Source organism: Ambystoma mexicanum, chromosome 1q (genome assembly GCF_040938575.1).
Source record: "Ambystoma mexicanum isolate Mex_15411 chromosome 1q, UKY_AmexF1_1, whole genome shotgun sequence".
Taxonomy (NCBI): Eukaryota; Metazoa; Chordata; class Amphibia; order Caudata; family Ambystomatidae; genus Ambystoma; species Ambystoma mexicanum.
In genome coordinates, this window is record NC_090922.1 from 192,812,973 (window position 1) to 193,389,688 (window position 576,716).

The 576,716-nt window shown below is 45.7% G+C and overlaps 1 protein-coding gene across 3 annotated transcripts; it reads left to right on the forward strand.

The window, feature by feature from the left end:
* The first annotated feature begins 32,117 nt into the window (after positions 1-32,117).
* LOC138526452 (BAR/IMD domain-containing adapter protein 2-like) lies at positions 32,118-483,382 on the forward strand. 3 transcript variants are annotated; one of them, XM_069637240.1, is made up of 14 exons: positions 32,118-32,394; positions 116,685-116,760; positions 128,607-128,693; positions 294,013-294,074; positions 317,821-317,892; positions 318,591-318,728; positions 378,422-378,574; positions 393,670-393,882; positions 395,232-395,469; positions 398,087-398,288; positions 435,961-436,032; positions 437,612-437,836; positions 462,505-462,545; positions 474,526-483,382. In XM_069637240.1, exons 1-13 carry the CDS (start codon positions 32,347-32,349, stop codon positions 462,506-462,508), a joined length of 1,590 nt encoding a protein of 529 aa, XP_069493341.1. In that variant the 5' UTR covers positions 32,118-32,346; the 3' UTR covers positions 462,509-462,545; positions 474,526-483,382. The 3 variants fall into 3 exon arrangements, with proteins under 3 accessions (XP_069493341.1, XP_069493332.1, XP_069493322.1); XM_069637231.1 differs by having other exon boundaries at positions 437,612-437,786; positions 462,509-462,545; XM_069637221.1 differs by having other exon boundaries at positions 32,119-32,394; positions 437,612-437,786.
* The last annotated feature ends 93,334 nt before the right edge of the window (positions 483,383-576,716 follow it).

Sequence of the window (576,716 nt, forward strand, 5' to 3'; positions counted from 1 at the left end):
AGCGGGTAATACCTGAGAGAGTGGAGACAATCATGAAAATAGCAAAACCGCACATGGTAAAGCAAATGCAGTCGTTTTTGGGACTATGCAATTATGTTAGAGCATGGGTGTTTCATTATAGTTCATACACAAGACCTCTTTTGCAAGATATAAAGGAGGCACAGGTAAACAATGAGAAAATCAAATGGTCTGACAAAAGCGGAGGGAGGGTTTGAAGAATTGAAGAAAGAAATTTGTATAGCTCATTTTAGGAATTCCCAATTTTAATGAGGAGTTCTTTTTATTTTCGCACTCAAATGCAACATTTATGACAGCAGTACTTCCACAGAGGACTACACTAGGTTACAAACCTTTGGCATATTACAGTGGGATTCTGGATCCAGTTATGAAGGCGCACCTTCCTTGTGAACAGTCGCTTTGCAGCAACTGCATTCACAATTGAGAAGTCTACCAGTATTTTGATGGGGTGTTCTATGACACTCTTTGTAGAGCATTCTTTGTTTGCCATTTTGGAGAAGCCTAAGGGTACATTGACATCTCAGAGAGCTTCTGCATATGATGTGATCATATCAAATCCAGCGATTAAAATAGTCATGAACACTGCCACATTTTTAGCTGAGCCTGTGGCAGAGGACGAGCATGTGCATGATTGCGCAAACTACGAGGAGTTCTAAAACGACATCGCGCGCGTAAAGGAAAATGCGTTAGCAGAGGGGAGATTCTTTTTATTGATGATATATCGAAAATTGATCAAATGAGTGGGAAAAGGCATTCTGGTGCAGCTGTGGTGAGACATAGAGCAAATGGCGAATTTGAGGTTGTAGCAAGTGCAAGACTCCCGTCTCACTTTTCAGCGCAAGCAGCTGAAATTTGTGGCGTTTATTGTCATGCTCGAAAATCATGCAGGGCAGGAAGTGACGGTATACAGTGACTCTGCCTATGGGACTTCAACTGTGCACTCAGGATTAGCACATTGGAAAAGGAGGGGCTACCTCCGAGCGGATGGAACTCCAGTGCAACACGCAGTGTTATTGGACAGGTTTATTAAGGCACTAAAATCCCAGTAGCCATAGCGTTAGTTAAAAGCGCAGAATATACTAAGCAGACTGACTTTATTTCTCGCAAGAATTAAGCCACGAGTGTAGAGGACAAAATGGTTGCATATTCACCAAATATTTAAAGTTCTGATACTCTCGATGTAAAGGAGAAAGTAGTAATGATTATGGTAGTAAATGAAGGGTTTCATAATTTACAGAGAACACAGTTGATGGAAATTCAGGGCAGTGCACCACCAGAAGAGCAAGAATTATGGAAATTAAGTAAGTGTTCTTTATCGCCCTCAGAAGCATAATGGGGGCATAACAGCACTGGAAAGCCGGCGACGCCAGTAGCATTATTAAAGGTAGTGCTTGAACAGCTGCACTACCCTGAGCATTTAACAAGGGGGACCCTTGCAGCAACAATTGCGGAGGAATTGTTTGTACCGAACCTGTTAGAACACGTTGCATTTTATGTAGTAAATTGCATCGTATGTCAAAAGTTTAATACTTGGTATACACTGCAAATGAGTAGAGGTGTGATTCCTCGACTAAATGGTCCTTTTCAGCATTTACATATTGACTATGTTGATATGCTTCAAAGTATGTAGTGGATACAGGTATATGATAGTGATGGTGTGTCTTTTCTTCAGGGGGATTAAAACAGTTCCTTGAACACACCATGAGCTCACTTGCGCAGTGATTTTTGTAGTACGAGAAGTCTTTCCAAGATGGGGAGTGTGTGAGGTGCTGCGATCCGATAACGGGACCCAATTTGTTAGTGAATTATTTGAACAGATTAGTCTATTATTGAATATTAGGCACAAGTTTTCTTCTGATTAACACCCGCAAACGGAGAGGGTATGTAAGAGACTCAGCGGTCTCCTTAAAGAGGGGATCACAAAGCTTAAATTGACACTGAAGAAGGGATGGCTATATTGTCTGCCTCTAGCCTTATATGCATTAAGGAATCAGCCTGTGTCAGACCACCACGTCACACCCCACGAGTTAGTGACAGGGAGGCAAATGAGAACGCCTTTGTATCCTCCATCGACAAGCAGAAGTGATGCCTAGAAGACTGCAGAAATGTTTGGAAATGAGTTATGTGCATATTTGACATGTATGACCGCTAGTATCTCTGTCATTTCAGATCAACTCAAGCGCCAGGGGGGTCAGTCTCAGAACACAAATAAAGACCATTCAGCAACCGGATTTTCTGAATTACTACCTGTAGCTAGACTTTTTATTGGAGACACAATACTAATTCAGAACTTTACCAGAAAATGAGTCACGATTTAATGGACCTTACCTAGTGAAGTATGTTACTCCCTCAGCAGTGAAAGTCCGAGGAAGATGGACTTGTAGCCATTTGAATGACGTAAAGCTATATGCTGGTTAGGCCGACACACCCCTACGATCTATTCGGAAGCAAGAGAAGGAGAAGCAGTTTAGCACATGCAGACCCGATCAATGATGAGGAAGAAGGATGCTAAGGTTGCTCAGTGAATAAATGCAAGTGTGCATTTCGACTGCAGCTTGCACCGGACACTCATTATAGATATTATAGCAGGAGTGCAAACTCAGTTCTTGAGCCGCAGAAATCTTTTGAAAAATGAACTTTAAAATAATGTTGACATATTGTGGATATGTTTGAGCGACAAATCTGATACGAGATTGGAAGCATGAACAATACGCTGATTCTTTTCATACAACGCAATTGTTTGGTTGAATCTATGGTTTTGACAAATGACGATGCCCATAGGATTCTTTTAGCTGTTTTCATATTTATCATTAGAGCGTATCCTGCTCTGGTTGGGTGTAGTGTCAACATACCAACTTTTCTGCATGATCCTAAAAATGGCCCTGCGATAAGGAGGTTACTTGTGGCAATAGTTGTACAGGTCCTGCAGCTAACTGATTTACCAGAATTGCATGATTTTAAAAGGTTTTTTTTCTTCCTTAAAGCAGTACACAGGCACAATGAGGAATTTTTAAAATGGTACAGTTTTGGAAAGTGAGCAAACCCAATGACGTGTAGAGAATCGTAAAAGGTGGGGGTTAAGGTCTTAGTGTATAATATATGCATGCTCATCATTTATCTTGGGTTACCTGGTTCTTTTGATTCATACTGTTTACTTCATTGGTGCTAGCAAAGTAGAAGTCCCCTTGAATCTTCCCACTCCAGTGACTCACATAGAATTGCCTGGTTCTGAAAGGCCAAGACCTTTTGTGATTTTTCCCACTTCAGTAGCTCGTATAGAGTTGCCTATTGCTAAGACAAATGTTCCTAGGGTTCACCCCATAGGGAGAACCTTTACTGATATGCTTCTTGAATATTATGCAAACACTTACTTTGCGAAAGGGAGACACAAGAGAAGCACAAGGGAAGATGATAATGAATTCAATAATTTTCTTGACAGTATAGCGTACTTGGGTAATAACATGTGGTATAAACACATGAAAAAGGTAGGAGAGAGTTCATCCAAAGAGAGTTGCTATGTTTGCGCTCTCATACCTTATGCTATGGGGACTTCTAAGATGTTCGTAGCTATAGAGGTAGCAGTCCAGACAGCTCATTGCCTGATGCACCTTGCACTCTGCCAGATGAAAGATCAGTTCCAGGGTTGAACAGCATCCTTGGCATGGGTGACTGAGAAGATGTCTCCAAAAGAAGATGACTATGTGCAAGATTTAAGGACAGAGAAAAATCAGAGAAAAGGAATTAAGTGATAAGATATGAACAGTCTGGAATAAACAAAGCAGGAATCAGACGAGAAGAAAACAAAATGCTCAATTGTCAAGGAAAGAACCACGAAGAAATATGAAGATGCAAGGAGAGAGGTCAACTGCAAATCAGGGGAACAGTGCTGACTCCAGATGGATGGGCAGAAGGCCTGATTGTGTGCAAGGCACTAGCACTAACAGGATATTATGAGCCAGTCATAGACACTGCAGAGAATTAATGCAAGCACCATTGGCCGAATATTGTGAAATTGCTGACATGGGTGAATGATAAAGGAGGACCTTTGCAGATAGTACCTCTAGCAAATGCATCCCTGCGTTTCAGAAATAAAGACACGGGAAAGGTTGGAATGAATCAGCAGTGCGGTTGAATTTTCATTGTACCAGGAATGAAGGACGGAACAGTAGTGTTAATGGACCACTACTGGGCCTGTAGATCTAGAGCTTACATGAAGTTGCCCAAGTATTGGGGGGGGGTTGTGTTCCATAGTACTTATTCATGTTCCAGCATTGGTTATTCCAAAGACTGACCTAACAATTGGAGAGTTTCCAAAAGCAGATGCTCATATGAGGAAGAGGAGATCATTTGGATTTCTCAATCAGACAAGAAGGCAGAATTACTTTTCAGCTAAATGAATAGAAGCCTTTGATTCTATTCTGTATGAACATAGGTTGTTCAGTTGGACTGCTGCAGTTTTCACGACTATCTTTATGCCAGGGATCCAGATGATGGCAAATGCGAAGTGGTTGCAGATCACTCGCTGGGAGCTCCTGCAGACGATCAACACTACCATAAATGAACTCAACGTGATCAAGGAAGAACTGAGAGCCATAAGACTAATGAATCGCCAGAATAAATATGTTCTGGACATGATTACGGCAATGGATTGAGGTGTTTGTGCCAAAATCAGGGAATCATGTTGCACATTCATACCTTCTCATGATGACGAGAATGGGACCTTGACAGAGGCCATAACGTTGCTAATGAACTTGCACATCAAGATGGAAGATGACACAGAAGATATTGCAGATGACAGCTGGTTTACATCGAGCTTCTCAAGGGTTCCAGAATGGATGGCACATATTGTTAAGTTTCTTGGAGCACTATTGGTGATGATCATGTTCGAATTCTGTGTGATCAGGATAATAATCACAAAGTATAAGAAGACAGCAAAGAAAGCAGTAGGAATGAAGGTCATCATCGATGTTGAGTCTGGGTTTAGACCCAAGGAGTTGACAGATGAAGAGATCAGAACATATATTGAAGCAAACATTCTAGCACCTGAGGGAACAAAATTCCTGTATCCAAGAAACCACAAGAAGTATGTGGGACAAGGAATTTACTGCAGTCTGAATGGACAGTGTAGCCACATGATCTGGAGTGTTGATGACTATTTAAAGTCAGCAGCATCTCTGAAAGGAGTAATGAAGATATGGACTCCAAAAAATAACTTTTTCAAAAGAGAATGTCTAGATGTGAAGATTGATGGGAGAGTGGTCGATGAATCAACCAGAGGGGGGAGTGTAGAGGAGGAGCCAAATGCTTCTACCAGGAATCCCACCCCTATTCTACCTACATATTGGAAGCTGGAAATTTTGACATGCACAAGGCTATTAATGATCCCAATACCATGAAAGATCTTCAAAACAATATGTACAGAGTCTGGTTGTTCAATGTTGCAACTTTAGTAAGCCAGGACCCGTGAAAGAGAAGGGCTGAAAGTGTAGCACAGTAGAGAGAAACAGCTGAAAAGCAAGAAAGGATCAAGAAGGCTGTCTGGCCCAGTGTCAATGGTTGGGGCAGCCAAGAACTGGTTATCTAGTCAAGGAGATACAAAGAACATGAGAAACGAGGCAAGCTCCTGTTAAGGTGTGACAGAAACACTATGAGTGCCAAGTTTTGTTCATTTAATATTATTAAATGCAAAGAAAGGAGCTCGAACGTGGTCTCCTGTCACTTGGGATGGATGGAAATAGAAAATGGGCAAGCTGCATCGAGACTTGAAGATAAGAATGTGCTCGCACTCACTTCTATTCTCAGGAGCAGTGATACTTTGGAAGGCCAAGTTCAAACACAATTCAAATGGCAAACAGCATGAGTGATGATGGATGGTGAGCTAATTGGGCGGGGAGGCATGGTCAAGTCCACCCACAAGCACCTGGAATACCAGCTTGTGTGCTGCTAGTGAGTCGAATTTTCCAGAAGGCTACAAGCTTGCCAACCAATTATAGAGGGACATGTATTGAAGAGCCCTATAGTTTGAGAACCAATGGTGTGTCGTGTATCTAACAAATATTGAGGATGACTTGCACAGTGGGTGGGCATACGTTGTCCACCTGGCTATAGAATCCAATCACAATCCAATCCCCTACAAAAAGTATAGCTAGATGTTCCCCGTAGACCAATCACAATCCCAAGTAGGTTTTCTTAGTTTTCCACATAGTATGACATCACGAATGATGAATTTTTGCTAAAAAAGCATTCTTTTTTATGTGTTACATTGAGATGATGCTGTGAGACGTCCGTTGATGTCCGGTGTACTCCCTGTTTTAGAAAATTGACAACAAAACGGTTTGCTTGCCAACTTCCTGGGTCGGTCTGATTATTGGTGTCAGAATTATTCTGCACCCCCATCCATGTAATGACGTGCCTCCTCATTTAAAAAGAATATAACATTTCTATGTGCAACTGCGATAATAAATGCGATAATAAATGTGAGTCTCAGTGCCTTAATAAGCTTATCCAGTAGGGCTGCATGTTGCACTGGAGTGCCGTCTGCGCAGAGGAAGACCCTACTTTTCCAGCTGACAATCCTGCGTGCACAGTTGACGTCAGATTGGCGTAGTCAGAGTACACCGTCTCTTCCCCATCCTCATTTCTTTGGAGTGCAGCGATGAGCAACACTAATGCAGAATTCTCCATCCTCTGCTGAGCAATGTGTAGGCAATATACTACTTCAAATTCACCCTCTCAGTTAAGCTTCACTACTGCTGACCCACTATGCCTTTCATTAGTTTGATCGATTTTTGAAGAAACATCAAGGAAAAGAACTTCCACCCCTCCAAGAGCATTTTCTCCAACACAGGGAATTGCATATAATATTCAGTATACATTGTGCAGTCATGTAACCTCTCCGATTGTTTCTGCTATGAATGTTGCTGAATTCAATATTCTGCATCCAACAATTTTAATCGCAGGATATGAGATAATTACCTTGTACCCTGATGCTCTTTGTGTGGTCAATGTCCTTTTGGATTTCTCTAGAATGGCAAACAATGCATGCTCAACAAATAATGTTCCTGAACACTCCATTGTAATACTTGAAGCTTTATCAATTGCAAATGCAGCAGCAGGTAAATCTTGTTTGCATGGGTAATGCCCTTTCATAACTGGATCTAAACTCCTACTGTAAATAGCCAATTGTTTAGTTGCATGTCCTAATGTCGTTTTCTGTGTGAGAACTGCTGTCACAACTTCTCGATTTCAATGAGAAAATAAGTAGAACTCTTCATTGTATTCTGGAATTCCTAGCACAGGGTCTGTACTAATTGCCTTTTTTAATTCCTCAAATCCTTCAGTCATTTCATCTGTCCATGTGATATTACTTTTGTCTACCTGTGCTTCTTTAAATCCTTTTAGAAGTGGTTGAATATATGTGCTGTAATCAAACACCTTGGTCCTGCAATATTTATATAGGCCTAAACACTGTTGCATTTCTCTCATTGTTTTTGGTTCTGAAGTCAAATCTTGTGAGTCTGTTGTGATGGAATCCTGGTGCATGTTCTTATGTCCAGAGTTCAACATTCCGTGTCAGTTACTATTTAGAGAGTGGCTAGGTGGCTGAGGGTCGTTCAGCAATAAACTGGCTATTTTTCTACCGTATAACTTGTGTGTGCAGCATTTCCTCACTGGTAACGAGTATTCCAAACTGTGTAGAGGACGAACCTCAGCTGGACCTTTTAAAGCGTGCAGCCTCCGACCCACCTGGAAGAGTTATTCCCACAGCACCCGCGCCCAGCCGCCATATCAATTTCCCCCACAGGCTCAGGGGTGGAGAGTGTGTGCCTGCGTCCTAGATACCGGTCCTCTCAGAGAGAAGGGACCGGTAGTACCTCCCAAAAAGGGACTGTGAGCGTGGTGAAATCTAAGGAAAGGACCTTGCAACATCTGATATGTGGCGGCCATCTTGGGGTTGCCCAGTGATGCGTAAACAAGGCCCCATCAAGCACCTGCATCGACGGCTGCGCAATGTCAGCGTGGCCGTCTTGGGTTGCCTAGCGACCCATATCATTGAAGTTCCCTCACTAGGAACCGCCGATCACGGTGCTGCTACAAAGTGCAGCGAAGTTGTGCAATTGAACGCTTCACGCCTCACAAATTTTGCCCTATTGCTTTCACCTCTAGGGTGTTGAGGGATGCAGAGAAGTGTTATGAAATCATTGAGAGAGAGGTGTTGGCAGTTGTTTGGGCGTCTAAGCATTGTAGAATGTTTTTGTGGGGGATTCCTTATGTGGTCCGGACATATCACAAACCCCTCATTTTTGTGTTGACGACTAATGGAATGGGGTCTATCTCACCAAGGATAGCACGATCGATGGCTGATCTACAAGAATTTAATTTCAGGGTGGACCACATCTACGGGTCAAAGAATATGGTGGCGGATTGATTATCCTGATTGCCGGGTGGCTGCAATGATTTGCAGGAGGAGGTTGAGGAAAACACTCAGGTTGCTTGTGTGTTTACGGCTGTTGGCAAGGATTTGTGGGATAAGGAGTGTGCAGAGGATCCAGAGCTAGTATGGATTAAGGAAGGTTTGAGGATTGACTGGACAGATCTGAACTGCAAGGGAGAAGGAAAGGGATATGTGCATATTTAGCACTAATTGTCTAATGGCTCGCGGGGTGTTACGAGAGGGGACTGGTTGGTTCCTTAGATCAGTTTGAGGTTCAAACTTGTGAATTTGGTGCATGAAGGACATCTGGGCAGATCCCTGATGGAAAGGAGGTTGCAGGAATCATAATGGTGGCCAGGGATTGATGAGGATGTTATCAATTGGTGAAGGATTGTGTTGCATGTTCTGCAAGTGATAAGAGCAAGGTGGTACACCGGCAGCAGGTATACCCCATGGAGGATCCCAAGGAGGTGTGGTTGAAAGTGGCTTTGGACATTGTAGGGCCCATGGATGTGCTTGGTGGTGAGTTGAGGTTTGGCATGGTTCTAGTAGACTATACTTCACGTTTGGTGGAAGCCACCACCCTGGAGATGGTCAAGGCAGAGAGGATTGTGAGTTTTCTAGGTAAGGTGTTTGACAGGGAAGGGATTCTGGCTGGTATTGTCACAGATAACGGGGTTCAGTTTGTGTCCAGTTGCGTGCACACTTTTCTGAGGAGTTTGGGCATAAGAGACCACAGGACTGCTTTATGCAATCCTTCAGCAGATGGTTTGGTGAAAAGGATGAACAGATTTGTGAAGGGTGCCGTCCAGTTGGCTGTCACCAACAGGTTGGCTTGGACCAAAGCTTTGTCTGCATATAGGCGCATGTCATCAGTGTTCACCGGACATTCCCATTTTGAACTCATGAGAGGTAGGAAGGCAGGTTTGAAGTTCAGGACTGTTGTCCTTGGTGGGGGCGTCTGCATGGAGGTGAAAACGGCTAATGTTTTGGAGAGGGTGTGCCTATGTTAGGAGAAGATGAGGGTATGGCAATTAGACATGAAGCCTCTTGAGGTTTCGGTTAGTGATTGTGTTTGGGTGAAAAATCCACGGTTTGTGACCAAGGGTTGGAGTGTGTACATGTCTATGGCACCGTGGTGAAGGTGGGTGAAGGTTATGTCGTACTTGATGACGGTTCGAGGTGGAGCAAGATGAGGTTTATGGTGATAAAGGGAACGTCTTCCGGGCATGTCCCCAGTAAGGGAGCTGGTGGTGAGTGGGGGCCCAGTGAGGGTTCCTGATCTGTGACCTTGGGTATGAGTGGGGAGGCGCCTGTCCCAGGTGTGGAAGAGTGTTTGGGCCAAGAGTGTGTGGGGCCAAGGGCCTGTTTCTGTGAGTGGAGAAGCACCTTTCCCATGTGTGGAAGAAAGTGTGGGCCAAGGGTGTGTTTCTGTTCCTTCTGCACTTGGGGAGGAGGAAAGGGGCCAAGAATGGGTTTGTTCCACTGATGAGGAAGAGGACAGCTCTTTGCATGCCTCAAGGATTAGTTTGCTTCCCATCAAATTTAAAGACTTTAAGGCTCATTACAAGTATGCCGTTCCAGAAACAACAGTGCTGGTAAGCTTGCCGGCACCACTGTTTATGGACCTGCACACTACAGGTCGGCCTGCTGGAGCTGCTGTGCCCGACAGGTCTGACCCTGCCAGGCACTGCGACCACGGTAGGCAGACCATGACAGAAGCTCTGGCACCATTAGCAACGGTTCCGGTGCTTCCGAGGTCCCCACTTCAAGAGGACTCTATGGGAATGGGGACTTACAATTTCCCGGCACCTGACTTTCTGGGCCGCCGGGGTTGTAATCTCCAAGTGGCACCGGGAGGTCAGGCACCAGTAAATATTTACGGGTCTGGCGGCAACCCACCAGTATCGGCGGCACTGTTACCGCCAGACCCGTAATGAGCCCCAATGTGTTTTGCGGTGCCAGGAAGTGAGCTGCATTGTCTTTGTTCTTAGGGCATGTGCCTTCTGCAAGCATGTTTTTTTTCCTGTGGTTGTTTCTTTATTTCTTTGTTTCGCCGCTGTTTTTCCTTTCTTTTTCTCTGTTCTTTGGTTTGGTTCCATCCATGGGGGGAAGAAGTGTTGTAGTCGAACCCTGGGCATGTTGTTACGTCCAGGGTTCCACATTCCTTGTCAGTTACTGTTTAGAGATCGACTGGGGGGCTGGGGTTCGTTCACCAATGAACTGGCTGTTTTCCTACCATATAACTCGTGTATGCGGCATTTCTTCAGCGTCTCAGTTGAGGGGAATTAAGAAGAACTAATTTTTTTAAATCCATAACTGTGAAATATTTAGCCTTACATGGAAAATTACATAATATCTTAGTGGGATTAGAAACTAAAGAGACTCTGCTTCAACAATATTGTTTAGGGGTGAAGATCCTGAATATATCTCCATGACCCCCAGCTGATTTCTTCACTGGGTACACAGCTGTGTTACATGGGGACTCAGATGGGACCAATATTCCTTGCTTCCTTAAAGCAGAAATGGTCTTGTGTATACATTTGTCCGATCTCGGGACATGGGATATTGATTTTGCTTATGGTGAAATTAGTCCTGCTTTAAGCTTGATTTTAACTGCTTCTGCTCCTTTCAATAGGCCCACGTCCTATGGACTGGTGGTATATAAAATATTAGCACCTTCTACAAATCTTCCTGGAAAAATGACAGTTTCTTTTTTACCATCGCCATTTTCTGCAGCATTTCCATACTCTCCACTTTAATCCAATAAGTGAGAATTATAAAAGATACTAACTCATCATCAGAATAATCATCCCTGAAAAGCTCTTTGTCTGTCAAATCTGTCAATTTAAATCCTACAATGGAGGTTATCACTGCTCTCCATCCTCTACCCTCATCATCTGTTCCATGGACAACCACTTTTTCCTCTATTGCCACTGCAGTTTCTAACTCTAAAGGGATAACCCCTAACTCAAGGTTACCCTAAGGCTCCTGTGTCTTGCCAACTCTTTACAATATATTCATTAAGGCCCTTTTCGAACTCCTAGACTCCCTTGGCATAGCCTACACAAACTATGCCGACGACAAGCAAATTCTCCTTTCCCGCTCCTTTTCCTACACTGACGATGCTGCTAGGCTAAATTCCACTTACGCCACCATCCAAGCTTGGATTGCGACCCATGGCCTCTGCCTTAATGATGAGATAACTGAAATTCTCATCATTGGCCCTGCCACATTGCTGAAATATATTGAACCTCAATACACAGCCTCTCATATTGATGGTTCTCTTTTCCCAATTTCTCATATGTCAAAACACTTGGGAGTATACCTCGATTCCACTCTCTCCCTAACCCATCAAGTCAACACCATAGCCTCATCAGCAGCCTACTTATTTAAACTACTAAATGCCGCCAGACCATTCCTCTCCAGTGACAGTTGCCTGACGATTGTCTGGGATGTAGTGGGTGCCAGACTTGTCTACTGTAATGTCCTCATCACTGGGACATCGATCCAAAATATAAAGAAACTCCAAACTTTTCAAAATAATGCCCTGGATGCCGACTTGAACATCCCTACATCAGAGCACATCTCAGCCACCTGTAGAGAAGTTCATTGGCTACCTGTCTATGAGAGAATAGAATTCAAGACGCTCGCTCTCTATTACCCATAAGTGAATCTCCAAATCTGCCCCGCCATACCTTTTGCAAAAAATCACTAAGTCTCACTTGACTAGGTCCACCAGAACCCCTTACATTTACAGATTGGTGCAGCCTAAGGTCAAACGTGCCAAAGCTGGTAGTGCCAGTTTCACAGTCATTGCTGCCAAGCGATGGAACATTCTCCCCCCTGAACTGAGAGCGGAGGAATCTTACTGGGCCTTCTGCATAGTATTAAAGACATGGCTATTTGTCTAACCAGCTGCACCTGCCACCTGCTGTGACTGAGTGTACCCCAATGTGACCACCATTCCACTCTCTTGTAATTGTTATGTATGCTGTTTTTGTTCTTTGGCCCACGGGCTTCATGTAACCGGTTCTCTGCAGCACCCAGATGCCTCAGGGCTCGTGTGCACTATACAAATAGAAAAATAAATAATAAATAGATAAATAACCTATCATTCTTCATGATCCATGGGTATTTATGGTCTAAACAAAAACTTTTCAGGTATTCTCAATATTTTACCTATCAACTTGGGTAACCATGATCATAAAACAGTCACCCCATACAAAAATACTTCTGGGTCTAAGGGGGCTCCTCATAAAGGTTTCTGTCCTGTGAAGGCTAATATAAATTTGTTCACATTCATATATAATCCCTGGAGTGGAACATGCTATTCTTTCGTCAGTAAAAGATATTGGGCCTCATTTCGAGTTACCTCCAATTTTACCACTACGCCAAATTATGAGTTTTGGCTTTAAGTAGAAGATTTACCTCCAGCAAAACCCTGGAGGTAAATGTTACCAGTCAATGCCAAAAAATATGCAGAATTGGCGGAATTACCGCAGCAGTAATTCTGTGGCGGTAATTTCGCAAAAGAAAAGACCCATTGGGTCCAATGGACCCAAAATAAATGGTGATTTACACCGCTGCCACCACTTGTAATCAGGCAGAACTTCAGCCTGACCAAGTGGCAGTAACAGTAAATCTGTTTGGTGGTATTTCAGAGGATTTTCCTCTGAAATACCTCCAAATCATAATGAGGCCCATTTTCATGTTTAGATTTGTCATAAAGTCACGTTCTAGTATGTTAACAGATGTCTGCTGAGAATATAATAAGGGCATGGATTGGTAATTCGTCTGTAAAAGGAACTAAACTCATCGCCCCAGAGAATCCCTGAGCATTCATGCATGTGCCTGACATGGGGTATTTTCCTTCCAGGACACAGGAACGAGTTGCTCTGGTCTCTACAAGGAAGGAAAATGTATTGCCTCTCATTGTAACCTTGACTCTTGGTTCCTCTTGGGGGTCTGTTGTCACTGACAGTACTGAACATATCAGGTCACTCTCTGGGCTGTCCTATTGTGTATATAAATTCATCCCTGCACCAATGAAAGGATTTCCTCCTACCACGGTCACACTCCCTAGTTTAGGTGCAGGTGTTTGCGATATTCCTACATTGGTGTTCCACTGTGGTTGCATGGCCTGTTGTGTCTGTGCTTGCTGGGCCTGTATCTGTTGGGCTTGCATAGGCACTTGCTGTGGTTGCCCTTGTGGCAATTGCATCTGCAGTGGAGCTTGCTGTGTTTGCTGTGGTTGTGGCGCACGTGCCTGATTCTGCCTCTGATCTTGGGTATAATATTCCAGTGGTTGTGTATTATATTGTGGAACATAGCCCATTTCCCCTCTTGGAGCTTGAAAATTCTGCTGCATGCTCCCTCTACTTGCCCCCTCTACTTCAACATGTTCTGGCTGTATGTTGCATTTTCTGGCAATTGCAACATTGTTGTGGTTATCCACCATTAAATCCTCCTCCTCCCTAAGGGTTCTGAAATCCACCTCATCCTCCTCCCCTGGGTCCATTCCCTCTTCCTCTTGGCCAAAAATGTTACCCACTCTGATCCATAGGATATACTACATTACTTTGCTGCACTGGCCACATCTCTTGTGTCATTATTTCCTCATTACTTGTCAATACCACTCCCTCTATGACTAATTTTGAAATGAAATTCCGAACTAACTTCTCTTCCTCCTGCTTTCTACTCAAAATGTTCTTCTTATTCTTCACTTGCAACAATCAGCAATGGTGCACAATAGTCAATTCTACTTCTGGCAATGGCTTTGCTTCCATCCCTACCTGTTTCTTCATCTACCTTTGCACAGGCTTGGGCTGTCCCTGGCATAAAATGTGATAAAATAATGGCACTGTTGCCACTGTTTTGTCAAACGGGCCCTCGTCTCGAGACGCCATCTCTCTTGAATTTCTTGAATAAAGGCAACAGGATCTGCAATTAGTAAATGGCGCTGCATCATGTGTCGTATTTTTATGCAGTCACACTTGCATATCCTGCTGGCTTCTAAATGTCATCAGCCCTCTCCCCTAGCATGGCTGCTAGCATGCCTTTCATGTCACTTATGGTTAATGTCATTCCTGATGTCATTTTTTTTTAATTCATAAATCCATTTTCTCCCACCTGAAGTCAAACTAGGCAATTTACATTTCAAATTATCCTTGTCCATTTGTGGCCATGGAGTATATTCTGGTCATCCTCCCACTTTCTCTAATGATGGAATTTTGTGAAAACTCTGATCCATAATCATACCCACTGTTAAGATGGATTTCTGAACTCTGTCCTTGAGGGGCAGAGGTTCAGAAGGCCAGCCTAGTTTCTTGGAACAGGGTAACCTCTGGACAAGCCAGACCAATCAGGGTAGCAATGGTGGCGGTCAAGACTAGGTCTCAAGAGGGGTGAGGGTGACTGAAAGCCCGCAATGAGCACACAAAGCAAGGACACTTCCAAATCACTCCAAGCAGGTGTTATATTAAAAATATAGACACATTTATTACAAGGCTTCTGTAACATTGACCATAGTAAAGAATCACTGTAAAACTCAAGTAAACCAACACATCACAATCAAATACAATATATATACAATTACCGGTCTAAAGAGTTAGAAGCACAAAATATGCAGACCACCAAGATGGTGAGGAAAACAAGCAGTGCAAGTAATCGTTAGACCCAGTTCGCCTTCAGAGGCCACCTAACTAGAAGGAAGTCTGAGCCCTACGAAGAGTGGAGCCTTGTGCTCAAAAGTACCTGCACACGCTGGTGCCAACGGGCCAAGGGGAGTCTCTTCAAGGAAATCAGGCAGTTCAGAGCGGTGAACAAATGAGGATGAACAGATCTCCGCTAATCAAGCGCAACCTCCATTTGTGGGCAGAAGCAGAGCGCGAGTGCGAAAAAGGCATGCTGTTTAACATTGTGTTGAAAAGCTACAGGGTACTGCAGGAGGGCGACCGGTTCCTAGCGTTGCTACTCACCGGTCCCCGATGCAGGCAGACCCAGGCTTCTCTGCGTCAGTTGCAGGGCTGGCAGGTTCAGATACGAGCAGGGGACGTCTCGGCGTTGTGTACATTCCACGGCAGCAGAAGTTAGAGTTGAGGATGTCCCAAATGCAGCGAACCCGCACAGTTTGTTACCACAGCAGGGCAACGCAGCGGCCGTGTGTATTTCAGCCCAATGCACACTTCTCACTTCAGACCTGGGAATGCCAAGTGTATGAATCGTGTGAGAGTGCTAAGGACTCGGAATACAGCAGCAACCTGACGGCGGTGACAGACCAAGGCTCCTGGGTAGGCTGGTCAGTTCATTGGATGGCCCAGGGACGCTTCCGAAGGCTTACGTGCAGGAGATGATGAAGATGCCGAGAATAGTTGTTCCCACTATTCCAAAGGGTCGAAGTACCAGTACAAGCCTACTCGTTCGATCAGCGGCAGAATGGTCTCACAGGGCGACAGCAGTGCAGAGGAGCAGTCCTTCAACGGGTCACCAGCGATTCCTCGGTTCAGCCTCTTAGTTGCAGGATACTTGGCTCCTGTATCCGTCATTCGTGAGAACTCAGGAGATCGACATGGTAGTGGTGTTTCCAGCCTCCTCTTATCCAGAGTTCCCTTCGCGCCAAAACAGAGAGGACCCAATGGGAGATCTGCTCCCAAAACACTCACACCATACGTGGACCTATCACGGACCACGGTGGTCCCAGGCATTCAAGACACACTAGACTCTCTGGCACCCAGGATGTGTATTGGGACCAGACATCCCAGCCCACATCCTGGAGGCACACACAAGGCCTGCAGAAGCCCGCGAAAGCATCTGTTTTTCGCGGGAAAGTACATGCCCAAATAAGGAAGGCCCTGGGTCGGCTCGACCTGGGGAAGGTGAAGGGGGCAAGACAGTCAGCGGGCAGGACAAAGAGCCTCGTGGTCTGACCATTTTGAAGCCAGGCCACCATTTTGGGCTAAGCGCGATAAATGCGCTTAAACAGCCAAAAAGAGCTCAAAACACAAAGAAATGATCGCTGCCACCAGTCCCGTCCGTGATTCACTTGCACAATTCGTTAACAATCCAAAGAGAGTGTCTAGGGCCTGTAGAGTGACTAGAGACCCAAGAGAGCAGTAACTTAGCTTACAGTGCCCTCTTGTGTCATGTTGCGCGAAAGCTGCAACTTGATAAAAGAACTACGGAAAACAATGTTTCCCGGTACTGACTGTCTTAAGGGCATGTCAGTTTCCCCGTAAGAATGGAGCGAAAGCCCAGAGGAGTGCGGCAGAAGGCTGCACTTCTCTGGCAAAGTCTAGATCAGGGTGAAAACAACAGCAAAAAGTTTAGGGGTTGCCACATGGAAGGAAAATTACCTACAATTAGAAAATCTTTCCAAACACTCACCCCTCCCAGACTATGGACAGGGGGAACTAATCCACCCATGGATCAGTCTCTTGTTCAGGTCGGTTAAACATTCTGGACAACCCATCAGCATTGCTATGTTGGACACCTGGCCTATGCTCAATAGTGAAGTCAAAGCCTTGTAGACTTATGGACCACCTAAGCAACTTTCGATTCTCTCCCTTCATGTTCATCAGACACTTTAAGGGCTTATGGTCAGTTTGCACAGTGAAGTGGGTCCCATAGAGGTAGGGCCTCAGCTTCCGTAGGGCCCACTCAACAGAGAAACATTCTTTCTCCACTGTGGACCATCTGAGCTCTCTGTCCTTAAGTTGGCGACTAATGAAACCAATAGGGTGTTCCTTACCCTACTCATCTACTTGCGATAGTACAGCTCCTCTCCCAGTGTCAGAGGCGTCTGTCTGCACAATAAAAGGTCTTTGATAATCAGGGGCCCTGCGGACAGGGGCCTGGCACAAGGAGTCTTTTAAGCCGTTGAAGGCCTTCTCACACTCGTCGGTCCAAGTTACCTTCTTGGGTTTCTTCAGAGTGGTGAGGGCAGTCAAAGGGGCAGCTATGGTGCCATAGTCTGCCATGAAGTTGCGGTAATACCCCGTGAGTCCTAAGAAGGCTCTCACTTGGGTCTGTGTAGTGGGGGTAGGCCAGTCTTGTACTGCTTGTACTTTACTGGGTAGAGGCTGTAACCCTCCCTCCACCTACTTCATGTCCAAGGTAAACCACTGAGCCTTGTCCAATCTGGCATTTACTAGCCTTTATGGTCAAGTGTGCTTTCTGAAGAGCCTGTAGTACAATCCCGAGGTGTTTCACATAGTCTTCCCAGGTGGCGCTGAAAAGTGCTATATCGTCCAGATATGCAAGACAGAATTCATCCAACCCATTCAACACATGATTCACAAGCCTCTGAAAAGTGGCAGTTGCATTCTTCAACCCGAACGGCATTACCCTGAATTGGTAAAGGCCGTCTGGAGTGGAAAACGCTGTCTTCTCCTTGGCATGTTCTGCTAAGGCTATTTGCCAATAGCCCGCAGTGAGGTCAAACGTGCTGAGGTACTTGGAGGCACCCAAGGTATCCACCAGCTCATCTGTTCGAGGCAAGGGGTGTGCATCTGTCTTGGTGACAGCATTCAGAGCCCTGTAATCCACACAGAACCTCAATTCAGAAGTGCCTGCTTTTGGAACCAAAACCACAGGGCTGGACCAAGGACTACTAGAGGGTTCAATCACCCCAAGATCTAACATTTTGTTGACCTCTGTCTTAATGTAAGACCGTACTTTGTCTGACATCCTGTATCCTCTATTTTAGGTAGGAACGCTGTCTCCTGTGTCTATGTTATGTTTGCACCAAGGTGTCAAACCAGGGGACTGTGAAAACAGGGGGGGAAATTGCCTAAGCAAACTTTTCACCTCAGCCTGCTGATCAGAAGTCAGGTGAGGGGCCACTCGGATACCCTCAAAGGAGGTATCTGAAGGACCGCTTTGGAACAGGTTGGGGAGAGGTTCAGACTCCTCTTCCTCAACATCTGAAGCCAGTAGCAGTGCTGCGATTTCGACTCTTGGGACGAAAGCCTTCAGCCTATTTACGTGGAACACTTTTGGAGCCTGTCCAGGTCTTCCAAGGTCCACTAAATAGTTGACCTCTCCCAGGGGCTCCACCACTGTGTAAGGGCCTGACCATTTGTCCTGTAAAGCTCTAGGCCTTATGAGATCCGTGATCAGGACTTGTTGACCATGTTTAAAGTTGATGAGGGAAGCTTTCTGGTCGTACCAATGTTTCACCAGCGCTTGACCTGCCTTGAACTTGTCACTAGCCAGACCCATGAGTAGTACCATCTGTTTTCTGAGCCCTAACACATAGTCGACTACGTTGGTACTAACCGGGAGAGTGGGCATCTCCCATCCCTCCTTGACTATGGCTAAGGGTCCCCGCACAGGGAGACCAAACAGAAGTTCAAAGGGGCTGAAGCCAACACCCTCCTGTGGTACCTCTCGTTAGGGAAACAGTAAGCATGGTAAAAGAAGAACCCATTTTCATATTTGAGGTTCTTCCAGAGCCCCAATCATACTCTTTAACGTTCTGTTGAACCGTTCCACCAGACCATTGGTCTGGGGGTGGTATGCAGAAGAGAACTTGTAGGTGACCCCACATTCCTTCCACATAGCCTGCATATACTTTGACATAAAGTTGCTGCCTCTGTTAGACACAACTTTTTTAGGGAAGCCAACCCTAGTAAAGATGCCAAGTAACGCTTTTGCAACTGACTTGGCAGTTACAGTTTTCAATCTGATGGCCTCAGGATATCTGGTAGCATAGTCGACCAGCACCAGGATAAACCTATTGCCTGAGGATGTTGGCGGGTCGAGGGGACTAACGATGTCGATCCGTACCCTTTCGAATGGTATTCCCACAACTGGGAGTGGCACCAATGGAGCTTGGATTGTTGAGCCACTCTTACCATATAACTGGCAGGAGGCACAACTCCTACAGTGACTTTCTACTTGCACCCCCATCTTGGGCCAGTAGAAGTGCATGGATAACCTTTGCTTGTTCCTCTTAATACCAAGGTGACCAGCAAGGGGCACTTCATGTGCCAGCTGCAGGAGGAAGGGTCTTACAGCAAGGGGAACCACCAACCCCCTATTGTCTCCTTCTGTAGACTCTGTGGGCTCACTATACAGGAGTCCACCTTCCCAATAAATCTGATGCTTCCCAGGAGGTTCGCCCTCAAGCTGGGAGCAGGCCTGTCTCCTTAGGCCTTCCAGATGTGGGCACTCACGTTGGCCTTTACTGAATTCTTCCCTGACAGGACCACCTTCTACTAACAAGTCTTTTAGTTCAGGATGGTCATTGGGGTCAAATACTTCAGGTATCGCCGCCTCCTCGTCAGGTCCGGGCGATTGACCAACTTCCTCCACCGCAGTGGTAGGTGAGTTCGGTCGAATATTTTCTTTCCCTCGTTTTGGTTTCTTTACTCCTTTAACCTTGGGTTTCCCCTTTGCTTGGGGCAGCACATTGGTCTTGGCCAAGGCTGCCCGTGTTTGAGACCGTGTGCAGGGTCTGTCAGCAGTGTCTCCTACGAGCCCTAAAGCTCTGAGATCGTTGCCCAACAAGACCTTTCCTGGGACGTTTCTCTGAATGCTCACTGGAATCCTGACTGCTGTACCATTTAAAGTAAGATTTACAGGTCTAACTGGAAACATGTGAGGTGGGCTGTCAGCCAACTTAGTGGGCATCAGAGTAGCTCTGGCAACTTCCTCTGAGTCTACCAAGGTAGAATCCACTACAGTTCGACTGCACCCACTATCCCTAAGAGCTGGAGTATCTACTCCATTGATCAGCACACTGTCTTTAAAGTAGTGCTTGGTGTTACCTGGAATCCTAGCATAAGCCTCTGTGACTTTAGACTCCCAGGAACCCAGGGAAACTAAAACTACCTCAGCTTCTATCCCACTGGGGAAGGAGTCTGAGGAGAAGGATGCTCCTGTAATCTCTTCTTCCTCGTAGGAGGAGAAGGCCAGATTAGCTGAGTGGACCCCCAAAGGTTTAACCTTACACCGGGGATCCCCCTTCATGTGGTCAGTTGCTCCACAAGCAAAACAAGATCCATTGGGTCTGTTTACGTAGGGAGGCTTATTATAACCAGAGTTCTGTTTTGGAGGCTGACCTCCACTACTCTGTGAGTTATCTTGTGTCTTACCCTTATTTTTCTTTTTGTGGCCCTTTTGAGAAGAAGATTTATCAGATTCACCACCCTCCTTATCTTTGGACTTTTTCCCCTCCTCCTGCATACCAGGATGAGTCTTGTCCTTATGGGACAATCGATGTGACACCCATAAATCTGCTGCAATGGCAAGCTTCTTAGGATCTATCTCCTTTGAATCTGCCAAATGCTGCTTAAGCTCAGGGGAAGAAGATGCAAAAATATGTTCCAGCATGACAAGACTTATCATACCTTCAAAGGTAGAAACCTTATAACCTTCGACCCAGCCAGTCAAGTTTTTTAAGGATTCGGTTACATAAGATACCCAAGTACCACCTTCTTTTTTCTTATACTCTCTGAATCATTTTAAATATTGGGCAGGAGTCTTTCCAAACTTTAAAATGAGAGTTTGCTTCAACATTGCAAAATCTGCTCGCTCAGCCTTCGAAATTTCCATAATGGCACTACAGCCAGAATGGGGCAGTCTGCTGAGTAACCAGGCAATCTTATCAGTATTGTCAACTTGTTGAACTTCACATGCATACTCAAACGCATTCAGCCAGTCCATAATGGCATTCTTTTCCTCATACACACTGAGCAGATCTTTTGGAAACCTTGGATGAGAGGAGGCCCCAGACCCATGTCCAGGACCCTTGGATCCATTTGCAACCTGAGGTTTAGCCAGTTCCAACTGGTGATCCCTGTCTTTCTGTTTTTCTGCCTGTTCAATTTGTAGTTTGGCCATGTTGAAATCAAGCTCCTTCTGCCTAAACAGCAGTTCTTGCTTCTTGTATTCAAGCATGGCCTCCCCATCGACACTGGCAGAGGAAACATTAGACATCTCATCCTCCCTGTCATCATGGTCGCGGTGGACCAGTGCAGCGGCAGAACTGTCAGTTCTAGCAGTGAGAGCAGCCCCACCTCCTTCTGCACTGTCCTCGGAAGTTATAGCGTCAAGCTGAGCTTCTTGCCACACCACGATTCTTTGGATCATATCCGATTTGGTGCCTTGAGAGGAGACACCTCTCTCCGCACACATCTTTTTCAATGTTTCGGATTTAGAAGCATTTAAAGTTAACAAGGTATTTGTTTCCATACTGTTAGATAGGACTATGGCCTTTTACGACAATTCACTACGTGTCCTGGTAGGAATAACTTGAAATGCCTTCGCTCGTGCGCAACACTGGATACCTTCAGTCGTATCCCACCGCTGTACACCAATTTGTTAAGATGGATTTCTGAACTCTGTCCTGGAGGGGCAGATGTTCAGAAGGCCAGGCTAGTTTCTTGGAACAGGGTAACCTCTGGACAAGCCAGATCAATCAGGGTAGCGATGGCGGCGGTCAAGACTAGGTCTCAAGAGGGGTGAAGGTGACTGAAAGCCCGCAATGAGCACACAAAGCAAGGACACTTACAAATCACTCCAAGCAGGTGTTATATTAAAAATATAGACACATTTATTACAAGGCCTCTGTAACATTGACCATAGTAAAGAATCACGGTAAAACTCAAGTAAACCAACACATCACAATCAAATACAATATATATACAATTACCGAAGGGTATAAAGAGTTAGAAGCACGAAATATGCAGACCACCTAGATGGGGAGGAAAACAGGCAGTGCAAGTAATCGTTAGACCCAGTTTGCCTTCAGAGGCCACCTAAATTGAAGGAAGTCCGAGCCCTACGAAGAGTGGAGCCTTGTGCTCAAAAGTACCTGCACACGCTGGTGCCAACTGGCCAAGGGGAGTCTCTTCAAGGAAATCAGGGAGTTCCGAGCGGTGAACAAATGAGGACGAACAGATCTCCGCTACTCAAGCGCAACCTCCACTTGTGGGCAGAAGCAGAGTGCGAGGCGAAAAAGGCGTGCTGTTTAACACAGCGAGGAAAAGCTACAGGCTACTGCAGGAGGGCGACCGGTTCCTAGCGTTGCTACTCACCGGTCCCCGGTGCAGGCAGAGCCAGGCTTCTCCGCGTCAGTTGCAGGGCTGGCAGGTTCAGATACGAGCAGGGAACGTCTCGGCGTCGTGTAGATTCCGCGGCAGCAGAAGTTAGAGTTGAGGATGTCCCAAACGCAGCGAACCCGCACAGTTTGTTACCACAGCAGGGCAACGCAGCGGCCGTGTGTATTTCAGCCCGATGCACACTTCTCACTTCAGACCTGGGAATGCCAAGTGTACGAATTGTGTGAGAGTGCTAAGGACTCGGAATACAGCAGCAACCTGATGGCGGTGACAGAGAAAGGCTCCTGGGTAGGTTGGTCAGTCCACTAGATGGCCCAGGGACGCCTCCGAAGGCTTATGTGCAGGAGATGATGAAGATGTCGAGAATAGTTGTTCCCACTATTCCAAAGGGTCGAAGTACCAGTACAGGCCTTCTCGTTCGATCAGAGGCAGAATGGTCTCACAGGGCGACAGCAGTGCAGAGGAGCAGTCTTTCAGCGGGTCACCAGCGATTCCTCGGTTCAGCCTCTTAGTTGCAGGATACTTGGCTCCTGTATCCGTCGTTCGTGAGAACTCAGGAGATCGACATGGTAGTGGTGTTTCCAGCCTCCTCTTATCCAGAGTTCCTTTCGCGCAAAAACGGAGAGGACCCAATGGGAGATCTGCTCACAAAACACTTGCACCATACATGGACCTATCACGGACCACAGTGGTCCCAGGCATTCAAGACACACTGGACTCTCTGGCACCCAGAATGTTTATTGGGACCAGACATCCCAGCACACATCCTGGAGACACACACAAGGCCTGTAGAAGCCCGCGAAAGCATCTGTGTTTCGTGGGAAAGTACATGCCCAAATAAGGAAGGCCATGGGTCGGCTCGACCTGGGGAAGGTGAAGGGGGCAAGACGGTCAGCGGGCAGGACAAAGAGCCTCGTATTCTGGCCATTTTGGAAGCCAGGACACCATTTTGGGCTAAGCGCGATAAACGCGCTTAAACAGCCAAAAGGATCTCAAAACACAAAGACACGATCGCTGCCACCAGTCCCGTCCGTGATTCACTTGCACCGTTCGTTAACAATCCAAAGAGAGTGTCTAGGGCCTGTAGACTACAAACTAGAGACCCAAGAGAGCAGTTACTTATCTTAAAGTGCCCTCTTGTGTCATGTTGCGCGAAAGTTGCAACATGATAAAAGAACTACGGAAAACAACGTTTCCCGGTACTGACTGTCTTAAGGGCATGTCAGTTTCCCCGTAAGAATGGAGCGAAAACCCAGAGGAGTGCGGCAGAAGGCTGCGCTTCTCTGGCAAAGTCTAGATCAGGGTGAAAACAACAGCAAAAAGTTTAGGGGTTGTCACATGGAAGGAAAATTACCTACAATTAGGAAATCTTTGCTAACACCCAACTATGCTTTGTGTCTTCCAGGTGGGGCTAGTCTCACCCATGTGTCTCTGTCCTGGTAGTGACCTTAATCTGCTTTCATAAGGCAGGGAAACATCTCTTGCAATCTGTGACCATGATTGTGGTTGTTCAGTGTATCGTGTCAGCTGTGGTGTTTTTTTATTTAGTGTCTGACCCTTTTATCCCGTTCTCTACACTCAAATCTTTCGAAAAACTGTCTGTCTGCTCTTTACGCTCTCTCGTTTTCTTCCCTTTCTTCGCCTGACATCATTAAGCCCCAGCTTGTGTGACTGGCATCCCTCTCCACATCATCAAGATCTAATCTACTTAAAGACAGCATTCTATGCTCGTCAGTCAATGCGTCACCTGACCCTCCTCCTACTTGCCTCAATAAAGATTCTTCGACATCCTCTTGAGTTTTATTCCCATCTTTATCCCTCATTTGCCTGTATAAATCCCCAATCCTCTTCCCTATATTTTCTGCTTTGTGCTTGTCAGCCCATATCTGTATTCTCAGTATCCCTTGCAGCTCTCTGCTGGGCTGCAATTACCCTCTCTCTTCTTCAAATCGTTCTCTTTCTTCAATCAGCACTATCCTTCTATGAAATAGATAATCAATCTAATCATCCTTTAGCCCACTATTTCTGTTCATCTCAACTTCCCTTCTTCTCATCTGTCTTCTCTCTTCTTCCTCTTGCCTTTTTTCAATCTATGTACTTGCATTCTGTGTATTTCTATCTCCTCTCGTTTCTTCTCTTCTAGTCTCTCTTTTTCTTTCCTTGCCTTGTACCTTCTTCATTCTTCTTTTTGCTTCCTCTCTTATTCCTTCTCTTCTTCGTATGCTCTCTTGTTTTCTCTTTCATTCTTTTCCCGTTCTGTTCTTTCTTCCCTTTCTCAAACCCCATCAATGCCCTTATCATCTAGCTTAAGTAATATCTGTCCTCCCATCCATTCATTCTGTACTGTCGTCACTCCCTTAACCTTTTATTTCACTTCCCTTTGTCTCCTTGCTCTATCCTCTATCTCCATCTGCCTGTCATGTCTGTCCTTTCTCTCATCACAATGTTTACATTAATTGCATGTTGGCAGATATTTGCATTCTCTACTTTTACTCTCTTCCATGTTGTCCTCACTATTATAAGCGGGGGGCTTGTCTGTCTGATTAACATGCCCCACCACTGCTTTCAATTCCTTTCAGGATAAAATCAGTGTTCCTCAGTATCTGTGCTCTTGTTTTCATAAGGGGCAAGAGGAGTTTTTTCGAGAGTGGAAAGAAGAGCCAAAAGCGTCATATCCTGCTCCTTATGCTGATTAAGCATCCACTCCTTCTCAGGTGGATCTTTTTTCTTGCTCTGATACATTTTCCACAACTCTAAAACTGACAATATTTTCTGTAGCTTGTAGCATGTAAATATGTTGTCATATGTCGCAATATTGTTTTTGACAGCAACCCCTGTTGAGGCCACGACATGAGTGTTTTATTAGTTGTGCCTCTGATACACTCTGTGTGACATTGTCTTACCTTGGGTGTGTACCTTGGCAGTGTCCTACATATGTGTAGAAGAGGAGTTATTTTATCAAAAATAGTATACTGATTTATTTGAGCAGGCACCATCAATTGCTGCTTATTACACAAACACCAATGTTTTAACCACTTTCAAAATCTATGCATTGATGTTCTTTTTGTTGCTTCGTTTACACTTTCTATCAAGTTTACCTGTTTCTTTTTTATTATTGATGTTTTAAGATTCACTTTGTTATTTATTTATTATTTGATTTATTCCCTCCTGATTGACATCAATCTCTTGATTTAAAAATTGATGACTTCCTTAATGTTTTCCTATTGTTTTTTATCTCCTTATCTAGACACAATAAAAGTTTTATACAGACATATTTATAACCCCATACACATGTGCACTTTTACATTTCCTGCGTAAACCTTCCTTTACTATCTCTAGTAAAAATGTATCACATTTCACTTTTTACCCAATTTTGGAGTACGATATGCACTCTTCTTCTTGGCTTTGCCTCAGAAATCCTTAAATAATACCCCTATATTTGGAGTTTTAGTGCATACCCTTCCGCCCCTCTTGGAACTGGGAATCGAGGCATCTATTTCTCTTCTTATCCCGAAAAATCATGTTACTCGTATACATATATTTGCAATACAGTCCCTCACTCTGTTTTTGACACCATCAATGTTCTTCTTACATCCATGGCTCAGTTCGAGTCCCTCACAATTGACTCTTCCCCAATCGACCAGGTTGCCTTCAGTACGTGGGGCACCTGCAGGGACCGGACAGGAATTTCGTCAAAGGGCGCCACCTATTGACTGATTCTCCTCACATGTGTATTTGCGTGCTGATCTCCGCAGGAAGCTCCTCAGTCTTCTGGCTAATGGTGGAATCAATCAAGAGTCTGAGAGTCTAGATCTGGGCTTAGGTTGATTAGACCAGAACCATTTGCACTGCTACCAAAAAGTGCTCGAGCACCTTGAAGCATCTCATGTGCTAGGTGGAATTAACAATAAAGATCTCAGACCCAAATAACCAGACTCAGAACCAAAGAATATGGCAAAGTACTACTTTATTATCAGCATACAATAAAGTAGGGCAATCCGGCAAATAACAGGCTGTAATTCACACACTTACAACCAAAAGTGATTATACAATGGCTTTATACCTCGATGTGCATCCTAGTGGCAAACTAAAACCTATTGAAGGGAGGGATTGGTTTGGGGAACATATGTACCTATAGTATACATTCACTTTAACATTAACATTAACATTAACATAAGTGTTAATAATGTCATGGGCTGCCCCTTTCCTGATGGGCACGCCTCTAACTAACTCTAAATATGTATAATACTAATTATAGCAGAAATAATGGCAGTGGGTTGGTCTCTGCAACATTGTATAGCATGTTGCTACATAGACCGTCTGATTGGTTTTCATGCTTTCCCAACCTTGGACTTTTGGCTCTCTAGCAGCACATGAGAAAAACGAAACTCAGGTGCCGCAAGCAATATCAGACTACTCCACACTTTCCCAATTAGTCCATTGTCTCTCATCAGTTAGTCCGCAAGCCAAGGCGTCTCCTTTGAGTTGAGCTCAGAGCCTGCTCTCTGCTCTAGGACATTCAAGGGAGGGTAGGCACACTAATATATTCACGTCAGATTAATGAATAGCCCTTGTTTTCGACTTCTGAAGCATGTCTGAGGAGACCACAAATGTGTCCATCTCGACCTTCTATTTACTGCTATTTGATTAAATTGTGCTGGGGGTCATTACTCCTCTCGGCTTCTAGAGATGTGCTCACTCCATCTTGAATGGGCTTTCTGCATCTTTAACTGTCTAAAACTTGGCTCTCGCAAATGTTTTCTCCTTCGCTTAATCTGAGAGAAATATGTTTTACGTACATGTTTATCCTTTTGACTCCCCTGTGCCTTCTAATAATTTGTTGAAATAGCATCCTAGATCCCAAGCCAATACACTCTTCTTTATTCCTCACACAAAACTGTTTTTCCAGCGTCTCCTGTCTCTGCAGCCCTGGTCTGTCTCCAAGGTAGCCTGAATGGTTTTAATACGAGTCTGAAGTCCATCTTTCCATCATGGTCACTTTCGCCATGTTATGCTTTCCTCTACAGCAAGCTTTAATATGTCTCATCTACCTTGTGTTTCTGCATATGTACATTTATTAATCACCAGGTCCCTTTACCTTTTTGCATATACAGTTTCTTCATATTCGATTACATGTTTCTCTTGGTACTTCTTTTACATCTTTATTCTTTGAGTATTTGAATATCATTTCAGTGAGTCTCAGTATCTCGCCTCTATGACATCATTCTGCTCTTGTCAGCTTTCATCTATAGCTCTATGATGTCCAATGGTGTATGCAGACATCGTTCCACCCTCTCATTGCGGGTTTACATTCAATATGGTTGACTGAGTGAATATCATCTCTCATACACTCATTTCGGTATTAGGATGATACCTGATGTCCCACTTAGGGCTCTTCTCCTACTGTTCCCGTATGATGGAGGTGAGGGGGAGGGAGCTAGAGAAAACATGCCCACCTCCTCCTCTACAATTATCACTGACACATATCACCATGAATGGGGCTGCTCAGTATGTGGGCGTATGTTTGAGACAAAGATTTACTCAGTTTGGGCTTTGGTTCTGTAATGAAATCTTATAATAACAAGGATTGACAATGACAACAGTTTGGGCTTTGGTGTAAGCATGGGAAAGGCCCTTGTCAGGCACTGCTGTAGTCATATTTACTTGCTATTGATGGTAGCATGCGCACACTGCTGCAAGTACATGGCCATCTAAAAGCAGTGATTGGCAAATGCCTAATACTTATGCACAAGCCAAAACTGTTGGCTTTGCCAATGCTTGTTTTTAACAGGACTTCAGTGAAGGACACACATATTGCTTATAAATCTAGGAGCTGATGGCAGAACTGATAAAGGCATTTTTATTACACCAGTAGCACGGTTACAAACTCTAACTCAGTCATTCATTCTCAGAAGACTGCTTTGAAAAAACAATGGCAGGCCCTTTGGGTGCAAAGTTTGTTGATAAGGCTTGATCAAAGTGAGCTCAAAGAGTTTCCAGGAGGAGGTGTTTTGGGTGGGAAGGGGCAGAAACTGGGGAGTAATGGCCATATAGGTTGGCATGGCCATGGGCAGTGAATGGGTGGGCAAATAACTAAACAACACCTGCATTCTTTGTGCCCCTATTCAAATGCCATTTCTCACTATCTGCACTCTAATGCAATAGTTTCGGTTTATAGGGGGCTTTAAAGCTCAAAGTAAAAATTGCAGTGAGGGTAAGTGGCGTTGAGACATAAAGGCAAGGCTGTTTATTTTCCACTTCTGTAACTCGCCATGTGATTGCGGTGGTTTGCCATCATGTCAGTGGGAAGACGTTGGTAGCGGCACTTCATGTGCGTGCCGTTGCTAGTGTTAGACCTGTCTGTGCACTTTCATGTAATTCATTCCTCTTGCTGTGGAACTTGTAGTCGTGATATCTAATCCCGGCTGCCCAGTTTTACTAAATTGTGTGACCCTAGGGGAAAAAAAAAATAGGCTCCTGATTCGTATTGGAACAAACAAGGCAGTGAGTGTTAACACCTGGGATTTGTTGCTGCCTCTGACCTTATACTTGATTCCCAAATGGGCTGATTCATGGAACTTTTACCACAGTGCAAAGTGACTTTGTGCTGCCAACTAACACCCTAATTGACAGAGCGGCGCAAGGTGTGTTTTTGCCGAGCAAAGTCACTTTGTACAGCAAAAATACAGTTCACACCGCTCTGTGAATTAGGGTGTTTAGTTGGCAGCGCAAAGACACTTTGCATCAGTGGAAAGTCACTTTGCACCGAGCTCAAAGTTCCTTGAATCAGGCCCAAAAGCCTAAAAACGCAGCATATCTGGCGACACCCGTGCCATCTCTGAGGTGCACTAGAGCAAACCTCTGTGGGTCATCTTTGCGCGTGAGCCTCTCAAATATGCAGCCGGCGCCTTCCAGCTTTGTGAGTCAGATAATATAGTAACAGCTGAGATGCTCAAAGCCACGCCTCCATTTGTTAGAGAACAAACCGTGAGTGTGAATCTGGTTCTTATCGCCTTGGGCCTCAGTTCCCTCGCCTCTCAATAGTTAGAAAAGCGCCGAAAGGGGCTTAACTCCAGCATTTAAGCGCTATCAAAAATGGACACATTGTGTCTACAAAATAATGAGAGATGCGATAGCAGGAAACGATCACGCTGAAATATTCAAGTTCAGGGCATTCAGATAGCGCAGTGGGTTAATGAGCCCACTGTTCAGATCCGTGCGCAACCTGCAGACAGTTCCGGATTTAGGAAGGCCGGCTCAGACTTTTGACCTTTGACATCCCAAAAATGGGTGCCATTGAGGTGGGATTACCATCCTGTCACTGTTTGATGCCGAATGCATTAAACGCACATCAACATCTCAAAACCGCATATGCCACAGCCAAAGCCAAAAGAAGGCTACTCAATGTTTACCTGCATTTAAAATGTGAATAAAAATACTGCACATAATACGAGAGTGCTCACAGCTGTCTGCCTGTGTCCACCATGGCTGCCTGTTTAGTGCACATCAAGCTTCTTTGCTCTTCTGCGATGCTAATTTCATGATGCTCAACGGCAAGCTGCTTCCCTGTGCAACAGAGTGTCTAAAAGAAAGACTTATCACTCAGTTCCTTTTGAATATGACTTAAAATACTTTGAGTAGTCGGAGGGTTTACATAGAGCTCAAGTTGCCCCTTGCTAGGTGTTAGCTGCTCGGCCAGTTCTGGCTTTTAAGTTACAATCACTTTGCATTCTCGTACTTGTAGTCCATCACTCAGGAAGGGGAACTTCCCTTACAAGTGCAGTGCAGACTTCCAGAGGACATGAGCTAAGATCGAAGACATGCAGAACATCACGTGTGAGCTCTACATATATACATGTGAATGGTCAACCATTGACTCTGGGTGGGAGAGTGGGCAGTCGCTTGTCTACATTACTAGATGCATTGGCTTCAGGGACGGCATCTGGGCCTTTCGGACATTTCTGTTGAAATGGACCCCTAGTCTGTGGGCCCCACTGAGCAGCTGCGCCATGTTGGCAGTCGTATTCTAAAGTAACATACACTTTTAATTTGGGACATTAAAAGTATGCTGTACAGCATGCATGCTACAGGCTGCCTTTGCATGCCATCACCTCCCTGAGCTGTTGAGTAACCAGCAGGGTTCTTCTCACGCCTTTGCCTTTTTACTCCGGCGCCCCCTACATTAGTAATGTGTGCTTTACAGCGCACCCGTGATGGGTTCCCTTTGCTGCCACCGTCAGGCCCCTACCTCTCGCTGGCTTTGCAGTAGCCACCGCGTCCTTTTCACCTCCTTGCCCTTTTACTCTGGTTTCGTCTGCATTAGCCCCTTGCTGGCAAAGAGCGATTCAGCGGACATTTCGTGTTCCAGCTCCCCAACGGCTGCCCGTCCTCTGACAATCTGCAGCCCCCCAACCCCCTCCCCCCCCCCGCCCGCTGCATTCTTTATACTCCATTGTAATTTAAGCACCCCATTGGCGCCCGTGCCTCTGACTGTTTATCCCGACCGTAGCCAAATGGGCCCCCACCTGCCCTGACATATCTTCAGCGGTCCTGATTGGATTAATCATATTTCCCGCTCAGCAATTACGTCACAGATTCCTACAGTGTGGCAGAGGAGAAATCATGCTCTGCTGCTAGGCAAGTCCATTTATTGTGGGGGGGCTAGACACACCCCTGTTTATTATAATATATATATATATATATATATATATATATATATATATATATATATATATATATATATATATATATATGGTTTTGCCTTGCAGTGACTTCACTGCATCTGATGACATTCAATGCAGTTTTTCTGGTAGTCATTTAAAGCTTCTAAGCGCTGGAATAACGATTATTATTATTATTATTATTATTATTATTATTATCATCATTATTAATGGACCCGGAAATCCGCCCGGCACCAGGAATCTTAACCGCGAAACAGGCTCGAGGTGTGCAATATCTTGGCTAGTTACCACATGCCCATATTTTGTAGGACGTGTGCCCGGAAGCAGTGACATCTATTGCAAACAGTGAGGGAAAGCCGTGACACTTAATAAGTGCATACGTGTTTCTGATGCTGGGCCAGCTGACTAGGAATAAGGCACAGAAGTGGTCTAATATTCTCCAAATAATCCGCTGTGGAACGAGGCGGGTTTCAATCGTGGCTTACCCACTTTGCCACATTGTGTGATCCTGAGCAAATCACTTTATCACCCAGTAACCTAGTCCTCTTGGCTCACACATTTGGAAGCACTTATTTAGCAGCACAACATGTAAAAGAGACGTTGTGTAATAAAACAGGATAACGGTGTTCACGAAACAGCCCACAATTGGAGCACATTGCCTAAAAAAAGTAGTAAGCCTGGTGTGGTGGGGGTTGTTCATTCAACGGAAAAAAGGCAATCAATTATGGCCAAGGCGGGAGCTTGATAAGGACATCCTCGAGGATGACAGGCTGCCTCCCACCCGCCCATATGTCCCTTTAAATATGGAAATGACACACGCCTCTCTCCGGCTGTCAGTTAAAAGCAGGCCCCGCCCCCTTTTATGCAAATAAGTGCCACTGGGTGGGAGGCCAGCAGAGCCCCCATTGGCCATAAGTTTCGCTTTCTGAGCTGCAAAACTTTTGTGTCTGCCAGGGGGCAGCCCCTCCCGCGCCCCCACCCCTTGTGTGCCTCATCCCTCCCTGACCACAGTGGCCGGTGGTGGTCACCATCCTCCCTGCAGGTTCCAGAGGATCCCCCCACCCCACGTCCAGCCCCCCCAAACCTGGAGCAGCTCTGCCTCCGCTCCCCCGGGGTCCATGCGAGGAGCGCCCACGACCCCGGCACCATGTCCAGGTCCGAGGAGGTGAACAGACTGACGGAGAATGTGTACAGGGTAAGCCTAACGCCACCCCCCACATCCTCCCAGCTAGGCTCAGTCACCATCGGACCCCTCCTTCCCCCGCTCTCTTATGCTTCCTCGTCTGTCACCCATCCAGCGTCGGTGCCCCCATACACCGTGCCTGCCTGTGGCTGTGCCCTGCCTGTCCACCTGCCTGCTTTGCGTCGCTTGCCTGCTGTGCTGTGCCATCTCCGCTACGTCCCCTCCCTCCTCCTTCCCGTCAGTGTCTCGGTTCCCCCCTTCCCCTGCAGTCTGGCCGCAGTCCTGGTGCCTTTGTTAGACTGGCTTCCAAAAGCAGGCATGGCAGAACAGCGGAGCTGTGAGGAGGGGGAGGGGGAGGCGTGGGAGAAAGACCCCCGTGCTAAGAGTTCCCTTGGCGTGGGGAAAAAGCCAAGGGGGCTGTGGAGAATCGGGAGGGGGCGGTGTGTGTGTGTAAAGGATGCTGACAGTGCGCCAAGCATGGATACCGGTCTGTGGGCAATGGGAGGATGCGGGCAACGGCATGGGCAGTGAGAGGATGAGGATTGAGGAACTGCTGACGAGAGTGAGGAGGGAGAGCAGTGGGTACTGAGGGGATGGGTGGCAATGAGAGGATGCAGGGAAAACACAGGGTGACTTGAGCCGGCAAGAAGAGCAGTGGGTAATGAGAAGGATGCAGGGGGAACAGAAGACGGCGTGAGTCTGAAGGGAGGCTAGTGTATTAGGGGAGGCTGCAGGGAGGACAGTGGATAATGTCAGTATGCAGGAGGAGCAGTGGGTAATCAGAGTTTCTTTGGGGGGCAGTGGTTAATGAGAACGTGCAGGTTTTATGAGAGAGTGCAGGGAGTGCCTTGGTTTACGAGAGGATGCAGGTACTGGCGTGACTCGTGAGCAATGAGAGGGTGGTTGGACGAGCAGTGGGCAATGAGAGGATGCTGGGTGAGTAGTGGGCAATACGAGGATGCTGTCTAAGCAGTGGGCAATCAGAGGATGGAAGGCAGAGGGCAACACGAGGATGCAGGCCGAAGAGGGGGCAATGAGAGGATGATTCAAGTAAAGCAGTGGGAAATGAGAGGATGGGTGGAGACCATAGAGAAACAAGAGGATGCAAGTATTGGCGTGTGAAATAAGGGGATGCTGGGTCAGCAGTGGGCAAAGGATGGATGCAGAGCAGAGAGCAATGAGAGGATGCAGGGATTTGCGTGAGCAAAGTGGCAATGCTGGGTGAACAGTGGGCAATGAGAGGATGCTGGGTGAGTAGTGGGCAATGCGAGGATGCTGGGTGAGCAGTGGGCAAAGGATGGATGCAGAGCAGAGGGCAATGAGAGGATGCAGGGATTTGCGTGAGCAAAGTGGCGATGCTGGGTGAGCAGTGGGCAATGAGAGGATGCTGGGTGAGTAGTGGGCAATTCGAGGATGCTGGGTGAGCAGTGGGCAAAGGATGGATGCAGAGCAGAGAGCAACGAGAGGATGCAGGGATTTGCGTGAGGAAAGTGGCGATGCTGGGCGAGCAGTGGGCAATGAAAGGATGCTGGATGAGTAGTGGGCAATGAGAGGATGCTTGGTGAGTAGTGGGCAATGAGATGATGCAGGGCGAGAAGTCGGCAATGAGAGGATGATTCAAGTAAAGCAGTGGGTAATGAGGGGATGGAGGGATTTGCTTGAGCAAAGAGGAGATGGGTGAGCAGTGGGCAATGAGACGGTGGATGGAGAGCAGAAAGCAACTAGAGTATTCAGGCCTCAAAGGGGGCAATGAGAACATTACTCAGTTAAAGCAGCGGTTAATGAGAGGGTGTTTGGGAGCAATGGGGAAAGGGAGAATTGAGCGAGGGAAGATAGTAACAAGAGGATACAATTTTATAGGAGGATGTGGGGAGATAAAAGCACAAATGAGAGGCTGCAGGGGGAGCAGTGTGTGATAGGAGGATTCGGGTAGGGTAGTGAGTAATGAGTACGGACAACGTTCATGAGATGATTCGGGGAATACCTTAGCTTATGCTAGGATGCAGGAGTGGCGTGAGCAGTAAGAGGGTGCTTGGCATGCAGTGGGCAATGAGAGAATAGATGGGCAACTGAGCTGATGCAGGAATTATAAGGGTGTGGGTAGAGAAAAGGGCGATGAGAGGATTCTGGTAGAGCAGTGGATAATGAGGTGATATTTGCGGAGCTCTGGGAAATAGGAGGGTGCAGTGGGAGAGCAGTGGGTAATGAGAAGATGTAGGGAAGGTAGTGGACAATAAGAGTGTGCAATAATAGCATTGGTTAATGAGCAGGTGCATGGGGGAGTGGGCATTAGACATTGAGAGGAAGCAGGGAAAGAGTGGGAAAAGAGAGGATACAGAGGTCACTGGGAAATGAGAGGATGCATGGAAGGACGTTTGCAACGAGAGGGTGAAGTTGGACCATTGGTTAATTGGCAGATGCATGCATAGTGGGCAATGCGAGGAAGCAGGGAAAGAGTGGGAAAGGAGAGGATCAAAGGGCACTGGGAAATAAGAGGGTTCAGGGAAGGAAGTTGGGAATGAGGGGGTGCAGCAGGAGCATTGGTTACTGGGCAGATGCATGGGGGAGTGGCAATGAGAGGAAGCAGGGAAAAAGTGGGAAATGAGAGGATCAGTGGGTACTGGGCAAAGGGGAGATGCAGGAAAGGAAGTGGGCAATGAGAGCGTACAGTAGGAGCATTGGTTAATGGGCAGATGCATGGGGGAGTGGGCAATGAGAGGAAGCATGGAAACAGTGCGACAGGAGAGGATCAAAGGGCACTGGGTGAAGAGAGAATGCGGGGTATGGAGTGGGCAATGAGAGGTTACAGGGGCAGCGCATAATGAGCAGATGTGTGGAGAAGGAGAGCATGCCGTTTCTGCTTAATATGCACGAATCCCACGCCTCAATGCACCGCCCAGTTCGCCGTCCGCTGTGGAGATCCTGCACTGCACGCACACCCTGCCCTTTCCCAGCACGCACTTGTCCCATGCCCTGCAGTTCTTGCATATCCCCATTTCGGCATTGCCCCACAATGTGCTGCCGATTTGACTTTCTACACACACTTGTTGGGAATTCATGCACATCCCTAATTAACAACTTTTCCTGCATCTTGTGATGATTCTAATTTCGACATTAATCCAAATGTAATGAACGTAATAATTCAAAAGTAGGAACGTGGTATGCGGACATTGGTGCTTATGACCGCAGTGCCCAGTGTTCCCAATCCACAAACATCTCAATACAAAGCGCACGCAAAAGACAAGTGTTCGCAAATCAGTAATAATCTGCATTTTGCATTTCCCCCAGACTGCCCAAGCTAGAGGGTGTCATCATTTTCTCTCCAATAGAACCGACATGCTGGTTTGGTGTAAATCAGTGCACTAGTTCTTTTTAAATTTGATCTAGAGTGGGGTGCCTGTGCCACCCAAACATGTATATGTTTCTCCCATAAGGCATTGCTCCAGCAACAGATTTTCATTTTTGAAAACCCACCATATTGAAAATCGCGATTAGCGAGCGAAAAAGATTGAGATGGTTTTTTGGAAAACCATAGAGTGGGGGAGTTCTGATGCTAAGGAGAAGGTTGGCAGGGTTAATGAGGAGTATTTGTGAAGGTTTGGGATCCAGAGATGGTGTAGGTATGTGTTTCTTTTTCTAGACGGCCACAGCAAAGTCCCTTGAGTGCACTATTTTTTTTAAACATTTTAATTATTTTTTATTATATGGTTCAAACACAAAAAATGCAACATTTAATAAATTACATTCCAAATAATATGGTCTAAAATGTACTTTGCAAAAACGGGGGGGGGGGTGAGGTGAGGGGCAGACGTGGAACCCTTGCCCACTGCCCTTAGAGAGGCACAGCTTCACCTCCCTGATGAGGCCCAACCAGGCTGAAACACATGTCTGGGGTTGCTGTTGCTACTCTTGTTCAGAAGAGAATTGCCAGGCATTTCGGTGCTGGACTGCCCTTGGGCAGGACAAAGACTGATAGGTAGTGGATATTTCTCTTCTGTGAAAGGATGGAGAGCTAAAGACTCTGGTTGAGACGCAAACCTGGGATATAGGCCAGTAGTAGAGCACCTCCCAGAAACCCACTTGTTTTTGTCTAAAATGTACTTTAAAATCATTACTGCAATATATTCCGTGACCAACAGTATATTTCATGTAACCATCAGTAAATTTCATACAAGCAACACGTCAATTACAGAGAGATACATATCAATAAAAAAGACAAACAAGATATATCATTAGGTTTCTCAAGCGGACTACTCAAATATAAAACAGTAAGTTAAAACAGTATAATAAACACAGGTGCAAAATCAAGCAACCACACTCTACTCCAGTATGTAATCTTCCAATTTCAGGGATTTAACAAAGCCTGTTACAGCAATTACTGTTGATGTTGTTCACCCAGCAAAGAAACAAGACCATATTTGGTTGTCTTCGTCCCCTGTGTTAAAAATTGAGAACTTTCGAAAATAAACAGACCTCACATTTACTAGTTCTTTACAGTGCAGCAGCCAGTGTTTAACTGATTCCGGAACTAGATTACAGAACCAACAAAGGTCATGTGCCACGTCAATCATACCATAACGGGCCAATATTTGCTTCGAGGCAAGCAGATTCCAACGGAATCGAAGAAAAGTAGATTGTACCGATCTGTCAGCATAAATACTATGAAAAGGGCTGAGACACCTAGTTTTTTATGTTCACTCTTCAAGTGCACCAATGAAGGATACGAATGGAAAGATTCCTGTGTGTTGATCCAGCCATGTCTTTATAAAATTATGATATATGATATAGACCTAATTATTATATAGTCCCTAATTATTAAACGGTGCACAACTTGCTCTTTTTTGACTCCATGGTTAAGCAGGCGCAATGGTCAAATAATCCCCCTTTGTATGTCATCTTTGTTGATTTCAAAGCAGCCTTTGACACAGTCAGGAGAGACCTGCTGTGGAGCAAATTAGAACTATTAGGCTGCCAGCAGGGTTACTCTACTACTTAAACTATTACATAAAAACAATACTGTGTGTCTTAGGTTGGACAACGGTGGGACAATGACAGCTCCTGTTATACAAAACTGTGGAGTCAAGCAAGCTGTGTTACGGCACCACTCTCATACAATTTGTTTGTCTCTGATCGACCTGAGTACTTGTCTAAGATAAAAGGATGTCCCCCGAAAATTGATGACTTGCACTGTAGGGTCCTGGCATACGCAGATGATCTGGTGCTACTGTATCACACATTTATTGATATCCAACGTATAGTCTGAGCACCCTGGGACTACGAGGAAAAGAACGGGCTTGTCATCAATAGAGAGAAAACTCAAATCATATGCGAAGCGAATCTCTAGACCCAGATTGTTGATTCAGAATATCGAGATCTCATATACTTCACAGTATAAATATCTTGGAGTTGAGTGTAAGTCGGGAAAGGGCTTTAAAATGTGTATTGAAGCCTGTACTAGAAAAGCAGCGCAGTTGACAGCATTAATCGGACAGTTTGCAAACAAAAAGGGCAGGTTATTTGCTTGGTATAAGGCAATTATATTTGCAGTGTTTACTTCTTGCTGTTATCTACGGTCTTGAGAATCTGACTGATATTTACCTAGAGTGGCTTCAGCTAATAGAGGGTAGATTTTGGAAAAAGTTATTAGGCCTGCCAAAATGTGTATCCATCTCCATTTTGAGACTTGAATTGGTTATTCACTCTCTCAAATCATTGGTCCTGAAGAAGAGAACCATGGTGTATATAAAAATGTTGAATGGACCATCAAATCCTCTATTAAATAGCCTGGGTTGCACTGAGTGGAGACTAGAAATGAAATCTAGTTTTAGTAAAAGAATGATTTCACTATTTAAAGACATTGGGCCTCATTATAAATCAGGCGGTCCGGAAATAACGGTGGCGGTAAACCCGCCGCCACCGTTATTTCCGGACTGCCTGATCCCGACTCCTGCAGGCGGGAGGTGATGTTCCCGCCAGGTCTGACCTGGCGGATTTAACACCACCCGCCTGCAGGCGGCCAAGGAAACACCAGCAACATTACGAGATGCTGCCGGTGTTTCCATGATCCCCATTCCCATCGAGTCCAATAGGACTCGATGGGAATGGGGATTAACACCATTCCGCCTCCGTGATTCCCGGAAAACCGGGGTTGTAATGCCCCAGTAATTCCGGGAATCACGAAGGCGGAATGGTAATACGAGTCCGGCGGTAACCAGGCGGTTTTACCGCTGCGGTTACCGCTGGACTCGTAATGAGGCCCATTGACTGGAGCCCTAATTAGGGTGAGGACAGTTCCAATCTCCGGCAGCGTCTTGAAAAACGTCGAGATCTGTGGGATTGGAACGAAAACTTTAAACATTTGAACTCCTTAAAAAGTTGCACCTTTGTGCCTGATATTCTTATTAGCTATCAAAAGATGCAATCCTATCTAGCAATGTGTCCCTCTACAGCATTGAGGAGATTTATTCTCTTACTTCGTATTAACAGGTTACAGATACTAAACGTGTTGGGTCCTTCAATGGCCCTGCCAGTGCAAGAACGCTTCTGTCGTATGTGTTTGGTTAAAATACTTACTGAGTCTGCTAGACATGTACTTACAGAGTGTACAAGCCTTGTTCCCGTATATGTGAAAAAATCGCAGTAAATGTGTACATTACTACGATTCGATAAAGGGATCGACACTTTGGAAGAAATGCTTAAATACTCAAAATAGAAGTAAACATATTGCTCTTTTCGGGATATGGAGGTCGTGGAAACAAATTTAACCAGGGCACAGGGAGAAAAGAATGCATTGCAAACACCACATGCCTAAGTACTGAAGCCCTGTCTCTATTATACATCAAGGGTTTATTTATTTATTTTATTTTTTGAATTTGTAAAGCGCACTGCAGTCCTTAGGCATCGAGGCGCTGTTGCAAGCAAATTACTTAGTTACAGTTTCATGGGGTTGATGTCTAATAGTGCAATAGGGTCACTGATCTAATTTAAATAACATAATATTATGATACAATTCATTACATGCTATTACTGGCTAGTTGTCATATCTGTTTCTGCCAATCAGGCCTTCTGGTGTACAGTTGGACTAATCTTATTAATTTTACTGAGACACTATCATATTCTTGTCTTGTATCGCACTATTGCTCTGGCGCAATGATAATGATAATGACTGATCTGTGCTCTGAAGATCACTGGTGTTTTAATGTAACTGATAATGCTAATGATACTTGCTACATTCTTACTTGCTCTGATATGTTCTTACCTTGCCATGCAGATTGATGATTAATAACTTGAAATTATTGTGGACATTTGACACCTGACATGGATTATCATGATGATGAGCATCAATTACTGATTGATTGCAGAATCTTTTAGCTGGATAAGTTTATGCAATGTGGTATTACATCATAATGAATTGTCATTTTATGAAATACTACTATGATTGTAATATGATAACATGGTGCTATATTGCAATGAATTATCACGTGTTATTTAATGTAGTATATTTAATGTATATGTATAAAGTTTTTATTTAAAACTATAACACATTAAATAAATACATAAATATGTAAAATCAATGTTACTCTCCCGTGAACGTGAATCAGTTCATTTATAGAGCTCCCAATGCTCAAAAATATTGACATATATACATCCTGGATATCTTAAATTTTTGGGCAAGCCCGAGCCAAATAAATAGCGTTAAGATATACATATAAGGAATTCTTAGCAGGCCATACAAATGTTCTCAATAATGATAAAATCCTCCAGTGTGCTCTTACCTTGAGTGAAACAATTCCCATATCATATCTTATTCCATGCATTGGGAAAGAAGTCCGAATTTTCAAAGTCCTTTTCCCTATTTTTCCTTCCAAAACGGGAAGAGAATCTAGCATCTTTAAAGGGTAGGTCTCTATAACACTTAGCAATTTCTGGACAATTTTTGTATTATAATATCAAATTGTTGGCTTCAGAGAAAATTTACCAAATTTGGCATCCACTCTCGCTAGTTGGATTGCCAGGTCGGCTGATCAGGTTTTAAACCACTGATAAAGATTCCCCTACTTGAGCATGCATTGATCAGAAAATCCAAATAAATCATTGAACCCTTATAATTTTAGCCTTCACTACAAACCAGCTATGTTTCGTTTTTTTGTCTCGCTTTGGTTAGATGCATAACTTTTGTTTTTCTGTTTTTCTGGGTTGACACTAAGCGACAGACCTTCAATGAATTCTACAAATGCGTTAATCAATTTCTGAAGGCGAACCGCGGTAGCATCAAACAAAAGATGATCGTCTGCGTAGGCCAGCCATCTAAAGCGCATGTTTGCTCTTTTAGGTGATACCAAGGCTGCTGCTAACAGATGTTGATCTTTGTCAGCCAGGTAAAGGTTGAACAGGCAGGGGGCCAAAACACACCCCTGCCTGACACCCCTCCCAACCTTGATTTTTCTTGATAAATCACCAGCATGATTCAAAAGCACTTGCATATGGGTATCTGTATGTAAAGCAATTAGCAGGCAGGATGGGATACGCTAAGCCTGCAAATTGCACCAGAGCTTCCCCCTATCGACTGCATAAAATGCAGCGAACAGCAGGTCCAATGAGGTGACATACATTCCTTCATATGACCTGCTCCATGCCAGTTGTTGCAAGCAATCCATTGCTAACCCATTCAATAATGTACCCATATTCCAACGAAAGCCCGTTTGCCATTTCTCAATTCTGCCCATAGACTCTACCCACGATTCTAGTTGCAAAAGCAAGACAGATGTAAACACCTTGCTGTATGTGTCCAAAATCGAGATGGGTTGATAATTCAGAAGACTTGAGTGGTCTCCTTTTTATATCGGGATTACCTATACCAATGACCAAGTGGCAGGATATAATCCAGTTTGAAGAATGGTCCCAAAAAGGGATGATAAAACCTCTGCCCAACTCACCAAATCTCCTTTAAACAGGTAGTTTGATAGGCTGTTAGGTCCCCGTGCTCTAGAGACACTCATTCCATGTAGTACCTCGTGAACAATCTTGGAACCAAAATCCTCTTTAGAGAGCTCCTGACTATTTACCTGATCAAACCTTTCCACTTCAAACTCTGCAACAGCATACCCGAAATGTGTTACCCAGTTTACTTCTGTAACTCCATTTATCAATAAAGTGGGTTTAGATGAATCCACTGCATTAATCAATCACCAAAATGCTCCTGAGTCCGCATGGTGGGAGTGCGCTGGCCTGGGCTTTTAGATTTTCAATATTGAGAAAGAATGATGGGAGATCAAACTCCGAGGACTGTGTGAGGCCATTCCGCACAGAGTCCACCTGCTTCCTGCACAAAACACAAAGTCAAATTTACTCTGGGAAGACACAGCCTACAGGTGCCGTCTTCCCCTGTCATATTCAGCTGGAATGTGACATCCCCGGGTACATCAAAGCATCTACAGAAGTGGAAAGGCACACCTTCTTCCAGCCATGAGCAGACTAATTTAAATATCAAAGGCTCCATGGAACTGCATTCTTTTTGGCTACTCCAGCTGGTGGCAGTGCAGACTAATGAGATAATTGAAGCAAGTCTAGAGGAGAGGCTTGGTTGCCGCAAGAGACAACAGGAAGGTGGGAATAACACCCCTTTGGTATGCAATGTATCAACTTGAAGCTGGTTTCCACCTCTCTGTATGAAAAGCAGTGAATGGCCTTTCTGGGTCCAGCAGTTATTGCAGTTGTCCCTGCAGAGCAGACCCCTTTCAGGGGGACAAAGGATGGAATTGGGAGCGGCAGGAAGTCTGCTCCCAGCACATACTACAATGGAAGCCTGTACATTAATCAAGAGTCACAGAGGGCTCAGTTAATCAGATTAACACTTTGATCTACAGCAGACAGGAAGATGGGTGGGACTTAGGTATATGTTGTCACCTCTTGTCTGTCCTGTTGCAGAGCACCCTAGTCCTGACCTCATGCATAACAGAAGATTGTAGGTGGGGACCCAGGATTGGTTCATTAAGGTAGGCTAAGCCTGCACCAATCACTGGGGCCCATTTGACTTTAAAAGAGGGCTGAACCCCTCACTTAACAGATCATCTAAAGACTTTGAAATGAGTAAGAAGAAGGACTCTTTTGGACCCGAGCTGAAGGTACAGTCTACCGTACATCTTCCGCCAGTGAAGGAAGGCCTCGAGTTCCAAGAGGGAAGCAAGATCCTTCCCCTAAACATCTCACAGGGAACAAAGGGAGATACCAGACTCAGAGGACCCATCCAGCAGCTCCAGAACCTGTACCCAGCCAGCACACAGCGTGCCCTGCTAGGTTATGTCAGCAGGCTTCCTAGGTGGGAAGTGCTAGACAGTCTTTGGAGAAAGGACAAGGCCATTGTCTGCAATCACTCTCCTGAGTTTTGGGCCGTATGCCTTGAAAGGACACAAGCCTTGCAAAGATGCTCGGAGGAGTGCCACACAAGCACCATCCAGCGTCCAACTTTTAAGGACATTTTTGAGACAGTCGAGTCCTCGAACCGCATCCAACTGCATCGCTGACTGTTGTCACGCCGCAGTCACCAGAGCCGGTCGCGACGCCTCAACCAGCATTCCAGATCTGTCAACCAGCACATAGACAATGATTCTTGGCCCCCAAGCCGTCCAGCCTCGTTTGCCAAACTGCCTGCCGCCTGGTACCTGCAGTTGTCTCTGGCCTCTAACGCTGTCTCGAGGGCTGTCGAGCACCAAGAACTTCTTCAGCAGCAGGCACATTGTGGTTTTGGCCCCCTGGTCCTTCTCCGAAGGCCCCTAGAGACAATTACAAACCTTTGCCCCTTTGGTGCTGGAACTGAATAACCTTGAACTGTAAGACTGATTACTTTACCAACCACCCTCCTATAAGTATCCAGAGTGCATCCCTTTCCTTTGTGAAACTGTCTGTCCTCTGCATTCCTTTACAGGGTGGGTTGTATTCGTGCTAGAACGGTCTGTTGAAGTAATAATAAAGTAGATATTTGTATACAACCTTGACTGTACAGTCCTTTTTATCATTGGGTAATAATTGTATTTTCGCTGTGTTACAGCTAACCAACGATCCACGACCTTGCAGACATAAGCCCGCCGTTCCGTCCACGTTACCAAAATTGGACAAGGAGGTCTTATAAATCACATGTATTCCAATCTGTTTGGACCCCTTCTAGTGTACTAGAGGTGTGGAGTTGATTGATGGTTTAGAAACTGATATTCATCCGTGGACTGCTGGTGCCCGGGAACTTGATTTGTCACAATATCCCACCAGGGGCACTGCAATGAGGGCATTATCTAAGACCATGCTTTGGCCACAGCGTTAGCAGCTCACCATCACATGAAAAGAAAACAAAACTTATAACCATTTTGAACCTTTCCAGCAAGATATTGCACTGGGCCTCTTCGAGAACACTATAATTCTTCAGAAAAGTACCATCAAATGCAGTTCAATATTAAAAAATGGTGTCTCTTAAAACACGCCTCCTAACACACATGAAATACCCGCTCTGCACTTTGTACCCCTATCTTCGAAATAGGATTATACAGCATTCAACTTCCTGCTTTCAAGAAATATGTTCATTTTTCTTTTACCGTTAGCTAAAAACCAGTACAGTATATGTTAAGATTTTGTGAATTACAGTACAATATTGCCACCTTGAATATTCATGTATATGATCCAAAATAATGTGAATACAAATACAGTAATGTGAACCCTATTTATTTATTTTTTTGTGTCTATAGTATAACAAAGCATACAGGGCAATGTGTTTTAAGGTGCAATAGTTCCGTCTCACGGTTCTGGTGAATTTGACAAAACCCTGTGCCGTTGTATATTTTGTCATCAGACCAACTGGATAGCGTAATAGGTCACCTGTTCTGCAAGTTTGGGATTTATAACGCAGGAACCTAGTAGCTGGGACCTAACTGAGCGCTCTGCATACGGTATGCATCTAGGGTTTTACAGGTGGGGTGCAGGAGTAGAAAAGGAGCTTGCATTGATAAATGGAAAGGGGTACCGAGGGGGCTGGGGGTTTGGAGGTGGTTGGGAGTACGGTTGAATGGAGTGATCTGCAATTGGTAAATGTTTTTTTAAGGAGTAGGATCATGGATGCTGAGGTCCTGACTGAAGCGTGGTATGGTGGGAGCCAGTCGTGTCCGTGTTGGCCACTTGTATATCTTCTATGTGCGTGTGTATATGAAAACATATATCACAAACGCAAAATGGCACTCATTTCGATCATATAAATTGCCCTTAACACACTGACATGTCTCAGCCATCGTATTTGTGTGGGCCTATTTCATTATAATAATGTTGTCATCAGTGTTGTGCCACATGACGCAGCGGCGGCTGGTGGCGTGACAGTGTCAGAGGGCTGATAGTCGGTGCATCCAATCAAAGCGGATGCGAGCTCGTCAGCATAGGCCGGCGCCTGGAGTGAAAAACGGGGAAGCGATGAGGGCCTGCGAGGGCCGATAAGACACGCCTGAATAGGAGGCGGCCCAGCTGTTGCCCCGGAACAGAGAGGTGGGGCCGCAGCTGACAGGGGCACCGACGACAAAGGGGACGGGGCCCTCCAGATGCACCCGTGGGGGCGGAGGGATAGATGTGAATGGAGAGTGTGTGAGAGGTCAGATGAGGGGAGGCAGATAGGAGCGTCTCCAGGGCAGCGGAGGCCGGAACGGAAATCGAGTCCTGATTTCTGGAGGGGGCGGGGCGAGTCGTCACTTCACCAGGCTCCCTAAGGTACTTGAAGATGGCGTAATGTGTCTAATCGCCCCCACCAGGAGATCACGCCCCTCTACTGAGAATCTGTAAACTGCACACACAGACCAACCTGTGGGAGTGCTTCCTGGGGGCACAATTTGTGGTCAAATGGATGGCAAGCAGACAGTGAACTTTGAGTGAGTGATGAGTGACGTTTATCAAAATCTTCATTTGCAGAGTGCACTAACTAATCAAACTGCTGCTCATTGCCCCACCAGACTGGCCTGCACTAGACAGCTGGGCTGGCCCTTCTGGGATTTATTCCGCCCCACCCCATTTCTGATTCATATGGGGAGAGCCTCAACTTGGGTTGTAGCACCTGAGCTTCTATCCGGGGCTACAACCAAAAGACCCAAGGCTATAACCCCCTTAGCCCCCCACACCCTCAGCAATGCCTCTGGCCTCAGCCCTCTACAGAGAGACGGCTAGAGCCAGGGGCGCAACGAAAACTACATTTCGGGGTGGAGGGGGCTAAGTGGTAATGGGAGGGGCCACTTCAGAAAATAGGTTTGGCAAACCTGGAGGCTCGGCCCCCACTGTTCAACCCCCCCATGGTCTGGTGTGGGGACCAACTATCAAATAGTATATTTTAAAGCACAATATGGAGAAAGGTGGTAGAAGTCTATATTGATAGTAGCAGCTTAAAAGGTTTGTTCAAGTACATTTTACTGAACAAACACGGTTAACTTTAACACTGCCAGTTTCGGGGAAGGCTTCCCTTACCTCTCTGCCTAACAAAAGGCAAGTGCGCACATCCAGGGGTGCACCTAGGTTAACATTTAGGCGGGGGCTAACCGTTCAAATGTTGGGGTTGGCGCTAATTTCAGAGACGGTGGAGGAGTGGCAAACTTACTTGTGAAGGGGCCTACTTGTGAAGGGGCATCTTACTTCATTACTCATTGCAATGAGACTATTCTAGTGCAGCTTCAATGTTACAATCAGTTAACTCTCGCCTTTAAGTCTGAAACGGCCACTTCTTGCAGATGCCGAAGGTCCTAGAAAGTGTGAAAATGGCAGATGCTGTGCAATGAAAAGCTCAATATCATAGAATAACAGGACATTGCAGAGTGTGGGGAATTACTCTGGACGACCCAAGCAACTTCAGTGGTTGGGAGCAACCACAGTAGGTCCGCTATACTAGAATCTCTGGTGCATTGACTGGCTGGTGAGACTATGGGCCTCATTACACGGAAGGAGGTAAGGGTTTACCGGTACCGGTAAGGGCACCGGTACCGGTAAACCCTTACTGCCTTACTACGAGGTCCCCTTGCGGGTCCTCCCTTAACGCCTGGTTTTTACAGGCGTTAAGTACGGGACCCGCAAAGGGACCTTGGTATTAATTACGGTACCGCAATTTGCGGTACCGTAATTAGCACCTTCACCATTAACATGGAGCCCTATGGGGCTGACTGGCAATGGTGAAGGGGCAATGGTGGATGGCGGAATTAGCGCCCCCACACACCTTGGAATATGGCGCTAATTCCGCCATCCACCAAGGCGGACCCGGTAAGGTTCCTCTCTGACTTGCCACGGACTCTGCCAAAGGCATACCGGCCTTTCAGAGATACCCATGGGACGCGCTGTCCCCGGAGATATCAGTCGCCCACTTTTACATTCACCCAGGGATATCTCATAATCAACCCCCAGAAACTTACCCTGCTCCACACTTAACCAGAGTTTGTGGATGTGGGTCACTCAGTGTGAACACTGCAACAATGGGCAAGCTCCTTGAAGAACCCATTCTCGGCATCTCGAACTCAAGAACCATCTGTTAGCCCGACATTTAAACAGATGTTATTAGTCTCTCCTGAAGGCCATGTATTTGATCTGTTTGTTGGATCGCTGTTCCTCGTCTCGTTTCTGTCTGACTAGGAGCGGGGGTCGTGCCTTCTCGGTTGCAGCAGCTGAGTTCTGGAACTCTCTCCTGCTTCAGCTCAGGATGGTCATAGAGCATCTTCAGTTCCGACATCTTTTCTAGTTTTTTCCATCCGTTTTCTTTTTCCTTCGGTCCTCTGTTCAATTCTTAGCGCCAAGATGCCTTTGGTGTACGCGAGCTTAACACATTCCATAACATAACATGTGTGCCATGTTTCAGAATGTATTCTACAGGAAACCCCAATCGGTGCAGCAAAGAACTATGATATCGTCACTCATCATAATCATCATAGCGTTTTGTTGGGAGGAACTCCCATTAAAGAATAAAACTATATGGGCGGTATGGCAGACACTTTGCACAGGTGGAAGCGCAATTAGCCCCAGGGAAAGAAATGCTCTAGTGCAAAAAGAAATACCTGCAATGATTTTTGCACTCAGGCAACATTTGCCCTTTTGATTTATTTTGATTTATTTTATTGTTTAAAACACAGACCACGCCTGAGAGCAGCGTACCGATGTGAAGGGAGTCGGAATAAGTAACACGTGCAGTTTAAAATGAAATAAAATGTTCAACAAAAAAAAAAAAGAAACACAGCCACCTGGATCGGTTCCTCCCAGTACCGGGATTCCAAACAAGAAATAAAGTGATTCTATCAGGAGTGCCCTTAATACCGCTCGCTCTGCCTACACACCACTCTTTCCACCGAACGAGTCTCTGAAAAAACTTTTGCTTTATTCAACCCACATAGAAATATAGAATTGTTTGTGAAAAAAAAGTCATGAACTCATAAACTTTAAAAAAAAAAACAATACTTAAAACACTGTTACATTTGTGATAGGGGTTAGCATCATGGTGACTTGAAAAATGTATGCAGTCTGCAATCACTGCCCAGTACTTTGTTACATTTCTCAGATCAGATACATCCCCCACTTTTACAATCCAATTGTCAATTACAATATATTGCACATTTCCCTGATTTTCTGACAGATTGGTGTCAGCAAACACACAAGTGCCTCCAGTATTTCGAACAAGCACGGCTGTGATGACCATGCCCTGCTAGTCCCTCAGTAAACTATACTCTTCCTCAAGACAATAGGTATGTCGGCACAACTGTGTTTCGGCCACTATGCAATGGGATCAGAACATGTATTTACGTCCCTTCGTCCTATCTTTGGCCTTCATCAGAACAAATATTATTCAGATTGGACACCAATCCACACCTTATACAGTATTGCTCACCTTGAAATTGAAATCTTCATTGTTTTTGATCTAAAAAAATATACATCAGACACATTTTTCAACACCATAATGCCACAACGTCAACCTCACTTTAGACAGAGCAGAATTGCAGACCCTTAAAGCCCACTCCTAGTGGACAGAATCCAAGCCGAGTGACAGATACATGCTGTACTGCACAACGTCTCTCTTATTGGTCCCTTGTTCCTTAATGTGTCTGTATAGCAATCTGCAAAACAATTGTAAACAATTTTGGGCAAACTTCACACAATTGCTGACCATAACTATCATACCACCTCTAATGACACAGGATGCGCTCACTTGTTATTATCAAGATGCACACACAATTTGTCTGCTGGACTGCAACCGATTTATTTTGCCAGTCCATATGTTTCCCCTTGATAGTTTGGACGAATCTATAACAAATCAATGTATACCGATGTCGTATTACTTATCACGCCCCCACACCTCTAAGGTCTTTAAATATAGCTCGATTTATCTACTTTCTTTGATTTTTTGGGCTTATTCAGACGGAAACTCTTAAATTGAGTCGCCCAAGGGAGTGCTCGTCCAGTGCCTGGGAGCCAGCGTCTGGGTTGGTTTGGTGATCAGTGTTTCTACTGACGAGGTTTTTGAGCAATCGATATCACCAAAATATAATAAGTGACACCGCGGCATTACGGTAAAGCGTTTCACAAATCTATTGGATTGAGACACTTCACGTGTGTTTTTTTGGAGAGTCGGGCTGTGTTGCTTCGGTCCCATCCATTTAGTCATGTTTGTTGGAGCCCCATGTGGACTTCTGGATCTACGGCTCAGTGCACTCGCGGAGTTGAGAATGGTGACTGCAGGCCAGGGAGCCTTTGAGCCGCCCAACTTTACGAGGATATACAGGGGCGACCAAACCGGGACTGTGGGGGGCACCGGAGTGAAACTTCCACCAAGTAAACAGTGTTACAGTGCATACTAACAGTATGACAGGTTAGCACTCAAAGGCAGTGCTGCACTGTGATAGGCTCCTTCAAACGCCCTTTTCAATATAGCAATATAATCTACCTAACAGCGATTAAATAGCGCTGACAGCAGAGTCCAAAATATAACACATTTTCCAATCTTAACACTGTTTGACATCACTTACATATTGTCTACCGTAGAGTGTGCATTCATAAGCTTACTCGTTGATCTCCATATATGTATGATCTGAGGAGTAGTCATACAAAAGCAAGAAAAATGCCAGTATCATTGGAAGTGTATTCGGGGAGGGAGGAGATCATGGAAATAGAAGATCCACAGGGCCCTCATTCCAGTAGACCTGAAAGAGAAAAAGATGGGGTGGAGATTCCAAGTGTGAGTAATCAGTTTCAGACTCTGCTGACACCTTAATCTCTGCCGCTACCTGAAATTTAACAGTAACTTATGCAATGGCTGTGAGCAACATGGAGGGGCTTAATTCCTCTGGCAAAGTATCCACCCCCGAACCTCGGCTAATAAAGAAACTGCAAAACAGGAAATTGTCAAAAATACAAGGTTGGTCTGCAATAACAGACCAACTGAAAGAGAGATTAGCAATGGTGAGTGAAGGGGTCATGAGTGAATCAATCAACAAAAAAGCTTGAAAGAGTTTTTTTCAGAAGGCAGGCTCAAGTACGGACATAAGAGCTATCAGACTGTTGCGAGGCTGTCCAGCAGTCCATTTTTTGAGTGATGGAAGCACCTTTGAAACAGTTACTCAACTTGTAGACAAGAGGAACTCAGTAACAATCCCCCCCTTGGAGCCAAATGTTGTACAAGTGAGTGGAGAAGTGATTATGGATGAAGCACTGATACATTTAGAGGAAATGGCATCCATATTGACAGAACATTTGACCCTGAGCTCTATGTCATCCCCTGGACCAGAAATGAGCCACGGCCTCCTCGAGACATTACGAGAAACGGACGAGAGAGTCAAATTAACAGCCCCATTAATGTCTAAAAATAAATTTGGTGTTAAGCTAATTTGTAAGCCTTTATGGGAATATAAAGGTAAAATTAATGGCAATTACCCTACAACTGAGCGAGATAAAAATCACCCTGTTCCTGTGAAGGCAAGCCCCTGAACGATCATACCAGAAAAAATACAACCAGCTAGGGAAAAAGGCCCAAGACACTCTTGCAAGGATAACAAGTATTTATTTCTACCAAAATAGGAATGCATCAGCAAAGAACTCTACTGCACGTAATGTTCTGAGGTTCGTTGGCATGTGCGGTACATTATAAGCACAAACAGTGACACTAATGACGGCATCATATCTAGTACAGTTCTACAACACAGATTGGTAAAGGCCTATAGATGTAGGGCCTGCTCCATATGGGATGCCAGGCCATTGGTCCATCTTCATCTGTTCATCTTTGTTGATCTTTGTTCACATGGGTGCTGCTGGACTCGTCATCCACAGTGAGCTGACCTATCAAATAATTTGTTACTCTGACACACAATGTTATTATTATGATTGGAACAATGCACCTGGTAGATACAGGGATGGGCTCAGGGGAGAGTCGAGGTCACACTAACTCACACACACTTCACTAACTCCCAGACAGATCAGCAACCACAAAGGTCCTACACCTTAGTTTGCAGCTATAATTCTGAGGCCTCCCTGCACCTCTCTGCACACATCACTTGACCCATTCCTGAAGGTGTGATAGCCTTGCCTTCTGATCTTAGTGATTGATCAAGGGGTGTAAAGATTTTATGGTCGGTGGTCTGGGTTTGGATGATGCTGTGGCATGCAGGGGTCATGGGTTGAAAGCATGGCAAAGCTGTATTTCTCCTGGTGGGATTGTTGGGGGCAAGAATGCCTTGCTCTCTGTTCTGTGGGATGGTACTGCCAAGAGTTGCTATGCTCCCTTCTCATGACCTTGCAAGGCGCATTCTTCCCAGGCGTGAGGGCCTGTAACTTTCTGAAAAACGGAAAGGGTTGTGGATCTCTCAGACCGGGCCAGGGTGGAGGTGGTGGTCATGCTCATGCAAGGGGCCTAATATTAACACAGAAAATACCGTTCACAATTCTTGGGCCTAATATTAACACAGAAAATACCGTTCACAATTCTTGGGCTTAACTTCTAAGATGGTTGCAGCTTGCCAAATGTCGTTCACACCCACAAATACTATATAGCTTATAATGCATGCACTAAGGTAATCGCGCACCCCCTTTTTGTGCACCCCTAAGCCCATGTTCCCTGGATGTGCTCTATTCGTGTCTAGTTCTTGTTCAGTATTACCTAGGGGGGTGGGAAGAACTTCTCTGCTTCCCAACATTCCCCCTTTCATTAATACTAAATTAACATACTCACACACAGTGTCACTTGCATCTAAATTCCAATATATGTTTTCCTCCCCGGTCTGCACCCTATCCAATCTTTCAGCTTCCAGGTGTGATGACCACCCGTCTTTTGGAACCCATGGTTTTCAAACATCTCGTAAAGTTGTGCCATACTGGGAATATTCTTCAGGACTACATGTTATATAAATACAACCTCCATACCCTGCTGAATTTACCCAGTGCTCTGTGTAATTCTCTGGGTCTGTTGTGGGTGTGGTTATGGTGCCACGGGGGTGCATGGGTTGTTAAATCTCTATCATGCAGGGTTTGTTTGGGTTGCCTGTTTGGGTACTGTTCTGTGTGGTACCGCAAAGTACTTTGGGTGCCCCCAATTGAGACCATCATCATTGTGCTACTGGGCACTGCTTTGGCACAACATTGGAGTCCCATTTGGCACATTCACAAAATGACCAAAATAAAGACGATGACGGGTACCAGCATCTTCACAATCGCTCCCAGCCAGGATAGAGCCCAAGAAAAAGTCACATCAAACCATTCTTCATCTTGTATTCCAGCTTCGTTCTGCATGCATATTCCCAGGTTGTGCACAGCTTCTATTATGTGTGACAAGGAGTCATTCTCAGCATTCTCCGGAAGCACGAATGTGCAGCATGAGTCCCACGTTTTTTGCACACGTCTCCCTCCATGGCATTTAGCATACCAAGGACATATCTGTTCTGCATTGTCATCAGCCTCAAGGTGCGAAGTTCCACCTGTATGGCGATGAACCCTTATTATGTGTCATTAGCCAGCTGGATGAGCTCCCAGCGGTCAATCTGCAGTCATTTAGCATTGGCTGGAGCTTGCACACCAGCTAGCAGCAATGAGGCAAAGAAAGTCTCTGCTTTGGTTGAAGAGTCAGTATTCGTCCAGTATGGATCTATGTGATTTTAAATAACAAAAAAAGAGAATACATTTTTTTAATGAACACAAAATATGTAAAAAAAGACTGATTTCTTTTTGGGGGGTCCCCTCAAGCCGTTTTTCCCCCCATGTTTAATACCCCACCCAAATCCTCCCCATCAGATGTAACCCCTTACCCCACCACAACATACCTTTAAAAAAAAAAACAAATCAGTATTTTTTTCGGCATTGTCTATTCGTTAAAAATTCATTCTCTATTTTCTGTTAGATAAAATCACTGGATACCATGTGGTATTTCATCGAGCAAGCTTGATGAGTCCTTGCAAAGATAGTTCAATCTTTTTCTTCTTCGCAGAGTCATATCTTTTTCTTTCCCAGGGAGGGTGTGGAAATATGGTGCTGGCAATGGGTTTCTTGTTTCATTTTCAAAAGTCGGAAAGGAGGTAGGGGCAAAATTGTCTGTTGACCCCTCCTTGCAAATGTACTTCTGGGATTACGAGTAGGGCTGAGTGCACGGTGGCCAGCGAACAATAGCCCCTACATGATGGTTGGAGGTGCACCCTCAGTAGTAATCCATCACTGCTGCGTGCCTTTCTTGAGATCAGGAATGAGCAAAGTCTTCTTACAATGTTCATTGGCCCCTACAGATACTGTTCTGGCACTGTAAAAACAAAGTTCATAGGATTCTTCTCTATGAACCGTCACTGGTTTCTCCATTGCCTCAATCCATGTTAGTTTTGTGATATGCTCCATCCAGAACGGTGTACATGCTGCTTCCAGCCATGCTAGGACCCCTTGTTCGTATCCAATTAGTCCTTCTGCTATGTAGCTAACTGTCGCTTCCTGCCATTTGCTACTTGTATATTTCAGTCCTTGTATCACCAGGTAAGGTCTTTTCACGCACTTGCTTCCCTTTGGGTTTTTATTGCATTGCAGGCAATCTGGATCAACAAGTTCAAGCCTCATGTTATGTGCCTGGAAAGTGCCCTTTAACCTACATAGTGCAAGATGTACTAGTCATTGCGCCTCTAGAAATGGTACTTCTTGTGGTACTAGGACCTTGGGTGCCCCTGACATATGCAGTATTAAAGGACACACACAACAGCTGGCATTTACTATATCTCTCCCCACCAAGCTCATGTCCGTATACCAACTGTTAGACATTTCTGGGTGACGCACATCTTCTATGGTGTCAAGGCCAAGCCCGTGGTAGGGATTGTACTTAGCCCTTCGTGCTTGTCTCTTTGTGCATTTGGGGGCACCTATATATCCATTGATAACATCAGTATTATTATTTACATCAGTAGGAGTTGGGTTATTAGAAGAAGTGTGAACTTTGGGAAACAGTAGGGACCTACCAATATATTCCAACAATCCAGTGGGGGGGGGGGTTCTTATTGTGTTCAGAATTGTTGACCTGTTGATGCATAAGGTTGAGCCTTGTGGGCAAAACATATTTAGTACCATTTAAGTGGTGTTCAGTTTTGTTTAAGTGGACATATGACCTATTGTTTACATTCAAATTAAAATGTCCTTCTCTACCCCCATTACCCCTCTTTTATATGTCCTTGTAATATAAAAGATGCCCCCAAATAGATACCTAAACCAAACATTGACATAACAAATATACCCACTATAAAATGCATTGCACACATATATGAGTACGAAAATCTAGACCTGACACAATAATTACAATTTTTTCGAACATTTTTGAGAGCGATGGTTCGGTCTTCTTGACAAACTGAAAAGCAAAATGAATGCACACAAAAAAAAGGGAGAGAGAGAAAGAAAGAGAGATTGGGCAAGGAAAAAGAGGGAGAAAGAGTGCAAGGGAGTGATCCCTGTATAAAAGTAATTTATTTAGCAGCTGTGCATCTGCACAGTTTTTTGTTTGTGGAGGGGTCGTTCAAAATGGAATGCTATTAGTGAGAAGGGAAATTAGGTAGAAGTACACGACCAGTTGTCTAAAGTGCTGGTGCAGTGCCTGGAGGTGCTTTTTGAATGTCGGATAAGTGAATCCAATAATGGAGACCCTTGACTTTGACGGCAAGTGGAGTGGAGAAAATAATTTTGAAAGGTCAGTTGAATTTGGGGCTATTCCACCTGCTGACAAAGGACTGTGCATAGCCAAATTCTCCTGGCAGCAGCGGTTGGGTGGGTGTGCAGGGAATCAGTCCTGGAATCAGTTGTGGCGCCTTGCATGTCTTCTGATCGGGCTGGTGCAATCTGTCAGGAAATAGATTTGAGTGCAAGTGTTAGTGTTGTAAAATAGTCTCTGAATTTGTCTCCTAAAACAGCTGCTGACGCATCTGACGCTCTCCTAATGGGTAATATTGGTGTTTGAATATGGCAACCAGTTACCACCTCATGGGTGACAAGTGGTGGTCCTTGCTGCACTGTGTTTGTAAACTAAACAGTGCCAATGGCAAGCAATTCACCCAGTTTTTCTTTAACGCTGTACAAAGCTTGGACAGTTTACTATTGAGGAGTCTGTTGATCCTCTCAGCCCAGTTGTCCTGGGGGTGATAAATCGTACATATCATAGCATAGCTGGTGTTTAATGTTTAATGCCAAGCAGTGAAGTAATCTCCTTAAACAACTCATTGAAAATGTGTGTTCCATTATCTGACCTTAACTTCACACATGCCCCATCGGGGGAACGCTTCACGGACCAGAAATGTGGCTGCGTATTTGGCATCCAGATGTGCACAAGGACCAGCCTCCACCCATAGTGAGAAGGGGCAGAAAACAATGATCAGATACCAGGACCCACTGCACCTCTTGCCTATCTCCACAAAGTCAATATGAAACTTCCGGAATGGTCCAGTAGGGCGGGGCAAAGTGCCCCCCAGTGTTCTCAATGTCATGCCTGTGCTGAAGCTCTGACACCTGGTTCATCCAATAACCATGCTTGTTAAATGTTCCTGGATGTTTGGAATGAACCAGTCCTCTTGTAAGTCAGCAGCAATCTGTTGTTTGGCGATGTGGGAGGGTTGATGAAGCTGATCGAACGCTATTATCAACGATGTGCGTGACATCACTGCTTTTCCTGTACATTCTCTGCCTCAACAACAAGTCAGTAGGGGACTGTGTGCATCCTCATTTTACCCACAGCTCTTTTTCTTCTTCTGGGCCCGAAATATAAACTTTCTTGTAGACAGTATTGCAGTGTTAGTTTGTCAACCTTGTACCCTTTGCGAGCGTACCCTTTGCGAGCCAGAAGCTGTAAGAGTGTGATCAAATCTTGTCTGTATTGTTGCTCAGTGTCACTGCATAACAGCAGTTCATCCACATACTGGATGATCATGCTAGACACTTTAACGCTGCCTAAATCTGCATGGAGTATTCAGTTAAACATATTGGGGCTCTCACAGTACCCCTGAGGTAATCTTGTATGTTCAAATCTCATGTATTTATTTATTTATTTATTTATTTTGATATTTGTATAGCACACTGAGCCCGGAGGCATCTGGGCACTGTTCTTGACAGTAGTGAAACAAAAACTGTATGATTCCATATATACATAGAATAGTGCAATACATCATACATCTTAGGTTACAGTTTTCATTTGGTTTGTTCATAAAGTTGGGATCGCTGAGAGAGGATTACTTTAGCAGATCTTGTGTGATTAGCCAGGTTTTCAAATTTTTGTGGAAGGTCCAGAAGGAAGATTTCAACTTTAAAGCACTGACAAGGCGTTCCAATGCTTGGCGGCTACCACTGGCAAGCTGCTATCACTGGCTTTCTGTAACTTAAATCTCAGGATGTAGAGTAGGTGAGAGTATGATGAGCGCGTGGGTCTGTTGGATTGGTTAAATACTTGGGAGCTGGGTTAGATAAACAGTTGTGCATCAAAGAGAGGGTTTTGAATAGAATTCGATCTTGGACAGGTAACTAGTGGGTATTCCAGGTCGTCATGGTAATGTGAGTATTTTTGGGGATGTTCAAGGCTACTCTTAAGGTGTTATTTTGAATCACCTGCAGTTTTTTGATATTGTGGTTCTTAGTGACAGAATAGATGGCACCGCAGTAGTCTAGTCTGGATAAGATAAGGTGTCTAGCGAGCGTGATGCAGCTGTCAAAAGACAGTAAGCATCAACAGGCATAGATAAGCTTAGACGTGTAAACTGCTGCAGATGCCGTGGCGTTGACGTGTCTAGTTAAGGTGAGAGTTGAGTCAAGGTAAAAACCCAGGGTTTTTACTTCCTTGGACACCTTGATAGTGTTGCTGTCGATAGTGAAGGACTTGGAGGAGTCGCAGAGTTTGTTGAGGCGGTTTTGTGATCCTATGAGGAGTAATTCTGTTTTTTCATCATTTAGGCACATACAATGTTGTGTCATCCAGGCCTGGAAGGTTTGGTAGATTGTGTTTAGAGATAAGGAATCCAGAGGTGGGTATGAGGATGTGGGTGTCATCTGCATAATTAGTGTAGGTGACACCCAAGACGTCAAGATGGTGAAATAGCCGTTTAGTGAAGATGTTGTAAAGTGTAGGGGAGATACAGGAGCCTTGAGGTACACCGTAAGTGACCTGAGCTGGCAATGCTGCTGAGGTAGGTGAGAAAACAATCATTGTTCTATTGGTTAAGAAGAAATGTATCCAATGTATAGCTTTTGGTGAGAAGTGGGCCGCCAAAGATAAGTATTTACAGAGTATGTTATGATTGACTAAATCAAACGCAGCAGAAATGTCGAGCAGAAGGAGGGGTGCTAGCTTGCTGTTATCTTTTAACTCATCCATTTGTATTTTTAAGTCAAGTAGGGATGATTCCATCCCATGTCTTGGGTGGAAACCAGATTGGTGTAGGCCAAAGAGGTTGTTCGTTTCCAGATAATTTTGGATCTGGAGAAATGCTGCTCTGTCCAGTATTTTAAGGAGGAAGGGCACAGTCGTTATGGGTCGATACTTAGTCTCTATGTTAGGGTCTAAAGTAGGTTTTTTCAGCAGTGGTAAGACCCACGCATCTTTGAGATTAGTTGGGACTGTGCTGCTATCAAAAGAGGCATTGATTATACTTGTGATGAACAGTGTAAGTTCAGACGCACAGTCTTTGATGAGTGAAGCTGGGCATATATCGCCTTAGCATCTTGAAGGTTTGAGGCTGGTGATGATTTTCAGGACTTCAGTTTTGGAGACTGTGGTGAAATCAAATTGCGTGAAAATTTTTTCACTAGTGTAGCTAGGGGTCTGTTGAGATTTGGACGGTTTTAGGTAGATTTTTTTTATTTCAATTTTGGACTGTAAAAGGGCTATTTTTTCAAGGAGGGCTTTTTGAATATCAGTGCACCAGCTGACGTCTTTGAGGAAAATGTCTTGCTGTGGCACTGGTGATTTGAGTTCTCGTAGCATGGAAAATAGTTCCTTGGTCATTGACTTAGCATTAGTGATTCTCTCATTGTACGTGGCGCTTTTAGTTTGGAGGATAGCTTTTTTGTAGTTTTTGGAAGCAATGGAAAAGATTGCTTTGGTCGGTTCAGTCAGGTATTTTTTCCAATTGGTCTCAGCAGTTCTCTTAGTACTACACATAGTTTTGAGGTTAGGAGTGTACCATCGATTTAGGTGGGCTAGGGGTTTAGCTTTGCACATGGATAGGGGTGCTACTTTGTCGATAGCTGCTAGTAGAGTTTGATTCTATATCTCTACCATGGTGGTAGGGTCATTGGTAAGGAGGTCTTGGTATGCAGTAATAGGGTGTAGCATGGGAAGGATTTTTTCTGCTGTGATGTTGTGGGAATTTCTGGATAGAGCAGCTGGTGGAATAGGAAGGGGAATGTCTGTTGCAGAGTTCTTAGTGATTCTGAATGTGAAGCCCTGATGGTCAGACCACGGGCATTGGATCTTAGAAAGTATGTCCGTGTTGCAATTGAGGTCTGCCAACCAGTCAAGGGTTCGACCTTCGATATGTGTGGGGTTGTTGATACAGTGTGTGAAGCCTAATGCGGGGATGGTGTTGGCAAGTGCTAGGGTATTATCGTCTGTAGGGTCATTGAGACCCAGGTTTAAATCTCCCAATAGTATGGTTTGTGAGCCAGGCTTGGTATTTGTTTTGGGGATATCGGCCTAGGAGGTCTGTAAATAAGTTGAGCTTTCAGAGTGGCCGTGGAAATAAGGCAATTTTGATGGAGAATAATTTACCTGATTGGAATGAGTGGTTAGGTATTTCCATGATGTTGAGTTGGTTCTTAGCAATAAATGCTACTCCACCTCCCTTGTCTGTTAGTCTATCGGTCTAATAGATAGTATAGTTTTCTGAGATGGCAGCTGCATGGAGCCAGGTTTCGTGTAATGGCTTGGAAGTCAAGTTTATTGGAGGAGCTCAGGGCTGCGATGTCTAAGGCATGTGCTGGGAGTGACCTTGCATTGATGAGGCCACCGTGAGCATAGTTGCTTTCAGGTTGGTGTTGTTTAGTTGGGTTTGAGTGGTCTCTGTGTTTGGCTGGTTCATCAATGCTGGTGCATATTTTGCTTGGTTTCAGGGTTGTGGATTTCCTGCAAGAGGGTGATGGCCAAAGGCTGGGTGTGTACCGATCATTTAAGATGCCAGTGTGGTCTTTAGGAGTGTGTGCAGTAAAATGAGTGTCAGTCTTGGGAATGTGATAAGGGGCAGGCACGGGTGGGGGGTAAGATGTCGCAGTGGAGTAGATGGAGGTCCTGGAGTTAAGATGTATATTCCTCCAGGTGGTCGAAGGTGTGGTTGTTAAGGCCGGGAGTTGTTGGTCCAAGCCTGTTCGAGTTGCAAGTCTGCTGTTTCTTATGGCTAATGGGCATGGTAGGCCAGGGCTGTATTTAGTCAACAAGGTCATAAGCTGATTGATTCCTTATGCCCCTTTGAATGGCGCAGTTTGTTGTTGCAACCACCAAGGTAGGCTATGGTGGTGTATGCTAGCAGGTGTTAGTGCTAATTCCCTTCACCTTAGAGACCCCCAGCAAACTTGCTGGATTTTCGAGGACTTGATTTTTTACCTGGAGAGAGTGTGAGCCTTTTTTCCCACTCTCTCATGTATTTTGAATGTGTTTTACTCTTGTGTTCTTTGATTATGGAGTTTTAGACAACTCCATAGGCATCATCTTCTCATGTGTGTCACACAGCACCCTCAGTGCAGTGACACAGGGAAAGCTTTTTAGGCTGCCCCAATGTTTAATTACCGTCTCTGGGATAAACTACTGTTTCCCAGAGAAAGTAAAGTGAAACTGACTTTACTGGTCTTTTCAAATTCCTAGACCCAGCACACCCTATCTTACAATAGAGTGCTGGAGCGGTTACTTCGTATCCTCTATGTCTAGAAACTCATGTAGCAGTCAAATGCTACCCTTTCCTCTTGAAATGGCTGGTGGCAGTGGTTTTACAATGAACTACCATGATTTTTCCTGACTGTGCACACCAGTATCGTTAAATCGCGGGAGCCATGTTTTTCAAGATGGTGTCTGAGCCCCCTTTGTTTAAACAGGTCCCGGTCTTCTTTTTTCGCCATTTCTTTTTGGAAAGGTCCTTCTAGAGTTTGTCTCTGCGTGCCAAACCAGGTTTGGGCCCTTTGTTCTGACGCCTTTGGCAGGCTTCAGGACTGAAGATCGCCTCTGGCGCCCAAGAGTCTGGGGTGGGCAGGAAGTGAGGGAGGGGCCCGAAACTCCCTTTGCTTAGTCTCCTAGGAGACCCAAATGCATTCTGGCGTGATTGGCTGGCTTACTGTCCAGCAAGGACAGCCACCTTGCTGGGTGAGTGACAGCTAGGCTGGAATGAATGGGAGGAAACTGGATAAAAGGGGAGTCTCTTGGCTTGGAAGGCAGAGTCGACCACTGGAACGAAAGAACTGAAGATGAGCTGCAAGGGGCGGCTGCTGCCACTCCTGGACCGTTGGTTTGCCCGGTGAAGCCCTGCTGCAGGTCCAAATCGCCAAGTTCATCTCGACAGAGAAACCCTTCAAGGACAACTTCTCCCTTTGAGTTGGTGTGACCAATCAACTCGACCCGTAAGCCACCTGGATACCATTCTCAGAGCTGGTTGTAATTCCTCAGAGTTTTGCAGGAAACCGAATAACCAGGGAGAGGGACACCAGTTTGTGTGCTTGTTTACAGCTCCCGGAATTGAAAATTTGTCTTTGCCAGCTTTTTTGACCAGTCACATTGCAGTGCATAAGTCCTCCAACGTCCTCCCTCTTGTCCCCATGACTGAGGCTCAGGAACAGCGAGATCTGCAGGAACTGCCAGGAACAGAAGTCTTCCGCTGCATCCTTTTCTTCATTGTAAACTACTGTGAAAACCTGACCGAGAGAACTTACCTCTCACTGCGACAGTGCTTGAAACTTTGGCAACTTACAGGCCTAGTCAGCTTTTGACCCAACATACAAATATTTCTTTTACTAACTACTTCTGAGAACTATTGCAAAGACTTTTCCATTTAACTACCAGAACTGCCTATCCTATACAAGACATTAGCCCATTGACTTTGGCCTAACCTATTGCATTGAATTGACACCTATGGTGAACTCAAACTATTTGCACTGTATAAAAGAAACTGTAATCTTCTTTTTAATAACCTATGCCTTTTTGCTCCTACTTCAAATGCTCTGAATGCCATTTTGCTCCTCCTTCAAAGTAGTTTAAATGCCTCAGAATCTGTTAGTGTGAAGTACTGAAGTATACTTTTGTGTAATATAGATTTCCTCCTTCTAGTGAATATTTTATAACTGACTGTGAAATAAATGAGTAAGTGTTTTACCAAGAAACCTTGAGTGTAAGAGATTATTTGGATACTTGTAATTGTAGGCCTCTGTGTAACATCCTTACAGCTCACATTCCCCTCTTGAGATAAGCCTAGTTGCTCAGAAACGCTACCACAATACTGTGTAGTACAGGCATATACCAAAGGTTGGTTTTGCTTACACCTGTAGTCCTAGTTGTGTTTAGTGGTCCCAAAGGGTACTGCATACAAACTTTACCCAACACTGGTGGCAGGCGGTGAGGACAAATTGTATAGTTGTTACATTGAGAGTTCTGCTTTACTTTTGTTAAAATAGTAACTTCAAAGCGCTAAGCTCCACTAGAAAAGTAATTGTAACATGCCAGATATGGAAAACCTCAGACAGGAAGCCCTGATCTTTCTAACAGTAGAGCAACTGAAAGATATGTGTAAAGTCAGGAATATTCCTGTTAAAGGAAAGAAAAATGAATTGATTGAAAGATTGTTGGATTTTCAAAGTCTGAGAAGTAGGTCTGTTATACCTACTCCATCAGCAAATGTGGAAAATGTTGGAGAGGATGATAATGATTCAGAGTCTAGCTCTAATGTTATTGAGGAGCAAGAAGAGTTAGAGGAGTCTCAGGATGTGAGCCCCTCTGCACCTCAAGAAGCTCTTACGTCTCAACCTTTAGCCACAGGTAAACATAGCAGGTCCAGTACTGACTACAGAATGCGTCTCTCTTGAAAAAATGAGACTTGAGTTAGAGTTCAAAAGACTCCAAATGCAAACTGAAAGTAAACATCAAGAAATTAAACTCAGAGAAATCGAAATGCTTCATGCTCTTGAAATGAAGAAATTGTCTCTTGAAAATGGTTCTCTCCCAGAGTCTTCTAGGTCTTCCAGTCCTAAGAGACCTTGCATGCCTAAGGAAGCTTTGAGTATGCATGAGGTGAAGCTTGATTATTTGGATTGGTTGGCTGATTTTGAGTATAACTATGGGATTCAGGGTTTCACAAGGAATCTGTTGATTCCTTGGCTTTTGTCTAGGCTTACCCAGGTTGCAACTGATGATGTAATGGAGGTGGGGGTACTTGAAAGATTGGAGTATGAAAATGTGAAGCTAGCTTTGATAGATAGATTTGGGAAAACTCCTTCTCAGTACCTTAAGAGGTTTAGGACCCTCAAAATGCATGATGGTACACATTGGTATACCTGGGTGTGTGAATGTTTGAAGAACTTAGATGGTTGGGTAAAGGGTTACTTTTGAAGGAATGAGAAATCTATTTTTGTTAGAATCTATTTTTGATGCGTGTTATCCTGAGCTGAGACAGCACTTGGCTGACTCTAAGGAACTTGATCCCAAGAAGCTAGCAAAGGCTGCTGACTTGTGGGTTGCCAACAGGGCTACTCCCAAGGATTCTGGGGCAACTCAGAAAAGGGATGATGGGAAGCAGCAGAAGAAAGATAGCAAAGAGAATTCTAATACCTTCAATCCAAAAGAGGGCCCCAAACAGAAAAAAGGGTAAGCCACAAGGGAAATTGAATCAGGCTAGTAAAACCTCTGGCACCAAACCAGAGGGAGGTCAGCAAAAACCCTCATTTGTCAAAACATTTGGAAAATGTTATGTCTGTGGTTCAACTGACCATGTGAAAGGGGATCCCAGATGCAAGGGCAAACCTTTAGGGGTCCACACTGCCTCCTTAGCCTTTTCCCCAGAGGGAGGAGTACATATGGCAAGTGGAAACATTCAACTACGGGCTGCAGACCCCATTGGAGTCTCTGTCAGTGTTTCTTTAGTGTCCCTGGGTCTGTGGGAACAGCAGAATTTAGATGTCTATAATTCAATTCCAGATAACACAAAAGAATATTTCAAGGACAGTGTGCTTGTAAATGGTCAGGAGACCCCTGCCATTAGAGACACTGGGGCCAGCATTACAGTAGTGGATGAAACTTTTTTCAAACCTGAGGATGTTGCTAAGGCACCCAAAAGCCTCACTAAACTTGCAAGAGGCCCTGTCCAAATGCTTCCAAGACTACGAGCTCTCATCCAGTGCAACAACATGACTCTAAGGATACCTGTTATTGTACAAAGTGAGTTGACTGGGAGAGTCCTGCTGGGAATGATTTAAACACTTTTGGAGTTATATCAAGCACCCCCAGGCCTCCTAGTAAAAGGAAACAGGAACAGACAAAGAAGGCCAGAAATAGTAGTAAACATACCCGCAAGAGGTTGTTGCAGAAGAAACTATAACACCCAGTCCACAGGAACTACTAACTGCTATTTCCAAGAAGAAGAAGACAATAGGGAAACCCACTATCTCAAGGGAAAAGCCAGATAACACTCCTGCGCAACCCACAAGGACATCCCTGAGAGGACTGTCCAAAGTCACAGCTCTGACTGCTCCACCAGCTGAGGCTGAGTGTGAGGAACAACCAGGAAAGGTTGAATCGGCTGCTGAAGATTCAGAGCTGGAAGAAGACCTTCCCCCTGTTGGAGATCTGGATCCTAAAGACCATCCTGAGTTGCAGTCTTTACTGACAGAAGGTGGCCCCTGTAGGGCAGACTTCAACAGAGGTCAAAGAGAGTGTCCTACTCTTGAAGGACTTTTCCCAGCTGGACGGGCAAGCACCAGGGAAGCACAGGTTGTACTGGGAAGATGGACTCTTCTAAAGTGAACCTACTGAGTTTATCCCAGGGGACTACAGAAGACTTGTAGTGCCTCTAGAGATAAGACAACAGTTCTTACAGTTAGCCCATGAGATTCCTTTAGCTGGTCACTTAAGATTTAAGAAGACCAAGGAAAGGCTTTCTCTGTATTTCTACTGGCCTAAGTTGGGGTCTGATGTAGATACATTCTGTAGGAGTTGTCACACTTGTCAGACATCTGGCAAGAGTGGAGCCAAGAATGTGGCACCTTTGGTGCCTCTGCCAGTGGAAGGAGTTCCTTTTGAGTGGGTAGGAATAGACATTGTTGGTCCCTTAGACCCTCCAACCTCTTCAGGCAATCAATTTATATTGGTTGTGGTAGACCATGCTACCAGGTATCCTGAAGCTATACCTATGAGAACTCTTACTGCTCAGGCAGTTGCTAAGGCCCTACATGGTATTTTTACCAGGGTAGGTTTTCCTAAGGAAGCCATCTCTGAGAGGGGATAAAACTTCATGTCCCACTACATGTAGGCCATGTTGACAAGCTTTGGAGTGACTTACAAGTTCTCAACTGCCTACCATCCCCAGACAAATGTGTTGGTAGAGAGGTTTAATAAAACTATGAAGAGCATGATAGGTGCTTTAGAAGAACCCCTTGAAGGTGGGACCTTCTACTGCCATGCCTTATCTTTTCTTATAGAGAAGTCCCTCAGAAGGGAGTTGGAATTAGTCCCTTTGAGCTTCTCTATGGTCATCCAGTTAGAGGTCCGTTGGCCCTAATTAAGGAGGGGTTAGAGAGTGCTTGTTCCCCCAAGCCAGTGAGAGTCACTGACTATGTGCTAGGTCTCCGGAGGAGAATGACACACATGATGACAGAAGCATTGGATAATGTGAAAGCAGGTCAGGCTCTGGTGAAGCATTGGCATGACCAGAAGGCCAACATGGTTGAGTTTACTCAAGACCAGCAAGTTCTTGTTATGGTACCTAGAAGGCAGAGGGCCTTACAGGACAAATGGATTGGACCCTTCAAGCTTGTTGGAAAACTTGGAGAGGTCAATTATTTGGTGGACTTAGGCAATCCTAAGGAAGCCCCCAGGGTCTTTCACACCAACCGCCTAAAAGCCTATGTCTCAAGACCAGAAGTGGGAACTTTACGTCTAGCGTCTGCTCAGGAAGAGGAGGAGAGCGAACCTCTACCTGATCTCCTCAGGGGACAATTTTTAGATGGGAAGATAGTAGGAGTTAATCTCTCTTCTAATCTGACACTGGAACAATAGGAGGAGTGCAAATCTCTGTTAAATCAGTTTGCCCCTCTGTTTTCACTATCGCCAGGCTTGACCCCTTGGGCCCAGCACAATATTCTCACTGGTGACTATTTACCTGTTAAAAGAAGAGGTTACAGGATGTCAGACCATGTAAGAACCCACATAAAGGAAGAGGTCAACAAGATGCTTGATCTCGGGGTAATAGTACCGTCTACCAGTCCATGGTCTAGTCCAGTTGTAATAGTGCCAAAGGCAGGATCCAAGGAGTTGAGATTATGTGTGGACTATAGAGCTCTAAATGCAGTCACCAAGATTGATGCCCATCCTTTACCTAGGACAGATGAGCTTGTGGCCAAACCTGGTTCAGCCAAGTACCTCAGTACATTTGACCTAACGTCAGGCTATTGGCAAATAGCCCTGGCAGACCATGCCAAGGAGAAAACTGAATTTTCGACCCCAGCAGGCCTCTACCAATTTAAGGTTATGCCTTTTAGATTAGTAAATGCACCTGCTACCTTCCAAAGGATAGTTAATCAAGTTCTGAATGGGATGGAGGACTTCTGCATGGAATACTTGGATGACATTGCAGTGTTCAGCCCTACTTGGAAAGAACATATTGGCCACTGAGGACATGTATTGCAGGCTCTTGAGCAGGCCTATCTGACCATAGAGGCAAGTAAATGTCAAAGTGGTCAGAGCAAAGTGGTCTGCCTTGGACATGAGGTAGGAGGAGGTGAAATAAGGTCATTGCCTAGCAAAGTACAAGCTGTGTGAAAATGGGCAACCCCTACTACTCAAACCCAAGTGAGAGCCGTTTTAGGTCTCACTGGTTATTATAGGAACTTCATAGAGAACTGTTGGTCCATAGCTTCACCCTTGAATGTGGTCTCCTCACTCAAATTCCCCAAAACGGTCAAGTGGAATGAGGGGTGCACTAAGCCATTTGAAGAACCTAAGAAAGCCCTTTGTCAAGCTCCAGTCTTAAGAGCTCCTGACTATAGCCAAACCTTCATTGTGCAAACAGATGCTTCCAATACAGGTATAGGTGCAGTTCTGAGTCAGCTGGATGGGAAAGGTAGGGAACACCCCATCTGCTTCATCAGTAGGAGGCTGAGGGTACCTGAGACAAGGTGGGCAACCATTGAACGTGAGTGTTTTGCCATTGTGTGGTCTCTGAAGAAGTTTAGACCATACTTGTGTGGATCTACTTTTGTGATTCAGACCACCAACCCTTGAGATAGTTAATGATGATGAAGGGGGAGAATCCTAAATTGATCAGATGGTCAATCAGCCTACAGGGGTTTGATTTGACCATTGAACACAGGTCAGTGTGTAATCACCAAAATGCTGATGGTCTCTCCAGAATGTATGACTGACTGGAGTAAGGAGATTCATCCAGGGGTGGATTAAATCATCCTCCTGTCCCTTATTCTGGGGGGATGAGTGTTAGGGAGAATTCTCATAAATGTTTTAATTCCCTTCACCTTAGAGACCCCCAGCAACTTTGCTGGATTTTTGAGGACTTGACGTTTTACCTGGAGAGAGTGTGAGCCTTTTTTCCCACTCTCTCATGTATTTTGAATGTGTTTTAATCTTGCGTTCTTTGATTATGGAGTTTTAGACAACCCCATAGGCATCATCTTTTTCACACAGCACCCTCAGTGCAGTGACACAGGGGAAGCCTTTTAGGCTGCCCCAAGGTTTAATTACCGTCTCTGGGATAAACTACTGTTGACCAGAGAAGGTAAAGTGAAATTGACTTTACTAGTCTTTTCAAATTCCTAGACCCAGCACACCCTATCTTACAATAGAGTGCTGGAGCGGTTACTTAGTACCCCCTATGTCTAGAAACTCATGTGCAGTCAAATGCTACACTTTCCTCTCCAAATGGCTGGTGCCAGTGGTTTTACCACAAACTACCATGATTTTTTCCGACCGCGAACACTGTTAGCGTTAAATCGCGGAAGCCATGTTTTTCAAGATGGCATCTGAGCCCCCTTTGTTTATCCAGGTCCCTGTCTTCTTTTTTCACCATTTCATTTTGGAATGGTCCTTCTGGAGTTTGTCCCTGCGCACCAAACCAGGTTTGGTCCCTTTGTTCCTACGTCTTTGGCGGGCTTCAGGACTGAAGACCGCCTCTGGCGCCCGAGTGTCTGGGTTGGGCAGGAAGTGAGAGAGGTGCCCAAAACTCCCTGTGCTTAGTCTCCAAGGAGACTCAAATGCACTCTGACGTGATTGGCTGGCTGACTGTCAGGCAAGGACAGCCACCCTGCTGGGTGAGTGGCAGCTAGGCTGGAATGAAAGGGAGGAAACTGGATAAAAGGCGAGTCTCTTGGCTTGGAAGGCAGAGTCAACCACTGGAACGAAAGAACCGAAGATAAGCTGGAAGAAGACGGCTGCTGCAACTCCTGGACCATTGGTTTGCCCGGTGAAACCCTGCTGCAGTTCCGAATCGCCAAGTTCATCTCGACAGAGAAGCCCTTCAAGGACGACTTCTCCCTTTGAGTTGGTGTGACCAATCAACTCGACCCGTAAGTCACCTGGTACCATTCTCGGAGCTGGTTGTATTTCCTCAGATTGCTGCAGGAAACCAAATAACAAGGTAGAGGGACACCAGTTTGTGTGCTTGTCTACAGCTACCAGAATTGAAGATTTGTCTTTGCCAGCTTATTTGACCAGTCCCAGTGCAGCGCAGGAGTCCCCCGATGTTCTCCCTCTTGTCCCCACGACTGAGGCTCAGGAACAGCGAGATCTGCAGGAACTGCCAGGAACAGAAGTCTTCAACTGCATCTTTTTCTTCAATGTAAGGTACTGTGAAAACCCGACCGAGAGAATTTACCTCTCACTGCAAAAGTGCTTGAAACTTTGGCAACTTGCAGGCGTAGTCAGCTTGTGACCCAACAAACAAATCTTTCTTTTGCAAACTACTTCTGAGCACTCTTGCAAAGACTTTTCCATTTAACTACCAGAACTGCCTATCCTATACAAGACATTAGCCCATTGACTTTGGCCTAACCTATTGCATTGAATTGACTCCTCTGGCGAACTCAAACTATTTGCACTGTCTAAATGTAACTGTAATCTTCTTTTTATTAACCTGTGCCTTTTTGCTCCTACTTCAAATGCTCGGAATACCATTTTGCTCCCCCTTCAAAGTAGTTTAAATGCCTCAGAATCTGATAGTGTGAAGTACTGAAGTATATTTTTGTGTGATATAGATTGCCTCCTTCTAGTGAATGTTTCATAATTGACTGTGAAATAAATTAATAAGTGTTTTACCAAGAAACCTTGAGTGTAAGAGTTTATTTGGATACTTGTAATTGTAGGCCTCTGTTTAACATCCTTACAGCTCGCATTCCCCTCTTGAGATAAGCATTGCTGCTCAGCAACGCTACCACAAAACTGTGTAGTACAGACTTATACCAAAGGTTGGTTTTGCTTACACCTGTATTCCTAGTTGTGTGTAGTCGTCCCAAAGGGTGCTGCATACAAACTTTGCCTAACAGCGGGGGGTGGGGAGCCTGTGGGCAGGATGGTATGGGAGTCGGGGAGGTTGGGCATAATTCTTAATGTGATTGTGCGTGTGTTGTTGGTTGGGGTGTATTGCAGGAGGTGGGTAGGGTTGCTCGTGCCTGTAAGAAAGTTCATGATTGGCTGCACAGTTCTGAGGAAGGTACTAGCCTGTTGGGGTGGTAGTGTCAATGATGAGCTGGGTAGAACCTGTGTCGTTAGGTGTAAGAAGATCCCATAAAATTGAGATAAGTCTCTTGACAAGTAGAGTACTGAAGGTCAGTCTCGTGGGTGAGCCAAGTACCATAGAACCTAGGGACAGGGTACAAGCTGAGGGCCTGATGTAGTTCAGTTAATAGTTGGGCTGGTGCAGGCCGTTGGAAGGGCAAGCATGTGGAGGGGGTGAGGCCAGTGAAGCCCAGGAGGCTTGTTGAGCTAGTCTAGGCATACAAAGAAAATCATGCCACTAGAGGGGCGGAACCATGGGAAGATCCGGTGAAGAGAATCAGGTCAGTTGTGAGAGTAAATCGAGCAACCTTAAGCACCAGACGTGTTCATACGGTCGAGTGGGGAAGCACGGTATATCTCTGGGGCAGATGGATACATGAGGCTGCAACTGAGAATAGGGCCAATGCATAAAAGGGCGCGTGGAGCAGGTTAGGCTACATTTGATCTATGAACTAAAATATAAGGGCACATGAGACAGGTTAAGCTACAATTGATCTTACGGTCAATACATACAAGTTAAACTACAGTTGATTTTGTGGTTAATACATAAAAGTCACGTTACCTTTGATCTAGAGGTCTGTACATACAGACAAAGGAAAGTACATGGGTGACTCTAGATTGTTTGGTCGTATCATTTGAATTGACTAAATCACTAGGTAAGTGGGGTGTGGTTGACTGCATGGTAGAAAGCCCTTGCAGTAGAATATGGCGCAGGTCAGATGAAGCTGAACATCACAGGGATGTGGGATACTATTTGAATTGAACAAGTGTGCTTGAGTGGCAAATGTGCCATAGTACAGTTTTGAATGTAGTAAGTGATTCATTTCTGTCGCAAGTATGAGTTAGGAGCGGGGCCGTGGCCCTAGCCAGAATGTAATAGCGTCAGTGAGAGTCATGTCTCACTTGAGTAGTTGCCCTGCAGGTTTAAAATCTCTTTGCAGGCCAAGTAATATTCATATGGAAACGTCTTAACCTGGCTTGGCACTGACAGGGGCCTTCGACAACGGGGCCTTTGAGTATCGGGGCCAGCTTCTGCCAGCCAGCGTACTTGATTGGCTCTTTGAGGCAGGAGATGGCCAATCACTGTGGGCAAACACAGAAATGGTCAGCTGCTCAGAAGCATGAACAGCCGTCGACCATTTTGGAGTAGGCGTTAGGTAGCGGAATTGGATATCAATTCAATTTAAAATTCAACTTTGAGGCTGAAACCAACGTGGTTGCATGTCGGATTTCCAGGGTATTGCTCATCTGCAAAGTGTGAAACACTTGTTCGCTTTGGGCTCTTAACAAGGTTCAGCACGTTCTTTCATCGTCGCTCCTGTAATGCCCCTGGGGCTTACCTTGTGTGCTGTGATGCAGGGATGCAGGCTGGCTGCTCATTCACTCATGAGTGAAGGCAGTGAGGTACTGTGAGTCTGGGTGCAATGGTATGGAAAAGAGTGCATTCTTGAGGTCAACCACTGAAAAATGTGTTGCCTCCTTGGGGATGCTACACAAGATCGTGACAGGGTTGGGAACTACAGGAAATTCTTGCTGTACAATATCATTTAGGGGGCGCAAATCCTGAAACATTCTTCAATTGCTCCCTGTTGCTTGTTTTACAGGGGAGGTAGAGGGTACAATTATCCCTTGTTTGAGTAGTGAACTGATGGTGTCCTTAATTTCCTCCTCTGCCTCCCTAGAAAGTGGGTATTGTTTCACTTGGGTTAGTATTGCTCCTGGTTTCAATGTGACGTGCACTGGTGTCACTCTCTGGTAGAGCCCTACGTCATGGGGGTTTGTTGTCCATAACTTCTCAGGCATTTGCTCCAAGTCTGCCTTAACAAAGTAGGGTGGGGCCATCATGGGACACAGAACTTTTCTGAACTGTAACATTATTTCACAGGGTATACATATTGCTAGTACAATCTCTCCATCATCTGGCCTGTCTTCAAACAATTCTGCGTTAGTCACCTCTTTAAGAGGTACAATGGGGTCAATGCAAAGTACTGTGTGCCACTCGCACCCGCCCTGGTCATTCCTTATCACAACAATCCTCTTTGCTGAAACCACCAATCCTTGTAAATCTAGGGACCGTATTGTACCTACTGCCAGTTCTTGGGACACAAGAGGATGGAAAATAACATCTGGGAGCACTCACCAACACCTTTTGCCAATCGGATGCACTGCCTCCACAAGCACAGTGATTCCATACATAAACATGTCTGGATCTATGGGGATACTACGAAGCACCACCTCTCCTCCCATTGCATGAATAATCAACATTGCTCTGATGGTTCACATGCCTGTCGTTGTGCAAACTATGTCACTGTCTGTGAGTTATATCATCATGTTGAGCTTGCTGAGCAGATCCCTGCCCAGCAAGTTCACTGGTTAGCTTTCCAAATATAGAAGGGGGCCCGCACCACCTCTCCCCCTATTTTGATGTCAACCTGTTTAGTCTATGAAACCATAGAGACAGCCCCAGAGAAGCCCTGCATGTCAAGAGTGTGGCCTCTCACATTGATGTATGGTTTTGTGGCACCCGTGCCGATCATAAAAAGGAAGTGTTTGTTTCCTATCTCTGCACCCACCAAGGGTTCCTCATCTGGGTGAACTGTCATAGATAAGATTGGGCACACAAGCACTTTATGTGGTCTCTCCTAATCTGGGTACGTGTTTGACCCTGGAAACATGAAAAGGTTGTTTCCTATCACGCTCACCCCTCGGTATGATACTATGGTGCCATTGGGCACTTCTTTGCATGTGTGCATGTTTCCATTTCTGTGCTGGGGCATTGCTTGTTCTGGGTACTGTTGCTATGGCTGCTGCTGCTGTGTGTACTGTTGTTGTGGTTGCTGTTATTGAGGGTATGCTCCCCAAGGCTGGGGTGGGAGCTCAGTGTATGCTTGGTGTATTTCATACGGGATAGAGGTCATTCTTGCTGTCAGCATCTGCTGTGGGTTCTGGGGTGGCGGGTGATAAGTGTTGTATGTGTTGTATCCTGCCCCCGGCTTGCTTCTGCATTTTCTCGAAAAATGGCCCAAATTCCCACAGTTCCAACAGTTTGAGGACCCCATGATCTGCGCTCTCTGTGCCATACCTCCAAAGCCACCTCTCCCCCCTGAATCCACCCGGTCCGCGCTGCTGACCTGCTTGCTCTCATTCCTGGCTGTGCTACTGCTGTCCACCTCCCCAATGCCCTTGTCCTCCTTCTGGTCAAAATGCTGCTATTCGGACCTCCGCTGACCCCTTTGTGCTCCCTGTTCCTACTGTCTTTGCTAGCTTCCTCTGTGCCAACTTAACCTCATTTGCCTGCCGCTACTGGGTTGTTTCCCTTTCTCATTCCTTTATTTTCTTGCAGTGGTGCATTATTATACTCTGAATTTCTGCCCATCCCTTTGCTTCAATAACCACAATGTTTTCTAGTGCCTTCTGCACCTTTTTTAGTAAACCCCTTTTCATAATGAAATAAAAAAGAGGAACTGGTCGGCCCCACTGGTCCCCCTTCTCCGCTCTCCAAATCTCCCAAACCTTAATAATGTACTGCGCATGGTCTTCGTCATCACCTATAGTGTTTTACATAATCGATTGTAAGTCTGGGGTGTCTGGGTATGTGCGCCAAAGCGTACCCCGCACCTGCACTCTGATGTTGAAAGGTGCGCCATCAAGCGCATCATTGTCCAACCGTACTTCGGGGTACCCTGCTTTAATCCACAAGTCCCTGGCTCTCTCCCCCACTAGCGCCACTACAAACTTTTCATATCACCCACAGAAGGGGTACACTCGCAGTCTGTTTCTCAAACGCGTATATCTATTTCCTGCCACTGCCGTTAATGGCGGGAGCGCTTTGATCAAATTGTTCTTTTCCATCTGTGGCTAGGGTACATACTATGCTCTACCTATGCCCTTGTGGGTAAAAGGCATCTGAAAGTCCACCGTTTTCCCTTCTTTCCTCCCAGCACTTCCCTTTTTCTTTGTTACTGCCATTTGGCCAAACCTCCTTACCCTCTTTTCCCACAAACTTTCCACTTGAGGTGTTATTTGTGGTGCCTGTTGCACTTCCTCCTCACCATCGTCCTCAAACGCATCCACTGTGCTTCACCCATCCTCTCTCTGATCTCAACCTAAGCCTCTATCCGACCTTACAGTTCTGTACCCTGTGCTGTGTGCTTGTTCATTGTCTTTCTTCTCTGTATGTACATCCTTTATTGCTGTGCTGTCTAATCTGAACACTGCAAAATCACGACCAAAAAAAACAGTTGTTGTTCCCTTCTCCCCATCTGCCCGCGTTGCTTTCCCTCCCCTATGCACATCCCCTCTCTCACACTACACACACTACAAACACACTATTATTTACACAACACCCCTTCTCAGGCCTCCACCCAACAGAATAAAAACATGAAAACAATAAGCTAAAATAACAAGCTAAAATAACAACCACTACTTTTCCTGAGCCCACTAATTATGCAGGGCTCCTATTAGTTTCCTTTTTTTCCGTTACACAATAAAAGTGGTACCATCATCTTCCCACACTCGGGAGGCTCCCGCAAGTCCTCTTTTCTTTTCCATAATATACTTCCTAAAAATTCAATAATAATAAAAAGCACAAAAAACACACCCGCACTACACAAACAACCTCGTTCTCCACTTGATATGATATGATATTTTATTTCTATCGCGCTCATACACATGTGTTTCAGAGCTTGCTCACAAACCACACTCTTACCCATGTGCCCTTGCCCTATTTTTTCTCCCTTGGAATGATATACTCACATAAGCATGTTCACCTGAACTCCTCAGTCACTGGGTTCCGATACCAGCCTGCACTCTCTTTGGACCCATGCCCCACTTCAAAGAGCAGACAGGAATTCTGCAAAGACGGCTCCTGCAAACCTCTGGGATTTTACATGTTTGGGACTGGTCTCTGCAGGTGGTTGCGACACCTAAAATTAACCTTAATACTAAGATGCTTGATCAGACAACCTCACTCAATTCCTCAGTTAATAAGTCTCCTTACATCAAACGAGCCTTAATTAATGTGAGATACATGGTTGACCATGCATTATATATACCAGACCTGATAATAGCTAATCAATTGGACATTCTAGCAATTACTGAGACCTGGCTACATGCAGCTGCCGGCCCACCCTTTCTCTTGCCATTCCAGACAATTTTACCATCCTGAGGCTGGACAGAGATACTACTAGAGGTGTCGGCATTACCTTCACTGCCAGATCTAATCTAGAATTAAGAATTTTAACTCATCCACCTTTCCCATCAGGTGAACTCTTGACAATTAAACTGCCACTCTCACCTTCACGGACCATAACCATGCATTTGTTATACAGACCTCCTGGCCCTATTACTTTGTTTGAAGAAGATAGTTTAACATTACTTTCAACTAATACTAAAACCTAGTTCTCAAATTTTAATACTTGGAGATTTTAATCTTGGTCTCGGTGACCCAAATGACCAGCATTCCTTGTCATTGGCCAATACTATTGCAGAATTAGGCTTTACCCAGAGGATTAACACAGCAACACATTCTAAAGGCAGAACTCTAGACTGATTGGCTGACCTTAACTGTGAAACTGCTATATTGTCTAATGAACCTTGTGCATGGACACACCATCACCTATTAATATTTATTTAATCTCAAGGATAGCCCTCAACCTACACAGACCAACCTTCTGGCACTTCCCGCATTCACACGAAATAAACGGAATATAACAGTGAACAATTTACTACCACTTCTCCAGCCCATTACTAATCTAACAGCTGCTAGCACTGACCCTGGTATGCTCGGCCCTTTGCGAGCCTATTGATGCTGTGCTATTACTTCCCACGCGCATGCGTGGAGAGATAGCAGCCAGTGACATCTGGGCATGCGCGTGACAGCATGTCCAACACAGCGCCTCTCGATGGCCCTTCGAGCCCACTATCTTAGGCGGTTGTCGCAGTTCGGAACATATCTACGTTACTGTCCTTGCACTAACTGGATCGACCGCCTTCACGCTAACAGAGTATTGTAAGGGCACCTCTCCCCACGCGCATGCTCAGAGATCCAGTAGTTTGTTACATCTGAGCATGCGCGAGTCTACACGGCGTACACAGCTTCACTCTGTGCTACACCGAACTCCAAATCGAACGCGTCTGTTGCAGCCCGTACACTACAGACTTGAACGGTCCCAGTCCACCGTGGTCCTTCGGTCTCAGTATCCGGCCACTCGGGCCCCTCGATATCTTGACTGCCCAGGCGCCGGGGGCATTTCTTGCCTCTCCAGTTCCACCTTCTAAGAAGCAATCATTATCCTCCACTATTCATCCACTGGAATTTCATTTCAGCCAGTTGGCTAGCACCCAAGACTTAGTCCTATGCAAGGGGTTCTTCAAACCTTGGATCCATGAAGAAGGCTGTGATCCACTGTCTAGCCGAAACGTCTAGGGACCCTGCCCCACCTTGGGTCCGATAGGTCCCAGTTTTACAATTGGCTTTGATTTATGTCTATGACGTCGATCTATTTAGGTCACCCTCTAGCCTGGCTTATGTTAGACCTATCCAAGGTCCTATGTTACAGCAACAAAATGTACTGTTGGTCCTATTAGATAGAGGTACACGTGTCACGTACCCTTTATCACCATCTATTGGTGCTTAATGAGAAGAACATGAAATGTACTAAACATGATAAGTTATTTGTGTGTATATAGGCTCTTTCTCTTAGAATGTCACCTGATGGTACACTTATGCATCAATCTGTTTCTGTTTTTTGTAATTGTATTATGTAATTCCTGCACTACTTATGGATCTATGCAATTTTTGTTTGTTGAAAAGTAAATATTCGACTGAGGAGAGAAAATAAAAAATAAAAAATACTCCTATTTTCATATTAACAAAGTACTTGTGGCATACTCCTTCTCCTTGGTGATCTCCCATCCTGCCCCTGTATATGTATAAATAAGAGATATAACAGAGGTTCAGATACATTTCACATTTGATTTGCATCCTAATAATTTGCAATTAGCTTTGACTGTTCCAGTCAGGACAACCCCCTCTTGTGTTCTTTTGCTAGCACTGACCCGGCAGTTCTAGTTGATTTATATAATTCTACAATTAATCAAGCCATAGATACTATTGCATCTTTACAAATGTGCAAAGGTAAACCTAGAGCCCACCGCAATTCTTGGTTTTACCCTAATCTTAAAGCCTTACAAGCTGAAAAAAGAAAAGCCGAATCCCTTTTAAAAAATAACCGTACCGTTTTAAACAATGAGAACCTCACTAAAGTTTCAGCACAATACAAATTATAGATTCTCCAAACTAAATGTGATATTTACAATGACAGGATCAACAAAGCGTGCTCCAGCACAAGAGAGCTCTTTGTTATTTTAAGAGAACATGAGTCTTGAACCCCACCCGCTGATTCGTGCATCAAGGATAAGACCTGGTGCACTAACATTCAAACTGCTCTGGCCAATAAAATATCCCTTCTTCAAGATAAAATCAAAGCCAAAAAACTCAACATCCTTAACTCCCATCCTCTGCAAGAAACTTTGCCAGACCTCTCCCAACCTTCCAACCAATTCAAATGTTCCCCAGTCTCTATCCTGGAGGTTGAGAATATTATAACCTCCCTTAAGCCCTCCAGATGCCAGGGAGACACTTGCCCGGCCCCCATTATCATCACAGCTTTAATTAATGCCTTATTTGACTTAAGGATGTGTGGGTCCTCCCATTATTAAAGAAACCTATTCTGGACCCAAACAGACCAACCAATTACAGACCAATAACTACAGTCCCATTTCTTTTATAGATTATTGATAAAGCTGCATACATCCAAATTCAGACCTACTTAGAGACTCACATTCTTCTGGGGTCTCCACCAATCTGGTTTTAGGCCTAAACATGGCACGAAAACGGCCCAGGTGGATTTAAAAAAACAAATAGATGACCTAAAGGATAAAGGAAAATTGTCTCTCCTCCTTTTACTAGACCTTTTGGCTGCTTTTGATTTACTTGACCATAAAGTGCTATGCAAGCATCTTTCTACAGCTGCCCATTTCTCTCCGCAGGCGACAGCCTGGATTTAATCTTTTCTAGACAATTGATCCATAAGAGTCTTCTCTCCTTCTGCAGCAGTGGAGCCTACACCAATAACTTGTGGAGTTCCGCAAGGGTCATGTGTATCTCCTACGATGTAACAAAGCCTCTGTTTGATGACCTAGACAATTTGGGTGTCACCTACACAAATTATACAGATGACACTCAAATCCTCATTCCTAAGTCTGTCAACTTGTTGAATAAAATCTATCTCTTCATCCAGGAATGGATGGCCTTGCACGGGCTGTGTCTGAACGATGAAAAGACCGAGCTCCTACTAATCGGAGCTTCAGCCAATCTCAACAAATTAAGTAAACAGTTCCAATCATTTAACATCGATGGTACAGATGTTAAATTTGCCAAAGATGTAAAAACGTTGGGTTTCTACTTAGACTCAACTCTTAACCTACAAAGGCAAGTCAATGCCATTGCCTCGGCAACAGTATACACTTGTAAGCTTATCCACGCCTGCAAACCGTTCCTTTCCATGGCCAGCTGTATTACACTGGTTAGAGCCTTAGCTCTGTCAAAACTAGACTACTGTAATGCCCTTTATCATTAACAAATTACAAATTCTTCAGAACAACGCTCTTAGAACTGCTATAAGCATCTCAAGAACGCAACATATGTCTACGATCAGACACAATACAAAATGGCTGGCAGTTAACAACAGAATACAACTTAAAGTATTAACCCTCACCCACAAATGCCTAGCTTACACAGCACCAAAATATCTGGTGGATACATTTACTAAAAATATATCTGCACGACCGATCAGGTCAGTGTATTCAAACTGCCTTAGGTCCCCAGATATAACCTTAAAGTAGGGGGAAGTAGCTTTCCGGTCAGGGCAGCACAGTTATGGAACTCTATGCCTACAGCATTAAGATCTGAACTCTCATTCTGGAGCTTTAGAAAAAAAAACTATAAGCTGGCTTTTAGCCATGAATCCTTAACTTATCTTCATGGCCACATTTCTTCTCTAGACCATATCGGGCTGATCATGTATAGTCTTGTAAATATTATGTAAATCCTTTGACTTTGAACTGTGTAATACTCTATGCATTCTTGTCCTGTAATTGTGTATATTCTGTGAACGATACAATTCTTTATGTATTCTTGTCCCGTAATTTAAACATTCGTGTATCTTGAAACATTGTAATGGAATACATATTTTTATGCAATGTGTAATGCGCCTAGATACCTCTGGGTTCGGAGCACTTTATATAAATAAATAAACAAACCTTGGGAGAAGTAGCCTGGAAGCCTCCGACAGTGCGGGGGTTGCTGGGATCACGTCGGGGTCAACAAATGAACGCACACCCCTGCATGCTCAGACCAGAAAAATAATGACGCGCTATGGAAAAAGGACCACGACACTCTTGCAAGGATAACAAGTATTTATTTCTACAAAAATAGGAATGCATCAGCAAAGAACTCTGCTGCCACAGAGTGTTCTGAGGTCTGTTGGCATGTGCAGTACATTATAAGCACGAACAGCTTCACTAATTATGTCATCATATCTAGTACAATTCTACAACACAGATTGGTGGAGGCCTATAGATGTAGGGCCTTTCCACATGGGATGCCAGACCATTGGTCCATCTTTATCTGTTCATCTTTGCTCAAGTGGGTGCTGCTGGGCTCGTCATACGCAATGAGCTGACCTAACAATTAATTAGCTACTTTGATACACAATGTTATTTTTATGATTGTAAAAATGCAGTTGGTAGATACAGGGATGGGCTGGGGAGAGAGTCCAGGTCACACTAACTCAAACACACTTCACTCACTTCCAGATAGATCAGCAACCCCCAAGGTCCTCCACCTTAGTTTTGAGCTGTACAAATCAGGTGATCCATTCCAGAAGGCGCAATAGCCTTGCCTTTTGATCTTAGTGATTGATTGTGGGGTGTAAAGGTTTTATGTTTGGTTATCTGGGTTTGGATGGTGATGTGGCATGTGGGGGTAATGGGAGGAAAGCATGGCAAAGCTTTATTTCTCATGTGGGGATCATTGGGGCAGGAGGGCCTTGCTATCTGTTCTGTGGGATGCTACTGCCAAGAGGCGCTCGGCTACTTTATCATGACCTTGCAGGGCGCATTCTTCCCAGGCACGTGGGCCTGTACCTTTCTGAACAATGGAAGTGGTGTGTATCTCTCAGACCTGGCCAGGGTGGGGGTGGTGTTCACGCTCATGCAAGGGGCCTAATACTAACGCACAAAATAATGTTCACTGCACTTGGGCCTACCTTCTAAGATGGCTGCCACTTGCCAAGGTGGCGTTCACACCCTCATCTACTATATAGCTTATAATGCTTGCACTAAGGTGATTGGGCACCACCCTTTATGTGCAGATCCCTGGATGTGCTCTATTAGCATCTAGTTCGTGTTCAGTATCGCCTAGAAGGGTGGGAAGAGCCTCGCTCCTTCCCAACACCTGTTAATGGAAACAATGGGAAAAAAAGAAAAGGACTCTGATGAAAGGGAGTATGTGATAGAATCAGAATGGGCAAAAGAAAGAGCTTAAGGGAAAACAGACTGAAAAGTAGCACAAATTGTCAATTAAAATACTGGTGGAAACGTGCTTAACAAGCCCATAACAATGATCCAGGTGGATGAAAAAGTGTCTGATGTTGTACATGGAGTCGGACCAGGAACCTCTACAGCAGTCTTGGTATCGGAGCAAGTAGAAAAACAAAGAATAGTACAAACTTCACGATTGCAAACAGCTGAAGCAAGAACGGCGTCTGTCTCAGCTCAAGATAAAAATGAAAATGCAAAAGATGGACCTAACTGCGACCCCCAAAAGAGTCTTTGGAAAAAGGCAGAGAGAAAAACCAAGAATGGTATACAGAGCTTGAAGAGAAATGCAAGAACGTTTTTGAGAAATTTAAATCCCTGGGAGGATACATCAGAGATGTCAAGACAGACACAAGGTCATCGGTCACAGAGATAAGTCTGGCTAGTAGCCTGAAGGAGATAAGAGTCAGTCTGTGCATACAACAAGAAAAAAAAGATGGAAGCACCCAAACCCAGAAAATCAGTAACAGTGCAAACTTGGTGGAGTTGTGCTTACAGGTCTGCAATCAGACACCAGAACGATTGGATACAACTCAATGATATGTCTTCAGGGCTCCGAATGATGATCCAAAAAGAACCAAATTAATCATGAAAGATGCTGAATAACAAACCGAGAATCAAGGGTGGCAGAGTCAAATCAATGTGAATTCGGGTGAGACCTTAATTAGTCAGTTAAAGGATTGCATGCCGACTGGAAGCGGGGTAGGAACACAGAATGAGAAAATGTTAGTGCTGGTAAGATGGGAAGCAATATTCTATCGCGGAAAAGGGGCACAAGAGAGATTCCAGCAAAAAAATATATTAACAGTTACTGACCCCTGCAGTGATGTTGGAGGGCATTACCAAATCAGGAAATAATGCAGAGTGGGGCCGTGTCTACAGCGACCTTTTTGGTGAAAAAGACTGATGAATGCAGAGAAGATCCAAGACTGACAGAGAATGATACTCAGTTGTTTGCATTCCCAAGAATATGGTTAGAACAACTGTTACCAGTGGGGGGCCCCAAGGCTCTGAATAGAAGTGCAGTACTGCAAATAACAAAAGAAACCTCTGAACTCTACCCCTTCTCAACACATGATATTGACTATATCCATTTCCCTTATGAAGGTCGAACGAACATTGCAGAAGTGGGACTCAAATCACGTATGTGGGTCACTGCGTTGTTGGCAGTGGAGGGAGAGTTTTATACATTGGGGTATGGGACTACAAATCATATCCTGGAAAAAAGAGGACTTGCATTGGAAAATAATAATAATGTTAGGTGATTATATGACTCCTCAGAACCGACGAATACCATTTAAAATAAAGATGTGAGAACAAGAGGAAATGGAAATCAGTGAATTTCAAATGTTCACTGTTGGACAGTAATAGTAAAATGTGGTCTTTGCTTACTGACATATCTCAAGTATTTCAGAAATTGGGGGAGAGTAAAGTGACACTTTAGTTGACTATTACATCACCTTATTAAGTTGGGACACAAGGGGTCTCAGGTGTTTTACGAATGTGTTTAAATGGGATCACACGAGATAATATAATTGGCAAATGAACTGGAGGATAGCACAGGGACAACGCACTGGTCTTGCAAGCAAGACCATGCAGAGCAACAGAGGTTTTAATCCGGAATCCGTGCTTAGAAACTGATATGCCTTTTTCTGAATCCAATTTGTGACTTTTTCAGGATTTCCCTAGTGCCTGCCCACAGTTCTAATTCTCTAAGGACTGTGGCCCTCATTCCAACCCAGGCGTTAAGGGTTAACGCCTGCTTTTAGCAGGCGTTAAGTACCAAGGCGCTAAGCGTCCTTGGGGCTAATTACGAGAAAGAAACAGAGTTTACACCATGGTGGTAAAGTAGGGAACTTACCACCTGGGTTGGAATGAGGGCCTGTGCCTGCAAAGACCTTACGTTCTGCATCAAGAATAGCTATCTGGCAATAGTTGACTGGTCCTGCCTGATCACCCTTCTTGTAGATAGGAATTATGATAGCGATCTTTGAAGTTGGGAGGGCACTGTCTATTCCTAACTACACAGTTAAACAGGGACAACAATATTTTAGAACAAAAGTCAATATTGGATTTTAAAATGCCATTGATTAAACCATTTGATCCTGCAGCTCTTGAATTTAATGATTTGGATATCAGTAAGGCTATATCCTCCCTGGTCAACTGTAGCTTCCAGGACACATTATCAAGCCCCCCCTTGGCCTCGCTTGATGGTTTCTTATATGCATCTATAAAGTGTTTTCTCCAAACACTTTCAGTATTTTTATTTGATTGTAGATGAGTCCCTCCATCTTGAATCACTAATGACCAGAAATTCTGTGAGTTTTTTTGTGGCTAGAATTCCTAGCATTATTTCTCCTTCTCTTTGGCTCGATGGAAATGATGAGCTCTTGAACAGTTTTTATATTCTATTGTTAATAGATTTTTCTCCCCATAAAATTCAGTCTTTGACCAATGTCTATAGTCAAAGCCTGGATGTTCCTTTTCTATGCCCTTTTACACTCACAGGTTTCTTGATCGAAGTTGTATTTTGTTCCCATATAAAGTCTACACATTTGGACAGAAGATATGCTTTTCCGAGTTGGTCATCTGAGAAAAATTCCAGGTTATCACTTAGATTTTTATTAAGCTTTGCACCACCCGCCTTGAATTTGGAAATTCTGTTCCCATCTAAATTAAATTGTAACCTTTCCTGGCACCCAACCTGAGCTCTTATCTCCCCTAAAGAAAACCTGGCAGTTAACATGTTATGATCACTGTATACAGTTTCCTTTATTTCCATGGCGATTCAGCGATCAAACATGTCTCTTGAAAAAAACAAATAATCGATAGTGGAGCTAGTAGATCCATTCTTCCAGGTCAGCGCCATGTCAAGATCACCCTTGACACTACCATTTACCATGGACTGGTCCCACTCTTCACACTAGCTCAGCCATTTTTTCCACTATCACAGGCTGCAACATTTTTAACCCTTGATGGATGGAGCAGCATGCAGTAAGAGTTCAAATCGGCCACTATCACTAAACCCACGGGACAACTCAAGGACATAGCATTTAATATTAAATCAAAGAGACTCACACAAAAAAATGTAAGTTGGAGCAGGTGGGGTTCCAGTAGAGGTTCTCTACTATTACACATTGCAAAGTATTACCCCCTTGAGTGACTGATCTCAAAGAGGAACAGCTCCACCTCATTGATGAGGCCCAACGAGGCTGAAACACGTGTCTGTGGTTGCTGTTGGTACTCTTGTTCAAGGGAGGTTTGCTGGGCATGTTGGTGCTGAACTGCCCTTGTGGGCGGGAAACAGACTGATATGCAAATGGACATTCCTCCTTTGTGAAAAGTACAGTGAACAAAAAGCAGTGGCTGCGGTCTGTATTTTTGGAAGGAACTTGGGTTTGGTTACCGTAAGTTACCGGGGGGAACCCAGAGGTGGACCCTTTGCTCACTGTACTTAGGGAGGCAGAGCTCCACCTCACTGATGAGGCCCAACAAGGCTGAAACATGTGTCTGGGGTTGCTGTTGGTACTCTTCTTTAAAGGAGGTTGGGTTAAGCATAATAGATCAAATGCTCAGCTACACCCTATTTAATTCTTTCTTGACAAACCGAGAGGTTTCTTACCATCATACTTAAACCGCTTCCCTAACTCCTGCTGGCGATCAGAATTCTTGGGATTCCACCTGAATTTAGTACCTACTGGTGAGACTCTCTCTTTTGCTGCAAAACAAAGATTAAAAAAGAGGATACATGCATGCTCTGTTTAGAAGCACAAAAACAAACCATAAGGCACATTCTGATTGCATGTCCTGCAGTTCAGGATCAGAGAGTTTTGCATTTGAAGTGCTTTGTGGATAACCTAGGGTGGCTAAATACCGAAGACTTTTGGGAGAGACTATCCTCAGGCCATGAAACGTTCCTCATGACATAAGTATTGAATATGTTGTATAGTTTTGGTTTTATCAATTTGTAAATGTTTGTAATATGGAAAAGAATGTTACCAATTTTTAGTAATGATATGTTGGTTTCCTGAGGATTGGTTATGTAAATGTATTATGTTTTATGATTCTTTCTTCTTCTCTGTGTATACATGTGAAAAGTCGTATGTATTGACTATGACACATTATTAATTTTCTTTAAAAGTCCACATGATGAATGTTTGGTATACAGTCTTTATAACGAAAAATAAATAACAAATGGAATTTATAATAAAAAATAAATAATGAAAAACATAAGGAAAATGTATATGGTGGTGGGGTAAAGTGTTAAATCTTGTGGTGAAGCAGTTGGGGTGGGTTTTTAGCTGGTACAAACGCAGACTTGGTGGGCCCAAAAAAATGTGTGATTTTTTGTCGTTATTTTTGTTTCGTTATTTTTTCATTCATTATTCATTCATTCGTTATTAAGACATGTAATCAAGTGTTTTTATGTGGCCAAACTGGCCTTCACTGGTGCAGCCATTATTGACCTGTTTTAAGCATTTCCTGAATAGCTGTGCCAATGAAGGCCAGCATGGCCATGTATGAACAATTTCTTACGGTGCCATGGGATTTTATTTACTAGCATCAAGGTCCAAGCCAATATGATGAGTGTTCTTCCATGGCCATACTGGCCTAATTGGTGGAGTCTGTCTGGACCTATTTTCTTACTGTGGCATGGCATTTTTTACTTGCATCTTGGGTAAATCCAACATAAGGAGTACTCATATGTGTCTGTACTGGCATGCATTGGTGCAGTAATTCTAGATATATTTTCTTAGTGTAGCATGCAATTTTTTACTAGCATCAATGGTAAAGCCAACATAATGAGTGCACTTATGTTGCCCTACTGGCCTAGATTGGTGCAGCCAGCCTGGCCATGTTTTGACATATTGGCTTTGCCAGGAAAACAAATTTGAGTATATTCTTACCTGGGGTTACGGACATCTATTGCCAGCGCTAGCATGGGCATGTTTTCTTATAGTATCATTGCTGGCATTATGGTCCAAGCAAACACGAGTATTTTTTTCTATGTGAATACTGGCATATATTGTTGCAGTCAGAATGGACATTATTTGTGGGAAACCAATTAAAAAATAATCACACCCCACTGCACTTACCAAAACCCTAAGTATTTGATTCTACTGAGAGACAAAAGCCAGCCATGAAAATGTTTGCCAAAGAAATTGAAACAATCAACACGCAACACATACAGACAACTGGATTAATGAGTATCTATATGATGTTTTGTAGAGTAACGACAACCAGGCATCTGCATCTGAATACTGTGGGAACTCAGTTTTACCTAATGGTATCATTTGAACGATTATGTTTCAATTAGTTTCTGGGGAATGCTAGGAATCTCCACTTTTAAGATGGTATTCTGAGGACTGTTTCAATTTGATGAACCACACCATGCAGACCATTTGTAAAGTGAGCGAGCAAACGCGTATATGCTCTGAGTATCACTCACAAAGATAATTTACATATGCTCTTTCCCATCAGAATTTATTTACTTAGCTCATCCAATCATAATCTTAAGCAGACCAAATGTGTATTCAAAGTGATATTGCCTCTACAAGGCGCCTACCATTTTCATAATTAAATATGTTAATTGCTATTTTTCTTTGCTCATGGTTTGCTCTGCCAATTTAATGTCTGGCATGTTGCCTGTTTCATGCAACCCACTCTGTGCCGTGCATGGAATGGGATGTGCTGTGCAAGAGTGTGACTGTTGAATGGATTGATTTATGAGTGTGTGAGCGAGATAGCGAGTGTTGGTTGGATTTGTGAGTGAAAGAGTGAGTGGGCACGTGTTGGATGCATGCAGTGTTGGACTGTCCTACAGGGAACTCTGGACATGTCCTGGTTGGCCATTGCAGTGTGGGCATCTTCTATGTGGATAGTGTAGTTTTGTGCTTCTCTTCCCCTCCCTCCCACGCACCCCACCCCATTGCCTCTACCTCTCTTCACCCCCATAACCCTTTGAAGTAAAGAATTTGTTATAAAGTTTCCAGTATGTTGCTCACACTGCTAACAAATGTGATATTGTGTTTTTTGTTATGTTTAATTATTTTGTTATCTTCTATAGGGACACATTTTTGTAATTCCTATATAGGGACAAGCATGCTCTAAAATTCACTATTTGGACCCATTTTTCAAATTTTGTGAAAAGCTGCACAAGCCCTACTTAGAAGGGTTGGGGTTGCTCACACAGTGTAATAAGGGCCACATGTTCTGGGCCACTGTTGGTTCGTAGCCCACTCCTAGCATAGTTTGGTTGTCTCTCAAAAACAACTACGCCACAATTTGATTAAGAAGTGGGTTTTTGACACGAGAGCGAAGCGCAGGGACGCAGCTTCAGTATTGGAATTACCGGAATAGCAGGTGGGATTATCCAGATGAATTGCAGCCTAATGAACTGAACAAGAAAACACCCAGGCGTGATGTATTTTCTAAAAACCGATGCACAGCTTCATAAAACTAACGCCCAGATTTAAAAAAAGGCACAATATGCCGAAACACGTGTAATCAAGAAGGGCGCATTCACAGATTTGTAATCATACTATTAAAGTTGGTTACTTCTTTAATCAATTTGTGGCGCAGTTGTTTTTGAGAAACAACCGAATTGTTACTAGCGGAGGTTGGGTTTTTTCCTCCGATTTTTCTCAAAAGCGTGACACACAACAAAAATGAAAGCTAAGAAACAGTCGCTGGGCATAAGAGGTTGATATACAAGAAGGAAGAACCCACTAAACTGAGCACTCCTAGAAGGATGCATGCATCACTAGATGGATGGATTGGTGATTGGGGAGTAAGAGGTTGCGTGTCGCGTAACATTTCAAGGTAAAAGCTAGTAGCCAGACATAAAAAGAGTCTCTCGACGCTTATGTGTAAATAAGGGGTAGTCAATAGCACAGCTCTCTGCATGCACATACATTTCTACCGCCCCAAAACCTTTGCTATTAGCTCGGGGTGAGTGTAGATTTTGAGGCCTGGCGCTGTGTGTTGGATGGTTTCATGGGTGGATTGGTGAGTGAGAGAGTGCATGAGAGGGTAAAGGCTGGTTTGGTGCATGGATTGGTGACCAGGCCAGAGGGTGAGTATTGCATGCATATAGGGATTGGTAAATGAGAGAGTGAGAGGGTGAGGAATGGATGGGTTGGTGAATGAGAGAGTGAGTGTCGGGGGGATGGATTGATGAGGGTGAGAGATGGATACATTGTTGACTGAGAGTATTTGTGGTAGCTTCCGGATTCTTTTCAGAAGATCCCCTCCAGAGATTACAAGTGGTGGTAGGGTGGGGTTAGTCCCTATTTATGGAGTCCATCGGTCTACAAGGGGATTTTGGCAGAATTACCGCCTGCAGTAGTTCCGCCGAATTTACCGGTTTTTGGCAATCCTCCACCTTCCCATCAAAGTTGTCGTACGGCGGTGTGGTAATGTGGCGGTAATGCAGTGTTAATGGAGTTACCACTGCATTACCACAGTTTTTCCCCCATGAGACTGTCTTCAACAAAAGAAGCTTGTACAAATAAAGGACACTTTTTCATATAAACTTTGCTCATTCCGAGAATTTAATTGGAAAACGATTGTGCAGTTTAAAAGGAAACACTGGCTAAATTACATTAAACACATTGGGCCTCATTACTAGTTTGGAGGTAGCTATGCCGTTTTTAGCGGCCTGGCTACCCCCAAACTCGGGTCCGGGTCCGGAAAAATGGGATTTACGGGCCATTCCCAAGGCATAAATTACTTTTCAAAAATTGATTAGCAGAGTTTGCTAATTAAAATTGTATTGATTAGCAAACAGGCTCATTTGATTAGCAATTGTGTAATATTATTGTTAATGTCACCAGAAGTTATTTGTACTGTATACATGAAATGACCAACAATACAGCATTTTTGCAAACAGCTGAAACAAGACATTGGTCAGAACAGTTAGGACTTGAAAATTCATTAATATTCAGCTAGACCTGCAGGTCGGGTAACTTAGTTTGCCTATTCAACCTAAGAGAAATGCACTCAACCCATAGCAACGGATGACCACAAATGTGATATCTGTAAAATGGTGCATGTCCCTACAAAACCGCTTTATGGTTGGCACACTGCTGCCACCGAGAGGCCAGCTATGCACAGTGAAACATTTATTTGAAGTTTACTGCAAACAAAGTACATGTTAAATAAAAGTTTCAAACATCCCTTGCAAATGGTACTCACCCTTCATGAAATCTACTCGACTATGCGAGTGGCCGAAAAGACTTTGTGAGCCGTGACTGAGTGTCTGTAAAATGTAAAGGGCTGCATGAAGGGACAAAAATAGATATTATAATAAAAAATCTCTGAAAACAGTCTGGCCAGCTATCTCCTGAACATGCTAATATATAATGCAATTATAATTATAAAGCACATTGAGCCCTGGATGCTTACTATGGTGTATGGTAGTGGAGTAGATCTGCAGATGTAGCAACTGGATGGAACAACTGATCACTACTTTGCGTAAACATCTAGTTAGCTTTGTGTATTCATTATGTAAGAGGAAAGAAAGTAGGAGAATATGCAGAATGGATGGCGTAGTAAGCAAAGAACTGGGCAAACTAGGTGTAATATTGTAGTTTGTGGTCATCTCGCTTTCAGGGTAGCTTGTATAAAGCAAAAGGCTGATACAATAGAAAGTCAGTGGGGGTCATTATGACCCTGGTGGTAGCAGTGCCGGTAAATACTGGCACTGCTGCCACTGGCGTCATGAATTTTCCGGCGCCCGGGAATTGGCAATTACCGGGGCAATATAGCGCTGGCGGACCCGGTTTTTGCCCATTCCCGGGTGCCGGAAAATATGACTCCCCATTCCCATTTGAGTCCTGTTGGACTCAATGGGGATGGGGAGGCCGGATGCACCGGCACCATTCATGAATGGTGCCGGTGCATCCATCGAGTGTTGCGCACGGGTGCTGTTCCGCCCACCAGTACAGACCTGGCGGGCTGAAAGGCACCCTCTCGCAGAACTCGTAGTTTGCCGTTCCAGAAACAACGGTACCGGCAAGCTTACCAGTACCATTGATTCCAGACCGGCAAACTTATAATGAGGGCCAATGAGTATGGTATCAGCTCATGGGCGAGCAGCAATTGCACAGATGCATACACCTAGCAATTTACAGAACTAGGTTTGCCATTAAAAGCATTTGATCGTGTGATCATGTACATTTTCAAAAGTGTTCACTTGTCAATATGATGCATCTTCATCAACAAAATTCAATATGAGATTTAGATACACCAACCTAATCTTTACTGTAATGCATGGAGACAATGCAGTCTTTTACAGTGTCAATACTATAAATATGCTTTATGTAACAACTTATATTTTTAGGAATGGAATTGCATGACTGTCTTTTAAAAATATATAAAGTTAACACATACTGGTCTTTGCCAGACAGGATATAGTTGGCTTAATAAAAGTATCACTAAAACTATCATCCCAATGAATTCTGGTTTGCAATTATTTGAAAAAGAAAAATGTAATTTTTGCCTAGCACTCCGACACAGACCATTGGCACTTAAGAGTGAAGGAGATTAGTGCTGCACTTTCTCTCCATTAGCACTTGAAGTGAACAGAGAAAAGAGAGGGAAGAGAGCACCAAGGTCAAGAGAGGAATACAGGGCTAGCTGTGCTTTGATTGAACATGGCAACTTAAATAGCAAGATTTCCTACACAAGTGTCAATTTGATTAGCAAACCTACAGAATTGCATAGCAAATTGCTATGTGACACTGCTTATTTTATGCCTTGCATTCCAACATTTGCGGGCCCAGTAAATGCCATTTTCGGGACCCGGACCCGGTACGTCCCCATTCCCATAGGGCTCAATGGGAATGGGGAGGATGCTAACAATGGACCTATTAATGACTGGTCCGTTGTTAGCATCCTGGTCTGCTCGCGGATGCCGGTATGCACGTCTGGCCAGACCAGACGTGCATACCGCCACCCGCCACCCGCAAGCAAATTCGTAATGTAGCGGCCCGGTATGAACGGTGCCGGTACCTTACCGGCACCGTTCATACCGCGGCCGTCAGAGTCGTAATGAGTCCCATTGATGTATGATTGGTGCAACCATTATCGTGTTCAAAGGACTTTTTTGCAAAAAAATGCTGCAGGACTTTTCAGAACCACATGCTTTCGGATTCAAGCGTATTTCAATGACTGGTGTGGGGAAAGTCTGCTTCACGCAGCCTTTTCCAATGACCAGCCGGAAGGTCTTTGTGATATTAAATCACACCGTGATGTAACAAGCGTAGGTTTCTGCACGTAGCTATGAATACATACGCATAGATGGACACTGTTACAGTGTACGCGTGCTGTCAACATATGAGGTGATGGCCGTGCAGTGGTGGAAATGGAAAGAATTTGGTGGGGGATTCAACAAGGTCCGGGGTGGGGGTGGAGTTTGGGGAGGCGGTGCCAGAGGAGGCAGGGTTTGGGGGGGCGGAGCTGGCAGTTGGCCTCCGATCAAAGGAAATGTCCAAAATAATAGTTTAAAACAGCGCAATTTCTTTCATGCTGCTTCTTTTCCAAACAATGTATAAATTCCACTTTAAACTACTTCCATGGCAATGGTGATGAGTTACTTCACTATGTGGATAATAGTTTTGACCAGTGTTGCTGAGTAAATATTATTTAAAATACACAATTTGCATCCAATTTTATAAAATAAACTTCCCCTTGGGTACTATTGAAACGAGGCGATTTCTGTTTGCCATAAGCAACGTTTTCTTTTACTTGAAGCACACCCTGCAGAGCGCCTGCAGATCCCCTCTGAAAGCAGTTGGGTGGCTGCATCGTGTAGGATAGTTTCAATGTTTATAGGGGTATTTCTTTATTCATGCAATGTTTGTCGGATACCTATACATTTATTTATGCAATGTTTGTCGGATACAAGTATCCCACTAACGTTGCATAAATAAATAAATAATCCCGGGCCATGTATCCGACAAACATTGCATAAATAAATAAACCAGGTCGTGGCTGAGGACTGTAACTTCCTCTGTTGACCCCTTGCACGGGGTAACCAGAGCAAGTTACAGTTTGCGTGCCCTGCAGCTGTGACCTGTATGAAAGTCATGCTGTGGTCACATAGGGGGACGGAGCCAGCAGAGTGCTCATGGCAGCAATGAGCTGCTCCGGCCCCCTACTCCATGCCGTCACGGGTGTTTTCTTTTTTCAATGTTTTTCCTCTTAGTAACCCAGCACAGAGCATGGGTTTGAGGTTTGCTGCGGCTGACTCTGGCCAGATCCCGAGATCCGGCTACGCATGTAGTGCCGGATCTCGGATCCAGCGAGAGCCAGCCCAATGACCAGCACTGTGGCCGTGTCAGCAAAGGAATAAATAGGGTGGTCCGCCCTCACCCGAGGGCAGACACTCCCAGAAACAGCTGAGATTACACTTTTGTTCATTGCAGGGCTCCACGCCCTGCAGGCCTTGTAACAACTGGCTAGGCGGGTGCCAGGACCCGGCATGCCGCAACGCGCCACTGTCAGCATCCACCTTGTGGTGCGTCTTTGCTGGTTGGATCCATTCCGACATTGGTCAGTCTCCCGACGATGTCCAGCTGAGAGCAGTGAGTCGCCCGGGAGTTTATGGTGGGCACTGCAGGAGGGAAAGAAAGGAGGACAGTGTCGGTGTAGGATCTTCTCCGACAACCGTCGGTCTTATGACAAGTTCCTGCCGGTGTGAGTGTGCGTGCCCATAGTCCCGGAGTGCGCCCAACCAAAATTAAACAGATTTTTGTTTTTGGGTCAAAATTAAAAATAAGGGAAGAAGGAAGTTATCCATTTCCTCCCTCTTCAAGAGAGAAGCCCTCAGCATTCCACAACTCTGACAAGCGGACACAGGAAGGGGTGCTTGTGCTGTCAGAAGAACCTGTTGCCAGCACAGCCACAGGCCGAGAGAGTGGCCTGTCTAATCCAAGGTGAGAGACCTGATAAACCCATTCACTGACCAGGCTAGCGTCCCCCACACCAAGGGAGGGGGTGCTGATGCGGCCAACAAAGGGAGCTTACACCAAAAGTTTTGCTTGCCACGTCACTGTCTAGGGCGGTCCCATAGGGCTGTGCACATGCCACAAGAATGGGGGGGACAGACCGTGAAGACGATTTGGATATGTCAGGGTCTGCAAGAACCCCACTGCCCGCATCCATAGTGGATGAGGAAGAGGCAGTAGGATGCCGCAGGGTGCCACCAGAGGATACTCGGGAAGACAAGTGCTTGAATTTGACATCACAGGAGCGCCCACAACTCTAGGTCCCCAATTGAAATTTGACATCACAGGAGCGGCAGCAATGCTAGGACCCCGATGGGACATGTGGGTTGAAAGACTTGAGATATTTTTCAACACCGCCAAAGAGACGGATGAAAAAGCCATGTTGCTCTTTTATGCTAGCAGCGAGGTGCATCAGATATTCAAAATGCTGAGACTCCATGATAATTCATATGAGTACGCAAAAGAGGTCCTCCAGAAATACTTTAGACTGCTGGTGAACTGTGATTATGAGAGGTTTCACCTGCAGCAGGCCCACCAAGAGCCAGCTGAATCATTAGATGTATACCACACATCCCTGCAACGGTTGGCCATGCTGTGCCGTCTAAATTATGAGACGGACAAAATAAGGGCGCAAATAATCCAGAATTGTTCATCAGTATCACTACAATGGCAGATCCTGAGGGAACCAGACATTCCCTTGCAGAGGATACTTGAGTTGGGCTGGATGTAGGAACTTTCAGCATCCAGGGTGGCACAAATGGAGGAGGCATCCAAGGGTGGTACGCCAGAGGTAGTGCAGGCCAGTACGACGAGGGGTTCATCAAGAGCCAGAGGACGGTTCAACAGACAAGCGAGGCCAGGTCCGCCAAAGTTACCGGATGAGTGCCAAAAGCCCTGTGCAGCCTGTGGGCTCACGTTACCTCATGACTAAGCCTGCCCGGCGGCAAGAGCCATGTTTGGCCGGTGTGGCAAACTCAAGCACTATGCCATGATGTGTAGAACTGTGAGGCAGGCGGCGCATTCGTCTCACCCTCCCTCGACGCTGTCAAGACTAAGATATCGGCAGGTTGCGGCAGTCGGCAAAGACCAAAGGTCAAATCACTTAGCCCTGTCAAATCTGGAGGGCAGAGGTGACATTGAGGATGTATTCTTTGTGTCAGCCATTTGCCTATGTGGCCCAGGGCCCCAGAGAAAGCCAAGATGCTCTGTCTCTGTCATGGACACAGACGTATCCATTCTTTTGGACACGGGGGCGTCAGTAAATGTCATGTTGGCCACACAGTTCTGGAAGCTCTGCCCAGCCCCAAGAGTTCAGGACCCCAAGATTTGCATCTTCACATGTGGAGGTGATTCACCCCTGCCCCTGGAGGGCGCGTTCAAAACCACTGTGTGCCACAAGGAGGGCACAGAGGATGCAACATTTTATGTCATCCCCGTGGCCAAGGACACTCTGTTGAGTTGCTCGAAAGCAGAAGAACTGGGGCTGGTACATTTTGCCTTACAGTTGCATCAAAATGATATATATGGCCTGCTAACCATGTTCCAGGGCCTATTCGGAGGAGTGTGCTGCTTCAAGGTTCAGGAAGTCCAGTTGCACGTGGGCATGTTGTTCCAGCAAATTTGCCTTCCGACACAGGCGGATACTGCTCCACCTTTGGAAAAAGGTGGTAGAGGAGATCTGCAAGCTGGAAAGCGCAGGAATCATCGAGAGAGTAGAGGGGCCAACACCTTGGGTGTCGCCCATAGTAGTGGATATCAAACCAAAGTGCCCAGAGGAGGTGAGTATTTGCAAAGATATGAGGCTGCCCAACAGGGCCATCTGCAGTGAAAGGCACCCAATACCCACACTGAACGACATTCTGGTGGATCTGCGTGGGGCCAAGCTCTTCTCCCCATTGGATCTTGAGTCAGGGTACCATGAAATTCCCCTGCAGGTAAACTCCAGAGCTATAACAACATTCATATCTCATGTGACCTCTTTTGGTACAAAGGCATGAGTTTCAGCATGTCATCTGCGGCAGCAATGTTCCAGAACACCATCAGGGGCGTGCTGGCAGAGCTGCTGTCGGTCCTCAATGTGAGGAAGGGTGTGTTGATCTATTCACAGTCATCCCGAGTACACATGGCCAGGCTCACTGCATGCTAGAGAGGCTCTCTCAACAGTGACTGACCCTAAATAAAAGGAAGTGCCGGTTCATGGAGTCCAAAGTGAATTTCTTTGGTTTTGTGTTCCACGATGGGGGGCTGTCGCCAGACCCCAAGAAAGTGGAGGCCGTTGAATTGGCACCAGCATCCCAATTGGATGTCAGCCGCTTCCTCGAAATGGGGAACTTTTGTAGGGGGTTCATCCCCAATCTGGCCACCGTCATGGAGCCCCTGTGCCTGATAACAAAGAAGGACCAAGGCTGGTGGTGGGGGCAGGCTGATGAAGAGTCATTTGCAGCCACCAAGGAAGCGCTGGTCGTGGACACTACCATGGCCTACTTTGACCTGGTTAGTGAATCTGTAATTAAGGTCGACGCAAGCCCGGTCCTGCTGCAGCTCACGGAGAATGGAGAGCGCAAGCCTATTGCGTATGCCAGCAAGACACTCACCCTGACTCAATGCAGATACTCTCTAATAGAAAGAGTGGCCCTCGCAGTACTGTGGGAGAGTAAGCACTTCCATGTTTACATCTATGGCCATCCGGTCACTGTGGTCATGGACCACAAGCCCCTGGTGCTGATTTTGGGAGGATCGGTGCTCTGGCCGCCGATCAGACTTGAAAGGTACTACAGGAGTATGGAGTGATGCTGGTGTTCAAGGCAGTTGTCGACAATCCGGCAGATTACCTGTCTCGCCATCCAAAGTTGCAGGATTTGTCCGAGTGTTCGGATACTGATGAAACTAAAGAATTGGTGTCAATGATGACCCAGGCAGCTGTACCCCACTACATGTTGGTGGCTGACATTGCGACGGCAACACGTCAAGACACAAGATACAGGAGCTGATATAACAGCTGCACGCAGGCCAGTGGAAGGGTTTTCTTGCCACGAACCAGCATAAAACACATTTTTCTAAGGACTCTGGAAGATGAGGTATGAACTATCCATTGAACCAGAGCAAGTCCTCCTGCGAGGCACTCAATTTGGGATTTCAGTCATGCCACAGGAGTTAGTGCTGAACCTGGCCCATGTGGGACATCAAGAAGCCAGCAAAATGACAGTGCAAATCTGTGAAAAAGTATGGTTCCCTGATCTGGAACGAAAGGTGGAGGACGTTATCAGCAGGTGCACGTGGTGTCAGGCGGTGAAACCACTGGCGAGCAGCCTCCCCTTGCATTACCTGAAAGGGCGTCTACCCTGTGGAAGGTGCTCAGCCTGGACCTTGGCAACATCCTCCAGTCACAGCACTTTTTGGTGGTGCTGGATGAGTTTTCCGTTTCACAGTGGTGCAATTTGTGGACTTCACAGTGGCCCGGGCCATCATCTCAGTTCTAAAAGACATGTTCACAGCCTTTGGTTACCGTGAATTGGTAAGGTCCGATAATGGGTCGCCCTTCGAAAGCAAAGAGCTGGCCAGATTTTTGGGCTCCTATGAAGTCGTGCATTGGCGCATCGTGCCCTGTTGGCTGAGGGCCAATGGGGATGTCAAGCCCTTCATGCGGACCCTCAACAAGACGTCCACATTTCTTTCAATACGGGGCATACATCGGAGCATGCTCTCATGAATTTTCTATTGGCATACCGCGCTATACCCCCTCTACCACTGGAGTGTCACCGGCAGAGGCCCTTTTTGGCAGGAAAGTAAGATCCATCATCCCGGAGAATGAATCCCTGCAGCCAGCGATGGTGGATCATGTGATGGTCCACGACAGGCATGTGTGCTTCAGTGTCAAAGAATTTGCTCGAAGGGGGCTGGTGGAGCACCCGCTGGATGTTGGCAATCGAGTACTGGCCAGGACAAGCAACCCCGCTCACAAGCTATGTTTGCCCCATGATCCATTCCTGTGGACTGTAGCTGCCTGTCAGGGGACGATGGTCACTGTGACCCAAGGGCAGGAGTCGCTCACCAGGAACAGCAGCTGGTCCCAATGCCTTTGAGATGCCCCGGCTGAGGCAGACCTGATAAGCAACGGCAATGTCACCCCACATGTCAGCAAGGACCTGCATTGCAGTGGTGAGGAGATTACAGCAGCAGACAAGGTCACCCGGTAGCAAGGGGATAGTCCAGAGTCACCAAAGGGCCCTGCCCAATAGCCTCACTGAGCAGACAGGCGGCCGCTGAGAGGCTGAGGGACTATGTCCTGGAGTGAGGACTGGTGCTCTGCAAGTATTGACTCTGAAGTTATGTTCCCAGTATGTTGTGTTATTGGGTAAACTGTTCTGATGGTTGGATGGGATGTTAACGTGCTCACGTCAGGTGATGATGCGCATCACTAAAGGAATAAATAGGAAGTTCCACCCTCCCCCCAGGCAGGCGCTCCCAGAATCAGCTGAGACGACTCCTGTCTTCATGTCTTCATTGCAGGGCTCCGCAGGGCTTAGCAGAGTGTGTATTTGTGAACTGGTCTTTTATCTTTTTAAGCATGTAGAGCAATTTTTAGTCCTTGGTATGAGCTTTAAAAAGGCTTGCAAGCTATAAGCTGAAAGATTATGATCTCAACTTTAATTACAGAGATGCCGAGATGCACGTGCCCAGACCTATAGTGGCAAAGGTCGGAGAACCAAGCATGCTGAGGGCCTCTCAGCCTGTCCAATGGAGCAATCAACCGGGCTCAGCCAGTGATCAACCAATCCGAGCAGTAGAATGTCACGAGGTATGGGCTTGTCAGATCATACTGGCTGGGGCCCAGTAAACAGACACATACATACAGCCCCAAACAATATACATATGCCAGCAAAAAGTACCCCTTCTCTGAAAGGGTTCAGTGGACAGACGTGACAACACTACCACCAATTGCTGAAAATCAATGATCCCGTAGGTCGCTGTTACGAGTCGCTTATCGCTTGATGTGCTTTGCACTAAGAAGTCAACAGCACTGAGAATGGGCGTGTGTGGCTGACATATCCCGGAGAAGAGGTTGGATGGAGGCTAGGGTTGGGGTGCTGCTACATACTGGGACCTACTGTGCTCTCTCCACACCTGTTGCCTCACCATGGCATGGTGTATTGCAGTGCAAATGTCCCAGAAACCGTGCATTCTAGGGTTGAGGACCGGCCCTTCTACGACCACCTTGATGTTCCACCGATTTCAGGCAATGGTCTCATGTGTGAAGGTGCTGACATCAGGCGAAAAGGGTGGGGTGTCCACATGTCATGTAGCCAGTAATGTCCGGAGGGTCCTAACAGGTAACTATGCAAAGGTTGGTGCTGATTGGTGAAACAGTGTGGTATTGTATAAGGAACCACGCTTCGCCAAGCCACAAACCCATCTACAAACCCACACATATTCACTTTTACAACTATAGATGGGGTTACCCCCTGCGGCAACTCCCCTGGCTGACTACAATGTCATATAGTGTAACTTTAAGAAGGCGCCAATCCATATACTGTCCAGGGTCTGTACAGCCAGGCATAGACGGAGGGACACAAACACTGTTAAACAATATATTCATATATTTATAACTGGAAAAAGGTCTGCCTTTTCAGCTCTTTTTTTATACAAGAAAGGACATATAATGCCTACCTCATAGTTGATCACAGTGCTAGTATGTGATGCGAATACTATTTGGATAACAATATTGTGCAAAGAAAGATGGACAGCATGTGTGCCACACTGGCCCATCTAAACCCCTCCACCCCCTCTTGCTTCGCACTGGCTCTTATCACTCGCAACACAGTTGTGTAGCAAAAGACATGCACTGCTCCTCCCATGCGCCCGACTTGCCTCACTGTGGATCACCTAGACACACAGCAGTTCCAATGGCACGCACTCTGCGCGTGCAACTGCCTCCTCACAAATGGGAAATCTCTGCCCATAGGATTCAATGACATCTGGAATTTTACCATTGAATCCAATGGCTGGCAGCTTTTCCACATCCTTGTGATGTAAAGCGTTTGCATCATGGCATTAGGCTCAGCGGCTTTGCTGCAGGCACCTTAAACAACAGCTTTGCTGTTGGCACCTAAAAAATGTGCATTCAAAATGGGATATACATGAAGGACATGAACATAAAAGAACGTGCAAGACAACATTCAGGTTTTCTGTGGGAGACATCCACTATTATCTCTTGGTTCACTTTAAAGCAGAGTTGTCCAACTCCAGTCCACGAGGGCAGGAACCATGTCGGATTTTCAGGACACCCCTCATTAATGTTCATGAGATACATTTTCATACAATGATTCTAAATGTATGCACATTTTTCTCATGAATATTAATGACTGGATGTCCTGAAGGTCTGTCAGGATTTCGGCCATCAAGGCCCTGAAGTTGGATATCCCTGCTTTAAAGGTTAACGGTTTCGGAGCAGTAAACGATAAATAGGATGAGACACGGAGAGATGTTTTTCTCATTAGGGCCGTTCTTATACCGATATCACACTGGGGGCCTCTATTGTGTTTTCAAACAGACGTTCACTCTAGAATATGGATGTGGGAGCAGCAAAAGATTTTCTGCTGGCTCAGCCACTTTTGCTTTTTGGGACACTCACAGCATCCTGGTACGAGCTCTGAGGTTAAGAAGTCCAATATTTCCTGTTTGCGCAGTCTTTAATTTGGTTGCGAGTTTTGCAGTTTCCTGCTTGATCTATAAATGTAAACATTTTCAGTAAATCTGTTCTATGATTGACAGCCAGCCAATGAAGACAGTGCAGGTGAGGTAATTAACTGTAGTCTAGCTTTAATTATAAGATCTCAGAACGCTGAACTGTGAATGAATTGTTGTGTTGAAGCAACCTCTGTGTGGAAACTCTTTGGAGAGAGTTGCTAGTCAATTTTGCAGCCAGTAATGATCCTAACGATGATGGCAAGCGTTTGTTCCATTTGGAAAGGACTTGTTTGTTACAGAAGCCGTCATTTGGAGTCGAGGTATCTGGTTGACCCTTGCTTGCATTGTCCCATTGAGTCTGGTGAGGGCTGGTATCGTCCCGTCTTGGACAGGACTGAATGGAGGTGTAGCCATAGTCTTTTTGAATTTGTTGCAGGATACAGAAAATGAAATCTTATTTTAGAGTCCTTCAACTCTTCCACTTTTGCAACATCCAAGACTGACTTCAAGTTTGGGGCTAGACCTTACAGGTAAATGATGTGTTGTCCCAAGTGTGAATTTTCACACCCATTCAACACAGACGTTCATGCAAAGGGTGCACATGCACAGTACTCGGGAATCATGCCTTCCGCGCAGTACGCTTCATGCTCACAGGCTGAAGCAGCATCTCATGCCTCACTCTTGGAGAAAGACTTTAACAAGGAGGCAAACCAACCCCTCTACCCTACTCGGATGCCTCAACACCACTGTTACTCTTGAAAAAAAAGTAAACTCTGCTATGTGATGGGAAGGGCTGCTGGCCGGTCCAGGAATATTATCAATGTACAGTGCTCTTCATCTGAAACCTGCAACAAATGTATGTATATTCAGCAGCCCTACCAACTGCTGCTAGCCAGTCACTCAGCAATGGGCACCCACACAGGCTTGAACTTGCATTGAAGTTGATTTCCTTGAGATCTTGAAAAGGTGACATATATTTATACATGGATGAAAGCTGAAATATTGCGGCTCAAATGACACACCATTTTTTCGATGGATTCTCCGATAATAGTTACAGTGATCACAGGATAGCACTCCTCCCATGGTCGCATTGATGAAATAAGTGTTGAGAATATTTGAGAGGATAACACAGTCTTCAGGCAGAAGGATGACATGGCTGACCAGGGCAATCTTTTTGGTTTCATTTCGATTTGTATATTTGTATTTATATATTTGTTGAGAATCCTGAACAGAATCACTGTACAGATGTTTCTTTAAAGGTAACAGGACTGTCCTAGTGCTTTGGTACGAGCAGCACGATGTGGGAGGAGTTAGGCTATTTCAACTGTCTGAGACGACGCATCGCTCCTTAGTCCTGAGCCCATGTAACATTGCCATGAGAGGAAGAGAGGATGGAGAAAATCCTCAGGACTGATGAGTGCTTTCTCTGAGACCCTTTTTTGAAGGTATTCTGATTGGAGGTAGTTGTATGATTTAAGGGGTGTGAGTGTCCCGATGGGGGATACCCTGCAGGGGATGTCTCAAAAAAGGTAGCAGGCGCTCCTCTCTAGAAAGAACATGGCATGATAACCTGTTCTGATATGAGAGTTTGCAGCACACGCTTTTTGCTCACTGTACCTTTCACAGATGGGAAATATCAATTTGCATATCAGTCTTTGTCCCGCCCACATGGGCAGTCCAGCACCACAATGTTATGCCAATTCCTCTCTGAACAAGAGTACCAACAGCAACCCCATACACGTGTTTAAGCCTTGTTGGGCCGCATCAGTGAGGTGAAGCTGTGCCTCTCTGAGCACAGTAAGCAGGGAGTCCACGTCTGGTTGCCCCCAAGTAACGCAGGGTGACCAACCCCGCGTTCCTTGCAAATATTTCAAAAAAGGTAGCAGGCACTCCTCTCCAGAAAGAACATGGCATGATGACCTGTTCTGAGATGAGAGTTTGCAGCACACGCTTTTTGCTCACTATACCTTTCACAGATGTGAAATATAACTATTTGCATATCAGTCTTTGCCCTGCCCACATGGGCAGTCCAGCAGCAAAATGCTATGGCAATACCTCTGGTAGGGATGTCATCTGATCCGGCAGCACTTGGACTGACGATAATTTGGATGGAAAGGCATGTTGGGGTGGCAGGCAGGCATTGGTAACAGGGATGACTGTGAGCAGCAGCTGGGAGAGTGGAAGCAATATCATGGAATGATTTGAAATATAAAATGAGGAGCTTGTGCCGGGAGCCAGTTTGCCTGAGCTCCCTGTGATGAGGCAGACCTTCATAGTGGTGGTAACATTTCGGAATTCTTTAACGATATAGAAGTAATCAGCGGACAGAGATTAATCAGAACCTTTGCAGAGGGTAAGGTGATGGGGTGGATTATGTAGATGTTGGGCTGGTGGTTATTGATGGAGATGGCATTGATGGTAACGAAGAAATTAGCTTTAACGTTTCATGATGGTTGGTAAGGGAGGGTGGAGGCGGTTTGGCAAGGAGTGAGAAATGGACTGGTCACGAGAGCAAGGGAGAGGTATTTTGCAATGAATGAAGATTGCCTTCTTTGATGACCTGATTGAAATAAAAAGGCCACTCTCTGGAGCACCTTGGGGATTTGCTTGAGAGTCTGTTGCTGTACACGATTTTTTCAGCAGGCAAGTGGATGCGCCCTTAAGAGTCTTCTAAAATATTGGATATAGAAGACATTGGTAGAGATATTAAGACATTGTACATGGTTCTCTGTGATTTTAGTGCGGAAATAATAGTGACGTACAATTACAAAGTGTAACAAATATTGCATGAAAAAATTATTTCTTGCAATATTTTTTCTTTTTTGTAAATTCATTCTTTATTATGTCCTGCAATATTATCACTGGATACCATTGTACATCTGTAACTGACCATGCATTGAATGCCATTACATTGTCCTAACAGAGTTGTAATACATTACTCAAGAGTAAAATCATCTGGAGAATTCTTTGGAGATGCAAGTTGTTCTGGACAGTATTCAAGACCCATTGCATCCAGTGGTAATACAGGTGGAACAATCCCTGTTTTTAAACAGTATGTATTCCTACTTGCCCCCTGACTGCCATCCAGCATTTGCCTCAAATATTCTGCAGCTGGATTAGTAAAGGAACCCTGTACTACAAAATGTGGGAAGCGCACTTTGGTGACAGGAAATCAATATTGTTTCAACAACTGTATTTGCTCCACTGCTGTTATCACATAGAACCACGTTCTCTCGGCGTCGCTTGAGATAAGGGCAGGGCTGGCAATGTGCTAGCATGCTTTCAGGAAATGCACAATGAGTGTGCGTGTTACAAATGTACACACAAACCATTTCAATGCAGTTTACATAACATTTGGCCAAACTGTCTGAATGTTACTATCTTGAGGGTAGCTGAGCCTAATCTTGTTTGAGGTTGAAGCTTATACTGCCCTTTTAGGCATATGGATAGTGTCTTTACGTGTGGGCTAAACGAATCAAGGGTCTTCCTTCTATCTATTGGCGCACATCTGGTTTATAGAGCTTTTTGTTTGGTAATCAGTTGAAAGTTTGTATAGCATAGGTTTCAACCAGACCTGTGGCTCAGAAGATATGTGTATTTCTGGGGTAGCCCTGCAGTGAGTGGGTGATAAGTCCTTTTGGAGAGGCAGTTTATGCTCTTGGGCAGGTGTTTGCTAGGATTACCGAAATACTATCGACAAGGTGATATGTAAGAGGGCCTATATGACAATGCCAACATCTGTCTGCATCCAGATCACCTTTTTGAACAGCTGCGGGATACAGTGTGATAAACACTCCCTCTCTCTCCCTCTCTCTCTCTCTCTCTCTCTCGCAGAATGAGGCGAACGAATTTGTGACAGAAAGTATAGCTAAGTACTTTCTGAAAGTCTCAATGACAATTATCCATGGATTTAAAACTAAAGTGGTGCTTGAATACCTGAATGTTTACAGAGTTTTTGCTGAGTCTTTCAATGACAGTAGCACACAATTAAGCTTTCAGTAGAATGTACAGCTAGATTACACTCACTTCTCTGTTGTGAGAGTTGGCTGAATGGGAGAGATGCTACCAGCACAGCGACCAATCAATAGACCTTCATTTAAGGCAAAATGGCTGATTCACTGTTCCCTGATACAACCAGCGCCATCTTGTTTTGGTCAGTGTAGTACGCTTATCTGGCCGAAAAACCACTAAGATGCATACAATTATGTGCTTATAAAGCAGACAACTCCACGAGCTCAGTACCGATGCATTCCTTTTGAAATGTACACATAAACACATTGTCCAACTGTGTGACGGTACAACTATTAAAAATAAAAATAAAAAGAATCTTTATTGTGCCCAGAATAGAGACCCCTAAAACATATTTGCCAAGTTGAAGAGTTGATTGGCTGTCTGCCCTGCGGTGGTTTTTTAGCATGATGCTTATTCGAATTTCATGGCACAGCTTTCACAGTGTTGCGCTATGTCACGAACAGGAAACACATTGAGAACCTGGCGTCAATAGCACGAGTCAATAGCATTCAGATGTGAAAGGCACCATAGAGTGGCATCATTCTGCTCAGCACTTGTGTTTTGCCCAACTTTGACATAATGGGCCTGATTCACAGAGCATTTTCCTATGGGATTGCGCCATTCTAAAACACTTGTCTGAATCAGGCCCAATGTGTCCTCCATGTGATGTGATTGGCTCAGTTGGATAAATCTCTGTGAATTTGCATATCCACACTGTGCCATGATAAAAATGTACACCTAAGACCTCCCTATCTGACTGAATTCATGAATGGCGGGAGGCTAGTGTGCACACATACACACACGCACACACACACGGGTCTTATGGTGGCAATGGTAAAACCAAGTGGTTTTTACAATGCCTCATGTTTTTAAAAAACACCTAATTATGAGTTAGACCCACATGTGAGATTTAGTGCATTGGGTGTATATATAAAGTACTACTACATTGCTAAATGTGAGCTATATACTGCATGAAGTACTTTATATGTACATCAATACGTAAACATCCTATGTGATCAAGGCTCATAATTGGTGGTATTTTACAAATAGTAGGTCTTAAAAGCACCACATGTTTTCAATGTTACCACCATATTCTTACCAAGGCCTCAAATGTATGTCCTTGGCGTAAATCACATTTACAGATACATGGATATAGTCATATATAAAGGTTGTGGTGGGAGGGTGGGAGCTGGACCCTAGCCAGACTTTGCCCATCTGTTCACTCCTAGAAACCACACAATTTACTCACACACTAGCTAATTGAAAATACGAATCAACATGAAAGCAGACACAAGGAGGCAACACCTTATTGTGAATTTAAAATAAGTCAGAAAAGACCTTATGTTCACAAATTAAACGGGATATCAGAAATGGCGTGGAAAAGACCTGATGTTTGGCTCACATGTTGACAACCTCAGATGTGTTGATGCATCGGTGGCTTCTAAATTGCTCCACCAGCCTCTGTTTCCCTTCAGGTTTTATGTGCCACCAGCCCAATGCCTCCAATTTTTCAAAGACAGCAGAGTCAACCCCAACCGAATACTGGCTACGTTTGTGCCAAGGACTACCCCAATTGCTATGAACCAAACTCCATCCTGATTGCGACAGAAATAGCCACTGCCTAGCAAACAAAACTTGTACCATAGTAGATGGTGGGTAAAATCATGTTTTTTTCAACACTTATACCTAAGTCAAAGGGACAGAGGAAGAGGCTCCTCTTAATAGGCGAGTGACGCCAAGTGATGATGCCATCATTAACACCATGGTGACATCACTCTGCCCACATGTCATGTGGTTGAGGGTTGGATGACCTGTTTCTCTGCTTGCCACCCTCACAAAAATTCCCCTGGTTCTATGTCTGAGCCCAGAAGGTGCCATTCTATCAGAAAATGCAGAGGTGATGCTGGGTACTTCAAAACTGTAGTGCAAGGTGCCAACGGATGCTGGCCAACCCTGAAGAAGTCCTGGCATTCAAGACGATGGGCCTCATTATGAGGAATGCCGGTAAGGGAAAAATGATGCCGGTATGTAAATACCGGCATCATTTAACGTTCCTTAGCATTCTGACCCACAAACCCGGTATTAACGGCACTGTTATTTACTGTGCCGTAAATAGCGGCATAGGCGCGTACAGGCGCCTCTTCGGGCAGGAAATACCGGCATGCCGGTAATAGGTGCCAATTACAACCCACGCAAACATGCAAATACCGGCATCGCGAACCTGGTAATAACGGGCTGCATGATGCCGGCAAAACAGGCATCGCGGACCACCCGCAAACAGCAACCAAGATACAAGGCAGCTGCCACAGGTGCACACAATCCCCACAGGTGGAGTCAAAGGAGGCTGTGCCAGTATGAACTGAGCACCCCCACACACCACAATCCCCCCCACAGGTGTAGGCAAAGTAGAGTGGCCCAGTACAAAAGGAGCACACCTACACACCACACCCCTTCCTACACCAAAATGCTACCACTAGCATTTGCAATCATGGCGCAGGAGGACATGCCTATACTGCTACAACTACAGCAACAACAGCACCAACAACAACTACAGCAGCAAGAACAGGTAGCACAGAAGAGACGCAGGGGGAGAAGGAGGGTGAGACAGGGCCAGCAATTACTACCAGCACAGCCACCAGCGCCTCATAGGCAGCCACCAATCCCTCACACCAGACCCAGCCCATTCAACCTAACCCCTGAGCAGATCCACAGCCTGTACCGTTTGGACCGTGACACCATCACCACCATAGTGGACATGATACAGAACGACATTTCCAGCCACATACAAATACGCACTGCCATCCCCCCACTACTAAAGGTGGTGTCTGTGCTACACTTCCTGGCCACAGGCACCTACCAACACACAGTGGGCCAGCTGCATGGCATTTCACAACCACTAGTCTCACGCATGCTGAACCAAGTGCTGGCTGCCCTCCTGAAGCACGCAAGCACCCACATATCCCTACCACGGACTGCCCAGGAGAAAGCCGAAACCAAAGTAGGCTTCCATGCACTGGCAGGCATGTCCAAATGTGTTGGTGCCATCGACTGCACCCATGTGGAATTGGTAGTCCCCCATGCCATAGAGGCGGTGTACCGCAATCGCAAGCAATACCACTCCATCAATGTGCAAATGGTATGTGACTCCCGAAAGATCATCACCCATTGCTGCGCCGATTTCCTGGATCCACACATGATGCCATGGTACTGCGCAACTCCACGCTACCCCGTCACATGGAGCGACATGCCGGACCACGTGCCTGGCTGCTCGGTGAGTTGCACAACAGGCCCATGGCCATGCTGTGGGGTACTCATGTGTGCGGATGCAGAAGGGGGGGCTACTGCACCCGGGTGGGAAAGGGGGGGTACTTCACCAGGGTGGGAAAGGGGGGGTTAATAGTACACCTGGGTGGCAATAGCCAGTGAGTGGAGAATGAATGCAGAGCTAAACACTCCTCACCTGACCCAGCCAAACTGTACATGACACTTCACTGGGCCACATCTCACAAATAATGCATATCGATGAGAACAAGTAAGAGGCACAACCAGGCCACCCTGGTGATGGCAAGCAATGCATGAATGAACAGGATGGCAAGTGTGACAATGTGGGCAGTGTGACCATGCATAGTAAATAATGAACAGCATGAATTGGAGTCAAAACATTGTTGCACTACCACAGCATATCTGCCTCAGCATGCATGATTACACCCTGCATCATCTATTGAACTCCATCCAGACTACCACACCTCATGACAGTATAGATTGCACCTAGATAACATTTCTTCATGCTTACAGGGACATGTGCATGGCCACACCAAATAGCTGCCGCCATGACTGTGCTCCCTTCATGTGGCAGTTTAGAGTGACACACACCTATTTGAATCTGCTTGCAGGTGATGGAGGATATCCCTTGAGGCTGTGGCTACTCACCCCTGTGCGTAACCCGCAGAACATCCATGAGGAGGAGTACCACCATGTGCACACCCGTACCCGTGTTGTGATTGAGCAGACCTTTGGCCTGTTGAAGGGGCGGTTCCGCTGCCTCAGCAGGTCTGGTGGGGCACACCTATATAGGCCTGAGAAGGTGGCAAAGATCACCATGCCCTGTGTCATGCTGCACAACATGTGCGTCTGGAGAAATGTACCACTGCCACCTGACATTGACATGCATGGGCCGAGTGAGGATGATGAGGATGGAGACGGAGGTGAAGTAGCCCCCCCTGCCAGTACGTTATGCACGGGATAATGCTGTACGCCAAGCACTAATTCACAAATACTTCTGAAATACAGGGACTATGAAAGACTCGTGTCAGTCAGACGCTGGGCCAATGTGGAAATGCACACAGGGAATGTTGGGAGTTGGGCACTGAACAGCGTACCACATTAAGTGGATGCACACAAAAATAACAATGTCCAGCCCTTGATTTTTCTTATCACAACGTGTGTATTATTTACAACAGTAAAAATGTGCCCACTCCCCCCTCCCAGACTCCCCCAACAAACTCCCTGACCCCCCAACAAAATCCCTGACCCCCCCAACAAACTCCCAGTCCCCCCCAACAAACTCCCTGACCCCCCCAACAAACACCAACACCCCCAATAGACTCCACAAGATGCACCCCTTCACCCCCAACCTTGTGTCCCACTACCATTGTCCCCCCGACACTACTTCCGGGACTTCTTCCTGTCCAGAGGCGGCATTTCAGTGTGCCTTGCACTCCTACGTGTGTGGCGCACTGGGCTGGTGGGGACAGATGAAGCTGGTGTGGAGGTAGTAGGTGATTCGCTGGCAGGTTCCACACCTCCTGCAAGCCGTGGCCGCTGCATATGAAGCAGCATTGAGGTCAGCACCTGTGTCACCGCCCCCAGGCAGTCCCTTATTACCCGAGCCGATGCATTGACAGCGGCTGTGTTTGCTTCGATAGCCGCTGTGGTCCCTGCAATTGCTGTGGCAATACCCTGCCTGGTTTCCACCCCGTATGCTATGTACCTGCAGAGTAGGTCTAACATGGCCTCCTGTTGGGCCTCCACCATCGATAATCATGTCTCCAGGGTTCTGGAGGGGGCTGGAGTGGTTGGTTGTGCGGTCACGTGGATGACATTTTCGGGACTGGACTCCTCAGAGGTGGGTAGGTCACAGTCACTGAGGCAGGGATCAACTTCACTGCAGGTGGGTGACTGCAGGTGTTGGGGCAAAGGGGTGGGCACGGGGCGCGGGGTGGCCGGGCATGTCACCTCAGTGTCTCCCTCAGGCTCCACACTGGCATCAAGTTCTTCCCCAGTGGAGGTGGGTGCTTCCAGGGACTCCCCTTGGAGAGGTGTGGGTGTGTCCTGCTTGTCTCCAGCAGAGGTGGTGGTTTCACTCTTCTTATGGTGTGAGGTGGATGCCCTCGCAGTTGTCTCCTGGGTTGTTTCTTCCTCATCAGTGCCTGGGGGGGTAGAAGAGATGCAGGGCATCAGTGATGGTGTGACATGGCAGTGGCGGTGCTGTTCATTATTCATTTGATCATGCTTTCATGTCTTACAGGTGTGTCACACAGGGTATTCAGAGGGGGCATGTAAGAATTCACTGCATGGCAGGTGGCATTCCATTGATTTTGGATTTGTGTGAAGTATCACATGGGCAAGCTCCAGGTGTGTTGGCTGTGTGTTGGTTAAGGGATGGGTACTCAGCATGCATTTCAGTGTGGCAGCGTTTGGCCCACCATCTGTATTTGGGTATGGTCATGTGGGTGTTGGGAAATGCATTGCCTAGACTCTCTAGCACTTCACTTGTGCTACTTCATGGTCTCCCCTACAGGGATCTGCAGGGTCACTCACCTCCTTCCGCGGTTGATGCCGCACCCGTCTCCATCTCGCATAATCCCTCGATGGACTCAGGACTGATGAATCTGCTGGCCGTCTCCTCCCAGGGCATCAATTTGGCAGGCGGGTGGGCATCCCCGCCTGTGGCCATGACCTCCCTCCGATTGGTGGCCATGATATTGCGTACCCTCAACCGGAGGTCATCCCACCACTTCCTGCAGTCCCTCACACTGCGCGGGGTGGGGCCTACGGCTGATACCTTGCGGGCTACCTCCTGCCAGATTTGCCACTTTTGTTGCTGCACCTCCCGCTTCTTGTCGTGGGATTGTATTGTCTCTGCATGTGCAGCTAGAGTGTCCACTAATATGGTGAGCTCTGCGTCTGAGTAACGCTGTTTATGCAGCCGGGGGGTGGTCTTCCTGGTAGCCTTTGACATCCTCTATGGATTTCCACTGTGCTCTCCGAGTATCGGCTGGTGGTTATGGAGGATGGCAATGGATTGTGTTTTTAAAGATGGCCGCCAACCCATTTCCCGTTCCTGCGCGATGAAGTAATTTCCGGGTCCGTTTTTTTGCAAACACGGTATTACCATGCCGGTATTACCATGCCGGTATTTAGGGGTTGGTATGAGGCGGTACCGCTATGGGCGGGTCCCGTGATGCCGGTATAGGGGAGTTGGAGGCCCTTTAGCGGCATGGCGGTATTGCCACTACCGGCATGGGGGGACGCGCGTGCCCGCGCACTCGTAATCACCCGCTATTAGCAGGTTCATACGAGCACGGACCCGCTCATTCCGGCATGCCGGTAAAGAACCCGGTTTTACCGGGCAACTCGTAATGAGGCCCGATGAATAAAAACACTTTGATGACCAATTTCTGTATGTGAGCACCCACGTCACACAGTGACATGTTTCAGAATTGTGTGTAACATCCATGCACAGGGAAGAGTCGGTCAGATGTCAGGTTCAACTTAAGTGGTTCAGAAGGCCTACAACCTTGCAAACACTTTGTAAAAGAAAAGAGGCATAGGTTACTTCAGAACGTGTTTTTTTATTTTTAGTAGATCCCAGGAAAAATCCTCCTAGCCGCACAGCAGGTCTCATCTGACTCTCCAAGAACCATTTAAAATTCGAAGGCTTACCGTCACCTCATGAGGAGTTGAGGAAAGTATCTATCAAACCTCGGGAGCACATCAGGTGAGTAACACGAAAACCACACACTCACTCCTTTTACAGTTAGTAGTATTGGCTGCGTGAATGCTTCTCTGTATAACCTACTGTTGGGGACAAACGTTTTGCAATTATTCTTGCCAGGTAGGGGAAGTGGATCATAGGGAGACAGAGTTGTTTGTCCAGGATCAAACCCTTTGGTAAAGTGAGGACATAATATTGGTATCAATCCTCACTGGAGCTCATTTTGTATGAGCTGTAATGTAAATGCATGGCGTAAAAGCCTTTTGTAAGCAATGTCGGACTGGGGAATACAATTGTTTCCGGCACCAATGAAAAAGTGGCAAACAGTTGCAAATGTCCATTAATTCCTTTTGGGACAGACTGTTGGAATAGTATCTGAAGTACCAGTGGATACGGAGGAACTTGGAAACAGAATTTATTTAACAGAAGTAAGTTACATATAACAAAAGTGGATATGAACGAAGCCACCTGCTCATCTCCTTCTTCTTCTCTCTCCAACCGCCGCTCTCCACCTTCTCTCATAGAATCCCCATTCCCAAGTTCCATAGTGCTATGTTCCATAGTTCTATACAACACTACACATCCTCCTTCCTTCTCACGAAAGTCCCGTCCGGTGGCTCTGCTACTAAGCAAAGTCCATCAGGTGCTTCGGACTTCGATACCTCCTCCTGAAGCTTGATGTAGCTGCCAAAGTCATCTTCAAAGTACCTAATTCTTCTGCCAAGGAAAGATCATCTCCTTCTCTATGCATCTCCTCAACCCTTCTCACATCACCATTACTAGTCCTAACCATGCCTCTTTCTTTCTTCCTTACCCTTCTATCCTTTATTCTTACAACATGCTTAAACCCTTCCATCACCTCAATTTGCTTGGACCATTTACACCAATCGTCCCTCAGGACCACTGGCAATTTGATCCTAACCCAACCTCCAACCTGTGGAATAGTTGCTGCCTTGAACCTCCTGTTATCCTGCAGTGACAAATTGATCAATGTTTTCCTCCTGACACTCTCTTTCACCACATCCAGATCCACACTCATGCGAGTCACCTCAATCATCCATCCGTAAAAAGTTTGGTATTTGCCTGCCTCCCCCTGCTGAGTTTGAAAGGCGATACCCCAGTTGGGCTGTGCGCCGTGAACCTATGCGCCACAACCGTACTCTTCACCATTTCCTTCCAATCTTTCCCATTGGACCATGCCCACCGTATCACCTCCTTTATCACTTTATTGTACCTTTCCACAATGCCATTGGTCTGGGGATGATATATAGCACTGGTTTTGTGTGTGATGGACCTTCCCTTAAGGTACTCCTCCATTTCCTTGGATTTAAATTGTGGCCCATTATCCTCAGGATAACCCTCACAACCACATATCTCTTCCAGGAAATCAACCACTCGTTTAGTGGTCACATTCGGTGCCATCTTAAGCTCCAACCATCTCATCAAAACATCAATAGCGACAATACAAAAGGTCTGACAGCCTTCACTCCACACAGGACCCCAGTACATCCATATCTTTTTTTTCCAGGGCCTCGCCAGTATGTCTGTCAGAACCATTGGATACTTCTCACTCATGCACCCTTTATCAGAGTTATTACAAAGGATTCAGCTTCTGACCTTTCCCCCAATCTGCACATCAAATCCCGGCCACCAGTAGGTATTTCTTATCCTGCATTTGGTTTTCATGATTCCTTGATGACCTTCATGTCCTAGATGTATCACCTTCTCCCTGATCCCCTCCGGGGTATGAGTTTATCTCCTCTCATCAGGTAGCCATCTTGAATAGATAGTTCATCTCTCACATTCCAGAATCCTTCTATTCCTGCTTCTCGCATTTTCTTTATGCAAAGATCACCTTCTTCCAGACTTTTGATTACTAACATCATTTTAACATCTTTGATCATCTCATCAGACCACTCTTGTTTAGATATTGAGGACTCACAAATCTCACAAATCATCTCTACTCACACCCCTCAGATTCTTCATAGTTCGCCATCCTCGACAGGCAATCTGCAGCATAGTTCCTCACACCTGGGATGTACGTTATCACAAAATCAAATTTTGGTAGCCTGGAGACCCATCTTCTCATTCTGCCTGACACCTTGTCCAGACAAATACTTCAACTAGAAGTTTGTGATCGGTATGCAGCTCAAACTTAATTCCCCACACAAAGCTTCTAAACTTGTCTGAAGCCAAATTTATTGCAAGAGGTTATTTTTCTATCGTTGCATATGCTTTTTCTGCTCCTTTCAGCAAATGGGAAGCAAATGCTATTACATGCTCTTTTCCGTCATGAATCTGCATCAAACCGGCACCTAAACCTACATTACTTGCATCAATAGTGATTACTGTGCGTCTTCCTCGCACATAGTTTCTTAACGCTGGTCCTGTTTTCAAAGCATTCTTTATGTATTGGAATTCATCCTCACATCCTTCGCCTCAGATGAATCTTTTATTCATCTTCATCATATTACGAAGGTCAACTGTGTGGTCTTCAAATCCCCGTACAAATTTAGAGTAATATTCCATCATACCTAAAAATGTCCTAACTTGTTCCTTGCATGTCGGAGTGACCATGCCTTCAATTGTATCTGCTAAATCTTTCTTCGGTGTGATGGCGTCCTTTCATATGACACGAGCCAAGTAGTCCATTTCTCCCCTATTGATCTTCGACTTTTACTTTCAGATTATCTTACCTACATCGTGTAATTTCTTAAACACCTTCTCTAATCTCCTGTTATGTTCTTCTTCACTTCAGCATATATTAGGATATCTTCCTGGATGAAAATGACACCTTCATCACCATCAAATAATAGATACATTATTTTTGGAACACTGATGCTACAGATATTAGATCAAACAGCATCCTGGCGTATTGGAACATGCCCTCCAGTGTGATGAAAGCAATTAGATGTCTCGACTCTTTATGTAGTTTTACTTAATGGTATGCAGCAGTAAAGTCCATTGTATCGAATACATTTGCAGAACCCATCACTGAAATCAATTCCTGAATGCTGGGTAAAGGGTGCCTTTCAGGGATCACGCATTTATTAAGTTATCTTAAGTCGATGCACATCCTTACTTTTCTTGAACACTTTCTCACCACTATCATTGGGGAGACCCACTCTGATGCATTGATTCTTTCTATTATTCCTTGTTCTTCCAGTTTACTGAGGTGCAGTTTCACTTCATCCCCCATGGATATCGGCACACCTCACAACTTTTGTGCTACAGGGTTGCCCCCTTGTTTCAGTACAATGTTGTGTGTGAAACCTATTACACACCCTATGTCATCTCTGAATATTTCCATTTTGACTTTTCCTTTGTCAACTACAGGTGACTTAATCAAGAAAATGAATTCTGCTGCATTCGGATCCAGTCACACTTTAAGTATTCTCTGGTGTGTCCAACTAAGCAACAGCGATGATCCTTTCTTTGAGACATATACACATCCTTCAGCCCATCTAGCTTTGAATCCTAGTGTAGCCTAATATCAATTTGTGTGTCACCATAATCTCTTTGCTAGATCTCAACTTCATCTAAATACTCTGGTCCAATTTTCTACCACACTACTATGTCTGGAGTGAGTGTGTATTTGGCTCCTGAGTCCACCATCATCGTAACCGGCTTGCCATTTACTATTATGGTTGTTTTTGGACTGTTAAACTCTTCATCCTCACTGCCGAGCGCTGACACACATTCATCTCCTTCATCGCTATCTCCATTCCCAATCCAATTCATGCTATTCCCTTTATTTTTGCAGCATCTAGATAGAGGTCCTTTCCCATTACAATTTCTGCAAATTATTCTTAGAGCAGGGCAGTCTGGGCTGGTTAGCCCAATGGGATGGACTGTCACATCTGTAGCATGTTCTCACAGTAGTGTGTCCCCTTCCTCGTAGGCTACTTTGACCTTGTCGAAATTCAGTACTATGACCTCGATCCCTCATTGTTTCTCTTGGGTCTCAATTCTCCCAGCTGTATCTAGTAGACCTGGGTTCCCTCGCATCACTTCTTCCCCTCGTGTTAGAGTCACTGGCAATTAGTTCTTCATTTGTGGGCTGCAGAGTATTGATTGCCAACATGGACTGGATTGTAACTTCCTTTACTCTGTTCTCTAGGGTTTTGACACATTTCTCAGTGTGTTCAACTTCCTTGGCCATCCGTAGAAACATTTCTAAACAAGGGTCGTCCTCAGTCCACAGTCTCTCACAACCTTTGCTACTATTACATTCTAACATAAATTGATCTCTCAATATTTCTTCTAGTTGTTGATTAAACTTTTATGTCCTGGCCTACTTCCTAAGAGATGTAATGTATTGCTCAGCACTTTCTCCCTCCTCTTGTATTCTCTTTCCAAATGTGTAACATTCTAAAATAGTGCTCAGCTTCTTCTCATAGTGTTTGTTAATTTTTAATATCGATTTCTCATATTCATTCATATCCCCACACTCAAAAGTCATGAGGTCAGGTAGATCCTCAAATTTCTCCTAGCCAGCTTGGCCTAACCAAAGTAATAATAGTGATTTTTTTTCTTTCAAAACTGTAATTTGTGCCGCAGACTACATAGGCACAATGTTCAAACGTTTTCAGCCATATTTTCCATGGCAACGTAGGTTCACCCACTTTAGATAGAAACATTGCAGGTGGTGGAACACTATGCATAGACATGTCTCCTGCTCCACTGAGATTGGCGGCCGTAGTGGCCTGATTACTAAGTAGTATATTACGTGTTATTCTCTCTTTTTTCAGTCTATTCTATGCACTATATCTGTATATATATATCACTGTATAGGCTTAGTATTCTTTGCCAGGCATCCTTGAGTAATTTGCAAGAAAAATAAATAAAAAGGCAGGATGCAAGTTAAATCCTTGGTTATTCGAAGTGAGAAAGAACAAGAAGAGCAAAAAAAAACAAAATGTGTTTTTATTAACTGAGATGAGGAAGAGCAGACATAAGCTCTCTATTTGCCTGGCCTTTTAAAATGGCCACCTGTTGCGTGATGATGCAACCTATTGTAGGGTCCTTTTCTCTAATAGAAGTCCTAATGGCCGGGAAAGCATAATGGTTAAGCCAGAGCAAAAAACGCTTATTTAGCAGTCATCGGGTGCCGAGGGCCGCGGATTAATTACAGTGCTGCTGTATCGCTGCTTGAGACCTCTCACCTGTGGGTTCCAGAAGTCACGGCTGCTCTCTCTCTCTCCTTCTCTGTAGTACTGGGACAGTGTCGTGCCATCAGGAAGGCTTTCTCGTCCTTGTCGCCACCTGAAGTACCGCTGACACGGAGGAACTTGGAAACTGAATTTGTTTAACAGAATTAAGTAATATACAACAAAAGGGGATATGAACGAAGCCACCTGCTCAGCTCTTTCTTCATCTCTCTCAAACCGCTGCTCTCCCTCTCCGCCTTCTCTCATGGAATCCCCATTCCCACATGCCATACAACATTACAGTACACAAGGGGGAGTTTTTTGATAAAATGTGATACAAATTGTGCATTTTAAAGAATATTTATTCAGCAACACCACCCAAAACTACTAGCCGCATGGTGAAGTAACTCATCAAACTGGCCCATGTAGGCCAAAAAAGGGGACCACTTTGACCGAACAAAGTATGGCCAAAACTAGCATTTTGCATTTTTGGTTGGGCCATGGGCCTATCAGCCCTTCCGAGCTTGTGAATAAGGCTTTCATGCCATGCATTCACATCACTGCTCATTTTCATTCATTTTGATTTCGGAGAGCAGGGGTGGAACACAACTTGTGTTCTGGCCTCTCCCTTCCTCCCCACCATGCAAATACTCCAGCATTTGCACTAGCATGCATTTACATGCCGGCAGAAATGCTGGGGATCCCAATGGAGTCCAATGGCTTTTTGCACTTTTTGTTTTAATGAGTACACTTTTTTTGAGGCAATTGTATAAATAAAACGGAGGTTTAGTAATGTATAGGGGTGTACTGAACTTCGGCTTCGAGTAAGTATTCGGCCAAATTCTGGCTGAAAAAAAGCTATTCGGTTACAGTTGAATAGTTTCTTGCTATTCGGCTCTTGCTGAATACTTTGACATTCTCATTTGAATACAATACAACATGAAACTCAGTTTGCAAAACTGAACAGAATTAGACCAGACAAATTGCTATCACACAGCTGAAAAATATCTTCCATTGTAATCTGCTCTTTAGGACATGTTTTGTTACAGATTATTAGACATAAAAGGTGCTCATCTTTTATACTTAGCCTGCAACAATACAGGAAAATGTTTTCTTTTGGCGAATGTTTATATGCAATGTGCAATTTTTTCAGTTGCAAAAGACAAACTGAAAGAAATGTGCATAGATTCTTTCAGTTCCTATCATGTCACTTCCCACTGCGTGTGTCATAGCCCCCCTTTTCTTTTTTTAAGGACTTGAGTTCTGAGTTTAAAATTATCTGATTATTTTATCAGGAATGATAAATTGTATATGTGTGTGTATTGGCGAGAAGGAGTGGCTAGGATAAGTGAAATGTGAGCAGCATTTGTTTGGGTGTGGTGAATAGTTGTGAGATGGAGCTCACACATTTCAGATTTCCTCTTGACTTGTGTCCTGCATGAGCCGACATGAACCATTTTATACATTTCTATGCGAACTGCAAAGAAGTTTCGAAACTAAACGACAAAGATGACAGCGACTTTGCAACTGGATAGAGAATGCAATGCATCTGATTCACAAAGGCAGTTCTTTTGCATTTGTGAAGCCTCCTACTTATATCTGCTTTTTTCTGGCTTTTATACTTTAAACAAAGATGCTACATTAATTACAATGAAGAGAAATAAAAGTATAGAATGCATTTAAATTGGTGCTTTATTTGTTTTTTTAATAAGTGTGTTTTTTGAAGTTTGAAACATGATTTATTAAATAAAGCAACAATTTGGCTTCATATTCGTCTTCGGATGAATAGTTGACAAACTATTCGGTATTCGGCCGAATACTAAATATGCTATTCGTGCAGCCCGAGTAATTTATATAAATATTTTTGGATATTGAATTGACACTTAACAAAGATGCTGGCAGGCATATGTGTTCTCTTAAAACAGATTAATCAGTTCAACACACAGTATTTGACTTACTTACAATGTGGATTTTTGCATTTAGTAAAACATCAAGTTTCATGGCGAAATTCCTGCCAACTGGGTTTCCCAGAATAACCACTTGACCACACCTCAACTTGACAAGAAAATGCTGCTTAGTTTTGTGCAGTAGGGTGACCGTAGAGGGTACACTGGCCTGCGATTGGATGGATGGGACTGACGCATGCATGGTGTTTTGTGTCGCTAGATACAGCTTATTTACAAGTTGCAGGAGAGAGTGCAATGTGTTATTGGACGTTACTGTTTTCATGCATCTGTCATAGGATGTTCATATCCAGTAATCTCCTTCGAATTTTTCCTGTGTCACGAGTGTTAAAGATGGCAATAATTCGCAAATCTTCTAATCTGTACTATTTGTACCCCCCTCTCCCTCTGTAGGTTATTTTAGACCAGTTCAATCCAAGTCTGCGGAATTTTGTGAACATGGGGAAGCACTACCAGAAAGCCCTCTCAGGTAATTCTCCTCCTGTTTTCTTTTTTGTCAACCATTGTGGGTCTTCACTTCTGTACCCATTAAGTCAGCAACAAGCAATCAGTGCAGGGAGGAACAGTTCACAAGAGGCCTCCACCTTTCTGACCTTCTGCTAATGTAAATATTGCAGCGTAGACGGTCGACAAAGTGTCTAAAACATATATAGAATCATAGATGGGTAGCTATCAACTTTGGTGATATGGTCCACAAGAGGATCTAAACAATTCGTGAGAACCTTGTGTTGTCTATGACGTCACTCGGAACCCTGGGCTGGAATTCACATGTTGCTTAAAGCTACCCATCTAGAGGGCTATGCTGCAAATGGCCTTACTTTGCAAATCCTTACCAGCCTCTGTCCTGTCTCCATCAACCAGCTTAGCAAGCGATGTAGAGAGGTGTCCTGAGGGAACTATATGCAACCTCTCCCTTGACATAACAACAAAGATACCTGTCAAAGAGAATGATGTCTCCTCCCTCCCCTGTTGTTATTGCACAGCAGTTGGTTATGAATTCCATAATCCTCTGCTATGATGTCACAGCAGGGGACTACAACAATAAAAAGGAGCGTTGTTACTAATGGCTTTGCAAAAAACCAGAGCATTGTTTGCAGATCCATTTCCTTTCATTGAAAGCTATACCTAGCAAGAATCTTAACAGAAACACTAGCCCAAATAAGAATTCTCACCCCAACAAGAACTCTCACCTTAACAAGAACACTAACCCTAAAATGAACATTAACTCGAAAAAGAACTTTAACTCTGACCACAAAAATAATTCCCACCATAATAAGACCACTAATCCTAGCCTAAATGCCCACCTTACCCCTGGCACTTGATCTAACCATACCACTAACAAGAACTCTAAACCTGACAAAATCAATACCCTATCAATCACACTAACCCAAACCGCACACCCATCCCTTGCAACTGCACACTTTCCTAATTAACACCCTTGCCCAAATAAGAACACTAAGCCTATCCCTGCCAAATCCCAACCCCTGGTTCTTGTGTTTAACCACACCCCCTAACTAGAACTCGTATCCTATCAGTAACACCAGCCCTAACGGGAACCCAGATCCAAAGACCACATTCTGTAGGGTCGTCCTTTTGTAAACACCCCTCTCCTAGTCCCTTTCAGGGGGTCCCCCCTGAACCTCTGCCACAGTGCGTCACCCTCACCTGCTCCGCCCTCCACTCACCTGCTGGGGCTGCAGCCTCCGGCCACCTCCTTACTGCTGTCTGAATGCCGCAACCTCGGAGGTCCGACGCACATCACGCCATGCTTTTGTGTGTGACCATTTGTGCTTCGGGCTTCCGGGCCGCGTCATCTAGACTGCGAATGGAGAAAAACTGTGACCTTAACAAGTACTCCCACCCTAACAGGAAACCTGACATTAACAACAAAAAACACGCTAATAAGAACAGTAACCCGACCATTTGCACTTTATCAGATCCTTAACAGGAACCCTAACCCTTAAAAGAACAATAACCCTAACAGGAACCCTAAATCTTAAAGGAACAATAAATGAGGGAATGTGAGAGAAAAAAAAAGAGGCCATTGCTCTTCCCCTATAATGATGAAGTGAATGCTAGAAGAAGTGGAAGAAAGAATTAAAGTTAACAGGAGTTCAAAGTGATAAAGTGAATGTTTGAAAAAGTGAATGCAGAAGAAATATAGATGCACATCCGAAAAGCAGGGGTGCAACATGTCACCTCATCTAGAGTGATAATAATCTGTGCACCCTCAGATGTCAAGAACACCAGCCCTAAGCCTTACACCTTCTAGAACAACAGATGTCCAGTGAAGATCTTGACCAAAAATCAGAGAATCCTCACGACATAATCAAGAGATGTAACTGCCTTTTGAAATATGTAGATGCTTCGTTACAAAGTGTTAGGAACTTTTGCTGCTTTTATCCCATAGGCTTCCATGGGGCACCCTTTCTTTTTGCTGTGTATGGCGTCTGACAATACATTTTGGAGGGGTTACGCCAACTGCTTTACTGCCCTTATCTATTTGCTCATTCTTATGGGGAAACTGATTACTCCATAAGACTATCAGTACTGGGAGACTATGTCTCTCTTAGTGGATTTCTTGTATTTTTAAGGCTGTGCACATCACTTTAAAGTGAAGTGTGGTTGGCATACTTTCTATCCTTTCAGCTGTTTCTTTTGCAACTTTGTTTTTACAAATGCAATGTGTACAGGATGGGTTGGTGGCAGCGGATAGTGTTTTGAACGTTCTACTATTGGCTAGAAATCTAAAATGCTGTGCCACTATATTACTGCCTGTCCTTTGGCCATGTGGTCCTCTGGCCTTCTTCCTGCCTGCCTGGGTATGGAATTGCCATATATGGAATGCCCTTTCCTGGGGAAAGCTTCTGCTTTTGCAGGCAAAGTGGCGGTCTGTCTGTGCCTGTGGGGTCGGATGGAGGGGCTGCAACGCTCTGGTCCCAGTCCATATCCAGGCCACATGGTGTCTGTTACGAGACAGAATGTGTGCCTAGTGACTATCTATAATTGGATAGGCACTGCCAATTTGAATGGTGCAGATCTGTACCATTGGTGGACTTGGGTGCTTCTAGTCTGAATCTTGGCTAAAAGGAGGACCCATGCCACCATTCGACAGATCCTCGTTGGAGACAAGAGCGCTACAAGTAGGTTCAGCCCACTTAAGACCTGAGGAGGACCTTTGCAGCTGATCAGCATTCCTCTAGCCAATTCCTGCTCCTCTCTCCTGAGAAGACCCTCATCTGTGCTTTTGATCCCTGGACTGGTAGGGGCAACCACACTGGACCCATGCTTGAGGATCCGTGCCTGCTGAACCTTCAGAAGTGTCCCTGGACCACCCAGTGAACTAACCCAGCTCTCTCATGGGCTACCTGTCTGCTCTACAGTTGTTGCTGTTCTGACTGCATACTTGTAACTTGGGGGATCTTAAACTTGTGCCTCAAGACTCTTACTTCTGCATTTTCAGCATTTTAGTCCAAATAAAAGTCATGCAGGACCTGCTCCTTTTTCTGCCAACCCAAATTTGCCTTTTGTCACCTGACCGTGGTGACTCCTATTGCAATCCATCTTTATCATTCTCTTGAGGTCTCCTAAGGTCGCCTGCTCTGCATACGTCTTCTTCCTTTCATCACAAGGGTCATCAGCTGGACAGTCCCTGCAACCTAACCGATATTTAGGTACCACGTCTGACAGAAACTAAATATTGCGTCCAAAAGTGACCTCTCCACCTGTGACCCCTGGGCCTCCCTCGACTAATCTAAGTACAGAAGGACATTTCCTTGACGGAATCCAAAACCTCTGAAGTAGTCTTTGGAGAAATTGGAGTTGGGGGGCAAGTTATCCCCTTACACTCCATACAGTTACATGGACATAATATCCTGGCCCTATCTCTCTCTTGTCTGACCCAGATTAGTGGTTGTCTAGCTTACAATGTCCCCGTAAGTCTTCCTTAGTGTAGTGCAGTGGTCTTTAAACTTTTTCGACAAGGGCCCCCCTGGTCAAAGTTTGGGCAGGTCGGGACCCCCCAGAAATGCCAAATGGACAATATATATTGGGCGCCGTCACCTGCTCCCATCACAGTCGCTGGGCTCCCTCATCCCACTCCTACCCAGTCGCTGGTCTCTCCCCACCCCATCACACACCCTGGGCTCTCCCCACTCTGCTCCCACCACTATCCCATGGTTCCCACCCATTGTGCTCCCACCGTAGTCCACGGGTTCCCCCCATCCCATTGCCAACACAGTCTGAGGACCAGTGGCGGCTGGTGATTTTTTTTAAGTGGAGGGACATAACTATTTCCCCCAAAAATGCCAAAGCGACCGAGCATAGTGAGGGAGCCCGAACCAATAAAGGGGTTTTCGGGGGTGGGGAGTTTCCCCCTGTGAATTTTTTTAAAAATAATGGGTTAAAATGTTGCATTGTAGAGCATACTTTTAACAAAAAAATGGGTAAATAGCCAAACGGTGTGCAATTGGTGCTGAGGGGCCCAGGCAGCAGGCGTTGATATTAATATTTTATTTCTATCGCGTTCGTACACAAGTGTTTCAGAGTGCGACAAGGCAAGGGAGGGGAACAGAGGAGAATAAAACAGCGATCTTACTAGGCCCAGTGACATTGAGAACGTGCAAGTGCATGGGAGAGGGGGAGGGGAAAAGTGCATGGAAGGGGGGAGAAGTGGAAAGTGCGAAGCAGAGGAGAAACAGATAAATAACAATAAATAAATAATAAAGGCAACAAACAGTGGTAGTGCCGCCAGCAATTTGCAAGTGCTAGGTTTAAGGCAGCATACACGGTAGGTCTGATAAGTGCAGGAAGAAAAAGGGGGCGCTGTATGGGTACAGATACAGACTCCAGTGCAAGTTGTGGCCCGGAGGCAGTGCGGGAGGGTGGCAGGGTGAGCAGGTACCTGGGCCCAGAGGGTACGCCAGGATATTCTATCCTCACCCACCTATAACTATTCTCCTTTACTTTTTCCTACTCCTTCTAACTTTATCTCTAATTTTGTTCCTGTCTCTGACTCTGATATAGCACTCGTGTTGGCCAAAGCCCACCCTACTGCCACCCCTACTGATTCTGTTCCTTCTTTCTTCATTCCTAAAATATACCCATTCTTTGTACCATTCCTTGTTTCTTTCTTCAATATCTGTCTTTCTACCTCCACTTTTCCTTCTGCTTTTAAACATGCAATTATTATTCCTATTCTAAAAAAACCTACAGCCAATCCTCTTCTTGTCTCAAATTGTCATTTTCTATCTCTCTTCCCTTTTCTATCTAAGTTCCTGAAGCACCTTGTTTATTCACAAATCTCAACATTTGTTTCTGGTCTATCTCTTCTTCCGCCCACTCAGTCTGCCTTTCGCCCCCGTGACTGCACTGAGACGGCCTTAATCTGTGTGCTTAACTCCCTCCTCACAGCCCACTATTTTAGACACTCTTCTGTACTTGTTCTTCTTGCCTTATCTGCAGCTTTTGACATTGTGGATCACTCTTTTCTTCTGGACTCCTTCTCTTCTCTTGGTCTTCGGGGCTTCTGTTCTATCATGGTTTTCTTCTTACTTATCTAATCAAACTATCTCTGTCTCCTGGGGTGGCAACACTTCTGCACCTTCTCCTCTTTATCACGGTGTTCCTCAAGGGGCAGTCTTGGTTCCTTTTCTATTTTCCTCATATACATCATTACTTGTTCCTATAATTTCTTCTTTTGGACTATTGCATCACTTTTATGCTGATGATACTCCACTCTTTCTATCTTTCTCGTCCTTCACTCCTGATATTTATCTCACTCTTTCAACATGTCTTTCTGCCATCAAATCATGGATGACCTCTCCTTTCCTCACTTTAAATTCAGGAAAGACTGAGGTCTTATTCTTTCCTGCTAACACTCTTCCCCCACACACCCTCCTATGTCTATTTCTTTTCCTCGCTCCATTCTAACTATCTCTCCCACTGCGCGTAACCTTGGTCTTCACTTCGATTCTAATCTTTCCTTTACCTATCATATTTCTCTCACATCTCGCTCCTGTTGCTTTCATCTCTATAATATTTGCAGAGTTCGTCCCTTTCTCACCTTTCATGCTACAAAACTTTTCATCTCTTCACTAATTTTTTCTCTCTAAGTCTATTGTTCTGTCACGCTTTTTGGCCTTCCTTGTTCACGTCTTGCTCCTCTCAAATCAATCTATCACTCTTCTATTTGTTTACTTTGTCTTCTTTCCTATCAGGACTCGATCTCTCGATCTCTCAATCTCTTGTTTCTCTTGGTTGGCTACCCTTCCATTCCCAACTTAAATTTCACTTTCTTTATTTAGTTTTCAAATCTCTCTGTGGGCTCGCCCCTGACTATCTTGCTTCTCTTTTCTCTTTCTACACTGCTTCTCGGTCTCTTCGCTCCTCCTGTCTTTTCAGGCTGCATGTCCCCCGCCGCCCCTGTTCTCAATCCCGCTTTCGTTCTTTTCAGCTCCTTGCTCCTCTTCATTAAAACATGATTTCCCTGTCTCTCCGCTCCATTACTACTTACTCTCTGTTCCGTTGTTGCCTGAAAACTCACCTGCTTCATTATCGACATGCACTACTGATCATTACTGTGTACCGTTTTTCCTTTCTATGTAAAGCGCTTTGGACAAAGGCGATATATAAAGTACAATACAAATACAAATACATATACAAATACAAGTATCTTGGTTTTATTTGGCTAGACTTCAGTGTCATTCCTGTTCACCATGATAGGTTGGCCTTCCAGAATCCAGCCCCAGGGTTGATTTTGGAAACCCATCTTAACACTAATGTTGAACATAACACGAGCTAGGGCTAACTCTAGGATCCATTGCATAGAAATAGGTGTCTCCTCTTGGAAATGTACGACACAAATAATTGCCCTTCATTTTGTTATAAAGACCTTAAATACTGAAAGTTAAAATTTGTTTAGTCTGATTCAAAAAGAATATGTCTCTATGTTACCTCCAATATTTGCACATTCAAAAGATTTGAGGACATCTCATGTGCATTGGCCCAAAATATAAACGTGGGGATAAGTGAGCTGTACCCCAATAATCAGGATCTTAAAGAATCTAAGAGAATCAGGGATTGACACAAAAATTAAATTGAGACTAAATTGAGACTAAAGTCTAAATCAGTGTTGCAAAATACATAAAATACCTGGTACCTACTTGAACGCATTCCCATGCTGTTAAAAAAATCCAACGTTTTACCCTACTGTCTGCGCTTATTCCATACGGTCTTAGGGTCTACAAGCTTTATAGAATGCTCAAAATTAGACAGCGTAAGGCACTGCATATTTAACAGGTTGGTAAATACAGCTTTGGAACTTCAAAATAACTTCTGGAGGCGTTAGATGGAGAGGAAGAATAACGTGCTGGTTTTGGCCTTTTTGCAAAATTGGGACATCATTAGAGGGACTCACTATAAATTATATTAGTTATTAAAGTTTCTATTTCCTATGTTTCTTTCAAACAGAATGAATGTGTTGAGTTTTACGAAAATGGAATATTCGATAGCGTAAAAATGTGTACAAACATTAAAACACTTTCATTAAAAAAATAAAATAGCAACATTGCTGTGAATAAGGCCACGGACACTCTATCGTATCTAGGACCCTATTAAACAGTGTCCCCGCCAGCCAGTAGCACATAATGGGACATGTTAACCTGACCCCAGTAAGAACCCTAACCATGCACTTCCTCCAATGAGAACACTGCTTCTAATTCTAGCCCTTACTAGAATGGTCAGTTTTGTCCTAAGAATATTAACTCTAGTCCTGTCCCCAAGAACAAAACTAGTCTCAATCAGGCCCACTAGTCTCAATCAGGCCCACTAATAAAAGCACTAATTGAACCTTGCGCCCTACAAGAACAGTAAACAAAACTTGTTGTTAACAGGAACACTTCATTTAATCGTGGCACTAGCAGGGCCAGAATCTTGTCTTTAACAAGAACCTTAACCCTGCCCCCAACAAGAACTCCAAGCCAATGATGTCTATAATCTGAACACTCTGCCTAACCCTACCGCTCAAAAGATTGCTAACCCCATCTTTCAGAATCATACACCTGTTGCCATGTGGGCAGGTGAACAAGAGAACACCTGGCAAGGACCTCAAAGGGCCAACATCTGACCATATTCAGACTTCATGGCATGATACAGTTGTGTTATTTATATTATATGGTGCATACACCTAAGCACGTTACATAGAACATTTATACGTACAATATCGCCCAACCAGAGTTGGCACTCGTTTATCGACCTCGTAAGGATGAAAAGCTGAGTTGGCCTGGCCGGCATTCGAACCTGGGGTTGCAGACCCCTGCCATATGCCTATGGAAGACCTCTTCGTCAGAGCCCAGTACATCAGTAGTCACTCGAGGGAGCCATGAGCAGCATGTGAATATGAAAATGGCAGAGTTGTGCATTATAAATTCCATGAAACATAAAAGCATACCTAACTTTAACCGATCCCTGCCCCTAACAAGAATTTGAACTTTGCTGCTTAACAGTGCTCTACCATAAATGCTTTTTGTTTCTATGAATTACGTACACCTGGCCACATATCTGTGGCTCTGTGATTTGTTGTCACCAGGGGCCCCACTTCCTCTTGGCAAGCCATTCTATTCTGTAATGTTATGCATCCTTTGTAGAGCACTTGTCTGCCTCTGGTATGACCTCTTAGCACCTCTGGCAATCTTCCTGTAGTAGCTTGCATAGTTCTGAGTTTTTGGAGGATAGTATTTCAGAAAAACAGAATAAATGGCATTGAGTAAGACACTGCAGAAGGATACGACTTTAGCCACTTTTCCATTTGTGTTTTATAAAGTGCCACCTCTGAACGAAGTCACTTCGTAGCCCCTCCAAAGTAAATGGAAGGAGTACATACATATACTCACCAAGGTCTTCGCTACACTCGGGCCTACATAGGCTCGGTCTGGTGTGCCATTACCGTCCCTGTATGTCCCCCTAAGCTGGTGTTCATCCAGGGTGCAAATAACTTTTTTTAAGGGAGTGTGGGCTCAGTGCATATTGCACAAGCCCAAACTCCCATGAAAAAAACAAGATGGCCGCTTCCAGAGAAATAGGAAAGGCACTGAGTCACTTGTCTAGTTCTATGGTGGCAGACAAGGGGAGGGAAGGGGCACTAGGACCGGAGGATAAAGCTGTGGCCCAGCAGGTAAGTGGGGAGGGAGGGTGCAGGAGAAGGGTGCCGCAATGTCTTTGAGAGTTGAGGGGACGATGGTGGTGTGGGGAGGTACACTGTGTGTTCTCGTCCACGTATCCAAGCACCTGATTGACTGAGCGCCCTTCCCCGGATGGAGATGATGTAAATATGTTTGAATATATAGTAGAGTCATTGACAGTACAGTGTTTGAAATATTTCATTGTTTGAAATAGCCTTCTTAGGTTTCCCCATTCAATGCATGAGTAGGAAATGGAGTCCTGTTTTTATTTTCTTTTAATTCTGGAACTTGTAGTTCCAGACACTGGGCCGGTTTTGCTCGTTTTTGAAGGATTGCACCTAACATGTTACAATTCATGGCTGTACCTCTGATTTGTTTCCTGAGGAGTACCCAATGGGTCATCCTTGTCCCCCTGCTTTTTAATATTTATATACAGACTCTGATGTCTCCTTTTTCCAATTATGGCCTTCAATATCACTCATATGCTGATGACACCCAGATTTACCTACATGTCAACAAGTGAACAGATTCCTTACAGAATATTCTGGATTGTGTGTTTGAGGTCAAACAGTGGATGATCCTTAAAAGATTACAGCTTAATCCATCGAAAACAGAGGATATCTTATTTGCTTCTAAGCATATGTTGAATGATCTATCAAGGTCACCACCCCCACCTCCCCTGTTCAATCTTTTAACCTGCTTAGCACATATAGTTAAGCATTTTAGCTGTTATTGACAATTTAATCTGTCGTGAATAGCAAGTAGGGGAGATATTTAAGTCAATTTTCTTTAGACTTCGCCTACTACAAGCCGTATTGCCTTATACCCCTGACAACGACCATTCAACTGTAGTCAATGTATTAGTTCATTCCAAGCTAGACTTTGAAAATGCCATTCTGGCTGGTGTTCCGCAGCAACAGTTGTTCCGTGTTCAGGCTGCACAGAATGCCACAGTTAGACTTGTTTTTCATTTACCAAAGTCTTTCTCAATCTCTTGTGTAAATATCTGCACCCTGAGCGAACGGGATCACTGCATGCCTTCTCCCTCCAACTGGCTGCTGATTTGGTCTTATTTGTGAGAGGGATTTGTTTACTCTGAGTGCAAAACTTCGAACTGCACGGTCATCCTTTCTCCCTGTGGCATCCTTCAAAACTAGAGAGGATGGCCCCTGTAAAAACGATCTGAAAAAGAAAATAGACCACCTGCTGAGAACGCTACCTATTGCAGATTGTTTCCTTGGATTTGTACCAGATTTGGGAGTCCTGTGCTGAAGAACTCTGCGTCGATCCTGGACTACTCGTAAATATTTATTTTGCGACTTTTAATCACTTTTGTGTCTTCCACCTTCGGAATTATGTATACACAATGTCGTCTGAGGTATATTATGTCCCAGCAATTCCTTCTGGAATATTGTCTGTGTGTAAACCTGTGTTGAACGCTTTTCCAAAAATGATGTGAAAATATGCACTATGATGATTGAGACTTATGCTCAAAATGAAATACTCTTAATTAAATCAAGACACCAATAATACACCAAACAATCTCAATTTTGTGAATGAGATGGCATTATGAATTGAATTAGTTTCGTATGAAGAAATTGCTAAATAGATGTTGAATGACCACTGTTTGGAAGACCCCTTCTGTGTACTCTTTATTCTCCCCATAGGGGATATCCCTTCTGTAATTCAGTTCTGGCTCCCAATCAAGCAGAGGATCTAATTGCACATTTTGTACCTGGTTTTTAAATGTGTGCATGTTCTTGCACCACCTTATCTTTTCTTTCTTTTTTTTCCGTTTGAGGCCCTCACCCTCGGAACCCTCTTCCTATTGGCTTGCACGTTATTCATTCTGTATCTTTGTTCCATAAAGCCCTCAACTGTTTAACTAATTGTTGTGCTCTTTTTTTCACCCTTTCTGGTTCATAAAATCGCTGACCAGATGCAGTTTATTCTGCTCAGTTTTGCACATTACAAATAAATAAATAAATAGATCAAATAAACAGATTTAGAATTTGAAAAGCAACACTACAAGTTCTAGAATGCAAAGGTTGAGAACCGATCTGGGTGATGTGCTCACACATGGAATGGGGAAACTTGAGAGATTGGTTGAGATGTGCTTTTCTGGATCCTGTAGCTCCCGTGCTGTCTCCAAAGGGAATTCTCCTGTCCTCTGTTGTACAAAAAAAGTGTAGTACATATGTGAGCCACATGTACATTTTAACAAAATATGACAACGAAGCATTAAAATAAATCATGTGCTCTCCTTATAGTAAAAAACAAGTATTACTGCAAAGAAGGGTTGTCCTTTGACCAGCACAGCAGAGGCGTAGCCAGGATTGTCTAGCAAATGGGGCCTGATGCTAATGTAGTTGGGCCCACTGCACTGACAAAAATATCTGTAAATGCCCACACGGCGCAGCTGAGTGGGCCTTTACAGATTTTGGGTGGGCCTTGCCCCTCAGACCCTACCAGCACAGAGATCTTCAAGTCTCTTTTGATGTCGAAGCTACGCATGAAAATATGTCTCAAGAAGCTTGACTAAGAGTCACGGACGGTGTCTATGGACGCCTGCCAGGTGTAGTGAGGCCGATCTCTCTTTGTATTCTGGGACTTCTAGCAGCACATTTAGAATGTGGAAAACCTAAACTACAATTACCAGAATTCAGAGGGTACCAACAGGACTGGATATACTAAACCCACTTGGACGGGTTCCAGCTGAGAGCTACTGAATCAATGAGAGTCATCAGGGAGGCTCTGGAATCGCAGGGGCCCCATTACACCCCAAACTCGTTACATACCAAAGGTTTAGAAACAGCACTTACTGAGATTTGTTTCATTGTAAGAGAGGATCACAGTCACTCTATTGTTGTGGGCGACTATGTCGAGCATTAGCCCGAGGGTTGAAAGCTAGTCTTGGTCATCTGCGCAGTTCTCTTTGAAGACAACATGAAGGGAGAGCAAAAGTACATTCAGTATCTGCCCCGTGTTGCAGAGGACAATTGCTCCCCTGATTAGCCAGGGTCCCTCAGCCCCAGTCACCAAAATGCTTCTGTGAATGAAAGCCGGGGGCTAGCTGTACACGATGAAAGGTCCGCAGGAAGCCGGTCCACCTGACTAACTAAGCCTTCTCTTGCAGGCGTCACCGTGGCAGCAAAAGGTTACTTTGATGCCCTTGTCAAGCTTGGAGAGTTGGCCAGCGACAGCCAGGGGTCGAAGGAGCTGGGTAAGTTCCAAGCACCCAGAGCATGCTGGGAATTAGACTGTGTGCATGAAATGTAAACGTACTGGGGTTATTTCCCCAGGGAGGAGTTGGTGGGAGGAGGAGGTAGGGCATCTCGTTGGGGAATGGCAGTGAATGAAGACTTGTTCTGGGATTGTTGCCATCCAAGGTGAAGATATATTTTGCCACCCCTGTTATTTCATAATTGCCTCACATGTGCTTCTTGTAGGACCATTCTTGGGACACTATGGCTACCCTCTGATAGTGACGGTATAGGCAGATGCCCTGTTTGGCTTCCTCAGCCCCCAGCTTTCCACCATGCAGGCAATCCAGCCGCTTGAGCAGTGCCTAACACACACTCTCACCATGAATCACTTTGCCTGCTCTCCTATCACTGCGCATCTCTCGTACCAACCCATGTTTATAGGACGAAACTACAACAGCGCATCAGGAGACCCGGGTCTCCCCTATAGAAGCACAAACCTCATATACCCCCAATCCAACTCGCATAGAATCTCACTAGCACACACAAATCGCACAAACATCCGATCTGCACAGAGGAGGTGGCATCATGCTTCCTCCTTGTTCCCACTGACTCCAGCCTCCAGCCCTCTTACAGATCCAAGTGCCAAGAAGCTGCCAAAACGGTAGCAGCCACTCAATACAAGACATAGGGCCTCATTATAACTCGCCAGGTATGGAAACAACGGTGGCCGTTGTTTCCATGCCGCGCGATCACAACTCCTGCAGGCGGAGGCGTCAAACCCGCCAGGTCTGACCTGGCGGGTTTAACACCGCCTGCCTGCAGGCGGACGAGGAAACACCGGCACCATCACGAGATGGTGCCGGTGTTTCCACTTCCCCATTCCCATTGAGTCCTATGAGACTCAATAGGAATGGGGATTTACACCATTCTGCCTCCGGAATTCCCGGGTCACCGGGGTTGTAATGCCACGGTAATTCCGGGAGTCACGGAGGCAGAATGGTAATACGAGTCCGGCGGTAACCAGGCGGTTTTACCGCCTCGGTTACCGCCGGACTCGTACTGAGGCCCATAGTTACATTACATTGCCTTACCCTAGAGCCGGCCTTCATTATCTGAGAAAAGAGTGATGCTTATTAGGAAGTGACGTGTCCATTCATCACTGGACATCTGGCTGTGTTAGTAGCCTCACTGCAGAACTGAAGACACCGTTGTTTCGCAGGGCACATACTCCCCAGAGATCAGAGACAATTCTTCTCCAGACGAAATGAATCCTTTTACAGTATTTTATTTATTTATTAAGCACTAACTAAACCATCCATGGTGTCAGAAAGCTGCACAGCTATTTTTGTTTAAACTGAACATAAAAACAGCACACAAAAAGGTAAAACATGGTTGATACATTACCCATATTCAAGCATTTCAAGTGATTTACGGTGTTGAGGGAGAATTTGCTTTGCACCCCAGAGTTTCTGGCGCCATTATTCTGATGTAAAATCCTTTCAACATCCCAGTGGAATGGGCGAGAGGGTGAGGGGTTGTTGTGTGCCCTTTTCCTGAAAATCCATCTTCCATCCCACCACTGCACAACTTTCAGACCCACCCATGCTTGCAGGCCGAACCCCAGTGACGTCATTACACCAAAATGCCAGGGGTAGTGGAAGTGACATCACATGTCCTTTGACCTATGATGACATCACAGTAAGTGATGTAATTTGACCCCACCCTGAAGTGACATCATGGGAAGCGATAGAGCATGACCTTGCACCCCTTTAATGAGTCTGGCAATTATTGTATACAATCCCAGAAAGACACATTATTTGTTATTCCTATTATTTCTTATTTATGGTCACTACTCAAACAAAGTGTTACACTTGTGGAACCCCCTGTTTTTTTTAAGAGTCCTTAACATACATTCCAGCCACTCCAAAAACAAAGAGCCACCTGGCACTTTCCACAGCCCAGGAGCTTCAATGTGAAAAAAGATCATGTTTTTAGGAGTAGCAAGTGACACTCCAGTGGTCACAGTTGCGACCCCCTGGCGTTCCGCAAATGACCTCCCTGCCGAGCCCCATTGGTAAGCAACAGAGCATAACACCAACTCCGGCTCCCCTATGGCAACAACACCCTAAGTGTCCAACCGAACTCACCCAGAAGCCCACTAGGGGACTTCCGATCTGCATCCTCGAACGAACAGCTCAGGGTTCCCTGATTTTGTTTTGCTGTTTCTATCACTGAGCTGAGTGGCCATAAGCAAAAATAAGGTATTTCTCTGTTCGTGGTTAGAATGCTTTAGAGATGGGAAGGGCTCCATCAGGGGAGTTGCTAGGTCTGGAAAAGACCCGGGGCTAAGTTGATGTCGGAACTGTTGGGACTGGGGGCTAGCTAGTCTTTTGGCTGTAGCTCCTGAGATTCTATCCGGGGCTACAACCAAAAGATCAGGGGCTACAGCCCCCTTAGCCCCCCCTAGCAACGCCCCTGGGCTCCATGTTTTTTTTTATTTTTAAAAGGATACTTACTTTGTTATTTAATTGTATTTTGTTGGTACAATCGTTGTGCAATATTGGTCTCAAAGTCATGCAACCCTCAGGATTCATATTAGTATGTGCTTGGCTGGCAATGTCGAAGATACAGCTTTCCAGTGTTTAGTTGCAACCACATTACTTAGCGTTTAGTCGCTCATAGTTCATGGAGACCACATTGAAAGCTACACCACTCCTAAAACACTTAAGGAAACATATTCCTGTGGGTGTGGGGTCCTCAATCTGAACTTAGAAACACAGAAAACAATATGCCACCATTTTCTGCCTGAATGTCACACCCTGATAATGGCCAGTCCCCTTTATGATATCAGTAAGCAACTAATCCCCGTGCAAGCTGTGTATGATATTTAAAAGTAAATTGCTGGAGCCAAGGCTGGGACTCCTTGCACACTTTAAAAAGCATGTGTTCAGAAACACAAAATACATTTTCTTCAAACTTTTTTTAACCTATGGATGGAATCTCAGCCTTGGCTGAACCCTGCTACCTTTACATGAACTGATTTGAAGTGTAGCTTTCTTCTCTTACTGGCAAATTGAATGTTCCTAGGAGAAATGGGGCAGTCATTGTTTTTTTTTTTAACCAACTTTATTTTCATTTTTAAACTTAAGACAATGGTTGAGCTTTCGTCACAACATATGTTAAGAACATTGTTATTAACATGAACCTTTTATTCAACTCCCTTGAACTTTCTTGTAGAGTCTAGTATTGTCTTCATACTCCCCCCCTCTGCTCCCCACCCACCACCCCCCTTCCTTTTATTAATTGAGCCAATCAAAACCATGGTTGTAACCAGAACAGTTCCAAGAGGCAACCCCTCGCCATATCTTCTGCTGCCTTTATCTGATATGGATGTTTCTAAGAGCCCGGGGTTTAAAGTATTGATTCCCCCGCTCCCCCACATAGTCCTGAAGTGGGTCCCATATGGCTAAGAATTTCAGATATGACCCTGATTTTGTGGCGCAAATGTTTTCCATTGCCATTACTCCCCACACTTTCACCCACCACCATTGAGTTGTAGGGCCCTCCACTGTCTTCCATCGTTGGGCCACTGTCATCCTTGCTGCAGCCAGAAGGTGGGTTATGAGGGCTGCTCTGTTCCCTGAGGCTGCATAGTTCCCTTCTGCCACTGCCCCCAGCAGAATGACTTTCGGGGACCATGGTAGGCTGTATTTTTACCAGCAAAATATGCGCTGGTTGAAAAAAAATCCTAGAATAGCGTTAAGATTCTTTTTAAGTGCAGGTGGCGACCGGGGTAACTAACTCTCACTATCTTGCTAACACATTTCGTGCAGTGTTGTATACTCTTGGAAGAAACTTTCTACAAGTTGGCGCACAATATTGAGCAAGAGAGAAGGGGTGTGTATGAACCTAGACAGCCATAACAGCGGGGAAGTCATGTCTTGGAAGAAAGGGGCCCACAGTATAAACCGGATTTTGCTCATTTTCTAAGGTCCAAGGATTTAAAATCAATAAATCTAAAACAAAATGTATGGCAATAGGTAGGAAGGGAATCGCAAAGAACTTTGAAAATTGAGGGAGACGTCACAGAAAAAGTTAGAGCATACACATACTTAGGTCCTCCTCTCTTCCCAGCTAATCATATAGCAGCTTGACTGATGTGCAGGGCACTTATGTGTCCTCGGGTCCTTGACCCCCCACATCACTCATCCCAGCCTCTGTTCTGCTGCTGGACTTACTTGGCTCACCCTACCCATGGGTGGTTGCAATTACGCTCTTCTCCTATTAGCACTTACCCTGAGCACTTCTAGATGAGCATCAAAGCACTTATCCCCCAACCCTCCCCCCTCTGCACTTGCACGTTCTGAACACTCACAAGGCATAGTAGGTTTGTCTCCCCTTCCCTTTATTCTCATTATTTGTTTGTACTAATAATTCAATTATTTATCCTTTGCTGTAATTCATTGTCTTCCTCTCCTGTCCCCACACTGTTTGACATGTGGGCGCTTTGAAACAGTTTTGCTAATTGTATAAGCACCTAACAAGTGACCAATAAATAAAATAAATAATATCCCCCCTCCCCTAATGCTCCACGGAAGAAAATAGAGAATATGTCTCCTCAAGGGCACTTAGAAAATGTGCTATGATAAAGAAAATGAACCTTGCATGAAGCTGGTTGCTTGGTTAGGGTTTGATCCAGATATATCAAATGTGTATGATACCCAGTATTCTCTTTGGCCTGGAGATGCTTAATGATAAGGAGCTCAAATGGCTCAAAATAATTGGCTTGCCACATTGCACTCCAGTCGAAGTCATCAGAATGGAATTGGGTTTGGTATCTCTAACAACTCTGCTTAACATAGGAAAGAGTATGCTCATGTTTAAGATCACAAACGATGAAGGCAAAACTCAGTTTGGGTGGTATTCCTATCTTGAAAGAAAGAAGGGGGCCTCCATGCTAAAATATGGAATAATGATCTGGAAGACTTTTATTCAATGATGGGCTTCAGCAAGGATTACTCTGGCAAACAAACTCTTACAAAGAGAAGCCTTATCAAGAAAGCATATGAATGGGACCGCATAGACTCCATTGATCATCTACAGGGGAACAATTCCTATGCAAAATATGCTGAAGAAAAATGTGCGTGGTTGAAACCCCTCTTTTATCTGACAGAGTGGGACGATCCTAAACTTAGATGTTTTGCAATGAAAATGAGATTGAACCTTTTGCCCATATTCCCTAGACTGGGAGCTCTTTGCATAAACCCATGGAGAAAAGCCTATGCAGGCTGTGTGGCTTGGAAATAGAGACTATTGATCATCTCATCACAATATGTGTTAAATTAGAAGAATTTGATTTGAAAAAAATGTGGAATTATGGGACGATTAAGGTCTATACAGAATGAATTGTCACTTTGGCAAGCTATTTTTAATATGTCATCGAAAGCATTAACACGAGAATCGCTCAAGGTTTGGCAATACGCAATAAATCAGATTGATATGGAAAACAATAACGAAAAGGGTAAATCAGAATGCGGACAATTCCTGATTAGAAAGGAATGCTGAATAATGAAGGAATTGTTGTTTTAGTTCTGGGTTTGAGGGATTATTGTTTTGACCAATTTTGAATAGTCGGTGAAGTTCTTGGTTTTCTTTTGCTATAGTGATTAACTGAATTTTAACTATGATCCTGTTTTAATAATGTAAAGTTTATTATGAGCTGCAGTGCAATTATACTAATACTGTCGTGTCTGTAATGTGTGCAAAAGTTTGAATAACCTAAACCGCACAATAAAAAAAAGAACATTTAAAAAAGTATGTGCCAATGGCACAGGGTCGGGCGACGGATTCAGAGACCCTCCACACGCACCTTTTGCAGAATATCTTTCATGCAGCCAGACTCTGCTCCAGCCCACAAGTTAGTCAATAATCAATGAAACAACTTAATCAGAAATGCGATTTTAGTAGTCAAATTGCGAGGCGAGTAGTAGTTTTACTTCTGCACCCTCTGCTGAATGGCAAGTAAACTCCTGACCCGTAGACTAGGGGCCTCATTACGACCCCGGCGCTAAACCATGCCGGAGTCCGCCATTCCAAGGTTGGCGGGGCGGTATTTCCCCATTCACCATGGGCCCTTCCCCATTCCCATTTTTGCCCTATAGGGCTCAATGGGAATGGGGAAGGCGCTAATTACGGTGCCGTAATTAGCTCCTAGGTCCCTTTGCGGGTTGGTTTTTTAACGCCTGCTAAAAGCAGGTGTTAAAGTGCAACCCGCAAAGGGACCTCGTAATCAGGCGTTAAGGGTTTAACGGCGCCGACACCTTTTATGGCGCCGTTAACCCCTTAACGCCTGGGTTGTAATGAGGCCCTAGGAAAGGAACTTGCAGCTAGGGCTCCAGTTGGGCATCTTCGAGGGCTTAATGTTGCACGACATTTTCTGAACCATCTGACCTTATTTTACCACTTTCTCGGAGGGGCTCTTGCGTGCAGACTCCTGACCTTTGGGGCCTGACAGAGTAATGTGAACTTAGGTCAAAGTGAAGAGCTCAACATAGATATTACATTGATCAGCTGCACCGTTGCATAAGCCCTGCTTCCTATGCAGATCGCTGTTTGGTATTTGATCAATATTATTAGCACCCGGGCAGGGGAAGCCAGCCAATCAGGTGGCTAGGAATGTGGAATGTGGAATTCCACGTGCCTATGCAAGCCCACATGCCAGCCTGACAGCCTGCTCCCCTGCTGCTATCTTCCCCTCACTCACCTCCCTCTTTTAAAAAAAAAACCTTCACACTCCCCACTCACCTTATTTCGGCTGCAGTGGCCACTGCAGCCACTCCTTCTTCCTGGCTCAAGCTGGCTGCCATGGAAAGGGAAGAGGGGCTCCATACAGAGCCCCGCCTTCCCTTTTCTATGGTGGCCATCTTTGTAAAGGGTTTTTTTAAAGGGATGTGCGCGGCGTCCCATTGAATGAAGGAACATCCTTTTTTTAGCACACCGGGCTACCACTTTGGCAACCTGGGGTGGTAATAGCCTTAAGCCCCTGTTCCAAGGGCTGAAACGAGGTTTAGCGGCCCAAAGCCCTCATTGTCCGCCCTCGCTTTGCTCAGGCCGATAACTTGAGCTTCCGGCCTGTTAACCCCTGTTCCAGCCTTTGGAACGGGGGCTTAACACGATCATTTAATATAGTAATGCTTTGCTTTCATGCTACTGTTACCTCTTCGCCTGAAACAACATTTAAAATAGGACACTGTCTATGTTTTCATCATCCGCACTAGAACATACTTTCATTAATTGCCACTTTGCCTTCAGTGGAGAAGAATGCTACTCCTGACCGCACCACCCACCCAACTGGAAATCACCACTGAAGAAGGCAAATCTCATGCATTCCTGGTATCGTGTTCACTCCTATGCATGTTTGGGAATTGTACCCAAGTAGGTGTAGGCTATAATATCTCCAGGTTATTAAATGTAGGCATCTGGTCCTCTTTTTTTGTCAGGACAATATTGCTTCATGTCTTCTTTTCTGGTCTGGGTGAAGAATTAATTTCTTGGAGGGTCTGAGACTGCATGGAATACTTAAGGGATCCTCAGTGGTGGTTGAGAGGTGACAATGAGACAGGTTCTAGAATCTGAGAGGTGTGAAAAGGTATAAATGCACGTCGCCCCTCCTTATCCCCGAGTAGTGAGGCCTTGTTATTCTCAGCAATGCGGAACTGGCCGACAGCGAACTCTGGATATTGCTTTGTGTGTCTAGCTTAGTTTTCTGCTCCTCTTACTCCCATCCACCCCAGCCACATCTTTCCATCTCTCCGCATCCCCCAAATCCCTTCAAAGTAAACAATTTGTTATAAAGCTTCTTATATGTGGATTATCACTCTTAATACATTTTATAAGTCCGTTTTTTATGTCAAACTATTTAATGTTTGTATTCCCTGTACAGGGAAAAATGTATATTTAAATTCACTATTTGGACCCATTTTTTCAAATTGTCTTCTGGGAGAAACCGCTGCTCGGCACCCAAACCCTACTTAAAAGGGTTGGGTGTAGGATGGGAATACTGTGAAGAGCATTTCTAATGCCACATTTGAGTCCCAGTTCTCCCCTGACTGTCAGTCGACAAAGAGCTCCAAGCCACTATCGATTAATAAGGTAGGACTATTGGAAGGGACATCAGTTCTGAATTTTTGGGCCTTGCCTCAAATAAGAAGCCCACTTGTCTCAGAACTCCTGAAAGGGAATATTTTATAAAGTGGTGGCCTTGTGGACCTGGGCGTATGATGCTGACCCTTTCATGAGTTATCAGTGCACAAGCCTTTGATGGTGTACCTGGTCATATAGTAGCTGTACCTGGGCATATGGTCGCTCTACATGCCATCTGATGAAGTATCTCTAAAAAGGAGGCTGAGCATGGGATATAATGGTGTGATCTCAGCACAAATAGCTGTAAGTGTATATGTGTGTGTGTACTTGGGCTTGAATATGTATCTCGTCACGTGAGGCTGTACTGGGAATATTTAGTTGTACCTGGACATATCATGAGGGTACTCGTCTATGTAAGTCTTTGACTTGTTATATAATGTTGGGCCTGGGTATAAGAGGATATACTTGGCATTTGAGGCCATACAAGGTGTCCGGTTATAGCTTCAGCTGTGTAACAAATGTCAACATCTTTGTACCGAAGCATCATCCTTTGCAAATTAGGCTGTTCCTATGGATACGGTGGACATAGCTGACCAAATGAGATTAGTACCCGACGGGGTTGGGGGGCAGCCTCTTAGCCAATGAGAAGGCTCAGAAAAGGGACATTACCACATGGTAATCCTGCTACTCTGAGCCTCCTCAGGGCTGTAGAGGAGGCCGCCTTCTTCTCCTGCCGGGGATTGAACTAAGTGCTCCCCTCCCACCTCCCCCCTCTCTCCCCTCCACAGATACTCCCACCACACTTACCTTCTTTTTGGTTCCCTTTCTGGAGAAGACGCACTGGGGACACTTATGTCTCCAGTGCGTCCGCTCCTGGTCTACGACACCCCACCTTGGAAAGGAAGAAGGAACTACCATGTAGTCCCGTCTCTCCTTTCCATGGCGGGCATTTTTTAGTTGACGTTTTTTGTATTTCTTTAATGGCCGCCATGGAAAGGGATAAGGGACTACGTGTAGTCCCTTCTCCCGTTTTCACTGTGGCCATTTTGTATGTTTAATTTGTTTTTTATTATCTAAAATTGTCGCCTTGGACAGGGAGAACAGACTATGCCCGCCCCTTCCGTGGCGGCCATTTTTTTTCTCAATTGCGAAAGGCTGGAGAGTTTTGCAACTGACAAACAATGCTATTAGTATCCCAGTCTTATGGGTCGGGTACTAATAGCAATAAAGTGCATGTGGACAAACTGGGCTGAACTTAGAATAAGATGACTGTACCTGGAGAATATGACCATTGTACCTTGGCATGGATGGTAAAACCTAGGATATGATTTTAATTAATATAGCACCGCTCTATCTCGGTATAGGAGGCTGAGCCTGGCTGAAAATGACTGACCTGTGTATGTGATGACTGTACCAGGGTCTGAAACTATAGCTGACATTTTATCTGGTACAGAATGGCTATATCAGGCATGAGATGAATATATCTGGTAATATGCAGGCGAACTGACAATTGATTGAGGTGCCTGGGTATATGGATCCACTCCTGGCATACAATGTCTGAAAATGGTTAGGCTTTGACTGTAGCTGCTTATGCGAGGCTGTACCAGAGAGGCGATTAAAGTGACTCACAAATGGGGTTGTATGATGAAATCTCAGTGCTTGTTAAATTCTTTTACTTGGGATTGTATAGCACGTCTCTGCTATTTACATCCTGGTGGTGCTGATCTTCTAGTGTGACAGCTGAATTCCTGAACTCAGAGGACCAGTCATCATGCATATCCGATGGGCATATCTGCCACTTCCACGCTTGACTCCTAAAGCCAGTCCCATTCCCACTGAATGCTGGGAATTATAGACTCATCCTTGCAATGGTAAACAAACCACACGTTCCAGCATGCAACTGTAGACAAAAATGAAGACTGGCTTAAGGTGTCATGCATGGAACTGGGAAACTTGGCATGGGAGGAAGGCAGGTAAGTAAAGGTTCTGACAGTGGGTCGGAAAGATGAAGGCCCTCCCTATCTCCTACCAGTCAAGGTTTGATGAGGTGTTGTACGTCTGTTTAAATTCATGTCTATTGGGCACTGATATGGGGCTAGGACGAGTCCTGTATCATCTATTCAACGAAGTGTCGTGGTGTTGATATTGAAGCAAGTCCTTGAGACCTTGGTGGGGGAGGAGTTAATGCAGGGGGAGATTGATACCCTCAGGCACTTATTCATCCCATAGTTAGTGGCTTTGAGCTAAATATTGTGGAGTGGTAGATACTGTGCGCATATATATTGCTTGCAAAACGGTATTTTCACTTCATTGCATTCAGCATAGAACAGCAAATTGTCAGAATGTGATAGGATGTCCCTGCCAGCATAGCACTGCCATCAGTGCCATCTAGTGTTGGTGTTGACCATGTCAGTTGCTAGTGCAAGCTGTTTGTCCAACTGCATTGTGTTCTCAGCCCATGTAAGGCTCATTGGTTTTGTCTTTGGAATATATAAGGGGTGTTAGTGGCCAATTGAAAGGGAGGCCTCAGCTAATTGACTGCTATTTGCAGGGCCTGAATTTGCGCCCTGTCACAGCATCACCCTACATAGAATGATGAAGCATGACATAGAAGGTTTTTACCTGGATATTTGATTGCAGCACCTTGCATTGTGACCGTAACTGGCTCTATGAGATTCATCTAGACATATTTCATCTATAGCTGAGCATATGTAGCTGGCAAACAATGGTTAAACATGGGTTCATTATGCTGCCCATGACACAAAATGGCTGTAGGTGGACATATGATCGCTGCACCTTGGCATATGTGGAGTTATTTAACAGAATATGGGAATAGATGGAATATAAGGATGCGCCACTCAAATAAAAACAGTAAGACTCATTACGAGTCTGGCAGTAGCTGTGCTGGTAAAACCGGCTGGCTGCCGAAGGACTCTTGGGGATTTACCGGTGCCAGACTTGCCAGAATTACCGGGGCATTACAGCCCCGTTGGTCTGGTAATTCCAGCGCCAGCATTCTGTTACTCCCATTTCCTGGGGGCTGCGGTAAAACCAGCACCATGCAGTTATGGTGCCGGTGTTTCTGTGTCCGTCTGCGGCCGGTGGCATTACGCCCGCCAGGTAAGACATGGCCAGAGAACTCGGAGTTAGCCGGTCCGGAAAACGGTGCCGGTACGGTTTTACCAGCACCGTTAAATCCGGACCGGCTAACTTGTAATGAGGCCCCCTGAACTTGCATATGGTGACGGTATTGACTATAGGGGTATACTTAGCAAAGTATAGCTTTACTTGGGACACATTCTAGCAGGAATTGGGTCTTCATAGATTGCTTTACCTTAATGATTTGCCAGTACATTGATGCGTTATAAGAGAGCGTCCTATGCAGGCAGACTAATAACCCTGGACTCACTGTGGACCATTCTCCTGGTCTCTCCATATTCGCTCCCCTTTTTAGTGACAAGAGTCAACACTAGGGTAGCATGTAGCACTAAATATATTTATATAATATATATTTAAATATAATATTCAGTGAAAAACCTGTAGTTGAAGCACTGTTAAGGTGAAACAATCTAATGCAACGACACCCTTGAAATTCAGTGAAAATAAACTTTTGCTAAAGTCACATTAAGGTGCCGATTACTTGTCACAAAGCCCCTGAAGTTCGGCAGGTGTTGAAAGCTACGCCACCTTAAATATGGGGCCCCCATTGTGCCGTTCCTAAGCACACTGATGGCATAACAAATGACATCACAGATGACATCAATTGTGCAGCCCCTAAGCACACAGATGACATAACAAATGACATCACAGATGACATCACACATGGCATCACTTCAGACATGTCAGATGCTATCAATGATGACATCATATGAGAAATCAACTATGACTTCTTCAACTGCCTCTCTGGTAATTTCCCGCCATGGGGAAACATTTTGGACTGTCTTTAAAGATATAGTACAGATGCAATATACCCTGTCTTTTATGACGGGCCAAACCATTTGTCAAGCATTGTAAATAATGGTAGGACAACTACAGATAATTGGTCTTGTACATAGCAGTCTACAACTTCAGATGCATTACAGCAGTAGTCTGCAACTTTTGGATCGCCAAAGGTCTTACATTCCAAATTCCAGTAGCCCAACCCAGCCTAGGCAATAATACGAAGGGGTCAATGGAGTCATAGCCCAAAATATGTAGCGAAACGCAGGCTTCATACACTGGCACTAAAATGATTACAACTTCCACCCGTTCTACCTTACCTACACTTGTCCTGAGAACCCTTGTCCTAGCAACATGAGAATAGTTTTCCCCTTGGTTGACCTTTGCAGGCCACCTGCCCTAACCCTTACCATTTTACATGGTCAGGGCATACATTTTTATTTGTTATACTGACAGTAAGTTGCCTGATATATGCACATATGTTGATTTCGGAAACTGTTCTCTCTCATGCATGTTGTGTTCTGTGGTGTTCTGGTGAAAAGGTATAATTGTACTTCGTTTCACAGGGGACTGCTTTTAAAACAGAGTAATAAAGGTACTAGAGTACCTCAACATGGCAAATGCTCATTCAATGCAGAGTAACTCTGGTGTGAATACCATGGTTGTAAATGGACAGAATATTTAAATGCTAACTCCAATCAAACTTTTCACTTGAATCCACCCTTATATGCCGGACTGCGCTTTTTCAATGTTGCATTTCTCTTACTTATTCACTTGATATGCTGTCCCAGTGTTGTCATTGATGACGTCATATGTGAAGTCATCAGTGTGCTTAGGGGCATCACAATCATAGTTACGGTGGTTTAACTTCCAACACCTGCCAAACTTAAGGGGTTTTGTTGCATTAAGTTTTCACCTTGATGTCACTTCAACACACAGGGCCTCATTAGGATTCTGGCGCTAAACCATGGTGCTATTAGCACCATGGTGCATGCCGGAGTCCGCCATGGCGGAACGGGGAATTACCACCCCATTCCGAGGTTGGTGGGGCGGTAATTCCCCATGCCGCCATGGCCCTTCCCCATTCCCGTTTTTGCCCCATAGGGCTCAATGGGAATGGGGAAGGCGCTAATTACGGTACCGCAAATTGCGGTACCGTAATTAGCACCAAGGTCCCTTTGCGGGTCCCTACTTTAACGGCTGGCAGCCGTTAAGGTCGGGTCCCGCAAAGGGACCTCGTAATTAGGCGCTAGGTGTTTAACGGCACCGCAGCCTTTTAAGGCGCCGTTAAACACTTAGCGCCTGGGTCATAATGAGGCCCAAACACTTTTTTCCAGAATTTTCAAAGGTTTCCTTGCATCAGATCGTTTCATCTGAACGGTGCTTCAAATAAAGTTTTTTCACTGAATTTCAAGGGTTTTCTTGCACTGAACTAATTAACCTTAACTGGCGCCGAACAAAGGTTTTTTCAATTAATGTCAAGGTTTTTGTTTTGCCATACCTCCCACCCCCGGTAATTCTGCCTTTTTCTGATAACATAAATGATTTCATATCGTTTGTTAACAATAGGTGTTCTTCAGATGTTCAACATTAGTTTTATCAAGAATTCCATCTTATTTTCTGTCCACTAGATTAGAACGGATTACTAATGTAGTACTGGCGCTATGAAGAGGGAGGTGGTTTAATGCATTGGTTTAGTATTGGGGTACTGGAATGAGGAAGAGGGATGTGGGGGTAATGCAACAGATTACCTATCTAATACTGGGACAAAGAAGAGGGAGGTCGTAGTAAAGGAAGGATTGCTGATGGGATAATGTAGAGGGAAGTGGGATAGTGGGAGACTGTGATGGGGAAGAGTGAGGTGGGGTTAGTGGGGACTGTAATGAGGAACAGTGTGATGTGGGTAGTGGTGGACTGTGATGAGGAAGAGTGAGGTTCAGGTAGTGGGCTACTTTGATGAAGAACAGTATTTTTAGGGAATGGAGAATGTGACGAGGAAGAGTGAGGTGGAGGTAGGGGACTGTGAGGAGGAAGAGTGAGGTGGGATACTGGGGGAATGTGAGGTGGTGGTAGTGGGGGACAGTGATGAAGAAGAGTGAGGTGGGTTAGTGGGTGTTTTTGCTGAGGGAAAGTGAGGTGGGGTAGTGGTGGACTGTGATGAGAATTTGTGAGGTGATGGTAGTGGGGTATTGTGATGAGGAAGAGTGGGTTGGGAGTAGTGGGGTTATGTGATGAGGAATAGTGAGGTGGGGCAGTAGGGGACTGTGATCAGAAAGAGAGAGGTGGAGTAGTGGGGCACTGTGATGAGGAACAGTAATTTGGGGGTAGTGTGGGACTATGACGATGAAAAGTGAGTTGGGATAGTCTGAGATTGGTATGAGGATGAGAGAGATGGGCGTAGTGGGGGACTGTGAGGACAAAGAGTGTGGTGGGTTTCTTGGTGATTGTGACGAGTGAGGTGGTGGTGGTGGGGGACTGTGATGAGGAAGAGTGAGGTGGGATGGTAGGGGATGTGACGAGGAAGAGTGATGTAGGATGGTAGGGGATGTGACGAGGAAGAGTGAGGAGGGAGTAGTGGGGGACTTTGAGAATGAAGAGTGATCTGGGGTAGTGAGGGACTGTGAGGTGTGAGGTGCTGCGGGAGTGTGTCGAGGAAGTGTGGGGTGGGGTAGTAGGGGATTTTGATGAGGAAGAGTGAGGTGGAGGTAGCAGGGGACTGCGATGAGGAAGAGGGTGGTGGGATAGTGGGTGTATTGCTCTCCCAGAGTGCACAGACAGTCATAAATCACCAGTGCAATTACGGCGCCAATACTTTGAACGCAGGAAGACGCAATAACTTGCAACCACACACTCTTAGAAAATAATGAGCACTTATACGGCTATTTATTCAAAGTTTAGAAGCAACCAGTGATAACATAGAAATAAATCACAGAAGAAACAGGGAATTCAAAAGAAAATACATCACCGTGAGCGTAACTGGATTCCTCATCTCGCCAGAAGCGGCTGGAAGACCCCGATAACAGCCAGGCCAAGAGAACAACAGCCCACAGGTATGCCGGACGGAAGCGTCCCCCCTCTGGCTGAAGTCTCACCTGACCGCTTAGGGGTTCCGCATATATGCACCCTTCAAAAAGGGGTGGCGATTTCTCAAACCTTCTGGCAACGCACTTGCGCATTGATGAGCAGCCGTTGGTTGCCAGCTGGGTCAACCGACAGTAACCTCAAGGAGCAAAGTCCCTCCCTCCTCTAAAAACAAGCATCACAGAAAACAGTCCCATAGCTCATAACAAGACATAACAAAGTTAGCTTTCCCAGCAGAAATGTCCTTGACTGCATACCAGGTTTGGAAAGCATGTTTTCTTCAGCATCGTGAATCTAGCTCTCAGCAAAATGAGTGCAGCTTTTCACTGCGGCATGAATTAAATATCCATCATGGCTCCGAGCGCTCCCAGAATGCACTGCGCATCAGCGCCATGTTTTAGCTCAAGCATAACAGTGGGGGACTGTGATGAGGAAGAGTGAGGTGGGTAGTGGGGGATCTGTGATGAGGAATAGTGAGGTGGGGTAGTGGGTGACTGTGAGAAGAAAGAGTGGGGTGGGATTACTGAGAGTCTGTGATCAGGAAGAGTGAGGTGGGTATAGGGGACTGTGGTATGGAAGAGTGAGGTAAGGTGGTGAGGGGACTGTGAGATGGAAGAATAGTGTAATGTAATTTTCATTTGTATAGCATCTTTATCCCATTGCTAGGGCCACTAAGCAGTGTAGGTGAACGCCCCTGTGGACCGTAGTCCAAGGTTTGGGAGAATTTATCAGAGGAGCTTAGAATGCGTGTGTGCATTTTAGCCAAAGCGAAGTTGGGAAAGTGTGGCCAGGTCCTTCCTAGCTAAGTGGTTGGGTGCTTTGAAGTTGACAAGAGCGAATGCAAGACTAGTAAACTCATTATGTCTCCAGCTAGACCACATTTTTCTCGTGGGGGATCGCTGCATTCTAATGGCAGAGGTCTTGTGCGATGTGTCATTGGGTGGCCTTGACTTGAGCTATCTGCCATAAGCATGGAGTGTGATACGTACCTGTGTGCTCTGGCTGGCATCTTGGCTTCATAGATGTGGCGTGGACTCTCCCATGGTCTGCTGGAGATTATTTGAGTATTCTTATCATCATTTGGTGATTACATGGAAGATTATTGCTGCCCGGACAACCTGAAGTGGTTCAATAACTAAAGAGGGCAGGGTTCCTCAGGGTGCTGTGGGGCGTAGCCATGTCTTGAGGGCCCTCCTGAAGGCGAAGAGGTCCACTATGCATCAGATGTAAAGCGGCATTGAGTTCCAGATAGTGGGGGAGGAAGGATCCTCCTATTCTAGTCAATTTGAAGGAGGGGATCACAAGAAGGAGTGCAGTGGCAGAACGTAGGTTTCTGTTGGGTTGGTAGCAGCAGTGTCATATTTAAGCTATCTGCTGCCTTAGTGGGCCCCAAACAAACCTATGGGTGCAACATGTACAGTTCTGGCATGGCCAAAAGCTAGTGTGCCTAAAGAAACCTATTGGTGCAACATGTACAGTGGCAACGGCCGAAGCCGATGGCTAGTGGGCCCCAAAGAAACTATATCATGACAAAACCCTTGAAATTCTGTGAAGAAACTTTGGTTAAGAGATTGAACGTGAAAAAACCTAGCAAAAAAAAACCTTTAAATTACGTGACTGACGAGGAAATTAAGTGAAAAAATCTTTATTAAGATTGAGTTAAGGTGATCAGATTTAACACAACGAAACCCTTGAAATTCAGCACCCGCATTTCAACCAAGACCACCTGTGTACCCCTTGTTGCGCAGGGTATGACCACAATGATGACATCACAGATGACATCACTGATGACATCGCTGGTGACATCACTAATTACATCTTGCATGTTATCACTGATAACATCACTGATGGTATCGCCAATGGCATCATACACAACATCATTGAGGAGATCAATAATTACTTCACATACTACATTGCTGATTATATAAGTTTAAATCTTTTTTTTTGCCAACTTTTGATAAATATTTGAATGAATTACTCTTAATAATAATAAGAACATGACATGGAACAAAACAGACATACACAAGTATCATATGATTACGTGTGGAGCATTAATTTGTAGTACTTATCAACATATAACATTTAAAATAAAAATGTGCACCCTTGTACAAATAGTTTGAATTTCATATATAAGTAAGCAATTACAATAATTAATTGCAGGGGAAGTACCTGGTCCAGCTAAATATATTTCAAGTATTTCAAAGAAAGTATAATATGTAGATGTAGTAGGGAGAAGAAATAAGAAGACTAGAAAGAAGAACCAACATGTTTATTATTAAGTGTTAGGATAATAGCCAATGATCACACTTAAATGTACAATTCTCATTATTGTAATAACATTACATTGAAAGCATGTTTTTCAAGAAATATTTCTTTTGAAAAATAAATTATGAATTATTCTTCAAATAAAACAGATTTCCTTCCAAAGTACATACATGCTTATATTGTATTCTTCTTTTTAAATAATGTCTGTTTGTGCTTAAAATTGTGTACTGTGTGTTACATTTAAAGAGGGCAGACTACAAAGGGCAGACTACAAAGTACTGTGTAGGTATGAATTATGTACATATATGGCGTGTAACAGAGCAGAGTTGTCATATTCCAAATTGGTATAAATCAAACCAGTGATACCAGTGAAGTCATGTATGATGCCATCAGTGATGCCATGAGTGATGTCACATAGGATGTAATTAGTGATGTCACCAGTAATCCCAAACCAAATATATAAATGTACATCAGTAGAATAGTCCATTTGAGCCAAGTCAAACATTCCACAACACCACCTCGTAGCTATGGCTGGAAGTTCACCTGGCAGCACTGCATTGAAAACATGACAAGCATACTCTGAAGGTGCTATATATGTAGGCATTCAGAGTGTGGAAAGCTCATGTTATTTTCCTTAGGGTTTGGCCAGGGCCAAAGATGCATCACGGTGGCAACTTTATCCCCAAAGCCGATCTCTGGTGGCCATGGCCAGTGGTCAGATTGTCCAGGCATAGCAGAACAGGCCATGCTCAGTCACTAAAATAACATCAATATTTTTTGGCACCTGCATTTTGGCGTTTAAAAAAAAGAAAAACACTGGACTGATTAACAATAAAATTTGAAAAAGCACGTTTCCGGGGCCAGCTGGTGAAAACCCGTTGAGTGGTTCGTGCTGTGGGTGTAACCGACTTTTTTCCCCATTTATGTGAATTGTGTCCATTTTGGGACCCCACCCCTAAATTTGCCGACCCCCCCCCCACCCCTCTCTGATGAGACTGCACCAAACGTTCCCAAAAGAATCAGAGTTGGGTCTATATTTTGTTTGTAAAGTTCTGTGCAAATATGTCAAACGGCATCAAAATTATAAGCCACCCAAAAAATGCTCTTCCTATGGGAAGGCCAACTTTACCATAACTACAGGGTTGCTATTGCTGATCCCGTAAAATATATATTAAAAAATAAAATAAAAAAGATGAACCTGGTATATGAGGGCACTAGCCATGGCATATCACGGGGGAACCCCTAGAACCAAACAGAGAAAATAAATGCATAGAGTCTGATTCACAAAAGTATTTTATAATGGTGCAATCCCACTGAAAAACAATCTGTCAATCATGCCCATATAGTCCATATATTGGCTTTATCAATACTTGTTTATATAGCAATAATTCTGCTGACCAGCCTTGTACTGATTGCTTCCAATTCTGCACAAAAGAAAACCGAAATGTAGAAGTACGGACTGTGAGCATGACGTAATGCTTGGGCTTTTGGATCTCTTGGCAGCGTTCGAGTCGCTCAGCCTTTTCTCCTTGCAAGACTGGGGAAAGTGGCCGGCCAGATAAGCCAAGTTAATATCTAATCCTTTGCCTGAGAGACCACTCATCTGAGGTAGCATGCCACCCCCCCACCACACTCCGTTCGTTACAACATATACATCAAGCCCCTGCATGATTTGTTGATTGCCCAAGACATTGGGCCTCATTACGACCCTTGCACTCCCGGAATGAAGGGGGCCGGTACGGGACCAGGCCCCTTCATTCCGGGAGCGCGTATTACGAGGTTCCCTTCGCGGGACCCAGATCAGACCCTGGTAATCTGCCCCTATTACCTCCCTCCCCATTCCCAGTGAGCTCTATGGGGGCTCAAATGGGAATGGGGATGGGTTCCTGCAAGGAGGGCTTACCGGGTCCTCGTATGTCGGAATGACCCGGTAAGTCCTCATTGCAGGAACCCGGTAAAGGAGCCCGGTTTGGAGGCAGCCATGGAGCTAATAGCACCATGGCTGCCTCCAAACTCGTAATGAGGCCCATAGTATTTAAAAACTATGCAGACGATACCCAAATGGATTTTGATTTACAAGGTCAACCAAAATACTGCCTTCATTGGATCCATTTCATCTTTAATTTTGTAGAAAAATGGGTCTCAGAGAGCTTTCTCATCTGAAACCCCCTAAAAATGCAATCCCTCCTAGTCTTTCTTCGTTCGGCCCATCAAGGTGCCACAACCCTCATTAGGACCCTGAATATTTATGGGAATTAAACTGTGGCACAAGGCAAAGTAAAAACCTTGGGAGTTATGTTTGAGTCCACACTGCCTAGGTCTTAACATGGAAATCAAGCCATTAGTACTACTACCTACCATCTCATGCTCCTCCCTCGGGTAAAACGGATATTAAACCAAAATCATCTAGGCCCATGCAATCATAGCCGCAAGAGGCAATGATTGCTACTCCCTGGGCCTCATTACACGGACGGCGGTAAGGGTTAACGGTCACTGTTAATGGTACCGGTGACCGTTAACCCTTACCGCCTTACTACGAAGTCCCTTTGCGGGTTGGAGACTTTAACGCCTGCTTTTTGCAGGCGTTAAAAACCAACCCGCAAAGGGACCAGGGTGCTAATTACGGTACTGCAATTTGCGGCACCGTAATTAGCGCCTTCCTCATTCCCATAGAGCCCTATCGGGCAAAAATGGGAATGGGGAAGGGCAATGGGGCAAGGGGGAATTACTGCCGCGCCAACCTTGGAATAGGGTGGTAATTCCCCTTTCCACCAAGGCGGTGCCGGTATTTTACCGGCATGGACCAAGGTGCTAAGAACACCTTGGTCCTCCGCCTACCGTGTAATGAGGCCCCCTGTTCCACGAGCACCGCATTGGGTGATCCACCTCCTCCAGATGCTAATTAATGCCACTCCTGATCAGTACAAACACTCCCGCAGGGGGCAACATGCCTCGCCCATTATACAAAAGTTGCATTGGCTTCCTTTTGCCTCCAGGCTCAAGTTTAAACCTATAACCCTGGTTCCAAAGGCAATTTATGGGAATGTGCCATCCTACCTTAAACACTAGCTCAAAATCTACACCCATAGTAGACGCCTGCAGACTCGGGGTAAAGAAGAACAGTACTTAATTTGTAAGAAAATAAGTGCCAGGACCCACCACTGCTGCCATCTCCCATAACTGCTCCCCACAGTGTAAACATATTTGGGTTTACGCTACAGCTCCCACCTGCTCATTGTAGTTGATGGATGCACTGACTATCACCACTTCACAATTAAGGTGAGTCTTAGGGAATAAGTGCAATAAGTGCCAGAGGTGAGCCCTGGCAAACAGCCCTCCCCCACCCCAAATAAGCACTGGTAAGATATGCCCGAGCCACGGGTCACTCTTTTACTGTTCGAAGCAGCCCTTCTTTGGAACTCTCTCCCTGAAGAAATCTGCATGATCGAGAATCTGTTATTGTTTAGAAGGAAACCTAAGACCTTGATATTCTAATAGCCCTTCTTTCTGCCTAATAAGAAATCTTTGATTAGGCCAATCTGGAAACAAATATGTACATTTTTGGTTCGCCCCTAGATACTCACACTGGTCACAAGCGCCTGACTATTAAACAAATCAAATCAGATCTAAAATGATTATCAGTGACTCTGCTGAGACCTCTGCCCACCCTGCAGGCCATGGATTTTGTACCGGGCAAGACCACCTTAGGATTTATTCTTTTGATTCTGAATAATGTAGTGGTATCGCATAAGGTAACTTTATCCAAAGATTGTGATTCGTGGACCACTGGCATTGCTCTGAGCAACCTTCCACACTGTAGCCCATCTGCGTCATTGCAGAAGGAGATCCCCCATATGCAAATGGGTATTGGAATAGCCACCAATAACTTTTGTTGAACATTTGTAACAAACGGAATCACTAATTCTTTGATGCAACCTCAACAGGTTGAACAGAGAACACAATATTATACTCACAACTAAACATAGAACATTGAAGTCGTTTTCACTACAAATAGGGCGTCTCCAAGCTCAGTAAGAGTCTCACGGAGCAAACCCTGCCTTGGGCAGACCAGCCCGACCCACTAGGCCAAGTCCCCTCTGCCAAGTCCCCTCTGCATGGAAGCACAAGCCATCCCAGCCACCGACCTTCGTTTTTACATTGAGTAACCGTAGCACCTGTCTGCTGTAGTGATAAAGAAGGGATATGCTTCAGTAGCTAGCTATACATTAAAGTCATCATTTGTGTTACTACTATTTTTGGTCCAGCGCCTGACAACAAAGAGCTGGCATGACTGAGCGGACATGAGATTTCACTTGACTGCCAAAGCACAGAGGGCATGACTGCGAGCATCGGTTCCACCAGGCACTCTGCCAGGTAGAGGCCTCGGGGCAATCCTTCATGCGGAAGTGAAAAAGCCACTGTGGTGGGGACGGGCGGACTGCGATTACGCAACGTGCGGGCTTCAAGAACAGCACTTGCTAAGTCGTCCCACTGTGGGAGCATCTTGGCCACTTTAATGACTTGGTGAGCTGTTCAGCTCATAGTTCTAAACAATGCTACAGAGAAAAACATATTCCCCAAAACACATGCCCGCAGATACCACTCAGGTTGTCGTGAAAAGTCGTGAACGCGGCCCCCTTTTGTTTGGTTTCGTCCGAGTATGAGCCTGCACAAGAAGATTTAGTTGCCATGTGACAGACTCAGCCCCTTCCTGGCCATCTTTAAGAGGCCCCCAATAGCACACATTCCATTCACATGTCTAAGGGTCCCAGGGGAGGGCGCTCAGATCCGGGGTGCCAGCTTTATGCTGGGCCCCCATATTTCTCCAGATACGAGGCGACACAGAAATTCCTTTGGAGGACAAGACAGAGCCTGGTTGGATTTTGCTCACAGAAGAAAACACTGTCATTATTTTGGGGAATGTGAAATCGTGTTTGCCAATCTAGGAACCCTGATTGGATCGCAAAGGGTTATATGGGGTTGTCCTTGAAGACTGGGGTTGTGCGCAGGAGTCCTTTGGCTTGCTATTATATTTTTATCCAAATTTCTCTAATTTACTTCATAGGGTAAATTGCTTATTTGGTCGCTAAGTTAGTTTGAATATGGCTGCGACCACCACTAGAGTCCAGGGGATTGTGTCTCCTTTTTGTGTGCCATTTGCCAAACAATTTTGCCACAAAACCCCTCCATAACAAGCCCTACAGGAGCCCCTGTTTCCTTTCTCAACAGAGAGATCCAGAAGGATTGAATGGGCATTTCGTTAGAACTCTGCTGTGACTCACTGAGGCAGGCTTGAGGCCCTATACGGGTTGTGCTATAGTGAACGCACAAAATGTATTTAAAACAGTAGACATAGAACACATTACAGGATGAATTCATTCGATTGGAAGTTGGTTGTCACCAACAGACAAGCGGTTAACTATACAATAGCACGACGCGCTATTTATAACGTCTACCCAAATGTTCACTGACTTCTTTGCATCAGGCTGCCAGGTTTGAGAGGCTGTCGGATTCCCCTTTTACCCACCTTTCAGACCTCTCTGAGCTCGAGAATATGGAGGGGAAACGCGGCATTGTACCCCCTCCACTTGGGTATCTGAGAGGGATTTTCCCCTCTCGCCCCGCCAAGTTCCTGCGTCCATGCTGGAGACCCCGTTCACGCAAGGTCCACCCCTCTTTTCCGCTTCCATGGGTTTCTTAATAGAACCCTCCAAAGCATATTGCAGTCAGAACCAATGACTGAAGCCGCCTGTCCATGTCAGGGGATTTTTATTTATTCATTTGAATTAATAAAGTGCACAGCGGCGCTGAGGCATCGTGGCACTGTTACAATATATTCACTTAGAATTAGATAAAGGGACCTTCATTGTCGATAAAGTTCACACTTTTAGAGGTGCACAATAGAGCCAATGAAGCTGCCCGTGTGGGCAGTCTGTTAGCCCCGTGTGGGCAGTCTGTTAACCCCTACCACGCTGCGGGATTTAGAGGCCAGATGAGTATTCTGGCCGTTCTCTCTCCGCAAACATCTAACGTCGCTCTAATCTAAACAGAAATATCTCTCCATCAATAATCCCGGCGGGCGCTTAATATCTCCAGAGGGTAATATGGCCATGGCACGATTTCCCAGAGCCCGGCATAAGGTAATTTATGGTACTGCATCACTCACATCCGGAGGCAGGTGGAGAACACTTGATGGTGGTTTATTTTGATTTTTAAAGCTGGCATTAGGAGAATTGTGTTGGTACTGTAGAATGTAGAGCTGGCCAGAGGGATTCTTAGCGCCCCCTGCAATCATGGAGCCCACCTTAAATATGTATGCAAATGCCCCATCCTGATCCTATATTTAAGGGATAGGTCTTCAGAGGACACAGCTCCATGCCAGGAAGTTCACCTCCAGCTGCTTCTGGCATGTGAGTGGACAGCGCCGTGCATGCTGGGACGTGTAGCCTCTTGCTTTTTCCCGAGTAAGCAGTACTACAAGTCCCAGGATGCAGAGTGCTGGTGCATAAGGTGGCGCTCAATACACGGGGACACTGGTCAGCTATGAACCAGACTCGTTTCATCTGAATGTGTAATTGCTTTGCATTTCTAAGGTCCTCTGAGTTGTATCTGTTCTTTCACTCTCTCGGTGTTAATAGTTCACAGTCGGGCCAGTATGTTTGAGTGTAGGTGCATAGTGCGACTGCGATGCTGTGATGCAAGTGTCTTGGGAAACAGTCACCCAGCGCACCCTGCAGATTGACATCAAACCCCTGCCCTTGGTGTGGCTGTGGCCATGCTCCAGCAGCGGTATGCCATGAGGGGAGAGAGTAGCACATGTCCAGTGACCAGAGGCGTTGCTAGGGGGGGAGAGGGGGTAAGGGGGCTATAGCCCCAGGTCTTTTGGCTGTAGCCCAGATAGAATATCAGGGGCTACAACCAAAAGACTAGCTAGCCCAGAGTACCAAAAGTCCCGACATTAGCCTAGCCCCCGATCCTTTCCAGTCCTAGCAACACCCCTGCCCCGGCCCTTACTCCCCTGTGCCCAGGTCCCCCCCCCCCTCCTCGCGCTTCGGGTGCTGGGCTCTCACACATTCCCATGTTGGGTGTCTGGGCAACGGTCCGCGTTTCCCTTGGCGTCCAGATGAATGGCCGGTGGTGCCCTCGGATTCTGTGCACTCCCTGCCAGATCCCCTGGTTGCCCTGCTTTGCATTTTCTCACACGCACTAAATAAAGACCGTGCTCGCTTGCCCCTTTATTTCTCCCCCTTTCCTTAGGCCTTAGTGCTTCTTTCTCGGTATAAATCCTTCTCTCTCATTATACATCGTGTTTTCCCTTATCCGTGCCCCCTCTCTCTCCCAGCGGGCTCTCACAAGGCATTTCCTGTCCGCTCTCCGGCAGCCATGCCACCACTCCCTTCCTGACTGTTGTCCCCATTCTGTCGCTCCGGCCTCCTCTGACTCACCGTCTCGCACAGTTCCGCGCGCACACCCCAGCCACGAGCGCGGGCCTGCAGTGATTCCCAATGCAACTGGGACAGAACACATATGAACACCTTCAGAGCTTACGGAGTGGAAGCTAGAAAGACGACGACTTGCGGACACAAAAAGTCTGCCGGTGGGCGAACAAGAGAGTGGATCAAGCGAGCAAACCTTCCACGGCTTGTCTGTGTGGATAATAACCTCCGCCGCAAAAGTTCTTTTTCTTCTTTTTTTTTTTAAATAGCTTTTTTTTTCCATGTAAACCGGGTAAATCTGAAGCGTTCCTCCTCTTAAGAAGGCATTGCCTGTGCGCCATTTTCAGCAGTGCACGCTACTGGAGTCGCTCGCGTTGGCCATATTTGCGTCTGCACTCCTTTTGCACGCTTTAACTTTCAGTGCAGAGTCAGTGCTTGCCGGCTGAGCCCCACAGCCCAGATTTGGATCTCCTTTAAACAATGACTAATTTATTGACTTTGTCCCACACAAAGTACTCAACACCCAACACAACTGTTGCTAAAGATAGCTTTCCAGAGCAAAATCAGTAATTTTCCTGCAATGTAATGTACAGTGTCTAATTGAGCTTTCAGGCTAAGAAATTCCCAGACCTCTCAGAGCACGCCATGGTAATTAGGTGCTATACAGACTCCACCGCAATCCCTTGGCCTGAGGAGATGGGCCCTTGCCCAAACCCGCCAATCATAGTAAGGAATCTTGGAATAATGGAACACACGCTCTCTCTTGATCTATGGGCCAGGAGCCATTGTCAGGTGCTGTTTCTCCCAGCTGCATGCTACGTTGCTTCTTGCCTTACGTAACCTTCACCCACAGGGCCAATACAGTCCAAAGTAGACTATGCAGGTCTCCTTCTCAGACTCCCAGATTAACTAATGGGGATACTTCAAAGTGTTCAAAACGCAGTGGAAAATTACTTCTCAGAATGAAGCGATTTGAACATATCGTGCCAGCATTACGTATTCTCCACTGGCTCCCCATGAAAAAGGGTAAAGGGCTTCAAAACGTATGCATTGCCCATCGCTCATGCCACAGAGGGGCACTTTGTCCTTGAGAAGTAAGTCTCAACAATACACTCCCTCCAGAATACTTAAGTCCAGAAATGCTGTACTAGTTAGGGTGACCAGATTTCCAAAACAAAAAACCGGGACGACCAACAACATAAAAGAGGGACTACCCTGTCACAGCCGACCAATTACTGCCCCCCCACATACCCTCACAACCACCACCCAATCATATTTCCAGCACTTCTCCTTTCCATAAACTGTATATGATCTCATTCGTGCAGTTTTGTCTGTGAATCTTGGCATGCTAATTCAAAACAAGCCTTTTCTCTAATTGCTATTACATGGCTTGCTGTACAATCATTTATAAGCAAGTCTCTGTGGCACAGTCATTAGTTTAGTTTAGTTTAGTTTATCATTTGATAATGCGCTCCAAACCTAGGGGTAGCCGGGCGCAGCAGTTCCAGGAACACTTAGGCTTAGGTTGCATACATATAGATGATACATACAGAGGATACATTATGTGAGTTATTAACAGATATACAATACAAATATGCAAGTATACATGAGATACAAAATGCAAATCTCTCTCATTGGTCAGGTGTCATATAATCAGATCAATCAGATAATCAGGTGTCAGAATCAAGGTAGTTATGCGCCGTGATAGGACCGGGTTCAGTAAGTTAGATGTTGTTAATCCAGAGCCAACTTTGCACCTTACATCTGAATCTAGAGTAGGGTAGATTAGCTCTCAATGCCGTAGGGAGTGCATTCCAGGCACAGGCAGCTCTAACAGGGAAACTTGCTCCACCTGCTTTAGTTAGTCTAAATCTGGGAGTTTTAAGTAGGGAGTGATTAGAGGCTCTGGTGTGGCGAGTAGAGGATTTTCTGGTCAGTCTAGCCGAAATGTATGGGGGCGAAAGTGTTGTACAGTCCTTTACGTGTGAGAGATAGTGTTTTAAGGAGAACTCTGTCACTGGGCCCTCATTACAACACCAGCGCTAAACCATGGCGCTATTAGCACCATGGTTGGTGCCGGTATTGTAACGAGTCCGCCAATGTTCAATGGGGAATTACCACCCCATTCCAAGGTTGGCGGGGCGGTAATTCCCCATATAAGGCCACTGTAAAGCACATTTGAAAATATACATTCTTGGAATACACAATGCAATAATTTAATATGTAGAAGAAACCCTAGTACATTCATGCATACATCTATCACAAAGCCCACGCGTGTTATTTTTCTGCCCCATCAGTGACATGTATGGGATACGCTAAGAAATGCGGACACCTGACAAAGTCAGGAGCTTCACAAAGACTGGAATGCACAAGCAGAGCAAATGCTCTGCACAACGTCAATTAGGGCCCATCTTAAACATTGTGGACCAGAGCTCAACAAATGGAAGGCACGCAGGTGTTCATCTATTGCATACAGACGGTGTCATGCCTCTCCTTCTCGTGTCAGAAATGGTACCTCATCAGAATGTGTGGGCTGGAAAGGAATTGCATCAGAGTTCTTGTGCCAGAGGATGTGTCCACTGCGCATGCCACATTATTATAAATTATTCATGCCGCAGACTTTTACCATCTACCTGCCTCCCTCTCCAGGCTACTCTCCTCCAATCTTTTCTATCACATCCTCCCCTCTCCCCTCTCCATCCCCTTTCTCCTGCCCTTCTTCACGTCCATACTCACTCACCTCCCCCTTTGCTGCTGTCATCCTCATTTTCCTCTCACACACCTCTCTCCACTATGGCACTCTTCCACACCATCACCCACCACCCTCTCCCACACTCCTTTATTTTATCCTTCCCACCACATTTTTTCTCTCTCTCATCAATCATTCTCCTACACTTCACTCTCCCACACGTCTTTTTAACCCTTCCCATTTCTTTCTAGCCCTTTCCATTGCTGTGCGGTCCCATACTGCTCATTTCCCTTTCTGTGCTACACCGCCCTCATTACAACACCGGCACTAAACCATGGCGCTATTAGCACCATGGTTGGTGCCGGTGTTGTAACAGGTCCGCCATGGTTCAATGGGGAATTACCACCCCATTCCAAGGTTGGCGGGGCGGTAATTCCCCATTGAACCATGGCCCTTCCCCATTCCCATTTTCGCCCCATAGGTCTCTATGGGAATGGGGAAGGCGCTAAGTACGGTACCGCAAATTGCGGTACCGTACTTAGCACCAAGGTCCCTTTGCTGGTCCCTACTTTACCGGCTGATCTAGACCAGCCGTTCAGGTCAGGTCCCGCAAAGGGACCCCATAGTAAGGTGCTAAGTGTTTAACGCCGCGGCAGCCTTTTACGGCGCCGTTAAACACTTAGCGCCAGGGTCCTAATGAGGCCCACTCTGTTTTCTTTTACTCAGAAACTTCCGAATGTCTTCCATCCATGCTACCCTCTTCCCATTTTTCACTCCCCACTTAAACAGCATTTTCTTCTTTCTTCTACTTCTTGTCTTGTTATGTAGCCTGTATGATTACACCGTTTTGCTTTGTACCGCACTTTGACAAAAGCACTGGATGAGTTCAACAATCAAAGGTGAACTAGACTAATAGAAGTAGTGATGGACCCAAAGCTTTTAATTAATCATAACCGCTGCCTTTGTCCTGAGCAGAGTCCATTGCATGATTTGTTATTTCATCTGCGCCATTGCAGACCAATCATACGCAAACTATGCATGTTTTTCCCTGCTCAGGTCGCCTGAGAGAGGTGAAGGTGCAGCAAGCCGGGGACTCACTTCTGGCCATACCCTCTCTCACTTAGGAAGACAAACTGAAAACCAATAAGTGGTGAATGCAACACTTCAAATTAATTATAGTGAAGGCCATTAGCCTGGGCAGCCCCCACACCACCATCTGTTAGCCCTTCTGTGCCATTACAGACTGGGACAATCCATATTCAAATCAGTCTTGGTCCTGCCACCACCTTTTTCTTGTCCTCTCGGTTTCTATATCTCTCAAAGCCCTTGCACACAACCGCTCTACCCCCGATTTTCCCCCCTCATCTCCCTAGCTCCCACAGTCCCTCTCATGCCGTTATCTCTCACCCACTGCTTGCTCACTCCCCTCTGCTTGGCTCCCTGGATCTCATATGACTCCTGACCCTGCCTATCCATCTCATGACATCTGATGTTCATTCTTAAACTTCCAATCAAAGCCTTAGGTCCCGATTCATGGAATATTTTGCAGAGTGCAAAGTGACTCTTCACTTGTGCAAAGTGACTTTGCACTGCCAACCAACACCCTGATTCATGGAACTGTGCAAAGTGTATTTTTGCAGTGCAGAGTGACTTTGCACGGTAAAAATACACGTTGCACTGTTCCATGAATCAGGGTGCTTGTTGGCAGTGCTAAGGGAACTAGAATCCCCCATACTCCCACCAGACAACATAATCAAGGACAAAGCATGGTGCACCAGCGTCCAAAACGCCCTAACTAACAAAATCAAAACTCTCCAAACCAAAATTGCCCAAAAAAAAGACTCTCTCACCACTAACGAACCACCTCCCAGCAACCAAGCTAAAGCAACTAACTCACTAGGTCCGAATCCCTTCAGGTTCACCAAAATATCTATCCCAGAAACAGAAAGAGTTATAGCCTCACTTGAACCATCAAACTGCAAAGGCGACAACTGCCCTCCCCAGATAATCAAGGATGCGGCCAGGGACCTAGCCCCTTTTTATAACCAAATTGATCAACGCATCCTTCTCCGCCAACACCATACCAAGTAACCTCAAAGAATCTTGGGTCTTGCCTCGCCTGAAGAAGCAAACCCTTGCCCCTGCTATCCCCCCCAATTACAGGCCCATCACCACGGTGCCGTTCCTGTTAAAGATAATAGACAGAGTAGCATACCTGCAAATTCAGCAATATCTTGAAACTCACAAACTACTAGGCGCTCGTCAATCGGGCTTCAGACCACAGCACGGTACTGAGACAGCCCTAATTGATCTTAAAACCCAGATCAACGAGATTAACGACAAAGGGAACACCACCATGCTACTCCTCCTCGACCTGTTGGCAGCGTTCGACCTGGTGGATCACGCAGTCCTGTGCGAACACCTGGCCTCAGCTGCCCACTTCTCGAAAGAGGTCATAGCCTGGATCCAATCATTTTTGGACAATCGAACTATGAGGGTCTTCTCCACTCTAGCCTCAGCAGACCCCATCAAAATAACCTGCGGGGTACCCCAGGGCTCCTTCGTCTCCTCCACCCTCTACAACATCTTTACCAAGCCCCTATTTGACAAGTTGGACAGACTGGGTGTCTCCTACACAAACTATGCAGATGACACCCAGATCCTCATACCCCTTTCGGGCAACTTCGAGTCAGATACGGCCCTGGTAAACAAAATATATCTCATCTTTCAGGCATGAATGGCCACACATGGCTTATGCCTGAATGATGAGAAAACCGAAATCATGCTCCTCGGATCCAACACCAATATAAAAAAACTCAGCCCCAACTATAAGGCCTTCAACATTGATGGCAACACTATCACAGTGGCCAAAACAGTGAAAACGTTAGGTTTTCACCTAGATACAACCATGTCGCTAAAAAAACAAGTCAACTCACTAGCATCCTCTACCGCCTACACATGCAAGCTAATCAGGGCAAGCAGAGCCTTCCTCACCCAAGCTAGCTGCATCATCATCGCCAATGCCCTAATACTATCCAGACTCGACTATTGTAATTCCATGTACCTAGGTGCCAACAAATGCATAATCAACAAACTACAGACACTACAAAACAACGCTCTCAGAACAGCCCTTAACCTACCATCCAAGGAACACATCTCCAATAAAAGGAGAGAAAACAAATGGCTCAAAATCTCTGACCGCATCTCTCTCAAAACAGCATCACTCACTTTCAAATGTTTAAACAATGCAGCCCCCCCCTATCTAGCAGCCAGAATAGCTAAAAAAAACTCCACCGCCCTATCAGATCGATTAATTCCCACTGCCTGCAGGTACCCAAATTCAGACAAAAGAAAACCGGTGGCAGTAGTTTCCCTGTCTTGGCAGCCCAACACTGGAATGCCCTCCCACTCAACATTAGGACAGACCAATCCTACTATTGCTTCAGGAGAAACACCCTCACCTGGTTACGGTCCAATGATCCCCATGACTAAGCCCTCCCACATGCCTATGCCCTTAATCAAACTTGACCGCCTCTATGCGCAGCATCAAATATGTAAATATGTAAGTAATTTATTTTCTGTATGTATATATGTACAGTTCACACAATGTAATGCTATGCCTCTTATTCATGTATGCCGTATCCTGTAACCAAGTTTTTACGTAATCTTACCCTCCTGTTCTCTGTTGCGCCCTGTTACCTCTGGGTCTTGTGCGCCATACTAAATAAACAAACAAACAAACAAACAAACAAACAAAGTCACTTTACACAAGTGAAAAGGCACTTTGCACTGTGCAATACATTCCACGAATCAGGCCCCAAAGAGCCTGATTCATGGAATTATTTGCGTGTAAAACAGGGGGTGGTGTGCATTTCTGCCTGCAAATCCCTGTTTGACGAATGGGGATTTGCGGGCAGAATGACACACAAAAACCCCGTTTTACACGCAAATCATTCCATGAGTCAGGGCCCAAGTGTTTAACTTGGTTAGTGCTGAGGACGAGTATGATTTGCACAGAAATACATAATAGCCTAGCAGTTAGTGCATCTAACCAAGTAGCACCTTTAAAATGGATTGTGAAAGCAGAGAAAGGAAAGACTATTTGAGGGGTGAGGATAGTCACCGTCACACCACCCGCATGAGCACTGCATTCCAGTGCCACCGACATTTTTCATGTGCTCTTGTGACGGATTACCATCTGCAACAGTGTGAAGGGCCTTGACTTTTTTTATTTTTGTCACATAAAATGATGCAGGTAATTCTGTTTCTGAAAGGGAGGTCTGCTGATCAAACCCCCTTTTCATGAATGCTCCCTGGCGAATTTATTGTGCACACGTGTGCCTTTGCTGAGGCGGCCTACAGGTACCTTCTACCACTGCTCTATAGTGGCACAGGGCAGGTTTAAAGGTCACATTTGCAAATATGACAGCTGCTAGAACCCAAAGGCTAGAACCCAAAGACCCACATGCGTGGGTGACATTGTAATATTTTGCACCTCTGTTCTAAATTATATAATGTTATGCCTCAGACTGGTGTTGTGTTCATCTTTAAATGTAAGCCATGTGGCATTGTGACTGCTAAAGACAACATATTATACCACCACAGCAATTTGATATCAACCCAGTTTCAGCTCTGTGGGTGGGGCCAGCTATGACAGAACTGACATTGTCTGGGCTGACTGTCTCTGCAGCTGCTATGTGGAGCAATAACTAAGATGCTGCAACTTTGATACTCCTGCAGGAAGGGTAACATCTTCCCCAAGGGCATTAAATCTTACCTCAGGTGGACTCTCAAGAACAGTGCTTCCAAGGCAGCACTGACATGACAAAGCCAGCCAAACACCAGGGAGATCATCACTGGAATCTCGTTGAAGCCAGCAGACCTGGGAAGGGGACAGAGTTAGAGTATACAGTGATGAAAGGTTGGGCTGGAGAAGGGCCTCGCCATCTTGCTTTCTGTTGGGGATCTCTTCCTTTTCCTCTCCCCTCCATTTCCTGCAGAAAAGGTGCACACAGTGCACCATCATAAGGCAAAGCACTTGTCGCAACAACAGGGATGTGTTCCCTTTAAGCAAGCTTGCTTGGAACAAATCCTCTGGGGCATTTTGGTTTTAAAAGGAGAGTGGCACCCCCTCATTGCTTCATCCTTCTTTGGAGCATCAAGAGGAGAAGAAGGGTACACCTTTGGACTTCTTTTGGGACATCAGTCCATTCGAAAGTCCTCTGCCATAGAGGTTAAGACAGTAGGCATTCAAGGCAGAGGAGAGCTCTGTCCCCAAATCATTCCCAGGTAGCAGTAGGGGTGACGGCAGTTGGACCAAGGCCTGCCTGCTGGTTGCACTGGAACTCCATGTTCCTGTTCACTGGCGGTGAAGGATCCCCTGTACATGACAGCCAAGCTACCAGGAGTCGACGTCCAGAACAGAAGGAGTCATCCTGTCCTGCAGCCCCTAGATTTGTCTTGGAGCAACCTAGAAGTCCAGAAGCAGCTGAAATCCTGTTTTGATGCCTCAAGATGTCTTTGAGCCGGATCGACCAAACTCACTGCCTTCGAGCTGCCACAGGACTTGCTGTACTGCTAGTGGCAATCTAAGTGAATTTCAAATCACTTGGTACACTACTAGCCATCTAGAAATCAGCTCGATCCATTGCCCTGGATCATCTCGCACAACCCTATTGCAGGCTCGGCATCATGGGAATCAAATGATGCAAGCACCAACTCGACTGCTGGAAGCCATTGAATTCATGGTCTTGAATGTCGACTGGACGCATCAGAACTATCGTCTTGTCACCAACTCGACCAGTGCCCTGAACTGATGAGAAGTCATCGGTATGCCAGCGCGATGCTGACTGATAGTGAGATTGCATCAACATTGTCTCAATCGCAGCTAAAGTGCTAACAAACCTAGCACAACCCCGTCGAGCACTCAAAGGCAACATTAAAGGTACTTGAAGAGACCCTGTCCATGTGGTCCAATTTTGGAGCCATAGTGACATTTAAGCCAACTTGTGCGTCCATTTTCTATATAACTTTGAACATCCACATTGTAGCCCAGTCGGATTGACTGAACGCTTCTGCTCAGCTAACCACAGTGTCCTTTCAAAAGTCTGCATTCTCAGGTCTTCCTAATGCTTTCTAATGAATTGCTTGCATTCTATTGTTTGATTACAGGTCTATATTTGTATAGAGTCTTGATTGAACTTTCTTTTATTTTGGACCTGTTGTACTTAGGGTGTTTGGTTTGCTGCATCTATCAGCTCACACCCCTACTGAAGATGTAGTCTTTCCTCAGGGTGCACTACCATACAAGGTGAGGGATGTATACCTTATGGGCTGCACCTTTTCCACCTTTATGATTGCAATCATGGCTGGTTTAGTGGTAGTGTGGGGCTGAGAAGAATTAGCCACTACTCATTAACTTTTGGGTCAGTAGTAATGTAGTAATTTCATCACATCCCTACATTTACTCAAAATGCCTGTAGCACAAGAATGGGAAGAATTGGTTTACGGAAGAACCTGGCTGAAAAGGATCACAGCCTAATGTCCTTATTGTTTCAATTCATTCTTAACAAGTCTCATGTTGACATTTGGAGTGAATTATGTCATGGCTTTCTGAAGGATATTGGAACAAAATCCAGGACACTGCAAACCAATCAAGATCCAATGCAGTATAAGGCCCTAAACACTAGAACAAACTTTCTATCGGCCTGAAAACTGAATACAGCCCAAAGAGATTCATGAGAAATCTGGAAGGCTAGTTTACCAATTGCAAACCTTAAACCGACAAGCATTGACAATGCCAACAGTTTTGGCTTTTGTGTAGGCAAGGTTAGGCATTTGTCAGGCACTGCTGTATGGGTACTAACTAGCCATTAATGCTAGCAATTACAAAATGGTGCAGTTCCTGTGCACATAATAGCAGTGGCTAGCAAATGAAAATACCCATACCTGTATGAAATACCCATACAAAAGCCAAAACTGTTGGCTTTGCCAGTGCTTCTATTTTTTTTTTCCAATAAATTTTTATTAGCATTTGAATGAACCAAAAACAGCAATCCCTCTTGTCCCTCTGTCCCTCCCTCTCCCCATCTTCCCTTCCCCCCTAAAACGTACAGGTTTGGCAACAGAGCAGGTTAAAGAGATAAATCAGGTACATTGTTCTCATGAATACAGCCCAGTAGCCCTGCATCCCAGGTGAAGTGATCTCGAAGAGAACAGAATGTAAGCCATCACAAGTCCAATTCCTCTTCAGGTTGTACAATGCCCAATAGTTCCATGGCCTTGGGGCACCAAGCTCGGCGGGATCCGGCCTTTAAAAATGCCCAGTCTGAATTAAATCGCCTGCGAGACCCCTGGATCGAGTAGGTAAGCCATTCCATTGCCACCAGAGCCCACAGCTTCGATACCCACTCGTGTTCCCGTGCAGGGTCCTTTGACTTCCACTTCCTGGCCAAGACTAATGCTGCTGACATCATCATTATCGTGTACAATTTGCGGTCCGCTCTGGTTGGCAGCGTTGTGAGCACAATATTAAGGCCTAGAAAGTCCCGCGCCCTGCTACCTCCCTGTGGGATCTCCACCACCGGGGGATTGCCCGCTGAACTAAAGACCAGAAGGGACCAATTTTTGGGCATTCCCACCAAATGTGCGCCCAAGAGCCCACTGCGCCACATTCCCTCCAACAATAAACAGAGATCTTGGGGTATATTTTATTTAACCTGAGAGGTGTTAGATGCCATCTCAGTACCAGCTTCAGCCAAATTTCACGAATTTGGAGAGATCTTGCTAGTCTCGGGATTTGGGACCACAGTTTAATCCATTGCTGTTCTTCTATGCCCTCGTTTAGATCCTGCGCCCATTTGCTCATATAAGCTCTGGAGTGTACAATTTCCTCCCGTTTTATGAGTTTATAAATGGACGAGACCACCCCTCTATCGCCCGTATCCGTATCGAGGTACTTTTCGAACTGGGTAAGGGATCGAGACCCTGCTTGTCTTACTAAAGGATGGGAGATCCAAAGTCTAATCTGGAGATAGGAAAACCTCTGTTTCTCCCCCACCCCAAAGTCCTTCTTGCAGTTTTCGAAGTCTTTCACCTCTCCCCCCCCCGCTACCATATCCCGTAGCATCCTACAGCCCCCTGAAACCAAGGATCAAAGTCCGGCTCGTTTGCTGCCGCCGGAGAGAATTGTGGGTTACTGTGCAGGGGCGAGAATGGTGAGGGGAAAGTGGTGGTTTGAGCCCTCTCATGCCAGTGCTTCTATTTAACAATACTTGAGTTAATGACACACATATTGCTTATAAACCAGGTGGCTGACAACACACTTGGTTAGGACATTGTTATTACAACAGCAGCACATGTACAGCTCTAATTAAGCCATTAACTCTCGGGGAAAAACTGGCAGGCCCTTAGAGTACAACAACATTTGATGCTTTTGCTTGATAAACCTAGCTCAAAGAGATTGCAAGAGGAAGTGTTTTGTGCGTGGCAACGGGCACTCAATGAGTGGGTAGATAACCAAACAAGACCTGAAAGCTTTGTGTCCCCCCTCCTCTTATCCCATGTCCCTTCTAGCTTCAATAGTATCTAAGGGATTCCACACTAGCTCCCCTCCCTTACACCTGCAAGGATGTGACCTTTTTTTTTCAAATCATACACAAGGGCAGAGATAAAGGAGTATCAAATGTTCCTTTTGCCGTATTCAAACAAAATTCATATTTTAATTATTATTTTGTATACAAAACATTTCACAATAAAAAGCAATAAAACATCATTTATTATAGAATGTCCGAATGAAAGCAATTAACACATTTTCCTCATAACCACCTTCATGTTAGATCGTTTTTTGGAACAGGGGTTTGTGAGTTTAGTATTGGATGGTGAGGGCAGATGTTCAATTCTTAAGCCATAATCTACAAAAGATAAGGATAAAGTATTGTCCTTTCGTGTGTCAACACATATTAGTGTTTCTGGGTCCACTGAAGAATGCCACGTGTTCAGATAAGTATCAATCGAGTGGAATTGTGGGCCCGTCTTCAGGACGTATTCTTTTCTTCCCTTGTGCATACATTCATGCCATAATTAACTTTTGGGTCATAACCGTTCTAATTTATATGCAGCTGTAAAAAAACAAAAATCATTTTTGGTTACTAAAAGCGCTTAAAAAGGAGCGCATAACTGTCATGCTATAATATGAACATAGTGCATTAATGCGCGAATAATTCAACATTTTCTTTATCAGTCTTTTTTATTATTGTTTTTACCTTGTTTTGAAGTGAATGCATGCGCCATCGACTATGTTTATCAATTTTCTCGCGTTTATCTCCCACAAGTTCTTTTTTCTTGTTTGGTGATTATGCCTGCAAGTACATTGAAAATATTACTAAAGAGTAATGGCGTTTGGTTTTTTAAGAATATCTTTTGGAAAGCGGGTTAGACTTACTTACTTAGCCGCCTTCCTTTCTTTCGCCGTAGTCTCCGCGTTTGAATCCTGCATCAAGAGGTTTGCGCGGTCACATGATCAATGTTTTATCAGCGTGACAGCGTTCACGCGTCACGTGTGGTATCAATTGTCTGGTTCAGTTTTAAAGGTGTATGACTTCATTTCTGATGTATTTTGCTTATTGTCATAGGACTTTGATGTAGTGTACTAATTTATATTCACGTTTTCAAAAACAATGTATGTTTCTTTTTCCTAATCAGGGTGCGGACTTGAAAGAGGACAGCCTTGTTGAGATCCTCTATGTAGTGGAAAGAAGGATGGGGATAGACGGTTAATACAAATCGATGATTTGGGACACGAGTAGAGCAGTTTGACAAGGGAAATAAACTGATCGCCACATCCATGCCATTGGAGAGACTGAAACATAAATTCCCAGTTAAACCGGTCAAAAGCTTTTTCCGCATCGAGTGCGATCGCAGCATATCCTTGTCGATCATTCTTGTCTTTGGAGACTATGTTCAGTGCATCCAGTCATAGTCTGGCATCAGCAGAAATGTAACAACCTTTCACAAATCCAACTTGGTCAGATTTAAACAAAGCTGGGAGAGATGATTCAATTCTATTGACAAGGATTTTATCAAATCTTTTACTTTCAACATTAATGAGAAGGATTGGCCGATAATTACTGGGAAGAGTGAGATCTTTGTCTGCTTTAAGGAACAACATGAGAAGAGCCTCAGAAAAGGAGCCAGAAGAGGATTTTTGAGATATAAAGAAGGAGAACAGCGATTATAGTTTGGGAGTGAGGGAATGGGCTAAACTGTCATAGAATTCTGTGGAAAGACCATCCAGGCCACGGGTCTTACCTGTACCGAGCCCTTTAATGGTGCGAGAGATTTCAGAAGGTTCAATATTGCCCTCTAAATGAGATAGGTTAGTTTGAGGATATGAAGATCTATTAATATTGTTGAGACATTAATTAATATTCTCAGGAGGGACAGAGTTGTCAGGAGTATAAAACAGTTTAAAATATCTTCAGGGTGTTTATGAGAAGTGCCATATGAATTCTGAATGTGTGATATATATGATCTTTTTTTTCTAGTCTTGAGATAAGAGGCAAGTGATTTGCCGGCTTTATAAGAGGTTTGGTAGATTTTGGTTTTATATTTCAATATAGTTCCTGCAGCCAATTCAGTGAGCTCCTTGTTGATTTGGAAGCATAGGGCCATAACCAGACGAAGGTTCGTAGTGTTGGAGTCTTGATAGTAATGTTTCTCAGCACAGAATAGCTGAGTGTAAAGGTCGTCAAGATTTATTCTGCGCAGTTTTTTGTTTGTTACCTGAATAGGCCATGATATGACCTCTAAGTGCAGCCTTGAACGCATCCCAGTTGTTCACTACAGAGGTGTCACAATCATGATTCACGGTAAAGAAATGTTGTAGGAACAACTGAACAGAATGAATAAACTGCGGGTCTTGTAACAAGTAATTTTTGAATTTCCATCTAGACGACGGTTATTTAATATTATCAAAGTTAAAGGAAGTGCAAACCCGGGCGTGATCAGAGATAATGATATTAGAAATTGAAGAATCAATAATAGTGCCGGAAAGGGATTTGGAGGAGAAGATGTAATCTAGACGGGGAGTGTATTATGTGGAGATGAGTGAAAAGTGTACTCTAACTGTGTAGGATGGGAAAGCCTCCAGGAGTCGATGAGGCCTGTCTCAGAAAGACATCCTGCAAAGGATTGGTGGGATTTGGATATTTGCAATGCGCAATTAGATTTCCTGTCCAGGAACGGGTCAAGGACCTAATTTACGTCCCCACACATAATAAGATTAGTGAAGTTATTCTTAAGAATCATTTGTTTGATGGAAACACAGAAGCTGGGATCAGGCCCATAAATGTTCAGAATGGAGACATGCACAGATCAAATCAAAAGCTTGACCGTTACCCACCGCTCATTGGTGTCAGCATCTTGGCCCAGAATCTTGAAAGATAGTTTTTTACTGAGCAGAATAGCAACTCAATTTTTATTGCCCACCGCCGGACTAGTAATGACCTCTTTGATCCAAAGGGATTTGAGCTTCATAGCTTCGGTACAAGATAGATGAGTTTCTTGTATGCATGCTAGTGACGGTTTGAGGTTATTGAGGTGCGATAGGATCTTACATCTTTTAATAGTATTGTTACAGCCTTTAATATTCCAGGTAACACACTTAAATAACATTTAGACCATTAGGTAATAGTAAGAACAGGATATAGATCAGTAATGGACAAAAAGTTTGAGTAATCCTGAAGGAAGTATGTAATACTTGAACAATAAGATTCAATGAGGTACAGGTGCAATTGAGACCTCCCACAATAGGAATGAGATACACACAGAAAACACAAGAGGATAAGGGAACATGGAAGGGAAGTCTGATCTAGGACTGCCAGATTAGAGTCAAAAAGTGAGGTGAAAACCACGAATTTAGAGAGAACAGAAACAGTAGCATCTATGGTTTGAGTGCAAAAAGGAAATCAGAACAGGAAGTGGGAAAATAGGCGAAAAAGTTAAAGAGGTAGGAGGCACCTACCGAGCCGTCAAAAGGAAAATGATGGCACACAGCAGGAGAGGGATGCAGAAACAGCACCCTTATCACCAATGGTATCAAATATGGATAATAACGGCATTAAGTAATGATCAAAGTAGGCAGGAGAACAGAGAAAAAAAGAAAAACACTTCAGGTTCCAGAAGAGGTAGAGGGATTAGCTGGTGATGAAGTATCAATGCCTTCAGTTTTAATGGAACGTATGAAAACCTTCAGGTCAGCCATATCATCAAACATGGAAGTAAGTCCCTCGTGGGTGACTTTGAAGGAGCGTGGGTGATACAATCCGTACCTAATTTTGAGCTGCTTCAGAGCAGGGCAGAAGGATAAGAATTATTTTCTGAGTAGAGCTGTATTCCTAGCCACATCTCGTGAAATGTGTAGTCTGCTTACATGCCCAGTAATAGATTTTTTCTCCTTAAATGATGAAATAATTAAGTGGAGCTGGGTATATTCCAGTAAGTAGAATATAAGGGTTCAAGGAGGAGGGTGTGGGGATGCAGAATTTCTTACAGGGCCAATTCTGTGACCTCATTGTATATTGAAAGAAGTTTCCATAGGTAGATGAAGAATGGCAGGTGGTAATTTCTGAAGAAATGCTATGCGGTCTGAGCCATCACAACCTTCTGATAGATCTGAAATACCTAGATTGTTGCATCTGCTACGATTTTCTAAATCCTCGTTATGTGTCTGGAGGACTTTGACAGTTTTTTCAAGCTGTGCAACTCTAGGAGACACATCTTCTATGTGACCAATTCTTCTCTCCACCTCCTCCATTGTATCTTCGAAGCCCTTCCATCTGTCATCCAATTGTTGAAGTTTTTGATTGGTGGTCTCAATGAAGGGTTTTAGAGCTCTGATTTCCTGTAGAATGGTATCAATAGCTGGATCTGTCAAAGAAAGTGCAGGAGGTAAGTCGCTTTTAGGCCTTTTCAGATTAGTTGAGGAGAGATTGGGGTCTTTGATGGCAGGTACAGTTTTCTGGTTATTTTTGCTAGTTGCCTTTGTGACTAGAGGTACAAATCAGGTAGATGTTGGGAGTAGAGGCCACTAATTTAGAAGTACTGTGAACACAGAGCTGAGCAGTAGGATCCAAGAGAAGCAGAATGTTCAATAATGTAGAGGGTAGTGGCAGGGGCTACTCAATACCCAAAAGTCGGCTACAGAGAGTGCAGTAGATGTAGCATATGTAGATACAGCGTTGAGTTAGGAAAAAGATTCAGTTAATATAATAAAGATGGACCAAAATGATCGTGTGTTGAACAAAAATGCTACCTCTGTGCTAACAATTCTTTGGGTACAGTTTGCAGTAAGTTCTCACCACCTATTAGTCTTTTATTTATCCTCTTTCTCTGTTATATAAGCAAAGTTCATTCTATGTAGCAGGGCGTGAGAGAACATATAATCATTTTTCCAATATTCTTACACCTCTTACCACATGTTTCAGATGTAATGGATCTCAGTATAATTAAAAGCAGAATTACTGAAATGTCTTTTCTTTCCTTCTTTCTCCTCTTTTTTCCCCCCTTCTCCCTCCTTTCTTTCCCCCTCCAACCACACATGGTCGTGAGAGCTGTTTATAATCAACTTAAAGTTATATTGTGGGAGACACTTAACTTGCGTCCATCCAAATGCTGCAGCCGTGCAATATTCAAGTACCACAGATGGTGGAGTTGTTGTGCAGGAGGAGGAGCTGATAAGGCCCACGCCGGTGCACCACAGTAGAAGGAATACCGAGCGTCGCCTTACACAGCGCGGGCACTGCAAGAAGCAGTTGATGCAGGGATGACTCAGCCGTAGGTTACAAACTCTCAAAACACCGGAACGAAGTCAGGACTCGCTCTCAGAATACACTGTACTTAGCAGCGATACCTGGGCAGGAACACTGCAAGGAAGTACGCCGTAAAAGAAGTAAAATGCAGATTGTTATATAGCGGTGAGACGGAGCGGCGGCTTCAGGCGGCCATCTTCCACGGCGCCAGGCCACCCAGCACCATTTTGCTTTCTACTGTATAATTTCTGTATCCCAGTGATTTGACGTACTACTCCTGTAAGTTCATACCTTACAAAACTCCAAAACAAACATACAATGCAATCAGGGAGCAAGCTACCTCCAGGCTCAAGCAACCTGGATGCTCTGCAATACATAGAAGAACTGACACAATGAATACACGTAGCCCTAATCTTCTGGGCCGAGCCTCTGCCCTGTTTACAAACGTGTAAGAGATGCGCAACGTTGGAACCCAGGACAGCCACTGGCTGCAGCACTTGGCCAGGTTTTCAGTTCATGGCAATAGAAGTGCTTGCTTGCCTAAGCGAGGGGACACTTTAACCATCCTGACTGCCACCACAAAGGCCTCAGGTGCATCATTTGCTGCTTGTAGGGGCGATCTGTCTATTTCCCGCTGTTAGTGTTACTCTATGCAGCAACCAAGGCCCCAGGTGCATCATTTTCTGCTTGTAGGGGCGATCTGTGTATTTCCCGCTGTTAGTGTTACTCTATGCAGCCACCAAGGCCTCAGGTGCATCATTTGCTGCTTGTAGGGGCGATCTGTCTTTCCCGGTGCTAGTGTTACTCTATGCAGCCACCAAGGCCTCAGGTGCATCATTTTCTGCTTGTAGGGGCTACATGTCTTTCCCGGTGCTAGTGTTACTCTATGCAGCCACAAAGGCCTCAGGTGCATCATTTGCTGCTTGTAGGGGTGATCTGTCAATTTCCCGCCGCTAGTGTTACTCTCACCAACTATTTAGTCACGTCTCACCCTAGAACCTGTCCTGCCCTATTATAAGGGCAGATGCGGCCACGACGCTCAAGGACCCACCCCTTTATAAGGCAATCAATAGCCTTCAATGTGCAAAAGATCCTGGCATCTGAAAGGTTGGCATTGCAGCGAGCAGCAGAGGCGGCTACCCGGACATATGGCCATCTCTCCCCCAAACTCCAGGACTTTCAGAGTTCCTGCGGAGCTCGAAATTCTCCCAATTTCTCCACCTCAATCTGTGTTCAAGCTCAGACTGACATGTCAGGTTTGAAATCTATTGCACTGTGTAGCCGGTGGTTTTGACCAATGTTACTGACTCAATGGGCCTCATTACACGGTAGGCAGAGAACCAGGGCGCTATTAGCACCATGGTTCATGCCGGTAAAATACTGGCACCGCCTTGGTGGAAAGGGGAATTACCGCCCCATTCCAAGGTTGGCGGGGCGGTAATTCCCCCTTCCCCATTGCCCTTCCCCATTCCCATTTTTGCCCCATAGGGCATAATGGGAATGGGGAAGGTGCTAATTACGGTACCGCAAATTGCGGTACCGTAATTAGCTCCCTGGGTCCCTTTGCGGGTTGGTTTTTAACACCTGCAAAAAGCAGGCGTTAAATTCCCCAACCCGCAAAGGGACCTCGTAATAAGGCAGTAAGGGTTTACCGGTACCGGTAAAATACCGGTACCGGTAAACCCTTACCGCCTACCGTGTAATGAGGCCCAATGTGTCTTTAAAATGCACTATTTGTCCACATTTCTACAACAAATGTGGCACTGAGTACTACTCAAACAGTTGGATGAAAAAAGTGTGGGAAAATATTTTTCAATTGTGATGTCACGTTTATGTTGGTGCCCAGACCAACTTTTGATCCAATCCGATGATGCCTAAATCTGTTGTTGTGCCCTCACGGAATGCTCTCCTTCATTAAACAGCAGCCCGATGGGGCATTCTCACTGTTGGGCCGGGCACGCGTGGCAACTAACCCAGCCTTGTACCATCACTGAGAAGATGCGGGGAAGAGCGACCCTGTGACCGCCTGCAGCCAACACGTAAACCCACATCTCCCAACACAGAAAACAAAGTGCTGGGGCTCATTTAACACACATCGAAAATTGCACTATTGCACTTGAGGGGACCATGTCCATTTATTTGCACTTACAGGCAAAGAGAATGGTAGTTATTATTTTGGAACGAGGCCAGATGTAGGGGTGTGTGAAATTGAACAATATGGAATTTTGCACACAAGGGAAATTTGCTAACTTTTTAGAATTTTTAAAAAATAGATTGGTACATTTGAGGGACATAAAGTCTTCAAAAATAGTTTCAAAAATAAGTCAGAAACTGGGATTTTTCTCAGAAAAAAACTCTTTCATTGGATTGTCCTCTACTCTGCTGATAACAAATCGCCCCAAAAATGTCGCTGGACATTTTTCAACAATTTTGAAAAAGACATTTTCGCTGTTTTGTGAAGTGAAAAATGATGACTTTTGCCCAATCATGACAGTAGAACCCAGTGCTTTCACGCCCTTCCTGGAAGCCATTTTCCGCCAGGCTGTTTGTGAGTAGGGTATGGGGACATGCACGGAGGATGTGTTTGGGTTACAGCCTGACATGGGTTCTCCTATAAATTAACAGTTTTGATGGGGCGAGGAGATGGGCATGTTAATAGTCCGTAGCATGGCCCTCTAGGGCCCTCAGATCAGGGAGCCTCTGTCCTTAATGTTAAATATTAATGTTAAAGGACATTTGTACCACGCACTATCACCACCGTATTGGTCCCCTGGCGCTCTGGCGGCTCTGAAAGAGGGAGGGAGGGAGGGTGAGTTAGTGGGAGGAGGCTGGAAAAATTCAAGAGTGCAGTGATGTGCTGTTGGCGGCCTCAGCCCGGTGGGTCCGTTGGCTGGTCCTGGGGTGTTTGCGGCCAGTAGTCGTCGTGTACTGTTGTGCAAGTCTACGCGTGTCTTTTTGTTTTGTTGTTGCAGTGTAGTGAAGTTTGTGCGGTTTGTTGTGTTTGGTTTGGAGTTTGAGAGGTGTATGCAGAGGAGGAAATTGTTAGTGGAATTGGTTAGTTGGCATCTCTATTGTGAATTGAGGGGTTGGGCTTGCGTAATCTCTCCAGATGGGGTGCGTGTGCCTCTGGATAGGTCTGTGCCCGTTCTGCATTCAAGGCCCCTTTAACATCTCGCTGCCACCTCAACCAGCTTTGCCAACAGCCCCACATGTTCCTCACTCCCACTTATATGGCCAGTGCACCTGCCAGTGTCCACACCTCAGTTAGTGTGGTGATTGGTAGTATCTCGACAGTTCCACAACCAAGTGATACCTAGTAGCAGCTAAGGGGCGGTTGAGGATGTTGGTTAGGATTGGCTGGGGTTGTTGACTCAGTCTCCATGGGTGTCGCCTGTGTTCCACTCTGCCCAGGTGCCGTGGGTGCTTCTCAGTCTGTTCTGGGAGCTTGTCAGTGTCCTTTCCAGTTTAGTCATTCTTTTCCTTTCTGTTGTTTCGGTTTTAGTCTCTGGTATTGAAGAGCCAGGTTTTTATTCATTTTCTGAATTTTTCGGTGATCTTTGGTGTTTCTTATTTTTTTTTAGGGATGTTGTTTCAGGTTTTTGTGGCTAAGTGGTAGAAGGCGGTTCCTCCGAGTTTTTTCTTAATGTATGGTTTTATTTCCAGGCGGATTTCGTTGCTTGACCCGAGGGGTCTCGTTGGCTTGTAGATTGTTATTTTCTTTTGTAGGAATTCTGCTCCTTGTCCGCAGATTGCCCTGTGTGTTATGCACATTGTTTTGAAGGTGATACAATGTTTTACTGGGAGCCAGTGTAGTGTTTTTAGGGCAGAGGTGATGTGGTCTCTTCTGGATAGTTTGAGGAGTAGTCTGGCTGCTGTATTTTGGATCCGTTGTAGCTTCTTCAGGAGGTATTCTGGTATTCCGAGGTAGAGGCTGTTTGCATAGTCGATTCTTGACATGATGAGGACGACGATAGTGAGTGTTTTGTGTGTGAAGGAGAGGAAAGGTAGGATTCTTCTTGCCGTGTGGAGGAGGAAGAAGCATTTCTTGACTGTTGCGTTTATTTGCGGTTCTAAGGTTAGGGTGTTGTCCATCAGGACTGCCAGATTATTTACTACCTTAGACGGTGTCGGTGCGGTTCGCATTTCCGTTGGCCACGGGATGGCGGTTTCGTTCTCTTGGTCTTTGGATATGATCATGATTTCTGTTTTTCCTGGGTTGATTTTCAGGTTGTTGGCATTCATCCAGTTGAAGACTTCTTTTAGACAGTCAGTTACGTTTGAATGATCGGCTTGGGTGTCTTTGATTTTGTAGATGATTTGAGTATCGTCTGCATAGTTGTAGCATGTAATGTGGTGTTTCTTGAAGATTCTGATAACTGGGGTTTGGTAGATGTTGAAGTACAGTGGTGATAGTGAGGATCCTTGTGGCACTCCACAGTCGTTAACTCGTGGGGTGGATTTGAAGGGTTTAATCCATATGGTTTCTGTTCTGTCTGCTAGGAATGATTTAGTCCAGCATAGTGCTGTGTCTGTTATGCCTATGTCTTCTAGTCTTTGGTTAGGGTGTCATGGCTAACTGTGTCAAAGGCTGTGGAGAGGTCAAGCAGAATAAGGGCTGAGGTTGTGTTGGAGTCTGCGTTTCTTCTAAGGTCGTCCCAGATGGATAGTAGTGCTGTTTATGTACCTCTTGTGGGTCTGAAGCCAACTTGAGCTTGGTCTAGCAGGTGGTGTTTTCCAATGTGTTTTTGTGTTAGTTTGTATATGTAGGTTTCGAAGAGTTTTGCCGGGTAGGGCATGTTAGAGATCGGTCTGTAGTTGGAGAGGTCATCTACGTCGCTGCTTGTGTTTTTCAGAAGTGGTTTGATGTAAGCTGATTTGAAGATCCTTGGTACGGTGCCTGTTGCTAGTGATAGATTTAGAAGGTTTCTGTAATATTCTGATGGCGTTCCTTGTGCAACAATTGATTTGTAGATGTCCGGGGAAAGGGATCCATCGGTGAACCAGCTTTCTTGCTGTGTTTTACCAGCATTGCGAATGCCTCTGCTAATATTTCAGGAAAGTGTTTTAGTTTGTGCTGCGGTTCTGAGTTAGGTTTGTTTGGTTGTATGTTACTGTTGGTTGGTTCTGTTGAATGGTTTGTCGGATGTCATTGATTTTTTTTCTTGAAGTGGTCTGCCAGGTCGTTGCAGAGTTTCTCCAAGGGAGCTGGGGTGTCGTCACAGCCTGGTGGGTTTCTCATTTCTTTAAGATGTGAAACATTTCTTTTTGTGAGTTGGTGGCATTTGTGATTCTGTCATCATAATGCCTTCTCTTTGCCTTTTGAATTTCGTTCTTGTATTCGTGGATTTGCTTCTGGAACAGTGTTTTTTTGTCTGGGCTGTAATCTTTCCTCCATTCCAGTTCCATATTTTTGTTTTCCTTTTTCATGGTGCTTAATAGTGGGGTTAACCATTGTGCCATTGCTCTCTTTTTTGATGGTGTGAATGTTTTTTCTGGGGCCAACTTGTCAATTGTATCTGCAATCCATTTTTGTAATATCTCTGCTTTCCAGTCTAGGTTCTGTTGTTGAGGGTTTGGTTAACTCCAGTTGTTCGAATAGGTTGCTTCCTTTGACGTCTTTCCAGTTTCTTTTTGTGGTGGTTGTGAGTTTAGGAGGTTGGATGCAGACTTGAGTAGGCAGAGTGATTATGAATGGGATGATGAGATGGTCGCTCCACAGTATTTCTATCGCCGGTGCCGTGGTGATGAGTTTTTCCTCAGTGAAAATTGCGTCCAGTGTGTCCTGCCGAGTGGGTTGCCCCTTTTACTAGTTGTCGTAGTTTCATGGTGGTGAGTTGTTCACTCAGTGAGTTTTGGGAGTTGGCGTGACTGTCTTCGAACCAGATGTTGATGTTCCCCAGGATGATTAGGTGTTCGTGGTTGATGGCTATGTTGGTGATGGCTTCTTTGAAGTTGTCGACGAAGGATGCATCATAAGTTGGTGGTCGGTACACCAGGATGAATGTGATGTTGGTTTTTGGGCTCGCTGTTAGGTGTATGGCCATGGATTCGCATTTGAGGATGTTGAGTGGTTCGTCTGGTCTTATTTTTAGGTGTTCTTTGAATGCTATTGCGATGCCTCCTCCTTTTTTGTTTTTCCTGTTTATTTGAAGGCATTTGAAGTTTGCTGGAAGGAAGCTTTGGAGTGTGATTTTGTAGTTGTTGTCCAGCCATGATTCTGTGATGAATAGGATGTCAATGCCATTGTTATCAAGTAGGTCGAAGATCTCTGTAGAGTGTTTTTACATGGATCTTGCATTTATTAGATTGCAGTGGAGTTGGAGGTGTAGTTTAGTTTGGCTTTTCTTGTTAGGGTCGTCTTATGATCTTGTTGAGGTGTAGGTTTTGGGTTGTCGGCGTCCTCGAATAGTTCTTCTAAGTTTTGTCTTGGGTTTTTGTTTTCATTGGGTTCGTCTCTTCCAGGAGTTGTGGTTGTCGATTGGAAGTTCTTTTAGCTTTGGTGATGTAAGGTGTTATCGCTTCGGTCATGTGTTTGTTGTCTCTGGTGGTGTTCATCATTCTTCTTTGTGATTTTGTTAGGTTGTTTAATGTTGCTGCTTCTAGCGTTGTGTTGGTCCGGTCTGGTGAGCAGTTCTCAGCGAGGTATGGAGTTAGGTAGAGGGATTTGTCTTTTCTCTCAGTCTTGGTTCGATTTTTGATCCTGTCTGTGGGGGTGTTTTCTGTTGTTGCGGTTCTTAGTTGCAGTTCCGGAGTGTCTGTTCTTTCTTCTCTTCTTTTTTCCCTCAGGATGGGTCGTTTGCGCAGCATTATAAGATTTCGAGTTGTTTAGTCTTCGTTTGTTTGCTGATGTCCAGTTGGTTCTGTTTTGGTCTGGTTGTCTTGTGGTGTGGTACTTGGTGTGGATGCTGTACGCTACTGGTTTTAGTCTTTGTCTGTAGGTGGTATTTCCGGCTGATGTTGCCTATTCGTTCAGACGCTGTCTTGGTGGGGGTATGGGAGGTGGTTAAGGGTTATGTAGTTATATAGTTGGGTGTTAACGGTGGCTCTCTTTAGTCTCTGTCTCCCTGAACGTGGTTCACTGCGGTGAGTTAGCCATGTGGGTTTAGGAAGGACATGTACTGGTTGAGGAGTGACTGTGAGGGCGGAGCTAGGACTTACTCCCTTGATGCAATCTGGACATAGAAGCACTGCTAGATTTGAGAGACAGCACTATCAATGCAATCTGTGTATCATACACTGTAATTTGGAGACAGAACCATACTAGATTTGAGAGACCTGTATAGTGGGAGAGAGGCCTATCAATGCAATCTGAGTATCATACAATGCAGTTTGGAGACAGAATCCTACTAGACTTGAGAGACCTGTATAGTGGGAGAGAGGCCTACCAATGCAATCTGAGTATCATACAATGCAATCCAGGGATAGAACCCTGCTACATTTGAGAGACCTGTATAGGTCTATAAAGACGTGGGGAGGTCTGTGCCTAGCCGGTCAGATTGGTACAGTATTAAATAATGATTAACTGTTGTCTACGTTGTGGTTAAGGGAGAGAGATGCAGTGGGGAGTAATCTCCTTGTTAGCTAAGGTCTTGGTAAGTGGCTCTGATTCTAGGGTAGAGTGGTTGCTCTACTCCTGACCCAGGCCACTCCTACCTTACTGGTCCACTGTAGATGATGGTTGATGGCTGGCCACTGCTTCCCCTGCAGACACCTGCTGAGACTTCTTGGAGCCGCCTCTGTTGAAGCCGCCCTTGGCCTTAGGGCACTTAGCCGCAGGGCTGCCGTGGGAGGAGCGGTGATGAGGGCAGAGAGGACCAATGGGTGCAGGGGGGGCTGGACGGGAGGCGGGAGGGAAGGAGAAGCAGGAAGAGGGCGCAGGTCTGCAAGGGGCCTCGGGCCTTCTCCAATCCATACAAGAACACCAAAAAAAACACTTGCAGCAGACAGGGGCAGGACTCACCGCGCTCTGATGGAAATGCTACATCGCTACAGTGCCAAACTTAAGGTCAGTATTGTTACAGACTTAAGAGTTGGAAGCCCCCTTACTCTGTGCCTGACCTCTTACCAGTCTGGCAGTGATATGCTGGCACTGTACTATGTTGGCCCGTGGTTCAACAGTGTTTCCCCTCTAGGTTGGCAGTGATACAGGTGTGAGTAGACTGATACCATGTTATGTATGCATTTATTTATTTATTTATGTGTTGTGTTGGCCAGCCCTAGTTACCTTGTGGTCACTTTAAAGTGGTGGTGTCAAGATGAATGTGTAGAACGCATGTTGAGTATTTGATGAGACTATGAGCTTTTTCATCTGGATTTTGAAGGTGTGCCACCAATCGAAAGCTGTGTGATTGCCATGGCCTAGTCCGTAAGCAGAGGTGTGGAGGAGGGGTGTAAAGCCCGCAATTCAGTGCCCACCCATATCTGTACATTCTAAAAGCATGTAGGCATGGGACAGATGCTTTTATACAGTCTCGCAGGACGAGACAGGGGGCGGTGTGTCTCTCCTAACCAAGCCCTCCACTTTCACATTCCAACACTGCTCTGGTCAGGCGTTCAGGTCACGTCATAATGCTGTGCCTTTCTGCGGGCTTCATGCCCACTTTAGTGGGTGTGATTGGGCTGTGGCAATTACCAGAAGTGGATAATCCAAACCCTCTTCCTAGTGCAGAGACCTGCATCCTACGGATCTCCAAATGTTTTGGACTACAACTCCCATAATCCTGCAACTGGACCATGGGCGTTCTAGTCCAAAGCATCTGGCTAGGTGACGTGTGCAGACGCCTGCCCTAGTGACTTAGTTCACAAACATCTACCAACTGCTGGGCTCCAAAGAAACACTCGCTATTTGGAACTAAGGACTCTCTGAATCAGTGCCCTTAATCTGCCTGCTTAATAGCTCCTAGATCCTGCTAGAAGAGTTACAGGGATTTCTTTGGCTGTGTGACAGCCTCAGTGTGAGGTGTGATGAGTGCCTGGGAGCAGAGGTCTGGTGGTGGCACTTCCTCTTCAAGTGTCCTAAAAAGTGGAGCCAATAACTCACTTGCGTTGGACCTCTTGCACTTTTTTTCCTTGTCCTTCTTTGCCAGCGTAAGATCAGGGATAGTTTTCCACAGAGAGAAAAAGCCGAGCCAGAGCTGGGAAGACTGAGAATAGCTTCCTATTGCCTTACTTTTTTTGAGAATGGTAAACACCTTTGCAATCAGTTGCTAAGAGGACCTGGCATTTGTTAGCGGGCATTCATGATTACTAGGGAGCCTCTGCAGGGAAAGGCACTGTGCGTAAGCGAGCTACTATTCAGAAATGCTGGAAAGGTAAAGGGAAGCCGCTTTCCACCACAGAAGGCTGACGTGCCGGATTGTGAAGAGCACAACATTCTGTCAGATTATTAAGCCACTGTACCTGGGATCCCTGCCTCTACGTCATCACCAAGCGCCTGAGCTGGGACAAGACGGGGAGATTTGCCACAATTAATGGGGGGATTCATTGAGCAGAGAAACAGCGGGTTGTCTCTGTGTGCTCGCCTGCACCAGTGCCATTTTCCGTGATCATGAAAAGCATACTTGCCAACATTCTGTGACCAAAAAGATGTAGAATTTATTAAGTTTCACAAATAATAATTCCCATAACAATGCTATCACAGGAAAACACAAAACATACATTGTTGGCACCATTGAAAAATTCTAAAGTACACAACCCAGTGTCATAGGCAGATGCTGTGTGATGGTGTTACACTCTGCCACTTGCCTTCACTGGTGGTACATCTAAGGGTTGTCTCGGCAAGAGTGCAAGACAGAGTCAAGTAGCTGTCAGGTCAGTGGATTGGTCCGAGCCCAATCAAAGTAATCACCTACCAGCCCACTGTACAGACAGACTAATTAATGTGTTGCATGCTATGTCCTGCAGCCTGCCTTAGAGTCACATTCATTTTCTGCCACTGTAAAAAGTAGAAGGATCTGTCACCCAGATCTGTAGGTGGTTGGACTGTTTAAAAAGCAGTTGCCTACTGCCTAAATCTGTAGGGTTGACAAGTATGGAAAAGTAACACTACAGATGCCGTACTCATTCGAAGCATGGGTTTGTAATGTTGCTCGTTTGGGGTTAAAACAGCTGGATTTGCATTCTCTCTCACTGTCAGCGAATGTCTGTCAGGCTGCCATTTCCGAAAAGCCCCTCTCTACCCCAGTGGACATGCTGGCGTTCTTCCGCTCTGCTACACAGTTAAAATAGGCAGACAGATTTCTACTTTCCTGGCGACTGTCCACTAGACGCTAAACTTGGATGGCCTGCAGGGGTAGACTGGCCTATAGAGAACTCTGGAGATTTCCTGGTAGGCCTCTGCACCCTGGGCCTCTTTTGTGTGGTTATCTATTTTATTTCCAAATGTTCTCACAGGAAAAGGGTTGGGCTTGCTGAAATTGTGTGATATGGGGCCATTTTGAGCATTATTTCCAGGGCCTCTTTTGGTTCCCAGTCCACCCCTGATGGCCTGTAGGGCAATGGGCACCCAACATGCTACCGTGGGCACGTTTTTTTAGTCAAAATGGGCCTGTTTTTTGGCCACATTGGGCCACCTGATTTACTTCACTCTGTAGGAAGTAGTTTTGCCAATATGCCTTAAAATACACAATTTGAGACACATTTTCACCCAAAACAGCCCCTTGCGCACTACTCAAATTGCCTATCAGAAAAGGAATGAATTGCCATTTGCGTCTCTGGGACTCTTTTTCATTGGTGCCTGAGCCTTTTTTTCTGGCCTGCTAGACGCTCTTATCATCTTCCCTGGGTGCTGCTCTGGCAGTGTTCTGCTGCCTAAGGGATCCACCCGCTTTTTCCTCACCCGCATTTATGGACCAGGTAAGCAGTGTGAATTGGTGTGTGAGTGAGAGCAGACTTTAACAAGTCTCAATAAGAACCTGGTGTGTGGTGCAAGGACCTCAGATAGTCGGAAGTGGGAACTGGGAGGAGGGGGGAAGATCCTTCAGGAAATCTGCATGATCTGGGCATTACATCAGGGCGCTGAGGGGCACTGCAAAGGCATTCACATTGATGGGCTGATGAACAGTGAGCAAAACATGCCATGCCCTTGTCTTTTTACCTGATCTGTGCTGTTGTGGCCCGCCTCCGGTCACCGGGGCGGGCCACTGATGCTGTCAGGATCACCCGATACAGCTGGTATGCTGGGGGCACCCAGTGGACCAAAGGTAGGGGACACCCTACAATGCCCGGGTCACTGGGCGGACGCTCCCCAGTGGAGGGGATCACTCCAGCTACCAGCCGTCGCGGCTCCAAGGGCACTCGGGCCGCGCTGCACACCAGGCCACGAGCACGTGGCCGACAGTCACACCAAGCACTGACACAGACATGAGTTGCTGCTTCCTGGGGCTCTGCTGCATTGCCGTCTGCGTGCCAGCAGAGCCCCTTTTATTAAAGGAGCGTCATGACACAGTCATGACGCTCACGCAGAAAAGACCACTAGACCAACACACAACATCCCTCCTATATTATAACAAAGAAAAACCACCACCCACTGCAAACGAACAGCGACCCTCGGCGGGGTCTAACTTGGTGCATTCTAGTCCGCGCACCCATTGGACTCGTACATCATCACTGCAAATATAGGGTGCATTCCAGCCTGCGTACCACCTAATAGCTACTCATAAACTTCAACTTTTGGCCTGTGGCGCTGCTGCAGGACAGAAAGAATATATTTTCTACATCTGCTTCCTCTCCCGCATCATACTGCAGTTTCCTTTGATCTTCCGTCGCTTGGACCGCAGCCACCTTGGGGGTCCTTTTCCCCTTTGACTCAGGGCGAGGTACACCCGTGCGAAGTGATCCACCTTCCCGCATCTCCCACAGATGTGTCCTTTCGCCGGGCAGTCCTGCGGGTGTGGAAGATCCCACCCGCACTGATGGCATAGTGTGGCATTGGGGTCTCTCCTTGGCCAGTCTCCCCTCCTCACCGGCTTTCTTCCTTGCCACTTAACGACAGCTGCCACCTCCTCCAGCTTGACTCGCTGCATGGGGGCCTCCAGCTTGAATTGTTGTCTGGATGAGTCCATGGCTGTGGCCCGTACCTCTGCCAGTTCCTGGGCGCGACCAAGTTCCAGTATACGGTCGAGGGTCAGTGCCGGGTCCCTCAGGATTTGCTTGCACAGCTTGGAAGAACTGCAGCCGTAGATGATCTGCGCTCTGACCTCGTCCTCCTCGAAATGTACCAGGGCACAGGACAGTGCGATGCTGCGCGGCTTCCCATGGAATGCATCAAGGCTCTCCCCTTCTTCCTGCCTCGCGCACCTCATCCTGAACCGTTCGTAGTCCCTGTTGACCATGGGTCTGAAGTACTCATTCAGGGTCGTGATGGTTGCACCATAGGACTGGTCCGCGGGCCATAATGTCTTAAATAGCCTCTGAATAGCCAATCCAGCGGAGTACATGAGTGTTGGGCATTTGGCAGTGTCCTTGATCTCCACCGCCTCAAAGTACAACTCCAAGTTTTCTACCTAGGCTGTCCACCGGTGTCCCAGACTGGCAGGCGCAACCAGGACATCAAAGTGGGGTATTGGTGAGAGCTGTCCTCGACATGTCCCTTCATCATCCGACATGATTATTGCTGTGGGAGATGTGGGAGATGTCAGCTGTGGCCACTGCGGTTGGGTATTGTGGAGTGTTCCGCGTCACTGGGCCGCAGGTGATCTGATCCCTCGTGGTGGGTCTACTGAAGGCGCACAAACGCTCCCCGGGGGCAGGTGTGTCAGGATGGGTGCAGCCCCATTGAAGTGTCCATTGGACTGTGTTCAGGAGTGCTTGTCACTGTAGGCCACCCCTTGGCACTCCTTGGTGATTGTACTCAGTGGTGCCAACCCACGTACCCCTGCCCGTGGGTGCACGAGCACTCCAGGTGGAGCCGCTACCCCTTGGGCCTGAGGGAAATGCCGAAGTCAAGATGGGCTGATGACCTCCCTTCTCCTAAGGATGGCCTTCTGCTGTTATATTCCCTCCCCCTCATGGAAGGGAAGAAGAAAACCACTGTTTCCTGTATTGTTGAGGGGTTGTATTGGCGCTATTCCTCTGGCACTGTTGATTTGGCCATGCCCCTTTTTGGGCCCCACCCTCTGCCCAGGGCAATGTTTCCCCACGCGTTCCAGACTTGAAGGGCTGTGCGTTCTGCTTGCGTCCCGCAGATGAGAGGCTCCGCCCCTTTCATTTGTCTCCGGGGCTCGTGATTAGGCCACGCCCCTTTTTTGGCCCAGATTCTGGGGGCCAGGGAGGCTTGCAGAGCTGCTCCCCTCAGTGGAGGTCACCGCTGGCCACTGCAGCCCGGCACACACCGCGCCCCCCACCGACTCCTTTGTACATCGGGCTGCCTCTACTCCACTGGGGCCATGCCCCTTTTCTTTGTCGGGCCGCCGCTGGGCCTGCAGGGGCCATGCCCCTTCCTTTGTCGGCCCGCCGCTGGGCCTGCTGGGGCCACGCCCCCTTTTCGCGTGCAGCCTCTCCTGCCTCCCAACCTCTAATGCGCCTTCTTGTTACGCACTGCCGGGGCCGGGGGCCGGGTGCTGGTGGGTGCTCGATGACACAGGGGGTGCGTGAGCACAATGCTCCACCCGCCGCACCTTCCACACGCAGCCGATGCTGTGACATGGGCTACTACAGGGCCACCCTCGGCAGGACACACCGTCTCCGCCCACGTGGGCTCTTTACTCGCCTCCGTCAGAGGCGCCTGGCGACCCGTGCACCCCAGGGTGCACGGGACTGAGACCTCCTCAATGTTGTGGCCCGCCTCCAGTCAGCGGGGCGGCCACTGATGCTGTCAGGATCACCCGATATAGCCGGTACGCTGGGGGCACCCAGCGGACCAAAGGTAGCAGACACCCTACAATGCCCGGGTCACCGGGCGGAAGCTCCCCAGTGTAGGGGATCACCCCAGCTACCTGCCATCGCAGCTCCAAGGGCACTCGGGCCGCGCTGCACACCAGGCCGCGATCACGTGGCCGACAGTCACACCAAGCACTGACACAGACACGAGTTGCCACTAGACGAACACACAACATGTGCGGTGCCAAAAGAGAACAACTATGTTTCAGCACTATCAAATAACAGGAAACAAACCTACATACTATTCACTTCATACAAGAAAAATAAATGTAACCTTCCAGAAGGCTCTGGTAAATTGGGGCGTCATAATAAAAAAGCTGGTTCGAGGTTGGTCTACTCCGAGAGTCACACGTTCCCGGATACTTGGAGTTTTAATTGCGTTTGTTCAACAATTTTGAATGCACGTTTGCTTACATTCCCAGGCACAAGTGTCTTTGGTACATCTCAGAATTGGAAAGGGGGGCCAGGCTATATCGATTCCATCACTCCTCCGCTGAAAGCATTGCATTGGCTCCATTCAACTTAAAATCTTTGTCGAGACGTCTACATAATCCACAAAAATATCAATAGCACTGGAACCAGGTACCTTGCCTCGTGTATCACAACCCATGCCCCTTCCAGGAACTTGAGTTCTGCCTCTGTGCAAATGTTAACACACACTGGAATAACATACCTTTCCTCCTGCACCGCAACACATGCCCCTTCCAGGAACTTTAGTTCTGCCTCTGTGCAAATGTTAACACACACTGGAATAACATACCTTGCCTTCTGCACCGCAACACATGCCCCTTCCAGGAACGTGATGTCTGCCTCCGTGCAAATGCTAACACTGCAACAACATACCTTGCCTCCTGCACCGCAACACATGCCCCTTCCAGGAACTTGAGGCCAGTCTGCCTCCGTGCAAATGCCAACACTGGACCAACATACCTCCTGCACCCCCACAGATGCCCTTTTCCGGAACCTGAGGACTGTCTGCCTCCGTGCAAATGCTAACACTGGAACAACATACCTTGCCTCCTGCACCACATCACATGCCCCTTCCAGGAACTGGAGGACTGCCTGCCTCCGTGCAAATGCTAACACTGGAACAACATGCCTTGCCTCCTGCACCACAACACATGCCCATTCAAGGAACTTAAGGCCTGCCTCTGTGCAAATGCTAACACTGGAACAACATACCTTGCCGCCTGCACCACATCACATGATATGATATGATATGGCATTTATAACGCGCCTATACTAAGTGTTTCGAGGCGCGACAAGGCAGGGAGGGGAACAAAAGGAGGACGGACAACGATCCTACTAGGCCAGGTGTCATTCAGATCGCACAAGTGCGTGGGAAGAGGGCAGGGACAGTGCTGTACATGGGAAGATGATGACAATAAGTAAGTAAATGGCCAGCAAGTGGCAAGGGTAAGTGCGGGCGTCAGGTGTCAAGGGCTGGTAGGGGGAGTGTAGGGATACAGAAACAGTCCCCCAGTGCAGGGGTTGCCAGGTGGGCAGTACAGGTGTGTGGCGCTGGCGGGAGAAGGACCTGGGCCCGATATCAGAGGGTGTCCAGGTAGCCAGTGCAGTTCAGGCCACATCCAGGAGGTCAGCAGAGGAGAGGAGGAGAAAAAGCAGAAGCAAAGAGAAAGGTTTTGAGGTGCTTCCGGAACCAGAGATATTTCTCCTCAAGTTTGAGGGAGGCTGTCCCAGAGAGAGGCACCAGTCGAAGAAAGAGATCTACCACCACCTTGTTGCTTGGCGAAGCGAATGACCCTGAGGGAGTTGGAGGCGGATGAGCGAAGAGCTCGCGAAGGAAGATATTTAGGAAGAGAGAGTTGAAGGTATTGAGGCCCCAGGCCCGAGAAGGCCTTGTGAACGATGCAGAGGGTTTTGGACAAAATCCTCGCAGCCACTGGGAGCCAGTGCAGAGATTTCAGTCCTGCAGAGATACGATCCCTGGGCTTGAGGCCAAGGACAAGTCTTGCAGTCCTATTCTGGATAAATTGCAGAGGGCGAAGAGTTGAAGCAGGCAGATTTAGAAAGAGGCTGTTACAATAGTCCAGCCTAGAGAGGACCAGAGCTCTGAAGACAGTAAGCTTCTGGGAGAAGGTGAGGAAAGGAAGAATACCTCTGAGGAGGTGCAGCTGGTAGTGTGACTTCTTAGAGACGTCCGAGATGTGAGGAGAGAAGGAGAGTGTGGAGTCGCAGATGACTTCGAGGCTTTTTGCCTTGCAGGTGGGAGCAGGAAGAGGGCCAAGAGAGGCCGGACAGAGAGCTACAGGGAAGGAGGGAGCGGTGTGCCGATGAAGAGAATCTCAGTCTTACTGGTTTAAAGCAGAGGTCATTGGCGGCACACCACTCCTGGATAGCACAAAAGACAGTCAGAGATGAGGGAAGGAGGGGATGAGGCCGAGGATAGCCAGGAACTTGAGGTCTGTCTGTGCAAAAAATAACACTGGAACAACATACCTGGCCTCCTCACCACATCACATGCCCCTTCCAAGAACTTGAGAACCGTCTGCCTCAGTGCAAATGCTAACACTGGAACAACATACCTCCTGCAGCACAACACATGCCCTTTTCTGGAACCTGAGGACCGTCAGCCTCCATGCAAATGCTAACACTCGAACAACATACCTTGCCTCCTGCACCACAACTCATGCCCCTTCCAGGAACTTGAGGTCTGCCTCTGTGCAAATGGTAACACTGGAACAACATGCCTTGCCTCCTGCTCCACAACACATGCCCCTTCCAGGAACTTGAGGTCTGCCTCCGTGCAAATGCTGACACTGGAACAACATACCTTGCCACCTGCACCACAGCACATGCCCCTTTCAGGAACTTGAGGACCATCTGCCTCCGTTCAAATGTTAACACTGGAACAACATACCTCCTGCACCACAACACATGCCCCTTCCAGGAACTTGAGGTCTGCCTCTGTGCAAATGCTAACACTGGAACAACATACCTTGCCTTCTGCACCACAACACATGCCCCTTCCAGGAACTTGAGGTCTGCCTCCATGCAAATGCTAACACTGGAACAACATACCTTGCCACCTGCACCACATCACATGCCCTTTCCAGGAACTTGAGGTCTGACTCCATACATAGTCTAACACTAGAATGACATACCTTGCCTCCTGCACCACAAAACATGCCCCTTCCAGGAACTTGAGGTCTGCCTCCATGCAAAGGCAAACACTGGAATGACATACCTTTCTGGCTGCACCGCAACGTTAACGTTGTGACACCATGCTTGGCTGAGGAATGTGTTAGGCAGAATCCTATGCAGTGCCCTTAGGGACCACTACACACGATTAAGACCACAGGTGGTAATACAAGTTTTACTTTGGTACAAACCCGTACTACTAAGTTATAGTGGTATCAGCAGCAGAGCAGCCAGGCTTATCTCAAGAGTATATGAGCAGTAGCAGAGATTACACAAAGGGACCACAATTACTGTGACTCAAACAAACACTGATTCAAGGTTTCAGGTAAAAAAAATAAGTACATTTATTTTTAGACCATCAGTTATAAACACAACACTTCTATTAACCTTTAAACACAACCACACGTTAAATATACTACAACTAACCAATTTACTTTGTACAGTATGTCTCAAGGTAAGTACCGTGTGTTTGAATGAACCGGTGTTATGAACAAAACAAGATACCGCGGATACGGTTGCTATCACTTTTTGACAGTTCGGTCTACTAAATAAAAGCGTATCCCTGACATGAAATGCTACTGGGGCAAAAAAACACTTAGCACCTGAGATACCCAGAGGGAGTTGGAGACAAAAATAACAGGCAATATTTAGGTTAGGCAGACAGCATCGAGACACACTCAGAAACAGGAGTTCAAAAGTCAAAGGGCCGGAGCCAGGGTTAAGTGACACCGGAGACCTATTGCCGAAGATCACACCGTTAGACAGTTCACAATTCAGCGTAGCCCAAAAGTACTTTGATATTATCAATGTTCGGAAACAAAAGTTATAAGAAGGAGGGAAGACAAGGACGAGCCTTGAAGATGAAGAAAAGGGATTCACCCAGTTTCCTTAAGCAGAACACAGTACCTTATTCCAATGGTGCAGCTGGTGCCATGGCAGTTGTTCCTGTTGGTTTCCCGCAGACCCACGATTCCTGGAGCTTCGTTGTGAAGGAGGACGTCTGAAGGGGGTCTGCACCACACAGGGATGAAGCCGGCAGCAGCGGCTTCGAATAAAAGGTGCGCTCCTTAAAAACAGGAGAGGCTCAGCAGGCGGCTATCCGGACCACTACAGCAGTATGCAGCGATTTCGACCACGACAGAGACCTCTGTCTGACGAAGATGAGCTGGTTATCCCCACCAGGCTCAAGGGAAGAAGACTCCGGACTGGATCGTCTCTTAGTCATGGAAGGGTAGATATCTCAGGACTACAGCAGGGCTTCACCAGGACGGTGTAGTTGCAGCAGCTGTCGTTCTCTCCACTCTTCTTCGGTTCCTTGTAGTTCCAGAGGCGACTCTGACGTCTAGCCCAAGAGACCTGCCTTTTATGCGCAAACCCCCCATTCACACAGCCTGGCTGTCAATCGCGCAGCAGGGGGATTGTCCAGCAGGGACAACCACCTCAGCCAATCATGGCAAAGTGCGACTTGGGTTTCCTAGGATACCCTGTGCAGGGGGTGACTACATCCCTTCACCACATTCAGTCTACCTAGACACCTAGGCGCCAAGAGGAGGGCTTCTCTGCGAAGCCTGCCAAAAGACCGTTAACAAAGAAGGCGAACCTAGTTTGCCACGCAAAGTAAAACACAAGAAGGACTTTAACAAAAAGAAATGGCGAATAAACCCAACCAGAGCCAAAAGAAAGACGATTTGGTCAAGCGGGTTTATGCTTAAGGCTGTTAAAATAGCCAAAAGTATTACCACGTTTATCTAATATAATCGCAGTAGAAAAGTTAGGGTAGATACCACTGCCACCAGCCAAGTCTAAATGTTAAAAGAGCGAAACAATGCTCAGGGAGGTACAGACAGAAAAGGGGTACAGATTAGCCCTTTATAGTACTCCATGTAAGATGGGGTGTACTGGGTCTGTGGTAAAAGTGACTATGTAAAGTAAATGGCAACTTTACCTTTCTCTGGGGACAGTAGTCAGCCCCAGCAAAATGGAGTCAGAGGGCAGTCTAAAAGACCACCCTGGGTTACTACACTGAGGGTGCTGTTTAACCCATACAAGAACAGGGGCATCTGGAGTGGTGTGCTCCAGTGCCCAAGATCACACAATGAGTAAAAACACATAGGGCAAAACACATGTAAGAGTGAAAAAGGATGTACACTCTTACCAGGTGGAAAAAATAAACTCCAGAAATCCAGCAAAGCTGCTGGGGGACTCACTCGGTGAGGGAAATTAGCCCTAGAAGGAGAATTCTCCCTAACAGAATGCACACCAGATTCCACAACCTCCATGTATTGAGGCACAACCTCTAAGGATAAGCGGCTCGATATGCTGGCCAGGCTGTACCTGGGCAAAGGAAGCGTACTTGGCATATGATAGCAGGGCCTGTGAATGGGAGGCCATACCTCGTATAACATGTGTGGCTATAGCTGGTATAAACAGGCAACACCTATCCACATAATAGTATACTCTCATGTAAAGATGGTGCCACTGACCTAGGAATGTTTTGCAGGATATGTTGTTGGAAACACATGAGTTCACACAGGGTATTTTATGCCAGTACCCTGGGAAATATATGGTTGGAAACATTAAAAAAAAAACTTTGTTACCTTTGGAAACTATTTGTTATTTGTTGCTTCATTTATGCTTATTGCAGTTTTTTTTTATATCGGTGACCTGTGTCAAAGGCCATGTGATATCACTTCCGGGCATGGAATTTAAATTGAAGTGAAAAAAAATTACACTTGTTGCATGGCACCCCCTGTAGGGAGACATGGTATCTCCCGGTGTGTGGTCCCCATGTGACCAACTTAATAAAAGTTCCGAGCCGCTTCAGGCTCGGCAGTCTGACCATCCCAAGGCTCCAGTGTTGTTCTTCAAGCACCATGCTGGTGCCACACTGCATGCGCTGGGCCCAAGGACGGGGCCCAGCACGAGGACGGTGCCCCTGCTGGGCAACGCCGTCCCTGGGTGAACCCAAGGCCATGTGAGCATGGCCACTGGTGCGACCCTGGCCTGGGTGCCCCCAGAGCCGGGGCCGTCATGTGCTGGGTGCCCCCAGCCACGTGTGTGCCTCCAGTGATCTGGAGCGCAGTGGGGGACCCACTGCATCATCCGCGCCGTGATCGCCGTCCTGCCAGACCCCGTCGGGTGCTCCCAACAAGAGCATGGGGCCTGACCGGTGACCCGGAGCAGGCCCCCAACAATGGCGACGAGAGGGCTGGAGCCCGTGTGTGCACAGCGGCGTTGGCTGTCGTTCATCGATGCGGAAAGCCTGGTGCCTGCATGAGAGCCGGAGGAGTGTGGCTGGTGCGGCCTCGGCGGCCCGCTCTGAGGGGCGTGCGGTCGGGTCGGCTGCAAATGGGGCCGCCGAACAGCTGAGCGTGGCCCCAGGCCACGAGCGGCATCGGCCGCAGCACTAAGGTAGTGCTTGGGCCGCCAAACAGCTGTGGCGGCACAAGGAAGGTGGATCAGCACTTTCCCCCAGAGAAGTGGAAAAATGGCAGGCCCCAACTCCAACTGGGCCCGCAACGACAATGAGGTGAAGAGGTGGCCCCAGGAGGAGGAGCAGCTGCCCTTCCCGCGTGGGAAGGAGGATCTGCGGCGTAGGCCGCGTGTGCTGCCTCGCTCCCGTCTGATGGGGATGACTGCCCGTGGTTTTGGCCACAGCAAACAAAGGAAAGACGGCCAGGCGGACCGCGGCGGTGCGTGTGCCTGCTCCGACGAGCAGGATAGGAGGTGGGGCTGCCGCACAGCTCAGGCGGCCCCAGTCCAAGAGTGAGGTGCCCTCCACAAGAAGAGATGTGGCGGCTGCGGCCGCAATAAAGAGGGGAGCTGCCGTCCCCTCCCCCACCCTGGGTGAAGAGCAGCGAAATTCGCTGCAGTGTGAAGAAAAAAAAAAACGTGATGCGGGCCAAAATCTAACTGGGCCCGCCAAGGCAATAATCGGGAGCCGCTGCCCCCACCCGTTTGGAGGGGGATTGCCAGCGGCATCGGCCGCAACAACATGCCCAGCAGCCCTGCCGCAACTGCGCCGATGCGGCTCGTCACCCGCAGATGAGAGGGATAGGAGGGTTGCTTCTCTCCCCCACCAGGAGGAGGGGTGCTGCCCGCCCACTAGCTGCGCAACAGAGGACCAGCACGCGCGGCATCGGCCGCATGGAGAGGTGCGCTGTCTCTCCCCCAGTATGGCTGCCCACCACAGCGCTGCTGCCCCATCGGGCCTAAAAAAAAAAAGGGAAACATCGGAGGGAAAGTGGCCTGAAAAGGCCCCCATAAATGGACCAATGAGGCGGGCACATCACCCCCCGGGCCCGTGAAAAAAAAAAAAAAGAGTGGAAAGGCAGGCTGTTGAGGAACAAAGAGGACAAAGGAGAGGGGCGGGGCCTAGACAACACGGCCCGCGGCGGTGAAAGAAAAAAACATAGCCCGCTGCCCAACAGTGGGAGGCAGCTGCAGCCACCGAGTGACAAATAAAAGGGGGCACACCACAAGTACCTTGCCACACCGCAGGTATCCAGCCCACATTGTCATCAAGTAGGGTCCCCGTTGTCACCAGGGTTATCTCGCCAGCAGCCCCACAAGAGGAAGGGAAGCGAAAGAAGTGGCTGGTCGGCCTGGCCCCTCCAACTTGGAGCCTACCGACCCACCTCATGGAGACACATGGACCATGGTGCCCCCAGATGTGGTGCTGCCGGCCGGTGAACGCTGAATTGCCCTTAAAAGCTGCCAAAAGAAGTCGGACCGTTACCACCATCAGACTATGGACTCGGCCGATGTGGCCCCTGGGCCTCCCCAGGTGCGGCTTTGCCGACCCGTGAACTGTATTGTGACTGCCCTAAGCGAACCCGGGTGAAGGTACAACCTGGGTTCTTCTTGCTACTCCACAGGTGCGCAAGATGGACACAACCGAGACTGGGACCCGGCAGGCGGTGGACTTGTGTAAAATGGCCCAGTTATTGGGAATTGTGACGTGGTAAACACCTGTATATATGGAATGTTTCATGGGGTGCCAGGAGCCTTTGTTGGTGCCGTCTAGTGATATGAGACCCACTCACCCAGGTTAATAAAGGGTGCATGTGTGTGGGACTTATGGTTTGTAGAGTTAGTGTGTTAAGTGTGTTATGGTGTTCCATTAATTTCGTTATGAAAAAGAAGAAGTGTTGCATGGTACCCCCTGTAAGGAGACATGGTATCTCCCGGTCTGTGGTCTGTGGTCACATGGTTCCCCATGTGACCAACTTAATAAAAGTTCTGAGCCACTTCCGGCTCGGCAGTCTGACCATCCCAAGGCTCCAGTGTTGTTCTTCAAGCACCATGCTGGTGCCACACTGCATGCGCTGGGCCCAAGGACGGGGCCCAGTACGAGGACGGTGCCCTGCTGGGCAATGCCGTCCCTGGGTGAACCCAAGGCAATGTGAGCATGGCCACTGGTGCGACCCCGGCCTGGGTGCTCCCAGAGCCGGGGCCTTCGTGTGATGGGTGCCCCCAGCCACGTATGTGCCTCCAGTGATCTGGAGCGCAGCAGGGTGACCCCCACTACATCATCCGCGGCGTGATCGCCATCCTGCCAGACCCCGTCTGGTGCTCCCGACAAGAGCGTGGGGCCTGCCCGGTGACCCGGAGCAGGCCCCCAACAACACTGAAGTCAAATGTCATGTGATGTCACTTCCTGTGATGTCAGTGGGTGAGTGTCGTAATTTCAGCTAGCCCTGACTTTACGGTGAAATGACATCCCTGCACTGGTGCTCCACCTCGCACTGCATGGTTTATTCTTATTACTACTATTTTGCTACCTTTTGCTTTGTGACTAATAATGAATGTCGCTTTTACGACCATTTTTAGTTTTTGCTATTGGGTGGCGCTAAAGCGCCATCTGTCAGCTGACACGATTGCATTAGTGTACAGCTAGTGCGAAATGTCATATAAGGAGGGACACAAAGCTTTTAGGTGTTGTTTAGTTATTTACCCACAAGTTGACCGTGCATGGCCATGCTAATTCCCATGGTCATTTCCACCCACTTCCTGCCCCTCCATGCCCAAAACACATCCTCCTGGGATCTCTCATTGATCTGGCTTTTTCAAGCCTTACCGTCAAACTGTGCTCAAAGTGCCTGCCACTGTTTTTTCAAAGCAGTCTTCTGAGAGTTAATGACTTAATTGGAGCTGTAAGCACGCTAGTGTTGTAATAGAAAATGTCTTAACCAGGTCTTCCTTCAGCCAGTCGATTTATAAGCACTATGCATGTTTTTCACTGAAGTTCTGTTAAAACAACAATTTTGGTTTTTGTAAAGGTATTGGGCTTTTATATTATACATGCCATTACTATTGTATGCCCAGGTACTCGCATCATTTTTCAGCTTCTATAATCGATGGCCAGTTAATACAACTGCGGCAGTACCTGGCAAATGCCTTTCCCATGGCTACACAAAAAACCAAACTGTTGGCATTTCCGATGCTGTTTTTTTATGCCACCAGATCCCTTTCCCCCCTCCTCATCTCGGGCTTTGAAGCAGTTTGGCTGCAATTAAGCGCTACAATACAAAGCTCAACATGTGCTTCAAATGGCAACACAAATACCGTGTGAGAATGCAAAGTTCTGCTGTCTAAAACACTGGGGCTGTTCGCATGACATGGCGCCCCTTGGCAGATTACGGCTCGCCATCACACTCCCAGGAGCCCACTGATGCCAAGTATAAAACGCCGGAAGGATCAATATTCCAGCTTTTCCCAGCATCTGCCCACCCCTGTCTGACGACGCTTTCGTGAAAAGCCTCATCTGGGTGATGACAGACGTGGCTGGTAACACAGCGTTTGCACTCAGGCTGCTTTGCTCTAACAAATCTCATTGCTTCATTTCCTGCCATTGATGGGGACTAATTCAAAATATCCCCTTCACATGATAGGGATGACGGCAGCAGCTAATGAGCCTGTGCCGGTGGCCGCCCGCCCCGCAGGCACTCACTTCTCCAGCAGAGAAGCAGATTAATGCGAGAGCGCGTCAGCACTCACCAAGGAAAAGAGGAACCCAGCGCCGCCTTCAGTGCGTTTCCTTCCAGATATCCAAAGGAGGCTAACGAAGCATTTCACGCGGCACAGGTCGATAAAAGGAGTGCACATGGTTTGGGTTAACATAACACCTCCTATTGGAGCTCTAAAACAAAGACGGTTCCGCCTGTGCTGCGCTCTTTATAAGTGTTAATGTATTATGCTGGTCACTGCAACCGCTTGGCTGCCCCTGTCATAAATGAAGGCTCTTGCCCAAGTTAACTCCGAGCAAACTTTGGGCCCTATTCATGGAAATGTGCGCAGAAATCCTGCAGGGGGCCGCGCCCCGAGAAGTGCGCTGCGCAAGCCTGCTTGCAGAAAGAAAAGTCTGCTGCCTGCATACTCATGGAATTGTTCTTGCAAAGTAAGTGTATTCGCAAGTCACAGCTGGAACGCCCCCGACACGCCCACACGCAAAGCATAAACAGCCAGATCAGCTGCCTTTGCACGCTACCCTGGGCACGAATACATGCACCCTTCACAGAGTTTGTGGGGTGCCCCGCAAGCAGGCCTGCATCTCGGGGACCACCGATAACTGTTCCCAGCACCCGACAGCATGCGTATGAAAAATCGTAACTCGGTCTAAACACAGAAAATGTGCATGCAAACGCCCATGAACCATTCATGCACACCGCTGCACTGCTTACACGCACCACTAAGTAAGTATTTAACCCCAGTTGCGTTCACGCACCCCGAAATTCGACATGCAACCACACCTCTGTGCTGCAAATCATACGAGCAAGTTTACTTATGCCTGCCTTCTGGTGGCGGATCGTATAAAGGATTTGCGTGGCCTTTTCCCAGCCGAGAGGTTGCGCGATCAAATCCATGAATACGTCTCGTGCTGCCCAATTGTGGGCGTGCGAGAGACTGCCTGCAGGCCGTTCCTCGGAATGCCCATTTTTGGGCAAGTTCTTCCCCATTTTTGGTGTTCCGCCCCCTTCCCAGCCATCTACGCAAGCCACACCCATGCTGTGCGTGGAGTCTCGGCCAAGGCCAAGGCCCTCCACAGCTCGCGGAGACGTGCCGAGCATGCACAAACTCCTCGCAAGACCAGGAAAAGTACCACACATTCGATTCCACGAATCGACAAATGGGGATTTGCACACAGAATGGCGCGCAGGTACCCTTTTTTCTGCACAATTTATTCCATGAATCGGGCCCTGAGGGTACAGTGCACCGGGCCCAAAACCAGTGTTGTCACTGCTATATTGTTAGAAAAATGTACCGCAAATTGCCATGAATTCGCATGGGCAGTACCTGGTAAAGGACCTCTTTATTCCATTGCCAAAACCTAATGCTCAGCGGCCTAATACCAGTACCTTTTTATGTAATGGACATTTAAAAAATCCAGTGTGTGGTCTTGGTGATCTATCATGGGTGGGAACAATATAATATTGAATAACATATGTGGCTTGCTAGTCACACTAGGCAAATTGGTATGTGAGTATTGCCAAAGGCAAACAGTTTTGTCTTTCATACGTCAAGTGCGTCCTCAGACGCCTCAATCAACTTCATGCCATGACTACAGGACACAAATAATGGCCACACCATTACAAGTGATAATGATCATTGAAGCACATAACACAAAGCAGGCACACAATTCAAACAAATACATAAAGCTGACTCAAAGAATGTTCGATTAAGCCACAAAGGCACATTCACCATTCAGCAAACCACAATGCCAGAAACCTGAAAAAAACAGGTAATAACGACACACCACCAAGGTAAATGTGTATACCTACACATGTTATGTTATCATGCATTTGTATAGTGCCACCTGCCATCGTTTATGACTTTGAAGTGCTTTGCCTGTCTGAGAGGCAAAGGAGGAGTATGATAGAACATTCAGTAGTTACTCTGTACTGTTAATAGGGGGCATCATATAAATGTTAGGTCAATATCGAGGTATATGGTCTAGTTAACAGATTAGATTTCCAGGTCTACCTTCTGTTTTTTTTGTGCATGTTAAGGGTGTTTCTTTTGGCTGCTTCAAAAGCACTTGGAAATTAGACACTTAAAGCAAAACATTCTAATGAAACCTCAACATAATATAACATGACCCAACCAGCTGGCATAAAAGGAAACTCACATCATATTCTCCTGCCTTCCCCCAAAAGGAGTGAATGAGTACATACAGAAGACCTCAGGTAGATTCTAGTTAACATGCAGTTAGCTTTGGGAAAAGAACACTTTGATCCCAGCAGAGCAAGGCCTTCAAGAATGTTTCTACAGCTTAAAACATTACATAGCGTAGCATAACATAAGGGTGCAGTGAGCTAAAATGTGGTTGTACACCCTCCTGAGTGGGAGAAATTCCAGAGAACAGGGTATTTGACCCATGATCATTCTCAGTAGAGGGGCTCCCACACCCTTGTTGAATTTGTAAAACTTGGGGTTTCACCCTAAGTATCCCAGGGTAATCCAGACATGGACCCCTTGCTCACGGTGCCTTAGAGAGGCTCACCTTCACCTCGCTGATGAGGCCCAACCAGGCCAAAACGCATGTCTTGTGTTGCTTATGGTACTCTTGTTCAGAGGAGAATTGCCTAGCATTTGTCAGCTGACACAATTGCGGTTTATGCAAACAAGAAAGCACAACCCTGTTGAAAGCACAACCTAAATACTGAAATCCAAACATGCACCATGCTCACTTTTTATGATGTCCACTGGATAAAGAACACCACCTTCTTGTGAAAATAAAAGGCATAAGTCGAGATAAACTATGCAATTTAAAATATATATGTTTGGGAACTGAAAATACATGTTTATCCAATCGTGTAAACTTTAACTGCACAGAAAATCTCAGTGTTGGCTACAAACAAGAAAATGTGCCTACCATCAACATCTACGCCTTTACAGGGCTGAAGTACTCAAAGCGAAGAAAGGCCACTGCTCCAAACGCATCGATTTGCCACATCACATTGAAAAGGAAATGTATTAGATGATCAGAGAATTCAAAAACCCTACAGCCTGTAACACAACCCTTATGCTTACACAAGAGCTCTGTGACCAGATTGCTGCATATTTCAACCAAAAAATCCTAGACATCCTGGATTACCTTGACAATAAAGAACGCTCCCACCCACAAGCCACAAAGATCCCTCAAATACCTCTCACTACCTCCACTCTATTGTCTTTCTACCTTCTGTCTGCAGAGGACCTACAGGCTACCATTAACTCCTGCAACCTGTCATGATCTTCTGAGGATCCATGCCCCCCCAATATTTACAAATCAATCATGAAATCTCCAGATTTAGCACTCATCTTCCTATTTCTTGCCAACGACTCCATCAGCACTGGAAGGGTTACAGCTCGGTTGAAATCTGCATATATCAGACCTTTGCTTAAAAAGCCCAGAGCAGAGCCATACCACCAAGCAAGCTATCTCCCCATATCTAACAGGCCTTTCATTGGGAAACATCTGCAAACAAGTATATATCACCAACTCCGGGACTTCATCGAAACAAACCAACTCCTGAATGATGCACAGCACCTTCTTAGACCTTCTAGGAGTACAGAATCGGCTCTGTGCTTCATCTCGGATACACTTAAATACAATGCAGATGAAAACTCAGAGAGCTCATTCTGCTGGAAATCACAGATACTTTTGGCACCATCAGTTGCAAGATACTCCAAAAACAATTGGAAGATAATGGTATTAAAGAACCAGCTCTAAACTGGATCACCTCCTCCTCAACGCTACAGCAGAAACCACAATCTTGAGCCACTGTAATTCCCGGCCTCAAGGTTCCCCACTCTCACCTCTGCTTTCCAAAATCTACATGATACCCCTACCTGATAACATCAATACATCTGGTATCTCTTTTTACAAGTATGTGGATGACACTCAAATAATCGACAAATATGTGAACCAATCATCATCAAACACCCCAGACATTAAAAACTGCCTTGCACGGGCGGATGCATGGATGACAGCAAACCGACTAACTCAACCCTACCAAAGAAGAGCTGATGCTGTGCAATCCTACAGGTTCTAATCCACCACAATACCATGGCCTGACAAGATGGGACCCTGTACAAACCTGTCAACCTTGGTAACGAATCTTGGAATGAAAATGAACAACACCCACACTCTTGATCCATAGGTCAACGCCATTGTCAGAAACTGTTTCTCTCAGCTGTGCATGCTAAGCTGCATCTTACCTTCCTTAACATTCCCCCACAGGGCCATGGGAATAATTTCTCTAATACTAGCCAAACAAGACCCTGCAAACAGCCTCTATCTTAGACTCCCAGATTAATTAATGAGGACATTTCAAAGAGTCCAGAATGCAGTAGCAAGAATACTTCTCAGAATTAAACAATTTGATCATAGCACCCCAGCATCACATACTCTCCATTGGCTACCCAAAAAAAAGGGTGCATTTCAAAACATTTTGCAGAGAGCATCGTTAATACCATGGAGTGGGCCCTTCTTCCTTCAGAAGTAACTTTCAACACTACACTCCCTCCAGAACACTTAACGTCCAGCAATGCTTCCAGCCACACAATTGTGGAACACTCTACCCAACCCTATGCACCAGCAGGAGAACCAGCTGACTCTCAGGAAACAGTCCAAGATTTGGTTTTTTAAACAACCACTTTGAAAGAAATGAAAAATAATAGCAACTGCCTAAAAACCGTGCATCAGAAATGTTGGTGCTAATTTACGACAAGCATTTTTTGAAACTCTCTGCACTATTACCTAAAGCAAAGCAAGCAGACGCATGGAATGTCTCCTTTGTGGCACTGGTCCGCACCTTTGATCTCAGTGAAATCTACCACCAAGTGCAAGGTAGTGACAACACCTTTGCCCCCACTCTCCACCCTCCTCATCCCTCAACTAACCCGTGACTACTAAAATCTTGCATTCTTACACCTCCCACACTTGGACTCTTAGGTCTAGTGTAATGATAAGTGTTATTTATATAGTGCTTTCACAAAAGCACTTTACAGAGTCCATACTTACATGCAATATAACCCAAGTGAAGTTGGTACTAATTTAACTACCTCGGAAGGAGGAAAAGCTGAATTGGCCTTGCCAGGATTTGAACCTGCAACATGCAGATCACACACTGTAAGAGGATTCAATTCAACACTACAGCTAAGTCAACGCCTAGTCTATAATACTGAATGAAAACCCTTATTGATATATCTTTATGTCCAGTTCATGCGTTCTGGATGACTACCCCTATATAACACCCCTCTGTTGGAATCCCCCTGACCCCACTGAGCCAAGAAGTAGTTCTGTTTTGCAAGTTAAAAGGTTTATTTGAGACTTTAAACAATATAGATATATATATCACACTTTATAATAAATTAATAATTGAATATCACACTTAATCTGATATGATAAAGATTAACAACGGAGAATCTGGCACTAGCACACTTCTTTATAATCACTAAGGAGTTGACATGAAATGGATAAGGTAGCACACTGGTAAATAGGGACAGAAGAATAATGTGGTAGAGAATGCTTTATAGATTTCAAATGGATGCAATGTTGAATGAAATGCAGTACAGAAAATACTCAATATGATTTCAACAAAACAATGTAATCACTTTTCTCTGGCAATTCACCCCCCCCTTTTATGCAATGCAAGGAAATGGAAGGAAGCACACAGTTCTCAGAAATGCAATTAAATGTGATTCAGTTCACCCCAGCAACTTAGACTACAGAAGTTTACAACACAGGCAAAATGCTTTGATATGTGCTGGCAATGGAGTGAAAATATGTTAAAATGCTTTTAATTCCCTCTAGCGGTTCAGGGTGAGTGGTATCTAGTTAATATTAGTCCAGGCTCACTCTTGCAATGATTCAGGGATAATTAGCAGGTTAAACGAATTTTTGTCAAATGGAAGGCAAGCAGCTGCAGATTTTTACACGTGGAGGAATTTGCAAATCGCGGTAAAATTAGCGCGTGCGTTTTACGCGATTGCGGCAAAACTATAGGGGGTAGGAATGCGGTTCTAGGTTCGTAGGAAAGCCACGATTCTCAGCTTTCAGAGGAAAGTTACTGCAAGTCTCTAGCACAAACGGTCACGGAGATATGAGCGATTAAATAAAGGTCGTTTTTCAGATTTGAAATTTAAAGTTCAAAAAGACAAGTGCAGCTTGCAACTAGAAAATGACAAGTGACAGCTTTACAAATGACAGGTGACAGTTAGGAGACAGTTCTACTTAGATTAAAATAGGATTGAATTATATTATTTTAACTAAGAGATTGGTTCTGCACAGTTTTGCTAGGTACTCACACTATATTCTTGAATTAGAATGGGCCTCGCCACGGATCTGGTCAGGTTTTAGACTGGACTCTGGTCTCTGCACTTCACAGTGATCTGGGTCTGCTCTCTCTCTGGATTCTGGAGATTGATGGATTTAAAGTCTGGATCTCTGTATGTTGATGGAGATAAAGTATGGAATTTTCCAGCAGAGCGTCCCGCAGCAAATGGATTTGAAGGTCCCTATCTGTCCTGACTCTCTGCTTTTATGTGTTTTGAAAGTGGGTGTGTATGCAGCATCACTAGCCCCTACCTCTCTCTCAGCTTCTAATTGGTCAAATTTCCATTTCTCACTTGATTGGGGAAGGAAGTGTGTGTCAGCGTGATGTCATTTTATGGCTTGCAGAGAGGACACTCCCCTGCCAAATTGCACACAATCTATATATGATAAAAAGAGACATATTTGCACAGGTAAACATTGGTTTAAAATTACATGCACCCCTCACATAACACAGGAGGTATCCCCTGTTCAAACTTTGCTCTTCCTGGGGGCTTGCATTCAGAAATGGCACATATTTCACTTTTTAACTGATTTTGCAATTTCAGACATTGACCCAAATTTACAAACATGTGCGCAAGGAGTATGGACATTAGTTGATGACGTGTCAGATTTTTCACATGCACACATTTTGAGTAATATCCTCTTTTCCGCTAAAACTCCCCTGAACATACCACCGGTTCTAAAAACCTCTTAAAATGTGGGCAGAAAAATCACAAGAATTATGGCATCATTTATAAAATTTTCACATGTCCGCTCTATGAATGATCCATCTTTTTAGAGTTATGTTCTGGCCCCAAAGGGGTGTGGTTTTCCTCCAGCACAAGGTTGAATTTCTGGTTTTTCCAGTTCTGCCAAGCCAGCTTGCTCTCACAGGCAGTGCCCCTCCCCTTTGCTTCAGGAGGAAGCTACATTTACGACATCTGCAATAAACCATCTGTCTGGGTCAGGACAGGGCTTTGTTCAAAGCTCCTGTATTCTATGGGGGCTCCCCTTAATTCAATTATCAGAGAGATGGCATATCCTTAGTGTGGCCAGCAAAAGGCAGATAGGCCTGGGAATACAGCTGTGACTCAAGTTTCACTCCTCATGGGGTTAGTTGCCAGGCAGAATTCAGTTTCTCAAGCCAGGTTTCAGATAAAATGTCACTTTTTGTTCCCCAGTTTAAGTCAAGACAAATTTTTACATATGCAGCTAGAATGCTGATTCTAAGTTAAAAACTATGACATTTAAACAATTGCAACCTATGTGACACTCAGAAATAGGTCACTCATTTCTTTTAAACATTTAGATTTTTAGTGTCTTTCAGTCCAAATTTACTTAAACTGCTGAAATCCACAGCTCAGCCAGTCTTGTTATAAACCTTCAAGTCACTTCAGAATATACTTTACATTGGATCCACCTCTCAGTAAGTCTTTCTTTGGCCTGCTTTGGGTTCATTTATTCAGTTTTATAAAAAGTAAAATCTGGTGTTGTTTTAAAATGCCGGCTTTTGGATAGTGGTGAGTACTGGTACTGCACCCATTTTTGGGATTTAAGAAAATGAATTCCCCACAATTCTAGGTGGCTTTTGGCAATCAGCATTTCCATTCCCAATGGTTTCAGGCTACTGTGTGGTTAGTCCAATGGGGTTTTTAGGCAGTGCCATTCTGTGCCCATAACATCGGCAAAAATGAGTGGCAGCCTATTCTTCATGCATTTCCCTGTGCATTTTCTGGGAAGCTCTGGCCATCATGATGTTTTCCATGTCAATACTGCACAGTTTTGAGGTAGGGCTCGGATGCATGGGTAAATACATCCCACAACACAGATCACAGCAGCAGTTGCTCACCCTGCTGAAACAGAGGCATTGCTAGGGGGGAGGCTGAGGGGGCTATAGCCCCAGGTATTTTGGTTGTAGGCCCGGATAAAAGCTCTGGCGCTACAACCAAAATGCTAGCTAGCCCCGAGTCCCGCCCGTCCTGACATTAGCTTAGCATCTGATCTTTTCCAGACCTAGCAACACCCCTGCACTGAGCTATCGTACCGGCTAGTGTACGTAACAGATTCCGACCCTATCCATCTTCTATGAACAACCATTGCTGGTAATTGTTCCTCTCCCCAATCCAGGAGATGCCCATGTGACTAAGTTGCCCAGTCGATAACAACCACAAACAACTTAGAGATTTTCATATCGACACACAGGTAACAGGTACTTCTGACCTGCTTCCATCAACACTAAAGGTTCCTGCATCTGCCTTCCTGCTATCTGACTAACACACTCTACCCTCCTTTCTTACAGATGCATACCTCACTTGGACTCACATGTTGCCCTTCTTTCGGGCAGGGCCCTAAGTGGTCTGGGGCCCCAACAGGGTTTTTAAATTGACCCTTGAGATGGGTCCCTGCTGGTCCCCCTTTGGTCCCTCTTCACTATCAGAGCCCCCTTTTCTCCTAACGTGTGACAACTGGGCGTATCCTTCAATGCCTGAAGCCAATGAAATGCTAATGGAGCCCAATCGACACGTTAACACTTGCACTGTCACTGATCACTGCAGAATGCTACTAAAATGATTTCTTTTGTTTTCCTACAACCCGCCTTTCTCCTTTTTGCAATGTAATGTTCGGTAACATGTTCTTGTATAATGCACCTCTGGAATTTTTGACAAGTTCTTTGCAGGTGGATCTGCAAAAAAAGCAGAGAGGGGTGGTCAGAGGGAAAAGCAGGTGCCAATCCTGTGGTGCTGGTGAGTGTATGCCAAAACTATGCATCTCTTCAGAGCCAGTATAGTAAATGCTTTAAGTGGGGTAAGAAATCGAGTGGGGGTTCAAATGCGTAGTGATGCAATAATTGGGGGCAGCTTCAAGTAGCTAATAAAGCTTTAAAAGAGGAGTGGCTTGTGCAATTAAAGGAGTGACCTAAGAGAGCCAATCGAGTTTACATATGTGCAATAGAAGGGCAAACATTCTGGTTTATGAGATGTATTTAAATATGGTTAATGTGTGTAACAATATTGACCAAAATAAATATATTCAAATACGAAACATAACATCAAATCAAAAGGGGTCAGATCACCATGCAATTCCACAGTTCCTCTGAAAGAAATTAATTAGTCACACACACTAATTAAAGGCATTCTAATGATAATACTTTAATACAATGTGTGGCAGAAATCAAATATTGCATTCTCTTATAATTTCCTCTTCCTGTTTGAAAAGTACCTAATTTCACATTTCTTTCACTGATGTGTTTCTAAACATTGCTGGAGGTGACATCTACTGGCAAAGAACAATATTTCCAACCTTATTTTTAAGAAACTAGCTGTTCTCAGTGCAATGCTGTTCTAGCATATCTTAAGGGTTATTCATTCAATAATATCCCACTTGTATGTATTTATTCAGTAATATATTTAATTGTAAACACAATTAACAATCTCGTCATTCTCCGATACAGCACTTAATGAGCCGAATGATCGAACTCTTGAGAGAGCAACGGGTGGCCCGTGACTGAATACAGGTTTCAGAAGGTATAGGTATATTCTGTTAAAAGTCTGCCACTATGGCTTATTAATGGTCATTGAAAAGGATAAATGTTTAGGAAAGTGTCTTCTTTTGAATTTGAAAGGCATATTTGTATCAGATGGATTGAGAGTTATGCGCAGGTAGGGCGGGAAATTTGGCAGCAAGGAGTCTACAGGCAATTCAGTCTCAGATGAGGTCGGTAGTGACGGGTGTGTGGATCTAAGTGTTAGGGTGTTAGGATTTGAGGGTCTTCAGCTCCTTCCTGAAATGTAGATGGGAGGGGGTGAGTCTGGTGTTGGCACAAGGTTCCAGAGACTGGGAGCATCTACAGAGACCTGTCTTCTGGCTCTTTACTTCCTGCAATGGTGGAGTTCAAGTCTGAACATTTCCTTTCTTTTGTTGGATAATAGGCCTCCAGAAATGCTAAGTTTCTCAGTGAGGTAGCTGGGGGACTTCAGGGTAAAAGCCGTGTAGATGATGCAGCAGGATTTGAAGACGAGAGCCAGTGCAGTTCGGCAGTGGAGTAACTTTGCTGAAAATGTTGGGGGGGTTATGACAACTGAAATAAAGGGGCAGGTTGGAGGAAGGGCAGACGGTGGCTCTGAGGGATAACACTAAACTACTACACCACAAGAGGCCATTGCCGACGCACTGTTATAATTTTCATAAGACCCGTGGCATATCTTTAAAAGTTAATTCTAAAGACACTCGGCTCTTCTGAAATATATTACACTACAGTTGGTCTTTAGAATTCACTGCATTGACAACAGTTAAAAAGCATGCGCCCCCTCTACCTAAAGAGGACCTGCTGAAGGGAGCTGGTGTTTGATTATTGCCACCAGGGCACTGACTTAAACAAGCATATGGACATAATACAAGATGGATGCCTGCAAGATTTCAAAACAGCACATTGGGTTGCTTATTCTGATTTCATTAATTACTTGCAACATTCTGACTCATTAAAATTAAGGTATGTTTTCTTGTGTTCAAATCACCCCAAGCAGTGGCGTAACGAACGAGTGGGAGATCAGACCGGGACATTCGTCAGTGGGACATCACTCCCGTTCGGCACCTCAGAAAGGGTGCCCAAAGGAAACGTTGTCCCACTGGTAGGACAATGTGTGCCAAGCAATTCCTGCTCAGCACGCTTATTGTCCTGGCAACAGGACACCTTACCCTTTCCGAACGGTACAGGGGTCTCGCTGCCAGGACAATGTCCCAAGGAGCTCCGGGAATCTGATGGTCCTCACGTTGCTCTATGTCAACAGAGAATTACACTGCAAGCCATTAGGCACTGATTGGAGGGAGGGGGCGACTATTTGTCCCTTTAGTAATGTGTATGTGAGGGAGTGATGAGAAGTGATAAGGGTGCATAATGTTGCACGCTTTATGAAATAATGACTATGGGCCTCATTACGAGCATGGGGGTAGCCGTGTCTGTATGGGAGGCACAGCTACCGCCATGCTCGCTACCGGCACCGTCTCCCACGATTGGGCAATAACCGGCCCATTACAAGTTGAATGGTCTGATAATTGCCCATTTGGTAAGACCTGGCGGGCTGTCTGGCACCCGCGAGCATAACTTGTAATTCGGCAAGACGGTATGAACGGTGCCGGTGCCTTACGGGCACCGTTCATACCGTCACCGCCACTCTTATAATGAGGCCCTATGGCTTTAAATCCCAAGGGGTATTTGTTAGGCTCACGTTTATCTGCATGATGCTATTGTGACTTTGCATTCAGGATGGGGAGAATAAAACTAAAGCCATACTCTCATTCCTCAACATTTCTATGACAATGTATATAGTGTACAGTTAGTTTACTATGAAAGGCTAGCTTATTATGTAATGTGGTTTGCTTCCAAAGCATTGCCAGAAATAATTATTTAAGCACATGAAATGTAAAGCAAAACCTTACTAAACCTTACTAAATATCTATATGAACTAAACCTGGGAAGAAGTGCACAGTTGCTTAAATTGTTCACATCCCAGTTTCACCATTTATCCAAAGTGTGTGATCCTGGGCAATTAATTAAATCACATTGTGTATTATCTGAAGCTTTGTACGTGATTCTGATTAACTTAAAAGCTTATGTTAATATATCATGCTATTACAATAAAAAAGCCTAATGACTATAGAGTTGCTCCATATATAACAATAGTGTAATATAGGTATTGTGCACTACAAAGTACTTTGCCACTTGGCTTACTTATGGCACCTTATTCTAAAGTCACTTCCATACACTTCCATGGTGCCTCTATGGATCAAAGACTTTTCTGTGAAGTCACTTCTGTTGGTGCAATCCATATGCAAATTAGGAGGCTTCCATGTATTTTGCGCCAGAGGGCCTGGACAGAGCTCTAATAGATGACTTTCTTGCATCTGCAATGATCCTGCAGTTTTATTTTTTTTATCTGTAAAAATGCCATCTGCCACTAATGTTACCAAAAAAGTAGATTGGGCCAGGAGTGAGCAGTTTGGGGTGTAAATTAAAATGTTTACACGCACTGCCTGGCTCACCTCACCCCTCACTCTTGCAATGCTGGATGCTGCCCTGACCCCAAATGTGATTGTCCAAATGTGCCCCCTCACTAGGGTCAGCCTGCAACCCAGCCCTCCAACAAACATACACACAGCTGACCTCAGCCCGGCATTATGTAATGAGACAGCGTGAGCCTGGCTGGGCACCTCAGCCAGGCTCGAGTTGTCATATTACATGATCAAAGAATGTAACGGACACAATGAGGCCCCCCGGCCCTCCCACCAAAAGATCGGGGGGAAAAATGCATGCCACAAAATTTGGGGGGGACTTGTCCCCCCCCGTACACCCCTATAAGTACGCCCATGCAGTTCGGTAAGGGATGTAGTAATGTAGTTGAATTTGCAGAGTCCTTTGTTGAGTTGTACTGCATCCTACGTTAGACAGGTAGCCAATATAGCTTTCATGGCCCCACTGGCAGTGGACATGGGGCCTCATTACTAATCCGGCGGTAGGTGTGCCGGAAAAATAGGCAGGCTGCTGCCGGACCCATAATACCATTCCGTCTCCGTGATTGCCAGAATCACCAGAGCATTACAACCCCGGTGACCCGGTAATTCCGTAGGCAGAATTCCATAAATCCCCATTCCCATGGAGTCCCAGAATACTCCATGGGCATGGGGACAATGGAAACACTGGTTCCGTCTATGACGGAGCCGGTGTTCCATTTCTGCCTGCAGGCGGGTGGTGTTACTCCCGCCAGATCAGACCTCGCGGGAGTGACACCTCCTGCCTGTAGGACTCGGAATTAGCCGGTCCGGAAACAATGGTGGCAGCGGTTTTACCGCCACCGTTGTTTCCGGACCGGCTGACTTGTAATGAGGCCCATGGACTTTAACATTCCGCCAGCCCGAGCTTTGGTAGGCCCGAGCTGTGGACTGCTAAAGCCCATGTCCTCCCCCCAGCCGGGCCGTGAAAGCTATTCGCACCCTGGGATTTAGCAGGGTGTGGATAGTTTTCTCTTTTTTTCTCCATCCGACAGGGGACCAGCTCATCGCAAGCCCATCTGCTGTCAGAGAAAAACATGTTTTAAATGTAAAATGTACGAAAAATAGCAGCCACCACTGAAATGACTAGGTCCCTTTTCGAATGGTAGCAGCCATTGAAAACATAAGGCGAGGCAGGGCACTAGAATCTGTAGAGCACTGCGCTGATCATTAGCTATATATTGTTATTGACCCTGCTGCCGGTTTTAAGGTTCTTGGGAGATGGTGTCCTTCCATCTTGGGCATGGGTTGGACAAAGACTGGCTAGGACTTTATTCACACAGGCGCTGGGAGAGTGTTGAAGGAATTCAGACACTAATATCCGTTCTCAATAACTAAAACATAGTGGTAGGTCACGGGTGGATTTAATGATAGAGTTAAGCCAACACATGTTTCATCACTCCAGGGACTTTTTCAAGGCTCTGTGATCTGGCACACCAGAATAGCTTGCCAACTTTGAAGAATACTTGAACAATAACTAACTTGGCATCCAGATGACTGTAAGTCACAGCTACGAGACAGTTGATTTTCTGGACATAAGAATCATGCTTTGTCCCGACCGACTACAAACAAGAACCTTCAGGAAACCAACTGAGGTGAATTCGGTCCACTTTGCCACAAGCTGTCACAGAAAGACAGTCATACAAAACATCCCAAAAGGTGAGTTCATTCAAGGCAGGGGAAATTGCAACAATGAAGGCACTTATCTTTCTGAATGTCGGCTAGTTAAAGAAAGATTCACAGCCAGTGCATACCCCGACCAGTCAGTGGAACTAGCGGGAAGATCATTGAGTGTTATCACCAGGGACTCACTTTTAACCCCAAAAGAGAGTGAGAAGCAACGGGACGCCACCCTAAGATATGTAACTCAATATAGCCAGGGCAGCTATAAGCTCCAAAAAATCCTAAACAAACATGGCCACCTACTAGCAATAGACCAAGACATCCAAAAATGGATTGCACCCTCACCACAATTCTTCTTTACCAAGGCACCAACATTAAGAACCATCCTAATCCCATCGCACATAATATTAATTGCAGACAACCGCCCAAACTGGCTCACAGCGTTACAAATGCAAAACCTGTTCCATGTGTCCTTTTCCTCAAAATTCCAAACAGGTTAGCTTCAATGACAATCAGTGCCTCAATATTGACCAACTAATCAACAACAAATCTAAATGTGCTGTATATGTAATCATCTTTGTATGCAAGCTAACATACAAGGACAGCACAATTTCAGAGCTAAGGACATGGATCCGGGAACATTTGAGCATGCTGAGCTCCTAGGATGCAAGATATCCCCTGGCCACCCACTGTCAAGAAAACCCTCAACTACAGAACAAGAAAGTCATCTGATTCATGGGCCTGGAAATAGTCACATGTGACTCAAGAGGAGGAGATTGTGACCTACGACTCCAACAAAGAGAATCCAGACATATCTGCAAATACAGATGTGTCAACAATGGGCTCAATACTGACCATGAACTAAATATGTTCTTATAAAGTATCTGCACCCTCTCTTTCCATACACCAACCTTGGGGCTGCCAGCACCAGCTCCATGCAGCATATTCCAGAACCTATACACAATGGCACTGACCAGAATTCGCCTACCCATCTGAGCCCAAACACCGCCGTTGGGGCTGCCAGCACCAGATCCATGCACCATTTTCCAGAATCTACACACACCGGTATTGACCGGGACTCACCCCCACCCATCTGAGCCCAAACACTGCGCCCAACAACAAATGTGCAAACTTAAGTACACAGTGAGACTTTGTACCCATCATGCACACAACCTGTGGACCTCCGCACCCCAGACAGACCACCTACTTTCCTCTCCATGATATCCCCTATGGTAGACAGCATGCATTAATCAGAGACACTTGCAACATCCTTATCCTGCTCTCCCTGCCCTCCAAGCAGGCCCCACCCAGGTATATCCACACCAATTGCTCTACAACACCACCCCTCGAGCCTACAGGGAGATACCTTCAGGTATCAGACCATCGCTCCCCTTGTACAATGGCCCCCCTGTCCTCCACTGTACAGGAACACACTGCAGCTTTTTCCTTTATTATGCGCTGCCACTCATACACGTCCCTTGGGTATCAACAGATACTGTGACACATTGCAACATTAGCCGGTGTAACTCGTACTCCTGTTCAACACCAACCATCCGCTCCACCCCCACAACATTTGCATGTATTAGGTTCATAAATGTTTGACACTAATTCAGAGCTTGTCAATTCGGCAGTGATTCAACACAGCTGCTTCCACTCTTATCACTTCCAGTACACACCATTACGTTAGGCTTACACGCCTTTATATGCTCTTCAAAGATCGCAGAGACCGCTCATTCGACTGCAAAAGGCCTACCCGGCCTGACAGGTGAGATCCCCTCTCCCCACCGCACACAGAGCTTTAGCTTCACGCGCTATTCAGATAGCTCACACTATAGGCACTTCACTATATAGAGCCCCCTTACATCCTCTGATGTGGCTCCAGCGCACCCTCTATCCCGAGTGACACCAAGCAGCACAGCCCCACTACACCCAAGGATGCCTCACCAGGTGCAGACACCACCATGTCCTATCCCCACTGGGAAACCACACAATGACCGACCGCAGACTTCTGCATACCAATGAACATGCGTCTCTATACCAAATCATGGATGGGCAGATAGCTGCCTCATCACCACCCCCAACACAGACCATCCTTTAAAGCCGACTCAGTGGCTCACTGACTACTCAGTCTCTGACCACATCCCACCCCCAATATCCACAGCAAATGCCGTACACGCCTGCCGTCTCCACGGTAGGGACATCCACCCCCCACACTTTGTGAACCAGTGCCATATGCTCTCGCATGCCCAAGCACAACCGGGGTTAGGGCTAACTTGCCGAAGTCTCACTATACTTGATAGGGCTTCAAAGCCACACTGTGTCCTGACACAAGCTGACCCACCCCGGTCACCTTCATCCTGTTCACACACATCTATCCCCATACCTAACACAATGGAGGGTGGACAGCTGCATCTAGCCACACGCTGACCCAGACCATATCTCCAAGCCCAATCAGGGGCATGCTGAAAGAACCGCCTCACACCATCCCTATTTCCCGGCAAACCGCCCCTCCAACCTGATGCCTCATTGATGGGGCTCATCCCCCTCCAAAGCCAACCGGTGCCAGTCACACACTCATGCCCAAACACAACCCGGGCCTGGGCCACATGCCCCTTATTCCACACAGTGACAGGGCCTCCCAGCCACACTGTATCCTGACTGCTACGCCCCAACATAACACACTACCACAAACACTGCATATTTCAGGCCTCAGACACACTCTAGCATTCATCCCCCATGTACCACATGAAACCCCTAACTGTACCTTAACCAAGCAGGCACCAGGACTAGCAGGGCACCACTGGGTATGACCACCATGCAGCCACAATCATGCGACGCTGCGCCTATTACTGGCTATTGTCATTCTACATCCATTGTCCTAACAGGGTTGCAAACCACCCAGAGCTTACCTAATTTTGAGCTCATCGCCTACACTGATGCAGCCAATTACCCACCACATGGCAAGATTTCAAAATACTTACAATTGATTCATACACCATTGATGGCACACCAGGGCCACCTTGCACTCAAGAGTGAACTAACACTATCTCTCGCTTTTTCTTCCCTCTCCCTTGATGCAATTAGTCAGTGCATATTAATGTACTAATGCTCTCCTAATGTGGCAATGGCCCATGTCAATGAACAATTGTGCATATGACTGTAACTCCAATATGACTAATGTAATTTAATATATCAACATGATGTCACAATTGTAAACATGTTTCAATCTAATTCACATGACACATGACACTTCACACTTATGGTTTGTCTAACAACACTTTCTTTTGGTCGTTCCAAAATGGCCACCAGACAGGAGGAATTTGGGGACCAGAGTGCAAGGCTACGCTTCTGCAGGTAAGTGGGGGGTGGTAGAATCGGATGATTTGACGGTTGCAGGGAGGCAATATAGAGTGGCATCCTGTTGCCTCCCCACATTAAGCAAAAAAAAAAGGAAAAAAGTACCACATGGGGAAGGGCCTCAGGTGGCTGGAATGGTATTGACATAGTTGACCTAATGGCAACTTGACCTACTCCGATTTGACTGCATCTTTTTGGTCGAATTCGGTAGGTCAAATTGTATATTTTTATTAAAAATAGTTGTGTGGTGGGGTAAGGGAATAGGTTGAGGTGGGGGGAACTCAGGGCCGGGGATTGTGGGGGGTCTACCCCCACATTAGCAGGGGTTGCCGGGGGTCTTCCACTGGAGTAGGTCAAAATAAATTCAACCAATATAATTCAGTCAAATCAGCAGTAGGTCACGTTTTTTAGGTCAAACAACCCATATCCAGCTGGAACAGCAAGCAGAGATTGTGTATTCTTGAAGGCAGTTCCAGCCACCGGATTGGTTGTCTCACCCTCCCTGGGTGCAAATAGAATATTCGGAGTGCTGAGGTGATGTGTTCCTATCTTTGCAGTCTCACTAGTAGACTAGCAACAGCATTTTAAGTTCTTTGTAGGCAGTTTAGTTTACATTCTAAGGGCCCAGATCGAGACCCCTGGCAGAGTACCGGGGAGATCATGCCATGGTTCTGTGTGGGACAGTTAGGCAGGGCATGATGCATTGGATGGTTTGCAGTTAAAAGAAGACGTTTCTTACCGTGGCTTTAATTGGAGATTCAAGCATGAGGGCCATTATCCATGCATAGTCTGTGGTTTTTTGATCATCGCAGCAGGCTGTGAACAGAGCCCCAGTCCTTTGGGGCCAAAGTACCAGTGTGCATAAAGATTTAGTGGTGCCACATAACAAATTCCCTTTTTGTTTCAGTTGACTTGTTGTTTTCATTCATGAGTCAGTCTACAAGATGTGGTAGGCAAGGTCTGATTTCTGCGCGATTGAACTGCAGGCCAGTTTGTAGATGACTTTGATACCATCCCTGTAGTTGAGGCATGTAGGTCCCGAGTCGCTGATAATTTCAAAGAGGGGGTCATGTAGATGTTGAAAAGTAGTGAAGACATGCTGAATCCATGGGTTGCTCTCTGGGCTGTTTGACAGGGGTATGGACTGAAGGGGGATGCGTCAGTAGTCTCTAGACTCTTGCAGAGAATACATGTGATCCAACTTAGATCCTTTTCTTCCAGTGTAAGAACTCTGTGATGCTCTTCAGCAGAATTCTGTGGATGACAGTGTTGAAAGTCACATAATTGACCGGAAGGATGAGTCCACTTTGTATGTTTGTGTCAGAGTTGCTTTTTAGTGTGCTCCAAATGGAAGAGTGGATTGTATTGGGTCTCAGTTGTGCTGTAGGTTGTAGATCTGTAGAACTGTGCCCCTAATGCATGAATATGTTTAGTGGCAGAGTTGTTGGGATAGGGTTAGTGAATGCAGACTGAATTAATTTTGAAATCTTAGATTTTGGAAATTTTCTTCTGGGTGTGTTGTGTGGTGTCTGTACAGATGGCTTGGTTGCCCTGTATTGTTTCTGCTTTGGAGATCCTAAGTTTAGTGGTGAACCATTTAGTAACGTGATTTTCTTCGTATCGTTTGAATGTGTATATTTGGTTCCAGTACATCAAGACTTTGTGAGCTCCATTCATGGAGGTAATGCAGATGTTCATTTGGTGTCCCATACTGGTTTCAGTAGGAGAGGGTGGGGTTTGGAAGTGTCACGCTTGGTGAGAAGGATCTCTGGTTTGATCACCTTCCAAGATTTGATGAAAATTGACAAGACCTTAATAAACTTAGTGATGTAGGTGGGTTCAATGTGGTGAACTGTGTTGGCAAGATTGCTGCCATAACCTACCAGTATGTTAAGATGTTGGCAGTTTACCCTGAGGTTGGTTACTGCATCTGTGAAATTGTCCAGGAATGAAGGGGGTGTATTAGAAAAGCTGAGTGTGGATGCCTGTAAGATGGAAAGGAGCAAATCGCAACCCGGAAAGATATATTATGGTGATATTGTAGCATTGATTGAGTTTTTGTGTATATCTGCGACTCCACCTCCTCGCGTGCCTTTGCAGTTGGTGGAGAGGAATGGCCTTGTGTATTACTGCCCAGTAGTTCTCTGTAAGTCAGGTTTATGTAATGAATAGATGATGTGTCTTGTCTACGCAGAACAGGTCAAAGATGTTTGCCGTGTCTGGATACGGTCTGGTTGTTGATGAGGCTGCATCCAGTGCTGTGGTTCATTTTGTTTTTCTCATTTTACTCTGTAGAGCTTCTTCATTGGTTGCCTGAAATCAGGGCGTTCGGTTTCTGGTGGATGGCCCATTCGTCTTTGTAGAGGCTGAGCAGGTTCTTCTTTGGTTGGTTTTGTCTTCTTGACTCCAGTGGAAACTGGTAGGACTGTGTATTTGATGATCAATGGTGTGATCTGGGGCTGTTAATACAGTGATGTATTTTCCAGGTGAATGGATATTTTTTTGGTCGGTGGTTGGTTAGCTTGTTCGATCTAAGGTTTGGGGTTACATGAACCTTGCTATGAAAGGTTTTTGCGCTAAGAAAGACACTTTCAGTTGATATATTTTTTATTAGCCACAACTTGGAGTGTTGCATTTTAACTTGCTGCTCTATAGCCCGAAATATGCTTTGCGACTTCAGGTCCTCGGCTGTTTTGGAGGAGTGAGATTTCACTATGTGCAGTGGCATTGACAAGGTGTTGCATGGAGTGCAAGGGCCACAGTCATGCCCAAGGGCCCAACCTACCATTGTGGCCACTACTCCGCTATATTCAGAGCTATTCCTGCCAGCTGATCAGGGTGCATATTTTTGGTTCTAGGTGAAAATGTTGCCAGGAAAAGGTTTTTTTTTCCTGATCCCTAAAAAGCCTACCCCCGCATATTCGAGGGATGGTATTATTTACGATTTTAAACTTCAATCTTATAATATTTGGGGAAAGTGCTTGATTTCCTGCAGGGTGCACATTTGGTTAAATGTCGCTCCACGTCAACCTTTTCCTTGGCGACCATAACGCTGCATACCATATTTTCTTGTTTGATGTGCAAAACTCATGTTTGATGTATATGGGGAACTGAAATTGTATGCACAAAAACAAGCTTCATGCCTGTGTCAAAAATGACTAGGTTTGTCACTTTTTCATGCAGGGTCTTCTGGGGTGAGACTGAGGGCCTCATTACACGGAAGGCGGTAAGGGTTAACGGTCACCGGTAATGGTACCGGTGACCGTTAACCCTTACCGCCTTACTACGAGGTCACTTTGCGGGATGGTACTTTAAAGCCTGCTTTTTGCAGGCGTTAAAAACCAACCCGCAAAGGGACCTTGGTGCTAATTACGGCACCGCAAATTTGCGGTACCGTAATTAGCACCTTCCCCATTCCCATTATGCCCTATCGGGCAAAAATGGCAATGGGGAAGGGCAATGGTGGAAGGGGGAATTACCGCCACGCCAACCTTGGAATAGGGCGGTAATTCCCCTTTCCCCGAAGGCGGTGCCGGTAATTTACCGGCATGGACCAAGGTGCTAATGCACCTTGGTTTACCGCCTTCTGTGTAATGAGGCCCTGAGTCTTGAAGTCAGTACAACTCACTGGGAAGGATGTCAAGTTGTATGTGTAACATAATCAACCTGTTTGGGCTTCATAAACTGTATAGGAATTAAAAACGTGAGAGCTCTTTCTCAACATATTGAAGTGGTAGGGTGAGAAATGTGGGCAGTGCACTGCTAAGTTAAGGATTCTATACTCAGCAGTTATTTTGCATGGAATTTACTGCTGCACGGCATAGCATTGAACCCTAACTATACATCTATGTATGCCTATATTTATATATGCATGTGATGCGTATGGCACAAACCAAACTACCAAGAAACTGAGTGCTGTAGAAAGGCCGTGGTGGGATTAAAAAATCGAGCACCTGGATAGCTGGAGGAGAGGAGGCCAATTAAGGGATTTTTGTGAAATCTGCATACATATAGTACAATTCTGGCAGGTTCTTTTCTGCCTCTCATCCTTACACAGTTGATCAAATAAGTGCCATTTACATGTTCATGTTTGTGTGCAAAACGATGCCGATGCATGAATACCCATAGAAACCTTGCATTCCCTCATCCACAATATTTTGAATTGGATTCACTCCCACAGTAGTAAATCCGTTCTATGTGGTTTCGGATTCTGTGCAGGGAATCCAAATGCATCTGTGCCTGCATCATTATTCTAATGTGAGCGGGGAGGCAGGGATGCCCACAGACGCTGCCTGCTTTTTAGAGTTAAGAGTCCGTAGGGATCCACTGAAATGGTCTCCACCATGTTTTTTCCCATGAGAGCCTCCATTGTGTCTGTGCGTTCATGGCAGAGATCAAAGCGTATTTAATGCGTGATAGGTACAGGAGCCATGGACATGCCTGTGTTCCCCATGCCTGAATACCACATCATACAATGAAACATTGCAGTTGTTGGGAAAGAGCTGCATAGAAGCCCCCTGTCTGACAGATTCTACAACTCCATCTGAACTAATCTTTTGGTTCTGTAATAGTAACACCTGGCACTTACAATACAATGAAGATCCTGTGTATATAATTCTCTTTGGATGTCTGTACATTGGGAACAGAGCATGTGCACAAGCCATTCCTACCCTGAGACCATGCTAACATTATTCAGGGGGGAAGAAGCCATTATCTCCAGATGGCCGCTGGATGCCAATGGAGTGACTGATGCCACAGCCATTTCCCCCTCACATCCATGTATATATGCGTGTATGTTACAAAGGGTTTAATGTTAGGGTGAGTGTGTGAAAAAGTAAGCGGACCCCAAGGTGAATATAGCCTTATGAAAGGGGTGAGGGGTCTTTATCGTGGGATAATGACCCACTACCAATTTTGGCCTGAGGAAAGCCGAGGGCTATACGTTGGGGAAGTCTTTTTATCCTAAGAGATAATTACCCCTCCTGAGGGCTATAAGGCGGTTAGCACATAGTTTTGGAGTTTTGCCGGTGAAGTATACAATGCAACTTTGACAGTGAGTAAAGTAAAAAGACAAACTGATTTAATAAATTAAATGTGGTTTTAGTTTGTAGCAATGAAATAACATGACAGTCTACATACGCATTTTAATTGCAAACTTGGATGAACTGAAACAGGTTTAACATTAACATGCATTAGGAGACATGTAAAAGTAAACAGTTTCTCTATGCGAAAAAGAAAGCATCTTCCAATGTTTTAGCTTTCTTTTTCCTGTGTTAAATAGGATGTTGCAGCAAAAACAAATGCCCTCTCAGGGAGGAAGTGTCTTGTTGAAAGAAAACTTAACTGGAAATTGCATTGTTGTTTAAATGTCTGCTTTTGAAGACAGAATGTTCAAAATGCAGTCAATACCAGTAGCTATTGACTACAATCTAAATATTCTGATTGGCTGAGAGGAGGTCAATAACAATCTCCATGTGCTAATAAGCATTATATAACACTTTTTATATAAACACATGTCAGGTATAGAGAGCTGTGTTCATTCTTATGTTAGCAAAATGTTATTTGATTTTCTTCAAAGCAGTCTGGAACCTTCATAATTGCTGTATAAATTAGAACTCTCTCCAAATATTCTGGGGCTCGTGCTTAGAATAACCATTTATGTCTGCTTATTCTTGCAAAAAGTAAATTCTGAGCACCAAAGCAGTCACAGAGACAACCTTCTGTTTAGTAGGGCAGTTATTATTTCTTCTTTCTGGTATATTGTTCTTTTTAACGAGCTTGCAGTCTTCCCTAAGCCTGTTTGAAAGCGCTTGATACAAATACTAAACATGGCGTTCCAGTGTTTGTGTATACATAACCCCATACTCAACTGTTTAGTACAGACCTGGACAGATAAAACCCTACATTCAGAAGCCTGGTTTTGTGGAAACTGGAAGCCTCAGGCACAGACCCAAATTCGATGGCAGAATGAACACCACTGATGTCCCTGGCGCTCAGGGAGCCCCCGGGACCTCTATTAAGGGGCCTCTAAATTGCCCTAATGCCTCTGTATGTCTATATGTGATGTGAAACTCAGGTTACATTTTGAAGGGGCACCCATTAATTGTGTTCAGCTAACAGTCTGCCTGGTGAAAGGTTCCATTGCAGGCAGCCCCCCTACCCATCCCAAAAAATGAAGTGAACTGAAACAAGGCAATATGTTGTATATATATATATATATATATATATATATATATATATATATATATATATATATATATATATATATATATATATATATTTGGCTCTTAAGGCACCACTTAAAAGCTCAAACTATTGCATTGGAGTACATCTAGAAGGGAGGTGACACCCAGCTTGTGGAGGGTGTTTGTTCATTTACCCACCCATTGATTGCCAATGGCCCTGACAATCTCTATAGCCATTCCCTCCCACTACTACTATCTCACTGCACTATTTAATGTTTCTCTTTTAGCTTAATCTTTTCCTTCCTCACTTAAGCATGCCACTATTCTCCCTATCCTTAAAAAAACCTTGACTTGACCCTAATCTCCCTTCTAATTTCTGCTCAATTTCATTTCTGGTATATCTTTCCAAATTCCTGGGACGTCTTCTCTATTCTCAAGTCTCCTCCTTTATTACCACTAACTCTAACCTCCCCACTTCCAATCTGGCCTCCTCCCTTGTCATTCCTGCAAGGAATTCGACCATCCACATGGTGCGTGTGCACTCGCCTGCTCTTTTTCTAAATTTGATATGAAACTGAATTATGGTAGATCAACCTTCGGAAAATGCATAGGACTAATCACACACATTTACCTATGCTTACCGCACGACAAACACATAGACCCATGTCATCTGGGTGGACAACATTTAGTTGGGATGTGACAGCAATGAGTAGGTACATCAAGGCATCTCAAAAGGGGGAGAACAAAACCTTCCTCCTGCCTTGGTCAGTATGATTAAATAACAAAGGTTCCATGGATCCACCCTATCCTTTGTTGAGCCTGCTGGTGGCAGCTACGCATACTGATGAGAGTTAATTCAAGCAGGCCCACAAGAGGCCTGGTCACAGGGCTAACAAAAGACAAGAAACCCTAACACCTCTGATATGTATCTGTGTCAACCTGAGGCCGGCTCTTGCCTCTTAGTATCAAGGGAAGTGAAATGTCATGTCTGTTTACAGTAATCAATCCCCCCTGGGGATCCAAATCTGAAGGTACGAGTATGTAGTTTGGCAGCAACCAAAAGTATGGTTTGGCCACAGTTTCAAGGGAGACCTGCTAGACCTGCTGCTTTAATCAGGAACCACAGAGAGCTCATTTAACCAGAGAGACCCTTTGATCCACAACAGACAGGAAGATGGGTGGGACTTAGTAGTACATGGTTTCACCCCTTTACTTTTCCTGTTGCAAATCACTCTGGTTATGACCTCATGCATACAGAAATTGTTGGTGGGGACCCAGGATTGGCTCATTAAGGTAGGCTTAGCCTACACAAATCACTGAGGTCCGTTTGGCTTTAAAAGAGTGTTGAGCCTCTCTTTTGGCAGATCATCTGAAGACTTCCCAAGGAGTAACAAGAACTAATTTGGACCCGGGTTGAAGGTACAGTCTGCCTTACAGCTTCCGCCAGTGAACAAAGGCCAGGATTTCCAAAGGAGGAAGATCCCTCTCCTACACATCTCCCAAACAACAGAGGGAGATCCTGAATCCAGAGACCCTCGAGCGGATCCAGAACCGGTACCCAGTCAGCACACAGCATGCTGTACTAGTCTCTGCAAGCAAGCTTCCTAGGTGGAAAGTGACAGAGAGTCTCTGAACCAACCAAGGACAAGGCAGGTGCCAGCAACACTCTCCTCTTCTTTGAGCCATCAGCATTAAAGGACGACACAAGCCCAGTGAAGAAGCTAGGAGGAGTGCATCGACAAGCATCAACCAGCCTCCACCTTAAAGGACATTTTTGAGCCAGTCGATCCAATCGAGCTGCAACCTACTGTGCCACTGACTGTTGTCATGCCGCAGTCGCTACCTTCGTCTGAGACAATGATTCCTGACCCTGAGCTGCTATGTAGGTCAGCCTGCAGTCATCCGTCCAGCCTCACTCGCCAAACTACCTGTTGCCTGATACCCATAGCTGTCTCCCATCTTGAACTCTGTTGCAGAAGCTGCAAAGTGCCCTGAAACCGACTCTACACTTTCGAGCACCAAGAACCTTTACGAACACAAAGTGTGGTGCTGTCCCCCTGGACCTTCTCCAAAGGCCCCTAGTCACATTGTACGACCCATTGCTCCTTTTGTGCTGAAACCAAGTATCCCTTGAAATAGTGCAATGAATTACTTTACCAACTACCCTCCTGTCAGTATCCACAGTGCATCCCCTTTCCTTCTTGAAATTTTCCTCTGAATTCATTTACAGGATGGGTTGTATTTTGTATTATGTTACAACTGTCTGTTGTGATAATAATAATAATAATAATAATAATAATAATAATAATATAGACATTTTTATACAAACTTGAATGGACAGCCCCTTTTATCACTGGGTAATAATTGTATTTTTGTTGTGTTGCAACTAACCAACGATCCACAATCTTGTGGAGATAAGCCTGCCGTTCCGCCCACGTTACCAAAATTGGACAAGGAGGTTTATAATTGACTTGTGTTTGCAATCCGTTGAGATCCCTTCTGGTGTAATAGAGGTGTGGGGCTGATTGATGGTTTAGAAACCGATAGTCATCCTTGGACCACTGGTGGCCTGGAAGTTGAATGATCACAATTCCACTGAGACTGACCTCCTCTCCATCTGTGATTCACTTAAATCTGTACGCATTGTAAAACATTCTTCCCTCTTTATTCTTCTTGATTTCACACCTCTTTTGACACTATTGGCCACGCTTTTCTTCTCTTGGGTTTTCTGGCACTGTCCTACACTGGTTCCAGTCCTACCTGTCTATCTGCACCTACTCCATCTCTTGGGCTGTCAAATACTCCCCCACGCTCCCTGCACCACAGCTTTCCTCTGGACTCTGTCCTAGGCCCACTTCTTTTCTCCCTGTATACCTATCCTCTTACCATTCTCGGCCCGTCTCACCCCCTCTATGCTGATGACACCCAGCTTTTTCAATTCTTGTCTCTAAGTTGTTAATTTCTTCTCTCCTCTCGTCTTTTCTATTGCTGTTGTCTTCTTTTTGGATTTCGTGTTTCCCATCTAAGCCCGCTCAAATCCATCTATAACTCTTCTATCTGCGTTCTCTTTCACTCCCCCATGACTACATTTCATCAGCTCTCTCTAATCTTCGATGGCTACCTTTCCACTCTTGTCTTAAATTCATTTTCCTTTGTCTTGTCTTTAAGTTTCTTCACAATCTCGCCACCCTAGTTTTCTTCTCTGCTCTCATTTTATTCTCCCCCTCGCTCTCTTTGCTCCCAGTCTCAATTCCTTGAATCTGTTCCATGTCCACCCTCTGCCCAATCCTGCTTTCATTCTTTTTCTCTCTTGGCCCGATTTCCTTGGAACACGCTCCTGCTCTCCCTCCGTTCTCTTTCCTCCTAGCCTCTCTTTCACTCTGGCCTTAAGGACCATTTACTACCCCTGTAACATTTGGACTCTAATGTCATTTTTCTGGACTTTCATGTCATTGTACCTTTTGATGTGTGCTGCTCTATAATTTTTGTCAAGCACTTTCGCGTAAAGTGCTATAGAAATCGAAATAAAATACATACAGACAAAACAAATACTTGCCCCTCACAGGCCCAAAGCACATCTTCCTGGGATCTCTTTGAGCTACCTCTATGAAGCAGTAAGTACAAACCTTGGCCTGCCAGTGTTATTTCTAAGCAGAGTTAAAGTCTTAATTACAGCTGCAAATGGCAACTGGTGTAATACAAATGACTTTTCAAGTGTTCCTTTAGCGACTTGATTTTTATCTGTTCATCACACTGAAGTCTTGTCAAAAACAAGCATTGACAAAGACAACCGTTTTGGCTTGTGTGTAGGTATTAGGCATTTGCCAGGCACTTCTTTTATATGCATGGGTAATTACAACATTTACTTGCGGCCAGGCAGTGCCATTAATTCAGTGCCTTGCAATTACCACATGCCAACACAAAAGCCAAAACTGTTAGATTTGCCAATGCTTGTTTTGTCTTGTGAAGGGTTGATGGTCATAAACATGCAGTGTTTAGGGTGACAATATATGAGAATGAAGGGATTGATTGATTGTTTATTTATTATGCGCGCATACACAAGTGTTTCAAAGCGCAACCATGCATGGGAGGAGAAGACATAGGGAAGACAAGACAAACGATCTTATTAGGCATGAAGGTGAACAGAAAAGGAAGTGTGTGGAGGAGGGGGGCAATAGGGACCAGTGCACCTGTCCCGTCAGAACATTTATTTATTTATATCACACACATACAACATTGAGGCATTGAGGTGCTGTTGTAAGAACACATACATTGACAGAGTAAGGTGTACTGTATTTACAATATTGTGGAGTTGTAGTAGTTATGTAATACCGCAGGGCAAGCATAACATGAATTAAGTGCAGAGAGATACCACTCTCATGGGTCATAACCAAAGTGCAGTAGTGCTGCGGCAAGTGCAAGACCCGGGGGCAAGTGCAGGAGACTGGTGAGGAAAAGCTTGGGAACTAGGAGGCTCTGAAGGTACACCAGGCAGCCAGTCAGCAAAACTGAGCAGAAGTAGAGGAGAGAGAGCGAGAGAGCAGTGAGAGGTGGTTAGCAGGGGAGGGGAGAGAGAAGGAGGAGGCGAATAGGAAAGTCTTGAGGAATTTCACACATTTCAGAATATACGGTTGAGAGAGACAGGGAGGCTGTTCCATAGGGAGGCACCTGCAGAGGATAAAGATATTGCCCAAAGTCTGTGCTTGCAGAAGCAGCTCATCTGCAAAGAGTTTGAGGAAGACAAGCAGAGGGCTCGGGTATGCAACTATTTAGGAAGAGAGCGTTGCAGATAGAGTGGGCCCAGGCCCCAGAAATGCAAAGGGTCTTGAACTTAATCCTTGCAGCCACGGGGAGCCAGTGAAGGGATTTCAACGCTGGAGAGATGCAGTCCCTGGGCTTGAGGCCAAGGATAAGTCTTGCGGTTCTGTTCTGGATGAGCTGAAGAGGACGGAGGGTAGAAGAGGGCAGGTTGACAAAGAGGCTGTTGCAGTAGTCCAGGCTAGAGAGGACCAGGGCTCTGGAGACGGTGTTTGGTTGGAAAGGTGTTACTGTACATTTTGCAGCATTTTTGCAGTGGTTCAGCTGAACGATGCTATTTTGTCTTTAGTACCTAGCGATAGGCAATGTGAAGGCAATAATTTAGGGGCACAAGAAGTAAGACTATCAATTTTGCTTTTAAAATGCACCCCAATAATAGTAGATTGTCAGACTTATTTGTATACGTGGCATACGTTAATAAAAACGGGGAGCAGTATGCGGGAGAAAAATAAGGAGATTAAATTGGAGTATTTGAGGGTTTCATATAACAGTAAAATCAATGGGTCAGATATTGGCAAATTAACTGGTAAATGGTTATGTTTGCTCTCATTGCGGTGACTGCCCGTCGTCACCACACCAGGTCTGCTCTGTTCTGATTTTTTGTTGTCTCTGCAAAGAGTGCAATGATCCTGTCAGGAGTTTGTACTAATGAAAATGTCCCCCCAAATATTGTCAACTTCCGTAGAAGCCAGTAGTTGTAAATTGGCATTTGCCTTGTCAGGTAACTAAAGAGGAAGAGAAAAGGAATTCATTTTTAAAGTACTGCACACACAGGAAACATAGAATAGCATACCATACTTGGGAGTGACATTTGTACATATCACCCTTTTTTCAGTTGAATCACGCATCTCGCCAGCACATCTCGGCTCTAAATTGGCTGTGATTTATCTCTGAAACGTGCCGGACAAACCCTTCTGAGATGCTGTTCAGCATTTTGCCACTGGGAGACTCCATGCCATTCACCTGGGGTTGAAGCACCTGTACCTGCATGCCCTTATCACAACACACGTGGATGCACCACAAGGGGGAGAGTGCGGTGGAGATATGCTTGCAAGCACTACGCGCTCGGGTGCGCGCCGTTCTGTGTAACCTCAGTGGCGCGCGCGGTTGGGTTTCTGCCTGGTATACCTGCAATAGACTGGGAACCGAGAGTTTGATCCTGGAGAACCCTGGGTGAACATCTCCCCGATTTGAGGGTCAGGTTTTCGATCTGCTCCACCGATCTATTAGTGTTGTGCTGTACATAGTTGACACTGCTCGGCGTTTTGTATTTTTTATTATTTATTTATTTTTTAGAGTTTCTATTTATTCCCTCCTTCTTTTGGGGCCAATGTACTTACACATATAGGCCCCGATTCATGGAATATTTGACCATTTCAAAGTGAAGTTGCACTGCTGAAAAGTGACTTTGCGCTGCCGACACAAACCCTGATTTATTGAACCGTGCAAAGTGTATTTTTGCGGTGCAAAGTCTGGGCAAAGTCAGGGCATAGTCATTTTTTGCAGTTCAAAATGACTTTGCCCGGACTTTGCACAGCAAAAATACACTATGCACAGTTCCATGAATAAGGGTTTGTGTCGGCAGTGCAAAGTCACTTTTCAGCAGTGCAAATTCACTTTGAACCGGGCCAATATTCCATGAATCAGGCACATAATAATGTCTAGTTAAACTAATTTTCACCACCAGTGCTTTTTTAATCTAAATCTAATACTTCTTTACTGTGTCAAACTCATGCAAACTAATAGAATATAAGCACAGGAATCCAGTGAATGCATTTAGTACTCATGTTTAATGTATGTATGTATTATTTATTGTTTTCATTTTGTCAATGGTGTTTTTTCGGGTCAGTGTAATATGAAGGTCGGTCGAATGTGTTTAGTACATTTAACACCTGAGCTGTGAAAGGATTTGACGTTGAAGCAATTTCAAGCATGCAGCATTCAAGCCCTCCTCATTCCCCCCACGCTTGTAGGCCCCTGGTTCAGGTCCGAAAACCCTCAATCAACTGATGCCAGCCCATCACTATTGTATTCCACTTGCAAGCATTGACATTACAATCATATTTATTTCCTGAGGCATGGATTTTTCAGAGAAGTATACACATAGCTCTGCATTTCTGTGAACATGTCATGGTGCAGGGCTCTCAGCCCAATTTCCTCCTTCTTTATAGGTGTATCCCATGCCTTATCAACTTCCTCCTTTCTCCTGCTACCCCTTCCAAAACCTCTCTTGCTCCTCTGCCACCCCGTCCCTCCTCCACCGCCTCTCTGGCACCCACCTCTTCCTCCACTCTGGCCTGTATGCCACCTCTGTCTACTGCCTCTGCCCACTCTCAGGCCCTTCCACTGCCTCCACCGGGTGTACCTCACTCCTGCACCTCACCCTGGAAGTCTTTCAAGTGTGGCAACCTGCTCCACATCGCTACTCTCAACTCTCGCTCTGCTGTCAAACACTCCTCTGACATCTGCCACCTCCTGAAAAATCTTGACCTGGATTTCCTGGCTCTTACCGAGACATGATTCATTGGCAGCTCTGTCACGAGCTTTGACACTCTCCTCCCTAAGGGCTACAAGATTTTTTCTGAGCCCAGAACCAACCAGCCCGGAGGCGGAGTGGCCCCCATTTTTCTGGAGTGGGTCCCTGATTCTGTCATTCCTATGCAGGTCTACTCCTCATTTGAATGCCTGGTTTGCAGGCTCTCTATCTCTCCAGGCCTCTCACTGACTGTGGCCACCATCTACAGGCCACCTGGCCAGGTCGCCCTCTTCCTCTCAGAATTGGATGGCCTCTATTCTTCTCTGCTTGCCTCGACCTCTCAAATTCTCCTCCTCAGAGACCCTAATATCCGCCTGAATGCTTCTAATCCCGCCTCTGGGCTCTTCCGAAACCTTTAGTTTAGTTTAAATTATTCATTTATAAAGCCCACCAAACCCTCAGGTATCTAGGTGCATAGATTACAGAAGCATTCAGACAGTTAACAGGGTACAGGCAATGCAGGTAGGCACAGTGATGATATATACAATATGTACAATAAAGGCACAATGAAACACATATATATATATATACAATGATACAATACAGGTAGGTATCGTAGTGATAAAGGTAGTGTAGGCACAAATACAGTTATGTACAAGAGAGATCATTATGTCATCCCCTAAGGGATCTTTATGTCTGCTCTTGGGTGAGAAGCCAATTTGTTATCTTCTTTCTGAAACAGAAGAAGGAGGGTACATCTCTAAGGTGTGTAGGTAAGGAGTTCCAGAGTTTGGGGGCTAATACGGGGAAGCTGCAGCCCCCTGATGTCTGGAGGTTGAATCTGGGGACTCTTAAACAATTCTGATGGGTCGCTCTAGTGGGGCGGGCAGAGAGGTTTTTTGAGAATTTGCACATCAAATATTTGGGAGCAAAGTTAGCTAAGCATTTATGGGTAAGGCCTAGTATTTTGCCGGAGATTCTGCTCTTGATGGACAGCCAGTGGTGGTTACGTCTGGTGGCTGAGATGTTGTTCAATCTCGGAATGTTGAGGGCCGATCGGAGAGCGTTATTTTGCAGTGTTTGCAATTTATTTTTATTTTTTTGGGAAGTTCCAAGATAAAGCGCGTTACAATAATTACGTTTTGAGAGAATGAGAGCTCTAGCCAGATTCAGTTAGCCAATGTCAGAAAAGGCCTGCAGGAGTTTATTAATTTACACATGTAAGCAGTGGCTGAGGCAGTCACATTAATCTGTCTGTTCAGGCTTTGCGACTCTCTCTCCCTTTCCATTCTTCCTTCTGGTCTGGCACACTCTGCTGGACACACCTTGGATGTTCTCATCTCCTCAGACATCACACTCTCTAACCCTCTCATCACTCGTCTCTTTTGGACCGAATACTTTCTGCTCTGCTCTCACCTCAAACTTCTTGTCCCTCAAGCAAAGCCTATCCCAGCACTGCCACCCTCCATCTCAGTCATTCGGCCCAAGAAGCAATTGTCAGTGGATGCCTTTGCCTCTACTTTCTCTGCCCCTCCCACTCCTGCGGCAGACTCACACTCTGACACAGCCCTCTCTAACCTGCATCTTTCTATCTCAACACTCTGGACATCCTTGTGACTGTCATAATAATCCATCTGAAGCCTACCTCCAAGTATGATTCTGACCTTGCTGCCCTGAAATGCAAGTGCAGAGTGGCTGAGAGGAAGTGGAGGGCTTCAGGCACATCCTCTGACAATCTTGGCTGCTGCCTTCTCCAAAGGCAATACAGACTCTCTGTCCTCTCCAAGAAGAGGGTCCATATCCAAGCCCACGTCTCTGCAGTCTCTAACAACACCACCAAACTCTTTAAAAGCTGCAAGGAGCAGGCCAATCCTACTGTAGTCTCCACCTCTCCCGTTCCCTCCCAGGCAATATATACTGCTCTGGTTTCTCATTTCACCACTAAAACTCAGGATATCCTGTCCTAGCTTTCCTCTTCCTCTCCCTCTCTCAGGCCCCCTTTGGCTGCCTCTCCCTCTCCTCTTCCTTTTTTCTCCTTCTCTTTGACAACACCTAACAATATTTCCAGGAAAGTCTAATCTATGAAAGTGTCGTTCAACCAGGTGCTCCCCTGCTCTTCCAGAACCATCAGGACCACATTACCACCCTCGCTGCAGCCTTGGCCGATTTCTTCTATCACCCTTTCACCACTGGATCATCCTCTCTCTCCTCAAGCACTCCCTTGTGCACCCCTCTTAAAAAAGGTTTCTGCTGATCCTACAAGTCCGGCAAACAATCACCCAATTTTGATCACTCATTATCTGGGCACACTCCTGGAAAAGCTGCCCACCTCCCAGCTCACTCTTCACAATGAATCTGTTGGTTGTCTCCATGACCATCAATCTGGCTTCAGAGCAGCCAGAGGCACAGAAACTGCTCTCCTGAACACCCGTGCAGACCTGCCCTCTAATCTTGATTCCAGCTCTCTCTCTGTCCGCATTCTCCTCGATCTTTCCTCTGCTTTTGACACAGTAATTCACACCACCCTGATCAACTGACTGTGTGTGAACCTGGGCATCATGGATCAGGCCCTGGCATAGCTGACCTCCTGCCTCCTGGACTGACCCTCCCAGGTACAACTTGGGTCCTCTCTCTCCCCCACCTCTGTCTCCAAATTTGGTGTCCCCCAGGGCTCCATCCTCTCACCCTGGCTTTTCAATGTCTATCTGGCCCCTTTGGGCCACTTGATCTCCACCGTTTCTTCTAACTTTCAGTGTTGTGCGGAGGACAATCAGCTCTCCTTCAGGCTACCCTCAGCCCCCTCTCCTCCTTTGCTTATTCCTGTCTATCCGCAATTCAGGATTGGTGCGCCTCCAATGAACTTTGCCTCAATGCCGGTAAGACGGAGATCCTTCTCATTTGGACTCCTGCCCCTGCTTTCCCTCACTCACTCTGGCTGCACTCCTTGGGCCCTCTACCCTCGCCTTCCTGTGAGGCAAACAACCTTGTTGTCCTCTTTGACTCCACCCTCTCCTTCTCTCCTCACATCACAGACCTTTCCAAAAAGGTCCCCTTCCAGCTGCACCTCCACAGAGGTATTCTACCCTTTGTCACTTTCCCCCAGAAGCTCACTGTCTCCAGAGCACTGTGTCAAGGATGGCACTCTGTCAAGAGTGGCACAGGGCACCAAGGTAAGGTTTGGGTGGCTGTGCTGAAGTAAGGTGACAGATAAGCACACACACAGCAGGAAGCTCAACAAGAACGAAGAGTAGGCAAGTGTAGCAGGAAATAAAAAGGTACAAACAAACTGGATCCCCTCTTGGGGTGTATGCAGAAATGGGAAAGAGTGTTCCACGGACCTTAGGAAACTCCAGCCTTCTGCACAGATTGCTATAACAGAGGCCCACGCTGTATGCTCATGGCTAGGAACAACAGCTGTGGGTGTCTGTAACACTGAAACGCGACAAGGGAAGGGGCAGAGGTTGCCTGCCGGAAACCAACAGTCAAGCTCTGTACAAAGGGATCTACATACAATACAAGAGAAGACAAGAATAGAAATATCCAGGGGAAAAGAAGTCGATGAGTAAACTAGCAGAAGGAAATGAAGGAAAAGCAGTATAACAGAAATGGACAGGGATCAAGAACAGAGGATTGAAAACAAGGAAGAAAGCAAGGGAGCAGCAGCCAGAAAACAGGGGGCCTGCAATAACCGATGGCACAAAGTGCAGATAAACTGTTGTGGACTGCAGAGGACTGTAGTAGGATGCAAGGCAGAGAGTCCCGAGGAGCAGGACTGAGAGCTGTAGTAGGCGGCCGATAGAGAGCCCAGAGGAGTAGGGCAGCAGGTAGCGAACCCAAAGGAACAGGGCGTTGAGGCAGAGAGACCAGAGGGTCAGAGCTGAAAACAGAAGAGAGTAGTAGGCTGCAAGGCAGGGAGCCCAGCGAGCAGAGCAGCAAGGAGCGAGCTCAAAGGAGCAGAGCAGCGAGGCAGGGAGCCCGGAAGGCTATGGCTGTAGGCAGCGGAGTGTAACAGGCTGCAAGGCAGGAAGCCCAGAGGAGCAGGGCTGTGAGGCAGGGAGCCCAAAAGGCTAGGGCTGTAGGCAGCAGAGTGTAGCAGGCTGCAAGGCAGGAAGCCCAGAGGAGCAGGGCTGTGAGGCAGGGAGCCCAAAAGGCTAGGGCTGTAGGCAGCAGAGTGTAGCGGGCTGCAAGGCAGCGAGCCCAGAGGAGCAGGGCTGTGAGGCAGGGAGCCCAAAAGGCTAGGGCTGTAGGCAGCACAGTGTAGCAGGCTGCAAGGCAGGAGCCCGGAAGACAAGGGCGGTAGGTCGAAGGCAGCAGAGCGTGATCAGCTGGAAGGCAGGAAGCCCAGAGGACAAGGGCTGTAGGTAGAAGGCAGCGGAGGGTGATCGGCTGCAAGGTAGGAGCCCGGAAGACAAGGGCGGTAGGTAGAAGGCAGCAGAGCATGAACGGCTGCAATGCAGAGAGCCCGGAAGGGCACTGGATCGAAAGCATGATAAAGCAGGAACAGCATACAAAATTCGTGGCTCAAAGCAAAAAGGTGCTAGAAGGACTCTTAATGCAAGAGACTGAGCTCCTGCAGGCAGCTGCTTAAATACCGCCCTGCCCTGTACTGAGGCAGGCTAATTGGCAGCACCTAGAGCAGCACACCTGAATACAATCTGCCTCCTCCCTCTCTGGTACCTAGATGGTGGAAGCAGCACTGATCCCTAGGGCTTCTGGGGATTTTGGTTCCGATGCTGACGAATGGGAATGGCCAGGAATAGATAGTTGTAGAAAAGTGCATTGTGGTACGTATAGTTAGTTGAGTAAAATAAAAAAGCACCAAAGTCACGCAAATGGGAATTAAGGACCAAAATGTGAGTAGGGGTTGTTCCAAGAGTATTCTGTAGGTAAATGAATAACAATTAGTCCATGATGGTCGCCAATGTGTGCGCCCATGGCGCAGGCATGACAGTATGCCCCTCTCCAGGGCCCTCTCCAGGCACCCTGAAGACTGACCAGCAAGAAGAGCAAGTCCAAGGCCTGTCACACCGTGAATGAGTCTTATACCAAAAAGGCACATCATGAAGCACCAAAAACTATTAAGGCTGAAAGGTGAGAGTCTTGAAGGGAGGAGACATTACCAATGTTCTGAACCTTTGAGGTAGAATTCAGAAAAGACAAAGTCTTAGGGGCACCAAACCCAACAGTGTGTTAATGAACTGAGGAACTGTGAAGATCTGCTGCAGGCTCCATGGCATATATGTCTTTGAAAGTAGTGGTCTTCCTTAGGGCCAGCAACAGTATATTGCTGAAAGATGGAACCAGAGATATAGCTGAATTGGTTGCTCTAGGAAGGTTTTCCAAGGCGTCAGAAGCAGCAATGGCAAAGTCAAGATTTGCCGCAGAGACTTCAGGAGTCCCAGTGGCGGGTTCTCCATGAGTTGCAGGAAGTTCAGAAGCCAGAGCAGCCGGGAGATCATGAATGGCAGTAGGTAGTTCTGATGCTGTAGCAACTGGGAGGGTAGGTGCCATAGGAGAACCAGCGGGCAGGGACGCACCTGAGACTGATAGTATAGAGTCTGGTAGTTTAAGTGCTGCAGAGGCACCAGCAGGAACAACCGGAGCTGTAGTCTTAAAAGAAGAGCTGTTAACTGGCTTAGCAACAGGTACTGTCCTTGCAGGCAGAGAGGAAGGGGGTGCTTCTACTGCAGTAAGAGTGATGTGAGATGCTGCGTCAGTAGCAGATTTAGAAGTACTAGCAGGAGAAGCAGCAGAGATTGGGCTAGCAGATACTGTAACAGGTAGCATGACAGATGTGGGGTCAAGATAGGGTAGGCCTTCTGATGGCTGGCCTTCAAAGTCTGGTGTGCAAGGCAGGAAGCCCAGAGGAGCAGAGCTGTGAGGCAGGGAGCCCAAAAGGCTAGGGATGTAGGCAGCAGAGTGTAGCAGGCTGCAAGGGAGGAGCCCGGAAGACAAGGGCGGTAGGTAGTAGGGAGCAGAGCGTGATCGGCTGCAAGGCAGGAAGCCCAGAGGACAAAGGCTGTAGGTAGAAGGCAGCGGAGCGTGATCGGCTGCAAGGCAGGAAGCCCAGAGGACAAGGGCTGTGGGTAGAAGGCAGTGGAGCGTGATCGGCTGCAAGGCAGGAGCCCGGAAGACAAGGGCGGTAGGTAGAAGGCAGCAGAGCGTGATCGGCTGCAATGCAGTGAGCCCGGAAGGGCACTGGATCGAAAGCAGGATAAAGCAGGAACAGCATACAAAATTCGTGGCTCAAAGCAAAAAGGTGCTGGAAGGACTCTTAATGCAAGAGACTGAGCTCCTGCAGCCAGCTGCTTAAATACCGCCCTGCCCTGTACTGAGGCAGGCTAATTGGCAGCACCTGGAGCAGCACACCTGAATACAATCTGCCTCCTCCCTCTCTGGTCCTGAGATGGTGGAAGCAGCACTGATCCCTAGGGCTTCTGGGGATTGTGGTTCTGATGCTGATGAATGTGAATGGGCAGGAATAGATAGTTGTAGCAAAGTGCATTGTGGTACGTGTAGTTAGTTGAGTAAAATAAAAAAGCACAAAAGTCACGCAAATGGGAATTAAGGACCAAAATGTGAATAGGGGTTGTTCCAAGAGTATTCTGTAGGTAAATGAATAACAATTAGTCCATGATGGTCGCCAATGTGTGCACCCATGGCGCAGGCATGACACACTGGTTCTCTCCAGACTAAACTACTGCAACAGCCTCTTTCTTAATCTGCCTACCTCTACCGTTCGCCCCCTGCAACTAATCCAGAACAGGACTGCAAGACCTATCCTTGGCCTCAGGCCCTGGGACCGTATCTCTTCAGCCCAAAAAACTCTCCACTGGCTCTCGGTGGCTGCAAGGATCAAGTTCAATAATCTCTGCATTGTCCACAAGGGTTTTTGGTGCCCGGGCCCGCACTACATCCAACTCTCTCTTCCAAATTACCTTCCTCCTAGAACCCTTAGCTCAGCTACCTCCAACTCCCTGATGGTCAGATGCTTCTTCAGGCAGAGAATGGGGGGTAGATCTCTCTCCTCTGCAGGTGCCTCCCTCTGAAACAACCTGCCTGCCCTTCTCAGACTTGATCCGGACCACCTGAAGTTCCAGAAGCAGCTCAAGACCCTCCTTTTCTACTCTGCCTCCTCCCTCTCGCTTCCTTGCTAACTTACCTGTCTGCTGTGCCGGCTGGTTGCTTGGTACCCTCAGAGTCTCTCTGGGCACCAGGCTCTTCCATGACCTGTCTTCCTTGCACTGAGTCCTGGCCTACCACACACTTAGGGGCTGTAAATGTAACCCCTACAGCACCCCTGCCTCCTTTCACTTACCCAGAGCTGTGCTGCCCTGGCTGCACGTATTCAGAGCCATGCGGCCCTGATTGCACTTCCCCCTACACTCTTCCTTGCACTTCCCCATCTGCCTTCCCCCTGAACTTCTCGTTGTCGCACTTGCACAATCCGAATGACACAAGGCTTAGTAGGATTGTTTGTCTTGTGTTCCCTCTGTCTTCCCTCCCTTGTCTTTTGGCGCCTAGAAACACTTGTGTACAGGCTAACTATAAATGCCATACCAGATCATGTACTATTCCCAGGTTCACTGTAAAAACATGCATTTTGGGCACAGCACCCAGAGAAGTGGACCTACAATGTCCCTTCCCTTGGTGACTACCCTTCTCAGAGAACCCACTCCCCCACACCTTAAGCTTATTAAGCTGCCCCCTCCTCCCCCACCCTGACTTATTCACACCAGGCTACCGAAAGTTACAGTAATCAGTTGTAGTTAGACCATCCTTCAAGGGTAGGTTATGCTGCTCCCGTACACCATGCTCCAGACTGAATTGTAATGGACTATGCAGTCAGAAGTGGCATTTGTTTCTGCTGTACTTTATCAAACAACAGGTGCCTTTTCCCTGAGACTTTCCTTCTGTGTTTTCCAGACAGACCCTTTTGTAATAGAAACCTCTCCCCTGTTCCACACCCGTCATTCACTACCAAGAAGCTTTACTTCATAAACAAAGCAGGTTATAACATATCTACCTATGGGTCCATTTCTATTAACAGCCCTTCTGTGCAGTGTGTGTCTTTCTTTCAGTACTCCAGTACAGTACTTGCTAGTACAGTTCCCATCCCTTGTGCACAATACGGTCCCTGTAATATTGTGTCCAAGACATGCATATACTGGATGTTTGTTTTCTCTAGCAACAAGACATCAGCAGTTCAGTCCATACTGGTGCCTGCAAAAGGGCCCCGCACGCTTAAACTGCTAATGCGCTCCATGTGCCGTGATAAGTTTCAGTGGACTCAGCTGTTCGAAGAACCATCTGTTCCTCTTTGGAAACAATGGGCCTCATTACGAGTATGGAGGTAGCCATGCCGCTTTTAGCCATGCCGCTTTAGCGGCATGGCTACCCCCATACTGGGTACCGGGTCCGGGTCCGGGTGCCAGGAATAGGGAATTACCGGGCCATGACGACTTTGGCGGGCCCGGTAATTCCCATTCTCGGGACCCGAGCCCGGTACATCCCCATTCCCATTTGAGCCCCGATAGGGCTCAATGGGAATGGGGAGGATGCTAACAATGGGCCCGTTTATGACGGGCCCGTTGTTAGCATCCTGATCTGCTAGCGGGTCCCGCTAAGGCCGCCTGGTCTGACCAGGCATTCCAGAGCGGGACCCGCTGAAGACCTCGTAATAGGGTGGCCCGGAATGAACAGTGCCGATCCCTTAACGCCACCGTTCATTCCGTGGCCGCCTACCTCGTAATGAGGCCCAATGTATCCTTTTTAACAAAAATGGTTTCTCAGTCAAAGTTTTTCCACATACTTTTTTTAGGGTGAACTCAGCTCCTGCACCTTTTAGAGCGACTCTTCCTCGATCCCACCCCTATCTCCTCTATTACTACCTGGAAGGTTGCGAAAAACTTGAAGCTGACAAAATCCCTGCTATGTCACCACGAGCCAGCCTCCTGCACCATCCCTTGTCCCCCTGAGATGGCTCCAAGGTGATAATGATATGCAGTGCCTGATACAGGATCACGTGTTTGTTTATTTCATCAAAGTTGCCGGCATCTAAAAAAAAATAATCAGAGTCATACAGCATCTATTGAAATAACCTCAAAATACACACATTATGTATTCGTCACTGACCCATTCCTTTCGACAACCACTGGCAGGATCTTTTCAACATGGGGAAATGACTTGTGGAAGCATTTTAAATCAAAACGTGTTGATGCCCTTGATTAGCTCAACTTTGTTTGTGGCTTTACAAACCCACTTCAAAACCCATTTGTGCTGCACCCACACTATTTCCATTGGATTTAAATATCTGAAGACTCAAATGGAGTCCAATACTGATCAAATCCCGGGCTCTCAATTGATCAAGCAGGCGAGGAATGTTTTGCACCGTTGTCATGTATTATTCTCAGTTGTCAGTTGTCCTGGATATAACACCTGCACACATGTGGGACCAGCACCCCACAGTGTTCCTTGAAGAAGAATTTGTTCATTATCTGTTCAAAGATAGCTATGTGTCCTTGGCCATTCTTGAAGATGCCAACTAGGCATTGGGCATCGTTATGAGTCTGGCGGTAACCCTGCCGGTGCTACCAGAGGGTTGCCGCCGAACTCATGACATTTTACCAGCACTTAACTTGCCGGTGTCTCGTCGGACCGGCAAGCAAGGTGCCGGTAAATGTTGTTCCCCATTCCTGTGGAGTCCCATAAGACTCCACGGGAATGGGTTCACGGAAGCACTGGCACCGTTACTAATGGTACCAGTGCTTCCGTGATCAGTCTGCCTACCGTGACCATTGCACCCGGCAGGGTCAGACCTGTAGTGCGCAGCGGCCCCAGCAGGCTAACTTGTAATTTGCCGGTCCGGAAACAAGGGTGTCGGTAAGCTTACTGGCACCCTTGTTTCCGGACCGGCAGGGTCGTAATGAGGCCCATTGTCTTTGAACAAGTACATTGGCTGTTGTTTACCAGAAAGATGCCTTCTCATCCAAAATGACATTCTGTTCTACCGCTAAAGTGAAACAGATGTTGCAGCCGTAATCACCATGTCTTTGAAAGCCTTGCCCGTCTTGGTCAACTGTTTTACGTGCAGCACCCGCTTCTCCTTATTCGTATCACAGATTATTGGTGACGGCTTAGAACACAGCAGAAAAACACAATTAATGCACTTCACAGACACACACAGACGCGCGCACGCAAACACACAATACATCTCAATACTGTTTTTTTCCAGCTGATCATTTGGCAAGTATGTGTACTATAGAAACACGACAAATGCAACAGAAACCACCCCCGGAAGCCCCTCAACCACGAGCAACTGTAAAACTTAACCCAGCGTGAATTCCACCATTTCCAACCCAGAGCTCACCAAGTATGGTAGATGACTGTTCAAAATCACCATTTTGTGTTGAGAGAACAGCAGAGTTTTGAGCTGAATCATGCGTTGCCGGCCTCGCTTGGCCCTCCTCCTATCCCCACCTGCGAGGCTAAGAACCTCGGGGTCATCTTTGACTCCACACTTTCCTTCTCTGCCCACATCTCGGAGGTATCTAAAAAGTCAAACTTCCTACTGCACCTCCTCAGAGGCACTCTTGCTTTCCTCTCCTTCCCCCAGAAGCTCACTGTCTCCCAGGCTCTGGTCCTCTCTAGGCCGGACTACTGTAACAGCCTCTTTCTAAATCTACCTGCCTCTACTCTTTGCCCTCTGCAACTAATCCAGAACAGCACTGCGAGACTTATCCTTGGCCTCAAGCCCTCGGATCGTATCTCTCCAGCTCTGAAATCTCTCCATTGGCTCCCAGTGGACGCCAGGATTAAATTTAAAACCCTCTGCATTGTCCACAAGGCTTTCTGGGGCCTGGGTCCAAAATACCTTCAGATAACCCTCTGCAAATACCTCCCCTCTCGAGCCCTTTGCTCCTCTACCTCTAACCTCGTTTTTCAAAGAAACGAGCTGGAGGGAGATCCCTGTCTTCTGCTGGGGTCTCCCTCTGGAACAGCCTCCCTGCCACTCTAAAACTTGAGGAGAATCATCTCCGGTTCCGGAAGCACGTCAAGTCCTTCCTCTTTGCATCTGCCTTTTTGCTCCCCCTCTGCCCTGCTGATCTGCTCTCTTGGCACTGTGCACCTGGCCACCCTCTGTCCCCCGGGCCCAGGTACCTGCTCATCCTGCCACCCTTCTGCACTGCCTCCCAGCCACCCCTCGCACTGGGGACCATATCTGTACCCATACAGTCCCCCATCCCTCCCATTTTCTTCTTTTATGCACTTATCAGACTTACCCAGCTCTGCTGCCGTAAACACAGCAATTGCCACTTGCTGACTGCACTACCCCTGTTTATTGTTCCATTATCTATGTATTTGTATTTATGACTATTTATCTGTTTCTCCGCTGCCCTGCGCTTTCCACTCTCCCCCTTCCATGCACTTTTCCCCTTTCCCATGCACTTGCACGTTCTCAATGTCACTTGGCCTAGTAAGATCGTTGTTTTGTTCTCCCCTGTTCCCCTCCCTTGTCTTGTCGCGCTCTGAAACACTTGTGTACAAGCGCGATACAAATAAAATATCATATCATATCACTCTTAAGCAGCGAGTCAACGATCTCAGGAAGCCGCCTAAAAATACAGCAAACAATGAATGCACTGGAATGTTAGTGTTCAGAAACAGGCAAACATTTTCTGAAATTCTACAAAGGAAACTGTGAGCACTGACTATACCTAGTGACTTCCATTGGGAAGAGTGCTATTTTAGGAGGGAGAAAGTAAGGAGAAAGGACATATCTTTGACAAATAGCATGAGCGCGTCATCTTCTATGGCATACAGTGCACCACCACATCCTGATACAGTATACAGTACAACACTTACTCGTCATCATGCTTAATTCTCCTCTTCTGTGGGTGTGATGTGTCTGGTGTAGTGGTAGGTTGCTAAATGTTTGAGAGAAATCCCAAGAGTGACATGTTTTTGCTGGATTTCTATAATAGAATACCCAGTATCAAAAAAATCCATCAGCTTGGCATTCATCTCTGGGACAATGATTTTAAGCATTGGGCAGTACAGAACATTAGAGTGTACCATACTTCCATCCAGTATAGTAGCCCATGGGTTGCAATGCACAGGAAATTATTGTTTTACATGTGTGGAGAGGGATATGTGTGAGCTATTTGTGGTGATTTCTTTGATCCAGGGGGTGCGTTCAGGTTTCAACCTGCGGAGGCAGGCGAGGAGGTATTCTGTTCTGGAAGGGTTGAGCTTGAGAGAGTGGTTGGCCATCCATGTGGTGATGGTGGAGACACAGTATTTGAAGATGTGGAGTTGTGATGAGATTTGGAAGTATATTTGTGCGTCACAGGCGCATTGGGGGAAGTGGATGTTGTGTTTGCTAAGCGTCTGTACGAAGGGTTTCAACATATAGGTTGAAGAGCTGTGGAGATAGCAAGGAGCTTTGTGGGACCACGTTCTTGACTAAGGTGGGTTTATATCAAAAAGGGGGCATGGAGACAAAATGTATCCTGTCAGTAAGGAAGGAGGTGAACCAGTCAAGGATGGTGCCTGAGAGTTTCATCCTGTGGGGTAGAATGTTGAGTAGAATAGAATGGTCGATGGTTTTGGAGTCTGCAGGGAGGTCAAGGAATACTGGTATTGCTCTGTTGCCTATGTCAGTGATGTTGTGGAGGTCATCGAGGATGTGAAGTGTAGCATTCTGAGTACTGTGTCCAGGTTGAAAGCTAGATTGGAAGGGGTTGAGTAGGTTGTTTGTGGTGATGTGCTGTTGAAGTCAGGGAGTGATGAAGTGTTCCATGATTCTGGCAAGGTATGTCAGGAAAGTGATGGTGTGGTATTTTTGGGGCGTGTGAGGTTGAGAGAATGTTTTTTGGAGGAGGGTTGAGATTTGTCAAGTTTTAGGAGCCGAGGGGTAAGTGCTATGTGAGAGATGGGAGTTGATGATATTGAGCTAGTGGGGAGCAAAGGTGGTGATGCAATTGGATGCGACTGGAGGTGGGCATCAGTGGCGGCTGGTGAGTTTGAAAGCTGGTGGGGCGTAAATTTCCCAGGGCGAATTTAGGAGAGAGCGCGCGCAGCGCGCGAGCCCCCCCACCCAAGAGGGGTGCGGGGTGTTCTCCCCCCGCAAAATTTTTGGAGAAAATGGCCTACAAAATGTGCAATTTACTGTCCAAAAAACCCACCGAAATATGAAAAAAGCATTTGGTTTTACATATTAAGGTGGTACACTATTCTAACGTGTGCAAGTGTGATTGTGTATTTTACAGCAGCTTGTATTGAGAATGGCTGGTACTATGCTGTTACTGGCATTGACATGCGTTCATCCTCTTACTAAGGTGGGATTTTAGGCATTTTCTGAAAGGGGAAACTAAGCTAAAATATTACTTTAGTTTTTAAACACTTAATCAATGCGACATTTGTCCTACCTCTAATGGCTGTCTGCCTCGCTGAGTTGGCATTGCTTCAGTGCTAGGGGTAGTGTAGTGTAGTGCCTGGCTGCCTGCAGTGCCCCAAGGCCCGCTCTGCCCACTGTGGCCGTGTGAACATGGCATTACTCAATTGTTGCAGCATGCTGGTGCCTGCATTAGTGGGGTTCTCCATCTTGTGCTCTGGCATGGGTCTCCACACGTGTTGGGCAGGCTACTACCCTTATGTTGGTGGTTCTACAAAATGGACTACACACTGGCCCGGCCGGGACTGAAAGCCAAGATTCCCCAATGGATGAAATTCTGACACAAAAACAAACAGGAAATCATAATGTGGCCTCTAAACGTTCATTGGCAGAAGTTGTCACCACTCAAAAGCAGGAAGTGAATAATTCACAGTGGAATATGTCATCACAGTTGTCAAATCCTTCTGGACTATCGATTGATGATTGTGTAACTTTTTGCTTTACATTAGGGACTGAATTTGTTGAAACCCAGAGGGCAGTCAAAGGGGAGCTTTCAGAAGCATGTCTCTCCCACCAGTGAGTCACCTGAAGAAACAGGAAGCTCATGCTGTGGGATAATCCACAAACTATTGGTGCATAGAAGGGCAAAGCTGCAACCTGGGATGCGTACTTTGTTTCTCAGGCGCAGGCTTCCAGCTGCAGCTACACCCCCCAGTGTGGTGCCAAAGGAATAAAGTGTGCAGGCACATCACATTCCACAAGGGACACCCAGCAGTGGTGTATGTGGCAGGACAAGGAGCCTTTGTGAATAATACCCCCTCCGTTGCAGCAAAGGGCATGCTGATTACTGGCAGACTCAAGGTGGCATTTAGTGCATTTTGTAAATTGTTAATTTTGACAGGGAATGCCTATACAATTGGCATTTGTGTTAATTTAATTTCTATTAATGTATGGCTTCTGATGTTAAAACAACGTAATACATGTTTTGCATTATTACTATATCCACTAATGACTTTTCTGGCAAAGGAAACGGGGTGTTCTATTTTCAGGTCCTGATTAACCTACCATGAATGCACATAGCTGTGTGCAAGAACGTGATTTAGTGGCAGTGGTTCATAGATTCTAAAACTGTCTTTTCTATGCCAATTCCATACAACAATGATCACCTCCTTGAGCCAAAACAAAGCTCCATTTGCCTGCAAGACCAAGGTAACTGCAGCAGCCTCCTATATCTGGCGGACGCTATTTTCAACATTTAGTTTTGCACCGGAAAGGTAATTTGAAAATCTCTGTGTCTCTGTAATAGCAATTCCACCGGGCATCCAAAGCGGACATCCAGTGTCAGGAAATAAACGTTGCTAACCCTGTACCCAACACAGAAGGTCCAAGAGGGAAGATAATAGAAAGTGTCACCCCTTCCTATCCCTTCTGCTCCACTCTCATTTAGCACTGGTAAGCACTACCTCTCTGTGCCTGCCCGTCTCCATCAGCCAATATCTGTTTACTGGCCTCTTTTATTCTCCTTCTGTCATGGTCTTCCATAGCCCATCCTCATGCTAGCCATACCGTACGATTCCCAAGGCTGGGTAGCCCATGCACTTCCCCAGGTGGTCCCCAAAAGTTCCTTATTTCTCCCTCTTCTCAAACTATCACAATCCTCCTCCACTCTTGACTTTGGCACTCTGCTCCATCAATGTACTCCCATTGCAACCTCATATCCCGGGAGGATAGCTCAATGTCAACGTGGGTGCCTTGGAAGCAAGACAACACGAAGCAACACAGGGTCTATCCCCGGGTCTGCACTTAGAAACCTCTGAGTGTTTAAGCGTGTTATAAATACGCAACTAAGACAAAAAAAATTACGCAACTAAAAAAAAAACAAATCCTGTAACAGTGCCTCGATGTCCGCGGGCTGTGTAAGCACTTTAAAAATGCAAATAAATAAAAAAATATAACCTTCTTAAGTAGTACACTTTCTTTCCTCCACTTTCTTCTCTTCCCCCCACTAAACTCGATCACCCAATCTCTCCGTAAGAAAAGCTTTGTCTTACTGGCCAGTCACACTTCTTCCACTACCCTCATCTTAATATGGTGGCATTACAACCTTGGCAAAGACACTATTGCAACCTGTAACACAGGCTCTGCTACATTCACACTCCACTAACCCATGTAAGAAAGATGGTGTGTAGAATCCTTATCAACAAAGCCAGCCTTTATTACCCCCACTCCTCCGCTGACTTTCTCCCTCTTCCCTTAAATACATTACTGATCAAATTCAAACACCAGTCCCGAAGGATAGCTCAGCGGCAACATGCTTGTCTTGACGACACAAGCAACACAGATTCGATCCCAGGGTCCGTGCTTAGAAACCTCTGGCTACTTAAGCAACTAACATTAGTTATTTCGAAATGCTTTATGAGGCGGGATTCCCGCCTCACAAAGCATTTCGAAATAAGTTACTCTCCCAAACTCTGCTTTAGCCCATGGGCCACACGGCATGGACCGGGGCTAAACAAAGTAGGCCCAGGCGGCCCCCCGCCTTGGTGGTAGCGGGCCCCGCTACCACCAAGGCTCGCCACAAGTTGACGGTAGTCAGCTCGGCAGCAACACTGAACGACGTGTAGGCCCTGGCCTACACGTCGTTCAGTGTTGACTGGGCCTGGGCTGCGTGGTGGACCACATAGTTTGGGCCCGGGGAGGGGAGTGTAAGTGTAACACTCCCGAGTCCCCGGGCCCAAAGAAGAAACAACGCACAATGGGGTACTTACCGCGGCGCCGCTGGACTGGTAGCCTGGTGGTGCAGCAGCACTCCCCATGTGTGCTGTTGTTGACTCGTCGGACTCAGAAAGAAAGAGAGATGGGTGTGAAGGCGGCGCAGGCGCACGCACACACCCTGCGCCGCCAGTCATAGATACAGTAATGTCATTGGCTGTTTGCCAGCCAATGACATTACTGTATCCATGGCAGGGGAGGGATTAATAAGTGCGCTGTTTGCGCACATTTTAATACTGGCGGGGCCACACCTGAAGCGCCCCGCCAGGCCTCTAATTAAAGGGGCTACGTAGAGTCCGTGGAGCTCCGAGCTCCACCACTCTACTATAAAAAAAAATATACTAGATTGGGACGCGCCCCGCTGCCGGCCGGCCTATACACTGTGACTGCTCTATTGTTTCCTTGCCACAGCGCCCCCGCGCTGTTGGCAAAGGAAATGCAGCAGCATCTAGGCTAAAAGAGATTCAATCGGAGAAGTTCTCTGATTGAATCTCTTTTCGCTTGTCTCTTTTTTTCTGGGGGGGCGGCGCCCGGCCACCCTATTATAGCAGCCTCCACTGGTGGGCATGCACCATCCAGGAAGTGTGCAGTTGTTGTTCTGGCAGTAAGGATGATGAGGGTGTCTGTGTAAATGGGCTGGCATGTGTCCCATGAGTTTGAACGTTTGGGAACAGGGGTGGGAGTGGGAGAAAAATGGTAGGGCTTGCCTGATGTTAGGTATTTTGGAGTTGAAGTAGTCCAAGAAGAAGTTGCAGTGGATGAGAGTGTGGAAGGTGTAGATGGTGGTTTGGAGAGGCATTTCACTGAGTAGAAGAGTTTCTGTGAATGATTGGTGGCGAATTTGAGTTCTTGGAGGTAATGGGTGGCTTTGGAATTGAATATGGCTGTTTGTATTTGTTGTGGCGGAGTTTGAGTGGTGTTCTGGTAGCATGGATTCTTCTGCCAGGCACTTTCTAGGCATCTGGCCTCCTGCTTGGTAGAAAGGAGGGAGATGTTGAACCATGGTTTATGATGGTGGCTACAGTGTTTTTGTGATTTGAGCAGGGACATTTTGTTCAGTGCTCGTGTGATGCTGGTGTTGTAATTGTTTAGGAGAGCTGAGGTATGTGCGTGTGGAGAGGAGGGGGTGGTGTGATTGGTGCTAAGGCTGTGCCTGTAATGTGTTTGGTTTGTCCAGCTGGGGGTTTAGGCGGATATGTGGCAGATGGGGCGACCATGTGAGGTAGCGTGAGTGTGAAGGGGATAGAAAAGTGGTTAGACCATGATACCCAGATTCGATATTCGAGAGACATGATTTTTGACTGAAATCAAAAGGTCCAGGGTTTTGCCACCTGTTTGTGTGGGGGATCAGTTATGTGAGGTCATAGGGTGTGAGTGGAGTGAGGATGCTCTTTTCTATGTGGTTGTTGTCTGGATGGGAACTACCAGGGTTGAAGTATCTAAGGTAGACATTGATGCCAGGGGAGGTCTGGTTGTTAGTTGTGAAGTCTGTCCAGTTGGTGGGGAAGTTGGGATTGAGTGTTGGGGGCTGATAAATGAGGCAGAGAAAAGTGGGATAAAGGGGGTGATGGAGGGAAGCAAGTGAGAGAGGGTGCTTCAAAGGATGTGTGTGCAGAGGGGTGGTGTTTCTAGGTGTGAGGGACTCTTTATCTATGATGGCAATTCCAACACCTTGTATGTGTGGGCGATCTCTGTAGTGGGTGAGATAGTGTGGGGAAGCATGTGTGGTGGTGGGGTTTCAGCCGTGTTTCTGTATGGAAGAGCATTTCTGGGTAGTGTATGCTTAGGTGTTCATTGATTTCATGTGTGGGACCAGGTGCAGAGTGGCAACTGAGAAGAATGCGGGCGTATGCAATTATCTGTGTTAGTGGAGTGTTGTGTCTGAGTTCAATCTGAGTGTTGTTTGTGTGCTTTAGTCACCACAAGCGGGACAGATATGCCCAAAAGCGTGTCCTAAGCCTGATGGCCCCAATATACTCCTCACTGAGGACACCCGTGTCTGGGGATGCTTGTGGTCTTGTGCAGAAGCAATGTGATCCAGCAGCGGTTAGGAGTGGACTGCCCTTTTTGGGGTGGAACCAAGCCTAATTTGCATATGGTCTTCCACTTTTCTGTAATGGCCTGGCAGGTGATGCAATTCCACTCACAGCTGCTCATCAAATACAAAGATATGAGTGGCTGTGCTCCTCAAATTAGATCGTGATCACAAAGCTTTGGTGGACTTCTTGATACCACACGTTGCCAAGAAGTAATACAAAGCAACAGCCACGCCCACTGTTAAAGCGACTCCCCTGTTAAACAGAGTCCAGTCTGAAACTCTAACTTAGAACACATAAGAACAAAACCTGAGCGCCTCTTTTGAGGTTTTGTTGTTATAGCGAACTAGTGGGGTGGACGTTATGAAAGGGATTTTCCGTGCTTGCACTGGACCCAGGGAGAGTAAAATAGGACTGAACGGCCTGACCCCACTTGGAGAGGGCACCCACATTGTGCAGGCGCCCCCCAGAGAGTCGGATGCCTGAAGATTGCACACGGGATTCTTCCCTGGTGTACGCACGGGCCAGCAATGGACCAGCTGGAAAGTTCATTAACTTCAGCCCACTGGAGAAACCCCCAAGAACAAAGGGGATGTTAGGAGGGTGGAGAGAGGGCTGGAGGGGAAAGGGCAGTCTGAGGTTACCTCGGGTCTGTGATGTCTTTCAACCCCATAATATACGAGCCGAAATAGCTGCCATGTCACGTGATAATGCGCCGTCATGCAGAACAGCATGCATTTGTGTGTAGACAAACGTATGCCTCGGAGCTGCTCTGTGCTACTCTCGTTTCATGTTTATGGATTTGTGTATACATCCATGTAGCCGCGCTGTACAACGTGGAAGATGGCAGATGTGTCTGTCACTGTCCATCTGTGAGTCAGCCTCTTGCACCCGTATATGCACCCGTCTCGATCAGGGAATGTCTATGTATTTCAGTCTTTCTGCGCTTAACTCTGGGACTCTGTCCCTATCTCGGAGTGCTTTTCTGTATCTTCAGATTTCTTTGTTTATGCGTAGATGCACCTACCTCCGGCCCTATGTGTATCTCTATATACGTGTAGCGTCGCGGGAAGATAGCTCAGGTGCAACGTCTAGTCTTGGAAGCCAAAACACAGAACACCACAAATTCGATCCCCGGGCCCGCGCTTAAATACCTCTGGGTATTAAGCGCGTTATAAATAACCCATTACATTAAACGCCATAGAGGGCTCCTCAGAGCCTCAACATGTTTGTATGCAGCTCTATGTGACTGCACTGTTTCAGTGGTTGTCTAGCACTGACCCTACCAAGAGGGTATCCAACTGCCTTACAAGGTTCTAAGGTTGAAAAGGTGGGAAGTAACTCTGGAGTTATCCAATACTTTTAGGGCAGGATAGGAGGATTAGGATATACAAGTGCTAGCAGGGGACATGGGGGGGGCAGGGCTATGTGTGGGGAGCCAGGTATCCTTGTAGGCACTTTCTGACAATAGTGATGACAGGTACAATGTGGGTGTGTGAAGAGGCAAGGTGTTCCAGGCTCTGGGTGCCCAGTGGGTACATTATTATGTATGCTTGTGTGTGAATGTGGTTCTGTGTAGGCCTGTGTGTGTGCATCTCTCTGTGTATACTGAAGGGGGAGGGGTGTGTGTGTGTGTGTGTGTGTGTGTGTGTGTGTGTGTGCGCGCGCGCACTCACATGACTTGCGCTGTGTTACTTGCTTTTAATACACACTATGAACTGAATAGGCGCTCTAGTTTAAGGCCACAAGACCAGAGCCTGGGAGCAGAGGCAGTACCAGAGTCAGGGGATGGGCACGAGGGACAGTCTCTCCTCTTGGGCTCCTCCATGCTAAGATGTCACTGACCATAATTTGGTACTGTGTTTTGTATGTTTTTGTGCACTGTTATAGGATGCTTATTAGAGTGGTGACAGCCCAGCGCCACTCTACCAACACTGACAGGTTGCTTGGAAACAACATGAGCCTGACCCTTACATGAACATGTTCATTTCTGTCACATTCAGCTTCCTGATTATGACAAGATCAACATGTTTTAATAAAGTACTTTGTACGCATGTTTCGTGTGTGTGTGTGTGTGTGCTTGGCAGAGAGAGATGAACCATGGGAAGGGCTCACCAGTAGTGTCAATAGGTTTTTTCAATGGCGTGATACTATTGATTTTGTATACCATCATGATAGTGTTTTTACAGTGGAAATGCTGGCATATATTTGGAAACAGGTAGCATGAAAATGTGTTTTACAGGGCAATACTGGTCTTTAATGTGGACTGAGGAATTGTGTACATTTGCTTTATAGTTGTGGTGCTTGTTGGGCCCATCATGAAAGTGTTCTATTCTAGCAAAACTGGCATATATTTATTTGGGCCCATCTAGCATGATCTTTTTTTTTACGGGTTTATGATGTCTTATATTGTGGACGATAGCGTCACTGGCATTGTTGGCTTATATTGTGGGCACCATAATGAACGTTTTTTTACACTTGCAATACTGGTATATGCAATTCTGGTATATATTTCGGCACAGGCATCGTGAACATGTGGTACAATTATCCTGTCTATTGTTGGTGACCTGGCATTAACCTATCATATTTTTTGTATGTTACCTCACAGGAACATTTGTAAATGATATGTCTTTTTGTCCATTTTCTTTTAACACATGTGCTGTAAAATGCACCACTCCAAACAATTATTTAAAAAATGTTCTTGGGTCAAATCCCCCCAACACCAGCTATGTTGGTTGGAGCTCTATCACTACACATGGTCACTCACTCTAAATAGGGGAACTATTAAACCACTGCAATGGAAACAAAATCACTGGCCGCCACTTATTGTTAATCATTTATAATGGGGGTGCCCAGCAGGATCCCTTACATGGCACCAACAGATATCTCTGCCAATCAATAGAGGTTTGAGTATGGAAGAGAAAGTGAGCATTAGCAGCAAAAGCAAAAGAAGCACAACAGTGGGTTAGACATTTGGAAGACAACAAGGCTTGTACGAGGGCAGGACATTGAGTGGCGAGGAAAGCAGGTTAAGTCATGATAGTTGCTTGTAGCTAAGGCTTGTTGAACTTCCGCCCAGTTCAAACCAAACGTGAAGCTCAGTGTTAGCAGTTCCTGCGGGGATACCGTGGGACTTGCAGACAGCCAATAATGGTGCCAAAAATCATGCCAGGCATTTAGGCATAGAGGGTTCTGCTAGGCATGCCATTTAATTGGACAGAATCCCCAACTTGGTCCTATATGCTCTGCGAGGTATTTGAGCCCGATTAAAGGGTAATAACACTTTCACCTTCCCTTTATGGTTTACAACCTGTGTTTTAGATCAATTTTGGTAGATTTTGGAAGAATTTAGTTATCTTTCTTCAACATTAGAATTAAATGGATTTTGGTCTCATTTTTACCTCTTTCATTCATGTGTGTGTTTATTCACTTCTTTTGTTGTCTTTCCTTTTCACTTTTACTTTCCCTCATAAAAATCACCGTAAAACGCTTTCCTGGTTTCCCATGTTCCTTTTCACGTTTGTGTCAGCCGTTTTGTATTCCTTGTCCCATTTGTTGTGTATTTGCCCTACTAGACCGTGTACAACTTGTTCAATTTACTTCCTTTATCTTACCATTAACACCAATAACAGAACGTTTAACTTTTATATTTTTATATTCACACTTATTTGTGAAACCTAAAAAGTCTTCCTATTTCTGTGTGAACCAAAGAATAATCCCTGTTTTAGACAGCTTCCATGTCTCTGTCATTATTATCTAGTGTGTTAATCCTCCCTGAAAAGAAGGGAATTCAAATGATAGACAGATTTGTAGGAAAAGGGGAGGTTGGCTTCTTGTGGGACAATGATATTGATTTCCAGGTGCAGAGCTCGGAGAAAAACGGTGTGCCTTTTGTGGCTACGGGGACTGGTGGAGCCAGATCCCCAAAGCCACAGCAGATTTTGCCAGAGGTGGGAAAGTCTTTGGAAACTCATTGGGGGATTGATCATGAAAAGACGAGGAGGCAGGACTGGTGGAGTGTTATCCACTGACACAGCGAGAGGAGATGGTGGAGGAGGAGGTAAGGCTGACAACAACAGAGGTTTGCCATGGACACAGGAGGAGACAGACGAGGGAGGTAGAGGAGACGGGCCTAAGTAAATGCAGGAGAAGGACATGGTAGTTACACATCGACTAGAGTTGTTGGCGGAAAAACACCTTACACAACTTTGGAGTTGGAGTGGAGATTTGGGGATTACCCAATGGGAGGGAGTGGCTGAGGGGCTGCCAGGCAAAGAGAGGGCGGAAGTAGTGGTGTAGGAGGAGGTGGAAGAATAAAACGTGAATGAGACAAAGGTGGTCCCCAAGCAGCTGTTTCGGAGGGTGACACAACTAGGCTTCTGCACCTGTACCTGCACGTTAAGAGGGGGCAAGGCATGCATACGCGTCCCTTGTCAAGTAACAGGTGGTACAAGGGACATCCGAACCCCCAGCCTGGACAGTTCCCACATCTTCTGCCTGGTAGCACTTACGTTGCACACGGGAAAGGGGCCGCAAGGGGTCAGGGGACAAAGTGATAATCAACCTATGCAACAGACCAGTTTAGTGGGGTACACCAAAGAAGGGCTGCTCATATCGGACCATCGCAATGGACAGGCACATGGAACAGAACAGAAGCATGACTGACTAGTCCAAAATGCCCACCTGTCAATTTGTAGTGAATTCCCTTCCTCTGCACCATCTAGCAGTGTGGATGGCAAAGAGGATGTGTTCTCACTGGTTGTATACAAATTGTTCGTTTTACAACAGTTCGAATTACAATTGACCTTTTCACAATTGACCGAATTGTGAAGGTCAATTGTAACATATATGTGGGGGGAACACCCCACAGCCCCCCACCCAACGCCAAACTCCCCAAAACCCCTATATATATATATGGTCAATTGTGAAAAGGTCAATTGTGACCCTTTAAATTCGGTCAATTGTTCATTCAAACAATTGTAAATGAACAATTTGGGTAATACTGTCCTCACTGTCCCTAGTCACACTGGCACAAGACGCCCTCAGTGCCATCCCTTCTCAGGCTGCCCAGGGGCTTGTGCCGACCCTGCATACCGTGCTAATTGCACCACCAACGTCTTTGTTTTTACTGTAAGCACCACCATCAACAATACAGCAGCTTGTTGTTGGTAGCTGTTATGTCTGGCATTCTTCTTTCCCTGTGAGGATTGGCTATGATATCACAGAATACACATCTGCTGGTAAGAATGAGTGTTTCACAGAGCTACAATTGAGAGAGAGGCCTGCATGATAATGTGGCGTTATGTACAGCATTAGCACCCTGGGTTGCCGATTTTGCAACCAGGGACGATAAAAAAAGTATTTTCCTTCGTTGAACGGGACGCCCATCACGTCCCGTTCAACGAAGGAAAATCCTTTACAAAGATGGCCACCATGGAAAGGGAAGCAGGGCTCCGTGCGGAGCCCTGCTTCCCTTTTCATGGCAGCCGTGGGATGCTGAGAGGAAGTTTCGGCTGCAGCGGCGTGGCCTGCCACAGCCAAAATAAGGTAAGTGTGGGGGGAGTAAAAAAAATGAAATGGGATGGGGTGGAGGGAAGATAACGGTGCTCCAGGGTCAACAGCTCGCTATATAAATACTGTAAAGTAAAGTAAAGTAAACGGCAAGGAAGTTGCGGCTGCAGCGGCGTGGCCTGCCGCAGCCAAAATAAGGTAAGTGGGGGGGTAAAAAAAATGAAATGGGATGGGGGGTGGAGGGAAGATAATGGTGCCCCATGGTCAACAGCTCGCTATATAAATACTGTAAAGTAAAGTGAATGGCAGGGGGAGGCGACTTAAAACATAGGCTTGTACCATCGGTTCAAGCACACCGTCCTAGCCACCTGATTGGCTGGCTCACCCCACCAGGGTGCTAATGGATTTATGGACCAGTGTCTATTATTGATGACTTCTTCTGGTACTTATGACTACTTACAAGACAACATCATTGTTTGTTGTAATCAATAAAACAGCCTTACATGGAAGCTATGATCCCAGAGTCATCTTTGCAGACTTTTCAGGACACTTCAGTAGCCTGCTGGGTGTGCTGCTATTAGTGTAGGCATGAACGACAGAACGATTTTTTTTTATTTTTTATTTTGATAAAATTGTTTTAATTGAATTAACAACTTTTTCAATTTTTTACATTATCATTTGTATTTCATTCTTTTTTGGGTTGTACAATGATTTAACATCGATTCAAACAGTTAAATAATTAAATAGTAATTATCACTAATACATGCATGAAAATTTGAACTTGTCATTTCTCTTAGACCATCATTCATAGTTCAGTATGATACCTTTAACAGTTAAATCAATAAAGTCGACTATAATCCAAAGTTGAGAAAAAGAAGAAAACATAAGCATCAAGTAGGTAAACAAAATTTGATTATCAGCAAACTTCAACATGTGAATGAATTTGACAATATTACTCTCTTTTGAACAACATTTACTCAAACAAGATTAGTTTAAGTTCCCTCAGAAATTGTACAATATCAATGATAAGTGAAGTGTTAGAGGTGTTAAATATTGCGACCCATAAATCATCTTTGGTTAATAATCATAAGTGACAAAAATGCTTAAAAAGATAACGGGTTCTCATATCAGTCAAGGCTGGACAGTCTATTAGGAGATGGCTTGTTGTCTCGATGGTATCCGCAAGTTTGCAATGAGCACAATATCTGGACAGATTCAAAGAATTATTATATGAAGCAAGTTTGTCTTTTGTGGGAAGCAGATTAAATCGAAAATGTAAAAAAGCATCTGCATATTTTCTATCTGGAAACTTGATTAGATATTGCGGTAACACGTTAACAGCACGCAATTGGAGTGAGCCCTTTTTTTACGGCTTGATACAAGTTGATTTGGTCAATAGTACCTATCCAATCACGTCTCCACAGTTTCAATTTTGCTTTATCTGGAAATTCCATTAATAACAGCATTGAAATGTCAGCTTCTTGGGTGATTAGAATACATTATTTTTTCCATTCGTGCAGTGGTTTAAAATTTGGTTTCTCTAAGACCTTCTTCAGTTCGGGAAACAAGTTCCTGGTTAAATCAGAGGAAATTAAACATTTTCTATACATGGCTAACATGTGCCAGGAGACTAATGCATTCAAAGAGACAAGACCGAGCTCATATCTAATAAGGAAGATGGGAGTACACGTAGGCACTGGTAGAATATGTTTCCAGTAAATGCCTTCCACAATATCCCACCTCACAACATTAGGGTTTGTCTTAATTTGGCTCCCATGTGTTATTATTGGTATGATTTTTTTGTGAATAGAATATCGTGGCAGGTAAAATTGAGAATTTTCCATAGTTTTGTTGCAGTGCTTTACCCTGTATGGCAAGTAATCTCATTCTGTCTGAAAGTTCCCCTTTATAAGGTAAATCCAAAGGGTGCGTGTTTATGTTTACTCCAAGGTACTCATATTCTTGTACTTGACTTAAGGAGCACTTTCCCAATTTCCAGTTGAATTTTTAATTGGTTGAGGATCGTTGATGCCGAAGAATAATATTAGATTTGGATGTATTAATTATTAGCTCGTTCTTCTGTGCATAATCAGACAGGGCAGTAAGTTTGCTCTGTAAACCAATGGGAGTTCTGTCTAATAACATAAGATCATCTGCATATAATGAATAGGATATTTCATGATCATTCAATTTTGGCGAAAACGAGCATATGGAATTAAAAGCAAGATACATGTCACTAATATAAAAATTAAAAAGAATCGAGGCAAACGGACATCCTTGTTTTAAGCCAGAATCAGTTTCAATTGGTTGAGATAACAGGCCATTGGTTGTCATTTTGATTCTTATTAAGGTGTTAGAATAAAATTGAAGAATTAAAAATCTAATATATAAAGGATAATTTGCATCTAAAAGTTTACGCCATAAAACTTGTCTCGAAACCGAATCAAAAGCTTGCTTAAAATCTATAAAAGCAATAAAAACAGGTTGTTTGGATAACATGGCTTGTTGTTTTATAGTCGACAAAATGCATAGATTTAATGCTGTTCCAATGCCAGGTACAAAACCAAATTGGTTTATTTCCAGGAGATGTTGTCTTACAAGCCATTTTGATAAGTCACGTAGTACTAGCTTAGCAAATATTTTCCCAGGTGCATCTAGTAGAGCTATGGGTCTATGATTATTGGGATCAGACCTGTCACCTTTTTTAAATATAGGGATAATAATGGCCTGTTGCCAAGATGGTGACATTTTGATTTGTACCTATAACCCTCATAAATATAATTTTCAAAAGAGACACCCATTTCTCATGGTTAGCTTTTAGTATAGAATTAGTTAATTGATCAGGACTTGGAGCTCTTGATGAGCTTAATTTCATTATTATGATTACAATATCTGGTTAATCAAATTTTAGATCAGTTAGAACAGGATTATCTATGAGGTCTACATTATAAGAAAGGTCAGATTTTTGCAAGAGTGATTGAAAATGTGTGGTCCATAGAGATTCTGGAATGGGATTCAATAAAATGGATCTGTGAGCGTTGGAAGGTATGCTGTTGATCACTTTCCATATTTCCCCTGAAGATTTGGAGACTAGAGCTTTTAACATATGTTCTGCTTGTTCCTGTTTATGCACATATAAAAGCTGTTTTATTTTGGTTTTGTACGCCCTCTTTATTTGATTTCTTGAGGAGTTACACAACTTGACGGACAAAGTTCTTAGGGCACGCCTCATTTCTTTTTTAAGAATTGAAATGTGTAGTAATCTAGGGTATTTATTGACGAAAGAAGGTCGACCCGATCCACAGGACTCTTGACTTAACATCAAGATACACTTGTTATAGAAAATCTGGGAAGTAGCAGGTAATTTAGGATCAGCTTGTGTAATTCTCTGTTGTAGTTTCATTATTTGGGCGGGAAACCATTTAAGACGATTGTCAGCATTATTTATATCAAGATTCAAAGAATAGTAGTCAATGTTTTGCACACAATGAGCCACCCAGGAAACTTTGAGTATGTTATGGGCACTGAGCTTGGTTAATAGGACTTGAAATGTTTCTATCAATTTATTTGCATCTGCAGAAATGTACACATAATCTAGTATGGATTTGCTAGAGTTTCTAGTCCACGTGGGATTTGGGGGCGAGTCTTCTGGCGTGGATCCATTTAGCATTGAAAGATTTCTCGCAGTTGCCAAATTTGCCCATCTTGAAGCTCTTGAATTGAAGTTTGTATTTGGGGTGATACAATTGAGATTAAAATCACCAGCAATTATTATCGTCTTGATGTTAGGTTTTAATAAAGATTGATTCTGAACATTTTCGTCTTGATGTTAGGTTTTAATAAAGATTGATTCTGAACATTTTCAATTTTATCAATAAATTGGTGTTCCGTACGAGAAACTGGATTCCAATAAATATTTAGTAATAGACAACTTGGGAACAGAGGATGATATGTATTAGTTGTGGATAGTTCTACAACTTGGATGCCAGAGTCAGGCGAGGGCCAGGTTGCAAGTGATAGCTGACAGTCATTGCGAACAGCAACTAAAAGACCCGCTGCTGGGCACCCCCACGTTGGTTTAGATGCCTGAACTATTTTAATTTGATGATTTGCCCAGATTGGAGTAGTTTGCATCCACGTTTCTTGTAAAAGAACTATATCGTAGCTATTTAGTTCCGATGTGTCAGTGAATAGTAGATGGGAAAAACCCCTAGTATTCCAGGATGCTCGGGAGCAACCATGGTATGTGTTCAAGGGATTATCCTAGTGGGTTGTCGGGGCTAAATGATTCTTCATCTCATTTCTGACCCAGTCCCACTTTGATGGGGGGGGTATGTTATTCGGTCGAGAGTCAGACCTGCATGTACAGCAGGATGCTTCATTATTGCCATTTTGGTTTTGATTAAGATTTGTAGTTTGGTGAGACATATTCACAGGAATAATCTCTTTGATTGAAGGTGGAGGAAGAAAGGCTTCTAGGTGCAGTCCACAAGTGAATAGTTGCTGTCTTTCGCTCCATACTAGATTTTTTACAATTTTGGAGCGAATATTAATCATTCTAATGTCTTGTTGTGCTGTTATTGGGTACCTCACTGATTCTATGTCGCTAGAGTTAATCTGTCTCAGTGATGGAATCGAGTTGAGAATTAGGAGAATTGTTGTACGTTTCGGGAAGGGATCAGAATATACCCTGTCCAGCATTGTAATACAGATGCTCTCATTTTCAAGGGTTATGTCTGATGGCAATTCAGAGAAAAATCTGGCTGGGGCTCATGTCTTTGCAGAAGCTATTAGATCGGATACATCAATTGTAGGCAATTGTAGGTTGAGGTGTCAACTGATGGTGAACCGTATTTAAATGAATACTGGGAAAAGTCAAAAGAGGAGGAACTGATGATGTAGATCCCTCTGTTAAATGAAATGTACTCTGCGGTACTTCATTCTGCCTTTGATCTAAGGTTTTAAAGGCAGTAAAATCCGTATCAACGTTTACATGAAAAGTTGGAACCAACTGACGTTTGTTGCGCGAAGGGTTATGTAAACCATGATAAACATCTTCTGTAATTGGGTTAATGTCGTTCGGATAAACAGACAAATTCATGAGTTATTCATGTGTATTATTCAGATTAGGTTGATTTGGATCTTCATAATCATTATATATATAATGTACAAGTTCGAGCTTCTTACCGTTGGAAAGGCCCAGGACCGTTCCGTTGACTCTTGAGACACCCAATCACAAGCTGCAATATTAGCAATGAATCTCTTAGTTTTGGATTTCGAATTTTTATTTTTCATTGGGATTAGGTATTTTGGGATTTTTTGGTTGGACTTTGGTCAATGGCCCTCATTACGAGGTTGGCGGTCTGGTAATAACGGAGCCGGTAAGGCAATACCGGCATCCATTACCAGTCTGTAGTATTACGACCCCAGATGCCGGTCCTACTGGCATCGACAAGGATCCGCTGTGGCCGTGCACCACCGTACCGGCATACGGCGAGCGCGAGGGTGCCGTGCCCGTAATACCAGCATCCCGCAAGGAAGAGGACCTCACGAGCCACACGGAAATGCACATACCGGCATCGAGATGCCGGTAAGAAGGGCCACCATGATGCCGACAATACTGGCATCGTGGATCACCCGTTAACAGCAATTTGCTGTGTAACCAACTGCCACAGGTGCACACAATCAGCACAGGTGGAGGCAATGGAGTCAGGCCCAGCACAAAAGGAGCATACCCACACACCACACCCTTTCCCAAACCAAAATGATACCACTTGTACTTGCCATACTGCGGCTGGAGGACATGCCTGCACTGCTACTCCTTGAGCAGGCAGTACAACAGGCAACACAGAGGAGACGCAGGAGGAGAAGGAGGGTGAGACTGGGCCAGAAAATCCCACCAGTGCAGGCAGTTGTTCCCCGCAGACAGCCATCAATTCCACATATAAGGGCCAATCCATTTGACTTAACCCCAGCACAGATCCACACCCTGTACCGCCTGGATAGGAACACCATCACCACCATAGTGGAATTAATACAGAAAGACTTGGTTAGCCTGATCAACATCCGCACAGCCATCCCCCCTCTGCTGAAGATTGCATCTGTGCTCCACTTCCTGGCCACAGGCAATTAACAACACACAATGGGCCAAATGCATGGCATGTCGCAATCATGCTTCTCTGTTGTGCTAAACCAAGTGCTGGATGCACTACTAAAGCACGCAAGGGCCTACATATCCCTACCACGGACACCACAGGAGGTGAATGCCACCAAAATAGCATCCCATGCACTAGCAGGCATTCCCAATGTAATTGGTGCCCTCGACTGCACCCACGTAGAGTTGGTAGTCCCACATGCCGTGGAGGTGGTGTACTGCAATTGGAAGCTATACAACTCCATCAATGTGCAGATGGTGTGTGATGCCAGCCAGATAATAACACATTGCTGTGCCAGATACCCAGGATCCATGCATGATGCCATGGTGCTGCGGAACTCCTCACTACCCCGCTACATGAAAGGAGACGTCGTACGACACGGCTGGCTGTTGGGTGAGTCTGCCCACTGGGCCATGGGAGGAGAGGGTTGGGGGGGCTACATGCATATGCAAGGGGAATGCCCTCTGGGCCATGGGAGGAGAGGGATAGGGGGGCCTAAAAGCATCTTGAGTAATCCCCTGCCACACAGCCCTCACATGTGCGTACATAATGGACCTTGACAATGCATCGGGGGGCCTGGTGGCTTCAATGTCTAGGCCCCTAAGTCATGTACGTCACCCAAGACTCGCACCATGGATTGGCAAGTACTGTGCAGGGCAGATAGTCATGTGGCTGTGGCCGCCATCGACGGGATAGTGCATGTGAACTTGAAAGATGTACAGGCTGAGCACATATGGCAACTGAGCAGTATCCTTACACATACCTCCTTCTGCTCCCATGCAGGTGATGCTGGCTATTCTCTTAAGGCGTGGCTCCTCACCCCTGTCAGGAATCCGCAGAACAGGCACGAAAAGGACTTCAATCGTGCACATACACGCACGCGTGTGGTCATTGAGTAGACCTTTGGCCTGTTGAAGGCAATGTTTCGCTGCCTCAGCAGGTCGGGTGGCGCCCTCATATAGGGGCCTGAGAAGGTGGGCAAGATCATCATGGGATGTGCAATGCTGCATAACATGTGCATCCGGTGGAACGTACTCCTGCCACCTGACATGGAGCTGCCACCACCTGGTGAAGTATAAGGAGAGGAAGGAGTAAATGTTGGACATAGGCCTGACGCGATACACTTGAGGGTCGAGCAGTGCGCCAATCGGTCATAGACCAATCATTCTGATGTACTGGGATGCAGAAGGTGCCATGTATTTGGAACTGTGGGCACTGGGTATGTGGGTATATGGGCACAGTGCACTATGAAGCAATAAATTGACACACACCAAAGAAGCAATGTCCACTCATGTGATGTTTTGTACACAACGGGTGTATTCAAGTGATGGTTTGTACAACATGATTTAACACTCCACGCCCCCAAACACCCCTCCCCCTCCCCCCAACACACCTCCACACCCCCCCAGACCACCCACATCCCCCACACGCCCAGTACTACACCCACCACCACCCTTCCCCTAACACCCCCAGCACTACACCCACCACCACCCTCCACCCTCCCCCTAACACCCAAAGTCAACAATGGCACAACATGTGTCTGGATGTGGTGCTAAACAGATTGTGCAGGGTGGCCCTGCTACTGTGGATCCCTCTTCGGAGGTGGGGGTTGGATCTCTGAGCGCCGCGCACTTCGCAGGGACATGCGCACGGGGCTGGTCTGCCTGGAACTTGCTGGTGTGGTCGATTCGGATGAGGTAGATGGTTGTGTCCCCAAAGCAGCAGTTTGCCACTGCTCCATGCTGTCTGCAATCCTGGTGAGGATCTGGCCCAAGGCATTGAATCCATCCCGCACTTGCTGAGCATTTGAGTTGATGGCCTGGATTATGGCCGCAGTGCTATCACGGATGACACAGCGTGTTGACTTGCCTCCAGCAATGTACTGCTTGACATAGCCTTGCATCTCCTCCTGCCGGCCCTCCATCCTGGACAGACGTCCCTCAAGGTCCCGTATAGCAGTGTGGGTGGTGGTTGGTGGGTTAGGTGGTGATACTGCAGGCAATATGGGGCTGTGCAATGTCGGAGACCACTCTCCATGGCTGCCCTGTTCTGATGAATCCTGGCGAGGGGTGTCCTGTGAGGTGACCTGCGGGCTTGGGGTTTGACCTACAGGCTCTGAGTGGAGGACTCCTGTATTGGTATATCGTCAGGGCCAGCTTCCTCGTCGTCACTATGCTGTGCTGATGCAGCCATCTCCCCAATTGTGCTTGCGGCAGCGGACTGTGTGCCATCATTGTCCATGCCAGAATATGTGTCCTCGGCCTGCGTAGGTTGTGTGTCCAGGCGTGCAGGGACAGGTGTCTTCTCGTCCTGTGTGGGTGTCAGTGTGGCTGGTTGGGCACTGGTTGTTGTCTTGCGTGCTGCTTGGCCCACCCTTGGTCCCCTCGAAGTAGATGGCCCGGTGCCATCAGCTTGGCCCCTTGCCCTTTTGGCTGGTGTTGTGGATTGTGCACTTCCCTGTGCGTCTTCGGTGACTGCATCCGTACCTGTAGGGGACAGAGAGTGGCAGGGCATCAGTGATGGTGGTGCTTGCATCATGCATGCGTTTGTCTTTGTGCAGTTGGCGCCATGTGATCAGTTGCATGCCTGGCTTTGCAGCGGACTGGGTACGTGCAAGGTTGGGGGGTGCTGTTTGCAATCATGCAGGTGTTCACATGTACACCATGGTGTCTGCTGTGGGGCCTTGATGTGTGTAGTGACTTGCGTGCTGTGTGACACATGCAGGTCATCTGTGTGTCGGGTGTGTATTTGTGTATGGGCGCGGCATGCAGCATACATTGGGATGTGATAGTGGTGGGCCCAGCATGTGTATATGGATATGTGTAGGTGTGTATGATGCACCATGTATTGGCTGTCATTGCTATCACATTTGGAGGTAAAGGGTGATGATTGGTTGTCGTGCGTTTGTACGGACACTCACCTTCAACTGCCGATGTTGGCACGCCGAACTCAGCTCCACCGACTCCTTCAATGGACTCCACATCTATCACTGAGCTGCAAGTCTCCTCCCATCTGGCCAATTTGATTGGTGAGTGAGGTCCGCCACTTGTTGCCAGTCCCTGGCTCCGATTGGCCGACAAGATGTTCCACACTCTCAGCCTGAGGTCATCCCAGCGCTTTTTACAATCGCGCATTGTGCGTGTGTTGGTGCCGACTGCACTTACTTTCCTAGCAACTTCCTCCCAGATGGCCTTCTTCCTCAGCTGGGCTGGACGCCTGAGGTCGCTGCAGAATACCACATCTGCATTCGCTACTAGGGTATCGGCTAACATGTCCAGCTCCTCATCCTTAAATCATGGTTTCGGCAGTCGGGCAGTGCCTTTCTGGGTAGCCTTTGACATTTTGTCCGTGGTGTGCTAGGAGTTTTGGTGTTGAAGGTCCAGTATGTGGAGTATTTCAATGGATTGTGTTTTTGAAGATGGCCCCCAAAGCATTTCCCGTTCCGGCACGATGATGTTACTTCCGGGTCCGGTAATAACGGCCCGTTCTTAACACTATCTTAATACCGGTACTGCTATTTAGGGGTTGCCGGGGGCGGAGTTCTTGTGTGCGCATTCGTTGATGCCACTATCTGGGGGTTTGAGGGTCGTTACCGGCATGCCGGTACGGCTGTGTCCGGCATGCAGGGGTGCGCGTACTCGCGCACTCGTAATCACCCGCTGTTTGTGGAATTGAGCCAAGACGGACATGTTATTACCGGCATGCCGTTAAAGGCAGATTTTTAGCGCCAACCTCGTAATGAGGCCCAATGTTCTGGTTACGATTAGAATCATTGAAATTTTGGGACGTACGTTTCCTGTTACCTCTCCTCCTTCGCCTACTATACTTTATAGGTCTTGAAAACAGTTCATAGAGAGGTTTTTCTATGATTTGGGTCAGGTGAATTACTTCCAGTCTCATTAGAGTCAGGTATTGGGGGAGATTGAGAAGGTGATTGAGTTTCAACACCAGCCTCTTCGATCAGTGTCATCTCTGAGGGTATTACAATGTGAGGCTCTACAATTAACTCTGGTATAGAACTGTTAGGTCTATTAGCAGCTACCCAATCCATTTTTTTATGGTGAAGTAAAGAGTAATTTTGCTTGGCTGATCTAAGGTCCAGTACTTCAAACAATTTGACTAGGGTAAAGATGCTTGTGTCAATAGCTGTTAAAGCAGCTTCGAAGGCAGGATTGGAGATAGAAGGAAATCCAAAAGAGGGACGCGGGAGTGGTTTAGAAAATTAGGCTACTAAAGATGATTGAGACTCGCCAGGTGAAATGATGCCTTCAGGTGCATCAGTCGGATATAGTTCAGGAGATTTAGAAAGAGCAGAAATGTTTGCGTCATTAGAATGGGCTGTTTGGTATGGGATAGCATCAGAAACAATCGGATCTGCCGATTGGGTAGAGGAAGAAAGTGGTAATGGAAGTGGAAGAGTAAGCTTGTGATGGTCAGAAGAAGAAAGTGCTACTTGAATGTGAGCTGAATTTTTCTCAAACAAGGGTCTCGCTACCTGAGAGTATAATACATGGTGAGCACAATTCTGAGAAGGTTGAATGGAGTTGGTAACTGACGGTTCCAAAGAAAATTCAGGAAGGTAACTAGGCGTATGGAAGTGCTCAGCATTCAGCGGGCTGGATGATAATGAAATGCAACGTTGCATTGTTGAATCAGACAAAAGAGCTGGCCGATTGGCTGTAATTATTCCAACTTGGTCAGGGTCATGCATATGGTTTGAAACACTGGAAACAGCATTCAACGGTTGTGCATTTAAAGAGACCGCTCCGGTGGAATCCGCATTCATCAAAAATTGTCAAATGTCAAGTGAGAACCCAATGTTTTTTTTAGTGGCAGTCCCTAGTTTGGGCAAGCCCGCGCTTATTGGGGATTTCGTCAAGCTTTGGCGCTGAGTCAAATGACTCAGAATACGAGGCATACCGGCAGTGAGCTGATTCATTTCCTCGTGAATGTAATGGAAGTCGAGACGAAAATAATGGGATTGGCTGTATACATGTCAGATTCAAACATCCAGCTTCGACTGCTGTGAAAAAGCAATTTAGATTCACTTATCAATAGGGTTATATCTGGTAAGCGAGGAAAGCTTGGAAAGAGAACAGAATTTCGAGACCCGCCGACAGAGTAACACACTGACACGCTGCACCGCGGCTCAGCAGTCAGTACTCTGCGGGTACTCGGCAGGGTGCGCCCGCGCAGGTATGCACAGGCTCTGAATTTGTAAGTTGAAGGTTAAAAGGGGTGTGGCCACCAATCTGAATGTAAAAGAAAAGTATACATTAGATTACTTGTAGTAAATAAGTAACAATTAACAACTTGTATGGCTTGGAAAAACAGTAGTACTCAGGAGGATGTCAATAGAGTCCAGTTTGCTTCAAGGGAAGCGATAAATCCACAGATGAAGGTTGAAGCGTGGAGGAGCAGAGAGTAGTGCAGATGTGCAGTCAGTACTCTGCGGGTACTCGGCTGGGTGTCCATGTGCAGGTGTGCGCAGGCTCTGAATTTGTAGGTTGAAGGTTAAAAGGGGTGTGGCCACCAATCTGAATGTAAAAGAAAAGTATATATTAGATTACTTGTAGTAAACAAGTAACAATTAACAACTTGTATGGCTTGGAAAAACAGTAGTACCCAGGAGGATGTTAACAGAGTCCAGTTCGCTTAAAGGGAAGTGATAAATCGACTGATGAAGGTTGAAGCGCGGAGGAGCAGAGAGTAGTGCAAACGTGCAGTCAGTACTCTGCGGGTACTCGGCTGGAACAATTTGGCATGAAGGCATGCGCTGTCCACATTGCCAGATGACCATCTGTTGGGCAGCTGAACCCTGTGGCAGTGGGTGATGCCGTGGAGGGGCATGCATTCTGGCAGCACCCTACCCTCTCGTAGGTGTCTGATTGGGCATTGTGCCAGGAGGTAGGAAGTGGAGTGACTGCTAAGAGCCAAAAGGATAGTTACCAAATATTGTGGGTGTGGCTCTCCAAGTGTGCAAGAGAGTCACAATGAGTCACAGAATACACTTAGGTTCACCACTTTCTGCAGAGTTGAAAAGGAAGTAAAACAAGTTGAGGAAGGAGTTAATGGGTTAATTGGAATGAAAGTAGCTAATCCAGACCATAATTAAATTAATTGACCTAATAATTGCAACCCTTCAATTTAAGGTGATGGGAAACTGCTTTAAAATCTTCAGATGGCAGAAATCCAATGGATCATGTTTCTACTGTTCTTACTATACATATTTGCATTTTTCATCAGCTAAGAATTTGCTCCGTGCCTAATTCAGGATTTTGTCATGGATGGAGAAATGGGCATTGTGCATTGGACATGCTACAGACAGTTGGAAAACACATGAAACCACCACTGAATGTAATGGCAATATTACGTGGGAAATAATAAGTAGAAGTAAAAAAGGTAAGCCTTTGAAAAGGATCTGAGGTGATATTACACAACAGACTAGTTAGAAAGGCGAGTGCTTGAACATCCTAGTTGATTACCTCTGCAAATGGACCATGTTGGCTGCAAGGGTAGGATGGGGTGCTTTCTAAATCAGCTATTCAGATGTTTGAAACTTTGGAATAGCACAAGAAAAACAGTTGCTGCCATTCATAGTACATGAAAATGCAACTCGCAGCATAATCAGTAAGTGACTGGAGTAGGCAAATTAAATACTCTCCTTTTTCTGGCTCTCATTTTGCAGTAGCAACTGAAAACATCTAGGCGTTCTTTCGTGTGCCCAGTTAGAATGTTGCTCTCTTGTAATATTGTGGTTATATGACAGTGGTAGCACAAATATTAATGGCAACTGTAAGTAGTCAGTCAGCCCCAGCGTAGTTAGTCATTTGACCTATATTGCAAAGAATGCAGCAACACATCACTCCACCGGAGTTGAAGGTACTTTAATTGAACCAGCACATTTCATGTAACAGCACTTCCTCAAGACACTAGAGCTATGCCACACTAGTGGCTGAATATTACAGCATGAGCAAACTTTGAGTGTCATGGCGACAGCCTACTGTTGTTCTGAGGGCTGCAGCGGAGGCCTTTTGGTTTATTCCCGTCCTCTCCACGATGCTGAATCATATGGCACCACAAAGATGCGGCAACCAACTTAGTCTACCGTTTTAATGCACAGAAATCGGGCCGCGAGATGCTCTCATTCTTTTCCCTGTATTATGAAGAATATCCACACTTCAGATTTTCTTGCTGACCCAAGAATATGGTTCCTCCCACACTCTTCTGACCAAAAAGGGGCTGGTGGAGGAGTTGTTGCTGTGGCTGCCACATGCTGGCCTTGTGGACTTTCAGATCAGAAAGACTGTCTTTGATGGACCATGTGAACGGTGACAACAACCTTCCCCTGGGCACTTGTTTGCCCCAGCTTGCCAGTAGATAGAATCTGCAAATCAGCCGCCCCCACCAATCTGCCTCCCTCTCCCTCACCTATGTGCTCCGGACAACTTAGTCCACAAAATGGCCACCTCTCTGTAGCCACAAGGACATTCCAGATTGCACAGTCACAGGCACTGTATTCACTCGTTTGCCTGAAAACAATTCTAAAATGTGTTATTATGAACTTTGTAAACAACTATTTTTTGTTATGGCCACTCAAAGATGACAAAGTTACTTGCAACCACTGAATATAACCCCCCTGTCTACACCACGAAATATACATATTTTTCTCTGCAAATTGCATTTGGTATGGCCAGTAAAATATGTTGCAGTCACACACACTGAGTATAATCTCTTCGATAAATGACTTTTTCTTTGCAACTAGTATTTGGTCTGGCCACTAAATGATTGCATGCTGATTTATATGCACTATTTCTATTCTACTGTCATACCTGTCTGCTAACAATCATGTGGTTATCTTCTCATCACACTGACAATTAGTACCAAGAGAGGGGTGTGACGGCCTCCCAGCCAATCAGGAAGATCAGAATGGGGGCTTTACCACACAGTAAAACCCTTGCTCCATTAGTGCCACCGGAATTGGAGGCCACCATTTCTTCTCACTGGAAATGAGGTAAGTGTGCCCCCTGCCACCCAGTCCCTGCCTTCCCCAGCCCCAACCCCAATTTCCACCCCCCAACCTGCCCCCAACCCCTCCACACTGACCTTACGCTCCTCCATCCCTCGCCGGCACCAGGATCACCCGGCGCATCACCTTCCCGGAAAATGACCGCTATAAAAGGAAGAAGTGACTTCTCTCCGATCCATGGCGGCCATCTTGTTATTTCATTTTTTGCTCAACTTGCAGGGGGCCATTACCGGTCATATAATTCCACCATGCTAACGTTAAAGCCCTTGCTTCACTCGGGCTTCTAACTTATACTCGGGTTATATTGTTTAATTAAGTCATGTGTTTTTATGTCTTGCAAGGTGCTCACTGGACTGTACTAGAGTCAGTAACAAGATAGCCTATCGTACTTTATTTTACCATCTATCTCCCAACAGACGTCTATTTTAATTGTCTACCACTCCCCCAAATCTTATTTGTTTTCTACCCCTCCACCATTTGATGCCTATTCTTTCAACTACGGTGGCAAACTCATGCATCAGCCAAGCAAGATGGCTCTCAAATTGGAACAGTTAGATTTATCAAAAATTCCCAATATTTGGGTGTTTAGGTTAGATCGTTTCAGAAGGGTATTGAAGGAAATGTTTTGAAATTGCAACATTTCTAGTTGAAGAAGTCATGGAGAGTTAATGAGGGTGCTTGGGGAATAAGGGTGAATGTGTCCCCTACCCCTCTCCTCATTTTTTACTTTGCCCCCCCTTCAGTTTCTCCTACCCCTGACTATATTCCCCACTCCATCCTACTGTGATCACCCATCTGTCAGAGCTCTCCCAAAAACTGCAGCAATCACCCCACCCCCAGTGTCTCGCTCCCGAAATGATATATTCTGAAATGTGCAGAGAAAGGCAACACATTGACAGGTAAGTGGAGGGCCTGAGTCCTGGGAACTCACCTAATTTCCCCAAAAACCTGGGAGCAGTCAGATTTTGGGATTCAAGAGGCATTGCTCCCTATAGTTCTGAAATGCAAAGGTGGGTCCTTCTCTGTCATTGTTGCTGCAGGGACGAGGGTGGCAGGTGTTGTGGGGGCCGGCTATTGGCATCAAGCCAGCCCCGTGGGTGCTATGGGACACCAGCATCTTGGAGGCTCAGTACCTCGGGGGCTTTCCAGGGAACACCTGGTCTTAGATGTAGGCAGGGTGGACTATACGCAGCACATGCGAACCCTGGCCACCTTGCTGGCGAGAGGGCCCATGACACCATGGCCTGCAGGCCCAGGCTCACACGCGGTGGGCCTACAGGCCTAAATGAGACACAGACTCAGTCGTTCCCTTCTGCAGTCTGCAGCCGGCCAGAGGCACGTGCCTGCAGATGCTCCTTTTATTACCTTGGGCCATGACATAGTCATGGCCCATCTTAAAAGGCAATACACAAGTGAGGGGCACACATAACACTGCCCCTCTTAAAAGTGCAACACACTTGGCAGGGTCACACACCACACTCCTCCTTTTTCATAACAAACAAAACAAGTGTTACGGAAACATGACCTGATTACCCCCGTTACAGAACAGACAGACAGCCCCATGTGCCCCCACACCCCCACAGCCCCATGCGGCGTTCACCACAAGAAGGAGAAAGCAATGGAGCGGGCGCAGCCGCAGAAGAAGAAATGGAACTCCCGCCTGGGGGAGAAAGTCAAGCTGTCCCCCGATGGAAAGGAGAAGGTGAGTGTCGGCCTCATGAGAATGGTCGTGTGGGCTCTGTGTTTGCCGTGCTCCTGGAGCCCCGGGCCTCTCAGCGGTGAAAATAGGATGCAGGACCGCTGCCGGCCCCACAATAATGGAGACGAAGAGGAGGAAGAGCCAACGCGATGTGGCCCATCCCCGCCGTCCCTCATTTTCTTTTTTTTTTTAAAGAGTAGGGAGAAAGGAAGATGCAGCATCCACCACCCTGGAAAGGAGGGGTGGATGCCATGACCGGCGCTCTGCTGCGGATCCTCCCTGGCCGGGGCCCTCTGAAAAAAGGGTGCACGTTTGGCCAGGGAGAGGGTCCGCCCCCGCAGCCCCATTCGGCATCCATCACAAAAAGGAGAAAGCAATGGCGCGGCCGCAGCTGCGGAAGAAGAAATGGGGCTGGGGCGAGAGTCAAGCTGTCCCTGATGGAAAGAAGAAGGGGAAGGCTGGTCTCATGAAAATGGGCATGTGGGCACTGTATTCCCCATGCTCCTGGAGCCCCGGGCCGCTTAGTGGTGAAAATAGAATGCGCGCCCTGTCGGAGCATAAAAGAGGGAGGCGAGAGTCCAGCCCACCCCCAGCCGTATCAGCAGCAATGAGGCTGCACTCGGTGCTAACCCGGACCCATCTAGCAGCTCCATGTCAGAACATGGAGAAATGGGTGCAAGTAAGCACCAGAGTGATCCTGGGACCCCGACGGTGAGTTGCTCAGAGCTCCGTGTTGGAGCAAAGATTTAAAGAGCCCGGGGCCAACCCGCAGTGAAAGAGGAAATGGTCCATCATCAGGGCTCCTGTTAAAGGAGAGAGAAGCCCCGCTGCAGAATAAATATTCCAGGCTGCTGGCGGTGAAAGAAAGAAGCGCTCCAGGATTGCACAAAGACAATGAAGTGTATAGCCCCCTTCAAACCCCATGCCATGAAGGCAGTGACTTTTCTGCTAGGCTTTGTGTCAGAGCATGGATCCAAAGATCCCAGGCCCACCAGGTGGTGAGCATGATGGTGTGCTCCGGCTCGGAGCAAAGAAAGTCAAATCAACCGTGGCCACCAGCAGTAAATACTGTGGGTGCTCTGGCGTCGGAGCTGAAAGAAAAATATCCCGGGACAGGAGGCAATGAGCTTGTGATGAGCTCCACGTCGGAGTGTACATAACAAACTGTACATGGCCCTCTGCAGGTCCCAGGCCCAGCAGTGATATACAGCACAACATGCACAACATGGTCCACAAAGCTGCACAACACACCAGTGACAACACCCCCATGCCTGCAAGGGGGAGCAAGAAGAAGTGGCCCCAACACCCTGCCACTGGTGTCGTCCTGTCTGCCCTATCATCCATGGACTAGGCTAATGTGGCCCGGGCGAGGGTTGTGCCAGCTCCTGAAACGGAACACCAACTGCCCTGACATCCTACCACTTGGGTCGTCCTGCCTGCACTGCAAGTGGCCCTGACACCCTGCCACTAGTGTCACCCTTCCAGGCCCACCATCCATCGACCAGGCCAATGTGGCCCCGGGTGAGATTCCTGCCAGCCCCGAACTGGGACACCACCAACTACCCAGTTATCCAGCCAGGAAAAAGGGAAGAGAGGACTGGCCAGGACTGCGGCTCAATCAACAGCAGTGACTCCTGCCTGGGGGAGGAGAAGATGTGGCCCAGGCACCCTTTCACCTGTGTCTGGCCAACCAACGTCTTGCGGCCCTGACACACGCCACCAGAAAGAGGTGTAACAAGCAAGAAGGGTTGCAGCTCTGCACAAGTGCTTGTGTGCCCTCCTGTGCCACTGCAGTAAAGCGACAATCCTGCCTGGGGGAGAGTGGCCAAGAAAAGGGGGGTGAGTAACATGCTGTCACCCCATGCCCTGTCAACATCATGTGATGCAGTGTAGACACCCTGCTGCCTGCGTCTCGCTGCCTGCCCCAACATCAAGGGACTGACTGAGCCTGAATGTGGCACAGCCTAGACACCCTTTTACCAGCGTCATTCTGCCTGCCCCAACATCAAGGGACTAAACCGATGTGGCCCCTGTTGCCCCCAGGGACGTCTTTGCCGGCCTTAGAACTGTACCATTAAAGGACCTGGATCCGTGGTAGTGACTATCCTGAACGGACACTGAAGCAAAGTGAACTGGTCTCCTGCAGTCCTTCCAGTGTTCAGAGAAGACGCAGTAAACGTGTTTAGATGCTGTGAGCCTGCATGTAGATTATATGCCTAAAGTGGTCCCAGTTAAATGGATGTGAAGCTGTGCTCCCGTAGTTTGTAGGCATGCTCTAACTGGTGCAAGCAGCTATCAATGGCGTCATTCAGTGTTTGAAGTTCCACTTACCACACGTTAATAAAGGGTCTAGTTAAATGTGGTAGAACTGCCAACATTCCACCGGCGGGTCACCAACCACGGCTGTCACCCGCTGATTAAGTTTAGAGTGTGTTGATATGTGTTTTATGTCTCCAACTACCTGAGTCCCTATGTATGTCTCAGGGGCGTATATCCTTCTAGGTGTCTACCCTACAATTCCCAAGTGGTAAACGTGTTGTCGTTCTGTAATGGGGTGGAATCATTTTTGTTTCAGCAACATTTGTTTTGTTTGTTATGAAAAAGGAGTGTTATGTGTGACCCCCCTGATGTGTATTACCCTTTTAAGATGTGTGTCCCTCCCACGTGTATTGCCCTTTTAAGATGGGCCATGACTGTCATGGCCCAAGCTAATAAAAGGAGCCTCTGCAGTCACGTGCATCAGAACAGCTGCAGACTGCAACAATTGAAGTCCTTTTGTCCATCACTTTGGGCCTGCAGGCCTATACCGTGTGATCACGGTCCTGCAGCCCTGGCCTGCAAGCCCACACTGTGTGATAACGGTCCTGCAGGTCCCTGCTGGTCTGAGCCCCCCGGACCAGCCTGGTGCCTGGGGTCCATCCCAGGCACCCACCATCCAGGATGCTGCCAGGATCCACGGTGCCCCCTATGTAAGTCCGGTTGACCCCGGAAATCATAACATAGTGCTGGACCCCCCCCAGAACCTGTGAGGCCCACTGCATGACCGCTGCCGGCCCCACGGATATCGGTTAAGTACATTTACGTTTCAATGTTTATTTACTTGACAACATGCACACATTTGTTGCATCCTTAAGGTTTTATGAACAAGGAGCTTTTGAATATGTGTAAGTGTTTCTTTTCTATTGGATTTTATTTCTAATGGAATTCAATGGGCCTCATTCCGAGGCTGGCGCTATCCATGGAGTAAATAGCACCATGGTAAGCAACCATGGAGCTATTTACTCCATGGAAATCCGGCATGGTGAATGGAGTAATTACCGGTCCATTCCAAGGTTGGAGGGACCGGTAATTCCCCATTCACCATACCGGTTCCCCATCCCCATTCCTGCCCCCATAGGGCTCAATGGGAATGGGGAAGGAGTAAATGATGGCACCGTAAATTACGGTGCCGTAATTTACTCCAAGGTCCCTTTGCGGGTTGGATTTTTAACGCCTGCTAAAAGCAGGCGTTAAATGCCAACCCGCAAAAGGGAACTCGGAATATGGTGGTAAGTGTTAACGGTCACTGTTGCCATTAACGGTGACCGTTAACCCTTACCTCCAGCCTCGGAATGAGGCCCAATGACTTTTATGCTAAATGTTAGTATCCAAGGGGAGGACCCTCCACCCCTTACCCCACCCCTTATTTTTGTACAAAGGTAAAGAATGCTATTTTCATACCAGCGGTTGTGGGAGTAAAGGCTAATTTTAGAAATATGTCTTTTGAGGAACTGATTGTGGCGGGGTTGTCCTATGTTGGACCTCAGCGCCCTTAGCTGTATTTCTGATTTGATTTTTCAGGGTCGCATGGGAAAGTTACAACGGAGTACTTGGTTCCTCAACTCCGTTTATGAAAAATGAAACTAATTGGGTTGTTACATAGACTTGTTCCCATGCACCCACATATTACCGAAAAGGATGACAAATGACTCCCTTTTCAGTGCTAAAAAAACTCCACTTGTTGTGGTTTATTTCAAGATTTTAAGAGTTAAGATGGATCTGGGATTTAACCCATGAAATTACTCGAAAGACAAAAAGAATACTAGTAGGAAACAGTACAATTAGCCCTGATTTGAAAAAGATGAGCAAGTCATCGAAACACGTGTAATTACATAGGGCACAAGAAAATCTTGAAATAAACCACAACAAGTGGAGTTTTTTTAACACTGAAAAGGGAGTCATTTGTCATCCTTTTCGGTAATATGTGGGCGCATGGGAACAAGTCTATGTAACAACCCAATTAGTTTAATTTTAGAAATAATTGCCTGGCTGCTCTTGGAATGTGTGTGCTGTTGCATTGCTTGTCGTTTTGAAGGTGCGCGCCTTTTTAATATGTTTCCTCCGAGCATAGTGTGGTGTTTACAGGAAAAGCCTGATATCGGGGGTGTCGCCTGTCACTTGTTAAGTTTTCTGATTGATAGTTAATGATTTATTTGGGTTACTTCCTGTTACTGGAGTTTGTCGGGATCGTACTTTAAAGGCCTGGGTTCTGTTGTTGTCGGCCAAAAAACAGAACGTTAGTAATGCAATGCAGAGTTTAGGGGGGCGCATGTTCATATTGAGACAGCATACATGAAGGGGCACCATGGAGGATCTATGTGACACACTGAGTTATCAGGCAAAGCTTACAAACATAGTGCATTACAAGTTGCCAACATGCACATTTTGACCAGGTAGAAAAGAAGTGGAGTGGATGTTTACTATTGTGCGAGAGGCGTCATTTGCCAATTTCACAACTCTTGTGATATTGTTTCAACTAAGCAACGGTGGCGCTTCACGTCCCCTGCATGTGTTTTGGACAAAGAGCGGCAATAGCTTCCCGCAATTGATCTTCAAGTACCATAGGAACCATATCGCCTTTCGTCTTCCGACCACACAAAATGGTGTCACCTACTAAAACGTAATCGCACCCATTGACTTCAACGGCCTCCTGTTCCCATGGCATTTTTCTTTCACCTCCTTGCGTCCGCAGGTGGTTGCGCCAGATAGTCACGTTTAGCAAACACACGTCTTTCTTCTATCGCTTCGTTCAGGCATGCGCAGATGTACATTGTTGAGGGATGCCAGAGGGACAGGATTCATAGAACATACAAATAACATGATTTTTTTTTCATAAAATCGTGAACTGCCTAACACGAGCGTGCGCAGAGGAAGCGCGGTGGCCACGTGCGCAGGTAGCTGCGCCCCAAAATCCTAGCCCCTATTTGGGCGGTCAGCCCTTTCCCCTCCAACACCAGGAGCATGACTTGCGTAGGCACGCACATATTCGAGGTAGCATGGATATAGGAGGTCGCCAGGGATAGCAGCTGAGACTGAGTGCAAGGTCAATTAGGAATGGTTTCTCGGGCACAATGGCTCTTCGGGATGGAACGCCCATCACGGGCGGATTTCTGGCTGTCAGTTTATGCCATGTGCACCATTTTTTCAACAGCCTATTTCAGTACTTGCCTCACAGTGTTAATAAAAGGGCTCACTTCGGGAGGGTGGTTTCACGTATGGATTGCAAGGGCCGACGACAAAAGCCCAGCAAAATGGAGTAGGCACCCCCGATAACCCGGGCAGTGTCCTCCTGGTGGATCCCTCGCCCTCCCCCCTCCCTTTGGGCGAAGGAGGGGGAGGCGCAGGGACAAGGCGGCAAAACGGGCAGAAGCAGAAAGCGCGGCAGGTACAGGGAAAGCCCGTGAAAGGGCAAACAAAAACAAAAGAAAGGGGAGGGGTTTCCCCTTTTATAGAGAGCGGGGGCCACACAGAAGGCAGCATCCAGCTGCACCCGTGGACCCCCGCTCGTGGGCATCAGAAGAAGGTTTTCGTTTTCCCACCCACCAACCCTACGAACAGAACAAGCAAGGCACCTGGTCGTCAGCGTCGCAGGACGACTAGGCGGTGTGGCGGTGTTTGGCTAGACAAACACAGGAGACAGACTCCGGAGGAGCCAGGAGAAAGCAGGCAGGGTCTTCGCCCTTCTTGGACCCAGCGCCCCTTGGGAGCCTAAGCGGCAGGGGCGTCGGAGAGGAACAATTACGGCTCAGCTTCCCCCAAAGGAAACGGCACTCTCCCCGCCCAGGGGCACCTGCAGGGGCAGGTGAGGCTCGCACAACAAGGTGGGGAGAGTTGGGCCTACTTATGGACTCTCAGGAAAGAAAGGGGGAAGCAGGTTCTGGGAACACGAAGCAGTCGCCACATCTTGCGAACCAATTTTTCCACAAATATGTGCGGTGTGGTTTTTGTTATTGTGGAATAAATTCTGCGGCCTTTTTATGCCAACAAACTACCAGGTCTCATTCTACACTTTTCTGGGGGAAAAAGGGAATGAGTTATGGGTATGTATTGGCTACGGTTATGAATGGACAGATGCCGGGGGCACTTGGGATGTGTGTTTAATTGCTGATTTCTGATCAGCCACCTCGCTGTTGTTCTGACAGCATTAGCAATGCCATTCGTTTGGTGTGATTTTGTTCTCAGCTTGCACATTCACATGGTACTGATTTTGTTCTCTGCTTGCACATTCACATGGTGCTGATTTTGTTCTCTGCTTGCACATTGACAAGGTGCTGATTTTTGTCCCCCTTCGCAGAGGGCTGCAGGAATTTTCCCCTCCAGGCATGGGCGTAATTTTAGTGGGGGGCAGGGGTGTTTGTCCCCCCAACTTTCATGGCACACCATTTTGGTTCCATTCATTTGGCTGGGGCACCTTTTCTTCAGATGTCATGTCCCCCCCCAACATTTTGAGCAAAGTTACTCCACTGCCTCCAGGTGATTAGACACTGGGGGCCTGGTTCATGGAATAGTTGCCCGGTTCAAAGCGAATTTGCACTAGTGAAAAGTGACTTTGCACTGCCGACACAAACCCTGATTCATGGAACCTTTGCAAAGTGTATTTTTGTAGTGCAAAAAGCCGGGCACAGTCAGCGCATAGTTATTTTTGCAGTACAAAATAACTTTTGGCCGGATTTTGCACAACAAAAATACACTTTGCACAGTTCCATGAATCAGGTTTGTGTCGGCAGCGCAAAGTCACTGAACCGGGCAAATATTTCCATGAATCGGGCCCCCAGTGTCTAATCACCGCGTGTTTGATAAACCCCACAATGCGCCTATTGGTGGCCACCGACCACCATCTTTAATCTGGGCAGAATAGGCCCCATCTGGCCTCACACCCTCAAACAATGTGAACAGGCAGCCATGTTTCTTCACTATTTGTTCCTATTCAGCCACTGCCTGAAAGAACAATCGAATGCATCGTTTCTAGCGCCATTTCCCTATTTGGTAACCCCGTGGGGCCTTCACAATCGGGAACTAATGGATTTATAAAACAATGGAATTTGATTCTCAATGATGCGCGTCATTTTCTCAGATAAAGACTACTCACAGGTACATCATTTTGGAGACTCCAATACTATTTTCGAAGCAGCTGCCTGTTACGTTTGCTCCTCGCACAAATCAGTACGAAGAACTCAAGAAGTGTAATTTTATAAACCCTACACCGCTACACTGCACACAAACTAAATTAGTAAACTGAACCCATTTTCTCACGTGCCACTAGCCCGGGAAAGAATGCCGAAGGCCCATTACAGAAAAAGATTACTTAGAAATTATGCGAGACAGCACTCAGACAATACCACAGACCACAGCAAATGCAGAGACAACTATGGACATCATTGCAGCCCACGCTCTGTGGTGAAAGCAAAATATGTATTAAGAACCGGAAGAATCACCATAACAACTGCTCGACGTACCCCGATATGACAGGAATAATTGTCATAATGTTTATGAATAAATGTGACTTTCACACCATTTTCTGGTATGCGGCTTCTGCAGAGAGGGCCAACAACAAGGGCAAAGGTCACCCAGCAAACAATAGTGCCCGGTGGTAAGGGCACTAACGCTATTAGAACTTGTTTAGGTGGGAAAAAAGGGCAGTCTTACCGGGGCCTACTCTACAACAGCTTCTCCATGTTTCCCTGGCCAGTGCCCAGTGTCTACCACGCACCACGGAGGGGAGCTGAGAATGCAGGCTTTACAGGCAGTTAGAGCCTCCACCCCAAGCTTTCTGATTGGTTAGGATGCTGGAACCTCCGAGAATAACAAACGAGAAGAATAGAATGCAGGCTTCTACTAGGGTCAGAGGCTGGATTCCCGAACTTTCTGATTGTCTAAAGAGAAGGCAACATCATGACTGCATGTTGTATTTCTTTAAAAAAAAAAAAATCTCAATAACCCACAATGTGTTATTTCTTTTAAGTGATTAAAAAAGAAACGGACATAAACTTTAGTAGAAAACTGCTGATTGCTAAAGGGGTACTCTTAAAATAAAGGAAGATCCGACCATAAACGACAGAATAATTTAAATTCATAAACGTAAATAATGGAATGTCGAGGAATAATGGAATGTTAGAATGCTGAAATTCTGGAATGTTGAAACCTCATTATAAAGAAACAGATGGAAAAACATGAGAGATTTGATGTGGAAGCAAAATACATAAAGCACATCTGCAGCAACTATTTCTCAAGAAGTCTAGTCATGGAGGACATAGTACTTCAAACAGAACCTTCTCTTTGCCCTTTGGTTCAGAATGTTCCTAGATAGGGAGCACAGTAAGCTCTATCAAGAAACTTCGGCTTGCCCCACACCTGAACTCATTTCTATTGAACCCCAAATAATTCCTCAACGGAAAAAAATAAGCAGCATCATGTTCTTTTTTTTCAGGGGAACGGGGAAAATTGCACAAACCAATTTTGAAATCAAGGGCTTGATGCACCTGTTTCCTGGAAGACCGCTAAAGCCACCTGCTGATGTGGTAGAGGGCTGTACCAATCAGCGAATGGGCTATTGTTCCCTTTACCTATGGTGCTGCTTTAGGAGTAGCGATGGATACTGTGCAGCTCATGCAAAGTATGTAAGTCAAAGCCACCTTGACTGTCCAGGCTCGTGGTATTTAAAGTATGGGTCTGGACAGGGGTCATGTCCTAAAAATTAAAGTGGGGGGACTCATCAAGAAACACAACGGGATGTGATGTCACCTGAAATTAGCATATCAAGGTGAAAAATGCACATTTCATTAAATTGGCTTTGCATAACCACGCAAATTGCACAGGACGAATGGCATTTGCCTTTCATAAAACCAAAACACACACAAAACCAAGAGGGGATATTTTCTTCTAATAGTGTTTTTGAAAACTTAAAAAGGTGTGCATGTTTTAAAATCCAACAACTAATACAAATGTTTTCCCTGGGACTTGCAGTACCGAAATGGGACATTTCACCTTTAGTAGATTGTCATTTTTCATCAGTGGTGAAGTGTCCGGCCTACAAATCTGCCAACTGCAGTTTTCATAAATTCAAAGAGGACATTCAATGTTTCTCATTTTAGCTAGGGGGGTGGGGCTGAGTCCACCCTCTGAATAAAGTGGGTGGACTCCGTACCCCCGGCGTGGACCCTCGACTTGAGCCATGGGTATGTATTCCCTAGGGGGGCCACCGGATGTCCATTGGCGGAGCAAGGCTCGTTTTAACGGAAATATGATGACTACTTTCATTGAAAACAAAAGAACTTCAAGTATTTTTTGGGGCCCTGTCAACGTTATTTTTTTTACTTGGGCATGCCTCTCCATAAAATAGTTGGGAAACCACTGGTCCACAGATAAAAAGTTGCCCTCCGAGTCTCCCTCGATGTCAGTCGGTGCTAACAAAAAATTCTCCACACCTTTTCTGCCTCTGCAGGAGTCTACATACTGCGGCTCTACAGATGGTCTGGTCCATGAATTGTATACCTCCCGCCATGGACAATGCATGCTAGGGCTGATGGGAGTTGTAGTGCAAAATGCCTAAAGAGCTAACGGTTGCAGACCTCTGATCCAAAGAACACAAAAGACACATTGTCCACTTCCTCCTTGCTCATGATATGAGAGCCTTCCCTTGCTAGCCATGATAGTCCTTAAGGTGCACTTTAGAGGGTGCAAATCCTGGGTTTCGGTCTACCCAATGCCTGGCAAAGGCTGGATACTGGTGGTGCAGTGCAAGAGGAAGGATTTGGTGCGTGGGGGCGGGGGGACATAGGGATCATCATTGGACATCGGTCAATACCATATACAGTATTCTGCAGCTGGCAGGGGGCACACATTGGGATCTGAAAGGACCCTGTGGGGAGAGAGTGCAAGCACTCACCTGACGCCCTTCCCCAGCTTTGCCACTGCAAAAACGCCCTTGCCACCAAAAATATGCATCTTAAAAAAAAGAGCGAGTTCTGCGGGGGCCACAGGTCCCATGTCCAGGCTCCCCATATCTGTATTTATAAAAAAGGCATGAGCTACGCACCGCCACCCTACACATTTGAGCTGCATATTTCTAATGTTTGCTAGCTAACCAAACTACCACCCCTTCAACCACCCCCGACCACCCCCGATCCCGAGGAGCAGAGCCTGGTACCCCCCCGTCATTATTGGCCTGCCTGGCCCACGAGACCATTGAAGCAGCAGTGTGACTGTGAACCAAGGCACGTTAAAACAAAGAAAGTGTCTGTGTTTATGAGTGCATGTTTGAGTGCGTCGCAGTGTGTGCAAGTTTTGTAATGTGTGTGTGAGTGCACACGTATACGTTTTTGTGAGTGGGTGTATGGGAGTTAGTGACTGAGTGTGTGTGTGTGAGAGAGAGAGAGAGAGAGAGAGAGAGCGACGAGTACATGTGCTTGGCATGCCAGATAAGGAGAATGGGTGATTGATATGGTTTGGGACCACATCTTCATGCAAAATGTTTTCAGGGGGGGCTTACCGATGTAGGCTGCTTCTGTGGCTTCATAACAGCGATTGTCATTGCCATTAGCTAGCACTGGCACAGCTGCAGGAAAAGGATCTACAGAGACTGTGCCCCCAGGTTCACGCAGGTAAAAATGATTCCGTGGATTGTTCTAGAAGAAGATGGATGCCTCATAATAACTTTAACCGTGTTCGAGATTGGCCTCCCTTCAAGCTTCATTACTTCCAACGCCCAGGGTTTCTTTCTTGGGTGTTAGACATCATGGAGAGACGTCTCTATTTAACCGGACAATGTCACAATATCATTAGAATGCATTAGGTTACATCAATATTTGGAGCTCTACTTTGTAGTCATTGAGTCTGAAAAGTGATCCTTTCCCCGTGAAAATGTACATGTGCATGTCCTACTTCCGCCTTCGTTCTGCAGTGAAAGAAAACCCTCAATTAAGGACTCTGTGAGGGGTTCAGGGGGGGGAGGGGTAGTGGTACATCTCTAGTGCCCATGCCAGTGACTCTTCCTTCCACAATTTGTGTTACTCCAATTTCTTACACGATATTTATTGTGACGCGCCCTTCAACCTGGGCCACACAACTGCCTACTAATGTAGCGTTGTAAACCCTGCTCTGTGCATCCTGTATTATTCTAAATCCGTTTTACAGACTTTAATGCGTAGGCCCCTAAAAACCCTTAGACCCATACGTTACAGTTTGAAATGTACATATGTTATGATGAGGTCCTATAAACAGCCATTTCTTGTCCTTCATAGACATCCTCTCCTCTGCTGCCTTTTTCTGTTCCCAGGCGAGGGACCCGTTCTGGCCAGGACGCAATACGCTGCTCGCCGGACAAGCTTCGGTGCTGTTATACCACTACGGTGGTGACTGGTGCAGCACTAAAACTCTTAACATAATATGACATGCCCTAGCACTGCAATGTGAGTGTAGGTGCAGTTCCTAAATATGATAAGTCATATTTGAGTTGCTCTGTAGCTCTTCCCGGAGTACCGTATGCCAATCTAACAGAAACGGACCGCCGCATATGGACCATGTGCCCTACCCTAGAAACAATATACCCAAAGAGCTATGGGAAATGTGTGCAACATATTGACCGAGTCAAGACCGATCAATATTGGAGCAGCTTATATGGTGCTACAGTCTTGCTCATCAATGCTGCCGCCTTCCAAATATGGAAGATGGCATTGAAACTAACCCTATGAGCTGATCTTCTGGCATATTTAACTTCTTGTTGTCATTATTTTAAAGGAAATCACAGGGAATTTGATTGCATTTGTATTCTGTACAATGAGTTTCATCAGTTTTATATGATAACAAATATATTCTTAATGTTCTTATTATCAATGCATTGTATTAATGTATTAATGTATTTTAATATACACGTGTTTATTTAACCAAAAGCAGAATAAAGTTTTATAAAATAAGTATGGCAATCTATCTAGTGTGCTTCTCTCTCTCTCTCTCTCTCTCTCTCTCTCTCTCTCTCTCTCTCTCTCTCTCTCTCTCTCTCTCTCTCTCTCTCTTTCTCCCTCTCTCTTTCTCCCTCCCTCTCTCTCTCTCTCTCTCTCTCTCCCTCTTTCCCTCTCTCTCTCTCTCTCCCCTCTCTTTTTCTCCCTCTCCCTCTCTCTCTCCCTCCCTCTCTGTCTTTCTCTTTCTCTCTCTCCCTTCCTCTCTCTCTCTCTCGCTCCCTCTCTGTCTTTCTCGCTCTGTATCACTTCCTGTCTCAGTCTCTTTCTTTGTGGGCGAGAGTCGCAATGTCGGAACTGCATTTCTTGCAGCCACCCCAGCTGTTGCTAGCAGCTGCATGACCAGAGAATAAACACAGGTCTCTTGAAGGGGTGGGGGCTGCATTTTGTTTTGCATAAGCAGCTCTTTAAAAAACGAAATGTTTTAATTATACTAGAAATGCAAGCTGACTCTTTTTAAAATGCTACTGTTCTCATTTCATATTATTACTTCCAGAATACATTTTAGTCACAAATAGAACATGTCTCGGGAGGATAGCTCAGGGACAACGTGCTCGCCTTGGAAGCAAGATGACGTGGAGCACCACAGGTCCGATCCCCGGGTCCGCGCTTAGAAACCTCTGGGTATTAAGCGTGTTATAAATAACATATCATATCATTACTGATCTCTCATTAAGCAAAGCACCTTATCAACAACCTGAAATAACCATATAAATTATTTTCGGATTGAAAGTTGACAGTTCAGTACACTAATATTTCCTATTATATCAATTCAAAATATCCCTAAAAGAAAGGGGAGAGTGACAGATTGTTCCAGCAAGGATTCAGGCTGGCTTCCCATAAAACCAGATTGCATTTTGGGAACATAAGAAAGACCCCGGATCTTGACAAATATGTCTATGATGAAAGGGTTGTATGCTTGAATCATTCAGTATCTAATGGGTTTGTTGCCCATTTCCTTTTTCTCAATCACTCACCCCAATATTGAATGTTTGCAACGGGTTAGGGAGGTATCATCGCAGGAGATTTGGTTCAAGCCAAATCCATCTCATTATTTCAGCTGAATTTGGCCGCAAACATATGTGGTGGGTGGGCATGGCTTAAAATAAAATACAATGGATGGATTTGGATTCCAGCAAATCTCCTTGATTAAATCACACAGAACCGTTTGTAACATTGAAGAGGACATTGTGGAAATCAAGGCTGTAACTTTAGTCACTCCTTGTGTCAAACATGGCAAAACAGTGAGTGCTCAGGAAAGCCGTCAATCAAATTGGTTCAATAAGGATTGTCAAGCAGCAAAATAATAGCTTTGATGTGCCATAAAAAAAATGCAAGAGGAGCCTCCAGAGATGACCTTTGTAAACTGAAACACACCTGCAAACAGTTGATAGACTAAAAAAAGAAAGCCACGGGCGACATGGATAACAGAAATATTGTCCACAGAAATATTATGAAAGGGGCCTGGATAAAGCACCTCTTTGTGTTATATACTGCAACAAGGTATTCCCCCATTACCATAGAGAATGTGGAACCAGCAGACCACGATAACAGTAGAGGTGGACTACAATTTACACTTGAGGAGGTCAAGAACCGCAATTGCAAGCCAGAAAATAGAAAAGCCTCGGGCAGGGCACAATTCATAGTGCTTTATTTTTTTATTTATTTTAGTAAGTATCCTATGGTCAAAAATTACTTTTTATACATCAACAATGAATACAATAAACACTAAATACAACACTTTCACAATATTTGCACATTCATTTCATCCCATCTAGCAATATTATAAGAACATAGTGTCGTAGGAAAAATAAAACCAGGAAACATCAAGAATAATATCAGTTGTATCACAGTTCCTCAATAAGTCCCTTAATGTAACCCCATAGCCTTCCTAGATGTTATATTAAATGATGATCATTGCCTCTCATGAAGATATCCCATATATCGTCATGCCCAATATGTCCAATATTCATCTTACCATATGCTAGCATACTTCTTCTACGAATGTCATTAAGACTTCACCGTTCATCGCCAGTTGCTTAGCGGTTTCCAGTTCCTCATTGCCACACAATCTGCACATGCCAGCTGTTTTTATTACATCCTGCCAGGCACCAGTGACCTCCCAAGATTCAACTAAGTTGAACTTTATCTTTATAGCATCCCATTGAATATTACTATTCGGGAATGAGAAAATATATGCAGGGTAACTCGTTCTGTTCAATCGATATCCGTGGCCAAATTAATCATCATTTGCTCTTCTCAATACTCCTTTATCATTCGTTTTGTTGATTTTTTTTATACCCACTATATGTAATATCAACAGCGTAGCAGATGAAAAGACACTGCTGCCGTTTAGCATTTTTGTGTGTGATAAATACCCTGTGATATTGCATGTATATTTGTTCTAAAGAAAGCGCTTAAGCGTAAGTGCTATTTAATAACACATCATTATCATTTGGCCTTGGACGTCTACTTGCATTCACAGTAATTTGGTAATATGGGACTATAAACACTGATATTAACGATGCATATGGTGATCCATTGTTGTATGAAATGTATATTACATTATAGTGATATCGTAACCATATTTGTCATAGTGTACCTAGGACCATTGCTATGTGATGCACTTCCTGTTTTGTCAAGGGGTGAAGGGTTGTGTACCATCGCTTCCATTGATATCACTTTTGGGTGGGGTCAAATGATACCACTTCCTGTGATGTCATCAGAGGTCAAAGGTCATGTGATGTCACTTCCACTACCCCAGGCATTTTGGTGAAATGACATCCCTGTCTTCAGCCTATTCTCCATCGTCTATACAGTGAGCATTCTAAGTTGCTCCTGTAGTCCTCTAGGTGTACTATGCATAAGTGCTAAATCATCAGCGTATCCAAGCCAGTGAATAACAATGTCCCTTGGCTTAGGTGGCAGGATACTAGGGCAAGTTAATGCAGTCCTCTGATCTGATATAGGTAAATATTGAAAAGGGTGGATGCTAATATGCATCTTTGCTTAAGCTCAGTCGATGTGGGATAATTTAGTTGAGGCTTAAATAGATGCATGGCCTGGAGGACAGCTCAGGGTCAATGAGTTTGTCTTGGAAGCAAGACAACACAGAACAGCACAGGCTTGAATCCTGGTCCCCCACTTAGAGAATAGCCTCTGGTTTGAAGCAGGTTATGAACAAATAATGAATGAATGGACCCTGGTACTTTTCAATCCTGTAGTAGAGCTTTTGGTGGTGTTAATTTCATGGATAAGGACAGGCATCGTATCGTTAGCTAGCAAAGTTGCGTGGGAAGACCCAGCTAATAATCGGCCGATTACTCTTTTGGACTAGTCTGGTAAAATGTATGCAAAATTGGTCCTCTCACATTTGTTGAATTGCGTATTAGATGAGGGCACAATCAGCGACCTGCAGGCAGGATTCCAACGGAGGCTGAGCACGATTGATCAGAGTTTTCGTTTGTTTCTCCTAAAACAGAAATATGCGGCCATAAGGAAGCCTAACCTCTATGTAGTGTTTATAGAATTGAAAGCCGCTTTTGATGGCGTAATAAGTGTACAATTATGGGAGGCACTAAAGGATGTTGCAACTCCAAATTGTCTATTGCAAGCGGCCCAGTGCCTGTATTGAAATAATGAAGCATCTGCCCATTGGATATATATATCTGGGCTACAACTGCACCAATTAAGATACATCAAGGTGTAAGACAGTGATGGGCTTTGGCCTGGCACTATTTTGTATTTTCATCATTCGATTCATAATCTACAGATGCCTCTAGGTTTGAGCTAGAAAGGATCCCCTCATTGCTTTTTGCAGATGACCCAATTTTAATCTCATTTGTTCCTGTAGGACTTAAAAACAGATTGCTGCATTTAAATAAGGATATACAAATAAAGGTCCTTTCATATATTTTGACAAGACTAAAGTCATGGTATTTCATCTTTTTCCCAAGAAGCCACCTCGGTGGCAACATTTGATTGATGGGCTAGATGTTGCACAGGTGTTTAGATATGATTATTTAGGTAAACGATTTATGGGCAAGTGCAAGTGGTCTGAGCCATTGGTTAAATCAGGCCTTAAACTGGAAAGAAAAAGCAACGACATTACCCCATTTGCTTCATGGCATGGAAATGGGGCACTTTCGTCAGATATCAATATTTACAGCATGCAGGCTAAGGCAGCTGCAACCAACCCATGGTTCCATCATGTGGGGCTAGGTGAAGTCAAAGACTGTAACAGTTGTTGATAAAAAAAGACTTAGAGTTCTTATCAAAGAAGACACGGAATACTGTGCTATTCATAGAACTGAGCCAGACATGTATATCTGAGGAGGTTGAATGTAAAACCTTATTTAGGTCGAATTGGTTGTGTGCCTCTCCCCATCGTGTACATTTCAGAGTAGCACTGATGGATTTATTGGCTGAAGAAGGCGGTTGGTCTTTGCCTTGCTGTAAACATGTCCCATTGGCTTTATTGGGGTTCTTGCAACTTTGGTCTAATACCTAAGAGATTATGAGGGTACCAAGAGCAGCGATCAAAGGGGCATACATTACTTTAATAAAGGAGGGATCAAACATTTCCTGTGAGCAATCAACAGCGGCTCAGGGACATTGGATCAGCAAGCACAGCAAGTAGGAGTTTGACTACAACAGCTATCTTGATATGATCAAACCCCCATCTTCACGATCTTTATACATAAGGCTTTGCTTTGGAACATTAAAGTTGGTATATTTGTTACAGGTTTGGAATGTGGCACACCCGGACAATTGTCTGGGCTGTAGTGACAGGAGGGAACACGAGAGCATTTTAGGAACATTTATAACAAACCAATTGTGAGATGATGCTTTTTTAAATATTCTTTTTTTTTTATTTAGGCATTTATAAGAGTGCACCAAGCCAGAGGACATCTGGGTGCTGGTTACAGTCGGAAGGGGGTAGTGCAGCGGGCACACAGGGGTTATGCAAGGAGTCTTAGTTGAAGAGGTGAGTTTTCAGCTTCTTTCAGAAGCAGCCATAGGAGGGTTTGTCACGAAGCTGGTCAGGGAGCTTGTTCCAGAAAGCAGGAACATGGGCTGGGAAGCGGGCCCCCCTCCTCTCATGAGGATGAATCGGGGTGACAAGACAGTGTTTGTGGTTGTAGGCCGTGCGGTGTAGCCTAGTTTTTTTTGCATCTTGAGATTTTGGTTGACAGACAGGAGGGCGCATTGTTCGAAAGGCACCGATGAGTGATGGATAAGATCTTGAAGTTGAACCTGTCCTTGACCAGAAGCCAGTGAGCAGCTTTCCTAGCTGCGAATATGTGTTCACACTTATCAATGTCAAGAGCTGCTCTCAGCATGTTGTTTTGGATCAATTGGAGTTTGCAGAGATTTCTGGTGGAGGTGCCGCAAAACAGAAAGTTGCAATAGTCAGGTTTTGAGCAGATTAAGGCTCGGGCGACTTCGAGTTGGTTTTTTGGAAGAAAGGAATGGTCTCCTGGTAGTGATGAGTTTGGTGGCATATCCTGCAGTGGAGGCAATGTGGTCAGTGTGGAGAGTCATATTGAGGTTGAAGTCCAGGTAGACGCCAAGAGTTTTGACAGTAGTGGCAACGGCGGTAATGTGGCCGTCTATGGTGAAGGATTTGTAGTCCTGGTGGAGCTTAGCTAGTCTTGACTGGGGGCTAATAATTAGAAGATCCATCTTCTCATCATTGATACAGAGAGAGCGTGTAGCTATCTAGGTTTGGATCATTTTGTAAAGACGGTTGATCTTGAGTGAGGTCTTGTGCGTGGTTGCCAGAAAGGGGGATCAGGATCTGGGTGTTGTCTGCATAGTTGGTGTATGAGACGTCTAGTGAATCGAGGTGGTCGAAGAGGGGCTTGGTATAAATGTTGTATAGTCCATGTTTGGGTTGCAACCCAGATTGACGGGAGCCAAGGATGTGGTGAGTTTCTAGGTATTCCTGAATTTGCAAGTAGGCAACCCCATCAATGATCTTTAGCAGGAAGGGGACGGTGGTGATGGGGAGGTAGTTGGTGGAGATGGCAGGGTCGAGGGAGGGTTTATTGAGGAGGGGGGATAATGCGAGGACCATGCAAGAGGCGAAGGAGGAGTTGATGATGGCAGTGATGAGGAAGAGGCTGGGTTCAAATATAATATATAATTTAACTCTGTGAAAATTTACAAAAACAAGCAGAGTAACCCTTGAGGTAACCAAATACATCCATAGATCATGATTGAGGAGAAACATATTATTATCAATGTCATAATCTTAAGGAATGTTTAAGTATAATTATATCATAATAATGTGAAGCTGAACAAAATATGTTTTCAATAATGTTAGTGCTTTCTACATTTTACACATCATTGATGAATGTTCTTGCTTTTTAATATAGAATGTAATATATCTTTTATACTTTGTTGTTATCTCTAAGACTTAACGCTGAATAAAGCCTGATGAATAGAATGGAATTCGTCCCTCCACTGGTGTTCAAGGGATTTCAGGAGATTACTGAATTTTAGTCAGGTCTCTGCAGATTAGCTAAATTCAAGTGTAGTGTCTATTGTTACCAGAGCATACTAAATATGATTTCAGTCAATTGGCTGGGCTGCGGCCTGCAACCTAGCTTTTCAAGCCACAAGGTCTAGGCTGCAACATCAGCTATGTTACGAGCTTTGTTGTCGGACATGTGATGCAACTCTGTAACGAGATATGTGCCAGAGGTCTAATACCTGTTCTAGATGTTTGAGGAGGAGGGAGTGGTTGACATCATCAAAGATAGGTGACAGTTAATAAAGGATTAAACTAGTGAGAGATTATTTCATCCTTCATGGACAATATATAATGTCAGACATTCACAAGGGGGTATTCTATGTCATATCCAGTTTGGAAGTCGGATTGGAGGGAGTCCAGCAGGATCTGATTCTCAAGCTGGCAAATGGAGTGGTTTCATGATAACATATTTGAGACTTATTGCAGCCTATGTTGGCCTATAGTGGGGCAGTAATTTGGTAGCACTATCCTCCTGATTGTGGGATTTTAAGTAGAGGGCAGAGAAATGATCCCTGGGGAGAGACTCAGGGTGGAATTCTCTTTACAGTGAAAAGTGGATGGTGTCAATTATAAGGTCCACCAGGATGTTGACACCGACAGCTGCTGGACAGATGTTCTTATATTGTTTGATATGTTTTAGGACTTGTTAAGCAAATGGCAGCTGCAGAGAGGACCCTTTTGAAGGTTACATCTCAGATCAGTAGTGGAATTGTTGAGTCTTGGGTTATAAAGCCTGAGGAAGTGTCTTAACTGACAAGGTGCTTAGGCTGATGCAAAGCTCTTTGGTATGAAGTATGGGAGATGGCAAGCAGCATGGGAAAGCGAGTTTGCTTATTATTCTGAACAGTCCTTTTTGTTTGGTGATGATCCCTAAGTGTTTTTACGAAGAACCATTTCTTGTCATTGTGTATTGCTTTGAAGAGATGCTGACCGTCCAGTTTGGATTCTATATGGTTTTGATCAGTGGGCGATGTGTGCACCTTTGCTAGTTTCTAACTCTTCTGTGAACCAGCCAGTTTTAGGCTCCCGTGTCTTCATGGTTATTCCAGGGTCCATAGAATGGATGATGGACAGAGTACGACCTTTGCGTCTTTCTATAAATTAGACAGCCAAAGTCTCCTGAGGGACGCCCGGAATATCCAGCCGGGTGTTCGTTATGTCTTCAGAAAAAAAGTTTTATTTTGGAGCAAAAGGAGATTTGGGAAGGAAGTTGTTCTTTAGAGGTGCTTGTGCTGAAAATAGCAAGGTGAGATATTTGGAAACAATAATCTCTTAATCAAAGATGTAAGGGAGACATGGTATCACAAGTATGACATTGACACAAAAGGTACAATTTGTAAAACCTTTATTCAATTCTCGGAACTCATACTTTGCCCTATAGTTATGATAGGAGTAGTCGCTACCATCAAATAATAAAGAAAAACACAGTCCTATTCAGTATCTGTCAAATCAAAAGGCATATACTAACAACACCCAATTCCTGCCCTATCTCTTATACAAAACGTGCGTAAAGGGGAATATGTATGCAAAGAAAAGTCAGTATTAGAATATAAAGAATCAAAGTGGCTGAGTCAGCTCTCCACCCAACGTTAGACAGCACAGAGTAAGGTTGTCCCCATAGACAGGATGACACACTCTGGCTCAGGTTCGCAAAACAAAGCAGTTCAAAATATGGATCGAGGCCTGGCCTTCCACACTAAAGTCACTTATCCAGCTTTCGAAAAGTTCTTTCACAGTTAAACAAAAGGGTTCACAGTTCAACCAAAAGTTCACGCAGGTCTCTCTTGATCGGGCTTGGACCCCTCAAAGCAAAATTTCATGTAGGTCTCTCTCTGTTGGGCTCTGACATCTCAAAGTATAAAAAAGTTCACGGCGGTCTCTCTCTGTCTGGCTCAGACCTCTCAAAGCACACCACTTGTAGGTGTTCCCTTCCCCAACCTTTATTTGCATTTGTTAGGGGTTCCCTTCCCCTAACTTATCACACTTTCAGTCTATCTCAGTCAGGCTCAGACCTTTTCCTGTTTTCAGAGACTTTCGAAAGTGCAAGGCTTTTACTATAGACCTCCGCAGGATCATCTTTCTTGGTCTATGTAGTTCACTATCATAAGCACAAGAGTTCAATATTCACTTTCCACTTCCCCTTTTCCTGGGGTCAATCTTTATCATCACACCTTTTTAAAGTTCATTCACTTCATTGTGTTATAAATAAACATTTCACCTTTCTCTGAGACTTTCGAGTGAGCTACTTCCTTTCGCCAGACCACTCTGTATCACTGGCTTCACAGTTATTGATTATTTAAAGTTCACCACTGGTCTGCTTTTATTTGCGTCTCATCCAAATGCGTACAGCCTTCATTTATAAGATATATTGTTGCCTCTTCAACCTTTCCTTAACACACACCAGTCTTTCATCTTGCTCGCCAACTCACCGGCTGTGTGCATGCCTTTCTCGCATTTGCCGTTTTACTTTTTGAATCAAGGTTAATACCGAAGGCTTGGTTTTGCCTCCCCAACTCTGTCGTACACCCGGGAGGCTTGCGGGCGCCTTTGCAACACAATGCAGTGTTCTTGTCTGCGATTTGTCCTGCTCCATATATCTCTTATGTTTCTATGGAGGCAAAAACCTCCTACATGGAACTCCTGGGTTCCTTTAACCATGGTTCTCGCCCCTCTATCCGTCCCTCTGCTCCAGTAGGTTCACCTTCACTCAGAGTGTGTCTCTATGGTCCACCTTTTATCCATGTGGGGAGCGCTAATGGGTATCAGATGTATGTAATTAAAGTCAAGTGCCTGGCTTTGCCTGACCTGATTAGTGAGACATGTCCAATGTGATATCTAAGGGTTAGCCTTGTTACTCTTAGTCGCCCTCTTCCTTGCCCAATGGTTGTGTAGAAAAGTGTGGGGGGTGGAGGGTTGGGACATCGGAGAATCCTATGAAATAGGAAGGTTCATGGGTACTGGAAAGGGGGGCATACCACATCTCACCATCAGTCGTCTCACCCCCCTCACCAAAGACCCCTCACCGAGGTGATCCTCCCGCACTGGTCCACCCCCAGGGTCTGGATACAAAGGTGATGGCTGGGTCCTGGTCAACTGAGAGGGGGATCCCCAGGGACTAATAGGTGAGACACCCTTTGGTTTCTCACATATATTACCTGAATGCGATGTAGCCGCATCTGTTTCACGGGGAAACTGGGAACGGAAATTGATGTTCCCCTGTTCCTTACCTTTTTGGTGTTCCACAGTGAAACAGTTGGGTTGCAGGTCTAAGAACTATTGCATGTTTCGAGGGTTAGAATCCTTTTGTTGACTTATCCGTACCAAAGGTGAGTGGTCAGTGATGAGTGTGAATTTGCTCCCTAGAAAGTAGTACCTAAGATGGACAATTGTTCATTTGAGGCAAGGGCTTCCAATTCCAACACAGAGTAGTTATTTTAACAGGGATTGAGTTTTCGACTAGTGAATACGATGGGTTGTTCTAATCCGTTGTGTATTTGCAATAGCACTGCTCCTAACCCCGTGATGGAGGCATCATTCTCTATTACAAACTCCTTCCAGAAGTCTACTACCTTTAATATTGTATTTTGGCATACATATTTTTCAGGTTAGTGTAACAAGCATCATCCTCATCATTCCAACAAACTTTATGTGGTTCTGCATTTCTTAGCTTGTCTGTCAGTCTGACTGTTCTATCTGAAAAATGTGGGATAAACTTCTGATAATATCCAATCAATCATAGGAATGCATTTATCCTTTGGTCTTCGGTGTGGGAGCATTTAGGGTGGCTTTCACTTTTTCCTGTTGGGGATGGACACTGCCATTCCCTACAGAGAAGCCTAGGTATTTCACTGCTTACTGACTTAGCTTACACTTTGATGGATTGGCAATTAAGCCGGCCTCTCAGAAGGTTTTCATAATAGTGGACAGATGGAAAAGATGGTCTTCCCAAATCTTACTATAAATGACTATGTCATCATCATAGGCCCCACATAAATTGCAATAAGGCTGTAATATCCTGTCCATGAGTCGTTGGAAAGTTGCTGGCGCCCCATGCAATCCAAAAGGGAGGACTTTTAATTGGAATAGTCCTATTTGTGTCGAGAAAGATGTCTTTTCCTTATCAGGTCCATGCACAGGGATCTGCCAATATCCCTTGGTTAAACCTAAGGTTGATAAGAATGTGTAATTTCCAAGTATATCTATTAAGTCATTAATACGTGGCATTGGATAGATATCGAAGACGGAGATGGTTTTGACCTGCCTAAAGTCTATGCCACACCTCCACGAGTGATCGGGTTTAGTCACCAACACAATAGGGGAGGACCATAGACTCGAAAAGGGTTCAATGATGTTTGCATTTAACACCTTTTTAACCTCATCAATCAGTGCCTGCCTTTGTGCTTCTGGGAGTCTGTAAGGCTTCAAATGGACCACTTTCCCTTTTGGGGTTTTGATATAGTGGTACGTACCATGTACTATCCCTGTTTTTTCACAGAATACATTGGGAATGCCGTAATAAGGTAGTTCAAACTCTCTTGCATATGTTTAGATAGTTCTTGTTGAATAAGTTCAAAGTTGTCTATCTCCTTGGGTACCAAACAAGAAAATATAGAAGAGATAGTAGAAGAAGGATTTTCTTTCCACTCTTTCAGGAGATTTACGTGGTAGAGATGGGCCTTTTGCCTTCTATTGGGTTGGGAGATTGTATAGGTACAGGTTCCTGTTTGCTCTAGTACCTCATAGGGCCTATGCCACTTTGAAATAAGTTTATTTTCAGAGGTAGGTAAGAGAACCAACACTTTCTGTCCCTCTGAATATGATCTTAGATTTACCTTCTTGTCGTAGGTAAATTTTTGTTGGGCTTGAGCTTTCTCCATATGAGTGTGGACAAACTCCGGACGAGTTTCATGTGCTCTCTAATCGGGTAGCTGTTTGTTAGAGGGGGATTGGTGCCTTTTCTCTTTCTTTCAGGTCTCCCAGAGCATGTCTCAGACATCTCATGGCTCTCTCCCATAGATTAACTCGAAAGGTGAAAAAACGGTGGATGCCTGAGGGTTCTTTCTCACTGAAAGTGGGCCCATGGGATCATACAATCTCAGTCCTTCCCATCCTCGTTTACTAACTCTCATCAATCATTTTGAGGGTCTTATTAAATCTCTCTACCAATCCGTCCAAATCGCAAGGTCTTGGATATATGCTTTGAAACTGGAACTGATGGCAGAAGGGCAAGCCAAGTAATTATGTTTTGTATGCTGATGCCACATAGGTGATGAGGATCAATGACCAGACACTACAGAAAAGTTGGCTTATTATGGGACTATACCAATGTGGGGCAACATAATGAACAGTAAAGTCCAAAAGTGAAACTGAAACATGTCAGAGTAGGTCTTGTAATTTATACCTAAATTTCCATTGCAACCAAATATAAAAAAAAATATTTCCTGCAGCCTTAGAATGTGCCAGGGATCCCTTCCTGGGTCAATAGTTCATTATAAGCAAATGAGTCATTAAGGTATCTGGCCCCTGCTTTCTCCTTGGAATCACAGATAGTCCTCAGCAATATTGGTTTCATGGGGACATCTTGTCTTGCCTTTATTTTCTCTGCTTTTTTCTTGCCCTGGTTTTACTGGTCGAAGTTCTCTTATTTCACCTCTGGGATCTCCAGCTTCTACACCCCGAAGGCACTCTTCTTCCATGGGAACCTCTGAATCTCAGGTGCAGGGAAAGAGGGGCTTAGGGAGCAGGCATAGTAGGTTCCAAAGTCCTGGATCTGGACAGGAACAGTGTTGTAGGACAGGAGGATAGACAACTACTGTAACTCTCCTTCCTGTTGTTCTTTTACATGTGTTCCCCTCCTCACCAGCTTGCACCCCACTCCTCTGAATCATATGAATCATAAGTTCCCTCAACCAGAGCTGGCCTAGGTCCTCTTGTAGCCATATCCTAGCTTGCCACACCTCTAAATCCTGCACCAGATTCTCCTCTTGGTCTCACGATTTCCCTCTTGTTTGCTATTCCACCACGTTTTTAAATCAACTTCTGTACCAGCTCCTCACCCGTTTCCTCCAGTTGCTTTTCCTTTCGTAACCACCTCTCATGGCTGTATTCTCTGTTCCACCTTTACTCTCTTCCTTGCCTTATTCGCAGTCCCAAATCTCTAATTACCCACTATCTTTCCCAGCTCCATTGGCCCTTCAGGCACCTTCTTCTTTGTAGCCAATGTTCCCTAGGTCCTTCCTATCTCTCCCACCTTCTTCACCCTTATCAGAAACACTTGTCTTCTCAATGCCCCTTCTCCAGGACACAGCTATATGTTGCACCTTCTTCACCTCCCTCCTTGTTAATCTTCTCTGGCTCACAACTGTCCCTCCAAATGTGTTCACCCATTGGGGCATCACCCTCTCCCTCAATGACATTATCCAATTCACAACGATGTCTTACACCTTCCTCACACCTCTGGGCACCATCCTTCCTCAGATCACATTTACAATCTCTGGCCACCACTAACTCACTCCATAACAATATCTCCATTTCTTTTTGCTTTTCAGTTTGGTTTCCTGGCTCCTGCCTCAAGCTCCCAGGCTTCAGTGTGGCCCAGCCTTCTGGCCTTCTCTTCCAGTCTCCTGTGCTCAGCTCCTCTTCCAGGTCCCCCTGGTCTCTCTACCAGCCTGCTCCAAAACAGCTCCTGTTTTCTTTCACTCCACCTCATTTCTAAATCTCAGACTGAGCCCCTAGGCTTTTCTAGGGAGTTAGCCACACCTCCAGCCTCTCTCTGGTGAAAGATGTTTCAGGTATGATATCCTCGATGGGAACTGACTGCTGGGCTCCACCCACTGCAAAGGCTTAAAACCCTGCTGTGGGACTTAGGATTGTGTCCCTCACCTTGGGTCGTCCTCTCTGCCTGGCTCAACCTGATCCTGCCATCAGCCTCTCTCCATGGAACAAGGACAGAGGTGGGTCTCCTCAGGCCACTGAAGTAGGGATGGGTTGATGGACCCCACTTCTGAGGATGGCTCCCAGTTCTGAGATGGTCTTCAGGCTGCATAGCCCCTCCGGTTGGGCGAGCATCTCTCTGGTTGTCACACCCTAACCCCGACCCTGTGGTCTCCCTAAATCTGTCTGTTCCTAACTGTATGACAATGGAAACCTTGTATGATGCATGGCTGGCAGAATGTTCTGCTATTTATGAAACCAAATAAAACAAGAGAGTGACAAACATTTTTTAAAACAGTGGATCGAGTAGCCGGGAAGCAAAGGGAGTGAGAAACTTTGGGCAGCATTCATGGTGTGTTTGTTAATAGGAAGCGTCTGATAACATAGGGTTGCCTTCTGCATGTACTGTACTACATCCAAAGAAACAATGAATCCATTAATGGCCAACTAGCTTGCCAGGTGTTGGACACCAGAGGGGGGCTTGGTACACATATTCTGTCCATGCAGTACAAGCAGTGGGTCTTGGACTGCAATTGAGATGGTATAAAATACATTCTGTTTCTTTTATTTTAGTTATTGGTACATATGCATCATTAGGTAGTATGTCTACTTACATAGACTACGACAGCTGTTAAGACTTGTCTGTAGATGTTTAGCACATTAACTAGGACTAACACGACCAGCACATGGAAAGGCACATGCTGATGTGTTCAAACCTTATGTGAAAGTTAATCTATGGCATGAACATGGAAATTGCTCTGGCCAATAATGTGCAAGTGGGAAAGGAACATCAACTCTCAAGGCTTATGCCTTGGAATTAGTCGTTTATTTAGTATTATTCTGTCATTTTGGAAGACTTAATGCGAGACAATCAGGCCATTAGTTATTACCATTTTTGTTTAGATTTGTTTTTATTCGTTTTTCAAAACAACACAAAACTGAAAAAGTACAAGAATCGTTAAAGAATAATGTACAAAAGAATAAAGTGATACACATAGCAATCGAGAGTGGCATATGTACAGTACAAAAGACAGGTTAAACACACATTCAGCCATTAGACGTCCACCTGTCCCATATTTTGCCAAATTTCTGGGGCGATCCCCAAGATCTGTAAACCCGTTCTTCCAATAGCATGCAATTATCCATATCTCGCTCGCATTTAGACAGAGTAGGGGGTGCACCCGCTCACCATGCCATAGCGATTTAGCGTTTAGTTAAGACCGGTGGAGTGGACATGGTACTATGTGTTACTATCCCCGCAAAAATATCGTCATACAAAAATATTGCCATATTATTGTGGCGATATCAAGGCATGGAACCTGCGGAGGACACCCTCGCAACCCCTGCATTATTTTTAAAGGAGCGGGGAACACCCCCGCAACCCTTGCTCCCAAAAACCCATATACACAGCGATATTTTTGGTGGGGATAATATGTAGTGATACCGTGGACATTAGGATATTTTCATAGCGAGATTAAGCCTTATCGCTCCATACCCCCAACAAAGACAGTTTCGGATCAATGGGATGCTCCCGGTTAAGTATCATAGACATTTGAGTTATGATGGCCCTCCACAAATCATATACCATCAGGCACTGCCATAATAAGTGGAAGGAGGACACACTGAGAGATTCACAGTGCAAGCAGCTTGGCCACATTTAAAAAGGAAATCCTGTGCATATTAAAGCATTTGCAGAGTGTTCAATTGCACCAATCTGGGTCTAGCCGGGATGGCAATCTCATGAGGAGACATTAGCGCCTCCTGCCACTCTTCCATTTCCAGTGGGTCAACATCCATTTCCCATTTCTGTTTAAGTTTTAGCAGGGAGTAAGGTTCAAAGTTGAGGATGACCTGGTATAGAGCTGAAACCGCTCGCTCGGGTATTAACTCTGCATTAATAATGGCTTCCAGTGTCGACTGTGGGGGAAGATCATATCCACTCCAAAATTGTGTAGACATTGCATGTTGGAATTGCACATAGAAGAACTGGTGACATGAAGACAATGAGAATCGCCGTTTCCACTTCTCGAAGGGTATCAAACGACCCTCAGAGAGCACATCGCCCAGTAAATAGACACTTTTGCATTTCCGCCTAACAGCCAAACTTAGTTTACAAACCTCCAGGAGGTCCTTATTACCCAACAAGGGGGCCTTCGGAGAGACTATTCCTTACCAGTTGGTGACCGCTCGATGTGAACAAACTATTTGCTGAGATGTCATTGGCAGGCATGGAACAGAGCTTCCACAGCATAGTGTCTGAAGGGGATTGCCGTCTAGAAATCAAGAGCTTTCGAGTGCCACATGAGGCAGGGACCTCTCACTGTATAGCCTTCGGTTGGCAATAGTCAATTGAGAAGCCAAGAAATAAAATCGAACATCCGTAAGGCTGATTCCGTCCTCCCAGGCAGATGTATATAGGGAGTCTAGGGTCATTCTGGGTGTCCACAGTAGCTTCCTTAAGAGCTTCTCGATCTTCAAAAATTCAGCTTTGGGAATCCTGACCGGGGTGTTCTGAAGGACATACAAATACCTGGGAAGAACCATCATCTTAAAAAGAGCCACGCGGCACAAAAAAGAAAGGGGGAGAACCTCCCAGAATTAAACATCACCAACAAAGCCCCACGTAATGGGTGTCAAATTAAGTCTCATCAAGGATGCAGGTGTGCAGCATATCTGAATGCCAAGGTAAGAAACAGAATCAGAAGCCACTTGTAAGGTGCAATTAAATGGGATTGCGTCAACCCCACCGTGCACCGGGAACAGGGTGGATTTGTTCCAATTAACATGAAGGCCGCTGTAGTGTTAAAAAATGCATAGTATTTCAAACATTCTGGGATAGGAGTAACGTGGTTTACCCAAAGACAGAAGAAGGCCATCACCATAAAATGACACCCGGTCCTCCCTGCCAGATGACCAAGCAAAGCCTTCCCACAAGGGGTGCCCCTGCAGCCAATTCGCCAGCGACTCTACAGCAAGGATAAAAAATGAATAGCGAAAGAGGACACGCCTGTCATGTCCCCCTCTCCACGTGCCGAGAAAACGACCCATTCACCCTGTCATCCGTGGACGCTCATAGAGCAGTTGAACCCTTTTCCAAAAGGGCGTCCCAAATCCCATCTTCGTCATCACAACCCATAAGAAGTCAGGGCAAGCCAAGTTAAATCTGGTCGGTAAGATAGCTCAGAGTGTTGAGCGCTCGCTGCTGCGATCTGAGCGTGATCTGCAGGTTCGAATCCCGGAAAGAGCAACTCAGCCTTTCATCCTTCCGAGGTCGATAAAGGAGTACCAATTTTGGTTGGGTGATATTGTATGTAAATATGTGCTCTGTAAAGCGCTTTGGATTATGGCGTGTATATATAAATAACAGATCATTATCATTAAAATAATACTTTAAAGACATAATTATTCAAGGAATACATCATAACCATATGGAGCTGTCTCTGATGAGCAGTCAAGGAGACAATAACAGTGAAAGAATGAAATAAAACACAGACAGATACCCGAGAGAAATGCTCATTTAAAATAAAATAAGGCTTGAGCCTGTACCCAAACAAGCAAGCAGGGAACTGGGTCCCTGATGGGTCTAGCAGTCCTTATTCATCAATATTTTAATGTTAACTTTATTCAGATTTTTTATCGTTTTCTGCAGTCCTGAGTTCTGTATTTCTCTATGACTCACCATCATTTTTTGTTTAATTTCTTTAATTATGTGACTCTTCTTCTTTATACCTGACAATATTTGATCACATGCTTAGCCATGGACTTGACAATATGTTTCCCTTTTATTACAGGTGACACTTTGTTCCAAATGGCAGAGGTTCACCGTCAGATCCAAGTGCAGTTGGAAGAAACAGTGAGTACCTTTGTTATGTTCTTATGTTAACTGATATTTACACTGCACGCATCACCGACGGCGCCTGAACTTGTCCGAGTAGAGGTGTATTGCGAGCCTGCCAGCCTGAAGCTGAGAAGGAAGAGGGTCGGGGAGAGTAGATACCCAATGTGGCTAGAAGAAAACACGAACCGGCTCAGTGGGGAAGATGGTAAGGGAGTGTGCTTGTTATAGTAGGGAAGTGCGTTCCTTAACTGAGGCTAATTAAAGATCCGCGTGAACTAGAGTTTAGGAGCATTTAGCTAATTTCGCAGCAAATACATTAACGTGATGGCAATATCTAGACTATACAGTGCATGGTACTAGGTGTATGTTGTGTGTGGTTGCGTGATGGGCTTGAGATGTGCTCACGCAAACCCTTGATATTTGGGGGAAAATGGGGGAAATGTGGGGTATGCAGTAGAGTAGTGGAGAAGGAGAAATGGATTTGATTTAAGTTAAATTAGGGTCCATAAGCACATACCTATTTTAATAGCTGTGAGTTTAAGGTGCATGAAATATATACATTAAATATATAATGTCCTCAGAGAGTAGAATTGCAATAGGGTAGGAAAAGTATGTCTGCTGGAGTTGTGAGTGACAACTGATCTACTTGTAAGCACTGCTCTTAAAATAAATGATATTGTGAGTTTTATATATATATATATATGTATATGTATATATTACATAGCCACGGAAGTGGCCATGTAGTTATGGTTAAGTTGCTGTTTCCATAGGAAGAGCACTTTTTGGGCTGCTTATAACTTCGCTTCCCCTGGACGAATCCTCACCAAACTTTGCAAAACAAGTATATGGCCCAGTCTGAATTATTTCTGCAAAGTTTGGTGAGGTTTGGTCCAGGGGGGGCAAAGTTATAGGGGGGTCCCAAAACTTCTTTTTTTCCCATAGATATAATGGGAAAAAAACTTTGCTCACGCCTACAGCCCAAACCGCTGGACGGATTTACACCAAATTTGAGGCCGGAGCGGCAGCTTGGTCCCAAAAGCGTGCTTTTTTTAATTTGGTGTAAATCCGTCCAGTTGTTTTTTTTAAAATGACAAAAATGTAAGTGAAAAAAATTAGTGATATCTATGTCCGCTTCGCGGACACACTTCCCTGTTCGCTTCGCGGACAGGACAGGGATTGGCCAAGCGGCTTGCGTGATGTCCGCGGACATGTGATGCGCTCTCCCATTGGCTGCGGTGAAGCGTGCAGTGCGTCATATTTTCAGAGACACCCGCCATCTTTGTTTATCCCATCGAGAGGCTTTGTTAACAGGAGCGGGATCTGCCGCCTGCACAGTAAGTGTCTCCCTCCTGTTCCCCCCACCCCACGCTCATGCCCCGTGTCTCCCTCCTGTTCCCCCCACCCCCCGCTCATGCCCTGTGTCTCCCTCCTGTTCCCTCCACCCACCCGCTCATGCCCCGTGTCTTTCTCCTGTTCCCCCATCCCCCGCTCATGCCCTGGGTCTCCCTCTTGTTCCCCCAGGCCCCGCTCATGCCCCGTGTCTCCCTCCTGTACCCCCCACCCCCCGCTCATGCCCTGTGTCTCTCTCCTGTTGCCCCCCACCCCCCACTCATGCCCTGTGTCTCTCTCTTGTTCCCCCACTCCCCACTCATGCCTCGTGTCTCCCTCCAGTTCCCCCACCCCCCGCTCATGCCCCGTGTCTCCCTCCTGTTCCACCCACCCCCGGTCATGCCCTGTGTCTCTCGCCTGTTCCCCTCCTCCCCCGCTCATGCCCTGTGTCTCTCTTCTGTTCCCCCACCCCCCGCTCATGCCCTGTGTCTCTCTCCTGTTGCCCCCCACCCCCGGCTCATGCCCTGTGTCTCTCTCCTGTTCGCCCACCCCCCACTCATGCCTCGTGTCTCCCTCCTGTTCCCCCCACCCCCCGCTCATGCCCCGTGTCTCCCTCCTGTTCCCCCCACCCCCCGCTCATGCCCCGTGTCTCTCTCCTGTTGCCCCCACCCCCTGCTAATGCCCCGTGTCTCCCTCCTGTTCCCCCTACCCCCCGTTCATGCCCCGTGTCTCTCTCCTGTTGCCCCCACCCCCTGCTAATGCCCCGTGTCTCCCTGCTGTTCCTCCCACCCCCCGCTCATGCCCTGTGTCTCCCTTCTGTATCCCCCACCCCCGCTCATGCCTCGTGTCTCTCTCCTGTTGCCCCACCCCCCGTCATGCTCCGTGTCTCTCTCCTGTTCCCCCCACCCCTGCTCATGCCCCGTGTCTTTCTCCTGTTCCCCCACCCCCCGCTCATGTCCCGTGTCTCACTCCTGTTCCCCCCACCCCCCGGTCATGCCCCGTGTCTCCCTCCTGTACCCCCCACCCCCCGCTCATGCCCCGTGTCTCTCTCCTGTTCCCCCCACCCCCGCTCAAGCCCAGTGTCACCCTCCTGTTCCCCCCACACCGGCTCATGCCCCGTGTCTCCCTCCTGTTCCCTCCACCCCCGCTCATTTCCGTGTCTCCCTCCTATCCCCCCATGCCCCGCTCATGCCCCGTGTCTCCCTCCTGTTGCCTCCAACCCCCCGCTCATGCCCTGTGTCTCTCTCCTGTTCCCCCACCCCCCGCTCATGCCCGTGTCTTTCTCCTGTTCCCCCCACCCCCCGCTCATGCCCCGAGTCTCTCTTGTTCCCCCCACCCCCCGCTCATGCCCTGTGTCTTTCTCCTGTGCCCCCCCCACCCCCTGCTCATGTCCTGTGTCTCCCTCCTGTTCCCCCATCCCCCGGCGTGCCCCGTGTCTCCTTCCTGTACCCCCACCTCCGCTCATGCCCCGTGTCTCTCTTCTGTTCCCCCCACCCCCGCTCATGCCCCGTGTCTCTCTCCTGTTCCCCCCACCCCCCTCATACCCCGTGTCTCCCTCCTGTTCCCCCCACCCCCTGCTCATGCCCCGTGTCTCTCTCCTATTGCCCCCCACCTCCCGCTCATGCCCCGTGTCTTTCTCTTGTTCCTCCCCCACCCCCCGCTCATGTCCCGTGTCTCTCTCCTGTTCCCCCCACTCAAGCCCCGTGTCTCCCTCCTGTTCCCCCCACCCCCGCTCATGCCCCGTGTCTCTCTCCTGTTCCCCCCTCCCCCCTCATACCCCGTGTCTCCCTCCTGTTCCCCCCACCCCCTGCTCATGTCCCGTGTCTCCCTCCTGTTCCCCCAACCCCCCCGCTCATGCCCCGTGTCTCTCTCCTATTGCCCCCCACCTCCCGCTCATGCCCCGTGTCTTTCTCCTGTTCCCCCATCCCCCGCTCATGCCCTGTGTCTCCCTCTTGTTCCCCCCAGTCCCCGCTCATGCCCCGTGTCTCCCTCCTGTTCCCCCCACCCACCCGCTCATGCCCCGTGTCTTTCTCCTGTTCCCCCATCCCCCGCTCATGCCCTGTGTCTCCCTCTTGTTCCCCCCAGTCCCCGCTCATGCCCCGTGTCTCCCTCCTGTACCCCCCTCCCCCCGCTCATGCCCTGTGTCTCTCTCCTGTTGCCCCCCACCCCCCGCTCATGTCCCGTGTCTCCCTCCTGTTCCCCCATCCCCCGCTCATGCCCCGTGTCTCCTTCCTGTACCCCCACCCCCGCTCATGCCCCGTGTCTCTCTTCTGTTCCCCCCACCCCCGCTCATGCCCCGTGTATCTATCCTGTTCCCCCCACCCCCCGCTCATGCCCTGTGTCTCCCTTCTGTATCCCCCACCCCCGCTCATGCCTCGTGTCTCTCTCCTGTTGCCCCACCCCCCGTCATGCTCCGTGTCTCTCTCCTGTTCCCCCCACCCCTGCTCATGCCCCGTGTCTTTCTCCTGTTCCCCCACCCCCCGCTCATGTCCCGTGTCTCACTCCTGTTCCCCCCACCCCCCGGTCATGCCCCGTGTCTCCCTCCTGTACCCCCCACCCCCCGCTCATGCCCCGTGTCTCTCTCCTGTTCCCCCCACCCCCGCTCAAGCCCAGTGTCACCCTCCTGTTCCCCCCACACCGGCTCATGCCCCGTGTCTCCCTCCTGTTCCCTCCACCCCCGCTCATTTCCGTGTCTCCCTCCTATCCCCCCATGCCCCGCTCATGCCCCGTGTCTCCCTCCTGTTGCCTCCAACCCCCCGCTCATGCCCTGTGTCTCTCTCCTGTTCCCCCACCCCCCGCTCATGCCCGTGTCTTTCTCCTGTTCCCCCCACCCCCCGCTCATGCCCCGAGTCTCTCTTGTTCCCCCCACCCCCCGCTCATGCCCTGTGTCTTTCTCCTGTGCCCCCCCACCCCCTGCTCATGTCCCGTGTCTCCCTCCTGTTCCCCCATCCCCCGGCATGCCCCGTGTCTCCTTCCTGTACCCCCACCTCCGCTCATGCCCCGTGTCTCTCTTCTGTTCCCCCCACCCCGGCTCATGCCCCGTGTCTCTCTCCTGTTCCCCCCACCCCCCTCATACCCCGTGTCTCCCTCCTGTTCCCCCCACCCCTGCTCATGTCCCGTGTCTCCCTCCTGTTCCCCCAACCCCCCCGCTCATGCCCCGTGTCTCTCTCCTATTGCCCCCCACCTCCCGCTCATGCCCCGTGTCTTTCTCTTGTTCCTCCCCCACCCCCCGCTCATGTCCCGTGTCTCTCTCCTGTTCCCCCCACTCAAGCCCCGTGTCTCCCTCCTGTTCCCCCCACCCCCGCTCATGCCCCGTGTCTCTCTCCTGTTCCCCCCACCCCCCTCATACCCCGTGTCTCCCTCCTGTTCCCCCCACCCCCTGCTCATGTCCCGTGTCTCCCTCCTGTTCCCCCAACCCCCCCGCTCATGCCCCGTGTCTCTCTCCTATTGCCCCCCACCTCCCGCTCATGCCCCGTGTCTTTCTCCTGTTCCCCCATCCCCCGCTCATGCCCTGTGTCTCCCTCTTGTTCCCCCCAGTCCCCGCTCATGCCCCGTGTCTCCCTCCTGTTCCCCCACCCCCGCTCATGCCCCGTGTCTCTCTCCTGTTCCCCCCACCCCCCTGCTCATGCCCATGTCTTCCTCCTGTTCCCCCACCGCCCCGCTCATGCCCCGTGTCTCCCTCCTGTTCCCCCCACCCCCGCTCATTTCCCTGTGTCTCCCTCCTGTCCCCCCCACGCCCCGCTCATGCCCCGTGTCTCTCTCCTGTTGCCTCCAACCCCCCGCTCATTTCCCGTGTCTTCCACCTGTTCCCCCCACCCCCCGCTCATGCCCCGTGTCTCTCTCCTGTTCCCCCCACCCCCCACTCATGCCCCGTGTCTCCCTCCTGTTCCCCCACCCCCGCTCATGCCCCGTGTCTCTCTCCTGTTCCCCCCACCCCCTGCTCATGCCCATGTCTTCCTCCTGTTCCCCCACCGCCCCGCTCATGCCCCGTGTCTCCCTCCTGTTCCCCCCACCCCCGCTCATTTCCCTGTGTCTCCCTCCTGTCCCCCCCACGCCCCGCTCATGCCCCGTGTCTCTCTCCTGTTGCCTCCAACCCCCCGCTCATGCCCCGTATCTTTCTCCTGTTCCCCCCACCCCCTGCTCATGTCCGTGTCTTTCTCCTTTCCCCCTCCACCCCCCGCTCATGCCCCGAGTCTCTCTTGTTCCCCCCACCCCCCGCTCATGCCCTGTGTCTTTCTCCTGTACCCCCCCACCCCCCGCTCATGTCCCGTGTCTCCCTCCTGTTCCCCCATCCCCCGCTCATGCCCCGTGTCTCCTTCCTGTACCCCCACCCCCGCTCATGCCCCGTGTCTCTCTTCTGTTCCCCCCACCCCCGCTCATGCCCCGTGTCTCTCTCCTGTTCCCCCCACCCCCCGCTCATTTCCCGTGTCTTCCTCCTGTTCCCCCCACCCCCCGCTCATGCCCCGTGTCTCTCTCCTGTTCCCCCCACCCCCCTCTCATGCCCCGTGTCTCCCTCCTGTTCCCCCACCCCCGCTCATGCCCCGTGTCTCTCTCCTGTTCCCCCACCCCCTGCTCATGCCCATGTCTTCCTCCTGTTCCCCCACCGCCCCGCTCATGCCCTGTGTCTCTCTCCTGTTGCCCCCACCCCACGCTCATGCCCTGTGTCTCTCTCCTGTTCCCCCCACCCTCCGCTCATGCCCTGTGTCTCCCTCCTGTTCCCCCACCCCCCGCTCATGCCTCATGTTCTCTTCTGTTCCTCCCACCCCCGTTCATGCCCCGTGTCTCTCTCCTGTTCCCCCCACTCATGCCCCGTGTCTCCCTCCTGTTCCCCCCAGCCCCCGGTCATGCCCTGTGTCTCCCTCCTGTTCCCCCCGCCCCCCGGTCATGCCCCGTGTCTCTCTCCTGTTCCTCCCACCCCCCACTCATGCCCCGTGTCTCTCTCCTGTTCTCCCCCAGCCCCCGCCGATGCCCTGTTGTGTTCTCTTTATATACCCCGCCTTCCCTTTCCATGGTGTCCATCTTGGTAAAAGATTTTCCTTCCTACACCGGGACGCCGCAGGTGTACAGGTTTGGGAAGAAAAATCTTTTTTTTACCACCCCGGGTTCCCACTTTGAGAACCTAGGATGCTAGTGGTCTTCATCCATTGAAAAGGACATTATGGTTACGTTGCACTAATAAAAACCTATGAGATTCAATGAAAACACTTTGTTAAAGGGACGTTATGGTAAAGTTCCACTAAATAAAAACCTATGAAATTCAGTAAAAAAACTTTGTAAAAGGGACGTTATGTTTAAGTTGCGCTACTAAAAACCTATGAAATTCAGTGAAAAAACTTTGTTAAAGGGACGTCATGGTTCCAAGTAAAACCGAAAAACCTTTGAAATTCACCAGTTATGGTAAGCTAAGCAACCATAACTCGCGCCACCACAGTGCACTGCTAAGACTAACACCCAGGACACTTGCCTGCCTCCATGTCCATACTTGCGCCAGCTGCCCCCCTCCGCTGCAAATGCTGGAAGAAACTAAAGATCCTCCCTGACCTAGCTGAAGCTCTGCCTCCCTCAACCATCCCACATAATGAACCCATAACCATCGACTCCTTTGACTCCTGGCTTAATATCTCACTAATCCCGCTCCCCACCACTTGCCAATCCTCTGCTCGTCGTGGTCCTAATCCCAGATGGTTTACTCCAGAACTGAAGATTGCAAAACAACTGATTAAATGCCTCGAATGCAAAAGGCGGAAAAGTAAAACCAACCTGAGTAGATCCACCCTCACCCTACACCATCGCCAGTACAAAGCTGAATCCGGAAAGCTAAAAAAGCCCACTACAACTCCTGAATTGTCAACTGTGGAAACCGCAGCAAGAAACTCAACAAAATAAATTCTGAATTCGTCAAACTGACCTGTACCTCAGCCCAATCCACCCCATCTCAATCACTCTGCAACTCGCTTTCTCTCCACTTCTACACCACTGCTCTTGACAGAACAACCTCCCTTAACAACAAACTGGCCCTCCTCGCACTGCCCCTTAATCCGTCCGCCCTATTAATCACCCCACCCACCCGCCAGGGCAACAATAACTCCACCCACTTTCGACTCTTTCACTCCAATCTCGAGAGACTAATTTCTTGACTTTCTCTCTTCTCAGAAACCATCTGACTCCCCCCTCGACCCGTGCCCCTCCTCAGTCCTCAAAGAAATATTCTCATCCACCTGCGCAGGGGAGTACGCAAGAACCATATTTAATGACTCCCTCAGCTCGGGAATCTTCCCCGACGCTCTCAAAACTGCACATGTCAAGCCTCTTCTAAAAAACCTTCACTCGACCCCTGACCCCAAATACTACCGCCCCATCTCAAACACCAGGTTCCTTGCTTAATTCATCGATCGAACCGCATACTCCCAACTAAACACCTTTGTCGAATCCAACAACCTCTGGACCCCGCACAATCAGGCTTCAGACCACGACACGGAACCGAAACCACTCTGGCCTCAATCTGAGATGATCTTAAGATCATCACAGGCTGTGCAGAATGCGCTGTACTAATCCTCCTAGACCTCTCTGCTACTTTCGACACAATTAACCACTCAATCCTACTTGACCGCCTCCACTCCCTAGGAATCTGTGGAAACGCTCTCAAATGGATAGCCTCCTTCCTCAACAACAGGAAACAAATAACCTTCCTCTCCACCTTCACTTCCATAGCCCGACCAGTCAATACTGGAGTACCACAAGGAGCATGTCTATTAGCCCTCCTGTTCAACCTCTGTATGTCCACTCTCCCTGGAATAATTCGGCCGCACAATATCCTGTGCTATAACTACGCGGATAACACCCAAATAATCTTAAAACTCCTCAACTCAGACTCCAACTCTCAGCCCGACCTGGCAGCCTGCCTCCTTGAAATAGATTGTTGGATGACTACAAACCACCTCCTCATAAACCCCGCTAAAACCGAAATCATGGTGTGCGGCAACACTGAGCTCCTTCCCCACCCACTACCTTGGTCCACATCCATGGGTAATCCACCCACCACCTCGGCCACATTAAAACACCTTGGATGCACTCTCGACTCTGACCTTACCCTCTCTCGCCAAATCAACAAGGTATCGAAGTCTTGTCATTACCACCTCAACATTCGTAGACGCATTTTTCCCTACTTCTCCTTTCCTAACAGACTTGCCGCTGTTCAGTCTATTGTAATGTCGAGACTGGACTACGCTAACTCCCTCTATCTCGGGGTCCGGGGATACCACCTCATTAAATTACAAAGAGCACAAAACGCTGTGGCCAAAATGCTTCTAGCACTAGGCCCAAGAGACCACACCTCTCCAGCTCTTAGAACTCTCCAAAACTCTTTCAAAACCCTATGCATCACACACCGAGCAGTGCACAAAACCAGCCCGATATACATGCAAGACAAGCATAAACCATACCACCCACTGCACACTTTAGGATCAAGCTCCGCCCTCCTCTTAGTGATACCAAACACCAAATCATTCAGGATAGGAGGATCCTCGTTCTCAGCCTTGGCCCCCACTCTATGGAACTTGCTTCCACCCCACATCCGACTCACCGAAGACTACTTGTCATTCCACAAACTACTGAAAACGTGGCTCTTCCCATAACACCAATGACAGTTGAAAAATATGTCTCCATCCTTCGAATAGAGTCGAAGGATGAGTAAACGGAGTGAATAGTCACAGTAAACAGTAAACAAAAGTAAACAGAAAATCAGAGTAGAACGAACAGGGATAATAAAGGAGCAAATAGAGTGGATAGAATGGATTGAGAGACCAAAACGGATAGACTGAATGCAACGTATAGAATGGAAGAAGCGGATGAAACAGATGAAATGGATGAAGCGGATAGAGCGGAAGGAGCAGATGGAACAGATGACGCGGATGGACCGGATGGAGTGGATGGAACAGATGGAATGAATGGAATGGTTGCAGTGGATGGAACGGATGGATTGCATGGAATTGATGTATCGGATGGATCGGATGGAGTGGATGGAACGGATGAAATGGACCGAACGAATGAAGTGGACTGAACGGATGAAGTGGACCGAATGGATGAAGTGGATGGAACGGATGGTGCGCTGTTACGGATGTTACAGATGGTGCGGATGGTGCGGATGATGCGGATGGTTTGAATGTTACAGATGGTGCGAATGTTACAGAGGTTACGGATGTTATGGATGGTGCGGATGGTACAGATGGTGCGGATGGTACAGATGGTGCGGATGGTACGGATGGTGCGGATGTTACGGATGGTGTGGATGTTACGGATGGTGTGGATGTTACGGATGGTGCGGATGTTACAGATGGTGCGGATGTTACGGATGGTGCAGATGGTGCTGATGTTACAGATTTTACGGCTGGTGCAGATGTTACGGGTGGTGCGGATGTTACCGATGGTGTGGATGTTACGGATGGTGCTGATGTTACGGATGGTGCTGATGTTACGGATGCTGCGGATGTTACGGATGGTGCATATGTTGCGGATGGCGCAGATATTACGGATGGCACGGATGCTACAGATAGCGTGACATGCCATGCAAATTACCAAACTCCCGAGCACACTGGCACATTTGTGGATTTGAACGTCTGAACATCCCGACCCAGCACAAACTGGTTTAGATAGAAGTCAAAGGTACCTTTGTGGGCCCAGAATAGACATACGTGAGAAAAACAGCCTCTTTGAACTTTTCTCTTGATCCACTTAGACAAAGAAAGGCCACACAACAAAATTGCCAGTGGAAGGACCTAGAAAAAGTCTTAGTAACAAAACACTTGAGTATGAGCTCGATACCAATAAAATATCATATTATAGCATAAATGGCTACAGTATAGGACCACTTAGCTACAAGTGTGGTAAAATAAATCTACAACTATGGTGTAGCCGGACCAAAATTACAGCAGCCACCAATGTCCTCGCCAACACACTTGCAGTGTGAGATGGGATCACCCTGGTAACAAAACAGTGTGCATAAATAGCATCCCTAGACAAATAGTCATTGGGGCTACTAAGTCAGCACACCAGAGAAAGGGTTGCCGTGTACAGCGTTATCTAATAACAAAAAGATAATCGAAAAAATGTAGGAGCCTATGTTAAGGTGACCCACAAAGTTTGGGGAAAAACAAAAAAAAATAATTCTGTCTTTGTAGGCGCTATGAGAGACAATACCTAATTGTAAGTAAGGTAGAGGAGGTAGAAACTGACACAAAACATTATTTCCAGAGGTTTTCTCACATCATTCAGATCTGAATTTCCCATCCACAGCTGGAACCCTGGCGGAAAATCCACACTGCAGGGGCTCCCATTCTGTGTGGTTAAATCAAAACATAACATTGGGGTTAGCATTAGTTCCCCGCTGACAGGCTTGATTCTTGTCGACTAGGCATGCATGTTTAGCCAATGCAAAGGACGCTGTCTGCATGTATCAATTGTTATGACGACTGCCATATTTACTCATGGCACCGCCATTACTTTAAATGGAACAATGGCACAATACTTAGTATGCGCTATTGTTAGAGAACTGTCTGGGACAAAAGCGATAGACAACAGGGCTCCCTGCCAATGTAAATGAGTGTCAGTTAAGTACAAATGTGTGCCTTGACATGTTGTTATGAATCGCAACAAAGAGGCCACGTGATTCATTATTGCCTGATTTTGATGTACAGAAAAATTGCATCCTGCTGTGACTTTTGCTAACGTTGTGGTTGTGCACACTTGCATTTTCTCACTGTGGAGTGACCCAGGCCTCGGGTTGCGGCCTTGAGTCTCGCCCTGTCATATTAGCTGTACCTGCGTTGTTTCTTCCTCAGGTTACTCCAGTCTAGAGCGGGCCAGTGAGTCCCACTGCTGGCAGACTGTTCCTGCTCTCAGCACGCTCCAAAATTAGAGGCGCCTAATGGCGCAGCAGAAATACCTCCACTCCACCAATCAGACCCCAACCTTACATGCCACCTCCTTCAACCCATCCTACCATCGACAGGAGCACACGACCTACCCCCCGTCCAGCCTAGGCCCCCCTCCTGCATCACACTTTTGACCACCCCTCCCCTCACCCAGGTGGCCTTCCCAACACTCTCTCCTCCACGAGACCCTTCCCTCTCTGGATCTACCTACCACCACCCCCCCCACGTGCACTTTAACATAGCAATCACACCACTCCGATTCCATGATTTGCATCTCTAAACACTCTACTTGCCGCCACCCCCTTTCAGCCGCCTGTCCAACCCTTATGCACACGCCCCTGAACTCCTTAAGAAGAGTCGCCATGCCTCCCATGCATTTGCCATACAACATACCTCCCCCTACATCACATCCAGACCCAAGACTTCCACCACACCTACACCCTGGCCGCTTCCCCCAAGCCACCTAACCAGGGAAATCACTTCCCAACCTGATAGATACCCCGCCAAGCACACACACACCAGGTACCACTCCCCTCACACCTCTAGAAGACTATCACCAGACTCCACCAGCATCCCCAGAAGATTGTCGACAGACCCCCCCCCCCTTCCGACTGGAAACAAGACTGGAAATCCTACTTTCCTCTCAACCCACTATTCACCAGAGAATCCACATCCACCTTCACACCTCACATGAGGGTCTCCACTCCTCACAGCCCACCTACACTCCCATCCCTAGTAACCACTAGACCCACCTTTACCCAGAGGACTCCTCCCTTGCAAGAATTCTTTATACACACAGCAACAAGGGGCAAGGCCACCAACTCCACTCTCTCCACCGTAAACCACAGTCCACCCCTGAGAGACACCTCACCTTCAAATGCATCTCGAACCTAGCACCCAATCTCTCCGTCGGATTCTACCACACTACATACTCGAGTCATTCACCAGACCTCCCCTAGCAGGTCCCCCGCCCCTCCCCTGCACCACCACATCACCACATCAGCCTTCATCCCCTCCAACATCTATATCATTCCAACCCCATCCATCTATAAGCTCCCACTCCCCGCGATGTCCCCTCAAGATTCTACACAGAATACCTCAAACAATCAACCATTTAGCATGCTAAAGGCCATTCTGATCAATGCCAGGTCCGTCGCAGAAAATAGCTACAACATTTAAAGCCTCATCTCATCTGAAAGCCTCAATATCGTCTTCATCACTGAAAATGTTGACGTTTTAGCATTACCCGTACACCATCTGCTTGTATTGTTTGCTGCCTCCATTTTTAAAATCGAATCTGGAAGTGCTTTAAAAATCAAAAGTTGGCATTTTAGCATTACCTGTGCGACATCTGATTGCTTTGTTTGCTGCCTCTCTTTTTAAAATCGGAATCTTGATCTGCTTTAAAATCAGATTTTTGGCATGTTAGCATTACCTGTGCACCTTAGTGTTTTGCTGCCTCCATTGCTTTGCTGCCTAAATGTGGTTTTATGTGTGTATAATGTATACATTTCTGTATTACCTTTCCACTGTAATTCTATTCCTTCTATATTTCTCTTATTTGCGCCTACTCAACCCACTAGGTCTATGTGAGTTTAACCAGAACTGTGCAGTGCTGCCACTCCTCCCTCACTCCTTGGCTAAACCTCTGCCTTCCTATGGCTCTCTCCATCTCTCCCATATTCTCTAACTGCTACACTATCACCTATCCTGCTTCTCTTATCAGGTCCGGCAGGAAAAAGCACAAAAATATATCCTGATTATAAACCCTGGACTTCCGATTGCAGACACATATGTCAGTGCTAACTCTAGAGAGGTATTCACTGATATCCTTTTATGTGTCCCCTCTCCTGATCTCTGGACCCCCATCTCATCTCCATTCTCTCTCCTACATCACATACTTCTATCAATGGTGGCACCAAGTGGGAAGTCCTTTTGGCTGGCTTCACATCCTCTTTTTGCTTTGTTAATGTCTATGACACTGGCACCATTCTAGTTCAGGGTCCTCAACCCAACCTCCTTCTCTTTGACCCCATCCTGCCTTCTCTCATTAACCTCTTTCCATCGCCTACATCTCCCCCTTGTTCCCTCTCCCTCCCTCCTCTGAATGGCATACCACAACCCTGTACCCCACCTCAGAAATCTTTTAAAAGCTCAGATCACCTCCACTTGACGACTCTCAATTCCTGCTCAGCCAACAAACACGCCTCTGACATCTGTTTCCTTCTTGAAGACATTGACCTCAACATTCTCGCTCACTACCAAGACTTAGTTCAATGCCAACTCAGTCACTGCCTTTGACTCTCTCCTTCCTGATGGCTGTCAAGATCATCACCAAGCCTCGACCTCACCGCTCTGGTGGGGGGTTGCCTTAATCTTCCCTGAGTGGGTTCCTACTTCCATCTTACCTACCCAAACCTATTCCACCATTGAAAGACTGGTTTTCAAGTTGGTCACCTCTCCCACCTCCACCCTGACCATCGCTTCCATCTAGCGGCCTCCAGGCACCCCCTCCCTTTTCCTCTCTGAATAGGCCGACTTCTGCTCTTCTTTACTGCCTTCCACCTCTAAACTTCTCCTCCCGGGTGATTTCAACATTCAACTGGACTCTGCTGTTTCTGCATCCACTCTATTCACTAACCTCTGCTCCTCGCTTTCCCTCAACATTATCCCCTCTGGGCCAACCCACACAGCTGGACACACTTTAGATGCCCTCATTCACTCTAACCTCTCTCTCTGACCCCAACAATCACCCCTCTCTCCTGTACAGACCACTCTCTCCTCACATCCCATCTGGGTCCCATTGGCCCTCTGACTGCCCCCCAAAAGCCGCTCCAACCTCACTCACTACCACTCGCCCTATGAAATGAGTCACTTCAGCTGCCTTCACATCCGCCTTCACCCCCCTGAGCCCTCCACCTCTGACTCTACCCTCCGCAACCTCCATCTTTCCATCACCAACACTCTTGACATTCTTGCCCCAGTCATGAGGATCCATCTGAAACCTGCCTCTAAGCATTACACCTGGTATGACACCGAACTTTCAGCCCTGAAACGAAAGTGCACGGCAGCAGAACGGAAGTGTCAAATCTCTGGCTCATCTCTGACAAGCTGGCCTGCCGCCTGCTCCAAAGGCAATACAGACTCACCATCTGTGCAAAGAAAAGAGCCCATATTCAGGCACGGTTCTCAGGCGCATCCAATAACTCTGCTGAACTTTTCAAAATCTGCAGGGAACCAGCCAACCCCTCTGCAGTCTCCTCCTCCCCTTCTCCATACCAGGCCCTCTGCAATGCATTGGCCCCTCACTTTGCCAACAAAACACAGGACATCTCCTTCTTCCTTCCCCTCCTTCTCTCCTGTCACACCTAAGCAAGTTGCCAGAGTTGTCCGCTCCATGAAGGTCTCTTTTAAACAGGTCTCCCCTTGCTCACCCAGGACCATCAAGGATAACATTGTCTCTCTTGCCCCTGCTCTCACCGATTTCTGCAATCACTCTTTTATCACTGGATCTTCCCCTCCCCCTCAAGCACTCCCTTGTGTGCCCACTCCTAAAAGAAACCTTCCTCTTATCCTTCCTGCCCCGCCAGCTATCGCCCTATCCCCATCACCCCCTTTCTAGGGATGCTTCTTTAGAAGCTGGCCTTCCCCCAACTTATTTCTCACACTGAACTTGTTGGCCGTCTCCACGACCATCAATTCGGATTCCGAGCATCAAGAGGCACGGAAAAGGCTCTTCTGAACACCCGGGAAGAACTGCTTGCATCTCTAGACTCCAATTCCCCAGCTGTCCTTATCCTTCTCGAGCTCTCTGCTGCATTTGACACAGTCAACCATTCCATCCTCATACAAAGGCTCCACGATATCCTTGGTATCTCGGAATGGGCACTGGATTGGCTGTCCTCTTGCCTCACTAACCGCTCTTCCCAGACTTCACCCACCCAAATACTCATCACCATCCCCAATAGAATACAGCTGAGTCCCAGAATAACGTTCAGTTCCGCTGGTCATATAATCTGTCTCCTGGACTCTCCTACTCCCCTGGCAATCTGTCACAGCATCTATCCTCTCATGTGATAAATATGGGCTGCTATTAGGGACCTACCCACTCTCCACCTACCTTCATGCTGGCTAAGAACATGCACGCATGCATTTTAGAAATCGTTCCTTCACATCTCACATCTCGGACTACGGTCCTCCCAAGGCAGTTCATCACCACAGCACTTAACATTGGGAGTAGGTGCTGTACAAATGCCATATGACATTACATAACATAAAATATTGACGATCTAATCCATCAGAACACCCTGTGTGGAACACACAAGCTGGTAAAACAGCATATCTGACAATGCTGATTCCATTTGCATGCCTTAGCTTTGCCTGTTGTCCTCATCCACTAATGTTTGCAGTCACAAGGCACATTACATACGTATTGTGCAGTAATATCCCAACAATAGCGCCATTAGCAAATCAGCCATTACTAACCTGCGTGGAGACCCATTCACAGTTTCCACATAAAGTGGAAACTGCTAAGGTATTAATGCTTTTCATGTGGGAAATCAGGAGAATCTCTTGAACAGAGAGTGCCCAACAGCGGAATTAGTGGAAGGGTCTCTTCTGACAGATGCAGAACCTCTTGAAAAAGGAAGATGGCGGATGCATCAGACTCCCTTTTGGGCCATTCCCACCGAACCAGAGGTGCGGCAGTGAAATGGTTGCCGCCCTCTAGAAAAAAAAAACAACTGCAGGAGGGCCTCACAACATCTCTGGGGTGAATATTAAGCACTGGCCCTTTGCTACAATATTTCACTGCGGCTCAGAATTTGTGTCTTCATTTCTTCAATCCTGATTTATGATCCACTTTGGCTGGATCGGCATGCATCTAAACTATCAAAAACACTATCATTATTCCTTTCACCTCCCCTATCCCGATTTTAAACCCTTGTTTGTTTTATCTGAGCCAGCTTTTTGTGACTGCTGCACCCCTTCCATCCTACTTTCCCCCACAGTCTATGATCTGCCTACCGCGTCAGTGGAAAAATACATCAACTGTGAGACAATCTTCAGTGCTCCGAAACTGCTGCAGTATACACGATTTCTAACTTAACATCACAAGCATCAACCAACCGTATCTGGAATTAAATCCAAGTGTATAACCGATCATAAAACGGCCTAAACATCCTGTATTCCATTACTAGCCATCATCCTTTGTTGTGACCAAGTGTGAACTCAGCTGTCCTTATGGTAAACATTGCCAAACATAAGCCAGCCAGATAGCTTAGCGTGCTAAGAGCATACCCTAGACATATATGTCCAGAATGCAGAACACAGGTTCGATACCCGCTTGGTCAACTGAGCTCTTTATACTTCCGAGTTAGACGAATTAAGTACCTTAACATTGGGTAATAACAACATCGATTATTACAGTGCTTGGAAGTACGAGGACTCGATGAAGTGCTATATAATACACGACAGCCTGCAATACCATTGTAAAAGTTTGCATATTATTATGGCGTTAAGCACCCATGCCAAGGGCTGGATCTGGTGGTAACGGCCGGCGGCCCAGGGCTTTTAACGACGGTCCCAGGCTGTTACCACCCGTTCAAGCCATTGGAACGGGCGCTTAATGCCATTAGCACATGGGACAGCACTAATTTAAAGTATTTTCGTCCCTTTCACAGAAAGAAAAGAATGTTGCAAGGTGGCCACCATGGAATGTACATGTGCCACTAATTATCACAACAACAAAAAAACATATCACCCCCCAGTGGCTCTTATCCCGCCTGTGTTCAAGATGGAAAAACTATCACCAACTCCCTGCGGTCCATAGAGTTTTATTCACCCTCTTTTTTACCCTCGAGATAATGCGGATGTCTTCTATTCCTGCGATAATGCAGAGTATGCCGATTCCTGTGGTAACACAACATTTGCCAATTTCCACAGTAATGGCAAAACACTTGAAAAGTAAAAAGTCTCAACCCGTTCTCCCTGACACTCACCTTGTGTCACCCTCCTGTTGTCTTGTCCCCATCTACCCCCCCGTTTACCTCTCTGAAAGCCCATTACCCTTTTCACTCTTCGGTTTGTTTGACGCGTTTTCTTTTCTGATCGCCTTGTATGCTGCAGGAATCTCGTGAGATTCCTGTGGGATTCTTCTGATAAGCCTAATATGTTTTCAGACGAATTGGCACTCTAGCCCACCCCAATCTCCCCCAGTGCACATGTAGTCCTCTTACCCTACCCCTCACCTGCAGCATGATATGAATGCAACCCTTTGGCTCCTCCATATATCATTATGAGCACATTTAATGTTCTTCTCCCTTGGCATTAACACTGGAATCGCTGGCATTGAGCAACAAAAATTGCGACTTTTCATTTTTGAAAAGGCTCCCAGCCTCTTTAGTGCAAAGCACCATGAAAGATAAATGTACGTTTTTAAGTAGCAAAATATTTTAAATACTTCTGGACGGTCTTACCCAAAATGATTAAAAGGTACATCCGCAGCACTATTCACCCGAGTTGTTTCTTTTTTGGTTCAGATCCATCGAGTGTTTTTCATTTTCACATGACGGGTGTTCTATCAAAGCTCTTTTTCTCGATGGGAAAATGAATGCGACTTTTCCAAAAACAGCGTTTTTTAAAAATGTTCTTAATAACGTTTCCTCTTTTTAACAAGGGGCACTGAGCAAACTTTTCTTCTGTAAAATGTCATCCAAATCCGTCCACTGGTTCAAAGGTTATTAGCATTAGAATGTAGGGAAAAGCCTATGTAAACAGGATGCACCTTTACTCTATAATAGCTGCCCTTTAATATATAATGAGACTCGTGGTTACTAGCTGTACCGGGCACATCATATGCTGCTCTATCTCTCTCTCTCTCCCTTCCCTCCTCCTCAGCCTCCTCCTGTCTCTCTCTCGCACCCCTCCCTTCCCCCCCTCTCTCTTCCTCTCTCTCTTTCCCTATCTCTCTCCTTCCACTCTCTCGTCCCTCTCTCTATCTCCCTCTCTCTTGCTCTCACTTCCTCTCTCTTGCTCTCTCTCTCTCTCTCTCTCTCTCCCCCTCCCCCACTGTGGGAGAGAGGTTCGTTGTCAGGTGCGTGTTTGCTAGTGCCACCTCGCCATTGCTGAGCGCAGCATGACCAGAAGAAAAACGAGATATCTTGAAGGGGGTGCAGTGTGATGGGAGCAGTAGCAAGAGAATCATTCCCTGAGGCGGGGACCAGCCAGCTATTTGGAGACATACATTGTGACTGTGTGTGTCCTGCACAAGTCTCTCTATCACACTAGGGACAGACACATTGTATGAGGTAGGTGAAGGGGAAACAGCGCAGAGTCTATGACCAGCGCACACAATTATACATTGCCTTCGCGCTCACAGAAGAAACAGAACATTGGTGTTAATTTCAGCATGACCTGTCCAAGAAAGAAAGACATTTAACGAGACTAAATTGTGTGTATTTTTGGAAAAAGAAACTATAAAAAAGCAAATCTTTGGTTGTAGTAACTTTGTAAATGTCCTCTTTTTAATGTTTGACAATGACCATATCTAATGATCATTTCCATTGCATATTGTAGTCACAAGGAGAACCTTACACTTGTCTTACTTTGCAAAGCACATTATCAACACTTATGAAAGCCATAGAAACGATTCGGTTGTCATTTTAAGATGGACTGTCTGGTACACATCTATTGTATTCTTTTAAAATATCCCTGTGAAGAAGCAGAAAGGAACAAACAGCACCAAAACGGGCTCCTGGTTGCTTTGAATGACATCAAAGTATGTTTGGAACATAAGAAGGACCACAGATCCTTATATTTGACAAATAGTTCTGTGATAAAATGGTTGCATGCCTGAGTCACCAAGTTCACAATGTACCCCTGAGCTTGTTGCTGAATTGATTGTTCACGCAACCTAACATTAAAGTGTTTCTAACCAACCATCTTTACTCATTCGTACAGCCTCAGGATTTGGATGTAAGAATAAAAGGTTCCATGTGATTTCATCGCCTGCTGTTTCATCACAGGGTTTTTTACTGCAGATTTTTTTTCGAAAAAAAACATTGCATTATTTTTTGGGGGGGTTACGCCCCCAAACCCCATCCCCTTTAATTATTTTTATATCCCCGTACACCCACACCCAATTTATATAATTTTTTAACCCCCCCCAAAAAATTTGATGATTTTTTTCAAACAAAAATCCGCAGCAAGAAACCCTGCGAAAAAGCATCCGGCGATGAAATTACGTCACACCGAAAAAATGGCCAGTCAGGGATAATGATTCCTCTCCTCAGAACTGGGACCATATACACATTTCAGAAGAGTTGGGGCTCAGGCCAGAAACTCGCCTTCAGAGTAAGAATGTTTTCCCATATGGGGCTGTGAGCATTCCAAGCCCCAAAAGCATAGACATTTTTAGAGAATTAAATGCACAGGATTTAATTGCAGTCAGACATTGCAGAATTATGTCTGTGAGAAAAGTATTTTCGTATGAATAAGTACATTTGGTTCCACAAACTGAGTATGGTCTAAATATATTTTTTTTAAGTCTTAATCATTTGTGGATGAAGTAGAACAGATTTTAGAAATTGCAGTAATGATCATTGTTTGAGAAGATTCCTTAAAACCTTAAAATACCTAAAATGGGTACAACCTATAAATAAAACAATATTACAAACACAGTTTAATATCACACTAATCTTGTTTATTATGTACTCCAAGATTGCAGTTCATTATAGTTATGAACTTGCATATCTGTCAAATCCTATTATATACCAATATTTTGTTTAGGTTTTCAAAGAATGATCAAGTGATAGTTATTTATTGTAGACATTATAGTAAACTTTGGCATTACAAAATAAAGTTTTCTCTTTCTTCTGTTGGTATTTGAAAGCAATCATAGTGAAAAAAGCAGCTTTCACTATGTGTAGTTATTAACACAGAACACATTACACTTAATTCGTTTTGACTGTAAGGTGGTGATTAAGCATCAACTACAAACCAAAACTATTGCATTGGCGTGCAGCTGGTAGGGAGATGAAGTGTGGCGGGGCAACTGCTTGTAGGCGTTGTTTGATTATTTACCCACCCATTGACTGACCATGGTCATGGTAATCTCGGTAGCAATTCACACCTACAACCTGCCCAAGTCACATCCTCCTTTGAGCTAGCTCTATCAGTCAGTAATTTAAAACGTTGGCCTGCCAGTGTTATTTCAAAACAATTCATATGAGAGTTTATGGCATAATTGCAGCTGTAAATGTGTGCTGTTGGTGTAATAAAAATGTCCTAACCAAGTGTGCCTTCAGACGCTTGATTTATGTCTGTCCCTTGCGCTGAAGTCCTGTTAAAAACAAACATTTACGTGCCATTTTATGAACAGGAAGGCAGTGCATGGCAAATGCCCGACTCGTCCTACACAAAAGACACACCTGCTTGTTTTTTTTCCACACTGTATGTCAGAATGTATTGCCCGACAATATTTTCCTCTGCTGGTTCACCTTCACTAGATTTTCTCATATATCCTCACAACCAAAGCCAGATGTGCAGTGTCATGCTCAGAATCGATTACCGCCTGATTGGCATGAGTTCATGGCATTCTAACCACTGGTACCCTGAAAAGGCCCGGTAGCCCTTCACTGGGTAGGATAGCCGCCTTTCACCTCGTGTAATGTCTATGCTGATCTGCAAGAAAGGACATTGGTTTGGCGTGTGCTTATTTTCATGCATTTGCTTTTATAACGGGCTACATTGTGAGGAGGCCAGTTAAAAGCACCCAAAGCAAGAATGGGGCGGCAGTGAAGGGAGGAAGGGTAACACAAATTACATTTTAGGTTATACAAGTAACTGACACAAACACAAATATACCAGGAATACTGGAGGCCGAGAATAAGGTGCGGGGAGGGATGAAAAGAAGAGGGAACCCATCCCAGCTAAAGCATGGTCACCTTTAAGAATACTGAAAAGCTCTATATACCACATCTACAAAGTGAATTGCTATACTTTCACTGCAGTACTTAAGTTTGACCACTAGCCGGTGAAGTGCTGCTGTATCCGCCCGGGAGACGGGTGGCAACACTGTCAGGTAAGGGAGCCCTGAAAGCTCTTTGTGTTCGAATGGTTTTTCGTGACTTCCTGAACTTCATATGCTGGGTGCGCCAGTTTCTTCTTTCGGACATGCCGCCGTGCTTTAAAAATGGCTTGGGCTGTTTCCCCAGGATAGGTGATTGTAATGTCCCGTGTATGTTATACGCAGACGACCTTGTCATGTTCAATCATACACTATCAGGTGCACGTGCTATGTTTGAAATATTGGCCAGGTACGCAAAGGAAAATGGCAGTACAATCAGCTGTCCAGTCATTTGGTCGAAAGTCATTTGGTCGAAAGCCAAATGGTCGAAGGAATTTGGTCGAAAGCCAAATGGTCGAATTTTTTTTTTATATATATATATATATTTTTTAGGTTTTCGTTTAGGGGAAAAAAGGGTTTTTTAGAAAAAAAGGGGGTGTGGGGGGAACCCCCCTAAAACCCCCCCCAAAAAAAAAAGTGAAAATACAAAAAAATAAACATTCGACCATTTGTCTTTCGACCAAATGGTGTCGACCATTTGTCCTGTCGACCTTTTTTTTTTTACTAAATGACTGGTAACCATACAATCAACCTGGGAACAATGAAGGTGATGACCATCTCGGCTAAAGGGGTAAAGCACGTCAACTTCATCACCAGTCTAGGGGTTATTGACTACGTGGATAGCTATCCATACTTGGGTCTCGAAGGTAGCGCTAATTGGGCCTACAGTGGAATCAAGGAGGCAAAGAGTAATACAGCACACCGTCTGACCACCCTAGAGGGAAAGTTCTCAGTTAGGACTGCAGGTTACACCTTAGACGGGAATATAACTTTATACAAATAATGCTTTTGCCCTATTCATGGACGATTACCAGTGGTTGGACCGCCTGGAGAGTTATTTCTGGAAGCGTATGTTAAAGTCAAGCCCCTCTACCCCCATAGAGTACCTGCAGCTGGAACTGGGATTGATCTCTTTGAAGGCACAACTGATGATAGGCCAAGGCCAGTTGTATATAAAAGTCAATTCCAACCCGCAATGCCAGTAGCTACACAAGAAGGGGGAGTCACTCCATGGTGGAAATAACATAGATTTTGGCCAGCATATGGCCAGAATTTCTGGGAAGATAGGTTGGAAACCAGGCTTTGACAGAGGGACCAGGCTGCCTGTTATAAAACAACGGTATAAAAATAAAGAAAGTACATGGGTGTGGGCGAATAATTTCATCCACCTAGAAACACTCAAGAATGTTAAATATGCATCTAACATTGTACACTCCTATCTGCAGACACAACGTTTCTTGAGGCAATGCAGGTATTTCGTTTGAAACTGGCAACAAACAAACTGCCACTACTGGTCTTTTTGGGAGCCTGAACTAAGATTCCTGAAGCAGAAAGGACATGTGTAACAGAACTGGGGAACTAGAAGCCCCTAGCCATGTCCTCAGCCAATGGATACAACAAGGGGCAATCTATAGGACACTTTTGGGTGGGTTGGCTCATGATTAGGAATCAATAAAACAGGATTTCTGGAATCACTGTATCAATCTGAATCGGAAAGCGTCAGCATGGCATTGTGTCGTGTCTGGGGTGTGGTGGAGAAGGCCTTGGCGGAAGCTAGCATGGCAAGGCAGGCATGAGACTTGGCCGTTAATGATAAGGCTGCTGATAATGGTTTATTATTTATTGTGAGAGGTCTAGGACCTATGATTTTAACATGTTACGTAGGTGGAGGAATGGTATTGATTACTGTACTGAGTACCTGGGTGACATCAGACAGTAGTAAATGAGTAGTGGACAGAGCTTGATAGCCTATGCCTATTGGCTTGCCTCGAGGCGAAACGCATACTTCCGCCTAACTTGGTAATTTGGTATGAGATCTAGTATACCCCAGTTTTACACTTTAGTCCTGCATTGTGTCGCTGAGAGTAAGAGAATGGTGCATTTTAATTGTGTTAAAATGTGTTTTAGCAATATTTCAGAATTTTTATATTAGGTATAGTATATTGTATACTGTATTTTATAAACAATTTTATGGGTTATATTATGTTAATATCATCATGAATAGAATTGTATGCCAATTTTGTATGAATTGAAAGAAGTTGATTATCAAATTTGAAGTATATCATGTATTGCATATAATGTTGTTTGTAAAGGTTATTTGAACCATATACAAATAAATAAATATTTAATAATAAAATAATATGCTGGGTGCACAGATCCTTAGGGTGTGGGTCTAAGACTCAATGAGAATTTGGGAGGTTCCCCACAAGCCCTGGCTCTGTAGGGCAGAGAGGACGACGACCGAGTCGCTTGAGGATTTAACGGACTCGGGGCTGACACTGCCCCATCTCTCCCATCACTTTGTTAGAGAATCTCCAGATGTGTCGGAAATCAATGTAACCCTTGACAATTGCATTTCTGTCTCGCCCACTTGCAGCTGAAACTTTTCCATTCAGAACTCCTGTCCCAGCTGGAGCACAAACTGGAGCTGGACATCAAGTACCTAACTGTGAGTAGGCCTTGTCGCTGTGTCGTTTCAGTGTTACACGTCACTCTGTTCCGATTTTCCATATATTTGATGCTCTGCACGTTATTTGAGGTCATCACGTTCCCCATGTTGGGACGCTAGATTCTACCTACCGTACAGTTTGTTTCACTGTCAAAAATCCCCAACAAATGATAAAGGGTAATTAAACGTTTTACTTTTGTGTGCAGAACTTAGTAGTGGGTGTGTTAGCCTGCTACTAATTTCCCTGATGGCACAAGGAAACCAGCACGCGCACCTAAAGGGACTTATTACATATAATACAAGTTCAAAAGTGCTGCGCTTAAGTTACCGCTCTGTCGGCCAATACCGCCGGCAGTAACACAATTACTCATAATCGCTGCTAGTACGAAATTGTTGGCGGGGTAAACAATGCCGGGGGTAGTTACCACCAGCAGTACACAGTCACTGCCTGTGCAACACTCTTTTCCAGCAGTTACACAGGCACAGCCAGGTTAAATACCACCAGGGACAATTACTGCAGGTGCAAAGGATACAGCCAGTCCTGCATTTCAATTCCTGAGCCTGACATATGACCCGCCCCTCCCTCCAACTTTCAGTTGTCAAACTTAATCCAAGAGTGAGTTAACAATGCCACCCTGTTGCCAAATCGTGTTCACCTGCTGCTCCCATCTGCCTCTATCACTCCTCCCTTTCCCCAGGCAACACTGAAAAAGTACCAGGCGGAGCAGCGGGCTAAATCCGAATCTATTGAGAAGTGCCAATCGGAACTCAAGAAGCTGAGAAAAAAGTGTCAGAGCAGCAAGAACCCTCAGAAATATGGCGACCGGGAAGTCCAGGTAAGAACACGTCATCAGATGGATCTACTGCGTGGCTATTTCAGAGCACTCATTCAAAGAGCTGGAAGAGGTAATAGCGTCTGAGTTTCAATAGCTGCCTGATAGTATATCATAGGGCACTTGGTTGCTTACTTTTGTCCACTGTGATTCCGGCAGTTGAACGGCATTTGTGAACAGGTAGGTTTTCAACACTCTTTGGAATCCTCGCAAAGTTCCTTAGCACTAATCATTGGAATTAAGGTTTCAGAGAGGAGTCCTGTACATCAAAAGGTTCCCTCTACCCCCGAACACTTGCATTTGTCAGGTGGAATGATGGGTATTACTCAAATTGTTCGTTTACAATTGTTCGAATGAACAATTGACCGAATTTAAAGGGTCACAATTGACCTTTTCGCAATTGACCGTATATATATATATATATATATATATATATATATATAGGGTTTTGGGCGGGTGTGGGTTGGGTGGGGGTTGCGGGGGCTTCCCCCCGCATATATGTTACAATTGACCTTCACAATTCGGTCAATTGTGAAAAGGTCAATTGTCATTCGAACAGTTGTAATACGAACAATTCGTATACAACCGGAATGATGATGGCCAATCAGTTCAGCTTCAGATGGGGCTCTTATGGATGACAGCCATTTAAAAATGGCAGGACCTTTACTTTGTCAGGTCGCCTTTATCAGGTGCATTTAGACATGGTCCCCATCGGTGTATTATTTGAGACACAGTTTTCTTTGTGTTGTGTAGGTTTCAGTTTGATGCTTGCCCCTTAATTCTTCTCAACACATTCAGTGTCGCTGGTTATTAGAAGCATACGGGTGGCAGTGGATGTTGTGAAATTAAAAGATGTGTGTGAGCCTGCCCATGAAAATAATACAATGACTATCACTGATCCTTTTAATCTAATAGTTGAGGTTCTACAGAGGAAGGTTTCTAGTTAAGCGTGACAGAATCAATTTAGTGCTTTACAAAAGAGCTGCTGCATGTGTCGTCAAGCTTTGTTCCCTGGCAATCAATGGTATTTAAGGTGGTTAAGAGGTCCCTCTGAAATATTGTGGAAGGCCAATTTGAATCTCTTAATGCTGAAGTGGTCCCACGTTATGAGGAGAAGCTGGGAGTGAAGTAACTAAGGAAGCAATGGGATTCCAGGTGAGTGGAGAGTTGAGTGGTGGCTATTGTCTTGTGCACCTTGTCGATGCATAGAAGGCTGGATATGAGAAGTCGGGCGTGAAGTCACTGAGGAAGCAATGGGATTCCAGGTGGGTGGAGAGTTGAGTGGTGGCTATTGTCTTGTGCACCTTGTCGATGCATAGAAGGCTGGATATGAGAAGTCGGGAGTGAAGTCACTGAGGAAGCAATGGGATTCCAGGTGGGTGGAGAGTTGAGTGGTGGCTATTGTCTTGTGCACCTTGTCGATGCATAGATGGCTGGATCTGAGAAGTCGGGAGTGAAGTCACTAAGGAAGCAAGATCCCAGGTGGGTGGAGAGTTGAGTGGTGGCTATTGTCTTGTGCACCTTGTCGATGCATAGAAGGCTGGATCTGAGAAGTCGGGCGTGAAGTCACTGAGGAAGCAATGGGATTCCAGGTGGGTGGAGAGTTGAGTGGTGGCTATTGTCTTGTGCACCTTGTCGATGCATAGAAGGCTGGATATGAGAGGTCGGGAGTGAAGTCACTGAGGAAGCAATGGGATTCCATGTGGGTGGAGAGTTGAGTGGTGGCTATTGTCTTGTGCACCTTGTCGATGCATAGATGGCTGGATCTGAGAAGTCGGGAGTGAAGTCACTAAGGAAGCAATGGGATCCCAGGTGGGTGGAGAGTTGAGTGGTGGCTATTGTCTTGTGCACCTTGTCGATGCATAGATGGCTGGATCTGAGAAGTCGGGAGGGAAGTCACTAAGGAAGCAATGGGATCCCAGGTGGGTGGAGAGTTGAGTGGTGGCTATTGTCTTGTGCACCTTGTCGATGCATAGAAGGCTGGATCTGAGAAGTCGGGCGTGAAGTCACTAAGGAAGCAATGGGATCCCAGGTGGGTGGAGAGTTGAGTGGTGGCTATTGTCTTGTGCACCTTGTCGATGCATAGAAGGCTGGATCTGAGAAGTCGGGGGTGAAGTCTCTAAGGAAGCAATGGGATCCCAGGTGGGTGGAGAGTTGAGTGGTGGCTATTGTCTTGTGCACCTTGTCGATGCATAGAAGGCTGGATCTGAGAAGTCGGGAGTGAAGTCACTAAGGAAGCAATGGGATCCCAGGTGGGTGGAGAGTTGAGTGGTGGCTATTGTCTTGTGCACCTTGTCGATGCATAGAAGGCTGGATCTGAGAAGTCGGGAGTGAAGTCACTAAGGAAGCAATGGGATTCCAGGTGGGTGGAGAGTTGAGTAGTGGTTATTGACTTGTGCACCTTGTCGATGCATAGGCGGGTGGATCTGATATTGTCGCCCATTTCCAGGTCTCCACTGGGTTTTTTCTGTAGTGTTGCGGCAAGGCTTGTGTATTCTTCTGGGCGACACCTTTTGTGGTGATTGTAGTAATATCGCAGGGAGTGTGAAATCGTCTCGAGCTAGGCAGCCCAAGGTTGTCTATGTTGGCCTTGTTAGTGTCCAGGGGGATGAGTTTTGTTTGTCAGTGGACATTGACATTTTCTTGGACAAAGACAAAGTCTTGGAAAGAAGTAAACATTATCTTCTGTTAACCACAAAATGATCTCGCCATACTTTTGACAGCCACGTTTTGATGGAAGGTTTATGCTGTTAGATCAGGAATTTTATATCAGCAGACCCACATTACAAATGTGCTATGCACCCAACCCATAATGACAGAAAATATGCTCCCGTGATCTAACTGCTCCCTTCGCTGCTAAAGGCCTAACATTTACAGAACGTCCCTGTATATTATTTAAACCTCCACAGAAAGCAGTCATTAGGCCGGGATACATTCGGCAAGAGCTATTATATTAGAAACAAAATGAAGCCAAATGGTGCAAGCATAACGTGCACCGGTTTTTGTTTTGGTTGTTCATTGTGTCTCCTTCCATGAAAGAATGCCTGCAGCAAGATGGGAGGCAGAAGGAGGGAGCAGAACGTTCCCCTCTGATTGGTGGCAATCTCCTGCTTTCACTGGATGGTTCAGAAGTCATGTGACTACTGTATCCATACCCCTCACCCCACTCCCACATTTTCAACAAATGTAAGTCTTATTGGGTTACATTGTGGGTTGGATTGGAAGGGCTGAAAATTCACTGCTGAGCCAGGTGCATTATGGGGCATATGGTTATGTGGGTTAAGAGTCAGGCAAGTTGTATTCTGGGATAATTAGTCATGTTTCTAAGATGGAGGGCATACTTGTTTAGAAATGAAAATTGAAGGTTATTCCTTCCAAGAAGGCTTTATCAAAATGGTGTGATTTTTAGATACACACAAAGTAAAGACACTTCATCTCCCACAAAGCACTACGTATTCTGTACTTTGCTACATCCCGACAGAGCACTTTACAGGTCTAATGGGAGGAGAGGAATCAGGAGTAATGGACGATCATGAATGGAAGTCTGCACTTTTCAGCTTCAGATCCAACACAATGCACCAAGCGTGTGCACTGGAAAGCCTGCAAGTGACATCTGCACTTCTCAGTACCAGATTTTCCACAATATACTGCGCCCGCCTACTTGGGATTTGCAACAGGCATAGGCTCTTTTGAGCAGCACAAATGGCACAATCGAAAATGTTGTTCTCTTGAATAACCTGGAATAACATGATGCCTGTTTGAAACTACCGGATACTGTGATGTTGGACATCATGGAACCAGCAATGACTTCTCCCACACTGAGCTCTTCTGGCCCACAGGAAGTCCTAGGCCTGCAGTAAGCACGCTTCCATCTTACCGATGCTGTCCTTGCTGCCTATCATACAGCCAAACACTAAAGACGTGATCTTTTGAGCTACTGGTATGTGTGTACGTTTCTCCTGCACCTGCACAGGATTCCAGAACTCAGTGTGACAGTACCCATAAACTATTAGATATCGGAGGAGGGACTTCCTGCACAGATAGATGATCTGCGTCATGCACAGTTCAGATAGCACAATGAGTCGGGCACTCGCTTTGACATCTGTGCAGAGCCTGCTTACGCAGGTTCGAATCTTATCAGGGCCAAACTCAGCCTTTCATCCTTCCGAGGTCGCTAAATGAGCACCACACACTGTGGGTGATAATAAGGAGTGCTCAGATGCCTGAGGGTTCGTAGCGCTATATAAAATGCATACAGTTATTATGGGGATGCTAGACCTTTTTGATGTTGTTGTTGCCTGTGCCTGGGAGTCCTGAACAAAGCAACTTCAGGACTTCACCTGCTTTATGCTTGTGTTGTTAAACTGTTTCAGGCAGCGCGCTCTTTGGACGCCTGTGTTTGAAGGTCTGTGCCTTCTACAGTGATTTTTAAAGCAAGTGTTGGATTTGCTGTGCTGACCTCTACATTTTGAATGATCAGCGCTAGAGGCTGCTTTATGAACTTCCAGACCTAGCGGTATATTTAAGAGGTTATCACCAAGGAATCTTGCTCAGGTTGTGGTAATCGGGGTGCCTGGGCTTCTCACATCTGATGAGAGATGAGATTCTTCGTGTTTACACTGACTTTAAAAAAAAAAAGGTTTGCCCTTTCTTCGCGCTCTTTTGTAACAAATGTAATCCCTTTACAAGATAACCTTTGAAAATAGCATAATCAACAAAGACATTTGAAATGTATTTCCCTTTCAAGCATTACCAAGCAATGTTTTCCTCTTTCTCCCAAGTTGTGCTTGAGGGGCAGTGGTTGCACGTTAGAAATAACTGCCTTTAGGGGGTATACGTGTATCGATCGATATTTGCTTTCAAATGGAGTCTCACAACAGATCAATTTCCTTACTCTGTTGCTTTAGGTTGGAAACTTCCAGAACTGGAAGGCATATCTTCAGTTATCAATAAACAGGTGTGAGTTGTTTAGTGGGCACTGTTTTGTGAACCTGCTATTTCTGGATATTTTCCAATTGTGAATGCATGACTTCAATTTCCGGAATGCAATGCGCTATTAGCGTAAAACCAAATAATGAGTTGTATGCTCGGTGCTCTGGCAGAGCAGGTTCTGACTATATATTGAATTTCAAATCGGGGTGGGGGGATAAGTAGGAGAGGCTGATGTTTGTCGTGTCTAGTGTATTGTGTTTTTGTATATATTGTATATACTTATGCTGATATAATGAAATAAAGTTTAACAAACAAAGAAAAAAAAGAATACTTAAATATCCCATACCCAAAACAGGACAATGTAGTCCCTCTGCTACAGATCATATACCAAGCTCGGAGATCTCCAGCTGCCCTGTGTCCAGTGTGAGGGGCTCGCCCACGCCTGTTTTTTTGCATTCTCTAATTCTGGTCTCAAATGGCTGATAAAGTAGCAGAAAAAAACTCCAAGTACTAGAATCCATGCTCTCACCATGAGAGATGGGCGAAGCTCATCCATTCCGATTGGTTTCCTTTGAATTCCGGTATTTTTGCTTTTTCCATCATAACGGTAGGGCTTTGAGTCCCAGAATACAGAAACCAAAGGACTGGGTGGGCCCTACTGACATGGGACTCATGCAGCGCTGTGGCGGGACTGCATGAAGTGCCAGAAACTGAAACGTGAGGGTCGTCAAAAACATGCACGTCTGCTCATGGCCTCCGTATCTCGGCTTCCTGTGGCCTCCAAGCAAGGAAGGTGAGTGCAAGCGGCATTTTCTATTCTGCTGTAGAAAAGATTCCCGGGTGACTGCGCGACTCGATCGAATGCATCCCAGAGATGGAGGAAGTCTGGGGCCAGCTCAATTGAATAACACGGCGTCATGTAAGCGTCCAACCTCAGGCTTCTAGTGGGGTGCCCCTGGTGTTATGGAGTACACTGGGAACCTTCCAAGTCCAACTGTCGCCTGCCTCCCGAACCTTCCCTGGCCCCTTAAATACCCTGGGGAGGCGCTCTGCCCCCCACGGCCACTCGCTGGCCGTGTGCAGCGCCAAAAACTTCCCCGGGGGAAACGCTTCGCGTTCCCCCAGGGGCCCCCCTTCTGGTGTGTAGCTCGGTAACACTGGCAGACACAGGAACAGGTGTAGGAAGAGACTGCATGGTGTTTTTTTTTTCTGGATAACAATATTAGAGCAAGTGGGGACATTTTGGGATAGGTGCATAGTCCAATCACTATCACACCATTCCCCCCAGAGCACCCACGTGTTCCCATGTCATGCAAAGTGATTCCCTGTCCAGTACTGCATTTAAAATGTGTTAAGGAAAACTACACGTCCCAGAAGTCCAAGCAGCAAAGAAGACTGGACTCCTACTCATGCCCGACACGAGACATCCTGAGAGTGGTGTACTGCTTCCATTTTTATGAAGTCCTGCTGAATATCGATTTAACTTTTACTAACCAGGGCCGCATCTAGACCCACAATAAATACAGCAACATGATGACAGGTGGTCCCGTGCTCAGTTTTCGCGGTGGTTTGGTGTGTTTTCGTGCAGACAGGCATTTGTACAGCAGGGAGTGGGGCGGGGGGATGGGGGCGCAGGAAAAGGCGTCGTCTGTTTTCTGGCCCCTCCTGTCTTGCTGGAGTGATTCAGCCTCTTTGTTTATTCCCTCCCCAGCCGCTAAGCCCACCCACTCATCCCCAGGCCTCAACCAATGTGAGTCCGGGCTTTAGAAGTACTGCTGAGAGGGCCAATGATCTGAAAACATTGGAAATGGCTCAGTGTTAGACAAGTGCATTGTAGTGCATTGTGGGGCAAGCACCTCTGTGGCATGCACACTCATCTTTGTGGCCCAGTGATTTCTGTTATATATAGCCATGTTACGTCTCCTGCACTTAGTGTGGCAAAATGCATTCCAGGGAGTGGGGTGCTATTGGGTCTTTTTTTTCCTGATAGTCCCCTGGTGTCAGTGCATTGAATTATGCAGAATAAAGTGTGGACATCTCTACCCATAACGAGTGAGGTATAGTGCATTCTGGGAATTGTGATCCAGAGGACCTTCTATAGTGAGTGGAGGTGTATGCATTTTGAGGATCCTTGTCATTTGAGGAATGGCCAACATTTAAGTCTGCTTCAAGGGATACCAGCCCCCAGAATTAAGAAAAGGTACAGATGTGTAGACCTGGCCATAGCAAGGTTTCAAAAACAGCACATCAGAGGTCAGAAATGCGCAGTGCAGACTCCAGTCATGTGGAGCACCTCCCCCGCCTCTCCCTCCTCATCTCTAATGTAATACAAAAGTATTCTTCTTTTACCCTGCTTATAGACCCACTTAGCTCTTCCCGTTGTAATATGCCAGTCTATCCTTCTTCCTCTACTCGGCCGCCTCCTCTTCCCGGCCGTCTTCATGGTTATCTTGCCTTGTGTCATCCTGCACTCTGCAGCAACACGTTGTCCCACATACGCTGTTCCCAACTGCCCAATGAATACAACAATATGATGAGGTTGTTTCTAGCAAAGGTGGTGTTTTAAATGTATTTTCTATTGTTTTATAAGGCACGAGCTGCAAAAACAGTCGCTTCACAGCGCCCCAAGTGGAAGGGTTGGGAAGGACTTGGGGGTGTCAACATTAAAAGCCTCGGCAAATTCAGGACAGTGAAGCGCCAGAGAGGGGATGGGTGTAGAACAAGCGTAAAGAAGGAATTGCATGAATACAGATTCCCGGGAATTGCGGCAAAAACAGGTCCATACACCCTGGGAGACTAGAGTCAATGGAGACGTCAAGGCATAGGCGCCTAGAGCAAAGGAGGGCTTGTAAAGGTTAGTCCTTAGCTGCTTAGTCGATACGTGGTTGTGCAGAGCGGGCAGTGTGATAGGGAGGTGGTTCCGGAGGGAGGTACCCGCAGTGTTTGGTAACCTGCCTCCAAAGTTCCTTTTCCTCGATCAGGGAGGTGAGAGGGAGCATGCAGAAGCTGGCCTTAGGACTCTGGCGTGGCAATGTTTGACGATCTTCTGTTGGAGCTAGTTAGGGCCGACTCAGAGTAAGCCGGGCGGAGAGTGCACAGAGTTTTTAACACAATCTGTTCATGGGTAGCCGTCTCTAGGAATCATAAGATGGCGGGGTGGGGGGTAATGTCCCTAGTTTTCAGGCTTAACATCAGTCTGGCAACTTTATTTTGAATTACCTGGAGATGGTGGAGCAGGTCTTCATTTAGACCCCCCCCCCGTTTAAACTGTCTGAGTAACCCAGGTGGGAGAGCATCAGGGCCTCGATGACCTCCACATGGTGTGGCATATTCAGTATGCCCTTCCACATGTGGAGGTGGCAATTGCAACGAGAGAGGCAAAGGAGAGCGGCCCATTACATTCAATGCCTGGATTGGCTGCAGATGAAGATACCGGGCGTGGCGCGGCACCACGCAGGTGGTTGGTAGGCTATGTAGAAGACAGATTTCGGGTAAGGCGGCCCCAAAATAAATGATTGGCCATATGACCGCTCTACATATGCATATGAGTCTGGACCTGGGCTATGGTCTCATTTATTGTGCCTACGGAATTGTTTGTGCTGTGAGATTTTACATCTCTGTACACATGTATCATGTCATCAACATGCAGTGAACCATTCATCTTAAATGAGGCCCTGGCCTGTGCATCTGATGGCTGTAGATGGCTTCCTATGGATGTACATGCCATATAATGGGACTACCTGGGCATGGGAAGCTGAAGCCGGCACTACTTGATTATGGAAGGGATTCTGCTGGATGTAGCTGATATTAGGCACCTGATAAAGCAAGACCTTTTGGCTGCCTCGTTACCTGTCTTTTTAACTTGAGATGGGAAGAACTTCTTTTCACCCCATAATTGGAAAAAACTGTACACAATTGTAAAATAATTGCACCTTACCTGAACGTCAATGAGCCTGATTTACAAAGGTGTTTTACAATGGAGCGACCCCACTTTGTGAATCAAGCACAATATACTTCAAATACATGTTCCACAGCAATGTAATTACTCATTTTTACTTAACTGAAATAACAAATATTAATGGCAACTATTTGGAAAGTATGATTGTTATGCAAGTAGTTTAAAAAAAATAGTTCTATATGTTTTTTTAAACCTACAAGTTATTGCGAATGTTTTAAACATTGGAATGGTTAATTACAATGGCGTAAAATAAATGTTGGAGTTACTGCCACTTGTGGAGAAAGGAAACACTTGAAATGAAAGTAAAGCTTTTTCTTTAACATATGTTCTGGTTTCTGCATAATCCGTTTATAATTATAATTGTTCTTTTATGACGGCGGATCGGGATTTGAACCTGTGTTGGTGCGTTGTCTTTCTTCCAAGACACATGCATTGCGCCTGAGCTAGCCTTCCTAGCCAGGTTACAGGAGATCAGATCGCATGTTCGACCATTTCACAGATTCCATACATTTATAAGAATGCATAAGTCATCCAGACAAGCATTGCATTTACTGTGGGGTGAGAAAGGGTTACCTGATGACTGTGTTTCACTTAATCACCCGTTCCCCCTGTTCTGGGCTTCAGTGCATACAACTAATGCATTCCGGGGGTTGTCACTTTGGTGAATGTTAATTGTAACAAAAAAACTGCTGAGCACCTGGAGTAGGCTATGGCGGGCTGGGAGGAGGAAGGAGCAGTGGGATAACCATGGGTAGATGTATATTGAGTCTTCAGGAGAGGGGGTAACTGTAATTGTTTTTTTTATAATACACTTAATACCCAGAGATTTCTAAGCAGAGATCCGGGGCTCAAACTTGTGTTGCTCCACATCGTCTTGCTTGTCAGGCGAGCCCATTGCCCCTGAGCCATCCTCCCGAGACTAAGCGCAAGGCTGAGGTGACCGGGAAAGGGGTATGGCTGTGTTTGTGTAGGTTGATGAAGGGGGCAGATAACAATCAAATGAATAGGGATTAAGACAGTAGCAAGCAACATGCAGAGATTTGGTGGGCAAAGATACAAAATTAAGATTAGGTCGTAAACCGTCACAAATACAGTATGCCTGTAGCAAACACAAGTTCAGCTATTAGACCAGTAGCAACCAGTGAGTAAGCTGGTAGTGACCAGGATAGTGAAATGTTTGCTTGTGTCCATTGTGGAGGGGCAGAGTACATGACTAGGGGTGGAGGCGGACATCTTGTGGTAGAGCTGATTATGGTGGCCTACGATGCGAACAGGCAAATGCGTGTTAGCCGTTGCCTAACTTCTCTTTGCTTGCCTGGCTGGTTCCCTGCAATGTGGCCTTCTGGAAGGCAATGGGCAGGCAGCTCCTTGCTTGTGGTGTCCTCTCAGGGTGCTCCTGGAGCACACCTTCTCCTAGGGCCCCTCTTGCTTTGTGCAGCCCCTGCTCCGCCTGTGGTTGGCATGGAAATGGTGTCCTCTCAGGGTGCTCCTGGAGCACACCTTTTCCTAGGGCCCCTCTTGCTTTGTGCAGCCCCTGCTCCGCCTGTGGTTGGCATGGAAATGGTGTCCTCTCAGGGTGCTCCTGGAGCACACCTTCTCCTAGGGCCCTCTTGCTTTGTGCAGCCCCTGCTCCGGCTGTGGTTGGCATGGAAATGGTGTCCTCTCAGGGGGCTCCTGGAGTACACCTTCTCCTAGGGCCCTCTTGCTTTGTGCAGCCCCTGCTCCGCCTGTGGTTGGCATGGAAATGGTGTCCTCTCAGGGTGCTCCTGGAGCACACCTTCTCCTAGGGCCCCTCTTGCTTTGTGCAGCCCCTGCTCCGCCTGTGGTTGGCATGGAAATGGTGTCCTCTCAGGGTGCTCCTGGAGCACACCTTCTCCTAGGGCCCCTCTTGCTTTGTGCAGCCACTGCTCCGCCTGTGGTTGGCATGGAAATGGTGTCCTCTCGGGGTGCTCCTGGAGCACACCTTCTTCTGGGGCTCAGGCAGTAGGTGCGGCCTCTGCTTCATCTGTAACTGGCAGTGCAGGCCAATAGATTCTGAAGAGAGTGGAGAGGGCCCTGGTCACGTGACCTTGTGAAGGCCAATGGACCGGCGCCTCCTGATCTACTGAATGTACACAATGGAAGATTTTGCAGAGAGTCTTTGTACAAGTTGTTCATGGTCCTTTCAAAACAGCTATGGTAATGCACACTAATCTAATCTCGGAAGCCCCAGGGGTATTTAGGATTTGAAGGCCATATGTCCTGCACTATGATGTTTTCACTCGTCTTTTGGAAAAACTCCTTTTTCTCCTTACCTAACAGTTTGCCTTGCAAGCAGCGTTCATGCAAACGTAAATAAAGTTATGATGTGAGTGCACTGTCGCTGTGACTTTAAACAGCGAATGTTCTTCAGAGTGAGGTGTAGGACCCATAGTTGCACTTTCCGGAGAAGGCAAAGGGTGTACGTCTCTTCTGGTCTGGTTTGCAGCACTGAGCACAGAATGCACACCGCCGACTCTGTCAGAGTACTGCTGATGTTCCAGAGCCACAGGCCTGTCAGGAAATCTCCCAATGTCCCATGGGATGGCATTATTGGATCCACACCCCACACTTTAAGGCTTGTAAACAAAGCTCCACCCGTGCGAAATGATTGCTGGCCTGCCAATGCGCTTCCCAGAAATGCAGTTCGGCTTGAAAATGCGTTAACTAGCCCTGACAGCGCTCGGAAGTCCACCCTCAGATAAGATGGAAAACCTTCCTTGACCACCAAAGTGGAACAGCGGCTCACAGCACTATCCACCAAGGCCCCCTCCCGCCTGCGCTGATGGAGATAGGACTTCCTGCACGATTCTGGACATATGTAGAACAATGGAATTCTCCCCAACCCCCAAGGGGCATGAAACAGGAAGTAGAATCTGATATCATTTCCTGGCAGGGAACAATGATGCATCTAATCCTAGCAAGACATCAATTCCACAACGATCAACCAAGTGCTAATGGCATAAGGCTAATGAATATAACAGCATATTTAGCCCTTCCTCCTTTAGTTTTTTTCTCTGAAATATTTTAAATGTTATACATTCCAAAACATAAAAAAATCAAGAGAATACAGCCATTATCGTTGGTCTTTTGACTGCAATATTATAAGATCTGTGGCAGCGTGCATGTTGGATTCAACAGCCCGGCGGAAATGTTCACTCATAGAGTGTGTGAAAAACGACACTTTAATATGAAGCAAGGTCTCCTTACACAATCCCATCATAGTCCTAACGTCTTACAAATTAAAGCTGCACTAAGAACTTCCTAATATAATGCTTCTGACCGCCCGAGCCCTAATACACAGCAGTGCTCCCTAGACAGCCTCTTCAAACTCTGCCCCACCCCACAATTCCAATAACTTCCTGTCTCTTCATATAGCATCTTGATTGCAAAGCGTAAATCCCCAGAAATACGGTAATAACTTTGCCAGGTGCAGTAAACTCCAGATTCTGAGTTTCTGCACCACTGCCAGCAGTGCCCCCTACTGGAGGAATACGCTACTGCGGGTGCAACAAGCACCCTTCCCTGAGCACTCCTCCCCTACATCTCCCACCCACAGTCAGAGATTTTGATCTGCTCCTAAAAGTACCTCATACTGGAAGAGTCGAGTACTGCGGAAAGAATGTGTGCCCGGAAGGTGTGCACGCAATGGCTACTTACTGGCAGCGCCGGAATAAACCTTGTGGAGGCCCCTAGGTGCTCGAAATGTTGCCCCCCCCTCGCAAATGATCTTCTAATATGTTTTCAATTTTCTATGTCGCTTTATTTTGATCCGTTGCCGTGGGGCCCCTGAAAGGAGTGGGGCCAATAGGCCAGTGCCTACTTGGCCTAATGGATAATCCGGCACTGCTCATTAGGACACCTGTTGCAAGAGGCAGGGACTGCGTGAAAGATCATTTTCACAAGGCCAGCGCCCCAACCAGCAAGAGATTGTAAGACAAACATCATGACTTTGTTAAGTTATGTTAGGTACATTTGTAAAGCGCATGGTCACCCGAGGGCATCATGGCGCTAGAAGGAGGAGAACTAGATCAGAGGCCAACAGTCTAAAAAAGAAAGGTTTTGACAGATTTTCTAAAGGCTAGATGATTCCAGATTTTCTTGATGGTCAGGGTGAGTTTATTCCACAGCTCTGCAGCTGCCACCGAAAAGGCTCGCCCTCAAATCTGAGCATTTTTATATCTGGGGAATAACAGCACGTCGGCGGAGGTGGAGCGCAGTGACCGACGGGGAGAGGGGGCTTTAGGGCGCGAATTTCGCCTGGAGATATCCTGCCCCTTGGCTATGTAAAGCACGATGGACAATACACAGTGCCTTGAAGTTGACTCTTTGAGTCACCGGAAACCAGTGCAGGGATCGGAGGACAGGGGATATATGGGCTCCATAAGGGGAGCCAGTGGCCACACGAGCGGACAGGTTCTGAAGGTGTTGAAGCCGGTAAATCACTCTCTTAGGCTTTGCCAGATAAAGGGAATTACAGTAGTCTATTCACGAGATCACCATAGCTGCCACCACCGGGGGGCGAAGGGGAGCAGGGATCATTGGGAGCATCTTTTTTTAATGTTTTCCATTGGAAGGGAAAGGCTTGGCACACAGCAGTTACTTGCTTCTCCATAGACATGGAGGCTGATAAAACGACCCCCAAGTTTTTTACCTTGTCCACTGGAGTAGGGAGGGGACCCAATGAAGAAGGGCAGAAGGAAGACACCCACAGTGTAGGGTTAGGGGCGCAGCCTACCCCCATAACCTCCGTCTTGTGGTCATTCAATTTGAGCCAATTATGGTCCATCCACTCTCAAAAATCACACTGTTTCCCTTCAGTATTCATTTGCAAACAAATTGAGGGAAAAAACGGGATTGCAGTTCACTTGCTTAGCTCTCCCGGTTCTCAATCATACCTTGCAGGCCAGTGGCTGTAGAAAATAACACAAGAGAGAAGAGTTTAACAAAAATAGTGTATTTCTCTTCAAAGCTGTTTAGATTGCTACATAGCCGGTCAGAAGCATAAGCAGGCCATTTACTTGTATGGTGAACCTGAACGGGAATCCCTCGGCCGGGATTCCATTCCTTTGTTCCCGGCAGAGGGCGTGGCAGCCAACGAGGAGGCTCGAAACTGGGCCATTGTTACGCTCACCTGGGATCCATGGGGACGCCACCCAGCCAGTTGGTCACTGGTATCCTTCTCAGTGATTCCCTGGGATGGTTCTCGGTGGAAGTTCCGTCTGGAAATATAGGAGGACTGTGTTTAGGACTGGCCGACCAAGGTAAGTTTTCCCCCCATCTCCTGTATGACTTCAGCCCCTCTGGGCCCTCTTCTCACCTTGTTGTAGAAGTTGGTGAGCTCTCCGTCCTGCTTTCTGGGCAGGGGCGCATTGTCTTTCGTGGGCGTGTGCGGTCCAGTTACTTCACTGACAGCGGCCCAAGTAATGTCTTTCAGGTAGGTCTTATTGCTGCTTATTGAGTTGTTATTCTTGCATGCCTTTCTCTGTTTGATAATGTCTCTTTTATTCTCCCTTAGATGTGTGGAGCTTCCGCGTGGTGAACTGGCTAAGCTGGGCCTCACCGGTAAATGATGGCGCACAATAATCGCTATGATGCGGTAAGTAAGCGCTTTGCGCAGCGCTGCGATGTCTTGTCTTCGCTGACCTGTGTTTTCTCCCTTTTTCGTAGGTCGCGGTGTGCTCCCAGCGCGTGTGGATTCCCGGAGCGATGCCGGCCGAAAGGCCATCAGCCAGGTAAGTCTTTTAAGCAATTTGTGGTTGAAATGTCTCTAATACCTCCATTAATGATGTCTTTTCTTCCTTTTTCAGGTCCTTTGGTCCGAGCGGAGCGCAGATCCAACTGAGCTACCCAGGAGCTGCGAGCAGTGAAGGATGGAGTTCGCAGGTAAGATGCTGCTGCTAACAATGTTCTTTTGTCTTTCTGCAGGTTCTGATTTCCCAGGCTCGTGAGTAAGCTGGACACGGTGAGTGTCACGTTGCTAGCTGCAAAGTAACACGAAGCCTGTTGTCTTGTTCGGGTGTGGTTTAAATAGCCTCTGCATAGAGACCACCAGGGGGCGCGTAGCATGCAGGATGTGTAAGCATCGCGCTCCTGAAAGCACCGCAGGGCCTAGTGGACTTCCCTAGTCCCCGGCCTGGAGTACGAGACTGAGCCGGAGAAGACCTGTCCCCTGATCAGCTGGCCCCACCCTGAGAGTACCGGGAGACCCGCCGCTGGGACCCGCCGCAGCGTGGCCCGGGGTCCTGACTATAGAGGTGTCCTGAGAAGTGCACACGAGCAGTGGCTACCGGTGCGGGCCTGCGGCACCGGACGCTGTTGACCCCGCGGCACCGCGAAGAGGCCCTTGGAGCCGGGCGCCCCCCCACCCCCTGTTGCGGAAGCATATCTTGCGGAGGTGTGCTGGGGGACACACCGCACCGTGGGAGGCTCGGAGTGGGGCTCATATTAACGTGGCCCCCACGGACACAGTGAATCATACGAGAGCCGAGGGCTGAAGAGCACACGGCCCGGGCTTCCCGCCCTGTATTAGTGCATCGGAACGGGGGCCGCACAGAGGAGCGCCCTCCAGCACCCTGGGGCCCAGAGCTCGCTCCCGGCCCACACCCAGCACATGGAGGCCCCGCGACAGACAACGCCCGGACAGAAGCATCGGCCCCGTGGACGCCACGGAAGCGCCTCGGCCTACCCGGCGGGGCCTAGCACAGTGACGGGGAGAAGTTGGAGGTGAGGAGAGCATGGGGGGAAGGCACAATCGAGTGGACGAGCCATCTGGGGCCAGCCCCCCCAGGGCCCTCTCCTTAGTTATATACAGGAACACTACCCGGTCGGGGCGCTACGAAGGGAGGTCGGTGCTGCCTGAAATCTATGGATCCAACTAGGACCAGTACCTCAGAGACCCTACTTAGACCAGCAGGCCCCAGCTGGGGCACAGCGCCACTCACAGAGCCACGTGCCCACATCGCTCAAGTTCCCAGTGGTCCGGCCACTGAGAGAGCCTTGGACCATCGACCCTGACACCGTCCCTTGTAAGGGGTATAGCAGCACCGCCCTGAGGTGTGCCAGAAGTCTTGGATCCTGGAGCGACCCCCTTTACCCGAGGCAATCTCATCCCTCCAGTGCTTCCGCCGGCCCCTCACGGTCACGAGTACGGTCCCCCGGAATGCCATAACCACCATGCCTTACTAAAGAGGATCTCAAGGACATTCTCCAAGAGATTAAGGTGATTTGCACAGGCATTCAAGCCTCCATAGTGGATCTCAAGGGGAGGGTGGATACCTTGGAGGATAAAATGAAAGGGATGGAAAATAATCACCTCCAGGCAGACCTGCTCGACATGAAATATGAGGCTAGGCTAACGGACTTGGAAATGAGAGAGGAGGACATAATTTTGAAGATGGACGATCTGGAAACAGAGAGCGCCAAAACAACCTGCGCATTATGGGTGTGACTCAAGAGAGAGGGGAAACTGCGGCGGACGTGGGGAGGAAGGTCCAGGGCCTGATAAACCAGCTTTTTACACTGGAGGGCGGCAAGAAGGTCCAGCTGGAAAGAGCGCATCGAGGTGGAGGGGGTGTGGGCGATGGCCCGAGGTCCATCGTAGTGCGGTTCCTCCGCTATAGAGAGAAAATGGAGGTCCTGGAGAAGGCAAAAAGACTGTGGAGCTTTACCTTTGAAGGCGATACATTTAAGATATTCCAGGACCTATCATCCCTCATGATCAACCGAAGAAGAGAATGTCGTCCACTCACCCAGTGGCTCACAAGCAAAGATACCAGATATAGATGGTCCTTCCCCTTCGTCCTTCCCTTTGAACGGGCTGGGGTAGACCATAGACCATAGAGTGATTAGTGGCAAAGAAGCCTCACAAGTATTACAAGTGCTTAAGGGGGACGCCCCAGAAGGGGGAAATTTGATGGAGACTCAAGAACCAGGCGACACCGTGAGGGAACCGGCGGGTCCCTGGTCCACGAAGAAGAAGACAAAGGGCAGGAGAAAATTCAGAAAACCTAACACTCCGACGTCCGAGGTTGAAGGGGACTAGGAGTGTATAGACAGTTTAACGGGAAGATTAAGTCTGGCTCGTAGGCGACCCCGGCTGGGGACACAGAGTTTACCAAGAGAACTGCGGTGCAGGAACATGCACATACCCTGGTGGCTTGCCCGTTGGAAGGTGTCTTGGACAAAGGAGGGAAGAGGAAGGAGGGAGGGGTGGGAATTGACAGTAAGGGGCTCGGGGCACGATATCCACCACACTTCAAATGGGCACTGGGCAGCTCCGACATGATCGGGAGGACAAGATACTTAAGAAGAGAAAGCAATGGCAGTCAATGAAAAAAGGGGCCTGGTCGAGTCACTCAGGGTGGGTTCATTCATCGTCAAGGGGCTCAACTCCCCGACAAAGCGCTCCCTTCTCGGGAGGGAAATGAAAAATGGGAAGGTGGATATTTTCTTTGTCCAAGAAACCAGAACAGTGAGGGGGGAGGAGAGGGCCATCCCAGGATCTCACGTTGGCCAGACCTTTTGGGCATCTGGTCACGTAAAGAAAGGCATCCTACTCCAAAGGAACCAGAAATTGACAGAGGTGTCCCGATGGGAGAGGGAGGATGGAAGATCCTTGGTAGTGTCCGGCAATCTAAATCATTCCAGAGTCAGCCTAACAGTGATATACTGCCCTAACCTGGGTCAGAGAGAATATGCGCAAGTGGCCTTGGGGGAGGTGAGGGCTAAAGCAGAAGGGCTCCTGCTCCTGGGTGGGGATTTTAATATGTGGGTGGATTGAGAGTTGGACCATAGTGGGATTTCGGCCACATCAGGTAATAGAGGAGTTGAACTTCGTGGTGGGCTGCGGGAATTAATGTGGGAACAGGGATTGTTGGACATATGGAGGGAGCTGCACCCTAGATGAAGGGGATACATCTACTCCGCAATCCATGGTACCAGGACCAGGATAGATTACCTTTTCATGGGGAGTCAGCATATGAGCAGAATAGAGGCCTGTGACATCCGCCCGGTCAGCTGGTCAGACCACGACATGGTCTGGTCGGATGTCAGTATAGCGGGGCTGAAACCCAGGGAGTCCCTCTGGAGGTGCAACAAATTCCTGCTGAGGGCCTTGTGGTCTTTAAGGAAGAAATGACCGTTGCAATTAAAGAATTCTTTGAGCTAAATGACACGGGAGAAGTGAGCAGGGAGATGGTGTGGGAGGCGGCTAAGGCGACTTGGAGGGGAAGGTTGATCAGCGAAGGGGCATCCAAAAAAAGAATTAGGACCCTCTTGACCCACAGGTTGAGATCTGAAATAATCCTCCTAGAAAGCTCAGAGGGGAAGGTGGAGACAGAGAAAGAGAGGGACCTGGGCATAGCGAGGGAGAAGAGACTAGAATTGAGAGAAATGGAGATGGGGAAGATTGTAGCGGGGCTCCAACATCTACGCCAGAAATACTATGAGAAAGGGGACAAGGCCGATGCTATGCTGGCAGCAAAACTGCGAGGCCAAAGGGCAGATAGATGGGTGGCAAGAGTGGTTAGCGCTGAAGAGGGGGAAAGATCTGATCCGGAGGGGATCGTTGAGAGTTTCACTTCTTTCTATGAGAAGCTCTACGGGAGGGAAGGGGAGATAGAGAAGTAAACAAGTGAGGCATATCTCAATGGGGTCACCCTCCCTGCCCTTGGTCCCTTAGAAGCATCGGCCCTAGACGCCCCCATAACTGAGGAGGAGGTGCTTAGAGCCATATCGGGATTGAAACTGGGCAGGGCCCCGGGGGAGGACGGGTTCACGGCAGGTTTCTACAAGGCCTTCTCGGGCCAACTAGCGGGGTTCCTGGCGGACCTTTTCTCGAATTTTATGAGGACGGGGAGGGCACCCCCTTCCTTTGGCAAAACTCTGATCACAGTGATTCCGAAGGAGGGGAAGGACCCAGTGGACTGCCGCTCCTATAGACCCATCTCCCTCCTGAATGTAGATGCTAAGCTATTTACCAGGATTATCGCCTCGAGACTGGACAGCTACATGCCGGGACTAATTCACTCAGATCAGGTGGGTTTTATACGGGGAAGGCAAGGTGCAGATACACTGAGCAAGACTTTGCACCTGATGAGAGAGGCAGCACCGAAGGGTGGGAATCCCGTCCTGGTGTCCATTGATGCCAAGAAGGCATTTGATCGGGTTGACTGGGGGTTCCTTCAGGGGGTACTCGAGAAGCTGGGATTCGGTACGGGGATTAAACAAGCCATCAAGGCCCTATATGTGTCACCAACTGCCAGAGTTACAGTTAACGGGTGTTTGTCACGAGTCTTTCATCTCCAGAGAGGTACGAGGCAGGGTTGCCCCCTTTCCCCTCTCCTCTTCGCCATGACAATGGAAATTCTGGCGGAGTACCTCAGGGGCGCATCAATGGTGAGAGGAATTGAGGTGGGCGAACGTACATTTAAATTAGGCCTCTATTCAGATGACATCTTGCTCCACCTGAGGGAGCCCGCAAGGTCTGTCCCAGCCGCTTTGCAGGTGATTCAACAGTTCGGCCACTTCTCCGGATTCAAGGTAAACGTAGGCAAGTCAATGATCTTTCCCTGGCGGAACTCGTCCCACTGGGCCTCTGAATTTGTACGGAGGAGATAAAATATTTGGAGATCAACATAGTCCGTCCCGACGGGGATTTAGGCCAGGCAAACTACCCCCCACTCTTTGATAAACTATTCAGGGACATGGAGGCTTGGGGGAAGGGGCAGATCTCCTGGATGGGAAGAATAAACGCCATAAAAATGAATCTGCTCCCCAGGGTGCTGTACGTCTTTCAGATGCTCCCCTTGGAGGCTCCTGAACCATACCTCAGAGAAGCCAAGAGGCGTATAGTGAAGTTTATATGGCAGGGCCAGAGCCATAGAATTGGATACGAGACTCTCACCCTCCCCAAGGATAGAGGAGGGGTCGCCCTGCCAGACCTGAATGCCTACCATAGAGCAGCCCAATTTAGGGCCCTGGCTCCCCACCTTAAAGAGGACCCCAATAAACAATGGGTATACATTGAAAATGTCTACCTACGCCCAGTTACCGTGGGTGAATGGCTATGGGTCCCACTGAAAAAGCTCCCCAAAAGAATCAGGGACCACCCAATACTGGGTACAATGTGGAAAGCATTAGCGGGGAAAGGCTCTAGCGAGAAAGTCACCACATGGCCCTCTCCCCTGAGCCATATCTGGTCTACACCAGTCCTGGAAGAAATCCCAGGCCACGAACACTACCAGTCATGGTTCGACGTGGGCCTGTGTAGGGTAGGCCAATTGGTAAGAGAGGACACTTTTATAAGCATCCAGGAGCTCGAGGCAGCACTGGGAATCGGCAGGCTCTCCCCGCTTCTATACCTGCACCTCAAGGGCATCCTAATGAAGCCAAAACTAAAATCTTGCATACAAAGAGGGCTTACCCCGGTTGAGAAAATTCTAGACTCCCACACTGAAATGAAAGGTCTCATCTCCCTCCTGTACGGAGCACTGTTAACCTCCCGCGAGGGAACGACTAAGAGCCTCAGAGGGAAATGGGAAAGGGACTTGGGTTGCGCCATCGGGGATGGGCTCTGGGGGAGATTATGTAGCAGGGCATTTAAGACTTCTAGCTCATGTCAGTACAAGTCCCACGCCATCAAGCTTCTCCATAGGTGGCAGTACGACCCGATCTCCCTCTCTAGGATGTTCCCAGATACTGTCCTGTTGTGTTGGCACGGATGTGGGGAAAGAGCTGTCTACTGGCATATGTGGTGGTTCTGCAAGAAAGTGCAAGTCTATTGGTCAGAAGTGCTCAGCTGGCTTGAGGAGGCGGGAGAGGGGGTTTACCCATTAGACCCATTTTCATTAATATTTGGTCTCCGCCACAGGGATGACCACTGTGAGAAACTTCCGGACCTGACACACTTCCTGCTATTGGCAGCCAGAGCTGCATGGGCCAGGACTAGGAAGAGAGCATCCCTCTCCTCGAAGAGGGAATGGGTGATTATGGCCAAGGACATTTATTTTATGGAGAGACTAACGGCAGCAATACACGGCTCCAGCACGCAGGTTGAGACCGATTGGCTGCAATTCATGGAAGCGTTCTCCAGCGTTGAGGACGAGACCGGTGTTTAACAGAGGCATTCCACCCGGCCCGAAAACTGGTCGTGGCATAAGACTCATTGGGCCTCATTACACGGAAGGCGGTGATCCAGGGTGCTATTAGCACCCTGGACCATGCCGGTAAATTACCGGCACCGCCTTGGCGGAAAGGGGATTTACCGCCCCATTCCAAGGTCGGTGGGGCGGTAAATCCCCCTTCCGCCATTGCCCTTCCCCATTCCCATTTCTGCCCCATAGGGCTCTATGGGAATGGGGAAGGCGCTAATTACGGCACCGCAATTTTGCGGTGCCGTAATTAGCTCCGAGGTCCCTTAGCGGGTTGGTTTTTAACGCCTGCAAAAAGCAGGCGTTAAAGCACCTACCCGCTAAGGGACCTCGTAGTACGGCGGTAAGGGTTAACGGTCACCGTTGCCATTAACGGTGACCGTTAACCCTTACCGCCGTCCGTGTAATGAGGCCCATTGTACTTTTCCAAGTAAAGTTCACTAATGTTTATCCCTTGTATGCCCGGTTGGAGCTGCCCGAAAAGGATAATCATGGAGATGTGGATCGTGTGCCCTATCATTAGGGGTCTTGTGCGGGAGGGGGGAGGGAGGGTGTAGACAGCAGAGTATTATGGTTCTCTAATGGAAGTTGGCACGGGCCGGTGCCCCAATGTCATTGTTTGTATTAATGCTTTGTTGCCATAAAAAAACAATAAAATTGAATTTAAAAAAAATAAATAGCCTCTACCAAGTAGTCCAGGTAAAGTAGTAGCTAGGCCACCATACCCAAAACACTATACCGCATAGCTTGGTTCTTAGGAATCAAGCTATGTGGATGCCTCCATGCTGGATGAAAGCCTAAATAAAGTAGTTCCTGAGCAGATGTCTTTCACTGTGTATGAGCCTGGCACCAAAGGCACCAGGACTGGCCCCAAGAGGGCCTGAGACGTGGATGCCAGGCCTTATTTGAAATCCGAGTCCTGATTCCACCTGGCCAATGGGCTTGCCAGTGGGGATCAGGGCTAAGGGTCGTGACAGCCCCACTCCGAGCCTCCACACGGCTGGAGTCTGCCATTCTCCCCCGCCGGGGATTCAGAAAAGTTTCTTTTTTTTCCTTCCCCTGCAAACAATCTCCCCCCACCCTCCCAATCCCACTTACCTTCTTATTTTTCATTTTTTTGTCAGGAGTGTTCCCAGCGCGTCTGCTCCCGATGGGCACCATGGAAACACAAAACGGACTCCGTTTTCCCTACCCCTGCGGCCACTTTCTTTGAATTTTTTTTTTCTGTTCCGAAACGCACGCATCCAATGTATAAATGATATATGTGGCCTCCTTGAGTTACCCTCATATTTCTCTCTCCACAATTTATACATAGTCATGATTTTTCCCATTGCACCCATTTTCAAGCAATTGTCTATGCGTTGAAAAGCAGAGACAAAATTAACCGCTATCGTGTCATTATTGAGGATAGACAGCTTATCATAACACATAATAGTTCTCTGATTAAAGTCACTTACAATTCTGTGTAAATCAAATTCTAATAAGATGTATTCCACAGGAGTACATTGGGGTAAGTGCAACAATTTGCGCAATATACTTGCTTCAAACTTTCTCAATTCAGTTTGGGAGTTGTGTCCCCAGATCTCAATTGCTTATAAAAGTACTGATTTTACCCTTGCAGTATACAAAAGCAGCACCGTTTTTACAGAAAAAACTATGTTGCGTCCAATGAAGGCACTAATCATATTGGCCACTTTTAAACACTTTGGTTTTTGTTTCCTGCCAATGTTACCACCAGCTCAATTTATCATCCACATGGATACCTAAGTATTTGTAAGTGGCAACTTGTTCAACTAAGTTACCACCAAATTTCCATGTATATTTTTTTACCCCATTGCCACGTTCACCAAAAACCATTATTTTGCTTGTAACCATGTTTACAGTTAGGCAATTAGTTTTCGCGTATTCTCCTAAGGCATTAAGGGAATGCTGGAGTCCGTGAGGAGTGTAATCCAACAACAACAAGTCGTCAGCATAAGCTAACCAATGTATTGCTATTGATCCCATTTTTGCAGGACAAATAACTGCGGTTCCAAGGTCATCATAAAGATCTGCCAAATACAAGTTAAAAATAGTTGCAGCGACTACACAGCCCTGTTTAACACCCTGATGGGTGGCGATAGATTTTGAGAGTTTTCCCTTCCCATCAAGGCAGACACAGGCGGAGGTATCGGAATAGAGCACATCAACATCTTAAGAAGTCCAGGAAGGATTATCCATTTAGTTAACTTTAACCACAACCTATTCCTGTTCACAGAGTGTCGAATGCAGCGCTGAAGTGGATATAAGCGCAATACATATTGCAGGCACGCCTCCTCCATGAGTATTCTACTGCAGATGTTAGAATCAAAATATTATGGGCACTATATTATTTTTTTTCTAAAACCAGCTTGATTCGATGGTACAATTTTGTTATCAAATATCCAAGTTCTAAGCTCAACTAACAGCACCCTTACAAATATATTAGCGGGTATGTCCATCATAGCCAATAAATGATAATTTGCAGGGTTATTCCAAGAACCCTTCTTGTGAACAGGAAGGATGTTGCTCTTTTTCCATGTTAGGGGAATCACCCCTGTATGTCCAATTACATTGAGCAAAATCCAAAGGGCATGAGCCCAACTCTTGGGCGAACACTTTATTAAATTGTTGCAAACCCCTTCAGGGCCCACAGCGCAGGGTTTGTTTAGGCATTCTATAATTTTATGGATTTCAAATATTGTCGCCTGACATTTCCACGTACAATCAGGAATATTCACAACTATTCTATCAGGACCTTAGGCACCCATGGTGGTTTTAATGAAGTGGACCCATTCGGGTTCAAGCACACAATTAATCGGGTGATGGCGTTTCTTTGTTCCACGTATTACGTGCCAGATTTCTGTATTATTTCTTTGGGTAGCAAAGTATGCTATTTGTTTCCAATACATGCATCAGCAATGAGAGAGTCAGGAGCAATGATAAGACCCAATTCATTACCCAGAGAATGATTTGGGTAACATATAAGATCTTGAAATGTTGCCAGAGTGGATACTTATCCTGTTTTATTGAATATACTGAGGTTGCTCAAGAAGAAGATAACGATGACACAATCTAGTAAACCTTGGGAGACTAAATCTGAAAATTCATCTAGAAAAACCTTGACTTTACCCGGAGGATGATAAGTCAGATGACGCACAATTGTTGTGATTCTTTACAAAGCAATCAACAATAAGTTTAAAAGAAGAATAATTGGTGGAGGAAGAATTATTGCATGTCAATGTAGCAGGTAGAAGGCATGCCACACTGCCACCAGATTTTCCAACTTTGCCATGTGAAACAATGAAAAGCCACTCACACGGAGGGAACATGCTTGTTTCAGAGAAAGTCCCCCTTTCTCTCTGTCTTGAGCCGGATCTCCTCAAGATCTGCAAGCTCCTCAAGACTTTCCTCTTCTCCTCCTCCTTCCTTTTCTACCCCTGTGCTAATCCCCACAGTCGCTGTGATAGGTGGCCTGAGCCCTTATGTGTCCTAAATATTTGCTTGGTGAATATGAACTACTTAAACCAGTAAGTTCACTAATCATAGGGGCTTGAACTTAAGGGAGGAGTAGTGCGACATGGCTGGGAATAGAGCTGGGAAAAGAAGGAACAGGTAGGATAAGTTACTCAGTGCTAATGCTATATATTTGGCCAATATTTTCTCGGTTTTAGCAGAGAGGACGTTTGATTACTGTGTCTCAACCTCTTTTCATACCTTGCATGACCTAAGCTCCATTCGGGCTTCTTCCCTTATAAATTCTTCCAGCGTCTGCTCAATCTTATTTAATTCAATTTCTGTACCTGAGCAAGACAGTTGCACCCTCCCTGTCCGAAAAAAGACGATACCTTAAATCTTATCACCTCATGTTTTAAATACCTCATCCACAAATGTGCATACAGCCCTGTTTGTTGCCTCCCTGCGTCCCTCTCCCCTCACTGGCCCAAACTCATTCTGTCCCCAGCAAAAGCAAAAGCCACAGTCCTTTCTGTTTTTCTCTTTCCAATGCTTTTCCATCTCTTTTAATATGTTCTAAACCAATCTCCAGCACCTGGTTGTTCTCACCCATCTGTCCAATGGTCAGGGATGGTCTAGACCCCTGTTAGGTGAACTCTGGCATCAACACAGCCCATGGGACTCAACCCCCGTGTCCAGTGCACTGGAGCCATCTCAGTCCGGGTACCGAGTACAAGCACGCCTTCATGCCTGGGTGCTCGCCCACTTCACTGTGCAGCACCAGCTGCCAATCCAAACCTGGATATATAAATGATTTCCTTCAGATGGCTCGAGCCTCATTCACTAGATGGATGTGCCCTTGATACCCGCCCGGGCCGCATCTACCCAAAGCATATGTGATATGCGCTCATTCCCCCCTCCGCCCCCTTTCTTCTGATTGAATGCCCTTATAATCTTTTTCTTTCATCCCCAATTGTCTCACTGTTAACCTTAATACATCCATCACTTCCCATCGCTCCCACGCTTATGCCGAAGCAATATCGCCGGCTTCTCTCCTCTTATGCTCAAGATCCCCCTCGACACTCCCATTGCACCCACAATGCTATTAAGAGCACCCAACATACATTCTTTGCGAGATCAGTCTTGGACCTAAATCTTATTATTTACAATCGCAGCACCGTAAAGACCAGATTGCAAGAGCTCATCCTTTTGCACCCTTTTCTCTTGAGCTTGAAATGTCAGAAGAACAACCCAACATCTGGGTGAAATAGTTTTCTTCGGTACCCAGTGATTTTACCAAATAGAAAACAGAGTGGTAGATTACACCGAAAATATTAATTAAATATATGGAGTAGTGGGGTAAGGAGTTAAAATGAGCCGTGATGGGGCTGGGCTAGCGTTATAAGGGTAGAAAAACAGGGGGGTGGCGGAAGACGCCCCCAAATAAAAAAAATAAAACATTTGGTGTTTTTTCAATATTATGGCCGGGATGAAATGTACCACTCTGAAATTTGGGTCTGTAAAATCACCTATTTTTCTTCTCTACTAGGAAAACAAGTCAATGTTTATATTGTGTTCTGACCTGGAGAAGTATGATATTTTCTGTGTTCTTGTTTCCACCTATTGCCCCTCATCCCAACCATTCTTTAATCACCCCTTTACCCATCGTATCTTCTGGCAGCACATAACCCCAAAGGCACTTTCTATAAAATACCCTGTGCTCGCTGTTGGGTTCTAGTGGATGTTGAGGCAGTGGCTGCTATAGTTGCAATGCAGACCACCGAGGATAAGTCAGTGTTATGATTCTTCTGGGTGTTTCGTTCATTAAGATTGAGATGGATATTATGGATAATGGGATGGGTACTCCTTTTTAGCAGTATTTAATTACACTCAGCTGTGTTGATCACAGTCACATCGGTATTAGAAAAAAAACACATATTTTAATTAGTGACAGAGAGGGGTGTGAGGGGCACACTCTGGGTCCCAGCTAGATGTACCTTTCCACAGTCCAGTTGATGTTCTCCTCCTACCGTGCTTTCTTGCCTCTTGCATTCATCAGGGAGGCAGTCTGTTCAGGTGTTTGTTCAGGTGTTGATGGTTACTACCAGTGATGGCCTCAGGGAATTCTGGTTGCTGTAGTCATTCAAGTAGCCAGGAAACAACTCACCCTCCAATTACAAAGTGTAAAACCCCAGTTGGGGGGAGAGGGGGAAACCAACAGTGTGTCACCCCGGTGCCGCCCCCTCATGGAGCCCGGGACTCCCAAAAAACATTTGACAGAGAGGGGTGTGAGGGGCGCACTCTGGGTCCCAGCTAGATGTACCTTTCCACAGTCCAGTTGATGTTCTCCTCCTAGCACGCTTTCTTGCCACCTAGCTGGGACCCAGAGTGCGCCCCTCACACCCTTTTCTGTCAAATGTTCTTTGGGAGTCCCGGGCTCCAGAGGCGGCGGTACCGGGGTGACACATGCCCCTACTCAGGAGAGCCACACTGTTGGTTTTCCCCCCTCCCCCCAACTGGGGTTTTACACTTTGTAATTGGAGGGTGAGTTGTTTCCTGGCTACTTGAATGACTACAGCAACCAGAATTCCCTGAGGCCATCACTGGTAGTAACCATCAACACCTGAACAAACACCTGAACAGACTGCCTCCCTGATGATTGCAAGAGGCAAGAAAGCGCGCTAGGAGAACATCAACTGGACTGTGGAAAGGTACACCTAGCTGGGACCCAGAGTGCGCCCCTCACACCCTTTTCTGTCAAATATTTTAATTAGTATACACATAATTGAAAAGACCATGTGTAAACCAAACATTTCAATGGTCTAGCTAAAATGAAATAGACATCAGCGTTTTTTGGGGATACTTCAGAATGCAAATCAAAGGAGACATCACATGCGTCACAGAAACATAGTTGTGACAGCTTTCATTTTTTCAAAAAGATGAACATCTGATTGTTTGTATTCAGACAGATGTGATGTTAGTAGCATAAGTGACATTGATCAACATGAAATTATAACTCTTTATCATAGCATGATAAAGAGTTATAATTTCATGTTGATCATCGTTTTGAAAAAAATGAAAGCTGTCACAACCATGGGCCTCATTACAAGTGAGGTCTGGTCAGACCAGACGTCTTTTGCGGGTCCCGCGAGGGGACCAGCATGCTAACAACGGGCCCATCATTAACGGGCCCATTTTTAGCATGCTCCTCATTCCCATTTGAGCCCTATTGGGGCTCAAATGGGATTGGGGATGGTCCGGGTTCCCTGAATGGGGAAATTCCGGGCCCTCCAAAGTCGGATTGGCCCAGTATTTCCCCATTAAGGGACCACGAACCCGGACCCGAGTTTGGAGGCAGCCATGCCCTTATTAAGCTGCCTCCAAAATCGTAATGAGGCCCTATGTTTCTGTGACGCATGTGATGTCTCCTTTGATTTGCATTCTGAAGTACCCCAAAAAAACGCTGATGTCTATTTCATTTTAGCTAGACCATTGAAGTGTTTTGTTTACACATGGTCTTTTTAATTATGTGCATACTAATTAAAATAATACCTATCTATTCTAATACCGATGTGACTGTGATCAATATAGCTGAGTGTAATTAAATACTGCTCAAAAGGAGTACCCATCCCATTACCCGTGTGTAGGGAAGTTGGGTAGCTAGTGGTGTTACTGCTCTTCAAACATAGATTCACCTAGTCCCCAAAAAAAGAGGAACAACCCTTGCTCAAAACTGTTAAACTACGATGGATGATATGGTACAATCACAAGATCTATATCATTCACTGATCACCTTTATCATTCGCTGAGGCTTTCTCTCACATATGATACTCAAGTTGTAAATTAGATGATTTCTCGAGCAAAGATTGCGGAGACCAGTATTCATCAAGAACTCCGGATGTTATTTGTGAAATGCCTTTCCCATTGTATTAGAGGGTGAAACATGAGTTTTGATGCCCTCTGTCATCAAAAGTCTAGCTTCACCTTCACAAGTGGGCACACATGAGCTGAATACACTAGGGTCGGATACAGAGTCCCAACTAGAATTAACCTAAACATCATCTGGGAAGGGATTTTTGGTCTTCATTTCTAATTTATTGTTAGTAACTTGATGGTGTAAGAGACCAGCTATCACTTCAGAGAGATGCCTTGAAGGTCTGATGACTTGGTCAAGGAACTTAGTTGTTCCTCAACAGGTTCTTCCCGTAGAGAGGAAGTGAGTGCGCAACCTAGCCAGAGCCTTCTGTCTGCTTGTCTACCCTAATCATAAATCCCCCACACAGTACAACCACGCTCACATGCTAGACCTGATACACTCACAACATTAAAACATGTTCCAAATGAATAGCCTCCATTTTTTTTCCTGGATCTCAGCACATGGATGCTCTCATGAAAAGACTAATGTGGAGAGACCTGCAGGTAGGTGTGCATCCTAGCATAGTCCCACTACAACACACACCTAAAGGAATTCTTGCGCTGACACATTTAGACACACCCTGGTCCCCCCACAGCACTGCATATAAACATTAAACTCCTTCTGGGAGAGGGTGGAACTTAAGGAGGTGCCATTCTACCTTCTCCTGTTCAACTCTTGGACACCATTCCCTAAAGACACACCTGCTGGATGAATAGGGGACCGGAAATGGCAGTGAGTGTTCCTAAACAGCTGCCTGGAGGCACTCCTGCTGGGAGGCCTTGGGATCGGAGATTCAACTGTTCCTTCAGCTTCTCCTGGAAGACACCGGTACTAAAGAAAGCCTGCCCCTTCAGGCCGGAAGTCACCCTATACCATAGCCCGCAGAAGGTTCTTCCAGCCAAAGCTTTTGTGTAAACAGCCCCACACTGCCAGGGCGGAGGAGCACTGCTTTTGCACAGGGTTCTTGCACCAGAAATCAATGGCCCACTGACAGCTGCAATATTCCCCAATGCGGCAGTCATTGCAGATGGCCACAGCAAAGCTTTCTTCAGAATTACTGGGCCCCATTCATGGAATATTTACTCGGTTCATGGAATTGTTTAGCATGGTTCAAAGTGACTTTGCACTGCTGACACAAACCCAGATTCATGGAACCGTGCAAAGTGTATTTTTGCAGTGCAAAGTACGGGCAAATTCAGTGCATAGTCATTTTTGCTTTAGAAAAGGACTTTGCATGGCAAAAATACACTTTGCACAGTTCCATGAATCAGGGGTTGTGTGCAAATTCACTTTGAACCGGGCAAATATTCCATGAATCAGGCCCACTGTGTACTGTGGAGTGAAATGTATGGCAGCACGGCCGCTGCCAGAACTCAGTGGGCCTCATTATTACCCGGGTGGTATGTGTTTAACAGCGCCGGTAAAGGTGCCGACGCCGTTAAACCCAGACGTCCTTAGCGGGTCCCGCGAGGGGAACAGGGAGCTAAGATCGGGCCCGTTATTGACAGGCCCGTTGTTAGCGCCCTCCCCATTCCCTATGGGGGCTCGAATGGGAATGGCAATGGTCTGGGTTCCCTGAATGGGTAAATACCGGGCCCTTCAAAGTCGGAATGGCCGGTATTTCCCCATTCAGGGACCACGGACCCGAGTTTGGAGGCAGCCATGCCCTTATTAAGGGCATGGCTGCCTCCAAACTCGTAATGAGGCCACGTGTCTTTTCTGCATGCATGAACTCCACGATCCCTCTGAGGAAGGTGAAGGGGGCCACCCTGCTGACACGCGATCAGCCGGCTGCTTTTACCCGTATTGCCCTGGGCATCAGAAAGATCCCGTCCGTAGAGAGGCCCCTGGGACACTTGGAATCGAGGGTGTGGCATCTGTGCACCATTAGTGCCAGCTCTCTTGCAGCACCACCACCTGCAGAGCAGCGTGTGCCACACGTGTTTTAAGCTGACCAGCACCCTGAGTAAGGAAATAGTGTTAGCGAGGTCCCACCAACTACCAGAATTGCTTATATGTCCTATTAAAAGCAGTCACCCACCTTCCTTTTAAAAGAGGCTAATACCTCCCCACCCCCAGCCATCCTGTGACCTCTGGGCCAACTTTCGAGAGAGACTAAGTCCCACAGGTTGAAGACCCCTGTCTAATTAAGCGACTGCTGTTGTGACATGTGATTGAATGTTCTGCTGTGAGTTCAACTACTGATTAGGCAGCTCAGCGGGTGGAAGCACTTAGTGCAGAGATGCGCGGATCACGTGTTTTAATTTGTGAGGGTGACTCAGCATTTCATCCTTCACTGTTTCATGGCAGTGTTAAAATTGAGTTAACTATTAGCAACATCTTTTTTTAAAGCACTTTGAAAAAATATTCCCTTCCAAATTCTCAACGCATCAAGAAAATGAGAGCATTTTGGCAAAAGCAGAAAGCCCACGTGTGTTTGAATCCTGCAGCGTGGGGGCGTATGGGTCAAGAACTTTAAACGTCTAAAGAGTTTAACATTCTTCGCTGTGTTGTTGTGGCCTGAGGGTGCGCGAGATTTAGGTCTTGTGAAATGGCTTTAGGTGAATTAGACCGCGGACGGCCAGCCCCGGCTGAAGTTTACAAAACTCTCATACATTTCACTGTCTGAGGAATTATGGGTCAGCTGACATCTCAGAACTCTCCCATTGGTTGAGTGTCTACATGGATTTAAATGGACCAGGGCTAGCTTGGGCAGTGTCCCGCCAGGCTTAGAAATATGGTTCTGGGACAGGGCCCTGCCTGGGCTCCCTAATGTCCCCTGGTAGCCCCAGTAGGTGAAGGACAAGTCTTTTTTTCTAAAGCCTGAACCGCTCACGCAAGTGCGAGAGCTTCAGGCTTTAGAAAAAAAGCCCTTTTCTCCATAATGGTGGCGCTGGCACCTCTGATGCTTACCTTTAACCAAGAGATGCATTGGGCCAGTGCCAACATTATGGAAGAAAGGGTGAGGCTGCAGGAAGCCAAGGCCTTTTTCATTCGCGGGAGCTTCAAGCTTTAGGGAAAAAAAGGCATTGGCTTCCAGCAGCCTCAACTTTTCAGCCTTAATGGTGCTGCTGCTCCTCGCCAGGCTTCCCTTTACGTAAGAGTTACAGCAATCACCTAGCTAAAAGAATGCTTGGTGAGGGGCAGCACCACCATTAAGGCATAAAACATGTGGCGCTGTACCCCGCCAGGCATCCTTTTTGTTAATAGATTCCGAGATCAGCACCCTCTCCCCCGGCAAAGGGCTGCGTGGTGGGGGTGCCTGAAGCCCATTAAGCTGTGGCTTGTCAATGGGGTGTGGCCAAACAAGTGGGCAGTCCCCCTGCCATTAGGCCACGCCCCCTTGATGAGCCCGTGCTCGTTTTCCCTTGCCACTGAGGGTCTCATACCTAGGAACATGGTCTCCCTCCTTCACATTCTCAATGGCTGTATTGCCCATCTTAGCGCTTCAAAAAGAGAAACAAAATGTTTTCCAAAACCTTTATCACTTCTCCAGCTCTTGGACCTAAAGATCGTTGGCTATGGTGGTTGTTATAATTCTGCCAAGCCTGGTTAACGTTAATGACTGACCTATGCTGCGGTCAGAGAGCAGGACCGATACCGTGGGTGTTAGTGCCACCACAATTGTTTGTCTCAATATCAACATTCCTTACTTGCTGGCGAAATTGCTTGGCCATTTTGTGGCCACTCTGCTGAATTATTTTTTTACTAAAGTAGTTCAATATCATTAAATACCTATCGCCATCTTAGCTCCTCCTTGGCAACCACTCAGTGTGTTCCCTTCTATCAAAGGGTTCCTCTTTCTTGATAATAATCATGCGTTTTTTATACAGCTCTTTAATCTAAAGCACTTTACATGGGACATAGTTACATCATTTATTATTATCACCCAATGAAAATTGGCTCTCTTTTATCAACCTCGGATGGATGAAAGGCTGAGGTGGCCTTGCTGGGATTCGAACCTGCGACCTACAGATGAAACACAGATCACAGCAACGAATGTTTAACCCGCTGATGCAGCTCTTTTCCAAGCGTTTCTCCCAAACCACTATAAACAAGTTTCCGCTCTACTGAGTCTGTGCAAAGATGCCATGGATTGTATGGGCAGTGAGTGGAACTCCGCTCATCTCTCCCGAGCATCTTTTGTGTGCACTATTAGACAGTGTGAGAACCTGTCACATGAATGCAATGTGAGGAGCTGGCGCTGGTGGACAGTGTGAACATGTCACACTAGCTGACATCATCACAAACTGCTAGTGGATAGGACCAGGAATCTAGGGCCACTGATTTGATGCCAATGATTTGCAGCCTTTGATAAGAAAGTTTCTGAGTTCACAATCACATCCTGTTGCCATTGAACCTAGGAGGAAGTTGTAATTCATAAGGGCGAAGGTAGAAAGGAGGCTGTGGGAAGCAGTCAAAGTGAAAGGCAGGCAGAGGCAGTCTCTCTACTACAGAGACCAGCAGAGAGTAATAATTGACTTCATGCATTTCATGACATCCCCTGCTGAGTTCTTGGTCCAACATGTCAAGTTAATTTTGGGTCAAAAGGTAGATTTGAGGGCCCCAAAATACAGTTTTTAAGTAGAGTGAAGCTTTTGATAACTTTAGTTAATTAGGTTTGGACTTTCAATTGGGCAGCATGAGACATACACTGGGGGACATGGCCAATAAACAGGGATTCGTACCATTTTACCCCTCTCATGTATTCATGGTTTTCCTTTTGCAGCTCTGCAACTATGCGCTCCTGTCAGTCTCTTCTAATACTCTATAGTTGACGCAAGATTAGGTGATCACGGAGCATTGTCGCTGTCTCATTTCCAGTGCTTTAAGTGGGATACGAAATCAACAGGGGAGGATGTCTCTGGAAAGGTGGTGTGGCCAAAAGAAGGGGCAGGTGACAAGAGAAGGCCACCTGCGGCAAAACAAACAATACATCGTGGGACCCTGCAAACATGTATTTTGGGCCACCGAGTATGGTGTTAGGTGGTGATGGCAAACTATGAATCACAAACGCACACACATAGATATATATTTGAGTGTGATACAGTATATAAAATAATTCTACACAATTATAAAAAAATGTCATAACAACATATAAAAGAGAGACATTCAATTCATTCAATATGAAAAAAGTCAGAAACATATTGCTATCAACTGTGTTTTAAAAAGGTGCTGTTGCTATTACAGCATATTTTACTGAGCAATTCATTAATTAGCTTTAGAAGTCTTGATAGTGTTATAATCAAGCAGGAATGAGAGCCCCTCATTAGACAAGATCCATACGCTTCGACATATGCTGAGCTTTGGTCGTGTTCAACTTTAAAGAATATTAAAACTCTCTATTTTATCATCATGCCACAATTTAGCAAGATATGTTTAAGGGTTTCTGCCTTAAGGGAGTCCTTACGCGGTCGATGAAGCGCTTATCTTTTTTAATGCCCCTAATTGGACCCCCAGCTGACTAGTGACCCTAGAAGATTAAAGGAAAACCTCATATCAATATATCAAAGTGTCCTATCTGGAAAACAGAGTAGATAGGTAGGGAGTGAGCCCATGCGCTATAGCCTTTGCCATATTCAGTTAGAAGTCTATGTTTGAAAATGTGTAAATGGTGGCAACACCAGTCATGTTAGATTGCTGTCTACATCGTTTAATATTGAATCACATTTGTGTATAGAAATAGCTGAAGACTTGGAAGAATTATTTGTAAGTATCTCATTCAAGTCCATGTATAATGAGTTTCTAGGTGGGGTTGCATTTTTGGAAAAAATACTATTCCAGTCAATTGTGATTGCCAAGATTGTATTTCTTGTTCACATGGAATTAACAATAGTGGAAGAGAATTCGGCAACCCTAGGATATTTCTCCATAATGCCGCTTCCAGATGCTCTAGAGATCTACTCTTGGCAATATAGAAAATTCCAGTCCATAAATTATGGATGGAATTACTTTCACCGTATACAATTTAATCAAAGGTAAAACGGTAAAGCTGCAATATTTTGCTTGAATTCTTTTCATTTGCACAAGAAGCGGGTGATTTTACTGTTAAGTCTTGTTATCGTAGCTTGAGATCGCAAATTGTCTTATTGGGAGATTGATCAGTTGGGACACAATACTTTTCATCTAGAGACCAATTAAACTTTTTCAAGGATCTTTTACCAAAATTGTTTATTAATATTAGTGATTGAGATAAGTTAATGTTTAGTTTATTTAACTTCATATAAAACTGTGAAGGGCAAGCTGTAGTCCAATTTGGGTTTAATCGATCAATATTATATCATCTGCAAATAACACAATTTGAATTCTCAGCTGTCCATGTTTTGGTGGAAAGGTGAATGATTTATTTAGCTCTCTATCAAGGTCTGCTAAATATGGATTAAATAGGCTGTGTGACAAGACGCAGCCCTGTCGGAGACCAACAGCTGTAGGAATCTATATAATTAGCAACCCATTAGACTTCAGTCAAATTTGAATTGACGTATCATAATTTAAGCCAATTATCATCTTTCGTAATCCCTCCCTGACCTCCCACGCCCAATGCATATTCCATATGCGGTGGTGATCTACACAATTGAATGCCTGGGATAGATTGTCACCCACTAAGTACAAAGTGGACCCATTAAATTAATTGGCCTAATGTTGAAGAAGATTCCAAATAAACCCATTAAGTGTTGTACACACAAGATGTTCATAACCATTGTGGAATTAAGAAGGTTTTTTTAATCATCTTTGCCCAATTATTTAAATCGACCAGTAGAATTGAAGCAAACATTTTTGATGATGAATCTAACCAGGCTATTTGACGATAGTTGTTAGGTTCTGTCCTATTACCTTTTTTACAGATTGGCATAATGTGACTCTTACGCCACGTTGAGGGAAAAAATCCATATATTTCAATATTGACAAATACTTCACATAATATATGTGCCCAGATGGTAGAATTTGCTTTTAACACTGGCTAAATTCCCCCATGGTCAATTTAGCTTTTACCAGTAGTAAAAATCCCTCCAGGATTACTTTTTCATGTATTCTCTGTTAACCCACCTCCTGTAGCATTGGGACTCCACATTGTCCTGTGGCTCTCTGGTGTGATTGTTACCTCTCAATTCTAGTACTTTGACACATTTGTTGTTTTCCCCAACCTGGATACAAATCACACATATTCCTGTGTCCATATAAATCTTCACTTTCTGATACTGAACACAGCTTCCCCAGCCTTGTGTTTCTTTCACTCTCTTTACTTGTGCACTACCGAGGACGGACTGGCCACATTTATTGTTACTAATCAGGGCCCAACAAGGAGCCTAGCTGTCATTAGACAAGACTGACCGCTTCAACCATCCCAGGACTCCATAGGGGGCAATTATCCATACTCAACTAGCCTTGATAAAGACCCACGGGTCGAAACACGTGTCGGCTGACCTTAACTGGGACCAAGAGCCCATGTGCAAACACTTGAGGAATAAATCATTTTTCTCTGCACTTTTCACCAAATTAACGGTGTGGCAAATCCAATTATTGGCAACATAAGTAAACAGCGAGGTATCCAGGATATTCCTTGACCTGATAATGCACTTAAACTTGTTCTAACCCGACAATTCCCCATTCAGGGCAAAGAGCGAACAAAGTACATTTGTACTTTTCACCTAAAATCATGCTCACCTCCCATTAAGAGCTAAAGCCACATCTTGCTGGTCCTCTGCTCCCAATGAAGTCCAGGCAGTCCCTAGAGTGGATTATCCTGTCCTTCTCCCGCTTCAGATGTCTTGTCCATAGTGGGCTCAATGCGCTCCATTTAATAGTCAGATTATCCAATCGCACCGCATTTTTAAAGCCCACTCCACGTAACCCATGTCATTTTGTGATCCTCGTGGTTAATGTTTCCTCATACTGTTTTTTCCATGAGCTGCGTAAAGAGGGGCATATGGCCCATCTTTGACCCACAACTATTGGTCAATTATGGGTTAGCTGGATTGTGGCAAGTACCTTTAAGTTTGTGCATCAATCCGACCATTTATTCTTTTGACATGACTTAAGTTTCCTTTATTAGTAAATTGCCTACATAATATAAATAATAACCAAGAGATTAAAACATCTTCAAAGTCCAAAGGGGCATTAGGAACTAACCTATGAAAGAAAAAAAGGAAGGAAAATACACCTACCATTCCCTCAACATTCCCAATAAGGACACCCTTCCCACCACCTCGCTATGTTGCCGCCAATCATCGCCCATCCACATCAATGCTGTAGATGAAGTATGACATGTAATCTGGTGTAATTAGGTATCATATGGGACTATAACTGCTGCCTTTGCACGTCATTTTGCTGATAGATTCTGTAAGAGAGCGGGTGGGCCTAGCGTTAGTGGGAAGTTAGATGTGTAAACCTAAGCAGTGGATTAATGCAGATCAGAATCCCCTTGTGTTGATTGACGAGCTGGAATGATTGTAGAGTTAGGTTGGTTAGTTGCCTTCGGACAGGGCACTGGGGGACGGTGTTGCTTAAGGGATGCTCAGGTGATGCTATTTAGCTCTGGAGGCTGCTAACAACTTCTGCCTTATGATCATGAGCGGATCTGTGGAGGACAGACTCTACTGTGGTGAGATATTGGATGAGGTGGAGGTTAGTGGGTGTGAGATTGCAGTGGTTCGTTTAAGTGATCAGCTGACTCCAGCGTGTGCATACTTGCTGGTTGGTGTGTCTGATAAGCTTGGATGATGGAGGTTGTGAGGGTTAGTGAGGTGGAAGTTGGCTTTTAAGTCCAGGTCTGTAGTTGATTTGCCTCCTTGCGTCTGTTTAGGATAAGCAGTTCTAAAGGCGTTCCCTTGCTTCTTTGTGGTAATGTTGGATCCCTTCTTGAACTGAGTAGGAATCTTTTGCTTACGTGATAAACCGGGATAATATTTTATCACTTCTGAGTAAGAAGAACCAATGGTGTTCCTTTGTGATGATGAGTATGCTAATCTAATACTTTTGTTATGTGATGTTAGCTATGTTACTGAGATTTATAGCATACATGCCTCCATTTGCATAGTCTCCAGGTGCTATGGTGGCTTAGGTTAGCGGGAGGGAGGGCACATGCAAGATAGCTATCCTGTTGCCTTTATGCATGCAGTATGGAATAACCCTCAGCTCTGCCTGTGTGTCTGCTTCTAGGTTTTCTGCGATGAGAGGGATTTGTGTCTGGTGGGGAGGTTTGTGCCCGTGATGCTAGGGTTCATTCACTGCGGGTACATCATAAAAGTTTGTTTTTAAGGTGTTGTATTCTGTTAATTGATGACCATTGGGATTGGTGATCCATTGCCATGTGTGGGTGGCTCAGCTGGCATGCGTCTTCTGTGTTGGAACATGCAAAAAAGAGCATTTTAGTGTTTGGAGCAGTCAGTGGGTATCTCAGGGAACAGGTCTGTGCGGAGCGCAGACAATCTTAACGCTAAATAAAGCCCACTATAACATGGCACCGCAAGGTGTGAAAGGAATAAGAAAGCATGACAAGATAAAAGCAAGTCATGCAAAAACACCTAACAAGGCAGAACAACCTGGTATGGGTTTAGAAAACAAACAACAGCATCTCAAAATAAGGAAAAGAACTCCAGTGTGAAGTATGACACAGTTTTGTTCTAGATATTAGAAAAACCAACCCCCATTGTTTGTACCTCTTGTGTTTTGTGAGGTATATGTATTATGTGTTTTTTATTGAGTTTCATGTAATGTGATCATTTTATGAGTGTCAATTTTTATGTTTAATACATTTTTTAATTTTCATGTATGTATTTTGGTTACTAGATATAGCATCTGTTATTTTCACTCTTGGGTTTAGACACCTGTTAATACATCTTCTTTTTGTATCACATATATTCCTCCTGTGCCATCAGCACTGGCCTCGGCAGACAGCTCCCATTTCACTTTCTCACTTTGCCACTGCCAACGCCCCTCTCTCACTCTCTGCCGATCCCCATAAAACAGACATATTGCACAGAGTGTGCAGGAATCAGCAGAAAAAGAAAGTATCATTGGATATTTCTGGAGGTTTGCACATGGGTCAGGGAGCAGGCCTAGTATTTGTCCTTCTAAAGTGAGTGGGTTTGGGAGGGTATTCTGGGCACCTTCGTCAATTCCTGTTGTCAAGGCAAAACTGATGGCTGATTACTGCAAGCTTTGAATGAATTGTAACCACTGGCATTGCTCGGGGCAACCCTCTTAGTCTGCCATGCATTTACAGAAGGGGAAAGACTCTATGCAAATCAGTCTTGGTCTCACCCAAAAAGGGGCAGGCCATCCCAAACTGCTAGGTCACATCCCTTTTCCACTAGACCACAAACAACCCCAGACATTTTTCCAACATCATTGGCCTTTATACAACATGTCAGGTGTACAATGGCAAAGGCCTGGCACTTTAATGATTATCTCTACTCTTATCAGTTCCAGAAGTATGAACCGAACCAGCACGAGCAGTTGCCTGATCCAAGCTCCCATGTCAGGTAGCAGGTGATCCAACCAGTTCAATATACTCTTGTTCCCACCTTCGGCACTGCCATGAAGACTCTACTCTGGGCCTTAATGAGGGCAACTCCAGCTTCCTGATCACCCTGGCCATCCACTAGGAAACAGCAGAAGGTGTTCAATAGATGGCACAGTCCACCTTGAGAGGAGCGGAGGCAATGTAAGGCCATAGTGTTCTGGAACATGTATGCAGACATACTCTTGACCTTCCACTGCAAGGCCTGGATTACGTCTGCTGTGCTATTAGAGAAGATCTCCTGCGAGGTGGACAGATTAATAAGTGCCCTCTCATGTTACACAAGCCCGCACGTAAGGATTTTTACAACAAATAGGGTATGATACCAGTTAGGGTAGGTTGCCAGGGGATTTTCCACCACTCCATCTGAACCTTCGAGGGCATTCATGGGCAGGGGTGCGGGGAGTGAGCACATATGGAGAAGGGGTGACTATTCCTTTGGTGCAGGGGCCCGTCCAGCTCGAAAGAAGTGTCTTGCATGCATCCTGTCCACAGTGCCTGTAGAACCTGGGAGGGTATAAGAATGGCAAACTTCCAGACAGGAAGATCCTTCCAATTGACATGGCAGTGGGCACAGGACCGGGCAAGACACCAGGTTCTGGAACATGGGTTAGTAGTGTTGCTAACAGGCCTAAGGAGGAAACCCTATTCCAAGGGGTGCTACTTCGAGACCTTCATGGTCGGTATCCTTCTCTTCAGCATAGCTGCACATGACCCCATTGGGTAATAGCCTGGTGTGGATAGAGGCCCATTGTTAAAGATCAGAGTCTGGGCATAAGTAGAGCAATGTCCCACAGAAAAGGCCAGGTATAGGTGGTATTTTGGCACACACAGCAGGGGGCTTGCTTTGCTGGGTGGACCCTCATGGGTGCAGTTCTCCATGCTGGGGTTTCACAGTGACCACTAATGCTCACTCCAAAGGCAGTCCCCGTATGTGGACTCTGGGGGGCAAGTTAGAAGGGGCAGACATTGCTGGTGATGTCAGGACCGTTTGCGCATACCCAACAGCTACATAGATCGTCGGTGCGTGCCATAGAGGCTGACAGATAATAGACTGCATTACCTGACTATCTCGTTTCTTCTTCCGCTCAGACAGTGGCCCAGACAGTTACTGAAATCATGATCTTACGGGACTCTTGCAGCCACAGAGCCATGGCACAAGAATCAGAGAGGTGGCAAACATCTCTACAAAAGTCTGTTGGTAGTAAGGACTGTCCAAAATCATCTCTGTTCCTGCCTCTGCTCTGACCCTTGGGTAGGCCTCCACCTAAGGGTCTGTTTGATTCTGGTCCACCAATGGGAATCCTTAGAGTAGACGGGGTGCAGAGGTGACAGTGGACTCAGACCAAACTAACAGGCACATGACTGCTTGGCGCATTAAAGGGGTGCCTTTCTCCCTCAGTTTGAGTGCCCTGGTTAAAGCGGCGTGGCCACCAAGGGTTTACGTTGCATCTAGACGGATCCAAAAAGTGCAGGGCTGACTAAATCAGGTGCCATGAAGAAGGGTCATCCTTCTCAGGCCTGGTCAGAATCGATGTCAATGGACAGTTCCTGCTGTTTCGTCACCATTTGGGCGTGGTGGTCATGTATCCAATCACTTGATCGGTACAGATGCAGTTGCCTAGGGTAGGTGCATTCATCTCCAGGGAAGGGATGGATGGGTGCCTACCAACGCGGTCTGGAGCCTGATAACGGATAGGGCCAGAGCTGGGGTTGGAGTCTGTGTACAGACCTCACTACAGGGAGCCCCAACTGCTTGTACTGCAGGGATGAGATCTTGGGGTAAATGATATATATACTTCAGCCCAAATGTGAAGGCAAGTGCAAATATTCCTACCCATAGCCAAAAGGAAAGTAGGATCTCTGCGTGGCAGGGTGGCCTGGGAGCAGGAGCGATACTTGAATGGCTTGAATTGAATTGATACTTGAAGGCCACTTGATAATGCCTTGATAAGGTCCGGGTCTAAATGTCCAGGAACATGCATCCTAAGGACTCATAATTACATGGTTCTAATGGGACATGTGAGACAATATGCTCCATTTCTGACATGTTCCTCGGTAGCCTAAACACAGGCAAAGTGCCTTCAGATGTCTCCAATTCAGTTCGGCTTTGCCTCTGATTGGCTTTGGGAAATCAACGCTTCATCTGATCCTTCTTCTGAAACGTAATTAACATAAAAACGCTACTTATATTGGCCCTCATTACAACACCGGCGGTAACCAATGGCGCTATTAGCACCATGGTTGCTGCCGGTATTGTAACGAGTGCGCCAATGTTCAATGGGGAATTACCACTCCATTCCAAGGTTGGTGGGGCGGTAATTCCCCATTGAACATTGGCTCTTCCCCATTCCCATTTTTACCCAATAGGGCTCAATGGGACTGGGGAAGGCGGTAATTGCGGTACCGTAATTACCTCTAAAGTCCCTTTGCGGGTCCCTACTTTAACGGCTGGTCCAGACCAGCCGTTAAGGTCGGGTCCCACAAAGGGACCTCGTAATTAGGCGCTAAGGGGTTAACGGCGCCGCAGCCTTTTACGGCGCCGTTAACCCCTTAGCGCCAACGTCGTAATGACCCCCATTGTCTTGGAAACTTTTCACGGCAGTCTTTGCAAAATAAACCAGGCTGCAGATCCCCCTCTATAGTCCTCTTTTAATAATAAAGCGCTACACTGGAAGAGTGTGGCCTCTAGGTTTTGCTCAGGGTAACGAACCCTGCCCACCATATTTATTCTTACCTTCACGCACCCATTGGTGCATTTCAGAGCCTTACCTCACCTGTAATTCCTCCTCTGTCATTGCGTCTTGCACGCGACTGCCCTGAATGATCCTTTCCATTCCAATTCCACCATTTACCTCATCTCTGCCACCATTACTTTACTTCATGCATCAAGTATGACAACGCAGCAATTGAAGTGCGCATTAGTCTTGAAAGTCTGCACAGCGCATTCAGGTCTATTGATATGGAGCAGCAGGAAGCATTCCTTCCAACATGGCTCCCTCCCACCCCATATCAATTGACCTGAATGGTCCTTCTAGTCTTTCAAGACTAATGCGCACTTCAACTGCCACGTTCAACAGAAACCCCAGTCGGCGAAGGTCTGAATGCCTGTCCAAACTATTAGTATCCCAGGGATTTCACCCTGGAATACTAATGGCAATAAGCCCCTTGCCGGGTGAGCATTACTGCGTACGGTAATGCCCCCAGGGCCTTCATTAAGGAGCCTTAGGGGCATTTACTGATGTGGTAATGCCCTCCCAGTTCAGGGATTATTGCTTAAGTATTTTTTTGCATTTATAGAGCGCTTTCGCCAAATCGCTGCACAGAGAAATTAATTAAACAAACATCATACTTGATAAAAAAATAAATAAGGCAAAGAAACTGACGTTAAATTTTAGTTACATTTTATATTCTCATCCTGCACTCAATAGACAATCACCATGATGAAGTTAGTGTGAGACAATACGTCAGTGTGTAACCAAATTAATACACACATGTAAATGCCTTAAAGCAAGAGTGGTAGGGGACAATCAGAAACAGAGTTCAGTATGCCTTGGCAAAGCCAACATTTTTTACTTTTCATGCGAGAGTCAAAAATCATAACCAGACCGACTGCAGCAATTGAAGCCAGGCTAGCCACATAATAACACGTATCATGTTTGCTTTAAATATAATGTACAGTAAAAAGAAAATGCCATGCAAGAGGTAGAAAACGTAAGAGGATTGGCTGCAGCAATGCAGTCGAGTCTAGCCACGTAGTAATGGCTATCATGTTTGCTAAACATGAATACTTTTGCTACGTGGCTAGGCTGGCTTGTATTGCTGCAGCCAGTCTGGTTACGTTTACTTACAGTGGCACTGGCAACACATATTTTTTTACTGGGCACCATGGTAAAAGCAAACATGATGGTTGTTATTTGGCTAGAAGGGTGTAATGCTGTGTCAGTCTGATTACATCCTGTGGCATGGCATTTTTTTATGGGCATCATCGTTAACAAAAACTTGATGAGCGTTATTACTAGGCTAGACTGGCATTCGTTGGTGTAGCAAGTATGGATATATTTTCTAACTGCAGCACGGCATATTTTACTGGCAAAGGCAAAAAGACCATGTTCTTAAATGGTCATTCTGGCATGTATTGGTGCAGCCTGTAAGCACATGTATGGGCACAGCCAGATTGAAATGCCTTTATACTGTCATATAGTGTTGGCAAAGTCATCATGAAAATGAGTTACAAAATGCTTGGTGCACTGTTTGTGACTTGCATCTATTGGATTTTTTTATGTATTACCCTACAAAACCAAATGCAAACTGTATGGCTTTTGACGCAATTTTTCATAGAACGTATGCTGTAAAATGCACCATTTTAACCCATTATTTTAAAACATGTATCAGAGGAAGAGACCCATCAAACCTCCCTTGGTTGGTTCCCACTCCCTTGATATGCATGACGCAAGTGCATTTTCGTGGGACAGACTTACGCCCTTTCCAATTTAAAAAAATCACCAGCCATCACTGTGCACATTAGTATTTTTTTTATTCAAGCAGATTTTTATAGATTACATTAATTCATTAATTTGTTTATGTCATTTGCATAGCACCTTCCACCATGATTAGGGTCCCAATGCGCTGTTGGTTGAACGCCCACGGAGGGACCAAAGTCCAGAGTATGGGAAATATTTGGAGGTGCTATTATATGTGCAAGGTTATGGAACCCAGACAAACACTTACTCCTAACTGTCAAATATCAAATGGTGACAATGAATGCTGTTTTCGCAAAATTTAATACATAAAAAGCATATGTCAATACATCAATAATGATAGGACACTCAACAAGTTACATATAACACACAACGTGGCACAATTAGTGTACATCCAAAAACTACTATTTGGATAAAGATTCACAACAAATACATTCTCTATGTTCCTTATCTAAGAATTGGCATGAGAAACAAAAGTGCATTCGTAATACAAAGTGCAAAAGTCACTGATCTGAACAGTGCATCAGTGAAACACTGGGACAAAAGTCCTATCGTCAACACAACTGTGTTTCGGCCTAGAAGATCTAAGCTAGTGTAGCTGCTGTTTTGTCGGCCTTCATCAGGACGGGATAACTATACATGCAGAGTAACCTGTGGACTCGTATTGGGTTACAGAAGGACAACAGTCTAGACGTCCAAGTAGTCAGACGAGGGATTAGATAATCCAGTGTAGGTCAAATCTGCTGAATGCCTGTGGACTGGATAAGTCACATGGTAGTGGCATTTACATGTGGATGTAATCCAACGAGGGTGGACACAATGGGCCTCATTACGAATCAGACGTTAAGGGGGTTAACGGCGCCGTAAACGGCGCCGACCCTTAACGCCTGATTACAAGGTCCCTTAGCACCATGGTGATATTAACGCCTGCTTTTTGCTAGTCTCAACTCTGGTTGTAAAAATGTTTACTGTGCAAATGAAGCGCAAAGTAGACCTCCTAGTGGCGCACACATTACTTTCTCCGACACCCCCTGTCCATTACGTCTTCTTCTTTTCTGTAATCCAGTTTCAACAAAACCCCAAAAACAAAACTGTCAGCACCTCCTGTTCTTACAACGCAAATATTCCCCGTAAAGAGCGCCACGGTTTCCTGGTGATAGCTCTAGTATTACAAATACCCAAAAGTAACTTATTTTCAGGTGCTAGCAGTAGCTACTTTGGTATCCATGGCAACTGAGATACAAGGAGATAAGTAATGTGCCGAGGAAAACACGATGCTGTGCAAAGGAGGACGCTAGGATTTGAAGCATCCACTTAGACTCATACCACGTTCTTTAAGCTCAAGACTATGAGAGACAATTATTTAAAGTTGCAATACAATACCTCACATGCATATGCTACAAGTAAATGTCCAGTTCAACATACTTTTTAATTATGTGAAAAGGGAATATCAGCTGTTTTTTTTAATTAAAAAAAAGGCCCGGAAAAAACATCATTTGGCAGCAGTTGCTGAAAAGGGCCCAGGGCATTATCTCTACAGGCCTTTTGTAAACACTGTTACTGCAGCAACCATTACTTCTGGATCAGGGCCTGCCTCCTCGAGGCCACTGTGGGGAGGCGAAAGGGGGGCTGCGCGAAGAGGAAGAGTGGTCGTGAGGCGGGAGATTGGCTGTTTTTCTGAAGAGAATAAAGGAGATCAGGTCGCTGCCTCTCCCCTGCCTCGCTGCAGCGGTGCCATCCTGTTTATTCGGTGGAAGTGAGTGTTTAACCCATTGTCTGCCCAGCCTGCTGCACCGCGGAGGGGAGAAGCCAACCTCGCAAGTGGGGGGCTAGGCAGACATCATGTCTGAATAGTGTTGCTGCTGTCGAGTATCAGGGGGCTTATCCAGAACACAGCTGCCAAAAATGCCAGCTTCTGATGGCATTGATTTACAACGGTATTGATGTGTTTTGTGCATTATTAGCATAACGTCCAATCGTGTTAAGAGACGATTCAGCCAATGGCTATAAAAACACTCCATTTTGTGTTCAATCAGTGCACCGAACGCAATAGGATAAGCCCCGTCACGGGGTCATCAAAACAAACTGCTGTGTCATTGGGCCTCATTCCGAGATTGGAGGTAGCCATGGCGCTATTGGCGCCATGGCTGCCTCCAATACTGGGTCAATGCTGGGTCCGGGTCCCGTCTGGTTGGATGGGGACTTACCGGGTCATTCCGACCCTGGAGGACCCAGTAAGTCTCCATTCAACCAGCCATTCCCCATTTGAGCCCCCATAGGGCTCAATGTGAATGGTGAAGGCAGTAATTACGGGCCTGTTTATAGCAGGCACGTAATTAGTGCCAATGTCCCTTAGCGGGACCCGTAAAGAACGTGTGGTCCGACCACACGTCCTTTGCGGTTCCCGCTAAGGGACCTCGGAATTGGGCGGTAAGGGATTACCGGAACCAGTCTCCTTACCGGTGCCCGGTATCCCTTACTGCCCAACTCGGAATGAGGCCCATTGTCTGAATAGGGACCAGGCAAAATCAGCCATGGGCTGCCATAATCCTAATTTCCCACTGATTAAGATCATCATGAAATACTTTGATATTGGTATGTGGCCTTTGACCTCCAAAAAACATAATTTCCTCTCATAAATTAAGAGTCAATTCTCAGGCCTAACTCTGCGTTTTGTTTTGTGTTACCAGGACACAAGAGTTATGTGGTCATACTGCATTCATAGCAAGAAAGACACAGATATTCCTTGTATACTTAGCCGGTGGGGGACTCCCGGTCGAGTGCGGGGGCGCAGTCTCTTTTGGTTCCCATCAGATGACTCGTCCGTGCGTGCATGTGTGCGGTTGCAACGGGAGCCGAGGGAGCTCAATATTTATTTATTTATATTTATTGAACATTTATATGGTGCCTATAGAAAGTGTTTCCAGGCACCACAAGAAAAGGGGGGGGGGCGAGGCGCAGAGGAGAAAATAACAGTAACGGTCCTACTAGGTCTTGTGACATTCGGATCGTGCAAGTGCAGTAACAGGAAGTGCAGGGAGAGGGCAAGGGAGAAGTGCAGGGGAGACAGGGGTCTGGGGCTGGGCAAGTGCTAAGGGAGGCCCAGGAGGGCAAGTGCTCGGGGAAGAAGGGACGGGGGTCCGCTAGTGCAAAGGAGGTGGGGGGGACCGACTCAGTAGGCTCGTCGGGGAAGGGTTCCTGAGGCCAAGTGCTGGTATAAGTGGTGAGGGGGAGGACTGGTCGAAGGAGGGCCTGGTCCCAGTAAGGCTCATGAGTGATACAGGCAACCAGACATAGAGGCAGGAGGACACTAGCAGGGTAGAGATAGAGGGAAGGAGGAGGAGAAAGGCAAGGTCTAGAGAAGCTTCCAGAACTTAAGGAGAACTTAAGGATCTGTAAATAATTACAAGCCCTAAAAGAATATGTGTGGGAGGGTCTAATTAGCATTCTGAATGCACACACACAGGAAGTAATGTCCGATGATGTGACGTTGGATCTAGGCAATTCCAGCCCCCTTTTTTAGCTTATGTTATCAGGTGGCGCTTAAGTGCCACTTAGAAGCTGAAACTATTGCATTGGAGTACAAGTAGGAGGGAGATGGCATGTGAGGAGGGACGCAAAGTTTGTGGGTGTTGTTTGGTTATTTACCCAACTATTGACTGCCCATGGCCATGCTAAATCATATGACCATTCCCACCCACTCCTTGCCCCTCCCCGCCCAAAACACACACCCCTGGGACCTCTTTGAGCTCGCTCTATCAAGTAGTAAAATCAAGCTTTAGCCTGCCAGTGTTTATATTAGCAATCTACCGAGAGTTCATGGCTTAATTGCAGCTGTAAGTGATAACTGGTATAATAAAAAAGAATTAAGCAAGTGTGCCTTTAGCCCCCTGATGTATATCTCTCCATTGCTCTGATGTCCTGTTAAAAACAAGCAACAGTTTTGGCTTGAGATATTAGAGAGTCATTTGGCAGGTACTGAAATCGTATTCCTAGGTAATCACTTCATTTTGCAGCTGTTGCAATCTTATGGCTAGGTACTACCGTTATACCATGGATCATTATATCAGTGCCTAGCAAATGCCTATCCTACACCTCCACACACGCCCACACTGATGGCTTTGCTAATACGTGTTGTGAATGGGATTGCACCTGGGCCCTTTGGTTAAAGTCACTTGATAAACAGTAGAACATGTTTTATCTCCTGCCACACAATGCTGATGAGAATGGTGTCAGAGTCCTTCGGGTTAGAACAGCCACTAGCATAGAATAAGAGGGTGTCATTATCCTTCAGACTAGGACGTCCTCAACACATTTTACGAGAATGTCAGTGACTTCCAGACCAGGAGGCAGGTGCCAGGAGTCCTTCAGAATGGGGGGACTGCAGGCATAGATTGAGAGTGTGGCAGAGTCCTTCAGTCTAGGAGGCTCTCAGATACTGACTAGGAGGATGTCTGAATACTTCTGACTAGGAGTATTGATTAGGGATGTGTCAGAGTGTATGAGAGTAGGGACAATCTGGTATAGCTGAGGAGGGTGTCAGAGTCCTTCAGACTAGGATGATCTCTGGCAGTGCTGAGGAAGGTGCCTTAGTCCTTCTGACCAGGATGGCCAATGGCATAGTCTGAAAGGTGTCAAAGTCCTTCAGTCTGGGAAGACCTATGGAATAGACTGGGAGGGGTTCAGTTCATCAGACTCAGACAGTTCTAGATCAGCATCCCCACAACCATGAATGTCTCGGAACAAAGTAAGGAAGTCGTAGGGGGGATGGCATTATTCTCTCTCTGCATTCGGTCTCTTTTTTGTACAGCGCTCCATTGGTTAGTAACTAGGTACATACTACATCAATTGCATAAATGCACAGGTTCATATGTTCCCTTCCGCCGGACAACAGTAGTAGTAAGGTAGTAATGAGGAAAAACTATTGGCCACTTATCACACCCAGCAACTTCATTCACACTCTTGTTTGGAAAGGATGTGCTGAGAAAGTGCTTGCAAATTAAGTCTGGAAGTCCTGGCTTTGTTAGCGCTCTTGGGTCATTGTTGGATCATTTTGCATCCCATTACAGAGCATAAATACAGGACTACAAGCAGAAGAATCCAAAATGATGTGAGCCTACTAGCCAAGAGTGGTTGATATTTTCACACCTGACATGGGGCAACCTACCATGTACTGCCTTCAAGACGTAGACACACTTCAGAAGATCAAGTATGATAAAATCACATGCTTGCAGTCATCATTTGACAGAGGTGCTGAGTTTCTCATTGTACATAATTCACATAACATGTTTTATGGTTTGTACATCAAACTAGCAAATATGCACCCTCATCTACTGTCCTCATCTATTGTCGGGAGCAGCCCATTTCCCCTCAAACTACACCCGAACTACACCACCATTATCCCGAAGAAGAAATGTTTGAATGCACATTTCCTTTAGATTATAGCATTATTCTGAGCATGTTCCTTGGGTCCTTGAAACATTTAACTGTCGCTAAGTAGTGTAGAGTTCCCTCATGCACCCTCTACACCCACCAGCACACAGACACACATTCATGCAGGTCAACAACAATACATCTAGGGTACACACTTCAGTAATTTTAGTGTTTATCCCACATCTCTGACCAGCAACCTCTTTGGTACTGTGTTATCTTGTTTCACCCAGCTGCCCTCTGTTAACATGAGTGTGTAAATACAGCACATGGAGGGAGGCTGGACATGAGTTGCAATAATGCAGATTAGAGGAGCTCAGCAACGGCTCAAGAGAGCTACGATCCCACAGATGCTTAGACAGCCCAAAGGGATGCTGAAAGGGTGCAATGGATTTGGTGATAGCAGACCCAAGGCTCTCCCAACCTCCCCTGAGGAGCTATCCAAGGCCGCTCAGTAACCCCTACTGCAGAAAATGGGCATTCACAGACCTTCTAGAGTTTTGGGCTTTAGAGCAGCTCTGCAGGCCTGTTCCTGACTTTGCAGCACAGCATCCACTGATGAGATTGGAGAATGAATGAAAGAGGTTTACAGGGCTATATGTGCCACCAACATAACATTATCCTCCACTTCCCCCTCTCCTCCAGTTCTTCCCCACACTCACTCCTTTCAGCCTCAGCACTCTGACACAGCATGTAAAGACAAAGCATAAAATAAGCAGTGTTGTATAGCAATTTACTATGCAATTCTGCAGGTTTGCTAATAAAATGTACGCTTGTGTAGCAAAGAAAACTATTTAAGTTGACCTGTTCAATGAAAGCACAGCTCACCCTGCATTCCTCTCTTGCCCTCAGGTCTCTCTTCGCCTTTTTTTCTCTGTTCGCTGCAGTAATCATCTCCTCCACTCGTAAGTGCCAAAGGCCTGTGTGGGACTGCTAATCAAGAATTATTGTTCTTCAAATAATTGCAAGCTCGAAGTAATCTGGATGACACTTTTATTACACCAACTATATCCTGTCTGGCAAAGACCAGTATGTGTTAACTTTATACTTTTTAAACACCATACAATTCCATTCCTACATAGTGCGTAATTACAGTATTGCTACTCTAAAACACTGCAGTGTCTCCATGCTTTACAGTAAAGTTTCGGTTAGTATATCTAAATCTCAGTGTCAACTCGATTTCGTTTTATTGGAGAATATGCATCATATAGATGAGTTAACACTTTTGAAAATGTATGTGAATACACAGCCACATACTTTTGATCGCACACCTGGTTCTGTGATCTTCTGGTTGCATCGATCTGCAACTGGTGCTTAACCCATGAGCTGAACCCATACTCGTGTACATTCTATCTTATCAGCCTGCTGCTTTATACCAGCTACCCTGAAAGTGAGATGGCCACAAACTACAATTGTCCACCTAGTTTGTCCATTCTCTGCCTGCTGCGCCATCCACTCTACTTAGTGTCTTACTTTCCTTCCTCTTACATAATGAATACACAAAATGAACTAGATATGTACGCAAAATAGTGATCAACGGTTCCATCCAGTCTGTACATCTACAGATCTGCTGCAATACAATCCACCGTATTTAGCCTCCAGTGCTCACGTTGCTTTATGGTATATTACGACTAATGGCTTTTGCTGGGCTGGTCAGTTAGGCGACACTGATCCTGGTTATCTTAATATCAGTGTGTCTATTACGCTTGGAAATTGTCACTCTTGCTGTCGCGTCTTCACTGAGTAGGGTGGTTAAAAAGCCTAGTAAACCACCAAAAGTAACAATGTGTGAACACACTCAGATATAAGACATGCGCCAGTTGGTTTATATGTAACTTGAGTTTAATTGGTCATATCTTAGCCCTTGGTGATGACACGTGTTTCGGCTCAAAGCACCTTTTTCAAATCAGGGCTCATACTTATTTTGTAGTCTTGATTAGAGTCCTCTTAGGCAGTTTTGAATTAAAAGGGTTAAAACCCTGGATTCCATCGTTTCGGGGTCTCACGTGTCGGCTGAGGCTCGCAAAAGGTGCTTTGAGCCGAAACAAGTGTCATCACCAAGGGCTATGATTGCCTTGTATAACAGCGCAAAACATGAGAGGTGGCCAAACTGTTTTCAGAGCCTTTTTATCGTAGCTATTTTTCTCCATTCCTTCTATCGCATATTCAAGCAGATTTTTTGAAGGGCGAGGACTGTTTGGAGGGGTCTTTTGAAACTATTTAATATCTACTCTGTTCGCAATAAATGTGAAATAAAAGTTTCACAGTGCATGGATGGCCTCTGGGTGGCAGCAGCGTGCCAAAGAAAGTGGTTTTTTGGTGACTTGCACCATTTTACAGAAATCGCATTTACATTTTTTGTCATCTGTTGCCATGGGTCCGAGTGCACTTCTCTTAGGTAGAGTAGGTAAACTAAGTTACTAAACCTGCAGGTCTACCAGAATTTTAAAGAATTTAAAAGTCCTGATTCTCTTTCACTAATGTCTTACTTCAGCGGTACACAAAATGCTGCATTGTTGCCTGTTTTATGTATTGGGCACAAACAACTTTTAAACATTAGTCTAACATTGCTAATGAAGTGGGTTTGTTTGCTAATCAAGAACATTTTAATTAGCATGCTCTGCTAATCAATTTTTGGAAACAAATTTATGCCTTGAAAGGCCTTTAAAAGTAGCAAATGCACCATAGCAATTGTGCTGGGTCATGGGCATAGGACATGGAGGAGATGGGGGGGGATAAATCCCCCCCACAATTTTAAGTGGCGGGATATAGTAGCTTTTATCCCCCCAGAATTTGTACCTTAAAATAAACACATTCTAGTGTGTTTTGTGGCTAGTTTCCATGTTCAGGATCGAACCCTGGTTGTCCCAACTGTGGGCAGGAAGCTTGGCTGCAGTGCCATGTGGAGCTGCTTGTAAATATGCTGACAGATGTCAGTATCAGTTGCAGGCCGCATGTAGTACCACAGTTGGCCTTGTGCGCCCCCACGACACTGTCTTGCTTAAGCAAGCTGCTCTTGTTTAACAGAGATGTCGGAAGGGCTGGGGCAGGATCAGGATAATTGTGGCTACGCAATGAAAATATCACAGTAGCACTGCCGCTCGCCTGCAAATGTTCAAAATAATATTTACAAAATGGTGCAATTTCTTTCATGTGGCTTCTTTCCAAACTCCACACTGTACATTTCCACTTTAAATCACTTCCATGACCAGGTACACCCACTTTTAGTACATTAAGCGATCCACAGATACGCTGTACAGTAGAAGCCTGCCAGGATAGCTCAGCAGGTTGACAGACCGATGCTAAAATGTTATATATTCAAAACTACAGGTTGTTAATCGTATTACTTTTTGCAATGCCTCATAAAAAAAGTGTAAATGTGTTTGGCCAGGGTATAGGTTGGGCTGTTTGCTTGCTTATATTCAGGGCAAAGGTGGGGATATTTCTGCCCCTGTAGTGAAAATGAAAAGTTGCCACCCATGAACCCACTGTTTAATTTCCTAAAAACTGCTGTCAGCACAACAGAAGCATTTATTTGTGATTAACCAGTTTGACAAGCATATACCATCTTTATAAATATAACCTCTGCTAAAACACAGAGGGGCACACACAATAACAGTATATGTGTTGTGTCTGACAAAAAAAAATTTCAAAGAAAACTAGTGAACACAAGCAGCATTTTTCAATTTGGAAATTACTTTTGTTTTTTTTTTTATGGAAGTGTGAAATGCACATTTGGAAAACAATAGTGTGCCTAGCATGTAGAAATCCTGCATAAAATGCAAAGGAAGCAGCACACAAATTACAGGATATTTGTGTGGTAGTCCAACAAATATCTGTCTTTTTGAGACAGCTACTAATAAATAATAATACAGCAAAGAAGATTTTGAAGTTTTTAATATAATCATGAAGGCATATGTTATTCCATCTTTTATAGAGGGGAAATAACCGGGCCCAAAAAATATGGGTAAAAATGTGGAGGTTTATAAATATCTCCACCCCGATATCAGCCATTAGTAGCTCTCCACTGTTGGCCTCCACTACAAGTAGCTCTAGCTAACGTAAAGGTTGAAGACGCCTGCTCTAGCGCCTTCACCTCAATGTCACGTTTGTGTTTCTCATTCCTGTGGTGCCATAAAACACCTCACTGGGTCCAGGACCAGAACGCCCTCGCCCTTTGCCCGCAGTAACAGAGCATGCCGGGTGTTCTCCCTTCTGCCCAGTACACACAGTGCCAGAACACACACACCTTTTCATCCGGTATCTTTGTCGCTGTAGTCCTGAGTCAAGAGCTGTGGCGAGGAAGGGGGCGCATTGCTGACTGCCCCCCATTCACATTCGCTCTATCTTCCTTGCCCGCATGCAGTGGCAGACAACACAATATTTTTACCACCGCATTCAGTGCCCCAGCAAAACCCATCTTTCTTTCCACAATGCATACAGTGCCAGCACACACACCATATAACTTTCTTCCCCCAACGCATGCAGTGTTAGATTACCCACACTCCCCAACATAATGCATGCAAAGCCTAAAGAAAGCACCCCCAGAACCCAAGCACCCTAGCTCACTTTAACACTTGCATGCAGTGACGAAACACAGCCCATCTATTTCACTGCACCCCACTACACGGACTGTTTGAAGACACAGCCTTTCTCTCCCCCCCATCAAGCACATGTAATGCCAGAACACACACCCCTCTTACTCCTTTCACCCGAATGCCCCATTTCGGGCCCTGCCTCCTCCCTTCACCCCTTGGCCCCAATGTATGCACTGCCACACAAGGTGACTTGCCCACCGCTCCCGCTGCATGCAGTGCCACAGGGGCACTTGTGGGTCCTCCAACCCCCTTCCACTGCAGTGGTGCCAGCCTTGCCCCTCCCCGGCACTCCATCGCCTCTGCATGGAGAGCTGCATGTGCCATTGCAACAGATGCCCCCACTCCCTCGGCCGGTCAATGCCAGGGTATGCTCTTTGCTGCCAGTCCGCTGTGTCAGTGTTGCTGTCCTTTCTTGGCCACATCAGTTGCCATGCCGACACTGTGTCGCCTCCTGTGAAATATTTTTGGAAGCTTTTTGATAACAAATTATTCACCTTGAAAGATGAGCCTAGTCCCAAAAGAAAAAATCTTCCCCTCGTGACGATATTTTAGCGCTTTTGTATATTCCTGCCACCATATGATACTCAGTCCAATATTTGGAGAACCAGCATACGCTGCCTCGTACAAACTGGGGGCAATACATGGCCGGGAGAGAGAAGGGGGGAGGGGATAATGGAACTACAGCACAGCGCTGGTAGGTGGAGGGGGTGTCGCATAAAATTGAAATGCGTACATTTCTTATGCTGTCGTTGAAAGGCGCAGCTGGGGAAGTAGAGGCAGTCACGTGTCAGGTGGGTCGGGTGCGTCCATGTATCTTTCTGTGGGCAGCAAAAGAAAAACTGATTTATAATATTCCAGAAGTATTCTAGATGCTGGTACTTCAGAGACTGTGCTAGGGCTGGGGCAGTTACATGTTGGGTGTGCCTACATAACCTTCTGTTCCTCTGACGGCATTCAAATGTTTGCCATGGAATTGTGTAATGTATGAATGCGTGGGTTTTTATAAAGCGTAAACCTATGTGGAAAGAAGCCCCTGTACATAGGCGATGCACCCAGGTGGCCATTATTAAGCACTGGTCCCTTTTAAAGACCAGTAGAGAAGAGGAGTCAGTCACATGTCACATGTGCCCAACGGAGTCCTTTATCTTGCTTAGAACAGTAAAATGAGAGACATTGAAATGTTGAAGATTAACATCTGCAGGCTTCCTACAAGGTAGTACTTCAGGCCATTCTCAAATGGTGCTGATTAGAATGGCTTCATTGAGCCCCTGACAAACTGGTCAAAATATAATAAAGATTTCTCCAAAATGTGTTTACGAAAGTGCCAAAAGTAAGCCCCACACCTCTCACATCAACCTCGTTTGAGGGGTGCCACCCTCCTTGGGATCAGCTTCACCCTCACGAAACACCCAAGGTTTTTCATAATCTAGAATAGGGTGGGCGGACTAGTAATCCCTCATTACCACCAGAATATATGTGATCTAATTTGCTTTTAATGGAATCACCACTACCAACATCTGAATTCGCCCATCTTGAAGGGTCAGGTGGTTTAGCTGTCCCTGGAACACCAGGCAAGTATCTGCAGTGTGTAAAATACGATGTCAGCTTGCAAAAGTTAAAGTAGACTGTCTGCACACTTCTGCTGCGGTGCCCCGTGCCTGCGCATAATGGACGTGACCAGGCCGGGGGACAAACTGCACGTGCCCTGCCTGCGCAGTGCACTGCTGCGCAGCCTCAGCCTTTGTTTTTCCTGAATGAAGGAGAAGCCAGGCAGAGACACGTGCTCCAGTGACTCTGTGAGAGCTTGTGTTATTGAAGGAGACAGAGTGAGACAGACTCCTAGTCCGACTGCGACTCGACCTCCACCTGAGTCCTCAGCTACCATAAGGTAAATCAAGTGGCGTGGCCCCCCTCTCCCAGGTGCAGGGTGGCATGGGGAGGATCTACTAGAGGGAATGTGCCATTGCCAACGTCAGGTATACAGTTTCTAAGCACGCGTGGTGCATTGCAAAACTGATCAGGAGGAATCCTGGCCTCTTAATGTTTCATTATGAAACATTAAGAAGAAACTGTACATCTGATGTTGGCACACTTTCATGAATTGAAAAACCTGAGGCCATGCCGCCCTCAGGTTTTTCAATTCATGAAAGTGTGCCCCTGCCAAAGAGGAACATCACATTGCAATGCCTCTTTCTTACTGATGGGCAGCCAGGGCTCACATTTAAGCTCCAAGCTTTGGCCAACACGGGCTTGCAAGGCTGCACAAACAAAACACGGAGGCCATTCACTGACACAGCGGAGGATCAAGGGTGCACAATGGGAGCCGGTATTGACATGTACATGCAGTTTCTATACAAATGCCAGGCACAACACTGTTTAATATATTATGTATTGCCTTTTTTAAGGAGAAGGGTATGATAATTATTTTTGCTGCTTACACTAGTACCCCTAAACCGTCAGGTTACTTTGAGATTGTTTCTAGTTTATTTCCTTAGAGTTGGATCAAGCTGATCGCACCTGACACGTTTCTCTGAAAAAAAAGCTGGAGGTGACATCTATTGCTGTGACACTTTGTCCCTCTTCGCACTCACTCAACATGCTTAGCACACATGGAGCAACAAGAAACTCTGTTAGAACATTTACGATTGAGGGATTCCGTTATAGTGTACACTGCCAACTGAGTCACTTCTAGGTGATGCCAAGTAAACCTATAGAGAAAATAATGCACAGTGGGGGGTCACCCGATTCGCCCAGGATCACACAATCTGGGAAAGACTGGATTTTCTCCAAGATGTCCCTGTACCCCAGGCCTAGCTTGCAAAGTGCAGACACTGCCTGAGATATCAGCCTGATATAGCATACGAAATCCTCATGAAACCATATAAAGTAAAATGAGGATGAGCCAATCTCAAGAAGGGCCGCTACATGGGATGTGTCCTCTTTTCCATAGTAATGTCTAAGGTAGGCAAGGGAAAACACTTCATGTATGCTCTTATATCAGTAGGCCTCACTTAAGGCACACCCCTCCACCTCTTTCCACCAACTCACACCTGCTTGAAGTTTGGATGGTACCACACCTAAAGCTTGGTCTCTGACATAAGGGCTACCTGCATATCTCTATTTCAAACCCAGCAGCAGCTGGGTCCACTTAACCTTTCATAAATTCAGTACCGTTCAGATGAGGGTTAATACCTGCTATTGCATTGCCTAGAAGCTGAAAGCATCTAGCATGAAGCACTATGACCAAAGTGTTATTATATTCCATAATACAAACTATTATCAGCACAGGCCTGAACGCTGTCCCTGCCCAAAATAAACCATTTCTTGGTGCCCATCCTGCGCATCTCTCAAAAGAAATCAAGCGCAAATCTTTTGTAGGTCTTGGCAAAGCTTCACTGTTTTATTCAGCCTGGCTGTTTCTGCCAGCGTACTTGAGTGGTCGCAGTGCAATCAAATTTTGGGGGTAGAGCCTCGGCAGTACGGGGATTTAGTGACTTCTCTGTCTGTGCCCCCTTCCAAATATCCATGCTCCTGACTATTTCTTAAGAGTTAATGCTTGCAGGTATCAATGGGCCCTTTAAAGGTCATGGATCTGGCATGCATGTTCCAGCTTATTCTGAAAAGCTATATGGAGTGGTTGGTCATGCAAGGCGTGCAAGAGAAAACCTGTGAAATGTAAGTAGTGAGGGAGCTCTGAAGACTGAGGAGAAAGTGCTGAGTAAGTGTACAGATGATAATTGTGGGGGGCTGGACATGGGGTAATGGGAAGGGAGGGACTGGGCTGCAGTAGAGTGTGGGACTGTAAAGTGAAAAAGGGTAGAAAGGGTGCAGAGGACAGAAAAAGAGAGGAGCAAGGGAGGGGAGAGATGGGAACAAGAACGGAGTGCAGATGAAAGATAGGGATGTAGTACAAGAAGGGAAAACTCCAGGACTCAGCGCCATTAAGTATATGTATGCTTGATTTTAATGGTCAATCAAACAAAAAAGTTTATTAGCCCTCTTTAGGTTGATTACATGTGTTTCAGCTCGCCTGAGTCTTTTTCAAATCAGGGCCGTGGATAACGTGAAAGATCCATACGACTGTTGTCAGGTAAGTAATAGCGGGGTCAAATCCCCAAGTCCAAAAATCCTTTTGTTCTAAAATTGCATGTGTCGGCTGGTGTCCATGCTCACGAGGCCTGCACGAGGGTGATTAGAAGTCGTTTGTTGAAATAAACGCATATATATACACTACACCATACCTGTCTGTGCATTGATTGGGCCTGATAATAGACACAGTGACCCCCCTCTCCCAGGTGCAGGCCGACATGGGGAGGATTTATTAGAGGGAACGTGGGAGCACAGGCTCGACGCTCTCCCACTGCCCCAGTATCATCTGCGCTCCTGTCTTGTTCCTCTCCAGGAAGAGGCAGTCACAGCAGGCTGTTCCTGAATCAACTCCCTTTTCACTCAATCCTACCTGCAGCCTAGGTCTGAAGTCAGGCTTAACCTTAAATGAGGTATATATTCACCTCTGACCTGTCCTGTAGTGGGAGCTGGTGCCAGGGTGCGTGGCATCTTGCCTTACGAAACAGCATCATGTTATTTGGGCTATCTTAGCAACGCCAGTTCTGGTTTAGATAAAGCCACTGACTTAGGGATGTTCACTACGAAGCCCTGTGTAGTTTAATAACTTAATTGGAGCTGGGAACATACAACTAGCCTTAGCCAGGGATGCCTTCAGCCACTCTATTAGCACTATGCATGTCCTTCACTGAAGTCCTGCTTAAAACCAGCAATGGCAAGTGTTTGCTTGTCTATACATATTGGGCATTTGCCAGGCACTTCTATTAAGTGTCCAGGTACCTGCACCATTTTGCAGCTACTACCATCAGTGGGTACCTAATACCACTATGGCAGTGCTTGGCAAGTGCCTTTTCCATGCCTACATTAAAGCCCAAATGGTTGGCGTTGCCAATGCTTGTTTTAAAACTGCATGTTTGTTACCCACCACCAGCTGACTAATGCATTGTAGACAAGTTTTAATAGTGGCAACCATAAGCCATCTTGGTGACCCAGAAAAAAATAAAGCAAAGCCTCGAGATTCAAACAGCGCTTGTTCCGCTATCCATGTAAATCCAGTAAATACCCTGGTGCCGAGGTAGGATTGCAGCCCATAGACCGCTGTAAAGGGGCTCAAGTGGAATAGGATAGGATGGGCTGGCGAAACTCCATCAAGCATCTGCATTTAAAGCGCAGGTGAGAGTAATGTAAAAGATCTCTCTAAATGTCCATTGCTGGGAGGATTTTTTACTCTGAACTGCTTTTCTTTTTCTTAATTTTCTTCGGTGTTGTTTTCTTCTTTTCTCTTGTTTTATACAGTGATGATATATGTAATTTAATACATACTGCTATTTTAATTTTGTGAACAGTCGAGTTCTTTAAAAAAGCAAAGTCCCCAAGGTGTCCCTTGTCCCCCCCAGATTTTATGGGTCTCCTACGCCCCTGGCTCGGGTTTTAATAATACTTGTATCACAAAATACGGTTTTAATACACCCAGACTCTTTCCATGAATTTGACCGTGTAATGCTGACCAAGGTCCCGTCCTTCATGCCGTCTTTGGACTTCAGCGCAGTACAAAACAACTTGGTCTAGCCAGACTTGAGTCAAGGAATTATAAAAAGACAAAGAGAAAAAAACCTGCAGTCTCATACCATGTTCCTCGTCTCTGAAAAAGCACAGGGGCTTCCATACCATTGGCTCCTTGCGCCTACACATCCGGAAACCGCATCTGAGCGCAGATTGACCATGAACAACCTGGGGCCATCCCTAAACCGTCAGTAAGAATTTGCTACATCATTCCAAGCTACACTTGCTATGCTAACCTCTTGCATTTTATTATTGCTCTTTTAGCCTTGGTGTGATATTTCAAAATATTACTGTTTTAAGGATTGTATGCATTTGTGGAGAGTAAAAGACAACCTGCATTTGTATAGAAACACGGAAGATTGATGACGGTGTTGCGTTGTTACTAAAATGAAGAAGCTTGGGCCGGGCATAAAGTGGCCTTGGCCACTAGGACCCGCCATTTTCCTGTCATGCATGAAGGAATGATTGCAAATGGCTGCGGGCCTCTTCTTATCCAGGACTGCATACTACGACTAAACCGTCTACATTCTGCTTTCATCTATGTTCCACAAACAGACATAACTATGTCGTTCTGTGTTTTCTTTCAGTATGTGGAGATTATGAGCACGAAGCAATGCGAGCTGGATCAGTTTGTGGCAGATGGTTACAAGGCGGCCCTGACGGAAGAGCGCAGACGCTACTCGTTCCTGGTGGACCGCCAGTGTGCAGTGTCAAAACACTTCAGTTTCTATCACACCAAGGTAAGACCCAATTCCGCCAGCAGAGGCCAAGATTCCTGCCTCACGCGCAGAGGTAAATCCCCTGTCATTCCTCAACAAAATCAGAAGAGTGATGACTGGAAGGTTTTGAACAGACCTCTGGCATTACTCGGGCCGCCCTCCAGACCATCCGATTTCAGACTGGCATTCCATTGCAGAAGGGGAAAGATCATAAGAATATCAGCCTTGTCTCACCCTAAAAGGGGCAGTCCAGCACGAACTGCTCGTTCACATCCCTACTGCACGAGACCACGACGAACTCCAGACACGTTTCAGCCTCATTGGGCATCATCAGTGAAGTGTAGCTTGGGACTCTAGGACCCAGGTCTGTGCATACCTGTCCCACTCAGGGTGACGTTAGCAAATCAAAAGAGTGGATGCTGAAAGGTTTGAATGAAACATAACCTCCGGCTGTTACTTTACCACAGCCATGGAAGCTTGTTGCCCAGAGACTCCTTCCTGGAGTAACCTCTCCATACGAGCACTCCACTATGCCAATGTGAAACTCCTAGCCACTGGCAATGTCTGCCAAGTATATTTGAGGAAACCATTATTCAGTGACATCAAGAAAATACGTTGCATAATTCTGAGTGTTCCCTCAAGGGGAGTATCATTGAATTAGCACAAAGGGTGGCTGGGTAAGCCAATTAGTGTTAGCGGAACATGGGCATTATTTGCTGGTGAAACGACTAAGTCCTATGGCTAGTTGGCTGCCAGAGTACACCGCCCCATAGACCCCCTTTCACTATGCTGCAACCTGCAACCACTCTCCCCACATGTGGCCCATTTCTAAAGCAAAGCACCACCCATCACTTACCTTACGAAGGTGCCAGCCTCCTTCTCTCTCGTCATGCTGCCACTGAATCAGAAATGCACCTTGGTCTCCATCACTCTTTCCTCTTTTTCACTGGTGGCCATCTTTCTTTGGGCTGCTTTTCTTTTCATGAAGAGGCTAATGTGAGCACCCCTTTGTGAAACTATTTTCTTTTAGGTGCCCGCCACTCGCAGGTGCTTAGTATCATAATGACATGGTGGTGGGCCATACTGGACCGGTAATGGTCCACTTCCTTCTGTAATTACCCTCTCCTTGCTCAGGCCATTATTTTTGGGAGCAGTCCATGGCCAGCAAAGTGGCACGCCTCCATGCCCAGTATCCTAGTAGTGCTGACACACCAAGGTAAGTGCCTACTCTACGGGTTGCACACTTGAGGTGGCATCTCCATCTTGATGCTACCCTACCGCACCAAGGTAAGACCCAATGTTTTCCTAATTAAAATGCATTGGCATGTTACACTTTCATAAAAAGGCAAGTCAGCGCCAATGGAAAGCTTTTCCATAGGGCATTTCATTGGCATGTTACTCAACAGCAAGGTAATCCCCAGTTTCAATGGGAATATCCCATTCCAATGGAGTGTTGATATAACATATGAAAGAAACGCCACGTGGTACTGGGAGAACTCCATAATTAACTCCTTTGATGTGTTAATTACTACAGTAAGTCAAGTTCCTGTGTCACTGTAAAAATACTCCAATACTTCTCCACTGCCCCACAATGCAATGCACTAAAATGTTTAGCAATTTTGTTATAAAACGTGGTTACCCCTTTCACTTTTTTCCAATCATGGACGGTACACCTGATCCACACCTCCATGTTTTCTACGGAGCGTCACCTACGTTTGCAGGCATTTAATACTGCAACCCCTGTCTTGTTCACCACGTCCATTTTCTGGCAACGAAAGGTTGCACACACCCATGGTCAGTTCGAATGCTCTCGCGGCACAGACTGAAGCACACTCCGCAGCTGTTGATGCACGTGGCTGAGGGAGATAATTGCTCTCTCAACGCCTTTAGGAAATCACGTGTTGCCATGGAAAGTCACAAGATGCTCTTGCCTCCGATATACAACACAGCCGTTCACCCTTTCTCATAGAATCTTCATTTTGTTAAGATATTATTTCTCAAAAAAATGAAGAAAGCTGTCGAAATTATTTCCATCACAGAATTCTGACACTGTTATTAAATAGCTGGCATGAGATATCAGTAACACAGGTTATCACTCAGGACAGGTTAAAAAAAATTAAACTACATCTACCATTGTTTTCAATGTCTAAGGTGGGTTACTGCTGTCACTTTTTGTGGGTAACCACGTTAATATTATGATACATTCTGTAGAAGCTTTTCTGGGTGATGTACTAAAGTGTAAGGACAATGGCCCTCATTACGACCCTGGCGGATTTTTTCCGCCATCGGCGTACTTTTCCGCCATGGCGTAAAGTCCGTTTACGCCATGGCGGATGGCGGACTTACCGCCCCATTCCGAGGTCGGCGGGGCGGTAAGTCCCCATTGACCCATTTACCCTTCCCCATTCCCATTTCGGCTCCATAGGGCTCAATGGGAGTGGGGAAGGCGTTAATTACGCCACCGTACATTACGGTGGCGTAATTAACACCAAGGTCCCATAGCGCCATGGATTTTTACGCCCGCAAAAAGCGGGCGGAAAAGTGACCATGGCGCTATGGGAACTCGTAGTTGGCGGTAAGGGGTCGGCGCAGCTAACGCTGGCGCAAACCCCTTACCGCCAGGGTCGTAATGAGGGCCAATGTGTCCTTGGTGTGGGGCTGAAAATGAATCCTAAGCAGTTCACATGCCAAGCAAGGGTAATGCAAATTCAGAGTAAGACCACACTTAGCATATGTAAAACTGAAGCACGAATATGCAATTCTAGTCCTTACTTCAAGATCTGCGACCGCAGGGTGGGATGTATTTCACATTTTATTTCCTCAAATGTTAGGGCATTCTTCATTCTCATGTCACAGGTGGATGTCTAGGCCATTACTAAAAATAACTGGCACAAAGCCTGGACAAGCCTGCATTTGTGGGTCGAGCGTTATGACGATCAGCATTTGGCCATTTGGAAGGACTATTACTGATGGGTGTCGAAACAACCAATTGTTTGGTAATGCCACGCCATGACCAAAGCATGCTTGCAGGTAGTACCAGTCGAAGAAAGCAGAATGCTTTCAATAATCATGATGTTGAAGTTACAATAAAGAAAGTTTACCAATAACTTCTAACAATGTCTTTAACCGTGTTTCCAAGCAGAGAGTGGGGGTAGATCTCTCTACTCTGCAGGTGCCTCCCTCTGGAATGGCCTCCCTGTCCTTTTCAGACTTGAGCCGGATCTCGTTAAGTTCTGGAAGTTTCTCAAGACCCTCATTTTCTCTTCCTCCTTCCCTCTTCTCCTCCCCTGCTAAAATCTCCCTGTGCCTCTTTTTGACTTTCTGCCTGGTTCCTTCTTATTCTTACAGGGAACCAGGCCCTCCTCAACCAGTCTATCCCTGCACTTGGTCTCCCCTGAGCCCCCCTTTAATCTGCACTTGCCCTTCCGGGCTCCGTCCCCTTGCACTAGCCTGGCTGGGCATGCTCCCCTTGAGCCCTTCGAGCCTGTGCCTTGCACTTAGCACATGGACCTTCTTCCCTTACACTCTCTGCATTCCCCTGGCACTTGTTCACCTGGCCTCCCCGAATGACGCAAGGCCCAGTAGGACTGTTTTAGTTTTTCTTCATCCCTGTCCCACCACCCACACCCCCCCCCCCCCCTTGTGTCTTGCTGTGCCTTGAAACACCTTTTGCTGTATAGGAACATTATAAATACTCAATAAATAAAAACATAAATAAAACAGTGGCATCTGAAAAAATATGTCCACACCCATAAACACATGCCAAAACATACTCTGATTTCTAGTAGGCACTGTGCAAATCTATCTATATATAAAAGTCAAAATGCGTTTGTTTGTGGCAGGATTTGTGGCAAAGCGTTGTTGATTATACAATTCCACACCGTTTCACCAATCTGGATCATATTTTGAATAGTTGCCTTTTAGGAAACTCCGGACATTACTGAACACATGACAATTGGAAACCCCACCCCTTTCCCTGATTGCTGCAAAAAGTCAAAAAATGTGTGTGGGTTTGTGCAAAACATTGTTCCTTATACAATGCCACACCGTTTCACCAATCTGCACCAAATTTTGCATATCTACCTGTTAGGACCCTCTGGAGATTAATGGCTACATGACATTTGGATACCTTACGCCGTTCCTCAGATTTCAGCACGAATCAAAATGTGTTCGTTTGTGGGTTTGTGGCTTGGAGAAGCATTGTTACTTATACAATGCCACACCGGTTCACCAATATGCGCCAAAGTTTGCATAGTTACATGTTAGGACCCTCTGGTCATTACTGGCTACATGACATTTGGACACCCCACCCTGCTCCCCCGATTTCAGCACAAATCAAAATTTGTTTGTGGATTTGTGGATTGGCGAAGTGTTGTTCCTTATATAATTCCACACTGTTTCACCAATCTGAACCACATTTTGCGTAGTTACCTGTTAGGACAATGCGGAAAGTACTAGCTAAAATGACATTTGGACACATCACCCCTTTCCCCGATTTCAGCACCTTCACACATGAGACGGTTGCCTGAAATTGGCGAAACATCAATGTGGTTGTAGAACGATCGATCCTGACACGAGGAACAAAACTCGAGGTCCAGGACCTAGGATGCACGGTTTCCAAGATATTTGCACTGCAATGCACTGCAACAAAATTCACCACGACGGGGTGAGGCAACAGGTGGGGAGAGAGCACTGAAGGTCTCATTATGCAGCAATACACCAACGTCTGCTCCGGGGTATGCCAGCCAGCCACACCCTCCAATTCTCAGTGAAGTTTACTTCAGCAAGCATAGCACATAAAGCCATAAGCAAATCAGAACAAAGACATACAGGATCAGTGTTATCATGTCTGTCTACAGAACCCGTTCAGAAAGCGGGTTCTTCTGCTACTCATCAATAAATTAATAAATAAATAAATAAACCAGCACAGGTTGTCCCTTTCCAATATGTTCTATGTCGTCAACTTTGCCCCACCTCGTTGAAAAATTGGTACACCTCCCTTATACATAAAAAAAACTGAACTCAGTCACATTTTCCACCCTTAATTGCTACATATTGGGCATTCTAACCACTACCCTTGCACCGCTTTTTGAACGCTACCACAAGGTATGCTACTTTGTCACTGGAATAGGCCTACAACATTGCTATCAATTTTCCTGCAATGTGAAACTGTGCTTACTTACGCAATGAATAAAGTCTATATTTACAGTTGCTCAAATGTCCAACTCTAAATGCAATGTTTATATATTTTGCAATCTATTCTTGTGAACAAAAAACACATCAATTATGAATGCTAACAGAAGATGTTTGATGTGGATAATTAAATGTTATAACCTCACAGGGACCTAGGATTTCCTAAAGCAGGTTGGATGAAATCACGGCCTGCAAGACTCGTCCCCCCTTTAGTGTCAATCATTGTATCATTGACAAAGGGACAATGCCATATGTTTCTTTCACTCCTAGTCAAATGAAAACATATAAAAGTGTTCCTCTCAAATAAACATTGTCTAAGAAGTAGTGACAGTGGCCCTAATAATTTTTGGGACCCGCTCATTTTTGGGAGATATTCTCCCAGTTGATCTGGCGAACCCAGGATCGACCTCTGGTCGCCAATGTATTCTGGGTGAACTAGGTAAGGCATACACCCAACTATCCACAGCTGCTACAGACAGAGAGTTTACCAGGTTTCAATGGCTTTGATCTTTAGGGCCTGATTCACAGAAAACGTTTATAATGACGAAATTCCTATTGGAAAACGCTCTGTGAATAAGGGCCTTAATATACTCCTACCTCACACCCTCCCAACAGAGCCCTCTCTGGCAACACCACAAAGATGCACGTTTTCGAACCATCAGGTACCGAAATGTCTGCGGTGAACAATTTTATGAATTCATATACACAACTTTTTCTGCTGAAAGGTGGTGAAAGGCTGAGCCTGACTTGCCAGGATTTGGAACTGTGATCTGTCACCAATGGTGTAAATGAGCCGTATCATCAGGTGCAAGGCCCTCCCTCTTTTGTCCACGGCCAAACCTTCACCTTTGCAAGATTGAAAAGAGAGTAATATTTGTCAGGCTGTTGCTGATGTTAATAAAGTATTTTAAACAATTTCAGTCTTAAAAACACACACCTGCAGTAAATTAAGACTAAAACCAACACCAGCTGCAAGACTATTTTCTCCATTACAAAAATTCCCTTTTCCTGATCTTTCAATGGAGGGAAAAAAAATCGTCATGCCGAGTTAAAGAGGCATTTATTGGGAACCAGATCTTCTCTCTTGCTGCATACTACTACAATATACGCATGCAGAGAGTAATTCCATAAATCAGTAGATGCACCCAACCAATATGCAAGCAGGCTGATCTTAATGGGAATGTGTTTTAAAACCTTGATTTACATATTTGTAATGTTTGTATTCATTATGCATTGTACCCAACAGAGCTTATCATCCTAGGCACCACATCCAGCCTAAGGAAACTGGGCCCGGCCTACAATTCCTTTATGATTGACGGGAACAACATCACAGTCAGTCAGGATGTCAAAACATTGGGATTCTACCTGGATTCCAATTTCTCCTTCAAAAGGCAAGTGAGCTCCCATGCATCCTCCATGGCATACACATGCAAATTAATCCGAACAGCCAAACCATTTCTGTCGGACACTAGCTGCCTTACACTCGCTAGAGCCCTCATACTGTCCCGCCTCGATTACTGTAACACCCTCTACCTGGGATCGTCCAAGGCCACCACGAGCAAGATACAAACTCTCCAGACAATGCTCTCAGAGCAGCTCTGGGTATCTCCAGAAGAGAACATATTACAGGAATCAGCCAACAGAACAACTGGCTTCCCACTAAACGGCATCACTCACCCACAATTCTCTTAACAACGCTGCCCCAACATACCTGATGAACAGATTTCACAGACAGTCCTCCTTAAGACCCATCAGAACTGCATATAAAGATTGCCTATCAGTTCCCAACTACAAACGAGCTACCGTAGGGGGAAACAGTTTCCCGGTGAAAGCAGCCAAACTGTGGAACTCCCTGCCCCCTAACCTCAGAATGGACCTGCCCTACCAGAATTTACGCTCCAAGGTAGTTTCATGGCTGCAAACGGAGACCCACTAGGACAACTAGATGCCGCACTACCCGCACACACTGTAACCACGTGTGCTTACCTGTTTACATGTATATAATGCCGATCTGCCCAATACTGCTTTGTACATAACATTGGTTTACCTTATGTATTTTATATGATGATTGCAACTAAGCTTCGAAAATTCTTGTAAATGCTGCGCCCTGATACCTTTGGGTACGCTCGCGCATTATAAATAATAAACATAACATAACATAACACATACCCAAGTTAGTTTAGTGTGTACAAACAATGCCTGCAACAGCAAAAACCAAAGCTCTGTGGGGGTATTAGAACAACACATAGCTTAATATCTATACAACTCAGGTTGTACCATATCAGGGCTAAAACTGCTGTGTCTTTTACGTAAATAAATAGCATCATGGGAAATGAGGTCACACATGTATAATGTGTTTTGAAATCCAGAACATCATATGCAGGAATGGCAAGAACATGATTTGGGAGCTCTTTTGTAGCATATTTTTTAAATTTTAAAATAAATACTATTGTGATATAGGTTGTGATGCCTTCCTAGAACAAAACAGCGATCTTACTAGGCCCAGTGACATTGAGAATGCGCAAGTGCATGGGAGAGGGGGAGGGGAAAGTGCATGGAAGGGGGGAGAAGTGGAAAGTGAGAAGCAAAGGAGAAACAGATAAATAATAATAAATAAATAATAAAGGCAACAAACAGTGGTAGTGCAGCCAGCAATTTGCAAGTGCTAGGTTTAAGGCAGCAGACAGGGTAGGTCTGATAAGTGCAGGTAGAGAAAGGGGGGGGCTGTATGGGTACAGGTACAGACCCCAGTGCAAGGGGTGGCCCGTAGGCAGAGCGGGAGGGTGGCAGGGTGGCAGGGTGAGCAGGTACCTGGGCCCGGAGAACAGAAGGTGGCCAGATGCATGGTGCCAAGAGAGCATAGATCAGCAGGGGACAGGGTGAGTGAAGGCAGAAGAAAAGAGGAAGGTCTTGAGGTGCTTCCGGAACCAGACATGGTTCTCCTCAAGTTTTTGAGTGGCAGGGAGGCTGTTCCAGAGAGAGACCCCAGCCGAAGACAGAGATCTACCCCAGCTCGTTTCTTTGAAAAATGACTGACCCTGAGGGAGTTAGAGGTAGAGGAGCGAAGAGCGTGAGAGAGGAGGTATTTGCAGAGGGATAGCTGAAGGTATTTTGGACCCAGGCCCCAGAAAGCCAAGTGGACAATGCAGATGGTTTTGAATGTAATCCTTGCATCCACTGAGAGCCAATGGAGAGATTTCAGAGCTGGAGAGATACGATCCCAGGGCTTGAGGCCAAGGATAAGTCTTGCAGTCCTGTTCTCGATTAGTTGCAGAGGGAGGAGAGTAGAGGCAGGTAGATTTAGAAAGAGGCTGTTACAATAGTCCAACCTAGAGAGAACCAGAGCTTGGGATACCATGCGCTTCTTGGGGAAGGAGAGGAAAGGCAGACTACCTCTGAGGAGGTGCAGTAGGAAGTTTGACTTTTTAGAGACCTCAGTGATGTGGGCAGAGAAGGAAAGGGTGGAGTCAAAGATGACCCTGAGGTTCTTAGCCTCGCAGGTGGTGGTAGGAGGAGGGCCAAGGGAGGCCGGCCAGAGAGTGAGGGGAAAGGATGGTGAAGGTGTGCCGATGAGGAGAATCTCCGTCTTGCTGGCATTCAGACAAAGATTATTGGCGGCACACCAATCTTGAATGGCAGTTAGGCAATCAGAGATGAGAGAGGGAGAGGAGGTGGCTGAGGGCAGCCTGAAAATGAGTTCAGTGTTGTCAGTGTAGCACTGGAAATTTGAGCAGAAAATGGCAATGCAGTTGGGAGAGTTGCCAGGGATTGGTTGAAAAGCCAAACATGTTCATTTGTTGAGTACCGTCAGAATTTACAGATGATAACTCTGTGTTGCCTTGGGGTTTTGGATCAATGTAAGGGGGCCTTTTAAATATTGTTTATAATTACATTTCAGTTAAATCATAAAATACATAACCAAAGCTCAATCTTCTGCCTGGCCTAAGTGATTGTGCTAAGGATAATGCTTCAATAACATTATTTGTGATCTTCTTGAGCTTGTGTGCCCTTTACAAAATCACAATCTAAACAGCACTCGAGCTGCTCGTTGGCTACTTAGGTGTGCACTATGGCAGACTTATCAGGACTTTCCTGTGGTATTTATAGTTTCGGCTCTTGGGCATGAACTGTGGTCCTACAAATGCATCACCACCGCAGAGAGAAAAACATTTGGAAGGTGGGTATCCATTTCCTGATTTGGAGCCATACAATTGAATACAATTACGAAAATGTATGTTAGACACATATCAAGTGTTACAAAAGTGAACATCTCAGTTATCTGACAGCACAAATGTGCGCCAGGCATACCTGCATTGGCTATGATGTGTCTGAGGCACCATAGCACACTGGATCCCCTGTCTCCTTCTTCAAACAAGAAATTAATGGGTCAAGAGGAAAGGCTACAGTCATCCTCTCTGGGTATTGCAAAGGTACATACATGTGAATAGGCATAGACATCTACATGACAGATATTAGCCCCCTGCCTGCCCTGAAGTTTACAAAAGATAAGATCACGGCTACTCGACATCACAACCGTGATCGGCACACCTGAAATGTGCATACGTGCCCTGGTATCATACTGCCTTTGCTGGTCCTTTCCCATGGACAAGAAATGAATGGACCAAGAGGGAAAGTAACAAGTCTGACAATGTACAGATACAGTGTTGGAATACTTAAGACTTCATGACAATGATCCATATTATACTCAATGGTATTGTGTATCTGGAAAGAGTGTTTGTGCAGTATTAGCAAGTAATCTCTCATTTGTTAATACAATTGACTCATATATCCTCTTGCTGAAGTGTTGGCTGGATCCTCAGACACGATGCCTTCTTTTATCTAATACAATTTCATTAGTACAGTATGAGATGCATCTGGTTGAACGCCACAGTGAAGTATCCATTGTCAGATTAGTGACATGTCTTTGGGGAAAACATGTAGTGTGGTGCTTGGATTCTTGGTATGTGCAGTGTTAGGACAACCAATGAGGATGCATGATTGGATCCTACTAACAAAAGCAACATCTGTAGCAAAAAAAGACACATTTTACAGTAACTAATACTTAGAGTGAGACAAAGACATTCAAATAAAAAGCATACTTCTAATACAACAGACTTTTATTGTATCGTTCATCATTATCACAATTCAAAGTTTACATACTGTGCAAGCTCAAGGTACAATTATTTTCTGTGCAAGTCTTTTGAATTTACAACAATGACATATGAAGAAAAACATGAATGTGTGAATGCAATGTTAGTCCATAAAATATGAGACTACAAATTGATTACCGTTTATGCTTGGTGTCAAATAAAAATGATGCCTTGCGATTAGTGAGCACCTAATTGAACCTGCAGTAATGAATGAACTTTGGAAGAAAGCGCTGTTTTCTAGACTGCCATCTTGACGTGGTTTTGCAACATGGAGGAGGATCCTGAATGGGCATTTCTTAGTGTTATGTGTATTTTCCTCATCTGTTTTTGATGCCATTATGCCTTGGATAAGGAAATTGACCCAAGTGCGCACTGATAAGTGCAGTGCCATCTTGAAAAGTTGACCCACACCACGATGGGACATCCTGCTCTATTCTCATCTGCAAATCCAATATTCAAGTCATATGAAACCGAATGAAACACACATATCCATCAACATTAGGTGACAATGCTTGCTCTGTGGTGAAATTCGAAGAGCAATACAGCGATTCCCTGCTGTTAAACGCCTTGCATTTCAATTGGAATTAACATGTGAAATGCTTTTTAAAGAATTTTCAGAACCACTTCACGTGATAGGGATGTCTACAGTATATGGCTGGTTAACTGAGGGGGGACACACGTGGGCCCACATGCATTGTGGTGTAGAGGAGAGAACTCACCAGAGGAACAGCTATTTGATTAATGAGGTATTCACCATCTAGTGGCCAGTTATGGGCAGCAAAGCAGAGAACGGCCACTGGAAGAGTTATCATGTGTAATTGTTAAGGACTGGTCTGACCATATCTCTCAGGAGGGAGCAAGATATTTCCTCTGATAGCATAGTGTGGGAGGTTTGACCATGTGATCATTGCACAATGTGATCAGGTGAAACATTGGGAGGCTCTCTCCCATGGGCGGAAGAAAACAGGAAAGCAGAGGTCCCAAAGGGGCACACATATCGCCAAGACCCCATACTTCTAACCACCCTCTTTGCTCTCCCAAGCACAGACCTGCAGCTCGCACCTGTGTCTGAGCGCAAGGTCAGCACCACTTCAACAGAAAGGAAGAGCAGAGCCAAGCCTGAAAAGAGGCCAAAACAGGAAAACAGGAGGAAGGCAGGCAGGAAGATACTCAGTAATAATAGTTCACTTCCAAGATACATGATGCAGATATCTAGGTCACAGTTCTGAGATGTCAATTTCCTGATGACCGTTCCATGGTGCAGTTATCTGCGATGGGACAATATTCATAGTCCAAGATCAGTTCAACAAAACCGAGTCCAGTATACAGAAGATCAAGAGCCGGGAAAGTAGTAAAAGTTCAGAAGAAGAAAGGTACACGGTGGGAGGCAGACTCGTCAGACCAACTAAGTTACAGTAATGCAGGCCAAGCGTTGACACTATCGGAGATGATAACACGATTCCAGGAGGCAACCTACTAGGCACGACCGTCTGTCTTTAGCATTCAAAAATACCAGGGGTTATCCCACCCACCCTGTCAAACAGCACTATCGCCCCTGAACATCAGGGGAAATACATTTCTCTGGTGTGCTATCAACCACTCAAAACTGCTTCATCTCTTTTCCTCTGCCTGCCTAGAGCCACAACCTAGAAGTTTGGGAACTCTCCTTGGATTCTCACCAACACAGACGCAGAGTACTGCTGTGCGAGGACAGCCTGAGCTTGGATAGGTCTAGTGGCAGGCATGCATGCACGAAGAACCAAGCAGGTAAGAAAGGCTGAGCAATCTGCTGAGCACACCTCCAGAGAGTCTTTCACTTGCCCCCGGGACACTGGGGCAGTTCCTGAAGGGCAGAACAATCTCGCTAGATGAAAAACATTATTTGGGATATTGTGGGTTGCTACCAGAATGCCTCCTCACTTTCCAACAACATACATAATATATACTTCATCGTCAGATGTGATTTGAAAAGAGCAAAGAACAGTTTAGAACAAGATGCTACAATGTTACTTTCATAACTTTAAAAATCAATATATAAAATGATGTGAAAAAAAGCATTAACGCACCCTTAGCAAAATTACAAATACAAGATTATTTTGATATTTTCCTAAAACATCTTGTTAGAGAGTTCATGCTCATTGGATGTCGTCTACCCTCTTAAGACCAACACAACTTTCAGAAGAAATTGCTGTGTGGATGTAACTTACAACACACACAGGGATTGCTTGATACCTATTTGTTCCAAGCCATCAGTGAATGTAGCAAATATAATCATGCTATGCCACAAGACAGTATCATCTATTGAGTGGAAATAAAATGTAAATGTATGTGATTAAAGATATAGACAATGGATGTAGCTAGTAGCACCTGCTGGGCACTATTATCTCTAAGACATGCTACTAGCCCTGGATGCCATTCCTACCTATGCATCACATATAGCCTGAATGCCAACCACACAATGATGCCAGGCTCGGAGGGGCTTCTATGGCAATAGGGCACTGCTCAAAGTGCAGAGCCAAAATACTAGTGTGGCTCTGTTTATTTGGTCAAACTGGGCCGTTTTGATTAGTTACTTCACTGTGTAGTTACAACTTTTGATCAGTGTCAATGAACACATACAGTACATAATTCACAGTTAGGAAGACATGCTTCCCATAAATCCACCTCGGGCACTACTCAAACAGTGTATCACAAAAGACAGGATTTTCTAGTCTGCTATACTGTCACAATCACTGAGAGCAAGCCACGAGACACAAACACAGATAATAAAGTGAGAACTGTGAACGGCGCTGTTGATATGCCTTGAGGTTGAGAAGGTCGCCCACCTTTCCATGGTGGCACGTCTTTGTGTTGAGAGAACGCTTTCTCCAAAGGCCGCAAGCATCAACAGCTGGGGTGTGCGCTATGCTTAGTGCCTCGAGAGCAGTCGACGTTAACCTCCCTGGGTATGACTGGCCATTCCAATGAGATGGCCATGTTGAACATGACTGGTTTGCCATGTCAGAGGCATGCAAAGGTTAGTGATGTGCCATAGAAAACCTGAGATGTGGAGCGGGTGCACCGACGCTCGATGGAATAACAGTGAGAAGTTTGGCCATGCCTTTAAATGTTCAAGGAAAATGAGTTGGCATGTCATGTTTTCACAGAGATTCATTAGTTGGACCATGGATAAATGAAAATAATTGATTATATTCTTAATCTGAGGTATAGGCCACATGCAATCTTTCCGTTCATGCTGGGAACATAAGTGGAAAGATGCCGGAAGCTAGGGTATGGATTTAGAGCAAGCTTCCCAAGTCCAGAGGCCTCAGCATGGGTTTCGGTTCAATATTTTTTGGGGCATTCCTCAGGATATATTTACCTTCTAAACTAGATACTAAATGCAACATTGTGGCAGGAATAAGAAGCATTGGTTGCTTTGACTGTAACACATTTTTCAGATGGACCCTTATATATTAGTTATATCTCTTTTGTTGTGGTATTGTGTTGTTGTGTTACCTTTACAACTGACACAGGGCCTCATTACGACCCTGGCGGAGATCGTGGTGCAATATGCACCATGGAGCACGGCGGAAAGCTGCCGATACCGCCATGGGGGTTGGCGGATTTACCGCCCCATTCCGACCTTGGCGGGGCGGTAAATCCCCATTCCCCATTTTACCCTTCCCCATTCCCATTTTTGCCCCATAGGGTATAATGGGAGTGGGGAAGGCGTTAATTACGCCACCGTAAAATACGGTGGCGTAATTAACAACAAGGTCCCGTAGCGCCATGGATTTCTCCGCCCGGAAAAACCAGGCGGAAACCGCTCCATGGCGCTACGGGAACTCGTAGTAGGGCGGAAGGGTCCGCCGCGAATACCGCTGGCGTAAACCCACTCCGCCAGGGTCGTAATGAGGCCCACAGTCTGGAACACATTGAATCAATCTATGATGGCCTAAAACTTGTTTCTGCCTTCCTTTAGCAATGATGTGAGTGTGTTGCACTGCAGTTCAACCAACATATCTGTGTAACCAAATTACTGTTGAATTGATCTTCTCATTCTCAATATCTATCATGTTCTGGTAATTAGGGAGATGGTTGGTGAACAGCCTGGCCCTCAAGTATCTTTTGGAAAGCTGCATACATCCTATCTTATTTCATGTCACCAGTTCCAATTTTTTCTTTGCATTCTGGTCATTGTAGTCCTGGATTCGGAAGGAGGACGTAAAACAAATCCCAGAGAGCAAAGACAACCACCGTCCTGAATGTGCATCTCTTGAGCTTGGAGATAGTAACTGTACCACTGTAACATTAGCTTATGTGCTGGTGTGACTTCCCCTCAAATAGAAATTCCTGGATCTTTGGGTAGTCTCACCAATGGATAATCCCTGATCATGTTATCCTAACTTCAGAAGACAGCCTTGACTACCAATGCTTCTGCTCCTCAAAGTTCTCATCCTTTGACATCTCACTTTGCTACATCAAGGCAAGCCCATGGGCTAATGAAGATCCCAGTAAAAGGTAACAAGCTCTACCTCATAGAGGCAGGATCCTCTGTTTTTGGGATTGCATCTCTAATGGTTTCTCGAGTGGCATATTTGGTGAGACTAGCGCAACCACGTCCCGGTAACAGTATACACTGCTATCAATGCTGCTGCGTGCTTGAAGTTCACGGGGCACGAGTTATTTATTCACTTAACCCCACCATCCCCCAGACATGCCACCTGTATTATGAAATGCACGATTCTATCACCACCTGCCTGAGTCTGACTGCCTTTCTTCTATCCCCAGGTAAAGGAGCTACTGAGTGCCAAGCTGCCAGTGTGGCAGCAGTCATGCACACAGCCCACTAAACTGCCAGAGCGGGCCTTGGTACTGGTTAAGCAAACTGCAAACAATTCTGTCGGACCAATCATTTCAGAGCCGGTGCCGAGCAGCAAGCCCCTGGAGGTGCCCCCAGAGCTTGTGCCGCTCATGGGTGGAGGGGGGCTGTCTCTGAACCACGTAAGTCAAACCTGATCCCGAAATGCTGCGCTCTTCAGTTTATGGATTGTTTGAAATGTAGCACAATTGGCCAATCCATCCATCTGGCCCCTAAGACATCAGCCATGAAAGAAGCCTGGGGGGAGATGATGCTGACCAGCAAACGTAATCCCTCTCTTTCATCGTGTATTTTTCCAAGGTTCCATGGCTGACATCTTGGGTTGGGGGATTACAAACTGAAATGTGCTTGCAACCTCCTAGGTGGTTGCATCTCCAGACAGCAACTGTGAAGGGTGTGAGCTCATCCTCCAGCTGGTGTAGTTTCCTCCTGGGTGATGTGGTCCAGTAATTAGGAGGTTGGGGGTGTACTCTGCCACCTGTCTGAATTCCTGGAGCAACCACTCTGTCTTCCTTTAGGCAAAGGGGGGGCATACATAGGCTTTCCTGGTTATTGAACAAAAACAAAATGGTATACATAGCCGTTTGGTTGACAGTTGAACTACATAGTCGTTTAAATAATCTCCCATTAGATGGTGAAATATATTTTTTTGGCATTTTAACAAACTCCAAGAGGGCATGTGTATTGTTGCATCAAGGCCGATGGTGGTATTTTGAAGATAATGCTTTCTTTGAAGGACTTGCTTGTAACCAGGGGTTCTTGTTGTTTTCTGGGGGACATTTTAAACCTTCTGTGTTGCCATCTGGATTGGTTTTGTTTCTTGGCCCATGACGTTGCTGGACACTACCATGTACCCCTGGGCAAAGCATCAGGTTTATGGTTCTTTTGGCCAGGATGGAGGAACTGGCTTCCCATTGAGCCTAATCACAGAGAGGTGGAACGAGGAGATCCAGGTTCTAGATCATCCAGCCAGTCACTGGGGGGTGTTAACACACAGCCATAGGGAGGGGAGCTTCTGGACTGCGACGGTAAGGGGTACAGGTGTTCCTTCCACCACCTGTGTCTATGAGCTCTTCCTGGGACAGCTAGCGTTGAGTTAGTCTTCGAGATGTGTCAGGCTGCACAGTAGTTCCTGGGTAACAGTTTGGCAGGATTCTTTGTATAACAATGGGCTAGACTGGTTGTCACTTTGGTGGGGACGATGGACTTACATTAAGAAGGATATGAATGTTAACCCTTTATTCAACATCAAACAAGTGGCTTTGCTTTTTGCTTGCTACTGTTGGCAAAGCAATAGGCTGCCTTTAGTGCAGTAAATACTTGAGGACCGAGGCAGATGTATTGGAGCTAGTCGAGCTGTAGGTCCATGCGAATAGAACCAGGCAGTTAGGCTGGCAGTACTCAAAAACATATGATGCCAAAATAAATCCTCACTCTCACTAACACACACCTTTTTAAAAACATCTTTCAGCGGATGTCTGTCCAAGAAGTGCCACCTCTGCCCAATGGGGGGCACCACAGACCACGGGGATCAAAGGACTTGGGACCACCTGCTCCAAGTGAGCCTCCACCAGTCACCATACAGTGCCCCCCACAGCCTGCGCTCCCAGCCTCCCTGACGCCCCCGCTTCTAAAGGTCAACGAGGTCTACTCCTGCACCCTGCCTATGCCCCGCAAGCCATCCTCTGAGAACCGACTAGCCACACTGGGTAAGTTTTGAATCGATGCTGCAGGTGTTTTTCATAAGCATAGGCCCTCATTCCGAGTAGGGTGGTAAGGGATACTGGGCACCGGTAAGGAGACCGGTGCCAGTAATCCCTTACCACCCTACTACGAGGTCCCTTAGTGGGACCCTTCCTTAAAGCCTGGTCTGACCAGGCATTATGGACGGAATCCGTTAAGGGACCAGGGTGCAAATAACGGTTTTGGCATACGCCGGCCCGTTATTTGCGCCCTCCCCATTCCCATTGAGCCCTATGGGGGTTCAAATGCGAATGGGGAATGGTTTGGTGAATGTGGATTTACCGGTCCCGCCAAGGTCAGACTGGACAGGTAAGTCCTCTTTTCACCAAACCGGAGTCGGTACCGGTATGGGAGGCAGTCATGGCGCAAATAGCGCCATGACTACCACCATACTCAGAATGAGGGCCATAGTCTTTTGGGAAACGGTTAGTGGTTTATTGCCCATAGCAAAGATGGCCGCTGCCAGCCTGTTCTGCAGTTACTGGTGACTCTGTTCAAGAAGAATCAATGAAGAGCTAAATAATGCCCTATGCCCAATGAGATGTGGAAGCCATCGCACAGGCCTGGACGAAAGCCCTTTGGGTCTCATAATATGGTCTTAGTTCAGGAATACGCTGCTGTTCCCTGTTCTCTGGCACGAACATTGCACGATTCATATGCTTGTCTTTATTATTCAGCGTTAAACATCATTCAATATCATTTAGAATGTCACTGCGCGGCCATTTCTGCGGTTGCCACTGTTCTGTGTGGTGCTTGTACCATGGGGAACATGGCGGTGTGATGCATTATGGGTTTTGCACACCACAATTTTGTATGACATGTGTGTGGCACAACATCGTGTGGTATTGTATGGGCTTGGCAAAGGGCACTGCACATTTTTGTTTGGGTTACTGTGCTCCCTCGTTTATTGACTTGTATGCATGTGTTCCTGTCCAGTGTGGAATTGTATATATTGTTCACAATATGGTGCAGTCTTTCATGGGTCTTTACAGCACTATAGTGTAGTTCATGCATTTGTGATAACTCTGATTGTTTATAGATTTGACACACTCAGCACAGTTACGTTTTTTATGGGGTTGGCACAGAACAGTGGAGTAATTTCTGGGCTGGGCTGGGCAGGGCCCAAGGTACTATTGTGCGATGGTGCAGGCCACGGGGTGGTGCTATTATTGGGTGATTGTATGAGCCATAGTAGACAACACATTGCTATTTCCATGAATTTGGACAGAACTATGGGCCTCATTAAATGGATGGCAGTAAGGGATTGCCGGTACCGGTAAGGGTACCGGTACCAGTAATCCCTTACCGCCTTACTACGAGGTCCCTTCGCGGGTCCCTACCTTAACGGCTGGTTTTACCTGTTTACCAGCTGGTTTTACCAGCCGTTAAAGACGGGACCCGCAAAGGGACCTTGGAGGTAATTACGGTACCGCAATTTGCGGTACCGTAATTACCACCTTCCCCATTCCCATTGAGCCCTATGGGGGCAAAAATTGGAATGGGGAAGTGCCATGGTGAATGGGGAATTACCGCCCCGCACACCTTGGAATGCGGCGGTAATTCCGCCATTCACCATGGCGGACTCGGTAAAATACCGGCGGCAAACATGGCGCTAGTAGTGCCATGGTTACCGCCTTCCGTGTAATGAGGCCCTATGAGTCTCTTCCGCATTTAGAATTATAGATGGGTAGCCAGCAACTATGGGGATATTGTGCACCATTGGGGTTCAGAGTGATACCTGATTGGTGAGAGTGAAGCTCGAGTTGTCTGTGATGTCACTGGGGACCCCAAGGTGGAATACAACTTGGCAGAGAAGGGGATATGAAGGCTACGGGTTCGCCTAAGAGACCACCAGTGTGCTTCTCCACCTTAAGTTTTTGTGCCAAATTGCTACATTGAAATGTCCTGCTGCGTCGGTTACTTCCACTGGAATCCCCTAACAGAGCACAGATCAGTTACGCAATTATAGGTTCAATTTTGGAAGTAAAGTGAAACGCGCACTGCTTAGATTTGTACTATTACCAATTAAATTGAAAATTAAAGATATAATTCTGTTTTTTTATATCATGTAAGGAAATTTAACCATAGGGTTAACAGCCAACAAGTGTTTCGACCACGTAGGTCGTTTTCAAGGCTGTGTAGCACATAGAAACGCAAAGCAAGTTAGAAATGTGACATTACAACAGTAAATAACATAGTGTAAGACAAAAAGAGAAGACCAGATGATACAAGCGTTATATAATGGACATATGTCAAAAAATACAGAAATTCGAAAATACCAAGGTCAAAAACAGAAATTATAAAGTTGAAAGACATACCACACGTTTGGAGTCAGGGTTTATGAAGGCGTACATGAAAGAAAATAAAATGTGGATGTTTTGTTTGACTCGGTTCTCCTTGTTCACTGTCAATGGATGTGTAAGTGGGTATCTATGCATGTTGTTGTGCATGGCTGTGGTCAGAGAGTAATCTGTCAGATACAACAAGGTGACACTTTCCCACGTGCATTTGGTATTATTTTGAATCTAGTTCGTTAACTGTCAGAATGACTGCCGAAGATGCTTTCTCTTGTCTCCCCTGCAGTTGAGAATAAAACCTTACCGCGAATCAGCCCCCTCTCCGTGCTGCCTCCACGCGTGGAAAGGCGGCGTGTCCAGGCCATCTTCTCTCATGCCGCTGGTGAGAACACCACCCTCCTCAACTTCCAGGAGAACGATGTCATCCTGCTGCTGGTGCCTGAAGCCAGGGACGGCTGGCACTATGGAGAGAATGAGGCCACCAAAGCGTGAGTCCACCTTCCACTGGGGTAAACAGGGGCACACAGTTGACAATCTCAGCAGAGGGGTCACTGATTAAATGAGCACAATTTCTGAGCTGCCATAGCACTATCCTGAGCAGGTTCTAAGCAGAACGGAGGGCAGTAGTGGCATATATTTGCAGGCTAATTGAACATCTTGGAATCATGACAAGCACCTCAATGCAATTTCATTCGCTGTCAGTGCTTAATATTTAAAGAAATAAGTGCTGGGGCTCAAATATTTTCTAATATGCAATTGACACGCCAAGATGGGCAGCTCCTCGCCCACTGTTGCCACCACCCACAGCTTCTCCTCATGATGTCATCATATATGGGGTTAAAGCTGCAACTCCCACCGGCTTATTGTGGTTGACAGATGTACTCACTACAGCAGAAGAGTGATTTACAAATGCTAATCAACATACACATAAAATAACATACTTGTTGTGTCTTGACAAGAGACACGCTTAAGTTTGACTTTAAACACAATCATCATTTACATTTTGCTCTGATTCTATAGGTGCTTATTATGTGACTGGCAATTAAAAATAACGTTGCCAAAACAGCACATCATAATCAAACTGAGTCTGAGACAATAGGTTCCGGGGATCAGAAATAAGTGCCGGGGCTGAGCCCTGCAAACACCCCCACAAATTAAGCAGCCTGTGGGCTATACACCCAAAAAATGTTTTGCTCTCAATCAGTACCTGCCCCAGATTTGCAGACGTAGGCCTCGACTGACCCCCACCGTTCAATGCTCCAATTCCTTTGGCAGATCGAGGAACACTGTTAAGCATGTGTTTTCGGCTTAAGAAACTCTCCAATTTTATCAGAATCATAGATAGACTTCAAATATCTGATCTGCAAATGCACCCACACTTCACGGTCCAGACAAATGTGACCCACATTCCTCATTAAAAGAATCTCACACACCTTCCAACTTTTAATGAAAATGTGAACTTCTGAGGGTTTAACTAAACATGCCTGGTCAACCACCTGAATACTGAAATGGTCTCAATTTGTCACAGTATCCAAAAACTTACATGCAATTATTTTAGAGGGTGAAGATGAAGATGTTTTGCATTCTAAAATACACACACTCACACTCAAACATACACACGTATGCACACACCCTTTGCCAGAGAGCTAGATCTTGGGACAAGATGTTCCTGTTTATTTATATATAGTCCTTATATGTGATGTACCCCAAGACCCTAGCCTTTCAGTGCATTCACAAAGCTCGTAGCTTCCTTAATTGAAATCTTCTCATTTAACTACTATTTATTTTTTGTGTTTATTTTCTTTGAATTTGTAGAGCGCTTTGGCCAAAGGGCTTTGTAAAAATGACACAAAACTGATACAAAGCAATGACAATGTATAGAGGTGCTCAGTCAAAATGAACACATTTCATCCAAGAGGAGCTTGGAAGGTGAGTGTAAGAGAGGAAAGCTAACCAGATACTGTAGAAGAATAGAGTACAGAAGGAGGGGTAATACTCTTTATACCGGGGACCAGTCTCTAAGCACGGGACAGGGATTCAAACCTGCTTCTGTGCAGGACCGGGATTCTCACCTGTGCTGCTCTGTGTTTTTTTGCTTCCAAGACAAACGTGTTGCCCCTGAGCTATCCTTCCAGGGCCTTTTGGAGCTGGGATAACAGGGGAATGGGAATGGGATTGTGCAAAGAGGTACGAGGAGTAGTTAGAAGAAGAAGAGCAGTGTGGCTGCAAAGAGGGAATATAGGGCAGGGGGGGCAACAAGACCGCAAGTACACTTAAAAACAATACAGAGAAAGCGGAACGCAGTGCGTTCTGGAACTTGCGCGTACTGAGATGGCCATTATTATTTTATTATGAATCTAGAATGAACCAAGGATACACACCAGCCCATTTTAAACTGCCTACAGGAGAGGATGGCCAATAGCAATGATGCTAAAGAAGCTCATTTTCCACCCCTGGAACTGGGCCCACCACCCGCCCACCACCACCCCACCACCCATACGTTGGATAAAGTAAGAAACCTTGGAGTCATTACCAACTCAGACATGTCATTTCTCTCTCAAATAGCGCAAAATCCCACTTCCTACCTCACCTGCCAAGAAAGATGACATCATGCTTTGAAACGTCACAGAAGATCTTCTGGACGAATAGGCACGCGGAAACATGATTACAGTGATAGACTGTACACATGCCTTAACAAAACACACAATTGAGTTCACACCTATCTGCACGTATTTCCCAATATGCTCCAGGGAAACCCCTCCCATTGGCAGAGGAGAGGGGAACCAAATAGTTCTCATTCTAAGTACAATAGACCTTGTCATGGAGGAAGGAACATCTCTGTTGTGGCACCCACCCTCTGGAATGAGCCGCCACACATCTAGAAGCTGAAAAGAGCTCAGTTAAAGCTGCAAAGCTAGAGATGACTATGCAGCACTGGACAGTGCTTTAAGTGGGATTATAAATCGAGGCCGGCTCTCGTTGGGGGCGTGGCCTAACAGAGGCTACACCCCAATGAGAGCCGCCCCTTTGCTTAAAGGAGAGGCCTGGTAAAAGTAGTAAAGTTCAGCTGCACTGCCATTATTACATTCGATGCGCCCAGCCCCTCCTTTTAAACAAAAGAAGGGGCTGGGCACACCAAAGGTGTGACAGTAGGGTGCCCCAGCTCACACACAGCAGGCAGCCCTTTCATTCAAGGAGCCCGCTTTAACCACGGGCACCTTGAATTAAAGGTCTCCCTGCTGCTGGTGTCTATGTGCTCGAAACAAGAAGAGGGCCAGAGGGCTATTACTGTTACTATTAAATGACTATTTACTCAGAAACAAAAGGAGAGCTGGGTAGTCCAGTCCTCCTCCTTTTTCGAGTACATAGACATCAGGCCGCCCGCACGGCACGGTTACACCTGCTGCTTGTAGGTGTCGGAAATTACGGAATGCTGACACCTGCAAGCAGCACGTGTAACTGGGCTGCCTGAGGTGTCGGCGGGCTGGGGCTAGTCATGGTGGGCCCCGGCCGGGCCCTGGCTCGGTAGTCCTTTCTGGAGACTGCTGGGGCTCGGGCCCAGCTAGCCCTGGCCCACTTAACGCCCTGGCATTGAGTATACTTCTTGGTGAACCATCACCTCCTTCGACTGCGTTTTATTGGATCCTTTGGGTTGTAAAATGTGCTGAATTTCTAGTTAAGAGAAATATATAACTGCTTAGGGTTACCAGTCATTTGGTCAAAAAAAACTGGTCGACTGGACAAATGGTCGAACCAATTTGGTCGAAAACCAAATGGTTGAATTTTTTTTATTTTTTATTTTCACCCCTTTTTTTTGGGGGGGGTCAACCCCCTTTTTTTTCTAAAAAACCCTTTTTTTTAAAACGAAAACCCGAAAAATAAATATATAATTAAAAAAAAAAATTCGACCATTTGGTTTTCGACCAAATTGCGTCGACCAAATGTCATTCGACCAGTTTTCAGTCGACCAAATGACTGGACACCCTGCTTAGGCATCGAATACTTATGGCACTGCCCGTTTTACCCCGCTCCTGCCATCTTGACCTCCCCTTCACGTCCTTTGCTTTCCCCCACTGCTGGATTTGAAGCATTTTGTGCGAATGATTTGGATACACCCCTGTTTAGCCAGCACAGTGTAACTGAAGTCTACAGCTCGAATAAGTGATGGATTGTAATACTATGCAGTACTGCCACCTAGTGGCTGAATCATGAAATGGGCATATGTTATCTTTCGGGAAAACGATCTCTAAAAATTGTTTTCTACTCCAGACTTAAATTCGGCACCTTCTCCAGATTATTTCTCGCCTTTTAAGAAAAACTAAAGTTGTTCATCTGCGAAGCATTAGAGCATTTGTGATCTAGACAACAGTTTATTTTGATTTAAACTTTTTATTTTCAATACATAACATACAGAAGTGGAAAACATCATCAATCATTCAAATTATTACAATAATGCAAACCCAAATATATCTGGCATATAATCAACGATAAATAAACTACCTAGCTATAACTAAGTAATGAATTCAAGAAGAAAATAAACAGAATAGGAGGAAGAAAGAGAAAGAAAAAAAAATAGATTAAGGACAGAGAACCATGAAACAATTTAATCAATTAACATTTCTATCAATTATTAAGTCATCAAACAACAACACTGAAATGGTAAATATACATGTATTAGTAATAATAACAATAATTTCCACAGACACTACATCCTGAATAAAAGATCTAAATTATCCGTAGACCTCAAGGAAACTTCCAAATGTCCCAGAATTTCCCAATGTCTCCTGCATTCTTGTAGATGGCTTTCTCATAGGTTGAAATAGTGATGCGCTCCTCCACCCATTCATCGATATTGAAGGAGCTGCTTGACTTCCAAGATCTCAATATCATCCTCTTAGCAATCATACTGGCACGGAGCAGCCAAGTCATCTGCCCAAAGGTGATGTCATCCATCACAGATACGTCTCCTAGAATTAATAAGGCGGCTGCGAGAGGGACTGTACAGTTCAAGACCAATCCTAACCTCTCACATACACTCTCCCAGAACTGCTGTGCCTTTGGAGAAAACCAAATTAGATGACTGAGGGATCCTCGTGTGCCCTTGCATTTCCAGCAGAGTTCATTGTCCAAGAGTTGCCTCTTAAATTACCTAACAGGCATCCAGTAAGATCTAAAGAGCATTTTTGTTTGTGACGCCCTAAGGCCCCAGTCTAGACTCACCAGGCGAGTATTCTCACAGCAACGTCGCCAGCAAATTTGATCAATGTCCTCCCCCGGCTCTTCCGCCCAAATGGCTTGCAGCCTTGGATCACCTCTTCGGCAAGCTTTTAAGAATCCGTCCATCGTAGCAGCCGAGTGAGAGGCACTCACACATGTCTGTGGAGCAGACCAGGCGTCATTCTGACTCGGCAATTGACGCACACCAAGACAGGTAGCAACAATAGTCTTCAATTTCCTGTATTCAGCGAGTGTGCAATCAGCCATGTTATGAGTCATACTCAATTGTGTGTATGAGATCCATCTCCCATCTCCCATCCCTCCCCCATCTATCAGATCATGGAAGTATTTTATATCTGCCAAGAACCATTCTGACCAGAAAAAAACTTTACCTTGACATTTTAAGGTCAGATTAAGCCAAATGGAGGCATCCATGTGTAGGTAAGGATCTGCATTCATGCTTTTGGAAATTTCACACCAGCAATCTTGTAAAAAACTGGTCAAAGGGTTTGCCTCTCTTGATTTATTTTTCTTAGTCGTTAGCACAGCTCCGGGATCCAATTTTTAGTGACGACGAAACAAGGGAAAGCGAGATTCTCTGCAAAGCTTATTATTTCTATTACACCCAGCACAGTGCATTGCATAACACTAGCATAAGGATTGCATTACAGAGCTCTTGGCATTTAATCAGAGTGCACGGAATTCACTCTATAATCTCTCTTGTATAATTGTTCGAAGCATTCTTACTTGATCAGCAGTTTAAAAACATTCACTTTTTTTCAATTGCAAGTGTGCTAATATCCTTATGGACTCCAGGAGGGGTTAGTATGGCTTAGTCTATTGACCCTATCTCAATTCACAGCCCTTGGCTTCACCTCGGGCAATAACTCTGGAGCAGGTCATTATCTCTCATTAATGATCGCCTTCCGAGGTCAATGAGGATTAATTAACTACACACCATGACAAAAAGAGAAAGCAATAGTGGTGGGGTCAAGTGAAGTGAGAGAAAGAAGGCGCAAACGGTCATCCCCCGAGAGTGAAATAATCTACACAGACTAATTGTGGTTTTGTTTTCGCATCCTTAATTGTAGAGTGCCAGGTGCTTCTGCCACTGTCCTTACTCCTCACACAAAACGTGTGCCTCTCCACTGTCGCAAGGGTCGCCATCCCCTCTTTAAATCTTCTTTCTATTTTCCATCTTCTCATAATGATATTCTTACCAACCAGCACAGGTGTTTTCAGACACTATTTGTCAGGTATACAAAGATCAGCTAAGGAGGGTGACAGTAGATTAAACATCACCAGCTCTGATCCCAGGGAGGTATGTGTGCCTAGAATCAGGGCAGCTCTTATGAAGATCTCCTCCCAAGCCTCTGATACACAAAAAACACAGGTTCAACATGAGCAGATACATGCCAGGGGAAGCCCCACATGCCAGGCTACTGGGGCGTCTTTAAGATTAAGCCTGTCCATCTTGGCGGATATTTTGTTAGATGAGTTTGTCGTTTAAGTTAACATTGGTCTTGTCTTGAGAATGTTTGACATGATGCATAGCACAAGAAGGCAACAGAGGAAATCACAAAGGAAGGAGAAGGGACAACATAGGGCAGTGATGGAGGTGAAACTCACGGGAAGGGTCAGGGACTCAATAGGGCAGCGGTGAAATTAAAACTCATGGGAAGAGGCAGGGACTCAATAGGGCAGCGATGGAGGTGAAACACACAGATAGAGGCAGGGACTCAAAATGGCAGGGATGAAGGTGAAACTCACAGGAAGAGGCAGGGACTCAATAGGGCAGTGATGAAGGTGAAACTCACCGGAAGAGGCAGCGACTTAATAGGGCAGTGATGGAGGTGAAACTCACCGGAAGAGGCAGCGACTTAATAGGGCAGTGATGGAGGTGAAACTCACAGGAAGAGACAGGAACTCAATAGGGCAGCAATGAAGGTGAAACTCACAGGACGAGGCAGGGACTCAGTAGAGCACCAATGAAGGTGAAACTCACAGGAATAGGCAGGGCCTCAATACGGAAGTGATGGAGGTGAAACTCGCATGAATAAGCAGGGCCTCAATAGGTCAATGATAAGGGTGAAACTCACGGGAAGAGGCGGGGACTCAATAGGGTAGCGATGAAGGTGAAACTCATGGGAAGAGGCAGGGACTCAATATGGCAGCGATGGAGGTGAAACTCATGGGAAGGGACAGGGACTCAATAGGGCAGCGATGGAGTTGAAACTCACGGGAAGGGACAGGGACTCAATAGGCCAGTGATGGAGGTGAAACTCACAGGAAGAGACAGGAACTCAATAGGGCAGCGATGAAGGTGAAACTCACAGGAATATCATTTTGGCAGGACTATAGCTGAGGATCCACCAACCAATGTATGAAAGCATGGATCCATCTTTATCACCATAAACTGTACCCCCGCCTATAAGCCCTTTGGATCCTCTCTTCCAATTACCTTAAATGTGAACCCTTAATAGTCTATCCTTCCAATTGTAGCCATATTATTCTCCCTTATAACTGTACCCCATTCCTGTACAGCACCCCATTGTTGCACATCTAGGATCGTGGTCTATAAAGCCCAGCACAGCCATACGTACAGGCATTCCCCTTTGAATTCACCATCCGCTCAATGACCCCGTCGAGCCAGCATGTTTCAAATAGACCCAAAGAGCAGGTCCTGTAAATGAGAGGGTTTCCTCCACATAAGATTGTTTTTAAGAAGTTTGCCAAACACCTCACCATGCTACACCCTGCTGCCCTGTTGGAGCATGCCAGTTTGGCAGAGCTCCTTCAAGTGTAGGCAATTCCAGATGTCCCCGAGCAGCAGATTAAACTGCAAGTGAAGAAAGTGGCAGGGATTTGTGACCTCACCTATCAACAGCTTGGATGTGAACAGCATCCCAGCCCACCCCGTGCCTCCCCGTTCCATAGCTGGAGGTATCTTTGTCCTTTGATTGTTCATCAACTTTTAATTGAAGAAGAATAAAGTTGCATATATTTCATAAGATTCTGGTGTGCCTCCAGGGTATGCTTTTGAATTTGTAGACTGGTATTCCCCCTCCCCCACCACAGCCAGTGTTTCCAAAGTTTTCTGAGGTTATCGAGGCCTTGAGAAGGTAGGCAGGCCATCATTTCCTTTTGCTAGTACCACCACCCACCACTTTGAGAGCATAGTACTGCCTCCATTGGGGATCTTGGAGATCTTTAAAAAAAAGCAAAGCCAGTTAGTCAAAGAGGATGATGAGGGTTGTAGGAGTTTACTTAGGCTTGAGGTCTCCGAAAGCCTTTATGGTACTTTTGTATAGTATGGAGCACAACTCCCACCCTTTGACCAAAATCTTTCTTTGGCCAATGGACTGCATATGAAAATAAGTCTTACAGCATCCCACAACAGTTCAATCACTAGACCTGGCGAAAATCCTGCAGCGCTTCCGACTTCACCCTGCAACAAGGAACACTGTGCTATACGCAGATGAAAGATCACAACTGTCAAGGCCAACTACTACGAAAACCCGGTAGCCAAGGCCAACAGTGAAAGCAAAAAGCCCCCTTCAAAGCCATCTCGCATTGCATCAACTCTCCGCACAAACCACCCGTACCGCACTGCAAACGGTAAATCCACTGCCATCTTTCTTTGTCAACAAAACCAGCATGATCCGACAGCACATAAACACCAATGCCACATCTGACAGCACACCAAACATTTCATCTCGCAAAACCACCACTACCTAGACACATTTTAAGACACTGACTATCTGAGTGGAAATCCTCTCTTCACTGTAGAATTACTCAAGGACCTACTTGTCAGATCCCTGTGTACCCTCCCAATCCTCCTCACCTGATTCCACTGAAGTAAGGTCCTCGGATACAGTACCAGATTTGCTCTTCTTTTTCTTGTCGAAATATGGCTTTTCTTTAGGCTTGTGGTCCTTCCGTTCGTGTAAATAGGGTCTGGCTCCCCCGGAGGCCACCTTGGCAGAGCTGGAACCTGTCCTTGGGGTACCCCGGGGAGCCAGCCCCAAAGCAGGGAAAAAGCCAAGTGGCGGAAAAAACCCTGATGTCCAAGAGTCTTGATTGGAGTTAAACGTTCCGGAGTGCAGAGTAGAAACAAATGGGATCTTAGAACTGAAACGTGGCAGCAGGAAGTTTAAGCAGCTATTCCCTGGGATAGGAAGAATCGCCTCAAAATAGAAACAGGAAAAAACACAGAGAGATTAAAGCAGGTGAGTGGTGCGGTAAGGATTAACTAACACCAAACCCAATGATGCGGAGGTCCGCGTAAGGATCCCTGGCGCACGAGTGCTCCAGGCAAAGAGAGCGGAGACCGCTGAAAGAAGGAGGCGAACAGCAGGAAACGAAGATAAGAAATGAGCGGCAATAGATGCCGGAATAGTACTAGAAGTGAACCGCAAGACAGCGGAAGAAACCAGGGTTCAAACAGGACGTGGATAGTAGGAATGCCGGCAAGACGCCGAAAGAGAAAAAGGTACGGAAAGACAGAAAGAAACAAACCTTAGAAGGGAGGCAGGAATGGAAGAAAGTCAGGGCGAAACTGACAGGTAAGAGGACTAAAGTTTAAGTCGCACAGAGCGTTGTGCCAAGAACAACAGATACAACGCAATGAGCGCGGGGCGGGGTCTGGTAATATACTAGACGCCGCCATTTTGGATGAGGACTAGAGCGGTAGGAGAGCTAAAGTTAATGCTTCCAGCGCTCCCACAGCTTCCACCCGCAGTTCCTGACAGTATACCCCCGTCTCCTCGGAACCCCCCCGGCTTTCCGGGATGACGTTGATGGAACCTTCTTAGCAATCGGGGGGCATGAATATGGGAGCTTGGTTCCCAGGACCTCTCTTCTACAGGGTAGCCCTTCCAATGCACCAGGTATTGTACCCTGCCCTTACGATATTGTGAATCAACCAGGTAGGAAACCTCATACTCATCAGGAACTGGAGCTACAGGAGTTTGCACTCTAAGAACCCGTCTCTGGAAAGGGTCTTCCTTGTGCAGTTTCAGGAGGGAGGTGTGGAAAACTGGATGAACCCTCTGGAGATATTTGGGTAACTAAAGCTTATAGGCCACCGGATTGATTCTGGACAGGACGGGAAAGGGACCCAAATATCTTGAAGAGAATTTACCAGTGTGAACCCATTTTGGCAGGAACTTGGTAGACAACCAGACTAACTGACCTGCCTTCCAGTCTGGGTTGTTACGCCGGCCCTTGTCGGCCCACCTCTTTTGTGATTGTTGACTGGTTTTGTGTGCCTTCTTGGCTAAGGTATGCACTTCATGTAGGTCCTTTAGTATACTGTCTAGGGCAGGTACATCAGTTGAAGGTCTATTATTCCAAGGTAAGTGTTGAGGATGATAGCCTTAGGTACAGTAGAAAGGGCACATCTGGATGGTTGTATGGAAAGAATTGTTATAGGCGAATTCTGCCTGTGGAAGGAATCGAAACCATTCGTCCTGCTGGGGGCTACAAAAGCATTTTAGGTACTGTTCGAGGCTTGCATTAAGCCTCTCCGTCTGCCCGTTACTCTGGGGATGGTATCCTGAAGAAAGAGCCCTGTGAATACCCAATGATTGACAGAGCGCTGACCAGAACCTGGAGGTGAACTGAGAACCTCGATCCGATACAATGGTCCTGGGTAAACCATGAAGACGAACCACATCACAGACGAAGTGGCTGCGGTTTCTGGTGCTGTTGGTATATGGGAGAAGGCGGAGAAATGAGCTGGTTTACTGTAGGAATCTACCGTAACCATGATTACGGTCTTACCATATGATCTGGGGAGGTCCACAATGAAGTCTGTGGAAACGTGCTCCCACGGACGTTCTGGCAACTGTGGCTGTTGCAATAATCCAACCGGTTTCCCCGTTTGGTACTTGCTAGATGCGCAAACAGGGCAAGAGGATACGTATTCCTGTACGTCCTTCCTAAGGGTGGGCCACCAGAAACCCCTGTGAAGTAGCTCGTATGTCTTCCTGATTCCAGGGTGGCCTACCAGGGGGGCATCGTGACACCAGGAAAGCACCTGTCTCTGTAACGGCTTAGTGGGAATAAAGAGAGCAGAACCATGGTAAAAGAGACCATCACTAGCCTGAGTAACAGCAGAGGGTAATCCGGCTTGCACATTATAACCTGGGATCAGATCCTGAAGAAAAAGGGAGGCTGCTGCAACTATCTTAAGGTCCGGAAACACCAGTTCGTGATTCTTATCGTCCCCTGAGTCGTCCCTGTATCTGCGGGACAAAGCATCAGCCTTATGGTTCTCCGAACCTGGAATTATAGAGTGAGTAATTATAAAGTCAAATTGTAAGAAGAAGTAGGCCCACCCGGCATGACGGGCATTTGTGCATTCCATCTGTTGAAGGACTTGTAGGTTGCGTTGGTCGGTGCGGATTAGGAAGCTATGGGCCGCACCTTGCAGGAGATGGCGCCATTCTTGGCAAGCTAACTTGATAGCCAACAGTTCTCTCTCAAGGACAGAATAGTTCCGTTCACTGCTGGTCAACGTTTTAGAGTAGTAGGCAACCAGGTGTTCTTCCCCATCATCTGCCTTCTGGAGTAGAATGGCCCCTACTGCCCCAATGGAAGCGTCTGTTTCCAAGATGAACTGTTTAGCCTGATCTGGTTGGACGAGAATGGGAGCTGAAATAAACAAATCTTTTAGTCGTTGAAAGGCTTCTCTGGGTCTTATGTCAAAGATGAATTTGACTCCCTTTTTTAGAAGAGATGTGATGGGTAACACTATGTTGGAAAAATTGGGTATAAAACGTCTGTAAAAATTTGCCAACCCAAGAAACCTTTGTACTTCTTTGACGTTCGAGGGTTCCTTCCATTCCACTATGGCCTTTATCTTCCTTGGGTCCATCTCGATGCCGTCCTTAGATAGGATGAAACCTAAGTAGGATATAGTGGTCACTTCGAACTCACACTTCTCTGGTTTGACCAGCAGTTGATGTATTTGTAGACGATGTAGCACTTCCTTGACAAGTCGGCGGTGGTCTTGTAAAGTGCGAGAAAATACCAATATATTGTCTAGGTAGACGACCACAGACAGAAACAGCATGTCCGAAAATATTTTATCCATGAACCGTTGGAATTTAGCTGGCGGATTTACCAGCCCAAAGGGCATCACCCTATATTCAAAGAGCCCCAAAGGGGTACGAAAGGCAGTCTTCCATTTGTCGCCCTTTCGTATCCTCAAAAGATGGTATGCACCTCTTAAATCAAGCTTGGTAAAATAGACAGCCCCCTGGACTGCCTCCAGGACTTCTCGTATCAATGGCATAGGGTATCTGTCGCGAATGGTGACTTGATTTAGGCCCCTGTAGTCTATGCATGGTCGTAGTTCAGAGGTGTCTTTCTTTGGGATAAAGAACAAGGAAGCCCCACAAGAAGAATTGGATTCTTGGATAAGTCCGTTTTGTAAATTAGCGTCCAGGTAGTCTTTGAGAGCACGTTTTTCTGGCATGGATAATGGATACATGCGACCAAAAGGCACCACTGCTTCCGGCATAAGGTCTATGGAACAATCTTCATTCCTATGAGGGGGTAAGATTCTTGGCAGTGTATCTAGGAACACCTCAGCATATTCCCGGTATTGGAGCGGAACAGAAGACACGGTCACTGTTCGGATGGTGTTGGTCTCTTCTTCATAGGATCTTTTGACAGGAAGTTTCATGCAGTTAGATCCGCAGTATGATGAGTTAAAACTCACTCTGTTGGACGTCCAGTCGATGGTGGGGTTATGCCGTCTCAACCAAGGTATCCCGATAACCAGGGGGAAGTGAGCTTCCCTGATAAGATCGAAAACCATATACTCTTGATGATCTCCCAGTTTCATCCTCAATGGAATAGTCTCGTTGATTATGGGACCTGAAGACAAAGGTGTACCGTCCACTCCTTCGACTGGTATGGGTCTTGGCTTAGGTCTTGAGGGTACCATCTTCTTCTTGGCCCAATTTAAGTCGATAAAGTAACCCGCTGCACCGCAGTCCAGCATAGCCAAAACTTCTATGGGTCCTGAATCAGATAGCCAAAGGTGTACTCTGAATACCATGAGTTGATTGTCGTCTGAATCCTCTATTGGTTTGGAAGAGTTGCAAGGGTGGCAGGTGGCTCTCCCGATACTTCCCTTGCGTAAGAACGGGGGCTGGAGTTTTCCTTCCTCCTGGGTGGTACTTCTGGACAGTTCCTTAAGAGATGTTTGGACGAACCACAATACATACATAACCCAGCTTCACGACGTCGTCTTCTCTCTTCCTGGGTTAACGGTCCTCGCATGGATCCAATCTGCATTGGCTCTTCCGAAAAATACGTGTTCCTAGGTGATGGTGATTGGGAAGGCCGTGTGGATGTCTGAGGAACGCTGCGACCTCTTCTTCTTTCCTGACGACGTTCTAGTATCCGATACTCAATCTGTAAAGACAATGTTATCAAATCCTGAAAGGAGGCCGGCCTGGCCACTCTGGCTAGTTCATCCTTAATCTCGTCTTGGAGACCCCGGCGGAAAATGGTCTGTTTAGCTGAGTCCGGCCAGTCAGACTTAGCGGCCAGCCTCATAAAAAGGGATCTGTACGTCTGTAGGTCTGTGGTTCCCTGCCGTACATCGAGTATCGCTTCCAGAGAGGTGTACAGCACTTCTGGTCGGTCGAATCGCGCTTTAAGCAATTCCACAAAGTGGTCAAAGTTGTTTAAGGAGGGATCATTCCCGGTGACCAAGGGAGTGGCCCAGGATAGAGCATTTCCCATAAGATTGGCGATGATGAATCCAACTCTGGATCGAGCGGTGTCATAGGCATAAGGTCTGTAAGTGAAATGGACCTGGCACGCGTCAAGGAAGTCCTTCAGACCCCCAGGATGTCCGTCGTATTTACCGAAGGACAAAGCCATGGGTGGTAAGTCCCCCTGGTCCTCGCGGCGCAGCACCACCTGCTGCCTCAAGCCGATATTCTCATTACGTAAAGCCTGTACTTCAACCGTAAGGTTCTGCATGGCAGCCACCAGTTCTTGATACTGTTCCAGGGATGCCATGGGTATCTTAGGGCGTTGTATGCTGTCAGATCCCTGGGTACCCTCCCAATCCTCCTCACCTGATTCCACTGAAGTAAGGTCCTCGGATACAGTACCAGATTTGCTCTTCTTTTTCTTGTCGAAATATGGCTTTTCTTTAGGCTTGTGGTCCTTCCGTTCGTGTAAATAGGGTCTGGCTCCCCCGGAGGCCACCTTGGCAGAGCTGGAACCTGTCCTTGGGGTACCCCGGGGAGCCAGCCCCAAAGCAGGGAAAAAGCCAAGTGGCGGAAAAAACCCTGATGTCCAAGAGTCTTGATTGGAGTTAAACGTTCCGGAGTGCAGAGTAGAAACAAATGGGATCTTAGAACTGAAACGTGGCAGCAGGAAGTTTAAGCAGCTATTCACTGGGATAGGAAGAATCGCCTCAAAATAGAAACAGGAAAAAACACGGAGAGATTAAAACAGGTGAGTGGTGCGGTAAGGAATAACTAACACCAAACCCAATGATGCGGAGGTCCGCGTAAGGATCCCTGGCGCACGAGTGCTCCAGGCAAAGAGAGCGGAGACCGCTGAAAGAAGGAGGCGAACAGCAGGAAACGAAGGTAAGAAATGAGCGGCAATAGATGCCGGAATAGTACTAGAAGTGAACCGCAAGACAGCGGAAGAAACCCGGGTTCAAACAGGACGCGGATAGTAGGAATGCCGGCAAGACGCCGAAAGAGAAAAAGGTACGGAAAGACAGAAAGAAACAAACCTTAGAAGGGAGGCAGGAATGGAAGAAAGTCAGGGCGAAACTGACAGGTAAGAGGACTAAAGTTTAAGTTGCACAGAGCGTTGTGCCAAGAACAACAGATACAACGCAATGAGCGCGGGGGCGGGGTCTGGTAATATACTAGACGCCGCCATTTTGGATGAGGACTAGAGCGGTAGGAGAGCTAAAGTTAATGCCTCCAGCGCTCCCACAGCTTCCACCCGCAGTTCCTGACACTACTTCCTGCCTGCCGCTGTACTCAAGGCCCTTCCGACTGAAGCACTCCACCCTTACCAGATCATTATCAACTGCTCCCTCACTCAAGGCACCTTTCCCTTGGCCTTCAAGACTGGACAGATCCTCCTGCTTTTCAAGAAATCAACAGTGTACCCCAACAACATCCGTAATTACCACTCTATCACTGTCTTCGATTCGTGGACAAGATTCTTGAGGAAGCAGCATCCAAGCAACTCATCCAACATATTCAAGCCAATAAATTCATGCAGTCGTAATCTGGTTCCAGACCCATATGCAGCATGGAAACGGCTACCATCAAGGATTTCGATGATGCCCTTAATATCCTCAATTATGGCCACCCTTGCCTCTTGCCTCTCCCTCACCTCTCAGCAGTATTTGACACATTTGCCCACCAGACACTCACCAACATTCTACATCAGCACATAGGGATCAGCAAGATCGTTCTCAGCTGGTTAAAATCCTACTTGCCAATCGTCACCAATTCGTACAAATGAATTCGTCCCAATCACCAAATCTAGCCATCCCTGTGGATCCCTTCCATCCTCTCCCCTATGGTCTTCAATCTTTAAATGGAACCACTCAGAACACTCCTGGTCCACACAACATCCACATCCACCAATATGCAGATGAAACGCAGATCCACCTTTAGATATCTTGACTCAGAGACATCTCTAGGCTCAAGGCCTGTCTCACATTGATTCAGACCTGGATGTTCAGTGGTTACCTGAAGCTTAACACCTCCAAGGCTGAATTCCTAGTGCTAGTGCTAACCAGACATCATGACATCCAGACTTAGCTCTCCGTTAAGAACCTGGAGGGCTTCAAACCCCAGCTGACCACCTGCTACAAGTGTCTTGGGTTCAACATCCACAGACAATTCTCCTTCAAGGAGCATGCAGCAAGGAAAAGACAAACACCTTGGTAACAACTTTCTCTCTGGAGGAAAGTCAAACCCTTCATCCCACAAAGCAACTTCGGATCTGCTGTCCAAGCCTTGGCCCTCTCCCACCTGAATGGTGGCAATGCCTTCTGGTGACTACCCTGGCACCCCTAATATGTGTCCTGCATACTGCAGTATGATTCATCAAAGGATATATGTAGTGAAAGGTGGCTGGAGAAAAGGTAAGCAGATTTGTGCAAAGAGATGCAGAACTGACAGCATATTTCAGAAGTGAAGGTTCTTCCTTTGCTTGAATTTGTTTTATTGATTATTGTTGGGTGGTTGAAGTTTGGGTGTGCTCCAGTTTCTTTGAAATCCTGTGTCTGATGTGGAGGGTGTTAACAAAGACACCGTCAGGTGCAACTGTCTCTGGATTAAGAAGTCCTAGGCACAGCCTTGGCTTCTGCTTAAAGGATGGTGTGGGTGTCTCATGTATGTAATGGAAGATGTGTGGGCCAGGTTGATCCTCTTTAGGGCCTAAGGAGAACTGGGTATGGTTGCATATTCGTGCTAGTTTATTGAACTTGGTCTGTAAATAGCCAAATTATATGTGACTTTATGTAGGTCTGGACATCTTCCAAGGAGTGAAGTCATCTGTGCCTGGTGTTCGATAGGTTGCATCCCAAGAATAATAAGAGGTGCCCATTGCGTTTTTGCTTGAAATGAGGGGCGCATTTCCATATCAAAACATTCTGACTGGCCTAAATCAAACAGACTCCTTTGCCGTTGATTCTGAGCTCTGGAGGTGGAAGGCAAGAGGTATGTACACAAGACATTGAACTGGAGTCACTGGAGAGGAAACAGAGTGGAGGTGATGTGGGGAGTCATGCTCCTGTGTTTTGCACTCTTGATAGATGGCTTAGATGGTATTACAAGAGGTTTAGGTAAAGGCTGCTGGTGTAATCCAGTCCAGAGAGTGCAAGGATTACAAAAAGTATGTAACTGGTTTTGGACGGGGCGGGGTTAAAGTAGATACGCTTCTTTAAAAATCAACAACAGATATACAGAAAAGGAACAGATAACTCTGTTGGCAAGGCCATTGTTTTTGGCAGGAAGACACCAAATGCTTCCCATCTGGCCCCTCGAATTGTATACAAACACACTTTAAACACCCAGTCTGTCCCTTCATAAGGCAATTATTATATGATTTGCCTGAAAAGGATAATGTCCTTTAAAGAATTTCTTTCCAAATTCACAGTGACTCCCTTTTTTGGACATCATTTTTATTAGAACAACATATTTCTATCACATTGTATCATATCATATCAGTCAGTCAAACAACTTTATTCGGTCAAAAGAAATGACCATCAAAGTACATCCTACAAAAACATTTCTAAAAATAAAAATGCGATTCTAATACAGCGTTGCAAAAAATCAACCACAGAGAAGACAACAGGGCAGAACGAGCAAACCACCCCCTCCAATAGAGACCATAAGCAGATCTTTAGGTCCAAAATCAGGTCCCACCATCCCCATGCCTCCTCCAACACCCATGGCGCCTAGGGCCTAGGACAGTCAAATTAGCACCTGAAAGGAGGCTGTTACTAGGGACGACCCCGGTCTTTACTAAGGCAGATCTAGCAGGAGTGACAGGGCTGAGGAAAGGGGGCATACTGATTGAAATCCCACTCTTCGATAATTTGCTAGCCCGACTGCAACCTCCCCAAACCCTGTGTGCCAGACTATGGTCCCAAAAAGTCAATTTAATGCTGTCCAGGGAGTTTTTGTCCATGCTGGAAATTCTGCTGCACCCCGCCAAAGCCTCTCTACGTACAAACGGGCAGCCTCCAGTGGTATTTAGCCAGAATAGGCATTTGTTAAGTAAAGCGTCCCTTGGCTCTGGCTTGTCTACTGCCAGTTTGGGCACCCCCTGAAGAAAGACTATTGCATGATTGGGACTTCCTGATTCCAGCAGCTTTAGTTGAGCCCCCGACTTCCATGGACCCAAGGCTTTGGGTTCGATACAATCGGAGATCATGGGTGCAGAGACCTGTACCTGTATTGGGTCAATAGCAGACCCGTTGGGGGTGGACAAAACCAAAGGGACCTCTACAGGAGGACAAACTGAGGGACTTTCCAGAGGTGGGCACGTGTGCCCTTCGTCAACTGGGGTGTTGGTCATAGGCTCCTCCACTTGAACAGTTCCATCTCCCTTCTTTTGAGCCTCTAGCAAAGTGTACAACAGATCCTTGATGATAGCCAGTTCCGCCAGTACTTGAGTACACCTGCACCCCCTATGCAAGGGCGCTTCCTCAGTGGGTTGGTCAAAGGTCAATTTGGGCTCATGGTAGCTCTCAGCAGGTGTATTGTTTTGGATGGTTACCTCGACCGGCCGAGAAGGGGACACACCAAGGGGGGAGCTACCCCCTAAACTAGTAGATGAAAAAATATCGCTCCACGAACTATTGTGGGAACTGGAGGAGGAGTTGCCCCCTTGGGCAGTTTGGGCAGTTAGTGTCAGTCTGTCCCCCGCAGCAAAAACAGATGAAAGAGGAGAGTCCAGCCGGGGCCCAGAGGGTAAAACAACCTGACTCTGTGCAGGTAGGGGGAAGGGCTCTAGTACTAGAACAGAGTTTTGTCCATCCAGATTTAGGGCTTTGACTGGCACTCCCTTCTGATCCCGGGCGTGGGACCTCTTCACAGCCAGGACCTTCCGCTTGGAGATAGGGCCACTCTTTTGGCGGGCGAGATGGACCTCTGAGCAAAAAGGAGGAAGGTGGAAGGGTGAGAGCGCTGGTGACGGAGGGGGGGGTTTCCTAGGGGGGCCATGGGCTTTCAGGGATCTGAGGGACTTGAGGAGTGACATTACGGGTTTGGTTGGTCCACACCAGTTTTCACCAGTTTTCAGCCCCTATGTCCAGAACAGACAACAACTCCTCTTACAGTCCCTCGCCAACACTTACTTTCACCCTTTTTCTCCAGGCGGCCGGGCCTCCCTCTTCACCTCCTGAACACTGCGTCCTTGCACCGCCTTAAGGTCAGAGTGGCAAAGTCCTGAAGTCACACCTCCACGGGACCGCAAACACCCTTCGCGGGACGCCAACACCCGCGCCCTTGCTCCCCCGCGGGCTTCCTGCCCTGCGGGGATGATAAGGAGAAGAAATAGGGAGGGGGCGTGGCCTCCCCTCCGGCAGTACGGTGGCCCTCCTGGGCTATGGACACCCTTCGCGGGACGCCAACACCCGCGCCCTTGCTCCCCCGCGGGCTTCCTGCCCTGCGGGGATGATAAGGAGAAGAAATAGGGAGGGGGCGTGGCCTCCCCTCCGGCAGTACGGTGGCCCTCCTGGGCTATGGACACCCTTCGCGGGACGCCAACACCCGCGCCCTTGCTCCCCCGCGGGCTTCCTGCCCTGCGGGGATGATAAGGAGAAGAAATAGGGAGGGGGCGTGGCCTCCCCTCCGGCAGTACGGTGGCCCTCCTGGGCTATGGACACCCTTCGCGGGACGCCAACACCCGCGCCCTTGCTCCCCCATATCATATCATAAGGGACCTTTCCTCCAAGACCCACATCACCAAGGAAAACTGACATCTTGGTTTCATCTCTCCCTCTTTTGGAAAATCAAGCCCTTCACCATGCCACAGGCTTCGGAACGGTCATCCAGGCCCTAGTTCTTTCCCACTTGCATGAGGGCAACGCTCTCCTTACTAGAAGCCAGACCTCCCCACTGGCCACATAGAAAGCTGTCCAGCATGCTGCAGCCCATCCAGTCACAGGATGGAAGCAATACGACCACATGACTCCAACCTTCAAAGAATTAGAGTGCTTAACCTTCCAAGCCTACATCACATTCAAAATGGCCTACTCCGGCAGCCTCTGCAGCAGAAAATCACATGAGTAATAGAATAGAATGTACGGGATTAATGGAGGAAAGTACCAGAAAACACGCCTTCTGCTGCTATGCAGCCAGACTTTGGAATAACAACTGATGTCGGATGAATTGTCGTGTCCCTGAACTTAAGGAAAAAACTGAAGCCCCTGGTTGTCAAGAAACAACTTGTCATCTGTTGGCCACCTAATTGCCCTTCTTCCCCTTAAACCCTCTACTCCTCTATCTTTCCCTTCTCTTCTAGCTCTCTATTCGGTTCTACATTGAAATAACAAACCCAAAATACTGAATTTAAAAAATGCACATTTGAAAAAAACATTTTTCTGTGTGCATTGTTTTAATGCGAGGGTGCCCACCTGAAGGTCCCCAACATCCTCCTACCTTTATATATACCCCTTACCCCACCCCTCAACTATTAGTTTTAAAAAAGTGCAAAACTTCCACATTAATAAAAAAAAAAAAAATGTGTTTTTGGCCTCTGAATTTTCACATACGTTTTTTGGCGGGGATTACCCTCTATTCAGTTCCTATTATTCACAGCACTCCTTTGCCTGCTAGCTGGGTTTGTGCTTGTGCTGTATAAACCCCATGCAGACGTGCATATATAAATTCCAAAATGGCTGTCCAGATTTCAGGCACAGAGTATATACGCTGTTCAACAGTTCCGTGAGCTAAACCCCATATCGGCACTTCCGATTAATGGGGTTTTAGACCGCTACATTTTTTTTTTAGATTTTATCTTTTATTGTTAAAGTTCAACACAACATAACAACACAAGAAGGAACAGAATACTGCTTGCAGATCAGATATTTTGTATTTTCTTATTTATTTGAACAACAGTGATGTCAATTTCAAATAGAAATGACCTACAAGAACACATTTACAGACAGAGAAAGAATTGCCCGAAGGGTGCCTGTAAAATAGCAGAAAGATGAGAACAAGTAGCCAGTTCATGATGGTATAAACATATTTAGACATATATCAGAGACAAAACAAAACAAACAGAAACGAAATGTATATAAGGAACAGGGGATTTACAGAGGTATCATTTACCCAAGGGGGCATGTGCTTCAAACTAAAGAGGAATACTAATTCAATATACAAGATTAGATTATTAAGCGTCACTGGAGGCAGTGGTGGGCTCAGGCAAGGAGGATGGGGGAGAGAGAAGAGGTGGCTCAATCATTAGCAAGTAAGAGAAGTTTAAGCCAAGCTTTGAAGAGATCCACAATTGGGCTGGCTATAATTTTTATGAGCAGCGGGCTTCAGTGGAGGGGAGAGGAGGTACATGGAGGGTATGAGATGTTGGGGTTGAGTGCAGAGGAGGATCGGAGGGAACAAGATGGTGAGAAAACTGAGATGCAATCAGACAGATACTGAGGAGCAAGACCATTGATAGCTTTGTAGACAAGGAAAAGGAAATTTAACAGCGAGCGGTTGTGCATGGAGAGCTAATCAGCATGTTTCCGGTAGGTAGAAGTGGGGCAGGATTTGGGTAGGTTTTAGAGAGTGCAGGAAGCAAAGTTGAGGACTTTGTATAGAGTGAGCAGTAGTCCAGTTTGCTGAGCATGAGAGCAGAGATTAAATGTTTTTTAGACTAGTTATTAAGAAAAGGACAAATATTGCTAATGTTGAGAAGGTTAATATGAGCAGCAGAGGCAATGTTAGTGATGAACTGTTGCAGTCGCTATAAAAGAGGACCATAGGATTGCGAGCCTGGGGTGAGGGAGCAAAAATGTCATGCAGACAGGAGCCAGGAGAGGGGAGGGGATGAATGGCATTGGACCCAGAAGAAAGATGGCTTCTGGTTTTGAAGAGTTCAGCATGAGGCAGCAGAGAGACATCCAGTGATGAATTGCAATGACACAGTTTGTAATCTATTCCGAGAAGGATGGGGTGAAGAAGGGAAAGGAGAAACATATTTGAGTGTCATCAGCAGAAAAGGTGATCATGAAAGCCAAAGGATGTGATAAGTCCTCCTAAGGCAGAGGTGTAGAGGGAGAAGAGTAGAGGTCCAAGGACTGATCCTGGGGGGAAGGCCGACAGGGACAATGGTGGGGTCAGAAGTTGAAAAGAGAGAAAGGTTCTGCCGACTTCCTGGAGAGACATGTCTGTTAAATACAGCATGTCATCAAAGTCCCAGCATTTCTCTTATTATTCAATTTGACAACACTAATAATGAAGTAATTTGCCCAAGATCACACAGGGCAAATAGGGTGGATTTTGGAAGCCAGTTCTCCTAATTCTGCAAGTGACAGCTAGACTGCATGTATCTCCAATGCAGAGACAAGCTACCAAATAGTCAACAGGTAAACCACAAATCCTATCAGATGAGATCATGACTCTTAATCTAACATTCTCTCAAAATAAGGGGTTCCATTAGGAGTTGTAATGTGATAGCAGTCAGTAAGGGCATGAGGGTGTGTACCACTGTAATAGATACACCCAATTGAATGGAGGGAGGCATTAAAACAGAAAATACATTCACGGAGACACAAGATAACTTCTGAAGAGGAATGCAAGTCAAAAGCTGGACACCATAGGGCAGTTTCTCAACACTTTTCACTTTTTTGGGCGCAAGTGGTGAGATGCATCCAAATGCTCGCAGTCAGATGCCCTTTTTCACCCCTTTGCACATTTGTGCAAATCAGGGGCCATTTGTGCACACTTCAAAGTGCATCTTAAATTCACAAGCAGGATGCACTTCAAAATGCAACAAAAACGAAGACAACCGCCAGCGCCTCTTTGCATGATAGGTTCTTTCTGGATCCTGTGGAGCATTTTTTCAAGGGTGTCTTGCATTGCAATCCCTCTATCCCTCAAACAGGGATAGAAATGTAGTTTTCTTCTTTTTCTCGTGTTTCACAGTGACAAGCTGTTTAAGGGCCTATCTCTGGGAAATGCGCTGCGTGCATCCACGTGCTTGCCAGGAGCCAGTCATATCTGGCTCCTGGCAAGCAGGTCTGGCAGCACATATTTGGGCTACTGTCCACCCCCCTTTCCCCCCGATTAAAGGTCCAGGTCACCCTAGAGAATACAGTGACCAGTGCAATTCTGCAATAAGCGCAAACGAAAAAGGAGCACCCTCTGAGATTTTTTCATTTGCACTCATTTTTGAGGATCTGTCTCCATGTCTTCCTCGTGTTAAAAAACAGGAAGCGAAACAGGCAGACTAAACGGACATAGCCCTCAGTGTCTGTTGTCTAAGTCAGTGTTGATTTACATCCGTCTTTCTACAGGGGCTGCATTGTTCTTCTTATGGGAGTCATTGTAAATTAAGTGATTCATTCTCTGGCACATGAGAGCCGACCTGCAGGGAGCCTGAGCTGTAAAGAGCGGCTTCTAGTTCCGGGTCACTGGAAAGCGTTTAATATTTTGGCATCAGCGGTGAAGCACCACGGCCGCACATATGAGCAGGGTTGTTATTGCCAGCGATTTATTCATTTATGAAAATTGAGCAATAGCGCCACCTAGAGTACAATATGGCCTCTTACACTGCAGTAACAGCCTAACTTCAATAGATATTGACGGTAGAGAAGACCTGCCCGCACTACCAAGTCCATCCACCTTCCTAACAGTGCAGTCCCTACTTATTTCCCTGCATTAACTTTGCTTTTGCTGTATGATTCCTCTGTTTAATTGCGGTCGTTTGCAGTTCAAGCAACATAGCCATTGATGCGTGTGGATTGTTTGCCCTAAAATGCCAAGGACGGTAGAGAGAATGAAAGGCTATATCACCCAAATGAAGCACGAGCTACAATGGAGAACATCCCCTGCAATTCACGCGCCAGCAACCAACTAAGGCACTAGATGGCTCCCCTGGAAAGTAGGCGACGAAACCTTCATTTAAATTGAAATCCCACAGATAAATGTGATGGGGTGTCATACAGACAATAAACAAGATGACCGAGACACCAGCCTACAATGAAGCCTCCCCTTGGAGCAGACAGTTCTATCCAGGTCCCACTTGGGGCAAGGTAGGTTAGCGTAGACCTGCTAGAACTTGATTAACCCCCGGTGTTGAAATGAACACATGAACAAACAATGCCTCGCACATATATTCACTCATCCACTGCCCCCCGCCGTCCCTGCACTAGAAGGAATTCAAGATTAGCTAGCACAATCACAAAGAAACTGAGAGAGCAACGCCTGACGTTCTCAAGTACATATTATGGTATCTGAGAACGTCTGGGATGTTGCTTCACTAGATGGTTCTCCTTGAATAAATCATGGAATGTCTTCAAATGTATTACCATAGTCAAGGGGTCTGCAACCTGTGGCTGTCCAGATGTTTTTGACTACAGTTCCAATGAGCGCTCCCCATTGACATTGCTGGCTACGGCTGATGGCAGTTGGAGTTCAAAATATCTGAGGAGCCAAAGGTTGCAGACCTCTGCAATAGGCTACCACCCCATCACCCTCATTTAGGCGGATTTCCCCTCAATAATGGTCAAGTTATCTTGGCCCAAAACATGTTGGGGTGTCAGTGCCTCTGGAAGGAATACAACAAATTGACTCATCGTCAAATGTCAAACTTAACAATATAGTAAGAGGCCTGGTGGAAATATGGGAAGATATCCCCGGGGGACCGGAGGAACATCCATTGAAGCAGACACTACTGGAATTGGGGGAAGGCAGGGGTAAAGTATCGAGGGTGTATGGAGCGCTGCAGACAGCAATGGAGGATAAAGAACTGGCGATAAAGGGTAAATGGGAATGGGATTCGGGAGCACCTACCCCTGAACAGAAATGGGCACAGATGTGGGAAAACGTCAAGAAAACGTCTAGGAATGCACGGTTCCAGCTCACTCAATTTTATTACTTACCCAGAGTATACCTAATGCCGGAGAAACTACATGCAATAAATCGCACAACACCACACACCTGCACACGATGCAGAGAGGATCATGCCGGGTTTTGGCACATGGTGTGGGGCTGCCCAGTGGTAGCTAAATATTGGATAAGGGTGGTGGGCAAAGTAAAAGCTTTATTGGGAAGCAGATATGAATGTACTCACGAGGTATGCCTGTGGGAACTTCTGCAGGGAGGAAAAAAATACTAAAAGTGATACAAAATTGCACGATTAATTAACATGGACTCACACATGGTCTGTGCAACCATGTGAAGGACATATGTGGATGGTGAAGACAGTCTTGACAGTGGCACCACATGCAATGATTCATGTCTAAATGTTGAGTGTTCTTGTATTATGTTCGCTTTAAAAAATCATAAAAAGATATATTTTTTTTAAACTTAACAAGATTATTTTATTTTCATACAGGACACTGTTTTTGTTATTGTGATGTTTTGTTTTCTATCTGTGGATCAATGTAATTAATGAGATTCATGGATAGGCATTGGGGCAAATTATTGGTAAAACTAGGACATCGAAAACTGTCTTTTATTATCACTTGCACGTAGTGAAAGAATAAACAAGACCACAACAGACCCCCAGCTCTTGTTCGATGGTCGAGTACAGTCAAAAAAGGGTGGCTCTCCAGTAGTTTAAACCTTGCTACCATGAATTACATTAAGTTGCTTCTGAATAACACTGATCAATAACGCTCTTACACAGAGACCAGTCTGTATGGTGTGCTGTGCAACCGCCATGTATGAGTGCTGCTTTTTGTATTACATGGGTAAAACATTGAATAAGAGTTGGCATCTTTACAGCTGTGCATCGATGTTAATTGGCACCTCAAGATCAATAACAGGTCTATTAAAACGCATTGCCTGTCGGTGCTTCTGTTAGGAGGCCCATGCAACAATGGTGTGTGTTTCGTTATGCAAGGCGATATTCCCCTGGGAATTGTATGAATTTACCTAACCCAAAATGACCGACCTCACCAAAAGACCTAAAAAAAAGTTCTAACTACCAGAGCTCGAAATGGTGCACATAGTCAGGAGAGAAGCCAGAGAGTACAAAGGGGAGCTAATTACAGATTCTGCTCCCTGAATTCCCTCATTAATAGCAACATTTTTTAGTTGAGTCGAACAAGTAAGCAGACTTTGAGCTGCTGTGGTTTCTGGCGACAGTGCGTACACCCACCTCAGAGAACAGCTGACCGCCAGCATGCACTTTCTTCATCAGACGCCTCTTTTCTGAGACACATTGCATGCAGCGTTGCTCGACCAGGGGAGAATGCTTGGTCGTGTGGGATTCCTCTGGAAAGAGTAGCTGAACGAGGATGCTTCTAAAAGATGATCTGTAAAGTGCATCATGGTGCACTCTCTGCTATGAGAGGGTCAGTCCGCCAGTCAGTCAGTCAAAGGATTTATTAAGGGGAATTTACACCATAAAATCGCATACAGGTTAATATCACAAAACATACTCAGTTATACGATCCATAATACAATTAATAAAAAAAGGACCAAAATAATTGTACCCCCAGATTAAAAAGAGAGAACATATTTCATCCCGCTAAATGGTAAAATCTCATGAAAGTAAACACAGTCTCAGTTAACCCTCACAATATTTCATTCTCACAATGGGAAGCTATGAGAGGGTCCAAACCTAAACTGGTTGACATCCACATAGTTTAACTTCAAATGGGACCATTCTTTAACTTGAATGATTTTTTATTTTTATAGATACATGTTTGCCATGAACATGCTTGTTCCACTTGTGGCTGCTGCCACTAAGAGGACTCATGGAGATGAAGGCAGGGCCATCATCAGGCAGCTTTGTGTGCCTTTTCACTGATTGGATTGGATTTCATCATTTATATTGCGCAGGTGACAAGGACATGTAACGCACTTAATTGCCTCTGGGATCAAGGACACTAATGAGAAAACCTCTCCAACCAGTGCCCAATTGAAATGATACGTCGTATGGTCCCACCTATAGACTGGCAAGCAAGGGAGTGAGCAAATACGAAAAGCGCAAGCGTTTCAGAGCCTTGGGTCCTGTCCCCAAAAACTCCTACCTCCCCTCGCCTTGAGCTTAGACACAGCGACTGAAAGAAGATACAGGACACGTAGTCACAGTTTCCTTATTAGATAAACTGGGGCCAAACCATGAAAGGACTTACAAACCATGTATGAAACTTTAAAGGAAATAGGGCAATGGCCCGTCAACCGCTGCAGTTTGTGGCACGTGGGAAAGATGGAATCAGATCTCCTCCACCCATAAGTATGCCAAACTGCTGAATTCTGGACAATCTGAAGTCATTGAAGCGGGGAGGCAGGAAGCCCGGAATGTATAATGTTGGCGGAATCAAACCTAGCCTCAATGAATGCCCAATTACATTGCAACCTGCTAAATCTCCTTAGGAATGAATGGAAGAGTGCGCACAGTTGACGTCATTGTAATTGTAATTGTTTATTTGTAAAGCGCTTATACACAAGTAAAGTGCTTCAAAGCGCTTAAGGAACACATATTTTATGACAGCACTTATTTGTACATCTAGAGCCAAATCAGATTTATAGAAGAACCTTATGATCGTCACTTTTCGAGAATAAGTCATCTGGTGACCCATCAGGATGGGTGGTTTGGGACATGGCAGCAGGACAGGGCAGCAAGTTTACTCAACAAATGGCACGGTCCAAGCAGGGTCATCTCCGATTTACAGGAGTTGGACTTTAGCAGTTCATATCTGCCTACTGGATCCAGAAGTGTAGATATATTGGAGGAATCCTGCAGGAGGTCATTAACCAGCAGCTGTATCGAGGTGCCATCTGCATGCCCGTGGTATTCCAATCCCAGGAACCTGAGGCGTTGTGAAAACAAAGAAATTGATATGAGGCTGGGAAGCCCAAAGGAAACACACCAACACAGGTTACAAAGGACATACAAAGTGCTTTATTTAAAAGCTACAGCAGTTACCAAAAAGTCAATTGACAAACGGATAGCTATTCGGCTCTCAGAGTAACGTAACAAACTTCAACGAAGGTTCGATGCATTAGTAGAGAGACCGTACATTGGAATACTTGTGCTTTTATACTCTTTATCCAGCTCTGGCCAACCCCCTCGCGGGTTAACCATTCTTAAGACCAGGCCTAGGGTTCCTTGCCAGGTCAATCCCATAATGTATGCATTTTGATCAGTTCCGCTGATACAGTTGTTCATTTACACATAGGTCAGGGATAGGACAAGGTCTCAGTTCGCGACCCTGACAAGTGGCCTGCAGGCATATTACTTATTCATGTGTGCGGAGGTCACAACGGCCAGAATCTCACTCGGAATGTCATTCGGCCTGCATTTTGATGTTCAGGGTGACTTCCACTTTACAAGAGAACCTAAGATGGCGGCTAAATCCAAGATGGCGACTTACACAGTTTTCGTTAAGGTCAAGACTTTGCCGCGGAATCTATTTACACGATATTTTAGACAACTTGGCGTAGGCCAACACACATTCAAATACTGCGATAGGAGGCATAATATTATTTCAATTCCAACAGACCCTCCTTTTGGCCTATGCCAAGTGCTAACGTCATTTCTAATACTTTTGAAAATAACTCCATGTGTTGTCATCCATAGATCCCAAATCATTGTCTGTAATATCTATAGCCATTAGGTCGTTCATCAAAACCTCTTGTAACACGAATTCTTTAGATGCTGCATCTGGGGCATATATTTTATGCCCTATTGTGCTCACTGCTTGGGCACAACATCCCCCTAGCATTCCACATATACCCGGAAGACATTGAAAACAGCAACAAAGGAATAGCAGGATCCCCAAAATAACCAGAATAACAGAAAGCACCTTCCAACCCAAAGATCGTAGAGAATCCCAAAACCAAGTGCTAAGATTCCAATCTCCTACAGGGATATGTACTTCAGAACTAAGAGTATGCAAGTTCTGTATTGCTTTAAAAATTGTTGGCGAGGAATCTGGTACGAAAACACAGCAAGCGGACCCCACTAATTTGCATACTCCACCTCGTTCTGCCAAAATGACATCTAATGCCATCCGATTTTGAAGTGCTACCAATCTTATTGCTTTTTGCTCTAAGGTCATATTGTAGAGTATGTCCGTGGTCCGGTTGATCGTTCTCTCCAGTACCCTTGCTAATCCCCTAATGTTCTCAGAGTTTGTTATTTGTCCCCAAAAGGGTACAACTGATTACACTATATCTCCCAATACTTGCCCAGGGGTATCTCCGTTCTTGTCCCGCCTTGGGCGAGCCTTAGAAACCTCCAATGTACTAGCTACAAATACCCCGGGTAACAATATTCCTAAATAACAGGTTCCCTGCCAATCCTTGGGCAACCAGAGAAAATGCTAAACTACCACAAACAAAATAAACAGGCCCCCCTACATACAGAGGGCTGTTTTCTCCAAGCAAATTTACAATGTTCTTACAACCTTCAAAATCTCCCATTGGCCGAGTGCCATTTCTTTGTACACAAAAGGGAACCGAGTCAGGGCTATGATTTATAGAGTAAGAAGGAGGCACAGCGTCCTTATTGCCTATCGGAGCCATTTTAAAGGAAATTAAAGTTTGAAAAGTAAGAGACAGTTTATCAGACGGCCTAATAGAAGCGACATTAGGTTTACTTCTATTTGTAAAAAGCGAGCATCCCAGGGGAGTCAATTCACGTTTCTCGAAATCATTCAGATTAGTTCCATCAAAGTTCCCTGAGATGCTATCATTCCATCGGCCAAAGAATAGTGCTCTAACAGAGGCATAGCAAGCAGTCGTTAAAGGTAAAGGATGTATATACCATCCCAGTCCCTTGTTCCCATGTTGCGGTAAATGAGTACAAATCCAACAATTACTCTTATTAAAAATGGCATGAGTTGCATTCATTACTATCATTAGAGTGTTATTATGATACTTGTGTCTATGTTGGGAGTCTCTAGGGGACAGAGTGTGAAGGTGTACAGAGGGAGTCAAAACAGTTGGTACAATCTCGGTCGGCAGTAAAGGTTTCAGAGGATAGATTTCTTCAAAATACCAAAGTCCTACAGCAGCAGTTGCAAAAATAACAATTATCATTATCAAAACACAGCAGTACATTTTCGGGGCCCAGGCACATTGTTCATTGTCCAAGTTGGTCACCCCCTTATTCACAAGTCCAGTGCGGGGAGCAGCAGCGGAGGTGGCAGGCATTGTAGTTCCTCAATCGACGACCCCAATGTTCGTTGCTGGCGACGCTACGGTCGTGCGGTTTCTTAGTCCTTCCCAATCCTAGCCAGCAGAATCCCTTTTGTTCAACAGAACTTTCTTATAAAAACGGATGCACGGAAAAACCTGTGCCGTAGTTCTATTTCTTTCGTCGAAGGGTGTACCTGGTGGTACCCAAAATTGTCTGATCCGGAAATAAAGTGTCGTCACTTCCTGAGGGAAGCGACGTATCGGAGGCGACGGAAGTCGCAGAGCTTGAAACAGTGTTTTCCGGATGTGATTTTTCAAGAGAGTGCAGAGACAAAATGGACTGTTCCCCAAGCTCCTCGGGCTCAGAGAAATTCTCCGACGCACTCACAGCGCTGTTTGCTACTCCAAGATCAGAGACTGTAGCATCAGCAAGGGGTTCTGCTTCTTCTGTAACGTGTGGCGTCGGGTGAGGAAGTTTCTTGACATGCGTCGCGTGGATCCAGTGCTTCTTTCCAGCCACCCGTACTGCTGTCCTGGTGACCAGTAACACCTGGTAGGGTCCCCGCCAGCGAGGCGCGAGACAGGAAGACCTCTCGTAGGCCTTCACTAGGACCCAACTTCCAGGCTGTATATCATGTCCTGGGCCCGTGAACCGTACAGGTAAAGCTGAGTGCACCTGGTGATAAATGAAATACAGGTTTTTAGTTAACTGGTTACAGTAGTCTACAAGCAATACATTTTCCACCTCTCTCAGGGCTTTAGGTTTTGGGAGACCCCAAATGTTAGCAGGTCTCCCCATCACTACCTCAAATGGAGAAAGCCCAGTCTTAGTCTGAGGTGTGGTACGCATAGCTAATAATACAATAGGTAAGGCATCTGGCCATTTCAGTTTGGTATCAGCACATGTTTTCGCAAGCTTATTCTTTAAGATACCATTGTGTCTTTCCACCAACCCAGCACTTTGAGGATGTCTAGCTGAGTGAAATCGTTTTTCAATACATAAAGCTGTGCATATCTGCAAAATTACTGCTGCAATAAAGTGGGGACCATTATCCGACCAAATTACACTCGGGAGCCCAAATCGAGGAAAGAATTCTTTTACCATAATCTTTGCAGTGGTCATGGCGGTAGCATCTTTAACGGGGAAGGCCTCGACCCATTTACTGAAGGCACAAATAATTACAAGAACATATTTCAGATTATTACATCGTTCCATCTCAATAAAATCAAAGTGAATGACCTCGAAGGGAACAGAAGGGGGCCCAAAGCTTCCCCTTGGAGTTACTGTCCCCTTACCAACATTGTGCTGTAAGCAGATCATACACTTCTGGACATGCCTCTTCGCAGTCTCCAGAATCTTGTTATTCACCCAAACTTGTTCTAACATTTTCGTGATCTGCTGGGCACACACATGTGTAGGACCGTGTGCCATCGTAACCATTGCCAATACATATGAATCAGGGAGCAACCATTTTCCTTCGGATGTATCCACCCAACACCCTTCATCATCAAATTTCCCCATTCCTTCAGCCCACCTTTTAGATTCTTCTATTGTGGCATCAGTTTGAATATCTCGCACAGACCCAATACCTTCATCCATTATGTAAGCATCTCTCATTTCCCTCAAGGCATACATGTCCGTGCTAAGGTCTGTGGCCGTTCGTCTGGCTATCAGGTCTGCAAAAGCGTTCCCTTTGCCCACATCATCTATGACCTTATGATGTGCTGCACATTTCATGATCGCTAACTGTTTAGGGAGTGAGAGTGCCGAGAGTAATTGCACTATCAAGGGGCCATGCTGGATCTTGGTCCCATGTGAGGTCAGGAACCCTCTTTCCGACCAGAGCCTTCCAAAGTTGTGAGCCACCCCAAATGCGTATCAGTATATATATTTACTCTACGCCCTTGGGAGGGTTCACAAGCTCGGGACAACGCTATAATCTCTGCGGCCTGCGCGGAGTTATGCGAAATTCTCTTAGTTTCAACAACTTTGCTCAATGTAGTAACTGCATAAGCAGCTGTAGATGTACCATCCGAAAGTTTGAAGCAGGAGCCATCGCAAAACAGCTCCCCTTCTGCATTATCCAAAGGAGTATCTATGAGATCTATCCTGCCCTTCGTTTCTTGTTCAGTGGTATACAGGCAGTCATGTAATTCTTCGTCACTGCAAACAGTGTTTAGCGGGAAAGGTAAGAGTTCAGCCGGATTAAGAACACAACACCTCTTAATTTGGATGTGAGGGGCAAACAGAATTAATTCATACCTTCTTAACCGCGCAGAGGTGAGGTGTTGCGTTTGGGTTTTGTTCAATAGAATATCAACAGAGTGAGGTACCATCAAAATCAAATCATGGCCTAGGACCATTCCCTCACTCTGTTTTACAGACGCGGCAGCAGCAGCGACAGCGCGCAAACATCTTGGCAAAGCACATGCGACAGGATCAAGGGCGGAGGAGTAGTAGCCGCACAGCCTATTCTTCCCTCCGTGTTCCTGTGTTAACACAGCCAAGGCACATCCATCACATTCATGCACAAATAACACAAAGGCCTTGTCATAATTTGGAGTACCCAGAACCGGTGCAGAGCATAATGCGGTTTTGAGAAGCTCAAATGACCGTTGATGTTCCGATTTCCATGGCAGTGGCAGAGAAATGCCCTTCTTCGTCAAAGCCAACATCGGTTTTATCACTAGCGAAAAGTTCGGGATCCACAACCTACAGTAAGAAGCCATACCTATTAAGGGTCTGACTTCCTTCTGTGTATTTGGAACAGACATGCCAGAAATGTGTTTTATTCTTTCAGGTGTCAATCTTCTCCCCTCCTTTGACAGGAGGGAGCCTAAATAGGCGACCTCCTGACAACAATATTGAAATTTTTTAAGCGAAGCTTTATGACCATTTTTAGCTAAATGAACAAGCAACAGTACAGTGCCTTCTTTACAAGCACTCTCGGAGTCTGCAGCTAAAAGCAAATCATCAACATATTGAAGCAGCGTACAAGTAGGTGGCAATTCAAGGGTGTCGAGCTGCTCTTTCAAAGCTCTACTATAAATGCTAGGACTTTCAGTATACCCTTGAGGTGCCCTGGTAAATGTAAATGAGCGTCCCCCCAAGGTGAACGCAAACAGATATCTACTTTCCTCATGTATAGGAATGCTAAAGAAAGCGTTTTTTAAATCCACAACGCTGAAGTGCGTAGCCGTAGCAGGGATCATTGTCAATATCGTCGTCACATCGGGCACAATTGGAAATTGTGGGGCGACCACTCTGTTAATAGCACGAAGATCAATTATGAACCGGTATGGAATTGCATTGTCGCCTTTCTTATATACAGGCAAGATCGGACTATTACACAAACTACCTGTAATCTCCTCGATCACCCCACGATGCACAAAATCGGAGACAATGCATTTCAAAGCACGCTCGCCCTCAACTGATATTTTATACTGCAGAATGCGTGGTAGTTTCACTCCATGTTTCAGAACTATTTTAACGGGCTCAATCTGTAATACCCCGACATCATTGTCGTCTACCGCCCATAAACATTCCAGGACAATGCTAAACTCAGGAGGTAAAGGTCGAATCAAGAACTGAGAATTAGGAAGTTGCTGTGGTGAAACCGTCAGCCGTACTCCATCAGAAGAACAATGAATTACTGCGTTCAATTTCTTTAACAAATTCAACCCCAGCAAATTCTCTCCACAGTTTGAAGTGAGAAGAAAAGGGCAATGGTCCGTAAAGGGACCCAAAGAAACAGACACCGGTGCAGAAACCGGACAGACAGTTGGTATACCAGAAAACCCTACGGAAACATTTGTTTGCCCTGACAGTGGAATGTTTGGAACCCGAGAATGATCAATGGAGCACTTCTGCGCTCCAGTGTCTATCAAAAACTGGTGTTTCCTATTCCCTACTAATAATTCAACGTAGGGGCCTTTCTGATTAACGGGAATAGGTGAAGGTTCCAAACCCTGCTTCGGGAAATCCTAATGAAATAGAGTATCGTCGGAAGGAAGCTCTTCAGAAAGGTAGGCAGCAGAAGGGTGATCAAATATGTTCCTCGAGTCCACACTCGAGGTCTGATTTTCCCGTGAAAAAGGTTGCTGAGGATCTTGTAAAAACTGACCTCTATCAGGGCCCCCTGCTCCAGGGCGGCCCCTAGGTCGTCTACCCATAGCCCCAAACGCACTGTTTGACCTTTGGCGAAGGACGGGGCACTGTGCTCGCCAATGACCTTCCTGGCGGCAATAAGCACATTGATTAATATTGACAGGACCCAAAGGAGCATTTCCTTTTGGGACATACTGACCTCTAGTCTGTGTCGTGCCTCCTCTGGGGTTTCTAACAATTTGCTGTAATAATACTTTGGTTTTCAAATCTCCCTTTCTCTTTTCTATTTTATCCTTCTCATTGTTAACACGGTTCTCATAATACTGAGCCATGTGCAAAACCTCAGATTGAGATTTTGCCTGCCAAGCGCTCTCAGAGGACATAATCTGTGACTGGATGTCAGGCAACAGTCCACGTACAAATTTGTCCACGAAACAACCTTTTCCCAGACTCTGTACCTAAATCCTGTCCACCGAAGTCAGAAAATACCTGCTTGAATCTATTAAAAAATTTGGTGGCGCCTTCAGTTTTTCCTTGGACACAGGCCGTAAGCTTGTCCCAAATAATTCTTTTCTCTGGAATTATAGTTTTTAATTTTGCGACAATTCTATCAGGCAAAGTAAGTATTACCTGTGGTGGTTTCTCACCAGCTGGTCTTTCCCCATCAATCCTAATCATATTAGCCCACGTATCTCCCAACCCTGGCACATCGTCTACTGTCCGAACCTGTTTCCATACATCTACGGGTAGGAGTACAGGAAATAGCAAGTCAATATCACTCAAGGTGAACACAGAAGACTGCAAGACGGACTCTATTTCTTTGTAAAACCCCGTCGGGTTTTTCCTGATATCGGGAACTGATTGTCTAATAGTGTTCACTTCCTGTCGTAAAAACGGGACGTGAACGAATTGTGATACATAATGTGCAGGGATATCCACAGCGGGGGCACCAGTCCCAGCGTTGGCGAGGATCTCAACTTTTGGGACAAAGGTCGGAGGAGCCTCTCTCATAGGCAACTGAGATATAGGTACCTCCAGCCGCTTACTAAGCAACAGAGCCAGGTCGAGCGCTAAGGCAGCTGAAGAAGTATCGGGCGAAAAAGCCCTTTTACAAATCCCCAATAATTCTATGGGGCAACTAACCTTCTTTCTTACACATTCTTCTTGCAGGTACTGTACCATTACCTGAATTACCTTTCTTTGCATTTCTACTATATACTGACTATACGTGTCATATACTTCATCCGGCGGAATCGATGAATCCAAGATCCATCGAACCGCATCTTTAGTACAAATTCGTATTTCCTCAGGTGCCGATCTACGGCACGGAAGGAACCGTTTCTGTACATATATTCTATTGTCTTCGTTGTCCTCATCTCGTGACTTTTCAAAGTCTTTCCTAAACTCAAACAATTTTTCAACATGGCCGTATACTTTCTGCTCTGTGTCCCTCGAAAGTGCCAAAGCATTCAGATCTCTCACTCCTTGTGGAAGATCCGAATTTTGTAATCTACCCCACATCACACATAAATGAGTCCCCAAACCTTTGATAAAAACATTTTTCTCGGGAAAACTATTCAAATTAGATAATGTGGAAAAAACATTAGCTTGATCACCTTTCTCCATACAATGCTTAGCCCATGCAAACAATTCCTGTTTCTTATCTGCAGAAACAGTATTACGAGTGACGATCTTCGATCCTGCACCTGGATCAACTTCAGTCAATACGGGGCCACTCGGAAGCGGAGGTGTAGGTAAATTTAATAAAGGTGCAACTATTGGTGCAGAAGGAAGGAGCGGTGCGATAGGTGGAGGAACAACAACTATGGGACTAGGAACAATAGGTTGTACAGGGGGAACAGGAATAACGGCAGGAACGACAGCAGGAATGGGCAGAGTGCCCAAAATAGGAACATACGGAGGTGGCGCTGAGGCATCAGGCCTGCGTACGTTTAACAATTTCTCAATAAATTCTTCAGAAACATGGAAATCTCTAGAGGGGTAAATTTTCTGGATTCCAAGTGAAAACGCCCTATCCATATTATTAACTGATTCTGAATGTTTTTCTTTATCATATAACAACGCCTTTTCGGCGTTTGTCTTATGACGGCGTGCATGTTTGTCCCTACTTTTAAGCTGCTGTAACGCTTCTTTTTTCCAATTCTGTAAAACATCAAAGGCTGCAGGTGTAGCCTTCTTTTTTAGCAAGATTGATTCTAAGTATTCAATACGGGGGATCTCAAAACTACCGTTGATTGGCCACTGAAATTCAGAGGCATGTCTGGTCTGTCTGTGCCAAATATCATTAAATACTATACTACCAATGCCATACTTACAGTACATAGTACATGCCGGCGACCCCTCCTGTGGTGCTGGGCGGCTAAATTTCAAGGATTGTCGATCGCTGCGGAACAGAGCCCTAAAGCAGCTAGACAATTTCCCAGGCATTTCACAAAAAATTGGTGTTACCTGGTCAATAATTGTGTCTGCAGATACAATACGCCAAATTCAAATTGTCAGGGTTAAATTAAAAGCCGGGTCATGACTGCACCTGACCAAACCTAAGGAGGACCGTACGGTTTATCAAAGAACGTACCTAACGAATTTTACCTTGTGTTTGGTGGTTTCGACAAATCTGCCTGCCTCAAAAATGGACCCTCGTCAAGATGCCGTGTCAGACCACACGACTATCGTCCAAGGATCGGATCGTGCAGCGCTGCCGAGGTATCGCGTCTCGATCGGTCCGGCCCGCAGAATCACACCGTCCGATCCAGGTTCGATAGTCTGCGTCAACCTTCAATGATCCGGCATCAATCTTGAGGGTCCCTATTCGGGCGCCAACTGTGAAAACAAAGAAATTGATATGAGACTGGGAAGCCCAAAGGAAACACACCAACACAGGTTACAAAGGACATACAAAGTGCTTTATTTAAAAGCTACAGCAGTTACCAAAAAGTCAATTGACAAACGGATAGCTATTCGGCTCTCAGAGTAACGTAACAAACTTCAACGAAGGTTCGATGCATTAGTAGAGAGACCGTACATTGGAATACTTGTGCTTTTATACTCTTTATCCAGCTCTGGCCAACCCCCTCGCGGGTTAACCATTCTTAAGACCAGGCCTAGGGTTCCTTGCCAGGTCAATCCCATAATGTATGCATTTTGATCAGTTCCGCTGATACAGTTGTTCATTTACACATAGGTCAGGGATAGAACAAGGTCTTAGTTCGCGACCCTGACAAGTGGCCTGCAGGCATATTACTTATTCATGTGTGCGGAGGTCACAACGGCCAGAATCTCACTCGGAATGTCATTCGGCCTCCATTTTGATGTTCAGGGTGACTTCCACTTTACAAGAGAACCTAAGATGGCAGCTAAATCCAAGATGGCGACTTACACAGTTTTCGTTAAGGTCAAGACTTTGCCGCGGAATCTATTTACACGATATTTTAGACAACTTGGCGTAGGCCAACACACATTCAAATACTGCGATAGGAGGCATAATATTATTTCAATTCCAACAGCGTTTCAGTGGAGTTAAAAACTATAATTGGAAAAGAACCATGATAGCATCGAGCCCTGAAGCACACCCGAGCAACTGGGAAAATGCAAATATTGAAGGTGGATGCTCTTATGTGTTCACCCAAGGATGAGTAAAACTAGTCCAAAGGTGGATCATGAACACCAGTCAAATGGGATAACCGAGTGAACATCAAAAGATACAAATATGGAGAGGGCACCCACAAGTAGGTCTTGGCCATTAACAATGGGGTGGGGTGTTTGTGTGTGGAGGTGGGGGCACAGCTGAGTGTTCTTCATAAACTTGGGATGCTGAGACTGCACTTCCATGAGTAATACCTATAAGTACCATTTCCCTTGGAAAATATTGCATAATGATAGCAGGTGTTAGGACAGTCTCCAGTCTATACTGCGACCCCATCAGGGCATGTGTGCAAAGCCTTTTTCATGTAAGATATATTATTTCTTTTACAGGAAAGGCTGGTTTCCTTTCTCCTATACCCGCCCTCTCCCGCCTGTGGATGCCCTCGAGAAACCTCACTCCAAGTAAGAATATCACTTCTGGGGAATGTGATGCTCAAATCTTAACACTGGCATTTATTTGTACTGCTTGAGAGAGGGGTGTGTGTGTGTGTGTGTTGATGGGCGTAGGGGTTGGTGTGTGTGTGTGGGTGGGTGTGTTTCTGTGGGTGTGGGGGTTGGTGGGTGTGTGGGTGTGTGTGTGGTTGGTTGAAGGGGTTGGTGTGTGTGTGTGTGTATATGTGTGTGTGTGTGGGGGGTGTTATGGGGGTTGCTGGGTGTTTGTTTGTGTGTAGGGGTTGGTGGGTGTGGGTGGGTGAGTCTGTGTGCAGGGTGTAGGGGAGGGGTGGGTGGTTGTTTGCGGTTCCACATTCCTGCCATTGCACTTCTGTGTATACATTTTTAATCATTGTCACTACAACAGATGATGGTCTCAGTTCTGCGCAAAAGGTTCAAAAATTGGAAGAAATCTATCCCTTCTATTACCGAGGACTCACTACCCAATATAATGCACATATCCCATAGCCGTGCTGCCCGCAGGTCATCTTGTGGCATTTCAGCACAGAACCATGACATATTTCCACTAGGAAATACACATTAATGCACCACCAAGAGAGAAATTTGTGGAAACAACTGTGGGCAAAATGCAAAAGCTAAAATGTTTAGACATCCAATGAAATTAACAGATGAGGGCAGATTATTTGACCCATATGCAATGTGTTCGATTGAAATGACATGTTTTGACATTAGACACTAAGGGCCTCATCACGAGTTGGGCTGTAGCCCTTAAATGCGGTGGTAACAGTATTACCGCCGCATTTAAGGGCTGGCCCTATCACGAGTTTGGCGCTAAATCAGCTGTTTTACCTCCAGCTTTTTTCTGGAGGTGAAAATCCCTGTTTTCGGCTGTATTAGAGCCGGCTGTATTAGCCCGCAGTATTAGCACCGAAAATTCCCCATTGGATCCAATGGACCCAATCAGGAATGGGGATTTACAGTTAAGGCCCAACCTGTGATCCGATGGCAATACCACCGGACCAGTCGGTGCTAGGGCTATTACAGTCGGCGGTATTACAGCCTGGAATACAGCCGTACTCGTGATGAGAGTTTGATGTTAAGATTGTGTTTGTGCCAGGATAGTATGGCATGGTGTCCTTCCTATTTCTGGGTCAGCAGGACACAATCAGAGTAGTTAAGTTTGGAGGGTGGCTAATAATGAACAACCGAAGAGGTAAAGAAAAGGCAGGCACCACATCAGCTTTAATGTGGAGTGATGAAGATGCAATCCACATGGCTGTCTACAATGACAGCCTATTCCATGAAACCCTTTGCTAAATGATTTTTTGCCCCTTTTAGTTACATCCATAAGATTTGGGTAGGCCTGTTTTCACTAGAAGACAGTCACATTATTCAGTGCTGTCACGCCAATGCTTAGAAGAGCTCCATGATCTGTTTGTGAAGGCATGCACGTATCAATGTCTAGAAGTCTTCTCGATCTGTGAACGAAGGTGGAAGATGGGGTAGCTTTCTCAGAAGGGTGGTATGTGGGAAGGTAAATTCCTGATTCCCGCTGTAATGACCTCATCTCTTTTCCCCTCCGTTTCAGCTTCCAGTTAAGCAAACTGAACAGCAGCAGCACTGGCAACTTGGACAAGGTGGGAGGAGGCCTGACGCCAGGGCCTGAGAACGCCCAGACTGACGGCATGCGCTACGCCCCCTCACCACGCACCAGCACCTTCCGGCAGAGGCCCTACAGCATGCTCAATCCCGACCTGTCGCAGGTGAGGGGGCCTTCGGCGAGGTCCCGTCCACATGCGCACACCTTGCTAGCGTAAGCTGGACAGGACAGAGGCACGTGGGTTTGGTATGACAGGGACTCAGGCTACCAAATAGTGTGGTGGTACGGAGGAGTGAGAGGGGTCTAGGTGTCTGGCGCTCTGAGCCAGCTGACATTTCAACATTTAGATTAGCGTGGACACTAACAAGCACCTAGGTTAATCTGCGCATACGTCTCTATGGTCACCATGAGAAGTCTGTCTTCCCGTCAATATAATGAATCCACCTGCTCTTAAGGCATTCGCTTCACCTAGAGCGGGCTCAATTGTACCAAACAGGAATGAGGTTCTTGAATCCCCGAAAACGTCTTCTTGGGAAGTTTTCATCCTCTGAGAGAGAGAGAGAGAGAGAGAGAGAGAGAGAGAGAGAGAGAGCGAGAGAAAGAAAAAGAGAGAGAGAGAGAGAGAGAGTGACAGATGCTGACCCCTTATGACCCCTCTCCTTGCTTGTGCCATGCTCTTTCAGCAGTGTTGGGTTCAGAGGGTAAATTCTTAAGTTTTGATTACTAGTTGTTGCCTTATCGACAACTAGTAGAGCAACAACGATTGACAGCTGGGAGGATAGCTCAGGGACAAGGCACTTGTCTTGGAACCAAGACAAAGCCGAGCGTCCCGGGTTTGAAACCCATTCATGTGCTTGAAGGCTGGACTCACGCCATGAAGTGCGATAAAATAACCCAGTTTTTTATATTTTTCATACGGCCAGGGGTTGATGACAAATGTGGATGAATGCACATCCATCTTAGTGATGAGTCATTATTCCCGCCTTTTGAATGTTTCTGAAAATTTGATTTACTTACAGCGATTATTCTGTTTGTTGCTCAGCTACAATTGGTTTCCTTGTGTGTCAATTTAATGGAAAGAGTCCCAGGAGACTAGTCTTGGCAGAACAGTGTCTGTTTCCTTGTACTTTTTTGTTTGAAGCGTGTGCCTGTTTTTTGTTAAGTGCCTGAATGCTGGTTATCATTCGCAATAGTGTGAACTTTATTTCTGTCCTTAAGTCATGGCATGGCCTTTATTGGGATTGTTGAGGTTGGAGTAGGCATAGGACATTCATAAACGTATTGTCTCTGGCAATGCGTGTTTTTCTCTCCAGTTCAGCTGTTATATTTAGCTAGGGTTTCTCTACCACTTGACTCTCCCTTACTGGATATCTTGCCTAGTCCTTGTCAATAATCCTCTCACGGGTGACACACATTTTCTCTTTTCCGCATTCCAAAACCTCCTACTTTCTAATAATTGATCGAGCTTTTTGGGGCCTTGAGAACTTTGGTACAGCATCACCCCATGCAGCCCCATCCCCCAAATCTTTTCATACCTTGACTTATTATATCTGAATTTGGGCTATCAACCCTTCCTATCACTTGGGATTGCGTAGTACACCCTGGCGGGAAGTGGTCATTTCATCCAGCTGGGGCACAACTAAGTGCCGGCTGTTATTTCACTGAGCAGTTCCAGAAGCATGGTAGTGATGGTGAGATACACAGATGTCCGATAGGACCACAGCACATTTTAAAGAGACGATTACTTCCCTGGCATATCCTCAGAGAACGAACGCCGCTTACTGTAGACCAACATAATATACTCTCACGTTTATCCATCAGCAACATCTTCTACCTCCCTAATCCTCCTCCCTGACCCTCTTTACCATCAAGGCTTTGTTAAAGCCTGACAGTGTTGTCAATGGCAGTACAAGTAGCAAACATGGCATTGCGTTGTCTCCTCTCCCTCTGATAATTCCTCTGCCCCTCTCCTTTTTACCCACAACTCTGATAAGACCCGAGAGCAGTGCAGAGCACCAGGCATGCACCCACCCTAACATTCTGAGACCACCACCTACACCTCCCAATGAAGCCTTTCCTCTGAACTACGCACAATGTAAGGCTGCCCGTTCACGGTCAATGCCACGCACCCCGGAGATCATCCCCAGCAAATGCGGCGCTCATTCTACCCTTTGCCGAAATCAGGTCTGGAGGAAGATGTTAGGTGATGAAGTGGCACAACTCTTCCATTAAGAACAATGTGGGTTTTGGTATTTTCTGAAAATCTTTCTTAGTGCCAATTGTGCTTGTAATCAACCACTGGCAAGACATATTTTCTTGATTCAGAGCGAGAGTAGCTTTAAAAACCCTCAATATCACATCGGCTACTTCTCTTCACGGCTGCTTGTGATATTTTGCAGTCGACAACGGATTCTTTTCTGCAACCGCAAGAGCCTCATCAAATGCCCGGAAAAAGAGAAAGGAGCAGCAAGAGCAGCCAACGCAGCCTTTTTATGATATGTGCTGTGTCGCCTCTCTCATGTGCATCCTAAGGAGATCTTGGTAACTGGCATAGATGCAGATGTTGAAGCACTACATGATCATCAGATCAAATCTCTTAGGAAGATTTGGACTTAGAGGAGGCCATGTCCCTTCTGGATCAGAGATCACCAGTTGGGGACACCGATCAACTCAAGATTTCTCCAACTTTGCGTAGGCCGGATGGGGTCCGACTGACTATGAAGGTTTTACCTTCACTGAAGATACTGCTTATGGAGATACAGAGAGTGATGTCTGTACCAACTAAGCTAAGCAAGGAACCTACAGACCTGCTGCCTGCCCCAGCACAGGCACCTTGAAATGTGGCTTGTGTTTTAGTGCCTCAACTACCGAGACCAGGCACGAGCAAATTATCACACCGAGGGTCTCTTCTTCAGCCCTGTGAAACCTTGCCCACAGGGGGTTGAACCGGGCACAAAGGAAGAGTAAGAATCCCTTCTTAAACCCATTCCAAAAGGAGAACTGTCTTCTCCATCGGTATTAGTGGAGGTGTTTGAAAGAGTTTCTGCAGAAATTATCGAATACAAAAAAGCCTAATGAGAAATGACCAAATTGTTTTGGTCGAATTACTTAGGTATTTTTGTTCATTTGTATTAAAAATAGATGTGGGGTGGGGTAAGGGGATGGGTTAGGTAGGGGGAGGTGGGGAAGGGCTTGGATGGATTCCCCCTGCATTATTAAAATAAAATTGATCAAAAATAATTCGGTAATTTCTCAGTAGGTCATTTTTTTTCGATCATTTCATGGTACTCCGATGGAAAGGCCCGATGAGCAAGGACGGTTTAGCTGTACTCATGATGAGGATTATAATTGGGGTGTACGTATAAAATCCATGGATGCTGCACTAGATTTGCTGCTGAAAGACTCTCACCAATAACCTCGTTGCTTTTCATAGCATGACAAGGATGTGCTGCAATCTGTTTGATCTCAATTGTACCACAAGTAAGAAAACATTGTTTCCTGATGAGCCTGATGGAGTATCCAAAAGAATTGGCCCTGCCAATACAATTGTCGACCACATGTGGGAGATTGCCCTTCTCGCTAGTTCTAACCCTGTTTCTGCACAGCGTCTAAGGGTAGGGGGAAAAGACTTTAAGGCACCAGACGACAAACCAAAGTGCTGTGACAAAATGCCTGCTCGACCCTTGCAGTGGTTGGTGGAGTAGTAACATGGCTGGGTGCCACAACCCACTGCATAATGCTCGGCCCAGACGTATTGTGGGGAGTTTCTCCTGGTTACATCTGGCACACCACAGGAAATTCCAGACAAGCCTTGGTACTCTGAGAGCACCATTGCAGTGATATGGTGCAGTATGAAAGCCTTGTAACATAACGTAAAATAACATTTCCAAAAATGGGGCATTTTAAAACAGCCATACCTATTTTATTTTGTATGTATGTTAAAGGTGCTTGAACTGTGCACTGTTGCCACCTGCGTGGTTTCTTGGTGCTCTGGCAGATCTGTAAAGCAAGGGGGAAAAGGGTGGGATGGGTTAGTAAGACCAAGCGGGAGAAAAGAGCAGGAAAGCTGTGATGTGCTGTTGACAGCTTTAGTTCAGTTTACACCGTTCATTGAGCATAGGTGTGTTCTTCGGTCGGTAGCCGCCATGTACTGTTGTGCAAAGCCATGTGTGGTTTGTTTCATTGTTGTGATCTAGTGAAGTGCGTACAGTTTGTTGGGATGTAGAGGTATGGTTGTGTTTAGTTCAAAGTCTGAGATGTGTATGCAGAAAGATGCATTTTTTTAGTATGGTTGGCTAGTGGCAGTACCCTATCCTACCCCCCTCTGTTCTGACTGCCTGTGGCACATATCCCTTCCCCTTTCATGCTTTTTGGTATGCTACAATTAACACTTCTATGTTGTGTGCAGAGGTGTGGGTTCTCAACATGGCTATTTAGCGGCCGCACACCCTCCACCCTCAAAGTTGAGACAAATTGCTGCCCATGTACTTCCCCCCTAGCACACCCAGAGTGCATCAACCACTACCTACACTGGCACCCCCCTGGGGGGATGTGCTATGTGTGCCCCATGGTCCATCAGTTTCTATGTTCGGGACACCTCCCTCTTCATCTTTTTTTGTCTGAGGTCCTCTATCTGTGGTCCAATTAAGTCAAACCCATCTCTCTCCCCTGTTTCTGGTATGACCCTCTAAGGGGACGGGTTCCCCTGGGTCTCCCTCCCATTCTGACTGCTCTCTACGTCCCTGCATTTCACTCCAGTACGGCCTACCCCCTAGTCCTTTTCAGTTGTGTGTTCATTTCATGGTGCTTGGGTTTTGTTCATTTGCTTTCATCCCGTTCTGAGTTGAAGAGCCAGGTTTTTAGAAGACGTTTTCTGAATTTTAGATAGGCTTTGTCCTTTGTGGTTCGTATTTCTCCGTGGAGGGAGTTACAAAGTGTTATGGCAAATCATCAGAATGCTGTTCCACCACGTTTTTTTCCTCGTTTATGGTTTAGGTTCTAGGTGGATGTCGGCCCCAGATCTGGGTGTTCTAGTCGGCTGGTAGATGGTGATTTTCTTTTGAATTAATTCCGCTCCTAGGCCTGTATGTCTTAGGTACATTGTTTTGAAGGTGATTCGTTTTTTGACTGGGTGCCAGTGCAGCATCTTTAGTCCCTTTGTGAGAAGTCTGGCAGCTACGTTCTGTATATGTTGCAGTTTCTTCAGCATTCTAAGGCAGTGGTCGAAGTGTACGAAAAGAAGTAGTGGAACTATGTTCCCTACTGGCCTGCACCGCTCTCCACAGACCCCATCACTGCACCCCATCCCATGCACAATAAAAACCCCAAAACACATGTGCCTGCTCTTTAAGGACATGTCCTGTGCAGTGCACTGAAAGCGCAAGTTCCAACCTCTTCCTGCACATTTATTTTAAAACTAAACCATTCCGGAACGGTTTCTTTATAAAATAAAAGTATAGGAATGGTAAAACTTAATTAAAAGAAGTAGAGGAGCACCACTCCCGACCGTTCCCGCCCACTTCGACCACTGTTCTCAAGTATAAGCTGTTGGCATAGTCTGCCAGGACATGATGAGGGACATGATGGTCAGTGTTTTGTGTGTGAAGGAGAGGAATGGTAGAATTTATTTGATCATGTGCAGATGGAAGCAGTCTTTCTTGATGATCGCATTTACTTGCGGTTCTAGGGTTAGCTCGTTGTCCATTAGGATTCAAAGGTTTTTTACAACTTTGGATGATGTGGGTGCTGGTCCCAGTTCTGTTGTCCATGGGATGTACTGGTTGCTTCCTTGGTTGTTGGCTGTACTCATGATTTCCATCTTGCCCGGGCTGATTTTGAGGTTGTTAGCATTCATCCATTGAGACAATCTATTAGTGTTGTGTTCATCCTTTGGTAATTACTGATTTTGTAGATGATTTGAGTGTCATCTGCGTAGTTGTAGCAAGTGAAGCCGTGTCTTTTGATGAGGTTGATTAGTGGCGTCATATAGATGTTAAAGAAGAGCAGGGATGAGGGTCCTTGTGGAGCTCCACAGGTGGTGTCCCACGGTGCAGATTTGAATGGTTTTATCCATACTGTTTCTGTTCTTTCAGACAAGAAAGATTCAATCCAGAGCAGTGCCGTGTCAGTGATCTCGATTTCTTCCAGTCTCTTGATGAGGATGTTGTGGCTGACTGTGTCAAATGCTACAGAGAGGTTGAGTAGTGTTAGTGCTGAGTTTGTGTTGGCGTCTGCGTTGGTCTTTATGTCGTCCCATATAGAGAGGACTGCCATCTCTGTCCCTCTCAAGGGTCTGAAGCTGACTTGCGCCTGGTCCAATAGTTGGTGATTTTCTACATGTTCCAGTGTTTGTTCGTAGACATAGGTCTCTAATAGTTTTGATGGAGGGGAAATGTTTGAGATCAGACTGTAGTTTGAGAGGTCTTCCACATCTCCCGTTGTATCCTTGATTTCTGTCGCATGTTTTTTATTCTTTTTAGTGTCCCGTTTTGTTCTTGCTTTCATCTTGGTGTGGTCTTGTTGGCGAATTTCCTCATTATTCTCAGGATTTGGGATTTGAACTGTTGGGTCTGTTTCATCATTGGCTAGGTTTCCTGTTGGCTCCATGACTTTTCTGGCTCCTCTCCTGTATCTTGTTGCCGTTGCTGTAGGTCCCCCTCTAGTTCTGATGATGTATGGAATGAAGATTTCTTTTCCCATCTTTCTCCTTCTGCATATTTCTGTCCTTTTCCTGTGCGGACCTGGTATCCTGCCGGTGTGTCTAGCATTTCTGGTGGTTGTATGTTGCTCTAGCGAGTGGTCCCTCAAGAGGTATGGTGTTAGGGATAATGATGTTTGTCTTGTTTTGGAGTTTGTTCTATTTTCTGTTGTGCTTATAGGTGCGTGCTCTGTTGCTGTGTTGGTATTTTGTGGTGTGGTGGTCTGGTGCGGTTCCATTTCGTTTATCCATTCTCCTAGTTTTCTCTTACATTGTCCTGTTCTGTGCATGGTATATTCTGTTCTTTTTAAGTCTTCTTGTTTTTGGGAGTTTGTGTTATTGTGGTTGGGCCATCTGGCTTATAGGGGCCGTTGCCCACCTATGACACTTTTCTGAGCTTTTGTTGGGGTTGCTGTTGTCTTTTTTGTTTGTTTAGTTTTAGGGTCCCCTTTTAGTTGCAGCTTTCTGGTTGTTTCTTTTGTCTGAAGTTATTTATTTATTTTATTTATTTGTAATGCGCCAGTAACTCGGAAGTCTCGGGGCGCAGAAACAAGGACACGAAGGACAAAACATATATATGACGGGACAATTCTAACTAGGAATATCCCAGGAATCGGTGAGTCAGAGGTGGCATTATTAGTCAAAGAGGTGATATTATTGTCAGCGTGGGTGGTGGTGGGGGGGTTGCTTTCTGCGACTCAGTCTGGGTCCGATGGTTTTCAGATTGGGTTGAGGAAAAGGTCCAAGTGGGGCGGTGCTGAGAGGTGGTTCCTGAAAGCGCTCTTTGATGGCCTTTCCCTTTGGGCTGTCTTTGAGGTCTACACTCGTCTTATTATTTAGGAGCAGGTAAAATTGGGGCCCCTTATTAGTGGGAGATCTAGTTCTGGAGTACTTTGGCTCAGAGCTCAGTTGTAATGCTAGTGAGAGGGCAGAACTGAATTCAGCAGTGGTGTGGGGAGAATCCACAGAAAGAGCACAGTGCAAGAGGGGAGACACCTAGAATTGGAGAAACAGTGATTGGGACGGACACCCAGAAGTGGAACAAAGCAACCAGGGGAAGAACACCGAGATTTGAAAAACAGGAGCAGGCAAAAAAATCTCCTAGACTTGAGACTTAAACCAATTGTGAATGTGGTCCTCTGTATTAGTTTATTTATGGGACCCTTTTATGACACACAATGCAGAACTGAAATGTAATGTGTGTCATAGTGGAAATTCACAAAATAAAAGGAGATGTTGGCATAATATTTCTACAGTCATTCTTATACAATCTGATACCGACACAAAACTACTTGTGTGGGTACTGTGTTTTCGACCTCCCTTCCTCTGAAAATGCACCATCAGACACTGTAGGAAATAGGCCAATGTCAAGGGGTCATCCGTTAGGAGTCTATAGTCCAGGCCTACAATTTTCATTTTCACCTTGCGGTAATATAACGTAACCTCATGATCGTCGCAACGTTGTCACCCCTGCCCCTGCCTCATAATACTCTATCACTTAATACACTACATACAGCACAACTAGGGAGACTAAGCCATTCCTCCCCCTCCTGCTCCTAGCTTTGAAGTAGTTGTGTCTATTTGTAGGATGATGTCTGTACCCCGCTTGTAAAGCTCAAAGAGCCCAGTAGCCCACATTCATCTCATCGTCTCATTTTCAGCTAGTGGATCGCTGTGTTCATCAGATCCATGCTTTAACTGTTCATGCTAATGGACCACAGGTGTTCATGCTGCTGAAGCAGGCAGCACACAGGCTAGGGCACTGGCAAACTCCAGTGTAATAACGCCATATTTCCCCACGTCGAAAGGATGCAGCATGCACACCCTAGCTTTGTCCTTCTTAACCCATTGAACCTCACCCTGTTATCTTACATTCTGCTCATATTTCAGCTGCTTATTCTTTTAGTCACTCATCCATGCCTGATAGGAAACAAGATGGCCCCTGTGGCCTCTTGCTTTCTTTCGCCTGTTACCGTGTTTTCCTGAAGTCCCGGCAAGCCCTGACTCTGTCCCTTCCCCCTGACTGGCTGTTGGGTGGAAGTTCCATATATGGTATTGTGGAGAAGTCCAGGCCAGACTGGCTGGGGTCTTCCCAATGACTGTATGTTGTGGGTATGCCCATGGGGTGGGACCTGGGTGAATAGAGTGTGTGATTAATACGGATTTCATGTTATGGGTGTCTAGCAGCTAGTGGTTGACACAATGACTGAGACAGCCCTGCCCGAAACTGGTATGAATGCAGTGTGGAGTGCTGGATGGCAGAGTGCTTGTCCGAATCCACATTCCGTGTTGTGAGTGTCTGGATGTAGAAGAATGGCCTGAAGGCACTGTGAGCCTGATTGGATTCCTGACTGCCTGAATGCCCTTCTGAAATATTGGTTGCCTCAGTGTGACCCAGCAGAGTGAATGGGAGATCAACAGTATATCTGTGGGCCTCTCACTGATGGAAATTGTTCAGAAGCTGAAGTTGATACTTGATGCTTGACCTTTAAGCCCGCTGGAAGAAGAATAATTGCTGCTGCTGTTCTTTGCTAATCTGAAAGCTGCGTGACTGTCAAGGAACTGATTCAAGAGGGGACCTGGCTAGGAGACCTCTTCCAGAGCTACGAGGGACCATCGTGCACCAGCTGATCTTTGCCAATGCTCCCTGGACGCCAGACCCTCGAAAGGCTGCCGACCGGAGAAGGGGACCAATCACAAAGTGAAGTACCCGGACATTGAAGTCCATTACCGTCGCTGACCGCTGTTGCCGACCGGAGCCGCAGTGCTCCTTTGCCTAAGACATTTGATTGAAGTACTCCCTTGCTCATCATCGTTGACCATTTTCATCCTGCCGGAGAAAGTCAAGGCCGCTGACGACTGAGGAGAATCTGCCGGTGGGTTTCCTGCCACCCGAAGACCTGAGAGACGCCAACGAAGGTACTATAGCCAGCTCTGGTTACGTCCCATTCGCCGATGCCAGATGCGGACGACCTGACGCCCTTGCTGGGCCAAAGTTCTTCCTTGACTCTTTGCAGCAACGAACACACGTCGTCGAGGCGCACCGCACATCTCAGCTTGCAGGACGTTTTCGACCGATCGTCAACAAGCACCGCAAGAACCGAAGCTGCTGCCGCAATGACAGTCTTCACTCTTTTCTTCACAGACTCTCGCCGAACCGTGGCTCCTGCCTTGAAGGGAGTGCATTCAAGAAGGTTCCGGCAACGGCTCATCAAAGATTTCCACAAAACCAAGTACTTTGGGGTTTTGGAACTTTTAGAAGGACTCAAGACTATATTGAGTATAATTGTACTGGGCTTGTCAAATACGCTTTATTTACAGGTTGCCCACGTGGGGGGATCCTCACACCAAACTGTGTCTAGGTAGACGAGAGACTGTTCTGCCATTGTTCGATTTGACTTGCATTCTTTCTGTGGTATATCGTTGATTCATTTTACGATCTGATTCATATGTCATATGAACTGTTAGCAGTTGATGCTTTTCAAAGGAATCGATAGTTAAGAGTGGCACCACGTAGCCCTGTATATATTTGCCATTATAGTATTGCCAGTGTACAAAGTGTGTTATTGTGATTGTGTATATAACCTACAACCTTATTTATATAAAGACTGTGTTTACACTAACATAGTGTGTGGACATTCCTTTGGGGGTGAGTGCGTGGGGACTACACTGTACTTAAGAACCAGCCCGCATCACCTCCTGAGAGCTTAAGCCTTGGTTGCTCGACCACGATACCAAAACTTAGAATCTTGGCTGTGGTGCTCTGTGCCACTACTCTGCCATATAGAGAGCAGGAGTATGGATACCCCCCTCCGGTGCTTTACACTCTCATAATGTTTAATTTCACCGTTATAGTGTCATGTTCTGGGGTGCACAGAAGCACATGGGTTAACCAACAAACCAAGCTTTTTCCATCACCAGTAGATACATTTGCCTAGGGGGGGCTACACTAATATGGTGGGGGCAAGACACTGCTTGAAAACTCTTACTGCGCATACATCAGGAAAAGACTTGCTGATGTGTCTGAATGTCAAAAGTACAATTAGCCCCCTAGGGTGAGGTACTGGCCTATTTGGAGGCCAGGAATGTGAGCATTCTCTCCCAGCCTCCTGTACCCCACCACAACCCCCCGGTCACCTGGGTTCACACCATTTCTTTTGTAGCCTCACCCTTGTGGGCCCTTTGGTGGTCCCGATGCCCTTCTCTGGACGCTACCTCCACCCCAATGTTCTACCCCACCCACCTTGCCTGTAGCTTCGGACAGCCTCCCCACTAGCAGTTTTGCTCACCCATCATGACAACCATGGAAATAGTTAGATATGTGCACCATTTACTCTTTTTCATGGTGGCCAGCTTCCTAGGTTTGTTAGGGCAATTAGGCATGCACAGTAGTCACATCTCCACTTTTACTAAATAAGTTCTTAGCACCATGCAGTCACCCTCTGGTTTGGGGCCTACTATACGCTTGGGCTGGCGATTCATTATTGGACTATGTCTGCTCTGGAACATATCAGTGACAGCTTTATTCACCAATAAAGCAATATGACCAAGAATCAGACAATTTATGTGAAAGATGCCATGAACACAGAATGCCTTGTTGTAAAGGGTCTATTTGAATAACAGACTGCACACCACGCAGGAGAAATAGCTATATCCCATTCAGTAATGGACTCGCTAAGCTTGCCTGTCCTAGACATCACCCCATTCCTTGCCCTACACCCTTCCTACCTTCCCTACCTCCTTTCTCCCACAGCGCATCCATAGACCCTATTACTAAAATGAGCGTTACTTTAGGTAATACCCACGCAGCCTCGTTACAGATGACCACTCTGACAACATCCTAAACTTGCGCAGTTCAATTGAACATTGCCCTGTAGCCTACCCCATCATCATGACCCATAACGACAGACTAGGTTGTAGACTCCCTACCCCACTTAGCAAAATGACCACGAATCATATCACTAAAATCATCAATAAAAACACCATTGCAAACTCTGTGCCACTCAAAGGAGCCTTACTCAATGTTAGATCCCTTTTGGCCCACCCTACGGAAATTGCAGACATCATCTGCTCAGCAGACCTGGATTTCGTAGCTACCACAGAAACTTGGCTCCATACTGCAGCAGGCCCCTCTCTATCTCTTGCAGTTCCAGACAACTACTCCATCCTCAGGGCCGACAGATCGGATGCCCGTGGAGGAGGTGTAGCACTCATTTTCAAATCCTCGCTTGACATTAGACTGGTGACCACCCCTCCTCTAAAGTCCTGCGAATATTTATCCATCAAAATTCAAACTTCCCCCAAGAACTCCATTACCTTGGACCTATTATACAGACCCCCTGGGGCCATAGGTTCACTTGAAGAAGACATAACCACCCTCATAGCCGAAAAATCCAAACCTCTATCACAGAATATTATCCTCGGTGACTTCAACCTGGGTTATAATGACCCTCATGACATTCCAGCTTCCTCCATCGCCAATGTACTTGGTGAACACAACTACACTCAACTTAACACCTTACCCACACATCAAAAAGGCAGAACCCTAGACTGGCTTGCTGCCCATAACTGCAACATCATCTGCAGGGACCCACAACCACTGATATGGACTGACCACTTCCTACTCTCATTCGACATTAGTACTAACAACCCCCTCCACAGACAACACCCGCCTGCACCAGCATGCCTGACGAGAAACAAACGGTACATCACCGCTGAAGCCCTCATCCCACTGGTTCTACCTACTCTTAACATGATCCCTAACACGTCAGACCCTACCCTTCTAGTAGACACCTAGAATAACGTCATGACCAATGCTATTGACCGTGTTGCTCCAGTAAAATTATGTAAAAGTAAACCTAAAGCACACCTCAATTCTTGGTATACTCCAGAACTCAAAATACTAAGAAAAAATAAGTCCAAAATGGAAACCCTCTGGAAAAAGAACCCTTCCGCGGAACAAAAAGTCAATCTCATAAATGCATCCTCCTTCTATAAAAAAGAAATTATCCGCACAAAAAAGGAAGCCTACAACACAAGAATAAGTAATGCCAGCTCCAGTACCAAAGAGCTATACACTATCCTGAAGGAGCTAGAAAACCCCAATCCACCTATAGACTCGTCTGTGAAGGACCAATCTTGGTGCACAAATATCCAAGATGCCCTGGCAAACAAAATTACTGGCCTACAAACTAAAATCGAAAACAAAAGACTTCAACTCTCTAATAGCAGCCCCACCTTTAGCCCCATCATGCCCAGCCCACCTACCACCCCTAACACCAACCAGGGATTCACCTTCAAAAACGTAACCACACTAGAAGTGCAAAAAATCATAACTTCCCTCAAACCATCAAACTGTAAAGGGGACAGTTGCCCTGCACAGATCATAAAAGATGCTGCTAGAGACCTCGCCCCCTTCATTTCCAAGCTCATAAACGCATCCTTCTCCACTAATTCGGTACCCAACAATCTGAAACAATCATGGGTCCTCCCGCTACTAAAAAAACAGACTCTGAATCCTTCCATCCCCACAAATTACAGGCCCATTACAACTGTTCCCTTCTTGCTAAAAATACTAGATAGAGTTGCTTACCTGCAAATTCAGCATTACCTAGAGTCTAACCAATTACTCGGATTGCGTCAGTCTGGCTTCCGGCCTCAGCATGGAACAGAAACTGCCCTTGTCGACCTTAAAAGTCAGATTGACGAAATCAAAGATAAGGGCAAGGCTGCCATCCTACTCCTATTAGATCTCTCAGCGGCCTTCGACCTGGTTGACCATAAAATACTCTGTAACCACCTCTCCTCTGCCGCCCACTTCTCCCCCCTGCTGGCTCGTGGATACAGTCCTTCCTAGCCAACAGAACTATGAGGGTCTTCTCTCTGGAGGCAGCAGCAGACCCTATCCCCATATCTTGTGGTGTCCCACAAGGATCATGTGTCTCAGCCACCCTTTACAATATCTTTACAAAGCCCCTCTTCGATAAACTGGACCGCCTGGGTGTCATCTACACAAATTATGAGGATGACACCCAGATACTCCTCACTATCTCGGGCAACTACGATACTGATGTAGCTAGGATCAATGAAATCTTCTCCGTCATTCAGGCATGGATGGCCACACATGGCCTCTGCCTCAATGACAAGAAGACCGAACTGCTCATTGTTGGCTCACCGAATAACCTACAAAAATTAAGACCTAACTACTCTAACATCATAATCGATGGCAACACCATCCCGGTCGCCAAAAATGTGAAAGCACTTGGCTTCTTTCTTGATGCCAACGTTAACTTCACCAAACAAATCAATGCTACCGCCTCAGCCACGGCATATACCGGAAAACTCATTAGAGCCTGTAGACCATTTCTCTCCCCTAACAGTTGCCTCATACTATCCAAAGCCCTTATACAATCGAAACTAGACTATTGCAATAGTCTCTACCTAGGTGCCAATCAAGCGTCAATTAACAAGCTCCAAGTCCTTCAAAACAATGCCCTTCAGGCACCGCTAAATATCCCCAGACGTGAGCACATCTCGGCCACCAGAACTACATGAAGATGGCTCACCATCCAACATAAAATCGACCTAAAAACACTTTGCCTGACGTATAAAGCTCTCAACAATCTTGCACCCCCATACCTGACCAACAAACTCACCATGAAACCGTCCGTTAGAACCACGAGATCCTCCAACACCTTATGCCTTACAGTGCCTAGATTTAACTCCAAAAGAGCCGGAGGCTCGAGCTTTATTGTCCTCGCCCCCAACTCTGGAACTCCTTGCCACTGAGCATAAAAGCATCCAACTCCTTCCAGTCATTCAGGAAACTGGTCATTGGGTGGCTTCTGACAAATAGCCAACTTTGAAGTCAGACCTAGATATATAATGTATTGACTGTTTATTACTATTGCGTGTTTTCACCCTCACTGCCTGTATATAACTGCTATTTAAATTGTTCTAGCTTCACTGTTTATTCCCTGTACCGTGCCTTGTAACCTTGTACTAAGCGCCCCTATACTCCTGGGTCCGGAGCGCTATAGAAATAAATAAACAAACAAACAAACAAACAAGCACATGTCCATAAAGACGTTGGACTGACCTTAAATGAAAATTATCAGGTCCGATTGCCAGCACTTCTATGCCAGTGGCAAAATTGATGATGTCATCCCCCTGAAAAAAAGGGGAGTAAGGGGCAAGGGCATAATTTCTGGATGAGCGAGTAAAAAGAGCCATACAGGGGTAACCCGCTGTAAATAAATTGGGGGAATACCGCCTACAGCATTTTTACATCCGGTATTCTGAGGCCAGCAGAATGCCACATATCACAAATTGTACCTCAAGCAGCTTATTGCAAAGTTCCAATCTTCTTCAAATTCTGCAATGCATTTATACACTTTAGAAAAATGATATCCAGTAGGCTGGTATCAGGCGGAAGGACTCAATCAGCACTAAGGCTTGTCCATGCTGCAAAGCACTAGACTTCTAAGCCTGCAAGACTTATCGTTGGCCTCAAGCGCAGGGATTGTATCTCTCCAGCCCTGAAATCTCTCCACTGGCTCCCGGTGGCTGCAAGGATCAAATTCAAGACCCTCTGCATCATTCACAAGGCTTTGTGGGGCCAGGGCCTGCGCTACTTCCAACTCTCTCTTCCAAAATACCTTCCTTCTCAAACCCTTCCCTCTGCTAGCTCCAACTCCATGAGGGTCAGACGCTTCTCCGGGCAGAGAGTGAGGGTAGAACTGTCTCCTCTGCACGTGCCTCCATCTGGAATGGCCTGCCTGCCCCTCTCAAACTTGAGCCGGACCACCTGAAGTTCTGAAAGCTGTTCAAGACCTTCCTTTTCTCCTCTGATTTCTCTCTCTCCCCTGCTGACGGCCCTGCCTTCTGTGCTGACTGGTTGCCTGGCTACTCCCAGAGTCTCAATGGGTACCAGGCTCCTCCATGGTCAGCCTGCCCTGCACTGACTCTGGGCCTACCGTGCACTTAGGTGCTTTATCTGTAACCTCTACAGCCCCCTACCTCCTGCACTTGCCGAGACCCTCACTGCCCTGGCTGCAATCACTCAGAGAATTGCTTTCCTGATTGTGCTTCCCCATCCCTAGTCCTGGCACCTCCTCCCTCTCCCTTCCCCCTGCACTATTGAGCTGTCGCACTTGCACAATCTGAATGACACAAGGTCTAGTAAGATCGTATGTCTTGTCGTCCCTCTGTCTTTCCATCACTTGTCTTTTCGCGCCTAGAAACACTTGTGTGCAGGCACGTTATAAATGACATATATCATATCATATCATCCTGAGACAGGCCTCTAACAGGCGGTTTGACACCAGGGAACGTTTCGGAAGAGATCATATACAGGAAGCATTCCTGGGATCATGCGCCCTGGAAACCCTCCAGCAAACTGCACTGGCTTACGAACAAAATGAGCAAATGGCTTTCATATTATGATGAAGTACTTTTGCTTTATCAAGCTCTACCTTGCTATGCTAAAGCAACCCCATTGCATCAGCTTAATGCTCCACCTATGTGCCCTTTTCATACATGTTCCATGAGTTATTATCTGGCCTCTCATTTGCACTGCTATTCCTCGCATCCTAAACAACCATTTGATCTGTCCGATATACTGACTCACTGTTTTTTTTAATTAAAAGTTAATCGATTGCTCCATTAACATTAAAACACACATGATAAAATCAGTCCCATTTGTAACTCAATTCATTTCTACCAACAACATTAGTAAATAGAAATAGCTTAAACACAAGGAGTTAAAACAATGATGGAAGCTATCACCCATGAAGAACAATCTTTCCTATCTATATTTCATCATTAAACAACACCCAACCTATATTGACACTATAGATACTAATTGTGATGTATGCATTGTTTTGTTTAGAGCCTCATCTATGAACTTTATCAGATCAAACAGAAACTGGGGCTCAGAACAATTTAGCACTGAGGTCAATGCTTTCTTGCAGGATCTAATGTTATGTTCCAAAAAGTGCAGTTTAGGTCACAGAATCCTCTCTGACATATACAAATGGACAGGTGAAGAGGAAGTGTGCCAAATCCTCGTGGAGCCCCATGTCACACAGGCATGGTGGTGGAACATAGGACCAGTTTGCTCTTTTAGAGAGTGGAAGCAGATTTTGTCGAGCCATAATCAACTGCGACCCCTGGCACCTCCTGTGCGACCCCTGGCTCTGCCTCTGTGACCCCTGTGGTCTGCAGAGGCAGAGAGAAACTGAAAGGAAAGAGGGATCTCAAACGAGAGCCCTCTTTACATTCATTTATTTTTTAAGTCAATCTGACTTCAAAAAGAAATTATTTCCATTACAGAAAAATTCTTTTGAAGTTAGACTGACTTCAAAAAGAACCCTGTCCCAAGCTGGCCCCCAACAGGGCATGGGAGGTTCTGTGTGCCCTGCTCTGCATATGACAGGAACCAGAGCTGGTTACTTGCATGCGTGGAGCATGGGAGAGAGGCCTGCCCGCAGAGTTCTTTGGAGCAGCAATGGATTTGTAAAAAGGTAATAAAGTGTTTTTTTTTTGTAAATGTGTGTTCGTGTGTGCGATCTGGCAAGACAGAGGGAGTGTGTGTGTGTATGTGTGTATGTATATGTATATTATGTAATGTGTGTGAGTGATTGCATGATGTATGGGTGGCTGGGAGTGTAAGTGAATGGTGGATGGGTGCAGTGTAAATGAGCATGTGAATGATGTGCTTGTGTTCAATACCTAGATTACTTACCTGTAATCTTCAATACTCCTAGTCCTACTCTTCCTCATCCCAGTACTTTCCTATGAAGCACCTTGCCTCATACATAAATACTGGGATGAGGAAGAGAGACGGGAGATAATGCTGGGCCTAGGGGCTGAGTTTGGGGTTGGGGAGGAGAGTTGGAGGGACAGCGGATATGTCAGGAGCGTGGAGCAGGTGGGAGGTGAGGTATCACGTAATAGGCATCCTTCATAATGCAGGCATGATATGTGTTATTAGTGTCTAGACTCGCATTTTGGCACAGCGAGTCTAGTCATTTCTTAATGTGGCATGTTAAATTTTAAATATTAAAGGTATTTGTACCGCACACCGTCACCAACGGAGTTGGTCCCCAGGCGCTCTGGTGGATCTGCAAATGAGAAGGTGGGGTGGGTTAGTAGTTGAAGCGGGAGTAGGATAGTGAGAGGAGTGGTGTTCTGTTGGCAGCTTCAACTCGGTATACACCTGGTGCTGAGCTTCGGTGCGAGTATTGGATCAATGTCAGTCCTCGTGTGCTGTTGGTGTTGCTTATGTGTTGTTGCCGTGTTGTGAAGTGCGTGCGGGTTGTTGTGCAAGAGATGGTTGTGTGAGATTTTTTGAGTGAGATAAGTCTGCAGAAATGCTGAGTTTTTTTGATAGTCGGTTGTATGAAGGTTAACAGAAGTTCAGAAATCTGTCTGGTCATTAGTTACTGTGGAATTCTTTTTACAGGGCATCTCTAATAAAGTAAGCAAGGTAAGTGTTACTAACTGTCTAGACTGATATTTGGGTGCAGCCAGTCTAGCCATTTCTTACTGTGTTGTGACATAATTTTCTGGGCATCTATAACAAAGTAAGCATCATAATTGTTATTACGTGTCTAGACCAGCATGTTGCTGCAGCTAGATTAGCAATTTCTTACTGTGGCTTGACATTTTGTGCTGGGCATCTCTGATAAAGCAATCCTGATAAGTGTAATTACCTGGCTATACTGGCATTTGGGTGCATCCAGTCTTTACTGTGGCATTGTATGTTTTCCTGGGCCGCTATGATAAAGTAAGCATGGTAAGGGTTATTATGTGGTTAGATTGGCATTTTGGTGCTGCTAGTCTAGATATGTTTTACTGGGGGATGGCACATTTTACTGTGCATCATCAAGGCTACAGCAACCATGATAAGTGTTATTACATGTATGGCCTACATTGTGCAGCCAGTTTTGACATGATTTCTAATGATGGCATTACATTGTTAATAGAAAAGTGGTAAGATAACTCAGCGGGTTGAGTGCTCACTGTTGCAATCTGTGTGTGGTGTGCAGTTCGCAGGTACAAGTCCTGGCAAAAGCCAAGACAGCCTTTTATTCTTCCAAGGTTGATAAATGAGTAACAACTTTGGATGGGATGATAACTGTATGTAAATATGAGCTATGTACAGTTCTTTGGCGAAAGCGCTATATAAATAACAAATCATTATGATTAACACATTAATTCTCCTGTGCACTGAAAGTGACTTGCATCTATAGCATTTTTGGATACTGTATTATTGCAGCAACTGGCAATGTGGGCAGGGACGTCATTTAGGGGTCACCAGAGGTCGCAACTGCAACCTCTGATGTCTCCCTTGCGACCTCTGTGGTCTCCGCTGAGACCTCTAAAAATAAAAAGAAGAAACCCCCCCCCCTTTTTTTTTTGTAATGCAAGCTTCTGGGTTGTGTCCATTACCATGTGGCTCTTTACTTCTGGAATGGCTGGCTTTCTTGATCAGGCCCCTTAAAAAAAGAAGGAAAATATGAATAGGAGGCCACAAGTCTAACACTTTCAGCACTGACCCTAAATAAGGAAGAATAGGAATATCAAATGATGTGTCTTTCTGGAATTCTATACAATAATTGCTAGACTCATTAAAGGTTTATTTCAGGCTCACTTTAGGGTGTGAGTCACTGATTTAGTCTTTTCTTAAATGCCTCAACTCAGCCTTTCATCCTTCTGAGGTCGATAAATGAGTACCAACACAGGTTGGGTGATATTATCTGTATATTTTTTCTATATAAAGTGCTTAAGCGTAAGTGTTATATAATAACACATCATTATCATTTGGTCATGGACGACTGCTTACATTCACAGTAATTTGGTAATATGGGCCTATACACACTGATATTAACGGTGCATATGGCGATCCATTCTTGTATGAAATTTACATCACATTATAGTGATATCGTAACCATATTTTTCGTAGGTTACAATGGTATGTGATGCCACTTCCTGTTTTGTCAATGGATGAAAGGTCGTATTCCATCGCTTCCCACAATATCACTTCAGCGAGGGGTCAAATGACATCACTTCTTGTGATGTCATCGGGGGTCAAGGGTCGTGTGATGTCACATCCGCTACGCCTGGCATTTTGGTTAAATGACGTCCCTGAATGTAGGGGCTCTACTTTTCATATAATGACAATAGCCGACATTCAGCTACATTTGGCATACTGTGGAAGTAACTGGCCATTCAATGATGAAGTGTCATATGTACGGCAGTGCTTCGGCCGATTTATTTTTGTGTGTTTATAGTTTATGAAAAACTTTAACACATTTTTTATCATATACTTCACAACTCTTAGTTCATTACAAATGCCAATGCATTATTTCAGGCACAGCATTCTAAAACAAACATTACAGACATTATGCTTTCCTTTCAAACCCTCAAGATTTTCCAGCTTTGAGACACATTACTCCCTTCCCCACTTCTTTATGGTGGACATATCGAGGAAAATATTACCCCCATATGTTTTGTGTATCACTATTAAAATAGTCACTAAAGCAATGGTCATTGATAGAGAGCATCCATACAAGAGCCAAGCCCATTTGACTTCACTGTTTAAATCATCTAATCTCATTATGAACCTTCCCAACAACATTTTCATCGGCCCTAGTGAATCAGCCAAAGTTTCAGCATTTCTGCCCCCCCCCCCCGCTTTTTACAGAGATGACAATTTCTTTCTTGCTAAGGGGTCCCTCTTATGGACTCCAACTTTGTAGGGAGTGTAAGGGTGCAGAAGGAGGAGCTGACACGCAGGTGGCAGGATTGACTTTATTTAGTAAAATAAAGGGGAAACCTGTCTCTCTCTAACTCTAAGAGGGGATTCCCTGCCTCAGCTAACAAACTAAGGATACTGTCAGAATGTCCAAGTACATTATAAGAGTCCACCATCGTGCCTACTCTATTCCTCAGACTTGTATCTAAGAATAAAGAGGAAAGGGGTTTTCTTAGTCCAAGGGAATGTCTCCCTTGCTCTGGACAATGCTCTGTAGTTCCAACTGTAGGGGGCTGATTCATGGAATTATGTGCGCCGAAAAACGGGCTTTGTGCGCCATTCTGCTCACAAATCCCCATTTGTGAACAGGGATTTGTGGGCAGAATGGGGCACAAAGCCCGTTTTTGGCGCACATAATTCCATGAATCAGCCCCTAGGTGTGAACTTCACCTGTAAGAATGGCTCCCGTCTCCAGGTTTCAGTTTCCTTCAGGGATGCAAAACAAAGTTGCAGCTCATGGTGTTGTAAAGTTCTCATTTTAAATCAAAAAGGCAAAGTTCCAACTCAAACATAATTTCCTATTGCCCATAGTTAATTCTTCTATTGCAGAATGCCTCCCTTCTCCAGGTGTCTTGGCCTCGTTGCTTCTGCAGTGCCAATGGAATGACTCCCTTCCCTGGATCTTCCTTGGCCTTGCTCCACGAGACACATGGTCAAGGAGTATGGCTTCCTTCCCCTGACCTCTCCTATCTTTCTGGTACACAACACCAATGAGTATGGCTTCCTTCTCCTGGACTATTTTAAACACACCACACGAAGGCTGCAGGATCAACTCTCTTCTCTGGCCTTTCTCCAGCTTTTCAATGCAGTACGTACTGCTAGTGGGATCACCTCTCTTCCCCTGGCTCGTCTACAGCTTTTTAATGCAGTTCATTGGGCTAGGGGGAATGACTGCCTTCCCCTGGCCTTGCTCATATGTTTGCACAGTTCACCAATACCAGTGGGAATGCCTCTCTTAACCTGGCTTCTCTCTATGGTTTACACAATTCTGTAGGTGAGGTTCTCAGACCCGAATACTTCTCTTCTCCATCTTAGGCAGACCTGGTATTGTGATGAAGGAGAGGGTTAGTGATCTTCTTCTCCCTTGGTGGTGGGTCCCAGACCCTTCTTGATTCCTCACAGGTTGCCGATGATATACCTGGTTCACTATCCTGCCAGTTATTATCTTGGCTTAATTTACTTAAGGCAGTCTCTGTATTTCTAAAAAGGTCACAGGCCCTGGTTCCTAGGCTTCCCGTGCCATTCTGGCTTCCCCCATCAACCCTGGTACCTCTGGGTTTGTTGCTGGGTCCTGTATACCTGCATACAGTGATCCTGCTGCTCCAATCGGTCTCCTGCGTTCTCTCTCTCTAGCGAGTTCCTCACTGGCTGTGCCGGCTACGCAGCAATGAAGGATGAATGGCTGGAGACTCTCTCGATGTCCACACAGTTCAGTGGCTTAGTTCCACCTGGTTTCCGTTTCTCCAACTCTCTTGGTTGTCTGCCGATTGCAGACCGAAAAGAGGGGTCCCTTTGACGAATTTCGATCCCCTTCTGTGCTCCCCTTTATGCGGGTGCTGTGGCGGCTCAGCAGCGTGTCCTGCTCTACTGGCTGCACGTCCTCTACATGGCATGTGGACAGCCTGCTTCTGGTGTGCTCTGCTCTGTCTTTCCACCACAGACCGACTGGGGACATCCCTGGCGCCCAGGCAGCGTCCTAAGAAGATTCTTCAGTTCTTCTTCCTTCTGACTGATTTTGAATCACTCGGTTCCTCCACGGAGGGCTCAACTCCTTCTTCTGGAGTCCTTCTAATTCTACTGTGGTTTCTCCAATGAGCATTCTCGAACCACTAGAAGGCTCATTGTTCTTGTCAGAAGAGATCTTCATGGCTCTGCACCTCCTCTTCTTTCCAGTACCTATCTCAGTAAGTTCTATTAGGTTCTTCCTCGTCCCTGTGTTTTGCCCCTTTTGAACCCGACAGAGATACATGGGACAACATGTTAGGGGTACATTAGGGAAGGTGTTTTGGGGTGTAAATACTGTGTTCTCCCAGATAATTGTAGCTAGTCCCATAGGGGGATCCATCCCCATGAGATCCAGCCGCCGAGTACCACCCCAAGGGGGACTATGGGGCAAAAGCCTCACCTCCCTGGCCTCATGGGAAGGCCCCCCCCTTAGGGGAAAGGAGACAAAATCCAAAGATTCGTCACTGGAGCAAGTTAAGACGAAAGCATGTATAAATGTAACAATATTTCCGACCTGGGAATCTCAACACGGAGGACAACATTTCCTTATACCTCCTCAGGTGTGTGGTTAGCTCCTTTTGTAGTTCATAGAATGACATTCTTTGTATATCTTTCCCCATTTTACAATTTGAATTTTGTTGTACATCTGTACTGGGCTTTCCATTAATGTAAGCTTGTCTGACTCCATTTCAGCAAGAATCGGGCCAGAACACTCCCCAAAATTGCTCAATGCTTTCTCATAAGTATTGTTTAAAGATATATTCAAATCTTGTACTGTTAGGTCTAACCCTATTATATTATGAGCCCATCCATGGCATAATGAAGGCAGCACCCTTGTTAAAATGTGGGTGTATCTAAAATATTATTTTCTGCTTCAGTACATACTTGGTATTTTAAAACTTTTACGTTTATGTACATTTTTTAGTGCTACAAGCCACATTCTGTAATGTGACCGGGTTTAAAGAGAACTGATGCCACCCATGTCAAAGGTCAAGTGAAATCACTCCTTGTTATGCCATCAGATCTGTGATTTCACTTACACTACCCTTGGCATTTTGGTGAATCGACGTCTCTGCCTCCTCCCTGTGGGCGAGTTGATACCTCTTTTCTGGGCCTACCACCTGAGTGCCCGAACAGTGTGCTAAGAATTGAACAAGGGCTCCAGAGTACTGCTTCTCTAGCACAGTCCATACACCTGAAGTACTTTTCTAAGCTAAAATTGGGGTTTTCAGATAATCCAAACGACTCAATTATTTTCCTGGTGATGGATGCCTCTGGGGGTGGGGACAAATATGTTTGGCACAGGGAAGGAAGTACACTTTGGGGCAAGTTTGTAGTGGAAAATAAGGCAGACAATCATGGAGCCAATTTGGCACAATCGGCTATTACATTTTGGTCCAGAGAGGGGGCGTTGGTTGAGGACGCTGATAGAGTCAAATCTTTACCTTCAATTGCAATTTATGTCGAGGCAAAAAGGAATCTTTAATCCCTGTGGCCTGTTAGAGGTATCAACTCACCCCCTGATTATGGCTTGACTAAATCTGCTTCCTCTCTCTAAAAAAGGTTCCACTAAAATGCCTGTGTGACACCGGGCTCGACGGGCAACTGGCACACTTCCTCTTGACTTATTCATTTTATAAACCAGAGAGTATTGTGTGGCTGAAACCGTAATGTTTGGAACATAACGGTAAATCCAGCAAGGAAGTTTCAGTTTGATCTGATAAAGTTCATAGATAAGGCCCTAAACAAAAGAATGCATACATCACAAATAGTGTCTATAGGACAATGTCTCTAATTTCTGAAAGGGTGGATGTTGTCTAATGATGAAATATATGTAGGAATGCTTCATGGGTTATAGCTTTCATCATTGTTTTAACTCCTTGATGTTAAGCTATTTCTGCTTACTAATGTAGCTAGAAATGAATTGAGTTATAAATTGGACTGCTTTTATCATGTTTGTTTTAATGTTAATGGAGTAATCCGAATACACTTTTAAGAAGCAGTCTCACTGTTTGCATTCCTCCAACTCAACAAGGTAGCACAGTAACAAAGGCTCCCCACCTGGGGTCACTGGGATTCGAACTCCCAACTAGTCCATGCAAAGTCTTTGCTAGTGCTGTTTTGCAGTGATCCTCTTCCATATGCTTTACTTGCAGGATAGAAGGCAGGGGTCAGAAACATGTTTCAACTCCATCTTTTGGGTTGGATTCGACTGTGGGGAAATTCCTCAGATTTCAGGGGGTATTTCACCCCATTATCATGAGCTATGTACTTCATAAGGAGTTTAAATATATACCTGATGCATGAGGCAAATGCCTTTAACGCTCATTATGGGCATGGTTGGTAGAAGGATGCTGCTCTGGAAATACTGCCGGTTTTTATCATAACTATATACCCACCGTGAGCCCCTCAGGGGAACCCCCCTATGCCAAGGGGGACCTAAATAACCTCATACTAGCGTAAGCATGTTTGGCTCCTGCCACGGGACGCTACTCTCCAGCCTAGTAAAAACATGCACATTCGATTCACTGTTCTTGGGAAAGAGTTTGATTGTATCCGTAAATACTATCATGTGTGGAAATGAACATGTGTACGCTATGGATGTCCACTGAGAACGTCATTCTGTTCTTTTTTTCCTAGTTAGCAAATGAATTTGGAAGTCCGGCGTCATCCCCATCCAGGTAAGATGGTTACAGAAGTCCTCAGTGTTGGCTCTTAGAACCTGTCTGCTGGTTAAGGAGGGCGTCTGTAAATTGTAGGCACATGGCCGGATTCCCAAAGCTTTGCTCAGGAGCCAATGAGGTGATGTACATGAGCATTTCACATTTCCACTCGTTAACTTATACCTCATTCACAAAGCCTTACACTGGTTCCAATCCCAAGGTGCCGGGAATATCTTTGAGTTGCTCCATCTCCTGACTCCTCTCAGCAAGCATCAATATGCCTGACCGCATGGTTTGCTTTCTACCGGAGTCTGGCCAGCCCTGCTAAGCCTTATTTGGCCAAACGCACAAATGCATCCTAACCTTACTCCATGACCTCCAACACTCTGCACTAAGGTCCTCCAAGAGTGTTCCCACTAACAGCGCTTTGTAAAAGGTGCTATATAAATGACAAATGCAATACAATACAAATGCGGGGTCGCATAGGTTTGCACAAGGGCAGCTTAGAGATGCTCGGGGTATGTCAGGATTTAATCAATTTTCCGGCTATGTGAATCAGCTATAAGGGAGCAGGTGCAAGCCTGAGATGTGCACAAGCCTCTCGTGATTTGCTCCAGTGCAGACCTTTGTGAATCAGCTCCATCATAGTGTGTGAAGCAGTACTTGGATTTCGATAGGGGAACGGGACAGTTACTGTAACTCGGAGAACAGTCTGCATAGACAGAGCCATTGTGTCACTGTCAACACACTCAGACTCATAGTACTGTTTTAAGCCTTCTCTTGAATGCAGCAGGAATACTGCACAACAGTGAAACACAGCACTCCTGTCCTCAAAGAGCAGCGGGCCTTCACAGGGCACTATTGCCATGTTTACATTACTGCACCCATGAGCAAAAGCAACATAAAAAGCTTGTGTGTCACATTGAACCCTCCTAGCCCCACAAGATAGCAAGACATCAACAAAGCTGTAAGCGGCACGCTGACCGCATCAACCCTCACAGTGCACCAGGCATATACACAAACCCGCTGTTTTCAGCACTGCTAGATTCAGAAGGCAGCAGGCATGTACAGAGCACAAGAGCAATATTAAAGAACTCTCCCTCCTTAGAGAATGGGTTGCCCCCCTGAATACCATTGCCACATTCAACACTTCTATCCAAAGGGTAGAATTGATGCATACAGCACTAGTCTAGTGCCATGTCCAACACTCCTAGCTCTACAAGGCAGCGACAATGCACATTGTATTTCAGTATATTGAACAAGAGAAATATCCTTTCGAACAGAAATTACATTTGTAGGAACCGATAGAAGAAGTCCCTTGTTAGAGTGCCTTTACACAGGGGGGAGGATGCCTGGATGAGAGTAGACTAGCTGATATAAGAGTAGGATAAGACATAGGCCAGAGACATATATAAATAGGTTAAACAATGAAGATGCCTCCGGCTTAAACCACAGGGAGCCTTGATTCTATTAAAGACACAGATGCAAGCATTATGCTTCAACTTCTTTATTTTTTGCCACCCTTCAGCAGCTTTTCAAACTTCTTATATTTCATTTTTTTTAAAAAACAAACTATATTCAAATACAACTGAGAACACACTTCAAGAGATCAAACTACAAAGCCCCTTAAGTACACTCTCTTGTAATTTTCCTTCCTTTCAGTGTCCACCAATCTGGGCTCTTTCCTCTGCCCATGTTACATCCTGCCCAGGTCCTTTCCTCTTCTTTTGATGATCCTGTAACTTGGTATGATGATGAATTGGTACTATCCTATTCTTAACTATTTGTAGAAACTGAGACAACCATCCATAAGAAGAACTCGAACCAACTGTCAGTATCGACAACTTTTGTGCCATTCTCTGCCACTATCCGGAGACTCCTGAAAAATGTGCGATGTTCCACACCACTACTCCTCACCCATTCTTGTGCTCCTCACCTGCATAACATGAAATGAAAATTAGGGTGGGATATAGGCAGTCCATCGCCTACATATGTGGCACATTTAATTAACTATGGCTGCTACTGCCACTGCATATCCTGGGAGTGATAATGCTCACCTTTGTGTCTTTAATCGAATCAAGACCCCCTGTGCTGTAAGACTGGGTAATCTTCATTCTGTGTCACTACCAGAGGATGAGCATTATGCTTGTTGAAAGTTCCCATCACTGTAGTCGCCACTGTTGAAATCTGCTTAAAGTTAAATGTCTTAAAGGTAGAATCGTTCGACCAGTCAGCCAACTTCAAATGTCTTCCAGTGTAACTCCTTCAGCAAATGCCTGGACACCATGGCCCCGCTCACTGAATGTGCTCCAAACACTGACAGATCAATACTCACTAGCGCCATCCCCTCTCTCACCCATCTTGCTATGGCCACTGCCACTACTGCTTTAGATGGCTTCCTACGTGCAATCAACAGCTGTGTTACTCCCTGTGGTCTGACATTCATCGTCACTCTCTCATATTCGTTAATGCATTTCTCTACACACAATTTAGCGTCTTCTGGAAAATAAGGGTATGACATGACTGATGAGTTATCTTTAGTACACTTTGCAATGTTAAATGCCACTCCTTCTCGGTAAAACACCTTCCTAGCCAACTGTAATGATTTCACATCTGATACTCTCCTACAAGACAGGTTACAAAGCAACATTGCCAGCTTTCCTGTCAGCTGCTGTACTGAAAGACTCTTGTTCGCCAGCCACTTCATGGAAAGGTCTAGTACCCTATTAATGTCCCATAAAAATGCATACTTTTTATCTGGGAACTGGGAGATTTGCAAAGTTTAACTCCTTGGAGAAGACGCACCACCGCTGGGTAGTCATCCACCGGCGACCCGTCTACCCGTCATGTCCTGACTACAGGGGCAGAAACGGGATGAAAACCATGTTGCTTACACAAGGCCTCCCAACGCGGCCATGCATTGGTATAGTGCCTGAGTGTCGAGGGAGTCCATAACTCATTGATGAATTTTGCAGCATGTCCCGAAATTCCTGGCATGCTCTATCTCTGCCCGGCAGGCCATCAGCGCCAGGTTCCCTGTTTCACATCGAGGGTGGACGTGCCCCGCTGAGTTTGTCAGTAGATCCTGATGATACAGAATCATCAGTGGAAAATTCGAGGAATTCGAGGAAAGTTCCATCAGAACTGGGAACCACACTTGCGATTTCCTGGCAGGCACAACTTTCACTACTTCCGCTTGCTCCCAGCGGATCTTCGCTAATACTCATACTATCATTATGAATGGTGGGAAAGCATAATGCACTGCTCCACCCCTTCATTGCAGGAATGCTCTACGTCCAGAGCTCTTGGATCCAACCTCCAACTGAATTATCTGAGTGTCTGCGTGTTCAATCTGGATGTGAATAGGTCTATGTCTAGGGGACCCCATATTATCAGTAGTCTCGCAAACACCTCAGTGTGTAACATTCAATTGCTGAAGTCCTGTAGATAATGTTAATTCCTGTCTGCTGCCTCGATCTGTTCCCCTGTGAGATATTCTGCTGCAATTGATATCTTGATCTCCAGTCACTAGTGCCAAAAGTCTTTCTCTAACTCTACCAGCATTCTGGATTGTGTTCCTCCTAAGTGGTTGATGTACCACACAGCTGATATGTTGTCCATGCTGAGAACTATAAAGCTGTTTACTCTTTCTCTCGCAAACTTTTTCACTGCAAAGGAGTCTGCTAATAATTCTAAGCAGTTGATGTGAAGGTTCAGTTCTTCATGCAACTTTGCTCATCTCCAGCTGGCCACCTCTCGCTCTCCAACCTGACCTGCTTGCATCTAAATCTTTTAAAAGCTCTGGAATGTCTCTGAAGTTGCCTAGGCCGTTCAATGTTTCCAAGTTGTGCAACCACCACTCCATTATTCCCTCCTCATCTAAGGGGACTAGCTGGTGTATATCACTCCTCCTTGTAGGTGCCTGATCTTTTTCTCAGAGGCACCCTGTGATGCAGCACCCCCGTGAAAATTGCTTGTATTGAGGAAGCTAGAAGCCCCACTACTCTGGCTAGACTCCAAAGCGAGATATTCATCTTCTTGAGTACTCCTCTCAATGCCTTCTTTATCACTTTGATCTTCTGAGCTGGTAGTTCCAGTGTCGCCTTCCTAGTGTCTATCACAAGCCCTAATAACTCCATATGCCTGCTCGGTGCTGGTGCTGACCTATTCCTATTCCAATTGATGAGAAATCCAAGAGATGACAGGAGCGTTCTTAACCATCGAACTTGTTCTAAAAGAGCTAGCTTGTCCTGCGCTAGGATGAGAATATCATCTAGGTATACTATGATCCTCACCCCTCTCTCTCTTATGGCGAATGCCACAGGCCTCATATGCTTTGAGAAGGCCCAGGGTGCTGAGGGCAGGCTGAAAGCTAAGCCTTTGAACTTCCAAGACTGCCCTTTCCAGATGAACCTCAGGTACTGCCGATGTGCGACCGCTACCATGTTTGCAAGGTATGCATCTTTCACGTCCATCCTCGCTAACCAGTCTTCTTTCCTGAGGATGTCTCTGAGCAGGTGTCTGCCCTTCATTTTGAAGTGTCTGTACATTAACCACCCCTTGAGCTTTCTCAAGTTTATTACTGGCCTTACTTTGCCCTTCCTGTGCACTAGGAACATGTTGCTGGAAAATCCTGATGCTCCTTTCTTTCTCAATATTCCAACTCTGGCTCTAGCAGCTTTTCTTCTGCTCGCAAGACTATTAGACATGTCGGAGTTTGCGTTTGTACTGGAGCACTTACAAATTCCAGCTTGAACCCTGCTACTGTCTGCAATACTCAAGCAATACTCAATACTTAAGCATCTTTTGATAGCAAATGCCAATTATGCCAATTAACAACCTATGTTTCAGCCGATCCTGGAAAAAGCTTTATTGAGAAATATTTTCCAGGTATAATATTGCACCTTGTCTAGCACTGTGTATGTCCATACATATCTGTTCATCTCCTTCACCACGAATGTTTCGCCAAACAGTAGGCACTCTGCTGTTTCTCCCGCTTTGTATGAAGCTAGGTCTCCTAACTTGCCATTTATCTTCAGTAAGAGACTCCTCCTTCTCTCTGAAGGCAGGGCTTAGTTTGCGTTACCTAATCTGCACACCACCCATTGTGCCCAGTTAATATCTTTTATTTATTTATTTGTACCGCGCCATAGCCCATAGAGCGTAAAGATGTGCTTGGTTTGTAGTGAGCCAGATTTTGTTTCAGGTAGAAAGGGGCTTTTCCATAAATACATCTATGGGTTAGTGTACAATTTTAAAACGCACCCTCGCAGCCACTGGAAGCCAATGGAGTTCCTTCCAGGCGCTTGGTTACATGTTTCCTTCTAGGGATATTGCACACGATTCTGGTGGCATCATTTTGGATTATTTGTAATCTTTGTAGGCAGTCTTTACTGGCGACACCAAGCAAAGAGTTGCAATAATGCAATCTCAGCATTGTGATAACTCGAACCATGGTTTCGCAATTCTTGTGGGTAACCAGTGGTTGGATCTGATGCAGTACCTTGAGATGATAGTGCACATTTTTTACCACCCTTTTTACATGGGAGGCTTCCATATAGACCCCCAATCTCTTGACTTTGTCAGATACGGGAATTGGACAAACCATCTGCTTCAAAGTTGGTGTATTCATGTCCTAATTTAGCCCTGGTTTGCTTGGATCCGTAACTCATGAGCTCTGTTCTAGAGCTATTCAAGCACATCCAGTTATTGCTCATCCAGCTTTTGCTGGGCCTGTATATATTATTAAGATTTTATGTATCCTTTGCATGGTTAGTACTGAGTTCCATCACTAGCTGAATACCATTACCCTAGTTTGTGAAATGTATACCCACCGGTTCCATTTGATCACATAAAGGTTTGATATAGATGGTAAAAGAGCAGGCGATAGGCATGCGCCTTGTTGCACGCCATACTATATCTGACTTGGCTCAGAGGTACTGTTGCCCCAATAAATCCTGGATTTTTTGTAAGTCAAAAAAGAGTTTATTCACTCGACATTCGTGGAACAGTTATCTGTGTCTGTTAGTGTTTGTAACAGGTGCCAGTGGTCCAGTAAATCAAACGCAGCAGATGAGCCTAGTAGGATCTGCATCCCTGAATTAATATCATCCAGGGTTCCTAGCATCTGCGTTTGCAAATCCAAAAGAGCACTCTCAATCCCATGTTTGCTCCGAAATCCAGATTTGTTCATGTGAAAAGACTCTGATATTGCTAAATATTCCTGTAATTGTGAGGCCACCATTTTATCAATGATCTTAAGTAGAAACAGGGTGTTTGTAATAGGTCTTAAATTGGATGCCTCCTTTGGGTTCAATCAAGGTTTTTTAATAAGCGGGGTCACCACTACATCCATAATTTCAACAGAGACTTAATTTATGAAAGAAGGAGGCATTTACAAATCTCCATAGAAATGGGGCAAACATGCTTATAGTCTCCAAAATGATTTTGGAAGGCAAGAGGTCTCATGGGCAGGAGGTTAGGCACATGTTTTTTAGTGTCTTCTCCATTTCTGAAATGGAGACTGGTTTAGAGTCAAAAAGGGGCTGTGTAATCCATCCTGTGGAGGAGGATCTTCATTATTTGAGCTATTTTTGATTTTGTTCAGTGGTAATGTGATCTTGTCCGAGAAAGCTTATTGAACCCTAGTACAATCGTCATTGGATTTTGCCCAATGTCTGTGTGTCTACTGGCTCTCCAGTGTCTTTAGCTCCTTCTGCCAGGTCCATGATCTTTTCAATGGGACTGGCCAGGTCTAAAAGCTTGTCTTGGCATCCTTTCCATGCCCTGTCCATACCTTTTCTTATATCTTTAGATAACTATGTCACAAAGATAATAATTCTGGGATCTAGTTCTTGTGTCTCGGCTACTTTCCCTGGAAGCTCTGGTATTGGTCATTTGGGTCTCATCAGGTACCTGGCTTTCTTCTCTAATCGTTTTTGCAACCTCTCTGCCATACCTGGGAGGGGGCAGCCAGTCTGTAGATCTAGGATGCCTGATACTTTCTGGCTTTAACATATCTTCAGTTTCTTCATTACAGTATTGTTCTTTCTTTCCTATGTTTTCCTTTGTCTTCCTGCTCATATCTTGTTTAATGAAGTGTTTATATGATTGATCTCTGTCTGACAATGTCTTAGTGTCCCCTATATTATGCACCCTTTGGCAAAGGGGTAAGAGGCTGGACACTGCCAAGCTTTGAAGAAAAGCGCCTCTGAACTTATCGAACGCATCGGCAGCCCCTTTTTTCTGACCCAGTGGAGTAGAAGAGGATTTCGTCTTCTGGGTGTGATTTCTCCTCTGTGTTCCAACCCCTCTCTGGAGGTGTCCAGCGGATGTACATTCTCCCGGCCTGGCTGCCCCTCTCTCCTGTGCCATGTCGGTACTTTTCTCTTTAGCTTTATTAGCCAGAATTGTCTCTAGCACCTCCAACATGTCTTGCAAGGGCTTCATACTCTGCGACACCGCTTCTAGTAGTTAGTCACCTAGTACTTTTTAGAAGCTCCATGTGAAATCCTTTCTTTGTCTGCCACATAGTCTCCTTGACTATACTCACTCCACCTGTCTTGATCCCTATAGGACTGCATTTAGGAAGTATAAGTGTCAGTAGAATGCCTGAGGTCTGAACCCAGCAGGCTGCAATTTTTATTTGGGATCTTTAAGCTTCTATTCTCAGTCAGGGGAGATGAGAATATTTGTATCCTGCTCTCGTAGTCTACTGAGAGCATTTTCGTTCTGTCTGTCTACAGGACAATTTCCGCGGGTATTGAGAGGGTATCCGCCTGCGTCTATCAGCGACTTGTGTGGACAGCAGTTGGGTCACTCTCCTAGAGAGGATGTCCCCTGTGACTTAGCTCAAACACGCCCACTCCTGACGCGTCACTGAGTGCCCTCAGTGTGCGTACTCGAGTGCGAGCAAGACACTCGAAGTGGGCGAATCCACTCACGACGTGGCTCACACTTGAGGTAAGATGCGGCTCCTGCTGCCTTTTTCAGTGCACAGGTTTGTGTAAACACCCTCACAGGTGCCCTGTCCTTTCTCACTTCATTCCTCGCTCGTGTGCATACTCGAGCGTAAGCCAGTCCACCAAGCGCCCCTGTACCCGACTCGTACTCGAGGAAAGATGCGGCTAGCTTCACCCGCGCTTCATGCGAACACCTCTCAGGTGCCCTACCCCCTCTTTCTGCGTTCCTCACGCGCATGCCACCCCCTACACTTGTATGAGCCAACTGCAATCTTAGGAGTACATGCACATTTCTAAAGTTATTTTCCTGTTAATTATCAATGTAAATCAATCCGTCACATTACAGTGTTTAAAATGGGGTACCTATCTGCTTGAAGAGCAGCAAAAAAAAGAGGAAAGCACCTTGCCACGGGGAGAGGAAAGAGTCGAGATTGGTGGACACTGAAAGGAAGAAAAACTACTCAAGAGGGTCGATTTATAGGGCTTTTTAGTACGATCTCTTGAAGTGTTTTCTCAGTTGTATTTGAATATAGTTTTAAAAAAGAAAACATATATATATATATATATAGCTGCTGAAGGGTGGCAATAAAGAGATTGAAGCATAATGCTCGCTGTCAAGTGCCTTTCTGGTGTTATCTATGTACATGTTTACATCTAGTGCATGCATGTTGGACATTCTCAGGAGGCATCTACTTCAGTTTGAGTGGTTCTTTGCAGAAAGGGTTAGGAGAAAGGAGGATTGTAGCCTGTGAGAGGGAGAGTAGAGAGGTGCAGTCAGCCATGTAGCAGTACCAGACCATACATAGATAGATTTACAGACAAGGAGCCGACATTTAGAGAGAGGTTTTGCATGGAAGGACGCCAGTGTGATGTCAGTGTGAAGAGATGGGGAAGAACCTTGGTGGATTATAGAGGGTTTGGGTAGTGAAGCTTTGAACATGACATTGAGTCACGTGAACTGGGTATAGGAGATAATGAGTACATGGAAAGACCAAGCAGTAGGCTTGAGGAGTAACCAAGTTTGCTGAGCACAATCATAGACATTAGGGTTTTGGCAGAGTGGTGGGTGAGGTGGGGGTTGATTTACCTTATATTGAGACGGTCAATCTTGAGGCAGTGCCCAGGCTAAGCCCCTATTGTGTAGGTTAGCTGTCCAATAGGACCAGATCAATTGGAACCTTGGGGGAGGGAGTTAGGGGACCAGGAGGGATGGAATTGTTGAATGCAAGCCTCACAGGGCAGAAATTCCTATGACTTGTGCCATTTTCTGCACTTCTAGCCTTACAGTTCAGTGTTGCACAATATCAGTAGAGCAAAAGCACATCTCTCATGTTTTTCCATTTCAAGCAGGAGCAGGTCATCATCCAGTCCTGGTTTTCGCTGTGCTTCCTGGGACTTGCAGTCCTGCATTTATAATGAGCACATCAGCCTACAAATCCTGAAATACCATGACCAGATGTGCTATGCATGCCTGAAATGGAACAACTTGAGAGCTTTGTAACCAATGCCAACTTTTGAATAATTCCTCAAGGGTCCTCTGCACCACAACCTTGTGCACCCCTGACTTACACCTCAAATATTCTTCTGTGTCCTAGAGAAATGTTGAATATTACAAATATGTGAAGCTTGGGATAGCATCAATCACCTTTCTAGAATGGCCCGATTGAGGCTTCCCTACCTCATATCATAGTCATGTCAATGTATGGCGCATTACCTCGAGACCTCAAACCTCTGCCACTAACTTAAAGTGCAGAGCAGAGCTGCAAATGGAAATTATCATTTGGACCCTTGTAGGGACAGCGACATACATCTGGGCCTGATAATGCTGAAGTGACCCCCATTTGGAGGGCGCAACCCTTATTTCCCCTTCCCTTTCAGTGAATAAATAAGCCGATTCCTACTGTCTCCCTTTAAAATACTCAAGCCATCCAATATGTTTCAGTGGAAGGTTCCGATCAGGGCACTCCTCGAGAAGCATTTCCCACGATTTCACCACTGAAAGGTTTAGCGCCCTGTCACAGTGTCCCTATCATGTTAAGGGGTGAGGTTACAAATATCAACTCAATAGCTTTGACCTATGCCACACAATGCATGATTGGGTATATGTAAGTGGTAAAGCTGGTACCAGAGGCCTCATTGTTGTGGTAGGTGAGTGCCACCCTTGTTAACAGGTCCGCTACCACACAACAGAGCCCGGTGGTAAGGGTTTTAATGCTATTTAAAGGGATGGTCTAGTAAAAAATGTTATTTAAAAAATAGATAGGCAACATAAAAAAAAATACTAGCATTCTCCGTTTTAAAACTTCCTATGTAAAATTATTAGCTATTCAAGCTCAAAATTCGCAAAAGCAAGCACATGGGCGCTTCCATGAGAGCCTGAGAAACTTGGAAAGAAAAACTGCAGCGTTTTCCAACACAATAACGTTGTATTTATGTTTGCGGTTGCTTCAAAAGCGACCGCAAACATGAATACAACGTTTTTAAAGCTGCGGTTTTATTTCTAAGTTTTCCGGGCTCCTCCAGCCCGGAAAACTTAGAAAAAGAAACGCAGCTAGTGCTTATTTTTTAAAAAAAAATAAATAGCACTTACCGAGATTCAGCTGCAGTTTTCCTGCTCTGGTCTCCGGTCCCCGTCCTCCGCCTACAGCACTAATGAAGGGAAAGCCACCCAGCGGTAGCTTTTGTTTACTACAGCTGGCTGGCTTTTCCTTCATTAGTGCCGCAAAAGCAAAAGCCAGCACAGGCGGGGCATCCATTTCACAAAATGGATGCGCCCATGTGCTTGCTTTTGCGAATTTTGAGCTTGAATAGCTCAAAATTTTACATAGGAAGTTTTAAAACGGAGAATGCTAGTATTTTTTTTTTATGTTGCCTATCTATTTTTTAAATAAAAATGTTTACTAGAACATCCCTTTAAGCTTGTACCAGGGGAATAAAGAGCAGCCTTTACTGGGGCCTCCTATGCTGCAGCCTGTCCATTTCCTATTCAACAGAGCTCGGTGTGTAGGGATCACAAAGGGAAGATTGCAGTGTAGCTTTTGTAGATGGTTAGAGCTGCCATTCCAATTGTTCTGATAGAGTAGGGAGATGGAAACATTGAGAGGAACAATGGGGAAGCGTGAAATGCAGGCTTCTGTTGGTGGTTAGACCTTGAATTCTACACTTTCTGGTACTCTAAAGAAAGAAACATGCTTTAATACGTTTTTGAGGAAAAAAGACATCCGGGTGCAATGTGGGCACTTGAACAAGTAATGAACTAGAAGGAATGTTAATCAGGAAAGACATCATGGGCCTCATTACAAGTTTGCCGGTCTGGTAACTACGGTAACATAGTTACCGGCCATCAAACTATGACTTCTGCTTGCAGGGGCCTTTTCACCCGCCAGCTCGGACCTGGCAGGCGTACCGGCACCCGCGAGCTGAGCATGTCGGATGCACCGGCAACATACAGAATGGTGCCGGTTCATCTGGTCTACCCATTCCCAATGAGCCCTATGGGGCTCAAATGGGAATGGGGAGTAAACGTTTCCAGCCCCTAGCAATGGGGAAATACAGAGTCCACCAGGGTTGTAATGGCCCTGTATTTCGCCATTGCCAGGGGCCGGAAAAATGTGCACGTTTGGCAGCAGCCTACCAGTTTTACCGACAAGGCTACCGCCAAACTTGTAACTAGGCCCCATGTCTTGAACACTTCTCATTAATACTAAAAGCATTTCACATGTGCTGCTCTAGTTTTCTAAACGTCTGTCCTGTGTGCCCTGGAGATCCAGGGCTTCTGTCAGCTCCTTGTAATGTCCATTGTAAAGACATTCTGCAACAGTGAGATCTTCGGACAGGCAAAAAGAGAAGTTGTCAAAGGAGAAGTGGGGTTGCCGTTTATCAAACTGTGAATGTGCCTCCCAGGTCCAACTCGCGTGCTTGTAACTCACTTAAATCACAATGTAACTGTGGGTCAGACCAGTGACTCACAGACTAGCTGGCAGCCATGTTGTAAGAGTTGTGCTCAAACCGTTCTCTTGTTTATCTTGTCTTTCCAGAAGTAACCCGTTTGCCCACGTTAAGTTGAAAAGGACTGTCACCAACGACCGCTCGGCCCCTATCATCCAGTGACCAAATGAGGTGGTCTGTACTCCAGCAGCGGCCTCAGACAGGACCCTGTGTAGAAAGCACAGAGGGTGGTCAAGAACTACCGAGGCACACCTGTTCCCTGATAGTTATTGGCTCTCACCTTTTCAAAAAGCAATGCCTTGGAGGACCAGCAGAGCGCCATCATAAATCAGCAGACAATTTCTTCAGCTGGGACAGAGTTTAGTACATAGTACACGTCATCATTTCCTGCTTTGCAAATTTGCACGTAGGGGTACAACAATGAAATGTAGAGGCCTGCCTCACTATGAAGCAATATTAGAACCCCAGGCAGGCGAAAGGCCCGCTGAACTGTGCACCTTGCAAGGTTGTCTGCTCCCAGGAAGGATGGACAGATAATGAAAGAGTAACATACTAACAGACTGCACACAGATAGACAGGTTTGCAACGACTAGCTTAAACACACTGGAAAACAGACAACACACCGGGAGACCTGTCTAACACTTGCATACAAACATACACACTGGTAGAGAGAGAGAGAAAGACAATACACCTGAGGACTGCTGCACAGCAATGGGGAAACACGCCTCTAAATGACCAGGCAAGGCTGCTTCCTCCCATCAATCCTGACAACGACTGCAAGACTTATGCACAAACACTACCATAAAGACAGACAGACAAACACACACACGCGCGCAAGCATTCCGAGACAGCCAGCACCGGATGGTATCCTGAGGCACTTGATCAAAAACTTGAATAAATAAATGTATGTAGAAACACTGGCATCAAGACACAAATATAAACTAACATAGGGAGACAGACATGACACAGCTGGGACAGACAAAGCCTCAACACCACGGATGCACACAGACAAAATGAACGGCAGACACAGACAACACACTTGGAGATTCACATACACTGCCCTAAAGGGGGGCAGTCAGACACTGCAAGACAGAAGCCAGACAAACCACCAATTTGAGGACGTTTGCACAAATATTTTAATAGAAATCACTGAGAAATGGGACTTCGAAAGCAAAATGAGACTCCACGAATATCCATGGGTCCTTATGACAGGAATTAGTCTGTGTGGTTTCTAAGCTGCTATAGACCAACTCAATGAGAGGCCTGGGCTAATTGCTGATGTTGGCATTGTAGAAATCTGCATGCACAGACTCATCTCCTCTAAACTACCCAATTAGGGAGGGGGAGCAAGGTTTGGAAAGCCTACCAGTGATGGCTAGAGTGAGACTCTGCAGAAGCTGTCCCACAATGAAGCCAGTCACGGAAGCAGGTGCCTTCGGCTGAGGGCGGGCACCAATGCAAATGAGACCACTTTTCTGGTAACGGAGAGAGGACTGCTAACCAATATTCCGATTCATTATTTTACTTTTTGGTAGAGTGATATGATATGATATTTTATTTGTATCACGTTCATACACAGGTGTTTCAGAGCGCAAGGAAGGTCACTCTAAAATGGCATAAGCTGCGCTTTCCAAGACCCAGTTAGGTTACACTACCTGACATTACTCATAGTCCTGCATTTGTGTCATGAAAGGAAAACCTAGGAGTACCAGAAGGCAAAGTAATGACCCTGGTCTGGATGAAATACACCTGATGTAAGACAGTATTGACATCTCTGGGGGCGAGGGTGGGCCGGAGTGGAGAAAAGAGAGATCACAGAGTGAGTGATCGGCTGGAAGTGAGCTATGAAAGGGGAATCTTCAGGAAAGAGTAAAAAGAGGGAAAGAGCATTTCTCAAAGAATTTATCAGTTCTCTTTGACATTAGTCTTCTGTAGCAAAGTTTATTAGACATGATGTGCCTTCTGATATGATATGATAGGTTATTTGTAACGTGCTTAATACCAAGAGGTTTCTAAGTGCGGACCCGGAGATCGAACCTGTGTTGCTCGAACCTGTGTTGCTCCGTGTCGTCTTGCTTTCAAGGCACGCACGGTGCCGCTGAGCTATCCTCCGGAGACTCCTCCAGAAACATTCTATTTAGTAACATATAGCACACCTTTTCGTTACAAACTTCAATACCAGATGCCCCGGGTAAGGTGCTCTTAACAAATGTCAAAATAAATAAATAAATACTACATCCCGGAGGGGATGGAGGGTTCCAAATACTAACCACCATTCTTCACAAATCCTCTGAACATATACACAGCATACCCAAATGTGTCAGAGAATGGCAACTTCCCTGTCTCACCTTCCCGGATTCTTCCCAATCTAGCTAGGATGAGCAGGACCCACTGAAATGAAAATTGATAGTGCGTTATCTGGGCCGTACACCTTCACCCCTCTTCCTTGTTTCAGTCCTTAGCGTGTGAGAATGGACAGAGCATACAGACTTTACACAAGTAATGACCAGGCATCCAAGTTCTCCAACACATCTATGTACTGAGAAAGTTCCAAGTGATTGCAAAGAAGACCTGAATACAGCTGTGCCAATATTCTGCAATGCAGAATCCATCACATGAAGTCAGTAATGTCTGACAAAATGTTAAGTCTACCCTCTGGTCACAGGTCAACATGTCACTGTCATCGAGATCCCAACTCACTTTTTACCAGAAAGCCACTGTTCCTCTGGTGGAATGACCTTTACCACCTATAGGTGGTCGAAACTTGCCTTTATTCCTAAGGAGCCACAATGTTTTGCCTTACCCACCTGCTAAAGGGAGTAGTGTAAAGCTTCATGGCCTTATGGCAAGCACCAAAAGACATCCATATTTAGTGGAGTAGGATGAAGCAGACGACTCTGGGTGGCATTCCCTCCCAAAATCGAGTAAAAGGGACACGTGATCTGAGGAACAGGGTGGATAGAAAGTAGGAAGAACCTATTCCCAACGTACACAAAACTGTGATGTAACTTTAGGCGCAAAAGCTGGAGAGAGATGCAGTGCCAATCCTTAGGGTTAAAAAGCAAAAATGGTTCATGGGACAAAAGGGGACACAATTCTCCCAGGTTCCTAATTACCACCAAGAACAAAAAAAAAAAAACAAAGCATAACAACTTGAAATCCGCTTCACCAAGAGGTTCAAGACATGGATACTGACAAGTCTACACTACCAAGAATAGGGCCCGAGAGGGAAGAAGCAGGTGAAAAGATGGGATTAATGAGGAGATACCTGAGAAGGAAATTGTATGTGATACCTAATGTTTTATTTTGCCAATTCTCCCCCACGGGTTCCTAAAGGCACAAATGGTTGCAAACTGAAGTTTTTCTGAAGGAGAAAGCAAATCCCACTCTAAAAGCTACCTGCAAGAAATTCAAAATGTGCACAGGTTCAAAGAAATGAGGAAGACACTTCTTTGAAAAGCACCATTCAGAAAATCATGTCCGGTATCTAATACAGCCTTTTCAAGTGGACGGAAAGCTACATCAAAAGATACAACTTTGCTGCTCCACCTCGTCCTTTCAGTAAACCACGCCGGGCGGCTGGCGACTTACTGCGGTGAATCGTCCATGCAACATGGACGGGGAGTTTGGTAAAAAACTACAGAAAGCAATAGAAACAAGACCATCCTGAACCACTATGGGACTATCATCAGGGCATGATCAGCTTGCCACCAGATTTTGAGTGGTAGCAGAGGAATCAAAGGAACTGGCGGGAAGGCAAATAGAAGAGTCCCCGATCACTAGATGTTCCTCTACCCCAGGGGATCTCTGGCTCCACTGCCATAAAGGGGAAGAAGAGCCGCTTGGTTCTAGGCAAAGAGGTCTAGCCAAGGAACCCCAAACCTTCCCATTCTAGGGCGAGGGAATATCAACAAGTACGCCCCAGAGAATCTGCCACTGCACTCTCCAACCCTGGGATGCAAGTCCCTGACAGAGATGGCAGGTGCGAACCCTCCCACAAGCCCAGCAAATAAGAGACTTCAGCCAGCAATCTGGTATGTGTTCCTCCCTGCTGGAGATTCTCGCAAGAAAGCTAGTGGTTTGAAGTGCCAGCAACAATCACCAGTTGTTTGTGGAAGTTTGTGGGCAGGGGGCTATTTGAACTTCGAATTGTAATGTAAAGCTGCTATTTCTCAATGAATACAGTATCTCTGGTGGGGGGCATCTCACATGCTTAAATGGGATGAAGAAGTGGGATCAAGGGGCAATAGAGGAGAGACTAAGAAGACAAAAATCACTTGGAACTTTGAAGAGACAAAAAGTGTGTGAGAGAGAGACAGAGAAAGATAGAGAGAGAAGTGCCACACAGAAGCAGGCAGCGAGTAGTTCACTAGTCGCTGTATACAAAATCTGGGTGTACAAGTATCAGAACGTACCTGATTTGTGACAGCTTGAGAAATGAGGAGAAAGAAGTGGGAGCATGAAAAGAAGAGGAAAAGGTAATGATTACATAGAAGGATCCAACAAGGAAATTGGTATTGAAAATGCAGGAAAGTGACCAAAGAGAAAAGATTGGTAGAGCAAGTGAAGTAGAGCGAGAGAGGGCGAAGAGAGGGATTAGAAACGGAGGGAAAGTGAGGTAGGGTGGGGGGAAGAGAAAGGAAAGTTATGAAGGGCTAGCAGAGATCTCAAATTGTGCCACTAGCTCAGGTGCTTGCATTCCCGCCCACATGACGGGGGTCAAGACCACATGCAACAGAATTCAAAGAGAAGCAACTGAGCTCGAAAATCGACTCACGCTTTACACGTGACAACTTCAGATGTCTGCTAAAATTGGCCTACGGTGGCCGTGTTGCTCCATATCACACGGGATACCATGTTTCCACCCTGCGTTTTCCTTTCATTCAGTTGGAGAATGTTAAAGATCTCTGACCCACAAGCCTCTTGGTGCACAAGAAAACAAATGGAAAACACAATTCCTTCTCGGCAGTGAATACCTGCAAATAAGCCCATTTTAGTCCAAAATAAGTATCTTTAAGGCGTTCCTCAATTGGAAAAAGGAAATAAACAACTGGACGCACTGTTGGAAGGATTCCTGCACCCAGAAGTGGCCTTACCTTTCCACGTCAGGCAGGCTTTGGGAATATTGGCCAGTCCTTTAACCCGGAAGTCACTGCTCATCTTGGATACACGTTCATAGAAATAACTTAATTCCTGTGCAGCAACCTGTAGCCATAGCGGCCCTGAGACAGGACCAAGAAGCAAGGGTCTCTTGCTCCACACAGATGCAGAGAGGTTTTATGCAGAGTGAAGGCACCTACTCATATCTTGAATGTCTCCTGGGGTACTCTCAATGAAGCCCGCAGGACTGCTTCAGTAATGCCGCCGGGGGCAAGGAGCCGACATAACATTTCACATTGCAAACGGAAAACCAGGGCTGGATGAGTTTCTAGCACCCATGAAATATCTTGAGAGTTCTGCATGTGGATCTAGGATCAGGAGTCACAGCAAGAGAACTCTGCCCAGGTGTGCCTCTATCTTCTTACATCTGCCCTCACCTTCTTGCCAGAGGTCTTCATTTTCTCTCAAGTACTTCACCAACTTTAGTAAATTCCAAGACTGGCCTCTGCTCCCAGTTCTCATATTCCCCACTGTGATTTGCAAGCCTACTGATATAGGAGTAAAGCAGAACTAAATGTACCAGAATGCAATGGATGTCTTGTGTGAACATCAGGAGTGTACAGTAATCTTGGACTGGGCCAGAGAAGAGGCCATTGCTTGCTGGCTGTTCTTCTCACTCGCCTAGACCTGCACACAGACTCCGGCTTAGTCCACCCTAATATGCCAGACTGGCACGAGAAACTCAGGACAGGATGAGCCCCTCACCTCTAACGTGAGACAAGTTGCTCTCCCTGCAAGCAGCGTTAGGCCCAGGTGCCAGGGAGATCTGCCCGGGCAGTGTTCATGTTGTGGTCTTTGCTTATAGAGTAGCTATGGCTGCTTATCAATGGGGCCATGGTGACCTATCATTGGGCCATGGTGACCTATCATTGGGGCCATGGTGACCTTCCACGGGTGCACAATTCTAAAGTCCTATAATCCATGTGTTCCACATATGAAAGCCCAGGTATCGAAGGGGCGAAACAGAGCCATCTTGTCAGTCTTTACGAAGCACTAATGCCGCTTACATTAAGTGAGGAGGAAGACAATGGAGGAAAGAACAACAGGAGGCAAATAAGAAGTGAGCAAGTGAGAGGAATGTGGCTATATTAACAGCACTAAGAAGCTGTCACATGTCAGGTGTGAGTAGATCTCCAGTTCTAGTTTTGTCTTTGTATTCTGGGCTTTGTACATCTGCGTTTTCCATAATAAATGCAGCACTGCAAGTCCCAGAATGCAAAGAAAAATGAAGAAATGCTTGGTCCACTCACAGGTGACCTGGCACAAATTCAGATGTCTGTCTGAGGGGATGTGTTGAGGACAGTATGGGGGGTGGAAGGAACTCTCTGATGGTCTTAAAGCAGCTGGGTGAAGGGTTGTGGTGTTATGTGATGGCCGTTTTTAGGTTGATGTATGTTGCGAGTTATGTGAGGAACTCTTGGAGGGTCTGCTATGAGTGCATGGGTGGGATCATATAACCAAACACTTTGTTGTTGCAGGCTGTCCATCTGATGCCCTGGTATGCTATTTACCTGCTAGGTGCCCACTATGCACTAAAGTTTCTCTTGCCATGGCCCTTTGGAGGAGGAACTATGCCGGATGACATAGGAAAGAGAAGAACTGGGATTGGGCGATTCCCTTCAGGAAAGGGCGACTCACAGGAACACTGCAGGACTATGTTGCCCCTGACCTACACCCCACCACTTGCTTTTCTGGCCCTTACTCCCTTCTCAAATATGGGGCTCCCACATACATCTCCCCTGATCTTTCTTCCTGCATTGGGCAGTGCGGTCGGTGCTCTCGCGGGCTACTACCCACGTTTCGTCCCACACAAAGAACCGTGTCCGTTCACATCCACCGACCCCAGAGCCGTCTTTTGATCCGAGGTTTTTTGGATACATTTGAAATCAATACACTTTTCCATTGTTGTAAGACCTCATAGTCTCTTCTGGTGTTTCCCACTGACTGTCGACCATGTATATGTTTCTGGAAGGATGCAATGGCAAACAACACGTGGGGACAGTTCAAAAAATGACAATTTCAAAGAGCCCAGGTCATTGCACCTTTTGGAACCGTCCAGAAATTGACAGTTCTCATCATCAGTCATAATGACCAGTCCATTACCTGTATGGCGTCACCAGTGCCAAGGCTCCCAAAGATGGGATGTCCGCTGTATTTTGAAGGGCGCAGGCAGGACACCCATGTGCCAGATGGTGGAATTCAACTGCTGCACCCTCTACATTTGCATTCTGCCCAACTGCCTAATTACTCATAAGCTATCCAATAAGACATCGCAGGTCATCTCACGTCATGTCTCAGTAGCCAATCAGTTTTTTTTTTCACTTTGCATTCTTCTACTTGTCATTTTATATTCCCCGGTTATAAAAATCGGAGTACAAGATCTAGAATGTGTAGCAAAAAACAAGACTGCTTGACCGCTTTATAACCAACACAGGAGAATGGAATTTCCCCTATGGACATAGTTAGGGTGACCAAATGGCTCCACATCTCCGGGTCATCAGTTTCTGAGTCCTTGGTTTGCATTTTAGAAACAGATGCATTCTGGGAGTCTTAGTTTGTGTTAAGTCCACATCAGACACACTGGGCCTACGATCCGCACACAGGTGAAACCTGAATGAAAATCCAATGCTGCTGTGACATGGAGCTGTCTGGGCACTCTAGACGGTTCCATGTAATAACATCCCTGCAAAAATATCGCCATACAAGAATGTCGAAATATTTGTGAGGCGATATTACCCCATGGAACATGCGGGGGACGCCCGTGCAACCCCCATATATTTTTAAAGGAAGTGGGGGACACTCCTGCAGCCCCTGCACCTATTTACCACAAAAATTATCCCCACTAATAATATCACCTTTGGCCTTTCCCAACGACCATATATTGCCATATTATTGGTCGGGATAATATTACCTGATACCCTCTAGACAGAGCCCCCATCAGGCTCCAAGTCATGAGCACCAGACCAAGCAAGTCCAGGCTTTTTATCTACTAGTACTTTGAACTAAGTCACAGCATGAGTAATGCTGTTGACTAAGAGGTCTGGGTTGGCTGAAAGTGAGTCTGGCAACACGCCATTTGGCAGCTGCGCATGCGTTGGTTCGTGGTGCGCAGCATTGCAGACTGCCCTTGAGCTACCACTTCATTCTGTAACCGCGTGTTCAGACATTCTCCGACACCAAGCAGAACAAAATATCCTGTGCCTCAATGCCTACATCAAAGAAAGTGGTCCTCTGTAAAAGGGGGTGTTTTTTGTTGATTATCCTTTTAGCATGGCGAGCTACTGTTCTCATATTAAGAGGGCCACCCACAACTAGTCCTGACATTTTAGGCCACCACACTTTGTAATCTGGAGCATGTAAGGTTGCCTTCCACCGTCAAAGGTAAGGTCCTGCATAAGCCTACATATGAACTACTTTGGGCAGAAAGGCTGGTCTGGCTGACGTTGACCCTCCTGATGCATTGAGTTGGGAGCTATGTTTGGGATAAGAAACAGGTGCCAGTTGCACCCTGTAGCACCTAATTTCCCTGATTGGGATGTTTAATTTCTTTACGTGATTGACATCAAAACGCGAAACAGATTTTTGAAAGAAATCAGTTCATCAACAATTCCTCACGCATTCATCTGTTCAACAGATCATTTGATCCCAGCAGATCCCTCTCAATTCTTTTATGTAGAATGTGGCCAACTGGATACTAAATGCAAGCAAATAGAGACGTTTTTGTAATATTGGCTCCCACTTGTCTCTTGAATTAATAAAACCTAACCTCATCTTCATGGAAAAAAACAGTATCGTTTTTGATTTGTCTGAGTACTTACAGTGAGAATCTAATTGGGAGTGACTGGGTGAGTGGTTGAGTGGGTGAGTGAGTGAGTAAGAGCATACATCCACTCAGACAATCCTCAGTGTTCTGGGCTGCCTCCGATCACCAGGGCAGCCCCCAGATGCCGTCGGGATCACCCGACACAGCAAACACGCTGGGGTGGCACCCAGCGTACCAAGTACAGGGAACACCCTGCGGCGCCCGGGTCATCGGGTGCATTCTCAACAATGTGGGGGATCCCCCCAGGTACCCGCAGTCGCGGCTCCGAGGGCACTCGGGCCACGTTGCAAACCGGCCACGATCACGTGGCGGACCGGCAAACACAAACAACACAGACACGAGTTGCCGGTTCCTGGGACTCTGCTGCTCTGGCTTTTGCATGCCAGCAGAGTCCCTTTTATTGCAGAGGCGTCATGACAAGGTCATGACGCTCTCTGCCCCAACAACTAGACCAACACACCACATCTCTCCGTTATTATAACCAAACAAAATTCACCCCACTATAAACAACAACTTCTACTGGGTTGCACGTGGCGCATTCTAGTCCGCGCACCTGCAGTGCCCCCTACATCATCACAGCACACTTTGGGTGCATTCCAGGCCGAGCACCTCTAATAGCTACTAAAACTTAAACGGTGAACACTGCACACAGATGGGGCGTGTTCCAGTCCACACCCCCGAGGCCCAACAACAGGCTTTCCAGACTCAGAAGATCCCGAGATCAAACTGGCCACTGGCACTGCTGCAGGACAAAAAGAATATATTCTCTTCATATTCCTCCTCGCCCATATCATATAGTACTTCTCGGGGATTCTCCGCCACCTGGACCGCCGCCACCTTGGGGGTCTTCCTCCCCTTCGGCTCGCTCCCCCCCAATGCCCCGGCCGTGATGGCTGGAGCTGGGATGAGGCACACCTGTGCGAAGTGGTCTCCTTTCCCGCACCTTCCACAGGTGTGTCCTCTCGCCGGGCAGTCCTGCGGGTGTGGAAGGTCCCACCCACACTGATGACACATTTTGGCATTGGGGTCTCTCCTCGGCCAGTCTCCCCTCCTCATCACTCTTCCTCCTGGCCACTTGCCGACAGGGGCCACCTCCTCAACCTTCACTCGCTGCATGGGGGCCTCCATTTTGAGGTGGTGTCTAGAGGAGTCCATGACCAAGGTCCGCACCTCCGCCAGTTCCTAGGCCCGGCCAAGATCTAGTATTCGATCGAGGATCAGCGTTGGGTCCCTCAGAACCTGCTTGCACAGTTTGGAGGAACTGCAGCCATAGATGATCTGCGCCCGGATCTCGTCCTCCTCGAAATTCCCCAGGGCACAGGACAGTGCAATGCTGCATAGCTTCCCATGGAATGCATCAAGGCTTTCCCCTTCCTCTTGCCTTGTGCACCTCATCTGGAACTTTTCGTAGTCCCTGTTGACCATGGGTCGAAAATATTAATTTAGGGCTGCTATGTCCGCATCCTAGGACTGATCCCGGGGCTGAAGTGTCTTGAACAGCCTCTGGATGCGAATCCGGCTGAGTACAGGAGGGTAGGACATTTGGCTTTGTCCTTCATCTCCACTGCGTCAAAGTATAGTTCTAGGTTCTCAACCTTGGCAGTCCACCGTGGGCCCAGACTGGCAGGCGCACCCACGACATCAAAATGGGGTATCGGTGGCAGTTGTCCCTGACAGGTCCCTTCGTCGTCCGACATGCTTAGTGGTGGGCAGGATGCCGGATGTGGCCACTAGTGTGGAAAGTTACGGGGCCACTTAGGGCTTGACCCCTCGTAGGGAGGTCTTTTGAAGGCACCCACCTGCTCCCGGGGCAGTTGCTACCTTTGATGATTGGGGTGCCAGAAAACATGCCTTTGCTGAAAATGTTCCCTGGCGTGGGCCGACCACTTCTTCCCTGTGAAGGCCATGCCCTTGTCACCCACTCGTAACTGACCCCACCGGTGTTGCCTCCCTCCTGCTTCCCAGGTGCACACAAGCACGCCGGACGGAGCCGCTATCCCTTGGGCCTGAGGTAAATGAAGAGAACAGGTGTTTACTCACAGTTCCCCTTTTAGAGGGTGGCCATTTATTGTTGTTCTTCTTCAGTTGACGGTTACTGAACCAGAATACTTCACCACCGCGGCCCGGTTCAGCAGGCCACACCCCTTTCCTTTGTTAACAGACTGTGTCCGTGTGTTGTCCGGCCCACTGTGTGGAAGGCACGCCCCTCGACGGCCGCCCTGCGGGTAACAACCCGAGATTACCCCGAAGAGATTGCCTTTCTCCCGGCAGCCCGGGTGTTAATGGGCCCTTAGACCCTTATCTGCAGCAGGCAGGACTGGAGGAGAGTTATAGCAGCATTCACTGCTCCAGGTCCACACGGCCACACCTCGCGGCACAGGGCCTTCACGGGCTCTGCCCCATTTCTTTGTTCTGGGCCGCGCCAGGCAACCACGCCCCCTCTTTGGGCCACTCACAGCGTTGATGATGGTGGGGGGGCCGCAGAGAGCGGCGGGGCCATAGATGCGCCCTCTAGGCTATCGCACTCCGCTGCCTCCACCAGCTCCCCTCACCGCCGGCACTGGACGTGTCACTCGGTCCCGCCCCCAATGTGTGGCGGCACTCCTGAGTCCCAGCTCGTGACACACCTGGTCCCGAGTGCTCCTTTCCACGCGGCCACCTCCTCCGAAACGCCGCAGACACACACAGTGACTTTCCCCTTCCTCGTGGCACGCCGTCCGCACCACGTGCTCCACCCACTCGGCCGTGTGCGCGGGTCCTTTTGTCCGCCCACCACGAGCACCAAATGGCAGGCGCGACCTCATCGCCAGTGTTGTGGGCTGCCTCCGATCACCAGGGCACCCCCCAGATGCTGTTGGGATCACCCGACACAGCAAACACGCTGGGGTGGCACCCAGCATACCAAGTACAGGGAACACCCTGTGGCACCCGGGTCACCGGGCGCAGTCTCCACAATGTGGGGGATCACCCCCAGGTACCCGCAGTCATGGCTCCGAGGGCACTCAGGCCACGCTGCAAACCAGGCCACGATCACGTGGCGGACCGGCAAACACAAACAACACAGACACGAGTTGCCGCTTCCTGGGACTCTGCTGCTCTGGCTCTTGCGTGCCAGCAGAGTCCCTTTTATTGCAGAGGCGTCATGACGAGGTCATGACGCTCTCTGCCCCAACAACTAGACCAACCAACCACACTGAGCAGCTGGATACCACTATGGCAATAAAACGCCCAGTAGATATGACTATTACTGGTGTAGCACTGATCACTGTCTTAATCGACATCTGGCACTACGTATCCACTTGGCGATAAGAGTCAGCCAGAGCAGCGGAATAGGGAGGGTTTGTGGAATTGAAGATGGTCGATTTCATTACATAGATCTTGCAGAAGAAGGTTCAACAAACCAAGATGAAAAACAACATTCCACACAGAAATGTGCTGGTAGGAAGTAGCCTTAGCAGGAACAAAGATCATTGATGGGGATAGAGGGCTTTATATAAATGTAGAAAGATACGGGTGGCCTGTGTTGAAGGTCTTTGTGCAGAAGGCAGACGGATTTAAATGTGATGGCAATGGCAAGTTTATGCAAAATGAGACAAGCGTTCTGGGCTCTGATGCCAGTACAAAGCGTCTTCTGCTGCGTGTATTTCGGGTGATGGGGAGGATGTGTTCTCAGGTAGGCATCTACTTGATGTTGGGTGCCCGGGGATCCATGTACACACCTCTGGTCTGGAAAACATGTGGAGTAATGTCAACACAGCCAAGGTAATCCAATGATTCTGGACGACTGAAAGGGCGTAACATCCTTCTTCATGTTCCTCAAACCGATCATGTTGTGTCATTGACAGCTGATCCCCAGAGATGCATTATTAGTCCATGTTGATGTTTCTCATGTACTCCACATAGCTTCATGTTCAGGGTGGGTGTGTTTAGATATCATGTTAGCTGATATTTGTATAGTACCAAAATGCATTTGTCAATGATTTGAACTAAAAAACACACAATCCCGAGGTCAGCTCACAATATTTGTTTCTTGCAAGAGGCCAGTGGGGTCCAATGAACCCTTTAAAAGGATTTTTCAATCAACACATTTCAAAGACCATACATAGTTTATTGGAGGCATTCAATTTAAAAACCATTGCAATTTACTAAAAGTGCAACTTGCAATCATATACAATCATAAACAATACACACACGAGGTTGTTTACAACACACCAAAATGAATAGACAAACAATGTCTTGACTTATAAAAAAAACTCACTCACACAACAACCAACCACACATCCTCACATAAACAACGAGCATACATCCATGTGCAAAAAATGCCGATGTGTAAACAAGCGCAATTTGCATCAAACCACAAAGTGTGGCGGTTAGAGTGTTTGGGTGACTAATACCATGTACCACCAGCAAACTAAAATCACTGTGTGCCACTACTTTGTAATACGTGGCGGGAAAGTTAATTTTACACCTACTGATTAAAATGTAGAGAACTAAATCCACAGATGAACAGTTAGTTGGAGTCTTGCAAGTTGCCTACTCGAGTTTTGGCTCTTAAGGTTTCCAATGAGTCAATGGACCCATCCTTCTTCAGGGCAGAAACATTTGATCGTGGAGTAGGACATTGCATAGAATAATCTCAAAAGTTTCTTTATTAAGGGATCACTTCAAGAGAGTTACATCCTAAATTCAGTGGCTAATCTGACTCCCAGTGGACTGATGAGTGAACAATGCAACACTGACGAATCAGTAGTAAGTTCTATTCGACACTCCCACTGTGCCGCTAGCTGCATTCCCCACGCTTTACATCAAGGACACTGGTCATCATTGTGCCACCCACGTCCAGTGCCCGCAGAATACCCGACTTCCTAGCATTCTCAGAGAGCGCGAGCTTCAAAACATTGACCACATGATTTGAACTGCTGCAGAGTGCATGGAATTTAGGGAGCATTACATGATAAACTACATCACAGCACATACACAAAACATAACATGAACAACTGTACATCACATTCCAGAAAATAATTGATTTGACACCAATGACTAGCATTGTAAAATTATCTTTAACAGTGTGCATGTCTTGGGTGGGACATCCAATGTTTGCATTGTTTTTGACCACATCAGTAAGTTAGTGATGGCTGGGATGAGAACTGAATTAGGTTGTGTGATTCTGTCAGCTGTTGTGTGGGCGCTGTGATGAACTATGGGTTTAGAAAAGTTCGTTGAAATGAGACCATCCCAAAGTAACTGATTGCCTTTGTATGCTTTGCAAATACATCAAAACTGCAATTACTTTGCTTGGCAATTATCTGATAAACTGTACAGTAGATAATTTTGCAGAAAAATAATAATGGTTTTGGCAGGGATGTCTAGTACTGTGACAATCTGCTCTAATATTTGAGACGCAATATACGTATAAAAGCAAATGAAGGTAGTTGTTTTTTCTGAGATGACATGATAAAATGTACATTACATTGCAAGAAAATGGGCCTCATTACGACCCAGGCGTTAAGGGTTAACGCCGTCGTTAACCCTTAACGCATATTCTGATTTTAACGGCTGCTCTTAGCAGCCGTTAAAATCCATGGCGCTAACCTGCCACGATGCTAATTACGCCACCGTAATTTACGGTGGCGTAATTAGCGCCTTCCCCACTCCCATTATGCCCTATGGGGCAAAAATGGGAATGGGGAAGGGAAAATGGGAAATGGGGATTTACCGCCCCACTCACCTTGGAATGGGGCGGTAAATCCACCATCCACCATGGTGTAAACGTAGTTTACACCATGGTGGTAAAGTTGGCGAAATTAGCGCCGGGGTCGTAATGACCCCCAATAACATTATTCTCTGTATCTAAGATCACAGGCCAATATCAATTGCTTTGGCAGAGATTAGTACTACTATAACATCTTTAGCAGCCATTTTGTGTTCGGTGGGACTTACTGTGTGCTTGACTTAAACAGTAAATCAGTGATTTCTGTCATGAGAACTGTACTCTGGTATTTCTGGCATGAGTCTCTGCTACCTAAAATGGAGGAGCAAAGCAAGTTGAGAGATGACTACTTATCCGATAGCAACTGATTGCAGTTGTGGGCTCTATGATTACATGAGAAACTGTCAATGACATTGCAAGCTAAAAGCAAGAAATAATGTAGAGTGTATTGTTTTACAGAACATTACACTTATATTGGCAGAGATGCTTGGTAGTGTAACGATCCAGGCTAAAAGACGAGATGCCACTGGAGCAAGACTAACCTGTAGCAACTGATAGTACGTGTGGACGGCACCATTAACCGGAATACATTTTATGCACATACACATAACTTTATGAGAGAGTCTGGTTCCCAATTCACAGAACTGCATTACAGTAGGAAGAGGACATTGTAAATTAAAAACATGTTTCCCACCTTTGTGACCCCCCTGGCAATCATGTAGTGCGGTCCGCTGCTCTGTCTGCATGTAGGATCTCCCTGACCACTGTCTGACACTCTTCAATAATCTATCTCTACTGGCACCTTTTCCAGCACCTGGGAATAACCACTAACTCTCTCTACCCTCTTATGACTCACTCCACTGCCTACACCTCTGACTGGCTGTACTGTAATAACTGTTACCCACTCACAAAACAAAACAAAAACCAAATCGTCTTTGGTGTGTGCACATAATACATTTGTTTGCTGCCATTTTAAAATCGTCCTTGGTGTGTGCACATCCTGCATTTGTTTGCTGCCATTTTAAATCGTTTTTGGTGTGTGCACATGCTTCATTTGTTTTCTGCCATTTAAAAAAATGTTTGTTGTGTGCACACCCTGCCTTGTGGGAAGGCGTTCACTGTTTATTTGCTACTTAGCCCTACTCAGTTCCCAGTGTTTTTTCCGCAGCCCTGCATTCTTTCTCCACCCATTTCTACTCCTTCCTCGTGCCTCAGTAGCCTCAACCTGGTTAAGTGTACCTCACTCTCTGCCGTTTGCTATGGCGCTCTCTATCTCTCTTTCTTCTCAAACTGCTTCTCAATCTCCTATCCACCACCTCTTACTAAGTCTGGCAGGAAGAAACTGAAGAAGGACACACTGGGCTCCAACCTAGGCCTTCCTATTGCTGACACCTACGTCACTGCTTCTGCCAGAGAGACACTCACTGACATCCTCTTTGTCGTTCCCTCACCCGACCTATGGACCCTCCATATGATCGCTCTTCTCTCTCTTTCTCTTCCTTACCCATTAATGGTGGCACCTGCTGGGAGGTCCTTCTTGCCCTTTTCTCCACCTGCAGGGTCATTATCAATGTCTATCGGAATGGTACCATCACTGTTCAGTGTCCTCAACCCAACGTTCTACTCTTTGATAAGCTCCTCCCATGCCTTATCAAGCTTCCTTCCTCGTCTGCACCAGCTCAAGTGCCACCTGCTCCTTCAGCATCCCTGGATCCCTTGCCAACAGTTCCAACCTTGGCTCCCTTGCCACCGTCTAACCACTCTCCTACCCTCTCCTCAGTTTCCTTGCTTACAATCCCCTCATTGACAACCTCGTCAGCCTCCTCTTCTTTGGTGCACCTGCCACCTACTAACACTGTACATGGGGCTCCATTGTCCCCTGTGGACCTCCCTTAACTGGCTTCTCTGCCAGTAGTGTCATCCACTATTGACCCGTGCTGGCCTGGGCCCCTCTGCCTCGTTCCACCTCTATCCTTAAGGCACTTTAGCCGCTTATGGGCGGACCTCTGTTCCCTGCTCCCCCCACGTAAGTCTTTCAAAGACGGCAATCTGCTTCACATTGCCACACTTAACTCTCGCTCTCCTGTCAAACACTCCTCTGACATCTGCAACCTCCTTGAACCCCTGGATCTTGATGTTCTTGCCCTCACCAAAATCTGGTTCAAGGATAGCTCTGTCACAAGTTTTGAAACACTCCTCCCTGGATGCTACAAGATACACTCTGTGCCTAGAGCAAACAGGCCAGGGAGGAGTAGCTGTGATCTTCTCTGAGTGGATTCCTGTGACTGACATTACCACTCAGGCCTACTCCTCCTTTGAGTGTCTGGTCTGCAGGCTCTCTCTCTCTCCTAGCTCCTCTCTCCTTCTGGCCACCTTCTATCGGCCAGCAGGTCGGCCGACCCTCTTCCTCTCGGAATGGGCTGACCTGGCCTCTTCCCTACTCTCCTCCTCCACTCAACTCCTCCTACTGGGTGATCTCAACATCCATCTAGACTCACCTGACTCCTCAGGACCTTTGCACAATCTTTGTGATTCTCTCTCCCTCCACATCCTACCCAATGGCCCAACGCATACCGCTGGCCACACCGTGGATGCTATCATCTCTACAGACATCCCTCTATCAATTCCTCTCTACTGCTCTCTCCTGGAATGATCACTATCTTCTCTCCTTTCACTTGAGGCTCTCTTCTCCTCTTGGATCGCTAAGCACAGCACTGCCTCGCACTAACAAAGTCATCCGACCCAAGAAAAGAGTGTCAGGTGCTGCCTTTGCCTCTACCTAGTCCCTGCCTTCTACACCTGCAACTGATTCCCACCCTGAAACAGCTGTCATACCTCCATAGGTGATGTTGTGAGCATATTTGCCCCAGATGGCCCATGCTGAGTCTCCACAATTGCAGGCAAAAAACTGAAGACAGGTGTGGGCTCAATGCACTGGGGAAGCAGCCCTTGTAAAGGAAAGGGAAGATAAATATAGATACCTACCTGGGCCTTTGAGTTCTGGAGTTAAGTGACCGGCCTGAAGATTTACATGGTGGCCATCTTACCTGTTGTCAGAGGGGTGGCTAGATACTAGTTTAGACAGCGTGGTCTCTTTGCTATGGGCGTTGATTATCCCTGCCCTCTAAGTGCGGGAAATGGTGTGTCCAAGATCGAGAGTCAATTTAGGAGGGTGGTGGGTAAGCATTAAAAGATGGTAACTAGAGATGTGATGCTGCGTTGGTCTTAGCTTTTGAGTTAATGGTGGTTGATGGACTAGCGTCTAGATTGAAAGTATGAGGTTGCTTTCCGACATTCTTTTTCCACATCTTGTCCTCGGTTGACATGTCACATACAAAATATGAACAATGGCCATATGGAGGTGCAATATAACGTTCAATCCCCTTCAGTTCAGTCTTATCTTAGACCCTAATCTTTAGATCCTAGGCCTTTAAGACACTGTAAAGTGTTCAGACGTCTCCTTGAAGAAGAAGTCTATTGCTGGGGTCCATTTATCATGCTTTGACAGCCTGAATGCAGCAACATACTTCTCCAAAGCTTTGGCCACAGCAGCTGCTCAAACATTCATACACGCTCAGATGGTTGCGCTGTCCCTTTGGATAGTGATGGGAGTGATATGGGAAAGGCAGAAAACGAGGACCGTCCAATGAGATCAGTGGAGGAGGATGTCCACAATTGAGATGGAACTCCAAACCAATAGTCCAAATATCCCTACGTTCCTAAAACGACTTCACACTTTGGCTACTGGGGAAATGTGTCAGTCTCAGACAATATCCATTGGGAATATTCCCCTTCACATGGCCCCCCAGTACACTGAACTGCCTGATCCTGTGATGAGATAGATCAGCAGCAGGAAAACGCATCCAGACCCAAATGAAGGTTTTTAAATGTCTATAGAACAATGGAGGACACACTCAATCAATAGAGGCCTTCGAGTCTAGGGCACTATTTGTATTCTAACACATTCGGATGCAATCTAACTTCCATTACCCTTTTGCCAATGCACGCACACAGATGAAGATGTAATCACGAATATATATATTATGGTTCATGCAATCCCATATGTAAGAGGTGGACTCGGGGAACATTCCATGGAGAGCAAGGAAGTGAGAGAGAGATTATAAGGCATGGGCAGAGGGAACTGGGGGTGATATTGTCAGAACAGCAGAAGGAAGGAATGAAAGAAGAGAATGGATATCAAACAGGGTTGTTGGTTAAGGGATCAGACTGATAAGACATTATTTTAAAGTGAATTGTGAGGGCCGGGGTTAGATTTGTCTTCTAGCCAAGCCTCTCTCTCCCCATTCCCTAGGACTCTCTTCCTAATTCACAGGACCCTCTCTCCCCTCTCCTTTCTTAACAGCTACCCCTGCCTTTTTAGCAGAACCCTTTCCTTCTACCCCCCGCCCCTTCTGCACCTGTTTACATCTGATAGCTGAATGGCCTCTCGTCAACTTTCTTCCCCTTCCACTCCTCTCGTCTCTTCCAAAGAACCCTACCTCTCCCCATACTCTCCTCCCAGTGCATCTGAGTGTCGGGTGGAGAGCCCCGCAGACATGTTAAAGTTGCAGAGGCCACAGAGACCCAAGTCCTTGCATAGATGAATACGCATGCAATACCTCCTAAAGTAGTGCCGCCACTTTACACATTGTGGTGAACGGCCAGCCCTGGGTCGCCCAGCATCGCACCAGGTCCTGCTACAGCACAGGAGGATGGCCTGCAAAGAGGTCCAGCAGGTCAGGGCAACACATATTCAAAGCAGATTTAAAGCCTATTGGATTCAAAGCCATGCAAATGTGTCTTGGCAGGGGAGACCCAGTGCACAAGGTAGGAGGAGGCGGAGTGCGAGCACTGCCCTGTCAGGCCAGCAGGATGCTTTACAGCGGAATAGTGCAGGCACAGGTAAGCACCACAGAGACCCAAAACAAAGAAAACAAAGGAAGATATAAACCCTGCCAAGAGGTGTAGGGAACGTGGGCACAGAAGGCAAAGGCAGGCGATGGATTCTGTGGAGATTCTTAGAACTGTCCCGGAGCACCTGATGGAGAGACCAACTTGTCAGCCATTTTGTCCCAACTAGTATCAGCTGCACTGAGCACTCCACAAATGAATACATTCAAACGTATGAAAAGAAACAAGGTGAACGTCATTACAAAGTGGTTTACTGCTATGTGCAAATTAGAATATTGCATATACACAATTATGTACCCTACAAATCTGGACATGAATAAGCCATGATCATCTACTTTCATTGACATAGAAGAAATCTGCATTTCGATTAGCAGTAAATGGAGGGAAAGGCATACTTTATAAAGTGTGGCTTAATAAGGAAAGGACAATCTGGAGATGAAAAGAAACTCCGGCAAAAGAACTCTACTCCACCTGTGCCGAGGCTGTGGGTATGTAATTTAACATGCATACTTTAATAAAAATGTATTTTTTGTTTGTTTAACTCATCTCTATCCACATCTTGAGACTGGAAATGGATTATGTACAGTAGTAGTTGATCATAACTGTGCCACTTTTTCACTGCAGAAACAGGTGAAATCTTACCCCTTGACAAAGGGGGCAAGAAGGTAGGCATGAACGATGCCCACATTTCTGTGTCCCCGTAGACGAAGTGTTTTCCTTGTACCGAAGGGAAGCACAGGGAGAAACCTCACTGGAATTTTCAGCTTATAAACCTCCATATCGCCGGTGGAGATAAAGAAATTGAGTTAATTCCAGGTGGCATTCCACCTGTAATCAGGTGGAATGATGACTTTGGCTATACTTGTACGTGTTTATAGGCTGTAGGGGTAGATAATGGGCACTGAATTTGAAGCTCATAATTAATAAAATAATGGTGAGTGGCTCCGTTCTCTTGCATTAATGAATGAGAACAGGAACAGGGAATCAGAACCTAATGGCAGGAACACACCGCAAGGCCCACGATACCATCATATTTCCAGTCTTCCAGCACAAGAGAGACCTTCCACAGTCTCTAAGGTAAGGGAACGGCACACGCTACGGTACCTCATACGCTTGGACATACCTTGTGATCGCTCTGCGTCTGGGCCCACGGATATATGGGATAATGATTTCAGAGCATGCTGATTGCTGTCATGGAGACCCTCCCCCAGGGGGTGTAGCATCTGGTTCTGTCCTAGTCAATAACACATGGTCATTGCGACAAATGCGCAGCAGTGTTAGCTGAGCCCACACCGAAGGGTACGGAAATGCCTGAATACTGTGCCCTTTAGAGGAAGCAAGTTGTTCAGAGCATCATCAGTGGTTCGGCCAAAGCAGTTTTCGGGTGGTTTGGGCTAAAAAACCTATAAATAGAGCATGGCTCTTCGATTTAAAATCAGTCTTGTTGACCAGAGGCTAGCGGTTGATAGAGCAGTTGAGGGAATGTACTTTAGTTGATGGAGAGGAGTTGGCCAGAGGCAAATGGTTGATAGAGCAGTTGAGGGAATGTACTTTAGTTGATGGAGAGGAATACATTAACAGTATTGAGATGAGAGGGAGGTAAACATGAAAATAGGGTTTACTTGAGTTGTAGGTAAAACAATTAAATAGGACAAACTGTACTCAAGGTACACTATGCCAATCTCAACCTCTCTCCCACTCTCTCATTCTCTGTCTCTCTCCCTCTCTGTCTTTCTCTTTCTCTGTGGATCTCTCTTTCTCTTTCTCTCTCTCCCTCACTCTCTCTCCTGCTCCCTCCCTGACCCTCTACCTCTGTCTCTCTCATCCTCTACTTCCTTCTCTCACTCTATTTCTCTGTGTCTGACTCTCTTCCCCTCTCTTTCTCCCTCTACCCCCTCTCTTTCTCTCTCTCTCTCTTGCGGCATCAGTCTAGGGCTATGGCTCTCTTCCGCTCTGTCTTTCTCTTTCTCTGTGGATCTCTCTTTCTCTTTGTCTCTCTCTTTCTCTCTCTCCCTCGCTATCTCTCCTGCTCCCTCACTGTCCCTCTACCCCTCTCTCTCATCCTCTACTTCCCTCTCTCACTCTATTTCTCTGCGTCTGCCTCTCTCTCCCACTCTCTTTCTCCCTCTACCCCCTCTCTTTCTCTCTCTGTCTCTTGCGGCCTCAGTCTAGGGCTATGGCTCTCTCTCTCTCTCTCTCTCTCTCTCTCTCTCTCTGGGTGAAGTTTGCATTGTCTAAGGCTTGCTTGATAGAGCCACTCCAGCCATTACTGATAGCAGCAGGGCTGCAGAAACACAGAACTCCTAGAGGAAGGGGCCAAAGGGTGCTGCTTTTTTATGGTAGCATATGGAATGAAAGTAGAAGAGACAGGAGCATGCCTCGATGTAAGGACTGGCATGATATCTGGAGATATACAGTCTCATCACCTATGACTGCAGGAATGTATTATACAAACAGCCAGCACAATAGCATGCTATGAGTAGGAGAGCAGGAGGAGGAAAGTACAATGCAAGCTTAGTAACCTGTGATTAGCTCACATTTAGATAGGAATGTCAGCTAATTGACTATTTCAATACTACATCTTTGTAAAACAATAACACTAATATATTCTACACACTTGTGGTTCTCTTCCAGAGTCTCAACGTAGTATAAGGTCCAGAGGAACGTGGTGGAATTAAAGAACTGTGCAACACGTCTGTTTGCTCCAAAAGGAGAAATAATTATCGATAGATTTGGAGAGGTAGACCTGGATTAAAAGCAAGTGTTCATTTGGGTGTTTAGTGGTGCTCACATCACCAGGTGTTTTAGGAGTTTTTGTTTAATTTATGTAGTCATTATCATTTTCTCACGCTAGGGTGTATGCAAAATTGTGAATTATCTCATAGATCTGATGTCTAAGAAGCAATGCGCATCGTAATAGCTTGTAAAAAAGAAACCATGCCTCCGAAGAGACGAAGTAGAATAAATTGAATTGCACTAAATAATTGATTCAAAAAGAAAAAAGTGATAACCAATCAAATTGAAAACATTGGCCACTAGCACAGGGTCCTGAAACATTAATTGACAAACAGTGCAGTACAAATTGACAAAAATTGATGGTTGACGTGAAATATCGGGTATAATTGTGTAAAAAAAAATTCTTGAACCTCAAGTACCCACATTAGGGGTCTCCCTTATGGATCATTACTGCAGGAATGTCACCATCGACTGAATGTGGATTGTTCATATGGGGAATACAAAGGGGATTCAGACAGATTTTGCAAAGCACCAGAGGACCAAGCTGCATAGTCTACAACAGTATTTGTTGTTAATAATTAGTGTATGTGCAACCAGTGGCTAGCAGGCATGACACATTCAGAAATGTGCTTGGTGTTCTCAGAAGGACTGATCACAGGTTTTCAATTTTAACTCAAACCTTTCCAAGAAGGAAGGACATTTTAGAAGACATAATAGTGTGAATGCCTAGACAAATAAGCTATTAAAAATGAATGCATTAATTGTGCTTCTATTTTAATCTCACTCTTTTTAAAACGTTATAATGTTGATTGATAATAACAACTTCCAGTATATTTGCTAGCAGAGGGAGGGTAGGACATTGAAATAGGATAGGTAATCATTTTGTCACTACTTCGGACTCTACAACAACCTAGTGACTACAGCCAATACTGCATCCTGCTCACTACTGTCTATTACATATAAGTGCATGACATTTCCTGTCAGTGTGAGAACCCCCCTGAATTGTGTGGAGGTTGGCAGGAAATTAGATTTCATTCAGTGGCTGTACATCATTGTGCCATCTTTTTGTGGTCAAACCAAATACGAGAAAAAGTGTTATTTGTTTGAAGACAGGAGGGGTTATATTCAATCCCTATCATTGACTCTGCAGTCTTTTAGGAGCCAGACCAAACAACAGGTGCAGTGTAAGCATATTATAATTGTTGGTAGGCAGGAGGAGGTTATATTCAGTGGCTGTGCATGAATGTTCCATTAGAGAAAACGGAGTCCCAGTAAATGACCAACTTTCATAAAAATAAACATATGTGATGTTTCTTGTCGGTGTATGGATAAGAACATCACATTCCTGTTTGGACAGGTGGGTGATTAGATTACATTCAGTGGCTAAATGTAAAATTCCTCGGAGGTAAGAGAGTACATTCAGTGTCTTTAACTGAGGTTATTTTTGTGGATATACCAAAGACTGTTTTCAGAGGAGACAATCCTACATTTCTCGCAATATCATATTCAGTGGATGTAGGGGACTGTGCTGGCCTTCAGTAGCAAGGCCAAATACTATTTGAAGAGAATACCCTTATAATTCTGGTTAGGCAGGAGGGCATTATATTCAGTGTCTGTAAGTAACTGCACGCCTAAAGCTCTACTCCATGAGGTAATGGGTGCCTCTTTAGAAAGAGCTGATTTTTGCATTATGGTATGATGGTGAAATGTGTAATGGGGAAACCTCCATCTATTATTATTAGTATTATGGTCGTTATTGTGTGTGGACTAGCTTTGGGAAGCAACCAATCACTTTACCATCTTTGCAGAGAAAAAGGGAGCAGGGAGCTAAAAACAGGGGTGGGTGGGCCTTTGGCAACAAGGGATCTTCAAGCAACCAGGGGAGGAACCAATGACGAGCAGATCACTGAATCTCAGGTGGGTTGGGGAGTGGAGGGTGTGTGGGTTTAGGTGTTAGGGTGGAGTCCATGAAGAGGAAAGTCTACAGCTCTCTCCTGAACTGTAGGAATTATGGGGCAAGGCTGGTGTTGACAGGGAGGAGGTTCCAGCGTCTTGGGGCATAGACAGAGAATGCCTGTCTTCTCGTTCTTTCCTTCCTGCACCAGCATAGTTCAAGTCTGCACATGTCCTTGGTGGACCGCACGTCTCCAGAGATCCTACTAAAACGTATAAATGGCATTTAGGATCAGGAATACAGCTATCTGTTATGTACTTATAATGAAAATAATCAAAAGACATTTTTTGAACAATATATAGCAATACAAATATCAAAACATGACCTGTTTTCCCCATGTATGCTGCACAATGTTACTTTCTGAGCAGTGACGGCAGCCTTGAATCTACCTCCTTCTCAAGGAAAGGTCCAGGCTCTACCCACTAAGCTAATGGGTGTCTAGTATGAGAAATCAGCGTTTTACCTTATGGCATGACAGTGAAATGTATAATGAGGAAACATCCATCGACAAAGTATTAGTGGCGTTTGGGATCAACATTACTGTGGTTAGCCACTTGTAATGAAACTAATCAAAGCATATTTCTGAATAAAGCAAAGCAAGAAAACAGAAAAAAAATACTTTGCCCCATTTACGCTGCACAGATTTACTTTCTGAGTAGCTTTAGCTGAAAAAGGCCTTGAATCTCCAGCCTCCACATTGCAAGTCTCATGCTTGCCCACTGGGCTAATGGCTCTCTTTCTAAAAAGAGCAGCTTCTTGGATTGTGACATGATGGTGAAATGTGTACTGAGTTAACCTCCACCTAAAAGGAATTAATGGTAGTTTAGGTTTAAGATGACTGCTGTTACTGGTAGTGTAATAATCCGAACATATTTTTGAATAATACACACCAATGCACATTTAAAGGAAATCTGAATCTTCCATGTGTGGCGCGCCCATGGAACTTCATGAGTAGCTTTACCTGGTAACAGCCATGAAACTGCAGCCTTCACGGTGCCAGTGCCATGCTCCCGCCATTGAGCTAATGGGCTTCTCATTAGGACTTCTACTATGGCATGATGGTCAAATGTGTAGGGAGTTAGCCTTCAGCTACAAACTATTCGAGCATTCAGCTGCTGCCTGTTAGACACTTGTGATGGAAATAATCCAAAAATATTTTTTGAAAAATGCAAAGCAATATCAATGAAAAGATGAAACACTTTTGCCAATGCAAGCATCTCAGCTTTCCGTATGGGTATTTTAACAGATGAGAGCCGTAATCCTACAGCCTGCACATTGAAAGTCCCATGTTCTACCCACTGAGCTAACAGCTCTCTTGCTTTTTGCATTATGATGGTCAAATGTGTCGTAAGTTATCCTCTATCAACAAAGTACTAATGGCATTTGGGATCAACATTACAGCTATCTGTTAGTCACTTTGTAATTAAAAGAATACAAATTCTTGTATGAATAATACAGAGCAATACAAATTAACATAATTGCCTGTGATCCCCATGTAGTGTAAAACTGTACTTTCTCCGCAGTTTTATTTGATGACAGCTTGGAATATACCACATTCACATTTAAACTCCCATGCTCTACCCACTGAGCTGACAGATCTCCCCTCTAGAAGAGCAGCTTTTTGCATTATCACGTGATGGGCAAATGTGTAGTGGTTTCCATTTTCATTTCACCGAAGTCAATTTGTTCGATGCAATTTACTTCATTGAAATCACTTCACAAAAACACTTTGAAATGTCGCCCCCCTCCCCTTCCATCCCCAACCCCATGAGCACCCCCCTTTTGCCCCTTTCCCTACAAACATATGGACATTTCAAAGTGCTTTCGAAGTAATTTCCACGAAGTCCATTACATAGAATAATGCGCTTCCTGGAAACCACGGGATACTGTGTAGTGAGTTAACCTCCATCTGCAAAGTAAGAGTGTTTTTTCAAACATAGTTTTCACCATGTATGATGCACACATTTTCTTTCTGGCAAGACCTGTAGCTTTAGACATTGCAATTGCTGGGATCAACCCGCTGAGCTAACAAAAGGCAGCTTTTTGCATTATGACATGACGCTGAAAGGTATATTTTTATTTTGCATGTGTTTGAAGTAAAGTTATGCTGATTTCGATCCGAAATGACTTAGAATAACACCTGGAGGGGGCATTCCCGCAAAGGACGCCTGTACAATAGGATATGGGGAGCGGTTTTACCAGAAGGCTGCTTTGAACCTGCAGACTTCACGTTGGAAGTCTGATTCTCCACCCAACAGGCCAATGGGTCTTCCCTTAGGAACATCAGTTTCTTGCATCATGAAATTACGAACAAATGTGTAAGGAGCTAACCTTCCTCTACAAAGTATTAGTGGTATTTAGGTTCACGATTACTGCTAAAATATAGCACTTGTAATGAAAATAATCAAAACATATTTTTGGAACAAAACAAAGCAACACAGGACCACTTGCCCCCATGCATGCTGATACATGTTTCCTTCTGAGTAGTTTCACCTGATGCCAGTCTTGAACCTACCGTCTTCACATATAACGTCTCGTGCTCTAGCCATAGGGTTAACAGGTGTTTCTGTTGGAAATGAGGTCAGATGCGTTAACCTCTACCTCGAAAGGACTAGTGGCATTTAAGATCAAAATTACTGCTATCTGTTAGTCGCTTGTATTGCAAATAATCAACAATTGTTTTTTTTTCCAAATAATACAAAGCAAAACAAGAACAGGTTAACCCGTTTTCTGAGTATATGCCGCACAGCTTTCCTTTCTCAACAGCTCCTAATGACAGCCCTGAAAGTATGGCCTTTGCTTTGAAAGTCCCACGCTGCACACACGCAGCTAAATGACCTTTCAGCAGCTTCTTGCTATGTGACATGATGGTCAAAGGTGTAGTGAGTCAGCCTCCATCTTGACATTAGCGGCTGGTTTCCACTCACCGCTGCCCACTAAGTCCCTCTCTGTCTCTCTCTGGCATGAAGGAGCCATCCCACCCGTGTTGCGGCCCTAACTTAATGGCCGCCTCACAGTGGCTATGACCAAGTCCTCTGTCCATCCACCAGCAAAGCATAATATGCTAACATAGTACACAAAAGACAGAGGAAGTTTATTCACGGTTAGTCATCTGCTATTTCTCACTCACCTACCCCGTTTCCTGTCCCTCCCTCGCAAATCAGTCTATCACACTCTGCCCCTCACAGCCGTGAGAGTACTCATCTCTGTTTTGAACAGTAACAAGAAGACGCATGGTTTCCGATGGATAGGAGTACGAAAAAAGAAAGAGCGTTACACAAATCCTGTTACTAGCAAATATTCTGGCTGCTTTGCGTTGAAATAAAGAGGAAATAGGTAATGCTAAGCCCTGTGTCTTGCCTCATCAATGACATTTCTGATGTCACCTGTGCTGTCCTGGGTGTTAGTCTTAGCAGTGCACGGTGGTGGCTCGAGTTATGGTTGCTTAGCTTACCCTAACTGGCGAAATTCTGTGGTTTTTCGGTTTTTACTTGTAACCATAAAGTTTTGCCATGGAATTTCATAGGTTTTTATTAGTGCAACTTTACCATAATGTCCCTTTAACAAAGTTTTTTCAGTTAATTTATAGGTTTTTTATTAGTGCAACTTAACCATAACGTCCCTTAAACAAATATTTTTTTATTGAATTTCATAGGTTTTTACTAGTGCAACTTAACCATAAAGTCTATTTACAACGTTTTTTCAGTGAAATGTATAGGTTTTTATTGGTGCAACCTAACCATAATGTCTCTTTAACAACATTTTTTTCAGAGAATTCCATGGGTTTTTACCAGTGCATGCTGTTTTCCTACAACATACTAATATCATACTTACCCCAATATAGGAATGTTTTTGTCCAATTTACAATGTTTCACCTTAAAACTCTGCCATTTCCCACCTTCTAGCATCATTTTTAACACTTCTATTATTTTTCCACTGTTTTTGCTTCCGTCGACGTCCGCGAATGTCTGACGTCATTGTGGACCTTCCAGACAGTGCCACGTGATCAGGTGCTTGCGCGCAGCATGGTGACGTGTCCATGAGCGCGTGTGCACTTTGCGTTCAGGTCCTTGGTTAGAGGACAGTTCGGAACTGCATTTTCTACTGATTTAGGAACTTTCAAGCTCAAAATGTACCCTTGCACAGCTCCTACACCTATTCTTACTCTTTATCCATTCACAATCTAGTACAAAACACATACTTAGAAGAAACTGCTCTTTACCTAAAAAATGGCATCTGCTATTGCTATCCCTCCTCCCCAAGAGCCACCACCCCCACCATCTGGAGGACCCACACAACAAAAAAAGCACAGTGTTTCAAAAGACAATGAAGAGGGCCAAGAAGATGAGGTAGAGGACGTGCCTACTTCTAGCACCCAGAGAGAATCAAAGGTGTGGCAGTTATTTAGCACTGTTGCGAATGTACCAAAGGCTAAAGCTACAAAAGTGAAATGCACTGAGTGCAAGTCGCAGACTACCTGGACATTACTCCTACAGGACCACCTCCATGTGCTGCCACACCAAATCCAACTACTGCAATGCTCTCAGAAAGATTGTTCCTTTCTTAGCAAGTAGTAGGCTGTCTTCCTCCACATCATCTTCCTCAATCAATACTGTAACCACACAGCCTACTTCTGTGGGACACAAAATCCCACCAGCTACCTCGCAAGCAATAAAAGAGCCTGTTATCCATATCTTTGGAAGACAACAGTCCTCTGTATATACCTCAACACACCACTCTGCAGGAGCAAGCAATTTTGACGTGTGTTTGAAGCTATAATCAAGGAACACGAGAAACACACGCGCAACATCTTCCACTGTACACCTGCCCCTCCATATTAGTGGTTGGTGCCTCTTCCCTCATTTCCCTCCTCACCTTACGTTCTAACCTCTCCTGCAAACATTTTGTTTCAAAAACAACAAAAGAAAGGTTCCTTTAGGAGCCACCTTTCACAGTTAAAAAATAGAACAAAAAATAAGTATTATAGAATCCATCTACTTTACGTTTCTCAGTAAAGTACATAGACTCAATACATTTTTCCAACATTTCCATTAGTATTTTGTGTTATGCTAATGGAAATAATGTGAGGTTCATCACCCGTTCCAGGGCCCCGAACAGGGGATAACAACCTGGCAGTCCAAGTTATCTGCCCAAGCGAAGTGTGTCTGTATGCGCCCTGATGCCTGCAGTCTTTGGCGTGTTATAAATAAATAAATAAATAACGAGGGCTCCAGACCGTTATCCTCCATTGCAGCCCCTGCAATGGTGAATAAAGGCAATTAGCACCCTTGGTTCCCAAAGCGGGAACGCGGGATGCTGAAAAATAAATGTTTCTTCCTACAGCAGGATGCTTGTGGCGTCCTGCTTTAGGAAGGAAAATCCTTTTCCAAGATGGCCACCATGGAAAGAGAAGGCGTGGCTCTGTAAAGAGCTCATCTCCTCTTTCCATGGCAGCCTGCAGAAGACAAAGTCAGAACCCTTTGACCATATTACCACTACCACATTTTGTTTCCCTTTCAATCCTATCCTACTTTTGAATAACTTTACCACAGAGCCGGTCCTAGGTGGATATGGCCACTTTAACACCATTTGTCATCCCTCGTGGTCATGGCCAGTAGCCAGATTGTCCAGGTCATGACCTTATAATCTGGCCACTGCCCATGGCCACAGGCTATTCCTCAGTCACCAAAGGTATATTACAATTTTTTGTACCTATATTATGACACTTGTCAAAATATAAAACACAAGCACATTTGCAAAACCATGCTTTATGATCCTTCCCAATGCTCCTTACATGAGTTTGCTTGAAATCCGCCCATGTGTTATTTTTTCAAAAGTGTCAAAATGTAGGTACATACAATAATCATATAACTTAGCCCCCACTTGACAAAATCCATTCAGTCTTTATACAAACATTGAAGGTTGGGTCTATAATCTTTCTGAAATCTTTTGTCCACATTCGTCAAACAGCAACAAAGTTATAAGCCATCTAAATATGTTGAGACCCCCTCTAATTTAGCCCACTCTTGAGAAAATCCCACCATACTTTACAAAAACATTTATATATAGATTTAAAATTGTTTTGCAAACGTTTGTGCAGATTTGTCAAATGGCACCACATTTATAAGCCTTTACAATATTTTGGGACCCCACCCCCTCTAAATTTGTTTTCTCTTGACAAAACAGCTTCAGACTTTCCGAAACCATTCGGAATGAAGTCTAGAATGAAATTCCAAGATGTCATGCAGATTCATTGAGTGGCGCCAAAGTTATAAGCCATCCAAGAATTGCTTTTCACCAACCCTGTATTGCAGAAATAGGCATAGATGTCCGTGAACATCTGAAGTGTTCACGAACATCACAGGACTGTGCCCGAACATCCAGACTGTTCTCGGACATCAGGGGTGCAAAACACCCATCTTTTGCCTTCTTACAGCCATATCCCATCCCATCCACATCACCCCTCACCTCCCCAGAGATTGCTTGATAAGTTTGACAAGTGCAATGTTGTGCTGTTTTATATCTTTGTACCGGGGTGTCCGTGGACACCGGCAGCTGTCCGCAATTCCAACATGGCGGGCGTTTCCCAAAATATGACGCACTTTCCGCTTTTCACTATCTAATCAGTGGGTGCATCCGATGTCCACGGACATGACAGCACCCTCTAGGCCAATCAGATGAGTGTCCGTGGACTGAACAGGGAAATGAGTCTGCGAAGCGGAGCCAGATATCAAAAAAATTTTGGACCTACTTTTTGGTAATTTAAAAAAAAAACGACTGGATGGATTTACACCAAATGTACAAAAGCACACTTTCAGCACCAAGCCGCTGCTCTTGGTGCGCATTTGGTGAAAATCCGTCAAGCAGTTTGGGCTGTAGGCGTCAGCAAATTTTACTTCCATTATGTCTATGGAAAAAATAATAATTTGGGGACCCCTCCTATAACTTTGCCCCCCCTTGACAAAAACCTCACCAAATTTGCCAACAAAAATTCAGAGCGGGCCATATGCTTTTCTTTTGCAAAGTTTGGTGAGGATTCGTCCAGGAGGGGTGAAGTTATAAGCCGCCCAAAAAGTGCTCTTCCTATGAGTTGAGCAACTTAACCATAACTACACAGCCGCTACCTCAGGCCGTGTAATATTGGCGGCACCGCCTGAAGTCTATTCACTACATAGAGCCAGCCTTATGATTACTTAGTATACTTGCGTTACTGCACCTGTACAATTATAAAACGGCTTTGCATTTTCTTCAGTGCTTCTCCGCACATGCGATCTTCATTTTGCTCATGAAATGTTGCTCAATTCTTTACTTCGCCATCAGATTCTATATGATCTATGTAGTCTCTTAATTGCCATCTCTTCTGGGTGTGTGTTTTCTACTTCATGTAAGGTCACCAGTCTTCTCTTTCATTCTTCTTCATACTTCTTCCTTCAGAAGACTATAATTTCTTCACAAATACATCTTATAGGGTTTCTTATTGGATACCTTGTTTCAAGGACTCTTCGCTGTGTAGGTACCATCACTGGTGTTGAGCCTTTTCGCAATTTCCAGTTTCCAACATATAGGAAAAATGCAGGTGGGACTTTCGGTAGAGGCACTTGCGTCCTCCTCTACACTAATGGTGGTCATTTAAATTAATTTTCTTTCACTGTTTCTTCAGTCTTACTAAACTGTTTAAAACACAGTGTTGTGGGGGAAGTGGAGGAAAGGAAGGACGCAGGTGGGAATTGGGGGTTTGGAGTGATGGTATGGGTGAGGAACTGAGAATTGGAGAGGGTAGAAATAGGGTGTAGGCAGAGGGAACATCGTTCTATTACTTTTTATTTGTTATTGTGTTCCTGGTTTTTAAATGAAAACCTTACACGTTTAGAAACATGAAAAATACAAAATACAATACAATAAATTGCAAGTAATACATGACAATACTAAAACATCTCGGAATAAATCTATGATTTTATTACAAAACTAATTTCTCCTAAAAAAAATCAAGTGCACAAAGCGACGCAGTTAAAAAGCATTATTTCAGAATTTCCTCTATGTACATAATGGCTGCCAAAGTTAAGGAAATGCGTTTGCCTACCAAAATTTTGTTCCAAAATTCATCAGCCCTAAAAGATTGTTAACAAATGCTTAAGTGTTTCTATGGACTCCTCTAATTTGCAGAATCTGTATTTTCTTTTCATTCAATCAATCACCCTTCTGGCATCTATGACCATTTCAGTAGTCAACAAATTCATGTGAAACCTTAGGAATGTATTCCTCCAAACTGGGCATGGACACTTTTTTTTTTTTAAACTTTTATTTTGTTCCAAAGAGTGTTACATAAAACAAAGCTCACAGCAGTTGGTAATAAGTATAACAGACAATGCACATATATTAATTTGTAAATTAACATAATATTCACAGTCAATTAAAGTGGCGACGGTGCATTACAGCCCTCCTCCGGGAGCATATTACATAGGTACAGTCGGAAGGGAGACCATATGTCCTTAGGGCGGCATTGTGATGGCACAGTTATAACAAATTGCTCCTCGTATTCATTTATCATTGTAAGTCTTTCAAAAAATGTTCCCTTTTGGGGGCCTCCGTGGACTTCCAACATTTCAGAATGTTTCATTTTGCAACAACACATGCAATATTAAACAGTCGTCTAGTGGTCTCGCCCAACTTGCCGATGTCCCCAAACAAATATTTCAGTGGAAAGGGTGTGGCCGGGATCTTGTTGATGTCTTCTAGCATTTCGGCCACCAGACCCCAGAATTTCGCTACGGGTGAGCAAGTCCAGTACATATGATACGCATCTGCCTTTGGGGCATCACATTTGGGGCATTTGCCTGTGTGGCCGTCCACAAACTTAGCCAGTTTGGCTGGGGTGTAGTGAAGTTGGTTGAGTACCTTAAACTGGATTAGTCGCAAAACCTGAGTTCATGGAGACATTCTTTGTGAGTTGACAGCATTGCTGCCAGGTAGCTACGCCAAGTTCTATTCCCAGATCCCGCTCCCACATCTCTTTGATATTGTTACATGTTTTAGAGTGTGTTTGAACCAAGTTGTATAATGCAGGGACTCCTTTCCTATGTCTGTCCATTGCCGTCATTGCACTAATACATACATGAATAGGGGGTTCAGTTGGCAATGTGGGCCATTTGGCAGCAAAAGCGGTTTTCATTCTATAGAACTGGAATCGTTTAAGAAGCCCCCCACCAACTGCCTCAACAAAGTCATCCAGTTCACAGAACTTGCCATCCGGGAACATGTTGTGCATCTTAAAGAGACTATCCGGATCCCATGCCTTCTGTAGTGCTTTGTGAAATGTAGGTGTTATGCCAGGAAACTTCCATAATGGTATCTCTGGGTCATATGGGGCTGTGAGACCAATTCTCTTATATATCTTAAACCACGCGCAAGTTGTAGTGCTCACAGCGTCGTATGCACAGGAGTCTCGGCGTTTTAGGTCAAATATTATGGATCGCACATCAATTGGGGACGCAGCATATTTTTCCAGAGGGATGTGTACGGCTGTGTCATCTGGATCAAACCAATGCCTCGCAAAGTGTGCCTGCGATACTAGATAATATAATTCAAAGTCAGGTGCTGATATTCCACCCTTTGAAAAAGGTTCCGTCATTTTGCACCATTTTAATCTGGCTGTTTTGCCACCCCACACAAAGGAGGAAGTTAAAGTCTGGTGTTTCGTGAAGAATGCTCTACCTGGCCAAATTGGGATGTTGCAGAAATAGTACAGTAATTTGGGGAGAACCACCATCTTAAGAAAGGCTATCCGACCGTATAGTGATATGGGCAGTTTAGTCCAGAGTTGTAGTTTGATGGAGAGAGATTGTAATAATTCCCCATGGTTCTCAGCGTATAATGTGTTATTATCCCTAGATGTCATTATTCCCAAGTAACGGACGTGTATGGGGGATAACCTGAACCTTGTATGTCGGACTTTTCTCTGGTGTTGGAGTTTAGTGGGAAAAGTTTGGATTTAGAGACATTAATTTTGTAAGCTGAGTATTCGGAGAACGTCTCAATATCCGCCATGATAGGGCCCAAGTTTTCTTTCGGATTTCGAATGTATAATAAGGTATCATCGGCATAGAGGGAAATTATTTGCGGGGTACCAGTCATTCTGAGTCTCCTGGGTGCGTGTTTTTGCCGCACATATTCAGCCATAGGTTCTATTGCTAGTGCAAATAAAACGGGTGAGAAAGGGCATCCCTGCCTGGTGCGTCTATTTCTATTTAATAAAAAAGAGGGTGACATAGTATGGTTAGTTAGTACTCTCGCACCTGGATTCGTATAGAGTAGCCGGACACACCTTACAAAATACTGACCCAATCCAAACCTCTCGAGGACCAGGAATAGGTAAGACCAGGAGATGGAGTCAAAGGCCTTTTCAGCATCTAGTGCCGCTATGGCCGTGTTTGCCTCTGGGTTTATTTGTGCCATTACTCCGAAGAGTCGACGCAAATTGAGAGCTGTAGACCTAATTGGTATGAAGCCTGCCTGGTTGGGGTGGACCAATATGGGTATATAGGGCAGTAATCTAGTCGCCAGAATCTTCGCAAAAATGTTTGCATCGGTATTGATAAGCGACAGGGGTCTGTATGAGCCCATGTCGTGTGTTGGCCGCCGAGGCTGAAGGAGCACCGTTATAGCTGCCTCGCACATAGAGTCCGGTAGTGTACCCCGCTCCATTGCTTCCTCCCAAACTTTCAACAAGACCTGGGCTATTTCATCTTGGAATTTTTTATAGAGTTCGGATCCCAGACCGTCTGTTCCCGGGCCTCTGTCTGAGGCTAAAGCTTTGATGGCCTCTATCATTTCCTCCAGTGTGATGGGAACATCTAGTAACATTCGTGTTTCCAGACTGAGTGTCGGAAGATCAAATGCGTGTAAGTAGTTTGTTATTTCCTCCTTTGATTTTGTGTCTCGATTGGAATATAAAGTCTTATAGAAATCTGCAAATGTTTCATTAATGTCTTGTTCTCGGTTCACCATTGTTCCATTGGGTGTCTGTATGTTGGTGATGGGGCCATGATGGCATTTGGCTTTAAGTATCTGCGCTAGGAATTTCCCAGCTCTGTTGCTTTCCCCATTTCTTCGGGCCCGGGGTGGGGCTGCCATGTATTGGATCTCCCGCTCGGCTAGTTTATTGAATTCGCCCAGTGTTGTGTGTAGGTCAGAGAGGGCTTCTTTACTATGTGTGGTGCTGTATTCGAACTCAAGCAGTTCAAGCTTCGCTTCTGCTATATCGAATTCTCTTCTGACAGATCTCATAATGGCATAATGGCAGCCCACACCCATACTTTGAATGTTTCCCATACCGTGGCGTGATTGTCTATCGATCCTTCATTTAATTGAAAGAATTCCTCTATTTCGACATGTAGGGATTCACACACATGGGGGTCCCTTAGCATAGCGGAGGACATCCTCCAACGTTTGTTCTGTGGTGTGGAGTTTCGTATGGTTAGGGTTATTGATATTGGGGAGTGGTCTGAGAGCATGCGTGGGTACATCTCGCAGTTTGACACTGCCTCTGCGAGGGTCGAGCTGATGAGCCAGAGATCAATGCGTGACTCAGAATCGTGTACTGACGAGTAGTAAGTGAACCACTTTTCCACGGGGTGGAGGTCTCGCCATATGTCTATTATAGACAGTTGTTGAATTATCTGGCGTATGGTCAATGCAGCCTTAGTTGGAGATCGGGCTGAAGTTGTGGACCGGTCCAAGGCTGCAGCGAGTATCGTGTTGAAGTCGCCCCCCCATAGTATTGCTGGGTCGTCAGTTGTGGTTAGCATGTTATGTATAGTGGTGTAGAATTCGGGGTCATCGATATTGGGACAATACGTGTTGACAATAACAACATGTTGTTCTGCCACCTCACTCCAAACCAACACGTATCTTGGGAGTCTATTTTCGTGTCCAGAAGCCAGAATCCCAATTTCGGGTGGATTAATGTGAGGACCACCCTGGCTTGGGTCGAGTATTCGGTATAATATCTTAGTGGGCCCCATTTCGAGAGGAAACCGGTGCAGACCTGGCCAGTTGCAATATAATTGGGGGATTGTGTCTGGTTACATATGCATCAGTTTTCCGGGCTTTAACCAGATTGTTGAGGCCGCGGATGTTCCATGAAACGAGCTTAATAGTTATACCCTTATCAGCCTGTGCCATGGTGCTCTTTAATCATAACTCTGTGTCTTGGGCAGCAAAGTGGATTTGCTAATTTAGCCATGTTCGATGCAACAACACTCTCTCATTTTAAACATTTAACATTTTTAACTTGCCCCGGACAAATGCCGAGTAAAACTGTACCCCATCCCCACACCCACCCGCACCATCAACCCCAACCTGATGATGTGCCCGTTTCATTAACTCGTGGAGCATTCCGGGGTGCAATCGTTGCGTGCTGGCCCTGTGATACCAAGCTCCAATCATCCAGCTATCAATATCAAACATGTGCCGGTGCCACCCAGACACCAATTATTAACTTTGTAAAAGGATATAGCAGTTCCCATGATTAGTCCTCAGGCCCTCTTCTGTCAATAACTGGGTGTTGGAGATCGTTCTAGTCTGGTTCTTGGCCTTGTGGTGGGAGTGGGATGGAGGCCTCTATATAGTTCATGGCTGCTGTTGGATGTTCAAAAAAGTGGGCGCGACCGCCAGGTTGTATGAGCAATTTCGCCAAAAACATCAGGGCGTATGGGATTTTCCTTAAATGGTCGTAGGATCTCCTCTGCATCTGCACTCCCGCGGCAAAGTCAGGGTATATATGGATGTTGTCTCCACCATGTTGGAGTGGCCCCAGTTCCCTTGCCAGGCGTAAGGCCGTGTCCCTGTCTCTGTAATTTAGGAGTTTGGCGATAATGGTGATAGGGTGGAGCCATGGGTTCAGGCATAGGAGCGAGTGTAGGATGCGCTCTCTCCACAAAGACGTGTTCCGAAAAGGAGCTTTCCCCCAACAGGGCCTTGAGGAGTGATTCAATGTGGTGTTCCATGGGGCCCTTACAGAAGGATTCAGCCAGTCCTACTAGGCGGATATTGTTGCGGCGGGACCTAGATTCCAAGTCATCGCATTTACTGCATAGTTTGGTCATTTCGACCTTCAGGAGAGTTATGTCACGGGTGATATGGCCAATGGAGTCCTCGTTGGCTCCTATTTTGGTCTCTGCCTCTGTTATCCTCGCACTTTCCTTGTCTACTCTGGCTTTAAGGGAGCCAATGGTGGCGACGATATCGTCCAGTTTAACATTGACAGCCAAAAAGCTATGCTGAAGAGCTGGTCAAATTTGGCACTCTCTGATGGTGTGGTGGAGAGTTCAGGTGCCTGGTTCGGCATGCTAGCAGTAGCCTGGGGGTTTGTGTAGGAATCCATTGGTCCTGTCGTTTCCTTCTTGGAGTTGGCCCCTCTTGGCATTGCTCAACTATGTGGTATGGGCTGTAGGCAGCGTTCATGTGATCAAATCCAGCTGACGGGTTGATAGAGTGTCTCTACTGCTGTCGTGTGTGCGTGAGTGCCCCTGGTGCGAGCTTCGCTAGATTGATGAGTATAGCACATCAGTTTACCTCGATTGGGTTAAGATCTCTGCATCCTCTATAAAGCGCGTGCTTGGGCCATCTGTCAGGTTCTTTAATGTTGGGCTCTGGGCGCTTTCCATCTAGAGCCGTATGGGTTATTAAGGATGTTTCAAGTTTATTTACCAGTGCGGTAGGTAAGCATGTTGTGCCATGTGTGGTGCACCAATCCACCTGTTATACTGTATGGTCCAAGTGTTACCTCGTTTAACATACACTGAGGTCTTACAATATCGTACACCCTTGATGGCAGGATTTAGTCTGTGTGTGCCCTTCCAGTGCTGTCCCCGATGGATCAGAGCAACTACTATAGTAGCTCACTTGGTATGAGGACTGGTACTTGATATATAATTCAGTGTCTTTCAGTTTTGTGCCTGGCACTCTCCCAGATGGCCTTGGCTTGTGCCCACACCAGGGGTTCTCAATTTAGGATAGCACAGGCCACGGATCTTTGTAGTATGCAGGGCCCACTTATTCTGTAGACTATATTACCCTACGCCTACGTACCTGTTGGAGTTGAAATACAGTTTGTATTGATGGCATTGAGACAATGACAGGTAGATTATCTTGCTTTATGTAACGATCCTCCCCTCCCAAAATACGACATACCTGGTTGCAGTGGCATCTCCGTTATCTCAGGGTCTGTGCTCGTTTATGCGTGAACCAGTAATTGATGTATTTCATATCCTAATCGGTTTCAAACGTTTGAAGCCATGCGGGGCAAACTGTTCAACAAATATGCACTCACGGCGTGGCTTACTGGGAGTTTATATGCCTCGGGATGGATTGAGTTCTCCCACGTATCATGAAATATTTGGCTTGTTGTACGGCAGTGACTTCATTTACCTATGGTGCAGGCCTCGGTGTATGTGCTGCAGGTCCCCAGCCCGGTATCTGTGGCAGGCCGTGTCCAGCATCAAGGTGCTCCTCAGCACTTTGCGTTGGTTGTCGGGTGGGGGGGCGGGGCACGCATCTGGGTCTCCACTGCCCGGGTATGGATTAGGTCTCGGGCTCCCTCGGCGACAGGATAGGGCACCACTCACCCCAACCTCCCCACGGGGGGCGTCAGAATGTTGGTCCGGTTCCGGGGGTGGGGAGGGCAGACCCCCAGTATAAATAGCACCGGGATGTGACAGGAAGAGCACCCCCGCCACACCTTCCCTTGCCCCTCGGGGGGCTCTGGATTCAGTTGGTGTATTGTCTTGCCTGCATGTATCTGCTCATCAGTCGATCCACTGGCTGTCTGGAGTATCTGCAAAGGAGTGTGCAGCGTACGTGGCGCATCCCATCCGGGAAGGCTCGAACCTCCCCCTCCACGGCCCCGTTGTGTTACCAAGGCGGTGGGCTCGCGTGGCAACAACCCGGATCTGAGCTACGGGTTTCCACTCTGCCCCAGACCATCGTATTTTCTTGGCTCGTTTTTGGAGGCGGGCAGGTCCGATTCGGGCTGGATTTTTCCCCCGATAGTTATATATTGTTTAGGAGGCAGTTCTCATTGGTGTGAGCGTCTTGGGTGGCTCCAGAGCAGGATATTTAGCAGAAAAGGATCTCTGTCGGAGAGGAGCTTGGCAATCAGGTGGCCATCTTGCTACAGCGCAACAGCGCCTCCCCACCCCCCGGGCATGGACATTTTTTAATATATATCTCTCATTACGCGTGGAGTTTTCGGGAGCAAAGGTATATCATGGAACAAGACATATTTTATATTACTCTCCCTGGTCCTAATCCAGTCTTGTTCCCAAAGTGCATTTTTTAAATTTTGTGCAGGCATGAATGTAAGGATTCACTAGAATGAACCAGGTCTTGAAGCAGCACATCGCATGATGTTATCCTATTGTAAAGACTTTCGGATATATTATTCGTCTTCAAAATATTTAATTTGACAAATAAGGAATTAGGAGGCGGTAACCTGATATTCCTGTGAAAGGATAATGTTTTCCACGCCAATCATGAAGTAATGGATAACAGACCAAGCTCTTGTTCGATGATACAGGTGGGAAGACACTTTGAGAAAGATAGAGCACTCCTGCAGATTAGGCCCTCTAAAACCTGCCAATCTGGAGCCTCAAAAGAGGATAGTAAATCAACATCAAATAAAAGAGCTGGCAGCACCTTGGCTCTACAGTAGTTGATACATGGCATCAGGGAAATCTTACAAAACTGCCTATTGATTCTCTCTAATTGTGTAAAAAAAAGCTATACACTTCTTTTTCATGTATTCAAAGTCGTGTTGCCTTCTCGAGCGGCTATATATCGTATAGTCAAGGTATCGCTAATGGTTGTAATAAACCCACCTGATGGCCTCCCTTTTGGGCCCTGCATAGCAGGCTAAACATATACAATATATCCATCTAAAAGGGTTGCATCTGTAAGCCAGACCTCCTGGAGATTGATTATATGCAATGACATTAGTAGTCCTAAATCAATACTATTTTTTAGCAAGGTGACTGTGTCATCCAGTGTTCTAAGAGGCCACTTTAGTGACTTTATCCTGCCACTGGAATGTAATCCCCCCTTTTATACAGGCCCCTGCTAAACAGCCCAGAATTCAACACCAATCAGACTGCCGCTTGTCAGAACTCACCATCTTCTCCTTTTCATAGACAGATCTGCCATTTGTATCTACCTTCTTCATCTCGGCTGACGCTATCACTTGATGAGTGTTACTTGAACTATGCTGTCTCAATCTAAACAAATCACTTCCCATAAAAAGCAAAGCTTCCACCATCAGATAACAGAAGCTCACAAACAAATTTTGAATTTATATGCAAAAAAAACAGGTCCATTCTCAAAGGGTCTGGAAATTCCATCAGCATAAGATCACTCGAGTAAATATTTCTCAAAAAGGATATGTTCAAAAAGACATCCAAGAAATGAGCTCTATTAAGAGTAACCTCTTGACACAATCTTAAAATTCGTTGCAAACCCAGTATGCCATAAACTCTGTCATGTTCTATCGGCATATAATCAGAATGGCGCAGACTGGGTGGTGGCATTTTTTCTTTCTGTTGCTCTATATTCTGGTTGGGGGCTATAAACTTGCCCCTGTTCAGCTGGAAATATCTAATGCACCACTAGAGGTTGAGATAAAATCTTGGCCATATTTAGACAACATAAGGGATGAGTCAGCATCTTTGAGAGCCAGTTGCTGAATATCCTGGAGATCTTCCACCACCTCTAAGTCACTCTCATAGATGACACTTTCTTCATCCAGTCTCCAAGCCTTTTTTTCTGCAGTAAAGGAATTATAGTATCCGCCTCGGACGGCTTTTTTACTTGCTTTTTAAATTCAGAGTGAGTTTTTTTTTAGCTTTTCCCACATAATTTTACAGTACTGTTCATATCTTGCCCATCCTTGTATTGAGGTCCTTGTATTGATTAGCCCCCCACCCCATGAAAATGAAAGTTGGAGTCCAAGCAGTCTCAAGAACTTGTGAGAGCAGCAGTTCCCTTTTTTCTCGCTTTCATACTTTCATGTTTTTGGACTTCTTGACCAGTTTCAACTACCTTGTACTACACCCACACCCAATCATCCCTCCACATTCTTCGCAATTGATCTTGCGGCTTGCCTTGTATTACCACCTGCATTGACGTGAGTCACTAATGTAACGACTCACCTTATTGTTCTGAAACATGAATTCTTGCTGTGCCAACATGTATGTAACCACTTGAAAATGTGTGCCCAGATGCCCCAGGGCAAGGTGCGCAATATAAATGAACAAACAGTTTAGGTCTGACAGAGGAATTACCCTTTGCTTCTTTATCACAAGAGTCCATAGAATTCTCTCTTTGAGCAGAAGGTCCTCATACAGAGATAGTATTTGGTTCTTCCACAGGTGCCTCACAAGGCACAGAAAGATTTGCACCATCTACCAAAATGTGGTCAGGATGTAAGTCAACGCTACACTCAGTGTTTCATTTGTGGGGGTGTTTGCCAGGGCTCAGCACCGGCACTTATTTCTGAGCCCAGGCACTTATTTTCTCAGACTCAGGCTGATTATGATGAGGTTTTTCGGAAAATGTATTATTTTAACTCTCATTCAGTAAGTATCACAAAACAAGGAACAATAGTGTGCACTGGGCGCAGCCTCTTCATTCTGGGCCAGTTCATTGTTATTCCTAAACCTAATGATGCAGATGGGCAGGACAGTGCTAGTTTTCATGGATAACAATGAGCTGGATGGTGACAATGATGGGTGCTCCAGTCATCTTGCATGAAAATGATGTAGCGATGCTTCTGCAGTGGGGGTTGACAATAAGCCAGCAGCACTGACACAGGGGCAAAACCAAGGAAAAGGCCACTGCCTAAGAGGTTGTCTTCCATGAGCGCCAAACTATACAACAACGATTTGGCTGCAGTGTTTAATAGGCAAGTTCATCAGTTCAGGAATGATTTTTCCTGCATTTGACAATTCATTTACCATAGGAAGGAAGCATGTTTACTTTGTTTTCTGTGGATTGTTTTCATGTTCCACTTGCCGCCTATTGAATCCGAGCAAAATGTTAACAATGATGATGTGTTTAAACTAGTATGTTATTTGGTGTTGATTGATTTCTACAAATTAATTGCACATCTGCCATGGGTATTGCACCCACCACCTGCAATATCCGGATGGAGTTGGAGGTTATACCCTAAATATGCGGACACTTTGGGGCACTGCTGTGGATGGTGGCACCAGTGGGCCGGGAGTGCCCTCTCCTATGTATCCCAGATGTGCTTGAAAATATTTAGGCCCTGGCATATGTTTTATTTACTAATTAAGCACTGGCTACACTCCTTTTCCAGAAGGACACACCGAGAATGTTGACTCATGGGAAAGATGCTAATATGTTCCCAGTAGGGCTATTACGTGATAATTGCTTCAATGATAACAGTTGATCTTACTTCTTTGCATTAATAGATTCTTCCCAAAAACTCAGTTTTGAATTGTAGGAAGAAAGCATTTGTGTTACCTCTCTCATATCCAGATTCCTATTTTCATACAGTTTCAGTGAAGAAGACAAGTCAAGATTCTTTGCGATATTTGCTGGATTTGGATAATGCAAGAGAGGGATTGGATCCATACAGTAGCTGGGCTCCTCTCTCTGAACAGGTGAGACAGAAGACATCTCCCAACCTTGAGGGGAGAGCACTGTTCCTGAATAGATCGAGCTATGGGTAGCTCATGATCATCTTTATACAGTGGAGAGCTACTGACATGGTCCAAAGGGTGGGGAGTCCTACTAAACAGTTCAGGAGACTTTTCGAGTGATTGCAAATAATCCGTTTTGCCGAATGAAGCAAAACCTCTTCCCTCCTGTTATCCACTATACGGAAGGCAGCGGATGGGTCCAGTGACATTCAAACATGCTTCGATAGTTCTTGTGACACCACAGGAGTCAGAATAGAAACATCAGATACTAAGTCCATTGTGGGGGTTCAGATGTGTCACATAAGGTAGTGTATGATTATCCCATAACACCATGTCATCAGTGGCAAATTCAGCCTTCAAGTCTTTCGCTTCTTCGTCCGCCATCTGTGCACTATGAGACTCCGCTGTGGCCTGTCGAAGTAACTTGTTATTTTATTTGTTGGCACTCCATACGGAATGATGGATAAAGACTTGCTTCTAGATACCCTAGTAGGGTCCACAATTGGGTCATTTAACTCCTATACCCCCTTAACTGCTGCTGAAGTAGGGCTAGCTCTTTGAGTATTATGCTTACTGCAGAGCTCATACGCAGCCATGAATGAAAATAAAAATAGGCCTTACCCACCAAATAAAGATGTCACCTTAGCCGCTGATGCTGCAGAAACTGCAGTAACTGCACTCCACTACCAATTTGCTGCACTTCCTGCCGGAATCGGGCTTTTAAGTCTGCCCTTCCTCTTCCTCTGTGTAACGGTGTTCCGTTGATGGAAATAGTAGAAGGACTATAGGTAGTTCAAATGCCTTGTATACCACATAAGAGGAATACTTGCACCTCCTAAATGCCACACGAAAAACGTGGTCACAGAGGGGTCCCTGGCACTGGCGTCGCTAAGGGGACCTGGGGGGGTGGGCCCCTCCTCTGAAATCCTGGGCCCCCCTTGTGCCCCTGCAACTCAGCTGGGCTACTTTCTCTGAATTGTCTGCAGTGATGTGTCGGCCGGCACAGCACACATACAGAGCCGCAATCAATGCTGTCCCACATCAATGAAGAGCTGTTAAGTGACCTTGCAGCCAAGAGCAGCCCCTCCAATCAGAATGTAGCTCAGGAAACCGCTAATGATCGGTCATTAGTGACTTAAAGGTTTCATCCCTACAGTCTGATGGGAGAGGAGGTGCACAAAAGGGGTGTGGTAGTGGGTGTGCACCAAAGATTCTCTGCAGAAGTGCTTCTGATGTCACACATTGCCCTTTTATAGCCAGCCCCCCACTTCTGTCTGTGGCCCCCCTACTTTTGTCTGTGGCCCTCTATGTGCCCCTCCAAATTTGATTCCTGGGGATGCCACTGGTCCGTGCAGTAACTGTACTTTGCTAACACATTGCAGCACTTTGCACCGGAATCAGGCTTTTATGTCCGTCCTTCCTCTTCCTCTTTGTAGTGGCATTCCGTTGATGGAAATAGTAGCAGTACTATCCATAGTCCAAACGCCTTGTACACCACGTTAGAGGAATACTTGCACCTCCTATTGCCACACAGGGGGTCCCTGCAGTAACTGCACTTATTTTTTTACACTCCGATCCCTGGTCAATGTGTAAGTAAAAAAAAGATTGCTTCCAAAAATTAGACTGATTAGCTCAATTGGTAGCTGTAGTATTATAAAAGGGGATCAGCCAGCTGAATTAAACAACTTTATTTGCTGTGGTAACAATCAGCAAGTAACACAAACAAGGGTTCCTCATATGTCCATGAGCAAAGAAGATAAGTAATGCAAAAACAGGGGTGTCCTGGACTGCTCTGCAGTCCTGTGGCAGTCTTCAGTCTGTCATTAGCAGAAGCGCCAGGAGCGTTGGCGCCTTAATAATCGATCCTGGCGCGCTTTGCCGGCACTCGCCAGGTCGCGCGGGTAGCGCGTCTTGCAAGGTCCGTACAGTAGCATATTGGCTTCCCACTCAGAATGCTTGGGGTTCCCAGTCCTTTGTCAAGCAGAAAAACATAGCACCATGGAATTGAGCCTCGCCCAAAGGTGTAAATAAGTTGAGTGCTTGATTATGGGGACCAGGCGGCCTAGTTTCATCGGGACTGTTCGCACTTTGGAAGCTCTCTCCCAGCGTCCCGAGAATTTGTATTTTCTTTTACAACCATGTCCCGACTTTTGGAGATAGTGTAGGGTCAGCCAGGACACGTGCAAAAACAGCCATGCTTGACAACTGCAGGCGAGCTGACGAAAGAGGCAGTGCGGATAAACACTGTCATCTTGTTGTCATTAAGAAGCTTTCATTTTCCAGGTTCCCTCTTGCATCATTTGATTGCAACATTTGACATGGCCCCTGGTTTTTGCTGAAGCCGCCAGATTAGCATTAGGATCGAACTAATAACACTTTCACAACAACAAAAAAAAACACTACATCACAGTAGCTCGTCTGAAATCGATTTCAAAATGTGCACGGTTAATTTCCGACACAAATAACTGCGTTCTTGATTTTAATGGCCATCCCATTGATTCTCCTGCAGTAACCATTAACATTGAATTATTGCTTGGCAGATGATAAGAATGTTGTGATACTTATTAGAGTTTGGGGTGTATATCATTGTAAGTCGCCTCTTTTGTATTGGTGGATATACTTGACTGGAGCCCTTATGTTTTAGGTTTACTTGCGTTAGTCCCTTATAAATCAATGCAGATAAAAGTTCATTCATACATACAGAGGCATGATCATCATCTAGGTAGACGCATGTGCACATCAAAAAACGTGATGCCTACCATATAAAATGTGCTCCACATTACATCACTGTAGAATATAACATTCGTATATACTTAAACATTTTTAAGATGTCAGGAATAGATTTATAACGTCCAAGCTTAATCGAAATGAAGGAATGACTTCAGAAAATCTATGGAAACAAAATTATGAAAAAATAACCCACATGTCCGGATCATTACAAAACGTATAAAATACATCAACATACAAGGGAAAAAAGACAGAGGCGAAAAGAGTCTATAGTATTTACCAAAACATAGCATATGATGAGATGAATATGGATCTATGTACGGAATAAATTCACAAATATATGTCCATGAATGTTCATTATTGGTATCTCTATGGTCAATGTCAATTAGTATAATCAAAATATAAATAATTAATACAAAAAGTGTCATTTATAGCAGCCACCGCCAAACATGTAGTCTTTCTCCTATGTTTGTGGCCTGTCCGGGGTTATTATTTTTTGAATATCTGGCCACCATAATATTAATGGTTTGTACTTTTCAGTAAATAACTAATTTTAATCTCGATACCAAATCAACGAGAGCAACAAAATGATCTTTATGATGATCAATAAAATGATCAACAATTGATCAACAAGATATCCAAGTTGTTGGTGGTGGAGGTAGAATCGCCTCATAATGCCCCTTCGCCGCTTCCCGATCCACTGACTGCCCTATTCTCTACCGGACCCTATCCATACCTCTCAACTCACACTGGGGGTGGTGTCACCCACCATGTAATCAGATTACTCTCCCGCCAAGCCCTTTACAGGCTGATAGAATTCAAAGAGCTCTTACCCACCAAAACCATAATCGTCTCTTTTCATCTGCTCTGGGGACCCATGGTTGAGAGCTATGTCTCTCTCTCGCATTAATGCCTATGTTCCCTGATTATCGAGGTGGCCGTTCCTTTGGGACCGAGTCTTCTCCTGAGCATCAGCCTGCAACCCATGGAGGCCCTTTTCCATCATGGGGTCCCTCCAGGCGGACTGCCCGCTGGACCACGTACCTCTGAATCTTTGTTGCCACTTCTCACTGACAGTGCCATTGTGGCTCTGGACTGTGATAAACGCCTCATCGCCTGGCTCCTCACCATGGTGTCATGGATCTTGCTGGTGCCTTTCCTGGGCCAGCCTCTCTCTATTTACAAAGTGTGGGGATCCAGCTCCACTGCAGGCTTGAACCACAATCTCCATCCCACCATGGCTTTGATCAGGCTGTGGGCTAAACATCGATTTGTATATTTAGTTAAGTGCCATCTTGCTGTAAGATCAAACATAGACGAAGGACAATGCTCGAACACAAACAACAGCCATTTACTGGTCTAATCTCGACTTGGCCACCAGTCTTCTAACTAAACATTGAAGAAGTACAATTCTCCAACTAAAATAGTAGCCTGTTTGGAATGGTGTAATTACTATTTGGGGACTAATGGTCAGTAGATGGCCTAAGCGTTACCGGGGTGAACCAAAGGACAGTACATCAGTTTCAAACTCCACCAGTCTATGGGTTTACTACTCTTGGAACATTGAGAACATAATTCCTGTCAGCTGTGCCATCTCCAGCAAGGGTTTCAGCCTCGGCTGACAGGAACAGCAAGCATCTCTGTCGCAATATGAACCCCCAGTGTTAACAGGGCAGCCTTAACTGGAGGATCCAAAAAACAGCCTCAGCTGCTCAGCCCTGCCCAATAGGAATTTGACTGAATGTCTCCAGGCAACCGTCCCATCGGTACGATTTTAATTGATTGACTCTGGGAAATACCCCAGCTAAACTACTTTGGCCTCAGTCTATTGGAACATCTTGCAAGGTGAATCCAGCTGCACCTTTCCCCGGCTGCTCTGCCTACTTAATCTCCTGCATCCCCTCGAGTTCATCGTTCTGCTTCAATGACATCTGCAACTTTCTCTCCTTCGTCGACAGACTTCATAAACAATGTGCCCTTCACCCCACACCCCGCCAGCTTTCTCTGCTCCAAGGGGCCCCACGTGACAAGACCAACCTTCCCTACTATCGCATCGATCATAACATCTTATTCCACTTACTGATTTACCCCTCTTATGTACTTAAAGTCCTCAAAAATCAAGCTCCTACCTTGAAGCCTGCCCTCCTCTCCACACTCTCTGATCTCCACCTCCTCCAACCTAATTCCAACTGACTTTCCTGTGCACAATAGAATCCCACCATCCACCAAATAAAATGTGGTCTCCTCAATGGCCTCTCCATATCTAAACCTGCAACCAAAACCAACCTCCTTCTCTTCAATCACAATGTATACCATAGGGAAAACCCCTCCATTCCTGAAATGGCACCATCGCGTACTCCATTGTTCAACTCATACTCATCTCAGTCTAATACTTCAACATCAAGATCTTAGCAGAATTGAACATTAGGACAAACCAGCACAGCATATCTAGCCCCAAATCATCCATCAGCAATATGGGCGCCCTCAACCTCTAAACCAACTCACTCACTCCAAATGCAATATCAATTATAAAGCCTTCTACTGTTCTTACCCCTTCCGCATCTGGTCAGATAATTTTACCATCCCATTCTCCATCCACCTCCGCTCCCTCCCATCTGCTCACCCTCAGCCTCAAACTTTTCTTACACCAGATCATGGAAAATAAGTCTCTGATGAATTCCTTGTCCAATTTATTTCTAACTCTGATCACCACTGTAACCACCAGTTGGGAATAAAAGAAAGGATTCCCTGGCACGTGAAGCTGCGCCGGGATCCTGAAATAAAAATAAAAGAGATTCAGGTCTCCGGTGCAAGCCACGCTAGGGATCCCGAAATTGAAAAAAAGAATCAGGTCGCCGACACAAGCTGCGCGGGGGGCCCAGAAGTATGAACAAAGCTAGAGTAAGGGACCCTTGCACGAGGGCACGCAAGGGTCTCTTTGCTCTAAGAAAAAAATACAGTCACTGGTGTGAGCAGAGGGCTGATGACAGTTGTAGAAACCCTTGAGAAGGGTTATAGGCACAGTGCCTGTGAACGGCCCATCTCAGGCCTTTATATTGGCACTCCCCTGACTAGCAGGGGAGTGCCTATAATCATTGCTGTCCCCCAGGTGGCCCTCATTTCGGGGCACATGTAATTACTGGAACTCCCCATAGCAGGGGAGCGTCTTGAATGTGTTTTAGCCCTCCTTTACAGGTGGCCCACCAGAACTCCCTGTGTGGCCAGTTGGAGTGAGTAGTGTGGGGCCTCATGCTGCCTCTGAGCGCTGGGCTGCATCTGACATACGCAGCCCAGCCTACATGAAGATTTGAAGACTTTGGGACCCCCACACACTGTTGCTGCTGCTGCCGCCTGCCACCCACTGCCTGGAGAGTCACCATGCAAGAGCGCAGGAAGAAGGAAGGAAGATCAAGCGAGCAGCAAGGACCTTGAGCCAGCCCTGGCCAGGTTGTCTTATAAGTAAGGTCTTTTTAAAACAGTTTTTAATACAGTGCACTGTATAGAATGTGTATACACTTTTAAAGACATTTTATATTTTTAAAGGACTCTTTTTATATTTTTGTGTTTCATTTTTTTAGTAACACAGCTGCTTAGGAGAATTTAAGTTGTACATATTGTCTAGTGTTTTGCCCTTTTTGTAAAAAACTCACACCTTGCTAGTGAACTTTGAAAGTATATAAGAAAGCTTAAAACAACTAAAAAGAACTGTACACCAGCATTTCTTTTGTCCGCCGCTCCTTGTGTGCTCCAGTTACTCTAACCTTGTGTTTTCTCCTTAAGGGTATTTGGGGGAACTGACCTGCCCAAACACTTGATCTTCCCTTACCTCCTTCCTATAAAAGTACACCAGGGAGATCTCAAACCCAGGAGAGCGGGGTTGGAGACAGGTAAGAGGCGTGTCAAGGTATAAGTGAAGGGTTTAATTGTATATTGTATGCCCGCCTACACCTGTCTCCCTATAAGGTGCATTGGAGGATCACCCCGCTACACCACCCTTCCCCTCACACCAATCCCTCAGCCCTCTGGGACTGCATGAAACACGTGTTATCCTCTGCCTTGAACAAAATAGCTGCCCCAAAATTCAGATTCTCCACCATCAAGAAAAGAGCAAAATGGTTCCCAACAGGAATTAATCAGTACAAGAACCAGCTCTGATCTTTTGAATTCAATTGGTACCAGTCCTACACCCCCTTACCCAGAATCTCCTACCTTCCCCACCTAAGAGTCCACCAAAACTATATCAAGAACACCAAAAAATCCCATCTCTCTGTCAGAATCTCCAATGTCCCCCAACATCTCTGAATAACTCTTCAAAGTTCTTAACACACTGTCCAACCCTTCAATGCCTCTCATGTACGCCCTGCCCCACTTGCTAAATGTGTAACACTCTCTAAATTCTTTATGGATAAGATGGCCTCCATCCTCCCAGTCATCATCTCTGAGAACACTCCATCCACCATCCACTTCAAATTTCCCCCTTCTCAATTAGCTGCCCCATTCTTCCTTCACTTCCTTTTCTCTCATCTCAGCCCCCAATCTGCTTATGCAACTTTCCAAAATCAAAATATCTTCCCACTGGACCTTTTCCTCGCAGCCCTATTAAAAAGAAAAACTCTTGTTATTTTTCTCAACTGCCTTCATCACCTGCTCAACGCATCTCTCTTCCAAAGAATGATACAGCCAGAATTTGAAAAAACCCATCAGAAAACCCTCCCTATGCCCGTGCAACTCCTAAAACTGCCAACCTATGGTGAAACCTTCCTTTCTCTGCTAAAATCAAAGTATCAATTTCAGCCCACCACGTTTAGTCCTACCTGGATGTCAACAACATTCTGGATGATAAACAAGTTGGTTTCCGCTCCCAGTCACGCACTGAATCTATCATTACTTCAGCCCTGGATGACCAGTGCATGCTGGCAGATGACGATAGAACAGATAGCCTAACGCTTCTCAACCTATTGACAGCCTCCGAAACAGTAGCTACTCAAATTCTTCTAACCCGCCTATCTGACATCAGTAGGCAAGCAACTTCCCTTTCATCTTCCTTTATCTCCCAAAGGTGTCAATTGGTCTCATTACCAACTGCTGCTCTGCCCTTTGGCCTCCTCCCATCTGGCCTTCATCCCACAGCCCTTGCTCCATCCCTTCTCAACAATGCAAAACATGGGTTTCTGCTTCGATGCAGACCTCCCACTAACCACTCAGATTAACGCTGTTGTCAGCTCCTGCTTCCTCCACCTACAATCACTTAAAAATCTTGCCCTCCTAATGTAACCACAATTAATTCCCTAATCTCCTCTTGAAAGGATTACGGAAACAGAACATACCTGGGTTTTACACGTCTGAAGAGGTGATCACATCGCCCCAGCCTTGCTGTCACTTCATTGGCTCCCCATCCACAAACGGTGAAGCTTGAAATACCTCTGCATCACTCAGTGCATCTTCAATAGGATCAGTCCTTCTGCTTTGATCTCAAAATATAACCAATATGTGCCTCACAGGAACCTCTGATCTTTTTCCACTCTACTCATAAACCCCACTTTCAACAAATCCAGAAATGACACAATAGCCTTTTTCCGCTCTAGCTTCTATGCTCTGGAACAACTGGCTCCTAAAGCTCAAGAATATCTCTGACTAGCTCTTCTTCTGCTGAGCTGTGTAAACCTGCCTCTTCCCACAAAACTATACCCCTCACTGCTCCCCACCACCTTTGATCCTTCGGCGCTAAGAGCCCGTCCCAGTGGTTAATGCTGTGCTTTATAAATAAAAATAAATAAATAAATACATACATACATAAAGACATAAAAAATAAATACAAATGGTTGATAGGTAGGGGAGAAGGATCTCTGGGAAGTGTGGCATAGACATTCTGCAGCCAGAGCACTCCACATGATAAAATTAACAGTCCAGATAAAAGAAAGAGGCTCCTCTAATGAGAGATGTATTAGCTCTGTTAGTGGAGCATCCCTATCTTTATTTCAGGATAGTGAGTTCACCTCCCAAGGGAGGTGAAAAAATGTGAAACTCTTACAATGAGCAAAAGAGTTTTTATTATCATAATGTGGCTTCACTGTTAAATCTGTCTGCAAATAGGGCTGAAATTCGGGACGCATTTGGCATTGATGAGGGTATCTAAAGAGAACCATAACCTCAGTTGGTAGAGCATTGGTCTCCCAACTTCAAAGTGTAGACTCCAGGTCCCTACTCAGACTGCAAAACATGGCACTATGGCATTGGGCTGTAACAGGTACACTTTTTCATGCTTCAAAAATGCATTAAATAAAGTTGATTTTAATGAAGCTTTATAAGCATAGCCCGGGGCCCCCCCTGAGCGTTATCAGTCATGAAGACTAATTTAAAGGCCAAAGTGCAGCAAGGGCGTTTAGTGACGTTTATGAGCTCATGGGCAGAGAGTGTGGTCTATAAAGCTTCTTAGACCCTTTGAGGTGAAGGGGTAAAAAAGTAATTAAATCTGCCTGGAGTGGTTGCTGGGAACTAATTAGTTCCCAGCCACCACGTACAACCACATACAACATGATAAGGGGACGAGGGAGGGGGGCAAGGATTAGGTTATAGCAGGGGCATGTCTGCTGGGCATGGCCCAACAAGGTGATTGGCATTCAGGAAGTGATGGTGGAGAAGCCAGGCCATGCCTGCTAGGTGCAAACTGGTGAAGATGTGATAAGGGAGCTTAGACATCCTCCCCACCCCCTAAATTAATAAGGTAAGGAGGAGAGAGCACATGAGAATAACGAGGAGGACCACGATCATTTGCATCACAACTTTTTTCTCAGGCCTTTTAAGGGGTAGAGTTGCAGGTTGATCATAAATCAGATACACATCCGGCCTATTAGGTTCCCCACATTGAAGAAAAAGGCAGGGGAAAAGTCTGTCCATTTTCATGAACTATAAAACATACATATTCAAGGGAAGGTTGCTCTCAATCTATTCAAAGAGAACTAATGATTTTCTGCTAGGTCAATACCCTCCATTTGCTTGGAGCCAAATGTATGGCACTGTAGTGATTTTACAGCTGTTGGTTCAATTGAACAATCTTGTGAAAAATGATGAGCATTATTTACACACCTTGGAAGGGTCTAACATCCTGCTTTAGAAGCTGCCATTAGAATCGGCAGGGAAGCTATTGGGTGAGGATGTAGATGATTTCCCGGCATACGAGCTTTACTCCTGGCAGTGTACAGGCATTGGGGTTGCCATGGGCAACAGTTGGGGTTGGCCTCATTTGTGGTGCAGATCAGTGTAGGATGCTAGGGAGAGTGTGGGGTTACATTGTAGGTAGCATGTATATTTCCAATGGGGATAATCCCTCTCATTTTCAAGAGCTTTCATTGGAGTTGTAAATTCAGCCAACAACATTGCATTGTAGTGGAGTTTAATGTAACCTCTGATATTAAATAAAAAGATTGTACCACACCAATTACCCTTCAGAATAAGCTGTGAGTTTTGCAAACCCTGGATGATCTTTCTTATGAACATCGATTAGATGATTTGTGTATGTACAGCGCCCCGATGAGGTATTACATGGCTCTCCATTGACAGTATTTCCATATTGACTTAGAGTTGGTCAGCAGGGAGTGGGAACAAGGTGCAGTGTGCCAATATATGGGTATCTGCTTGTTGGAGCAACCACCCTTCAGTCTGACGTTAGAAGTACATTTTGGTGAATGCAAGGCTTGTTGTGGACATTTGGGAGTAAGTGTGTGGATGAAGCCCAGTTTCAATAACGGATGAATGCAGATCCCAGGGACTTTGATTGATTAAATCAAGGGACAATGAGCTACGCAAAACAATCTTAGACCGGAGTCAATAAAGGTTGAGTTAATTGCCTTTAATAATCAGAAGTTCTCCTTTAATGATAAAAGTGTGATGGATTGACATCTGGCAAGGCCCTGGCTTTTTATTTTTTTTAATTAATACAATGATGTGGGTAATTACATCTCAGAAAGTGTGATCCACTAACCAGATGTCCCTTTCATAAGCTCCATGCTAAAAGCATAGTGTACACATTTGCCCTGCTGAATCAGCAGCCTAATCTGCAGCACCTGCTCTCCAGTGGCACAGAGCAGGTTCAGAGGTCACAGGTGCCAGTTAGACAGCTGCTGTGACACCCAAGTCACTTCAGCACAGAGGTTGCATTTAAAGCCTGCACCTGTGTACCAAAACCGGATTACTATTCTGGTGGCAGTTTCAACTTCAAACACAGAGGCGTAGGCAGGGTAGGGCCTGAGTGGGCAGGCTCGCTCAGGCGGTGGGCCCAACTACATTGGCTTCAGGCCCCACATGTTAGACAATCCTGGCTACGCCTCTGCTTAAACATAGAGCCATACCAGAGTTTAGTGTATGGTAGATAGCAATTCACTCAGATACAAGCAGCAACATCAGATGTAAATCTCACAAGCATCAGCACTGTGAGCCCAGGCCGTCTGCAGAAACTGTGTGTGTATTCTGGTCAGACAGCCTGGCCCTGCTCTCACGTTGCTCCTTTTGTGAGGTCCGGTAACACGTCTCTCCAGCAAGACAACCACCCATCAGAAGATGTCTTGAGAAACAGGAATCAAAGGGCACACCCGTCCCAAAAGGACTAGTCTCACACCAGGGTGCTGCATACCAAAAGGGCCTTTGATTCTGTTGACAAGGGAAGGGGGCTGGGGTAGTGTAGACCGAGGGAGCACAGCATAGTTGGAGGAAGATTCCACCACCGTCTTTCTCTCTATCTCTCCCTTCCTTTCTGTTCACTCCACTTCCTAAGGCAGAAATCAATTTCAGTGTGATGACAGAAGGCAAAGACCACTTGTCTCAGGGACAAGGATTGGACACCTTCTTTAGTCCAATAACATGTGGGCTTTTGCTTATAAAAGAGGGAGTCACCTACTTCTTCTTTGCTGTACTCTTGAACAAAAACCTGAGGAAGAATTCACTGGACCTCTGATTGGAGAGTTAGCCTTCCAAAGCCCTCCACCGGTGGTGAAGCCTGAGTGTCTAAGGCAGATGCAAGCTCTGCTCTCTAACCATCCCCAGGGCACATTGGGGGTGACCAGCTTTCAGCAGAAGACCTGCCTCTCTACCAGTGACACTGGTATCCAGGACCTCACTCTGCTGAAGGACCCCTGCAGGTATGTGCCAGCCTCACCATGTTGGGAGCCAGATAATAAGGAATAATCGTTTCCTTGCATCACTAGATTGGGGCTCACACCATACTGAGAGCCAAGACATTGAGGATCCTTGATTTTAACTGCCACAATGTGATCGAACTGCCTTCAAACCGGGTTTGCCGCATTTGAACCCCAAGACCTGCCAGCGTTGCCTTTGGTGCTCAAACTCTTTAAACCAGCGTGCTTGCAACTTTGAACCAGCTCAATGCTCCAGTGTACCTCACAGAGTCTGTCACTTGCTCAGTTAGAATCAACTGCTCATCGACAGGCTTTGACTCAAACTGTTAGTTTCACTCGTTCACCCTAAGTGGCAGTTACCGATCAACTCAAACCGTCTCGACATCGAACTGTCCCTTCGTCAAACCGCACAGAATGACATTAGGATCACAAATTCAAACCATCACCGGACCTCGACACAAACTGCTGGAGCATCATGCACCATACTTAACCAGCGGCTACCACACATCTTGAACTGGCTCGACTCTGAACTGATCCTGGTGAGCAATCCAACAAGCATTGCCCGAATGCCACCTTGGAACCACTCTGAGCCACTATATTGAAACTGGCTAGATGACAGTTAGCTGCTTGGACCAACATGACATGATGCTCCTGTAATCCACTCACACAACAGCTCGAAGCCTGGTTTGATTCTGTCAAACAGCCAAAGAACAGTGAAAAGGTATGATCGGCCAATAACCGGCCAATGGTCCATCTTTGGGCCCTAGAGACTGGTTCAGTCCCTTTTGCACGTTTTTGGAATATGATCATACCTTTTTTGAGAACATTTGTATTGTGTGTGCCTTTCAACCCTATCTCATTAGCCAGAATGTTGCATCTAAGGGTCTCAGCACGGCCCTCTCGAAGTTCCGAGAGACTAATGAGAATTCTTTTGTGAAAATCACTTGGAAAAACAAATTGGGATGATGGTTTGGGAGTGCTTTTGGGTACATTTAAAAAGTGTTCATTGGCCTGGGAGTGGGCCATAATCATGACCATGTGGGCAAATCGTCTTCTCTGTGTGACTATGGTAATTTACATTTTCCGTATAGAAGACCACAGAAATACGTTTTTCAGTTTCCTAACCAAGTACTGAGATGCACCTTTATGAGATTAAGATTAAATAAACTACCTGTTGGGGGAGTGTGGCCAAGCGGCAACAAGATGGTTGCATGATCTAGCGGCGCTCTGACGAAAAATAATTTAGCAATTATCCAAGTAACGCTTTTTCATTCATTCTGAAAGCATGTATTTGTCAAATACATGAAGTGGCCTGCTTTTGTTGCAATTTTGGCAGCGTTTATTTACCTGGCTGATGGAGGCACTGTAGTGGCACTCGCCGGTGAAGAGGTCCCGCGCTCAAGCGTTTCAGCTCCAGCTCCATGGATTTCGCACCTGCCAACTTCCAGCACGTATTGTGAAGCAGTTGTAGTTCCATCTGACACCTGCCCGCTGGGGTACTTCTTTGACGGTTGGCTTTTCTGTCTTCTTTCTCAGCTGCGGAGCGTGGCACGTTTCCCTTCTACTGGCCGGCATCTGGTTTCCTGTCAGACATTGGAGGCTTCACAGAACAGCAGTACGCATTTGGAATCAATTATTGTTTCATTGGGTGCCCGCTGGCTTAAATCATCCTTTCTGAGTAGGATTTCTGCTATCTGTCTCAACTGTGGAGCGCAGCACTCTCCCCTTCTCCTTCGCCAACATTTAGTCTCCTGTCATGCACCAGAGGCTCCACAGTACCGAATAGAGCATGCTGTCACTTCATACTTCTAGTTTCACCTCCTTGCCCAGTCTTGCGCCTTTCATACTGACAATTTTGTGGCTGGATGGCCCGAATACTTTATTAATTATCACTCGAAGCCAAATAGTTCGCCCTAAAAAATACATTAAGTACTGCTTTTACTGCATGCCTGGAATCATTCAGCCATCTCATGTTTATCCTTAAAAAGGATCATTAAACAAATGCTGCTGTCACTTTTTTTGGATTGTGAACAGGCAGAGCAGAGGTGTGAAAGTGCAAACAAAGTTGATGTCCTTCATGTGCTGGACAGACAGACTTTTATCTGGTGGTATATTGGGGTGAGCTTAAGCAAACTCTTAATACTTTGAATGTTCTGTTCTCCACTGTATTTTGAAGTTGAAAACCATTGTGCTGGAACAGTAAGTACTTTGCAAAAATGGTTTGTAATTAGGAATCAGTTTAATTTGGAAATGTTGAATATTATATATCTGCTAGTACAGGTAAATAAGGGGGACTAACAGAAGACAGATGTTTAGCCTCAGCACCTGATTATATAGGTTTAAGTTTGGGGGTTTGTTGGTATGGTTTATTTTTTATCTCTTATGATTTACCACCATATATGAATGCTTAACTCACAAGCTGTTTTCTTTTTGTTGTTTTTACTTTGTCCCTAACCTAAAATATCCTCCCTTTCACCACTGTCTCATCTCTGTCATGTTTCAAATGAACACAGATGTTGTTTCAAAAAACGAATTCCTGGTTTTACAAAACTAATGCCCAGATTTGACAAAGGCACGAGATGCCGAAACATGTGTAATCATAATGGGCTCATCCACAGAATTGGAATCATATCATTAAAATTTTGAATTTACAGAATCAAACTGTGGTGCAGTTATTTTTGAGAGACAATCAAATAGTTATTAGGAGAGTTTGGGTTTTTCCCTCCGACTTCTCTCGAAGTGCGACACACAACCGACAAAGAAACCAAGAAACAAATCGCTGGGCATAAGAGGTTGAGATATAAGAAACCCACTAAACTGAATATTTTGATCTTATCTTAAAAAAACATTTGTAGAGCGCAACATAAGCCCAAAGGCATCTTGGCGCTAAAGCAGACGAGGCAAGGTCAAACCAAGAAATACAACCAAACATTAAAAGAGGAAAGTCTTCAGAGCCCTCCGAAACGGAAAATGAGCCTCAATGTTACAGAAGGTGAAAAGGAAGAGCATTCCAAGGCTTAGCAGCTGTTACAGAAAAGGCCCGGCTGCCTAGACGGGCAAACCTAACCATGGGGGGCTGAATAGTCCTCCAGGCTGGGAGCGTAGTGAACTGTCCGGTTTATAAAATCCGAACATGGCCTGGAGAAATTATGCACCCACCCCATGTAGATCCTTATGGACCATGCACAAACACTTGACTCTAATCCGCTGCTCCAATGGGAGCCAATGTAATAGGCGCAGGAGAGGGGACATATGGGCTCCAAAAGGGGGGTGGAGAATGGACCTCGCTGCCGAGTTCTGCAATAGCTGAAGGCGCCGAAGCAAATGCCCAGGAAGGGCAAGATAGAGAGCATTGCAGTAGTCAATGTTGGAAATGACTAATGAAGAGACCACTGGAGCATGGAACTTCTGGGGGATAAAGGGCAAGACTTTCCGCAGTGTCCAGAGTTTATAATGGGCTTTTTGACAGACAGAGGAGATTTGATCGGTCATAGATAGAAAAGCCGCAATTTTCACCCCAAGAGCTTTGACTGAGGACACTGGGATAGGGAAGGGGCCAAGACTTTCTGGCCAACACTCAGGAGTCCAGAACAGTGAGGGTGATGAAGTCCCTAACACCAACACCTCAGTTTTTCCACCATTGAGTTTCAACCAGTTAGACGCAATCCAGCCCCCAATGGCCTGAAGACAGTTTCTCAGACGAGCCGCAGATTCAGGTTGACTAAGGTCCAGTCGTACAATTAACTGTGTTTCGTCCGCATAACGGTAACACAGGAAGCCAAAAGCATGGATGATATGCAGCAGCAGATCAATATAAGGATTAAACAAAGTGGGAGAAAGTGTAGAACCCTGGGGCACACCACAGAGCAGAGAAATCAACGGAGAGCAGAAAGGAGGTAAGGAGACAGATGGAGAGCGCCCCGCCAAGAAGGAAGTAAACCAAGCTAACGCTTGGCCGGAGATGCCTATCGAGGTGAGCCGGGTGATCGGGAGATCGGGTATCAGGTGGTCGATGGTATCAAAAGCTGCTGACAGATCTAACAAGATCAGGGCCCCCACCCCACCCTGATCAACCACCACAGAGACCAAAGCAGACTCGGCACTAAGAAGGAGGGACACCAAAGATTCAAAAAAGTTTCATGAGGCAGGGTAGAAGAGAAATAGGCAAAAAATTAGATAAAACTGTGGGATCAAGGCCAGACTTTTAAAGCAGAGGGATGACAAAGGCATGCTTGAGATTATCAGGAATGATCCCAGAATGAAAGGAATCATTAACTGCCTTGCAGAGCTGAGAAATAATATCCTTGGCAATAAGCTTTAACACAGATAGTGGGATGGCATCATTAGGAGAGGCTGATTTAAGCCCATTAAGAGCATCCAGCACCTCCTGGTCAGAGAAAACTGGAAAGATGACCATTGAGAACTCGACGTGGTCGTCGAATCAGATAGAGAGGGAGATAAACTGGGCAAAGCCTCAGGGATACAGGAAGAGTCAATGCCTTTGCGAATAAAAGCCATTTTGTCATCAGAAAACTGTGAGAGCGAATCGCAGAGTTCCTGGGATGGGGGAATGTCAGGCTGCGACTTAGTGGGTGCAGATAGAGATTGAACTGTCTCAAATAAGGCTCTCGGCCTGTTAATGGCCTGCTCAATCCTAGAGCTAAAGTACAAAGGTTTTGTGGCTCTAACCACTTTGTGATACTCAAGAGTGACCCGACGAAGAGCAGTAAAGTCACCAGGCAAATAAGCTAGACGCCATTTCCTTTCCTGTGATCGATATATCAACAGCCCCGTTCACTGCTATAGCAGACAAGGGAAGAAAAAAGAGAAAGAAAATGGCAGAATATCTACTCAACAGGGACGAAGAATCTACAAACCTGTTTTCCCCAAGGGGGAGAAAGGCACATGCTTTCACAAGCACCAACCCCAAAAGGGATTGATTTAAGATATAAATATATCAAACTAGGAGGATATTGAAAAAAGAGATTGACAAATACTGGGAGATGGTCTCACTTAAGAATTACCTAACAAACAAACAAATCCTAAGAGGACTACACTCATCTTCCCAGATTTCACCAATGATGAAGATACAGATCTGGCTGAACAGTGGGAACAGAATCTGAACGACAGCTCGAAAAATATGTTGTACTTACTAGTGGAGCATTGTACGAGGGAACACATGAGGGCAACAGAACAAATAGAAGTACTTAAAAGGGAGATAACAGAGATTAAGTCGTTAGAAGTTACAAAGGAAAGGATTTATCAGAAGATGCATGATATTCTAAAAGAATATCAAGATGACATTGAACTCAGGAGAACACACAAATACTTCAGAGGTGAGGGAGACTATCAGGAAGATTGTGTATATACATTTCAAGACAAATACAACCAATACACAAAATCACTGTAAAAAGGGAACACCCCTCATACATATTCAGGGAGCTCCGATGTGGAATCAGAGAATGAGAATGTGACACCTGAAGAACAAAAAGCTAAGAATCAATTAGGTTTTATGAACCAGATTCATAGAATTAAAAGAGGGAATAGAAATGTGACATATAAACAAGTCTGTTTTCAATTACCCACCAGTGCTGACTATAACAGGAGGAGAGGAAGGCGGGGGCGTGGAAGACACAGGAAATCCCAGAGCACTAGAAGACTTCAGAAGAGTGACAAAGGCAAGTGCAAGAGAGGTGGCCAAGAGGAACAGGTAAACAACTTAGTGATGAATCTATCAAGTAGAATACTGACTAAAGATGAAATTGCACTATTAAACAAAGGACTATCAATTGCACCAACAACCCAATAGTATAACATAGAAATTCAGACAGACCTTTTCAAATTTGTGCAGAAATTGAAACTAAAGAAGTTCTTTGCGACATAAATAACTAGGCCTTACAATCCTAAAACCCAAATAGAAAAATGTTCCTTATCCATTGAAGATATTGAAAACATTCATCTTTTGAGATCACTGGAGGAACCGGAAACATTTGAAATTAGAAACAGTCTACAGGAATTATGAGTGGCACCGGATAGTGTCTAAGGAAGAATTAAAACCAAAATCTGAATTTACAGCGCAGCTATCACCAGAAAATATGATTGATGCATTTTACAAGGCTGTAACTAGAGATATTAATATAACCTCGGAGAGACAATGGAAAAACAAAAGAAAAAGATTCAAGTGTAACTTGACGGAAAAAGAAAGTAGAGCACTTAAAGACCTAATTGATGATAAGAGGATTGTAGTAAAGGAGGCAGAAAAGGGGGGATAACATTGTGATAATGAATAGAAAAGATTACGTTACAATGGCAATGAACCACCTCGAGATCCCACAATGTTACGTAATATTACAAGGAAACCCAAAAAATGAGATAATCCAACAACTATAGGAACACATCAATGGATGGCATAGACATGGCCTGATAACGGATGATGAAAGGGCATATCTGTTCATTAAACAACCGGTAATAGCTACAATTTACTTCCTCTCAAAAATACAAAAGCAGTTTGATCTCATCCCAGAAGCAAGGCCCATCCTAAGTGGTATTGGCTGGGCTACGGGTAGGATTTCAGAGTACCTGGACAACATTTTAAAACCAAGAGTGTCGAAACTTAAGGCCTACCTAAAGGACACAACGAATGTAATAAAAATCATGCAAGAAATCAAAGGCAATCAGGTTACCTATTGAAAACCCTTGATGTACGGGCCTTGTACCCATCAATTAGGCATGATTTGGCAATTAAGACATTGGAATACGAGTTTAAAGGTGAATCAGCCTCACACTGTCACCAGGTGGTAATGCTGAAGGAAATGTTAAAGGCAACTTTGGACCACAACATATTCATATTCAATGACAACTTTTACAGACAAAAAAAGGGAGTGGCAATGGGTACCAAGTATGCGCCAGTGCTAGCCAACTTATTTATGGGGATGTTTGAGAACTCGATTGTATATACAGATGAAGCATTTTCAGAGAAAGTGGTGTCATGGGTAAAATATATCGATAACGTGTTGTTGTTAATCTGGAGAGGATCAGCTGGAGAACTTGAAGAGTTCATTGAACGACTCAACTCTAACAACTTTGGAATTCAATTTACAGGGGAGAGTAGTGAAACCAGCATTAACTTCCTTGACCTGAGAATACACACGGTTGCTGATCACCTAGCAACATGCACATATCAAAAAGAAACAGAGATGAACTCAACATTATATGCAACCAGCTGTCACCACGACCCAATTAAAAGAAACATTCCCACTGGAGAATATATTAGAGTGCGAAGGAACTGCCAAAACTCTAAGATATTTGATGAGGAATGTAAATTTTGAACCTCAAGATTTCGGCAAAGAAGATACAAATTGAATAGCATTAACAAGGCTCAAGATAAAGCAAAACATCTATCGAGAGAACGAACACTGATAAAGAAAGACAAGCCAGAAATAATATACCAGGAGAAAATGAATTTTGCAACTAAATATTGTTCAAATCACTATGAGATATATACAATATTACACAAGAACTGGCATTTACTGAAATTGGACCGCCATATATCAAAATATGTTGAAGAAAAAATGAGAATAATTTACAGAAAGGCAAAGACTTTGAAGAATAGCTTGAGTCCCTCGCTACTACCCGACAAGCAGAGTGTACCAGTAAGAACATGGCAAAAATCTGATACCAGAGGTTTCAGAAAATATGGCACTTGCACCATATGCAAATATGCGCATGAGAGCACAAACACCTTCAGAGACAAGAATGGAATTAGAATCAAAATCATGGATGACATTAATTGTAGGATGAAGTACGTAGTGTACGGCATAATTCATGTATGCTAGTGTATCCATATAGGGAGCACTATCAGAGAAATGAAGACAAGGATAAGAGACCGTCTATCGTCGATTGGAAGCCAGGATCCAACATTTCCGCCGGCACAACACTGGCAAAACAATCATCAAATGGACAAAACAGGTGAAAATAGAGAACTACTACTCAGACAGGCAGAGGCAAAACAAATGTGTAGATTCAAGGCAATAGAACTAGGTTTGAATAAGGACAGTGAGATGGCTGCTTTTCTATAAATATACAGTACCATCAAAGTTTAGGGATTGATAATATGTTGAAGGATCAACCTTATAAATAAAAAAACATTGTAAGTTAAAATGGGAGACACAGACCCTTAGAATAATAATTGGACATTCCTACCAGCACAGGCAGCACATGACTAACAAAAAATGTTAAATTGAGATGGCTTCATTTTCTAAACTAATGGTACATAGATAATGTGTGGAAGGAACAACCTCATAACGAGCATTAAACTGTAATAGGATTAGGAACCGTTAGATTAATATTTGGTAATGCTATTACCACATGCAGACTATGGCTAATTAAAAAATGTTGAACTGACTAGAACATCCTTTTATATCTTTGTTTCATAATGACATGGGACAGAAGCACACATTATATCATAGTCCCATATTCACAAGAACATGTATTCAATAAGGGTCTTTTTTAAACTGACACATTAAATAGAATATATGTAATCCTCAGCCAAGTTAACGTTTGTCATCAAGTGGGAAAGCGGAATCACATAGAGGGTTAACAACAGCCACATATGAGCTAGGCTTTTTGAATTAGGAAAAAAGAAGTTTCAAAACCAAAAAAATGTAAGGAGTTATACCAAAATGGAAAATTATACTTGAGGTTTGGAATAAGGCAACATTGTGCACGATTGCGCATATATAAAGAAATATAATCAAATAAATAAAAAATAAAAAAGTACAGAAGAATTTATGGTTAGCAATATGAAAAATAACAATACTCCAATACAAATAATAAAAGCGGTATAGGTCTATACCAATTGGTGTAATATGCCAGTATTTGCATGTTGTTAGATATATGAGATTGGTTCAAATAGTATGGGATAACATTATGAAAATGTATTTCTATCCCAAATTAAGGAGGCCACTGGAAAATAATGGAAAGTGAGGACGGCCACACATGGTAACCAAGGTAACATTAGAACACATTAGGGTTACGAGTTGGCAGCTTGAGTTTGATACGAGAGCCGATGTGCAGGGACACAGCTTCAGTACTTCATGTTATCTGAACATTAGGTAAGTTTATCGTATGCACCGATTTTTGATTAACATGTGGGATGTCACATGAATAAATGAGATAGGCTACGAGCAATATAATGTTAGAAAGACCCTTGCAGCGGAAATGCGCCGCGGGATATGATTAAGATCAAGGCATGAAAAAGATAATAGAACGCTAAACCGACAAAACCAATGGGGAAGAATTCACAGTGTGATGCGTTGAAGGAGATATCATAAAGATGTACAGTTTGAACCAATAGGGAATGTGATGTAGCATATACGCGGGTTCGAGAAACCATGCGTTTCCTATTTGAAATAACTAAGATACGTTATGAATAAAGATTATTGGTGGAAAAGGCGTGGCATAGTTTGTAAACATTTTACAATATGACGTATCCAAATACGATGAACGAATCAAGGGAGAATCCGAATTAGTGATATATATGAAATATAGGAACACAGTATAGAGTTGTGAGCATTATTTGAACATGGAAGTGTCTTACAATGCAGGTGGAATTATCCCAGGGATCTGCAGCGCTAATGACCTGAACAAGAAAATATCCGTGTGTGGTAAGAGGTTAACCTACTGTATACATATAGAACATGCTTTATAATAATTTTGACTGGAATTGTGGAACACAATATATCAAACAGCACAAAAAAAATGAACATTGCAAAAATGATTTGTAATTTGGAATCAGTTTACTTTGGAAATCTTGAATATGATATATCTGCTATTACAGGTAAATAAGGGAGACTAACAGAGTTGAAACAGATGTTTAGTCTCAGCATCTGATTATATAGGTTTAAGTTTGGGGGCTTGTTGGTATAGTGTTTTTTTTACCGCTTATGACGCACCACCATATATGAATGCTTAACTCACAAGCGGTTTTCTTTTTGTTGTTTTTACTTTGAACCTAACCTAAAATATTTTCCCTTTCACTACTCCCACGTCTTTATCATGTTTCAAATGTACATAGATGTTGTTTCAAAAACACAATTAACGGGTTTACAAAACTAATGCTCTGATTTAACAAAGGCACTAGATCCAGAAACATGTGTAATCATAATGGGCTCATGCACAGAAGTGGAATCATATAATTAAAAATGTTAATTTACAGAATCAAACTGTGGCACAGTTATCTTTGAGAGACAATCGAACTGGAACAGTGAGTAGTTCATGAAATTGCTATTGAAAAGTGGAATTTCTTAAAGGCGTTTATTGATTCGCCGTTTATTGATTTGCTGATGACCTGTGTCTGAAAGTTACAGGTTCAGGTCCCAACAAATCCCAATACAAATAATATAATTAAGTGGATTAATATAGCTGTTAAAGAGATCCCACTAAGTTTTGCAAGATGTGCTTATAATATCGAATCATAGGTTATAATTCCTGCCTTCCAACTTTCTCATGTTGCCAAAATGAGTCCCTTTGAATCGAGGAAAAGTGACAGATGTTACTGAAGAATGTGGCCATCTTTTTGTAACCAGAATGCCCCAGTCTGTAGCAGCAGAAATATTCCACCCAACATTAGAGAGTTAAAAAAGAGAGATATATGTGAAATAAAGATAAGGAGATACAAGTTTATAATTTAGAAATATTGGATCAAATGGATGTACAAGTGAAACAGAATAAACATGCACTTGCCATTTGAAGATCTGAAAATCAGCACTTCCCTACAGGCTCAGCCGAGAACCATGGAGGACTCAGCATTTCCTATATATTTTGTATGGAGACTTTTACCATGCTCTAACAATACAAACATGCCCCACCCAAATAAAAAAGAAAAATACTATCTATTAATGAAAAGATCAAATGCCTCCTCCCCACTCAGTGCCACAGGTAGAAAGCATGTCTTTAGCATCCCAAAGGTGAGTGTTCACTAGCACTTCAGCCATCAGCAGGGTGCTCATTGATGTAATCACTCATTTTGTGTTTCAGCGCTTTGCTGGAGCCAGAAATGTAAAGATGGGCAGACCCAAAAGGAACATTTGAAAGAGCAAGTAGACACATTTCAGTCGCCCCCCACAGTGAATGAATGCATGCATACTATACTTTGGGCATGTCTTAATCACATCGACCTTGCCCAACAAGCGTCATCTATGAATGCACAAAAATACAAACTGTGCTGTTATTGAACAGTTTATTTTCTGATGATGTATTCCTTTCAAGGTTTATACAAACATATTCCGTAGACAACAAAGAAAAGAAATGTAATAAAGAATGGCTATGCATATTTTAAAGTGTGTTTTTGATTTAGCAAAGTGTTTTTCTCATCTACATAAATGTATTTATTAAAAAGCAACTATTATTCTCCGGCTGAATACTTGTCCAACTATTCAGTATTCGGCCATATACTTAAATGTACTATTTGATGCACCCCTAGTCTTGACCCCCTTTCAGGCATAGAGCGATCTTGTCTCCCCTCTGTTGTCGACATCTACAGCTGACAGCCGGGTGACAGCTCATGTTACTCTGTGGCTTCCTTTTCCTCTGGCTAGCCCTACTCACTAGTGACACTTATTGCCCAGAAGCAATATTGCAGCATCCATCCTAATCTCTAACTCATAACTTGTTTCTTTATAAAGTATTATATTTAATGGTACTACAATGGCCACCAATATCAAAAATGCACGTTCTGCTGATGTCTCCACACTTAACTCTGGCAGGCAAAAAACTCTGGATGAACTTGCTAATATTCGTTCCTCAATCTCTACGCTTAATGCACACCCCTTAAACATTCAAAAAGATTTAAAAAGCTTTAAAAATAAAATGAAATTAGTAACTCGAAGATTAGATGAGGCTGAAGAAAGAATTTCTTTTGTAGCAGACTGGGTTGAGAGTCTAGAGAACATACAGCAAAACATATTCCAGTTGGAATCAGACATTACTGATCTAGAAGACAGAAATTGTCAGGAAAACATGTGACTTTATGGAATTGCAGAAAAAAAATGAATCTGGTTACCCTATAAACTAACTTATAAATTGGATCCCCAAAGTCCTGAATATCACTTTCTCTCCATCATTGGAACTACAATAAGCTCATCAAATAAAACCTTGTTTATCCTCTAATAACTCTGCTCCCAGAACCATTATAACTTGCTTCCAGAGGCACCAGCAAGTTTGTCAAATATTATCTGCAGCTAAAAAGCAATCTTCCATTTTGTTTCAGGGACAAAACATATGTCTCCAGACTTTTAAAAAAAACTCATTCCAAGAGGAAAAGATTTCTTGACATGGGACCTCATTTGAAAAAGATGGGAATTAAAATGGACTATTAGAGCTTGCCAGAATGATCATAACGATCCTGAATGTTCATACAAAGGAATTTGATGATCCCAATGAGCTCTTTAAATTCCTTCAATCTTTTCAAACAACATCCATGGAAACCACCTCTTCACTGGATTCACCCTCACCTTCCATTCAAACAGTCACATCTGCAACAGCCCATCTTTAAAAGAGCAAACAATAAGCAAAGAAAATATAGTGCCACACGGTAGATCTGACTCGATGACCCCTGCAGATACTCCTACCAGTGCGGATAGGTCTAGAGACAAATCAAGGTCTCCCATTAAAGTAGCAGAGCCTTCCCTTGCCTGTCTGCAATGCTAATTTGCTCAATTTTGTTGCAGTGCCACCTCTCTACCAATCTCTAATTAATGCATATATTTTTATATTACCTTCAAATTACAATATTCATACAATGCTCTATCTTTGAACCTATCATCATATATTAATACTATTTCTCTTTATCTCCTGTTGGTCACTTGTTGGAGTCCATGCTGAACTCATCTTGTGCTTCTAAAACTCCCATGGTATTACTTTACATTTACTTTACTTTTTCTTCTGCCATTTTCTTTATGTTCCTTATCCATCTTCAACATCATAATCTCTATGTAATCACGTCTTCTCTCTCTTTCGCCTTTCTTTTCATATTCACTCTGTTTTATGTATTTTTTTATTTTGTGTCTATGTTTATGCAATATTTATGCAAGCTCATTTTGCATTAGTATACTACTCATTTATAATCCAGTTGTAAGTTGCTGGTTATATTATATTATATTTAATCCCCTACCTTTGATGGCCATCCATCACTATGATACCAACAAATGACTATCAAAATTGTTACCTGGAATGTTAAGGGAATAAATCATCCCATTAATCATCAAGAAATATTTTCCCAGCTGGCTAGATTGAAATTTTTTTTTAATTTTTTATTGTAACATACAGTTTGTACAAACTTTTGTCACAATTTATCACATTACAACACTGGTTTGTGTTTACTTTACTTTACTTACCTTGTTCCACAGTTAATTGCATGTCATTCATCTTCCATGCTTCTTCCATCCTCTTTACTGTCTTCTTCTACTAACCTATTCACATCAGAATTTTGTCCAAGTAATCTACAATTGCACAGGTTAGGAGTACATTGTGTCCACCCAATATTACAAACCACTAGTCTTCCATATTATCGTTCCTATGAGCATATTTTTGAAGGTAGAATGACCTTTATGATATTAGTTTCTGGCATTCTACTATCAGGTGTTTGGTGGATTCCACCTCTTCATTGCAGTGTCTACATTTATTAGCTTTGGTTTCCTTGTCGTGCTTCATAAACAGCATGTCTTTGTTATTATAAGCATTTATCCTCATTCTCAGAAAACCATCTCAATGATGTCTTGAAGGGAATATTTGTAGATATTTTGGCAGCTTCTCAAAGGCAGTCATTGCCGTTCCTAAATAAACTGATGTTGAAAGGTTGTTTTAAAGTTCGATGTTTTGTATCCAGGGCCATTGTTTCAATTTCTTTTTTGCCAGTTGAGGCTGCCATAGAACTGTTTCCATTTTTATATCTGCGAACTCAAGAATGTTCATCAATGCATTTACCCATGTCCTTGGCAGGCCAGTTTGCAGGTTTTTCTCTGGCGGGGCAAGGATTGTATACGCTGGTTCTGGAGTTTTTGTACACATCATTCTCAGAACTAGGATAGATCTCCACAGCACTGTACCATATAGTGCTTCTAGTGCTATTTCATTTCGAGTATTAGTACCCTTCTCCAAAATAGACCTTCTATATAAGGCCAGATGTTATTGTTTAGATTCCATCCGACTTCTGCTCCAAACGTTATTGCAGGAATAACTTTTTGTAAATAAAATGCACGTACTGGGATAACTGTAAACTTCCCCTTTAGCGTGTGTAGTTTTGTTCCTTGTAAGGAGAAGATCGTCATCCGCTGAATTAAATCTTGGGCCCAACTCCATTCTCTAATTGAAGTTTTAAAAAGAACTCCCAGATAACGAATTTCAGTTGTTCTTTCAATTACATCATCTGCAACTGACCATTTAAAGTTTTTATTCTTTGTTCCTTTTGTTGGTCCAATAGTCAAGATTTTTGTTTTCCCAACATTAATCTGTAGGTCATTTAGTTGCATATATGTTTGCAAGCTACTTAAGAGCCTTTGCAGACCGATCTGTGTAGCGTCTACTATCACCAGGTCATCTGCATATATTGCCCAGTCCCGTGCCTGGTGGGCCTAGAGACCCAAGCTACTCCTCACTGATGAGCCCCAACAAGGGCGAAACATGTTTGTGGATGCTTGTGGTCTCGTGCAGAAGGGATGTGGCCTAGCAGTTCGGGCTGGACTGCCCCTTTTGGGGTGGGGCCAAGCCTGATTTGCATATGGTCTTTCCCCTTCTGTAATGGCTTGGCAGGCAAAGAACGGTTGTCTGGAGGGTTGCCCAGAGCATTGCCAGTGGTTAAGATTCATTCTAAACCTTCCAGCCATCACCTCTTTGTTTTTGCTTTGTCACCCCGAGTGGAACGGGTATGCCCAGACGTGGGTCCCGTGCCTGTTGGGCCTAGAGACCCAAGCTACTCCTCACTGATGAGCCCCAACAAGGGCGAAACATGTTTGGGGATGCTTGTGGTCTCGTGCAGAAGGGATGTGGCCTAGCAGTTCGGGCTGGACTGCCCCTTTTGGGGTGGGGCCAAGCCTGATTTGCATATGGTCTTTCCCCTTCTGTAATGGCTTGGCAGGCGAAGCACGGTGGTCTGGAGGGTTGCCCAGAGCATTGCCAGTGGTTAAGATTCATTCTAAACCTTCCAGCCATCACCTCTTTGTTTTTGCTTTGTCACCCCGAGTGGGACGGGTATGCCCAGACGTGGATCCCGTGCCTGCTGGGCCTAGAGACCCAAGCTACTCCTCACTGATGAGCCCCAACAAGGGTGAAACATGCTTGGGGATGCTTGTGGTCTTGTGCAGAAGGGATGTGGCCTAGCAGTTCGGGCTGGACTGCCCCTTTTGGGATCTGGCCAAGCCTGATTTGCATATGGTCTTTCCCCTTCTGTAATGGCTTGGCAGGCGAAAAACGGTGGTCTGGAGGGTTGCCCAGAGCATTGCCAGTGGTTAAGATTCATTCTAAACCTTCCAGCCATCACTTCATTGTTTCAGTTTATTTGATGGCCATTTATCTTTGGCCGGAAACAGTTTACCAACTTCAGGGCCTCAGGGATGTCTGCAATGAACAGTTTAAATAGGATGGCAGCCAATGGACATCCCTGTTCCACTCCCTTATTTGTTGCAATTGTCTTAGATAAGTCTCCACTTTCATTTATTCAAACACAGATAATGGTGTTCGCATGCAATGCCATGATTGGATGTAATATATTCGCTGGGCATGACCATTTTGATAGTTTTTCCCAAAGCATCTCACGATTGATTGTGTCAAATCCTTGACGCATGTCCACAAATGCTAGAAAAAGATTAGTCTTTTTCTTCATTGCTTCAAGTTTTAAGATAATTAATAGAACCACATTTACCTGTGTTCCCACTCCCTTCGTGAACCCGGTTTGTCGACAGTCCATAATTCTGGCTTTCATTGCCCATTTGTTAGTTTTTGCTGCAAGAAGGTAGCCAGGATCTTTCCAATAATGTCTTGCAGGGCAATCGGGCGATAATTTGCCAGGTCATCCCGATTGCCCTTTTTATGAATTGGCACGATCACTGCCGTAGTCCCCAATTTGGGAATTGATTTTGACTTGGCAATTTTAACGAACAGGATTTCAATAAATCTTGACCATAAATCCTTATTTGCTTTAAGCATTACATTTGTGAGACCATCAGGACCGGCTGCTCAAGAGTTTTTCAGTTTAGATATTGCTTGTGCGATGTGTTCGGCGGTCTCTCATATATCCCAGTCATCCTGACTCTGCCAATCTATATTGGTTTCTTTGATTGATGTAGTAAAGAACACGTCAGTAAAATGTTTTATCCAAACACTTTTCAATACCCTGTTTACTAGCATAGCAATTTGGTTTAGTCTTCCTTTGTTCAAGATGGTCCAAATTTCTCTTGTTTTATGCTTGTTGATTAAGTTCAGCATTAGTTCTGCACGCTCTTGGTCGCGCATACATGCAAATGATTTTGCCTAATTGCAGAATTTTTGTTTCCGTTTTTTGATAGCGGTCTTTGCTTGACTTCCCAATTTTTCAGGACTCGAATGTCTTTATGCAAGGATTTTTTTTCGCTGTTGACTTTAGCGCTCCAAGCGTGCTTATTATTTTGTAAGCTTCCATTTTGTTGTTTCCCCAATGTCTTGAACTGCATCAATAGAGGTGCATAATTTATATGCTCGTCTGCTATTGTAGACATCGTTATTAAGGTTTTTGTTAATTCTTTAATCTGAGGTGCCGAGATTCTTACCCTGTTGCCTCCTTGGTTAATCTCCAGGTTTTTGTGTACTTACTTTTGGAATTTGTACATTGTAAGCGCCACGTCATTTTCACCACGTCGTGATCGCCTTTTACAGTCGGTATGACTCTCAATGTCCCACGTATTCAAAGAGATCCATATGTAATCTAAGGTTTTATAACTCCCTTGATGATTCCAGTTATATTTTGGGGGTATATCGCCTTTTATATTACTGTTTACCATCGCACAGTTGCGCGCTTCTAAGGCGGTTTTCCATCGGGTACGTCTACTTGGTAACCTTGAATTTATTTGTTGATCTGAGGTCCCCTGTTGATTCATGGTCTTAAACCACAAATTCAAGTCACCACATATTATTATGATTAAGTCGATGTATCTCAGCAGGCATCCATCTATTAGGGTCATTATAGATTTCAAAAACCTACTTGTTGAGATCTTAGCAGGATTCCAATACATGTTAATCAGCAACAGTTGTCTCAAGACTGACTTAAGATTGTTCCTTGTACAAATAAGTTAGGGTTTTCTGTCAAAATCACTTCCCAGCCGGTGCCAATTTTCACCATTGTTATCAGTCCTGAAAACAGCCTTCGTAGTTTATTTTTTGCAGCTTGATTTAATAGCACTAGGTAACCGTCTCTTGCTGGAAAGTCGCGCAGCAATGTTTCCTGCAAACAAATTGCAAAGTTGTTATCTTGGTCCAGAGGAAAATTGTTGAACAAATGTAGAAATCCTCTTGTATTCCACGAGATCAATGTACAAAGTTCTTCATTTGAATCTCGTGGCAGCTAATGTCAGGAATCGCCAGTGGAAGCCATGGAACGTTTGGAGGCATTGACTTAAGCAGGTTAACGCTCTAGTCCTCATTAAACATGGCCTCCTGCCCTATAAGTTCCGGCTCCGCTCACCCAGCCAGCGCGTTGAATTGGTATTTTTACCTGCTACTACGCCCGTTACTCCAGTTGCCTTTGCAATCACTTTCCTTCTTTAGTCTAGCATGTATATGCTTCCTTTTTTCTTGCCTTCCTATTTTTTCCCTAATGTCTGGTATTTCCTTCGTGTTGTGTGAATCTGAGCCTATCCTTGCCTTCTGATTTTTTTCTTATTCTTCCTGACGCTCTATGTCAGTATCTGCCAACTACTTTCGTCCGTCTTGGATGCTTGTTTGTTTATCTTTCCCTGCAGCGTTGCCGCTCGGCTCGCTGTCTTCGTCTGTCTCGGACGTTTTGTTTATTTAACTTCCTTAGCGGCACTGCCGTTCGGCTTGTTGCCTTTGTCCGCCTCGGGCGTGAACAATGTTCACAATCACTATTCTTCCTTTGCTTTCCCCTTCACGGCTCCTGTCCATTCATACTGCACTGTCTTGTCACCCTGTAATCATTGCAGTTTTCCTCTGCCACCCGAGAGTTTTCTGCTGGTTCTGTATTACATCTACTTTGACTTTGCTAATTTCAGAGAGGTACTCACCTTCTTTTCTAACATGCCATTTCTGATTTCTTCCTTTTGTCAGCTCCTATACCTTTCCTTACCTGTTATTCCGGTCTACCTTCCTGTTTAATTCCTTCTGTACTTCCTTTTGTATACTTCTTTCTCGGAACCTTCAGTGCCAATCTCAGTTTTGTCATCCAGTGCGGATTGCCTTTGCTGGACTTTGGTCTTTGGATATTGCACCATCCTTGGAATCCACCATCTTAACCAGGGTTTTTTCTGCCTTCCGGCTTTTTCCCTGGGAGCAAGACTGGCCCCCTGGGGTTCCACGAGGGTAGAGCCTCACTTCTGCCAAGGTGGCCTCCGGAGGGGCCAGACCTTATTTACACGATAGAAAAGGACATAAATTCAAGGCTCAGAACCCCGGAAGGTGAAGAAGGAATGGAAAAGGACTGAAGCGGTTCTTAAGGAACTTACTTCTGAAGAATCAGGTGAGGAGAAGGGGGAGACAGACACTGAGCCTGATAGCATACAACGCCCATCGCAAACCATGGCGTCCTTGGAGCAGTATCAAGAATTAGTGGCTAGAATGCAGAACTTAACTGCAGAGGTACAATCCTTGCAAACAGAGAACATCGCTCTCCGACAGCAGGTTGTCTTACACCGAGATGATCATGGCGACTTGCCAACTATGCTGCTCTCCTTCGGCAAATACGATGGACACCCTGGAGGACTGAAGGATTTCATAGACGCCTGTAAGGTATACTTCGCCTTCCGACCCCATGCCTATGATTCTACCAGAACCAGAGTCAGTTTCATCATCGCTAATCTCACTGGGAACGCTCTATCCTGGGTCACCCCTTTGGTGACGAATAATGATCCATCCCTGAACAACTATGACGGTTTTTTGGAAATATTCAAGGAGAGGTTCGACAGACCTGAAGTGCTCTACCTCTCTTTGGAGGCTATTCTCGACGTTCGACAGGGGAATACCGATCTTCAAACATACATTTCCCGCTTCCAGAGACACGCGGCCAAGGCAGATTGGCCGGATTCAGCTAAACAGACCAAATATAGATGTGGTCTTCATGACGAGATCAAGGACGAGCTTGCGCGTGTAGCCAGACCTGCTTCGTTCCAAGATCTGATGACTTTGTCCCTCCAAATAGAATTCCGATTGCAAGAACGTTGTCAGTAGAAAAGGCGTCTTCGTGGAACTCCTCAGGCTATCAGTCTCCCTTTCCCTTCACCGCAACCCAGAGCCACCAACACTGCAGAAGAACCGATGCAAATTAGAGCCACCCGAGAACCATTGACTCTGGAAGAGAGAAGACGGCGTCGCGATGCAGGATTGTGTATGTACTGTGGTTCTTCAAGGCACCTATTAAGATACTGTCCAGAGGTACCCCCTCGATGGAAGGAAAACTCTCCAGCCCCTGCTCTGCTGCAAGGGAAGTGTCGGGGGACTTGACAAGTACCCTTGCAACAACTCAAGAACCCTAGAAGATTCAGTGGAAAACAGTTTGATGGTGTTTAGGATAAATTTGTGGTTATCTGAGTCTGGTCCCACCGAGGTATTGGCCATGTTGGACTGCAGAGCAGCAGGGAATTTCATGGACCGAAAATGGGCCACAGAACACCAGGTGTCTACAAGGCCAAAGACAACTCCTATATCAGTAGAGGGAGAAGATGGCATGCCCTTGTCTTCAGGACCCATCACTACCGAGACGATCCCTTTGAAGATGAGAATGGGCCATCATGAAGAGTATGTGGTATTCGATCTGATCCGGGCAGGGCACATTCCTTTGGTGATTGGAATTCCATGGTTAAGAAGGCAAAACCCGCACGTCGACTGGGCTGCTAACAAGGTGTGCTTTGACTCCCCGTTTTGTAAGGCAAATTGTATGAACCAACCTACCGGCTACACCACTAAAGTACGATCCAAGGAGGTGTAACGCTCACCTGATTCTCGCAGAGGCGCCGGTCTTGACTGGGCGACTACCGTATCTTCAAAGGTGATGTGTAGCACCCGGTTGGCTCTTTGGGCTGGACCTCTGTGCACTGTATGCCTGACTTCAAGAGTAAGATGTCTGCAGACAGAAAATATGGGATTAATGAACTGGGGTTATTGGGGTGTCCCTATCTCTTCCCTTTTTTGCTCTCCTGTAGACCCCCAAATGTTAACGTTCTCACCTTAGGTAAGTGAATGCCGAGCTCTCCATCTGCCTCGGGGCAGGGTGCTGTAACCAGTTTCTTCACTGGATCGGTAGCGCAGGCCTCTTGACTTCAGAGGACTGCTGTCCGTCGTTTACTGCACGAACGGTAAGTTTTGAGTAATTCTATTGTCTTTAAAGTCTTTAGCAATGATGTCTCTTGTTTTGCAGGTTCCGGCGATGGCGGATGACGGGCTGAAGTGAGTTGAAGATGGAGTCCGTATGATGAATAGAAGCGCCTGGAAGCACGTAAGTAAGCGCTTGTTGCCTGCTTCACGATGCGCTCTAACTGTCTTTTATTTTGCAGGTACGAGTTCGGAGCGGCTGCAGGGTGCCGGAATACCCACTGGGGTTGATGTGGAAAGGAGTAATGGCACGTGAGTATTAAAGTTCCCCAATGTCTTTAAACGCACCTTGTTTTGTCTTTCAGATGCAGGATGCAGCGCCGAAGGCCTCCGGAGCGTGCGAAGAGTCGGTAAGCTTTTGTCTTTCAGATGCCGGAATGCAGTGTGAAGACCTCCGGAGCGCACGAAGAGTAGGTAAGCCTTTGTCTTTCAGATGCCGGAATGCTAACCTGTTCTTTCTTGTCTTTATAGGTGTTGCTGAAGACTGGATTCAGGATGGTAACCCTTTTTCCTTAGGCCCAGGATCCGATGCAGAAGACACGATGAGCGTTCTGCTGCAGAGGATGCAGAATAACGCAAAGCAAGATTCATCCACCGGGTGTGGTTTAAATAGCCTCCTGTAGTGCTTAGGTGTCTCCTTCCACAGCCACGCCTAGGTAAGAAAAGAGTTCCTGCTTTCCAGAAGAGTTCCAGTGTTCTGAATCTAGGGAGTGGCTCCTGCCCCACCCAACAGGAAAAGTAGTTCCAAACAGAAGAGGATCAGAGGCTCAGCTGGCAGGCAAGTAAGCAGCATGGTCTGCTGCAGGTATGTCCACCCAAGCATTATGAGCCCGGCGCTTCCAGCGCTGGGACTGGGCACATTTATGAGCCTGGTGCCACTGGCGCCAGGACTGGGTCCAAAAGGTCCCAATTGGGACTGGTTGGCCCTCGGAACCTAGGTTATGGATCTGCTTCCAAGGGAGTTGGGAAAACCCTGACCTTTTGGAAGCAGAGATCATGACAGTACCCCCCCTCAAGGCCCCTCCCAAACCGGGCTTCTCCGGGGGTTTTGGCTTGTCAGGAAATGTTCGGTGAAATCTTTTGATTAGGCGAGGAGCGTGGACATATTCAGCAGGTTCCCAGGATCTCTCTTGGGGGCCGTAGCCTTTCCAGTCAATTAGGTAAAATAGTTTAGATTTGGAGATCTTGGAGTCCAGAATGCTTTTGACTTCAAACTCGAGTTCTCCATCAACTAGGATGGGTTTTGGAGATTTAGTTAGTCGGGTTTGAGGTTGCACGGGTTTTAATAGAGAGACGTGGAAGACCGGATGTATCTTCATGTGAGGGGGCAAGTCCAACTTGACCGCTACTGGGTTTACTATGGTAGTGATGGAATAGGGACCAAGGTATCTTGGGTTGAATGTGCGTGGCCCTTTTAGAGGTAGATATTTGGTGGATAACCAGACTTGGTCCCCTACTTGATATTGAGGGGCTTCCTTCCGATGTTGATCTGCTCCTTTCTTGTATTGTTCTTTAGCCCTTTGAAGGTGAGAAACAGCTTCCTTAAAGGCTTGGGTGATTGTAGAATGCAGGTAGTCTACTGCTGGTGTTTCAAGATCTTGGAGGGGATCCAACTCCGAGGTTCGAGGGTGACTGCCGTACAAAAGAAAAAACTGTGTTTTCCCAGTTCCAGAATGGACAGAGTTATTGTAGGCATATTCGGCTATCCAAAGGATGTCTTTCCAAGTTTTTTCAGTTTGTTGCAGCATGCAGCGTACATACTGTTCCAGAGTTTGATTGGTCCTCTCGGTTTGTCTGTCGGTCTGAGGGTGGTGACTGGTCGATAGTCTCACATCAATTTGAGCCGACCGACAGCAACTTCGCCAAAAATGAGAAATAAATTGACTACCTCGATCCGAAATTAGAACCGAAGGAAAACCGTGTAGTCGGACGATGTTTTCGAGGAATTCTCGGGCCAGAGTTGCTGCTGTTGGCAAGCCTTTGAGCGGAATGAAATGCGCCATCTTGGAGAATAAGTCCACGATTACTAGAATCGTATTGTATCCGGAGCATGGAGGTAGATCGGTGATGAAGTCTATAGAAAGCGTATGCCAAGGGCGAGGTGGGATGTCAATAGGGCGTAAGAGGCCTGCTGGTCTTTCCTTTTGACTCTTGTTTTGGGCGCATACTCCACAAGACATTATAAAGTCTCTGATATCTTTTTTCCAAGACGGCCACCAGAAGTAGCGCTTGATCTTTTATGAGGTCTTGGCCATACCGGGATGACCTTTCATTAAAGAATCGTGATAACAGGAGATTACTTTTTTCTGTAAATCTGTGCTGGGTAGGTATAATCGTTCTTGGAAATACAATAAGTTGTCCTTTACTGCAAAGTCCTTTCCCTACAGATGCCAATTCTGTATGTCTGCTGGAGTTACAAGTTGCCTGGCTTTATCCTTAACTTCCTCTATGGATTCTGTGGCGATTACACCCAGAATTCTTTGTTCGGGAATGATTGGTACAGGTTTAGGGTTGATGAAGTGTTCTTCCACTCCCATCCGAGAAAGGGCATCAGCTTTACCGTTCTTTGTACCAGGTCGATAGGTAATTATGAAGTCAAACTCGGCAAAGAATAATGCCCAACGGAGTTGTCTAGAGGATTGGGCTTTTGCGGTTTTCAAATATTGCAGGTTTCGGTGATCCGTAATCACAGTAACGGTGTGTCGGGCCCCCAGCAGATAATGCCGCCAAGCCTTAAAGGCAGACTTGATAGCCAGAAGTTCCTTGTCAGTAATCGTGTAATTGATTTCAGGAGGCGAGAATTTGCGGGACCAAAATGCCACGGGATGCAACTGATTGGTTACCGGGTCCTTTTGTGATAGAACTGCCCCCATGGCAAGGCTTGAAGCATCAGTTTCCACGATGTAGGGGAGTTCGGGGCGAGGGTGTTTTAAGATTGGTGCAGAGATAAATTTAGTCTTCAAATCCTGGAAAGCTTGTTCCGCCTCGGTAGACCATTCAAAACGTTTGTTTTTCTTTAACAAGGCAGTGATGGGCTGGACTATTCGAGAGAATTCGGGGATAAACCTGCGGTAAAAGTTAGCGAAGCCTAACATGCTTTGCACACCTTTTACGGAGGATGGTGATGGCCATTTGAGAACTGCATCGACCTTCTTTGAATCCATACGTACTCTGCCAGGTGATAATATGAATCCCAAGAATTCAACTTCAGTCACGTTGAAAACACATTTTTCCAATTTAGCGAAAAGTTTGTGTTGACGCAATCTTTCGAGGACCATTTTCACGTGTTTCCGATGTTCAGATTCCGATGAAGAGTAAACGAGGATGTCGTCAATGTAAACAACAACACACACATCTATGAGCTCTCTGAGGACATCGTTCATAAAATATTGAAAGGCGGCCGGGGCATTGCAAAGTCCGAAGGGCATGACCTGATATTCAAATAGCCCATACTTGGTGCGGAAGGCAGTCTTCCATTCATCGCCCTCTTTTACTCGTACCAAGTGGTAAGCTCCTCTAAGATCCAGCTTTGTATATATGCATGCTTTTCTGACTTGGTCCAGGAGTTCAGGGATCAAAGGTAACGGATATGTATTCTTAACGGTGATCTGGTTCAGGGAGCGATAATCGATACAAGTTCTAAGGTCTCCTTCCTTTTTTGGAACGAAGAACAAAGCTGAAGAAGCAGGGGACTTGGAAGGACGAATAAACCCATTCGCCAGGTATTGATCCAGGTATTGTCGAAGGGGAAGGTTCTCAGGCTCGGTGAGAGCATAAATTCTACTACAAGGAGGAGTAGATCCAGGTATCAGGTCTATCTGGCAGTCATAAGACCTATGAGGAGGTAGAGTGTTAGCCTGATCCTTCCGGAACACATCTTGGTATTCAAGGTATTCGGGAGGTAACTGGGGAGTCTCTGAAGAAATTGCTGCCAGTGCAACACCAGGTGGAAGGTTACAAGTAGAGACACATTCTGGAAACTGGACCGTTCTTGCTCGCCAATCGATCAGAGGATTGTGTTTCTCTAACCAAGGTATTCCTAGAATAATCTGAAACTGAGGGGCCTTGATCACATCGAACACGATCTTCTCATGGTGTCCATCTTGACTTACTAGCGTCACCTCTTGAGTGGTATGCGTTACTGGCCCGGAGGCTATCTCCGTACCATCCACTGTAGTAATGACGTCCTTTACAGCCTTGGGACAAAGAGTTAGATTCATCCTCAAAACCATTTCATGATCCACATAATTGCCGATGGCACCGCTGTCGACGTAAGCTTCAATTGCATGTAATCGATCCGGATTATCAGGGCTAATGAGGACCATAGGTATCACGAAATGCGAGGTCACGGAACTGGTTTTCACGCTCAGCAAGAGGACCTCTATTCTTGTCGGGCGAGGTCGTTTCCCTGCTCAGAGTTTGTAACTTTGGTAACTGCAGCTCCTACTGCCTTCTTGGCAGGTTTCACCGGACAGTCTCGAAGAAAGTGCCCTGAGTTTCCGCAATATAGGCATAATTGCAACTGTTTTCTCCTTTCCCGCTCCTTTTGTGTTAGAGGACCTTTCAGACCCCCAATTTGCATGGGTTCCCCGGAGTCTACTCCTTTGGAAGGAGTTGGCGGTTTGGAAAATACTCGAGCATCAAACTTGGAACGGTCGGCCTTCCTGTTCTGCAGTCTATGATCTATTTGAACGACCAAGTCTATATAATCCGAACAGTCTTGTGGGGGATTCACTACTTGGGCTAAAACGTCTTTGAGCTCTCCACGTAGACCTCTGTAAAACAGCGTAATCCTTTTGTCCTCAGGCCATTGAGTTTCCACTATTAGTCTATTGAAAGATGCAATATAAGCCAAAAGGTCTTGATTACCCTGTCGCAACGAAAGAAGCTCATTGTCCAAGGCCTGCCCCTGTGAATGTCTTGCGAACAGTTTTTCCATACTAAGCTGAAAGGCTTGAAAATCATGGAGAACCGGATCATCTTGATTAACTAGAGGGATCGACCAGTCTGCCGCATTGCCACTAAGGTACGAAAGTACAAAAGCTACTTTAGCTTGATCAGTTGGAAAGGCTGCTGGCCGGCATAAGAAGTGCAACCGGCACTGATTGATAAATACTGCAAACCTCTTTGGGTCACCAGAAAATCGTTCGGGCGGAGCCAGAGGTACATTCCCAGGTAGGTTGATCTGCACTGGATTCATAGAGGATGTTGAAGGAAGATTTGCCCCTGATGCGGGTAACGGGGTTTGTCCGGCTTGTGACTGTAGCAATTGTCTAGCAAGACCGTCTGTTCTCTCCTTGGAAATAATTAGTTCCCTTCTTAGAGCATTCGTTTCCTGACGAGCTGCATGCACTTCTGCCCTTAGTTCCCCAAGTAACCGGGCTAGGTGGTCAGTATCCGAGGTTTCCATAGCGCCTGGGCGAGAGTTTTGCGGTAGGCTTTGCGTTCTGTAACGCTCACCTGATTCTCGCAGAGGCGCCGGTCTTGACTGGGTGACTACCGTATCTTCAAAGGTGATGTGTAGCACCCGGTTGGCTCTTTGGGCTGGACCTCTGTGCACTGTATGCCTGACTTCAAGAGTAAGATGTCTGCAGACAGAAAATATGGGATTAATGAACTGGGGTTATTGGGGTGTCCCTATCTCTTCCCTTTTTTGCTCTCCTGTAGACCCCCAAAGGTTAACGCTCTCACCTTAGGTAAGTGAATGCCGAGCTCTCCATCTGCCTCGGGGCAGGGTGCTGTAACCAGTTTCTTCACTGGATCGGTAGCGCAGGCCTCTTGACTTCAGAGGACTGCTGTCCGTCGTTTACTGCACGAACGGTAAGTTTCGAGTAATTCTATTGTCTTTAAAGTCTTTAGCAATGATGTCTCTTGTTTTGCAGGTTCCGGCGATGGCGGATGACAGGCTGAAGTGAGTTGAAGATGGAGTCCGTATGATGAATAGAAGCGCCTGGAAGCACGTAAGTAAGCGCTTGTTGCCTGCTTCACGATGCGCTCTAACTGTCTTTTATTTTGCAGGTACGAGTTCGGAGCGGCTGCAGGGTGCCGGAATACCCACTGGGGTTGATGTGGAAAGGAGTAATGGCACGTGAGTATTAAAGTTCCCCAATGTCTTTAAACGCACCTTGTTTTGTCTTTCAGATGCAGGATGCAGCGCCGAAGGCCTCCGGAGCGTGCGAAGAGTCGGTAAGCTTTTGTCTTTCAGATGCCGGAATGCAGTGTGTAGACCTCCGGAGCGCACGAAGAGTAGGTAAGCCTTTGTCTTTCAGATGCCGGAATGCTAACCTGTTCTTTCTTGTCTTTATAGGTGTTGCTGAAGACTGGATTCAGGATGGTAAGCCTTTTTCCTTAGGCCCAGGATCCGATGCAGAAGACACGATGAGCGTTCTGCTGCAGAGGATGCAGAATAACGCAAAGCAAAATTCATCCACCGGGTGTGGTTTAAATAGCCTCCTGTAGTGCTTAGGTGTCTCCTTCCCCAGCCACGCCTAGGTAAGAAAAGAGTTCCTGCTTTCCAGAAGAGTTCCAGTGTTCTGAATCTAGGGAGTGGCTCCTGCCCCACCCAACAGGAAAAGTAGTTCCAAACAGAAGAGGATCAGAGGTTCAGCTGGCAGGCAAGTAAGCAGCATGGTCTGCTGCAGGTAAGTCCACCCAAGCATTATGAGCCCGGCGCTTCCAGCGCTGGGACTGGGCACATTTATGAGCCTGGTGCCACTGGCGCCAGGACTGGGTCCAAAAGGTCCCAATTGGGACTGGTTGGCCCTCGGAACCTAGGTTATGGATCTGCTTCCAAGGGAGTTGGGAAAACCCTGACCTTTTGGAAGCAGAGATCATGACAGGAGGGTCCTCCACTCCACGGTCCCTTGATAATATCATCGATTCCTCTCCAGTATCAAGAATTTTCAGAGGTATTCTTGGATACTGTACCCAGACTATTGCCTCCACACAGGACTGAAGACTGCTGCATTGACTTGATTCCTGAGGCAGTAGTTCCTTTTGGGCGCATGTACCCTTTGTCACTCCCAGAGCGGAGAGCCCTTCGCGATTACTTAGATGCCAATCTGCAGAATGGGCTCATCAGGGAATCTAGATCCTCATGTGGGGCCTCTTTATTTTTCATTCCCAAAAAATACACTGCCGAGTTACGCCCTTGTATAGATTACCGAGGCCTTAACAAGGTAACTATCCGGGACAGGTATCCCATGCCATTGATACGGGACATTCTAGAGGCCGTACAAGGTGCTGCGTACTTTACCAAATTATACCTGAGAGGTGCGTACCACCTACTACGTATAAGACAAGGAGATGAATGAAAAACGGCTTTCCGCACCCCATTTGGCTTATTTTAATATAGAGTAATGCCGTTTGGACTTGTAAACGCGCCAGCCGTTTTCCAAAGATACATGGACAAGGTGTTTGCTGACATGTTGTTTGTGTCAGTGGTGGTGTACCTTGATGACATCTTGGTATTCTCTTGGACTCTTTCCGAGCACCGACAACAAGTCAGGCAGGTGTTACAGCATCTACAGTCCCATCAACTGCTGGTAAAGCCTGAAAAGTGCCAGTTTGAAACAACTTCTGGATCCTACTTGAGATTTATCCTTTCCAAAGAGGGAATAGAGATGGATTCAATCAAGATAAAGGTGATTAGAGAGTGGAAGGAACCGACCAACATCAAAGAATTGCAGAGCTTCCTAGGATTAGCCAACCTTTATAGGAGGTTCATTCCCAATTTCTCAAACACAGTGCTTCCTCTCACTTCTCTACTTAAGAAAGGAGTTAAGTTTACCTTTGGGGAGAACCCTAGGGAAGCGTTTGTGACTCTCAAGAATTGCTTTTCTACTGCACCCATATTGGTCCAGCCGGATCAAACCAAGCCTTACATTTTGGAAACCGATGCTTCCATAGGGGCGATCGGGGCCATCCTGCTGCAGGAATCAGAGGACGGATGTGAACATCCGGTTGCTTATTACTCTAAGACCCAGACTACCAGTGAGCGCAATTATTCTGTGCTCGAAAGGGAGTTGTTGGCGATCAAGTTGGCTTGTCAGGAGTGGCGTCATCTTTTACAAGGGGCTGCACACTGCTTTGCCATCCAAACGGATCACTGTAACCTTCAGGTCTTACAACAGATGGAATGTACCAACGCCCGTCATGCCAGGTGGGCCTACTTCTTTCTGCAGTTCGACTTTATCATAACCTACATTCCCGGAACTGAAAACAATAGGGCAGAGGCCTTGTCTCGGAGTTTCGGGGAAGGCTCTGGTGCTTACATGGGTCATGACTTGGTCTTTCCGTGTCTGAAGAATGTAGCTTCTACGCTATCTTTCCTCCAAGAGCTGATCCCCCAGTACCAACTCAACTCCAATCTTTCCCTTTCTATCACTCAAGGAAGGGATGGGTTGTATTACCATGAAGAGGCTCTGTTCATTCCCACTAACAGGCTCCAAAAACTCATCCTATCATGGTGTCACGACACCCCCTTAACAGGACATCCAGGGGTCAGAAAGACTTATTACCTCCTACGCAGGGGGTTTTGGTGGCCTACACTTAAGAAGGATGTTGATCAATATGTATCTACCTGTTCTGTTTGTGCTTCCAACAAACATCGGACAGGAAAACCTTTAGGATTGTAACAACAACAAGCACTACCTGAACGCCCTTGGGAACATATATCCACCGACTTCATTGTGGATCTCCCCCCGTCAAATGGCATGACTGTGATAATGGTAAGAATTGATTCATTCAGTAAGCTTGCCCACTTTTCTGCCTTTAAGCAAGTTCCTTCTGCTTCTGAGACAGCAGCTGAATTTCTCCGAGATATAGTCCACCTGCATGGATTGCCCTAGACAATAGTGTTAGACAGTGGACCTCAATTCACTTCAAAATTCTGGGCTTCTCTCTGCCAGAATTTGGGTACCACAGGGCTCTTTCTTCAGGTTACCACCCACAGAGCAATGGGCAGACTGAAAGACTGAACGCCAGCCTGGAACAATATTTGAGGTGTTTCTGCAGTCCACAGCAGGGAGAATGGTATCGTTTCCTTCCGCAAGCAGAGTTTGCCTATAACAATGCCCTTCACACATCAATTCAAATGAGCCCTTTTTTTGTACATATGGATATAATCCTCAGCATTTACCCTGGCTCAGTCCTCCTTCTACCAAGATCCCTGCCTTGGATGGAGTCCTGAAGGACCTGTACGAAGTTCATGAGATCGCGAAAAAGGCATACCTGGTCAGTCAATAAAAACAAACGAGATGGGCTGACAGACGCCGGGCTCCAACCCAAAGTGGGCAATTAGTCTGGTTATCCACCCGATTTTTGCCACAATGGGTTCACTCAGGCAAATTTTCCCGCAATTCCTTGGACCTTTTCCTATTGTACAACAAATCAACCCAGTGGCCTTTAAGCTCAAACTCTCTGTCTATCTTAAAAGAGTGCATCCGGTCTTCCATGTCTCGTTGCTCAAGGAGCATAGGGAGGATCCATTCCAAAGACCTGTCCATAGGGGGCGTACTCAAGTAAACCAGATCCCTAAGGAATATGAAGTGGCCTATTTGGTTGATTCCCGGTATCGCCGGGGTAGGTTACAATACTTGGTCCATAAGAAAGGGTACCCAGTGGAGGAAAGGTCTTGGGAACCAGTGAGCCACATACATGCACCTCGACTGGTGAAAAGGTTTCACCATTTCCACCCGGGTAAACCCGGGGGTCCCCCGAGGAAAAGGGGGCATACTGTCAGGAATCACCAGTGGAAGCTATGGAACGTTTGGAGGCATTGACTTAAGCAGGTTAACGCTCAAGTCTTCATTAAACATGGCATCCTGCCCTATAAGTTCCGGCTCCTCCCATCCAGTCGATGCGTTGTATCTGTATTTTTACCTGTTACTACGCCTGTTTCTCCAGTTTCCTTTGCAATCACTTTCCTTCTTTAGTCTAGCGTGTATATGCTTCCTTTATTCTTGCCTTTCTATTTTTTCCATAGTGTCCGGTATTTCCTTCGTGTTGTGTGAATTTGAGCCTATCCTTGTCTTCTAATTTTTTCTTATTCTTCCTGACGCTCTCTGTCAGTATCTGCCAACTACTTTCATCCATCTTGGATGCTTGTTTGTTTATCTTTCCCTGCAGCGTTGCCGCTCGGCCGTTGTCTTCGTCCATCTCAGACGTTTTGTTTATTTAACTTACTTAGCGGCACTGCCGTTCGGCTTGTTGCCTTTGTCCACCTCGGGCATGAACAACGTTCACGATCACTATTCTTCCTTTGCTTTCCCCTTCACGGCTCCTGTCCATTTCCACTGCACTGTCTTGTCACCCTGTAATCATTGCAGTTTTCCTCTGCCACCCGGGAGTTTTCTGCTGGTTCTGTATTACATCTACTTTGACTTTGCTAATTTCAGAGAGGTACTCACCTTCTTTTCTAACGTGCCATTTCTGATTTCTTCCTTTTGTCAGCTCCTATACCTTTCCTTACCTGTTATTCCAGTCTACCTTCCTGTTTAATTCCTTCTGTACTTCCTTTGGTATACTTCTTTCTCTGAACCTTCAGTGCTAATCTCAGTTTTGTCATCCAGTGCGGATTGCCTTTGCTGGACTTTGGTCTTTGGATATTGCACCATCCTCGGAATCCACCATCTTAACCATGGTTTTTTCTGCCTTCTGGCTTTTTTCCTGGGAGCAAGGCTGGCCCCCTGGGGTTCCCCGAGGGTAGAGTCTCACTTCTGCCAAGGTGGCCTCCGGAGGGGCCAGACCTTATTTACACGAGAGAAAAGGACATAAATTCAAGGCTCAGAACCACCGGAAGGTGAAGAAGGAATGGAAAAGGACTGAAGCGGTTCTTAAGGAACTTACTTCTGAAGAATCAGGTGAGGAGAAGGGGGAGACAGACACTGAGCCTGATAGCTAATGTTTTTGTGTATCATTGTTCATCGAGCAATTGGGGTTTCATCGGTTCTCATTGGTAGTACATGACTTCTTTTTTGTAGTTGGGTTTGTGTTAAGCCTCATCCTGAGTTTATCCCTTCTCTGTTCGTTGGTAATCTCGTTTGTTAAATTTTCTTTTGCTCGGCCAGCTTGATTCTGACATTTCCGTTGATATTTCAAAGCCAAAAAATAGCAATTCTTCTCTTGCTGCTAATAAGGCCTCTCTCACCAGGTAGGAATTTATATGAAGCAATTCAACTATTCCAATATCCAATGATGAAATTGTTCGCAGTGAAGGCACATTATGTAGTAGATGCATTATATTGCTTCTATTTAGATTTATTTCGTTCTCGTCCGCCAAGACATTTTCGACTCACAGTTTCCATGAGGACGGTCTCAATTCCGCTTTTCTAATTGTCTCCTCTTTCTTTGTTGTGTTACATAGTTTTTGTCTTGGCGCCGTTGTTAGTTTCGGATTTAGATTTACAAGCGCCTTGCTCAACTTCTTTTCGTTTGGTGATGAGTCATTCCTTTTAGTTATCTTGGCTTTTCTATTTTGGTTCAATGGTCCTTCGCTGCTGCCTGTTTTGATCATGTCCTTCATTGAAGCTGTCCTTTGATCCACCAGCTGACTCTCATTGGGGCTCTTGGATCTTAAGGGTAGATTGGCAGCAACTATTCTACCATCGTCTTCAAAGGTGGGTTCTACCGCTGTAACCTCTTCTGATTCTAATGAGTAAGTCGATAGGTTACAGAGGTCGATTGATGTTGTGACTGAGTGAGTGGTAATTTCACCAGAGTACAACCACGGTTGCTTGTTAGGGTTACTTTTTTGACTCACCTCACTCGGTTCTTGAGCTTCTGAAATCGAAGTTTTTTTTTGCTTAGCAGCGTTTGTTCTGGATTCTTACGTGTGAACAGACTTGGACTAGTGGGAGTTGATATGTTCCTTATACATTTTTTGGACCAGTTTGTCTGTTTCCTTAAACCATCTGTTTTGGATTCCATTTTTCCCTTGATGATTTTGGGTTCCTTATTATTTTTTGTCGCAGTCATAGGGCTTTGTAATGTTTTTGCAGCACCTTTGAAAATTCCAAATGTTAATTTTTGATTATCTGGTGGCATTCTGTTTTCTGCATTTTTCAAAACCTCAACTGACAAAGGCGGTACCAACATTGCCCTGGTATTTGCAACCAGTGTTTTTTCTTTTGCTACAAGTTTCCGTTCCGTTTGTTTATTATTTACTCCTTTTGTAGTCTTGTTTTGAGGCTCCGCTGCTGCACTTTTTTCAATTGCCTTAATTTCTGTGTCAGCACCATTTCCCAACACCCTTGACTTTGTTTGGGCAGGTTCAGCCACTGTTTCTTCAGAATTTGATTCCTTTTGAGCTGCCATTCTTAGCTGCTCATTGTTTTGAAGTCCCAATAGGTTTCCTTCCATAGTTGGTTGGGGCTCAATTTGCCGCCCTACACTCTTTTCCTGATTTAGCGCATTCTGTTCCTTGTGCCGTAGCCATTTCATGCAGTCTAGGACTGCGTCCATTAAGTTGACTTTATCACTTTGATCTCTCATGGCAAGGTTGCTCAGCCTGTTTTGCCAGGTCGCTGACAATTCAGCTTCTTTCTCGAGGCGTGACAACAGCATTCCATTTAGGGTTTCCATCTTTGTTATCTTTTCATTTAAGTTGCCCAGCATTACTCTGTTGTAAGTTATTGTCTCATTGAGTGATTCATATAGTTTTACAAACGGAACTAGAGCTAATGATGTTGCTGCTAATACGTTATTATGGATTTGAATCCCTGCTGCAATCGACAAGTTCGATTTATTAGAACAGTCTTTGTCGTTTCCATGTATGTTTTTAGTAATATCTATATTTACATGGGTAGTATTATCAAGCTTCTGCAAGGTGTTTGTGTTGCCGTTATCAATTTTCACCACATTATTTGTTGTCAGGAGGTTGGGACCACCCGATTTTATTGGGACAATCGCCACTTTAGCTTGTGGCGTACTGGTCCCGTCATTCAGACATGTGGTTACCGCTGGTTGTGGTTTTTGCAGAGTCTACTCAGATACCGGTCCACCTTTGGCTTTAGCCAACTTGCCATGTTTTGTGTAACTTTCGCTCAATTTATCTTTGATTAGGTGAAAGTCGGCTTTCAGCCGCTCTGTTCGGCATGCTTCTCGACCTGCAAGGTTGAGTATTATTAAGTTGTTATGCAGTGCTGGTGTTTCTGTTCCCTTAGTCTCAACGGGCGTCTTTGTATCTGCGAACATCATTTGAATTGGCGCTGTTTTACCGCTGCCATGTTCCGGCATTTCACCTCCAACATCTGACCATTTTTCGATCGAAGCCTCTATTTCATTTCTTGTTGTCGGCCGCCATAGTTCCATTATTTGAACTCCATTTCTGTTGTTACTATTACATCCTGTTGTTATTGGGCAGTCTGAATGCCTTCTCATTTTTTGTGGCATGATCAAAGTAATGTTCAGTGGCGGCCGCTATCATAGGGCGGCAGGGCGCCGCCCCCCTATTAGGCCCCCCACCAGATCTGACTGCTGTAACAAATTCAGAAGAAGTCAGAAGTTCTTCTTCTGAATCTGTTTATATTTTCCACCTCGTGGGGGTGCTGTGGCGAGACACTGGAGACAATTACCTTCCTATTGTTGAAGCCGGCCCATGAATAGGATTCCTTTTCATGGGCCGGCTGCAACAGCGGGGCACGTCCCCTTTTACACTGCATTTGCTTATAGTAAAGTGCGTGGAGCTTGTAGCTCCACGCACTTTACGTAACCCTTTTAAGTAGGATGCTGGCAGGACGCTCGAGGGGTGGCCCCGCCAGTATCACTATGTGCGCAAACAGCACAGCAAAGATCTGTAATCTGCAGGGAGGGAGGGAGTCTCCTTCCCTCCCTGCATGGATACAGTAATCTCATAGGCTGTTTGCCAATGGCTGGCAAACAGCCAATGAGATTACTGTATCTACAGAGGCAGCCAATGATGAGTATGGAGGTGGGGTGATGGCCCAGGCTGCATCCACCCACACGCCTCTCTCTCTCTTCCTCCATCGTCCTCGTGTTTTGAACGTGTTCGTGGTGAGCTGTCCAGCCCTGCCCTGCTGCCCACTAGAGAGAAAATAGTCCGCAGTGCAGGCCGTAGAAGTTTGCCCTCTCCGACTCCGTCCACCGCAGAGTAAGTCCAACTGTTCTGTGGCCACAGCAACTTTTACTTGTTGCTTAGTTGCCAAGTTGCTTGACTTTGCAGTGCTCGAGTTAGTCGGATGGCACCATTAGAAGCCAGTCGAGCAGACTCGAGCTGCACCTCTCTCGTCTTGCGAGAGAGAGGTGCCTAACTGCTTCGGTGTACTGGCCTTGGATATGTGTGAAGGCCTGGCTCCATTAGAAGCCGTTGGGATTACTATTACCCATGGATGTTTTGTACGTATCATGCTGAATAGTACAGCTTACAATGAGCAATTCGGTTGCAAAGAGGATTTTTTTTGTAAATAAGAAACCACAGTGTTCTTTTTGTAAAAGCTCATTTGCCCACGATGTTAAACCATGTAGATTTATAAATGGTGTTCTCTGTGTAACAGAGGACACCGTTTTTTTTCTGCAAAAGGTATCTGAATCAAAAATAGAATACACGTGTCTTTGAATCGTTCCATGTGTTAGCGTTTGGAGTTGGACGCATGTATTGCTTTTTAACAATATTGTTCTCCTCCGATGTCTGCAGTTCTTCCAGCATAATTCTGCCGCATGCAGATCCGTGTCCCCCCTGTGACAGAAATTGTCTGCGAGGTCGGCAATTTCACACACCGGGAAACACACTGGTCTTTTTAAGGGCGGTCTGTGCAAATAATCGATTAGACACGAAAACTTGCATTCAGAAAAAGCAGCGCATGGAGGGATTTCCTAGATGTTAATGGCAGTATGAGACATATAGCATTGACGTGCTTACGGGTTCACAAAGATGTTAGCCGCCACACTATGAACTAACTTCAGCACACAAGGATCTATAACTGGACCAGTGTGGGGTGTGAGAATGAGTGATCAATAATTATGAAACAAATGACACTCTCCGGATTTGCAGGTGCGCAGAGAAAGGGTTTGAAACAAACATCGCCATAGTCACGTGACATGACCTCTCTCCATTCACTTTTAGTAGATTTTAGATACTGTTTGTGCATAACATGCCATTTTACCCATGTTTACCCATGTGTCTCTGGGGTGCTGCTAGGCCTCTGGCTCAGGACGGGTGCCCTGGCCCAGAAAACATGCACTCACAAATGCAAGCGCCCACAAGACCTCGCCCTACCAAGCAGTGTGCAATATAGTACCCACACACAGACACAGCACATGGCCCACTTTTCGGCATCCCTTTCTGATTACTGAATTGTGCATATTTCTGTGATTGCTCAACAAGAACGTTCGCTTTGGGATTGCGGGTGATATGATATGATAAGTCATTTATAATACGCTTGTACACAATTGTTTCTAGGCGCAAGTCTGCACTTTTTCTTACTTGGAGAAGTTCTACTTTAACTGGTGTGTGAGCTCAGGTAGCGAGGCAGCAAATGACACTTTAATGCACTGTTATTTTGTTGCCGCCAGACTTGTGTGTCTAAAAATGTGTCCTTCGAGCACAGGGCAGTGGGTCTCGAAGAATTTCAATGATGAATTTCTTTATGCATACATTATAGTACCAGCTACTCTCAATACAAGCTGCTGTAAAATACACTTGCACACGTAAGAATAATTTACCACCATTAGTATGTAAAACCTAATGCTTTTTATGTAATATTTTGGTGGGTTTTGGACAGTAAATAGCACATTTTTGAGGCCATTTTTCAAACAATTTCACGGGGGGAGAACCCCCCACACCCTCTTTGGGTGGTGTGGGCTTGTGTGCTGCGTGCGCTACTCCCAAATTCCCCCTGGGAACGTACCGCCCCACCAGCTTTAAAACTCACCAGCCGCCACTGGTAATGTTGGTATTTTGGCTGCTTGTGACCTTTTCCTTTAATTTGTCTGTCTCCCGTTTCCTTCCACTTAATTCACTTTCTTCTGTTACCAACTTAGAGGGAGATGCGAAAATGAATGCATTTTGCTCAGTGGTGCCAAAAGGGACGGATATCTCCAGTAGCTCAATGTCTGTTACATCAAATGGGGTTTGAAATAATGCAGTGTTTATTTCGATTGTCTCCGTATTTGCCATCTTTGGCACACTGTTTGGGTCAATCGCCTTGTCTGTGAATGTATTTTCACTAACAAGCTCGGGGGCATCTCTTGAGGCACATGATAGAGTGCTGACCTGACTAAGTATACAGGTTACATTCTGACGACCGGCGCTTGCTTTCGCCAGTGCCAGCACAGCGAGTCGAGGAACCAATGTTACTGGCTTCGGCAGCAATTGAGAATGGGACTGTGTCTAGTCATACCCTTCAAGATCACATTTTGAGGTGTTTGCCTCCTACGGTATTTCAGATGATTTATCCCACTGAGAATGCTTCTGGTTTTGTTTAGTTTTCTGCCGTGTCTGAGGACCCAGATCCACGGCCATTATTTACTGGCTTACCTGCGTTCTGCAGTTGCTGTTACATTCTGCTGTGGACTGATGCAGACTGAACTCGGCTCGAAATCCGTGCAGCACTCCATGCACGCAAGGAGTTTTTAAAGGCGGAGTTCCAAAGAGCCTTGCTGCATTAAAGGGGCAGTCTCCAAATAACACAGCCAGGCGGTCACAAGTCGCTGCAGCTCCTCTCACCAAAAACACTGATGCAGACTGAACTCAGCTTGAACTCCGAGCGGCGCTCCACGCACGCAAGGAGTTATTAAAGGCAGAGTTCCAAAAAGCCTCACTGCGTTAAAGAGGCAGTCTCAAAATAACAGAGACAGACGGTCACAAATTGCTGCAGCTCCTCTCACCCTAAACACTGATGCAGACTGAACTCAGCTCGAACTCTGCGCCTTCTTCAAGAAACTAATTTAGACTCTGATTGTGAAAATGCAAAGATCAAAGGTTTATGGATTGGGCCTACTTTGTATTCAAATTCACACGGGAAAAGGGGGGTTTCTCTATTTTAGTCAACAAGCAAATCTCTTTTTCTTTAATCAAAAAAGAAAAAGGCCCTCATTACGACCCTGGCGGAGTGGGTTTCCGCCAGCGTTATTCGCGGCGGACCCGTCCGCCCTACTACGAGTTCCCGTAGCGCCATGGAGCCTTTCTCCGCCTGGTTTTACCGGGCGGAGAAATCCATGGCGCTAAGGGACCTCGTTGTTAATTACGCCACCGTACTTTACGGTGGCGTAATTAACGCCTTCCCCACTCCCATTATACCCTATGGGGCAAGAATGGGAATGGGGAAGGGCAAAATGGGGATTGGGGATTTACCGCTCCGCCAAGGTCGGCATGGGGTGGTAAATCCGCCAACCCCCATGGCGCTATCGGCGGCTTTCCGCCGTGCTCCGCGGTGCATTTAGCACCGCGAATTCCGCCAGGGTCGTAATGAGGGCCAAAGACTTTTAAGTTTGTTGGATCGTTATCCATGCTATAATTAATAAGCTACCAGTTACCATAGTGAATTTTTATGGACCTACTGCCCCTTAATCTTTAATTTGGTTTTACCTGAAACTAAAACTTTAGCAAAAACATTCTAATCGACTGTCTGTTAGTTGATTTTACTCTACATTGAAAATCAACTTCCAACTTCGTCAGCTCTAAATCACGTACACATTTCCTAAACTTACTGGACAATCTCAGTTTGGTTGACTTCTGTCAATTTTTGCACACTGATTCTGAAGATTTTACCTTTTTCTCTACTCCTCACCAATCCCTATCTAGAACAGATTATATATTTATTAATCCCTTATTGGCATCAATGTTAATTGATTCAGAAATTGTTATTACTACATATGAATGTGATTCCTTTCCCCAAGCTATGCCCAAGATAGAGGTTTAATTATTTTCTTTTAGAAGATGACACTTTTCTTCCAAAAAACGAGTGCCTTTATTAATGAATGTTTCCACATCATCCACTCAGAACATACTTCTCTTCATAATAACTGGAATGTTTTGAAAGCAGCTTTGGAATGTTTTATTATCCAATGTGTAGCGTTAAAAAGAGAACAAACTGAATCCTTATCTAATGGTTTATTGGCTAATATAAATGAAATGCTTGAAACCACATATCACAGTTCCCCAGATCCCTGGACTCTTAAAACTCTCATGAGTAAACGTATTGAATTTAATCAACTCTGTACAAAAAAAGCTGCCAATTGATTACTTTGCTCTAAATCCAAATTTGATGGTGGCTCTTAGAAAGCTGGCAAAATACTTGCCTCCTATATGAAGAATAAAAAAGAGAAATCTATCATCACATCTATGACTGACCGTAATGGCAAGATGCTAACCAAAGAAAATGACATTAGTAAAGCCTTCTTAGACTTTTATTCCAACTTATATTCTGCAGATCGACAAATATTAGAACCATTCTACAGCTCCTCTTGATCCCTCTTCTCTTACTAACGCCATTACTTTACTTGAAATCAAACAGGCCATTTTAGATCTGAAATTAGGGAACGCTCCAGGACCTGATGGATATTCAATTGATTTTTACAAATCATTCATAGACTCACCTTCTCCTAAGCTTTTCAAACTTTATAGTTACTTCATTGAGCAGGGTAGTAGTTGTTGGACTTTTGATGAAATGCTTCTCATTGTATTCCCTAAGCCGGACAAAGACCCCTCCTGTGTTAACATTTACAGAGCAATCTCCCTAATCAATTCAGACTCAAAAATGTTTGCAATAATCCTAGCTGAAAGACTAAAGGTCTTCCTCCCCAATCTCATTCATATTGACCAATCCAGTTTTATTAAAGACAATTTTGCATACTCCAACACTCGACTATTATTCAATATCCTATCCCATTCCCAAATATCAAAAGATTCCTTAGCTTTTATCAAATTAGATGCTGAAAAAGCAATTGATCGAGTCTCTTAGTTATTCATGTTTGAGTCCTTGAAATGGCATGGCTTCTCAAAATTCTTTAAGCCTGTGGTATGCAAGGGTGTGGGGTGTTTGCTCCCATCTGGGATCCCTGGAAGTCCTCTTTCACTGCCCCTGCTGCCGTCACTGAAGCCCCACCCCCACCAACAGGATAACTGCAGCTGGCTTCACCTGTGAGGGCGAAAGCTCACGGGAAGAAAAGGCGTGGGTTTTTGCTTGCACCTGGGTGTTCACGATCTGCCGGGGGAAAATCTACGGCAAAAGTGCAGAAGGTCCCAGAGTGTCCCATGGACTTGGATTGTGGTTTGGAGAGACAGGTACTTATGATCTGAGCCCCTTGACTCTCTTGTACTGGGGGTTTGGTCTGGTCTGGACACTGCTGAGGTTATGGCCAGAGTTGCAGAAGTGGAGCAACTCCTTTCGGCTTCACCCCCCTCTTTCTCTCCAGGTCTGTTCTTCTGTCCAACTTGCAAGGCCCCATGAACTTCAAAGCAAACCATAAGTTCAAAGAGGTGCAGAGAAAAGGGGATGGGGTTGCCAAGCAAAGTGCTAGGGAAGTGCCAGGGAAGTGGAGCTCACTCTGTGGGTTCCAACGCGGACAGAGCACCTGCCCAAAGACTTTTGAACTTATTTGAGAACCAGGGTTTTGGGGGGCAATGGGTGAACCAGCATCTGAGAACTTTAGCACCCACGGTCCTCATGGGGAGTTTATCCCACACTCAGATGGGACCAGGCAAGGCCCTGTTCTTAAATCTCTGCCTGATACTAGCCATCTAAGCATAAATCAAGATGAACATGTGCCCAACATTAACCTGTTAACCTCTGGAGGGAGCCTAGACTGCATGGCAACTGCTGATCTCCTTGATATTCTGAGCAGTGGGTGAGAGAGGATCACTTTGGGCGTAGCCAAACTCACTGGGGTATGTGAGCCATCAGCCCCTTCTCTGGCACGTGTTGCACCCTTTACACCCCCTGGGCTGTCATTAAGGCCCACCCTTAGAACTTTTTGCTTGGTTCCCTAACCCATGAATGGCAATGGCCATTGAGGTTGTCCACCCTCTGTGTTATTCTGTCCCGCCCACAGTGGATCCAAGTGACCTGACTTTGAAAGGATCTTGTGAGGAAAGCATCCTTTCAGTCATCCCTGCAGCACTTGGAGCGAGTCTATGTCAGTTGCACTTTCGGGGGCCAGCTCCTTCCTAAGCTTAACTCCCCCCTTTGAGCATCTAAGCCTCCTACGCAAGGGAATTGGTCTCCGCCAGCCACATCACCCACAGAACCCAACACTACCCCGGGCTGCTCTGGTGACCGACTGCTTTCTGAACTGGCCGGCATTAAAAAACTACTATTGGCCTTGATTAAGGATGTGACAGAGGCCATGGGAAAGGAGGGGTGTGGAGGGTTGGAGAGGGTCTATTGGGGGACAGGCTTAGGGGTTGGGGACCAACTGCTGATGTGGGGTCATATCCCCTGTGTCCCTGTCCTTCCCTTGCTTCTGGTGCCCCGAATGCCCCAACCCTGATGAGGCAACCAGAGGGTTACCAATCTCCAAATCCAAATGGATTCAGAGAGCCCCCTAAGGCTCCTATTTCAGGGTTTGAGTCCCCACCTTTGGTGAACCATGCCGAGGAACTTGGGTATCAAGCGTCCTGTTGGGAGGGCAATCACTGCACACAACCCTGGCCCTGGGAGGCTTCTGCCCAAGCACAATGCCCACAAATGGAGGGCCTAGAAGAGCCACTCTGTTTCGTCATGGGGTACCAAAAGTGCCCCTCGACAGAAGAGAACCAAGGGATGCTCTTCTGAACAAATGCCTCCATTGGCTCCACTCTGTAGGGGACTTTGCTTTTGTGACCAAGGACGCTATGATGGAGTGCACTAGATTGATCAATGAGACACCCGCTGGCTCTGTCAAATTAGTCTTTAGGGATGACCATATGGCAAGAGATGTTTTGAGAAAATGCAATTGGTATGGGTGGACTCGAAGAAGTGGGAATTTAGCAAGCCCATCTCCCAACCCTGGTCTTGTGGCTCTCTCTGGTGTTTCCACTAGTAATATATTTCTTTCTGGGGCAAACCATATGCTTTTGGGCCCCCGGCGATTTGGGAGTTAAAAGGGGCACAGGGTTAATGCTATTGAATCTTTGAGAGTGATTTGTTCTGTGACGTCCAATAAGGGTGTTCTTTTCCCCCTTGTTTTCTTCTTTTCTTTTTTGAATTGCTTTTATAACTTTCTAGAAATGTATTGCTAGGATGTACTTTGATGGCCCAAAGGCTGAATAAGGTTAATTGACTGACTGACTTATTAACCTTGTCAGAATTCTCTATTCTATGCCATCCACCAGAATTCTTGTAAATAATTATCTTTCCCAATCTTCCTATATAACTAGGGGCACTTGTCAAGGTTTCCCCCGCTTGCCTTTACTTTTTCATTGAGCCCTTGAACACCTTCTCCAGAATATTAGACTAAACGAGAACCTAACTTGCATTCTTTTACGCAACGTGGAAGTCAAAATCTATGCATATGCATATTATCTTTTAACCCTGCCACCTTCATTCATAACTTAGTATCCACTATTGATGAGCTCTCTCTGGTATCCGGTTACAAAATGAATTGTGACACATCTGAAATCACGCCACTCACCAACGCATGTACCCTAGCAAATACTCCTTGATCTGGAATGACCTGGCAGTCTTCTTCCATTAAATATCTTGACTTGCAGTTTTCAAAAGATATTCTAACATCTATTACCCATAACACCAAGCCGCAAAATGTACACTCGCCAATCGCAATAATGGGCCTGCATTGTAGTTTAAGTGCTCTCTTTCACCACTGGGTGACGACAGAGCACTTTGCCAATGACCTTTGCTCTAGTGCCAAATATTACCACCAACTACTTCCCAGTTATTTGCCCCACTGACAAGGATTGCCATCAAATGACTATAAATTAACATTAGGCAAGAGATTAATAAAAACGAATGGGGCAAAAGTTGTGCTGAGGGTGATTTTAATGAGGTTCGGGCTGTAAAAACTGACAACTCCTTAATCCTTCCTTAGCATGATGGGAATGCAGCATGCAAATTTCCATAGGCTGAATGATAACACCCTCCAAGGCACTGACTCGAAAAAAGAGTTTTATAAACAATGGGATAGCGCGAGTCTAAAAGAAAATGCACACATTTTATTACAAGTGAAAATTCACCCAATTGGCAGGCTGGGATTTATCAACTGGGAAGATCAATAGAAGACAAAATCGAAATATGCATGCATAAAATCAGTGTATGACAGACTTCTCACACGCTCTAACCCACAATATCTCACACGCTCTTCTATCCTTCTGTGGTCAATGACATTAGCAAGCCTGCTGGATAAATAATAGATTTGAAAGATGCTCAAGTCTCCATTGGTGCTGCTAGAACGTGCACCATTGTAGCAGAACCAGTAGCCTTACTAAATACGTTTCACATAAAAGTTGTCATTTCACTGCTCCAGGCTAGCCCTAACTTAAAATGCAAATGTTCCAAGCTCGAATGTGGTTCCTACAGGCCGATCTCCCTGTTAAACGTTGATGCCAAAGGTTACGCCAGTATACTCACTAATAGGCTGTGCGGGGTGTTGTCGAGGCTCATACATAACGATCAGGTCGGTTATGTATGTTTCTCAAAAATGGTGTCACAAAATGCACTATTTCAACATATGGTTTAAAAATGTTCTTATGGGGCGAGCTCCCCCAGGTTCCCTTCCCCTACATTAGCCCCCTCGCTACACTTGCACTAATTTTGGGAAATGTATAGGGATCTCCACTGAAAATATACATGACTAACCATGCATCACGGCATTTATTGAATTTGCTTATGTTTTATTTTGCAGAACCAATTGCAAATTGTATTACTTTTTATCTCGTTTTTTTCCTATGAAAATGGTTCTGTAAAATGCATCATTTCAACACTCATTATTCTGGGCTCCATCGCTAAGCTCGGTTGCTTTCAGTAATTTGGGTAAATATATAGGCATCTCCACTTTAAACTGTAAATCAGTCAACGTACAAAGGTATCGAGCAAATGCCATGATAAAAATTAACATAACCAATAATAGCATGTTTCATATTTCTTTACCTGCTTTACAGAAGCTGTTATATAATATTGTCAAAGGTGCACATTTTATCAACTCCAGTCTTGAAATTGCATCTACATCAGTGTGAGCACAGATCTCAACAATAAACAACTTGCACAGCGAGCTATTTGTCCTGCAAGAGGGCATGGGCCTCATCACGAGTTGGGTGGTAACCCTTAAAACTGGCGCTAACCGATTTACCGCCGTGGAGATCCACCGAATCATGAGTTGGCGCAAGTGCCGCTGACTGTGTCACAGCCAGCGGAATTACAGCCGGCTCAGTTGCAGTCGTTGGAATTAGCGCTGCCTCTAATTCTGCTGATGCACCAAATCACAGTTACCGTCGCATCACAAGACCTGAGATGATGGAATTAGTGTCGAAATCCGGCACTAATACTGCCGAAAACACTGCACAGCTACCTTCAGCCTCCAGTTGTAGGTAAATGCATACGGGTGCCACAAATTAAGCCACAGGTGAACCCACTCCACTCAAGAGGGCTACATAAGGCACATACATTCCCCAAACACAGTTCCCAACACCATGCTACCACTACCCATTTTGAGATGGGACATGCAGCAGCTTTTGACGCCCCTGGAACTACAGAGACAAGAAAACCAGCCCAGGGCACGGGGTGCATAGAGGTGGATGCGGAGAAGGAGGACACAGCAATTAAGATGAGCACCCATTCCCACGGCTGGGCTCTCATCCAGGACCCTCATGGACAGTAAGCTGGTAACCCTGTATCATCTCAACACGGAGACCATAACTGAGCTGCTCAGCACAATCCAGGGTGACTTAGAGTGCAGGATTATCATCAGGACAGCTGTGCCCCCACTGCTAAAGCTTCCATCCTGCAATTCCTAGGAAATGGCCCCTTCCAGCACTCCATGTCCATGCTGCACGGCATGCCACAGCCAACATTTTGTTCCATGCTAGTCCAAGTGCCCATCACCCCAGAACAAGTAAATGCCATGAAGGTATGATTCCATGCCATTGCACACATGCCAAATGTCATTGCAGCTCTGGACTTCACCCATGTCACGTTGGTGGACCCCAGGCACATGAAGCAGTGTACCACACCAGGAAGCAGTACCACTCAATGAATGGGCAGGTGACCTGTGATCATAACCTGTACATCACACACTGCTGTGCCCACTACCCTGGGTCCACCCACAATGCCATAGTCCTACGCAGCAGTACACTGCCTGGGTACATAGGGAAGCACAGAGGACAATGAACATGGACTTTGGGTGAATAGAATTCTATTCATCAACCATATTGTCGGGGGGATGCATGGATGCAACAGCAGAATGCATGCCATCACAAGGCAATGTACATGAATGACCTGCCCTCTTCCTGCACCAATGACACCAAAGAACATGCTGGACAAACCAGTATGAATATGCATATGCACAGTAACAGTAAGGACTACCAACACACACATTAAAACAGGTACCACAATGTGACATGATAGATCCATAATCAATGTTACAGTATGTGCGACATGACAAGCCAGAACAATGACCCTGCCAGTTCCACAGCCAAGTATCCAGGTACACTACGCCATCAATGATGAGCTGCTGCCACCTGAAACTTAGAAATGATCCATCAGACACATGCACAACAGCAACATACAGGCACCAAGCAGCCACCAAGCCATCTTGTCATGACAACGATAGACCTTGGAAATTACATCTGCTGTGAGAGAACAGGGTTTATGCAGTAAAACTACAATGCACAAACTGCTACACACAATATGCCATGTAGCGAAACCAATACATGCCTTGCATTGAGCCCCATATGCATGCACATGATGCCTGTCATCATGATGCAGTGAATGGCAACACCAAGACAATACACTGTGACTGAAGCCTCTGTCCTTTCTGCTTGTGGGAGACTCTGAATACCCACAGCTGCCTTGGATCATGAAACCTGTGAGGGATCCACAGACACCACAGGAATTGGCCTACAATCACGCACAAACAGGACCAGGGTCTGTATTGAGCGGACCATTGTTCTTCTGAAGGCCCGTTTCCACTGCCTGGACCTTACTGGAGGAGCACTAATATATAGTTCAGAAAAGGTTTGGAAAATAATGCTGGTGTGTGTCATGTTGCACAATATCTGCCTCCAGAGGAAGGTCCCTCTACCCCCTGATGTGGACATTACACCCCCTGAGGATGAGCACACACCGCCTGTGACTGAAGCATCTGTACGCATCTGCGGCTGTGACCTCAGAGCTGGATGAGTGGTTGCCAGGAACTGATGGACTTGTTTTTCTGATTAATTAAATTTTCACATACCATGCACCTCTGTATGTACTCACTCATTAATGGTTTAACAGATGAACACAATGAAGAATGGCCTGGCATCGATTCAGATGAACAAAGGTATACTGTGGTAGTGGACACAAGACCCTCACTCCCCCCAACACCACCCTAACACACCATCCCCCTAACACCATACTCAATGCCACCCCAACACACCCACAGTGCCTAACTACTTGAACCGCGTCACTTGTGTGGCCTCTTCCCCTTCAAGGCATCCCCCAGTGACTTAGGGCCCAGTGACGCTCTAAATGGTGCCTCGAGGTGCTCAGCAAAGAACCCTCAGTAGGTGTTGCCGAACTTGATGGAATTGACCCAGGCCCCTCGATGTGTTACATAGTTAGTTCCATATTTTGTTGCATGGCCTTAGCAAAGGTAGAGATGCCTTCTGTTAGTTCCCTGACGTGCTGCCAATAGACTGTCAGCCCATCAGTCAAAGCAGCCGCCTGTGCCCGGTTGTGCTCTATGCACTGCACAATCTGGAGTGTGGAACTCTGGATGCAGTCCCATTCGGCCTGGAGGTGGAGGTAGTGCATATGTACGATAGCCTCCATTTGAGCCTGGAGCCTTTCGATAGCATCCAGCCTCAGCATGATGGTGTGGTCCGTGTGGGCTTGTAGAATGGGTTGTTGTCTATGGGGAGAGCTTGGGCTGAAACATGGCGACCCACAGGAGCGGTTGTCCATGTCTCCCTCTGGTGACTGGGCCTGCCGGCCATGTTGCATGCTCCCTTGGCCAGGTGATGCTCTGACGCCCTGTGCCTGTCGGGTTGGTTGTTCCACACTGACATCAGCTTGCCTGCCAGCAGCTGTGTCACCATCACAGGAACTTTGGCCAGATGTTCGGGTGCAGATAGTGTTGTGATTCATGAGGCACGTGGGGTTGGAGCAGGGCCTGCGCTGGCACCAGGAGGTCGGGTTATGCAGGGACCTGGTGTGACATGTTGTCCCTTGCACCTACCCTTCCCATCAGGTGGCCTTTCACGGGTTGCAGTTGATGTTGAAGGCCTTGAGGCCCCGGTCATCGATGGGCCTTCCCCCTCATCCTCTTCTGCCTCACCCTGAGCCAGCTGAGAGCCTGTAGGGGGAGAAATTACATGTTGTCAGGCATTGTGTGTTCCTGTGTGTTGGCTTCCAAGTCATACATGAAATTAGTCAGAGGGACACCCCACCCATTCGGCCAGAAGAGTTGGATGTACGTGGGACATTGCATGTGACCACAGAAGGGTTGGTCTGTTAACAGCTGAGTGTGTCTGGCCCATGGCCAGGTGCTCCCTGGCCCTTGTGCGGCCGAGGAGGCCTGTCCATCCAGGTGCATCTGGCAGTGCCAACCATGCCTGCAAGTGGCTCTGCATGGACAAACATTTTGTGGCATACTCTTATGGACATGTGCTGGTGTCCAGTCCCAGGGTTAGGTCAGTGCATGGGTCAATTGTATGTGATCATGCGCTTCCACCACCTCCCCTGGCAGCACACACCT

Excerpts from the sequence above, each read along its gene's own strand:
- LOC138526452 (XM_069637221.1), top strand. The coding sequence starts at position 32,347 with ATGTCCAGGTCCGAGGAGGTGAACAGACTGACGGAGAATGTGTACAGG. Across the intron at positions 294,075-317,820 it reads AAGTGCAGTTGGAAGAAACA|CTGAAACTTTTCCATTCAGA; the intron begins GTGAGTACCTTT and ends GCCCACTTGCAG. Across the intron at positions 395,470-398,086 it reads GAACCGACTAGCCACACTGG|TTGAGAATAAAACCTTACCG; the intron begins GTAAGTTTTGAA and ends TCTCCCCTGCAG.